We start from the raw sequence: 487,587 nt of genomic DNA on the forward strand, positions 1-487,587 counted from the left end.
AAGGTTGAATTCTACTTGAATAAAATTGTATTTAGGAGGGCTGGGGATGTGGCTCAAGCGGTAATGCACTCGCCTGGCCTGCCCAAGGCGCTGGGTTCAATCCTCAGCACCACATAAAAATAAAATAAAGATGTTGTATCCACCGAAAACTGAAAAATACATATTAAAAAAATTCTCTCTCTCTCTCTCTCTCTTAAAAAAAAGAATTGTGTTCAGGAATTTGTGAAAGTACAATGGTTAGAACATAGAAAGTGCACAAAAGATTACAGTTATGAATAATATTAATTGTTAGACCCTGGCAATATAAAAGAAAATAATATTTACTTTATGTCTTCAAGGACATTTTAAGCCTAAGTACTAAACTTTGAGTGTTCACAGTAAATAGATAGATGGATAGATAGATAGATAGATAGATAGATAGATAGATAGATAGATAAAACCAATGTGTTCTAAGTTATAGACCACTTCTGTCCAAAAAAAATATAATATGAGCTTCATATTTCATTTTTTTTCTAGTAGCTACATTAAAAAAGGCAAAAATAAATGGTTAAAACAGAGGAGAAAAATAAAATAAAATACTGAGATATATTTTATTAACCCAATATATCTAAAATAGTATTTCAAAGTGTTATTAGCATACAATATGCATGCAACATTTTACAATCTTTTTCTCCCTACTTTCTTTTGAGATTTAGTATGTTTCTACCCTTAATTGGGTGACCAAGCTCTCCAGTTTCTCTGAGACTAAACAAATGTGAGTCCTGCTATCATGCAAGAAGACCTCTCAGTCCTAAGCTAATAAGGACAGTGGCTTACCTCAGTCTTACATCTCAATTTGAATACTAAAGTTTTATGAGAAACACCTAATCAATTTTTAGATTCCATTAAGTTCACAGTGGAAAAAGATGATTCATGTATTAAAGCTCTTCCAAAAGATTCTTGAAAGATTGTCAATAATTAAATCGAACAGTTGTGTTTAACTTTAAATGAATTGAGACTGAGAATATTAAACAAGATTCAAATTCACTAGTTGTGTTACAGGGCTGGGGTCTTATGGGTAACTAAGGTGTTGCAAAGAATACCCCCCACTTCAAACCAATATTCTTATGATCAAGTCAGAATGATTTCAGACATATCATATGGCTCAGAGTAACAGGCCTGAGTCTATTAGAAGGGAAAGGGAAGGGGACACTCTCAAGGGAGAGAATGGGTCCTCTCAGAGAGGAGAGAGGGACTACAGCCAGTTTTATTGGAGTCCCGGGGAAGTTTCCAAAGAGTTCCACTCAGGTTTGCCTTTTGAATTTTGACTGACAGCAGGATGACAATAGACTCTCAACTTCCTAGTGCCATGACAACTTGAGGTCACTTTGTCCCATGCTGACCAGTTCTAATTGGAAACTGTTCATATAAATTTTATGGTCAGGTGAAATAATCCTTATCTCCTGAGTTCTGGGATCTGGTTTATGCAAAGGGTGACAAATGTCTCTCTCTTAATTGTAACTTGTGTTCTTCTCATTGGCATTATTTGGGGACCTGCATTTCTCCCACACATAACAGGTAGTTTGCTGAGGAATATGACATAGCTTGTCTACTTAAGCCAGGAAGGGCTGCAGGTAATTGCTTCTTGAAAAATAAAGAATGTAGGGATCAGGACAATGGGCTCATTTTATAAAAGTATTCTCTTAGCCCTGTTTTCCCACCCCTCATCCCGGTCTGTTCCCTATCAGTTCCTCAGTGGCACTAGCTGCATTTCAAGCAGCCCTGTATGTCCAGTGGCTATTCTATCCGTCAATGAAGTTCTCTTCTATAGAATTACATACCAAATAATCTATGCTTTTTGGAGATTTGTTCTTCTTTCCCAGACTGAACTAGGGAACTTATTGTCCTGCCTGTATACAGAGTATTACATCATTGCACAACATCCTTAAGGGATGTGATCACTGCCTTAAAGACGCAATATTATATACAGTAACTTTACAAAGAGTAGGCTTAAGAAATATTTATTCAAAAAGACTTTGGGAAAAATGGAGTGACCCGGGCAGAAGAGCTGGAAAATGAAAGCTAAAGAAAGCCATGGGGGGATGAAAATACAGAATAAATGAAGCATGTGGATATTCATCCACTCAACTGTGAAATTACAAGGTCTAAGCTGACAGCCAGGAGACCTGGCTTGATGATGGGCATGCTAACCGTGGTGAGTTAGTCTTTTTCCATTCTGGACCAGACTTCTTTACACCTCCAGCAGTATCAGGGACTGAACCTTCAGAGACTCCCTCTTTACTCTGAACCCACAGAAATGCTGCAGCAACAATAACATATAGGAAAGAAAGAAAGAAAGAAAGAAAGAAAGAAAGAAAGAAAGAAAGAAAGAAAGAAAGAAAGAAAGAAAGAAAGAAAAGGATCCATTCTGAGGGACGATAATTAGAACACAGAGCTAAGCTAAATACATGTGCTTTCAAGTTAACGCTGCAATGGCATAAGACGTATGTACTAGACAAGATGGAAATTATATGCTCAGTAGGGATAGGAAGTGTGGAATCTGGACCCCAGGAGAATGGGAGCTTAGTTAGGGCCATAAAAAATTTAATTGCAGGATCCATGTAATAAGAAAAAAAAACTAATTCTGCAGGTACAGAAAAGTAATTAAGAAAGCTTTTTTTTTCTGATGATGATTTATGAAGGAAAAATACATTAACAGTGAGAAATTGAAAAAACTAGTATATGCCATACACACGCATCAAGTCAGAATTTGATAGCAACATGGAGAAGGGATCACAAGTGAAGAAAATCTTGTTAAAAAAAAAAAAGTACCCTAAGATCATTGTAAGCTCCATGATTTGTGTACAAACTAATGACAGAAACCACACGCTGTAGAGATAATTCCAAAATCCAGAGAATATGTGTCTCTCATTGACAGCAGGGGATGGTGTGTGGGGAAAAGACCACCACGGAAAATAAACACATAGTCCAAAATTACAAATTACTTAGGGAAATGGTCCACCACGTGGGAGATCAACAGAAAAAACAAAGCATAAAATTAATACCCTGGGAAACTGAAATTAGAGAACATAACAAAAAGGCTATCAAATAAATACTTTTCAGATGATTAAAGAGAACATAGAAAGAAAACAAAATTAAAAAATAAGAAATTTGCAAAAAAATGAATAATTAGAATTTGAACACAACAGAAACTGTAAAGGAAAAACTTATATAATCTTGCATTTCAAAAAAAATCAATGACTGGGCTATATAGTCCATTGGTTATAGCTAAAGAGAGATGTAAGGAATTGGAAGATTAAAAGAGGTAACTTTGGCCTGGTGTGGTAGCACATGGAAGGCTGAGGCAGGAGGATGGCAAATGTGAGACTAGACTAGGCAGTTTAGCAAGATTCTGCCTCAAAATAAAAAATATGGGGCTTGGGATGTGGCAAAGTGGTAAAGTGCCCCTGACTTCAAACCTCAGCATCATAAAAATTAATTAATTAAAAAAGTATTAAGGTAGAATTGCTTAAATCAAAACAGAGTATAAATAAACATCATGAAATAGAGATAAAGATCTGCAGAGCAGAATATTAGAAGTTTTAATGTTTTATATTGGGAATATATCATTAATCACCTAAAACAATGCATAGCACATAATAAGTACTCTAAAAATATTTGCTGAAAGGATGAATGAATGAACAAATCCCCAGAAAGATTGTGTAGATGTTTTCTAGTAAAGAGAAAATTAAATACATACAACTTGAAGTATTCAGAATTGAAAAAAACACATAAGATTTCAGTTTAAAAAATAAAGAAAGTTCTGAAGAAGAAAAACTAAAATAAACATTCACTTAGAGATGACACAGTAAAACAGTAGACATGGTAAAGTTTAAAAAAAGGAAAACACAGGCTGGGGATATGGCTCAAGTGGTAGCGCGCTCTCCTGGCATGCGTGCGGCCCGGGTTCGATCCTCAGCACCACATACAAACAAAGATGTTGTATCCGCCAATAACTAAAAAATAAATATTAAAAAAAAAATTCTCTCTCTCTCTCCCTCTCTCTCTCTCTCTCTCTCTCTCTCTCTTAAAAAAAAGGAAAATATATATAATAGCGAAAACAATTTCAGAAATAATTAGATGTTCAATAAACTTTTTATCAGTAATAATAGAGGCCAGATTGAAACAATATACTCAACATACCTAAGGAAAGTAGTTTTAAGCTGATGTTTCTGTAATAGTTAAATGTCACTCAAGATTGAGAGTGCAGTGAATAAATTTCAGCAACCATTGAAGACTTAGATTATCACAAAAGTTTGGCTAGAGAATGTATTTCAGAAAAAGGTACCACAAAGGAATTAGAGCTATGCAAGAATAAATGGCGAGGAAAGAAATTAGTAGATGTGTTAGTAAATCTAAATATTTGAGAACAAAAATAATAACTAAATTTAAATAATTAGAAACAAGGTGTAAAGAAAGCACAATAACTTGAATGATTGCTACAGTGCTATTAAGTATTTTAGGTTTGTAAATTGTTTGGCAGGAGTTCAGAGACATTGATGAGCTATAGACAGTAATTTCATGTTTCCTAACATTTGAAAGTAAACATTGAAACATAGAAATATTACCCCCCACACACACACACATACCTTCAAAAAACCAGCAGAGGTATAAGCAAGTTCTAAAGATTTGATGTATGGACCATGTGACCACACTGCATAAAAAACCAGAATTCAATAGCAAAAAATACCTGAAGTATTTCTTATATTTCATTTTTCAGAGACTAAAAATAAACTAAATTGTCATTTTAAAAAATGCACGATAGAAAGTAAGATACTTAAATGTAAATCACAATAACTTTATTATATCTTATGTGATATTGCCAATATACTCTATAGGAAAATGTATAGCCTTAATTAAGAAGAAAGATTAAACTTAAATAAACATTAAACTTGAAAATTGGAATAACAAGTAGAGGAGGGAAAACTAAAAAAAAAAAAAAAAAAGTAAGAAAAATGTAAAAGAAGCACACAATAGAACTACACTGATCCAAGAAGGAAGAGAAAAAAAAAAACAGTTAAAATTCTGTGAGAGAGGTTGAATAAAAAGTACATCCATAATAAAATGTGCACACATTCCAACTGAGCCCAAACATTTGCAGCAATGAAATGATAAAGTGTGGGTAATGCATATCCTATATAGTGTAGGATATTTACTATCTATGGTTTCAGCTGTATGAGATCAACTGTGATTCGAATGTTAAATAGAATATTCCAAAAACAAGCAACATACCCTTTTAAAATTAGTGTTGTTCGGAGTAACATTATGAAACCTCATGTCATACCTCTCCATCCCACTGAGGACTTAAATCCTCTTTGTTGGAGTATCCACACTATATGCTACCAGCTTCTAAGTCACCTAATAGTCTTCTGGGGCCAGTGAGTGCCTGTGTTGAGGTCACCCTCATGTAGAAGCCTCACACTGTGCCACGATGCCTTCCTTCTCACCCCACATGATCCCATTATACAGGTATTGCACCATCTTACGCCATCACAAGAAGGGCAAGTGCAGTGCACTGATAATGTTGGGGAGAGTGACCACAGTCATATGTTGTTATTATAGTCTCATAACTTTCATTACAGTATATTTTCTAATTATTCTATTGTATGTTAGTTATTGTTAGTGTCTTAGTGTGTCTAATTTATAACCTAGACTTTGTCTTAAGTATGTAAGTATGGGGGATAAAAAGCTATATGTAGGGTTAGATACTAATTCTGACTTCTGGCATCCACCTGGTGTCTTGGAGTGTATCTCCCATGTATAAAGGTGAACTATTATACGAACTCTTTCAGATGATGGTAATAAAACACTGTGTTCCTCAATCACTTATAACCAAAATTAAATTAAACATAAAACCTGTTAAGTAAACTTTTAAGAAAATTTTAGATAATGTCACTTTGAGACATTGATATAAAATTTTATAAAATTATTAACAATTGCTATTTCAGGTATTCTGGGCCCTTAATATTCAAATAAAAGTTATCTCCAAAAGGCTAGAATTTATTAGAAAAATCTATTATGAGAGTTCTCTTATCACTAACAAACTAAAAGAATAAAACATGGTCTTCACAATAGATGGGAAAAGATATTTGATACAATTTTTAACATCCATTTATGATATTAAATATATTGGCAATATAAGGAAATAAAAATATCCCTTTTATAGTTAAATTTTCCCATCAAGAAAACCTACAGCAAAATGTACTCAATGTTGACAGTCAAAAGTATTCCATGTTACAGTAGGACCAAGGAAATGATGCCTATTGCTGCTTCTCTCAAATGTGCTATGGGTATCCACGCCCTCACAGCAAGAGTATAGAGAGCCTGGGGCGGGTGAGGGGGGGTGTAAAAATTGGAAATAAAAAATGATGATTTTTACTAACTCTGATTGCTATGTAAGAATGCCTCAAGAGTCTAAAGTACAAAAATAAACTTATTAAGATTGTTTTGTACAAAATCAAAAGAATCAACAGTTTTCCAAGAAATGGTAGCAATTTATTTAAAAAAGCCTAACTGTTGGGCTGCAGATGTAGCTCAGTAGCAGAGCATTTGCCTGGCTTTCAGGAGGCCCTGGTTCCATACCCTACAAGCCCCCTTAGATGTAAAAAGAAAGAAACTGTTTTAAATATGTTATTTATAATAGTAAACAGTTAACTATACAAAATGAAGAAAATAAGCAGAAGATATATATAAATTTCATATACAAAACATATATGAATTTTATATGCAAGAAAATTATGAAACTTGTTCAAGTACACAATGGAACATTTAAATATGAAGAGACTGATCCTTGGTAGATATAAAAACAATGTTATTTTTTCCCAAATTATTTATAAAATCCCAAATTAATATTTAAAAATACATATTATTTTAATCAAAATTCAAAAAATACCTGTGAAATTGTGTACATGTTTAAGTGTGTATTTATGTATGCGTCTGTGTATTTGCATGTGTTTATATGGTTGCTCATATGTGTGTGTATATGTGTGTGTGTGTGTGTGTGTGTAACTTGCCACATTGTTCCTAATGATCATAGGAAAGGCTATAAGGTAGACACTGTCCAAAGATATCTTTAAATAATAAGACAAGGGGCAGAAGTGCTTGGCTAGAAATTAATAGTTTATATAAAATATGGCAATTAAAGCTATGTTTAGTTAACTCAGGATAGACAACTTTAACACTAGAAGAAGAGTCTTGAGAGCCCAGAGATAGATGCAGTTATAAATGAGAAGCTGTTGTGTGATAAATGTATTTCAATTCAGTGTGAAAGGAGAAGGGTTACCTGTTCATTACACAGTGCTGAACCAACTGACTATCCTTATAGAACAAATAAAGTAAAATTACTTTTCAGTTTATTCTAGTTGAATTAATGATCTAAATATACATGGCAGAGCCATGTGCAGTGGTTCAGGACTGTAGTCCCAGCATCTCGGGAGGCTGAGACAGGAGGATCACAAGTTCAAATCCAGCCTCAGCAATTTAGCAAGGCCCTAAGCAACTCAGCGAGAACCTGTCTCTAAATAAAATACAAATAAAGGGCTGGGATGCTGTTCAGTGGTTAAGCACCCCTGAGTTCAATTCCTGGTACCAAATAAATAAATAAATAAAATCTAAATATACACAGCAGAAATTAATTATATTTAACAATATGAAAAATTATTTCTGTGACTCCAGGTTAAGGAAGCACTTAACAAAGTGCTAAACTTGTACAATAAAAACTATAAAAGTTGCTGAGGTAAATCAAAAGTCGAAATAAATGGTAAAATATTTCATATTCTCAGAAGATTCATTAATGTTTAGAAGACAATTCTCTCCAAGTCTTCCTATATATATTCAACATAACCCCTCTCAAAATCCCAGCAAACATTTCATTTACTTATATATTTATCTATTTATTTATTTTTGAAATTGACAAACAAATCCTAAAATTTATGTGGAAATACTAAAAATAAGAAAGATCAAAATAAAATTTTTGTAAGAAAATGAGATGGAAAATTATTATTATTATTGATTTTAACTTATATAAAATAGAGTACACAAGACATGTGGTAGTAGTTTGAGGAAAATAAATGGAAAAAATTGAGGGTCTATAAATAATATTTTTATGGCCAATTTAATTTTGACAAAGACACCAAGGCAATTCAGGGGAAAGAATAATTTTTTCACCACTGACTCTTGGAAAACTGTACATACACATGAAATGAATGTTGACCGTTATCTCACACCATACACAAAAATTAATACTAAATTAGTAATAGTTCTTAACTTAATAACTGAATGTAAAAAACTTATAGCAGCAAAGCTAGGGAAAATGATCTTAGATTGATTAGACTGTTTTTATATATAATACCAAGTGCATGACACATAAGAGGGAAAATGTTAAATTGAACCTCATCAGGATTAAAACATCTTTTACTGGAGAAAAGATTAAGGAAATTAATATACAAGTCACAGCATTGGAGGAAATGTTTGCAAAACATATTTCATAAAGAATTTTACCTAGAATATGTAAAAACACTAATAAGGCAAATAATCCAATTAAAATCTGCGGAAGGGTTAAATAGACATCAAGTAAGACAAATAAATGGACAATAAATTCAAAAAATTACAATGAAATAGCACTGCACATTCACTATAATCTCTATCATCAAAGATGCAAATGATAATAAACCTTAGGATGTGGAGTAAAGAGAATCTTCCTACGCTGATGGGAATGTGAGATGCACGTGCATCCACTTTAAAAAGCAATTTAGGCTTAAAGGTTAAATATGTATTTACTGGCAACCCAGAACTTCCTTCCTAATGTATATATCCAAAAGAAATCAAAGCATTTAGCACACAGATTTGCATGTTAATTTCCAAAGAGAAAATATCAATAACAGCTTCAAAATGGAAAAAAAAATGCCAATATACACCATCGGATATATTCATCTATGAAAAGGAACAAACCACTTATATGAGCTACAAAGTCAATAAGCTCAAAAACATTATGCTAAGTGAGGGAAGCCAGACAGAAAAGACCACCTATTGTATATGCTAGTCATATGAAATGTCAAGGAAAATAAACTTACGGAGATGGGAAGTGGATAAGTAGTTGCCTGAGTCAAGGCACGGAAGTATAGATCGAATGAATACAGACAGAAGCCAGGCATAGTGGCACACATCTGTAATCCTAGCAGCTAGGGAGGCTAAGACAGGAGGAGCATGATTTCAAAGCCAGCCTCAGCAATGGTGAGGCTCTAAGCAACTCAGCAATTCCCTGTCTCTAAATAAAATACAAAATAGGGTTGAGATGTGGCTCAGTGGTTGAGTGCCCCTGAGTTAAATCCCAAATATAAAAAAAAATAAGTAAACAAACATACAAACAAAAACAGTATGTAGATGTAACTTTTTGAGGTGATAGATTATAGTAATGGTTACAGAATTTCATAAAATTGTAATAATAACTGAATTTTATATGTAAAAGTTGATGAGTTTTATGGTGTGCAAATTGTTCCTCAATAAAGCTGTTAAATATAGTACACTATGGTAGGTATACAAGTACCAACTGGTGAATGGATAAAGTGTGCTATATCCATATTACAGAATATATATATATATATATGTGTGTGTGTGTGTGTGTGTGTGTGTGTGTGTGTACGTACATATAGTATGTAAACATAGTATATAAATATAGGTATACAAAAACCAACCATAGGGTAAAGTTTATTAAATTTGGACTTGCACTATTTGTAAACCATGCAAGCTATTTGCTACCTATCAAATTTTATACATTAAAATGTAAAACCACTGTGTAGCTACCAGTGAAGAACATATAATAACTTGGTGGCATTCTTGAGGATTCTCAGCTCCCTTGCCCAGGATGATGAGGGTGGGGAGAGGCAGAATCGTATGGTAAGAAAAAGACTTGGAGTTTTATTTGTTTTGTTTAAGAGCTGTGCAAATTATCTATTGGAGTCTCATATGTCCCTCCTGTAAAATATCCTAATGCCATCAAATTAAGTATTGCAATAGCCGATGTAAATGTTTTGAAAACTGTGGAGTCCTGTATAAAGTGCCGAATTGAAATTGTTACTTTAATTAGGCACATTTATGTGTCATTTTAGGCATTTTATATAATATTACTTCATTTAATGCTCAAAAAAATCAATGAGCAAAATGTGTAAGTGATAGCCTCATTTTACAACACTGGTAAAAAGTAATTTGTTTGTCAGACAGTGAGTAGCAGGGATTGAGTCTGGCTTGGTAAAATCTGAACCCTAAACTATCTTGTCTTTTTACAACAAAAATTTAAAAAGCTGACACATTCTTTATGCTTAAGGACATGTTGCCTTCAAGTATGCGTTGGTCAGCTAAAGAATCCCTACTTAGGCTCAGGAAGGTCAATATCAAGGTGGATTCCAAGTATCCATCTGCCTGAGGACATTTCCACCTGATTTTTCTACCAGCATGTAGGACTAAGGTAAATGTCATCTTCATCTCCCCCAAACCCACTCTTTAAAAACTTTTTATCTATTTTTCACTTTAGTTTCAGGATTCCAATTCTGGTGCTTTGAACTCATTTCCATTATAACCAATCCTGAAGACCTGTTGAATCTTCATTGCAGATATTTTTAACTCTGGTTCCCTCCTTTACTATGTTGTAAGACCAACTGACACCTTTGTTCCTTCATGCCTGCACTGTCATAGCATCTTCTAAATCACTCTTCCCATTGAGCACGTCCTTACCTCCAACCTATAGTTAACTGTTGAGCAAAAGTCCTAAAATGCCATGGCTATCATGCAATTTTCTAGCCCTTTGCATTTCAATTAAGATGGAAAGATCATTAAGGCTCACTTAGTATAATGAATGCCTTTTCTGAAATTTGAATTTCCTAATTTTTAACATTCTATGGTTTTATGGTCGAAACCTATTTTTACTGAAATGGACGTGGCTGATCACCAGGTAGCTGGTTAGAAAAGGAGAGTATTATGTATAGAAGGATGCAAAGACCTTGGAAGGTAGGGAGAACAATACCATGTCTTCCTCTAAGAGTTCTGTAGATAGGGAAATCCTGACCCCCACACTGCTTCTTCACTGTATATGTCCCTCTTCTCTTCAAGACTTCATTTCAAGCTGGGTGTGGTGGCTCATGCCTGTGTTCCCAGGAACTTGGGAGGCTGAGGCAGGAGGATCACTAGTTCAAAGCCAGCTTCAGCAAAAGTGAAGCACTAAGCAACTCAGTGAGACTCTGTCTCTAAATAAAATATAAAATAGGGCTGGGATGTGTCTCAGTGGCCGAGTGCCCCTGAGTTCAATTCCTGGTGCCTTGCCCCACCACACCAAAAAAAAAAAAAAAAAAAAAAGAGTCTTCATTTTATTCTTCCTTCCTCTAAGAAGAGGTCTGTCACAAGTTGAAGCAGGTTCCTCTAATACCTGGAGTCAGTTATCTCAGAAATTTTGCTCCACAACCCTTGGAAATGATTAGACAACTAATTTCTATGTCAAGTCTATGATGTGATCTCCAACCAGGACACTATGTTTAGACAGTTCACCATTTGTCCAACATGTACCTTTGTCCCTGAAATATAGGGTATGTTCAATAAATACCCATTGAACAAGTAGATGAAAAAATTAGCTGATAAATTAGTGGGTGGATGAATAAAGAGAAAAAGACTGACTGATTTTGGTGAGATCTTTGTCAAATACTTGGAGTTCCCCATCATTACATGCCCACTAATCGTATGCTAAAAGCTTTATGAACACTGCTTCTGCAGAGCTGCCCTTAGAGGTAGTGGTTTATATTTCCATTTTATAGAAGAGGAAACTGAGACTCAACAAGGCACAGTGGTTGCCCTGGACCATTGTGAGATGCTGCCTCATGTATGGAGACACCCACACTGTGGCATAAACAACAGAGTTTGCATCAAGAGCAAAACTAAGAAGTGAAACATCTTATCATAGGACCAAAGTTTTCTGATAACCAATAGGACAGTGCTGTGATGGGTTAGGAAAAGTGATATTTTAACCATTAATGGTACACTTAATGACATTCTTTTATTTCCTATTTCTGGGAATATTAGAATATCTGCCTTGATTTATTCCAGAAGGTCTTAGTTTATATCTTTGACCTAGTATAATTGCTAGTAGGGCTCTCTTTTACTCTCAAATTATTTAGTAATGAAGTATTTGGTCATCCAACTTTACACATCTTTAACCTTCACCCAAGCCATGGATATGCATCAAGTACTCACAATATACCTGAATGTAATTTGCAGATCTGGCATTAGACATTCAGTTCCTCTTTCCTCTCCTCCAAGTCCCTCCCCTCCTTTGCCTTCTCTCACTTTCCCCCATTCTTTGATGTCTTTGGATTCAGAGAACCTTTCCTCCTTCCCAGACCTGCAGCTGAGCTGTGAGCTTCCTGGTCCTTCTCATGCCCAGAGAGAGTAAGGAAACTCAGAAAGATTTCAGAGCTCATTCTACATCTTAAAAAATTCGGGGTTTCCTTTGTTTCAGATTTAAAAAAAAAATCAACATCATAAGCTTAACCCTTTCTCCCCTGAGAATGGATTTGATTCCCAAAGTGTAATTTTTCTATAAGATATTTGATATGTTCTTTTATTTATTTATTTTTTCTTTTCTTTCAAACACCAGAAGGGTAAAGTTGATAAATTTTGGTTCTAAAAAGTACGAACCCAAATTTTGAGAATTCCCAACATGGATAAATACATTTGGCCTTTGGAGGTTGACACATAGCCATATCTGTTATCTGAATTTCACGTGGATCATATTTCTTTGCCATTCTCCCCCAGTTCTCTATCAGCAGGATTTTTTAAATAAAATAATACAACCACCAAACAGTGAAAATTGATTACATCTGACTTCATTTTAGATCTGTGGTTTATAAAGTTTTAAGATTTAGAAAATCTTGTCCTGCTCTTTTGTGTTTCACGAAAGTTTCTGAAATATGATTTTTTTTTCAGAAGTGTGGCCTAAAACGTTTTCTGTTTAAACCTTGAAACTGGCTTTGGTTTCCTTCTGTACAGTCTTGTTGAAGGTGGTGGGAGCAGCCTCAATCATTTCAGAGGATGGGGGTAGCTTGGGTTTGTATTAAACAAGATTTTTTCAAATCTCAGAATAGTTTTACATTGATACAAAAATTTCAAAGACAATGTAGAGAGCGCTTGTGTATTCCTTCCTCAGTTTCCCCCACCATAAGCATCTTTCATTACTACGATACATTTATTTTACTTAAAGTGCCAACATGAGTACATTGCAAATTATTAAACATCAGTGGTTTTTTTTTGTTTGTTTGTTTGTTTTTTGTTTTTTTAGATTTCATCAGCTTTCATTAATATCCTTTTCTTGCTCCAGAATTCCACCAGGACGGTTCATTACATTTAGTTGACAACTCTCTTTCCATGACTCTGTCCTATGATAATTTCTCAGTCTTTCCTTGTTTATGAAGACCTTGAAAGTTTTGAGGAAAACAAGTCAACGTATTTTGTAGAACATCCCTCAGTCTGGGTGTTCCTGATGTTTTTCTCATGGGATTTGAAAAGGAAAAAAAAAATACCTTAGATGAATGTCATCCTCTTTATATGAGACAAAGGACACCCTACCAAACCATCAAGGATTTTCTCCTGAGGAGGTTGTCCCCGATGACCAGGGACAGTGTTTTCCAGGTAAGGAATGGATTGCATTTCAATCAACTCTTCTTTCTTAGTCAAAGAAGGAAGAGGACAGAGATTTGAGGTGTTTTATCCTATGTCAGGAAACACAAGTTCTTAAGGTGGCCTAGCCACCAACTTCCTTTGTGACTTTACCTCTCCACATCTTACCTATCATCTAGGGGCCTAGGGAAACATTGAAAGGAAAAAGGACAACTTTTGAGATCGTTATTGTTCATATTTGATCTTCTTGCCTTTTATTTTTATCTTTGAGTGTGTGTGTGTCAGAATCCTAGCAAAAAAGAAGGGTGGGAAAATGGAGGATGTCCTAAGGGATGCATTGACAAAGGTGAGGGTGTGGGTGTTTGCCACCTTCCAGGCCTAGTCTCAGCAGGGGATCTGCATCAGCTGAAGAGTGAGAGGAAGATGCCAACCAGGACCCTTGAGACACAGATACTGGTAAAGAAGAGCTTCCTGAAAGACCCAGTGACCATTAAGGAAAAACCACAGCTAGCCCACGGTGAACCTGCAGACAGGGAGCTGATAGAGTCAACGCCCTAACTGCACACTCCTGTCTTCAATCATCTTCATTAACCTACCAGATGGCAGAAGGCAAGGAATCTCACCAGACACCTGGGATAAAGGATGTAGATGTAAATGTAAAGAAACAAACCAAAACATAGAGCATACCTCTATTTTGAATGTTCTGAGTAACAACTGAGTTGATTCATTTCCACATGTAGCATGTTGACCTTATCTAATATAACCACTACTTGATTGTTTGTATCTGGAAAACTCCATGAATTCCCCAAGAACCCATGCTAATATGATATAGTTTTAAATTTTTAAATCTACCGATTTTGTCTTTTATTCTTCTATCTCAGGACCCAGATCTGATTTCTCTTACACATCAGAGGATGAAATACATGAGATTAGTTACAAGGTACTCTCTGGATCTCCCTTGTCCAGTTCAATAATACAAGTTCCTTGAAGATTAGGTAGGAGATTGCAACTTGTTATTCTAAGAATTCATTCAAATCTAAGATCTGTAATTCAATGGAAATGCAAGCCATTTCCTCAGAAAAATTAATAACCCTAAGGTTCATTGATGTTGCCTTAGGAATTAGCATAAGGAGAGATTAACAGAGAGGAGATCAAGATCTTAAGGGAATAGACCAAAAAAAAAAAAAAAAAAAAGTTTAGCCTCCTCTTTCAGGATCACAACACAACAAAATATTAATCAAATGGCATAGTGATAATTTGAGGCATTATGGAAGTGAGTTAGGAATATCAAGTTGCATCAGATGTGAAATTGTCCATTGCATAAAAATGATCCTAATTGTAATTCTAGAAAGGGAAGGTAATAAGAGAAACTTTGCAAATGTTTCTTACACTTGACAAAGGTTTGATATGTCTTACTCACAGCATTGTGAAATAGACATTATTATACCGGTCTCAAAGATGAAGGAAAGGAGGTTCAGGCTGATGAAGCACTCAACCCAAAGTCACTCTGTCCTAGCACAGTGCCAGGCACGTATTTGACACTCAGCAAACAAACCTGAAGGAAATGAAGCTTAATTAGCTTAAGTGCTGAGCTAATCTTCTAGAAAGGACTGTCTGACCATACTGTTTCCTGGCACAGTAGTTGGGCACAGAGAGAAGTCAGCCAGGGTTCCTTTTTCATATTCCAAAGAGACTCATTTGGATACCTGAATGAAAGCAACTTTTATATTCTGTAATGACTATAACTCACTTTCTATTACTTAATAAATGTGAAGCCAGAGAGCATTTGCAAATGGGCTGGTATGACTTGACAGATGGATTTGGAGCCTGAAGCAGGGACCAAAGTTGCTAAAAGCTGCAGGTGTCGGCAGAAACAGACTTCCTAGCCATTCCTTTTTCCTTGGATGGTAATAATATGAGCTTCCTAACTGATTAGAAAAAATTTAAAACTGTTGCTTGATTTTTTTTTTCAGTTTGCATATCAGAAACAGCTAACTGGTAGAAGTTAGAAAGTTTATTCCTTATCCTTCTCAAGTAGTTCTGTCCGCTTTCCTCTTGTTGAGGACAATTTAGCACACTGAAAATAAGATCCTCAGGCCTAATGGATCAGACATACCTGGAGATATGTCTTCTACACCTTTGCAGAAAACTGGAGAATTCAGGAGAACAAAGAACATTACTATTTTTTTGCAAAGCTTAATTTGTTTAGTTTATAAATTATTTTAGTATTATTTTAAAATAAATAAATAAAATAAAATAAAGCAAAAAAAAAAAATCATGAGACTGAGTTCTTTAAATCCTTTGCCATGGTCTGTATAACAGAGAAATATGTGGGTTTAGTTTGGAGTTAAAATATACCAGGATAGATATTGCATAGATCATGGGTTTCATTTTGTTTGCTTTTTTACTTTGGGATCTTTTATTCTATATTTTGTCCCCTTTCTTGCTCCTATATAAGAAAGATTACCTGTTTCAAAATTCACCCTTTAGTACAGTGGTTCTCAAATTTTGGTTCACATTAGAATTTTCTGTGGAGCTTTGAAAATATAGATGCCCAAGTCAATTAAACACCTAAGTTATGTTTTTTTTTTATTGGATGTTCAAAACATTACAAAGCTCATGACATATCATCTTTCATACATTTGACTCAAGTGGGTTATGAACTCCCATTTTTACCCCAAATACAAATTGCAGAATCACATCGGTTACACATTCACATTTTCCCATAATGGCATATTAGTGACTGTTGTATTCTGCTACCTTTCCTATCCCCTACTATCCCCCCTCCCCTCCCCTCCCATCTTCCCTCTCTACCTCATCTGCTAAGTTATGGTTTGGATTTGAGGTGTCCCCCAAAGCTCACGTGTGAGACAATGCAAGAAGGTTCCCAGGAGAAATGATTGGGTTTTAAGAGTCTTAACCCAATTGGTGATTTAATCCTCGGATAAGAATGAAGTGGGAACTGAAGTAGTAGGGTGTGGCTGGAGGAGGTAGGGACTGGGGGCGTGGCTTTGGGGTATATATTTGTGTCTGACAAGTGGACTCTGTCTGTGCCTTCCGGTCACCATGATGTGAGCAGCTTTCTTCCACCATCCTCTCCTGCCATGATGTTTAGCCTCACCTTGAGTCCGAGGAATGGAGCCAGCCTTCTATGAACTAAGACCTCTGAAACCATGAGCCCTCAAATAAACTATTCCTCTTCTATAATTGTGCTGTTGGGTTCTTTAGTCACAGCAGTGAAAAAGCTTACTAAAACAACCTATAGTGGGACTGAGGTATTTTAAAACGCAACACTAGTATGCAGCTAAGGCACACAACTGCTGCTTGGCTACTCACAATGGAAGTCTCCAATTTTCAGACACACAGAAGTCTCCAAGGTTAAGTTTAAACCTTCTTTGGATGGGAAGTTGAAACAAGTCCATAGCTTGCTCAGAATCACACAGTTTTGACTAAGATTCAGGACACCTGAAATCGAGGTCAGAATATTTCTAATAATATCATAACTGGAGCCTGAGTTGCTCATTAGCTCCCAGAAAAGACAACAGAGTTCGAGATGTCAATATCTTTAATAAAATAAAGCAGAGGTAGACTGGAAGTCAAGTTAGCCCCCCACTGGCTTTTATTACCAACATATTCTCCTTGGATTTGACTTAAATCAAGAGCCATGGACTCAAGTACACTGAGGTCAGGCAGGTGGCTGACTCACATAGGACAATGTGATTCTCGATGAAGGATTACGTCCACCCCATAACTCTCAGCTTCAGATTGTTAATAGATTTCAATGTAAACAAAACAACTAATGAGGTGAATTCTCTTGTAGGCCGCCTGTTTGGAACACTCACCTTCAATCTCAACCCGTACATGCAACATGTATTACTGGATTCAGGAAGATTCCCATTGTGATCTGATCAGGCATTTTGCCTTAAGTCAGATACTGAAGTCAGAGGCTGGAGATGGTGATTCCAAGGGCAAGTTTTCATGGTAACAGAGCAAGAACCAGGATACTACTCTTGGACCCCAACCTCATGTTTTTATGAGTGCTGTTAGAACATAAATCCTGGAACAAAGGGACAGATTTAAATCCACTGACACCACTGCCCTGCTGGAAGACTGGCAGCAAGTTACATTCTCCTAAGTAAGCCTTGGCTTTTTCCACTATGAAAATTCAAATAACGAACTAGTTACTTCATAATGTTGTTAAGGGAAATTGAATAAAATAATGCACGTTGGATGTTTCACTCAGTGCCAAGTGCAGACCAAGGGTACCTCAGCTGGTGCTGTTCTTGTTCTTTTGTCATGGCTTGTTGCTGCCATCCCAAAGGAATGCAATTTCAGAGTTCCCAATTTTTCAAGGACTAGATAATTTCAAATTGGCCCTTCCTAGCCCAGCAAGCCTACTCTCTTTGCCTCCAGAACACAAATCCACTTGAGTTCACCATAGCTCTGTGCCCATCAGTTCTAACTACCAGTTTGGTGTTTGGAACTCGGGTGTCACAGGTTGAGAACTATCCAGTTTGTACCTGAGGCTAGAGACCTTCTATAGGGTCCTCCAAGATATAACAAATAATAAGAAAAAAAATTCATTAATGGGAAAAAAAAGTGATTATAAGAAGAAAGTAAAAGTAACCCAAAGATTCAAAAATCTTCAGACCTGTGTACCCTGGAAACAATTTAGTTTTTCCTTAGCCTGAGAGAAAGCAGTCTGGCTTGGAAAGCTGGCTCATCTCTTTTCTGTCTCTGTTTGAAGTGTCTTACTCTGACCCCGTCCCATTTGTCAATGTCTAGTAGACTAAAGAAAAGCCATGTAGGTGTGGAACAAGGACGGTGGCCATGCTTTCCGAGGCTCCGGAAGCCCCAAACGGTATTTGAGGGTTCACCCTAGCATTTTAAACAGGACAAGGTTTCCAAGGGACACAGGATGCACCCTCACCCTGGAAAGAAAACCCCCACATCCCCTTCGCTGGATGCAGCCACAGTGGGCGAGAGGCATAAACTGGCAACCCCTTGGTCCTCTTGTGGCTTTGGCTGCTGGGTTTCAGAGCCTCTTCCCTGCCCTTGGTGCCGTCCTTGTCGATAACCACAAGGTGGCATCGCAGATTAAAGTGAAATACCTCGAACCTGCTTCTCTGCTCCCAGGTGAGGCTCTGGTATTCATTCTGCACCTGGGAGCGAAGAGGACATCTGTCCCAATCTGTTCATTTTACAGATGGTGACACTGAGGCTCACGTCTGAGGAAGTTGGGATACCGTGTGTAAGTCTCCGGAGCCCAAATCAGGAAGGGAAGTGCATTCCCCTTTATTAGGCAATGGAAATTGCTCCTCGATTTAACAAAGTGTGAAACATACCGGTGTGATTAAAGAATAATTATCTCTGCTGAAGTGGATAAAGTAAATTAGGATGTAAATGTCACAAAGGCAGGGACTGTGCCTGTTTTACTTGCCACAGAGGATCCTGGAGTTGTTTTACAGAGTACTGGTTTATGGTTCCTACCGTGTGTGTATTCCCTCCCATTAAGTTTCATCGGCTCCAGATGAGAATTCTGGAAACAAATAGGGGCAAAAAAATTGCTTTCCCATGACCTCTCATTTACTCAACTATAAACAGTTCTTGAGGTACTCAGGGGGGCAGGAGCTAAGCAGCACACCTCCCCTAGGCCTGGCCCTTCTTTGTCAATGAGGGGGTGACAAAGGAGCCCTGCAGGCCCTCCTGATCTCATAGGTGTGTAGTCTCTCACATGGAGAATGTGGAGGTGGAATACGGATGTTTGGAGAATCTTCTTTCTTTTCCTCCTCTCCCTGACTCTCTCCTCCACACAAATCTGACTCTTGTGAAGTCAAGTGGTCTCTGACATCCAGTGGTGGAGTCCAGTCCCCCAGATGAGCCTTTGGCATCACTCCGCTGTTCTGTTGCGAGGGGCCATTTATCTTATCAGATTCATCTTCTCTAAGTTACCTTAGGAGAGTCCCTTTTCTTTGGTCCTCAGATCCTCCATGTCTAAAATCCTCTCAATACCTAGCACCTGGGTTCTAGATCAGCTCGCACTCTCCCCTCCTCGCACGAAGCACATTAGCAACTGACTTTTCTCTCCTTCTGTCTCTGAGTTCCCCGGTAAAAACATCGGCTGCCCAGTGAGGAGTCACTCCTGGTTGGATTTGGAATGTGTATTCTTTGGAAAGCTCTAAGGTTGCAATTTCAGAGAAAAATAAATATCATCATGCTGTTCTAGAAAAAAAAATCCTTTTCCATCTGAGAAAATGTCACTGAATCTCAGTAGAAAAATGGAGAGAAAAAAGCATCACTTGCTTAGATGAAATTTTGCTCTTGTTTCATATTTTAATGCCCAGATGAGTCAAATGACCTCACTCAGAACTCTGAATATCTTGGAGGGATGGTCAAAGAGAGACAGATACTTTGATCTAAAATTTTAAAATCCCCTGAGGTAAACATCTCCAAGAGAAGAAAACTCACCAGTGTTGGGAAGGAATATTCAACTAAATATCCATTTAAAGGTATGGGTTGTTTTGGTGCAGGTTCTGTTGTAGCAATATCCTTCCTTACCATAACTATTCTGTAGATTTTGTCTCCTAAGCTACAAGGAGGTTTTGTTGATGGTTCTTTAAGCCTTGGTTTCTCCATGTCTACAATTCCCCATCACAGCTTGAAGTCTTCCTCTTCTCCTACCTTAGATCCCTTTCTCCTCCTTCTTGAGTTTCTCATGTAACAGTATTCCCCTCTTCTCCGGGGTTCCAGTGTCCCTTCTGAAGGTTAGTATAGCCTTGGTTGCATGAACTGCAATTCTGTTAACTTCTCTGATTTTCTAGTCCACCTGGAGAGCAGGTCTGTGCTTTACATTTCTCCTTGGTGTCACTACTCTTGGCCTCAATGAAGTATGGGGACATGGTGAATCTTCACATAGCAATGAAAGAGAAAAGGTCTGCATTAGAAGTCAAAAGTCTAGCTTTGTAATTGACTTACCCTGAGATCATCAGCAGGACATTTCCCTCTCTTAGTTTCTGTATTTTTATCTGCAATTTCCAAAAATTGAGTGATAAGATGGTGAAGGTCCCTTCTTATTATATGATGCCTTTCTGAGTGGAGGACAAGATGCTTTGGCAATGTTCATGTTGTTCTTCAAGGAATATCTTCTGACTCCAGCATCAGGTGCTCTCCAAATACAGAATGTCTGGCAAATCTGGGAACCCCACAGATTGGATTCAATATTATATAAGCTGATACCTCTAACATTCTTCTTCTGACTCTCACCCGAGTAGCACTTGAGAAGCATCGTTCCTACGATGTTAGCAAAGCCCACAGAGGCGTTCATGTGATCCAGACAGCCAAAGTCCCAGAAAAGCTGCCATCTGTAATTTGCACGTGTCAAGGTGACTATAGGTTGAGTTGATTAAATGAATGGGCTTCCTTTCTCTCACTTATTTCTTCTCCCATCTCTCTAGCAACCTGATTTTTAATTTTTTTAATCAATATTTTCCCTGAACTAAGGCTGTTGATACCTTGACAGTTGTTGGTAGAAGGAATATTTTCCAATGGCCAAAGAACCAAAGAAGCCACATCCCTAATGGAAAATTCTAAGAACCTGTGTATAGTATTTTGAGCCACACAGATCTGAGTTCTGCATGACTGAGCTCTGTCACTCAGTGGTTGAGAAATTTATGAGCATCTCCACGCCTCGGTTTCTGCATCTGTAAAGTGGAGATGATAATATCTACCTTGCATAATTACTGGAAGAATTAAATATAAAATTATATTCAAAAGCCCTTGCTCAATTTTAAATTACCAGTAACCATAAATTATTGTTAACTAAGAGAGTCAAGCTTTGATTTACATATTTAGCATCTTTAGAAACCACATAATTCCAGTTTATACTCATGGATAGAGATTATATTGATAACAATGTGAATTTTGTTTAAACATTTTTAGATCTTACAGAGTGTGGGTACATTTTTGTGAATGGAAATTTTCACTGTTCTGGAATGAAAAAAAAAGAAGGAATTGGGTCGATTCTAATTTTGCCCCTTGGTGTTTCCTAGAACTTAAATTATGGAGGTGAGTTGTGTTGATTAAACACACACACACACACACACACATATACACAGTCACACACATGCACACAAATACACACACTCACACATACAATTCCATCTTTAACTTTATATCATTGTTCTCTAAAACAAAATTAAAAAAGAAAATAAAAACAAAGAATGCTATGCATCTTGGTTATAATGTAGTGATGCTAACACCAATCTTACAGGGTTGTCTTGAGACATAAAGGAGGTTGAACTGCAGGACTAGAGCTTTATAAGTGGTCACATGACACATGGTGATTACACATTACACATGTCCTGGAGGCAGCCAGGATGTGTGAAGGTTAATCAGGGCTTCAAGGTCAATAGATTTAATTTCAAATTCAGCCTTTGTCTCTCTGTTTGATCTATACAGCATGGCCTATCTCTTTCAATCCCAAAACCTCCATTTCCTTGGGTATAAACTGTGATATTCACAACAGGAGTGTGGTTCAGGAGGAAGTGAAGTGATGGGCAGGACTTTGCTTTATAAGCAGCAGCATGTTCTACTATATGGCAAAACATGGGTTCTATTCTAATTTATAAGACAAATGAAGGGGTTCTCCAGAGAAGCTGGGAAGTTGTTCCTCCACTGATGCTTTAGGAGCCAACAGCAGAACTCAGTCACCCAGGACATGCTGCACTCACACCCCATCTCCAGAGCCCTGCATCCCAGAGCCGATGATCTCTCAGGTGCACGCAATAAGGAAGAAATGAATATTCGCTGTATGGTGAGTTCTTTGCAAGAGGAATCCAGCACTTTAGACGATCTTGGGTTGGGTGCAAACACCCTTCTTCTCTGAGACTCAGCTAATTGTTCAATGAGTCTCAAAAGAATAGAAAATGATTGATGAACCAAAGTGTCTACTCTGAGTACTTGGCCATCCCTGATGTAAAAGAAGAAAGGAAGAAAACAAAAGGCAGGATAAAATCAGCCTTTTTGTCCCCTGGGCCTCTATTTCCTATACTAACCTTATGGGAAACAGACACTGGCAATGAGCGTAGTAGACGTCTATTTTAATGTCATATTAGGAGTAGAATAGTTTCACCCAGAAGCCTGACAGCACACATGATAGGCCAAGAATACTAGATCTAGATCTATTAGGTGTGTGGATTTCTGTCCTATTCATGTAAACTACATTAAAACTCTTATCTTTTTTTTTTCTGCCAGTTGATAACTTTGTTTTGTAAAATGAGCTCTTCAAAGACACAGGCCATGCCTTCTGCCTCTTCTAATTCCTTGTGCTTGGTGCAGGAATGCCCATGAGAAAGTTGTATGGAGGATTTACAGGGGGACTGTAAGTCTTTTCTTTCCCTAAGAACTTGTGTTCTCCTTTATTTCTCCTTCTCTTGTAATTTTTTCTGCTCAACATTCATGCCCCAATGTTAGATAGACATTGCTTCCTCTGAGAAGCAAGCCTCCCCCAAATAACAATAGAGACATTCTCTATGATCCCAATGCCCAGTGTGCATTTCTCCATCAGAGAACTTAAGAGCCTCTACAACAATTGCCTGTTTCCATCCTTGTCCACTTTCCTATCCTCAGCTCCAATGTTTTGTCTCCCTTTTCCTTCTTCATCTCTGAATCCTGATTGCCTATGCTTAAGCAGAGGTTAAACAATGAAGACTATCTGCAAGACTATAGGCAAGGATTTCATGTTCCTGAAAGTGGAAATAAGCAAATAAATGAACAAGTAAATACACAAATGAATGGAATGAAGATACAATCAATCAATAAAACTGAAGTGTTGATTACTTGTCACCATTGGGTGGTATTTTAAGTAATTGTGAGACTTCGGCCTATCCTCCTTGGGCTGACCTGCCATAGATATCATAAGATCCATTCAGCAGTAAGGAATCCTCACTACAGAATTTGTATGAAGCTATTAGGAGAGAAGCACAGACACAGATGGAGGAGGCCTGAGAAAGTCTGTTTTTCTCTGCTTGCTTAGTAGTATCTTCCTTGGTTTTAGTAGATGTCAGGGACATCCAAAGAGTAGCATGATTATTACTGCATTGAGTACACCTTGGGGACCTTCCCAAGGAGTGTTCAAGAAGCAATTATAATGTTTTAAAGAAAAATAACTACAGATAGTACAAATAAATATTATAAATGATTTTCTCTTTTTATTCTATTCTGTTCCATCCTCTTACTTCACTAGGTTCATGACTGATCAGAAAACAGCACAGTTGGGCTGGGGTTGCAGCTCAGTGGTAAAGTGCTCACCTAACATGTGTGGAGCACTAGGTTCAATCCTCAGCACCACATAAAAATAAATAAAATAAAGGTATTGTGTCCAATTACAACTAAAAAATTTTTTTAAAAAAGAAAGAAAAACAGCACAGTTAAGCAGACTGAATATCTAATTACTAATGAAATAAGAGGGCACTAGTAGAAACTAACTATCCTGTTACAAACAACTGGAAAAAAATCTATATAAATTATTTAGAGTTCTTCTAATCCTCCCATGATCTCCCTCCCAAACCCCTTATGAATCAGCCTCCTTATATTAGCGAAAACATTCAGCATTTGGTTTTTTGGATTGGCTAACTTCACTTAGCATTATATTCTTCAACTCCATCCGTTTACCTGCAAATGCCATGATTTTATTCTCTTTTATTGCTGAGTAACATTCCATTGTGTATACATATCACATTTTTTAATCTATTCATCCACTGAAGGGCTTCTAGGTTGGTTCCACATAGCTATTGTGAATTGTGCTGCTATAAACATTAATGTGCCTGTGTCCCTGTAGTATGCTGTTTTAAGTCCTTTGGGTATAGACCGAGGAGTGGGATAGCTGGGTCAAATGATTGTTCTATCCCCTGTCTTCCAAGGATTCTCCATACTGCTTTCCAGATTGGCTGCATGAAAGGAGGAGGAATGGGGATAGAAAAGATGGTGGAATGAGATGGACACCATTACCTTAAGTATGTGTATGAAGACACAAATGATGTGAATATACTTTGTATACAACCAGAGTTATGAAAAATTGTGATCTATATGCGTAATATGAATTGCAATGCATTCTTGCTTTCATCTATAATAATTTAGATTAAAAAATAAGTAAATAATTAAAATAGAATATCTTCTAATAAGTCTCAATTGTCCTGAAAAATTTGTTATTATTTTGTACTTCCCTGTATTTTCAGTAACAATACTTAGATATTTTTAATTAATACATATTAAAAATAAAAATACATATCAGGAAATAATTATAAAGAATAAAATCATCAAGTCCCCAACATTTTAAAATGTCATATGTTTTCCATTGTCGTTTATTGGTGAGTTAAACATGTGATTGCTTTTTTTTATTTCTCAAAAGATTTCTCCATTTGACAAAAATAAAATCAACATGCATTTCAAAAAAAATCTATATAAAACAATTGTTTTAAAATTGTAATCAATAGAAGGAACATAACTATGAGAATTAAACAAAGGCTAATACGGTAACTCCTGACATTACTGACTTCCAGCCTGGGGAAAACATTTTGGTCCTCAGCGTAGGGAAAGTGAGGTTTAGTAGCCCAAATGGAGTTGAAGAAAAAGAAAGTTCTAAGCTACTGAGACAGACAGGAAGGAGGGAACCCTGCAGAGAGGGTCTCCAGTAATTTAGATCTTCCATTGACTAGTTATCTGATTACTAAATTGAATCTAGTACAGTTTGAAAATCTTTGCAAAATATAAAATAAAATAGGGAAACTTGAACAAAACAACTACCAGATAGTTATGTGTTACACAGCTGTAAGCTATGAAATTCTGAAATTTGCCCAAGGCAAGCCAGAATGAAGACACCTCATTGAATATCTCAATTGAAATCTTAAGAGTCCTAATCTTAGGTAGAAGGCAAATCTAAGCCACAAAGTAAATGCTAATCTTCATGCACCTAAAGACTTATAAATTTCAAGGGAATTAAGTGAACTGCCTGACAGAACAAAAATCAGCACACTAAGATGACAAAATCCAGGCACTCAGTATTGAAATATCTACATGTTCAGTATATAACTGAAAATTGCTAGATTAACAAAGAAGAAAAACAGTAACTTATGACCGGTAGAAATATTAATTAATGAGAAATACCCAACAAAATTTAATTGATTTAAACAGAAATTTTAAATATATTCAAGGATTTAAAGGAAAATGTGAACATAATTAGAGAACAGGGATCTTGAAGTTTAAACAAAAATTATTTTTAAAAACTCAAAGATAATTCTAGACTTATAAACCCAACATATAAAGCAAAAGCATTAATGAAATGCATTTTACAAACAGACTACACCAATACAACAAGGTAAACAACCTTAAAGACACAGCAAAATGAGTAATCTGAAGGACCCTCCTAACTGAAAAACAGAGAGGTAAGAAAAACTTATCAGCATACCCAAAGATCTGAGAGACAATGTCAAGCATTCTCACATTTGCCCAACTGAAGCGGAGACACATCGAGAAGAAAACATATCTGAAAAAAATAATGGCCTAAAGTGTCCAAATTTGATGAACAAAAATAGATCCATGTATTCAAGAAACTCAATGAAGCTAAGAAAAAAAAATACCACAAAGAAAACTGAACTTTGGCACATCATGATCAAATTGATGTACACTGAGACAAAAAGAGAACCTTAAACACAATCTGGAGAATAATGATGAAATTACCATTAACTTCTCATTTGAAAAAGTGTAAATAGTATTCAGAAAACAATAAAACAACATGCTAACCTAGAATTCTATATCCCACAAAAAATCCTTTAGCACAAAAAAATGCCCCATATGGATGAAATGGATTATTTTAAAACTATTAATTACTGAAATGATTTATTACCAGCAGATACAGTGAGGGGAAAAAAGTAAAAGAAATATTAAAGGAAGTTAGACTAAAAGATGATAATGCTCCATGGGAAACAAAATATATGCAAAATAATGAACACTAGACACAAAATTATAAAATATTTTTGTCATTTCACAATTATTTTAAAAGGAACTGACTGTTGAAGACAAAAAGTAATAATAATCTATTGTTGGACTTCTAGATAGAAGTTGTGTAAGTCAATTACTAACTTTCAGCAATGTAACTTTATGTTGAAAGACACATATAGATCAAAAGTTAAAGGACAAAAACACAATGCACATGCTAACTGTAAGAAAATAGGAGTGACAATAATAGTCAAAACATCCCTCAGAAAAATGAACATTTCCAGGGAGATGGATGTGGTTCTATGGCAGAGTGCTTGCCTAGGCTGAAGGAAGCCCTTGGCTGAATCCCCAGCATTGCAAAAACAAAGCAAAACAAAACAAAAAAGTTCTGAAGAAAAATAAACATTTTTCAGAGAAAAAAAATAAGGACATTTTATAACAATAAATGTGGTCAAGTAAATTCACTTAGAAGAATTAACAATCTTCTAGGATTGTTACTGCATGCAAGTAATTACAGAGTTTCAACATGCACAAGCAACAACTGATTGAAATAAGCAGGGACATGTTTAAATCAACCTGGGAGATTTCAGTATTCTTTCAGTTATGGACAGAATATGTAGCCAGAACATCAGTGTAAAAGACTCAAACAACAGTAAGGAATTTGTTCCCATTGACATTTAAAGAACACTCCACCCAAGAAAAATATAAAGCACACACACACACACACACACACACACACACACACACACACACATACACACACACACATACACACACACACACACACATATATATATATATATATATATATATATATATATATATATATTATGTATACATGGACTGTTAACCAACATAAACCATTGATGGGACAAGAGAAGAGAATCAATAAATGTAAAAAGATTAGAGAAGGAAAAAACAAGGGCAATGCTGAGTTCTGATCTTATCATTAATGTTTTCATTATGTTACTAGAATCTTAAAATGACTATTACTACACTCATTCAAGTCTGCTCTGTTAACTTGCTGTGGGATACTTATCTAGTCTCTTTGTAACCCTGAACATAATGCCTGATTTTGAGTAGATCCTTTAATTTTTTCCTCACTATTACACATGAAGCTAACACTTTGCAAATGTTTCAGTTTATAAAGACATCATAGCAATATTTGTCCAAAAATGTTTATGTAATTAAAAATAATTTCTCTGATAAGAGATACCCTAATAGTACTTTGTTACCTTTCATCTCTGACCTTTCTCCTTTTAGAATGTGTCTTCTCTCCAAATGTAGAGATTCTGAGTATTAGAATTTCTTATTCTTACTTAAATAGTTGCCATTACTTAATTTATTATAATCTAAAATGGATATGTAGAGGAAGTACAGCTTTCAGTGATGTGTTTATTAGAGTAATAACCTGACATTATTAGGGAAGTGGCAACGAAATAATTGCTTATTTGGGGAACAGAGTATCAGAAAAATGCTGATGCATTTGTTGTGCACAAAGTGTTATGCATGCTTGTGAATCGTGAATTAGCAATGATTGAATTAATGTGAATTTTTTTATTATTACATCTTTTTTATCCCAATACATGTTCAATAGCTTACAAAGTCCATTTTGGAGTTAAAACATGAATTCCATAAAATGATTATTAAAATATCAATAACAATTAACTAATTGTTTTAAGAATGACACATGTACTTTATGATTTTACAACTATTTCTGACTTAATTTTAGAATTCAGAATATTTAATTTAATATTTTTAAGTGCATTCTGCAAAACTGGTGTTACATGAGCTTTAAGTACCATGAGAATACTGAGGAAGAAGAGAATTTCAGTTTTAAATAAGTTTTGGAAACAATTGACCCAAATAAATTCACAGCATTCTGTAGACATTATAATATATTGAGATATATTATAGATCTCTACACCCTGGGCCATTGTATAAAGTCCTCCTCGAAAACTTATCACCATGTGCATAGTGTCCAATAGCAGCTGCAGTAAATTGACACCAACTGGATGGCTTAATACAATAGGAATTTGTGCTCACACTCTGTTGGCTAGAAGGCCAAAGTCAATGTCTCAGTAGGGCCACACTTACTCAGAGCCTGCAGGGGAGAATCTATCTTTTGCCTCTTCATGCTTTGGATGGCTGTCAGCATTCCTTGCTTTGTGATCACATCCCTCCACTTCTACCTTTATTGCCACATTTCTTTCTCTCTGTGTGTCTGTTGAGTCTTTCCTGTCTTATTCTTCCAAGGCTACTCATCACTGAAATTTCCTGGATAAGTGCCTCCTACCCAAACCATCAACTTGTATCATTTTCCATATAAAGCTAGTAGCTACTTTTTGTCATACAGGATAATATCTACAGGTTCCAGAGCTAGGATGTGGGCATATACTTATGGGGCTTACCATTGAGCCCACTGCACCTTATATCTTGTTTATTTATATTTGTATTTTAAATTTTATTTTGACTTATTAAGTGTATACCATTCACTATACCATATACTAAAGACCCATCTACAAATGACTTTCTGACAGAAAAAAATTGAGAAGATTCTGCTACTCTTCTATAAATGTGGTTTGAAAAATGCTAAGGATACATTAAAATATTTATAACATCATATAATAAATAAAATTTATTTTTATTTATAACTTAGAGAACATATTGTTAAATTTATTTTATTTATCAGACACTGAGACATAGAAGTGATGAATAAACATATTTCCTTCAATCATGAAACAGGCTTTAAGATATAAGCAACCACACCCAGAGAAACAAGAAAAAGTATTGGATGTAAAAGCAAGAAAAGAAATTATTTTTGAAGTGGAAATAGCAGGTTAATAAGATGCAATAATTGAAATAAAATTCTCATCATGAATTAATATAATAATGGATAGAGGGAAGATAAAAATATTGAAAAGCAGAACCAAGAATATTCCTGGAAAACATTAACAAAAGACAGAGATAAAAGCTAATCTTTAAAGTTAAGAATAGTGAAGAAGAAATGCAGAAGTTTCAACTTCCTCATAAATAGAGTTCCAGAAAGGGAGTAGGGGAAAAGAAGGTTAAAGTTGAAAAAATGATATTTAAAAAGATGCCCAAATTAAAAAAAAAAAGGAACATTTCAGATAAAAACTCTCAGAGTGCTAGATAATGTGAATAAAGAAATAAAAAAAGAGAAGTAAACTAATAACTGACGATTGCAAAGCTGTCAGTAAATGAGACAATTCTATTCAATTCTAGAGAAAAAAAGGAATAGATACACTTTTGAAGAAGATGGGTATAACAGAAGGCTGAGGTAGTATTTTTTTATTTTTAAAAACAGATTTCTTGAGATCTAATTCTCATGTCATATGATTCATGCATTTAAAGTATACAATTCAATTTTTAGGATATTTAGGTAAATATAATTTGAAGTAAAAATAAGAGTGTAATAATATCAGTTGACAGAACAATAGATCAAAACTTTATAATATATGCACACAAGAAAACACACCCCAAATTAATAAAGCAACCCTATAATTCCAGTGAGAGATTAATATGGCAACAATTTGTAGACTGAAATTGCAACATGTTTCTCTTTTAAATTAAATATATTTTTAAAACAAGCAAAAGTAGTTTAAAAATTGCAGAAATATGGTTAGTGGGTACAGCCTAACAGATACCTACAAAACCTATACCCAACAAAGCATACACATGCTTTCAAGAACATAAGAAAGTCATAAAGATTAGCACATAGGAGCCTACAAAGTGCTAGTACACTTTAAAAAATTACAAAATTGGACTGGGGTTGAACCTCAGCGGCAGAGCACTTGCTTAGCCTATGTGAGGCACTGGGTTCAATTCTCAGCATCTCATATAAATAAACAAAATAAAAGTCCACTGACAACTAAACAGATGTTTTTAAAAAATGCTACAAAATGAAAACAGAAAGTGTAAGAGTTACAACTTAAAAAGATAATAATAAGGGGGTTATTATTTTTTAAGGGTCTCAGTGAAGACTTCACTCTAAATTGACATTTGAATAAAGACTTGAAGAAGAGAGAATCATATGCTTGGTGAAAGAACACAGCTGGCAGAGAGCAGAAACTATTTTATACTTACCCAATGGACAAAATTTCATGTCAGAAAGTACTGCTTATTGCATATGAGAGTGAGGGAGTCCTATGAGAACACACCCCCTGCACTGAGGTGGAACCTAAGCTAGGGCAGGCCATTCTGCAGGAAAAAGCTGGTAGTACTAGTAAAGTTGCACATGCATACAACCAGGGACCCAGGATCTTTGCTGCTGCCTCCAGAGAGAGCCAACACAGGTTCAGCAAGGCACGCATGCATGACGAATCTATTAAAAAGATGTGTGTGGTATTGGGGAAATAGACCTAATCCAAATATCTGTTACCAGAAAATTGGGTAAATTAAAAAGGAGAGGATGCTCACTCTGGAGTACAGTTGTGGTCAGAAGAAAATAAAATAGACCCACTCGGAGGAAAAAAAGTTAATTGTGAAAGCCTAGTATTTATTGAATAAATTAAAAGCAATATAAGTAGACAAAACATAAAAATATGATTTTATTTATGCAAATTAAATATAAGTATACGTGAAACAAGAAAACAATTTTCTCAGTTTGACCAAATATCTAAATATCCATCAAATATGTTGGCCTAGGTGCTTTAAGGAGGGAAGGTAAAAGGGGCAGTTTTAGAGAATGAACTAAAAAGGAAATGAAAAGAGGTATAAAACAAGAATGGTCTCTTGAAAGAATCAGTGATAATTACCATAAAATAAAGGGTAAGATTCACTCAATTACATGCCTCATCTGAGGTTCAAAAAGAAAACAATGTGAGCTAACAAAAATCTGAACGTGAATATTTAGAGTGTGTGTGTGTGTGTGTGTGTGTGTGTGTGTATTGGCATGCACATGTGTTTCTGGTTGGTAATATGTGGATGTTTCATACTGTTTTCAATGTTTTCTTTATTTCTCACACTTATGCCTTGAAACTCTGTTTTGGTAATCAGCAAAAACAAACAAAAAAGCTAAAAAACAAAAGTTATTAACTAAATGTCCATTTTGACATTTGGGTTTTTAAGGCCATAAAGTTTGAAAGAAACAAAAACTGAATTAGAAGAGATCAAACAAACAAAGAGAAGGGCTGGTGAAATTATTAAACCCAATAGCCAAGGAAAAGCAAAGTCCTCAGCTGCCACGGCCGGCTCACCCGGCCTCCCGTCTGAAGGCCACCACTGGCCTGACTGCCTCTCCAGGCTGCTGCCCGCTGTACTGTTGGTTTCTGTAGCATTTGTCAAGTTCAGCTTCTTCCCTGTGCTCTCTAGCTGAAGAGCTAAATAAGGAGCCTTTGGTTCTCTCCTAAAAGGGCCTCATCACTGAGGCTCGAGTTTAAAAGGAGTACCATTACTAAGCTTGCAAAAATGATATGCCAATGAGGAGATGGAAAATCCCAGATATGCAGTGCTTTCTAAAGAAATAACAATTTTTTCAAAGGGTAATTCCCTGAAGTCAAGACTTGGCCATTTTTAACTTCCATGAGCTATTTAAAAGATCAGACATTTGAACCTAAACCAGGAAATCCAGTTCCTACTTTTGTGATCATGCTGCCTGGGGTCACAGAAACTTAGGCCATAGCTGTCCTGTCATACCAAGAAGGACACAAGTCTAGATCAGTCGGTCCTAGGAGATGTTAACAAGCCCTTTTAAAATCAGGGTGAGAACAACTTCAACTCAGTTCCTCTTATGGTATCTTTTGATAGTGACAAAGATCACTACAATGTGGGATGTGGGATGAAACCTTTAAGAAATATTTCCCAGTAGTACTGTTTCCTTTTGTTCAATAGCATCAGGTATCACTTTTTATTCTCCTTTAAAACAAAGTTTAATTTTTTTGTCTTTCTATAGCAATTTATTACATATTCTTACTATTTTTTAAGCTTCTTCATCAAAAAACTATGCGCTAACTAGGCCATATGTATTTCAGGAAGCAGTGCTGGCTGTTAGTTGAAGGGCAGTTTCAATGTCACCATTTTCATGTTTTAACTGACATATAGAACCAGTAACTAGGTATACCATTTTCATAGACATGGTAAAGGTCTCAGGTGTCTTCTCCCCCATGACTCTCTTTTTATAAATGGGGAATGGCTACACACATTAACTTTATAAAAGGGTAAATGCTATGTTGAATCTTGTACTTTTGTTATTCCATATACTATTAAGAATACTCCTGTGTTTTATCAAAATAGATCATGATTCAGATGATATAACTGAGCCTTAGAGAATATAAATATACTCCACATGTTTGCAGAGTTAGAAAAAGATGGACATAGTTACTGAGCCCAGATATGTCTCTTGACAAAACCAGTTATTCTATCTACTATTTTACTGCCTCCAAGAAAAGAAAGGGAGTTAAATTGATAAAATCTAGGTTTAGGACCCAATTGTGTAGAGTATAATCATCTTTCTCCTTTAATTACTTTATTTGCCAAAAAAAAATCTTATTTCAGCTTACCATCAGATGACAGCTTATTTTGAATATCCAGACTTTGAAATTTTCCAGTACACATGGAGAACACTATATTAAATGAGGATATTCTAAGAATCGAACCATTGTGAAAAAGATTATTGTGAACATTCTGATGAACCTTTTATAAAATAATGTCTGGCAATTTCTTCCAGGTGGCCTACAAAGGAGAAGGGTTCAGTTCAGTACTACAATCATGTATTGAGAATCATTTTATGGAAGAGGCACTTGAAAGCCTTTGAGGACACAAAGGGAAATAAAACTGTCCAGGACTACAAAAAGTAAAAAAAAAAAAAAAAATACAGAAAAGCAAGGAATTACAATTAAATGTGGCCCATGTCACCTTTGGAGCAAGCCCCAGGGAGCTTTGGCAGTATAGCAGAGGGCTCCTGAGGTGTGCAGGGTGGGTGTGAAGGGCTGGTAGGGAAAAAAAAAATCCTCTGAAGAAAATCACTGTGAAACACAAACAATGAGGAAAAAGTTGAAAGCCCCCTGAGGAAGTTCTGTGAGCAAAGACAGAGGTGCAAGAAAAGAGCCTGGTAGTCAGAGCGATCCATCTTGAACACTGAGGTCTTACAGAAGCCCAGTGAGAAATGAGGTTTTCCCTGCAAGCTACCCTTAGGAATCAGGACTGGATTCTCTGGATTGGGGCCATTGTGATGAAATGGTGATTGGGAGCCTTGGATCGTTAGTGTTCTCCTTTGTCTTTCATACAAAGGAGGAATCTAAGTTCCAGAGAGAGAAGTGACTTTCCTCAATCCCATGTTTACCTCGTTGGCAGAGGTGGATATTCAGTCCTTCAACAAATAACTGCTGGCGATGGTAAAAAAACAAACTACCAAAAAAAAAAAAAAAAAAAAAAAAAACAATGGCAGACAGATAGTGCTTTGCCCACATAGATTTTCCTACCACTGGGAATTTTTAAGCAGCTACCATTTACTGAGCCATTTTTATGTACCAGAAAAATGGCAATGAGCCATTTAAGTAAGCCATCTCCACAACTGTCACATTGACTACTTCCCACTGGAATCTAAACTTGTAAGAATGGGTAACTTGTTTATCTTGTTTCATTGATGATTTCAGAGATGTTTCCTTTGTATATAGTAACTCAATAAATATTTGTAAATAAAATAAGTCACTTCATACATTGGGCACTTTTGTTATCCCAATTTTTTCATGATTATATAATTCTTCTGACTCCCATGCTGGTGTTCTTGGCTCTGAACATTATCTTCCCTTGCCCTAGTTCCCATCCTACCTCACTCTCTGGGGACCTGGAGAAACAGCTGCAAATAAAATCCCATTTCAAAGAGCTTATTCCTTCCTCCCAAAGCTCTGACACAATCCCCAGATGCACAGAGAACCAAATGTGTGCCCCAGAAGTCTCTTCTGAGCAAGAAATGGCCCCATGCTATGGTTGTGCAGTAGTGCTCATTCTGACATTGAGAGACAGAACTCCGCGACAATGTTCCATCTTGAGACAGGATGGCAGAGGCCTCTGGAGCAGATTTCCAAGGGACTACATGTGCATCTCAGGGTGATTACCAGGCCCCTCTTTAGAGGCTGCAGGCCTGATGTGGAGCCTGGGACACTGGCTCTAGAAAAGGATGCACGTGCTCTACAGGTTTCATATTGGACCCAAAGCTGCTTTGCAGGATTGCTCCACACAAATGGGACCACTTGACTTCCCCCACACCACCCACCACTGCCTCTCACACTTCTCCCCCTCTGACAACTGCCCTGATCAACCCTCCGAATTCACATTAAATACTATGTTTAAAATAATAGAAGTGCAATTGGAATGCTATGTCATCAAAGGATCACAAGGATGGGAATAATCTAAAAGGTCAATGAGCACCATGTCCCACTTAGTTCAGAGAAAATGATCCTTTTAAAGCATCATAAATCTTGGATGGTTAAAGTGATGTGAACAAAATCAGTGTTTATAAATGAAATGTTTAGTTTCTGTTCTATGATGCATAAAATAGTACACCTCTGAGCAGAGCAGCTGGTAACACCATCAGTAAGTTTCTTTAATCTACAAATATCCAGAGTCATCCACAGGGCTGAGGATGGGGAAAGGGAGAAAGGACTTTGGTAAACAAGGATTGATTGAAAAAGCAAAGTCTTTAATTTGACTCTGCATTGAGCTGTTAAGTGAATAATTTACAAAGTAATGAGTAAGGCTTCACAAATAAATGGAAAACTTTATATAAACAAAATCATAGTGTCCCCAATGCCTTTCAACACCAGAAATTCAGAGGTTTGTTAAAGGGGCTAAAGTATGCAGGATTTGGGCTTATTAAGATCTATTAAATTATCAAAAGATTATGTCAGACTTTTTGATTTTTGTCAAGTCAAGGAATATAAAGTGGCCTGTAACTATTTTCATGTTGTTATAGTCATTTATTTCTGTGTTGTTTTTCACTTTTTATTTTTGTTTTTAATTTTCCCTAATGACTGGTGAAGTGTAACACATTTTCAAAAGTTTACAGCCCATTATGTTTTTCTCTTCTGTGAATTGACTGTTTCTAACCCTTGCCCAAATTCATCAACATGTTATTGATTTTTAAGATCCTTTATGTATTATGAATTGTTATGGCTTAGATCTGGTATGTCCCCCCAAAGGCTCAGGTGTTGAAAGTATTGTCCCCAATGTAGCCACATTCAGAGATGAGGCCTTTTAGATGACTATTAGCTCATGAGAGCTCGGACCTTATCTGTAGACGAATCCATTAATAGCCGAAAGGACTTCCGTGAGGTGGGACTTAGTTGGACAAAGTAAGTCACAAGGTGAATAACCTGAGAAAGGTTTATCTTCTCTCTGGCCCCTTCTTTCTTTCTCTCTGCTTCTCATCTTTAATGAGATGAGCAGCTATCCTCTACCATGCCCTTCCGCTAGGAAGGCCTGCCCCACTTCAAACCCAGACCAATGGAGTAGGCCAATCATGGATTGAACTTCTGAAACTGTGAACCCAGGTAAAACTTTCCTCCTCTAAGCTTTTCTTCTCAGGTACTTGGGCCACAGTGATGCACAGCTGACCCATGGATAAATGTTTATTGATCTACACATAAAACATTTTATAATCAAAGATTTTGTAAGATTTACTATTGTAAGCAAAACCATTAAAGTTTTTATTTTCCCCAAAAGGCAAATAATGCTGCTACTACTTTTGGTCTTCAAAGAAGATGATGATGAATAATAAAGAGCACTTTCATTGCATAGGTCCTATCCTTGCAATCTAGACTGATGCACACAGCCTGCATACTTCACTGTTTTCACGCAAAGTTGGGAGTTCCAGGTCTCTCCCTCATCACGTCCTTTTCTTTCTTGGAGGACTGTGTTTGCTCACGTATACTCCAACAGGGAAAGGAGAAAAGGGCTCAGCGGAAATGTTAAATATGGGGCATGTGCCTTGTTGGGGCAAAGAAGAGAAGAAAATCAAACTAGAGTCTTTATTAAATTCAGTCCTTGTCAATAAATTATAAGAATTCTCTGTTAACTCATCTAATGCAGAAAAGCCCAAATTGGTATAAACTATTACTGAAGGCCATTTACACAAGAATCCCTTCCTGAACACAGGCAGACACATGGATTGTTACTGTGATAATAAAAGTTTTCTCCCCTGTTCACTAACCAGCACTTGTGAGAAAGCTTCCCTCATCACACATTTTACATCTTTATTTTTTTCTTAGAGTTTGCTGAGTTCTTTCAGTTGTCTGGAAACAATTTCTGAGATACTAAGCAGTCAATAAAGTTGAATTCTGCATTATGTTTCTTCAGACTATCACCCAGGATCTGGCTCTGTATAACCTTTGTTCATTTCAGGTCACTCCATAATGCTGCCCTCAGAACCTCAACTTTAGCCTCAGGCTCCATCATGACTTCCAGAATCCTTTTTGGTAGCACCATCTTCCCATGGTAAAAAGTCTTTCTATTTTTTTTAAACACATGGAATGTCCTTTTTCCATCTCATTCTTCTTATTGAAATGATACCTTAAGACCAGGCTAGAGTGAAAAAGTAAAATCTTCTTCCAACTACTATTTTAAAATGTCCTTTTTACATGCACAAATATTACTCTATAAATCACTGCAGTTTGCACACTGTAGCAGCCTGGTGGGCATGCCTTGCCTACCTGGGAGTCTGTGAGCTCCTTGAGGACAGGGACTGCTAGGTGGCAGACAGCCTGGGCTTGCTCATGGAATGTTCTTGCTACACTGTTGGTAACAGGATACAGGCATGTTGCCAAGAATGTGCTGTAGTTTCCTCACCTGAGGGATGCATCTTCTGCTCAGGCTTAATGGAACTAGTGATGACCAAAAGACATCTACTTTACCTTTCTCACCTCCTCAGCAGTCAGAAACACAGATCCAAAAGTAAGCAACCATAGAGAATTTGGGGGGAACAGAGTGCTTGTGATATGGCAAATGCATCCACCACCTTTTATGTGCCAGACTTTCATGAAGGGTTGATTGGGTATGGGGCTAGAGGAGTGACCAAACTCATGGTACTGACTATCAGAGAGTAGATATAGAGGAAGTGTTCCTTAAAAAAAAAAAAAAAAAAAAAAAAAAAAAAAAAAAAAGATCAGGGAAAGGAGAAAAATATTCAGTGGAAATGTTAAATAGGCGGGTCAGGGTGTGCCTTGTTGAGGTGTGTTTAGCAATGACCTGAGAAGGTGCTGGATTGGGCACGTGTATAGTGTGTTCTCTCTAGGTAGCAAATAAGCATGTGCAACGCCCCAAAGTGAGGGCAAACATAGAATATTAGCAGATGGTCTCATAGTCCTAGATAGCTGGCACAGAGAGAAAGGAAAAGGTTATTGAAGATATGGGTAGGGAGACAGATCAGATCAGGGCTCTGTAGGTCATTTTAAGGACTGACATCTACTGTAAGATGAAAAAATGTAACGAGTTTTTAAAATAAGGAGAAATGGCATCTGCTTTATGCCTTAAAAGAGACATTTACTCTACTGAGTTGAAAGTAGTGAATACAGAGTGGCAGATAAAACACTATAGTTAGGAAGACACTGCAACATTCCAGCAAAAGACAGTGGCACCTTGAATGAAAGGTGGAAAAGGAGAACAAAAGGTTTGATGCTATATTTGCTAATGAGTTGGAAACAGTGGGAGAAAGCTGACAAAAAGAAGTCAGAGATGACTCTAGCAACCTGCACATTGAAACTGTCATCTTCTGAGATGGGGAAAATTGCTAGAAAGAAATATTTTTGCTTTTTTCTTGTTGTTTTGTTTCTTATCTGTCGGGTGTACGTGAGGAAAACTAAGGGTTTGGTTTCAGCCATGTTATGTTTGAGATGCTGATTGGACACTCAGGAGGAGATACTGATCAGCAGTTGGTTTAATGAGCAAGTCTGAAGTCTAGAAAACAGGCCTGCACTGAAGAAGTACATTTGCTATTCACCAGAAGGAGGAAAATCACCACCCCTACACCCAAACTATCAAGCCTAGAGGACAAAGTGTGCAAAAATTGAGACTTAGTCATTTCAATATTAAGAGGTTCTGAAGGAGACTGAGAAGAATGATTAGACAGGATAAGAAAGTCAAGGAAAGTTTGGTGTTCTAGAAATACGCGAACAAAATTTTTTTTTCAAGGGAAAGCCATTCTAAGGTATGCATTGACAAGTTAGCTATAGCTTCTGCATAAGACCTAGCTGATGCCTTTATCACTTAGGACCTCTCCAGAGAAGCCATATAGAACTGCTGCATATCAGGATAGCTTTCAAAGGTAGGACAGCAAAACAGAAAAAAAAGGAATTTATCTATTGACAACTTTATAACCTCTTGCCTTCCATTGGCAAATTGTTTCCTGGTGAACATTAACTCTGGGATTGTACTAGTAGCCCATCTATGAATCAAGAGGCTCCATGGATCCTATCATGGATGGGGCTTTCCAGGACTCTGTGTTGGACTTGAGTATCATCTCTTTTTCCAGAGTCTTCTGAAAACTATTTCAGGCTTTCTTTCTGTCTTCTTTCTCAATGTCCACACTAATCAATAAAGGACTTCAACTTGGACTTAAAAATTCTGATGTTCCAGGTTTGATTCTACCAGTTATCAGTCAAGTAGATCTGAGTACACCGTCTTTCCCATCATCCAGTTTAATCATGCATCACCTGCAAAAAAGATATTTCCTCACTGTGTTAGTTAGCTTTTCTTCACTGGAACCAAAATACCTGATAAGAACACTTAGGGAAGGAAAAAGTTTATTTGGGACTCACGTTTTCAGAGTTTTGGTCCAAGGTCAGCTGACTTCCTCACTCTGGTCTGAGATGCAACAGAGCATCATGGTAGAAGGACATAGAAGAGGAAAGTTGCCCAGCTCATGGGAGCCAGAAAACACAGAAAAGGAATAAGAAGAAAGGACTAAAATATAATCACTAAAGGCACAACTCTCCCAAGACCTACTTCCTCAAGCCATGTCCCCCCAGCCTGTTTACTCCTGCAGGGGAGAGTGTACCGCCATTAGCCCATTCAAATTATTAACCCATCGAATGGACCAATCTATTCATTAGGTTACAGCTATCATAATCTAATCATCTTCCCTCTGGACATGGCTACATGGATAACCCAAGAGCATTTTGGCGGATACCTCATATCTAAACTATAACATTCCAAGTGTCACCTGAAGAGATTTAACTGGATGGTAGTGTGATAATACTTGATAAATGCTAACATTGGGAACATCTGAATCATTATTATTATCATTATTCCATCTCTGTTTCCTGCAACTGAGCCCCAGAGGCCAAGGATGACGCGTCTTTCATCTTCCCTCCAGATTTCTAGCATAGTGATAAGCCATTCGATGAAATCTTTTGACCCCACTGAACTTGGAAAAGCAAAAAAAAAAAAAAAATTACAAATCCTTTGCTCAAATCCTTTTTGGAACTCAGCTATCTATAAATAAATAAATAAGCACATGAAAATAAATTACAAATCCAACTGCATGCCTTACCCTGAACTATGTGTTTGACGTTAAAAACCAAGCCTCCCCCTTCTGCAATTGAAATATGAAACATTGTGTGTGATTATTTTTCCCCTTTTAAAGACAGAGCCGTGGTTACAGAAATAATTTAATAGACCGTGCGGCGTTTCCCCTGCAAGTGTGCCAACTCCGACTGCACGTTTCCAGATGCTGTTGTTTGCTGTAGTTTTTTTCACTCTACCTGGCCAGGGAGCTGAACGGCTTGCCTCTCTCAGAAGCTCTGGTCAGCAATATTCAGCTGTTTTGCATGCCAGGTAAAAAGAGCACTGGGAGATTGCTCACCCTGGGGTCAGCATTCTGGAGACCTCTGGGATCCCAAGCTCAGCACCTGTACTTTATGCTTAAGAGCCAAAAAAAAAAAAAAATTGAGGGAAAAACTGAACGGGCCAAGATAGGACAGCAGGCAATAAGCCGAAAGCAGATTTAATAAAAGATATTATTCCTTTCTACTATGTTGTTCTCAGTTATTTCATGGGAATTGCCACTGGGAGCCCATGGGGCCAAACTGGGGCATGGCCAAGCACAGGCTCAGTGAGCCTGGGGCTTCCTAAGACTGACTCCTGGGCTGTAGGCAGAAGACAGAAGGAGTGGACACCTCTCCTGAAGTTCTGCAGCCCTGGGACTTTCTGCAGCAGTGGGGGACAGCAGGCTACAAAGTGTGATGTCTGAGTACAGAGGCATCCATTCTAATTGTAAGGTACCATCTGTTTGCTGCTACCTTGGACAATTTTTCTCTCTGGACTTCAGTATTTCCATCTATATGCAGAGGAGCCTCCTGTGGCTAAGGCATCCTTCAGTTTTACACATTCATGATACCCACTGTGGAGGCGAACAACAGAATAATATGGGAAAGTCAGCATCCAGTTGGGAGCCCTAAATCCTGGGCTCTCATCCACCATAGCCTTTACTACCTTCTGGTTGTATAATTTCACCCAAGTTTTCTGCCTCCTGAGCATCAGTTTCCCCCAAAGAAGGAGCTAAGCAAACTTACCAAGCTCCATTTGATGTTCTGGGATCCCTTTTCACTCTAGCGCCTTGTTTTATAGGGTATATTCAGGCTGTGCCCTGTACTGCATGCATCAGCCCCCCCATCTGGAAAGAAAGAAACAGTGGGTATTCGGAAATGCTCTTTAAAAATTCTCACCTCTGAAACCCTCCAAGGTTCAACTCCCTCATTTCTTTCTGGTTACTTGTCCTCTGCCTTGAGAGAGAACATGAAGGCACAGTCCTAGCAACAGAGATGGGCAGCCTTGAGGGGAATTAAAATTTGTACCTTCCTCTAGTTTTGGTTCTGCCCTTATGTGTGTGGAGAGGGAAGGCGAGTGGAGGTGGGGTCAAAGCTCAGCGTTACTTCCTGATTGTCCCATTGATCGAGTGCTGTCCACTGAGACATGTGCAGTCAGTGCCCCAAGTGCTGCATTGCTAATCTTGGCCTCCACTCCAATCACATTTACTCAAGTTGCTCCTATTGCCTAGAGAAACCTGTGCGTCTTCTCCCTATGGGAGGCCATGACAGATAAGCACAATCATAATGCTGCTCCTGAAATACAACAATGATAACAATCAAAAGCTGTCACAAATGGAGAGATCATTGTGGGCTGAACTGTACAGCCAGGTGTGCCCACACAGAGCTCCTCTGCCCCTCACAACTGTGGCATGCATAGATGTGGAAACAGAGGCAGAGAATGTCAGTAATGAAATAACGGCATGGCTGAGGACAGACTTGTGTTTTTGTTTTGTTTTGGTTTATGGTGTTATTGTTGTTATTTGGTTCATTACCTTTTTTTTTCTTCTTTTAGTGCTGGGATTTGAATTCAGGGCCTCTCTCACACACTAAGCACACGTTCTTCCACTGGGCTACACGCCCAGCCCAAGAATTGCATCTTGATGTGTCTGGAGGGTCTGTCCTGCAACTGATTCCTAAAATATAAACCTAACCACCTCATGCTTGTCTCTCTTGCACTACTGTTTACTCCTGTAGGGGAGAGTGTACCCTCATGAGACAGAGAGGTATCTATCACCTAAGGTTAGATTCCATGCACAGATTTTTTTTTTTTTAATCTTTCACATGGTATGTACTCAAGACACAGTATCAGTTCTCTCACTGCATCGTCACACTGAAATGAGGAAAAGATGTAAAGAGAAGTTAGGAATCTTCTCAAGGTCACACAGTCAATGAAAATGTCAGAGCTGAGATCCAAACAGAGGTCTATGAGAGCGTACATTTTCATGAAGTGCTGCATTGCTACAAAGCCTCTATGTAAACCTCAAGTTTAAAAACAAACAAACACAACAACAATAACAACAACAACAATAAAAACACTTTGGGGGAGAAAAGGCCTCAGGTTATAATTTGGGCATAATGAACTTGGAACAACTGGGAAAAGTGACCTGGACCTAGCAGTCTCTGGGGGGTTGCCTGTAGAATCAGAGGGGTCACTGCATGGTGACAGAAAGAACTGCTAGAAGAGTCGTTTTCTCTTCCACTTAAAAAGGCCTATGACTTTTAAGTATATATTGATTTGAATCCAAATACTTCAGTTCTATTCTTAGCCCAGCACCTTAATTACAATGGATTCTCAGTTCACCTGATGGCTCAATCCCTCCCCATCCTTTTCCCCGACCCTGTTTTCAACACTCAGATCAGAATAATGCACTGGAATGGTTTTCTATAAAAATAGTGATCTACAAGCAAATATTTTAACAGTATCATAGTCAAGATCATCAAATTTAAGGATCCAGAGAGCCATTTTTCTGACAGACTTAATTTCAGTGCCTAACTTTAAAAATATAATTATGTAGCATTTATGGTTATCTAATAATATTAATAATTACAACAGTAATGATAATGATAATGATGATGATAATAATAGTCACCTTTATGTATTTGGAATATTTTAGGCAGTCTAAAACAATCATATGCATTGTTTCCTTAAATCTAATCCACATATAAATAGCATTATTATTCCTAATTTGCAGAATTTGGACTCAGAGAAGGAATTTGCCCAACATCACACAGCTCTTGAATGAAGGAGCCTGAGTCCTTAATTATTAGTATAAATGGATTCTTCTAGTAAAGGGTAAGAAGGTAATTCAACAACTCTCTGGTGTGTATTTGGGTTAGAGGGAATGACCCCACAAAGAGTACACTTAACTATTGTAGTAGAATAATGAAGTTTTTGCTGTGAGTACCTTATATTTTTTTTTAATGGATAGGGAAATTTAAGTGACTGCTGTAGGTTTTATAGAATTTTCACAGCAGGGAACAGACCTCAGTGGACACTACCACCAGCAAGTCCCAATGCCTCTTTCATATGAATAGTACTTCACGGGCCTCCAGCAAAGCTTGTTTGCAGAAATGTGTTCTCAAAGCTTAGTCAGGCAAGAACACTGGAGCACAGAACGTCTCCATGTCAGGCGTCAGGTCACAGAGTTAATCAACAAAGAGCCAGGTGTCCAATCTTTTGTCTTCGTGAGCTAGATACAAGCCTTTTTTATTACAGAAGAGGGAAATTTGAGGTACCGTAAACCCAAATAACAGTCATTTGATAGCAAAGTTAAAAGTATTGCTAGGGACCCTGGGGAACACCACAGAGGTCAAACTCCTATTTGAGTCGTGCCTCAGAAACATCATAACCTCACACAGGTCTTTCAGGAGAAGCTGAAACTATTAAGTTCATCCTGTCGTGCCCTGAAAAGAGCTAGGTTATGAAATTCCAGCTCTCAAGGGCTGATCATGGCCGCCCTGGGTTCATCTGTCTACCAGAATGTTCAACCCAAGTGGAATCCCGATCCCGGGGGTGGGGGAGGGGAGAAGTCTGAGGGGCAGCATTGTTATTTACACCACGGATCCTAATTCCTTCTTTCCATTTCACAAATCGCACTCCAGGATGAAACATTCAATTGTGGAAACATCCGAGATCAGTTTCTCTTGGTGACTTCCATCCACATGCTGAGGCAAGATGGGGACCCAGCCTTGAGCTCTCCCAGGGAAGCCTATTTGGATGTCAGTTCTAGGCTTGTGATTGAAACAGAGAATCTGGAGATGTCAGTACCAAGCTTGTGTGTGACTTAGATTTTGTCCATGTGTATGTTTTTTATTCTATCCTGGTGATTCTTTCCAGACAGAATTCACTGTTGTGGTTTCTACAGAAAGAGGAGAGCTGGAATAAAAGGCTATGCTATGTTCTTTGTGGGGAGCTGGAAAGTGAGGAGGGGTATGTAAAAGCCTGGCTGCCCCATCAGAGCACAAGGGTGCAGAGGGGTCTTGGGGCAGGGGGGCTGGACCGGGTGCCAGTGGAGAGGTTGGTGCAATCAAGGGGCCACACCTTGATGCCTTTATCTACTGTCTCTCAGTCTGACTCCTTGCAGCTCCCTGAATGGTAGGCCCTCTGCCTCGGGACCTTGTCCAAGCTGTTATCTCTACTTAAGATGTTTCTTTTCAAAGTGGATCCGCATCTTCTTCAGCATTCATACAGATGTCATTTTTGCAATGAAGCTGACCCTGATCATCCTATTTCAAAGGCCAACTTGCATCCTGTCTCAGATTTTTTTACTTTTTTCCCCTTACTCATCACTTTCTAACTTACGTATTTCCATTGCTTCGCAAAGGATTTTCATCTACTTTGTTCCCCTATCAATCGGAACCACACAGGGTATCGGCACTTAAATATTTATTGTAGATAGACAAGATTATTTATTTCATATTGTTTTCTTCAGTTACTTTTCATTGTATCTGTGAGACTTGTTAAATATACTGCCTTTAAATATTACTTTTAAAGGCATTTAAAAAAAAATAACATACTCAGGGGATACTCTAGCTGTCCCCAAGTCATTTTAGTTTTATAGGTATATAGTTAGCCAAACCATCCAAGACATATTTGATGAATAAATGCACGTTAAACTAATGTTAAATGCCCTCTAAGGAGAAAGAGGGAGAGGCAAAAGTGTGAGATAGATAGTAGATAGATGCCTGAAAGCTGGACATTGGCAAATATTACTTTATAAATGAAAACACGAGATTACGAAAAATTAAGTGACTTATGCAGGTTATGTATAGAGTAAAAGGAAAAAGCATTATGCTGATTCATTTTTATTGACCCCAGAGTCTACCATCTTCAAATTATCCATTCTGCAGAACTGATCACCGTACATATAATTTCTACATTATATGTTGAGGTGTGTCATTGCAACTTTGGAACCAACACGTTATTTTCCTAGGTCTTGGAACTGCTCCTGTCATTTTTTAAACTACCAATTGTCCTCCAGTGAAGGGAGCCTCCTGCCCAAGGTCACAGCCCTCTCCAGGGTCAGATCTCATCCAATGACTTTTCAGAGTAGGGTCCAAATGTTTGGCCTCTTAGCCTCATGTGGAACAACTCTGCAGGGCTAGCCCTTCTCCAGCGCTCCCCTGGAACTGATTGAGACCTCTGTGCATATGCATCAGAACCCAGCTTCTCCCTGTACCTAGTCCTGAAATCTCCATCCCCCATCCCTCCCACACTGGTGTGTCTCCTCAGAGCACTTCCTGAGGGACTTTTGAAGTACAAATCTCTGCCCCAAAATATGAATCCAGGGAACCTGATTGAAGTCAAAACACTAGGTAGTCTTGAGTTCAGAAACTTTTGATAGTAAATGAGTAACATATGCTTAAGAAGGATCTCAAAAGTGGGCAGTGTTGGGAACTTGCAGTTCCATGAAAGTTGAGACATGCTCTTAGCTTTCAGAAGCACTTTGCCGAAAACAAACTATGGTATACAATTTCACTTGTGGGACCATGTTTTCTCAATGACCTTGGTTTAAAATTATCAGGTGGACGGTCATGTATGGTAAGAAGCTGTCCCTGAAATGTCTGTTCAATAAAAATACAGCCACCTATGAACTAGGCATTATAATGCATTACAAAAGAGCCAAAGGCACATAAACCTCATTCTCTCCTCTGGTGGTTCTTGGTTTAGAAGGTGGTTCTCTAGCTTCTGCATGTCAGAAACAGGAGCTTGTTAAAATTTACATGACTGGTCTTGCAATAGAGCCAAGGAATTATTCCTGCTTGATTCTAATGTTTTGATACAAATGATTCACCAACTACTTTGGGGAAATATGAATCCAGAAGATGATATTAAGCAGGCATTGCTTGATCCGACCTTACAAAGCACTAGATACTGTGCCAGGCTTTGTAGAAAATACACATACACATACACACACACACACACACAAAAAAACATAGTCCACAACTGTGAAGTATAATTCCCTAATATACAGCATCTATCAGACAATGTAACCATGAGGATAGTATTCCAATTAATCTGCATGCATTTACTGAAAAAATAATTATATATCAGATACTATACTAGATTCTGGCAGCACAAAGATTAAAACACTCAATTTCTCTCTTTAAAAAGCCTAATTAGAGCCAGAAGTAGTTCATGAATTTGGGAGTAGGGGTTGGTGGCAAGAGTTCTCTCCACATTTTCCTGAATTGAACAAACCATTTTTGAATTTGGAGAATTTCATAATCACCAGTCTGACTGGCTTGCACTAGCAGTCTTCTGGATTTCTAGGAAAACCTCTGATGTGTGTCATGAAGAAGAAATGTCCCAACAAGGAAAAGGAGTAAATGAAAAATCATCATCACGAATTCACAAGAGAAGTCTGTGTGGTGTAACTGAGACCGTCACAGTATGTTTTCAGGCAATACCAGATACATGATAGGTGGGCCTGCTGACCTTCTCTCCCTCACCCTTAGGGGAAGACAGCATGAGTCAGTCCTAGATCTCTTTCCTGCACAGCACAGTTGGAACTGGAGAATAATTTTTGAAAACACTGACTACGACTATGGGACTTAACCATGGTTGATATAAGACGCATTGTCTAGTTTCCTCTCTTGTCTCTTGATGCCATCATTTGTACTTGAGAGTACGGAATTGAGCTCCAGCTCTTCTACAAAACAGGGATGCTCCACTGACCTTGTTTCTCTGCCCATCAGTTTACTAGTCATTCTAGTGGATTACTGTCTTACTGTTGCCTCTGGGTGTTTTCAAAGACAACAGGGGAGAAGATACAGGGCTCAGAATTGAGAAAAGGAAAGCATGCAAGGTCTGGAGGGCTCAAGAACTGCAGGGCTTGACTTGACAGGAGTAAGAGTCTTGTTTTTGTCTAGTGCAGGGGTCTAGAGACAGCATCCGAGAGGAGGTGATATTTTTGCTGAGTCAAATAGAGCTAATGCAGTACAAACTTTTCAAGATGAACAAATTCTTATTTTGGAATATTGAAAGCATGCTGGACGGGGCTACATGTACAAGAGTCCCTGGTGCAAACTGAGTGCTCAAAAAAATGAATCACTTTGGATAAATAAACTAAATGCAAACACAAATGCTCCTGTGAATGTCCCTTCTCCCAAGAATCATGCATTTCAGTGAAGAAGAGAGATGGACACAGTATGGTGAATGAGAGGAGAAGTCAGGGTGAACAGAGTTGAAAGTTCTTCTAATAGAACCCTCCCCAATATCCACCAGGTCCCCTATTTCCTCTTTTTAGAAGTTCTAAGTTCTCTGGTTTATCTGTTTTCTTTGCCGGGTGCTCCACCTTGGCCTCTTCCCAAGTGCCTCCTGCAAATGTTTATTTTTATAAATGTTGCATATACAGGGCAGGAGATAGGGAGAGGGGTGAGCCAGAGTCATTTACGAAAGCACTTTGGCACTCTGCTCTGGAGATCATTTCCGCAGGAGGCTGCCCTGGACAGAGTGCACTTACTCTCAGACCTCCCATCCCCACTTCCAAGCAGAAGTCTTTGCAAATTTTATTTACAGTCAGAAGCTCCAAGAGGTTCTGAGCCAAAAGCCTTCTTTCCTGAAAAGCTGCTGGTGGCCTCCAGCATTCAGCCCTCACCTTTAACGGGAGCATTTTCCTGTTTGCTCCAAACAAATAACTAAGCATCTGGGCCAGAGGAACTGTTGACCTGATTATTCCCCATTAGCAGACATGTAACGGGAATCTACCTGTGAAAATCCCAGCCCAGCTACTGAGGCCACAGGACAGCATCCTGAAAGGGCAGAAAGAGACTATCTTTCAAGGACATGTCATATGTTGCCATGTTTATATATAAGTCATTATAAAATCCTGATGAAATGGACATGACTATCTACAGGTTGATAAAGAAAGAAAACATGGACTCCTCTTTTCTTTATCTAAATTCACTCCCTTGGAGAGCTCTTCCCTCACCGAGCTTCAAATGGCCCTCTGCACACTAACAGTTCTATCCCCCTGACCCTTTTCTAGACCACTTGTCTGAACTTCAGCTTAGTATATATAATTGCATACTTGATATTTTTCTTTGGATATCTCAAACTTGTTATTCTTAGACCTAAAATCCCCATATTTCTCCACCAAACCTGCTTTTTGGATGGACTTTCCAGTGTCAGCTCACAGCATCTTCATCTTTCCTGCTGCTTAAAACAAACAGTCTCTTTTGCTTACACTCCATGCCTAATCCCACGGCAAACTGGTTTTCCTTGCCTCCAGAGTGCATCCTGCATCCAGCTGTTTTATCCCCACCACCTGCCTCATTGCCACCCAGGTGTACGTCTCCATCTTCCCTCACCCAATTCATTCTCCCTGCCTTGGAGTTTGCCCAACAAGGCTTGGTCTCAGATGATTGGCCACAGTGATCCTGGTAAACATCAGATCATGTCTCTCTTGTACTCAGAATTCTCCAGAGGCTTCTTGGCTCACTCAGAGAAACATCCATAGTCCTTACCACACTGACAGGTCCCTCTGGCCTCTGTCCCCTCCTGTGCTCGTCATCGACCCCAACCCCTGCCACTCTGCTCTGGCCACTCTGCCTTCCTTGCTGTTTCCATCTGGAGTTCCATCCCCAGACTCTGGATGGCTCATTTCCCCACCGTCTGCAGGGGGTCACCAACCTGGGACTTTCACAGTGAGGACATACTTGACCACTCCACTTTCAGCTCTGCCCCAGTATTCGTTTTCTGTTCCTCTTCTTCCTTTATTTTTATCCATAGTACTTACCTCCATCATGTATTTTATACATCAGATTATTTTGTTTATTCTCTCTCTTCCAAGTAGAAAGTAAGCTCCTTGAGGGCAGGGCTTTGTGCTACTTCTCCCATGTATATCTCCCTGTCTATACAATCTATCATGCAAATAATATAATATAAATAAATATATAATGCATAGGCATTGACAACGAATAATTGTGAGACATGTCACATACAGCACTTTAAAGATGGGTATGTCATATATTGGACCTTCAATTAATACTTAGTAATTAAAAAAACATTTATAAGTACATAAATTCAAACAAAGGGAAAGACAGGCATTGCTGAGATTTGGCTTTGGCAAGGTGGGCTTCGTGGAGAAGGAAAATAAAAAAAGAATTTATTGAGTACTTGCTGGGGGAAAAGATTATGCAGAGCATCTTACAGCCATTATCTCTAAGCAGTTTTCATAACTCTGTGATGTAATTTTGCAAAATGTTTGCATCTCTTTTATAGATTTCAAAGGAGAGTTGTCAGAAGTTTAACTTGTTTTCCAAAATTCAATGAAACAATTTGTATAGTGGCCCAGAAGCCAGCTATTTTCTCTCTGGGACACAATGTTATAAATCTTTCCTAGGGATGAAACTATCCTACTTCCATTAAATGGAGAAAAAAAAATAAAAGTACATCACATCAGAATAAAACAATAAGTATTCATAAACATGTTTGTTTATTTAATATTATTATTAGTTCCTTATAACAATTCTATTATAAAATGTACCATATCCATACAGAGAGAAATGCATGAAGTTTTCTCTACTCTCAGTGAATTCATAAGCCAGCCCTGGTGATGTTGCCATAAAATTATAAGTATTTTGATAGCTTTGTTCTTGCCATAAAATTATAAGTACTTTGATAGCATAGAGAAGGGAGCACTGATTTCATCATCAATGGAATCAGACAAGAAAAATCTCAGAGGCTGGTGACATCTGAACCACATTCTGTGGGATGGTTGCTAAACTTTTAGATTTTGCAAAATGAAGGAGGTAAGTTCCAGGCAGAGGCTGCAGCTTGAGCACAGGATGGAGCTTTGGGACCATAGGGTCTACTCAGGGGAAAGATCTTAGCAGGGAATAAATGTGGATGCAGAACTTGGTTTTAATGGTGTTGGGAAGTATGGGTAGGTTTATTCCAGGCTGTGGTCAAATCTGTACTTCATTGAAATCATTCTGATAGTCATCAGGGAGGATGGATGACAAGGGACAGAAAAGGGGACAAGATGTTGGGTTAGGGGCCTTGCAACATCTGGGAGAACATGACAAAAACATCCCTAGGGCAGGGGAAGTGAGGTTGATGACTCAAGCACATACTTAGAGAATTTGTCAATCTTTCTCAGATTTGGTTGTCCATTAAACCACCTGGGGGGCTTAAGCCACTCTGATACCCAGAACACAGATCAGAACAATTATGTTAGTATTTCTGAGGACAGAGCAGGACATCAAGCTCCACAGGTGATTCCATTGTATAGCTGGATTTCAGAACCACTGGTTTTTGAATCATCACATCTGGATGAAAAAAAAAAATTATAACTGGGGAGAAAGAAGGAAGACGTTAAGATGAATTTTTTCAGTACACATGACTTAGAAACTTGCTACCAGTTCAATGTTTTATCTTTAAAACCAGAGTTGCTATGACTGGTGCTTAAGTAGCCTGGAGTAAATGGCAGATGTCTTGGCTAGATGAAAAGGTCAATTATGGTGGAGATCAAATAAGACAGTGCATACAAACACAGAGAAGTGCCAGGAACATAACGAATGTTCCAAGTTTTTCCTTGTTAATTATTTAATTATGTCAGGCAAGAACAAGACACAGAAAGAAGTACAGTTTCCTGATGAAGGACATCAAGTTTGATTTTCAAGATGTTTCATTTACAGTGCCTCTAATATATCTAGTGGTCACTTGAAAACAATATTTAGATGTTCAACAAGAAGTTCAGGGCTGTCGGTACAAAGTGGGTACTGTTCAGTGGCAATCAAATCACATAAATGGCCCAGGTTATAGCAAGACAAGTTGGAGGAAGATTAGTGTGTCAATTAAATGCAGATAATTTTAAGGCTCAATTTTCTTCCATTGTAAAGAATTTGTGGCAGAATTAAAGAATATATTCATACAGGTAAATACATATTTTAAAATGTGGACCATAAGAAGCATCCAGAATGCAAGAAGCAGAAGAAACAGAATTCCCATAAAAGTTTTTATCACGAAATAAAAGAAGTCATATTTGAGAAAATGATGGTGACAAATACCCAGAATATATCATTCAGAAGCTCAGTATTCCCATTGGTATAATGAGCCATTGAATTAAAGGGTATTTATATAAATGATAATTTATTATCCCACTTTAAATATGCGCTTCCCAATATTGAATACAAAGAGAGGAAAGTAGTTACATGTTTAAAAAACAGTACTTCTCTAGAGAAAACAGTGGTTTTATAGTTTTAAGGCTAGAGATCAATTTATTTCCTGGTTTCTAATTGAAGGAATATAAGAATATAATGGGAGGTCCCCTCTTCAATAAATCTAAAATGCTTTCTAAAATGACTTTTATGAGGCTGCTTCCCACAAAGTCTCTCTGTTTATACTACTCCATAAATGTATATTTACTAAAGACCAGGTGATAATAATAGTGTCTAATATGACCATAACAATGAAATCAGCCACCATTTAGGGAACATTTATTATGTACCAAACACTGTACAAAATTCTTTATTTATATTGTTCCGTGCATTCTCAGAAGGAGTAAAAGGGCAAATTTATCAGCTATGTTTTCCTTATGGACAATCTGAGGTTCCAAAAAGCCAAGCAACCTCTCAAGTTCAAACTGCCCATACAACTGGGTGTGGTTGCACAGGCCTGTCATCCCAGTGACTCAGGAGGCTGAGGCAAGGGGATCACAAGTTCAAAGCCAGTCAGCAATTCAGTGAGGTCCTAAGCAACTTAGCAAAACCTTATCTCAAAATAAAATAAATAAATAAATAAATAAAAAGGGCTGGGGATGTCACTTACTGCTTAAATGTCCCTGTGTAAAATCCCTGGTAGGAGGGATTAAAAAAAAAAAAAAAAACATGAAACAAAACCACCAATACATGGTATGGATAGGATTTAAAACCAAGACTATTCATTTCCAGAGTCTATAAATACAGTTTCCAATGTGTGCAGTTAAAAATGGAAATCAACTTATCAGTGAGGAAGAAAAGACTCCAAAAGGTGAGATGGATTTCCTTGGGTTCCATGACTTGGTACTAGATGCCCCATGTTGAGTTCTTCGAGCTTTAACTTTATTATTTTGTACTCTATGTGAGCACATAAGATGGTTCTTATGTTCTTGTTCCCTTATGGACACTGAATATTTTGGGAAGTATAAAAAACATCAGGCAGACCATTTTTGGCTTAATTCCTGATGCTGGAGCTTTCAAAAAACATGCTCCTAGTTACTTTCTCAAAGCATGAGTTGCACTCCCAACATGAGTCAGTGGCCAATGGAGAAGCCATTGAGTGGAGGAGCTCTTGTGGTTCAGTAACAAACAGTCAGATCATTCTCTCTCCAGGGAAACAATGTCAACCCTTTTAGTCTTGAATCACTTCTCTCTCACATTCTCTATTCCTCTTCAGCCATAAGGAAAATCCTATCTGCATTTCAAAGAGAAGAATACTGCCAAATACTCTTCCTTCATCAATCTCCATTCAGCTGCCAGCAGAATGACCCTATGAATAAAAGTATTGAGTTAATAAATCAGCATCGTTTTAAAGCACTTTTTTTTTTTAAACAGGAACTGGGAAAGATCACCTTAGAGGAAGGGATATGTATAGTGAGTGCATTGTTCAGACCTGCAGAACCCATCCTCACAGCCCTGTTTATAAATATGATACCAGTCATGCAACCTATTACTGAGCCTTGGTTTCTCCTTTATAAAACAGCAAATTAATTTTGTTATTTCCTGTAGTAATAGAGAGAATTGTTGAGGGTGTTCTGTGTTTCAGTGGAGAAAAGCCAATATACAAATACTCCTAAATTTTCTCCATCCCTCAGTTACCTCATTGGGATAAGGAACTGGATATTTTCTCTTTGAAATCTGCTTTGAAAATCTGTCCTCTGGCATAACTTTTACCATGCAATAATCCAGACACTAAAGGCTCTGACCATGCCAGAGAGACCAAGGGATGGCCAGAGCTGCCATAACCAGATGGACACTGATGTGTAATTCGGGAAAATGTCCACTGAACATTTTCATATAGCTCTTTCAGTAGTAAGGTCAGCATCCAACTTTCTTTTATCCAACTCCTTTGAGTCATTGGGTTACACAACTTTGAAAATTGGAAAGCTCCCTAAAGTCCCAAAAAGGTTTAAATAAAACAGTGTGCATTAGGTAAGTAGCATGGCTCCTGGTTCTGTGTATGGATCAAGTTTCCAGGTGCTTTTTCTTCTCCTGTAGATTTGATGTAGCATTCTAATAGACTTGATTTGATGTTGCATTTCATCATTATTGACCATCAATAATGCCAGTCACAAACTTTTGTGTATGGGACTATGTGTAACACAAAGGTGAAAAAGAGTCAACTTGTTCCCAATAATTTACCAGGCTAATGTTGAGAAAAAGAAAAATGTGTGCATATTTATATTGTCAAGTAGGAAAGATACATCAATACCTGGTATGGACAGGATTTAAAAACAAGTCAAATAAATGGCTAAAGTAAGTTGGTATAGATCATATGCAATTAATCATTTTTATTCAATACAGAAGCAATTTATTTAGTTTTTTAAATCATGAACTTGATGGAGACTTGAGTGAGTTCCATCTCTACTTTGAACCTTTGCTTTTGCATCTGAAATAAAGAAGGATCATTGAGTGACATGATCAATTAAGGTCTTCTCAGGACTGATATGAGCTGATCCAGGCTCTTCTATATATCAAGGTGTTATAAAGCAGAAATGCAGAAAGATCCTCAAAGCCTAAGGATCCTTGTGCCTGAGAGTCTAGGAGACTCAGGGAGAAAGAGCTCTGTCTCCAGAGCCTTTCCTACCTCTCAATAATTTCATTTTGTGCAGGGCATCACCCTGGAGGTGAAATACATGCACTTTCCTGGTGACAAAAAAATTCTCATCCTTCTAGGTATTTTCTGACTCTGTCTTCAGCTAAAACTAAAACCAACCTTAGAGAGAGCAAGCCATGTTCTTGGTCTGCCCAGGTAAACCACAATGTGGCAACACCAAAGTTTGGATCCATCTGTATGAGTTTCCCAAAAGACCCAGAGGAAGATTCACCTGGTCCACATATCTCACTGTGAGAAGGAACAATGAGATGGAAGGAGCTCACTCCGAATCCAAAACAACACTACAATTCAGCTCAGTGTCACAAGAGCACAATCTAAGATGTGAGGGAATGCAGCCAATCTCACTGTACAGTTTCCTTAACTACAAACCCTCATACTAGAAGCCAAGTCAGGGTAAGGGAAGGAAAAAATGAGCTAGTAATAGCTAATATGTTCTGTGCCCATGTGCCAGGTGCTGGGGTAAGTTCTTTATCAATCATTTCATTTCAATGTTCCTCATTGAAAGAACATTATGATTTAATGAGATCTTTATAGTAATTCTATATACAAAGAAACTTGGGACACACAACTATTCAGTGTGTATGCTGGAAAAGAATCCTTGTCTTTGTCCCTGTATCACAGTTCTGTGTGACATTCCACCCACAAGGTCCATGTGTGACAAGACCATTTTTATCCAGATTTCTCTTGTTGACAATTGGCTATTTCCCTGAAATGAAGTCTCTTATACCTGGCTTCTTATATTCGCTGGTAACACTGCCTTTGTCCAGAGCATCACCATGTTCACACCTCTTACATCTGCCCCATTATCTCCACTCACTGACATGACCCTGACCCAAGGCATGTTTGCCTCTCATCTTAACTGAACAGTGAAGCTTCCCCTTGCCTACACATCTTCCCATGTAGCATATGGGATCCTTCCTGAAGCCAACCCTGGCAAAAACAATTGAAATGTTCAAACTTCACTTCATTGAGAATACTATACAGTTTGAAGTCCTCTGAAGACCCTCAAAAAATATTAATTGAACAAAATGCATGTGTATTCTTAACTCTAAATAGGTCTAACCCTTGCTTCAACTTTTCAGTGACTCTGTTAGGCATGTCACAGTTAAGATAGAAACAATTCTTCCATGCTCCAGTCTTGTGTATCCCTTTGGCTTCATTCATTGATTCTCTCTCTCTCCCTCTCCCCCCTTATTCCCTCTCCCTCTGTACCTCTCTCTCTCTTTCCACTCACTGTAAGTTTCTGCTGCCTTCATTAAGTCACATACTTTTTCTGTAACTTAGCAGATGCTGGTCCGTTGACCTCATCTTGCCTCATCCCTAAGGTACCACACCTCTAATAATCCCCCTCTATTCTCAGCTGTAGATAAACTTTCATGGGGGTCACCTATACAGTAGGTCTCCCCTGAATGCTCCTTCTCCAGGTTAGCTCTCCACTTGATATGCTTCCACTTCCTCTGCACGGACCCCTGCCATTCTTTGTTCTTATATTTTACTTCATTTGCCCCACTAGATTGTCTGTCCCATTAGAGCAAGAGCTGTGCCTTATTTATCATTGTGTTCCATTTTCCCAGATCTATTATATTTGTTAAATAAATGAAGTAATCAATAAAGGAACAGATGAGAGAAATTTGGGTTGGGAATCAAGGAAATGAGATGCTCATGCTATTGTTTCCCTTGTGTGCCAAAGGTTCTTGGAAATTGGGAATATAAAAATGGCTAACAAAGAGAGAATTATGACTAGTATTAAAGTCACTAATAGGATTAGCAGCTCTCCTTATTAGACCCTTGCATCCTGAAAATAGAATGGCTGTACTCTCCACAGATGTACTGTAAACATTTTGCACATATGTCTGGAAGTATCATAGTTGGGTGGATTATACCTCATCAGTAGCCTCTGGGTAAAATGTCACAACTTAGATAACTGAAAAGAAGGCTGTTTGCCCTTGAATGTACTTTGATGTTGACTGAGGCAATGAAATTCTCTAGAAAGCAAGGGGGAAAATATCTTCAAAGTGTCCTATATCAGAAAAAATTGAAATGTTCAAACTTCACTTCATTGAGAATACTATACAGTTTCAAGTCCTCTGAAGACCCTCAATAAATATTAATTGAATTGAACATGAATTGAATTAAGTGGAAAACCAATGAATGACTCTTGTTTTTTTTTTTTTTTCCCCCTCAGAGGAATTTACAGAGCTCTAAGAACTGCCTATACTTTGGGATAATGGAAATTTCTAGATGTTCTCTAGGGAGGCAGAGGGAGAGGGGTGAGAGTAGAGAAAATATTAGAATCAAACAAATCTCAGTTCAAATCATAGTTGTGCCATTAAATGATTGTGTGTCTTCAGGAAACTTATTCAAACCAGTCTTGATTTGCTTGTCTCTAAACTGAAGATATTGATACTTATTTTTTAGTTATCATAGGTTCATTATCAGAACAAAATGCATGTGTATTCTTAACTTTAAATTACAATATACCTTAAATAAATTTTTTATCTGTTATCACTATGTCACATCAAGATGTTCAAACTTAACCACTTCCTGATCATCTTATGGTTGTTCTAGAGAGTTCACTCATCTCTGTCACTGTCTATCTATATCCATCTGTCTCTCATTTGTGTTGTCAAAAATTAAATATTTCCCTCTCTTTGCTTTATCCTTCAGAGCTAATATCAATAAATCATTCTAATTTTTTGAGAACTCCATTTCCACCTACTGGCTTGCCCAGGTTTTTGAGAGCACCTGTCAGTCAAAAAGGAGATAGAAATTCACCTTTGGACTGAGAGATCCTGAGACTTTTAGAGATGAAATTAATAAAGTCCCCCAGAAAACAGAGGTGAATAGATTACCCCACCTCTTAGTTTGGCTTAACTTAGAAATAGACTCCAGAATCACATAAGTAACAAAACCACCTAGTAGAGCTTATAATACAGCAGCTTCAGATGAGAAAAGCAAGCCCCTTGTAAGGGTGGTAGGTTAGTCCAAAAGAGGGAGAACTGGGAGACCAAATGAAAACAGTGATTTTTCCCACCCATTGTCCAGTAAAGTAACATGGATTACTGCCAGTAGGATCCTCACAGTTTTATTAATCAGGAGAGATTGAGTCAGAGGTGGAATAATAGGGAAAGACAAACATATTTTTCTCTCTCAGTGGTCCCTTTGTGAATCTGTGAGAAACATAAAGTAGATCTCTTGATCAGGACACCACAGTTTTTCCAAGCCCTGGCCAAGATTATATAATACAGGAAGGCAAAATGAATGGGGAATTAGCATGAATAGGGGATATTTGATTCTTGGTTTCCCTGATTGCCAGCTTTATGATCTCCACAAATCACTTAATGTCTCAAAGCCTTATTAGTTGTGGGAATTTAATATATAATCCATTTAGAATAGCTTTGTAAAATACTCCATGAATGTTCCAGTCCCTATTGTTTAAAGCAGTCGTTCCCATCTGCAATTAATTGTGTGCACTCACACCCTTTGGGGACATTGGCCATATTGAGAGGCATTTAATGCTGTCACAGAGGAGAGGTACTTCTGCCATTCATGTCAGAGGCCAGTAGTGCTGTTCAATACCTATGATGCACAGGCATTCTCTAATCATCTTCCAACAAAGAACAATCTGGTTCCAATTTCAGCAATGTGGAAGTTGAGACACTTTGATTTAGAATTGATATATTCAAAGTTTAAAGGTAGCATCTGAATAACAACAAAGATTTTTTTCTTAAATGACCAATCAGTAATAGCCTGCAGTGATCAGTTTTATTTCCTGTTTTTTAAAAATTTTCACAGCTTTATTGAGGCACAATTGACAAAATTTTATATCTTGAAGGCATTCAGCATAATGTTTTGAGATATATATATCTTTTTGATATGGCTACTATTATCAAGTTAATTAAATTATTCATCACCTCACAAAGCTATTTATGTTTGTGTTTGTAGAGTGTGAACATTTAAAATCTAATGGCATAGCAAATCTCAAGATAAATTAGCAATATTCTAATACTATATGTTAGATTTCCAGAACTTATTCATCTTGAAAGTTCACACTCGTTGGCCAACATTTCTATTTTCTCCAGCCTCTAGCCCCTGGTAACCATGATGGAACTCTTTGCATGAGTTTGCCTATTTTAGATTCAAGAACACACAACAGAGAAAGGATAGTTTCTCCAATAAATGGTGTTGGAAAAACTGGGATGTCCATTGGTGAAGGAAATTAGGCCCTTATCTCACACCAAATAACAAATTCAAATCAAAATATCTTAAGATTTAAATGTAAGATGGCCAGAAGAAAACATAGGGAAAAGTATCTTAATATTGGTCCAGGCAGTGATTTTTCAGATAACATCCCCAAAACAAAAATAAACAAGTGGCATTGCAGAAAATTAAAAAGCTGTGCAACAAATAAAACAATCAACACAATGGAGAGACAACCTATGGAATGGGAGAAAATGCTTACAAAGCATACATCTGGCCAAGGGTTCATGTGCAAAATACATAAGGAACTTGAAACACCTCAACAGCAAAAAACCTGATTTTTAAATGGGCAGAGGAACTGAAGAGATAGTGCTCAAAGGAAGACAGGTAGATAATCATCAGATATACAGATGATCAACATCACTAATCAACAGGGAAATCAGAATCAAAATATAATGAGATATCACCTTATACCTATCAGAATGACTTATCAAAAAATTATAGGAAAGTCAGTGTTGGAGAGAATGTATAGACAAAGGTATGCAAACTGGTACAGTCACTGTAGAAAACAGTATGGGGTTTCCTCAAAACTTAAAACAGAATTTCTCTGTGACTCACCATTCTCACTTCTGAATATCTAAAGGAAATGGAATCAGTGCACAGACCTGTATTCACTGCAGCCTCTTTCATAATGGTCAAGATGTGAAATCATCCTGAATGCCTGCAGTGGTGAATGAATAAAGAAAATGGGGTGTCCATACAGAATGGAATGTTATTTGTATTTAAAATAAAGATCTGTCATGGGTGACGTCATGGATGATCCTGATTACAGTTAGATATCAGGTCAATGATATTGCTGGTTGTTAGATCTGATGACTTTTCAAAAGAATGTTTATTTATGTGTGTGTATGCGTGTGTTAAAAATCTCCTTTGAGTATTTCCTATTTTACCTATAAAATAACAGCTTGTAAAAGGCCATAAACAGCAACCCTATGAGTTGTGGAATAATATTTTATACTGTGTAAATGACACCATTTATGACCTCTTAGAACTACTGGATTTTTACTAGGATTCACAGAACTTTCACTCATCATCTTTGATCCCTAGAACACTTCTGTAAGGTAAGGAGAGCATTTTCTCATTGTACAGTTGAGGGGACTGATGTCAGGTGTTCCACAACTTAAATAAGGTCACAAAGATATTGACTAGTTAAGAATTTCAATGTGTGTACCCTTAAATTTAATAGATATATAAAAGCTGATAAAGATATGCATTTGCATTAAGATTTAGTATTCATTTTGGTTCAACATTTCAGTTAACATCAGTAAGAATGTGTTAGGCATTGACAGTAAGTTTGGGGACATCCAAATGGCAATTACTAACATCAAATTTTCAGAGATTAATAGAAATTTTTATCTAAGTATCGAGTGTGTAAAATTTTAATAAAAAGTTTGTTGATTTCTAATTTATAACAAGGAACAGATGTTCAGAGGAATTTTTTAGAGAAAATTTTTTTGCCATTCCATGAAACTTAAATAGTTAATATACATAATTAATTCTTTCCAATATAGCATATGCTTCATGATCAAATATGCATGTATCCAAATATATATTCTATTCCCTGTAGGATTTTTAAGTCCCTTGAAAGTATCAACTTTTTCTTATATAATGCTTAGGATAAGGCCTAGCTCATATTTGTTCTTAATTTAAAAAAAAATATTTAGGAAAGGGTGGAAGGTAATGAGTGCATATGTTTAAAAGATGATTTAGAAAGTCAAAAAAGGATTACACTGATAGAATTACAATTATCTTTAAAATATATGGTAGTTTATGGTTTAAAATTAATTTGTAATGATTAATATCATCCCTCTAAATAAATAAAACTCCAACACTGAATCAAGTGTGTTGCCATATGCAAATTAACTTATCTGTCAGCATAAAATTGATGAGAGTGGAGCAAATGAACCTGGATTCCAGCCCTGTACTTCATAGCTGAGGGTCCTCTTTAAGCATCTTGGAACTTCATTGACCATGCCCTGGGCACACTGGAGTGGAGTCTGGGTCGTGGCTTCATTTGTAGGACAGGTATGTCCAAAAGGCCAAATAAGAACACCTCTGAGAAAATGGAACTGCAAGATAAGTCTGTAGCATCCCAGTCTAGTCTTACCATCACTCAAACGCAGCCAGTTAATAGTTCTCCAAGAACATGTGAATTCATACATCATAAACAAAAAGCAATTTTAAATAAGAATCTCCTAAAGAAGGCAAAGAAATGGAAAGTTGATGGTGAGGGGCAGAAATAGAAAAGAGAACTGGAAGGGGGAAAAACAATCCCCATTTATTTGACTCCTTTGATTTCTTTCTGACAATCATGGCCAGTTCATTTCCTACCCATAGCTTGGATCCTGAATGCCAACTTTAAAGGACTCCTTTACTTCGAGGCACACAGCTTTGGTCCCAACATTTTGGAAGCTGAAGCAGGAAGATCTCTTGCGCCCCAAGAGTTTGAGAATAACCTGGAAAGCACAGTAAGGCCCCATCTCAAAAAATTAATTGATGAATTAATTAAAATAAAGATCTCCTTTATTAACACAGCAGTCTCCTCTACAATCAGAAAAATATTAAATGTTATTAAATGGAGAAAAGTCTATAAATAAATTGTAAGTTTTCAATTGCTCACCATTCTGAGTTGTGTGATGAAATCTTGCATTATCTCACTCCAGTACGCCTAGGATGTGAACTGTCCTTTAGTCCAGTAGATCCACTAGACACCAGGACACCCATGATATGCCCTATCTGCCTGTTAGCCACCAAGCAGTCACTTGGTTGTCACATTGGCTTATGCTGTATCCCAGGACTTGTGCTGGAGGAAACCTTTGTACTTTATACTGAACACAAAGGGCTGAGAGCAATGCTGGCAATATGTACACACCAAAGAAAAGCCCTAATGTGGTTCTCTTAAGTGAAAAGACCAAAGTTCTTCTATAGGCAAGGCATGGGTTTGATCTCTGATAGTACAGGTCAAAAAAAAAAGAAAAGTACACATTCTTGTCTTAAAAAGGAAAACAATGTATGCTGAGGTCAATAAAGTCAATGGCAAAACAGATCTTCCACAAATCTTTAGTAAGTGATCCCTTGAAATGAATGGCACCAAGCCACTTATTGGAAATAAGGGATGGTGACACAGAATCAGGAACTAGTTTGGACTAAAATATATGCAAATTTCTGAACATGCTGTCTCCCAATGCAGAAGCTGCTGCTACATTTTTGGAAGAGTTGAACTACTGTGTCTAAATCATAAATTAAACTTTATCATAGACATTTATAAGAAAAAACATAGTATCCCCAGGGTTCAATATTCTCTGTGATTTCAGATATCCACTGAGAGTCTTGAAAAGTATCTTCTACACTAAAGGAGACAACTATAAATTATTTTCATTATAAAATATTCACAGTTTCCCTGATTTACCTTATTGATGTTATGATCTGAACATTGCTTTGGAAAACAGGAAGAATAAAAAATTTGTCCAAACCAGTAGATTGGGGCCACAAAAAAAATGAATATATGTCCACTTTCAGCCTCAAATCTTATTTGAGCACTCAACAAACAGAGCAGCTTTTCATATTTCTTCTACACATTATTCTCAAGCTTCATCCATCACATCTATTTCACTAACTACTCTTAGGTCAGAAAGCTTTACTAATTGTTGCTTATTCACAGATAAAATCTCCCTTTTAAAAAAAATCCAGCACAGGGTCATTTCTTCAGTGTTTGCTGTAAGTCTTTAAGATAAGTTGCATTCCTAATCATCTTTCTTCTTTTCCTCCAGTTTCAATGAATAGGTACATCCCTTTCTACCTAAAGATGATTCTTCCATCAGTGCTCCAGTGAACTTCTCCAGATCTTATCCCTGTCAATCACCCCCTCCCTATTGCATCTCATCAGCCTTACCCCTCTTATCCCATGAGTCCTTCTTCTTGACACCACACAGAGACCAGTTGACCCACGTTAAAAGACTGAAGTTTCTCCCAGATTAACTGCAAACAAAACTGAATGTATGTCCACTTTAAGTCACTAACTATTTGTTTTCTGCCCTTCAGCCAAATTTCTTATAAGTATTGCTTACACTCCCACTTTCCCATTTCTCATGTCTCATATTCAAATCCTCCCTTTGCCATCTGGCTTTCTTCCCTTCTTTCATTCTTCTTCACAATGGCACATGTCAATATGTGGTTTGAAACTCATAAATAGTTGTTGAATGAATAAACCTTGATTTGTTCCATATCTTCTCAGTCTTTAGCTAAGTTTATCAAATACCTCTCTGTTACTAAATTCAGTAAATATTTCTCATTCCTCATCTCAGTGGACTTTTTCATAGTGCATGAGCCTGCTGTCACCATGATTCCTGGTTTCCTCTTTTTCTCTGCAACAGCTCCATTGAGATATAATTCACATGCCTTAAAATTTACCTTTGTGAATTGCACAACTCAGTGGTTTGGAGTCCAGTCACAAAGTTGTGCAATGCTAACCAATATCTAATTCCAGAACATTTAGATCACATCAAAGAAAATCTATATCCTATAGCAGTCACTCCCAGTTCTCCCCTTTTGCCTAGTCTCTGGCAACCACTAATCTATTTTATGTCTCTGTGGATTTGGCTATTCCGGAAATTTGATGGAAGTGAAGTCATCTAAAATGAGGTCTTTCATGACTAGTTTCTTTCTCTTAAAAAAAATATTTCCAAGATGTAGTCATGATGTACTATATATCAATATATCATTCTTATTTACAGCTGAATACTATTCCATAGTATTGATGTATCACATTTTGATTACCCATTTATCTCTTGATGGACAATTAGATTGTTTTCAATTTTTGGCTAACATAAGTAAAGTTGTTATGAGGATTCCTGTACCACTTTGTGCATGGAACTACATTTTCATTGTTCTTGATTATGTACCTAAGAACAAAATTATTGGAGTCACATGGTCATTCTATGTTGAACATTTCAAAGAACTTAAAAACTGGTTTCCAAAGCAGGTATGCCATTTAACATTTCCTCCAACAGTATATGAGTATCTCATTTTCTCCATCATTTACATCATTGTCAATTTTGTTGTTATTTGTTCCTTTAGAACTTAACCATCCTAGTGGATAGAAATGGAATCTTATTGGGATTTTCATTTGTATTTTTCTTGTGGTTGACAATATTGAGCTTTCATGGGGTCATTGATCATTTCCTCTCTTTTTTGGAGAGAAATAACCATTTAGATTTTCCCATTTTTAATTGTTATTTCTATGTACAAATGAGTTGTTATAGTGGTTTTTTTTATATATTTTTGAATACAAGTCTTTTTTCAATAATAGATTTGTAAATATTTTCTCATAATCTGTAGGTTCTTTTTGATTTCCTGATGTTGTCATACAAAGCAAAATCTTTATAAACTTGATCACATCCAGTTTATTTATTCTATTTTCACATAAGCATTTGGTTTCATATGTAAGAAATTTTTGATAGTTTTCAGGATTTTTCCCTCTTAAACAGTCTATTTTTTTTCTCTTTTCCTTGTTGGACTCCATTCTGCCTGTGTTGGTGTGCTTCATGGTGCTCCACAGGTCTTTGATGTTCTCTGTTAATTTTTCTTCCTAGCTGTGTTACTCTGATTCTCAAACTGCATGATCTCCATTGACCTGTATTTAAATTTGAAGACTCTTATCTATTAGCTTAAATCAGCTATTCAGCCTATCTAATGCATTTTTCACCTTAGTTAGTGTATTTTCCAGAATTTCTGTGTGGCTCTTTTTAAAAGCAATTTGCGTGTCTTTGTTGATATGCTGTTTGTGAAACATTATTTATTTCTTTACTTACATGTGATTTTCTTTTGCTCCTTGAACATAAAATATGATTTAAAATCTCTATCTAGTGAGTCTATCATCTGGACTTCCTCAGAGACGGTGCCTATTGACTTTTCAAAAATGTATTTGGGTAACAACTTCCTGTTTCTTCGTGTGTCTTGAGATTTTTGTTTGTTTATTTGTTTCTGAAAACTGGACATTTTCGATAACGGAGTGTGGCAAGTTGAAATAGTGTCCCTCCCTCCCCAGGGTTTTAGGTTGTTGTTTGCTAATGTTGTGAATGTCACTGCAGCTCATCTGTTCAATGACTTTCTTAACCCATTCTCAAGTCTGTGCTCTGTTGTTTGAGGCCACTGAGATCTCTGCTCAGTTCTCCTCATGTTCAGCAAATGATTTGATAAAGATTTCCGTCAATAGCTTGAAATAATCAGTGTCTCACACTTTGCCAAGGAGCTCTGTTTGGGGAGAAGGGCACAGTCTCCATATTCTGGTAGTTTGCAACTCTGCCTGAGCATTTGGTTCCTCCTTATTAAGATCTCACCATCAGCTAGAGTAAGATACTAGGACCTGCTCAAATTTTTCCTATATATGCTCACATCCCTGGGCATGCCGAGGGCTTTCCTGATGACCATGAAATATTGGAATTTTTAAAAACCCCTTGTGAAAGTCTCATTCTTCAGTTTTTATTTATTAATTTTTTAAAAGATTTTTGGACAGCCTCTTGTTTACTCCAGTTGGTTCAATGGATATCATCACTACCTCCTCCAGCATCTACTTAAATAATGCTGATGTCTTTGACAAACACCCTGATATATAATTTTTCCCATTGACTGAGCTGAGTCAAGTCAAAAAATAAGAAGCCCTGTGAATGGAGCTTCCATGAAGTTGTGAGGCAGAGCAAGTAGTGACAATTCCCTAGGAATGTGGCTCTGGGGACCTCTCAGTGTCTGCAAGGCTGCTGGTTTCCACAGCTACCATGGTTGTGAGGCTGTTTTTATGGCGACTGATGGAGAAGAAGGCACAAGGAATAGTACATGTCAAAATTATACATAGCTCTCTGTTGTTCTCAGATTCATCTATTTCTCTTCAGTAAGCACAGTTCAGATGGTTTCAAGTTTTATATCACACTTTAGAGTTCTGGAAGAAAGTTTATTTTGACAATTTTTCCAGTGTCCTCTTTGTTTTTTTTTTTTTTTTTTGAAGGAGCAGATTTTTACAAGTCCCTAACTTACCATTCCACAAGGACTCCTCTTCATTACCGCTTCTCTTTCTAGTTATTCTTATGAAATGGGAGGGCCCTTCTTCTGAATGTCTGACTTGTAGGTGGTGTTGGGTTCCATGTGTGTGTTTGGGAGTTCTATGTTGGATTCCTCTCCCTTCCCTCACGTTTTATCATCTCCTGTGTGTCCTGATCCACTGGTAAGGCTCTGCACAGGCGATTTCTCATCTGTAAAACTCTGGCGCACAGGTTACTTCAGAACTCTACACTTGATCATCTGAGTGTCTATGGTTATCTCCTGACTGCCCCCACAGACATCTCAAATGCAATCTGCTCAAAACTAATTGCATCATGAATCTTTTCCTCCTCCCTTATACCTGCCATGTCTGTGTCCTCAGTCACAGTGAATGGCACTACTATAAACACAGATAAAAAAAAAAAAACCCACAGTCACCCTGGACACCTTCCTTTATCCATCCATTGCAGCAGCTCAAGCTTTCATCTGATAATGCCATCCTCCTGCTTCCTGACAATGCCACTTCCCCCTTTAGGGTGCCTGTGACATTTAGAATGCAACAGAAGTCCTCTGTTGGGATTTACAAAGAACCTCAGGATGGGGATTCTGATCTCCTGGGTCACATCCTCTTTCCCTACTCTCACTCTGAGACACCTTGATTTTCCTTCCCATATTTATCCTATCTTGTATATGCTTCTTCAAAAGAAACCCAATCATTTTTTTTTTGTTTTTTGTTTTTTTCTGGTACCAGGGATTGAACCCAGGGGCGCTTTACCGGCCCTTTTGAAATTTTATTTTGAGACAGTGTCTCAATAAGTTGCTCAGGGCCTCACTAAGTTGCTGAGGTTGGCCTTGAAGTTGTGATCCTCCTGCCTCAGCCTCCAGAGCTACTGGGATTGCATGTGCACACCACCACACCCAGCTTTACATTAGTTCTCACATATTTTGCTCATACTGCCTTGAGTCAGAGTCTCTTACTTGCAACCAGTGGCTTCTAAACAACATAGAGGGCTTCACAGCATAGCTGAAGCAATCCAACTTCAATATTGTTGGGAGAATCCATGTGAATGGATACCAAAAGCACAAGCCAGGACCTTGCAGGTGGGAGCTCCTCTCTAGATGGCAGCTTAATCTATTGTCATCAGTGGTGGTCAGTCCCCAGTGCAACCGCTGATTCCTTAACAAATTTCAGCCTGCAATCTTTTGTTTCTCCTTGGTAATCCTTCACTTCCTCTTACTGTTCCATTTCAGTTCTGAGCAAGCAGGCTGCTCCTGTCTGGAGCTGGCCGATCCTGAAGTCTCTCTTTGGCTTTGTCAGGCAAGCTCAGGCATGCACAGACATGTCCACGAGTTCCTCGGAAGGTGGTCAGTGCCAAGGCCAGCACATTACTCCCCCTCCCTTCCCACCAGGTCCTGTGCTCCAAGCTGTTGGACATAAGTTCATGCTTTCGAAACTTCAGTATTTACACAGAGTCTGTGCCTCTGATTTACCCAGTGTCCAGCTGCTGATACTTATCTTGAAATTTCTAAGTGCAAGACTGCAATCAAAGCGTCAGGGCACAGAAATGAACAAATAAAGATGTTTGGGGATTGCCTACTTTTCTCATGCGATTTGCACATTTTTCTTGGCTTGCATAATCTGAGGTGGCTGGGACCATGGGCCCCTTCATTCCTTGGCCTAGTGATACAGCACATGGCAATTTTACAAATACAGGAGCTGGACATGGAGCAGAGGCCTCACCCCTTCTAGGAAAGCGTCCACCTCTGTGCCTCCCAGACGCTGTTGACGCATTCAGACAAGCTGGACAAAGAACGTACAGTCTACATTCCGTGGCCTTTGAAGGAAAGATGTTGCAATGTACAGGCAATTGGAGCATTTAACTAATTCATCAAAACATTCACATTTGCTAGTAATACAATGCATCTATGATGAGAAGGACTCAGGGGGAGATCTGTGGATTAAGGGTAAAACGGCTCATGTCTGCTAATTTCTACCACTCGGCTAAGCTTTGAAGCAGACTTTTCTGCATTCATGGAAGTGTTGAAGGGTTGTTAAAAATGCATGGGCTCTGGAACCAGATGGATCTGTGGCTCAACCTTGCTAGCTGTGAGATCTGGGGCCATATACCCTTTCGAAAGCCTGCTCTCATCTGGAAAGTAAAGGCAATAAAATGTATGAAATATGATATATCAAGAGCTTTGTAATGTTTTGAACAACCAATAAAAAAAAACATAAAAAAATTGTATTTTAGTTGTTAAAAAAATTAAATTCTTAGAGCTTTTATGAGGATTCTTTGAGATAATGTGTGGCACTTAGCAGGTATTAGGCTCAGTGAGTGATTTAAATGAATGAATTATTCGACTACTTTTTAAGTGACTACCATGTGCCAGAAACTTTGCTGGGCACTTAGCATTGCAAAGAATTGGGGGGACAGAGAGAAGCATATTTTGAAAGAGAAAAGACTTCAGTTTAGATCCAGTATTAACTTACCTTTGACTAATCCACATGACCTTGGGCAAAGGCCACCTCCCTGGACTTCACTTTCTTTAGTTGTAAGGCAAAGTGATTATTTCTATTCCAGAGATCAAACTGGAAGATTTAGTAAAAATTACTTTTTGTTATTATTACTATAGGTGGCATTAATGTAGAGTTTCTTAGTTCCTACCACTTTTTAAGCATGTTACAGTTACCCTATGATTTAATCTTCACAACCTACAGAATTATTATGCAGATTTAACCAATGAAGGAATGCAGGAAAGGAGTCACTAGGTGACTTCTCCATAGCTCAAAAGCAGAAACCAGTTAGTCTGCCTTAGAGTCTCAACTCTCAATCATCACACTTTATACTTTAGTGGACTATAAAACCCTGTATAAATATGGAGTTGTATTTCCACCCTGGAAAGTTTTACCTAATGAACTAGGATTTTGCTCATCACTGTAGGATCCAAGGTGATTCCAATTAAGGTAATGAAAGCAATTGTTCTGCAGTGGATTTTTTTTCTAATATTTTGTTATAAAAAATCAAATAGAAAAAATTATCTATTTTTTCAGTGAATGTACAAACATTTAACAGTTAGATTCTATAATTAATACTTTATGAGACATCACATATGTAGACATTGGCAGACTCTCTCCATCTATCAATCCATCTCATTTGTGATACATTTCCTGTAAGCACAGATACCCCTACGTTTTACTCAACTACTCTAGTATAGTATCATTAATTAGAATTTAATGTTTTGCCATTTATTGTTTTCCAAAAAATTGTAAGAATTTCCCCTGACCCTCATGAATGTTTTTCATGGCCAGAACTAACTTTAGATTCCATATTTGCAAAGAAAATTTGGGAAAGTCAAAAAGTAATTAACATCAAGCCATAGGTTAATAGGCTTCTACTACTATTATTTTATTATTGTTGTTGTTACCACGGCTGTGGTTGATTTTCACACCTTCTTTTGTATTCTAACAGGCCAGTCTGCCCATCAGCTGCTTTCCTCTCAGCTCAGACCTTCCATTTCATCCCAGACTTAATGACTCCTGCTCAGTTTTTCCCACTCCCACCCTCACCCTCTTGTGCCCAAATCCAACCACAGTTTGCACTCTGCCAGACCTCCATATATCCAGTGGAATTCCAAGGCTGCCACAGAATTCCGCATGGTATCCAAATATCTGTCTGACCAAGCCAATTATTACAATAGCACCTTATATTTAGTTGGTGCTGGTTCATTATTTCATTCGGTAAGTATTTCTCAAGAGCTTATTTAACCAGGTGACCAGGAGAGGGGAGGACAGACAGTGGGATAGGGGGAACTGAGTAACAAAAGCATGAAATCCACCAACACACATTTATTGCATAACTTCTGTGTACACAGAATTGTGATCAAGGAGTTTAGAGTCAAGTTAGGGGAAGAAAAAAACAAATTCCCAAGAAAGAATCTGAGACCAGCTGCATAGGGAGAAGTAAACAAATGAAGTAAACAGGGCGATCCTGTTATATGCATGTCTGTCAGAGCTGTGTCAAATAAGGATGCCTGTACAATTCAACTAGACTTCTAGAAGGAAATGAGATTGTAAGTGAACAATAAATAGATCCAAGGCCACGCTCCAATGGAGGGAATAAAACAGGCTATTTCTAAAGAAAGATAGAACCGTGATGGTCACTCTGCAAGTGTCCTGGTATGCATGGAGGGACTGGATGGACCCAGGAACTCTAGAATTGGAAAGGACTGCCCCAAGAATAGGTGTGATGGAATGAGAAAGATGGTTATATTTCAGAGATGGGATCTCCAAAATAGTTACAGCTGAAACTGTCCATCAACGTGCTGTATGTCCTCTGAAGGAAGAGATGAGTGGTAACAGTCTATTTAGTTAATGAAGAAATAGCAAGCAGCAAGCTCAAGGGAAGGTCCCTCAGTGTAATGACTAAAAGAAGAACTAACTGGAAGAACTCTGAATTGCAAAGCCTGAAAGAACTATGGGTAGCTTTTTGAAAGCAGTGTGGAATTAATGTAAGTTGGGATCCTAATGCTGCTGCATCCTTGCTGCCTTCGGGTTTCAGAAAAATAAAACTAGAATAAAATTTATTCTCAAGGAACATAGTATGGGTTAAACAAGAAACTACGTGAAACAAGTCTAGCATAGTCCCTGATTCAGAGAACGTGCTTAAAATTTTAATGTATTGTGTACACTTGGGTCCTTATAGCCTATAGATTGTATAATTGTAAGAATTTCCCCTGACCCCTCATGAATGTTTTTCATGGCCAGAACTAACAGGTCTAGCCATGTCCAACATTGCCCTTGAGCACCCATGAGAACTTTGGGTGAATAATATAAAAAGAATTTAAAAAGGCATCTTTGGAAGCAAATAAATTTTTAAAGTGTCTCCCTCTGAGAAAATTAGATAACAAGTATAATAAAAGCACCATTTTTACCAAACTCAGGCACACAGCTTGATGATCATAAGATAAGTTTTAATTCCAATTCTTCCTCTCAGTTATGACAGTGCTGTTCACCTTTCCAGACAAAATCACTGGGAGAAGAGGAAATTAGACTACTTCAGTACGCCAGAAAGGAAGGCAGTAGTTCCCATCAAAGAAGCCATTTGAAGACTGAGAAACCATCTCTTTGGGTGGTTATGGAATTGAACAGAGGCATTAGATAGTTTCCAGTATTCATTCCACCTTTCATACCTAGGGGTTAAAGCTCTTTATTGTATAGGAATCTCAATTTCCCCACATCAAATTGTCCTTTGTGTCAGTTGTGTTGGCACATGCCTGTAATCTGGGCAGCTCTGGAGGCTAAGGCAGAAGGATCAAAAGTTTAAAACCACCCGCAGCAAAAGCAAGGTGCTAACAACTCAGTGAGACCCTATCTCTAAATACAAAATAGGGCTGGGGGTGTGGCTCAGTGGTTGAGTGTCCTTGAATTTAATACCCAGTATGCAAACAAACAAAAAACTGCCCTTTGTACCTTTGTAAAGAAATAGGGACACCTTAAAGATGAGAACCCATATTTTCCATTGCACAATAAATGATTCCAACTCCCAGCCTCAACCTTAACAGGTTGAAGACTGCAGGAATATACACATGTTGACATGAGCCCTATTCACCCAGGTGATTCTAGTACCCACCTCCTTCTTCCTTCTCCCCCCATTTCTTCCTCTTTCACATTATATCATGATGAATCCACTGGAGAGGAGCTCTCAGCACTTCCAAGAATACTACTTGGTCAGAATGTTCCCAGAACTGGTACCTCCAGATATTTTACATTCTTCATCATCTTCAAAATGTCAAAATTTATCTGTGTTCTTCACCAGAATGAATAAGGGCTTATTTGCATCCATTCTGTGCCATGTTTCATTTCCTGGATGCTAAGCATGCCTTCTTTGTATGTCTGGGCCCCACAGACACCCTTGTATAAATAACCCCTGCCACCTCAGTCTCTGGACCGTGCCAGACAGGTCATAGGCACCCAGTTGTTCTCACCATCCCCCTTCCCACCTTCTTTCCAGCCTCCCCCATCCCAGCGCCTCCAACCAGTGCAAAACTACACATATAAATAAACACGCACCTGGCCAGTCCTCCAAACATGTATGAATCCCAGTATTAGCCAAAGTTCGGGCTCATATTGCTGCATACTGAATCTAGAAGATGTATTTCAGAAGGTCTCACAGGATGTCCAATGAAACTGGGTTTTTGAGACATATTTTCAGTGGAAAGTCAGTGAACCCTGCTGTGCAGAAGTGCAGTCAAACAAGAGCAGGTTTATTTCTCAAGCAGAATTTTGACTTTTTTTTAATTTTACAAAATAAAAGTCTTATTTTATATAGACTTAAAAATTCAGATAAACAAAAAAGAAGAAGAAGGAGGAGGAAGAGGAGGAGGAGGAAATGAGGAGGTGGAAAATAAGAAGGGAAAGAGGAGGAGTAAGAGGAGGCAGGAGAAGAAGAAAATGGATGACAATTTGGTGGTTGTATCATTCCAGGATTTTTTTATGATATGCTCACCCAGTTTCTAATTTTTAGCAGTGCAGATTATTCCTCACTTTTTGCTATTTTAAACCACAAACATTCTTGCAAACATATCATTGAGAAGATCCATGATTATCACTTTTGAAAAGCATCCAAGAAGTTAACTCAGCACCCCATATCGTCACACCCCATATCAATCATTTGGCAATCCAGGCTACCTTCACTTAAAAACAGCGTTTCCAGATCTCCACGCAGGTCCCCATTTCCACCTCCACGATTCTACTCTAGCTGGGCTCATTCCTTCGTCCTGTTGAACTCGCTCCCAGCCCAAGACCCTACTGGTCTCTCACCTTTTCTGTATCTCCCAAGTTCATCTCTCTTCAATCCATCACCCTAGACCCTGTTCCCCGGGACATCACCCACTTTTCCCCATAACTTCACAATTGGTTTCCTTGCTTCTACCTTTGCACCTTTTTTTTCTTCCTTAACGGAATGAGAAAAAAAAATTAATACATGAGCATTTGAATTATGCCAGTGCAATGAAGTACAATGAAGTACCTATTAAGAATACTTTAGTGCACACCTTATATAAGAACTTTAGTTCTTCCTTACAATAACAAAGTGGTACCTGAAACTAAGGTAAATGAGAAAACATTTTTAAAAGGAAAGTGGGATCATGCCAATCACCTACTCCTAGGCCCCTGACTCTTGTTAGACTTGAACATCTTGTAAGATATCATCCCTACCTAGGTCTCTGGCTTCCTCTACCCAGGCCCTGGGCACACTCTGCCCTAGCCATGCTGGTCATCTCACTGTGCACCGAATGAGACAATTTTCTCCCAGCTCAGGATGTTTGCAGTAAGCAGCCCACTTTGCTTTTCATCATGTAAGGAATGTAGGGATTCCACTCTCTTCGCAAGAGAATTGGAGAAGCTCCATGAATTCTTCATTACTGCCTCTCAAACTGCTAAAAAAAAAAAAAAAAAAAAAAAAACTGTACACAGAAGAGAAAAAAATAATGACTGAGTTCTGTTTGGAAATGCAGTGAAAATTCTGTGTGCTGTATAAGTAGGAGTGGACATGCAGAAGGACATTCAACCCCCAAAGCAGCAGCCAGTGATATAAATCTGTGGAGAATGTCACACCAAAAAAAATGAAATGAAATCCAGGGATCCAATCAGATGCAGAGAATTGTGCATATAGAATAATGTACAAAAAAAAAAAAAGATTGGTAGGTTTTGATGCTCAATAAACATGGAAATTCAGAGGAGTATCTTCCTTTGCACTTGGATTTGACCCTTTAAGGTTTCTCAATATTGTATAGCTTTTCATTTAGCACACTTATCTTATGAACACAACTATATACATATGATTTCATTTTATTTTATTTTCCAAACCAAGTTGTGTTTAGGCATCAATAATTAGTGTAAAGACTCTTTTGTTTAATTAAATGACTTGTTTAAAAAAATAATGATTAAGTATCTAATGGAAGACTGGATGTATTTTTTTATTAAAGTGTATGCATAACAGAACTCTTTAGATGCCTATTGCCAAATTGAACTTCAAAAAATTGTGTGTAATCTCTACTCTTATGAGCAGAAAATTGAAGGGTGTAATTTTAACGTGGCCTGCCTGAATTATTTTTGTTTATTAATGGCATGGCAAAATAATAATCTTAGAACAGCCATTGATTAGATGTTTCATCTATTAATTATCTTTCCTACAGAATAACCCCAAATAAGAATGATATAAAACTTTCTTTAGAAAAGCAGATCTTTCTGATCTCTTTATATGTAGCTATGTATGCAAAGGAGGTGATTAAAAACAAAACAAAAATAAATAAATAAATCAAGCTGAGAAAACATAAGCAGGACTTTGGTATATCATAAAAAGCTTGATCTCTATAATCATGATTTGAATTCAAATTCTGGACCGTCATTTACTCACGGAGCAATCAGGGACATTTTAATGCCTCATCAGTATTTAGTACCCTCGTCTGTAATATGAATACAACCTTCATTTCCCTAGGTTGCAGTTAGGGTTAAATAAAACATCAGCCATAAAATGCATCTAGAACAGGGTCTGGTACACTCAAGAAATAAAAGCTACTTCCATCTGCATTCTTGTCCTCTTGTTGCCTACAGAGCCATACTCTGAAGCCTTGTGAGATAGGACCCAGTGGAACAGAGAACTGTCCTTCAGTATGTGAGTGCTTATTTTTGTGGAGGAAGGGGATGCGCTTAGCAGAGAACTAAAGTTGCCACTTAACCGACCCTGGCCAGTGAAGGAATTTGGCTTCACCAGCTAGAACACCCAGCAAACAATGACAGTCCTCATGAAGGAATATGCATCTGACATAAGCAAGAAGGGGCAGAAAAGACAGTCGTGGGTAAATTTTAACTCTACATTATATCATTCCTGAACTATTAATGATCCCTGATTTTTTTTTATCATCACGCACCTGTATTGAGTCATATTGTACTTCTCAAAAGTGTCCACCTTTGATACAGAAACTTGGCCTTAGGTGTCCACTGAAATCTGGAGTGTTTATGGACCTCAACATTCCTCCTCAGTACCTCAGTATTTGTCCAGGAGGGTGAAAAGTGTGAGTATTTTGTAAAATGTAATTTTTAACTACTGAGACTTTGGCTTAAAGTAAACTACAGTATGAATAAAATCACTTTTGAGATCTGGTACTCATGAAGGAAACCCAATCCATTCCCCTTGACTTCTTTTAACATCATCCTTCTTTTAACATCACTACCTGAGCCAAACAATTGACTGAAGATTTAATAGAAGTTAAAAAAAAAAATCTTCCCAGTACCTGCCCCGTAAAGTGTATAGATTTGCATTTTCTCCAAAATGACTTGTATACATATATAGTCTGAATCCTGTACTTTGATATCACTAGGATTTACCTAGCCTTCTCAGCCAGAGTATGTCAAATAAGGAAAAGAAATGGCTTCCATTCACATGAAACCCCTGCTTCCTGTGTGACCTTGAGAAAGCCACTGACTCTCAACCTCTGAGCATCACGGTTAAGAGTGCAGACTTTGCTTAACACTGATATGAGTCCAAACCTTGGCCTTTCCTCTGGAATTCTGGGTAATGGGTTAATTTCCTAAACCTTTTAGCATCTGAGGATCTTTAGTTCTAAAGTAGTTTCACACAGCAATTGGTTACTTCTATAGGGGAATTGTTCTGTGCCTATTATGATCCTATCTCCTGACCATTAATTGCAATGGCATATGTGTGCTGCTTAATCAAGTACCTAGTAACTTGTAAGTCCTCAGTAAATGTTCCATTATTATAATTATTAGATAAATATGCCCTAATTTAAGAAAAACTAATGTGGGCTAGTGTCTTGATTTGGCATCATTAGCCAAATATCTATGACATTTCTATCCTCCCAGTCACCCAAGCCAGAAATGTTTGTTGATTTAACAGTGGGTCATCTGGGCTCTTACCATGAGTGAGGCACATGCCAATTGTTGGGCTGCTCTGACCCCAGGACAGATGTGTATATTCTCCCATGGTTCTTAGCGCTTGTGAACCATCTTGGATTCCTTCTGTTAGGATACCTCTAAGCAGTCACAAGTGTCCAGATGCAATTGCTTCTATTGCTGACAGAGCTCTCAGTCCCCTCATTCCACCGGACTCACACCAGCTCTGTTCTGGTGTCATCTTCTCATGCCTAGAGGGTCACTGCAGTCCCTTAGTCTTTCCCCAGATTCCAGCCTCCTGTCCCTCCAGCCACTCTTCACCACCAGTCACACGTTTTTGCTGAAACATAAGCCAGGTGCTGGCCAGGAAAAGACACAAGCTCTTTGGCATTTCTGATAAGGTGTTCTATGGTTTGACTCTGCTGACCTTCAGCCTGAATTTTGGCCCCTTTTCTGATAGGAACCAGCTCTGGTCACATGAAGAAACTCTAAATAACCTAGAATACATTGACTATTTGTATTTCATGTTTCCCTGCCACTGTATAGGCAGTTTCCTGGTCTCAGAAGGCCCTTGACTTTTGCCTTCTGGGAAAAGATACCCTTCAATATTTAATTCAAATAGTATGAATGTGAGTCCTTCTCAAAGAGTTGGTTCCTTCATTTTTTGAGCAATCTCTATATCTTGGATAGCTCTGAAGTAGAATGTATGACTCATTTTAGTCCGCTTTTATGTCAGGGTGACCAAAATACCTGAGAACAACAACTTAGAGGAGGAAAGGCCATGGATTTAGAAGTCTCAGTCCTTAGATGACCAACTCCATTGCTCTGACCTTGAGGTGAAGCAGAACATACCAGGGGGAGGGCCCAGCAGAGGGAAGCTGTTACCCCCATGGCATCCAGGAGGCAGAGTGGGGAGAGGCTCAGGGTACACCCTTCCAGGAATACCCCCTAGTGACCCACATTCTACAGCCACAACCCACCTACCTAGATATCTACCATCCTGTCATTTAAACTAGGAGTAACTGATTAGGTCATAGCTCTCACAATGCAATCATTTCACCTCAGAACATTCCTGCATTAACTCAAGAGCTTTGGGGGGGATACCTCATATCCAAATCACAAACTACTCTTAGTTTCTTTTAATTATTTAATTGTTAGCAACTCAAATGTTTGCCTTTTCTGAGAAGACTTTGTTGACCACCATGTGAATTCTCAGCCTCATATTAGTTTTGTTCATATTTCCCGCCATTCACGAATATAGCTCACAGAATCTTATCAATAATCTTTTGCAAAATAACCACATACCCTCGTAAGTATATAATAATGATGTATTTTCTCATTTAATTTTTTTTAAGAAAAAACTGCATCTCATTATACAAAAACTATGTCAAATAAATACTGGGTTAAGAACAGGCTGACTATTCAAACCTTAAAATTCTCCACATTTTATTGACACATTAAATGAGATCAGGAAAGAATCACACCCTGGGACTATATCTTCAGGGTCCCTAAAGAGTTATCTTTATGGAATAATGACCTAACACTGCTCCTTAAGTGTTCATTCCATGCTGTCTGCTACTATGAAAAACATATGTCTGCAGAACATCTTTTGGACTCGTGATCAAAGTGCTACTGAGAACATTTTCCAATGTACTTCTCAGTGTTGTTTGTGACAAGTTTGTCTCAGAAATAGGATCCCAGACAACATTTGTACCTACCTACACTTTCGTCTACTAGATGCCCATGTGTCCAGGTGTTCAGGAAGCTCAGTGCTAATTCTGCACTCATCCCTATAAATTAGCTGAACCAATATTTTTTTAAATATGCTTTTGTCTTTCCATTACTAACCCCCCACTGTTTCTTTTACCATTCTTAATAGGGTAAAAGTTTTCCAGGATGGATGTAAATAATGAACCACCTACTGATTAAAAGATTTGTGACATTGAGAACATGCAGTACGTGGAAGTGGAAGAAGTAAGCACTTGGGAGTCAACCAGTATTGCTCCCTGACTTAGTTCTGGGCTCCTTCCTTGACTGTATACCGAGTCTCTTCCATGTCCATGTCACTGAATGTAACCCTACCTCACCTGATTGTGTGAAGTGTGAAACAGAACCTTGTTCTAAAAAAAAAAAAAATTCTATGTGCCGTATCCTGAAGCTTGATTCCCCTTCCTGCCCAAATCCATGGTGATCAATGAGGCTATAACGGTCTGCCTCATGTTTGAGATATGTCCCTTGCTCATTTGGATGGCTGGAACTGAAATAACAGAAGAAGAAAGGGTGTTTGAGAGCCTATTAGGAGGCTGCCAACTGAATTGTTTGGATTCAGATGGATCACACGCAACCCTTCAAATTGTTGTCAGCTCAGTATTCAAACACTTGGGTTTTTATCTAAACTAATTCCAAATTTTATAAAGTTGCTGAAAGTTTATTGTGGATAAATTCATACATACTTCAAAAAGACACAACTGAAATATATTTGAGTGAGACTGGGCAATATGGGCCTGGGACATGACTTACAGAGGACATGACTTACAGAAATTTGTAGGTAGAATGATGATAACTATTTCTTTCCTGGAAACAGAATTTTAAGCTATCTAGGAAGGATGTAAATAACGATCTAGTCTGGAGGTGAACCACAGGATCTAGTAGACAGCTGTTTTCTAGTGGAACATGTTAAGAAGAATCATCAGGTCACAATTTACACTCTTGCACAACATGAAGGAAATCACACTAGATTGGTGATGTCTGTCATGAGCATAGAAGGAGTCAGTGGAGCACAGACAAGACAAAGTTCATCTCTGGTCTGGTTTAGTACAATCCTGTTCTAGTCACAGAGCAATAGTACCTAGACAAATTCTGTATCCAAGTGCAAAGACTGATTTTCCTAACATCACGTTTCCTGACTAATCCTTCTACTACCACTTCAAACCTGGCATCTTCCAGTGTAACAGAGAGGAGAGGAGCTGCCCTGCAACTTCTCTAAGAGTTTTATTCTTTGAAACAAAAGCAAAATGATCACTGGGACAAGGTCTCCTCCCATTCCAGAGGAAATGGCCCAGATTGAGCTCCTAGACTTCGAGGTGGCCTCAACAGGGCATCTCAACTCTTAGTCACACTCCACGAGAAGGACTTGTGGATTCCTCAAAGATGTTCTCAAGTTAGAAGGCAAAGCCCAACCCTTCCTGCCTTTCTATAATTGGTGCTTGTTTGCAAAAAGAGTAAACCAGGCCCAGATTTTTATTCATCTGTGAGGATGTGGGTAGCTCATTTTTCCCCGAGCCTGCCAGGTTCCATGTTATATAAAGGAGAATTTCATAAAGAGGGGCCCTGCCTTAATTCAGGGAGGAACCAGCCAGTTCAAACATGCTTGTAACATATGGGAAGAGGCTGCAGTAAGTGGGAGTGGTTCTGGACGGAGGAGCAGTGGAGAGAGGGTGGAGGAACAGGATACCCCCTCCATATCCTTCTCCCTCTGGCTGAGCACACCAAAACAAACCCTTCCTAGCACTTCAGAGCCACGACTGAAGAAGAAAGCTACCCATTCCTCCTACCTCTCCCTGTCTCACTCTTTTTTTTTTTTTTTCACTTAGTAGGATCTTAGCCAAATGGCTCTGAGCTTTCCCTGCACTAATTCAGAGCATATTTTAGGCTTCTAAGGAAACCCACCTCCTTACACACATGCATAAACAAAAATAAACATCTAATGTGAAAAATAGAGCAGAGAATTGACTCCAATCTCTAAGATCCAGTGTGTTTTCCAAGGAGGAAATAATGGTATAACCTGAGGCCGTGGAAACAAGTTCCAAAAGCTCAGATTTTGAAATAAAAATGGTGGAGCATGAGAAGACCGCTGAGACTCGAGGTGACCCAGAAGGTCTGAACGTGACCTCTGAGTCTGATGCGCACAAAAGGTGACAGGCTCTTGGGCAAGCTGTTTCTTTCTGGGCCAGAATTTCTCCTCTGCATATTTCTCCTTCCCTGTAGCCTCCTTGCTCCCAAATAATAAAAGGAAGGGAGGAGAGGAAAGGATAGACAGGAGGGAAGAAAAGAGTAAGAAAGGGAGGGAAAAAAGAGAGAGACTGAGAAAGAAAATATGGAGGGGAAGAGAAATAGAAGTAATAGTATTAATCATGCCCTTCTCGTTATGATCAGACTATAAGACACAGTCTGTGGGAAACTCTTATCTATGTTCCCAGTTCCTGGTACTGGCATTTGCATATTATATCCGCTTAATTAATATTTGCTTGCTAGATACTAATTTTCAAAATAAGGCAATAATACCTGCTGTATTTTACTCTGCAGTGTTTCTACGAGCATCTGATGGAGTGTTCAGTGTGAAACTGCTTTGTAAATAGAATAAAGGCCCTGATGACTGAGTCAAGGTCTCTGCAGAAGGTTAGGCCACATGCTGGGCTCACCTACCTATTTGTATTATCTAGTAAACTGGGGGCTGAAGCATACACTTGGAAAAAGTAGCACCCATGTTTTAGTCAATTTTTTTCACTGCTGTAACCAAAAGAACTACACGTACAATTTTATAGGAGGAAAAGTTTATTTGGGGGCTCACAGTTTCAGAGGTCCCATTCCATTGATGGCCAATTCCATTGCTTAGGACTCAAGGTGAGGGAGAACATCATGGCGGAAGAGTAAAGTGGAGGAAAGCATCTCATGTATCACACCAGGAAAGAGAGAGAGAGAGAGAGAGAGAGAGAGAGAGAGAGAGAGAGAGCATAAGCTCCATTCCAGAGACAATATATGTCCCCAATATATATCCCTCAATGACCCACCTCCTCCAACCACACTCTACCTGCCTGCAGTACCACTCAATAATCCATTCCAGGGGATTAACACACTGATCCAGTTAAGGCTCTGAAAACCCAATCATTTCACCTCTGAACTTTCTTCCATTGCCTCACACATAAGGTTTTGAGGGACACCTAATAACTAAACCATAACAACCCACAACTTAGATACAGTCCTATGCAGAAATATCTCATAGAACTCAGTGTGGAAGGGAAGAACAGAAGAGAGCTGAACACTGGATTATAAGGAAGGAGTCAATTGTGGGTCTGGATGGAAAAGAATGTATCCTAAAAAATGGGGATCTTGTAATGATAAGAGGATCTGGGGAGGAAAAGGATAGATGCAGTGAAGACAGATGTCTGTCTAAGCTCTGCCTCATTGGGGGACCCGAGAAAGCAGTCTTGCTGTGGGACTTCCCCAAATGAGGGAAGGCATCTCCACCTCTTTTTGCAGGAAAGTGCTGAGCTGTCATGTAGGATGGGGACGTGAGTGCTGGGATCAATGAGTGGAGGACTGTACCTGGACCAAAGGAGATACTCATGAGGACAACTTTTTGCCAACCTCACAGTGCAAAGGTTCACGATGACCCTCATCAAATCTCTCTGCAATTGCCAGGTGCTGAGGTGCACGTCTGTAATCCCAGTGGCTCAGGAGGCTAAGGAAGGAGGATTGCAAGTTCACAGCCAGCCTCAGCAAAAGTGAAGGGCTAAGCAAATAAGGGAGACCCTGACTCTAAATAAAATACAGAAATAAGGCTGGGGATGTGGTTCAGTGGCTGAGTGCCCCTGAGTTCAATCCCCAGTACAAAACAAACAAACAAACAAACAACAACAACAAAAAACCCTCTCAGTGTTGGACTCCAGTGGTTTGCTAATAGGCATGTAGGAAAGCCCTGGAGAAATCCAAAAGATATCAGGATAAGAACATAGTGCACAGTGAAGGGGTAGAAGAGACTGTGCTTTTTTCCAGTGTGCTTTGTTGAACTGGAAGCCATTTTTAATGTAACTATACCTTCTTTGCTGCCTTGAGACTTCTGAAAAATGGGAGCATTTTAGCTGTGGAAAGTAGTGTAATTCATGAACTGGACTGCTGAGCTGGCTGTACTAAATTTCACCTGTGCAGAATGTGCACACTTATCTGAGTACAGGAGCCATAACATTTTATGACTCAACCAGGCCAGGTATTTTTCTACACAGTAAAGAAATATGGATCTTAAAATGAATAAAAATTATATGGGGCCTGAACGAAGATTCCTTTCCTAGAAAGGTAATATATTCTTTACTAAACGTTGTTCCTGTAGTATTTTTAAATTCCTAGGCAGCATTTCCCTAGATCAAGAAATATAGGGAACCATGAATTTAGCTGTCTTGGTTCCCACACCCATGGATTTGCAGAGTACACATATTCTCAACAGAAAAATAAGAGCAAGTTTTCTCTTTCCCATCTAACCTTACCAAAACAAGAATGATCCCAGGAACTAGATAGATCTCCTAAGAAAGAATGATCTTCTAGATGTTTCTAGATGAAACCCAGCCAAATAGGAGAGAGTAGGCATCAGGTATCTCTTACTGATCAAGAGCACAAACTCTGGAGATTTGGGTTTCCTGGGCTCACAGAAATGTGACCTCAAACAAGCCATGAATTGCTTTAAGCAGCAGACATGAATCTCTAACTGAAGTTAACCTTGACTACCTCAAGAAGATAGCAATAAGGACATGTGAAATAAAATACAAAATAATTAGGCCAACAACTAAGCAACAAGTTCTTAACAAATTGTTAACAATACTATCGTGGTGACTGCTGCTGCCAGAACTCTGAATAGCAAGCAATTCTTAACCAGGTGACAATCCTACCTTGTTGAAGGATACCTACATCCAACTCACCATTTTTTTTCTTTTTTATACTGATGAGACATAAACAGGGTTGTAAACATTACTGAGGTTTTTTTTTTGGTTTTATAATCACTGGAGTTCAAAATTCTTGAGATGAAAAGACAACAAACTATCTGAGACAGAGCACAGTAATTGCAACCTATAATATTAAGAAGTGTTTTGGCCAAAGGAGGAAATCATTGCACTTGATGGTTCATGGCAGTCATCACAGAACAGGAAGTTTTTAATAGACCTGGAAGAAAGCACAGAATTTGGGTAGACAATAACCAAGATATAAATGTAAAATGAAGGATGTTTTGGTCGGAGGAAGAAGAAATTGCAAAGAGACAAAGATTGGTTTATGTTGACAGAAGAACTGAGAAATGAGACTGAAATTGTAGGCTAGGTGCACAGGCCAGAAGTTTTAGTGTCATTTTAATTCTATAAGCAAAGGAGAAGCATTGCATGCTATCCCTGAGCCGTCTGAACGTTCTCTGAAGACAGAATGTTCAGATATCTCAAGATCATAATAATATCAAGATATCCAAATATATTGATTATGCTGTCTCAAGATATTAGGTACAATGACTAGGAAAGCATTCAAAAATTGTTTGAGAAAATGATATTGAGGAACCGATAGGAACTGGATATATGTATGGATAGATGGGTGGATGGACAAAAGAATAAGAGTTTTTTCTCCCAGCTATTTTATACTTACCTTCTTGCTCATTCTTTCAATTGGCACAGTAAATATTAAAGAAACTGATGGGTCAGAAACTGTGTTTCACACTACCTTGGCTTGAATTTGCAGAGACTTCTCCTTGCTTTTCCATAGAAAGACTAGGAAGGGCTCTCTCACTCACCTGGGGAGATAAGTGATTTTCTATGTACCATACTCTCCTTATTGGAAGTCAGGGGTTTTATTCCTTCGTCATTTTTTTTTTTCTGCTAAGTCATTGACTTATTTTGATAAGAAAGAGGACAGTTCTTTAAAAAAATCTGGACCCCTAAAGCCAGTCTTTATGTTTCCCCAAGTGCTGCAATTGAAGCTTCCCTGCTTGGCTATTAATACTCTAATGGAACAGTGTGCCCTCTTACCGAGGGGAAGTCAGACATTGTGCTGAGCTGATTAGAAGTGATGGCATGGAGCTTCTTCCTGAGGACGGAAGTCTTGCAACCTCAAATACCAAGGACTATAAATCTCAGCAATATATAATGGTAATTGGTTTGAAAAGCCTAATCGACACAGAGAACGGAAGCCAAGTGCAGGATGCTCAGGACTGGAAGGCCCAGGCCTCCGCCTTCTTCCAGAAGGAGATGTGTCATTTTCTTCCTCAGTGCTGGGAACAGCAATAAAGGATTTCAGAGGTTGAGCCTCACTGAATAAATGTGGAAGCAGAAATCCCTGAAGGAAGGCCACTGGGCTCTAAAGTTGAAGCCCACCTCCAGCACGTTAATTGGGGAGCTGGTAAACACTTAGACTCCTAGTTATCTTCTTATATGCATGGAAACAGAATCTCTGAAATTGTGCCAAAGTACCAGTCAAATTATCATCCACAAGTCCACAGGTGAGATAAATATATATGTATATATTTTCCCCCCAGAGTGATGTTGGAGGCCTACGGCTACCAGTGTGAACCCTCTGCTATACCATGAGTTCTTCCTCAGGCCCCTGCTCTATGTTATAATGAAAACACTCAGGCCTTGGATTTAGCCAGCTCATGTTCAAACTGCAGGTTGACCACTTAATTAAGGAGTGGGCTATAGGAAAGCTCTGCTATTTTTCCCCTTTAAATCTCTTTCTCTTCATTTGTAAAACAAAGAAAACATTGCCTACCACTCTAGATTCTCACAAGGAACAGAGAGTAAATGGAAATGCCAGGATGGGGTTGAGATCCACTAAGAGATTCAAGTACAAAACTTGCAACACGTAATAACTCCCCGGAAGTGTGAGGCTCTAGTTTCGTTTTTATCTCCCTCAATTTGAAACTAACAGAGTAAAATCTTCTTGAATACAGAGAGCTATTCGGGTTGAGATGCAGAGAACTGGACAAACTGGGTCTTAATTAACAGTTCCATTTCGTATTAGGCAAGACACTTAGCATTCCCGTAACTCAAATTTTTCATCTGACAGATGAAATGAGCACAAACCCCCCTGTTTCTCGTAGTTACTAGAAAGGTATGTCTTGAATGTCCTTGACACATGTGGATCATAGTACATGGAGCCAATTGTATTGCATAGCTCTCTTGATGTGGAACTACCACCGCCTCTCACCCTGTTGAGCTACACTGCTATTCTTCAACATCGGACAACTGAAGCTTTCTCAATCCATGGAAGCTGATCCTCAGGTTCCCAATCTAACCCTTTCCAAGCATATAGTATAAATCCCCAACCACCCATCCTAGCAACGAAACTAAGGGGTCACTACTATCACTTAATACCTATTTAATTTCCAAAGGATGCTTATCCCCTCTAGGCCTCACTTTCTGCCTTTGTGCAATGACCATAATGATCATATCTATTTAGTTAAAGTAATGTTCAATGTTGGAATGGATACATCCTTGGATCCTAGTGGCATCCTTACCATAGGAATTTTTTAAATAATTTTTTAAATATACTTTTTAGTTGTAGTTGGACACAATATCTCTATTTTGTTTATTTTGATGTGGTGCTCAGGATCAAACCCAGCACCTCGCATGCGAGGCGAGCACTCTACCACTGAGCCACAACCCCAGATCACCATAGTAAATATTTTAAGGTATTTTTTACTCATGTCCTTGTCAGATATTGTCAAATACTTGAATACCTATTGGCTATGTTTGGAAGATTTTTCTCTGTGAAGTTTTTCAGGGACTCAAGCTGCCTCCGTCATGTTGTGTCAATGTTCGACACACCATCTCAATGGTTACTTTAGAAAGGGAAGGGAGATCTTGGTGATGTAATGAAGGAGACTCAAATGCCCCTCCCCAGAGGTGATGCATGTCACTTCTGTACATTTCATTAAAGAGAATCACTCATGTACCCCACCTGGATGCCAACAGGTCTGGAAAATAGGCCTTGAGGAGGCAACCACCTTCCAAAAATAGCTTCTCATCATGGAGGGCAGACACAAGTCTCTGTCTCAGCCAGACTGTTACTACCTTATAAGGGGGATGTGGTGGTTCAGTTAAGAACATCAGACATCAGGTGTTCAGCTCAGATTCTGGAACATGGTACATAATCTGTTAACTATTAGCTGAAGTTGTAATTCTTAGAACTACAAGGTTAACTTCAATTTTGGTAAACACTCATGGAATCCTTTGAATGCTAATGAAGTATTTAGACATGGCATTGACAAGCATGATGATAATCTATCTTGATATTCGTCTGATTTTTCACTAGCTCAACATGAACATGTATGAACATGCAAACAATATATAAATGGTTGTTTAGAGTACAACTGTGATAAACTAACTAAAAGAGAAGCACATAGTACTAAGAAGTGCATATCTATAGGATGATGTGAATTCAAGAAAGTCTTCTCTAAGCGCACAGTACTAAGAAGTGCATATCTGAGGATGATGTGAATTCAAGTAAGTCTTCTCTAAGCACACAGTACTAAGAAGTGCATATCTGAGGATGATGTGAATTCAAGAAAGTCTTCTCTAAGCCTCGAAGAGTAGAAATTGGCCAAGTCAAGGCATGGGGAAGAAACTTCAGGTACAAGGAATGATTATGAGCCTCCTCTTTTCACTGACTCAGTCTTAGTGATCATTCAGCTTGGACAGCAGATCTGATGGAATGTTCCAAAGAACCATCAGCTTAAAAATATAATAAATAAAAACATCGTGGTAAATATGTGTACAAGGAACATTTTCAACTTACAAGGACCACATAACATCCAAACACTTCAGCAGTCCCAAGAAACTTACAAATATTATGTGTTTATCCAATTCCAACATTTTTTTTTTCTCTTCTTTGGAATTTTTAACCAGTGCTTCTCTATGTAACTTTTCTCAGCCTGATTCGGACCACTGAGTATGTTTGAAATAGAAACATTTCTGATTTATGCTGCCCCTGGATGAATATACAGTCCTCACCAGTTTACCCACAGTCCTGAAAACATAGAGTATATGCATGCAGATTCTTGAGCACATGCACATGTGTACACACAAAGTTGGAGAGTAGAAGAGAGAATTAAGCAGACCTAAGGAATTCAGGCCATTTCCTCATTGTGTGATCTAAACTCCTTAGCATGGCATTCAAGGCCCTTCATAACCTGGAGTCTACCAAAATCTGACAGCTGAGTTCCCTCCACCGTTGTCCCAGTGTGTGCCCTCTGTTACAGTCTAGCACAAGCACCTGTTCATCTGTGGCATTTCCCCCAAGCACCTGTTCATCTGTGGCATTCCCCCCATGCATTCATTTTTTTTTTTTTTTTGTGCATGAGATGTTCAACGTGAGCACAGGCCTCTATCCTCACAGTGCTGCATTTAACTCTTTCTCATTCTTAGAGGGGATCTCAGCCTCTTTCAAGAGCCTTTTCTGATTTTGTGTTTGCCTCCTATGTGTGCACCATGTAGTGTTAGGCACCCATTCCCCATGCTTACCCTACTCATCCCAGTTTTTCTATTTCTGATGCTATATGTGCCTTCCACTGTCCATAATTAATACAAATACCACAGCACGGGCATGTTGTGTATCCCAGCATCTACTACAGGGTCAATGCATAAAAAGCGTGTAATACACAGTTGGTAATCAAATGATTTTTCTAGTCCTATGTCCAATCTGAGCCCCAATTTTTCCACTTGTTGAAATAGAAATAATATTTTCCCTGCTAACTCTACTCATCCTTCTACTAAATGTGAAAATCCATGAACAGCGCTTAGCAGGGAGTTTCTTACACAGTACATATGAGTGAGAGTTGAAAAACATTTGAGTGCCTACAATGCCCTGGATCATGAACATAAAAATACCTTGTAATGATAAACACTCTCCAAGTAGGAACATGCACTTAATAATAGCTATGTGATTGTTACAGTATTAAGACATGAATGCATTTCTATTTAATTATAATAATGATAACAATATGAATGATCCTGTTCATGTTCTTGAAGAGTAATAGGAGATGTAAGTAATGTAGAGTTTGCAAACATAGGAGTTCTGAGCAAGACGATAGTACTCTATGCATAACTAGTTATGAATTCCAGAGTCAGTGAATTTAATACATTTTATATCATTGCAAATGTTTGCTCTACTCGCAAGGAAGATTAAAAATAAAAAATTCCTGTGTTTGGCTCAGGAGCTTCCTTCTCTCCTGGCAGTGTGCATCAGACTAAATGTCACAAGAATATTTCAGCATATGTGGGTAAATATTTATACTCATTTTAATCAGATATTCCAAATTCCTTGTTGTTTTTCAGTGGAGGCCTAAACCTGGTGGTAAAAGTCATGAACAGAACTTTTTCATTCTCACTAAGCAAAAAAAGAGATTTTCAAGGATTCTTGACTCCAGGGTGCTCTATTTTTTCTCCTTCCAATCTCTTTGGGTTGAAACGTTGAAAGAAGAACTGGCCCTCTGCCATGGAACTCTCTACCAAGCCACTTCAAGTTATTGCTCCATGGTCCCTGAGATCCAGTAGAAGATTCAGCTGTGAGCTCAGGAAGGAAAAAGAAAGGTCTAAAAGAAAGAAATTTAGAAGCTAAAATATGAATAATATCTCCTGGAAAATGCAGAATGCATAATGTTGCAAAGAGTGGGCAAGTCCTTGGACTAGGTTTCTCATCTTAAGAAGAGAAATAATGGCTAAGACAAATCTTATTTAGGGGAGATGAGGAAAGCAAAAGAGCCAGCCACAAGAGAACACTGCTAGCTTGTGGAGTTTTGATAACTATACAAAGCCTGAGTGGCAGACATTTTTTTGTGATAAAGTACATAGAAATGCTTTGTATATTATATGTATGTCTCTGTGTATTTATATGTATGTGTGTGTGTGTGCACACACACGCAAAAAGTCTTCTGGTAATTTCCCTTGCATTTTAAAATCCACCAATAAGAAAGGCTCTCCTTTGTGGAAAAGGCATAAAGACCTCTGGTACTAGGGCAATGGAAGAAATTAGGCAAAAATTCTGCCTCATTCACTAGAATAGGTGAAGTAGCATTGGAGACATAGAGTTAGCCTCATCTTGAGGCAATACAGCCCAGTTTCATGCCCTTTTGTGACTTAGTTCTTGGCTGCAGAGTTTCCCAAGAGGGTTGAAGATGAAGACTGCCTGCCAGCCTGTCTAAGTGGAGATTCTCTGGTTGTGAGCACTGTAAGATTAAGTAGTAGGAGAGCATAGAGGAAAGACAGATCATCAGCTGGAGGACTCATGGAAATCCGAGAACTGGCATAGCAACTGACCCTTCAAGGATGGGGCATGTGAGCATATATCAGTTGAGAAGAGGCTATTCCAGAGGAATGGTTTAAGTAAAGGTAAGGAGAAAAAAAGTATTTGTCATGAATTTTGCTATGTTACTGTCAGGAAGTTAAAATTTGCACTAGTACCAGATATAAACAGGAAAGCTATCTGAGATGAGCCTTGATAAATAGTCAGTATGTGGAGAATCTCTAACTTAGGTAAAGGCAGCATGGGCAGCCACAAGTGGACTCAAGAGTGAAAATTCACAATCAGCACAATCAGAACCTCCAGTGTGTGAGTAAAGTGGCAATTCATACTTCATATGTAGACACAGGAGAAAGTCTAGAGACATAGTAAAGGAATTCATAATCCTGGATGACATGCAAGTGACTTATCGTGACAAAGGTAAAGCACGACACTTTAACACAAAGCAAATCCTCAGATAAACTATGGGTTTAAGTTAGTAATAATGTATCAGTATTTACCAGGTATGCTGGTGTGGGCCTATAAATCCAGCAGCTCAGGAGGCTGAGACAGGAGCATCGCAAGTTCAAAGCCAGCCTCAGCAAAAGTGAAGTGCTAAGCAACTTGGTGAAACCCTGTCTCTAAATAAAATACAAAAAAAAAAAAAATAGGGTTGGAGATGTGGCTCACTGGTGGAGTACCCCTGAGTTCAATACTGGTATCAAAAATTTAAAAAATAAAATAAAATAAAAATAATGTATCAGTATTTTTATCAATAGCAACAGGTGTATTACATAATTGCAAGATGTTAATAATAAAGGAGAAGGAGGCATATAAGAACTTTATGTGCTTTCTGCCTCAGCTTCCTGTACACCTAAAACTTACAGAAGAATCTGATGATGATGGAAAACAGCTCACATGATGATCAAGAAGCAGAGAGAGACTCCACTCACCAGATACAAAACATATACCTCAAAGGCACCCTCCCAATGAGACACCTCTTCTAGCCTCACCCTATCGGGCCTCACTTACCCTCAGTTAATTCCATCAGAGGATTAATTCATTGATGGGGTTAAAACTCTCACAACCCAATAATTTCACCTCTAAACCTTCTTGCATTGTCTTGCCCAAACCATAAATCTAACCCATCAGCTTTTCCTGCCTTACTCCTACTTATTCTTCAGAATCTCAGTTTATACAGGGAGCATATTCCTCCATCCTTCCAATGTTCTGGACCCCTTCTATATGATTTCATACATCCTGAGTTTATCCTTGATTTCACTATCATACTGATGTTTGATTACTGCTTTCATGTGTATTAAAAATATGTTATTTTACTAAGCCACTGAGTTTACCATGTTTCTTATAGCAACTCACACTGCTTACCCTAACTAATACACATGCGCAAAAAAGAACCAACTTGTGAATCAGAATAGTGTTGTCTCATTCACCCATAATTTCTATTATTTAAAAGAACCTGATTCACTAGAGGTAGAGATAAAAATTAACTGATTTACATATTATCATTAAAATTATTTTTAAGAGACATGGGTTCATGCTTTAGAATTATGGCTTGAAAATCCAATGGTCCTTGGTTTTAACTGGAGGCATGGAGTGGGGAGGATATTGAGTCCTTGGTATTAACTCTTCTTTTCATTTTTGCTTTATGATATTGGCCCTGTCATTCTATATCTTTGACTTCTTTCTTCTGCTCTGTAAATTGGGAATATAAATGATTCCTGTGACATGGGGTTATTATGACAAGTAAATGTGATGTTGTAAGCTCTTCACTTGGGTTCCCTAGAAGCAGAGCTTGATTCAAGGACTAAGAACTACTGCTTAGCCTGGCAGGTGAAATCCCAGAGTAGCAAGAATGTGGGAAAGAAAAGTGAGGTACAGAAAAATGGACAGAAGTGTAAAGCGATGGACTGCTGTGGTGTCCACTGAACCCTAAAGGGACAGTCGCACCATTAGAGGTGGAGCTACCTGGTTGTATGGGTTGTCTCTAGACAGAGTGTCTAAAGGATGCACCCCTCAGAACAGTCCATGTGACTGAGCAAGGAAAGGGGATTTATTTTTCTGCTTTTTGTTTTCCACATTGAACGTCCCTCTTTCTGGATTAGCATACCTGTTCCTTTCTACAGTTTCCCAGAAAACCCAAATCTCCTTCCCCTGCCACCCCTCATGTGATGCATTTCCCCAAGTCTGGAAATGACAAGAAAAAAACTAAAATTTAGAGCAGGTAGTCAACTCATTCTGTCATATATATTATGCCATATATAATATTCATTATGGGAATTGGCTTGTGTGACTATGGAGGCCTGGAATCCCCACCTCTGCCACCTGCAAACTGGAGAATCAGAGAAGTCAGCAGTACAACTCAGTCTGAGGTCAAGTGCCTGAGAACAAGGGGATCCAATGGTGCAACTCCCAGACTAAGTCCGAATGGTCGAGAACCATAGGGTGATTAGGGTTCCAGGTAGTGAAAGTCCTGAAATCCCAAACACAAAGAAACAGGGGCTGTGATGTTCAAGGCAAGAGAAATTAAATCTTCCAGTTGAGGAAGGAATAATGTTGTTCTTTTTCCACTCTTGTCTTCTTTAGGGTGTTCATTGGATCACTGATACCCATCCACATTGGTGACCATGGTCTTTACTTAGAGACACACCTGAAGTAATGTTTTGCCAGCTATCCATGCATCCCTCAGCCAAATACAGCTGGCACAAAAAACAATCATCACAGCCAGACAGGCATGTTTGCAAGCCACTTTATGAGGAAGGGCTCTAAGGGTTGAGGTGGAATCAGTAGATGAGGTCCTAGAGAAAGTGGCACTGAAAGAATCCAATATGGTTCAGACAGTGTGTCCAGCAGAGCATGCCAAGAAATGAGCATGGTGTCTATCACAGAAAGCACCTCATAAAAATGAGTTATTATTTCCTTCCATTATGAAGAACTTTGTTTAAAATTATTCTCTCTATGCTGGAGAAGATAAGGTGGAATGAAGAAAGGAGAATGGTACCCCTGGCAAGCCATATAAGAGAAGATAAATTAATTTTATTATGAATTGGATTATTATAAGTACTGCATGAGGAATAAGCTATACATACATTACTGACATGCTACAGGATATGGTATACAGAAAGAATAGAAGAGACAGCTTATTTGAAAACACAGACACGTTTTATTTGAAATGTTTGTTGTTTGGTGAGTCGAAAATTTTAGAATATTACAGTTGGCAGAGATCTTCAAGATTGGCTATTCCAAATTCCTCTTCAGGTAGAGGAAATATGGAGGCTTAGGGAGATAAAATAAATATTCTGAGGTTCAACATTTAGTTGAAGGCCAGGCATTCACAGATTATTCATTTCTTAATGATTTACTCTCAGTCCCTGTTAATAGTAGTCTGATAAAAAGGAAATCTGATCATGATAACAGTAGGAGTTACTACTTCTCTAGTACTCCAAGTGTGTCAACTACTTTATACATGCATGAAATATTTACTATTCCCATTTTACACCCAGAGGAACTGTGGTTTCAAATGACCAAGTGCCCTGCCCATTTATTAAAAGGTAGAGTCAGAAACCAAACACAAATCTTGCTGTATCTGATGTTCTTAACTTTTGTCATTGCACTACAAAATCTATGGTGCTCAGTGACAAATATCCCCTTGTGTCAAACTTGTAATATTCATGTGAAGGGAGGATGTGAAAGACCTAGAACATACAATGGGAAACAGGGACACAGAGGGAAAGTAAGAGGACTAAGCCCCAAACCAGCAGAAAATGTAAAAACAAGGTTCCCCTCTCCTTCCATCTGCTGAATTTGCCTTTTTTTTTTTTTTTTACAAGAAAATGTCCCTCCTGGGAAAGGCTCACTCAACTCCAGATACTTTTCCAAGACATTCTTGGAGCTGAGACCAGCATATCCAATTTGGCAGTGTGAAGTGTGATTTTAATTAGGCCATTTCCCTCTGGAGGCTGGGGGCTCTGCTGGCTGAACTTCATAAAGGAGTCTGTGGGTGGGCAGTGCACAAGGAGCCCAGAGGTGAGGAGCATTCAGGACAATCCTCCCAGAGGGGCCTGGCTGTCGTTTTGCAAAATTTCCCCTATTCCTTCCTCTTCTCAAAGTAATTGGAAATTGCTGCACCCAGAGAGAGATGTGACCTCCCTTGGAAAGGGCCTTAGAGCTTTTGGATCATAGCCAGCTAATATCCAGGGCATTTGTTTTCCAGCCAGCCACAAGACCCCTGTATGGATCAGTCACTCAATTCAGACAGGTGTCCACCTTTCTTGCTCCATGGAATCCCTTTTAAGCCAAGAGAGATTGCTTTTGCCACTACCCAAGTGAAAAGTTCATGTTCTTCCTGTCCGAGAAATCATGTGGTCCCAACCTTCTCTCCCTCCACATGTCTTGTGATTTAGGGCTTTGACTTCTACACTGGAGAACTGGGCAGAGATATATTATGGCTGCTGACAATGTCCCTTCCAGGCTGGGGAAATCTAAGGTTGTGCAGCTGGGTTTGTGTGTGGGCCAGCTTACTCAGGAGGGGCTGATCAAAAGCTTCCCACAGGATAGAAACCAAGTAGCTCACAGAGAAACTGAGATTTGAATGAGAACCCAGGAGGCACCTCCTGCAAGCCTCCCCTAGTCCATCATCTACCCTTCCAAACTGCACATTCACCTTTTATCTTGTGAGAAGATGAGGAAATTTCCAAAATGGAAATCCAATCATATCAAGTTTCTGCTTTAAAACACTCCAATGGGTCCCCAGTATGCCCGGATTAAACACCTTACTGTTGCACCAAGGGGTCTGCTTGCCATGAACCCCACAGAGCTCTCCAGCTTTGTTTCCTGTACCTCCATCCTTACCCTCTCTGGTTCCCAAACTCTATCATGCTCTTCACACTTCCCTGCATGCCATTCCAACAAACTATAATACTCTCTGAGACTTCACCTATATGTCTCTCTTTCTGTTCCTCCTCAATCCATGTGCTCTACTTACCTGGTTAAATTATGCTCATTGCTCATATTTCAGATGAGATGTTACCATTTCAAAAGAGCTTTCCCTAAGTACTCCTCCCTTGCTTGTTGATGAACCTAGGAGACCCAACCTAGTGACCTGTTTTGACATCTATTTCAGTACTTATACTATAAGTAAGTCTCTGCTAAATTTGCTCTCCCCCCATGAAACTCTAAACTCCACAAAACTAAAGGCCAGGTTTGAGTTTTGTTTATCATTATATTCTTAGTTTGGTGTCAGGCATATTGTAGGCATGCAATAAATATTTGTTGAATTAACAAATGAGACCCCAGAGGGCATCCTGTTAAAATTTTAATGATCTTTGCCATTTCCTGGGGATTAAATACTTCTCTTGAAAACATGCAGAATCTGGAGAACTGGTGCAGCTTTTTGCTATTAATTTTCAAGTAGACAGTGAGGACTGTTCAACTAAACACTGAGTTTTTTGGTACATTTTTGGTAAACACTGAGCTTTGGTAATATTTTTAAATATTGACATAAAGTATGGAAAGAACAAGTGTGGGTATGTTGTTTTAGGTCTGTAGTTCTATTTATGTAGTTGCTCAAAGAATACAAATAACACATTAACTTGATTGGATTCATTTGTGTTCATGATATACAACTCAGGGCTTAGGACATAGGACTATTGGTAAAAACGAACTCAGACTCATCCAGAAGGTCATGGGACTTAGCCAAAAGGAAGGTAGCTGCCCTTTTGTGTTTATCCATGTGGTAAGGTACTGAGCTGAGCTTAGATGACTATTCAGCAAGGTTAAGAGGCAGAAGACAGTCAAAGAAAGAGTCTGTCTAGATGAGGACTTATTTCTAGTTGAAACAAGGAGATAAGAACTTTGAAATAGAAATTAATCAAAAATATTTGTCATACATGTTTCCTTTCCACTCTGTAAAGTATTTTATGCTTTGTGGAACACAAACAGACTCCACCGGATTCCAGCTCAAAGTTGGCACATGGCCAGGTCTAATAGATACACATGATACGTAGACTCATAGATAGGTAGGTAGGAGATAAGATGACAGGAGATAAGAAATGATTTATTAAGGAAATTGATTCAATCCATCATAAAGAATGAGGACTTCCATGATTGACCAACATCAAGCTGGATAATCAGGGAATTTGGTAACGTGCTCAGTTCAAGTCGGAAGGCTTTAGAACCAAAGGAATCTGATGGTGTAGCTCTCTGTCCAACGTTCAAGGGTCAAGAACATAGGGGGCCACTCGTGAGAGTTCTAAACTCAAAAGCTAGACAAGAAGGGTTGGAAAAGAGGGGCTCATGGGCCCAAAGTCAGCAATAAGTCACCTTTTGCTTTTGTTCCCTCTGGACCCTCAATGGGGGGTACCTGCTCACAGGGAAGGAAGGTCTTCCTCTCTCAGTCCAGTGACTCAGATGTCACTTTCTTCCAGAAACATCTTCATAAGCATGCCTTAGAAAGCACAATCATTCTAATTATATGCTGTACCCTTGGGTATCCTTTTCATTAGAAAAGGGGTGAGCTAAGTCCCTATTGAAGCATAAAGAAGAAGTAATGCTTTATCTGGGGGTCCCTTAAGGAAGTCCAGTTGATAATCAAAATCAGTGAACACAACTATCATGCTCAAAGGATCACCATAACCCAGGCGATCCCTCACTTTGCTTCTTTGCTGATACTTTTTATCACAGCTTTTCAACATAGCTTTTCATCAGAGAGGAGTAAAATTGGTAGAAATTTTCCTATTCTTTAATATCTTAGGTACTTCTCATGATCCTCAACTAGTCAGAAATTAACAATAGTTTCTAATAAGTATAGTAGGCATCAAAGTACAGTTATCTCTCAGTATCTATGGAAGATTAGTTCCAGGATATTCCATGGATACTCAAATCCATGGATTCTCATGTCCCTAATATAAAATGGCATAGTGTTTGCATGTAACCTATGTTTATCTTCTCATAAAACTAAAATCATCTCTAGATTATTTAGAGTACCTAGTACAATTCAAATGCTATATAAATAGCTGCATTACTATATTTTTAAGGAAATAATGGTAAGATGAAAGTTTACTTGTTCTGTAGAGAGATGCAATTTGTTGGTGAATATTTTTGATCTGCAGTTAAATCCATAGATATGTACCTCCAGGTACAGAAGTCCAACTACAATTAAATGAATGGCTTGAAGTTCTCTGAAAATAAATTATGTTTCTTCAGAAGACAGAAATTTTCCCCACTACAGACAATGTTCATGGAAGTGTCGATGGTGAGAATAATTTCTGGCACACACAACATCATCATTGACAAAGGCCCTGAATCAAGTGGCAGGCCAGAGGGAGGGAAAGAAGCCAAAAGAATAAAAGGACATAAGAAGGCACACAAGGACATACTGTGAAGAGATGTGTGAGCACAGGAAGGCTTTAGACTGTTCTGCCCAGAATGGGAATTATTTTGACATTTTAAACAAGAGCGATTTTTGAGCACTTAAATAATGAAACTTGTGTTTACATTTTAAACATGCATAAGAAATGGTTGGTAACAAATATCTTTTCATCTTGCAAGATTTTGATCCATCTCTTGAATTGATTTCCTTCTCCATTTTTTATCCTGTTTTATTAGAGGTATCAATCTAAATTCTATGTTGAGTTGTCTTATATTACAGTCCTCTTTGAGTGATTTTTTATTATATCAGTTTTTGTGAAAAATGAGTGGTGTGGCAGAAAAGTTCTGCTACAAGGAGAATTCACCAACTCACAATCTAACCCCTTCTAACATGAAATAGTGTGGGGGTATGTATGTAGGTAGGCACATACATGCATGTGTGTGTGTGCACACAATTATTCAGAGAGAGTAAAAACAACATACAGAAGGATAAGTTTATATTCCTCTTTCTTGTTTTCCTTGAATTCTGTTAGCATTACAGAAATATATAGAACCAGAGATACATTTTCTTTTCCTTCTTAAAAGTCACATGAGCAACTATGGGTTTTCAAAGTATCATCATCTATGTGCACTAAAACAGGTCTAAGGGAGGTAAGAGATGAAGTGAAGAAGTTATAAGGAGTCTAATACACAAGTGTGTATAAAAGATGCTATTTTCAAAGACTAGATCTATGTTTATCCACCCATAAATTCCCAAGCACTTAGAGGAGTCACCAAGCACATAATAAATTTTTATTGAAACCAGATAAGAATGCATATTCTAATTCAAATTAGTTTAAGTATTGTCCAGAGTTAAATATTTTCCAATTCTTTAGAAGTAGCTCAGGTCACAACAGGGGGCCAACTCTTGTCAGACCTTTTTATTAGAGATTGCTGTGAGATATTTTGTAGCTATTTTTCTTAAAAGCCCTTTAATGATTTGGAAGTAAGCAATGTGGATTAGTTACTTCAACTCCAAACATCTGTTTCCACATTGTTTTTTAAATGGGGAAAATAATAATAATACTTACTTGATGAGGTTTTCTTGGGAATGGTGAGTAAATGTTGAGTGTGCCTTCTACAAGCTGAATTTGGATCTGTGATTGACTGTTTCCTCCCTCTTTTCCACACACAGTCTCCTCTTTCATCTTTGTCTTAACATCATAATTTTCCCTCCCTTATCATGGTCCTTCTCACAGAGCTACACAATTATCTGTTCATGTGCTTGTGTTTACATTAGAATGCAGATTGTGCCATTTTATCTTCACTTACCAATATCTGGACATAATAGATTTTCAGTAAATTTTAATAAATAAAGTGATTGATTCCTATTTGCAGGTTGTATTCACTATAGCTTGGGAGTGAATTACCCACTTTCTCACCCACTTTCTTAGGAATCCGAAGTTAAAACAAAACCACGCACAGCTTTTGATCCTTGGGTGGAAGTGAGAATTGTCCGAAACATCAGCAGCCCAGTTATGCCCAGATTTGGAAGAGCATGTCTCTGGGACATATGGGTTTCTATGAGCAAGAGTCACAAGCTATCACGTTTTGGTGAGTCATGCAAGTCTTCAGCATCAGCCAGTTTTGTAAAAAGAGAGAGAGAGAGAGAGAGAGAGGCTTTCATTCACAAAAAAAAAATACATTTTATCAGAGAAAAGACCTATTAGGAAAATATACTCTATGCATGTATGAAATAAAGCAACACTGCATTATCATCCAACAGCCTGATTTTTTTTTTCTTTTACATGGTGTAATCTGTCACTTTGTAAGCCCTTTATTTCTATTTGGAAAATTGAATGGCTGTAACTAACCCAATGGAATTGTGCTTTGTAAACGTTGGCCTCCTACAAATCAATTTCACTTCCTTTTCTCTAGTGGTGCCATAGCTCATCCTAGCAAGACAGTCACTTGGCAATTGTTTTTGAACTCCTGCAAGGTTCTTAGCAACACCTTAAGTGATGGATGGCTAGAAAGTTGATGACTGAGAGTGGGGAGAGGAAGGTCTATGGCTGCTGTAAACATCATGGTAGTGAAGCTACAAGAAGAATCATAGCCATCCCTGAAGTCAGGAAACTCTTTTATGAAAGCAGAATTTTTGTAAACTAAACTATTTTATCCAAACTACTCTTATTAGCTAAAATCAAACTCCAACTTGAAATTTTACTCATTATTTATTGTAATGAACAAATTAGCAATGTTATTTGTGATCCCTTACTGTGCAGTGGGCACTTTGCATTTTACATCATTTAATTCTTAATTACAAAAAAAAAAAAAAAAAAAAGGTTGCAGGAAGGGGAAAAAGTGAGCTTCGTTTGGGAAAAGTCAGAATTATCTCATTTGGTAGACATATTAATTCTCTTCCTCCTTACTCATTTAAAAAACATTTTCAAGGCACTGAGTTATATATTTTAAAGAGATAGAAATAGCTTAAAAATAAGCAATAGTCATTTATCTCCCTGGATTATTATTTTTGAAATAGTAGCCACTTGTAACTCCATTATTTTTTAAAAAAATACATGATTTATCTTATGGTTGTAATATCTTCTTTTGGTACTTTTTGCTTGCTGAAAACAAAGCTTTGCATTTTTGACACACACATACACACCTTCCAATCATGACCTTTCAAGTATAACTATGCCATAAATTCTGGTCTAAATAATTAAAATACTCTAATGGAGCCCTGGTATTACCAAATTACTGCACAAACTTTCTTAGTTAAACACCACAACTTCTTTTTCAGAACTCCTTTCAATAAAACTTTCAATATGATCAAAACCAGTAGCTTTTCAATAATGTCTAATTTAAAAAAGAAAAGAAAAAGAATGTATCACTTCTAGCACTTTCTGCCTTCTAGATGTTACATGAATTAGTTTCTCCCTGATTCTATTAATTGTTGGTTATCTTGGGGTTTTCATCTCCACAATCTTCATAATTCCCTTTTTCCTCACTTTTCCTGTATTGGGACTCATATTTTTTTTGAGTTTTTGTCTTCTTCCTTTTTGATTTACTTTCTAATTTTTTAGAATTTCCTTCAAGATATTTTGTAAAAAAATTGTCCAAAGGTGCAATTTTTAAGACTACGTATTTCTAAACATGCTTTCATAACAAGTAGCATGTATGGATATTTTTATACACAAATTCAGGTGTTACAGCTGTGTTCTAATTCCCAGTATTGTTACCAAGAAAGGTTCTAATGACATTTTGCTTCAATTTCCTTTTTAAAAGCCCTTTTAATACTGTTCAGTTTTCTTATTTCTTTTGTAGTTTTTAAAGATAGTTTAATCTTTCTTTCTGGTGCTTTGAAACTACGTGGTGATATTCCTTGATGTAAGTCTCTTTTGATCTGTTGTGGAAGTAGGCAAACCTCTTCTGTGATCAGTCATAAAGGAAATATGGCATATTTTGTAGATCATAAAGCCTTTACTTCTATTACTCAATTCTGTCACTATAGTGTTAAAGCAACCACAAAAAATAATAAATAAGTATGGTTGTGTTTCAACAAAACTTTTTTTGAACAAACAAGTTTCAGACGAAATTGATCTATGAATCATACCTAGCAATGCAATATATTGTGTTGTAGCTGTTGTACCTTTTGAACTTAGAAACCATTCAGAAGAAGGATATTTGTCATCTTTCTTTGATATTTGACTTTCTTCTTTTTCATCTGCACTCTATTTCTCTAACAATATTTAAAGAGATTATGGTCTACTAAGATTGGCTGCATTTGAATTTTTAAAATGTTTTTAACTTCCTCTGTTTCTCCAAGTGTATTGCATTCATCAGAGTTCTCCAGAGAAACAGAGCCCAATAGGATGTGTATATATGTCTATATAACTCCCTATACATCTATCTATTATTCTATCATGTATGTAAATATCTTCTAAGTCCCAGGGTGTATACACAAACTGGAGACTTTGGAGAGAATATGGTACAGTTTCAGTTTAAATGTAGGTGGACTGAGATCCAAGAAGAGATGATCTTGCAAAATAAGAACAAAAACAGTCTGCTGGAGAATTTTCTTTTTTGTAAGTGAGGTCTAGTGTTTCTATTCTATTCAGGCCATCAATTAATTGTATAAAGACCACCCAAATTATAGTGGACAATTTGCTTTACTTTAATGATTACAATTATAGTCTCATCCAAAGTTACCCTCATAGAAACACCCACAATATTTGACCAAATATCTGAGCACTTTGTGGTCTAGTTGACACGTAAAATTAACCAACACACATTTCTTCTATTCAACCTATTTAAAATTTGATTTCATTATATTTTATTTTCATGAGTTCATTGTTATTCTCTGGGTATTCTTCTTTTATAAAATCCAAACTTTTTGTTCATTTTTATATTTTGAATTTCATTAATATGATGTTATCTTATTTCTATGAGGATAGTATTCTTGTTTATTTTTCTCATTTTACCTCTTAGGTTTCTTCTATTCTCTACATAATATCTATTTCCTCTGAGCTCACATTTTCAGTTGCATCAGTTTCTGTCTTTCATGATAAAAGATACATTCAAATGTCTAACTATTCATGCCAGATATTGAAACATCTGTGTTTATACCATGAGAGGTTAAGGTAATAAAATACTAACTAGAATTTCAAGTTGTTGGGACAATTGGGACTTTTTGGTTGATAAGCCTTACTGAATGACACTAACACAAGGATCAGACCTTACTATCTATTGGATATTTCCTCAAGTGCAGCTATATCTGGGCATTTTTAGTCTGACCAAATCTCATCAAAAGGAATCGTACATTCTCTTGATTTGAGGCATATAAAAACAGTTTCCATCTCAAGAAATACCAAGTTGTAAAAAAAAAAAAAAAAAAAAAAAAAGGTGTTGAGAACCTCAACATTTGGGTTGCAGATTTTTATTAGTTTCCTTTTTTTTTATCAGTACAAATTTCATTCCTACCTCAGATTTTTCCTAGATATGACATCCAGAGCTTCTTTGACTCAATCTGTCCAGATTGTAATCTTCCCACATCCTTTCAACCTGGTTTGGAAAAAAGGAGGTACCTGGTTTAGCATTTTGATCAAGGAAAGATATAAGAAATTACATAGGATTGGTTTTTTTAGAGATACTTGCAACAAATTCCGCTGCCTTCAATCTTCTCCTCAATTCCTGCCTTTTGACGTAACAAGTGACTTCCTTGAGACTTTCTAAATTTTTATGCAATGAGTCAGCCTACTTTCTTCTAGTGTCATCCTCCTTCAGCCATTTAGAATTGAGATTCCTCTCAGTTGTTAATGTGGTTCTCATTTATCTATCTGCTTCTTATCTTTCAAAATTTTGTTGACATATTTCATCTCCTTATTTACACCTTCTTTTCTTTTCTCTAGGTGTTTCTGGGTTTGTATGATGTTTATTGCTGGACAGTCATGATAATGGTATTTCAGAAGACCCTGAGTAATATGCATGCACTTAATATACCTATTTAAAATGAAAACAATATCAAACTTTTGTTGTTTACTTACTACATTCTATATACTTTTTATGTACTACAGAGTAAGGAACAAGTATATGGTCTCTGCCTTCTTGAAACTTCATAATAATGAAAATAAATGATCAGCAAGTAAAGCAAAAGTACACAAGGTAGTTTTAAGTAATCAAAAGTACTTTTGAAATAGATAAAGCAAGACAAAAATAGCAAGGTACCTGCTGGGAGGAATACAGTTAGGGAATCCTCTAAAGCCGTGATTAACAAATACCAAAGGAAATGAGGTAAGCTGGAATTTGGAGAAATATACTTCAAATAGGCGAGTCAATACACACAAAGGTCTTTTGGCAAGAATGAGTGTGATGTTCAAGACAGCATGTGTTAGTCAACTTTTCACTACTTTGACAAAAATATTTTGCAAAACAGTTTTAAAAAGGTAAGATTTATTTTGGTTTATGGCTTTCGAGATGTAAGTCCATGGTCAACTGACTTCATCATTTTGTCCTGAGGTGTGTTAGAACATCATGACAAAAGGGCAGAGGAGAAGAGAACTCCCCAGCTCATGGCAGCCAGGAAACAGAGAAATACATATAGAGAGAGCCCAGGACGAGATACAGCCTTCTAGGGCATGCCTCGAATGATGTACTCCCTTTAACTAGGCCCCGTCTCCCAATTACTTCCACGCGCCAATAATGACATCAAAATATGAATCTATCAATGAATTAATCCACTGATCAGGACTTAGCTCTCATGCTCAAAGCACCTTCCCCAAAGCCCCACATCTGAACACTGCTCTATCGAGAATCAAGCCTTTAGCACATATTCCCAAGCCAAACCCTACCACAGCAAGAACATCACTGTAAATACAATGGAATGAGAAAACACACACACACACACACACACACACACACACACACACTAGACCACAAGGCTAAAAGGTGGGGGAAGGCCACATTGATTATGACCTTCTAATCTAGAACTCTGATACCTTGCCAAGAGGCTTGGAACTTATTAAAATGAAATGGAAAGCCATTGAACAGTATTGAGCAGTGAAATATCAAGACACAGATTTCATTCTTTTGATATCAGATGAAGACATGACCCTAGAGGGAAAGACTTGAATTTGGAGGGAGAGAAAAAAGGCCTATTGAATTCCATGGAAATCATCCAGGTGAAAGCTCGTGTCTTAAACTCATCTGATAATGGAGGAAGAAAGTGGAGAGGTCAAGTAAGCATGTTGTAAATGGTATAGCATTTACTGTTGTTTAAAAGACCAGAAAAGAGACAGTTTGGGGGAAAAAACACATAGATAAAATTGAGGAGGTCCCTTTTAGTATACATATTATTTTTAAAGCTGATGTTAAACAGCAATTTAAATAACTGAATATGGAATTCGGAATTTTGACATGACATTGAAAGCTATGTAACCAGATGATATAACTTAGAACAGTCTGCAAACTACCAGCCTGGGTCAAATCCAGCCACTCACTGTTGTTGTAAATAAAGTTTTATTGGAACACAGCCATGCTCATTATTTATGTAATGTCTGAAGTGCTATTGGCAGTGTAATGACAGAGTTAAGTAGTTGCAACAGAGACCATATGGCTTCAAAGTCTAAAATATTTACTATTTGGCCCTTTACAGAAAAAAAAAAATGTCCTGCCTTCTACCTAGGGAGTAAATACTGAAAGAGAAGAAAATGAGGACAAGGAATGAGCTCTATGTTTCTCCAACGTTTAAAGCCTGGGAAGATGAGCTTAATCTGGCAAAAGACACTGAAAAGCAGCAGCCAGTGAGGAGAAGAAAGCCAGGGGAAGGCTGTGATCTAGCTGCCAAGCAGAGCCTTAGGAAAAAAAAAAAAGAATAGTCAAATATGACAGACGTTACTAAGAGGCAATTTAAGGTGAGCATAATGGGATTTGCCAAGATGAATTTGTGGCAACTTTGAAAAAATAGTGTCTATGGAGTAGTGGCAGCAACCTGAAATCAGAGTGGATCTGAGAGAGAAAAGAAGGTAAGTAAAAATCAAGAATATAAACATTCTCATGGGTTTTGCTGAAAAGACAAGCAGGAAAATCAGAGGGTAACTGAAAGAGAAGTGGGTAAGAAAGGTGGCCCAGTTTGGCTTGTCAGAAAGCAGACTGGGAGATGGAGAACAGCATTAGAGAATTGATGAAAGTTTTTATAATCAGTTTCTGTGTAAAGGGAGGCAAGATTGAACAGAGAATAACCAGTAGGTAAAAGAAGAAAGGATAGGGACCTTTAAATACATCAAGAAAAATGACCATAGAAACACAATATACTGAAACCAAACAGTATTAAGAGGAAAGTTTGTAGCCATAGTGCCTACATTTTTTTAAAAAAAGAGTAAATATCAAATGAATATCTTACTATTAAACAGTATACCTAGAGGAACTAAAAAAGAGCAAATTATATCCAGATTTAGTAGATGGACGGACATAATGAAGAACAGGAGAAAACTATGTAAAACAGAAAAGCTAGAGCAAAAAAAAATATCAATTAAAAATCCAATGTTTTTGGAAACATAAAATAAGCACAACCTTAGCTAGACTAACAAAGAAAAAAAAGAGATAAGACTCAAATAAAATCAACAGTGAAAGTGGAGACATTGCAACAGATGCCTCAGAAATAAAAAGGTTCACAAGGGACTATTATGCACAATTTTATGCCAAAAAAAATTGAATCACCTTGAGGAAATGGATAAATTCCTAGAAAAATACAACCTACCAAAATTAAATCAGGAAGAAGTAGGAAGCCTGAACAGAATGATAACAAATAGATTGGAGAAGTAATCAAAAACCTTCCAACAAGGAAAAACCCAGGAACAGATGGCTTCCCAGCAAAACTCTAACAAACATTCAAGGAAGAATTAATCCCAATACTCTCAAAAATCTTCCAAAAAATAAAACGAAAAGGGATACTTCCAAATTCATTTTATGAGGCCTTGCTGCCTAAGCCAGCCCAGTGCATCCCAAGAAAAGAAAACTACAGGCCAGTTTCCCTGATGATCACTGATGCGGAAATCCTCCATAAAAATATTAGTCAACTGAATTTGACAAAACATCAAATAGATTATCCATCATGACCAACTGGAATTATCCTTGGTATGCATCTCTGTTCTAATATATGCAGATCAATCATATTACCAGAATGAAAAATATAAAACTACAACATTATCTCAATTGATGCAGAGAAAAGCATTTGACAAAGTTCAATGTCCTTTCCTGATCAACAGTCTAGAAGTTTAGATACAGAAGGAAAGTTCCTCAACATAAGGAAGGCCATTTATAAAAATCCCACAACTGACATTAGAAGCAGTTTATCCACTGCATATATCCAGTAATCCAGTACAAAGCAAGGATCCTTGTCCTCGTCCTTTTTATTCAGCATAGCTCTGGAAGTACTAGCAAGAGTAATCAGACACGAAAAAGAAAAAAAAAAAGGCATCCAAATTGGAAAATAAGAGATTAATCTCTACCTATCTTCAAACAACGTAATACTGAACCTATAAAAATCCAAATACTGTGCAAGAAAAAAATTAGAATTAATAAAGAAACTCAATAAAATCCTAAGGTACAAAATCAGTATAAAATTTAGTAACGATTATTTATGTGGTGCTGGGCATCAAATCCAGAGCCTTGCACATGCTAAATACATACTCTACTGGTATCAGTAGAATTTTTGTACACAAATAATTACCAAGCTGATAAAGGAATCAACAAAACATCTCATTTATAATAGTATCAATAATAATAGTAAAATACTTAGTACTAAATTTATACTTACTGATTTAAATTAATGTTACAAACTATAGTAATCAAAACAGCATGGAACTGTCAGGAAAGAAATAGAGTAGTATAGAGAACCTGGAGATAAATCCAAACATCGATATGGTCAGTTAATATTCCAGAAGAGCAACAAGAGGACAAGATTGGGAAAGGTCAGCTTCTTCAATAAGTTATTCTGGGAAAACTGACCTTACATAGCAAAAAATAAAATTGCACACTTATCTTATACCATGCATAAAAACAGCCAACCCAATATTAATAAAAGTTCTCTAAGTCGTAAATCCATAAAACTCCTTGAAGAAACACCGGAAGAAATTTTCATGACATTGACCTTCACAATGATTTTTTGAAATCACTTTAGAATTTCAGGCTGCAAATGAAAAATAAATGAATGAAATTATATTCAATAGTAAAACTTCTGCATTGCAGCAGAAACTATCAACAAAATTAAAACACTTCAACATATTGAGGAAAATATTTGCAAACCATATACCTGATAAAGGATTAACATTCAAAATTTATAAATAACTCACACAAAACAATCCAATTAAAAAGTGGGCAAAGGACCAAAATCAACATTTTTTTTTCCAAAAACCACATAAAATTGGCTAACAGGTATATAAAAAGGTTCTCATCATTATTAACCATTAAAGAAATGAAAATTGAAGTCACTATGAGATATCACCTTGCAACCACTTAGTGTGGTTATTATCTAAAAGCCAAGAGATAACAAATGTTGGCAAGGGTGTGGAGAAAATAGAAATATTCTACACTATTGGTGGGAATGTAGATTGAAACAGCCATTTGGAAACAGTATGCAGGTTCCCAAAGAAATTAAAAATAGAAGTACCATATGACCCAGCAGTCCCTCTTCTGGGCACATACCCAAAGGAAATGAAATCACCATCTTGTAGAGATATCTAAGCTCCCGTGTTCATTGCAGTGGTATTCAAAATATCCAAGATTCAAAAACAGCTTAAATGTCGGTCAATAGATGAACTGATATGGGAAATAGTGTATGCAGATACAATGGAATATTACTCCACCTTAAAAGAGAAAAAGATGATGACATTTGCCACAACACTGATGAAATTGGAGGACATTGGACATTATGCTAAGTGAAGCCAGACACAGAAAGAATATTGCATGATCTCACTTACATGTGGAATCTGACAAAGAGTGAGAGAGAAAAAACGGAAGAAAGGAAGGGAGAGAGGGAAGGAGAGAGGGAAGGGCAACATACAAGAGAAAAATAGTGTATACCAGGTTCTGGTCAAAGAAAGAAGGGGGACATGTATATGAATGATTATAAAATATGTAGGATGAACAAGTCCAGAAATCTAATGTACAACATGAGAATATAGTTAATACAATTACACTATACTAGGAGAAAATTAAAAACTAAAGTATGTAGTTTTATTGAGTTAATAAATGTAGACCATATCAAAAGTTAAAAGTGAACCATGTCAAACCATCATGGCAGAAGCTGGTGAGAATGAGAGGAGAGAGGGATCTGGAGAAGATGACCAGATGACCAGTGGTACTATGTCAGGTGAGAATAAGGAGTTCTGCTGTGCTTATTGCACAGTAGGGTGACTATAGATAATAATAAAGTTTTATATATATACATATATATGTGTGTATATATATATATGTGTGTATATATATATATATATATATATATATGAACCAAAACAAGGATTTTGAATCCTTTCACCATAAAACTGACAAATGCTTGAGGAGACAGCTATGTTAATCCTGATTTAAATATATTATACAACATATACATGTATCAAAACATCACATGGCATTTCATAAGTATGTAAAAATGTCTATGGTTTTATGTTTTATGTATCCTTTAAAAATAGAAAATTTGATTTAAAATGAATAAATACAATGGTTGTGACTACTGGATATATCCCTAAGTTAGAATATGTGCAATTCAATTCACAATAGCTAAATTATGAAACCAGAAGCCCATTAAGAGATGAATGGATTAAGTAATTTGCGATATATGTGTACACACACACTTACACACACACACACACACACACACACACACATAATAGAGTTATACTCAGCCATTAAAATAATGGTATTATGGCATTTGCCAGTAAATGAATGGAAATGGAGAATATAATGCTAAGTGAAATCAGCCAAACTCAGAAACTCAAAAGTTGGATATCTTGTCTTATGTAGAAGCTAGAGTAAAAGAAAACAAAAGGGGAGGGAAGGTTAGGATTACATAAAGAACCAAAAATACAAATTAATAGATGAGCAAAAGGAAGTCTACTAGAGAAGAGGAAGGAGAAGGGGAGGTGGGGCTGATGGGAGGGAAAAGCAGAAGGGAAAAGGGGCAATCATGAATGGAAATTGATTTCCATGCACGTATGAATTGGTCAGGATGAATCCAACTATTATGTTTAGCCATAAGCTCCAATTAAAAAACAGAAATGTGCACAATTGATTTAGGCAAGTTTTAGTTAGCATATCTAGAAAATACTTTCCTCATTGATATCAACATCCTTTAAAATTACAGAGAAAGAAATACTTGAAGATGATCAGTGCATCTATTAAATTAATTGCAGTGATGGTTTCTCAGGTAGAGGCATATATGAAAATTCACCAAATTATGTACATTACATAGGTGTTGTTCATTGTACAGACATTATATCTCAATAAAATTATTGGAAAATAATAATAAAACATCAGAGAAGAAAATCTTTGTTTAATGTCTTCAAGGATATATATACATATATATATATATATATATGAGAGAGAGATAGAGATAAAGATATATATTATATACGTAAAAAATATATTATTATGTTATAATAACATATGTAATTATGCAATACATAATATAATGTATGATATATATCATGTGGAAAGAAATTCACCATATGTGTATATATATATATATCTGTAAAGTCTGGACAAAAGGAGAAGTTGACTGACACAGAATCCAACTATAGCTTCAGCCACCCCAGATGAATGGAGAGCTTTGTAGCTGAGATGGTGCTTCAGAGATGGCCCTGGAAGAAGGCAGGATGTCAGGGCATTTTGTGCCCTCATTGATCAATCACTGGATCAAAGTGGTCCATGGACCACGGTTGCATTCCGACAATTCCTGAAGTGGCATGACCAAGTCTTTTATTCCCAAAGATTAATTTAGGTGACATGTCCTAGAAATCACTTTGGAGCAATTTTAAAGATGGGACTCCCTGCTCTTCCTGTTCTCCTTTTCATTCTCCTCAGTGCATCTCCCGGATTGTCCTTCACAGCTCTGCACGTCGTGAGTCTCTCCTTGAGTCTACATAACAGTTGCTCTGGGTCTTGTGCCTTGTTCAAAAATGATAGGAAGTAGCATGTATTTTATTGGCCTGGCTTGGCTCTTCTTCTATTCAAGGACATTAACATGACCATTAGCTCTACTTAAAGAAGTAAGAGATCTTGTTTTGATCCAGAGGTGCTTCCCAAATACTGCTGGTCCTCCTCCATAAAACTCTTAACATAAAAGGTATGAAGTGTAATATGAAGTCAATGACTGGTACTTTGGGTCTTTGAAAATGGAACAGGGTTTAAAACACTACATTAGAGACAAGAATTTTCATACTGCTTAATGTCTCTCCTTAAATAGTTTCTATTATGTTCCTCTCATCTCATAAATGTCTCTTCTTTATGGCCTCTTTAACATCAATTTAGAATCACAGGTGGAAAGAAATTCATGAGGCCCCTCATCCAACCATCTCCCAGCACAAAGACACCATCTACAAGTCATTTGGCGAGTGAATCTAGCTCTCCCGGCATGCAGAGAGGAGTGAGGGCCCCTGTTATTGAGTAAAAAAAGATATCTGCCTCTCTTCACAAGGTTGCTTCCCTTTGTCTGTGTCTGGATCTCCTGGCTCTTTTGAGGATATCAGTCCCTATAGGATGAAGGGAGAGAATTGAACATGAGAAGTTAGAATTCAACAGTGACCCAGTGTGACTTTATCTCAACTGATTACATCTTCAGGAATCTCTCCCCATCCGTTCAAGGTCTACACTTACAGGGGAGGTACACTTCCCTTCTGCAGGAGAGCCTTCCGGACATTGGGAGGCAACTTTCAGGCCTCTTTTCCTACCTACCAACCCCAACACTCCACTTCTGCTGGCCCAGCATGTCTTCCATATTCATTCAATTTAGTCAGCTAAGGCCACATTTGAGTCATCTGCCCTAGGCCGAGCCCAGGGCTGAATTCTTAGACTATATATAAACACATTCAAAACACCAGGAAATAGTTTCTAGTATTTTCATCATCCTGGTGGCTCTCTTGTGTCATCTCTCACTAAAATGGGTGCTTCCTCTTGGGTAAAGTTTATTTCATGCCCACATTGATAATAGCTCTTCACAGTGAATTCTCTCCATAGTACATTTGAGCCAACAGGGACCATTTGCTAAATATCCTTAATATTTTTCAGTCATTCTCTAATTTTTTATTTACAGGAAACCTGTATCTACTTTAACCATCCTTTTTGTTTTTCACAGGTGAACAATCTAAGTCTTTAAAAACTCATGTGTATCCCCCAAGGTCTTAGGCAGTAGGATAGGGAGCCAGTCTCATATCTGTTTGACTCCTGAACCTCAGCTCTTAGCCACAAAGCTATCTCATGTTTTGCCTTACTTCTAAATAGTGTCCAAATGCCAGCCACCCCCAAATGCTATCACCATTATGGGTTGAGTTACATCCCTCACCCAATTGTATGTTGAAGCCCCAACCCTCTGTCACTTCGGAATGTGAATTTATTTGGATGCGTGAAGGTGTAATCAGTTTAGATAAAGTCACACTGGAGTATTCTGAACCCTTTGTCCTATAGGACTGTTAGCCTCAAAAGAGCGAGGAGATCCAGACACAGACAAAGGGAACCAACCTTGTGAAGAGAGGCAGATATGGGAGCTCTCCAGCCACCCATCCAGGCCTGCTTGAGGCTGTAATTGGCCAGAGGGATCACAGCTCTGCAAACACCTTGATTTCAGAAGGGTAATAAAATAAAACTCTGTTGTTGAAAGTTACCCAATCAGTGGTACTTTATTAAGGCAGCCTCTAGACATGACCACAGACACTCAGGCTCGGTATCAAGCTACAGATTCACTGACCAACAGCTCCTCAAGAACTCTCTGTGATAGCATCCTAAGCAGATGCTAATTAAAATACCCAGCTCACCAGTCCTCCCCAACCCGCTGCTCAATCCATAGCACCCACATTCATGGTTACACGAGAAAGGCTGCCATTTACTCTTCATTCATTTTCAGATAGCTATTGGGTGACAACAAGATGCCAGATACCGGAACAGGTACTAGGGACAAAGAAGACAATAATGAAGGATGGTACTACTACATCATGCTTACCACAAGCATAACAGTCCTCTTGGGGCTTTGGATATCCTGCCTGATGTCTTCTTCATCACAACCCCCTGAGGTAGGACTAGCAATATGCCCATTTGACAGGCGAGGAAAGTGAGGCACAGAGAAGATATGTGACTTTTATAAGATCTCACATTAGCTAATAGAGCCAAGCATTGAACGTGAGGCAGTCTGGCTGCAGAGTCTGTGTCCTTAATGACTGAGATTTCCTATCTCTTGGGAGGAAGCAGCTCCTGCCTTCAGAACGGTGCACCCTTGTGGAGGAGGTAAAATGTTAAAGTACTTTACGTGTGAAGGAAGAATGTTATAAGCTGTGATAAGTGATACAAGGAATTAAACAGCATTAGCAGGGAGGCTAGAGGATCAGGTTTCCTGGAGAAGAGGCACTTAAGCTGAGACCCGATGAAGGAGTAACATTTCTCCAGGAAAGGAGGTGAGAAGAGGGGATGTTTAGGCAAAGGGAAGAGCATAGACAACCTTTGGTGATGGGCTCCAACCAGACAACTCACTTCCTCCACACCCCAAGTCCAACTCATCACTGAAAGCTGTTGAACTTGTTTTCTGTCAAGCCCCAGTTTTTCTACCTGTCCACTGTCCTTCTATATAACAGCAATGCATTCTACCTGATCTCTCTTTTTCCACTGCTAACTCCCTGATAAGAAGGACACCCAGCAGCCGTAGCTATAATTCACCTACAGGTTGGAAAATGAAGTTCTGCTCTTGCAAACTCTTCAGCAGATTCTCCACGTCTAGGACATCTGAGATTTCAGTTGACCTGGAGTCTTTTCTTCAGCTCTGATCATAAAAATCTAGAAAAGTTCCATCAAATACTTCAGGAGATCATAGAAGTTTCATCACTTGCAGGACTTTGCTCTGCAGGCCACAGGGACAATCCTCTCACTAACTCATTATACCCCAATTCCTTAGACACAATGACTGTTCCAAAGCAGCAGTCTTCAAACTTAAGGATGCATCACAGTCACCTGGAGAGCTTGTTAAACAAGGATTTCTAGGCCTCTCCTCAGAGACTCGATGGCCCTACTGTGGGGCCTAAGAATTTGCATCCATAATAAGTTTCATCCATAATAAGTTTCAACCTGACCTGCTCAGGTTGCTGCTAAATATCAGACAGGAAAGACTATCCCTTCCTTTGGAATCTATAGCTAAGTAGATGTTTGGAGCCAACTATGGTCAAAGTCTCTCATCCCCCAATGCCTGGAAAGAGTTCATGTAAAGGGTGAGATGTTGGCTAAAACAACAAGGAAAATGAAAATGGAAGTTCAGCAGGCAGCATGACTGAGGCCCTGGGCCTGATTTTCTCCAAAGCTAGTGTTACTTTTCTTTTTTAATATAAGAAAATAGATCCCTTAGTATCCATCCCTTTCTCCTCACCCCTATCTCTTGCACACTTTTTTTAAGCAAATGAAAATTAGGATTTTTTTTAAATTACTTTCGAGATTGACCCTGATTATAAATTCAGGGCCTTCAAAATCCTGTCTGACTTGTTCTGGGCCTATTCCTCTCTTCTTCATTTGAAATTGGCAGCCTCTCCTAATACTTTCAACTCCCTCAGGCCATTGCCCATTATAATTTTATCCCAGAAGTCTCCAACCAACTCGCCTCACATCCCTGCCTACCTAACTCCTGCTCAGTTCACCTTCAGGCCCTCAGGAATTAGTCTTTCACCAAAGAGGCAAGGTGAGCTTAGCCTGTAGATGCAAAGCACTACCTTTAACTTCCACACAAATAGATAAGGATTTCAGTGGCTCAACATTTATATGTCTTCTACTGTAATGTAAATAGATCACATAGGCATAGACCTTTCTTGTTTCAAACTCAGAAAAAATAGAGTTCATCGAATTAAAAACTTTGATGCATGAAAGGAAGCAGACACACTGGGTTTAGCATCCCGTATATATAAAGAACTCCTACAACTCAATGTCAACAAATATAAAAATGTTTAAACAATTTGAATACACGTTTCTCCAAAGATGGTACGTAAATGGCCAGTAAACATATTGAATTACCTTATGATTCAACAACCCAGCTTCTGGGTATATATATCTAAAAGTACCAAAAACAGAGACTGGAATTGATGTGAATATGCCCACATTGATAATAGCTCTTCACAATAGTCAGAATAAGGAAAAAAATGTCCATCAGTACATAAATGGATAAGCAAAATATGGCATATCAATGCCATGTATCTATCCTTAAAAAGGAAAGAAAATACTGATTCAAGACAATATGGATACAACTTGGAGACATTGTTCTGAGTGAAATAACTCAGATTCAGAAGGAGAAATACTGCATGATCTCACAGAGAGTAGAATAATCAAATTATGAAGATAGAAAATAGAATGATGGCTGCCAAGGGCTGGAGAGAGGGAGAATGAATACTTATTATTTAGTGGGTACAGAGTTTCATTTGGGGAAAATGACGTTTCTAGAGATGGATGGTGGCAGACTGTGACGCAACAATGTAAAAGCACTCAAAGTTACTGTATTGTACACTTAAAATTATGAAAATAATAAATTTCATATCATGTATATTCTACTAGCAAAACACTTCCACTCAATAGCAACTCTACGTGGCTGCTTAGCTCACCATGGATCCTCAATAAATAATCTTAAAAATAAATAGATAGTGAATAAATCAAAAGCAATAATTGAATCTATTTTCAAAAGAGAAAGAGCAAAAATTTTAAGTATCAACAGAGAAGAAAAAGCACGATCTATTTTGAAGCCAAAAATAGATTACAGGACATAATATATACTAGTATAAGCCCATTTTCCTAAGGAAGAAAAATGCAGTCAAACATACACCCACAAGGAACTCTGTCCATTAATTGTGGTTCCTTCTGGGGTAGAATTATGGGTGATGGACTTTTAGTTTCTATTTTATATACTTTGGTACTACTTGAATGTCTTTTAAATGAGCATAAATTACTCCTTATATTAAGAAGCAATCAATAAATATATTTTCATTTTGAAAAATAAAAGCAGAGACCAAAATGAAGTACAAAACTTTAGAAGTGGTTTGACCAGAGCAGGTTGCAGATGACTATAGAGCTTGCCAAGTTTGGGATACTGAAATTCTAATTTAAGAGGAATATATCATACGCAAGGCCCCCAAAAAGGTGTTTGCTGGCTTTATGTTATTCTGAAAAGGTAATTACTCCCACAACCTGACAACCCACTCTGAGGATTTTTCTGGGCAGAGCATGTTTTTCAATACAAAAGAAAGAACCAGGAGGTTGGAAGTTCAGGAGACTAAGCTTAGAAGTAACCTTTTGTGGTTTGGCTATTTTAACCCTCCCGCATCCATCCCACACATTGCTCACAAGTTTGTCTAACCAGGAAACCCGACCCAGGAAAGTCAACCCTCAGGTGGAAAGAGAGAGGTGGCATTCAGCTGGGAGGAAGGATGTTATTGTAGGTGAATCACATCCGGTGGAAGCTTCAAGGGCAGCTGGGGAACCTCCCTTGTCTTGATTTTGTCAACCGTGGGATGTGAAGTTCACACTGAAGTCAAAGTTGAGAATCCAAGGCTGTTATAGGAGGGCGGAGGCCATGCAGAGAAAAAAGCAGATTCTTCAGATGTGCAAAGGCATTTAGTGATGGGAAGAGGAGGAACATGAAGAATAGGTTTTGATGCAGTTTTGTTTAGAAGAGGATATGGCAGGTGGGGAGATGTAATCACCTATAAGTCAGATTCACCCAGTACTAGTTCCAGGTCTGCACTAGGTAGCTCTGGGATTTTGGTCAAATTATTTAATCTCCTTGAACATTTTTTCCCTCTGTACAGTGGTTTTCAAGCTGCATCATAATGTAGAGGCAACAGCATAATTGGGGTCATCGATGATCATTTACCAGCTGCATGTCCTAAAGTTTGTCCTCCTGAAGAGCAAGATAGCCTGAGTCACCACAAGGATAGGTACTCATAGTGGTGTTCTCTCTGCCACCATAAATGTTATGGTGTCCTATCCACCAGTTGGCCTTCATAGTGTCAATAATAACTTTATGTCTGTGTTTGTGGACTATCCAAATTGTGACCAGTCATGATGATGGTTTGTGGACCTGCCTGATGTGCAGTCCTTGAGGGGTCATTCTTACTCATCATCTCCTGAGGCCCAGACAGGTTCATGAACTTGGCCAAAGTCATACTGCTAGTGAGCACAGAAGCTGAGGATTTGACCCTAGGATGTATATTTCCAGAACCCTTGCTCCTAGCTACCATGCTACACTGCCCCTATGGAGGAAAACATCTCAGAGGCGCCTCATCTTTTCTTCTTGTGTATTACAAATCGCAGGTCATTTAACATGGACAAACACCTTTCAACTTCGTTGGTATTTGTGTTCCTCCTGGGGGGTCTCTGGAAAGTGTTCCTACTCTGGAAAGTGTTACTGACACTTTTGAATTGTCCTGGTGTTGGGTTTGCATTTAAGAAGCACCTGTTTGAAACAACGCACACATTTCATGTGCATTTCCGAAAATGTGGGAGTTTTCAAAATATTGTAAGGCACTTCTCTCAGGAAAGAAGACAGAGGAAATGAACATGTCACGCTGGTTAATATTTGAACATACATAATTATTAGGGAAACCTACAGAGAAGGTGGGCAGAGAGAATTCCACTGCCCCACACAGTGTGCTTCTGAGTCATGGGGATTTGCCTTCCTCCATATTTCCTGTGTACCCTTCTCTCAGTTTCCCTGCTGCTTTAGTTAAAGGTCGGGATCAGCCATCACAACAACCCCATGCCTGTTTTTCCCCCTCTCTTACTCAACCAAATCAGTTGCAATTGATTCCTTGGTTTTACCCCTTATTTTTTCCAGATGCATCCAGGGTTGCTCTTCCCCTACTGATACTTGATCTTGGCACTCAGTCCACTCCCAAATCAGTCTATACCTCATGCCCATCTGTTTTTCTCCTTTACCACTCTTTGCTCCAGCTACATGTCCCATCTCCTATCCATTGCACAGTTTCAATGTCTTTTTCATTTTTTCTGCATACTATTCCCTTCCCCTTGGATGTCCCTCTGAGAAGTTCAACTCTGCACTGTCAACAAGTCAGTCTGTACTTCAATTCTCTGAATCCAAGTCAGCGTGGCTGGTTCTTCCTTGATGGCTCATAGCATGGAAAGGCTGGGCTTATGGATGCCTCAACCCTCCATCTTGCTGCAGCACCCTCAGCTGCCCAAGACAGAAGCAAACCATGCTGAGTATCAGGGTCAAAAGAACACAGGACCAAGGGAATTTTGATGCTCCCATTCCTGCCTATTCAACACAAGCACCAAAAGCCATGGTGGGACTTGGGAATCTCACTCAGAGTAAAAGTCCAAGATCTTATCATGACCTACAAAGCCCTGTGCAATCTGAGCCCCCATCCTGCTCAGGCCTATCAGCCACACTGGCCTCCTCACTGTTCCCAAGCACAGGTGACCTGCTCCCCCTCTGTGCTACGTACATGCCTTTCCTGCCTGATCTTTCTCTAGCACCAGCCGGCCTCCTCCTTCACCCACTTAAAATGTTTGGATTACTCCCTCCTCCATTGTGAGGTTACCGGGAGAACACAAGGTACATTTCCAAGTACCACCCATCCCGGCCCTCCCTGTCCCCTGATTTGCTGTCCTTCATTATGCTTCTTGTCCTTGAGTTACTGTGTATTTTATCCATTTATTTATTGCCTGATTTTTTCCCCCGGCAGAGCATTAGTCATTCTGTTCATTGCTGAACCCTTTATGCCTAGAAAACTACCTGCCACATAATAGGAGTTCTATCTTATCAATATCTTATCAATTGATATATAATATCAAGATTATCAATCAATGAGTGAATACAAGGTTACTATCCACCCTCTTGTTTCTCCTGGACATGTGAGAAGGGGTGGTTGACTCAACACCCAGTGTCAAGGGGTCTGAAGAGAAATAGAGGCAAACAAATACACTGTTCCCGCTCTAAAAGAGTCATCGTGTAATAGAGGGAGAAACAGAGAAATAAACAAATAAATAGCAAAAAAAATGAAAATGACCTGGTAAAAGGACAGAATAAACTCACTCTCCTTTTGTGCACATTTTATACTTCCCACTTGTGCAAATGTTCTTTGAATTCCTGGTCCCCAACATATGTGTCATTTTTGTCCCCACAGCCACCCTCCACATCCCTCCCAGTTACCATGTCTGGAGGGAAGGATCATGGGATAGGAGGCTTGACTTGTGAATGAGTGGTTCCCGATGCACTTCACAAGCTCCTGGTCCTTATCCCTATTAAGCGTATAAATGCCCATGGTGATTTGGCTGGGATGTGATTGTCTTTTCCTGTTTATCCATTTGGCTGGCGCAGTTCGGAGGGATTTCACGGTCATTCACTCACTAATACACAGCGTGATAAAAGCAGGCGTCTGCCTGTGAGGAACAGTTCTCCATAAAGCTATTCTGAGAAAAAGAGGTCCAGTAAACTGAGCTCACACCCATTACTGGAGATGTCTCCAAATTTATTACTGGAAGTGGTATTAGGGAGAGAGTTGACACAGCCTTATCCTGGTATTCAACATTATCAATGGCAAATTGGAAGTCCTGACATCATCTGAGCCATGGGAAGGAACTTAGTCGCCCTACTTGACCGCCTGGAAGGCTGGATGAGGGCTGCCTCTTAATGGAACCCATCTTCTTTGATATGGCTGTCTTCTAGAGGAAGAGGTAAGAAAACTAGGGCCCAGAGCAGGGAAGTGGCTTGCCTAAAGTCACACAGCTTTATCAAGTTGGAACCTGGTCTAAAACCCACGTCTGCATTCTCAGACTCCACCTGACTCTATTTTTAAGCTTTACAAAATAATTTCATGTCCACAGGAAAGAACCTCTCAAGATATACACTTGGTGATAATTCGTGCAAAATCTCATTTAGTATAAAATATGGCTTCTTTAAAAAGGTTTCCTGTTTCATGATATTTGGAGTAAATCACTCCCTAAAGATAGACAGTGAAGATCTTAGGTGCCACAGAGGTCACTAAAGTCTCAATGCATACATGTGCACACACTCACTGTGTTTAATACCGTTGTTTGAAATCACCCTCAAGACAGAAATCAGACCACTTCAAAGAGGGCTCAGAATCACAGAATCTCACCTTCACAGATGACAAAGGCGAAGTCCAGTTAGTCCAACTTGCCACCAGATGTAAGTACGCCATTGCTTGCATACCTGTACAACAGAACTTAGAGCCACCTGCAACTTCTACTTCGTATACTAAGGTCACTAATAGAGCTATTTTTTTTTTTTAAATAGTTGCCAATAAAAGGCCAGGAAAAAAGTTTAAGAATGAAAAAATTTTAAAAAACATATTAACTCAAATGTTGAAAAATTTGTCTTTTCATCTGTTCAACACACACTGTGTGCCTACCACCATGTCTCAAATATTAGGGATGCAGAGTTCAGAAAAACCCATCCTCTACCCTATCTGCAAGGTAGTACAGAAATGTGGTTCTGAGATTACCAGTAGCCAAAATAAATAAAGAAGTTTGACTCATATACTCATAATGTCTACAAAGACTGAAGAACTTATAAAGAGTGAGGGATCATGATTCAGGGCAAGAGAGATGTCGAAAGGTCATGACTGGGTTCTCAGTCTGGAAACATAATTTTAAACTCCCCAAAAGTGTGTTTAAGATTGTTTGGTTAGCCAAAGTCAGAAACCAGAATGAGTTCCCCTAAATCAAGGATTAGGATTGATTCATTTCTGTCTTTCCAATAACTAGCTAGACTTGACACTTAGATGATACATAACACATGTATCCTGAACTGTTGAATGTGACAATTGAGGAATTAAACAAAGCAACAGAAAATTAAGAGCCAAAAATATGTGGTTTGGACTTCCAGTGCCAAAAAAATGCAGACTCTAGGAATCAGTGAGAGATGGAATACCAAGAGAAGCATCTTCAGAGGGGAGAGTTTGTGCTGGATTTTGATTAATGATAATCCTTCCCATCTGCTTGGTGGTTTATAAGGCATTTCTATATCCATAATTTCAATCCAGTTCAAAACAAGCTGTGAGGTTGGCAAGGATTGTGTGTTAGCACTGTATTGGGGGCAATGGACACTTGCAAGGATTCACCCACAGAAGTGCCTCACTGCAGTATTATTTGGGCTTTGCTTTAGTATTTTGCCATCACTAGATTCTTAAAGTGTTTTAAATGTGAGCAAAAAACTAGACCACATGCTAGATCTCTTGCAAAGATAGTCACAATAATTTCACCATTGTTAGAAGGCCCCCTTCTCAGTATATCTTCGTCACATCTCCCTTTAACAAGTGGAGATTTCCTTTAAGTTTGGTCTAGGCCAAATTATGCTTTGCTTTGGCCAATGAAACATCAGCAAGCCTGACATTAGCAGAGATTTGAAAAGTTTTCATATGTCATGGCTTGCACTCTTCTCTCTGTTGGAATTCTGACATGAAGATGTGTAGGAACTCAAGCAGGACTGGTGGACAAGCATCCCGATTTGCAGCCAGCTACTCTGAGTCCTGAGTGTGAGACCATTTGAGACCTAGTCGTGCCAATCAAACAGCCAGTCAACTGTCGGGGACACCCTGCACACAAGCGAGGCCTCCTGCTCAGCCTTGAGTAATGAGGGTATTGAACTGGCATCACATGCCACATGCTGTGCAAAGCAAGTGAGCCTTACCTTTGCTCCACAAGGAAGTGCTTCAGCTCTGGGCTTGGGCATTACAATGAGATTGCGCTACCCCCTCTTTTTTGTAACACTACCCCTTGCCTTATTTGGGTAGAATATTCTATAGAATGTCTTTTCCTTAATAAATAGAGGGGTTCCGGGTGCACTCTCTCTCTTGCTCTCCTTCCTTCCAGCGTGGAAGAGGAACCCTGGGGTCGCATAGCATAGTGACCCCCACATAGTGAAAAAAGTACTTCTGTGTCAGTGTGGTCTTTTCGTCGCCAGCCCAAACCATGCAGAGTGACCCTGATTCCACTACCCCAACGGGACATGGGCAATAATCAACTGCAGTCAATATAAGTGATCCCACATGAGACCAGCAAGAAAATATCAACAAAGATTGCTGACCCTTAGAATCATAAATAAATAAAGTAGGGTTGAGGCTTTAGGATTTAGACAGTTCTAGAGAACCAAGGCTGAGGGTATTCATAAAACATTAAACAACTGAGAAATAGAACCATCGGATTCCTGATACCATTAATGGGAATGAAAGCAGAATACAACTTACCCACATTTTGTACAGGGCCACCTCAACTGGAACCCTCATTCCTAGATGCTGTTCAACCAAAAGTCTCTAAATTCTAGTAACTATTGAAATAAAGTGAGAGACAACATCGAGAATCTAACAGAGGGAAAATATCTTGCATTACATTTGCATTTGTTATAGCAGAATGACCATAAATAAGTGTGGCTGTACCTAACCCTAGCCAAAGAGCTAGAACACAAACAAGACTTCAAAGAAAATAGCCATAATTCACAGTGCTCACTGAGATGTTTCAGAGCCAAAGGAACACAAAAATAAAACAACTATGCAATGTTGACAATACTTATTTAATGCATGAAAAAGTGCTTTAATTACACGGATGAATCTACAAAAATCATTCTATATGTGTTTTCCAAATTAAATTTTCAATAGCTTAATTATATATATTCTTCCCAAAATGACATTGTACATTGATTTGGTGAACAAAGAAAAAAAAATGTTTTTATCAGCAAATTTGCATTTGGCTATGATGATGGCTTTCTTAGTCTTATCTGTATTTAATTTGATATTGCTGGGATTTTTGTTTTGAAGAATGTTTTTACTTTCAGGATGATGCATTTAGACTTGATATCTTTTGCTAAATTGCTTGCAATCTTTCTCAAAGATCTATATTAAGGTCAAGAAATTTAAAATTATTAATACCTCCAACTGCTCTTCTTAATAGACCCTACTATTGAAGAAAAAATATTCCTGTAGATACCATGGTACCTGGGAAGCTCAGAGCAATTCATGCTAAATAGAGAAAACTATCAATTTTTTCCCATTAAGATATGTAAATATTTGAGCCCAAATATTTTTTTCCAAGTGCTCTTTTCCTTCAATTTAACAAGATGGCTTTTTCAACAAATATTTTTACAAGACAAAAACTCATCAAATCTGTGTCTCTATTTATGATGCCAAATTTAGATGCTACGAAATTGTCCTTCTTGTCAATTTCATTCCATTCCAGCACAGAATATAAATTTATCTGGTTTACAGTAGGAACTCTTTCAAAAGATTGTTGCTTCATGTCTGGGTTCTCCAAACTGACAGTTAGCCACACCTTCTTGGACTGTTCATGTTTAACGATTGTTCACTCAAAATTACCTTGAAGCACCCTTGAAAGTGAATTCAGAAATTCAGTCTCCAGTTTTTGTTTTCTTACAGAAATGCTTTCCTTTTTTTTTTTTTTAATGTTATTGATATGGAAAGACTTACCTTGAAAGTAAAGATCATTGCCAACGAATGCAACACGTAGTTACAGACTCGCATCAGTGAATGACAGAAACCCATAGACCACAAGCATTCCAGGCCCTCTCTGGAAGGACCATGTCTCTTACCTTCCACTCACAGTGTGCCACTTATCACTGACCTCCTGACATTACCCTCATGTCCTCAGCTGTAGCAGTGCCCTTGGCATTGCTGTATGGTAAGCCACAAGTTCAGCGTGGGTGACTGTTGGATCATTTTTTCAGTACCTCCAGAGTGGAAGGGTTAGGGTTTTTTTCTAGTCAGGCCTGTCTCTGTGCTGAAAAAAAAAACCTTTCTAAAAAGTTTAGAAAGGTCTGGGGAGAAAATGGACTATAAATGATTGTCATTCAGATTTACTTCTAAGGTAAAGGAAGAATTCAGTGTACAGTGTGTCTCCACATCTATCAGATGAGGCCATGTTAAAATGCAGTGTGAAAGTTTCCCACCCCATCCCAGCTAATTTACATCAATAAATGCTTTACTGGGTGGGACAATAGGACAATTTTCCCAAATGAATTGAGTGATATAGTCACCCAATTTTAAGGCCTTTCCTTCCTTAGCAGTCACATTCAGACACATAAGCAGTATTTGACTTAAAAATCCCACTTGAAAATGTTTTTATTTGATGAGACTTGAATAGATAAGGGAAAATTTAAATTAGTACAAATATCAGGAGCTACAAAATGCATGCATTTAAAACCAACATCAGATCATCTTTTATGCACACTTTACATATGTGAAAATGTGTTTGGAAGAGAGGTAAGATTTTTCTCTTCTCATTATACAAGTACACCATGGAGACAAACTGAGATACAGATCACATGGCTCCTTCCAGCATTGCTTGTTGTTTTACTGGGTTCTGTTTTTATTGTTGTTTGTAAGTGATGCTTAAAATCCTTCAATGGGAGCTCGATAGCGTTAAGGTCAATGTTAAAAATCCTCGCCTGTTACTCAAGGTCCCATGACATTCACTATCTGTTCCCTTGAATTATCTTCTGAGGGCCTCTCCTTTAGAATTTTTCTTCCAGCCAAATATGATTAAAGAATACTTATAATGCATATTCCTGTAACATGTTCCTTGCCTATATGACTTTGCACGTGCTATTTTTTCTGCTTAAAATGTCTTTTAGCCCATGAATTTTATTTGTTTAGCAAGTATTTGTTACTCAACAATGATACTTCTATGATACTTCTGAATCTGTGCAAGACGTCCTAATTCATCTATGTATCTCTAGTGTCCAGCACAATGCCTAAAGCATAGTGAGCTTGTATGTTTCCTTGAAGATAAATGAATAAATGAGGCACTTTTATCAATTTGAAGAATGATCAGGAAGTAGAGTGGGGCAAGCCTTATCATTCTAGGTAAAAGGGATCAAATAATCACAGAGCATGGAGGAAATCTCAGGAATTTGTCCTTCTTCCTTTAAATCTCTTACTCTTTGGCCTTACATGTTTGGGTGTGTCATAGGAAAGAAGGACAAAAACAAGGATATGAAAGAGGATCTGAACTCCCACCACATAATTATTACTGCACTCCAGTTCATTGCTACAGCGATACCATAAGATACCTCAATAGAAAATCTAAAAAAAAAAAAGGTAGACCTGACATGGTTAGAAATGGCAGGATCACTGGTGGAAATCTGATCCATCTTCAAAATCATGTTGCAATGCTACCTCCTCCGGGAAGCTGCCCTTCACATGGGGACACACTTCCATAGGTTGGGATCTCTCCCTTCCTTTGTCCTGTAAAGCATCGCATTTCCACATTTCTGTTAGCATGTGTTCATCTTTATCTGGCCATTCCAGTCTTCCATGGCTTCTGCAGGTGTCCTTACCTCCTGTCGCATACCATGATCCATGCGGGCGCAAAGCAGCAGGACTCATTCATTTTTGCACCCACTGCCAGCAAGTTCTGAGTGTTTGGTAAATTCCATTGGAAAAGTTCATCTGTTATTTGGATATATTTTAGCTTAACAGTTTTCACCCAAATGTCTGCACAATGTAGAACTCTTTATTTCTTCCATGTAGGTGGTGCTTTCCAACCACTTCCCCACTGACCTCCTGCCACATCAGTTTCTATTTTGTTCCTTAGATACACCGACTCTTTTTACTTAACATTCTTCATACAAAATGTCTGAAACCCTAGTCTTTTTCCTTGGTATGTGCAGATGCGCGCGTGCGCGCACACACACACACACACACGCATCTTCTGCACGGCTAGCTTTCTCAGCCTTCAAATCTTTATTTAATGTCCAAACGGCTCAAAGATGCCTTCCTAGACCACCCTGTTTAGACATATATTACTGGGGAACCATTCTTGTGTGGAAAGATGCTGAGCCGTCAGAGAACTCTTAACTCCCTGCACGGGATCTGTGAAGGAGCTGTTCTAATCTCCTGACTTACAGCCTGTTAGCTGCAACCCCAGGCCAGATCCCTGCTCTATCTGCAGTTTGGAAGTACAGTTAGCACATGCCTTAGGCATGACTTTGACCAAGGACTTCTCAGGAGACAGTTGAGGGATCTCAAATGCCCACGTGGGCAAGCAGCCTGCCATCAGGAGCAGGCATGTGCTGTGGGCTCTGAAAGGGGAAACCTTCTCCGTGTCACAGCTGAAAGCACCACTCTGGATATTTAAAGCAAGCCCTCTTTTTAAAAATTAATGGCCTGAAAGAGGAGAGAAGAAGCCGCCTGTGTCATGCAGAAAGAGGAGCTGGGTGACCACAGCGGCGGTCCCTCGCCAGCTGATGTCACCACAAGTCCAGATAATGCACTTGCAGCAACGTGGCTGAAAGGGATGGGACCCTATTTCAATAACAGTCAAAGAAGTGGGTGGCAACAGAACCTGGAGGGAGGAGCTTTTCACAAACCTGGTTGGCATATGGTTTTCTCTTCCCTGGGTAGTCGGATCACCCGGAGAGTAGAGCAGAAACCACAGGCAGCTTGGGCTCTGGGATCCTCCATGTTCCCAGGAGATCAGCACAGGCAGTGAGTGGCAAGTGGGCCTTTCTCTGCGCCTGCCTTGCCTGCCCTTCTAATTTGGGAGAGGAGAGAGAGAAGAATACCTGAAGCCAACCACTCACTCAGCATGCATCACAACCTACGGATCCTCCCACACTCTCATAATTATCACTGCATAATAAGAAAAAAAAATGGGTCAATGAATGCACAGGGTTGAAAGAATGAGGTGGGTGATGCAATTAATTTTTAATGAGTACTTAAGTGTTACCTCTAGCATGACCACTCCAATGTCCTTTGGTGCTTTACCAGCCCCAAGGACTGGCAGGCAGTAGGCATGAGTGTTTATGATTCCGTCACCTTAGCTAAGCCCTGCCACAGCGTATCCCAGCAAGTCCATGGATCTCTGTAACTGTTTTGTCCAAGTCACAGTCCCTGTTCTCCTGGCCTACAGTAGCCTTGCAGTGGTTTTCCTGTCATCGTGCCATTCCCCCATGATACATTCTCCATAGCCAGCTCAGTGCTTTAAAATGTCAGTTTTTTATTACTTAAGTAAAAGTTAAATGGTCAACCATCACTTCTTGGATGAAGCCATTGATGACCCACATAGACATGTGAGTTCTGATATTTACCCACTTCTCTCATTTTTCCTTGTTGGCACATGGCTTCATTGATAACTTCCGTCAGTCACATTGACTTTCAGTTGTTTTTGAACCTACCCTGGGCCTTTCTGTCGCTGAGCTTTCATGGCTACTGTTCCTTCCATTCAGCACACGCATCTCCCACTCAGGCATGATGACTCCTCATTCATGTAGCAGGTCTCACTTAGAAGTGTTCTCTTAATGAGTCCCTCGGCCAAAATCAGCAGCATCCACTTACACACGCACAATATCCTTCCCCATAGGAACCTGGCATTCCATCCCACATGGTCGACCTTTTTCCATCGATAACCAGATTAGTTGCTGTGACTGCTTGCTTAGTTGTTCATATGGGGGTAGGAAGGGATCATGTTCATTTGTGTACACTGCTATTCCTGAAGAATGGAGGGGGGAGGGAATGGTCAGTAAATATGTGTAAAAGAAAATGAACCTTGCCTTTTAAGGCCCTGGGAATTGAATTCAAAACCTCAGAACAACATGGATCCCAAATCAAAGGTGATGAGGAGGAGGAGGGCCATGACAAGGATCCTCTACCATTTATCAAGCCTGGCTAGGAATTAGGCACTTAGTTTCTGTTCTTTCCCAAAAGTGCTGAGAAAAATGAGAATCAGAGAGGTTAAGAGCCTTGTTCAAGGTCATGTATCTAGAAAGTGCCAGACATTGGATTTAAAACCAGATCTGCCCAACTCCATAATTTTTTTTTTTTAACAGTTCACCGCAGGGCATCTTCTGACTCTTTAGTATCCTTGCAGCCTGGGAATAAATCAACAACTCAAGGACTATGCTCCCCAGGTATGTGGCCAAGACATGACCCCACGGACAAAGGAGGGTGACCTCATGGAGAGGAGGATTCCACTGAAACTTCACAAGCCTTCATCCTCCCTGGTGGGCAAAAATCAGTCACAACTGTGTGTTCGTTGGTAGGAATATTAGAACCTAGGGCAGAAGTTGCAAGAAAGAGGTGTGTGTCTGTGCTTTGTGATTCCTGCAGAATGACAGGTGGCCCAGGTCTGCCACCTACCCTCTTCAACCCACCTAGCCTCCTAGCCTTCTTCCTGTAGAAATGTCTGAAGGTGGCAAGAACCCTTAAAGCGTTTTAAACATCAAATATTATCTTTCCTTTTTAAGGTTTTTCTTCTCAAGTGTCTTCAAGAGCACTTCATGAGTATGTTTCCTTAATGTTTTCAGGCTCCAAACAATGCACACAAAGTGTTCATTGATGACATGTGAATGAATGAAGTTTACCACTGTACTCTTGAGAGAAAGGGTTTGCTTAGCAAATAAATAACTTTGATATCATTGGACAGAATGTTTAAACAGCATACAAGAACAAGCCATTCTCCAGCACTTTACATACCAACTGCTGATAAACTTGTTACAAATCACTCCTCTTTATTTACTGAGATATTTCCCTTGAGACCTACTTGGCAACTCTAGTTTGAATTAATCCATTTTCTTTAAAAGATAATCTACATTTATTTTTAAACTCCCTGTAAGTCAAAGCATTATGGACTTATACCAATAGATCTGTGTTAGTCAAAATGAGGAAGGCTTCAAGAGTGTTCACATAATGCCTTCCATTTGTAAGTTTAACGTGTGGAATCAGAAGGCTCCTCTCTTTCTTTCTCAGGCCACAACTGAAGGCTCAGTTCCCAGGAATCATATTCAGAGCAGAAACAGACAACAACAACAAAACACAAAGTTGCACTTTGTGTCTTACAGTTCAACATTTTTGGATCTAAAATACTGACCTTTGTTAAAACAATGTGTCAGTACATAGTGGTAAGTGAGAGATAATGCTACTCTGCACATATCACTGCTTAGACACTGCAGAAATTGAAAAATAAATTTAAAGCATGCCTCTCGATTTTCAAAAGCTTACCCTTGCTACAAAAACAAGGTACAAATATGTATAGTATATAGACCAGTGGGAGCTTTGACCCCTGGGGACATCTGGCAATGCTGGGGACACGCAGTGGTTGCCATCACTTGAAGAGGGAGGCTGATGGCATCCAGCAGGTGAAGGCTGGAGATGTTGTTCAATATCCTATTATGGTTGAAAAGCTACTTATCGCTGTGACAGTTCACTCAGCGAACTATTGTTCCATTGTTGGTAAAACACTAATTCAGACAAAAGACTTCAGAGATATAGTTATAATGTTTTGTAGCCTCACATTTCAGTAACTTATGCAACTCAGTAATTGATGTTACTCTGTGATGCCAGTTCAGCAGGACTCCATTGTTGACTCCTAGATACCTTTGTTTTGGTGATGACAGTTTATGGAATTTGTTGTAGGGTTTTGTTTTGTTTTTGTTATTTTTGGTTGGTTGGTTAGTTGGGTTGATTTGGTTAACTGGTTTAGTTCTTGGGGTTTTTGTTGTTTGTTTTTGTTGTGCTTCCCCCCCCCTCTTTAGTTTATTTACATACATAAAATTGTGTATATTCATGGGATAGAATGTGATGCCTCAGTACATGCATGCATAGTATAATGTTCAGATCAGGGTAAACATAAATATCTTCTCCAACACTGATCATTTCTTTACAGTGAAAACATTCAAAATCCTTTTCTCTAGGTTTTGCATCTATACAAGTACATTATCATTATCTAGTCACCCAGCTGCTCAATAGCACACTAGAGCCTCTCACTCCTCGTTGATCAACCTTTCCTAGTCTCTCTCTTCCCCCTACTTATCCCTCTGATAAGTATCATTCTACTCTCAACTTCTGTGAGATCAACATTTTACATCCTACATATGAAAGAGACAGGTGGTGCTTTTCTTGTGTCCCTGGCTTATTTAAAATAATTATCTCCATGTCCATCCATCTTGTCACAAATGACAGGATCCCATCCTTTTTCAGATACAAATAGTATTCCATTATGTATGTGTACTGCATTATCTATTTATCAGATGGTGGACACTTGGGTTTTTTCCATTTATTGGGCTATTGTGAATAGTGCTACAATAAACAAGGAGACACATATGTCTCTTCAACACGCTGATTTAATTTCTTTGGGATGTTTCTTCATTACTGGGATTGCTGGATCATATGGAAGCTCTACTTAAAATTATTAAAGGAATCTCCACACTGTTTTTCATAGTGGCTGTACTAATTTACATTCTTCCAACAGGATGCAAAAGTCCCTTTTTACTCATCCTTAGCATTTTTTATGAAGTATATTACTTTTCAGAGTGTTTTTTATAGGACTTATAAAACTCTTGTGAGTGTAAGGGTACCAAATAGTTGTTACATTTAATTCCCTTAAAAAAATGATTCTATTAGATGATTTCTATATGTAGCCAATCCTAAAATGATTGAGAAAGTTTCATAAAACTGTGACTCTCTCAAGAAAATTTTGTTATTTAAAATATAATAATTGGGAGACCAACATTAGATGTCAAATAAAAGGCCACTTTTCTAACTTCAAGGGAAAACCCTTAGCTGGTGTTGAGAAAGAGAGTGCATTTTATCATAGAATCCTAAGGCCACCCTTTCAGTTAGCTGGTTATTCACATTATAACATTGTGTTGCTCAGGCTGTGTGTCTGCAATTGTATCTGTGCAAGGCCAGGGCCATGTGGTAAGAGCTCAAGTGCAACCTGTCCCCAGGTCTCCCAACTGCAAAGACCAAACCAAGAACCTTTTATATTGGTTTCCATGAATGGAGACTCACAAGAAAGGCATTGTGGTGGTGTGGGGAGGTGGGTAACAGCTTAAGCAAAATAGATAAAAGCACCATGATGTTTCCTGTCCCAAGTTCAACTTCCTTCACATCAATTTTTAAAATTAGACTTGATTCGTTTAACAATTCTTTAATGTGAAGAAGGACATTCAAAAGGCTTAGAATAAGATCTATACACTGAATGCCACCGAGTCCCCAAATCAATGCTAGGCAAACATATTAAATGTATTCTAAAATAAGTAAAATGTTTAAAACAAATCCAAAAAAACTGAATGGTTATTTTCATGAAGAGCCTTGAATAATATTTCCAATGATAATCCTAATCAATGCAACGTCCTTAAATATAATTTAATCTTTATAATAAATATAATAAAAATATAATATAATTTTCCTCACCAATAAAATTCCTGCACCACAGTTCTACTGAGAGGGTTAAAGAATAGAAAGCATTTGAAGCTCAGAGCATTGAACCTGGTTCAAATGAAGCAGTCAATCAATGCTGACTCCTGTGCCTTTGTTCTTTTCTGTTAACCTCAATAAATATTCAAACCAAAATGATAGTTGGGGGACAGCAGCAAGAGAGGAGACTGAAGACACTGTAATGGGAGCATTTTCTTTTCTTTTTTTTTTTCTTTTTTCCTTCTTCTTTTTTCTTTTTAATTTGTTACTGGGCATTGAACCTAGGGATGCTTAACCACTGAGCCATATCCCCAGCTCATTTTATATTTTATTTAGAGACAGGTCTTATGAAGTTGTTTAGAGCCTCACTAAGTTGCTGAGGCTGGCTTTGAACTCAAGGTTCTTCTGCCTCAGCCTCCCAAGCTGCTGGATTACAGGCGGGCAGCATGCACTCCACTGCCTGGTTATCTTTTTAAGAGTATTTTAAAGCCTACTTGATTCAAAAGCCATATTTGAGGGGTTCAGAGATTGAATGTGACTTTCCCTAAGGGTTAGCATCTGTTTGGTGGTAAAACTCAGGAAAACTTCTTTCAAAAAGGGCATTGGCATCATAACTTTTTAGATCATTCACTTCAGAAAGTCTAAAGTAAAGAATCAAAGTCATCATACTACACTAATACATGTGTCCCCATGTTTATAGCAGCACAATTGAAAATCACCAAACCATGGAACCAGCCTAGGTGTCCATCAATGGATGAATGGATGTAGAAAATGTACGATATATACATAACATGGAGTTTTATTCAGTCATAAATAAAAATGAAATTATGCTTTTTGCAGGAAAATAGGTGGAACTGGATACCATTATATTAAACAGAACAAGACGAACTCAGAAGTTCAAGGGTCATGCATTTTCTCTTATATGAAGAAGCTAAAGAGGAAAAAAGAAAGAAAGGTTGGGGCAGATCTCATGAAAATCAAAGGCAGATAGTAGAAAAAAAGGGACCAAGCAATGGGAGATGGAGAGGATGCGGGAGAGTGCTGAGAGTGATATTCATCAAATTATGCTTCTACATTGTGTATTGTATGCATGTCCACTTATGTGATAATGAATTTCATCACTATGTTCTACTATAATACACCAATAAAAAAATGTTGGGAAAAGAAAGAAAGTCTAAAGTGACCAAAACCTGGATATAAATGAAGATCTGCAACTCAGATATACAACTTGGCCATCTTATAAACTCGACTTCACCTTTTGGATTTGGGTCCTCAATTCCATGCTGCTTCAACCTGGCCACAGTCAACCAGCAGAAGGCAGCCCAGCTTCCTTTCTGAATTCCTCTACAGATTGGCAAGGTGTGGAGCGTTGATGAATGCAGAACTGCTTGAGGCAGTGTTGATAAAAATCTAGACAGGACCATTGACTTGCTCTCTGGGCCTTCAGAAGGATTCATCAGTTCCTTAAACACAACAGAACACATGTTGCCATCTCAGGGGACAAAGTTGCTGGAAGAGGTCTAAAAGATTACCTTTCTGGGGCTGGAGATGTGGCTCAGCGGTAGCGCGCTCGCCTGGCATGCGTGCGGCCCGGGTTCGATCCTCAGCACCACATACCAACAAAGATGTTGTGTCCGCCGAGAACTTAAAAAAAATAAATAAATATTAAAAAAATTCTCTCTCTCTCTCTCTCTCTCTCTCTCTCTCTCTCTCTCTCCTCTCTCACTCTCTCTTTAAAAAAATAAATAAATAAAAAAAATAAAAGATTACCTTTCCAACAGTCATGGTGAAGGTGGAAAAATGGGTTCAGAGAACACGCATACTGGCTCTCGGTAGCACCATGAATCATGACAGGGTGAGAACCAGAATTCATGTGCCTGGGGTCTCTGACACCTAAAGAGACAGAATGTCTTGCATGCATATATACCCAGCCAGTTCCTAAGCAAGAACTTGGAGGGCACTCTGATTTCACTTTGAAATCCTCCTTGCACAAAGTCTGTGGTGAAGCTATAACCTGAACAGGGAAAAAGTGACATCACTTCTAGAACATCTGCCCCTAGTAGGTAGCCTCTGTGACCAAGCCAAGGACACCTCTGATCTCCTTGGACATGCTTATTCAGCTACTTTCTTGGCTGCCACAAGCCTGACTCACAGCTTCAGAAATGGCGAGATGTGCACAGCAAGGAGTGAAACAAACACATGCCCAAAGCTGGGTCAGGTGCCAGAATCATCCCCCCAAACCCCTTTAGCTAATTGGAAATGGCTGGAGGGAACCTCCATCCTGTAGCTGAGCAACAAAAATGCTTCCAGTAGAGACTTAACCTCCCAGAGGTGAGCTGAGATCATTTCTGGCAATGTAGTAATCCTTGTTTATTTTTAGGTCGATAAATTAGATCTCACCGATGGACTGCTGTGCATACACAAATCAGGTAGAAGCTCCTCCAGCTCTGAAAAGATATTCCAAAGAAGTATTTGGTATTTTTGTCCCTGTCTGCGTTGTTAGTAAAAGGGATTGATTAAGAGTTCTATCAAACTCTGCTTTATTATTTTCTTCAACAAATAATTTTGAATTAATTTTGATATGCCAGGAACTATGTTAGCTGCCAGGAAACTGAAGTTAAGAACATCATATCCAGTCCCTTCTAGCTGTCTGTGGACATAGATCCCTGAAAGCAGAACTGTGTTCTGTTGGTCTCTAAAGAGGAGAATCTCCATTGGGAGGGAGCGCCCATTAGGTCACCTCACCATCCAGGAGGTGATAAAGAGGTTTTATCAAGGAAAAGGCATCTAGCATGACACTTATAAGGGGGGTTAGTCAAGGGTGAGGTGAGGGAGATTTCAATCAGACAGAAGGATGTAAAAATGACCCTAAGTTGAGAGACATAAAAACTTTGCAGAACCGAAAGCTCTTAAGCCTGAAGTAGTGAGAAGAGACTGAGAGAATACACAGAGCCTGGAGGGCAGGGGGGATAAGTGAGAAGAACATCTTAAAGGAAGAAGGATTTGTTTTCTCACTGTTTCAGAGGATTCCACCCCTGGTAGACTGGCTCCAAGGCAGAAACATCTGGCGGAAGGGCACTGCAGAGGACAGCTGCTCCACTCCTGGCAGCCAGGAAGCAGACAGAAAGGGGCAAAGGAAAACAACCTCTGATCCCCAAGAAAATGTTCCCTGTGACCTGTTCCTTCCAATCGTGTTCCTGCTGCCTACAGTTTCCATTGCCATTTAGCTATCAATGGATTAATCCACTGATGAGGTCAGAATCCCTATGACCCAACTGCTTCCCAAAGCTCCACCTCTGGACAATGGTGCATTGAGGACACAGCCTTCAACACATGAACCTTTAGGGGACACTCCAGACACAAACCATAACATATGAGTATTTATTAATCTTATTAAGGTTACTTAACTTTCATTAACCACCAATATTGTATTTGCCGCTGCACCATTAATAACATCATTTCTCTTAAAATTTTAGAGGACATACAGATGGCCCTTGTCATCACTCACATTAACATTCTAGCCATGGACACAATACGTTACATGTAAACCTACTCTAGAGGACAGAAAAGTTTTTTTTCACATATTGCATAATGGTTAACTCAGAAAACTTAAATGATTCAAACATCGTAAACTACCGCAAGCTGCTAGGGAATTGTCCCTATTATATAGAACTTAACTTGATTAACAATTAGAAAAAATGAAATTATTTGTTTCTGCATTATTTCATAAAATGAAATCAATTCCACCTAAATTTAATATTTGGATTCTAAAAAGGAAAGAAGCAAAGAGAAGGGAAAGGAAGAAAAAAAGAGAGGGAAAGAGGGACAGAGAAAAAAATAGAGGAAAGAAAGAAAGAATTAGAATAAATAGAATACAAGATGATAGAGATAAATATTTTCAACAATTAGACATTCCAAAGCATTTTCCTTTATAATACCAGAGTTAGAACCCATAGAAAAGAAGGGTAGCAATGACTACATCAATTTTAACTGTTTTTGCCATAACAAAAATAAATTGTCATCAACATACTTAGAAGAGAAATAACACAGAGCTATTGCCAATTAAAATTTTAAAATAAAACTAAGCAATGACAGGATCACATTCTTAAAAGAAAAAAACAATGTGTATATTTCAAAACTTTTGGAATGATTTTTAACAATCCCTGAAAAATGATCTTTACATTATAACACAATGAGTAATTTAAAAGAAATTCAAGGTTTTTTTTTTGTTGTTGTTGTTTTGTTCTGTTTTGTTTTTTGTCTTAGTCCATTTGGGCTGCTATAGCAAAATATCATAGACTAGGCCATTTATTAAAAGTAACAAATTGACTGCTCAAAGTTTTAGAGGTTGTTGTGTCGAAGATCAAGGCACTAGCAGATCTGATGTCTGGTGAGTCCCTATCCCTTCTCTGTACCCTTACAAGGCAGTAGAGACACGCAAGCTGTCTCCAGCCTCATTCATAAGGGGACGAATCTCATTTAGGAGGGCTCTTCTCTCATGACCTGATCTCCTCGCAAAGGTGTCACCTTGGAATACAGCCACATGGGGGATTATGTTTCAATAGATTAATTCGGAGAAGGAGGACACAAACCTTCACATCACAGCATTTCCTTAGCTGCCTTTCCTATTTCTTTCTAATGTAAACATTCATCCAGTGAACATGCAGATGTGTGAATGTGCTCTTCCTTCAGCATGTTGAGATGATGTGCAGAATATCGATGGTTCCATAGAAGGCCCTTAGTCACCGTCAAATCTCTTTCCTTCATTGACACAATCATTCAGGGATATTTAATAAATGACCACTCTGTGCATTTCCTTGTATGATGTTATCATGAGCTGTCAGCTAAAATAAAAGAAGCAATAGTATAGTTCTATTATTAATCAAGCAAGATTTATTGAATGTCTTCTATGTGGCTGACTTGTATTAAATGTTCTGAATCTCATGACAAATAAGACTCCCCAGGATGGAGAAACGACATAGTCTGGTGAGAGAGGTAGGTGTGCAAAGGTTAAAAAAAAAGAAAATTTAAAACGCATATTATGATGTGGCAAGTGATGGAAGAGAAGCTGCACAGTGCTCTGTGACAGACAAAAGGACATCTAAATCAGCTCACAGAAATCAGGGAGGGCTTCCTGGAGCAAGTAACATCTGTATGCAGGATCCATGGGCAGGAGGAATACAGGAGAACAAAGGCGCTTTTAGGCATAAGAAATAGTCCCACTCTTCTTTCTCTTGAGGAGTGAAGCATCCTGGAGAAAGTAAACCTGAGGAAGCCCCTGACAATGACCTCCCTGCCCACAGCCAAAAGGAGCTCTTTGTCTCTGGTACTATTCATCGGCATCTCCCACTCTGGTCCAAAAGTGGCTGCCATGTGGGTTGGAAGGTGCTTTTCCTCTGAATCACTGCACCACAGCAACCATGCAGAACCTCAGGCAGAGGCAGAGTGGGGTTTCCCAAGCCCCAGCGTAGGGAAAGACTTGTTCAAAACCAAGCTGTGGAGGAGAAAAATGAAGACTGCCGCTGGTGGAGTCAACCTCACCTTTTCCAGATTAGGAACACTGGCAGTACACAGGTCACCAAAGAACTCAGAGGAGTAACACAGCTGTTGGGGTACCCAGGATCAGGATTCCAGGATTAAGGCAGCTGGGTGTTGACCCTTGATCTGAGATTTTGGAGCTCTCAGTTCAATTGTCAGCACTACGTGGTCTTTGGGAAAATCCTTCTTGGGGCTTCATTTTACCGAATTATGTATCATTGTGTGATCCTTAGAGATAGGATTCTAAGAATGTGCTGAAATAAATCACAGCCTGAGGGCTCTCTGTAGATTTGGACCATTCACTGGAGGACCATGAATGGGTCTCCCATGGACTATGATGGGACCTATATGGGCAGAAGTCATAAACTTGCAACCTCATAGACACTAATATTGCTCAGGGATGGGTGTATATTGCATTATTCATCTACAATTCTCCTTTCCCTTCGGAACTTTGCCAATCACTGCCTGGAGAAGAGTGTTCTTTCTGGTTCCAAAAACTTGGATCAAACCTTGTCACTACTTGAGGCAATGAGATGTGGGCAGAAGTAACAGTGTGTTCGTTTCAATTCAACACCTTAAGACACATGGCTGATTTATGATAGCCTTTTGGAGCTTCTTTCTGTCTGCCTTTAGGGGAGCAGCATGCTCTTAGTTAACTATTGGTTCTTCAGTCTGGGTCCTGGAATGAAGACCTGTGAAGGTGACCTGAACCCATCCCAAAGCCTAGAGGCCAGAACAGTCTAGCCAAGCCCAGCTGAGCCCAACCATGTAATGATATACAGACTGATGGATATACTGCAACCGAATCGCAGCATTTTCTTTGCAAGCTACAAAGACTGAGGGTTGTCTTCCAGCAGTATTCTTGATTTTAGACCATTTAATGAGCCTTCTAGTCACCATTGATTATGGTAGAAGGGGTATTGTATGAGTTTTCTGTTGTTTCTATAACATATTACTAAAAACCTAGTGTCTTAAATAACATAAAGCTATGGTCTGATATTTCTGGAGGTCAGAAGTTTGAAATTGGTCACCCTGGACACAGTCCCCAGGCAGGACTGTGTCCCTTGCAGTTCTCCCCTGCCTTTTTCATCTTCTAAAGATTGCCTACATTCCTTGGCTCTTGGCTCCCTTCCTCAATATTCAAGGCCAGCAAGACCCTTTTCCTGCCATCATCTTTCTGATTACCTTCTTCTGCCTCTATCCTCTGGTGAAAAGACACTTATGATCACATTGGACCTGTCCAGATAATCCAGAATAACCTCCCCATCATCGCCTCTGGTTCATGAATTCCTCTTTGCCATATAATGTCACATATTCACAGATTCCAGGAATCAGGAAGTGGCCATGTTTGGGGGTGCTCTCATTCTGTCCAAGATAGGAATCATGACTAATCCTATATTCATGGGAAGAACAGTGTGGAAGAAGCATTTGTCTTAGGTTTCCTGCTGATCAGACCCCAGCCTATGGAACAGACCAAATAGAAGACTAGATTTGGCAATTGCTTTTAGTACCCCACATTGTGCATCCTTGGCCTGACTCTTCTTTTAGTGCAGCTGTGAGGAACAGTTAAAATTCGCCCTTGGACTGCACTTTCAGGAGTGCAGCCTGCGATTTCCCCACTTTTCTTACAGGTATCCTCCTCTGGAGCTGCAGAAGATGCTCTACTCCTATTCAGGCACAGTGATCTTGATCAAATGGGTGGAAGCTGACAAATAAAGGCCCCAGCCTCTGGGAGGCTAGGGGTAGAGGATCAGCTTACATGGTTACCCAAGGAGGTCCTCAACAACACCATGATCATCAGTTCAGGAGCTCAGGATTGATTGACGTTTGCTCATTTCCTGTCTCCTCCTCCCCACTCTCACTTGTGCCTCCCAACTAAACTGCCTGATTCCCAGTCCTTATCTGGGATGCTTTACCTTTGCAGGAAACTAAACTAAGCCTCAGAACAGTTGGTGTTGACTGAATAGACATGTCTTAAGGCCGGAGGACTTATAGTCCAGATTGTGTAGGACATCTGGTCCAGCGTGGATGATTCAGCAGGGCTCTCTGGTCTTTCCAGGAATGGTCCAGTCTCAATTTAGGTATCTCCATGGAAGGGGAAGCTACTGTTGTATGAGACAAACCTTTCTACCACAGGAAAGTTCTCAATGAAAATATGCTTCCTTGAGACAGGTTCTCATTTCTCCCAGCTTAATTTTTTTTTTTTTTTTTTTTTTTAGAGAGAGTGAGAGAGGAGAGAGAGAGAGAGAGAATTTTTAATATTTATTTTTTAGTTCTTGGCGGACACAACATCTTTGTTGGTATGTGGTGCTGAGGATCGAACCCGGGCCGCACGCATGCCAGGCGAGCACGCTACCACTTGAGCCACATCCCCAGCCCCCAGCTTAATTTTTTAAATGTATCCATAATGTCATATATTCTTACTGATAAAAATGCTCTGAGATTTAGAGACCAAAAAGCACCATCTAAAACTTTCATCCTTTATGTTATTGCCACATGGCCTTTGACCATACCACACATTCTAGAATGTCCTTAATATTGATGAAATTCTCTTTGCCAATACACTTAAAAGTCCATGAATAAACTGAACATAATGTTTCATGAGCAATGACATGAATTAGTGAAAAATAAATTGAAAATTGGGCTATGTCACTTGTTAGTTATGTCCTTGAGAACGTCCTTTTAACCACCATGTCTCTGTTTCTTCATCTATACTGGGATAAAGAGAGTCACATCAGAATGTTGTCCTGAGGACAAAAATCTCTTTACTCATGAACTGCTGGGAAAAAAAATACCCAGAAAAATATTCTTTGCTTGAATAAATGATTTAACTCCAGTTCAAGACTGCAACTTAGGAATAAAATGTTCTCACTGTGAGCATAGGAACAGACTCATATTGACAATAAATTGCATTTTCACTTTGAAGTCACTAAAACATTCCACATTAAAGTGACAAGTGCTGTGGTCAACTCTAGCACTAAATGTCTACTCTGCCTTTAAGTATAATCTGATTATTTCTACTCTGGATCTATAGAATGGGGTAAAGATGTTGTTCCATGTGCTAGCATCTTCACAGTGTCCAAATCCTGGTCCTCTCCACAATTTTCCATGTAACTCTTCCTTTATTTAAAAAAAAGTTGAGGTGAATCATCTGTCGCAATGGGCAAAAGGTATGACTTACGCAGTCGAGGGGAGAAATAAAGAATGTCCACGCACTTCTGTACTTTTCAATGCTTTATTCATTCAAATCACTCAATACAATTTCACTCTATAGGTTCTTAATCAAGAAAATGACAATCCTTAATGCTAGGCACTGCAATAGACATAATCAATTCACAGCAAACAAGTCTAGATTGATTCTAAGCATTGCAAACACACTTAATCGTGCCAGGTTCATGACAGACATTCCCTCTGCATGCTAAGCTCAAGTGTCACATCAAAAGTCTCAAGCCTTAGGCTCTAAGTCCAGCAGATGCACACTCACTCAGACCATGTGATCAGATCAGGAACCAAGGCAGGCTTCTCCTGGGGTGGAGCAGAGTCCTTGTCTCACCAGAGTCAAGAGGCTGCTGTAGTTTGAGAGCCCTGAGAACAACGCAGAGGATCAGGCTGACAAGAAGAGTTGGGATGTCAGTCCAGGTCTTCCTCAGGCTCTCAGGCTTGTGTGCATCAGTGTCGGCTGGCTGAATGTCTGTTCATTTGCTGCATTATTTATACTAAATTTGGGGGCTTCTGACCACCCTTTCAATCCCTGTTAGCTGCTACTCGATTTCTCAGTGATGTCATTCATCCTGAGGTTAAAGCATCTGGTCTGGTGGTCCCCACCCTGATTTTCCTGCTTCTAGCTCTTATCAGGGCGAGGGCAAAAAAACAGAGACTTCACTCGGAGTTTGTCAGGGTGGAGAGAAGTGACTCGTTTGTGCCTGAGGGCCATACTGGAGGGCTCCATAGTGGTACCTGGTGAGATGCAGGTTTCAAACTGGAGTTTTAAAATGGAGTTGCTTAGGCTATCCTAAGGCCTAAGACTATCCTTACATCATCTCATAGAAAGGCGCATCTGAGAGTCAGAGAAGCCAAAATACTTATTGTTTCAGTGAACTAGTGACAAAAAACTATTGATGATCTGAGACAAACAGTCCTGACCAGTGGTAGCCAGTGCAAAGGTCCTAAGATTAATGGTCCTGTTCAGAGTAGATAAAACACTGATGTGTCTTCAGGAAAGTAAGAGGGACAGTAGTAATCAATGAGGTCAGAGAGGTAAATGGGAGTCAGACTCATGGGATTTAAGAGATGGGGGAGAGTTCATCATTCATTCTTGTTCGAAATCGTAGGAGGTGTTTGAAGAGGAAAGTAGCATGAGCTGATTTCTGTTTGCTTGTGTGTTTGCTAATTTTGTTGGCTAGTTTTTAATCATGCAGCTTTGTTAATTGGCTTTGGAGAGCGAGTGTGTTCTGGAGGCACTGGCCGGAAGACAATCACAGCTGTCTATGCAAAAGATGACCATGTCTTGGAATGAAACATCAGTGGTAAAAAAAAACAGATGCAGGACATATTTTGAAAGAAATGTAGTTAAGACATGGAGTCAATTTAGATGTAGAATTTAGGGAATGAGAAGACTCAAGGATGAGTCCTATATGTTTGCCCTAAGTAATAGGAAAATGGTACCCCGCATCAAAAGGTACTTTTCACACAAAACTATATTGAGATCAAGAGCTGTTGGTAGAGAGTGAAGGGGGAGGGAAGAAATCCACAGTGTGGAGCTATTACCCGTTGAATGTTTATTAGATATTTGTGTGTGTGATATGTTTATTCATTTACATGTAAGTGTCACTTATGTCATTGAAAATGTGAATCGAGATAATTGGTGGCTCTACAGTAAGAGGGAGAAAATGCTGAAGATATCAGCAAATGTAAGGTAGTTAAGGCTGGAAACCAAAGTGACCACACAATGAGCCCATGCTCCCAGTACCGGGAGGGATTGAGACTGAGCCCAAGTCTCCCCAAGAGGAAGACAATGCTACAAACGAATGCCAATAATGTGGGAGGGAACCAAGACAGAGTGGCATCTCAAGTGCAAACAGGAGGAACAAGGAGTAGTGTGTCAATCATGCTGACAGGTCAGTGTCAATCCCTGCTGACAGGCCAACCAACAGGAGTGAGAATCAGCACCATCCACCTACAGCCCATCAGTGTCCTTCCAGGAAAAACAAAACAAAGACATTAAGCCCACATCCCAAACTTAGTTTACATACCAGCATTTGTTTTATTAATGTCAATCACCATTCCCCCCTAATACTCAGAGTGTAAATTGTTGGTTTAGATTTAAAAACAAGAGGAAGACTGATCACCCTTTACTCCCATTTCTACCTCCCTCTTCCCTTCCTCTGAAGAGAGCCAAGATGGCATGCACGTTTGCCAGTGTGTGTGTGGCCTAGCTGTCTGATTTCCATTAGGCAAGGCCTGGTTTCTTGGGGATGAGACGAAATCACAGATGAAAATTAAGCACAAGCAAAATCCCAAGCCACAGTATTCAGAGGTCTTCTCATCACAAGCCAGGTCTAAACTTCGGCAGGGCTCCCTGAGGGAACCTTCCCATGGGTAGGCAAGACCTAGGCTCCACGCTACCCTCCTTTCCAGAGTCCCATGTTCACTACGACTTAAAGAGAAGTGTCAGGAAAGATTTTTCGTTTCCAGATCATTGGCAAATGTTTGCTCAGATCTATTTTGGGGGCATTAGCTCAACACTGCTGTCTTTTTTTTTTCCCTAAAGAATTAGAAGACAGTTTCAAAAACACATTTATTGCATTCCTCTCTCTTTATCCCTCTATTGCCCTCTGTCTTCTTTCCTCATTTCTCTTTGCCTTTCTTCCTTGACCTGTTTGGATCCAACAGTGATCCTATCTGTTCTGGCATAGAAAAGTCCTGTTGGGTGAGAGTAGAGAGGGATGCTCTGCCTTAACCCTGCCCCTGGGCTTTGTCAGCACTATTTACATTGCAAACAGCTATGGAACTGCCTGAGGACCCTGTGCAAATAACCGAGAGGCTGCCACTGGTGTAGACAAGGGGCTTCCTCACTGACTCAGGGGGAGGGCTTTCCTGCAATGCCAAGCTTGTCCTTCCTGAGCACACGCGGTATGTGAGACAGGATTTTTGTGGAAGAGCAAACGGAAGAAGGATGGATGATATTGAAGATTTGAGCTGCACATCACCATGCCACTTGTTGTCAAAACATTCTTGTTGAAGCTCCATAGCCACCTTGTAAGCTGTAACCTGAGCACCGCTCTCCCCACTTTACAGTCAGGGACTGTGAGGCAGATGAGGCCAAGGGACTTGCCCAAGACCAATCAGATCTAAGCCATCTGCCTGGGCCATCTTTTTGTTCTAGACCCAGGTTTCCACCTGATCAGATTTCAAGAGGAGTGGGAAGGCAACAAGGAAACAGTGGCTGTCTTCTGAGACAAACTCTAGTTTAGAAAGAGAATGTATTCAAGAGACTGAATTAATATATATATATATATATACCATTTGGGTCAAAAGAGTCCTCAATCACATCACCATGTGATTTTTCATCTGTTTTGTTTTCTACATGATTCCTATCTACCAGTCACAATACTGGACATTTTGTAGGATCTCGGAGACTCCCCATAACAGTGCCATGACATCCTCTTGTGCAAATAGAAAATGTATACCTTTTTTTTTTCTTTCATGAAAATTTCCCTCAAATATTCTTCTCAGTAACAAAATGTTTTGTTGATCATGCAGGCCATAGACACAGACCCAGCAGAAATACTCAGCATTAATTCCCAAATTCCATTTTCCAGAGTGAAAAAGTGTTCCACTTTTCCAGTTTTATACCTTAAAATATCATATATGAGGGATTTTTTAAAAACCATATCATTGTGAATGGCATAAAAAGAACCTTTCTCATCTTAAAACTTCCTCCCGACCATTCTTTCCTTTTCCTGGGCCAAAGGTCTCCCTAATTTGGCATCACAAAATGAGGAGAACCACTTATTTCTCCCAGCAAAATACGATTTACTCCTGTTTTGAATCACCTTCAAAAAAACTAGCCATTTGGTCCACAAAGTCGGGTTTCAGCTGAAAAATATGGAGACATTGACATCTTGGTGAACTGCAATAAATATTCAATTCTTTTGGCTGACTTACCTCTCAGCTCCTAGCAGCATCCTCAGTACTGGGCCAGGCCATATTTTAACCTGAGGCAGCTAGCCACTGTGTCCTCCAGGGTCCTCACCCCCAGACAAGGGTGGGGATGACTTGTGTCTACCCGTCCCATCTCATAAAAGATGGGTGTATAATGCTTGGGTCTTCTCTGCATCCCCTCTTGGCTTCAGCGATAAAACAAAGGGATCAGATAAGGCCATGCAATGAGTATGTAGTGGCAAGAGGGGAAGAAAGGAAAGAAGGAAGAAAGAAAGAATGAAAGAAAAGGAGAAGGAGAAAGGAGGGAGAGAGGGAGTAGGTGTGGGTGGAAATATATTTCAACAGAATATGTTCCTCATAAATTGTCTGTAACGTAACTCTTTACCAAGACATCCATTGTACATACAGCTAGAGAGGAGTGGAAGCCGTGGGCTTACTCTTTCAGGAGACCAACTAAGCCTTCTTTAATGACCAGTGCAAGGATTTGTTTCATTCCCACCCGTTCTGAGTGCTGAAGCACACTCATGTGCTCCACTGAATTATACCGGATATATCAAATTAATTCTATTAACCAGCTTATCCTTTAAATCTTTAACCAGGCCCTGATGCATATGCATTTGCTGGTCCAAATGTCTTCGAGCAATTTCAGAGATTGCTCGTTGGGGTTGTAGTTACACTGAAAGGTGAGCCAGTCTCTGACCTACTGCATTCCACAATGTTAAATAATCTGCTAAATGGTTGCAGCCCTTTTTCAAAAAGGGGTGCCACATTTTTCTTTTTACCACCCCCCCCCCACTGCCTTGCTGGCTTGGAATTTGCCTTCAAACCAGTTGCAGGACTTGTGTCTACAAAAGATACAAAGCAAAAGATGTAAGAGTTAAGGTCTCCACTGAAGACTGAATTTTATTTAAAATTCACCCAAGCCTGCTATTCCTAAATACTGCCATTGGTCCTGCTGCCCCCTGTTCACCCCCCACTCACCTACCTGGCACATATGCACTTTCATCTTGTCTTCTAGAAAGCCTTTCTTGCCCACCTATCTCAGCTTTTCTTAGGTGCCCTTTTGTTTTCTTACAGCATCATGTGCTTAGCTCTATCAAAGTTCACCACAGGAATAGTAACAGCTGACATTGGGTCTTCAAAATGTGCCAGATACTTTTCTAAGTACTATATAAATATAGCTTGCTTAATCTCTGTAGTTATCCTGTGAAACGAGTATTGTTATTTTCCCAGTTTGCTTGTGGGAAAACTGAGACACAAAGCAGTTTGAGAACTTGCTCAAGAACTCAGAGTCAGTAGGTGGTGGAGTCTAGGATGAGATACAGGTCAGATCCGATCACAACGATGACTGCTGTTGTGTGCTACTTATGTGCACATTCTAACCTGTTTATGGACTTCCTCCCATTTCCTTCTGCTAGAAGTATTGTGCAGCAGGAATTACATAGTAACCCCATTTTACATTCGAAAATATTTGCTTGCATCCATAGACTGAGAGATCCTGGAACCAGGATTTAAATTCAGGCCCCCTAAAGACCACATCTTTTATCTTTATAAACAATCTCCTAGTTACTTATTTCATTTTCCATGGGCATCCTTGTAAGCAATTGCAAGATGATTCATCTTTTCCTGCTGAACCCCTACACAGTACGTGGGATATACCACTTTTTCTAAGAGCTTGCTATGCTCACCTGAACTGCATATATTTTGAGGCTTATCTTTGTACATTTCCCTCATTAAGGGAAAGACGATTTCAAAGACAGAAGAGCATTTGCCTTAGCTTGGCCTTTGTTTTGAACTGGTCCACCTTTCTGGAAATGGATGAACACACAGAAATCCTCATCTCTTCCATTCCTGTGACAGTGTGTAAGTTGTGTGTCATGGCGCACACTATGCAATCCAGGATTATGCTGGCGTACTATGATGCAGAAAGCTACCTGCACCTGTAGGCCATTCACTGTGTGTTAAGACCAAACTGCACGGAGCCACCTGAGTAACTAGCTTCAAAACAGAGAACATTGTGGAATTAGAAGGTTGAATTTCTGAGTCTATTTTCTAGATGTCTTACTCTGGGAAAATTACTTCACAGTGCTTTGCTTGCCTTGCAAGGAAAATGAGAATAGGACTTACCTTATAATATTCCATGGTGATTAAATGAGATGATATTCATAAAGGGCCATGCACTTAGCTCTCAATAAAACATATTTTCATGATTATTCTGTTTCAGCCATCCTGGCTTACCTCTGCTCACCTCCTAAACACTTTCTTGGTTACCGTGTACCCAGGTCTACGTAATGAGTTTCTGTAAATGCCAAATATTTTACTAGTGAGAAGCAAGGAATTATTTCAGGCCTGGGGATGTAGGTTAGTGCTTTAGCACTTGCCTCGCATGCTTGAGTCCCTGGGTTTAATCCTCAGTGCCCCCATACACACACAATTTCAATAATAGCCTTTCATTTACTGAATTTTTGCTCTGTGTCAGGCACTCTGATTGAGGGGGCTTCAGATAAATTAACATACTTAATCCTCATAATACCCTAATAGATACGCACGACTCTTATCATTCCCCACTTTATAGAACAGAAAGCTTAGGATGAGAGAGGCAAAACTGGTTTGCCCAAGATCATGCAGTCACTATGTAGAAAGAATGGGATTCCAACTGAGGTGGTTTGACTCCACAACCTGATCCCATAACCGACTTGGCATGCTAATCTTTCTTCCATGTAATCTTGAGTTGAGTCTCCCATTTTTTATAAAAACGGGTGACAAAGAAGAACAATCACTTGGAAGGTCAAATTTGCCCAGCTGCAAGCAACATTTGGGACTCGGCTTGCCAACACGGAAATGTGTTTCTTTGCAAGCTTTTATGAGTTAGGTTGTTGAGTTCCCTCACTGGCTGTCTTCTGTGTGCTCTTTACAAATGATCGTCAGTGAGTTTTTGGGTTCTGGGAAGCAGCTGGATGGCTCACATAACTGTCTCTGCACTGTTCTGGCACAGACGTCCAATGTTCTTAAACTTGACACAGATAAAATCTCGTGGCTATCGATCAGGCTCGACCCAGGGCTCTCAGGTTCTCCCACACCACCCTTGACATCATCTCACACGTGATGTTGGTGACCTTCTAAGCTTTCCTTAAAATCTTATTGATCACGTAATTAAAAGGCCCCTGATGTATGTCAGAAGTCTGGTTTGGATGAGGCTCCTGTTGCCTCGTGTGTTTAGCTTCGATTCACAATTCCAGGCAGACGCTGTTCTCAGTCTGCGCAGCCATTATGGTTAAAATGGTGCGGGGTGTGAAAGGCCACTTTCAACATGGTCAGAGCCTCCATTGCAGGAAAACCGCCAGGATACATCTTCTCATATGTTTCTCCCGTTTCCAGGAAAGCACGATTCTGACTTTTAAATAGTTCCACATTCAGAAGACAGTCCAACTGGAACAAGGAACACACATTCCAGAGTGGGCTTGTAACTTCTAAGAGGCATTTGTACTTGCTTTACTTGGTAATGTGGCTCCGTGAGGGACCCAAAGGGCTCAGGAGGAAGCCCTTGGAAGGGTGGCAATGTATACTGTTCTCTGATGGAAGATTCACTAATGTGTTACATGTTGCTAAGATACGGGCCACGCTTAGGAAACCGTATGGTCAGTTCATCCGTTAATGATCCACCATGAAGAGGGATGTCAAAGGCTTTCATAAATGAGATATGGTGAAATAGGAGGGAAGCCACCAGAGCCTGAGATTTGAATTAGTCTAGCATAATTTTTAGTATAGTCTTAGCTCAGGCTACTATAACAAAATTATAATAGATTGGGTAGCTTAAATAACAGTTCTGGAGACATGGTAGCCCAAGATCAAGTTGCTGGCAGATTCCATGTCTGCTGAGAGCCCACTTCCTGGCTTGCAGAGAGTTACCTTCTTGCTGGAGAGAAAGAGACCTCTGATCTCTTCCTCTTATAAGGAAATCAAGAAAACCCCACCCACCCCATGACTTCATCTACTCCTGATTGCCTCCCTAAGGCTCCGTCTCCAAATACCCTCACATTGGAATGGAGCTTCAACAGACCAACGTTAGAGGGGCACAGTTCAGCCCAAGGCATTTAAACTCTGTCCCCTTCCTGGGGGTCAGTGTGACCGTCTGTAATGGACAGGCTGGGTAGAAACAAGTTTCTGTGTGAGAATGTGGACTCCTGCTGCCAGAGCAGTTCTCAGCAGAATACAAAGTCTGAAATCACTAAGAATGAGGAACTAAGGAACGACTTTCAGCTCCGTTTTCAAGGAGAATAACCTCATCACTCATTGGCTCAAGAGGGCAGCCTGCATTTCCAGAAGTCTGATGTTAACTGATCTCAAATCTGAACCCTTGTGTATTATAAGGCCAATTTTCCAATCAATTCCCTCTGAAATTCAGAATGCTTGTTGAGATTTAGGAGCTGGTGGACCGTCTTGAGTTGCAGAATTGCCAGAGCTCATTCCTACTGCCATGTTCTGGACCCAGAGCAAATTCTAGTTATAATAATAATAAAACAAAGTGCTGGCAGAATTGCAGAATAACAGTAAGAGTAATCCAATCTGGATGAAAGGAATGCATTCAAATCCATTTCCAAAGCAGCAACAGTCAGACAGGGTTTAATCCTTGATGTCTTTTTAACTTATAAAAGGTTGTTGCATTTTGCGTTTTGCTATATCTTTGGGGCAGGGAGGGGGTACGCAAAGACAATGTCAAAATTTCTTTCCACTATGGAAAAAAGTTACAGAACATTTTCTGACATCGGTCCAACCTACTCATAATTGGTTTGCATTTTATTGCTGCCATTTAAGGTTACTTCTTGGGAGTCAGGACGCCACAATCGCATGCCAGTGTAGGGTGATTCAGTAGTTCTAAGAGACAGTTACAAATGCCATCATCTTCTTAGTGGCCACCAATGGTTAAATACCTGCTATTCATCTGGAATAGTGATTGCCTCTGTGCATAGAATTCTAACTTCTTGGGACACAATGAGGATCTATTATACTTCTCTTTCTCATAAGAAGCTGACACTCTGAGTAGTTAAAGAATCTGTCTAAGGACGTGTAGCTGACATCTGAAGGATTCAAACTTAATTCTGTCTGATTCTGGGATTCTTGCTGATTGTGGAATTCTGCACCAACCTCTACAGGGTACTGTTACCTGTTTTCTGTGACTATAAATTGGACAAATTACCTTAATTGCAGCATTTCCCATGAAGCAAGCTCACCCTTTGTTTCACTTAAACAACTTGAAGTAAATGTATATTTTTCTAGTTATAAAAGCAAAATTTTGAAATTTTGACCTTGTTAAAATTTAGGAAAATCCAGAAAGTCACAGAGAAGAAAGTAATAGTTACCTCTCATTTTACAATTATGAAAACCCATGGCTAACATTTCCTCAATTACATAATAGTTAGGTGCTCAAATTCTGGAGTCAGAGGGGCTCAATCCTTGCCCAGGCAATTCATAGCTGAGTGTATTTGCATAGAAGAGGATTATTGTAACTTTTCATTTTTTAAATTTTACTTTATGAAATATTAGAAACATCTAATATGTTATTTCTTTTCTTCACTTTAAAAAGCAAACATAATACCCAACACCTCCATAACATTCACTCTACCCGAGATAATCTTCAACATTTCACACATACAAACTCATTAAATCTTCACCAAAAAATCCATGAGGTGGTTACAGATGTTTTCTCATTTTTCCAATCAAGGAACTGAGGTAGAGGTAAAGTAATTTCTAGAATCACACAGCAAGAAAGTCATAGAGTTGCAGATGGAACCCGGAAATTCAGACTCCGCAGCCCATGTTCTCAACCATTAATGATACTACTTCTGGTATCATTTAATATTATTGTTTCCTTCAAACTTTTTTATTTCACAAAATTGGAAACATATGGAACACATTGTTTTGTTATCTGCTGTCTTCATTTAACAATATGCCTTTAACATGTTTCCAAGTCATTAAATACTTCTAGGGAACACGATTTTTTGATGTCTGCCTGGTATTCAATTGAATGCCTGAAATGTAATTAATTTAGCCAAATCTCTATTGTCAAGCTCTTCAGATGTTTCTAATATTTCACTGTAATAAACAATGCTGAGATGAACATCATTGTACATGCATTCTCTGGTTATTTCTTTTGGATAAATTCCTAGAAATAGAATTGCTCAGTCAAAGGGGTATGACGCGTTTCATGTGGATATTGGTGTTTTGGGTTTCATTTTTGAGAAATTGTGGATCTTTCTGTAACCTTACCACATCAGGCACACTACTATGACAAAGAACTATTAAAAGTCACAAAACTGGACTTTACACATAATCCAATATTTATTATATAGAAAACCAGTTGTTCATCAGACCAGATTTCTTGCTCATTCATGGTTGGAAAATGTAGTAACCACTTAACCCTACTCTGGAGTAATCCTAATATAGGTCTGGAGACAATCTGGTTCTGAAGGGCAACAGGCTTTATTGAGCAACTACTACATATCAGATACTGTATACCCTGCATTGGACACTGAAAAATGTACTTCACTGGCAGGAACTTAAGAAGGCACGTGACTTGCCTGGTATTGTACAAACAGCTAGTGAGAAGCCATCAGTGAGATCCCAGCCTGCCTGGCTCACAGTGTGCTCTTTCCATATGCCACCATGCCACCTCAAAGTTCTTTCTTACCCGAGGAAATGTCACTGTTGGTCATCCTGGATCTCAGCTCTTGCATCTGCACTTTGGCCTTGGGCTGCTATGCATTTCTGAGCTCCTGCCTGTTAGCTTTCACAGAAGACCTGATCCAACCTAAAAAGTTCACTGCACCAATCTCTTCAAATTGTCACTATTCATCTCATTTAAAAATGGATATAGGTGGGTTAACCCATGTACCCCCATTTGTCCAGGGTTTTCTCTGTTTTAGCACTATAATTTCCTCATTCTGGGATGCTCTGTCCTAGGCAAACCACAACAATTGGTCACACTAGAGTCGTAACGGAACAATAAAACTTTGGTCAGACCTTCACACCCTCTTTCATCTTTCCTCGTGAATCCATTAATTATTCATTCGTATCCATTCATTCACGCCTTCCTTCCAGCCTGGTTCACCCCAAAGCCATTTCAGATTCAAATTTCTTATTCCAGCTGAGATTCAGATAGAAATAAAACTATACTTCCCTTACCCTTGGGTCATCAGTTTCCAAGAAGAACATAGTGGGAAAGCACAATCCCATCGTGGAACAAAAGCCATGATAGAGATAGGGAAGGGACACTAGAGCAGTGTGGTGGGTGGATGGGGGGACACTAGGAGGAACTGAGCATTGCTGAGATGTGGTGAGTTCCACCCTGGAATGTGAGGACCCTGGTCAAAAGCAGGAGGGAAGTGAAGAAAAAATGTTTGGTGAGCAAATTGCTGATCCTTCAAGAAAAAGCTAAAATTAGAAGAAAAAAAAAAAAAACACAGATCCAAGTCTGTATTGGGGACACAATGCATTAGACAAAAAGAATCAGGCTTCGTGCTTTGGAACTTCATTCACGAGGTAACAGTCAACCGTTTGTTAATGTCTTCTCTCGTTAGTTCATTAAACGGACGTTGTCAAACACCCGCCATATGCAATGCATCAGCACCTAAGAAAGAAGAAAGAGGCAAAGGTTCTGCTCTCCAAGAACCAACTTCCTAACAGGGGTCTGGCATAGACGGAAGGGGAGGAGTTCATTTCAGACAGAAAAAAATAAAAAGGGTGGCATGAGCCTGTGGCCTGGCCACAAATAAGGATTGCTCTGGATTGTTGGAATACCTAGCTTATTTGAAGAAATGTCATTTGAGCAGGAACCAGAAAAAATGAGAAAAAAACTTGCCGCGCTAAGTAAGAGAGGGAGGTTGTTGGGGGCCTAGGGACAGCAGAGGAGGACAAGATCCAGCAGGCAAGTTGGAAGAACAGAGATAAAACCAGGGCCCCCCGGAGATGGGACATGAAAAGGAGACGGGTGGGGAGAAGCTGGGAGGCCAGCAGATACCACAGAATGTAAAGTCCTCTGGAAGAGCACCTGCGGGTCCCCTCCACCACAATCCCAGGCACACTCCACCCCGACTCAAAGACGACCATTCAGTCTTCCATTACATGACCTCCCACGTTACCATCAGGGCAGATCATTTGGCATACCCACTGTGCGCCAGGCATACTGGGGGCATAGTGGTGAAGACAACAGTCACAGTTCCTGACTCTGTGGAGATCTGTCTGACCCAAGATTTTACAGCCCAACAGACAGGAGTCAGACACTTGGTTCAGTGCTGGTACTTAAAAAATGCCCAATAAATGCCAATCACTTTCCCCTTTTATTAGAAAACCATCATTCATGAGGCCAACTCAGAGCATTTTCTATTTCTAGCTCCTGTAACCTTCACTCAGCTTAAGTTACTTTTTCAATAATGCACCCCTCACTTGGTGAAATGAAACAACCATATCTCGGTGTTGCCAATATTCCGGGCATTCTCATGGCTACAAATTCATTCCAAACCCAGGTCACTGTGATTCTAATTCTTTTTTTTTTTTTTTAGAGAATTAATCACAACATGAGATGCACAATGAGGTTGACCAAGAGTCAGCACGTCTATACCTCTCTTGGTTATTGGTGACCAAGAGTGTGTCACCCGTTATGCTCCAGATAAAAGCTGAAGCTGAGACAGATGGCAGCTGAAGCATCTCTGATTCTTAATTTCTGTTTCTGAAGCATCTACTCATTTCACTCACTGGGACCAGCATCTTGCAGGGTTATGCACTACGTACTAGCTTTCTGAAAAGTTCACGTCTTACCAGCCTGGTTAGTCCATGGGAGGGATTCATGGCTGATGGCCACCATCACTGAAGTTGGATCCTTAGGTCTCTGTGTTCATAAATTCTTAGAAGAGTAAATGATTGATGATTGATTTCAGATATTTTTTTTTCAACGTGGGTAAACTCCAAATGCATTTGGAATTTCCTCTAGTCATGTAGGTTTTCAGATTTGGAAATCTAGGGTCATCGGGCCACCACTTCTCAAATCGTACTGTGTTCCAGATGCTACATGAAAGGAAGTGGTTCACAAAGATGACGTGAGCTCAAATTCTGCCCTCAGGCCATTTATATTCCAGTACACATGGATTTGCACTGCCGTCAAAGTAAAGACTGAATTCCAGGAGAGGTCCAGGAAGTCTTGGCAGACTGCCTGTGCCCCACCTTCACACTTTGTTCCCTTTGGGCAAATAAAAAGTTTTTTTCTTGGACATTCTTGCCCTTACTGAAATCATGTCTCTCTGAGAATTTCCCCCAAATGATTTCCCAGAAACAATCTGATGCAGTGAAAACAACATGTATATCAAATCAGGCTGTGTGTTTACCAGCAGGTCCATTTCCCTCTCTGAACCTTAGTTTCCCTAGCTATTAAGTAAGTAAGGAGGGTCAAATCATCTTTTCCTTCTGTAATTTACATTCTAGGATTCTAGATCTAAGGGTAGAATGAACAAGACCTATCAAGAAATGTTCAAGGATTTCTTGTCCGACAAAGAGAGAAGAAATATCTTTGTTCTGCTCCCTCTCTCTTATAAGCCCACAGTGATGAAGATGAGATCATACTGTGCATGCTACTCATCTGCTTCTGTTTCTTAGCAGACCTTTAAGAACCCTGATCGAAGAACCTGCTCTGTATCAGTCGTCAGTTCCCAAATTCTTACATCAGTGCCGGGACACATAGATTATCATCTCCGTGTTACATGTGGGTAAATGGAGGCTCAGTCAGGAGGCTTGACAGAGGCTGCATGATAAGGTCCTGGAGTCAAAATGCTCGAGCTCAGATTCCTTCCCCGATAGCACAAAGCCTCCTCTATTCAACCAATGTCCCTTCTCTGGCCCTTGTGCCTGGGATTTTGTGCAGATGTGACCCCCCAAGAAGTGGGCAGCAGTCTTTGGGACTAACTACAGGGTCAGCACAGGTTCATCCTGACTGCTTCCCTCTTCCCTCTCCACAGGGGACAGGACAGCTCCGTCTATGATATAGGGAAACCACAACAAGGCAATGCTTGGAACTATAAAGTCAAATTAAATCATGGGTTCTGGCTGGGGGTGGGAACATCTGAGCAGCTCTGAGCTCTCTGTAGAGGCCGGGAGACCAGGCCAACTGGTGTCAGGCACTCTTCCCTGTCAGAGCATGTTTTTGCCCCGGGTTTTCCATCTGATTTAAGTTGGCCATTTGGAAAGAATAGAGCTTCCTGGACTCGAAGACAAGAGCTTTCTGAGCTGGAGGAGGACTTTCATCCGCCTGCCCACTCTGCAAACCATGCAGGGAGAGGTGAGGCACTGGAGAGGTCTCAGGGCGTCAGGAGACGATTCTTGTTGGTGGAGCCTGGGACACACAGACACTGGGAACTCTGCCTCTACTACTCTCTACAGCAATGCTGTCGCACCATTAAGCAGACATTGTCTTCACGCTGCTTTAAAGACTAGGGGCTGAGATGCAGAGAAATAAAGTAACTAGTTAAATCACTCTGGAGTCACAATTCCTGTCATGGGTTACATGATGTGAACTCCTGTCCTTTCTAACCACACCGCTTTGTCCCCTCCTCCTCCCATTCCCAGAGTACTTTCTGGAACCCTAAGGAGAAATAGAAAAGTCTAAAATTCTCTAAAGGACACATGAGTTTTACAGCCACTTGGAGCTGGGGGTGGAGATAGGCCCATGTGTACTTTTGACAAGTTTTCAGAAGGACGTTGACATTCACAAATTAAGTTGTTCAGTGCAAATCGTTTGACAGGACAAAATGGGATGAGAGCAGAACTGGAGAGGGGGAAGGGCGAGGCACAGGGATTGCATGTGTTTGGGAATTGTTAAGAGGTGCCGTAGCATAGTCAGGAAGCATGGAGATTCTGCCCAGGTTTGCTGAGATTGCAATTTCAGCCTCATCCTGACTCGGATAACCTTGGGCGTATCTAATCTCTCTCATCCTTTCTCTTTGCATTTAAAGAGAAAATTAAAATATTGATGTGTAATAGGGTGCAGTGGAGACTAAATAAGTCTCTATCTTTAAAGAGTTTAGAAGAGTGCTTGACACATAATGATCTACATTGTGTATTTGTTTTTTGACAGCTTTATTGACATAATTCATATACCATATAATTCACCCATTTAAAGTGTGAAAAATCCATGGCTTTTAGCATATCCACAGAGTTGTTCAACAATCTACTTTTAGAGCATTATCATTACCCTAAAAAGAAACCCTGTACCCATTAGCAGTTATTGCCTATTTTTCCCAACCCCCTTCTCTAGACAACCACTAATTTACAGCCCATATGTACAGACTGGAAAATTCTGCATGTTCCTCCCTCACTAATAGAATCATACAGCAGGTGGTCTTTTGTGACTGGCATCTTACATTTAACACAAATGTGTTCAAGGTTCATATATGATTTGGCATCTCTTCATTCCTTTTTATGACTGAATAATGTTCTAGAGTGAAGATAAATATATTTCGTTTATCTCTTCATCAGTTCATGGGGACTTTTTGTTTGTAAGCATTATTTTTATAAACAAAATATGTTTTGAATATTTGTAAACAAGTTTTGTGAACTCAAATATTTTCATTTTTCTGGCATATATGAACCCAAGAACAGATTTGCTGAAGCATTCAGTAACTATGGTTTAAGAGTCTGAAGGGCTGCTAAACTGTTTTCTATACAAGTGAGCCATTTTTTATTTCTGCCAACAATGTGTGCATTCTTGCCAACATATCATTATCTGTTTATTTTGCTTTAACTATGTCAATAGTTAAAGCAAAATAAAAATAAACAGTGTGTTGAAGGGGGAGTGGTAACTAGTTATGGTTTTGGTATACATTTTTCTAATGTCTAATGATATAGAGGAACATATTGTGTGTTTAATGGTTATTCAAATACCTTATTTGGCGAGATGTCTATTCAGATATTTGTCCGTATTTTAATAAGCCTATTCTGTTATTATTCAGTTGTAAAAGTTCTTTATATATGATAGACGTAAGTCTCTTTTTAGTTATATAACAAATATTTTATCTTATTCTTTGGGAAGCATTTTCACTTTCTTTATGTTATCCTTTGAAATATTACACTTTTTATATTTTTATGAATCCGATTTATGTACTTTTTTGTCATATGTGATTTTGGTGTCATAGTTAAAAAGATTTCACCAAGCCCAGGATTATAAACATGTGCTCTTCTATTTTCTCCTAAGACTCATGTAGTTTTAGTTCTGCCATTTAGACCTATAGTGCATTGTTAATTAATTTTTGCATGTGGTATAAGGAAAGGGATCCAACATCAGTTTTTCACATAGCCCTCTAGCTATCCCAGAGTCATGCATTGAAAAGAACATTGAATTGAATTGCCCTGGCATCTGGATCAAAATTCAAGTGACTATAAATGGGGTGGGGTGCAGTGGTTCCTGGACTATAAATTTTGCTCCACTGAACTACATGTTCATCCTTAAGCCAGTAGTGTGCTGTGTTGATTCTTGCAACTTTGAAATAGTTTTGAAATTGAGAATATGAGTAGTCCTACATCAGTTTTCTTTTTAAGATTGTTTTGCCTATCCTGAGATCCCTTTCATTTCTACATGAAATTTAAAATCAGCTTGTCAGTTTCTGAAAAAAAAAAAGAAAAGTCTCCTAGATTTTTGATAAGAATGGTATGTTGACTCTACAGATCAGTTTGGGTGCATCACCTTCTTAACAATAGTAAGCCTTCAGATCTTATATTTTTCAGTAATATTTGTAGTTTTCAGTGTAATAATTTTTCTATTTATTTATTTAAATTTATTCCTATGTATATTATTATTTTGATGGTATTATAAATAGAATGTTTAAATTTCATTTTTATTATTGTAAATCATGATTATTCTCCTTTAATTATTTTTGAGATACTGCTAATAAAAGCAAACATGAACACCAAGAAAAATCCATTACATACATATAATATTGGGGATAGATCATATGAAATTGCTAATACAATCTGACCTTTGTCAGTACTCAATATTGTTTTTTTTCTCTAAAAACAGAAATTTTATATGATTAACTAACTAAGTATATATAGGAAATTTCTTTAATGATAGAAACTGGTTGTTTGCTTGATTGCATTTAGATTACAAAATAAACCTGCAATCTATAATATTATATATCTCACTTTAGAGTGCCTTATCCCTGAAGTTCCACAAGGCTACATAACTTGTGTGCAAAGCACACACACTCACATACACACTTAGTAAATTTAAGGTTAGAACCCAAAATATATATGCCCAACTCCCAGTTCATATATTTAAGATTTGACTGTGTGGAAGAATATCCACATTAACTAAGATCATGGATGACTGAAAGGAAAAGAATTGTTCATATTCCTTTGGATCGTGAGTTTTGGACTTCATTGTGAGTTTGAATGCCTAATATTACCACTTGTTACTTGTTTGGTTTGGGATGGATTACTTAACTTTTCCTCAGTAAAGTGAGACTACCCATTCTAAAGCCTTGGGTTATAAAGATTACAAAAGCTAGTTATGCACATTGCAAGAGATTAAGAAGTAAGCCAAGAGATAACAGCAGCGTGATAAGTACAGAACTTGAATTCCTTTTCTCTGACTTGAACTTCAACACTGTACACCAAGGACTTGGTGGAATTCACGATGTTTTCCGGCATGGCCAAAGAATGGAAACCTCTGGGAATCAAAGCAGTGGTCCAGGATAGGCAGGCTGCAAACAAATAAAATGACTGATCAATCAATCAATCAAGCAAGCAAGCAAGCAAGCCAATCACTTCTGGTCATAATATCTCCCATCCCAAATGCTATCCTGCAGTGTCATCTTGTAATTGTCTCACCAATGACTAGTAGTGTTCCCTCTTATTCAAAGTTGAACTGTCTTTGACTTGATTTGACAAACAGAATGGAAGAGCATCCATATTAGAAGAGGTGGAGAGTACAAATTTTAAGAGATCTGCAGCTTCCACATTTACATATTGAAATGCTTCTTCTAAAAAATTAGGCTTGATGCTGTAAAGAAGCTTGGGTGGTCAAATATAATGACATACATGGGAAAAAGCCATGATTCTTGACTGATAGCCCCAGATGAACTTGCAGCCAGAGGCCAGCACCAATTGCAAGCCACGTGAGTGACGATGTTTTCAACCAACCCCAGACAATACCAAGTGAAGCAGAAGAATCAGTCATACAAGCTACACCCAAAATATTGACTTACCAGAAATGTGAGGCTATTATTTATTCATAATTTTATATAGCTAAAGAAATGCATGCAATTTTTACTTTCCTCGAGGACAAATTTGATCTTGGTTTTCTGTGTCCCCAGGAATGCCCCCCCCAAAAGACAATCATATTCATTCAACTATGTATTCAGTGGATTCAACAAGTACCTACTAATTTCCGGGCACTGTGTTAGATATTTTGGATACCAAAATGAATAAGGAAACACACTACTCTGCTATCATTATATGCCTCTATGCCTAAGGAGAATTATAGATATTTTGGATACCAAAATGAATAAGGAAACACACTACTCTGCTATCATTATATGCCTCTATGCCTAAGGAGAATTAAAAACTGCAAGGTGACAAACTGAAAGAAACCAGGTAGCAGGAATGTTAATAAAAGAGAGTGTTAGGTTTTCCTAAGGTCAGAACTGGCTTTTCTATCAGGAGCCACGGGCTTGCGGAGTTGAGGGGGTGGCTACCTGTGTTCCCATTACTATTACTATTATAACTAGTAACAAAACTTGGGCATTAAAATGACAAGTGTTTATACTCATAAATTCTGTAGAATGGGGCACAGGGATGATGCCTTATGTCGACTGTATATCTGAGCTTTTACCTGAACACATTTTTAAGCCAGGGATGAGTTCACAGATGAAGGCTGGAGATATCTGAAGACTTCTTCCTGTCTGTGTCTTTCATTTGCTGCTGGTTGTTAGTTAGGACATTGAATGGGCCGCCAGTCATGGCCCCTGCATGTGATCTCTCCATTTGGGTTAGATTAGCTTCCTCATGACATGGTAGCTGAATGTCAAGAATAAGTGAGTCTTGAGATTAACCCAACTACTATGTGTACCTATAAAACTCTAATAAGAATTTCAAATTAAAAAAAAAAAGCAAATGTGTCCAGAGAATACTGGGTAGAAGATAGAGAACTTGAATTTTAAGACCTAGCCCAGAAGTTACCTGTGTCACTTTTATCATCACATCCACCCAAATCTAAGGGAGGCAACATAAAGCAATCGCTCATTAAGAGGGGCATCAACAAAACAAACAACCCAGTCAATAAATGAGCTAAGGAGCTGAACAGATACTTCTCAGAAGAAGATATACAATCAATCAAGAAATATATGAGAAAATGTTCAACATCTCTAGTCATTAGAGAAATGCAAATCAAAACTACTCTAAGATTTCATCTCACCCCAGTCAGAACGGCAGTTATCAAGAATAGAGACAGCAATGAATGTTGGCAAGGATGTAGGGGAAAAGGTAAACTCATACATTGCTGGTGGGACTGCAAACTGGTGCAACCAATCTGAAAAGCAGTATGGAGTTTCCTTTAAAAACTTGGAATAGAACCACCATTTGACCTACTTCTTGGTCTATACCCAATGAATTTAAAATCAGCATACTATAGTAACACAGCCACATCTATGTTCATAGCAGCTCAAAACACAATAGCTAAACTATGGAAGCAACCTAGATGGCTTTCAATAGATGAATGGATAAAGAAACTGTGGTATATATATATATGCATATATATACCACATTGTGTGTGTGTATATATATATACACACAATGAAATAAAATTATGGAATTTTCAGGTAAATGGATGGAGTTGGAGAATATCATGCTAAACGAAGTAAGCCAATCCCCAAAAACCAAAAGCTGAATGTTCTCTCTGATAAGTGGATGCTGATCCATAATAGGGATAGGGGAGGCATGGGAAAAATGGAGGAATATTGATTGTGCAAAGTAGAGGGAGGGGAGAGAGGGTGCATGGGGACAGGAAAGACAGTGGAATGAGATGGACATCATTATCCTAGGTACATCTACATGTGTACAAACATAGAAATGTAAAGTTGTGCTGCAGTTGTATATAATGAATCCAAATGCATTCTGCCGTCATATAAACCTAATTAAGATAAATATTTTTTTTAAAAAGAAGGGCATCAAGGTACCCTGTGAGCTCATGAAAGGAATTGTGGCATGGAAGAGATGACTGCAGGCACTTTGACAAATACTATCTATTTTAACAGATAAACTGTTGCTTTGTGATCAAAAAATGGGAAAATATATTTACAACTCTTAATTCTGAAATTTAAAAGCCATTCATACGCTGAAGCCACTTGAAGATTTGAGAGTAAATCAAAGAGTAACTTGAATATGAAAGAAATCTGACAAATGGTACCTCAGCCAATCTGGTCAAGGCTTGTATGAGCAGCAGTGCCATGTTGATAGTAATAGTGTGCGCATGGGCTCATTTTATTATAAGAATTGTGCCACACCTATGTAGGTTGTTAATAATAGGAGACACTGGAGGGCAACTCCAAACTATCCTTACTATTTTTCTATAAATATAAATTTATTCTAAAATTAATAGATTATTTTAGGAATGTCCCAAGGAAATACACGCATTTCTTTTTTAAAACCTTGAGTTTCCCAATTGAAAACAGAACCCATACAGACCATCAACACAGCAAAGCCAGGGAGTAGAGACCTCTTCAACAAGATAAAGCACTGGCAGACTTTGCATCCTCCTTCTCATCTTGTTCACTGAATGAATTTCAGTGGGGGAGTTGAGGAGGGGGCATGAAATTGTCTGAAGACTTTCGCCTTAAGGTCTCGTGCAAAGGACTGAAGTCTGGATCAGGAGCAGTTTCAATCTATGTAAATATCAGGAAATTAAATTCCATATGTTGCATGCCAGATGCTTTCAGCTGCCACAGCTGTGCACAAACGGTGAGCAGGCCGTCTGGGTTTGTCAAGCAGGAGAAGTGTCAACTCTCTGCAAAAAAAGAGGGCTGTGGCTGCCAGTTGGAGGTCAAAGGGTAACAAGAACAAGTGACATCATTCTAGCAATCTGACAAGTTCAATCACTGAACAGCTGGGAATTCTATGTGTGGCTTGGAGTTGGAAGATGTCATTAAGGGTGTCATAGTCCTTGACTGTCTTTGAAACATGTTGTTCATTTTAGAAATGACATTAAAATGTATATGTGTGATGAGGGCAGAGACAGGAGGGAGATCTACATTGAAGAAATGCAAATGGTCACTGTGGGAAAATGAGAACATCAGCCGAATGTAAAGAGGAAAGATAATAAAGCCAGTTATAATGGAAAAATCTATGTATTGCATAAATGGATTCACTTCATGGTGAACTCCAAGCTTTCAATAGGTACGACTCTCTCTAATGTTTGCCCTCTTGGTTTAAATGCTTCTTAAATCTAAAAAATAGCACCAAACCTAGACATGCTAAATGAAATGGCATGAGCATTTTGGGGCCCTTGACAAAGGAAGTCATGAATAAAAGTTAAAGTTGTTATCAACTGTGGGGGTATGGGGAGATTGATGGCATAAGAAGGACTGGGTTTTCAGAAGGACCTCTCAGGCTCAAGAGTCATGAATTACACCGTGAGCTCTTCCCCCAAATCTCTAAACACTGATCTGATCTCTCTTTCCTGTAGCATAAAATAGAACTAAGATGTGGGGCATTTAAATTTCTGAGTTTGAATCTGGGTTTTCATCTTTACAATTCTACAACTTAACAAGTTACTTGAAAGGTGACTTCATTTTTCAGTACCTCAGTTTCTTCATCTATACGGTGGGCATGACGTCTGTCTCATACATAGTATAGAAAATTTGATTAGCAAAGGCATTTAAAGTGCCTACCTCAGCGTTTGACACTTATTCAATAAACAGCTCCTGTTATTTTCTATAGGACTGAATATACATTCAAAGTGAGCCTTACAGATTAGACTACTATCCTGAAGCCCACAAAAGACTTTTAAAGAAGTTGTGGGAGACCCTAAATTCAATCTCAAACAAATCAATAGCCCACAGTTGGAATGGTCTTGGGAATTTGGGTATGATTTTGTGCAACAGGAAGCATATGTCAAAATCACATTTCCAAAGTCAGTGCCACCTGGTTATACTACTAGCGCATCTCATCATTTATGTAGTCAAAGTACCTTCAGAGCACTTACTTTAATTTTTAACATTTCATTTTAAGGGAGATATTGACAACCTAGACTCCCTCAAATAAGCTGAGAACATTAAAATTTTCTGAAAATCAACTCACAGGGGACAGTTGGCTGGAGAAGTTTCAATCAGAGAGAATAAATGACCCATGAGGTACACAGTGTCTCTGTGGATATTGCTACAAGAACCACTGAGGGCACTTTTGAGTGACAGGTTTGGAATCAATACCACCCTCAAAATTTCTTTTTCTCCAAATCTTATTTGTCTCCTGTCTTGTGAAATTTCTAAAAAAAATTTTTTCCATCATCAGACTTAGCTGATGTCTTTCTTTCTATTTCACTGAATAGAAAAAAAAAATGGAACCAATTAGTAGATAAATTTTAAAGCCTCCTACTCTCAAAATCCATCCATCTCCCTGTGTGTGTACCAAGAATAATTATTGGATAGGTTGTTTTCTAACCTTTGATGGACTAGCTGAGTTCACAGTTCTCAGCCAAGACCACAATTTCCACCTAACTAGCAGACCTGTCTCCTCTGTCATCTAGTCAAGGGCATTTCCCTGACCATTTTTCCTTCCCTCTCTCCACATCTTTCCTTTGAGCATGAATAATTATTATTATTTCTCTCTTTACAAAAAAAAAAAAGTTTGACCCTACTTTTTCTTCTATCAATTGCTTATCTCTTTCCTTTAATGAAAAACCTGAGTTACTAATTTCTCTCCTCCCCTTGTCTCTTGAATCTACCTGAGTCAAACTTTTACCTACATTATTTTACTAAAACCACTCTTGTCAAAGTGACTGAGGATTACCATGTTGCTAACTATAAAAGCTAAATATCACTAATCTAACTTTGCTTATCAGCAGCTTGGCATTATGCTGATCTCTCTTTCCTCTTTGTGACACTTTCTTCTTTGTCTAAGGGGACATCCGATCCGTCTAGTTTTCTTTCTTCCTCCCTGGTCATTATTTATTCTCCTTTGAAGATTCTTTTTAATCTCTTTCATTTGTAAAAGAGAATGCACAGGATTCGGATCTGGGATAGTTTTTCCTTATCTATACTCGGGTGGTTGAACCCCTCTCATTTCAAGACTTTAAATACCATGTCTATGATGACTCCCAGATTTTACCTGTGGTCTGAAAATTGCACCCAAACATCAGACTTTAAAACCAACTGCCAAACCAACATCTCCACACAGATGTCTCATTGTGCATTTAAAATTAACTTTCCAGAACTAAACACATCATATTGTTCTAGCACCCTTGAATTAAATCTGTCCAATCCATAATTTTTGCATTGTCTCTATTTAAAAAAAAAATCCTTTTCTTTCTTAAGTTCAAAATAATTTGTAGCTCTGTGAACATCCTCTCTCTCTCTCTCTCTCTCTCTCTCTCTCTCTCTCTCTCTCTCTCTCTCCTGTTCTCACTCTCTGAGATATATAACTGCTCAATATGGCCAACTATAGAAGATAAAGAAATATGACATCAGAAGGAAGGAAAACTAGCAGGTCTCCTGAATCCTCTAGGCTATGTCTTTGAAAAATCTAAAATGACATTGTTTCTCAACACTTCTCCTATCTCCTTGGTAAAGGCTGTCATGTCCCCTCACCTCAATGATATATCATCTGTTTAACCTGCCTCCACCTTTGTTCATTTCAATGTGTCCTCAACATAGCAGCTAAAGCAGTCTCTTCTTTAAATTTTTGATTAACAAGTATAAATTTCATAAACTTATCATGTACAATATGATGTTTAGAAATTTGTATAAATTGTAGAATGGCCAACATCAGATAATAAGCATGTTCATGAGCTCAGGTGCCCAAAATTTTTATGGTGAAAACATTTAAAATCTACTCTCTCAGCACCTTTCAATACTATAATACATTCTTATTAACTATAGTCACTGTGTTGTAGAACTCTTCAAATTATTTCTCCTGTGGAAGAGAAAATTTGAATCTTTTGACCAACATTTCCCACCCATCCAGTCCCCTGGAAATTGCCATTCTACTCAACTCGTGTGAGTTCAACCTTTGTAGATTCCACATGCAAGTGAGATCATGTAGTGTTTATCTTTCTGTATCTGGCTTATTTCACTTACGATAATATCCTCCAGGTCGATCCACGTTGTGGCAAATAACAGATTTTCCTTGTTTTGTAATGCTGGAAAGAATTCCATTGCGTATTTATATCGCATTTTCTTTAGTCATCCATCCATTGATGGACACTTGATATGATTGATTCCATATTTTTGCTGTTGTGAATAATGTTGCAGTGAATGTGGAAGTGTAAAGGGGTCTCTGTAAACATAAGTCAATCATGGTGCTCCTTGCTCAGAACCTTCTAACAGTGACCTCTCTCATTCAGAATGTAAAATCCAGTTCCGAGTCATGGCCTGCAGGGCCCTACATGGCCTTCTCTCTGCATTGCCTCTAACCTTCTCTCCTGATACTCTCTTCCTTCTCTCTCTCTTCTTCAACCAAGTTAACTTTTTTGACAGATGAAGCATCTTCTTTCTCTGAGGCTTTGTAGTCCTTGTTCTGTCTCTTTTGATTGTTTCTCCTCCAAGTAGTGTCATGGCTTGAGTTCAGGTACACACATAACGCTATCATCTCAATTACACTCACCCTGGCCATTTACCTCCTGCACCTTCCACTGATTTCTCTCATCCTTTTCTACTTTATTTCTGTTCTCCTTAATGTTTCTTGACATCTCACATCTTGTGTGTTTTATATACATATTTTTATTTACTATCTAACTTTCTCTTAGAAAGTAATAGCTAAGTGAGGAAGAACATTTTTTTTCTTTTTACTAGTACCTCTTCAGCACCAAGAACAATCCCTGGTATACGGCGCATATTTAATAAATTGTTAATGAATGAATAACTTGAAGGATGCATAAATAGACAACATTTTTTAAAGGAGGTTGTGATCTTCTATCATCCAGCAGATAATGTTCTGTGGTATGAAAGATAAGGTCATGGCCAAAGACAGTTTATTTTCAATTCTGACTATGAAATTATACAACCATTGGGGATTTGAATATAACTGCTCGATGTGGCCAACTATAGAAGATAAAAAAAGTATGATATCATATGACATCAGAAGGAAGGAAAACTTAGCAGGTCCTCAGTCCTTATCCTTCCCCCTCCCCACACTTGCACATAAATACTGATGTGGCAACTATTCATGGATAGAAGTATCTTCATGAGCTTTGGGATTCAGGTAGGAGATGGTAACATCCTGCTGGAGCCTAAGACTGAGGAGAGTCTCCTTAAGAAGGCAGACTTGTACTCCAGAAATGAGCTTACCAACTGTGGACCTGACTATACACCCAAAACAGAACCCATGACCTTGCCCGATCCTACTCATTCATGGTCCTTCATACAAGGAACCAGGAACCCAGGGAGATGCATGCCACTTCCAGCACCTGGTATTGAGCCTAACTACTGCAGACCTTATGGCCAATGCAGAAGCAGGCCCAGGCTTCATCCCTTCTGGACCACAGTTCTAGCGACAGTCTTGTCCATCTCAGGACCTGGTAGGAAAAGATCTTCAGCTGCTGAAAGCAGCCCATAAGAACTGGCAGATGTGATCAGGACTTCTTCTTCAAATGCACAGACACCACTCCAAGGCCACCAAGATAAAACAGAACCAGGCAAATATGGTAACAACAGAGGAAATTTGTATCCAGAGGGAAATGGAGAACCATAAACCACTTGGCAAGTACTTCTACTTAATTGTCTTAAAAGTCTCTTCAAGCTACAAGAGAACACAGATAGCTAAATAAAATCTAGAAAAATATGATATGCAAAAAATTAGGAGAAATAAAAAAGAACCAACAGAAATCTTAGAGCTGAGGAAAACATTGACTGAACTAAAAAATCCAATGAATGCTAGATGTGGTGGTGCACTCTTATAATCCCAGCTACTCAGGAGGCTGAGGCAGGAGCATTGCAAGTCCCAGAACTGCCTGGGCAATATGCTGTCTCAAAATAAAGTAAAAAAAAAAAAATGATGGGTATGTGGCCCAGTAGTGAAACCCTTGTGTATACAGTATGCATGAGCTCTGGATTTAATCCCCATTACAGGAAAAAAAAAATAATTCAATACAGAATGTCAACAGCTGATTCAATCAGAAAGAAGAAAGAATCAACAGACTTGAAGACAGGTCATTTGAAATCATCCAACTAGAGAAATAAAAAGGGGGGAAAAAGAAAGTAAAGCAGTGAAGAAAACCAATGGGTCATGCATAATGCACACTACATATCCTGAGTATCATCCAGTAAATTAATAGACACATCATGGAAAGAGAAAATAAAACTGCCTCTGCTTGCAGATGACATATCTTACTTTTAGAAAACCTTAGGCATCTACAGAAAATCTATTAGAATTAATAAGTGTGTTCAGTCATGTCGCAGGACATAAAATCAACAAAATCAATTGTTTTTCTACACACTAAAAATGGCCTATCTGAAGAAATTAAGAAAACAGTTTCATGTTATGAAAACACTTTCATCATAGCATTGAAAAGAACAAGATATCAAAAAAGGAGCAAAATACTTAAAAATAAATGAAGCCAAGGAGAAAAAGGACTTATTCAACCAAAACTGAAAATACCAACAAAAAAAACTTAAAAAGACACAAATAAATGTAAGAACATCCTATTTCCATAGGAAGGATAAATATTGTTAAAATATCCATGATTCCCAAAGCCATCTATGAATCTAATACTATCTCTAACAAAGTATCACTGAAATTTTAAATGGAATAGAAAAAAAAATTCTAAAATTCACCTTAAATCACAAAACACCATAGAAAAGGAAATTTTGAGAAAGAATTTAAAAAACTGGAGAATCACACTTCCTGATCTCAAAACATATTACAAAGTCACAGTAATAGAAACCTTATGATACTTGTATAAAATGTAGATGTAGATCAAGAGAATAGATTAAAGATTCTTAAATAGACCTGCAAATATAGAACCAATTGGTCTTCAATGAGAATGCTGTGAGAGTACAAAATGGGGAAGATAGTCTCCTCTAGAAGTGGTGTTTAAAAAGTTGGATATCCACATGCAAAAGAATGAAATTGACCTGTTAGCTCACACCATTAGCAAAAGCCCACTCAAAATGGATTAAAAAATATAAAAAATAAAATAATAAATTTATTATAAGAAAGCAGGGAAAAATCCTCTAGACATTGAACTGGGCAATGATTTCTTGAATATAACACCAAAATCTCCAGTAATGCAAGCAAAAATAGACAAGTGAGATGACATCAAACTATAATGATTCTGCATACCACAGGAGACAAATGACACCATCAAAAGGAAACTTGTGAGATGGAAGAAAATAGCTGCAGAACATATACCTGACAAGGGGTTAATACTCAAAATATATAAGGGATTCCTATAACTCTTAAAGCAAAGGGAAAAAAAAGATTTTAAAAATAAGCAAAGGAACTAAGTAAACATTTTGTAACAGAAGACATACAGATAGCAACAGGTATATGCAAAGGTGCTCAATATCTCTAGAAAAATAGAAGTGAAAATCAAATTCTCACCTTCATTGGGATAGCTATAATCAGAAGATCAAGGGACAACCTCTGTTGGCAAGGATGTGGAGGAAAGAGAGCCCTTGATGGAAACTTAAATTGGCTAAGCCCTATTGAGTTTCCTTAAAAATGTAAGAACAGAATTTACATTTGATCCAGTAACCCCACTTTGCTTCAGAGATGATGGATTTATATGGCCTTGATAGGGGTGATGATTTCAGAAGTGTAAACTTATATACAAATACATCACATTGTGTGCATTAAATATCTATAGATTTGTCTGTCAATCATACTTCAATAGAGCTGTTTAAAAGTAACATGACATAATATTTACATCTTAAAATAATTAGAATATCATAACTCCATCTCATGAATGAACCATGTGTGTTCTAGAGGTTGCAAGGAGTCTGTCTGCTCCATGTCACCTGGCTGGCCAGTGACTCTGGAAAGAAATAATTGAACCAGCTCTTTCCATTCAACCAAAGTCAACCTTGGCTTGAAGTTAGATTTTGTCTAAAATCTTGTGAGAAGTAATTTCTTTACCTCTTCTTCCATACTCAATTTTTTTACATCTTTAATTCATCTGGAATTTATCTGTGCAAATGGAGTATAATGAGGATTCAAATTCACATACAGATGTATTTTTTTCCTGTCACACACTCAGGTTTGTTTTTTCCATTGATTTATAATGGACCCCCTGTCTGATTCCATGCTGACATATTTCTCTTTTAATTGAATTTTTTTAGTCATATATAACATTAGGATACATTTTGACACAATCACAAAAGCATGGAATATGATTCGCTCTAATTCAGTCCCAAGCAATTCCCCATGTCCCCTCCTCCCTGGCCTCTGAACCCCTCCCTCTCCTCTACTGATCTTTCTCAAATTTATTTTCAGGTTTTTTTTTTTTTAATTAGTGTCTGATATTGAGATTTACTATAGCATTCTTGAAATTTAAGTAAAAGAAAACTTGCTTTATATTTCTTCTGAGGATATGTTTTCTGTACAGTTACATGTGTTTTTTTAAACCTATGCAAAGTTGTTAAATTTTGTTTTACTACAGTGTTTCCTAAAAGAGGAAAAGCCTGAATCTAAAAGGAGTGTCATGCTTTCTTTATTTGTGTATGTGGGTAGACAGAGCATTTGGAAAACATTCAGCCTTATCGCCATTAACTGAAGGTAGAATCTAGGTCTTATAGAAGTTCTTTTTACCATGGGTTGTAGATTTTAATGCAGAGGGGTGAGTTAACAGGATTCAAGGTGATGGCAATTCAAGGATTGAACTGCAAACAGAAGCTTAAGAACTCTTGAACTGGAGACTAGAGTGCTCCCTTTCTTCTGTGGTGACAAAGAAGTGATCTGGGGTTTGTCTCCCTGTCTCTTGTAAATGCATAAGGATCATGCATGTGTAAGCATACACACACACATACACACACACACACACACACACACACACACACACACACAAGCTCATGTCTTGGCTAGCTGAACCCTGGCAGGGGAAAACTTCTTAGTCCCTATGTAGTGGTTCCTCCCCCTTGGTACAAAGTATATTCTGCTGAAAACCACATATTCAGCTCCCAAGTGAAATCCAACACGTTTGACATCAGGGACAGTCCTATCCAGGATTCAGCAAAGCACCTGGCTTCCACTCCAACTTCACTAACACCCCAGTGCTAACTTAAGACCTGCTTCTCAACCTACACTGCCTACGCAGAGAGACCAATACCACATCTGGATCTCCTCTCTTTCCTTTTACTTTTTAATTTTCAACCCAAGTGGAAAATGAACTCCACAAAGGAGACATCATGGTCTTCTGACATCACTCTGAACCATGAGTGCATCAGAGAGAGGTGGGTCATGCTGCGTTTGCTTATAGAAAGTTGAAAGGAATGAGGGGTATGTATGTGAATTACTCAACACAAGGTGAAAATATTGCTGGAAAAATCCAGCCACCTGATGACTCTGAAATTTAAATATAGTATCTATGACACATGTTTCCAGGGAATTTAAAACAGTGGTTTCTGTTGACCACACAATCCAAATTCCAAAGAATCACATACTTAAGTGTTATTTTATGCACTTGACAGCAGAAGAGGAAGAGGGAAGGGAATCAAAATAGTTTATAATAATATGTAAATGACTTAGGAATGTAGTGTGTGTGTACATGTGTGTGCATGTGCGCTCACACACACAAGCACACAAAAATGCATTGGCTTCAAGGGTAATACAAAATACTTATGGCACTCCAAGATATATGGTTTATTTTATATTACTCTATTATAATAGGAAATCTCTCTTTCTCCCTTAGTATTCAAGATGCAAAAGGCTAATACCGCAAAAAGGCTTTTCCAGCAAAACTACCATTTTCATATCGTGCCTGTGGGCAACAAATCACCACCACTTACAAAAGTAGCTTCCCTCAATCATTGCCTACCAAATGTCAGGTGTCTTTGTAATGTACTTGGACTACAGTTTTAAGGTTTCCTCAAAGATTCTGAATTTTCAGTCCATGATTGCATAAGACCTTGGGATTTTCCAGCTGATTTGTGTGACCTCGAAGTTGTCCAAAAACTCTGCTTAGTCTCTTCTAATTTTATCTTTGTGCTGTCTGCTTTGATACATGTTTCCCATTTCCTCTTCCTTCTGTGATGAATGTCCTACTAGGACTTGACCTTGCTATTTACCCCTTGTGTTCCGTATTGGATTTATGAGAGTTTTTGATTTTTGGTGTCGACCTTTTAGACTTGATTTCTTTTTTCAATCATATTTCATACTGTGTTTTATTTTGGATTGATTTTAAGGGAAATTTAGATGAGGTGAGGATCATAGTCTATCTCTGAAAAAGTAGAATCAGCCTATTTTGATCAACAAATTTTTATCCTCCACCTTTTACTCTGTTATGGTCAAAATTTTTCTAGAAAATTGATCCTTGATATCAAGCTTTCTTTTTATTATAACTTATAATAATATATAAAGTTTTATTAATTTATTGATTAATAGAGCCTAATTTTGAGGGGTTTTGTCCCTCTTCCATCTTGTCCTTTTTCCTTCAACAAAATAATTTTATCTCTCAAACTTACTGCATTTAATAAATAAAAATTATTTTCCCAAGAGTTAACCCACATCAATATGATACATCAATACAATTCTAGTTTAGAGTACTTGAATATGACATTTTAGTTAGTCTTAGTGATCTATGGATGAATGAGTCCCTTACCAATAAGGTTTCTTAAAACAATAAAAGTAGACGGTAACTCCAATATGATAAATGAAAGTTGATGTCCCAATGTGCCCAGAAGTGACTTCTTGTAGTGTTTGAGTATTCAGGTACATGACAAGAAAGTTTTGACTTCCTCAAACCAAATTATGTTCAATGAGACTTTGTGTCATTTTTCAAGTCCAAATTTTTCACTTCTATTTTGTTTTTTCATGAGTTCCATAATTACATATTCCACTATTCATCAGAAAGCTCTAACTTGGATTCCCACAAGAATCTCTAATTTGGTATGCATGAAACTGAGTTCATCATACTTGTGTTCTATTCCCTATCCCATTAGATGGTCAGAGAGGTGCTCCTGAAACACCGCTGCCAGTGTCCTGAATGCCTCATCATTCTGAGAATGCTAGTGAGGCTCCCTCTTCAACCTGCCACATATCTGGCACCTCCACTCCATCAGACCCGGTTTAGGCCTGCTCTCCCTATTGTGATGACCTCTTATCTTCTCTCTGTGTTTATGATTTCACCCCCTTCAACTCCACATAGGAACCTAAATGATATCACTTAACCCAATAAGACCCTGGTTTTCCATTCTGTGACTGTTTGAATGAAATCAATATCAGTACATTAAAATACATTGGAAATTATAACCATGATCCTTTATATGTGTGTGTGTGTGTGTGTGTTTTCAAATGTCCTAATAATTCATTCACTTTTATTTTTCTCAAAAGAATGAAATCCTAAAAAAAAACTTCTAAAACCAACAGATATTGTAATATTTGTTTCTCAATTTGAGCTTTTTATAGATGCTCTATATGAAGGACAATGGGACATAATGAGTTTAAGACACTTATTTGACTCTGTCACTGTGTAGCTTTAAATTCTTCATGGAGAAGGATCATCCTCAAGTGAATTTCAAGTGATTCTTTTACACTGCTAGAGGTCCATGTAATTCTTCGACTTCAACACCTCCCATCAGCACCCATTGTTAGAAACAGCTACCCCTCTCCATTCTTCACCCCAGCAATGCTCTCTCAGAGGTATCCATGCCTTAACTGCTTCTTTTGCCTGAGATATTCTCCAGGAGCCACAACCTTGTCGCCCCCTTAATACCTGCTTTCCTGAGCAGTTATTAAGCTATTCCTGAGGCCTTGCTCCAGGCCAAGCGCTGCACTAGGCATTTGGGATAAAGGATCAGACACCATTCTTTAGAGGTTATAGTGAAGAAGAAGGATAAGAGAGGACTATAAATACTCATAGTGGATGATAAGCTGGAACAAAAGAGAATGGCATAGGTGGAAAATGTTCAGCAGATAAAGAAATTTAACTCTAAGTAAGCAAAATCAAGAGGCACGGAGTCAGAAACTGGGAGTCAAAGATTTTACAAATGTGAAGAAAAGTTTACACACCAAAAAGGCTAAAAATTACAAATGGGAATATTGGTCCATGATCATAGCACAAGCAGTCGTAACAAGGGCTATGACTAAGGGTTTCTTTCCTATCTTTCTGTTGTTTTTCTTTTTGTGTGTGTGTGTGTGTGGTGTGCCTGGGTGTATGTATATGTGTACATATGTGTACTTACAACAAAAATACAGAAAAGAGAATTCTGATGTATTGTTTTTGTGTTACTACAACAAAATACTCGAGGCAAACTACTTATGAAGAACAGGGGTTTATTTCACTCACATTTATGGAAGTTTAAAGTTCAAAATTAGACAAGCCCATTCAGTGTCCAGTGACTTCCTAATTGTGAATGTCATCACTCCATGACAGGAGGACCTGTGGAGTTAGCCAGCACATCTTGAAACAGGAGGAGTGAGCGACCTATACATCTCCCATTATTGGGAGAACTCACTCCCAGAGACCAATATTCCCTTTGGAGAGCAATGTGCAATGATCTAAGGACCTCATATTAGCCCCCACTTGTTGGAGCCCACAGCAAATTCTAATATCAGCATATTGGGGACCACGTTCCTAACACCTGAACTTTTTGTGAGGTAGGGAATCCAAGCCACAGCAATTTGAATTAGACCAGGACTTGAACTTTGTCTATCATGTTCCTCAAAAAATGCTTTACACTGAGTGTAGTGGCACATACCTATAATCCCAGTGGCTTGGGAGGCTGAGGCAGAAGGGTCACAAGTTCAAAGCCAGCCTCAGTAACTTAGTGAGAACCTGTTTCAAAATTAAAAAATAAAAGAGGCTGGGGATGTGGCTAAGTAGTTAAGCATCCCTAGGCCCTAGGTTCAATCCCTATTCGTTTTTATACCAGTACAAAAAAAAAAAAAAAGCTTTAATCTCAAAAACTTCCTAATGTGGTCTTCTAATCTCTGCCTTCATACCTTCTATGATGAAGATCCCTCTACAACTTTGAAGACACAAAAGAGTGCCTGGTTGATAACCCAGGAATGTGTGTTCAAACTCTGCTTTAGTCATGTATTGATTAAAGAATGCAGCCATTTCAATTTGCCTTTCTTTTGTTCCTCATTTACCTATTGGGAATAAACCTGTTTCGGGGCTGCTATTGGAAAGAGATGCATTATCTATCTGAAAATTCTCAGCACGAAGATTGACACACAGGAGGTACACAATAAACAGTAGACCCTTGAATTCTATCTCGTTCTATTAAAATACCAGTTAAGACTTTGCCCTAGCATTATATTTCTGCTTTTATACATGGCTTATAGCTATAAAGTTTGCCATCTTGCTTATTAAATCTAACTAACACCCCCCTAGAGGTGCATAGTCGAGTAATTTTGGTATGTGAAATAAAATATAGCAAATGTTACTGCTAAGATGATTCAGCTGCCAGGATGGTTTACGGCAGTACTCAGATGGTGGGTTGTATAGGAAGCTCTGGGGTAAATAAAACTAGTTTTGCAATCTTTTAAATGGTTAATTTAACCTTATTCTTTAGGGAATGAGAAGAAAACCTTCACCTTATTCCTCTTGAAAGAATGAATATTAAAATACTCTGCCAAATTTTACATTCAACAACTCAGGGTTTGTTTTATTTTGTTCTGTTTTTACATTTTACTTTATAAGATATGTATTTCTCTTTAGCCTCTCAACACATTCTTAGAGGTAAGATAAAATAAAATATTGAAGTATGGTTATCATCTTTTACAAGTCCTTATTACTACTAGAATATTATGTTGGTGAAGACAAGAACGGTCTGTGCATTCTCTGATATCACCAGCAATCCGATCAATTCTTTGCGTAGAGTAGTTACTTGAGAATTATTTAATATAATAATTTAATTATTATTTAATTCTTGTGAAAGAAGCTAATACTCTTACAACAAGGAAGTGCTTTAACAAAGCATCATTTCTCCTAGGAATGTATTTTATGGGGTGGGGATTGAAATAGGTGGAGAGGGCAAGTGTTAAAACACACAAGTAGGAGACTGACCTCATAGCCTATTAAAATAAACTAACAAATGAAAGTTGAAATATTTAAAACAATACTCTCAACCAAGCACTCTTTGTGTCCTCAATGTTGGAGAGGGATCTTTATCAGAGAAGATATGAAAGCAGAGATTAGAAGACCACATATTGGGGAACTTTTGAGATTAAAGCTGGTGTTTTTTTTGTTTTGTTTATTTTGTTATTTTGTTTTGTTTTTATACCAGTGATTGAACCCAGGGGTGCTTAACCACTGAGCAACATTCCAAGGCCTTTTTATTCTTTACATTTTTTTAAATGGGTTAAAATAGCATGGTTATATCAAAATTTTGATAAATGATTATATAGACAGACTCACTGACATGCTCCCTGAAACAATATTAATAAAAACATTTTGATTGAGAAAAGATATCTATATAATGACATCTCTCTCTTTTTGCCTTGATATAATAGGGTTTGGATGTTTTTTTCCTTTCCTTTGATTATTTATGTTTATGAAGGTTTTTTAAAAAATATTTTCATATGATATTGGTTAGAGAAGACCTTTCTGGCAGAAGACTGTCTGTCCTTGTCTTTTTCACTTGTCTCAAATACTCTTGTGATGGGTTCCACCCTATGCTAGTATACCACCAGAAAACACTATTGACATCTACCTGGTTGGAGTACTCCACTCGGCCAAAAATTGTCTTCAGAACTTCTGAATGAGTAATTATTAATAATCGGTTTTAAGGGTGTGTCCAATACAGTTCTCTTTGGAAAACTCATCACATGTCAGAGAATGACCCTGGACTGCCCTGTTTCAAGAATAAAATTACATTTCTTTCTTCCCTTCAAACTGCCACTATTCTTTAAAGAAGTGTTGACTAATTCCACATTACTTCTAGGGAAAAGGAGGGTGAGGGAGCTATTCACCAGTCTTTGGCAGAAAAAAAAATGTATTATTATAAAAATATCTTAAATCTGTTTTTTGATCATCTGAATACATACACAGATAAATTTAAGCAAAGAAATTTCTGGTGACAAAAATAAAATTATTTTTTTTACTGATGATATTAATACAAATTAATTAAACAACCATAGGATGCTTGGGTTGGTGGGACATATAGGGATAAATAACTTGCCATCCTTATTTTTTACATATTCTTAGTTAAAGAAATCTGCTATGCAACTTTGCACCTATAGTTATCAATACAAAATAGTACACTTCAGATTTGCTGAGAGTCAATTTATGTTGAGTGTTCTTTCCATCAGAAAAAGATAAAACAAAGAGACACTAGTGAACTTTGAGAGATGTCTATAATCTTGATTATGCTGATGCTATCATGGGTGTTTGGTGTCCAAACACATTAAATTGTGCATACTATATACATGCCATTCTTTGTATATCAAGTAATCTTTCTATAATTGAGAAAAAATAATACCTTGAGGGAGTCCAGCATGGGATACACAGGACCAAGGGATGAAGGTGAAGTGAGTTGAAGGCATTGGTTCGGGGACAAGACTGTTGAGGGCCTATGTTCTGCAGAAATTTGGGCTTACTTTTGCAGAAAATAATGTACTTCTCAAGAGGTATGTGCCAGAGACACTGGAAGAATCAGAGGCATGAAATTATGCAATTATGATGGTGCACATAAAAATCTGGCTGGAACACATGCAGGGGCAGTAGACAAAAAAGTGTTGCAAATTATAGAGACATTTCAGGGAGAATTCAGCAGGATGCAGTAACACCATTGCCTTGTATTATGGGTTGAATGACATCCTTCTAGAAAGATCTATTGAGGTCCTAAGCCACAGTCCATGAGGATGTGACCTTATAATAAGGATTGTTACAGATATATCAGGTTAATAATAAAGGGGCCCTAAGTCCAATGACCAGTTAGCCTTCAAAAAAGGCAGGAAAGGAGAGACAGAGACAAACAGAGGGAAAAGCCGTATAAAGATGGAAGCAAAGATGAGTGATGTATCTCAAAGGCAAGTAATGCCAAGAATTGCTAGTGCATGTCAGAAGCTAAAGATGAACATAGAATACACTCTACTTTGGAGAGTCCAGAAGAAACCAACCGTGCTGGCACCTTGACTTGAATTTCCTGGATTCCAGGACTGTGAAAACAATTCTATGTTTTCTAAGCTACTCAGCTAACAGCACAACAGTCCTACCAAACTAATACTCCTTGTCACAGACCTTTTATCTTATGGTCCATTCTCTTATTCCTTAACATCCTGCTCAGGTGCAGAACCTCCTTACACCCCTCACATCCCAAAAGGAGGCAAGGATTCAGGGTACTTCTGAATGTTTGTAGGTTACCTAGCACCTTTTAGTACTCTCGTCAGAGCTCCAAAGCCTTGGATGCTGTCCTCATACTGCACAGGGATGCTGGGGCACAGGCAGGGTGAGCGTGATCGCAGCCCGCAGTGTGGCACTTTGCTCTGTGCCCCAATCTAATTTCAGAACTAAACAACTTAATCCCCTGCTGCTGAAAATGACTCTGGCTGACACTTTAAACTGCCATCTATCTGTAGGATTTGCCCTTAGCAATGCAGGAAGCACCCTTTCCTGGGGCAGCCTGTATCTGGTGACTGGTTTATGCAGGATTTAAAAAGCCCAGATCTCAGGTGAAGCTCATGACAACTGTGAAGGGTTTTCCAGCTCCAGAGCTCCCCTAGGGGTCAGCTAAGGCTCCTGATGACAGCATCATTGCCCAACTTCTACCCTGCCCAGTCCTGCTCCCCACTCCCTTCCCCTACTAAGACTGACCCCAAGAGACTGTCTAAGAAATGTTCATCATATTAGACTTCATCTTAGAATCTGTTTTCTGGGGACCCCATCTGCAGCAGAAGCTATGTCAGACACAAAGTTCAAAGGATGGGTACATGACAGGGAAATACATTCTGAAGGGATGGTCGTTCTTGCAGTATTTTGCATCAGCCACAGAGAATGGGAGGATTCTATCAGATTCAACTTCATAGCCATGCTTTCAGTCAATGCTTGTTAACTGGGTGCCTTTCTATGATTGATCACTGTGCAGCCCTGGGACACATTTCCACAATTCTTTGCTCACTGTTTCCCTCAAATCTGCCCCACTGGCTCACAACAGTGGTGTGTCCACTGAGGGATCCCGTCATGGCCAATGATGTTTGCTTCACTGACAGACCCTCCAACTATGTTGCACTGATTGTATTTTCTCTTTCAAGTATTTAGAATTTTGCATTAAATTGGACAGACATTGGAAAGTCTGATTTATATTCTATACATATACTATCATTTTACTTATCAAGAACATAAAATGTAGTTATAGTCTTCAAGCTTTCACGTTGATTTTCTTTATACCCTTGCATATATCCAATGTCATCTCTGTAACCATTTATAATGGTGCAGAGAATATATCCAGAATATTCATGAAATTAAGTCAGTGAAATAACAGATAAGACTTCAGAAATTATCTAGCTCAGGAAGTTTCCTGTTTTACTTTTATTCAGCCATGAAATTTCTGTTCTATATCCCTTTTGGATACTCCCTACACACACACACACAAACACACACACACACACACACACACACACACACACGAGCACCCAAACTCACAATGTGACATATAATCCCCATCTATATGATAGAAACAAGCTGCTCCTAGTGAATAAGAGGTTGGGTCCAGGTCCTGCAGAAGCCTCTCCTTCCCTGGTGTGCAATTCCATAAAACTCCAAGATTTCTTTGAAACACAGTTTGAAAAACACTAATGTCATAACATTCTTTTTCATTTTCCAAAAAAGAATAAAACTTCCCAGGAAGTGATAGTACCATGTGTTAGTGCTAAAGCCGAGACTAGAACTGGGTCTCCCTTATCCATCAGTTAAACTGTATTCCTTTCTCTCATCCCCTATTAGGCGATTATCAGGCACAGTTAAACAAAAACTATTATGTCTCTCACACAGCTCAGAGACAAGCCCTAGACATATGTAATGCATTACTAAAATTAAAAAGGTCAATTTAGCCTTTAGTGAAAGTTATATATATATATATATATATATATATATATATATATATGTGTGTGTGTGTGTGTGTGTGTGTGTGTGTGTGTGTGTGTTCTTACTTTTGCAGACCATTGACTAAATCTGCCCATGTAAAACTAAACCAGCAAAAGTGAAAAAGTAAATGTATTTTTCAACCAAAGAAATGGAAAATTGCCAAAAAGTTTCCTTTAAAAAAATTAAATAAAATGACCCTGTATCCTAGAGCAGCACCAAGTATATGGGAGCATGCATGTATTTTATTAGGAAAGAGCCCCAGGAAGAGATGATGAAGATTATGATAACAAAAGGATGCCAATGATTACGGTGGTGGTTTTTGAAAGGGTGGCTGGAGTGAAAACCGGGTTTGTGTGGCCATTGTGCCATTTGTGCTTTTAATGTATTAGCTTACATTTCAGCCACCAGCATCAGGTCTCTGGCACATGTAAGATTATCTGTGTAACCAGGAAGTTTTTTAAAAAATTAACTAAGTTCCTCGCCTCTTCCTTAGGTACCCTAAATATATAAAGGCAATAGTTATTTTTTTTTAAACAAGTTGAAACGAATTGGTTATGCCAAAGAACCGGAATCTTATACATGAGGTGGAAGGAATCAAATTTTCCCAGCATAAAATTATGTCAAATTTATTATTAGGATAACATGCATAATTGTTACAAAAACAGAAAACATCTTTTGTCAAGGAAAGTCTGTGAGTTGACAGAAATGTGAAGCAGGGGCATTAATGTGAGATTTACAGAACGGGCCTGTGTTCGAGTTCAGTGCCTGCTTAATAGCAAGCAAGTGACCTTGGTCATTTCTTCCCTCTCTCCCTCTCCCTCCTCCTCTCTGTCCCTCCAGACCCTCATCCTCTGCCTTCCTTTCTCCACTCCCCCACCCATTTCTTAATTTGCAGATGAAATAATACCTGCTGCACAAGATGGTCTTGAAGTTTGAGCTAATTGTGTCACTGTTAGTTTGTCCAAACAAAGACCAGGAGGTCTTCTAGAGAGGCGAACCTGGGATACAGTTCCAGTTTTTCTGTTATACTGATTTCATTATTAATAGTTCCTCTTTCACTATCAAAAGTGTCCTAGTTTGAATGATGTCTTATTGTCACCCTATTTATAGGGGACATTGAAGAAGGAATTTATAGATAATGAGGCAGGTAATGTTATTAAGCCAGATTTTCTGATGTAGTGGGGAAAGAAAGTGGAACAAGAACGGGCTTTGCAAGAAAAGCATTTAGAGGAAAAAAAGAGTTCGTGTTTCCTGGGACCTTTACAGCAAGAAACAGCATGGGTCTAGCACCGGACAGAGAGGAAGGAAGGCAGAGAGAGCACGGCTGGGGGGTCGCGCAGCATGGTGGAGGGAAGAAGGACGAGACCTTGAGACCTGCCAGGGGGTGCTAACTGCTCTGTGACATGTGGACAACAGGCCGGGAAGTCTGGTTGCTTGTTCTGTGAAATCATCTCTCCTTCACAGGCCCATCAACCCAGTTAAGAAGAATGACCAGGCTTTTTCTCTAAGGCTTTTGAATACAGATTGAATTTTACTTCAAACGCAAGAAGATCCTCAGAGTTTCCCCTAAGGTTATATTCAGTTATATTGGGCTGACTTATGCCTCAGAGAGAGGAAAGAACCCGAGGACAAGGACAAATGGAAAGTTGTAGAGGAATACTTGTTTTTTTTTTTTTCCTTCTTCTTCTTCTTCTTCAGTATGGTTACTCTTCCAGCTCTTAAAGCCATGGGGCAGTTCTCTGGGTGGTCTCTGCAGGTGGACAATCACCGTCAGGAATGCTGACTTGGGCAGTTCCATGGAGAGAAAAGAGCACAGTTCAACCCCCCAAGTCTCACCCATGCCAAAATCCGGGCAAGTGACCATTGTGATTCTGGTGCACTCTTCAATGAAGTAAGAGAAAGCAAATTGGTCTATAATGTACAAAATAAGCAACCTTCCAGTCGCACAAAATGGCACATTTTGTGACTTGCACAGTATGGTATATTCTGTTTCTGTCATCTTCTGACCCAATGCTTTCTAACTCTATATTCTTGTAAGCATGGAATCTAAATCATTGCAGGAAGAGAGCCCTATGCATTCAGTTAAAAATTTTTGGAGAAGAAACTTGCACATTTCCATAGATTCATTTAGCAACACAATTTAGAATAACATATCCTTTTGTGTGTTTTTATTCATATTGATTGGGTAAAACAACAGGTTTAATTGTGATAATTTCATTCATGTGTATAGCATACTTTGGTCATCCCTCTGACCTGCATCCCCAGTCCTCCTGGTTCCCTTCCCTTTCTCTAATAAGCCTCTTCTACATTTCAGGTTATCTGTTTCTCTTTTTCTCTTTTTTTCTTTTTTTTTATAGCTAGAGAATCACATTTTCTTTATAGCCACACTCTTCCTTAGTGTGTGGCTGGATTTCACTAAACCCTGCAAACTCACCCTTTGTCCTGTGGTTGGGTCCCTACTAAAACTAGAAGTTCCAATACAAATGTAGGGTAGGCCCTCCTTTAAGGAGTTCACAGCTTCCCAAGGAGGAAGGGCAAATTGCAAGCCTACAAGCCCTAGTATCACTTGGGGCTGTGCAAAAGGAAATACAGGGGCTATAAAATGTCACCATGCAGCACTACTGAAAGCATATTGCTATTGCTATGGTCAGAAAAAGTCGTGCTGTCAAGATCTATGTGCTATAAAAGTAATCCAGACCTATGTCCTAAGGACTGCATTGTAAAGAGGTAGCCTGTGACCCAAACTTGGCAGCCAGCATAGGATCAAACAGACAACAGTTTCAGTCCTACTCCTTCCCCTTATTAGTAGGTGACTGGATCTAGTGTTGGCTTGAGAGAACTTGCTATTCTTTCAATGAAACTGGTGTCTTTCTGCCCAACACCTCAAAACAGATGCATCTGTACCAAATAACTGCATGGAAACTTTCCAAAATATTTTTCCTCCCTTACTTAAGAGTGGTGATGTGGAATTCACACTACATTGAGATAAAAATTAAAACAACAAAAATAAAGAAATCTCTCCTGGATTTGAGCCGGGCTGTGTCCTTGGTGGGTCATTGATGCTTGGTGTGGCAATGAAACTCCGTGTGCCCCTCTGTTGACACACCTAGGAAATGAGAATCGTGATCAGACCCACACTTCTCAGGACTGTCAATAGGATTTAATAAGATGCTGTCTGCAAAACTTCTCTGTAAGCTGTGAAATATTAACACAGCAGCGAGACAATAGGACTAGTACAGAACTGAATTGTTTTCTTTGTTTGAAGAAAAACAGTCTGTTTGGCTGAGGGAGCTCTTAATTACTGTTAATGAGGATCACATTCACCATGATTTTTCAACAGTCAATCAGATCACTCACCAACCTCAAGAACCTCAAGTCCTGCCCTATTATACCGCGGCTTGATTTTCATCGTCACACTTTTCACTACTTGATGTTGCCTGTTTACTGCTTGGCTGTGTGTGTTTTCCTGTGACCATGTGACTGCCGCCCAGATGGAAAAATCCAGTCCATCATATTCAATGCTCTGGCCTCAGTAAAACAGTTGTGGATGGTCTCAGGGTTAGCGTCTGGAGTGTCATGATGGAAAGAATAAATAGATGCATGCACTAAGCAGATTCAACTTTTAAGGACATCAAGAATATCCAAAGGAAGTGGTTCTTAAATCTATTTTCTAGATAAGACTCAGAGAGATCAATTCTCTTACACAAGTAGTAAGAAAATGAATCTCACTCCAAATTTCTTGTCATCTTTTTAATAATCATGAATGGGTCTCCTCTTGAATGTTGTATGGTCTACTAGGGCTGCCTTGAAGATCTTATGATTTTCAAGCCTGGAAATCTGGGATCAGGGTATCCATAAGAACTCATCTAAAGGCTCTCCTTTCGGTTTAATAGAAGGTTGACTTCTTCCTATCTCTGCATATGGTCTTCCCTCCGTTTCTGTGTGCCCAAATTTCCTCTTCTTATAAGGAATTCAGTCATACTGGATTTAGAATCACTCAATTATTTCATTTAACTTAATTACATTCTTAAAGACCCTACCTCCAAATGCAGTCTCATTCTGAACCACAGCAGTATTAGGATTTCAAAATGTGGATTTGGTAGAGGGGTTGGTAGCATGAGGCACTTAAATCTAGTCTGGTCTGACACCATACGCATGCTACTAGTTTTTAAAGGCTTTCTGAAAGCATCAACACTCATGGAAAACCAAGGGGACTCTTTCCTTCTTTCAAAATCCCTGGCAGAGCCTCCACTTTATGCAGGATGCAATTCTGATGAAGTGGTCAGGACAATGAATAAGGAAGCAGAGCCCCTATCCTCAAGGAATACCCAGACTAGCTAAGGGAACGCAGTCAATAGAGAAGGAGGACACAGGTTATTTGATGATTAACAGATGGAAGCTCAGCACTCTGTCAGAGAGCAGAAGTGCAGCTAACATGGAATTGGGCTGGGGTAGGCATTTCAAGAAAGAGTCATTTCCAAAGAGATTGGAAGTTCAAGTGGGAGGTACATAGGAAAGGGTAATGAGAAGTTAATATATTGAGCTCAATGGTAGACATCTGAAAGATGCGTGTATATATATATATATATATATATATATATATTCAAACCTCAGACTTTGATCTTATTTAGAATTGCTTATCCTAATTTTTAGGTTTATTCTAATTATTTCAAATTATTTAGAATTAGAGAAAGAGAAGAATTCAGAATTAAAGAAGAACTTAGAATTAGAGAATTGCGGACATAATGAAGATAAAAATCTAGAGAGGAGAGAACATCTGAGATTAGCACAGGCCCAACACTTACAACAAATGTTGTTCCAAGATACAGAAAAGGAGCAGACTCAGAAACACACAGAGAGGACTTGGGAGTTCAAATGAAGAGCTGGAATGATGCATCTTCCAGCCAAGGAGTACCAAGGGATTCCAGGAGCCACCAAAAGCCAGGAGGTAGGCATGAGCAGGTGCTCCCTTGTGGCCTCCAGAAGCCAGTCCTGCTGCCTGCTTGATTCCAAACCCCTGGGCTCCTGACCTGTGAGACAATATTGAGCCACACAGTTTTAGGGTAAATCATCAACAGTGAAACCAAAACAGTGCATATGCAATATGGGGAGAAGCTCAATGAAATGTAAGTAGCAAGAAACTTGATAGAGAACTTTAGGTATGGATCGGGGAGTTGACAAGTGAGACCGCTGAGATAATTGGGGGGTTAGATCTTGAGGGAAAGTCTCTTATAATAAGTCACTTTCACATTTGGGACTCTCAGTTTTCTTTTCAGCAAAATAATATCATGGGTCTCAATATTTCTAAAGAGCCCTTTAAGTTAAAATAATAGTATTTCTACAAAGTCAGATAAGCAAATCTTGTAGGGTTTTTACCCCTAGAAAGAATATATTTAAAAAGCCCCAAATAAGGATGAACCCAAATTTTTTACTAAGAAACTAAATCTGAGATCTCCTGCATTTCTTTCTTTGTCTTCCCATTGATCTCTTCCACTTCTTCCAAAGTCTTGATTATATTGGTGAATGACAGCAGCAAGATCGAGGCTACAAGGCTGCATGTGAACAAATCCCACAGGAACCAGATTTTAATTTTACAAAGGTTCCTGAGAGCCGTCTCAGTTCCCTGTCCATCCATAGTCCTGTACTGAACTCCCAGGACAAGGAAAGTGATAAAGGTCTATCATAGTCTTGAAGGGGTTTGCAGTCCAGGAAGATGGGCAGGGGAGAGATGACTGCAACAAAAAAGAAAGGAAGCTCTCTGGAGGAACAGAGAAGGAGCAGCAGACCTCCAAGAAGTCACTTTCAACAGAGTGGACCCCTGAATATGGAAACCAGGAAGACAAAGGCACAGAAGGTCCAGGCAGAATGGCAACATCCAGCAATATTCAAGCAGGTGCCTAGGACAAGAAGACACTGTCATGCTGAGCAGTGGTGACACAGAGAAAGGGATTGGATTTCTCATATCCTAGCCCTTGAGACATGCTGACAACCTCTCCTGTTTGATCCTGTTTGTGGATTCCTGCAAAATTTCTTTAACTATGTCTCACCCATCCGACAACCATGTGCATGTAAAATTTACTATGTGAACACACACTGTCACGATTCCAATCCCAGTCCTGTCCCCTGACACCATTTTTGTTTCCAGGGACAGAAATCCAATTTGAATCAGCTCATAACACAGGGAGGAAGGTGTTTAGGTTTTGTCTGATGTAACTGAGAAGGACAAGGGTCAAACTGGGAAAACTGGAAGAATATTTTCTCTGTGTAGCCACTAATAAACCTTAGGATCAAATCTCAGTTTTAGAACAAAGAAGAGAGAGTATTTTAGTCAGCTTTTCGCCACTGTGACCAAAAAACCTGACAAGGGGGATTTTCGAGGAGGGAAGGTTTATTTGATGCTCATCGTTTCAGAGGTCTCAGCTCATACATGGCTGATTCCATTGCTCTTGTCCCGAAGTGAGACAGAACATGATGATAGAAGAGTGTGATAGAGGAAAGCAGATCAGGCCATGACTACCCTCTATGTGCCAGTGTGTCCTGAAGCAGTCAGAGAAAGTTCCCCTCTCCATGGACAAAATATAAGGACATCCCCAGTATGCAGTCTCCTCCAGCCACTCCCTACCTGCCTATAGTTACCATCCAGTTAACCCCTATAAGTGGACTAACGCACCAATTAGGTTAAGGCTCTCATAACCCAAATCACTTCGCCACTAAATTTTCTTGCATTGTCTTACAATGAGCTTCAGGGGGCACCTCATAGCTGAACCATAACAGGGAAGGTTTTTAGACTTCCTCGTTTCAGACAACAAACAAGCAAATAAATAAACAAAACACCACAATCATAATCAAGAGTCTTGATAGGCTGAGTTTACAAGAGGGCTCTCTCTCTGAACCAGTCACTGGATGGGTAGGACTCTAGTTCCAAATGGTCTTGGGTACCCATTTTTGGAGGACTCACAGTGTTCCATGACTTTCTATTGAGAGAAGGGAGGGTAGAAGCTGGGTAGAGGAGGTTGAATGACTGGTCAAAGAAAGGAGGAGGACAACATAGATAGGTTCATTGACACAGTTGTCATGAGCTGGGGAACCCTCCCAATTTCTTTCATTCATTGTCCCTTTCCACTCCCACCTACAGTGATTTTTACTTTTCTTATAAGGACATCCTCATAGACTATAAACCCTAAATACAATCATGAATATTTACTTCAAAGTCAAGTAAATAGGCATAGCAACTCATGTGGAAATCTAGGAGAACAAAGACTTTGGGATACAAAATAACGGGTGTCAGAAGTCTATGTACATTTTAATACTTGAGGTCCTCCCAGAGAGCCTTGCTAAGGGTCAGAAATCTTACTGAAACATAACCTGAATGAACATGCGTAGCTGACTCCGTGACCCACCATAAATGAATAGAAGGCAACCAGAGCTATGGGTAGGGAATGAGGAAGGAGCATCATTTGGAGGCAAGCATGGGCATTCACTGCGGAATGGGTACCATGAAAGTAGAGCCATCTGAGCCCCTTAAAGGGTAACTCCAGACCTTCAAGTAAAGGGAGGGAGACTCCTACTCTCCTTGAAAGACTGAACACTCAGTGAGACTGAGTTCTTTTTTCCAGAAGGAACACCTGCAAAATATCTTTTGCTGTAGTGTAGGGCCAGTGGCAGCTGTGCCAACACCATGAATAACGGAAGTCAGGGATGCCTTCTCTGGAGAGCAGCACAAGGTCACACTGGCTCACACTCAAGTTCAGACAGGTTTTTTTGGTGCTAGGTGGGTGTATGGAGATATTTTTAAGCTGTGAGACTCAGTGTCATCAAAGAAGTCAAACAGCTGAGCCTTTCTTCCAGTTTCCAGAAGACACGTCAGTGTACAGGTTACAGGTTTGAGTGAGGAGTATGTTCCCTTGGCCACCAGCCTGGGCCCCTCCATGGTTCTTCCAAAGGTGGGGATGCGTGGGAGGACACAGCTCACTGTGGCAAACCTCAGCTCCCCAGCATGTCTGGCTCTGCCAACCACCAAAGGTTAAAATAATTTTTAATAAAGTCTTAATGAACAGCTCAAAGCCTCAGAGTTATTCCTGGGTCAATGGTGTTTAAGGCAAATTCTGGCAGCATTTTATTTTGCTGCATTTTTGCTAGGGCTATCTGCCATCAAGGTTCATACCAACCACTCATCTATGAAGCATTTGCAGAGTACTAAAGTAAATGCTTACAGTCAGAATGATCATGCTCCGTCTGTGCCAGGAACTATGCTATGCCTTCTGCTGATGTTATCTCAGGCAGTCCTCAACAGCAGCTCTTATTATTGCCTCTATTTTGCAGATGAGCAAATGGAGGCTTAGACATGTTGAGTGAGTTTCCCATGGTTACCTGGAGAGAAAATGGTAGTGAGTGGATTCAAATCCAAGTCTATTCAACTCCAAGTCTGTGTGTTTTCCTTGCTATGTAATATGGAGTTCTTACCCCCAGGTCAAGTCCCACATTAATTCTGAGGACACAGATAGAAATAAAATCATGTTTCCATCCTCAAACTTCTCACAGCCGGGTGGGATAGACAAATGTATGAATAATTACAATATGACTAGTGTCATAGTAAATACACTATAAATAGTGTCATCTGCAAACCTTGAGAGACTGAGAAAATCCTGATGAAAGAAAACTAATCCCATGGATCAGAGAGGGTTTCCTGGCTGGGCTGATTCTGAGTAGGGTTTTGAAGAATGAGTAGGACTTCATCATTTGGACAAAATTAGAACAGGGAGATCAAGGCAAACGAAAGGAGAATTCTGTGTATTCGGGGACTTCGGAGTAGTAAAGCAGTAAAGCTTGACTTTACAAAGGCAAGAGGAAAACACTGCAGGAGTGTGTGGGGGGATTGCTGAGAGCAATTCAGAAGTTCACTCTGGCTGCACTTTGAGTTCTGGGTTGGCAGTGGCGAGCCTAGTCCCGGGACTTGGGCAGGAGCCGGGCAGGGATGCACATTCTCTCTCTCCCTCTTGCTCTCTCTCCCCCTCGGCCTCTGTGAGCACACTGCCTGTTTGAGAGCCTGTGCACGCACGTGGCCAAGGCACAACTCAGTGCACTTGTTTTCCATTTGCTCATTTGCACCTTGGAGGTCGAAGCAGTCTCCCGTAGATTCCTGCAGAGCTATTCAGGCATGGAAACTGAAAAAAAAAAAAAAGAAAAGAAAAGAAAAACTTTCTAAAGCTTGTTTTTTTGTGGTCACAGCTGATTAAAACCACATTTGACAAAGTGTAAGGAGGAAAATACCCCAGTACTTGAAGGCGGCATGTCAGAAGGGACGTGAAGGATGAGGTGCCTTCCCCTGCGTTACGATATCCTGTGCTGACCAGAAAGTGGCCTGATGGAATTTTCCCTGATGCGGGAATAGAAGGAAAGATCTTGGAGAGTCAGGGGAAGCCTGGACCCCCACCCATGCTAAGGAGCAGTACAACTCCTCGGATCCTCCCCAGGACCCCAGGCCTTTCTTCTTCCATATCTCCTGTGAAGATATCTCCTGAGTTTCACATTCTGCTTTACATTCAATAGAGGAAGAAATACAGTAAAACACTCTGGGGAGCGAAAGGGGGCTGGCATGATTGACTTATGGGGAACGAATGGTTATAAGGAGCTGCTGTGTAGCGCACAGTCAGACAATGACTTAAAGAAAGCAGCATGAAAGTGTGCAGGTTTGGAAAACAACCCTTGGGAGATGTCGAGGAAGGTGATACAGATGGTCAGAGACAGAATTCAAAGAAAGAAGGAAAGGAACTAACAGGTACAGGTACTGCCCACCTGCCAAAATGAAGGGTTGTGTAAACATCGGTTTTCTTCTTCCTCACTGTGATATTGTAAGGTAAGTATTCTGAACCCCTCTTGTGCACATGGTGGGTTTAAATGATTAGTCAAAAAATTTGCAACTATTAAATGTGCAGGTGGGTTTTGAGTTGGGGTCTTTTAGACTCCTGACCTCTTGTTCTTGAACTTAGCACTTAAGCAGATGAACTATATTTTTGCAGTTGACTAATTGTTATGTAGACACAATAACTCTGATTTTAATATTCTCACATTATTCTAACTGTGGAACCAAGATTTTAGTCTTTACTCCATAGCTCAACCAAATGAAGTAGACGTATCATTGGAAAATGAAGTTAAGAGAGAACTCATCTTTCCCAATGATTGTTCACCTATAAATGATGAAAAACAGTGTAGGAATGAGCAGCTTCATCTTTTGCAAAAAAAAAAAAGTATGATACAATAGGTTGTATTACCTTGAGTTTAAATTGTATCTCTTCAAGCTGATTAATCTTGATCATGTTGTATTTTTTCTTTCTCAGTTCAGTTATTTCATCTATAAAATGGAGATAATATTTCCTACATCACAAGTTCGTCATTAGGATTAAATGGGAGAATTTGGTAAAAGAGAAATGCCTTGGATAGGGCTTGGAAAGTAACAGGCACACAATGAATGCCTAGTGACTTTAATTGTTGTTGACAAGATTAAATGACGATGATATCATTGCTGTTACTATTATCACTATTTCTACTGCTACTATTATTATTGCTGCTTCTAAACTCTTTTGCCTTGATGTAGAAATTCTGTTGATTACTTCTAATGAAAATTGAATGTCTCTTTCTTCCATTCTCCCCTCCCCCACACCCTCTTTGGCATTTTTCCATTGGAACAGAAGGAAACTGTCAAGGAAGAAATACACACACACACACACACACACACACACACAAATGCTTGACAGACATAATGGTGAATTGCATCTGCCAAAAATCTACAACTTTACTCCAGGGGCAAACATGTGACTTTATTTTCCCCACCAGGATAGACTTGTGCTGTTACAGCAAAAATTGATCTTCTGTTTGTGGGAAACTATACACAGTTCACTCTTAACTGCGCTGGGGAAAATTTAAGTCCAAATCCTTGCTTGCAAATTCTGGTGAGTGTTTCCATTTTTATATTTGTAGATTCCCCTCCCAAACACACACACAAATATGTATTGATCACCTATTAGCTGCCAGGTATGGCTACAGTCATGATAATATGGCACTGAGCAAAAGCATACCTGACCCTCGTCTTTGTGAAGCTTGTAGTCCAAAGTGGAGGTAAGGGAGACCAATAGGGATCCAATAGTCATGGAAAAATGCAATTGCATCTGGCATGAGAAGGAAATGTAGTGAATAATAATGGGGAAATGTCTCATTTAGGGTAAAAACATCTATTCTCTCCCCTGATAATAAGAGATATTATATATATATATTTGAGATATATATCAAATCCTACAACAGACTGTTGAACTGAAGAGGAATGATATAAGGTAGAAAGGCCACGGGACTTTGGTGTCTGACCTGGGATTCAATCCCAATGTTGTTTCTTAGGGTTCAATTTGGTGTCTCTGAACATTAGCACTTAGAGTTTTTAAATGAGAAGAGCCCTCTCAAGATCCTAAATGAATAATACATATAAATTCACTCTTTTTATCTGCAATCTGTCCACAGAACCTACTGCCTTGTTAAAACCTGTAGACCTGGACTTTCTCAGAAATAGTTTCTCTACTTTTCCCAGGTTAGGCTGGATCTTCCTGTTATATACCCTGATAGCACCATGAATTTTCTTTTCTGGCACTCAGTGCACTTAAAATATGTATACAGTTGCTTAATACACAGTTCACTCTTGACTGTGCTGAGGAAAATTCAACTCCCAAACTTTGCTTGCAAATTCTGGCAAATGCTTCCATCTTTTTTTTTTTTTCAATCTTTAAATTTTTCCCCACAAATATTTATTGTATAGTTATTAAGTGCTAGGCATGGGACATGTCTCCCCTTCTCAACCTTACAAGTGCAGAAATCTGCTTTGCTCACGATTATGCCTCTGGTTTAAGGCCCAGAGTAGGTTCTCAATAAATATGTCTAGAATCAACATTGAACAAAGCCCCTAACACATTCCTGGTACAGCATACACTTTTAGTCAATGAAACTTCATCCCCTTGCACTGTTTGCTACCCGCAGTTCAGAATTAGTTCTGCAAATTGAAAACCCCTGTGAACCACAAAGGTTAGTCATGACTTCGGTTCCTGATGATGGTTCTCTTGAAGATTTTAACTTTTTTTACTTCATCACCTTCTTGGAGATAAACCTGACATGAACTTCAACCATTCTGTCTCTGCTCACTGCTTTGCCTTACTCCATTGGGAGTATATGCTGAGTTCCCTGAAAGCAGAAACCTTATTTATTCCCAAACTCAAAGCACCTGTCTCAGTAAACATGTGAGATGGAGTCTGAAGTACCCAAACTCACCATTGATTATAAACTACTATACTTCTGCACGTGCCCATCACATTATAGCTTCCAACGCTCAAACATTGATGAAGAAACAGAAATCCACTGGAGAAAAATGGAGCACCAACACCAAGTCCCACTGCAAATGATTTAAATCCGGGATCTCAAACCTAAATGCCCTTGAGGAGCAGCATGTAACTTAATTGAACACAGCGGTGAGGAGACTGGAGACTCTCATTTGAAGACGAGTGGTTCCCATCAATCCCTGGCAGGCGATGTTGCCAGATACTCAATTTTTTAAGGAAAACAATGAGAAATCTGGATTTTTATATGAATGTCACCACTTTCCAATGTTGGCATCTGATTGAAATTCTTTTAAAGCACATTGCAGTCCAAACAAAACACAGCTACGGGTCAAATTCAGCCCATGGACCACCAATTTACAGGCTACGATTCAAATTTTCAAATCTTCAAAATAGTTTCTATTGCCCTTCCCAGAGGATCAAGTCTCAGTGCCACGTGGCTGTTGGGCCCTGTAGGTGGCTTAGATAGGGTCCGCTGACTCATAAAATGGCATAATGGACATTTTAATGTTCTGACTTGGTAAAATGAGAAATACGTTACATTCTATTTTGATTTTCTTAAATTTTACTAGTCCATGAAATCCCAGAAATCCGGAAACTAATCATTTAGTACAAACCCCTCATTTTATGGAAGAAAAGACAAAGATCCAAAGATGTGAACTGAATGAGCTCAAACATCAAGTTCAAGGGCGCTCACCTGCTGGCTAAGGCATCCCACCTAGCCCAGCCCATGCCATGTTCAGGACTATTCACCTCTTGCCTGTCTTCTCCCTCAGGGCATGATCCAGCTCTCCCTTGTCATGTGTCTTCACAGAGGGAAGGAAGGCAGCTGCTCTTTCAGTGCTTATAGCCCTGGTTCCTTCTCCAGCTCCTCCGTGACACTCTGCTTAAATGTTCAGTTTCAACTAAAAATCCACATCGTCTGCAAGGCCTTCTCAAGTGGTCTCAGTCGAATTTATGTTTGTCCTTCCCTCTGCTCCTATGCAGTATTTTAACCTCCCTACCATAACCCCAGCCTTATGATAGACTTACCTTTCATGTACCTGTTTCCACAGCAAGATTGGGAGGAATTGGGGGCAGAGTCGGTGCCATTACAACTCTGAGTCCTTCCCAATGACAGGAGCAAGGTATTTTAAAATACCCACCAAACTGCCTTCTTTTAAATGATCTGGCACAGCACTGGCACATAGTGGGTGCTTCATACATGTCTTTTGATTGCAATTTCTGAATGAGGTAAGCATGCAATAGAAATTTTTAATGAATGAATGTTTAAAGGACCTGGCAGGCTGAACACAGATTGCTCTAACTGAAAAACACCCGGGAATTTCCAGAGACTTGTAACCCCAATCCCAATACCCCTATTGTGAGGTTTGAGCAGGAGTTTTGTGGCAGGCAGTCTGGTCTCCTGATGGCCGTCTGAGGTGGGGCTGGGACTGTGGTGAAGCACTGAAGAAGGCCTCATTCCCAGGGCTCTGTTGCATGCACACTACTTCGTGGTCAGAAGAATGAGTGCCCGGCTCATCTTGCCCCAGTCCCAGATCTGCTGTTGGCCTCTGTCACTCTGCTAGGGCTGCTATAGCAAAATACCAGATTGAGTGTCCCAATCAACAGAAATTCATTTTCATACAATCTCACAAGTCCAAGATCTGAGTGTGGGCAGGACTCTCACCTTCACCTTCTTCCGTATCCCCATAGGGTCATCCCTCATCTGTTGTGCCCAAACTCTTTTGAGAACAGCCATCGTATAAGATTGGGCCCTATCCATTGCACTTCATTTGACTTTAATTACTTCGTTACAGACTAGCTCTCCAGGTACAGCTACATTCTGACAGACTAAGGGCAGGGGAGAGGGGAAAACTTCAGCCTATGAACTTAGGGGAGGGAGACAAAATTCAGTCCATAATAACCCCACAAGCACCACAGCTAACAACTTGCTTTGATCCCTTCGAAATGATTTCTACCTTCACTGGTGATTATAATAAAAACCATTGGCAATATCTATGAAAAGTCAATTAACATGGACTTAGTACTTGTTCCCACAAGAGATAACAAAAATCCCTTTTCCTGTCATACATCCCAATACCCCCTGTATCACACCAACACCTCTCCTACATCCATCCTCGACAGACAGCATCCGGCAGAGAAAATTTAGTATGTGCTGGCCATCTCTGGCTATGAAATATGGTTATTTGTGATGTGAGCAGACAGGAAGAGAAGGAGAAAGGCCCAGAATCATTTATGTCACCCATAAAGCAGAGTTACAGACGGTACCTAGCTTTAAGTGCCCATAAATTCCTGCGAAAATGATTTAAGTTATAACAACTCCAGAAATAACTAACTGAGAGATGACCAAACATTTAATTCACTGGTGGAGGTTGTCTGTTGATTCTGGCAGGTTGGAAAAGAACTATTGACTTAGATCATCTTCAACTTGGATAACTGCTAACTATGTTTTAAAAAAAAATCTTTTTTTTTTTTTTTTGTATAAGAACAGAACCAGGAACGTTTTAAAGTAGATTTATAGTGCTATGTAGTTCAGAATATTCCAGAAACGTGCTGGCGTGCTTTCTCAGAACATGAGGTATTCAAGTGTTTCTTGGAATCTCCTGTCTTTTACTGCATAGAGATCACAGCCTGGGCTCCAAGGGGGGGCGGGGTGCCACTTTCAGGCAGTAAGAATGCAGTGGGTTAGGAGGATAGGAAGGCAGTTTGAGGTAACAGAATGGCAAAGAGCAGAAGGCAGGAGCTGGGTAGAGAATGTTTTGATGTAATGAAACTTGCCAGATAATCCACCTTCAGAGATAGGCTTTGTAACAAGAGCAGAGGCCAGTCACATCTTTGGAAGGATCAGGATAGGTACAAAGTCTCCTTATCCTGCATCTCTTTCACAGTTTCTAAATATTTAAACCAACTCTGCTCTAATTCTTAGCAATTTTCTAAAATCACTTTCTGTTTTAGCTATTCCTTCTTCAATTGCATCTAAACTGCTGTGTAAAACTGTCAGCTGACTATAAATCTCAGATGATAAATTGGGTTTTCAGATTAAGTTTTCTTTTGAAAACTTCTGCTTTGGTCATGTAATTTTTTTTTTTTTACATCTGTGTCCATCTCTTCAAACATACAAATATTTATATACACATATATATGTATGTAAACAGATAGAAATTTGTAACAAACTCATATAATATAGCATATTATATCTTTATATTATAATATATATGCACATATAGATATATAAAGTTCAGAATATTTTATCACACTCTGTACTTGGGGTGGCTAACTCTTTGGCTCACAGTTCTTCACAGTGGTCCATTTCCACACCTGACTTTTAGTATCCTGATTGACCTCATCGTCTATGGAGGTTGTGTCTTTGTATCTACTCAGGGGAAGAGCAGTAGGGCTCCGGACCCAAGGGCCCAGGCTCAACCTGGTCAAAATTTCCAGTAATGCTTTAGGAGAAGATCATTCATCATGCTTATCCAGTTCTGAAATGGAGACTGGGAAGGAATCACAGTTGATGTACTGGACTAGAGTAGCAGTCCCAGAAGACCCAGTGGGCCAAGTTCCATTAGATATACGATGGCAGGATACCGTGCTCCAGTGGTAGAAGGCAACTGGAGTCCACTGAATGGCTTTTCCCCCCCATGGTCATTGGGCACCTACTTACTCCCTTGCCTAGCCCTTTACTTTAACTTGATCAACTGCTGCTGATGCTTCAGATCTAAGTTTTCACACTATTTCCTCTGGACAATCTTCTTTTGCACTGTCCTCAAGACTGAAAGGATGTCTTTCTTCTATGTCCCCATGGAATCCTGCAATTTTCTTTATTAAACTCACGGATGCTTTCTCTCTCTCTCTCTCTCTCTCTCTCTCTCTCTCTCTCTCTCTCTCTCGCTATTTAGTAAAAATTTTAAGGACTAAGATTGCATTTTTATGTAAATAATGATTTGAGAATAGCCACAATATTGAGTACTTATAGCATGCTAGGAAACTATAATAGGCTTTCTACATATATATTTATCTGTTATGCCCCACAAGAAACTTATGACATTAGATGTTTGTTTTTAAATCTCTGCATTAAAGAATATAAAAAAGGAGAGTAAGAGGGGTCAAGAAACTTTTTCAGGATTATTCTGTTGATAAATGACAGAGCTGAAATCCAAATTAAGGTGTATCTCAAAAACTTGTGACTTTAATAAGGTACTGTGTATTTTTTTTCCATATCTAGATTCTCAGTGCCTCTAGCATAGATCTAAAGTGCCTATTTAGAGAAGGAATCCCAGTGAACTCCTGGGTGCTGAAATAATAAAACTCCCCAAATGGGAAGGAGAACAGGGGAAATACACTGTTCTGGTAATACAATGTCCCCTAGGAAACTACCCCAGGCATGAACAAATAACTCTTCTATTATATCTCAGGATTTTGTGGGTCAGAAATTCAAGCAGAGTTCAGCTGAGCCATGTTTCAGCTCCATATGGCACCACCTGGGGTCATGTGACGGCGTTCAGCTGAGGGCTAACCCCATGGGGAGGGCTAATCAGTGGGGAAGTCTAGAAGGCTTACTTCAACCAAGTCCCCTGTTTCTCTTTCCATGAAATCAGGAGGCTTCTCTAAAGGGTCTCTCCAACAGTGTAGTCAGACTCCTTCTTTGGCACGTTGGAACCCAAGAGATTAAGGTGGAATCTGTCTGTCATCTTGAAGGCCAGTCATAGAACCAGCACAGCTACTCTTGATTGTGAAGGAGGGAAATGAGACCCATCTCACCCGGAGCAGTGCTGTCTTCATTTTATTCCATATAGTTAATTAATGGACAAATTAAGAAACTCCTTTTAATCAGGAGTACAGCATGCTTATCTCTGGCTAAATCAGGACCTCCATTCTGTTTCCTCACAGGACTCTGATCTTTTCTTCCATCATCATCAGCACAGATTGCCTGATTAAAGTCTTTCCTACTCCAAGAGGGCAAAGAGCATTTCTCTTCTATTTGCCACCGCACACTCAGCATTCAGCATAGAAACAGATACCCGATGGATGCTTACAATGCATTTGTTAGATGGATGCATAGAGGGGAAGAAGGATGGATGAGTAGATTTTTCTATCCTTTGGATAAAATAGCTGTGCCTGAACTCACCCTTTCCCAATGTGATCTTTATGGTTCTTTGCAGCCCTGACATCCTATAATTCACCAGTTTGGGTACATAAGGTGTCTGTAAAGAAAGAATAAACAAGTGATGAGATTGGGTAGCCAAAAAAGCTAATAAGAATGTAGCATCTTGTGAATGAGATGCTGAACCCAGGGTCCCAAGACTGGCTGCTGCACAGGGTTCTGGCCTCTTAACTGGAAACCACCTCTGCTTCTGGGCACAGCACTTCTAGAAAGAGAATGACACAGTATAAGCTGTCCAAGAGCCCCTGTACTGGCTCCTGAAGGCCCTAGATGTCACAGCAGAGGTAAAGAAATTGGTCAGAAAAGAAAGATATTAGGCTTATCGTAGATGTGTTTTAATGTCCAATTTGTAGCCTCAAGACAGAAGAAGTAGACTATGTGAACCCCAGATGGTGGAATTATGACCTATGGTTGAAAGTTATGTAAAAGGAAATTTCTGTCCAACAGAAAGAAATTTCTAACCAGGGACCTGCTTGTTTGTGCAATAAGGTTTGCAGGGGTTATGAGTACTCACACTCCAGGAGTTTTCAAGAAAACAGTGTCAGTGCCGAAATATGGAAGCTGAAAGTACAACTAAAGGTTGGACCAAATGACCTTGCAGCCAGTGTGATGCTGGGTGGAATTGGAACATTTGGAGTCAGAGAACCTGGCTTCCAATTGCATCTCTACCGCTTTGACACAATGTCAGGAACATGACTGACTTCTTGGAGAAGCTAGTGAAAGTTTAAAAGAAAAATGTTTATATAAGTACCTAGCACATCAAGTGGGGCATAGTAATCTCTAATGAATTGTATCTGAATTGTATCTTTCATTATTTATGTTAGTATTATGGCATAAAGGTAAGAGGATGATTAACATTTATTGAATACCTGCCTTAAGCCAGTCTCCCCTCCCTCTTTCTCTGTGTACGTACATGCACACATCATATGTATATGTGTGTGTGTCCGTGTGTCGTATGTATATCCTTCTCTTTTGTATGGCCCTGTGATATAATTAGTTGTTAAAATACCTCTTTTACAAATGGAAACTGGAACTCAGCAAGTGGAAACAATTAACTCAAAGTCACATACCTATTAATTGCTAGTGGAAAAGTTCAAACAGATATTCTTATCAAAGAGCCCAATCTTCTGAAAATTACCTCATACTTCCTTCACTCTTACCCCAGTGACGTCATCTTTGATAAGTGTTCACACAAGTGTTTGTCTTGTATCCTCCCCTAGGCCAAGACCCTCATGGAACAGGGATTAGTTTCATGATTTGCTTGTACCCAGTAACTCTAATTCAGTGCACACAAGATCTCAATATTTCTCACACGTGATGATTTTGTTGCAAATATATTTCTAGAGAGATTTCCTATAGTATTTATTTGGAGCTGTTGGATTCTAAGCATTGAAAGCATACTGTTCACAACTGCAAATGCATCCTCATGTTACTTCCCATTTATCTAATATCACAAGTTACCCAAGTAAGGACATTTTCTTTTATTTTTAATTTTTTTTTTGTAGTTGTAGATGGACATGTCTTTACTTTATTTATTTATTTTTTACGTGGTGCTGAGGAGTGAACTCAGTGCCTCACACATGTGAGGCAAGTGCTCTGCCAGTAAACTACAGCTCCAGCCCACTTCTTTCTCTTTTTGAATTTTTAATTGGGGTTTAATTATTATACAGAATGCTCAGAATACTGAGCTTCATTGTGGCATACATATACATGCATATAATCTGATCAATTTTATTTTCAAATAGCAATAATTTATAATTATAAACATTCTCATTTAAAATATACATATAATTTTAAACTCCCTAGAACTGGTATAGAATTACTGACTTGGTTTGCAGTTAGAGAGTCTTAGAAAGAGAAGGTACCAGAGAATGAGACTGATCAAATTATGTCATAGGCAGGTATGTATATGGCATAATGAATCTCACTATTACGTAAAATTATAATGCCCTGATGTTTTTAAAAGAGATTCATAAACATTAGGAGAGGAAGTCTCCTTTTATATAAGGTATTACTTGTGGCCTCATTGCTGAATAAGTCTTTCCCTCAACGTTTCTCCTGCTGATACCAGGGCACTTGATACTCAGAGCAGGACTGAAGTTTGTATACCAGGTAAATGATAGAGACAGAAATTTATTTTGAACCAATATATCTCCCAACTTATCCTCTTTTGAACACATGCACCTAGTGTCTCCGAAATCACACAAGCAGCCTGCCACTGAGCTCAGAAAAGACGACAAAAGTATGGATTTCTAGCTCAGTTCCCCTTTCACCAACCCACACTGCCTTCTCTAAAGACAGAGGACACATCTTGTTGAAAGCGGTTTCCCAGCAATCCAAAAATCAAGAATCTTTCCCATCTGATGTTTTCTCAATCACAACATAGTCACAGTGTTTAAGCAAATCAATCAGACTTCAAATATTTACAATGAACTGTGCTTGCCCCTTTATAAAAATCAAATAAACTAGAAGGGATATGCTTCTGACTTTGTTCCTCCCAAGACACAAACACATGTCCACAAGGGAAGACATGGGTGCCATTTGCCACCGAGTAACAGCAGCAGATGGAACCCGGCATGAAGCACAGAAATCCATGGGTGTTTCCTGACGGGGATGCTGTTTGCCAGAAGAAAGCTGAATCGTGAGGCAGTTTTATAGCAATAAAAATAAACAACTTTCTTCAAACATAATTAATTTTCCTAAAAATATACTTGCTTCCTTGGTGTTTTTGTTCTCGCCAGTGTTTGAGGAATCTCTCCCTAAACCTGAGTCACCAAACACCTATTTTGATTTTTTTGATGTTTCATGTTTAGATACAGACGTGTCATTACCCACTGAGAGCTTAGTCATCCTCTCCCAGGGTCACGTCGGTGCCTCCGCCCATCCCCAGGTCTAGCAGTCTCAGGGCTGCATCCTCGTGTCCACCTCCAAGTGCAGCTCCTGTCACTGCCAGCTGACCCTTGCAAATGACCTGTGCATCACATCTTTGCATCTGTGTTGCTGTCCCCTTCCTCTGTTTCTCTGGCCTTCACAGCTCCCTCAGAAAATTCTTGCACCTTCCCTTTCTGGGAAAAAAAAAAAGTATGTATTTGTTTGCTTAATAACCTTTTACCTGAAATGTTGCTATAGATGCTTATTTACCTGTATTCTTCTAATTCCAATAATTTTTGACATGAAGGAGGAAAAAATGGCATTTCTAAGATTTTTCTGGAAGTCAGAAGGCCAGAAATCAGGAAACCAATATCTTGGGAGCAGTTGCTCTAAGCTCAGTTATACCACGTTCTTTATAGATCTTTGCCTGTTGCATGCTCATGATGACTCTGGGAAATAGACTGGCATGTTTCCTTTCTATTTAAAAATTAGATAACATAAGGCTCAAAGAGTTTAAGGAATTTCCCAAAACTTACCCAGCCATGAAATAGATGATTGAATCTGGGATTTGGCTTTAAATCCTTTATTATTCCCAAGGCATTGTTAAAGTTAATGCTTTTACTGAGTAAACCAAAAGCAGAAAAACGGATATGATTGCAAAACAAAACAAACACCTATATTTAACTCGAAATTTCATACGAACCTCATTATCTGTCCTTGGCTTCGTGAAAACTTGGAATCTATAAGTGCATGTGTGGCATTTCAGAGCCTTCTTGACAAGTCCACCAATCTGTCTCTCTTGATTTGAACCACACAACTGAAGAGCTTGATTAATTCAATATCTCATAGGAGACCTGAATGTCTTTTCCACCCATCCATTTTTTTGGAGTCTATTAGGGAAAACTCTAAGTAAAGGTTCAACACTCCACACTCAAGAGAAAATAAAAAGAGGAGTAAGAAAAGGAAGAGGAAAAGAAGAAAGGGAAGGAAGAAAAGGAAGAAGGAAAAAGATAAATGAGATGAAAAATTGTGCATTATCACTGATTAGTCTATGAAACATTTTATCATTCAATTTTTTTATTACCTTAACACTCCCCCATCAACAGTAGAAGGTGTGCCCCTTCAGGAAAGAAGCATGTAATTTGCATATTCAGCTCCTAGGAAAAACACACATGCTTTTCAATTGATTGCTTTGTCTCAAAATATTTATATATCATGTAAGAGTGCAACACTGAACTCCATGGTCAATGTCATAGTAAGATGGGATTGAAACCAATTCATCACTTTGAAAATCAGTAAATAGAATCAAGCATATATCCTACCCCTCTTATAACAACTTTACAGCTGGGTAACCAAATAGTAGGTAATTATAAGTGACTCTTTATAACACTGTTTCAATTGATAAGTACAAAAGGAACTGGAACTAGAGCGTGACTATCCTCTCCCGCTGGGTGTACTGATGAATCTAGGCATTTATCTTCAAGAGCGGTGGTCATCACAAGAATGACCAGCAGTCATGATGCATTTGCCAACAGATGAACCCATCACCACCTCCAATGTTACCAAATGGATTGAACTAAATGTGATAAAGTGTATAGTCCAACTTCTACTTTGGAGGAAACAGAGAGAACAGGGGAAAATATTCTATGCCATGAAGATCCAGAAACAAGTTCCAGACCAAGGATGACTCTGCAAATGCCCTAGATTTGCCTGTGAGTGGGGAGCAAGGAAAAGCAAGAAGAGATGATGCCACTTAATTAAAAGGCTCATAATTTAAAAAAAAAATAGTAGGCAAAAGTAAATTTATAGTCTTGGTGGATGCATGCTTGTGTAAAGAATCTACTAGAAAACAGAAGGATGTGGACTTTGTAGGTAAGAAGAGGAGAAGAGGAGAGAGAGGGTCAACCTGAAACAGAACACAAGATACAACCTCCTGAGTAGTGAGATAGACTGTATTTCTTGACCTGGATGGAATCACAAGGATGTTTGGTTTAAAATAACTCATATATCCACATGCTTGTTCTGTACAGTTTTCTGTATCTGAATGACATTATATAATTGAAAGAATAGACTACCCAGCTAAGCAGTTTCCTAAGACTGCTTAGATAGAATATAGAAAATTCATCTTAACCATGCATTGAACTCAATAATAAGGAAATTCTTCAACCTAGGAAATATTAATGGCAAAAGGTAAGGCAAGAAAATATTTTTCTCATGCACCTTGAAATAATATACGCCTGAATTCAAAGCATATATTTGAAATGTGTTTTTAACTAATTCCCTTCACCCTGAGCCTCCTTGTCCTCATATCTTAAATGGGGCTCACAATTTCTTCTTCAATGCCTTTTGTGAGATTAAATAAGATAATGTGTAAATATTAAACTTACTTAAATTAAAAATAGCTGCAATAATGTCCCCATAAGGAGACCTTCAAATAGCACCTCTGCTTATTAGAGGCAAATTTTAACTATTGCACTTTTGACTGTGAAATGGTTTCAAAACAAACATGTTAGATATTAGAGTTCAATAGAAGAACTTAATAGTTAAGCACATGGAGCAGGTGATGTTGCAATGCCCACGTGCAGATTTGAAGGATAATCAGCAAGATTCTAAAATAGTTGTCACCAAATGGAAAACAGTCACAAATGGACAAAGGGTCACCTAGTTGAAGAAGGAGGAGGAGGAGGAGGAGGAGGAGGAGGAAGAGGGATCCCATACAATAAATCTAAGTTTTCTTGTTTAAGGCAGTATTTGCATTTCTATTTGGAAAAAGTCAAAGTGTGGCCAAATACTTCCCAGCAAAAAATTGAATTTCTTTTTCTTAGAATTCATTAAATAATCAGTCACCTTCGTAACAAGGCTGCTGTTAGGTAACTCTTGTACTGGCAGAAAGTTAGTTCAGATGGTATAAGATTTTTTAAAATTCAGATAGATATTTGTAATAGGGAAATGCAAACTATTATTCGGTATTTATTCTATGACAGATACTGTGCTATATGTTAAATATGCATTATCTGCTTTAGCATACACACACAAAAAAATGTAAAATTCAGATGCCATGGTCCCCACTTCAGATATGAAAAATTGAGGCTCAAATTTTTTTTATACTTGTCCAAGATCTTAGAACTCATGAACACTTATACAAGGTTTGGAAACAACAATGATTGAGGTGACAATCTCTAGGATGTACTGATTAACACCTTCACACCAAATATAGATAGTAAAAAACAATGTGTGTGTGTGTGTGCACAATACATGAATATATGTTTTAGTCAGCTCTTTTTGTTGCTGTGACTAAAAGACTTGAAAAGAACAATGAGAGGAGGAAAAGGTTATTTTGGAGCTCACAGTTTCAGTCCAGAGATGGCCGACCCCATTCCTTAGAGGTGGAGATGAGGGAGAACATCATGGTGGAATACTGTGGTGGAGGGACATAATTCAGGACATTACACCAGAAATCAGAGAGAAAGAGAGTCTCTGATCACCAAGTACAAAATATGTACCCCAAAGGCATACCCCTAATAACTCTGTCTGCCTACAGTTACCATCCAGTTAACCCCTCTTAGGGGATTAATTCACTGGGTTAAGGTTCTCATAACCCAATCATTTCACCTCAACTTTCTTGCATTATTTCACACATGAGCTTTTGGGGGACCCCTCATATCCAAACCTTAACAATACACATTGGCTCAAGGCCACCCAGGAGCTATATAAATAGCTGATGGATAAAAGTTTTGACCTGGGAAATCTGATGCCAGAAATATAACCTATATATAGACTACCATGATGCATCTAAATAGGACATTATCTGCACCTCATTTTTCTTGGAAAACTAGAGAAGCATAACTCCAAATAGAGCTCACATTATACGGAGGACAGACAATGAGTAAAAGCCATAAGAGTAACACAAGTAAAGTAAGAAAATATGAAAGCCAGAGGAAAAGAAAGAAAGCAAGATGAAGAAGTGGAAAATGGTGGTAGATAGAACAATCAGTAGCCCCTGGGAAGAAATGACAAGAACACTTGAGTCACGTGAGATACTGGATTCTCCCCAACATTTCTCTCTCTCTCTCTCTCTCTCTCTCTCTCTCTCTCTCTCTCTCACTCACACACACACACACACACACACACACACACACACACACACGTGCACATCTTGTCTTGCTCCTCTGCCTTCCCAGCACAAGACCCTTCACAGTCTGAGTGCTGCTCCTTTCACAAAGTGAAACAACGGCATCATTGGAAGCTTACAACAATGCTCATAAGCATCATCCAAAAAGCCCTTATGATGCCTAAGTCTCAGACATAACCCTAGGTACCCCAAATCAGTAATTCTGTGGTGAGGACCAAGAACCAAACCCCAGATGACACTGACACAGAACCAGTGACCCAGTGTCTCATCAATGGGAATTGTTCTACCTCTGATACCCCAATGAAAGCATCCTCTTCCAGACTAGTGGGATTGATAGGTGACTAGCTTTGGAACCAATGAGACTTGGACTTCAAACCCTCATTCCAAGGTTCCCTAAACCTTTCTTATCTAATCTGCAAAATGAGGGAAGTGATACCTATCTCTTTGTTACTGAACCGAGATCATCTATGTCAAGCGTGAGATGGTAAGCTCTGGGAGTCCTCAGAGAGGGCTATTTTTATTCCTCCTTATCTCCCTCTTGACATTACTAACTGTTTCTATCCTCACCCCTTCTGTGACCCCAAGAAAGTTCTGGTATGCAAGCAGAATCTCAGTAATTTGTTGAGTGAATGAATAATGGATGGGCTTCCCCAAAAGCAGAATTATTTTAGTTTGGAAAAATTGTCTGGAGCTGGCCACGAGAGAAGGCCAACTTCCTGCCAGATCAATAGCAGGGAGATGAAGATGAAGGGACTCCAAAGGAAGCAGCCCAGTGAAAGAAAGTCTCTACCACCTGGGAATCTTTAACAAGTTAATTCTTCTCTGTGAAAATGAGTTTCCCATGAATATGCATGCACAACACAAAGGAGAGGCTAAGAAGATTTTTATTCCTTGAAGAGAGGGTATAATGAAGGACATAGGCTAGAGCACAGCTCTGAAGTCAGATTGCTCAGATTTTATTGTGGCTCTACCTTTGCTTTACTGTGTAAACTTTAACAAGTCACTGAAACTCTCTGCACCTTTGCTCTTTTATTTAATTTATTTATATTTTTTTGGTACTGGTGATTAAAAACAGGGGCACTTAACCACTGAGCCACATCCCAGCCCTTAGGGTCTCGCTAAGTTGCTTAGAGCCTCACTAAATTGCTGAAGCTAGGTTTGAATTTGCTATCCTCCTGCCTCAGCCTCCCAAGCACTGGGATTATAGATGTGTGCCACTATACCTAGTGTGTTTGCTCTTTTATCTTTAAAACTGGCTATAAATATACCTACTTTATAGGGTCAGTGAGAGATAGAAAACCAGAAGGTTTGCTGGACAAGTAACACATTAGACAAACCTTGAAAGGATGAATTGAAGCATCCTAGATGAAGGGCTAGGATATAGTGCCCTTCACTATAGAGGACCAGCACTGGATAAATTCCTGGGAGATATGTAGCACTGTGCCTAGCCCAGAGTCTATACCCTTGGAGGATTATCTTTAATATGATTCTGATTTTAATCCTTTCTCTTTTCTTTCTGGAATCAGGTAAATTCTCAGATCCACCATTCTCTGTGGAAAAGGATTGCAAGGAAAGTGTCTCTCATGAAATCAACAAAGCAATGTCCCATGGAATGATTGCAAGCCACCAACAGGAATAAACTCAAGAGGACATCCAGGTAGACCTGCAGCCTTAAAGTCATTCGGTCTTCCCAGAGAAAATGCATGCAGTCCGTGTGTTAGGTACACACACACTAATGGTCAGGGTGACCTGGCTCTGCTTCCTGACTACATGGAAACTTTCAAACAGAACCCTGGATTAAAAAAAGAAAAAAAAAATCTATCCCAAGCTGGTACCCAAGGAGGGGAGCCACAGAGATGAGTCACACTGTGCATGGAGTTTTATTCCAGTGACATATGAGCTTAAAAGAGTTTTTCTTTCCCCAGCCATACCATATGTTGATCACAAATGATAGACACATCTTAAAGGGACCTGTGGATATCTGCCAGCCCCTTGAGTTTTCTTGGTCACCTTTAGTGAGAAGCAGCTGTTGGTTAACTTCTCTGGATAGTCCTTAGTTTCAGGGGGAATAAAAAAGCCATATTAACATTATCACTTTTTCCTACGTCTATATTTACTTCACTGTATGAGGTCACATTTTTCTGCATCCCTTCAGTGTTAATCAGGATGGGTTATGTTGCAGTAACAAAAAGCCCTGAGAGCTCAATTGTTTAAAATGACAAACATATATTTCTTCCTTGTGTGTCCTTATGGGACACAGGCTCATGGAGAAGTCATCAACTTTAATGAGGCTCATCTCTGTTAGAGGAGAAAGAGCTCTGGAGGGTCTCGCAGTGAGAACTAAAGGTTCAACTCACAAGTGACACTCACATCTTATTGGCCAGAACAAATTACTTGGCTCAACCACCAAAAGGGGGCCAGAAAGTACATTCTGCCATGTGATCAAGAGACAGAATGATCAATATTCAATAAATAGAATTAATGATTGCCTGTTATCCTAGAGTACTCACTTATTCATTCAAACCACATCTCTATACTGAGCTCCTATTGGTTTAAATACTGTGCCTGCCTTGAGGGGCTGCCCACTGAGAAAGGCAGAAGAGTAACCTAATGCATGTCTGATGAGGGAAGCAGAATGTGTATGGGAATGGGAATGAAGCCAAGGAAGGTTTGCTGGACAAGTAACACATTAAACAAACCTTCCTAGATGAAGGGCTAGGATATAGTGCCTTCACTGTAGAGGACCAGCACTGGTGAAGCATGGCTAGGTGGCGAGCACAGGTTCTTTGCACCATCCGGTTCAGTGCAGTTCAAGTGCGGAGTTGAAGGAGTTGAAGGACAGGTAGGTAGGGGAGAAACTGTTGGTAGGACATAAGGATTTTACCTTTAGAGGTAAAAGGAGGCACATCATGAAGGGCCTCTCTGCTAAGCCAAGCCAAGGAGGGAGTTTTGTTCCAACTGCAAGGGAGTGCCATTCAAAGGAGGAGAGTATGTTGTCATTTCAGAAAATCTCTTTGGGTGCAGGTTGCTCAGTGGGTTAGTACAAAGACCAAAGATATGAAGGGAAGGTCAGAAAGATGGGAGTGATGGATGAGGACAGGGAGTTAAGAATGTGATGATTGGGAAGAAAGAGAAAGGTGTGGATGGGCCAGAGGGTATTAAGAAACTAGAATCACCATCAAGTCTTGATCACAGTGAGATGTGGTGGTCCAAGAAGTTGAACATAACCTTCATAGGGTTGTAATTTCTATCCAGAAACTTAATTCAAAATTTTACCAACAGTACTTCACTATTGTCACTAATAGTTACTTGTTCAAGAGGAAAAGCAAGAAAACTCATTTTTTTTAGGAATTTTAAATGTTTGGTGAGGCTATAAAGTATGCTTTATTTAATACTCTCAATAACATAGTATAGTGATATTCATAGCTCCATTTTATAACAACTCAGAAGATGTCAAATTCATAGAATATGAAGGGGAGTGAAAATTTTTAATTTTCTCTGACTCTGAAGCCTATGAGATTTCCCTGAGTGTCATATTGTAAAGGGAGGAAAGTACATCTTCAAGGTTCTTAGGTCACTCCCAGGTGTCAGTCATGGAGTAAACATTATTAGCACCTACCCTGGGCCGATATTTGTGCTTGGTGTAGGCATACATAGTGATGAATTAGATGAATTTCATTAGTTCAGAAAGTTTTTAATTGGTAAAAATGGAAAATGGAAGGGGGTTTAATGTCTTAGGAGAATAATAATAATAAGTAGACTGAGTGATAGGGTGATCATGAATTTAGAACCTATCATATTGAATTTGAAATTCCAGAATAACATTCTATGTAGTCATATTTAGATGATAGGAGTTAAATATTTAGAAATAATCTGCATATAGATGGTGTTTCAAATCTAGAGAATAGGTGAGTTTGTTAAATTTAGAGTCTAATATAGTATATTCTGGTTTCTTCAGATTATTGGGATTTTCCAAGGTAGGAATAGTTTCTGAGAGTGTATTGATGGTAGAAAGTTTTTAATAGACAACTCTGTGACCTTCTTATCCAGAGAACACATTTTGAGAAATTCTGATCTTTACCAGCAAAAAGAAGAGAGTTCCTTAGTCAGAACAAACTAGGTGTTGCTTCTGGAGCAATCAACCTGTAACTCTCAGTGGTTTAAAATAACAAAGTTTATTTATTGCTTTCATTGTTCGTTGTCCACTAATCTCTGTCACTCAAGGAGCCATGATGGACAATACACATATTGCTAACCTTTACAATTCATTGACCGGGACTAGATTCATTTTCCACTTAACCACAAAAGATGGTGGAAGTATGAACTTAATATATGCACAGAGGATTATCCTACTGTGTGGTCAGAATTGTTAGTGAGACATAGTAGCCCTGATCCCAAGGAAAAAAAAAGATTGAGCTATGTCTTTACTCACAGAATAGGAGAAAGAATCTTGAACAAAGGGTCAGAGGTAAAGGTAGAAGACATCAGGGTGTGTAGTTCAAGACACAGACTTTACTGGGCTCTGATCATTGAAAACTCTCCAGACTTCTCTTGCAAACACCTTTCCTAGAAGGGGGTAGGGGGCAATGATTACTAGAAGTTCTGTGCTGGCCTAAAATTTGCTATGATTTTCTAATTTTAACCTTTTTTTTTCTTCTTTCCACTGAAAGTCACACCTGTTTTGGATGGGAACATTGATTCACCATGTCCCCAAATTCTTACCTGTGTCACCCTGACTTCCTGGAGTCCCTCCTGGAGTCCCCATCTGCTTCTACTTGGTGATTAACTTTTTCTTGCTCTCATCATTTGTAGAGGTTAGACAAGAATCAGCCAACTTGACCTTTATGGGTTTCACTCCTGGTGTCCTCTTGCTTAGACTTTGGTTCATGCCTTCCTGGAGCCTCACCCTTGGATGGCTTGGTTTGTTTCTTGTTTGGGGTTATTTGTTTGCTTGCTTACACATAATTTTGTTTTGTATTATAATAATACGTAACAGTGGGATTCATCGTTACATGTATATATATGCGCATGACATAATTTGACCAATTGCATTCCCCAGTACCCTTCCTTGCCCTCCCTCTTCACTTACCATAGTCCCTTTCTTCGACTCTACTGATCTCCCTTCTGTTTTCATGAGATTCTCCCCCACTTATTCCCCTTTTTCTCTCTAGCTTCTACATATTAGAGAAAATATAGGATCCTGGTTTTCTGAGCCTGTCTTATTTCTCTTAACATAATGATCTTAAGTTGCATCTGTGTTCAGGCAAATGACATATTTTGTTCTTTTTTATGACCAAATAAAACTCCATTGTATCTATATACCTGGATGCCGTGTTCTACTCTCTCAGCACTCTCAACTCTTGACCCAAAGGCAACCACCCTGAACCACCTATAAAACATTCTTTGAACCTTAATATGTAGATTATACAGGATTTGGGGTCAGACAGATGTGTAAACACTTAGCCTACCATTTCTTATCCTATGACTACATATGAATTACTTCTCACCTCACCAAATCTTTATGTCTTCATGTGCAAAATGGTCTGGAGGATTCAAACCTCACGGAGGATCCGTGATGATCATAGAAGATGGTACATAGAGCTGAATATCAATCAGTTCCTGTGTCATCTGTCTGTGACTGCATAGTAAGCTACCCAAATGCTCAGTGGCTTAAACTAAAGACAATTTACCACTGCCCATAAGTCTTCAGGTCTGATGGGAAGTTGTGGTCTGTCTAACTCAAGTGATCTCAACTGGGCTCACACACATGTTTGGAGTCTGCTGGTGGTTCAGCGAGGGCTGGCTCATCTAGAATAGCCTCACACATTTTTTGGCAATTGGTCAGTTGGGGAAATAGGGTGACTTGGCTGTCTTTCATCATCTAGCTAGTCTGGGCTTGTCCTCATGGCTGCTGGCAAAGACCTAAAAGAAAAAGAAAAACATGCAAGGCCTTCTGGATCTAGATTGAAAACTGGCACATCATTTTAGCAAAGCCAAGTTTCAAGACTAGCCCAGATTCAAGAGTTGGAGAGACAGACTTCACCCCTTGACGGGGAAGCTGTCAAGGATCACTGGGAAGGGTGTGGATACAGTAATGAGTAGGACATTGGAGACATTTTTGCAAGCCATCTACCACAGTTTCATTTCCTTCCTTTTCTGCCAATTTTTTTCCTATTCTGATTTTAGGCCTATTCTGACTGACTGTGAACTTCTTGAAATCAGAGACTGTATTTTATACACTCTTATACTCCACTTTTCCTGAATATAGAATGAACTTTACCATTATCATCACTACCATTCATTAAATGCTAAAAAATATTGGAGGTTCTATCTTAATCACTTTTTCAAACTTTTAACCACTCTGTCCTATGACTCTTCCCTTTATGATTGCCACTCCTGACCCTATCCATTCCCATGCACTTAGTAGTTGCCCAACAAAAACCTATGAAGTCAATCTTTTCTTCTTTCTCCTGCCCCAAGTTATTCTGCAGGGTTAGCACCTGTTTTGTGGTTCCAGGTGCTGGGGTCAGAAGTGAAATGATGAGTCAGTCATTCCCATCTTTGACTTCTCCCCAAACCCACATCTATGCCTCACCTGTCTCACCCCTAGTTCACCCTACAGACTTGTCATACTAGACTGAATCCAGCCTCCCACAAACTCTTGTAATAATTCTCATGGCCCCAGTGCCCTCTAACTCATTACGCTTCATCTCCCCTCCATCCATATCTTTGCCCCAATCCTTCCAGAATTTTGTTTATGTAAGTTTATCACAGTTTTTTTTTTCAGACACAGATACCCTGAACCCTTATCTTAGTCCTAAAAAACAATGATAACAACAATGTCTTTCTATTGTCAAATACTCATCCTGTCATTTCCTGTGATTTCTGGAATCACCCCTACTAGATACGTAAGGCAAGCACAACCATCACCATTTACAGGCATCAAAATTAAGGCATACAGAAATTTTGAGGCCTGCCCAAAGCCACACAAAACATTGATTTCCAGCATGAGAAGAAAACTCAGTATTTATGATTTATAGGCTACCAATGGTCTTTCCCTCTTTTCATTCAATGTGATCTGTACTAAAGTTTTCTCCTTTTCTCTAGCTTTTTGAATAGTTGTGCAGCAATGCTAACTCAACATAACGACGTGAGAATGGGCTGTATGGTGGAAGTCATGTGAAGTCTATTCATCCATGAAGAAACCCTGATGTGTGTTAGACAAAATGTTTTGAATTAAGTTAACTGTGGTTTCTAATTGAGTCTCAACCCTTGCTCATTTTTGAAATCTTGGCAATTGCATAATATGTTTAATCCTTAGTTTCTTCATTTCTTAGAAGTGGTTATTAACCTTTATACCACAGGTTTATTAGGAAGATTAAATGAGATGATGCCTACAAAACTCTGACACCTTGGAGCCATTCTGCAGGCCACTATTATTATTATTTTTAATAAATATGAATGAGGTAAGGATGAGTCATTTTATTCAATTGCTCAACCCTTCCCATTCAATCTTCATTATATTTACATACCTGTTATTCACTCCATGTTTGTCTGGCAAAGGTATGTACCTTTTTTTCCCCTAATGTGCCAAATTTCATGATAACCCTTTTAGCCCAGAGTGGTAGTTTAAAACATAAACTATTCTTTTCAGTCTTTTTCTGTCTTATGCAAAGGTTTACATTAACTAGATAAAAGAAAACACTGATATCTGAAAAACTCTTGGGACACAATATTGAGCACTTGATCCCTGGACATTTATAGGACAATGTTTCTGAGTAGCAATCACAGAAGCATGAATCAAGATGCTAAAGAGAATAATTTGTTTAAACCCTTCCAGCCTGACATTCTTTGAAGTCAATTTGCATGTATGGTATCAATCAGAATTCACCAGAGTTAAAACAAATTCAGGCTTTCCCTGTAGTGTTTCAATGTTGCAATAGTGATTTATATGTAATATATAATTTCAATAATATGCAATTGCATAATATGTAATTATGTCTACAACATACGTAAAATTCATTACATGTTTCTTTGTTTATAAGAAGGTTTATGTATGTTTCTTTCTACTTAGTACTTTCAACACCCATTTAAATTAGTTCACGTGATATTCTGGTTCATCTGTAAAATTGGAGGAGAAAGACACTTGGTCTCAGAGAGGTGAAGTGGTTGCTCCATTTTTGGAGAGTTGGCGATGGTAGAGTTGGAATCTGAATGCATTTTCCCCGACAGCAGTTTCCCACCCCAGCCCAGCCACTTCTCTACCCCAGTGGCTGTGGCAGAACAAAGTAAAAATGGAAGCCACACTGTTCTGATCAAGGAAGTTTCTTCCAGACTCAGCTATACAGGAAAGCTTAAAAGCATGGACCTTCTTCCTGATGATAAGGGAGTTGGAAAAATATGAATAGAACCATAGAATTCAGATCAATAGAACCAGAGAAGATAAGCATAGAAGGAGCAAGGCAGGAAATGAATAATTCAGTGAATGTTAATGGGCTTTTCAGAACATGCCAGCAATATGTTCCCCTTCCCAAACTAGATGGCCACGAAGTTAGCTCTCCTCCTGTCCCATGCATTTGGGCAGCTTGTGGACAAATGAGTTCTTCCTAGAAGGTAGAGGATTCTCTCATCAGAAGAAAGGTTGCCTTCTGAAAAGATGAATTCAAATGTTGGGGACTAAATGACATGCTTATTTGTGGAGCTAATGAGGCAGTAAGAATCTTGAGGACTCCTCTCCTTTTAAACCCATAATTTACATCAGGAATGGAGTTTCCTGGTCTCTCATCAACTAGCTCACACCTGCAGGGCCATGATGTCCATTTCCAATCTGATGTCAGCTCCCTGCTTGTAAAATGAAGGGGATGGAATTCTGTCTTCGAGTCTCCTTGATTTCATGTTTCTTAGTCACTTAACAAAGTAAACGGCTCTTGTTGGAGCTCATTGAGATGAGACAGCTTAGTTGTTTCACTCACCTTGGGGAGATTGACCAAATGGAACCACAGTTTCTTCGTCTGTCAACTGAGCATAAAAAAGATGACTCTGATCCCATGAATTGTTGAAAGGGTTGAATCAGAACTCGCATGCAAAATTTTCTGTTCAGGTACTTAGTATATAGCCCTCAAAAATTTAGCTGTTCTTTGTATCATTATGAATATTGGTTTTATTCTGATTTTTATTCATCTTCTTTGTTTTTATTTTATTCTGATTTCTCTGCTGCACCATGAACCTTCTGGGGCCAAAACAAAATGCAGAGTGAAATAGCACTTCTTAGGCCTTCAAGAAAAAAAAAAAAAAGAATGGACATTTCACACCCTCAGGGCTTTCAACTAGCAATATTTTTTAAAGAAATGAACCATTTAGAAGAAAATGAAGGATTTAATTTTAAGCATTGGAAAAAAAGAAGGAAGCAAGATTAGTCACAGCCCCAAATGATCAAACACCATCAGAATCATTATCTCAGCAGCCAGGTATCCAGTGCTTGCTCTGCTATTTAGCATAATGGATGGTTGCTGGCAGGCTTCTCAGCGGAGCTCTCCCTTGCAGGTGTATAACCACAGTATCAGCCGGGACTTTATTTGAACAACATGCTCTTCTCATGACTAAATTGAAGCTTTTACTTTCAGGGTACAACAGCTGCATAATATAGAAATGCTAGGTTTTGGCTGCCCTTATGTCTCTGTTAAGAGATTACCCAGGAACATTCAAGCTCCCTTCCCTAAAAATTGGGGTGCAAAATTCTATCAGTGACAGCAGAGTCAAGTCCTCTTGCAGTTGGCCTTCCAAGTTGTATCATTTTATCCCAAACAGGCTCAGTTCCTTGTGTGTCACACGTCCTTCTATGCAAAGTAGAAAGGGTGAGCTTCAACTGTGTCTTTATTATTTTGATTTACAAACATAAAACTTATAACCTTCTAGAAAAGTCAAGCAATGAAAAAATATATCCATGAAAACATTAAAATCCCTTAACCAAGTATATATCCCATTGTCTATATGTTCACACCCCAAGGACTGTGACTACAGTGTTGTGATATATATCCCTGCCTGCTTTTTTCTATAAACTTATAATTGCAATTAGGATGGAAGATTGGTGAAATTTATTGCATAAAGGGCATTTATTTGAGGATAGATATGAAAATGAGCTCCTAAGTTAAGAAAATATAAGCCCTTGGTATGGCTAGAAGACATTGGCAGGACACAAATGCAGGAGTTAATTAGTTTGTTACTCTGGAGATGGAGGAGAGAGGAGCCAGCTGAAGGAAGGGGAAAGAAGTGCTACTGAAGACCCATCATAACAGAAGGCCATACTTGTTTCAATGCCACCCCACATGCACAATTACAGCTCCACAACTTCAACAGTGTCAAGAAAAATGAGAAAAGATATAGTGCTATTTGATGCTTGGAAATATAGGTAAAAGGATTGAATGCTAGATCCCAAGTTCACATGAAAGCTATAAAGTCCATGCAAAACCATAGAAAAGAGAAAAACACAATGGAAAAGTCCTGCAAGATAGCAGAAATCAGGGGCTGGGGATATGGCTCAAGCGGTAGCACGCTCGCCTGGCATGTGTGGGGTGCTGGGTTCGATCCTCAGCTCCACATAAAAATAAAATAAAGATGTTGTGTCCACCAAAAACTAAAAAAATAAATATTAAAAAAAGATAGCAGAAATCATAGAGAAGGCTTTTGCATATTATGGCCAACTGAACTTTGGGACTCAGTGTCAAGGGTCCTCAGTTACTGATATGTGTTATCTGTGTCCATATACATATGCTGGGTAACTGGATATTTGTGTATACATATTTATACATGCCCACATATGCATATGTATATGTGCTTAAAACATATATGTGTACACACAAATATGTATGTTATAGTTTTGCAAATTGCTTTCTTCACTCAGCAATATACATGGAATTGGTTCATACTTTTGAAAAATAGTTATTATCTAACATGAGCCAGGTACTAAGCTCCAGACACTGGAATACAGCCATGGAACAGTATTTTCAAGTCAATACTAACAAATCTATACCATTCTTTTTAATGATCATATTAAATTCCACAGTGGAAAGTTTTGTTCTCTTCTGTTCTGTTGATTTCATAAAAAGTCCCTAGTGATAGACATTTAGATTCTTTCAGTCTTTTTATATTATATCCCAGCTCTAGTATACTTGCCTATTTGTGCCTGTTTGCAAATATTTTTGAAGGTAGATTTCTTAAAGAAGATTGAAGGAGTCAGAGTCTGCAAGTTTTAATATTGAATTGATACTGAAAATTTACCCCCCAGAAGTTAATGCTACTCAATTAAACCTCAAATAACTCAAAAGACTATTGGAGAAACAAAGTCTTTCATCAGAATGATGACAATATTGATAATTAACGTTTATCACATCCGTACAATGTACTTAGCATTATGCTCTTTACCTTTTAGACTTATAGATATTGTGCACGAGACAAAGAAAGCAGAGAGAAATAAAAGCAAATTGTTAAAAAATTCATGGCTACTACATGGCAAAGCCATGTTTTGGGCCCTTCTCTTTCTGATGATAAAGCCTACTCTACCACTGCAACTGTATGTAAAGTAGGACAATCTAGTACATTAGATGTTCTGCTAGGAAAAACTGTATTGTAAATGGAAGGGGTTGAGGCCAAACAACTTTTGGAATCTACTTGTATAGTTTTTAAAATTTTAGAGATTTGCAATATTCCTCAACTAAATACATGCTATAGAAAGGTGTTTAATCAAGAAAAATATATATTTCTCAAACTTACTTGACTTTTACATTAAAACATATTTATTCTGAGGGATGCTTTTTGAGAAATGCTTTTCTGACTACAGTATACATGATTCGTCCATAGATTCTTACCACTAAAAGATTGCATTAATAGCAGTCCTTCCTCTAGTCCTTGCTAGAACATTTGTGGAAGGGGAAGCTTAGGATCTCGTGGACTATACAATTCCATTTTAGAATTCCCTTTTTGATAGAAAATTGTTTCTCTTAGTGTCATATCCATATATCCCTGTGGAATTTAGTCATTGTCTCTGATTCTACCCATTTTCAGTTTCATAGGATACATTGAATCTCACTTTCTCTTTCAGAGTGTTGCAGCCAGTGATTACATCTTAGTCCATTCCTCATCAGCATATGACTACATTTTATGGCCAAGGTTTCATACCTGCTTTTACCTAACTTTCTTTTCTCCTTATCTCACTGTCAAAATGATTTTTCCACATACTATTCTTGATATGTATTGGTACCAAAATGTGATGCTCAGAACTGGACATTCCATTCTAGTTGTGGATTGTGCACAGATCTGCACAAAACCAAATTTTTTCCTTAATCTGAATGCAAATTACCTATCAATTTTCTAGTATGGAGTCAGGCATAGGGACACATGACTTAATCCCAGCTACTCCAAAGGCTGGCAAAGTAGCATTGCAAATTTCAAAACCACCTTGGGAAACTCAGTGACAACCTGTCTCAAAAATTTATTTATCTCAAAAAGTGCTGGGGATATAGGTCAGTGGTTGAGCACTTGCCCAACATGTGGGAGACACTGGTTCAATCCACAATACCACCAAAATATCCTGGTTTGGAAGCATTTGGTTTTGCAACCACAATACACTGGAAATTTCAACTTAATAATCAGTCCAATAATCCTTATGAAGTTGTGTTCAGTACAACTCTGACCTTCAAGTGATATTCAACCTTGTAGTCTCCTGGCTTAAAGAACTCTTTCTATAGCCAAAGAAATTGGCAAGTTAAAACAGGGAAAAAAAGAGGGAACAATAAAGGACAAATCATAATAATTATTTCATAAAACTTCCACAAGTAATTAATTTATAAAAACATGGATAAATGACAGAAAGATCAGTAGAGGGAAGGAAGCAGAAATGGAGGGAGGAAAGGGGAAGGAGAGGTACTGGGGACTGAATTAGAACAAGATATATTCCATGCCTTTATAATTATGTCAAAATGGATTCTACTGTCATGGTAACTAAAAAGAACAAATAAAAAAATAAATTTGAAAAAAATTTTGAGCAATATAAATATTGAAAATACAAACCAATAGAAAAGAATTTAAAATGATAATGAAAAGAGTATATTTATTATGACTGAATGTTTTGTATATCTTCTCTTTTAACACTCATAACATGGAAAAAGCTAAAACTAAGAAAGATTAAATTTCTAGCCAGTCGGGGTTATGGAGTCAAGTTTTCTGCATTCTTATAAGACTTGAATTGATGATGGATAATTGCCCAGTAAACAGCCCCAATCAAGATCTGCTAGAAAAAGAACTCCCTATCAGCAACCCCTTAATCAATTAATTCTGAGAAACAGAAGTCTTATTGACAATGTGTTGAAGGCTCTGATTAGAGAGCCTCTAATCTGAACTCCAGTACTTTGATCCATCATCTGGTCTCCCTTTGAAATTATTTTATTGATTCTACAATCACAGGGATTCCCATGCACTGAAAGAAAAGGAGCTAATTGGGGCTAGATGACATCATTTCCTCTGTACAGGTTGGGTGTTGCCACATTATTTACCTATGCATTTGCTAATATCAACATGATTAACAAATACTATTATTGAACACTTATTATGCAAATGCATTTTGTTAAATATTTTATACAAAAAAAATCTCATCCAGCTTTTATGATCACATTTGGAACTATAACCACTCCTATTTTATTTGTAAACTACAAGTCAACTTGCTCAGAGTCCTACAGTGAATAAGAAGTATCGCCATAATTTGATGAAACCAAAACCTATTTAAGTCAACACATAACCTGAAGCTTCTCAAACTTTGGATTCATTATAATTTCCTGGCCTTAAACACACACTCTCAATCCAGATTCTGACTTAACGAGTCTATGGTGAACCAACCTACATTTTGAGTCTACATTTTGACATCATATTTGCAAAGGAAGCTTTCTGAGACACTAAGAAGAGCCCTTTCCTGTTTGAATTATTTCCTTTTTCCCAAATGTGACTCTCTGTGTCCTTATGATCAGATAAGAGCTGAAAAACTTCAGATCTGAAGGAAGAAATGCATCCATGTCTGGAGACAGGAAAAGTGATTGAGGTTGGGATGATGAAGGAGAACAGCGATCCATCCTGAAATCCTGACCTCCAGTGATTTCTAAAATCTTCACTTAGACAGCAGGTTCTAATCACCATGACCTTTCTTCCTGAATTTCCGGTTGGAGAATGCCCTGGACCAGAAACAATACAGCACTAAAAAGGTAGGAAAACAATGACTAGTCAGGAGCTTAATTTACAAATCAGTTGCCCCTCTCCTCTGCTCTTCTCCTGAATTCTGCAGTCAGGAGTGGACAGAGCTCTGTACCCAAATGGCCAGAGGATGTGCAGTTTCCTGTGGGATGTGAAATGTACGCATTGCCTGGAAATGCTATAAGAAATAAATATTTGTTACAGAAACAGTGGGTTTGCATTAATATTTTAATGGTGAATGAATATTTAATCCCAAACTCAGAATGGAAAGCAGACAAGGCAACCATGGCAGGAACAGTTACCACTCGGTTAGAGATGTTAATGACTCATTGGTTTTGTCAGTAGTAATAATGCTGCACGGTAGATCACTTACACAATTCCGTTGAAAGATTGGCAAGTCATACCTCAGAATCAGAAGCAGGACAAGTTTTGTTTATTCTCTGAGAGGCAGTAGGAAGCACTGGATGGAGCATACCTTTGGGATCAGAAGAGCTTAGCATGGGGCACTGAGTCTGGAATTTACTGACTGTGGAACCATAAATAAGCCCAATCAGTCTTTGATCCCTTCTACAAGATGGGATAAGTACCTTCTTTACAGATATATGGGCAGCATTCTTTATATTTCCCTTTCTCTCTTATATTTGCCATATGCTAAAGCAAAAAAATTACAAAGCTTCTTAATTCAGCCCCAAGTCTAATTTTTTTTTAAGAGAGAGAGAGAGAAGAGACAGAGGACAGAGAGAGAGAGAGAGAGAGAGAGAGAATTTTTTAATATTTATTTTTCAGTTTTCAGTGGACACAACATCTTTATTTTATTTTTATGTGGTGCTGAGGATTGAACCCAGCGTCCCGTGCATGCCAGGCGAGCACGTTACCTCTTGAGCCACATCCCCAGCCCCCCAAGTCTACTTTATAGAAACAGGCAATGAAAATTTTATTTTCCTATTTTTGGTATACACGTGTATGTCTCTGTCTTAAGTCCTCCTCACTGGAAATTTGTATTAATAGTTTGTAGAAAAAAATCTCATTAATTAAAATCCCATTCTAACAACAATTTGTTTGCATTTAAATGCTTCAATGGCACATGGTATGTTTTAAATGCACCAAGATATCTCCTTATGGTCTCAGTGTTAATGATCATGTTTATAATATAATTGCAGTAATCAATAAGCTATGCCTGGCAGGTAATTTTCTCTCCTCCAAGGTCAGAATGTAGCCTTGTAGTGCATAGTCCTTCTCATTGCTCCTCTGTGGTCCTGTTATACTTTATTAGTTTTTTTATTCTTCCAGTTAGAACTTTCTCTACTTTCATGGTTAAGTGCACAGGCTTCATTGGGGTCCAACGGCCCTTTGATCCAACTCTCCACTTGTCCTTTTAGGAGTAGCCTGATCATGAGCAGTGTTAATCCTGTAGGTCACAGTTCTCTATTTGTAAAATTGGGACAATGACACCTACCTCATTGCATTATGAATACCTATGGAATATACATATAAAATGAAATATTAGGGACTGTTCCCATTTTTCTAGACAAAAGGAGACTCATTTAAAGTTACCTGCCAAAGATTACTCAGCAAAGACTAAAACAGGTCTTCTTGAACCCACATCCCATGCACTACATTTTTATAATAAAGCAGAAATATTTTTAAACATTAGATTGTAATTAAGAGTTAACAAAAATATAGTGACATATAATGTGCTCTGAGAACAAGAAGAGCTGATAGCTTTAGGTCATGGTGTTTAACTTCAATCTGGTAAGTGCACCTCTCATGTGACCTAATCTGGAAACAAATGCATTGAGTTAAAATGGTCATTCACAAGATTCTTTTTGTTGCATTTATTTATTTATTTACTTCTTAATCTGATGTCAGAGACCTTATCAGTTCTTTTCTCTCTCAGTCTGAATAAAATGTGTCTTGGTAGCTTAGTGTTTCTTCTACTTTAGGTAACAAAAATTTTTTTGGTTTTGTTGTTGTCTTTGTGTGGTGGGGAGGGATTGTTGTTGTTGTTGTTCTGTTTTGTTTGCCACACTAGTCCTAGGACTATATTTTATTTTTCCATTCCTTTAAGGAGATATGAATGATGATGACTTTAGATCCTATTTAATTCTCATGTCCTAAGAAGTTTAATGACTGAGGACAATAAGAAAAAGAACAAAAGAGTTTTCTATGTAGAACATTTCAATAATTTTACAAGAGAAATTTCAGAGCTGTTGGGTGAGTTTAGCAAGTTTGCTGGATACAAAAGTGAATAGAAAATAGCATCATATATAATTTTATATTCTTTTCCCTGAACAATCAGAAGTCTGAGTTAACAACAAAATGCTACTTTGATGTTTCCCAGAAAAAGATGAGGTTTACGTATAAGTTGTAAGTATAAAACAGGTATGAATCTAGCAAAACATATATGGGATCTCTATTAACATCTTATAAAACTACAAAACACTTAGAAACCCATTTTTAAAAAATTTCAGTGGAGAAATGTACTATGATTATGGATTAAAAACTCAATAAATTAAAAATGTAAATTCTCTTCAGATTGTTTTAATGCAATTTCTATTGAATTCCAGCAGGCATTTTTGTATAGACCAGATGATTCAAAGAAAAAAAAAGGAATTAAAATATTTTGGAAAAGAATAATAAAGTTGAAGAAATTATATGACCGTATTTTAAAATTTATTGTATAGTTACAATAGTCTACACAATACTGATGGAGAAAGGAATACATAGATCAATGAAACTGCATACAGAACTCAAAAACAGGTCCAAGAAAATATAACCAGCTTTTTTTTTTAAGAAAAATGCACAATTCAGTAGCAAAAAAGATAGATTTTTAAACAAATGATCTGAAACAACTGGAAATCCATAGACCAAAAAATAAAAATTATTACCTTGAGATTTTCACACCTTATACAAAAATTAACATGGATCATAGATCTAAATGTAAAATTTACAACTAGAAAACTTTTTTTAAATGCATAGGAGGATTATGGTTGAATGAACAATTCTTAGATTTGGCACTAAAAGCATGATGTATAAAAGTAAAAAAATTAAATTTGATGTTTTAAAATTAATTTTTTTCTGTTAAAGATGCTCTTAAAAGAGTGAAAAAGACACATGATAAACTTGGAAAAAATATTTGCAAATTATTTACCTGACAAAGAATTTGTAGCCAGAGTATATAAAGATTGTCCTAAATCTGACAGTAAGAAAACAATCAGTCCTGTTAGAAAAGGGCAAAAGATGGGTATAGCCACTTCACCATTCAGGACTTATGGAGGGCAAGTAAGCACATTTAAAATGTTCCACATAACCCACCATTATTAAAGTGCAAATTTAAGACACAAGAAGATGCCAGTTCATACTTAATATAATGACTAAAATTAAAATTTTGGCAATTCCTCGTGCTGATGCAAAGTAAGTGAATATCAAATACAATGCTAGACAGAATGCAAAATGTTAGAGTCACTCTGAAAAATAATTTCTTACAAGTTAAACATACACTTACCATGTGACTCAAGAATTATTTGTACAACCAATAACTTATATGAATACATTAGGGTGAGTTTATTATTTAATCCTGAAAAATTACATAATTTTTGGTTCTATTTATATAACATTCTCAAAATAGCAAAATCCTAACAAGTCAGTGGTTTCTGGACTCAAGGTTGGGGAGAGTGTGACTGAGGGACAATGGAAGGGAATATTTTAAGGAGATGGGACAGTTCTGTGTCCTGACCATGATAGTCACTGGTTGAAATTTCATAAAACTATATACAATATACATAACAGCAATAGTAATAAAAAAGGAAAGAAAGAAAAGAAACTGGTAAAATATGAATAAGGCCAGTAGAAGAATGTTGGATTGAAGTCAGTTTACTTACTTTTAAAAATGTGCTATGGCTATATAAGATATTATTGATGGAAATCAGGTAAATGGTATAGTGGAATTCTACTATTTTTGCAAATCCTAAAACACAAGAGAAAAAAATCCACACAAATAAATATCCTACTTATCATTTAATTCATCATTTGTGTTCCCCTACACCCATACTCTACTGTGTACTCATGGTGACAGCCATTCCCCCCTCTCCCTCTGCTGTTATGGGAAAGTATTTAACAACTGCAACACAGTGCTACTTTGAGTCAAAATCTCATAGAAGCTAAGCTAAAGTGAGAGTGTTGCCTGTTGTGGATCCTTTTCTTGGATAAACTTTAATTGAGTATCTCTTATATGCAGAATGCTGCAGTATGTGTACACATGAATGTGGAGGTTAAGGCAGTTGCTCAGATGGAGAATCAAAGAAGTGAGGTAAAACACAAATAGCTGACAATATCCTCTGTACCATACTTTCACTTGCTGTGACTTCAATTACTCATGGTCAAAAACCATTCAAAAATACTAAATGGAAAAATCAATCAATAAAGAAGTTTTAAATTACATGGCATTTTGAGTAGTGTGATGGATTATCACATCATCCTGTTCTGTTGAATCTAGGATGTAAATCATTTCTTTTTCCAGCTCATCCATACTGTATATGCTACCTCCTTATTAGTTACTTAGATGCCTCAGTTACCAGATCAAATTTTGGAGTATCACAGTGCTGGGTTCAAGTAACCCTTACCCTTTTTGAGAGACACAGAGAGGGAGATTAGGAGTGATGGAAAAGAAGGAAGGACCATTTTCACATAAATTGTCACAGTGTATTATTATATTTCACTATTGGCTATTGTTAATTTCTTGCTGTCTTAATGCCTAAATTGGATTCAATCATAACTATGTAAAATAAGAAAACAGTATATATATATATGGTTTGATACTCTCCACAGTTTAAGGCATCCACTGGGAGTCTGGGAATATATCCACCTTGGACAAAAATGACAACTTTATTCCAAATAGGAAGACATTAGTGGCAACAAAGAATATATTGCAAAGCAGAAACAAAGTAGACTTTATTTTAATTCACATTTTGGGGTTCTATCTGGAATTTCACTGGAAGAAAAGAAAAGCAACAATTAATATGAATTTGAGAAAAAGGCCAAAATTCCCTATGATAGATGATGTCAGTGAACTATAACCAAACTTTAAACATCATCTACCCTGCATCTTCCTCTGGATAGAATTAAGTTACAGAGCAAACTTCTATAAACACTCACCTTTTTTGTTTTTCCTGGACGAGTGCATAAAGTCTACGTGGGGAGAGGGCATGATGGATGGATACAAGAAAGAGAAAAAGCCAATAACCTGCATTGCCAAGTAAGAGTTCTGCTTGTCAAGGAGGGAAAGGAACCATACGATTCCCTGCCAGATGCTGTACAAAATGCTTTACATATCTAATTTCACTTAATTCCCTAAAGAATACTAGAAGATGCGAATTGTATCTACAATATCAGAATTCAGCTCAGCCTGCCTGTCTTAAGCAACAGACTACTGCTGGGCAGTGGACACAAAAGCCTTCACCTACTATGAATGCACAGAATTCCCTTATCCTCATTCCTTAATGTCTGAATCTCCCATTTAACGTTCAAAGCAGAAGCATCTAGTCAGCCATATCCAGGTTTCCTTTCAGACCAGGACACATTAAGGGATGCATATTCTATACTGGCTTTCCTACTTCCCTCCAAGACACAATGATTAAATCCTCCATATTGGGAAGAAGTCCATATTCACAGCACACCAAAATCACAGTTACCCTCTGTAGGTGCTATCATGCTAATTTTACAGATGGTTAAGGTGATACATTTTATATATATATATAATGTTATATATATATATATATATATATATATATATATATATAACATTATATATATATATAAAATGTATCACCTTAACCATCTGGACAGGCAGGAGGGGGGTGTTACCAGGGGTTTAACTCAGAGGCACTGGACCACTGAGCCACATCCTCAGCCCTGTTTTGTAATTTATTCATAGACAGGGTCTCACTGAGTTTCTTAGCTCCTCTCTTTTGCTGAGGCTGACTTTGAACCCATGATCCTCCTGCCTCAGCCTCCTGAGCTTCTGGGATTACAGGCCTGCACCACCACGCCTGGCACTTGAACCACTTTTAAATGTCTAATTCAGTAGTCTTTTGTAGATTCCCTGTTGTGTAATTACTTGCCAAACATTTTCAAAATCTTACAGAACCAAAGCTGTCTACCCATTAAACACCAACTGCCCATTTCCTCACCCAAGCCCTTGACAACCACTATTCCAGGAGCTTGACTGCTCTAGCAATGTCATACAAGTGGAAGCACAGTCTTCCGACCAGCTAATTTCACTTAACATAATATCCTCAGGTTTCATCAGATAGATAGATAGATAGATATATCCTGACTCTACTAATATCATCAACTACTGAATACCTTTTTGCTATTGTAAATAATGTCATTATGAACGAGCATCACAATGGTCTGTGTGAGTCCCTTCTTTCAATTCTTTTGGTATATATACCCAGAAGAGAATAACTAGATCATGTGGTGACTCTACTTACGTTGCTTGGGGAATTGTTGTGTTTCTTTACAATGGTTGCGACCCTTTTACATTACCACCAACAGTGCACAAGGGTCCCAACTTCTCCATCTCCTTGCCAACACATTATTTTCTGGGTTTTGTTTTGTTTGAATAATCATCTTATTTTCTTATGGGCCTGCGAGGTCAGGCCCATAAGATAATTCTAGGTGCTTGTTCAACACTGGTTCCTAGCGTTCCTCTGTAGAATAAGATCTCCATAGTCGTAGCTTGCTTGATGACTTACCTTATTGATTTCCTCCTCATACCCCCACCCCTATGCCTTTACTGCTGTTTTCTTTTGTTACTCCTAAGACAAACTACTTACATAGAAACTCTTATCTCAAGTTCTGCTCTAGGAACATGAACTAAGGCACATATTTGAGATGATTCATTATCCTTTATAAAATATTTATCATCAAAACTTACAATTGATCAGTTATGTGAAATTAAGTTGCTTTTCAGCCTCAGTTTCATGAGCACTATAAGATAATTTCCCAATGAGAACAAAATGCTCATAAAGAAATACAAGATTCAGACAGCCTGTACCATAAATGAGAAATCCCCAACCTTTAGTATACTCAAGAGTCTTAAAACTGTATAACTTGAGAGGCAGGTGATGGCTTACAGATCTCTATACCAGTTGCCCTCCAGTGGTTTTCCAGGGCCTCTAATGTTTCAGACTCTGCACATATTTAATTTGTGCAATATGAAAAACAACAGGCTATAGACCAAATACATAAAACATTTCACATGGGCTAGGTTGGATTACCAAATTTGTTGCTTTGGGCACATCTATGTTAATTCAAAACTGTCCAGAATCTCTACAGCAAGCATTTTTTAAATGTTTTCATATATAGTCCCAGCTATGTCAAGAAAGACTTTATCAATGCTGTATCATCACAGCATGATCCTTTATTTATTTTTATTTTTTAAGATGATAAATATAATTAATCATTTCCCCTGAAATTATATATTACTGCCTTCTTTCTTGTATACATACTGGGGGTTCCAGTACAGTTTGATTAAAAGTAAACAAATAGAAAATTTTCCATAGCCATAAAAGTTGGTAAACAATAGGTTTAGAGCAAGCGCTCAACCAATTTATAATGTTCCTCAATAGCATCCTGACATTTGCATTTATATTCAGTTAAGGACAGTGAGGAAGTGTATTACATTTTAGGATATTTCTACTGCCTATGAGTGTCCCTGCTTTCCCCTCCTATTGAGCTGAAATCTGCCTCCCTGCAACTTTTTACTGTTCAATCCATGAGAGGCTTTACCTTTCTACTATTCTGAGCCAGTCTTGATGTCATTTGGGATTTCCCGGGGTTCTCAATCAGACTAGAACCATGGCAAGCATTTGAACTCTAGAGTCTTTAGGTACCCACAAGGAGAGGGCTTCCCTTTCCCCTTGGGCCAGCAGCAAGCCTTTCCTCTCCAAACCATCTGTCACATATAGGCAAGTGACAGCAAAGATATGGATTTCACTGAACTTAATCAGAGCCTGAGTAAATGACTGGATGGGGGCAGGAGGGGAGTTGAGGGTGCAGGGAAGGGGTAGGCATCTTTCCAACCTCAAAACATATGGTAATAGTTTCATTGAAAGTTCAAGACAGTACTTATTTCATGTAACAAGTTTGCCCCAAGAAACACAGGGGCCAAATCTCTAACACATGAACCCTAAATCCAATTTTTCAAATCTTCTCTTCCTCTGATTTTCCTTCCCCATCCCTGCCTTCAGAGATCCGAATTCTTTTAAAGACTCCCTGTTCCCCTTGGAAGCTAGGGCAGTATGAATGGAATGTTTTGACTTACTACAACTCCCCAAATCAATTAATTTCCCTACATTCTGACAACAGAGAGGTTGGGGGTAATAGCTGATGGGGAGCAGTGCTTGGGTGGTAAGAGGTTAGGGTATCAGGGGTTGAGGAGAATGGGGATTGGAGATCTCTGGTGGGGTTTAACCATGGGAAGATAAATTACTCCTTTGCTTGGTGTTGAGAGAAAAGAACTGGGAGAGACCGTGGTATCAGAGATGAATATACGTGAGCATTGCGGGAGGAGGGACTGGCTGTCAATAGAGAGTTAGAAAAATAGAAAGAAAAAAAAGCAGCCTCATTGCATGAGTAGGGGAACTGGGGAATTACAAGGCCTCACTCCCAACTGCCTCCACCCTGCCCCAGGTTGCCTGAGGCCATAATTATATTGTGTTGCCTGACCATTAGCTTTCACAGAAGTGTCTCCATAGGAAATGGGCAGCAGTATTTCTCAAGAATAAACATTCAAGAATTCAGGTGGAAACAACTACAAGAAGAGCCTTTTCTTTGCCATCTTCCTCCCTCTCTCTCTCTCTTTTTTTTAAGAGAGAGGAGAGAGAGAGAGAGAGAGAATTTTTAATATTTATTTTTTAGTTTTTGGCGGACACAACATCTTTGTTTGTATGTGGTGCTGAGGATCGAACCCGGGCCGCACGCATGCCAGGCGAGTGCGCTACCGCTTAAGCCACATCCCCAGCCCTCTCTTTCTCTTTTAAAATTCTCTTTCTTGATTCCTTTTTTTCCAAATTGCACTCAACAGCTATTCCCTATGATACTCTATGTTACTTGTGATAAGAAAATAAAAAGATTTCCAAGAAATGACACAATTTATTTCAAGCCCTTTGCTGATGCTGAAGATGCTGGGTCTACAATTATGAACACAGTATGATCATAATCTAAAGAAACCCATTCTTATGTAGAGGGAGACAGACATGTCATTATTCATTTCTTCATTCATTAAATTTCTAGGTGAGGTACAGGGACTATGGACCATTTATTTAATCTATTAATTGAGGACAATGCCTGGCCTCTGGTTGACATGCAACAAATACTTGACAATGAAAACATCTACATTTAGAAGAACACCTGCAATGGGTGAGGTGTCTTATGTGCTGTTCTGTTAATCCTTCCCTGGACCTTGTAAAAGAAAGATGTGGCTAACCCCATTTAGCAGAGGTGGAATAGAGGCACAAAGGGATTGAGCAATTTGCTAATGTTAAACACCTCTGAGAGGAAAATGAAGATGCTGATGCAGGTTGGCCTGATACCAGTACAGGATATTTTCCAAATCTCCCATGCTGCTTTGTGCAAAAATGTGTAGGTAAAAAAAAAAAAAAATCACTCAATATTAGTCATTTCAAGATGATGATACCAAACCTTTCTAATTCAAGAAACAATTATCCTAAGTGGTAGGAAGTCTAGGTTGCAGCATATTTTGTAAAGAATCTGTCTTTATAAATAAATATACTAATACAATTGGCATCTACCTATGTTGCATCAGCATGCAGTTCCCATAGCAGGAAAACCCAAATTCTGTTATACCAAAGACTACTACCTGCATGATTATAGGACCTTAGCATCATTCAGCTAAAATCTATTTTCAATTATTTTTGGTATCCAGATACATTCAGACATTCTGTCTTTCTATTCTGATCCTTTAGTTGGTGTCCCTAGCACAAAGTCAATTGGAGGGTGTTGTCACCATCAATGTGGGACTCAGGATCTTAGAAGAAAATGTCATGTTCCTGATAAAGATGATGCATCCCAGGGTCACACAAGCTGCAGTTCTCTAAGTTTATTTATCTCTCCTACTACAACCAAAGGTGGATAATCCAGGAGGCTTTACTCATGGAGTAATTCACCCATCATAAGCCCCTCCACCACCTCCTGAGCAGAGAACTCTTGAATTGCCCAACGCTGCTTTTTTTTTTTTTTAATAGTACACATTGCTTCAGAGCTAAGCTAGAAATGGAGAAAATGCTCCACTCATCAACTCTGCATGACCCTTCATAAGCTGCCTTAAGAAAATTTGCTTACAAGTAATACCTTGATTGCAAAATCCCTGAATCCATATCCACCAATAGTAAAGATACAGGCTCTGGATTAGACCATGTGTATGACTTTGTCCAACAGTCTAATAGCAGTCTGATATAAGCAGAGGCTTGAAAAAGTACTTGCATGCACATGCCTGGACCAGACAGCGAGAGGATGAGATGTGAGGCAGAGGAAGTAGTCCCAGCCAAGAGAGATTACCAACACTCACCTGTTCGCCCAAGTCCTAGGGAGACCAGAAGAACTGCCCAACCATGACCAGCCCAATTCCACAGGATTTCCCAATCAAGCCAATACCCTGTGGAAAATAACATATGGTTGTTTTAAACCACTACGTTTGGGGTGGGGGGTGGAAGTTTAGTATACAACTGTAGCTAACTGATAAGTTGTGGGTTTTCTTGCAAATTATCTCATAAAAGGAACTTGTTTAGCTTTTGCTGCCAACATTTCACTCCAAAGTGTCAAGGCACATGTGAGAAAGAAATATCATCCTTCCCTTCACTTTCTCCTGTTTTGCCCCATTTCTCTCCACCCAATCCCCAGGAATCTGCTCACAAAATGAATCTATTCTATCAAGAAGCAAAAGATCAAGACCTGTTACCCATTCAGTGCTTCTATACTTAACTCCCCTTCCTTCTTTCTCTCTATCTCTCTGCATTCACCAAGGTACCAAAAATTTTTATCCTCTTTCAATAAAAGAAAAAATAGAAAACACAATTGTCTCATGTACATAGTTTCCTATGGGTCTACCAAATCTATTGCTTCATTAGGCACACATAGACAAAGGTAAATTCCCTTTAGACTAAGCAAAAATCTCACTGAGAAAAAAAGAAATGCATGCAAATGTAATCAATGCATGCATGTGCACGTGCACACACACACACACACACACACACACACACACACACACACCACTTGTGACTTGTAGGATTACACAGACACCATAAGTCTAAAATCAATACTAATGGGCAAAAGAGATTGTCAAGAGTGAAGTCAGAGAAGACTGCATTATGCGATAGTACGTTGTTACCAGGAGGACAGATGTTATTTATTTTGGCCTCTATCATCCATTAGCATTGCATGCACCCTTTTTTAATTATAGCAAGGTCAACATTAGCAGGGTGTGAACTGACAATGATTTTTAGCCTTCATCCTGTCTTATGATTTTTTCCAAGCACACATTTTGAAGCTTTGACCTTCTGGGAACTCTTTGCTTTTACCTGGTAGAAGACCAGTCCCAGCCTTGCCAGGCCATCCTGGTGGCATCAGAGAAAATCAGTGCTGCTTCTGCCAGCATGTTTCTAAGAAGCCCATTCCATTCAGTCTCACCCCTCAGACACCTGTAGAGAGATCTTCTTTTCCTTTGAACCAAGCTAGGATAACCTCGACATCAAGAATGTTGCATCCTCCTCTTTTATTAGCCAAAAACAGAGACACCTGCACTGCCATGTTCACTACAGCATTGTTCACAATAACCAATACACAGGATCAAACTACATGGCCATTAATGGGTTAATTAATAAACAAAATGTGGTATATACCCACACAATAAAATATATGCTATAAAAATGAGGAAATCTATCATTAGCAATGACGTACATAGACCTACAGAACAGATGTTATGTTAAATGAAATAGGCCAGGCACAGGACGACAAATACTGCATAATCTCACTTACATGTAGAATCGCAAAAATGTGGAACCCATAAAAGTAGAGAATAGAATGATAAGATTCAGAAACTTAGCAGTTACCACACATTGGAGGTGCTGCTGGGAAGCTATTGATCAAAAGATACAAAAATTACAGTTAAGAGGAATAATTTCTAGAGATTTATTAAAACATGATGACTATAGTTAATAACAATGCATTATATCCTTGAAAATTCTTTAGATTTTTAAGTGTTTTTACCAAAAAAAAATCATTGGTATGTGAGGTAATGCATTTATTAATTGCCTTAATGTATACATTCCACAATGTATACATATTTCAAAACAATATGTGATGCGTGATAAATATATGCAATGCTATCCATTAAAAATAAAATAAGAAAAAGAAAAAAATATTCCTGTTTTAAGAAATTATGAGAGGCCCACAGGAAAGACTATCTAAAGATATCATTCCAAAGCTTTTCAGGAATTGTCACACCTACTTCGTCTGGCTTCTGAACAACACATCTGAATTGCAGTCTCATCTGGCGCCCCTGGTGAAGATCCTCCACTTGTACCTGGGACTATCTTTCCTGGGCATGTATTTTGAGAAGGGATTTGTATAGCAAAATAAGAGTTCAAATCCTGTTTTATCTACTGAGAGACATTGGAATATTATCACTCATTATCCAAGTACAAAGTCAGAAGTCTCTTCCATGCTAAATTTGAGCATTACAGAATGAAGGAGGTAGAATCCCCACCCTCTGTAGGTCTAAGGGAAGTGACATGGGAAGAATCAACACTCCGCCACAGTTCTGGAGCTTGCTCTGCAGCGTGTCAGTGGTTGTAAACCAGTGTCTTCATTCCTTTTCTTTTGGATACCTTCTCATTTGTGTTTCTCTCCTTGGCATGTGATGGACTTGTCCTTCTGACCCATATAAAACACAGATCATTTCCACTGCTCATAAAAATCAAAATGACAAGGGAGTTGATGAAGTCATTTCATTCACCCCACACCTTTACTTGTACCAAGAGACAAACCATCCCCCGCTCTCGTCTGTTTTGTTCTGCTGAGTCAGGTGGATTCCATCCCTCTTGTAGTGTGTGGTCATAGTAATTGTGCCGTAGGCACAGGCATGATCTTCTTGATGTTTTTCTGCCTCTTGCTTTCTCCCTCATCTTTGGCATGTGACCAGGAACCCAGATATTTTCAAGGAGAGAGAGAGGAAACACCTGCAAACCAAGCCAGCCTGGAGGCCTGAATTTATCACTCTTAGTCAGAATCCAGAGAGGATGCTTGCGATAGAGAGGGCCCCAGGAACTCAGTGCCTGCTGAGATGACACCAGAAGACAAACAGCCTGAAAAATGAGAGGTGCTGTCAGGAAGAGATGTGGGGAAGCAATGGAGAAAGAGAGTGACCCAGGTACAACAGAAAAACCTGGGTTCAAGTCCTGCTCCATAATTCTGGGACACTCTCCCTCTCCAAGCCATTGGAGCCTTATTTTTTTATGATGCAGAGTAAACGGAATGAGAAAAGATCAATTTATGATATGATACAGAAACCCACAAGTGTTAATTCCCCTCCTTTGGGCATGGTATCAACAGACCAGCCCAATTCTGCAAAGACTTTTTGATTTTTTTTCAATGTACATCTCTGCATCTAGCCACACTCTTTTCCCCCTAAGTATATCAACATCGTCTTAAATACCCACTATGTGCCAGAAGTCATGCTGATATATGATTTCATATCTTGCATCTCATTCTAGCCTTCAGTTCTGGTGCTGGAACTGTTTGGGGCACTTTCCTATGGATAATTCTTTCAAGCCCATCTCCTCTTGCAGGTTTCAGAGCCCACCTGGGGCCAGGATTACTGTTGGAAGCCTGGCAGGGGGTAGGTGATGCTTGGACCTAAATGTACTTGCATTTCAGCACTGCTACCCACTACTTCTAATGGCCTGGTGAGGGGTCGTGTTGAGTGACGCAATAGTCAGGGTCTTAGCAGTCACACAAGTAATAATTTAATTTCTCCATGTGATTCCAACTCCACCATGAAGATTTTTTAAAGCTGTGTCTTCACTGAATAGCTTTATAAATGTATATTTTAAAAGTGTTTATCGTGTTGGGAGGGAAAAAGCATCCGTAGGTGATATTTTTTCCTCATTATGTCACATAACCAGGGATTGGATTTTAAATATGGACAGGACCTTTGAGTGCAGTGGGTCCTGAGGTGGTGACCTTGAGTGTCCCCCAAGGCCAAGGAGGGAAGGTGAATGAGCCATGCCAGCCAAGGGAGTGCACTGCAGAGGCCAGCTGTCTCCAAAGGCAAAGCTGCTACTGCGGTCCCAGATTGATGCCCTCTATGATTATGGAGATGCTCTAATGCATCCACATTTTGATGTGCTGGCAATTAATTTTAAAAAATATATTAATGTTGTCACTAAATGCAAGTGTTTTAGATATTATGTAGGGCCTAACATAGCATTTCAGCATGGCCCATGGGCTGCCAGTTTGTGATTTCTGACTTTGCCCAAACCTCTAACTCTATAGAGATCCAGGCAGGAGAAATGCATTAATGTCCAAAGTCCCACCAAACAGCAGCCGCAGAACTGGCCACGGATGTGGAGTCTTTCTATTCAGCTCCAGTTGAGTGGCCTTGATGGTTCTTTCATCCCATTGGGAAAGAAAAGGAAAGAGACTGGTTAAAATGCTCTTACAACAAGAGAGAGAACACAGGGAACCCATGTGCTAGAAAGTGTGGTGCGTTTCTCAACATTTCATCTGCTCAACACATTTTTTTTGCTGAATAAATGCAGCCTGATGAAGCTGAAGACTCCGTGGGAGGAAAGACCCAGGCCCTGGGGCGGGAGGTGTCTCTCTCTACAGAGAGAAAGGCAAGTGTTGAAGCAGCTTTGAAACAGCTTGGTAAGTGCTGCGCTTAGAAATGAGAGGATTTGAGATTTGTGCTGCCCATGGTGGCACACGCCTATAATCCCAGTGGCTTGGGAGGCTGAGATAGGAGGATCACAAGTTCAAGGCCAGCCTCAGAAAAAGCGAGGCACTAAGCGACTCAGTGAGACCCTGTCTCTAAATAAAATACAAAATAGGAAAATAGGGCTGGGGATGTGGCTTAGTGGTTGAGTGCCCCTGAGTTCAGTCCCCTGTACAAAAAAAAAAAAAAAGGAAATGAAAAGATTTGTGAGAGCTTCCAAGCAAGGAACATACCCAACCTGAAGTAAAAAAAAAAAAAGTCTTCCAAGACCAAGAAAGAGAACTATACAGAAGAGTAGGGGTCTTACAGATGAGGAAGAGCTCAGCACTCCCTGAAGTGGGCCACCTCAACCACACAGTCCCAAAGGGAAGAGAAAGGTCGTCTTCCAATCGGCCAGAAGAGTGGCATTCACATAAAGACACACTGACCTCAGCTTCTATTTGGATTCTTATAGTTTCAGAATAGACAACACATGATACTATAGAAGAGAAAAAAATTGCAATAGACATCAATTTTCTCTAAGCAAACTTAGATTACTAATGGGCACCTGACTTAGGCACGTCTGCCTGTGCCTGTTGGTTCACAGCTATTTATGCTAAATTCCAGATCAGGGTCTTAGGAGAAGCCACCGCTTCTCAGCTGATTTCCAGCTAGCCTGTAATCAAACACACTGATGGGACTTCAAGCCCATTTTAGGGATTAGATTATTGTTGTTTTGTTTTGTTTTGGGGTGGGTACCAAGGATTGAACTGGTGGGGGGGGCACTCGACCACTGAGCCACATCCCCAGCCCTATTTTGTATTTTATTCAGAGACGGGGTCTCACTGAGTTACTTAGTGCCTTGCTTTTGCTGAGGCTGGCTTTGAATTTGGGATCCTCCCGCCTCAACTCAATCTCCAAATAACATTCAGAATGTTATCATGGTTGATAGCTGGTTTTAAGGCACCCACTTTGGAGACAAAAGTCACTGTGTGTTCTTGAGCAACTTATTTGCCTTCTCTATACTTCAGTTTTCTACTTATAAAATGAGAATTGTGTTAGTACCTAATTATAGAATCATTATAAGGATTAAGCTGTAAAAAAAAAACACAAAAAGTGATTGAAACAGTTCTTGGCACCTTGTATTTTTTTTAAGAGAGGGGGAGAGAGAGAGGGGGAGAGAGAGAGAGAGAGAGAGAGAGAGAGAGAATTTTTTAATATTTATTTTTCAGTTTTCGGTGGACACAATCTTTTTTTTTTGTGTGTGCAAAACATGCGCAATCTTTTTATTTATTTGCCCAACATTGTGTCTTCCACAATAATAAAAAAAAATAAATAAAATAAAATAAAATGGACACAACATCTTTATTTCATTTTATGTGGTGCATGCCAGGTGAGCGCATTACTGCTTGAGCCACATCCCCAGCCCCCCTTGTATTTAATATACTCACTACCACAATTATTAGGGAGTTTAGATCCAATGGTCTTTAAAGTCTCTTTCAATGCTGAAATTATATGGTTCCATAGGGGGATCATTAAATCACAAGGGCTTCTTGTACACATACTTACAGTGAGCATGGGCAATAGAAAAATAAAAATAAAAGTCAAAAACAAATCTGCTGAATAGGTACCACCTGGTGAATAGATGAGAAGTAGAAGACACCACCATTCCTAGGCTCCATGAGCTTCCAATCTTTTTGAGAAGTTAGGAATAATCTGTATTAACTAAGGAAAAAAAAACATATGAAAACTTCCAATTTGAAATGTCAGACACAAGTGACTCGCTTATTTAATAACCATTTCCCAAACCTCTCTTCTGTGCCTGGTGATGTCCTGGATGCTGTGACACATGAAGAATTAGGACCTGTCCAAACACTATTGGAAAAGGAAAGGGGGAGGGGGCGAGACTCAACTACCTGGATGTGCCCCAGCTGCTGTTGTCTTTCATTTGCAAATGTTCAGCAGTCTCTTTAGGGACCCCCTGTCTCCCTTCTTGCCCCTCTCATCCCATTCTCCTGATTGCCAGCAAAGACCTGTGGTCAGTGTGAACTGGAGGTCATTCCATTGGCTTAATTTTAATATGGTGTATGGATCTCCCAGTTCCTTTCCACTACAGCGCTTCCTCCTGCCAGCCTTGCTCCCCCACCCCCAGTTCTAATCCTGTCTGTTAGTTCTGGCGTTAGTCTTGCTTTCTGAGGCTTGAGTGCACATTGAAGCTATGGCTACATTATGGTCACCCAGACCCTGGCATCTCGGCTGGCTTCTGATTACCAAGATCCTTGGTGACCTGACAACGAAACATCTGGGAAACTGACTCATCTGGGTTTTCTTTTCATCTGCAGAACTTGGCACGGCCGAGGCACGGCCAGAAGGTTGGGCACTAAGTCCCTGGTGCCGTGACAACTTCCCCCCTGGCCTCTTGAAATCCTCAAGGGCTTCTATCCATGGGTTAGGCTGTTTTAATCATGGAACAGCTGGTGGTGGTAAGGGATCTATTTGTTGCACCCACTACTAATTAGTAACATTTTACAAAGCAGAACAAGAAAAGGAAAGTTTGTGACTGGGAATGAGACTTGGAAGCCATATTTAAAAGTTGCAAGGAGTGACTGCTGGAACAGCCTGCCATGATTGAGGAGTATTCAGGTGGATGGAATGGTGAAGGCTTCTTTTTCATGACTTGAGAGGCTGAAGCCATACTGGATGTTTCAGGAAAGAGTATGTGTTAGTCTGCTTTTCATTACTGCAATAGAAATACCTGACAAGAACGATTTAGAGGAGGAAAAGTTTATTTGGGGCTCATGGTTCCAAAGATTCAGTCCATGTTGGGCCAACTTCATTGCTCTGGGCCCAAGAGGAGTTAGCATAGCATGACCAAAAGGCAGGGCAGAGGGAAAGTATGGAAGCCAGAGACTGGGCCCCAGGGACACCCCTCTCAGCCATACCCCACCTGCCTACAGTCATCACCCAGTTGATCCATTCAAATGACCAGTCCATCAAAGGGACCCATCCACTGATCAGGACATGACAACCACATTCCAATCACTTTGCTTCTATTTACTTGTAACGTTCCTGCATTAACTGGATGTAAGGAAACACTCATCTCCAGACTATAAAGATTATTTCAGACTTTATCCTTTCAAGAAGAAAAAGGAGGAGGATGAAGAGGAAGAGAAGGAGGAAGAGGAGGAAAGAGAGAGACCAAATCAGAAGATATATTCTGTTTTTGTTATGGCTTTTCAACACATATTTATTAAATAGCTATGCATTCTTTGCCATGGTGATGATCATGCAATGTTTAAAATCACTCATTGGCATACATGCACATAGTGGAAGTGAAGAAGCACGTTCCAATTCTGCTGCTCACACATCCCTGAGAGAGGATCCCGGGCGAATCTCTTCGCTTACCCAACAGGATGATCATGGACCCATTGAATGTAGGCAATTATATTTTGTAAACTAAAAGTTGGATTCTCAATGTTCCTATCCACCATTAAATTTTCTCAAATTAATACAGGATTCTTTTGTAAGTTAATGAGCTTTTGATTTCGGAAGTCCTGAGGAGGCTAGGTGGATTCCTGGACAAGGGGTGTTTGAAGGGTAATCACTGCACAGGGGCCAGAAGGAAAGGTTTATAAATTAGAACTTTTTATTTATTAACTTTTTTAAAGTACTCTCTAAAATAACTTTTTTTTTAAAAAGAGAGAGTGAGAGAGGAGGGAGAGAGAGAGAGAGAGAGAGAATTTTTAATATTTATTTTTAAGTTCTCGGCGGACACAACATCTTTGTTGGTATGTGGTGCTGAGGATGGAACCCGGGCCACACACATGCCAGGCGAGCGCGCTACCGCTGGAGCCACATCCCCAGCCCTGAAATAACTTTGTATTAGTTCTTTTAAGTTACACATAACGTTAGGATTATTTTGGCCATAATTATAGAAGCATGGAATATAATTGTCCCTCCCTCCTTCCTCCCCATTTCCTTTCTTTCTACTCTACTGATCTTTGTGCTGTTTACTTTTAGTTGTTGTTGTTGTTGATCAGCGTCTCGTGTCCACATGTATGTGAGACTTACCGGGGTATATTCATACATGTGCACAAGAAAGTCAGGTCACAGTCACGCAACTCTTTCTCCATTATCATGTCTCTCCTTCTTCCTGCTCAGTCCCCTTCCTCCATCCCCCGGATCATTCTTCTCTTTTGATAAGAGTTGCCCCATTTCTTCTCTTTTCTTTCTCTTTTTTTTTTTTTTTTCTGTATTTTGGACCAGCTTTTGAATATCAGAGAAAACATTCAAACTTTGATTTGGGGGGATGTATGTCCATTTAGCAGGAGTCTCCAATTCCATCCGTTTCCTGGCAAATGCCATAATTTCATTCTCCCTGATAGCTAAGTAATACACGTTGTGCATATGTACCACGTTGCCTTCATTCGTTTATCCACTGATGGGCATGAAGGCTGACTCCATAGCTTGCCTATTACAATGTGCGGATTTTAGGTCTTTTGGATACATACCATCGAGTGGGAGAGCTGGATCATATGGTGGTTCCATTCCTAGTTCTTTGAGGAATCTCCATGTGCTTTCCAGAGCGCTGCCACTCCTTTGCAATCCTACCAAAAACCTATGAGTAGACTTTTGTCCCACAACCTGGTCAACGCTTCTTACGTGTATTCTTAATAATTGCCATTTGGACTGGGATGAGATGGAATCTCACTGTAGTTTTGATTTGCATTTCCCTGATGGCTAGAGATGGCTTCCTAAATATACGGAGCATTTGTGTTTCTTTGGAGAAGCGTTTGTTGAATTCTTTTGTCCATTTATTGATTAGGTTGGTTTGAAATAAGATTAGTGAATCTGACTTTTTTTCCAGGACATAGACAGTGTGTCCAGTTAGGAAGCTTGCAACCCTGGGCCATGAAGAAGGCCCATCCCTACCTACAGAGCTGAGATGGCCGCTGTCCTGGTCTTGGTTTCCTTCTCATGACCATTCCAGCCTAGATCACTAGTGAACATGGAGGAAGCCTGCTCTCCATTTTCCCATGACCCTTCATCTAGCTCCAGAATGTCTTTTTCTAGCATTTTCCCACTCTTCCTCGTGTATCACCCCTGTGCCATCACTAGTCATGCTAATTCCACTTCCTAAATGTGTTTCTGCACATCCCCAGATACTGTCACTGCTCAGGTTTCACCATCCACACACCATCTCAGATCTGTCCTCAGGTCCTGCCTCCTCACCTTTGGTCTCTAGTCTCCTGCCTGCTGCAAACCAAAGCCAGAGTGAGCCTTTAAAAATGAAACTCTCATAATATCAGTCCCATTGTTGGTCTCTGGACACAAAATTTTAAAAGTCCAGACTTTTTGATCAATGTATACACTATGATCAGCTAAAGAAACTTTTATTTCTCAAACTGTCTTCCAGGGTTTTTTTCCCCCCTCAGGGCCTTTGCACATGCTATTCTTCTACCTGAAAATGTCTCTGCTGAACTTGTGCTTTTTCTCCCCTTTGAAATCCTTTCTGATCTTGGCCCTCTTCCCCTCCCATATAAATTTTGAGTTAAACTTCTATCTCTGGAGACTGGATGTTAACTGGATAGAAGGAGACACCTCCTATCTAGTCTGTAAAGATTATTTCAGACACACCAGACTGTGTGTGCTCCTCTACTGGAACAGTGTCTATACTTTATTGTATTCATTCCTCTACAAGGTTGTCTTCCCCTTCCAACCATAAAGTGTTTGAGGGCAAAGACTGTATCCCAGTTGTCTGATGTATCATGTTTGTTAAATTAAGAATCAGGAACTGCCCAAACTATCACTTGGTGTTAAAAAAAAAGTAAATCAGCAAATTTACATATTCATTCTTAAACTTTTTTTCACTGTAAGTTCCAAGTACGAAGCATTGGATCAAATATAAAATCAAGCATGTTCCAAGACTTACCCCCCTTTCTTCAGGTAGCTCACAATCTCCAGACCCAGGAGCCTGCTAATTAGACTGTATAATTAGTGTCATCATGGAGATCTGAAGAATAATCAAATGAGGTGAGATTTTTCATTTCCCGGTGCCATCTGGGGACATAGAAGCATCACTATCCAACACCGCATCATGAAAGAAACATTTATCCAAGCAAGAAATAGCCCTCTGCTCCTTTCTATGGGACAAGGCTTAGACTCAGGCTGAGCTGCTGACCCTTAATAAAAATCTCAAAACCCCTCACAGGTGCGAGATGGGGCAGAGCACGCATTTTGGTTCGCCTCTCTGGAAGCTGCCAGCCAGTGGTGATCTGTCCCTTCGGGGACCCTGTCACCATGAAGGAGGAGGATTCCGGGAGCATGTTCAGCCTTTGATGGGTGCCATCTGGAGCTCTCTTATTTCTTTCCCCCAGACAGCAAAGGTGTTGTTTGGAGCTTATTAATCCAGAAAAACAGCAACAGTAGATGTCTATCATGGCCTCAAGAACTTACCTGGGTTGGGTGGGAGTTGCTACATATATGCACAACTTCCCTGGGAATGTGGCAATTCACTGGAAAAAATGTGAAGGGCACAGCCGTTGCTCTTTAAGGACAAAGAATACTTACGACAAAAAGGACTTTCAGTCAGGCACATCAACCTTTGTGACGGTCTCTCTTCCGCATGTCGAGGTGCACAGCCCTTGGAGTGAAGCCACCCAGAGTAGGGAAACATCATTTGCAAGATGATCATCTCCCTAATCATGTGATTATGAGCACTCACAGAAAATTGGGCTCATTCCATTGATGTAATGAAATTTCTAGATCTTAAAATCGTTTTATTAGCACACCCCACCAAAAAAAAAAAAAAAAAAAAAAAGATTTAGTTGAACTCACAATACCCACAGTTATTGTGCGAGTCGATGGGACTTGTCTCGGCAAAGGCCCAGTGGTAGTTGACACACCCTTCTGTTCCTCTGCTGCCCCCCTCTCTAAAATGGGGTTAGAACTATAAAACAAAATAAGCTTCTTTCTAATTGTGAACCTGTGGGTGTACCTATGTCCGTGGGTTTTATTAACCCAGATGTATCTCACTATCAACAACAAAACTAGAGTTTAAGCAAATCATTAGAGAAATTTCATGAGAGCATCAAATTTTCCGTATTGGTTGAAATCAGAGACACATTTTTTCTGACTTATGTGACATTTATTAAAAAGAAAAAAAAAGCCTTGCCATCAATTTCAGGAATATTTAATATTCACTAAAGGATTGACAATATTCCCAAGAATGACAATCATGTCAAGTAGGCTGCAGAAAACACTCGTGACACAGCTACTCTGACTGCAAGTTATCAACTGGACTACATTAATTGTCCTTAAAAGGTGTTGTGACCTGCGTCAGTACTTAGATTCCTAGTACTGACCGATAATAATAACAATAATTAACCGGTGCATTCTGTTTAGAAGATTGAAGGTCTATACATGCTGTTTCTCAATAGGTAAAGAGAAGAAGCTAGCCAGGGTTGAGTCCTCATCTGACAGATACTGGTTGCATGACTTGAAGTTATAATGATCGTAAAGTTTACAGAATGATATCTGACATAGAGTGGGTGCTCAGGAAACGTGGGATTAATCTTTGTCATTTGTTTGAGGATAAATAGTTACTTCTGTGTCCCAGGAGTCCCATTTACTAGGTCTGTTTGGAAACCCAGTTTTCCTTATTCCTGAGGCTGTGATTTGTGTCTATATTAGTTAGTATGTTATATAAGAGGAAGGAAAGGAAGGAAGGAAGGAAGGAAGGAAGGAAGGAAGGAAGGAAGGAAGGAAGGAAGGAAGGAAGGAAGGAAGGAACAGACCTTGGAGTCTTAGAGCTCTTAAGTGACTGATCTCCTTGTCAATGGTCCCAAGTAAGCAGTGTTTCATTCCTCAGATCTGAATGTCAGCACCTATTTCAAAGATTTCATTACCATTAGCAATAGATTAAGGCTCCCTAGAATCAGGAGAAAAGGTCAAACCTGTACGTACAGGAGAGGGCAATGACAAACCCAGGCCAATACTGGAGCATGAAGTTTGCCAGCCTTGTCAGTGGATAAATCAAGTTCATAAATCAAGTCTACTTATTGAGGGGATGTCTCAACTTCATTGCCACTTGCCTGATATGACGACACACATGATATGGCCCAGAGAAAATAACAGTTAGATTAAAAAAAAAACAAAACCTGACATATTTATCCACATGATACTTCCCTTAGGTTGCCTTCCCTGGTCCCAAGGAGTCTGCAATTTACATTTAAAGAAGGAAGGAGGGGGGAAAGGACAGGAGAAAAAAGAGAGAGAAGTTCAATTAAAATAGACCATGTCATTTCTCTTTTTCCCTTATGAAATATAGACTGAGGATGCATGAGTCCATTTGGATAGCATCAAATCCCTTAGAACAAGTATCAGTGGCTGGAATTGCTCCTGTAAGGTTGTGTAACTCTCTATCATTCACGGGTTTTGCACCTTGGTAGTGGATTGGGTGTGGCATGAGACACAGACACAGAACGCAGACAGCCACTTCTCTGAGCACGTACTCTGCGGTAGGCAGGGTGCCAGGGGCTTTACTGCACTATCTTATTTATGCCTCACAATAACCCTGCAAAGTAGGAGATTTTAAGCCTATTTACAGATGAGGAAATGGAGGCCAAGAGAGAGCTGAGGTCATTTACCCAGGGGCATATATCTTGTAAGTGACAGAGCCAGGATATCAACACTTGTTGTGCCCCCAAGCCAGTTTCTAAGACACAAACCATCCTTCCCAGGTCCTCACATCCTCTTTGGCTGAAGGAGATATTTGCATAAGATGGCAAAGCCAAGGGGCTGCTCTTGAGCCAAGGCTCCTTTGTGCAGGTGCTTGGGCTCTAGGGGAACAGACCATTTGGGGGGCCAGACTCCAAAGGAGTTATTTCCATTTCCCAGAGGGTGAAACTGAGGTACAGGTGATAGAGCAGTTGGCAGGAGGAAAACGGCAGGGCAGCTGCTTGGTGGTTCAAGGAAGTTCTCCTTAGGACTCAGCCTTGAGGTTGAGGTGAGGTGGGTCTGGTTTCTACTTTCTAATGATTGCCAAGAGAGGTGTTGGTGAAGACTAGTTAAAAACAAAATCTGTGTATCAAATGGCTTTAGGTGGAATCCTCACACAGCTGGCCTCTGCGGGTATGCTTAAGGCTCCCCATCCAGAAAGTGTGGCTAAGAACCACATTATTCCAAATGAGTATCGGGAAGAGTCGATGTGTTTAAGCTTAGTGATCTTGTTGTTTTAGCAAGCACCGTAGAATCTTAGTTCCTTTGTCATCACCACCACCTCACCACCACTGCCACTGGCACTGTGTGAATCTGCAATACCCAAACGGGGTGGAGAAGACTCGTGAGAAATGAGTCGTGGGAAACTCAGATCCACAACCTCTTGCCTGCTTTGCTCTAGGTGAGACACTACACCCCTGAGCTCCAAGATCCTCATCTCTAAAGTGGAGCCAGTAAAGGTTCCACTGTTTCACCCCCTGGAGGGAGGTCCTGATTTCTGAATGAGATAAGGGAAGAGAGCCTTGGGCCAACTGTAAAGTATCCGATATACAGAAGGAGTCTGTGTTGCTAACTAACCCTGAATAGTTTTCTCTTCTTTTTAATCAATAAGTTCAGCCATTAATATTCAATCAGCTTTCTGTATCAATGAGCACTGCTTTATGAACAGATCCAGCCAACCCAGATCCTATACCGTGCAGTTAGCCCATACCATGTAAGTATGAATACATACATATTTTTTCTATTACTATTTCTTAATGCAGTATAACAACTATTTATATAGAATTTATGTTATATTTAGTATTATAAGTCACCTAGAGATGATTCAAATATACAAGAGGATATTGCATAGGTTATATGCATATACCATCTCACTTTATATAGAGAGACACGATCAAGCATCCATAGACTTTGATATCTGAGGGTCAGGGGGAGTCATGGAATCAAACCCTTGTGGACACAAAAGGACAACTACATGCCATTGTGAAAATGAAAGATAAACAACATAGGCCATGTAAATCTTTCCTTGATTCATTTTTCTTTCTTTTTCTTTTTTTTTTTTTTTTTTGGTATCAGGGTTTAAACTCAGGGTCACTCAGTCACTGAGCCACACCCCTAGCCCTATTCTGAATTTAAGACAGGGTCTCACTGAGTTGCTTATTGCCTCGAAGTTGCTGAGGCTAGATTTGAAACCGAGATCCTCCTGCCTCAGCCTCCCTGAGATTACAGGCAGGTGCGCCACTGGGCCCAGCTGATTCATTTCTTTTTGCTTGCCCCAGGCTCTCTCAATCTCTCTTCCCAGAGTTCTCCCAATTATAACCACCCAATTATAATACTGGTTAGTTTTCCTCTCTAGGTCAATTTTTTTCCTCTGCAAAGTGAGTACACAAATTCAAGTCTTTATTGTGAGGACTAATTATTTTAACACATTACCCAGCCTTACAGATTCTTACCAAGTGTTCATGGGTATTACTAGATGGCTGAGCTCATGAAGTCATGAGTCCTACCTAATCCTTGACTCTTAACCTGATTCCTAGTACCCAGTAGGTGATTGATAAATACTTCTTAATCAATCAAAGAACACTACATTGATTTCTACAATAAGGAGGCGACTAAGGAGTAGAAAAAACAATATTAAATATACATATGTTGTTATATTTACTTATAAATAAAATCATTTTATTCATAAATACAAATAATAAAAATATCTCACAATTAATTGAACATTTTTTGAACATTCAGGTAAGCCCCATATATTTAGTACATCTCCACTCATCTAATCCTTGTAGAAAACCTAAAATACAGATCTTGATGTTACAGTACTCATTTTACCACTGAATGAACTAAGCCAGTGAAGTCTCCTGCACTTGGTCATATAACCAGGATTCCAATCTAACCAGTGTGGGCCAAGATTGGGCCCTCTGATTTCTTTCCATCAGTGCTTTAGCCACGGGAGTTCATTAACTAGATGTCCATGAAGATGCTAACTTGGGCTGGTCAGTCACTCAGAGGCTTTCCCACTTTGCTTTCTAAGGTGACAGGGTTTATTCTCTCTGAATGGTGAATAATGTGTAAAATAAAATGTGACATTGTGCATGAACCTGGGTAATGTTCAGAATCATTAAATATGGGTTATATATATTTAATGACACCAATCAACCAGAAAGCACACTGACCCTTCAGAACAGAATGGCCATTGGTGTTAAGCAATAGTCTTATCAGAGAATACCTGAGAGTCATCAGAACAACAGCTAGACAATTTTCTACTTCTGAAGTTTTGAAAGATTATCAAATAGAAAGCAACACAGGAATTAAATAGCAGAAGTAAGAACAGAATCTGGACTCTTGGGTCCTACAAGAATTCTAAGGAACTGAACAGACACTTCATAGAAGAAGAAATACAATCCATCAACAAATTTATGAAAAAATATTCAACATCTCTGGCAATTAGAGAAATGCAAATAAAAAAATACATAAGATTTCATCTCACTCCAGTAAGAATGGGAATCATCAAGAATACAGGCAACGATAAATATTGGCACGGATGTGGGGAAAAAGGTACACTCACACATTGCTTGTGAGACTGCAAATTGGTACAACTACTATGTAAAGCATTATGGAGATTCTTCAGAAAACTTGGGATGGAACCACCATTTGACCCAGCTATCCCACTTCTAAGTTCATAGTCAAAGGACTTAAAATCAGCATACTACACTAATGCAGCCATGTCAATGTTTATAGCAGCTCAACTCACAATAGCTAAAATATGGAAGCATCCTAGACGTCCTTCAATAGATGAATGAATAAAGAAAATATGGTGTATATATTCAATGGACTATTACTCAACTTTAAAGAAGAATGAAATTGGGCTAGGGATGTGGCTCAAGTGGTAACGCGCTTGCATGGCATGCGCGGGGTGCTGGGTTGGATCCTCAGCACCACATAAAATAAAATAAAGATGTTGTGTCCAATGAAAACTGAAAAATAAATATTAAAAATCTCTCTCTCTCTCTCTCTCTCTCTCTCTCTCTCTTAAAAAATGAAATTATGGCATTTTCCAGCAAATGGATGAAGTTGGAAAATATCATGGTAAGCAAAATAAGCCAATCCCCCCAAAACAGTGTTTTCTCTAATATGCAGGTGCTAATTCACAATAAGGGGGAAAGGGCACTAGAGAAGAATAGCATTACCTTAGATTAGGTAGAGGGAAGTGAAGTGAGGGGAGGAATGGGGATATGGGAATAGAAAGGATAGTAGAACAAAACAGACATATATACTTTATGTATATATGTGACTGCATGATCAATGTGATTCTACGCCATGTACATTCAGAAAACATGAGAAATTGTGTCCCATCTATGTATGATATATCAAAGTGCATAAATGCATTCTACCACTATGTACAACTAATTAAAACAAATTAAAAATAATTAAAAACAAAGAATTCACCAATTAGTCTAGCACTTATTAATCACTACCAGAACAGATCCAAGTATGAGCTGGTCATTTCCCAACATGACATTTCACAGTAAGCTTAAATGTCCCTGTCTTTTGAGAAGCACAAAACATTTCCAATATGCTAGGGCCATTGTCTGAGGTTGTTGTTGTTATTATCATTATTATTTAACTAATTTTAAATTAGTTTCTAGGAGTCGGGTGATGCAGCTTAGTGGTAAAGCTTATGCCTAAGGCCTAAGTTGAATAAGGCCTTGTGTAGTTCAGTTCCCAACACCACCAAAAAAAGAAAAAATGAAAAAATGAAAGAGAAAAATGGCGTTTGATGTTTTTCCAGGTAGCTCAGTAGTAGAGCACTGCTTTGCAGGTGTGAGGCCCTGGGTTTCATCACCAGCATCTACACTTTGGTGTCAGGGCTATAGCTCAGTGGTAAAGTGATTGTCTAATAAACATGAGGCCCTGGGTGTTCAATTACCAGCACAAACAAAATAAACAAATAAATGAATAAATAAATAGAAATTATTCCTTTTAAATGTGGTTTGAATAGTCTAGGATCTGTACTCTACCAGAATTAAGTGGTCTTCTTTCTCAACGTTCATATCAATAGCATTGCCTATTGACCCCCTTGTGGAGGAAAAGCCATTGCTAGTTCTGTGTATCAGCAAATGTAAGCACTGGTTAGGGTGCATGGCATGGTAAATCTCAAGTCATCTAAAAAGAACTTTTATTATTATGGTTTAGCCTGAAGTTCCAAAATATAGGTTTTAGAGCCAGTTGCACCTGGTCTTTTGTTGTTACAAATTCATATAGTGCTCTGAAGTTATTTTTCTCCTCTGCAAAACAGACATAGTCATGTTACCTGCCATTGAGGTTATTATAAGTGTCAAATAATATAATCTATAAGTCTAGTAAATAATCATGGTGAACTATTAGTAATGATAATAATAATGATGATTATAACAAGAATGATAACCTAAGAGTGAAAAGTCATGCTAGACAGATATCCGGACTGTAGCAAAGTGTTATGCACATAAGGGAAAAATGATAAAGAATTGTTGAAAGAATCAATACATTATCATCATTTGCATTAACAGAAGCACATTTTGGTAGAAAGTATATTAGTTTGATCACTACAAAATTGGGGAATTCTTACTATAGAGTGGTTTGGATGTGTGACTTCAGGAAAGACCTTTCCTTACTGTGGGTCTTTATAGAGAGAGAGTGTTAGATTGTAGAGGTTGTAAAGTACTTTTTATCTTTTTTTAAATGACAATGGGCTGGGTTAGCATATACTAACATCTTCCCCAATGCCACCCAGCTAAGTCTAGGTGCACATGAAGGGTGGTAAAGTAAGGGTGAGTACTCTTGGGCTGGCTTGAGGGACTTGGGGATAGCATGAAGAGAATTCCACGGAGGGGGAGATGAGCTTCAACGGCCACAGGGAATGAGAGAGGCTTCCTGACAGAGCCATGGCTCTCTTTAGCTAGCTTTTAAGAATTCAAAGGACCCAATCTAAGGTGATCTGGGAGAAGAGCACAGCAGGTTTCTGGAAGTCACATAGTTAAGGTTTATGGAAGACTCATGGAGGTTATCAAATTTGCACTGAGCTTGTATGTGGCATAAAACGTAGAGAATAAACTCCAAAGAAATTAAAAAAAAAAAAAAAAGACACAGGACACAGGCCTCATCGCCAAGAAACTTAAAGTCCAGCCCATAAAGAAAGAGAGGCACATAAATCCAACAGTAAAAAAGAAAGAAGCTAAATAGTCCTCTAGGAATGATTTTTTAAAGTTGGTTTCACCAATGTTAGGGAGAAGTGACATCTGCACTAGATTGGAGTAAAAGTATGTCAGTTAGAGCTCTAATTTGGACATGGATCTCACAACTAGGTGGTTTGTGGTAAATCACACCCTTTTCTAAACAGAGCAAAACCAACCTAACTGAATTGATGAAGAGAGACACAGGATCTGTCCATACATACAGGATCAGAAGGAGCAAAGGAGTCCGTCCTGCTGTGGTTAATTGGCATAGAAGGAATTCATCAGAAAGCACTGCTGGATTAGCTTCTCCTGGAGAGGTCTTCACCAGACAGCAAGGAATCGCATGCTTTCAATCTCTGTTGATATAAAAAGTGGCCAGTTGGACAGTGATTCTGCAATTTCTGGAAGAAAAAAAAAAAGAGTTGAAAGCATTGTCCATTATGTGACTCAAGGCCTCTTCTCAAGTAAGCCACAAGATACATTTGTCCTGGAATTAAGCGGAAGGAGTTATCAAAGGTTTTGTTTTCTGGTCAACAAAACAAGGCAAAACATACCCAATGGAAAGAACGCCCACCATTGCTCATTTCTGATTTCTCACAAAGCTTCCACTTCCACAAGACTTTGGGGATATTTTCCCATTTCCAATTTAAAACAATAGAAAGATTAAAGGTGGATTAGAGGTAGGCCAGCCAAAGAGTCAAGAATGTGGCCTTTGGAGTAAAATGGCCTTGGGTTTTATGGCATCATAGAACCCAGCCAACATTTTAAAAAATCTCATTATTCTAAGCTTCATTTATGTTGCATATGCAAAATAAAATAATAAAAACTACAGATTATAGCTCTAAGGATTAAATGAAATAACTTATGTAATCAGGATAGCCCCTGTCCTAATAAATTTTAGTTAATTATTATTACTAAGAGAATAAAAATAATAGAATCCACAAAATTATGTGTTTTCTACAAATTAAAGAGAAAAACATGCAGTGTCAATCTTCTACTGACACACTTTTGAAAAGTCTTACAAAAGAAAGAAAAAAGAATGCAAAAGAAATGTTCTGTGTACCTGAGATAAACAAAAGTCGGCCCTTTGACTTGAGTCAAAGAACAATGGTTCGAATCTAGAAGTTTCTATTTCAGCTTTTTAGTCAGGAAGACTAAGAGAGGACTCCAATTGGTGCCAGAATCACAAACACAAAAGGTTCAGACCTTGTGGGTTCTACTTTCAAAGGGACCTTTACTTCCACTACCCTGCCTTCACCTCTGGAAAAACATGTGTTTACCAGCTCTCTTAATCTCTGTCCCTGGACTCAGAAGAGCAATTATTAAATCACGGATTTACTTTTCAGAAGGTCCTTGGAGATGCTCAAATGTACTCTGGGCTGTGAATAAACTTTTTTTTTTTAAATGACTTAAGAATATAGAATATAGAAAACTTCTGAGCAATTTAGATAACCTGAGTTCAAATCTACCTCTTGTGAAACCTAAAAACTTTGCACTGTGTCTAACACACAGTAGATGCTTGATAAGTGACATTATTGTACTGCTGGCTTGATTATCACAATTGTTGATTCTAGTATACATGTTACATTCCTACAATTACAGTTGTTGAGGAGGAAGCAAAGAGGCTGATGTTTATCCAGTGCTCACTGGCATGTATGCTTGTCAGGTGCAACATGATATCCATTGTCTTATTAAGTCTCCCAGATAACTATATAATCTGTAAAAATGGAAAATGAGATTCAAAAGCTTCAGGGACTTCTTCTTGCTCCTGGATCTAACGTGCAGAGGGCTAACTCTGGATTGGCTGGATTCTCCACTATTTATTTAATCTCTCTAATTCAGATTTTTTTTAACTCCTGTAAAATGGGATGATAATGAGATCTCTGTAGGCTTTTTATAAGGATTCAAAGGGGCTGTTCCAATAAAAAGCACTTACATATTGCTTGGAACTTACTGCACATTCAGTAAATGTAAGCTGTTATTAGAATTGGTATTCCGCAAAAATAGAATTTGAACCCAAATTGTTTTATTCCAAAAGCTACATTCTTTCTAGTGACCTTCATTTGAACAGCAGATGAATATCACTGTCTGTCAGATGTCCACAGATGCTTCATCTAGGAACTTTGAGGTGGAGGAAATGTGTTCAAATTAAGTATTTATTCAGAACCTAACATGCTTAAAACACCATGATTGGCACTGCATAAAGGTAAACAAGTTCTAGGTTGATATATAACTCACTGTGAGGATTTGTCTTGGGCATGTGCTGATAGAAATTCAGAGGCAGTTCTATGAACGCCCAGAAGGGGGAGCCCATCAGGCTGGTGGGGGACCGTGATATTAGTGGAAGGTTCTCTAAGCAGGTGACTGAATTGGCCTTTGGAGCTTTCTAATCTTGGAAGAAAGACATAAACAGGACACCAAGAACAATGCAAGATCCTATCTCATTTAGTTCCAGATTCTGCCTAACAGACAATGCTTGCACTAGGAATTCTGAGATGAGAATAATTTATCTGGCCTGGAGTAAAGTAAATAGGGCTCTGGCTCTGGAAGAGAGCTGACAGAAAAAGTCCAGAGGGCCATAAAATGTAGTTATGTGGAGAGGAAGATGGGGGTGCTCATTTATTGAGCACCTACTTTGTCATGTAGCCTGCGAATTTAATCTCAGTGACAACTCCATGGTAAGGTCACTGAGACTCAGAACAATTAAGCATCTTGCAGAAGGTCATAGGAACCCGGGTCATGGTGACTCTGAAATGTGTAATTGAACCACCCTCACCCATTCCTATCCTTCGCAATCTTTAGGGATCTGCTTTTATGTTACTTTTCTAACTTCCAGTAGAATCCTATACCCTCCCTGGCCACATACATTGCTTTCACTTATTACCAAACAAAATAAGTGTTGAAGAACTAAACCCTAAGAATGAAGGAACAGGGTAAAAAAGATAGAAATAAAGAACAAAAATAAATCCCCAGAAACTTAAGGAAGTCCCGGAGGAGTGGAAGTGGGTGGGTGGGACCCAAATCGGGACAACTAGGTAGGTACTGTTGCCACACTTCAAAAGGCTTCATTGTAGCTCAGATTTGGAAGTGATCTTAGGAATCTTCAATTCCTTCCCTTTCACTTTACATAAAAGCAAAGTGAGATCCAAAGATCTCACACAAATCAGAATTAAACGGGGAGTCACCTCTTTTTTTTTTCTTTCATTCCTTTCTCTCTCTTTTTTTCCCCAAAATTGAACCCAGTAGCACTTAACCACTGAGCTATATTCCCAGCCCATTTTATTTCCATTTTATTTTATTTTTTATTCTGAGAGAGGATCTCACTAAGTTGTTTAAGGTCTCCTTAAGTTGCTGAGGCTGGCTTTGAACTTGCAATCCTTCTGCCTCAGCCTCTGGACCTGCTGGGATTACAGGTGTGTGCCACCTTGCCCAGCAATCACCTGACTCTCAAATTGTTGTTCCTCTACTACAAATGATGAAAAGACAGGGAATAAATCCATGAAAGATCAATTGATGCAATTTAAAAAAAAAAGGGATAGCAGCACATGGTAGATTATATTATACATCAATACATAAAAAGGTTATGCATAAGTCATTGATTAGAAAGAGTTACCAGCCAAAGGTTAGGATTCATCTAAGTCTTTGCACCTCAACCAAAAATAAATAAATACAAAAATACATACATAAAGAATAAAAGTGGCTTCCAAGAGAGGAGGGGCCAAACAGTATAATTGCAGGGCCAATGAATAAATGAGCAAAAGGCTTTGCCAAATGCTCCCTGTATATTTAGGGAATGAGGCCAAAGAGCTCAATGACTTATAAGATATGGCTGTTTCGTCCCTTCCTTTTTCTGCCGCCATAAGTTGTCCTCCTCAATATTTGTTTGTCTATAAGAACCTAAAGGGAACTTTGTTCTTGACAGGACTGGAATAAATGATATTTAAATGCCAGTTCTATACTTCAGAGTATCATGTCCCAGAGCATATTCTGTCCTCAAAATAAATTTGGGAAGTAGATATTCCTATTTGAAAGGTAAGGAAATGGAAGGGTAGAGAAGTGAAAGTACTCCTTCAAGGGCAGGATTCGGGTATGTGCTGGAGTTAGACTGGAGTAGAAGTGAGAGTGTCTGTTTTCCCTCCTGGCTGGAGAGTTGAAATCCCCAAAGTCTAGGAATATTAAAAACTATTGAACCCAATGACTTAAAAGCCCCCTTGAAGATACACAGTTTCCAAATGCTTAATGGCCACCACTGAAGTCCATCTGTACTCATGTTCCAACTTCTATTGGAGAGGAAGGGAAATTCTGAATGACATAATTTATGCAGTTCAACATAGCTCTTTTCTTATTGAATGACAACCTTGTGACTTCTATAGGTGACTGGAGTAGCAGGAAGTCAAAGATTTGCTAAGATGAATTCCTTATCCGTATCATTGTGCACCCAGGGTCCTTTATTCTTCTAGCCAGCCTCTGAAAACTCATTTAGAATATACTGTGATTTTTCATTTTATAGCTGGAGAACTAGAGTTCAAACTTCTTAGCTTAAGATTACATAGCAAGTTCTTCCCAAACCAGAAAGATCTGAATCTGGGATCTCCTGTTTTCAAAATGGTTCCATGATTCCCACAGAGCACATTCCAGCTTTTATAGAGGGGATGTCTGAGTCGTTTGCTCATCTTACAAATCTTTATACTTTTACCAGCACACATTCTCCACTGGTTTTCTCTCTCCCTGAAGCATGTAGCAATGATCCCAGACCTCAGGAAGGATCTGGAGCAGCCCTGAGGACAGGCGCACCATAGGGATGAAAGTCACAAATTAGTGGCATTAATTTCACATCAGGTTTCCAGTATGCTATCCACATGCAAACCTCACACAGCATATTTTTATCACTACATTATTTGGATAGACTGGTAACTAATAATTTGTAATCCACCACTGCTAACTCATTTTGACTTATTAAACACTTTGGAGGGGGAAAAAAAAAGAAGAAGGAAACTGTTTTGCCATAAGGGGGAGCTTTTGAGTTCCATAAAGAGGGGGGAAAAAGAAAAAAAAAATATTACATATATGTCCCAGTTCAAAAACAGATTTACAAAACAGCAAATGGCCAGATCCTTTTCTGTGACTTGGACAATAACAGAGAACCACAATTGCTTAGGTTGAAATTAGGTAAACTAATGTTTTGCTCTCTTGTTGTTTGTATAATATTAAAATAATTCTTAACCACCAACAGAATATTTTTAAGAGTATTCAGGGGAATTCAGAGACCCAGTTTCGCTGGGTCTACAGCTTCTGAAAGACAGATGTCCTGGAAAATGCCTTTCCCTCTGCTGTCTTCTGATGACTCCATGATAAATTTGGGAACAACTAGGGTTAGCTACAACTGGCCACTCTTGGGGCTCCGGGAAGAGGGGGGCCCTTCATCACTACACTGTGGAACTTCAGGAAAATTCTGAGAGGGAGAAGGAAAAAGGGAGGAAAGACTGGGAAGGTAAGAGAGAAGGGAAAGAGGAAGAGAGAGGAATGGAACAGGGGGTGAGGGAGAGAGAGAGAGAGAGAGAGAGAGAGAGAGAGAGAGAGAGAGAGAGAGAGAGAGAGAGAGAGAGAGAGAGAGAGAGAGAGAGAGAGAGAGGTGTAAGAGGAAGGAGGAGGAGGGAGGGAGAGAGAGGTGAGAGAAAGAAAAAGGGAGAAGAGAAAGATGGAGAGAATATTTTTAAAATTTGAGAATCAAGTTTCAAGACGCTTTATGTACTATGGAAAAGGATGAGGTTTACCAGCAAAGTGCAAAGGGGATCCTGAGAGAAGAGATAGGTTTTTCTCCGGCCAGGAGGAAAAAAAAAAAAAAATCAGGGGAGCGGGCGGAGGGGGAGTGATGAAGAAGGGGAAAAAAAACAAGCAAAACAAAACAAAAACAGGAATGTGTGTTTTGAACAGGAATGAGGAGAGCTGGGAGGACCATAAGGGGGTGTGTACAGAATTTATTAAATTGTTACTTTAAGATTGTCTTCTTTAAAAAAAAAAAAAAAAAAAAAGAGGGGTGGGGGGGTGGAGAAGCAGGAGCGAAGGAAAGGAGGCAAATGGCAAAGTGGAGGAAGGCTGGGTAGCTCGGCCTCTCCAAACCGATTGATTAGTCATGATCCCCGCAGTTTTAACAGGGACTCATTCAATTGAGAAGGTGGAGCGCTCGGGAGCAGATTAGCTTACGCTTGTTTACTCATCTTCTGAGGGATTTTTTCCCCCCTCTTTCCTTTCATTTTGTGAAGAAGGAGGGAGGGGAGGGGGGACTGGGGGGGGGAGAAGGGGGCTGTGGCTTGTGTTATAAAGGACGCAAAAAATAAATAAATTAGAGCATCTTTTGGGGGGGAGGGAATTCAGCGGATCAGTGTCTTAGAGGAGCTTTTTTTTTTTTTTTTTTAGAGCGAGAAATCATATAAAATAAAATGAAATAAAACAAGAAGGAAGGTAACCAGCTGTTAGAGGGGGAAATAAGGCAGATAAAGGAGCGGGGAGAGAAATTAATTGCCAACCAGGAGGAGTTGGACTGTATTTTTCAAAGGTGGGGGGAGTGGAGCACACACCTTGAGGAGGAAAGCGAGAAAGAAAAGAAAAAAGCAAGTGGAAGGGGGGCTCGCCCAAGAAGGGTGAACAAGAAGAAAGCTCCCAAAGCTGGCAGCTCCGGGCGGCGGTGCAGGGGCGAAGGGGGGGCGGGGGGGACCGTCGGACATGCGGCTCTGGAGTTGGGTGCTGCGCCTGGGGCTGCTGAGCGCCGCGCTGGGCTGCGGGCTGGCCGAGCGCCCCCGCCGGGCCCGGAGAGACCCGCGGGCCGGCCGCCCCCCGCGCCCCGCCGCCGGCCCGGCCACCTGCGCCACCCGGGCGGCCCGCGGCCGCCGCGCCTCGCCGCCGCCGCCGCCGCCGCCGCCGCCGGGCGGTGCCTGGGAAGCCGTGCGCGTCCCCCGGCGGCGGCAGCAGCGGGAGGCGAGGGGCGCCGCCGAGGAGCCGAGCCCGCCGAGCCGGGCGCTCTATTTCAGCGGGCGCGGCGAGCAGCTGCGCCTCCGGGCCGACCTCGAGCTGCCCCGGGACGCGTTCACGCTGCAAGTGTGGCTGCGAGCGGAGGGGGGCCAGAGGTCCCCGGCGGTGATCACAGGTAGGCGAGGGCGCCCAGACGGGCGCTGCACCGTCCCCGTGGCCCTTGAAGCGCGCGGGTGCCTGGACGCGGGTGGCGGGCGGGTCGGGGGCTTGCGGGTGTGTCTGTGGGGCAGCCACCTCGGGAGCCTCACTTTGTCCCATCTGAGGAATGGGCACACGGGGAAGGTGTCGCTGCCTGCCCCCCCCCCAGCCACCGCGAGCAGAGTGGGGAGCGTTCCAGGCGGCTGGAGACCCTGAGTCGGGGAGGGCTAGTCCCCGGGGAGCCTAGCGCACGGAAGCAGTTCTCTGCATTGTCAGACGGACTCCGTCTGGGTTGGAGAGGGAGGGGAGGATGACCCAATTGGGTTGCATGTAAAAGGAAGCTAGGGGACCTTTGATTTCTCTGACTTTTTGGTGGAGGTAGCCCCCTGGATTGGCCCCTTCACCCTGGAAGCTGGCAGGGACAATGTTGTTGTGATCACCAGACTTAGAAGTCCTCGAAGTGCCCCAAAGTCGCTCTGTTTGAAACCTGCCTCTGGGGTCCACCTCCCTTGTCCCCCAAGTCCCCCAACACACACCGCAGCCCCACGCACTGTCCTCCCATATCTTTGCTTTTAAAGCCCGCTGCCTGCCACTCGGAATTGGGGAGAGACCTTCCTAACACACACCCCGCCAGCTTTCTCCAGACCCCGCTGCGAAATGGGGCGCTTTTCTCATTTGGGACTTTTATGAGCCCGTAATGAATTTGAGTTCTCCCTCCTTACCCTCCCTCTCTCTCCCCTACGCAGCAAAGCCCATAGTGAAACCGGACACTTAGCGAGGGTTGCAAACCTTAGAAATGCGCCAACATTCATTTTTCCCCCTCTAAATGAATCTGTGGAAATGCCTTTAATAAAACTGGGGGGTGGAGGGGGCGGCGCTGGAGGAGAGAATGAAAGTTTTGCTTCTTCGTCTGGGAGATTCCCTTTCTGCACACTCTTGCCATGTCCTGGGACGTCTTAAAGTGAGAGTAGGGGTTCCCCCTTCGCTGCAAGCCAGCAAACGTGTGGAGGCGTTTTGCGATCCCACCCCCTTACACACACTTTCTTAGAAGGGGAAGCTCCGAGAGCTCTTCGGACAGTCAGCTTCTTTCTCGCCTTGGCTTGGACTTTTTTCTGACAATGTGCTGACGATCCTATTTCCATGAAGTCCACTTCAGGGAACCCAAACTCTGCTGCTGTACCAAAAAGATGTCCCCTCAAAGCCCGAACTTTCCAGCTACCAAACGAGAGCTAGAACTACTCCCCCAACACACACAACTGACGTCATCGTCATCCCTTGCTATTTTTCCTTTTTTCCCCCGGGAAAGGAGAAGGAAACCGGGCTCACTCGCTTTTAGCTCCCCTAGTCAACCAGAGCAGGATATAATATGGAACAGAAGAGGCAGTATTCAAAATAATAATGACGACAGTGATAATTCAGGGATTGGTGTGTACTTCTCCTTTTTTATACATATGAAAAGCAGTCTGCTGCTTGGAGGTGATTTAAAAAACAACAACAACAAAAAATAGACCTGTTTTTTTCCGAGCCTTTACCTGTCCTACTGGTGATTTGGAGCATTTCCCCTCTGAAGAGGAGAACCCAGAGTTATTTAGGTATCATAAGTGAAGGGGTATATGTATTTGTGTGTATGTGTGTGTGTACACACACACACACACACACACACACACACACACACCTGGGATTCCACGGGATTGCTTTATGTGTCTGTAACTCAGACAAGGGTCTCTTCACATGCGTACTCTTGATACTCATTCACTCTTTTCACACAAAGATTGTTGCAGTAAAATACTTTAATTGGATGGAGGACGTTAAGCTATTATTGCTTGTATAAAATGCCTGGTCCATTTTATGTGTGGAAATAACATTCCTCTCAAAACGAGAAAAAAAAAAAAAAAGGCACTGCTGTCGTGTAGCCCCAGAAAGCTAGGAGCTTTTCTCCGGAGGATTCTGGTGGATTTTTTTTCCCTCCCCTACTTGAGTCTGAGCCAGATTTGGCGGTGTGTAAACACCTGGCCCAGAGCCAGAAAAGACTCCTTCTGCAGTATCCTCTACACGGTACAGACTGTTGGAGGAAAAAGAACCTGCTTCTCCTTGAATTAAAAAGCAAACAGAAGTGCTTTTCCAGCTCCCTCCTGGGTGTATGCTGGGGCTGGGAGAGGCTGGACACTCAGGTGGGTGCAGGAAGTCCATCCTCGCACAGGGACCTCAGGTGCCTAGTTGGCTGCCTGACCTCTGCTGGCTTTCTCTGGCTGGGGGTCACCACTTTCGCAGGAATCCCTGGTCACCTATCTTGAGAGCAGTCATCGCTCAGCAGGGACTACACTGCTATTTCGGGCAGAGGGCTGCTTGCTGACTTGCTGTCAGGCCAAGCTGCCTTACATCACTCTTTGCTGCAGGATTCAATTGGGTTTCATAAAGGTCTAATTTTACGGTGCTGTTAACCAGGTCTGTCATCTGCCAGGGGCAGCCCTTGCCACGCCTGGGGTGCTTCCTGATCTGCTGGCCTGGGGTGCTATTTCCACCCAGGTTCAAACTTTAGGGACACCAGTTCAGGCCCTCTCCTGAGAGGCAGGGGAAACAGTGAAGGAGCAGTTTGCTTCTGAAGCTTGGAAAACATGCCTTTCATTTTTCTAAAAGGGAAGGAGAGGGGGAAATTATATATATATATATATATATATATATATATATATATATATATATATGAAGGTTTATGCAGGCAAAAACAAAGACAAAGTTAGAAAGTGCCTGCTTGCATGCTGGGCACCCTCTAATGATGAATGGTCTTTAGGATTGAAGAATTCTTTAAGGTTTCTGTGAGAAGGGTCCTCAGAGGTTACCCAAGCTAGTCAGTCACCTTTTATGCCAGATGGGGAGAGACACAGAGAGGGACCAGGTGGGTGCTGGCTGGCACAGCTGGCTCCTCAGTAGCTTCTTCGGTGACTTTCAGCCTTGCCCCCTACATGCTGAGAGTACATAGCTCGTAAACACCATCTCCTCTCACCCCACACAGACCCACCACCCAGATGCAGCCTTCCGCCTTCCTGCTGGCACAGTGGGCTCCCTTTCAAGTTGGCCTGGGATTGGGGGCTTGTTTCTGACATCCCTTTGCTTTTGTATCACACAGTGCAGGATCCAGACCCCTGCCCCTCATCCCCATCTGCACCCCCCACACATACACCTCTCCAGTCTGAAAGAAAGAGAAAGAAAACAATAGACTCAATTTGCTCCGTGGAGCAGAGGCCCTGAGCAGCAGTTAATCTTGTTAAAGTTTCTCCTAACCTGTTAGATAAGTGAAATGTGGACCCCACAAGTGTTGCCCGCCTCCCAGCCTCAATCCCACTCCCCTTCCCTGGAATTCCAACTCAGAAGGAGAAAGGGATTTTCCTACCTCCCACCCAGCACCTTGGCTGGCCAGTGTCTTTTCTCTTGTTGGAACTGTTGGAATGGATTAAGTTTGCTGGTTTCCCTCCAGAGTCTTCATCCCTCCCATCTGCAGCCCCTGCTTCATACTTCTCACTCTACCTCTCAAAAAGAGTTGCCCCAGCTTTTATGAACTTCATCTATTAACATGGCTCTCCCTTAACATCTGTGATCCCACCTGGCATCTAGAATACCGCAGTGGTTAGAACTCTGTTTCAGCAGGTGGATCACCTACAGGGGAATCCACCCTTGCCCTGGACTAGCTGTGTGACCTTGGGCAAGCCAGCTGACTGTTCGGGGCTTCAGCCTCCTCATCCACAAAGTGAAGGTGGGGTAGGCACTTATCACCTAGGGCAGAGTGAACTTGAAGTGAGCTTGTGCGTGGAAAATTCTTAGAATCAGACTTGGCATGTAGAAAGTGCTTGACAGATTTCATTCTTATTAGTAGATGTGATTTTTCAAAGATTTCAGTCCTGGCGTTTTTAGAGGCAAGAAGAAAACCTCCTCTCCCGGGTGCCTGCAGGGTGGCAGACTCTGCTGGGGGGCATGGCCTTCTGCCAGAGCCTTTTACCCTCAGGACCACCCTGAGAGATGGACATCATTGCCCCTTCTTTATAAAAGAGGAGTTTGCATCTCAGAGAGTTGGAGTGACTTGGCTGAAAGCCCCACAGGTCTTCTAATGGGCAGGGCCCACATGTGAACTCAAGTTCCAAGTGCTTGCTTCCTGTGTCAGCAGAGAAGTGACTTAAGTACCCTTCCTTAACCTGGCTGCAGAACATTTCCATTCTATTTGGCATCTCTGTGCTGACGGCATATCTATAGATTAAAGAGGGTGAGAAAGAGGAGTAAGTCTCACTTAAAAATTTTGAGTTGACTTAACGTATCTGTTTTTCTTTTCACATCAAATAATCTGATGGACCAGGCTTGGAATTTCTCTTTCCATTCTTGCTGGGTGATCCAGTTGTCATTTCATCTCTTTATTGCTTGGTTTCCTCCTCTGTAACATGGGTATTATGATTTTAGCATCTTTCAATAAGAAATATGCAGAGAGCACCTCACATTGTCCCAGATTGTATTAGGGATTCAGTCAGGGTGGCTGGATCTTATATATAACCACATCCCTCTCTCCCAGTTGGTCAGTTTGGTCTTGTGGAAGAGGGACTCATTTGTGCATTTTTAGGGCTTCTCTTGAGTTACTGAGGAGTCTTTCTAGAGTAGACACTGGAACGTGGAGAGCAGATAGACTCCTTCAGATCTGTTCTTTTCACTGGGATCCCTTCCTTTTCCTGATGGAGATAACCTCTTGCTAGTAAGAGCCAAAGAAGGCCCAGAAACACTGAGTCCTGTATCTGGGGAAACCAGTGCCACTGAAGGAGAGCATGTAGCACCAGGAACCAAAGACAGACAGAAGCCACAGTTCTACAGTCACATGCTTCCTTTTCCTTCCCCAGGTGTTCTCCAAACTCTCATTTTCTCCTGTGCTGCCATTCAGTGGGAAAATGGGGGTGATGGAGACTGTAGAACCTTCCATTGCCCTCTGCATAGAGGCAGGCAACCTTGAGGTCCAGAGGCAGGGAACTCAGGAGTGTGGCGGGAATCACCAGCCCAGGCCTAGACCTGGTAGTCATCTTGATCAAGCCGCTCACTGCAATGGGGAAGCTGAGGACCAGGACATGGAGCATTAACAGTATTCACAGACCACCCCTCTTAAAGGGGCTTAGGAGATCTTTTGATCCATTAGATACCATTCCTGGCTGCAATTAAAGTCAACAGCTTTTAAAAGCATCTCTCAGCCCAGGCTACCCTCCAGGGATCCTGATGTCATGGCCTAGGGTTGACCTGGGAACTGGTGTTTCTCAAAGCTTTCTCCAGTTATGTGGGAGGATTATCACTGAGGAGAATCACAAATCTGGTCTGATGTGCCCTGGTGGTACAGGTGGAAAAAGTGAGAATCAAAGGGGAGGTGACATCACCTGTTCACTGAGCTGGTTACTGACTGAGACTTCGGAGAAATCCAGTTGTCCCAGCTGTGAGTTGTCCCACGAGAAGGACTCTTCTTCCATCCTGAGTCCCCCTTGCTTACCCCAAAGTGTGGGTGCCGTGGGCCCTGACAGCCCAGGCCTTCTCCTTCCAGTACCTTCTTGAAAGCGTGAATTCCTCTGCCAGTGGGTCACACACTGAGTTCCTTGCACCTGATTTCAAGTAAAGCCCAGGGGTTTAAAAAGGGAAGCTCAGCTCTGAAGCATTTACCACTTTGCCTTGAGCTGGTCTTGTGAGAAGGCGTGTGTCCTGTTATTTAAAACCCCCCCAACTTGGGGTCATTCTGAAGCCAGTTCTGCCTTCAGGAGTCTCCGATAAGGAAGAGGGAAGATCCCAGGACCCCAGGTAGGACTCGTGAAGGCAGCCTCCCTCCAGTGTGCCCCTGGTCATCTGCAGCTTCTCGAGGATGTGGTTCCCTCTCCCTCCCTGTCTTCCTCTTACTGCATTGAGAACTCGGCTTCATACCTTGATGCAGTTTCTGGAAAAGTTCAACTGAGACTCTGACGTCAGTAACTCAGAACTGATTTGAAAGGTTTGGCCTCTTGGGTGGTTTCAAGACCTGAAACTGAGGATCGGAAGGTCCGAGTTCAGGTCCTGGCTTGATGTCCTCTGAGCTGTGTGACCTGAGGCCTTGGGGAGAGGTTTTCAGGTGTGGTTATTTTCCCAGGGACCAGGTGTGACCATGGCAGGGAAAGCTCTCAGCTGAGATCAGAACCCCATGCACATGTCAGCACAGTGAGGAGGAGCCAGAAGGTGAGATGTGAGGGAGTTGCGCTGTCAAGGTCATTCCTAGACAGGTGCCTTTATTATCATGGTTCGCACTGGGGATGATAAATAGCGATCGAGTTAGCAAACCTTCTCTTGCCTGTGACCTCACTGGAGTCCTTTGATGTTGGCACTTGACAAGTCTGCCGAACCCTGCCACTTACTGCTGTATGACCTTGACAACTGACTGCTCCTGCCTGGGCCCCAGGTTCTCAGGCTGCAAAAGGAAAGGTAGGGAAAGAACAGGAACTTTTACACTGTGCCTTCCCCCCAATCTCAGGGAAGGGGAGAGGCTAGAGAGCCAGCCTCCACCTCCCCCACTTTCCCTTCACTTCATTCTGCTTAAATTGTCATTCTTTAAAATTATCTTTGGAAGAAATATTCCTCTATTCAAGGAGTTTGAAGGAGCAGGAGCTGAGCTTAGGGAGTTGTTCATTTTGATGGCTGTGATTATCATATTGTTTTAAAAGATTCCAACTTGTTATAAATGCTTATCAAAGTATTAATGGGTTAAATATATCTATTTTTTTTTTTCAAAAAGCTTCAGGAAAAAAAAAAACAAATAAAAACAAAGGAGTTTAGGGGTAAGAGTGAGGAAGGTGAAAGAATGATTGGTAAACTGACTATATTCCTTAAAGCCAGGTTATGGAGATTTGGGACTTTCATACATTTTTGTCTGTGCTTTTTTTTTTTTTTTTGGCATGTGATGAAAGATCGTCATGATAAAAAATTACAAAAATTAAAAGTACCTGAGAGCCGCAAGAGGAGGTGACATCTTAGATCACTGCAGGTTTGTGAGCTGATGTGTTTGCAGATTCAGAGATTGAAGCTTGGTGAGGGTCGGGGACTTCTGCAAGGTCACACAAAGATTCACTGAAAGTCATGGTACAGTCCAGGCTCCACACACTGGGAGCCCCTCCCATCCTGTACACCTGCAGATGGGTTAACCTGTCCATCTTCAGAGAGCTGGAGGGAAGAAAAGTAAAGAAGGAGGCTTAGGAGGGCCAGGCAGAAGGGGCCAGCAGAGGTTTGCTGGGTAACAAGCTTTTGAGTGACAGAATCCTTTGCCATATGGCATTGCCCTATATATTGTGAAACATGTAGCATCCTCAGCCCTGCCTGTAAGAATCCCAGTAAGATCTTCTGGTCCTTGTGAAAGTCCAAGATGTTCTGTAACAATATCAACAATAACAACACACACACATACCCACACACTTTCTCACACATACTCCTGGTTTTCATTTCTCTTCATTTCCAACTATTCAGAGAAGGTTCTAGAGCCTTCCACAGCTGTCTAGAGCCCTGGGGGGAGGAATTGCAGAAGCACATGTTTATTGGGGAACTGTTTTGTGGTGTTTGATCATAGAATTCAGGAGTCAGACTGCCTGGGTTTGATTTCCTGACTGTTGCACCTGCTGGTGGCACAACCTTGAGCAAGTTATTTAATATCTCCGGGCTCTACTTTTCCCATCTGTAAAGTGCGGATGATACTGGTTCCTATTTCATGAGGTTGTTTTGAAGATTAACTGGGCCTCCATGTGGAAAATGCTTAGTAATGGAATCTAGAGCATGGAGTAACTCAGCAAATGTTAACTCACATTGGTACTATGTGTGTGTCTGACCCTTACCACACATAGTTTCTAATTCTCCATAACTCTAGGAATTAAACATGCTTATCTCTTTAGGCAAAGCCAGGAATTACCTTTTCCCTCCTTTTCTACTGAGGAAAGATTTATTAGTATCTTAACGTTAAAAAAATTAAATTAAAATGAGAGGCAAACACAGTATATAGATTAATGTTTTGTTTTCCAAAAGCAATGTGTGTGCTCATAAAAGAAAAATGTAAGAGATAGATAAAAACAAGGGACAATTAAATTTGTTTATTCCCTGTACAAGTATTCAACAGTTTTTTTTTTAATTTTCTACTTTTTGCTCCATATAGTTTTAGGCTTTAAAAACTCTTTTTATCCTAAGGGGGTTTATATTCTGGGCAAGGGATTGGTATGGGAGTTGGAAACACTATAAACAAGTACACCTGTATATCACATAACGCCAGGTGAATGTTTATGCAGCAAAATAAAATCCTATCTAGGGACTGTTTGGTAGAAGGACTCAGGAGGAGTAAGGTTTGAATAGGGGGTCAGGAAGGTTGTCCTGAGAGGTGGCCTTGGGGAACAGATGTAAGAGCAGACGCGGAGCTATCTCAAGACAGAGCCGTGCTCTATACGCTAGGAGACATCCGTTCTAGACCCAGCCCTTCATTACATTAGTGTGATTTGGGGCAAATCACTTTCCCTCTCTGAGCCAATTTTCCTCATCGGAAAAATGGGAGTGTTTTCAGTTTATCTGCCTGGGTACAAAATACTCTTCTAGTAGATGGCTTTTAAGCTTCTGTAATCCTTGATCATCATGGTCCAAAGACAAAATTGTGAAATCAGCAACCAACGCATTCTTCTTCCTTTTGGGCACATTTTCCTCCACTAGGTGGTGTCTGTGCCTGTCACCCTCAGGGGCAAAGTGCCCGCAGATGAATGTTGGCCCCCATGCCAACTCTCATCCCAGAAAGACCTGGTTCTCTAAGGTCTCGTCGACTGGCCACACTTCAAATGTTACTTAGTCTTAGGAAGCAAAATCCCTGTAAGACCAAAGAAACTGTGCGAGAGTCAGATGCACTCGTTTAAGCCACATGTATCATAGATGTAGAACTCAGGGTTGGTGAGGAAAGGGCTTGCAGAGTGACTATCAGTGTCCATCAGTGACCAATCTAGGTGAGACTTTTTGTCTTCTAAACCCTAGGCCAGGGCACAGTCTGCTTCTCCCCTATTTCTGAGTTCTTTCCACCAATTAATTACCATGTCTCTGCTGAGGTATACCATTTATCTCCAAACTCTGCTGAACTGGAGATTCATAGATCCAGCTATCCACTGGGAATATCTACATGCCCTCCAAACTCAACACGTTTGAGTTGAATTGAATCATCTTTCTTACAAAATTCCTTGTGTCTTTACCTTGGCTTGTGTTGCCAATTTTAGAATGTTGTCCTCAGTATTTACTCAGCTCTCAAACCCCATCCCTTCTTTCTGAGCATTTTGTTATCTGAGTCGTTTCCTTCCTTTCTGTGATTAATTCCCTGGTATGGTGATGTCCGCATCTCTGAGCCTCAGCCCCACTTCAATTTAGCCTTCAACACTGGACAGCTAGATTGTTCTAAAATGCAAATCTGACTCTTCTACTCCTAGCTAAAGACTCTTCAGTGACATATGAATTATTTGAAATTCTCCCAAATACATAAGGCTTTTTATTGTCACTTATTTGGCTCATCTTTCTCCGGTATTCCCGTGTACCATTTAAAGAATGCTTAAGCCTGTATAGGATTCTGCTCACGTTTCTTCTCTTCTGGGAATCCCTCCCCGACCCTCCCAAAGTATAACTGATTTCCCCACCTCTCTTATCTATCTGTCTTATTATACTTTCTGCATTCTTATATCAAAACACCTGGAATTCCTTATCACATTTAATTCTTTATCACATTTAATTTAATTGAGTTCTCCATCTCAACTTCTCCAGTGCTTAGCACAGTGCCTGGCATATAAAAGAGCTATATGTGTTTTTGTTTAATGCATGGACGAATGGATAAGAGAACCAGCTGAATATCTAATGATTCTGGGAGAAAGAGTCCAGGAACCCCAGGCATGTTGCATTACGTAACCAAAGCACATGACCTATTGCGTGTGCCACAGTCAGAAACATTACACAGTGGTTAATTCCATTTCCCCTTGAGCAAAGAAGTCAGAAGGGAATAGAAATCTGGTCTTACAAAACAGAGGGAGGAGGGTAGCAGTGTATTTAAGGGCCTCCTCAGCTCACATTGTGGCCTTTCTAATCCAAGCCACATTTTGGCCTTGATCTTCCCCTCTCAGACCCTGGTCTCTTTTGCAAAGCATTTATTTTTTGTCTGCAATGCAGCACCTAATCCTAAATCTGCTCGGATGTCCCCTCTCCCCTTTATCACTACCTCACTGGGCCTCTAGTGTCCTGGCACTGGTATCTGCTGCTTGGGTTTTCATCCACTTCCCTCCTTCCTGATGGGGGCTTTTCTGTCTTGATCTTGTGAGAATTTTTGGTGACCTCAGGATCTGGAATCCTCTGTTCACTGTTTTTATACCCTTGGGGGAGAATACGCATTCGCAGCAGTCATGACAGTAATAAAAGCACTAGTTTATAATAAACACTTAGTATGTGCTGGTACAGTACTGAGGGCTGCACTTTATACCCTCTGAAGTTGAGTTAGAAAGTCCCCTGGCTTTACTAAAGGACCCACAGTGAACGGGTGGTGGAACTGGAATTCAAATCCAGAACAGTTGAACTTTATCTCTGTCTGTTCCCAGGGCTTGCCATGTTGTTTGGATAACCCACTAAGTATCCCCTGATAGGGTGAAATACAGGAAAGAAAATGTGAATGAATGAAGGAATCTGAACAATAGTGCCCCTAGTGGCTAGTGCACATATTTTAAAAAGAGCGTTTATGGAGTGAACAAAAGAAGCAAGAAGAAAGGAAGAGAAGGATGGAGGAAGGGGAGGGTAAAGGGAGAAAAAATTCAAATGCATATCATAAGACTGTAAAATGATTGACCGAGAAATCTCTATTTTATGCACTGTGTATTTTATTTGCAGGTGACTTTTGAACAGAAAGAACATTTACAGCCACCAGAGCATTCCCCACCTTTAAGTAGTCTACTGGGGGAAATAGCTTATTTCAAAGATGCTGTGTTTGCCAAAAAGTTTTTTTTTGGGTTCCTCTTTAGAGACTCGGAGCCTGGGGCGTGTTACCCCAAACGTGCTCAGTGGAGGCACACTGTCTTCCTCTGACATTATGAGGCAAATCTGGGACGTATGTTGGGGGCCAGGCTGCATGAACTATGGAATTCTGAGTGGAAGGCTGACTTTGGAATGTCAGGGCTGCTTTGTGATGTGGCTGTCACTGGAGCCCATCAGACCCTGGCAAAGCCTCTGGTGAGCTCCCAGGATGACTCTTTTACTAAGCAGCTCCACTTAACTGGTTAGATCTGAATTGCTAAAGCAAACACAAATAGTATCTTTCTCACTCCTTTTCCAGATTCTAGATCTGAAGTGACAGAAGCAGCTTCATCAAATCTGCCCAGTTTACCAATGGGGAAACTGAGGTCCGAGCAAGTTAAATTTGCTTGCTAAGGAAGCTGAGTTTACTTGAGTCAGGTTAAATGGCAAATTTGCAGCAAAATTGAAACTGGAATTCAAGTCTCTTGATTCCTAAATCACTCTTTTCCTTTGTGATGTGGGATGGTTATGGGTCGACATTAGTGAGCTTTTTAGAAACGGCGTGGCTGTTCAATAACTTAAACATTTCTTGGGTGTCAAACCTCTGTCTTAGACGTTCTGTGAGGTTCAGTTGGAGATAAAATGTTATTAGGAATAGAAAATCTTCCCCCCTTCCTCCCTTCCTCCCTTTCTTCCTTCCCTTTCCATCCATTCATTTATTTATTTCATAGGTTTTGAGGCATCTTTTTATATCAAACATTGAGCTAAGAAATGGGGGTTAAAAAAGAAGAACAAGGCACAGTTCCCTCCCTTGAGGAGCACCAGTTGTGGGGGCGGAAGCAGCCTGGTAAACAGATATATGACATCATGGTAACAGCTATAACTAAGCAATTAATAGAGTCCTGCGGAAGCTCAGGGAGAAGCACTGCATTGTGGAATACCCATCCTTATCGTGGGGACTGGAAAGTTCTCTGTAATTTCAAAGGCATGAGAAGTCTCATCCACTTAAAAGGATCACAGGATTTGTTCATGTACTAGGTATGATGGATATGTTAGCAGGTGTAGGCCCTGCCTGTATGTCATTTTAAACATAGAACCATAAACAAATGAGAGCACTTCTTTATCCTTGCCTCTGCTGTGGACATTGACCCACAGTAGCTTTTAGAAATATGGTGTTAGGAAGTATTTGGACCATTTAATCCATTGCCATATGAACCAAGTCCAGACAGCCCCTTCCTTATATTCCTCCCATAAAGCATTTACTGCACTCTTTTATGGTTGCCTTCAGACTTATCTGTCACTCCCACTTGTCTCTGAGCTCCTTAGAGCAGTGGTTGTAGCTGAGCACTTGGGAGGCTGAGGCAGGAGGGTCACATATTTGAGACCAGCCCAGGCAACTTGGTGAGATCTGGTCTCCAAAAAAATAAAAAAATGGCTGGGGTTGTAATTCAATGGTAGAGTACCCCTGGGTTCAATCCCCAGTACCATCAGAGAGAGAGAGAGAGAGAGAGAGAGAGAGAGAGAGAGGGAGAGAGAGAAATCATTTCTGTCTTCTTCTCTGCATAATTTAATTTAGCACACTCCTAGCCACATCAATAGATGTGAGTAAGCCTTTTTATATGAGTGAAAGGATTTGGAGATGACTCTAAATAAGGAGAAAGACAGGGTGACTGAAATAGGGTGTGTGAAGGAAAAGAATTGATAGTGTGGACCTTAGGAAGGACCACACATAGAGGGAAGACACATTGTGAATGGCTTTGGCTGTTAGCTGTGGCCCTGGCCTCTCTGAGCACTATCTGCTAGCTTTAAGTCTCTTCCCCTCCACTCTCCCTCAGATTTTCCCACCCCATCCCTGGAGAGGATTGCTGAGGATATGCCCCTACATCTTCAGCGACCCCTGCCTGTGTCCCAGCAACCTCTCCCCATCTGAGAGTAGGGTGATGGTGTCTTTCATGCTCAGTGGCACCTGCCCAGAGCTTAGCACACTGCAGGGTCCAACAAATATTTTTGAGTAGACACCTGAGTGGATAAATAAACATTCACAGGTTGCCTTGTTCAGACTGCTCAGCTCACAGTTGGGGAATCTGAAGGCAAAGAAATCATCCCAAGTTTCACCCCAAGTTAGGCACTGGAGTGAAGGACTGGGGTTGTTTCCCTAACCATTTCTTCTACCTATCATCATGTTCTGGGATTTGAACCCTGCTCCCTTGAACTTAAACGCAAAGACTTCAGATCACTGAATCCTATCATTACATAGAATACATCCTTTCCTTTATATCTGGGAAGACTGAAGTCCAAGGAGAGGAAGACATTTGTTCAGGGTCCCACAGTGTGGTAATGACAACACCAAGGTTTCCAAAACAAACCAAGCTCTGCATGTCTCCACAGATTAACAAGTATTTAGTGTGTTCCCAACACTATTAGATGTGGTAGGAAGTAAGACAGTGCAAGTTTCCTTCCCTTGTGGACTTTGTACTCTCATGAAGAGGTGAGAGAGGTGTGTGGGAGGGGGGATAACCCAGTAAACAATGGCGAGAAATTATATCTTGATTGTGAGAAATCCTAAGAAAAATAAAATAGGATGCTGTAGAAAATGACTGGGGTAGAAGACCACTGGTTTGGATAGTGAGGTGGGGCTTCACTGACAGAGGAGAAAGCAAGGCACGTGAAGAGATAAATGACAGGTGTTAGGGAGAAAGAGTGAGAGATGCTAGTGAACAGACCAGGGACCAGGCCAGTTCCACATGTGGAAGTATCAAGTGTGCAAGCATGCATGTGTGTCTGACCTCAAAACAGCTCAAATCACGGGATCCGAATTTTAATCCAAGTGTGTGAGGAAGTTCTCAGAGGGCTCCAACCAATGGAATTGCAATATCTGGTGCACCATTTGCAAAGATCACTCTGACCACTATCTGGAGAAAGGATTCCACAAAGCCAGGTGGGGAATCTCAATTACAGCATTATCATATGTGAGTTGATTGCTGATATCATTATTTTTGTTATCATTTTTATTTTGATTAATATCATTAGCATTTAGTTTCTAATACCCAGTGCCAACTAAAACACCTGAATAGCATTCCTATTTTAGATCAACAGAGGACCAGGGGATTCTCACCCCTGTTGAGAAGAGGTTTGCGAATCTCATGACATTTTTTTTGTAAAAAGTTGAGGTCATACACATTTTTCTGGAGTCCACAGTTTTCACAAGTTTTTTTTTTTTTTTTTTTAAGGGACCTATGGTTTCCAAAGAGTGACTTAAATGCTGAAAAACAGGGGGCATACCAGGTCATTTCCTGAAGCTTGTTCCCAGCTCTCAAATCTGAACACTGTTGGGGATCTGTGAAAATGAGAATGTTGATGTTGAGCTGTCATATTGGACTGAGGAATTGCACTTTCCTTCATCTGTACCCTTGATGGAGTAAATAGAATTCAGAGCTTTTTTCCCTCAAAGGAGGAATTAGTTTATTCCTTAGAAATATAATCTACAACTTTGTTTATTCAAACTCTGGTCTCTGTGTTTCTGTGAGATTTTAAATAGGCAAGTTCACTTCTAATGTGGCCTGAAATGGTCCAGCCTGTAATTGTTCCCTGTGGACTTTTCTCGTTAATCCATGAATCCAACCATCCATCCCTCACCAACCCACCCTCCCTCCCTCCCTCCCTTCCTTCCTTCCTTCCTTCCTTCCTTCCTTCTTTTCTTCCCTCCTTCCTTTCCTCCCTCCCTTCCCATCCATCTCTCCCTCCTTCCTCTTTTCCTTCCATCCATGTATTCATCTGTTTACTAGGTTTGTGCTAGAGTTGAGGCAAGAGTTAGGAGACTCCCAATTCTAGATTTTATGATATTGTGAGTCCTTTAAAAAAAATTTCCCTGAAACATTCCACTGAATCCTACACTTCTACAGAGTATAGTTTGAAAACCACTCACTTCAGAAGTTGAAAACTACTTTGAAAAAAATAAAGTGTTCTGCCTGCACAGTTATATAATTATAAGTATTCCCTGTGGTGCTCTGAGTCTCAATCTAGACTACCAGAGGGTCCTTTACCAACACTAACATTTTAGATCAATAACCACTTCTACCCTAGGTCAGCAGGTGGTGGGAAACCAATAGAGATTGTGAAATGGAGCCCTGCTCTTAGGGAAAGGGTTGGGTTCACAGGTGGGAGCAAGGAAGAGAGCTGTCAGTCACTTGGCTCCAGGGCGCTCTCTGTCCACAGCCTCCTAAAGCCCTTACCCAGCGATGCTGAGCCTTCAGATCCCTGTGTGCCTCTGGATGTAGGATGTGGCAGGAAGCCCTCGTGGTATGGGGTTGTTTCAGTTTCCTAAGCATTTTCGACATGTACCTATCATATTCCCACTCGCCTTGTAAAACAAGCATTTTCATTCAGTACAGTGAGGTCTTTGTATTCTCAACAACAAACACATGGTCTAAGGCTCTCGGACATAACCTGCCTTTTTCTCTAGCCCCCACCCCACCCCCCGACTCCATCCGCCTTTACAAAACCCAGTGTCAGCAGAAATATCTGTTTACAAACAAGGGCTCCAAGAGAACAGTATCAGTAGCTCAAACAAGCTCTGAAACATGCCCCTGGTTTTGTCCTTGGAATCCTGGTGAATGGCATGTATCGCTGGCAGCAGCTTTACAGAAGGCTTCTGTCTTTCCATCTGTCCTCATATCTGGCTTTCACTGTCTCCTTCCACTTACTCATTAAAGCCAGGAGGAGGGGAGCGTGGACTAGAGAGGCAGTAGAGGCTGGCCTGCACCTCGTGAGTATCTGAGAGACGGAGCCCAGACAGGGGGAGTTGTTTGCAAACAGTAGAACAAACCCAAACACACCAAGCCTGCAGTGCCTTCTGAAGCAGACGCTGGTGGAGGAAGCTGATGGCTATGATAGTCACACAGTAACATATGGCTCTAGATCATTTTTCTAGGATCACCCGTGACTGAAGTGTTGCTATAGCCACTCTGCTGAAAGTGAGTCTGCTGTAGCTCCCTATTGCTACACATAGTAATAATAAAAGCTGCGATATTTAATATGTAATTTGGTCCAGGCACTGTCTTAAGTATCTGTGTGCCTTCACTTTAATCCTCCCAGGTGATCCTCTGATGTAGGTATTATTAATATCCCAGTTTTCCACAGGATGAGAGATGAGGGATGCTATGTGAGTTTCCCTACATCTGTAGAAAGTAAGTGGTGGAATCAGTTCTCATACTCTAGCCACTCCCCCCCAAATCCTCCCCACAGCAGGTCTCAATGCCCAAGCCTCACATTCAACTTACTGTTCAACCTTGTTTCCTACCGTAACTTTTCTTAATTTCTCCCAATAGAACCTATTACCCTCAGCACCATGGACATTTTGAAATGAATAGCACCTTGTTGGGGTGGGGGCATTACTGGGCATTTTGGGATATTTAGCAGCACCCCTGGCTTCCACCCACAGGCAGCAGCAACCCTCTCCCCCAGTTGTGATGAACAGAAATATCTGCAGACATTGTCAGACATCTGCCACCAGAGGATAAAATCTCCACTGGTTGGCAACCAGTGACTTACCCGAGTACTTCAGATTAGACAAAATTACTTAATGTTCCTGGAACATATGTTCCCACCTCCAAGCTTCTTCTCATTTGAATTCCCCTTGACCATGCAGTGACCTTGGCCTCCTCCTCCTCAGTCTTCTCTGCCCTATGGTCTGTTTCTTCCTCAACCTCTTTTACATCTTGAGGGGAAATACTACCTTGTCTGGGTTACTGATTTACTTGTTTACATGCTGTTTTCATATTTTAAAAATGCCCAACACTTCCAAGCTTTTTATTTAGAATCCCCTAAGGAGTCTATAGAAGGTCTTGAGTTAGTTAAAAAGTCAATCTGTTCTATGCATTCAGGTTGCTATTGGATTTACCATGTGTCAGGTTGCAAGCTAAACTCGGAGGGTGTAAACTCCTCACCCTTTAAGGAGTTTATGTGATGGATTAAAGGGCTGCAAGGGGACTCAGGCATCAGCTCTGCGTCCTCTCCCAGTTGAATAAGATGGGGGAACCCAGAGGCAGAAGGTAGATGAAACTGAATCCAGGTCCACTAGAGAGACCAGGATCAAGGCTGAGAAACCATCCTCCACCTAGCAAAACAGTATCAACCTGACATCCGAACAAGCATTGAAATGCCATTTACCCATCATTATAAGAGGTCTCTCAAGTCGAGTTATAATTCACCATTTCCAAGGAGATGTCATAACAACAGAAAACTAACAGCTAGTTTGAAAAAGTCTCTCAGCCCCCTCCAAAATTTTGCATTCATTAATACATCTGGATGACTCCAGATCACCAAATGAGCACTTGGTGGGGCATCGTGAGGCATTACTCCTGACTGTCAGCTCTGTCATTCTGTGAAGGGGTCACCATATCATTCCTAGCTAATGATCCCCACCTCCCATCAGCTCTCTTCTTCACCAAAGATTCCCTGCTGCCTATGGAATAAACCCCAAGTCTCTTGCCATGCCATTCTTAGGTCTTTGCAGCCCCACCTGTTCCATTTCTCTCTGCTTCTCTGTTCAGCCTCAGCCCCCTTAGATGCAGACATCTTCCATGTCTGCATCTCAACCTGGAGATGATTTCACAGCTTTGCACTCCACCTTCTTCCCAGCTGCTTCTAATCCACCCAAATCCTGTACCTCACCAAGGTGCTGCTCTGTTAAAAGTCACACAGGAAAACTTCCTTGAGCCCTCTCATCAGAATCAAGGGCTCCCTCCACTGAGCCATTTCCTTGTACCTCTGCTACAGAACTTGATTTTTTAGTCTTTATTTATTTATCATTCAAAGGGCCCTTCCTCCTCCTACAGTCAGTTTCCCCCTGTCTGAGCAGCATAATATAAATGCCAAAAACTTAAACTCTGGATTCTGATGGCCTGGAGTTGAACCCCCACCTCTGTCACTCAAACTTGGGCCGGTTATATGGACTCTGAATCTTGGTTCTTTCATCTGCAAAATAATAATACCCCCCCTGCCTGGATCATTGTCAGGATTTTCCATGTTAACTCATGCAAAGAGCTTAGGACTGTGCCTGGCACAAAGATGGCATTGCTCTCCCTGTCTCAGAGAGGAACTGAATGGCAGCAGCCCTGCAAGGTGGAGCTCCACCTATCTGGCCTGGTCTTGTTCTTATTTCCCTTTGCTGTCTTTCTCTGCATAAGGTTCACCTCCTTCTGTTGGCCGTGATGAGGTGATGGCAGGCTCTCCTGAGAGAGGTGCTTTTGTTTCCAGAGCTCGGCCACATCATCTGGGGTGCATTTTTACATAACATGCTATGGGCCTGTATCAGGCATGGAATTGATGTCATTTGACTTGCCCATGGGGGAATCTTCCCCATTTCTCTCTGCTCCTCGGGTTGACTGCAGGTGTCCTCTCCTAATATAATGCCATTTGGTAGGTGAGGACCTTGGTCCAGAAATGGAAGGAGGCTGGCTCATCCTTTAGGCAGAGTTGGCACCATGCCAATAAAAAATAAAAGTATTTTTAGGGTCCACAAAATTGGATTAATTTATTTTAACATCAGAATTTAAAATAATAACATAATAATAATAATACATATATAATAATGAATCTGGCTTCTCAATTGTATTCGTCTTTATGCCAATGAAATCATTAGGTGTAAGTCTATATCTCTATCCATACACACACACACACACACACACACACACACACACAGGAAGGGACATCCAAAGACCAAATAAGAAAAAAAAAAAAGAATTCTACAGCCCGTGAAAGTTATATTGCCATGAGGGATGAAAAGAGATTTGCCTGGGATCCGTAGTATGTTAAAGACAAATCAAGGCACAAGTTTTTATATTACCCCCAGTTCAGAAATATTTGAATATTTAAATTTGGATATTTAAATATTTGCATTTGCAAGAAAACCCTAGAAGTTATTTTGCCATAGTCTCTCTCCTTTGGGAGATGAGAAAATGAACACCAGAGAGATGGCACAACTTGCCTGGGGTCACATGGCTTCCTAAAGGCAGCTTGCAGCTAAATTGTGTTTTCCTGTTTCTCCTTTTACTGTTTTGCAAAACTGAATCTAATGGCCACAGGATCCAGCCTCCCAACTCATAGATGGGAAAAGTGAGGGCCAGGCTAGAAGGGGCTTCCCTCTGTTGCCAGGACATCCACGATTTCCACATCAGGACTTTTATTCCAGTACTGGAAGGACTGATTGAAACCTCAAAATTAACTTAAATCAGGTTTCCTCACAAACTTTGGGCACATATATCTTTCATTAAGCAAGTGCTTGTCGAGTACTTACATCCAAGGCACCACACAGAAGGTTCTAGATTCAGAGTGGTGGCAGACATGTACTCATTATGCTCATGGACTTGTAGTCTAATTGAGTAGACAGTCATTGGAGGGTGCCCTCCAGAATGAATCAAACTGTTAGCAGTGGTAGTTGCCATGAAGGGGAAACAGGACCAACAACCAAATACCCCCAAACAGTGTAAAGATCTGAGAAAGACAGGTGAAAAAAAATAAAAGTCCCTGCCCTCAAAACTACTCATGTGAGTTATGAAGAAATGGCCACATGTTGTATGCCTGGTGCAAAAAGATGCATGGGCCAGAGACTGACTACATCTGTGTCAGAGGATGCAGATGGCAGGGCCCATCATGTTTATGTGCTGAAGGTACAGACTCGTGTCTTCTAAAGCGATAACACTGACATTAGTCTTCAAGATTGAAAAATAAGACAGAGGTAACAGGGAGGCATTTCTACCTGGAGGAAACAGTGTGGCCAAAAGAGAGGGACCCAACCAGCATCTGTCTGCACCCTTAAAAACAAGATAAGATTAATTTCTGAAATGCAAAGTGAAAGTTGGTCTTGACCCTGAGATGATAAAAAAAGGTTAGTTTCTCTCTTTGTGGGGAAGAGTGAAAAATGGGATTTTGGGAAGATGAATCTGGTGATGCTTTATAGATTGTATGGGGGCGGGATAAAAGGACTGGAACATGGGCCAGTCAGGGGATTTCCAATAATGGTGGTGATGTGTTGAGCACCAAATGTATGCTTTCTGGTACATGATATCCCCAACCCTTTGTGGTGGGTAATAGCATATTAATTTTACGAAGTAAGAAAAGAAAGGATCAGACAAGAGTTAGAACTTGACTGTATCTCATACTATATGATAGCAGAGCTAAATTTGAAACTGCAACTCACTCCTCATCTTGAAAAGCTAAATGAAAAGCTAAATTCCTGTGGGCTTAGGAACCTGTAGATAGAATGCTGTAGCCACAGAACATGTAGATCAATAAGTGTAGTCAATATGTAGTCAATAAGTATGTTGAGTACCTACTAAGTGTTTCCATTATTCGAGGCAGTACAGATTACATTCACCCTTGCAAACATCTCACACACACACACACACACACACACACACACCACATGCATGTGCATGCACACACACTATTACACACAGGGATAAAATTGGAGTAGTCAAGAAGCTCTAAGTTATTATTAAAGCAAAACTGGGAGGAAGTCATCATGTCAGGAAAGTCTTCTTTTCTTCTCCAGTAATGCAAATGACCATCACTGTCTCAATGTTTTGAATACCAGTAGTGTTGGTAGCATTACATTGATCCATCTGTGGCTTTGGAGATCCATGCAGAATATCCTTCTGAGCTTATTGGTTACACTTCTCTCTTCTGTTTTCTCCAATTCTCTCCTGGTTGTGGTTGTTTCTGGGTGAATTTGGTCATTCTTATTCTTATATTCCCATACTGAAACCCATTTCTTGGGTGCTTATTTTATGCCAGGCACTTTCTAAATGTTCTGTGAATGCTGTTTCATATCCTCCCAACCAGAGCTGAGCTGACATCATGTCGGAGCCAGGACTTAACAGAGCTATGTTTGCTCCCAAACTGTGCTTTTAATCATCAGACTGTCCATCATTCTTGCACTGAAGCAAACACCCTCACATGCACTCCTATATTCCCTCCTTTATGCATGCATACATACAAACATTGCATCATCATTAATCAGTGCTTTCCACATACCAATCATTGTGCATCCTCTAAGGATACCAAATTGTCACTTGCCTTCTGGAACCTCCCTTGCCCTGTGTTCATTCAGAGCAATGATTGTTTTTTTTTTTTTTTTTTCTTTTTTGTGGTACTGGGAATTGAACCTGGAGTCTTGCATATGCTAGACAAGTGCTTTCACCACGAGCTACGTTCCCAGCCTCATTCACAGCAATGATCCCACTTGGAAACCCCAATTCAGAGTATCACTTTTCTTTCTAAAATGACTTCTTGTATGGACAGATGGATGGTGCTGATTCTGATTGGAATGGATTGCACACACGCTGCTCTACAACTTCAAATTCTCTGCCCTTAGATTAATGTAGAGTTATGGTATAAATCTGTTTAAAGCATGAGTGGAGATGGTGAGATTATCACTCAGGGTTATTTCATGAGGCAAGAGGAGGAGGTGCAGAAGGCATCGATGTGTGCTGGGTTTGGAGCTAGGGCTCAAATCCTGGCTTTGCCTCTCACAAGCTGTGTGACGCTGGCAATTTCACTGCCCCTCTGGAAAGCTCACTTTCCCCATTAGTATGAACAAAATCATCATTTCTATCTAGTCTCCCGTAGAGAGTGTTGAGAGAAGCAAATGAAAGAAAGTTGCTTTGTATATTCCATAATTTCAAAGAAACTTAAGATGCTTCTGTATTATTATAACTAACAATGCATAATCAATATTGAGTAGACTTAAAAATTAATTATATGAAAAACAAATATTCAACTAAATAAAAAAGAATTCTTGCTTATAATTTCCGTAGAAAACAGTATGTTGGTTAAGTTTTAGCCTTAGGATCAGAGAGCTGGGTCTAATCCTATTCCTGTTCCTACAGTTCAGGTGACCCTTGCCAAATCACTTGCTGCTCTCTGAGTCTCAGTTTCCTCACTTGTAAAATGGGACAAAGAAAACTTACTTCATTAAACAGTTGTAATCACTTTAATGAGATGATACATGTAAGGTTCTTGACCTTATACATGGCACTTCATGAATGGTGGATATATTTATTTCTCAATAGGTACATGTAGCTATGTCTGGCATTAGAACAAATCAGAGTAGCAATGCTAGGGATAGTATAAGGAGGTGGTATGGTAATAATAGGGCTTCCTAATTACAAAATACCAGCTCCTATTATATCTATATTGCATCAACAGAAGGACCAGCTCTAGCTAGCTCTCAGCGAGATGTGCAACTATTAAAGTAGAAAAAAAACTGGAAATGCTGCTGCCCTCTTCTTCCCCCTGTTTCTTTGTCTTTTTTCTTCATCTCCTCCTCTACATCCTTTTTTAGGTTGATATGCACCTATTTCATTGACAATGTGTGAAAAAAGAGAGCAGTGAGCCTGTGTCTCAATTTCAGAGAACGGTGACAGAAAGGATAATGTATAACAGCACAGGCGAAGGGGAAAAAAATAGCCCTGATTCTGTGGAAAAGGAACAGACATTTATTATGAATATTAATAAAAAAAGTGCAGCTACCTTTATCACGGGATATGCAAATGCATGTTTGCTGTCTCTCACTAAATCCTCAAAATGGCACTGGGTGTTAAGTACCTGTTATGTCAGTTTACATATGAGGGAACTATCAAGGAGGTGCAGAGATTCTGCCCCAGGCTACACAGCTAACAAGGAGCAGAACTGGGATTCGAAAAGATCAGTCTGACTCCACAGTACATGTGTTTTAACGCTTGTTATGTTGCCAGTGGCCACGTGCCAAGTTCTGTCATGTTCATTATCTCATTAGCTCCCCCTGCAACCACTATCCCCATTTTACAGGTGAGAGGGCTAATACTAGAAGAGGTGCCCTGACTTCCCAAGTCACATGGCTAGTAAAGGACAGAGCCAGCATTTGACCCCAGGTTGGTCCATCTGTAAAACCCTGACCTTTCTATGCCTACTCGAACTGCTGACGCATGAGCAAAGGGGGCAGGCTGGAGAGTCGAGAGCCAGAGGGAAACGCATGTATACCTGGAATCCCCAGGAGCACTTTGCCACTCCAAATGGACTACGTGGGTCAGCATGTTGATGAAATGTAAGGGTTTGAGGAACCCCTAAGAATACTCTTCTCAAAATCACCTCATATCTGAATAACTTGAAGTCGTTTTTAAGCAAATATGCATCCATTTATCTCCTTTCTCCATCAAAAGAGATCTGTGAAGTATTCAGGCTAGGACTTTCCATCCCCAGTGCACATGCCGGAGAACAGGGGCTCAGAGAGTTGAATTAACCCATCGGAAGTCCCATAGCTACTCAAACAGCTGAGGAGAACCATGGAGTCAGGGAGCTCCCAGATCATTTCCCCCAGCAAGGATGAGAATCCAGGTAGGAGAGCAGATAGAGAGAGCATTGTGGATGCTTATTCTGCAGCTCCTTGGCATTGGGAAAGGGAAACCTGGTCCTGCCCATGGTCTTCCATGACCAAAGCGGAGGAAACACCTAAGCCAATCTTGACCTTGTGAACGGCTCTGTATGCTTACTTCTGATGCTCTTGCTTCGCTGATTCCAGAATAGGATGCCCAGAACTCCAGCCAGTTTGACTCACTTGAAGTCCCCTCCTTCCACCGAGCCTAAGGGGAACCTTTGAGCCAGGATGACCCTGGAGGGTTAGGAATGCTGAGGAAAGGCCCTCAGGTGTACTCTCCAGGGACATCCCAGCCTTCCCCTAAATGGTGGGTGGTACCAAGTCCTTCGGGTCATTTGGGTGATTCTCCCCCTGACTGAACCTTCTGCAAGGACATGGGTATACTTAACCCAAATCTGTCTGTTTTAATCACTCTCCTCTGGACAGATGAAAGCTTTCCATAGGATTGCTCTCTCAAGCATTCCTCTGTGGCTTTGATATCGGCGATTAAATCGAGGAAGGGAAAACAAAACAAAACAAAAAAAGGACCCGTTTCAACCTTTAGCTCTTAATTTTTTTAGTCTCTTGAAAGAAACCAGATTGTTGACCTAAATTCCCCCCTTTCATCCCCACATCCTCTCACCTCTGCTTGTATTCTCCTGGCAGATGTCCCGCAGCTAGTGGGCATCCTGAAATCGGAGGGCCTGGACTGTCTCCCACACCAGGACCTTACATCTCTCTCAGTGGGAGCCCGGGGTTGGATATCTGAAGGAGCCAGATCTTTAGGGTCCAGAGGCTGACATAGAAGGGACCTCTGTGACCATTTGCTGTGACCTTGCCATCTGATAGGGAGGGAAGTGGAGGGAACTCTGAGGTGGGACCTCTTATCTAGTGACCCACAGCACTGCAGCAACAGAGCTGGGAACAACAGCCTTGACTGAGGGTGAGGGATATTCCCCTGCAGGAAAGCATGCCGGGGTCAACTTTGCCTCTAGAGTCAGACAGAGGGCAGGCAGAATCAGATCCAATTCCCCCAATCCCTACATGGGATCCTTGGAAAGAAAAACAACTTAGCTTCTCCACACCTCAGTTTCCTTATCTGCCAAATGAATAGAATAAAGCCCATTTCCCTGGCTTGTTATAAGATCCTAATGGGGTATCTGCACCTTGAGAAACTTATACATGAAGGTTTTCAAAGACTATTATTGTTATCATTTATTTGAAAATACTACTTTTAATAGAGAAGAGTGACCTTGGTAGAGTTTTCTCTCCTCCTGTATTTACTCTCCTAATGAGCCAAAATAAATGACAGACTGGATATCAATTGCCATCTTTTGCTAATTCTCCTCCTTTGACAGTGATGAAAGAAAATCAAATGTTATCAGTGCTATTGAGTTTAATCATCTCAGGAAAATAGCATAGGAAAAGCCACAGGATGGAGACATGACCAGGGTCTCTCTGAGCTGTGGGAAAGCTTAACTAGAAGTCAGGATACATGATTTCCAGCCCTTCCTACTGGGAGTTGCTGTGTGGCTTTGGGCATTGGACTGCTCTTCTCTGACTCTCAAGTTATCTCACCTTTAAATGGCAGCTATGTATGGCACAAGGTCTCTGTGAGGATTACAGGAAGTATCTCAGCCTGGGAAGCAGTAGCTGCAAGTTCAGCACACAACAGGAGCTTCAAACGCAAATTCACATGGAGACACAGAGCACCCTTCCCCAGGGTGCATGGTGCATGGTGACCGCACCACCATAGGAATCCTCCTAATATACACTTGGCTCCTCTCAAAATAGGAATTGAATACATTGACACACTCCATCATGATGCAGGAGTAATTCTCAACTGGGAACAAGTGGACAATGGGATAGATTTTAAGGAAATCCCAGAGAGAGAATGTAGAAAGCTCATGGAATGACGGTGTGATCCTTTGGCAGGGCTGCCCTAAGGAAGGGGCACAGATGACGTGGATTAAAGAAGAGAAACTTTATCTTCTTACAGTTCTGGAGACTGGAAGTCTGAGATCCAGGGATTGGCAGGATTGTTGTCTTCTGAGGTCTCTCTCCTTGGCTTGCAGGTGGCCGTCTTCTCTCTGTGTCCTCACCTGGCTCCCTCTGTATACTTAGGTGCCCTAATTATCCTCTTCTTCCAAGAACACTGGTCTTACTGGATTGGGACCCACCTAGTGACTTTACTGCAATGTAATTACTTCTGTAAAGACCCCTTCTCTAAATACAGTCATATTCTGAGCTACAGGGGCTTATGACTTCAACCTGTGCATTTTTAGGGGGGTACGACTATTCACATACAGAAGAAAAGAAAGATGGAAGACAATCAGAGGACAACAGCAATCTCAGGAGGGGGAAAAAAGGCATTATAAAAACTGGAAGTTGGAAAAACCTTGGGTCAGAAACCATCAAGCAAGAAGGCCAGTGCTGGAAGTTCCGATGCAGTTAGACAAGCTCAGGAAACAATGCATACTGCAGAAAAAGAAAGAGGCCAGGGGTGGGCTTGCAGCTCAGTGGTAGAGCACTTGACTCATACCTGTGAGGCACTGTGTTCCATCCTCAGCACCACGTAACAAATAAATAAAGTTATTGTGTCCAATAACTCATGCAGGAAGGAAGGAAAGGACTTAGGCAAGTCCTGAGTCCCAGGCAAGTGGGTGAACTCAACAGAACAACCTCCTGACTGGGGCTAAAGAACCATGGATTCTGAGTCCATGTTTAGGTCCAGGCAAAGAATGGCAGGGAAAGTCACCTCCTGGCTTGTAGCTCAGTACAGCTTGCTTGTGTTGGGGCTGCAGGACTTGCAGAAGTAGCCCTGGAAGGCGGCTGTGCCTTCAAACAGCCTACAATAAAATGCTTGGCACTTGGCAATCGGTGCAGTGATGTGATTCCAGGCCTTGGTCTGGGAATCTTGTAGGACTGACTACTGCCCTGTGATACCTTGGACATCCACTTGTTCTTTCTGAGCCTCAGTTTACTCTGAAGAGTGGGCTCTGCCGACAGCTTTGTAAAGGAGATGAATGCTTGAGCACATGGTATTTAGTCACTTCTAAAGAAAGGGTAGCGTGCTTTTACAGAGAAGGCAGAAATACAACACACTCCATAGGACACCTATGACATATCAGGCTGTGCGTCAAGACACTGAACAAGGAACCAAACAGACTCATGTTGGGCAAGGGGGCATTGAATGAGTGATGGGTTTTAGGACATGCAGGAGTGGGATAAATACCAGGGAAAGAGACGTGTCAGGGCCTGGGGTGTCTGGGGGTGCTCAGACCATATATACTGCCTTGGGGTATAACTTTCAAGTGATTTTTAAAGGGTGCCCTTCATTCCCAAAGTATTCTCCCAGGACAGCTCTGGCCAAGATTTGGGGGGCATCCCCTACCTCTGCCTTCCGCCTTTGGGTTTTCCTCTTTTATGCATGTCTTGCTCTTTGGGAGTGAGGTTGAATGGGGCGATGAGAAGAAAAAGAGACAATGTTTTACAGTTAAACATAATGTTTATTTAAACATCAGGTTTCTGGGGGAATTTGAAGCCCTTTGTGTATCAAGCTTAGCTGTAGAAAGATAGGGACCTATTAGAAGACCAGCTGACCAGGGTTTCAGTGACCAGTGTCTTAACAGGAGCCCCTCTCCTGGTATGGCCCTCCACTGCTCTCCTGCTATGCAGTGTGCCCAGACACCTCCTTGAAGTATAAAAGGATTCTTGATACTTTCACTGTCGGTTCCTGCAGGCCTATAGCATTAGGGCAGGTATATGCTAATTATATGTAGATGGTGTGCAGAATCACAGGTGGACTCCACTCTGTTGCATGTCCCTTGGGATCATCCCTTGGTCTCATATGGAAGTGCTGACTCCAGACTCACTAGCACCAATTTGAAAAACCAAGATTCCAGCTAGCTGAACAACTGGGGAAGGGCACTGTGGATAGGTGCTGGAACTTTGGTGTCCTCCAGAGAATACGGTTCTGTGTCCTTCCTGTGTGGAGAGACACAGAGGATAGGAAACCAAGCCTAGAGGAATTGGGAATGAAATAAGACATCCAATTCAAATCAACACATATTTTTTTGAGCACCATGAACATACAAGGAACCATTCTAACAGGGGACAAAAGACCTCTTAAATTCCAGTGGGGGATCCTTTCATCGGGACCCCTCCTTTTACAGAAAAGGGAAATGAAGCCCAGCAGCATAGAGGGGAGAGTTTGACTTGTCCCAGGCAAGGTCACCTGGCATGCCAAGTGCAGATCTCTGGGGCCAGATCTCTGGTTTGGAGCTGGTGGTACATGGATACTTCCCTCCCAGCCCCCTGAAATGTGACTACTATTGATTACGTTACTTTCATATAGAAATAAAGCCCCATTGCCATTAGACTTCCTATCCCTGTTTCAGCCCACTTATTTTCTTCCACCCCTTACACTCCAGGTAAACATTTCCTCTGAACTTCTGAAGCCACTTCTTCAAGGTTCTCATTTCCCTTCATATGTTTCCTCTTGGTTCCACTGAAAACCCTCTCTCTGCCCTTCCTCTCTGCCTCCCGGGGCTAAGCTACCCCTTACTCCTTGGCTCTGGGCTTCGGCATCTGGCCTCTCTCAATCCTTCCCTCTTTTCTCTAAACTGCAAACAGAGGTGGCCCGAGCCTCGGAAGGCTTCTGAACCGAGGGCACCCTACAGATGTGTAAACATTTTACCTTGCTAACCAGGCAAGCTGCCTTCCAAGGGCAACAGGAAAACCAGGGGCTGGGAGCCCCTGGCAAAATAAAAACCTGCGGGAGAGAGAGAGAGAGTGCAGAAGATTCTGTTTCAGATTTGAATTTTCTCATTAGAAGACCCTTCATTTTCTTTTTGTGGCAGGACGGAGTAGACAGGGGAGGGAAAGAAGCGGAGCTAAGATATGGGCTGGACATGAATGTGGTGACTTCAGCAACCTCTGCTCCTGTTGATACCTGATGTGCAGAGAGATCTGGGGCAATGGGATCCAAATTTGGAGTCCAGTCTTTGTCTTTGGAGGGAGTTGGCAGGGAGGTAGCTTTGTATATATAGTCTCTTAGTATCATCTAAGCTGATGGGGATTTATGATTTACAAGAAGGGCTTGTCCATGGGATTGAGGGGACTTGTGCCTTCATTCCAGCTCTTAACCAATTAGGCAAGATACCTTCAGGGCACCTTCTCTCTTTGGCTTTGTTGCATTTTATTTCTGGTTGTTTCCTACTTTTTCATCTTTGATGTTACTCCCAGACCTTCCAGCATCTTAAGAAGGAACTCTTCTTTGGATAGCCGTTGTATGCCAGGGACTCTATATCCACTATGTCATTTAAGTGTGACAACATATGAGGGAATTAAGGTCCACAGAGGGGAAGTGACTTTGTCCCTGATGTACTGATAGTAATTGCTGTCATTAGAATTCAGGCAGATTATCCTGAGTCCAAAGATCCTGCCCTTTCTCCCCATACCAAGAACACATTCTGCCCTCTGAATCTCTCTGTCCTTTAGCCATGGAGATACAAAGTATTGTCTTTTACTCTGTTTGGTCCTTAAAGTCCTTGCCTTGTCTCTTTTCCCACTCTGTTCAGAATCACATGTCCCGTGCTTATTCATGAGTCACTAATGGAAGGCCTGCTGCAGCAGGTGCTGGACAGGTTATGGAGATGATGACCCAGACGTGGTCATCACTCTCAAGAATACCCAGTCTTGCAGAGAGGAGGCAATGGGAAGTCACATAGGCAACTCTAGAACCGGACAGCCAGTGTCAAGTTTCCTAAAAGTAGAACAGGTTCAGTGGAGAGAGTGATTTCTACTCACAGGGCTGGCATTGGAAATCCTGGAATAAGGGAAATCAGACTGGGTCTGAGTACGTAATGGGGAACTTCATTCAGTCCCCTGCTTGACCACACAGAGAACCAAGACCCAGAAGATTTAATTGGTGTTTTGCCAAGGTCACCATAACCATAAGAGCAGGATGACTGTGGATGGAGACTCTGACCTGAAATATGGTTCAGCAGGGAATGGGAAGAGAGGTGTAGGTGGGCCTAGATCCTCAGCCAAAATCCTGGCTGTGTTAGCAGCTAGCAGGGATTTATATAAATTCTCAGGTCCCAGAGCCACAAAGGAGTAAAGACTGTGTGGGCCTCCTCTATTGATTTTTCTGGACATGCTCCATGCTCTTTTGATGAGCATAATGGCAGATGCACACTCAGAGTTATGGTGACCGCAGTGATTCTCCATCTGAGAACAGGGACTGTCTTTCTAAATGAGCATCATCTATTCATTCTCATCTCCCTCTCTTTCTCCTCCCACCTGGCCTCATGCATCATCTGACACTTAAAATACACTCTTAATTAGAAAGTCCTCTTCCCTATCCAACAGCTTTGTTTGTGCCAAGGACACTGGGTATATTCCAGAAAGACTAGGAACAGGGGATTGGTAAGTATAAAGATAATTAGATCCAGAGAGTATCCACTAAGCTACTTCTTAACATTCTCAGAATAAGTCTAGGGATGCCTGGCTTGGAAAGTCCTCCAAACATTTAGCTAAAGCATGTGATACCCCCCAGGTAGCTGAATGGTCCAAATCCCTGAGGCATGAGTAAAGGGGTAGGAGATGCTATGAAACTAGCACACAGGACAGTGAATTCCAGAATCTTATAGAACTGGGATCCACTTACCAACCAGTTGACCCTGACCCTGTCTCTTCCCTTTCTTTAATTGCCATATCCATCTTGACACAAATTAGAAACTTAGTGTCACTGATGTATTAGCTGAACTAATACATATACAGACCTTGACACAATGTCTGGCCTGCAAAGAGGCTTGGTGGACTTTGCTCTAATGTACTAATAATAATTATCTAGGCATTCCTGGCCTCTTCTTATGTTAAGAGGGTACACGTGTGTCTATGGATTATATATGGATTAGTACTAGAGAAAAGCAAGCTAAATTGGGTCTTAGGAGATTTGTCAATGATTCCACGGAATGCAACAAGTGCTTTCCATTCTATGGGTCTCAACTCCCTCACCCAGAAAGAGAAGGAGTTGGAGGTGATGATCTTCAAAAATGGTTCAGCTATTAATTGTCTGCCTTTCTTTGGGGATGCACATTAGGGCTTAGCCAAGATTCTTGTTAGAAATAGCCCTTCTCAGTCCTTGGCCCTCACTTTTTTAAGCCAAGTTTCCACAGGGTTGACACCACAGATCATTGAATGACTGCTAAGTGGATCCTAGGGAATGCCCTTTTAAATGAGCACCTTCCATTTATCACCGCCTCCCACTATTCCTCCTTTCACAACAAATATTATACTACAATTAAAATACTCTCTCCACTGGTCTTCTTTCCCATTCAACTCTTTGTGAAACCAACGGTTTACAGGTTTTTATCACCACTGTTCTTCTTAAGTTTTCTTTGGGGGAAGCACCCATTTTTCCAAAGTTTTCTTTCATGTGCCGTATTGAAAAATGGCGGTAAAACTGCCTGAATTCAAGTTGTAGTTAGACGGCTTCGAATATAGCTCCCTCGCCCTCTCAGTCCTCCAGCCTTCTCCTTGCCCTTGGGGAGGTCCCAGAGGCAGGGTCCCACCAGGGCAGTTTGAAAACCACTGGTGCAGAATATCCTGATATGTATTTAATCAGAGAAAAATAACTTGCCCACCTTCTCCTTCCATCCTTTATTCATTGATCTTTTTCCTTTGGGGTCACACAGGGCTGTATGACAAATGCTCTTACACCTCACGAGACCGAGGATGGGTCGTGGGCATTCACACTGTCAGTGATCAAGGCAACAGAGACCCACGCTACTTTTTCTCCTTGAAGACAGACCGGGCCCGGCAAGTGACCACCATCAATGCCCACCGCAGCTACCTCCCAGGCCAGTGGGTATACTTAGCTGCCACCTATGACGGTCGGCTGATGAAGCTCTATGTGAACGGTGCCCAGGTGGCAACCTCTGCGCAGCAAGTGGGTGGCATATTCAGCCCGCTGACCCAGAAGTGTAAAGTGCTCATGTTGGGAGGCAGTGCTCTGAACCACAACTTCAGGGGCTACATTGAACACTTCAGTCTGTGGAAGGTGGCCAGGACTCAGCAGGAGATACTGTCCGACATGGAAACCCATGGCCTCCACACCCCTCTACCTCAGCTCCTCCTCCAGGAGAACTGGGACAATGTGAAGCGCACTTGGTCCCCCATGAAGGACGGTCACAGCCCCCGAGTGGAATTCAGCAGTGCTCATGGCTTCCTGCTGGATACGAGTTTGGAGCCCCCTCTGTGCGGGCAGACGCTGTGTGACAACACGGAGGTCATCGCCAGCTACAACCAGCTCCCGACTTTCCGCAGGCCCAAGGTGGTGCGCTACCGCGTGGTCAACCTGTACGACGATGACCATAAGAACCCCATGGTGAGCCGCCAGCAGGTGGACTTCCAGCACCAGCAGCTGGCCGAGGCCTTCAAACACTACAACATCTCCTGGGAGTTGGAGGTGCTGGAGGTGAACAAGTCCTCTCTGCGCCAGCGCCTCATCTTGGCCAACTGTGACATCAGCAAGATCGGGGATGAGAACTGTGACCCCGAGTGCAACCACTCGCTGACTGGCCATGACGGCGGGGATTGCCGCCACCTGCGCTACCCCGCCTTCATGAAGAAGCAGCAGAATGGTGTGTGTGACATGGACTGCAACTATGAACGGTTCAACTTCGATGGCGGGGAGTGCTGTGACCCCGAAATCACTGATGTCACCAAGACGTGCTTTGATCCCGACTCTCCGCACAGGTAAGACCCTCCTGGGCAGAAGATGCCCAGTAAAGAGCTGAAAACTCTGCTCCATTTTATAGCTAAGATCCCCTGAGGCCGATAGGGTGAGGACAATTTGGTCATACAGCAGTTTAATGACCAGGGCGAGTCTATGGCTCAGGCAATCAAGAGGACCATGTGCAAGCATAGTTCATTATTCATCTTGAGAATTTCCCATTGGTCTTGAAGAAAGACTCGAAGCCCTGTGTTTCCAGAGAACTCAGTTTATATTGGTTGGCACACAATGAGTACAAAAATCTATGTGCTATGTATAATGGAGTGGTTTAGAGCTTTTCCCTTCAGTACAGAAGTCTCTTGCCTGTGACAATTCAAATTTAAATCAGTTGAAACTAAATAACATTTAAAATCCAATTCCTGATTTGCATGAGCCCTATTTCCAGTATGAGGTCACCATAGGTGGCTAGTGGCCACCATACTGGATGGAGCAATATGGAATATGTCCATCATCATGGCAAGTTCTAATGGACAGTGCTGGTGGAGCTGGAGTCGGTGGGGTCAGACAACCTGGGCCTGACCTCAACTCTACCATTTTCTTACTTTGTGACCTCTTAGAAGCTTCTAAAGAAGTTTCCTCGTCTGTAAAATGGGAATGAATATAGCACCTACTTGGTTCAAGTTGCAGTAGGGACTGAGAGGATGTATAAAGTGCAGTCTCTTGCCATCAGTGGCTAGCACATAATTAGCTCTTGATCAGTGTATTTGTCATTCCTTGTCTAATGAATGTGAGTATATGGTGTTGAGGGGGTGGCAGAGGAGATCCAGAAAAATGTTGACTTGCACCTTGAATATGAGACTTCTTTGGAAGAGGTGATATGTCAGCAACGTCTTCAAGACTAGGTGCCATTCGAGGCATAATAGAGCAAGGTTAGAGATCTAATGCACATGAAGACTGTAAGTAATAAAATTGTACTGTATTTGGGATCCATGCTCAATGAGTGGACTTGAACTGCTCTTGACAGACATAGGCACGTATACACAAAGGCAACTATGTGAGATGATGGATATTTTATGAGTTTCACTATGGTAACATTTTTATTATCTCCATGTATCCCAAAACATCCTGCTGTAGACCTTAAATATAAACAATAAAATTCATTTTTCAAAGATAGGTATAATTTGGACAGCAGAGACTAGGGGAGAAGGCAGGACACTGGAGGCAGGAGGAACTGCTTTAAGAAGGCTAAGGGAGGACCCCTATCTAATGCCTTGCTTAGTCTCTGTCATGACCAGTAACTCCAACCTGGACCCCAAAGGTGAACTCACCAGTGACCCGTAGTTAACATGAGACCTGAATAAACTGGTTTTAATCCAGAGAGATGGACAACAGCTATTTTCCTGTTTTTCCCAGATTCAAGCTGAACTTTCCCATTCTGCCCAACACACAGGACCCTGCACTTGCTGATGGCTGTAGCACATTTGCCGACCTCTGCAGGTTTTCTGCTGACACTGCCCTTTATGTCTCTGTCAAAAGAGCAAGGGCCTCCCGTACACAGGCAAAGTACCTATGTGCAGAGGAATGACGATGCTTCCAGGGGAATGTCCTGCCTGGCAGCCAGTCAGGAAGCACTTCAGCTCAGCCTCCTGGCACCAGGAGGGCCCCTGGACTCTCACCTTGGCGCCGTGACATGTGAGAAGCAGCCTTGCCGTGTGGCTAGTTCCTTCCAGGTCAAGTGGCACCGTGGGCTCTGCTTCCATTTAGTCCTTGCCAGAACTTTACAAGGGAGACAAGATATAGGCGTTAACCTTTGTTTGCATTTGACTGCTGGGAAACAGAGGAAACTTGATAGAGAGTGAAATGACTTAGCCAAGTTCACAGATGAGAAAAGTCAGTAGGTGAATCATAAATGCAGTTCTTCTGTGATCAGTGTAATTTGTGTCCTATTAAAGCCAGGAACCAGGAGGTACCTATGTGCCAGGGCAGAGTGGGCATAACTGAAAGGTAGTCATCCAATTGTACATCCATTCATTTGCTCATTCACTCATTCATACAACAAGATGTTTGTTCGGTGCCTGCTAGGTGCCGGGTAGGTAGGGACCCTTGGCTTTATTTTGCTGAAGGAAATCCTGGATTCAGAAAGATGAAAGGATCTAACTAAGGTTACCCCACTAACATATGGAGAAATTGGATTCAAACCCAGGCCTACTGACTACAAAGCTCCCACTGAAGTGGGATATTTTTAAATTCAAGCAACAATTAGAGGCAGAAATAAAGGACAGGGGTGACAGGCAGGGTGGCTTTACTAAAGGCTTGGGAGAAAGCTGATGACAGTGATCCATCACTGGGTCAGGATCCAGGGAAGCTGGTGTGTGCAGAGCACCATGCTGGTGTGGAGGGGCTGTGGGGCCCCATGTTCCAGATAATTCACAACCAGCAGACAGCACTGGTAGGTTCCAAAGGCCTCCGCTAGCCTCAGTCATGGCACTGCATGCCCAGAGCACCTGTGAATGACCATGTGTCTGTGCTGTGACCACTCACGCCATGGTCTATTCGTTTGCTGGCTGGCAAAACTATGTGACCCACCAGGCTATGTGTCATCTCCCTATGAGGCTGGGGGTTACAGGGTTCTGGCCAAATCAGCTTTCCTGGGTGAAGGGAGAAACCTGTGGAAGAAATAGTTTCTTTGCGACCTTAAACAAAAGAGAGGCAGGGTGGGAGGGAGGAAAGAAGGAAGGAAGGAAGGAAAGAGAGCAAGAAAGAAGGGAAGAGGGCCAGCACTTCTAGTAGAAACAGGGAAAGTAGGCGGATTTTAATAAAGAGCTGAAAGCAAAGCTCATGCAGAATTTGTTCTTTCTCTACCTATAACTCTAGCTCTATCCCTATACCTTTCTTTCCATGTCTATCTTTACCTCTTTTTATGGCTCTTTCTTAATGGGTAAAGAGAATATTTAAAGCTCTACTTCTTAACCTATGGCAAAAAAACGGGGATTTTTTTTTTTCACTAAATGTCTCAAACTAGTATCTTTTTCATAGACAACAAAAATGAACTGATACAAAAATGAAAGTCCTTCAGAATCCTGCAACAATGTCAGGTTCTCGAAAGGTTTCCAATTGCTGACTCTCCATTTCTGTATTCTCTGAGCCATGGGCAGCTCATGGATGGCCCACTTTGAGTAGCACTGATTAAAATTCATCGTTCTCTCAAATTCTGTGGTACTTCTCCGGAGAAAAATAAGATCCACCCAAAATGCAGCTGAGCAAATTGTCCGATTCCAACAGAGAAGTACCAATTCTTTTGAACACACTGAAACTCTCCCTTTTTGATCTATTAGTCCTTGGTCCCATTGGTCCAAGGTTCAGGAATGCATGTCTTACAGGAGAGCACCCAGTTCCTGAGGAGTGTCTTCAGAAGGCATCCGAATGATGTCAGTTTTCTGACTTGGCAACATGCTCAGAGATTATTCAGCCCAACCTCCTTATATAAAGGGAGACTGAAGCCAAAGCTCACACAGTCCATTAATGGTGAAGCCTGGGGAGAGGGGTTCCAGATTCCCAACCCTGGTCATCTGCTATGGTCCGGTTTCCCAGAATTGCCATGACGTTCTTTTTAGACACAGAAACCTGCTACCTCATATTCTGTCTTCACTGTCTTCTTCTGCTTCTCCCAAGAGCTTGGGGTTGTGAAGTGCTGAGTAAGTTAGGAGGAAAATTAGATCATGGCCTTGAGTTTTTATGAGCTGCTTCGGAACTACTATAGCTGCATTGGCCAGTGGGTTTCCTTAGTGAGAGGCAATGATAAGGACATCCAGCTGAGGATGTTGAAGAAGGCCACTAGAACAGTGAGGAACTGGGAGCCATGCCATATACCCATTTGAGGATGCCTGAGCTGGAGGAGAACATTGTCACAGGGCCATGACCACACAGTCATGACACATATGCTTTAAGTCTCTGAAGGCCTGTTCTACAGGAAAGAGGACAGAATTATTCTATATGGTTTCTAAAAGCATGGTTTCAGCTGCAGGAGGAAGCTTGGAGCTGAGTGACAGATGATGGTGTCTCCAGTCCATGTGGTTCTTCCTGGGGAGTGCTTTCTTGCAGGTGCATGGGCTCCCCATCACCACTGGCCTGAAGCAGGCACTGATAGCCATGCACAGGGAGACCATAGCTGTGATCACAGTGCTAGTGGAGAAAGTGACCTTGTTGGTCTTGGGTTGTGCACAGCCCAGCCCAGCACAGCACAACCTTTTGTTGATATCCTATCCCAAGTCATGTTAGGAAACCACATGATGGTTTCTTTTCTGTCTATTAGGCATTTATTGGGTATCCAGCATCTCTGCTATTCATTGAGGGTATTGTGATGGGCTGAACATGTCTTGCACCATAGAGGGGCCTCCAGTTTTACAGGAAAGTTGAATGAAAGCATCATATGTAATCAGACTGAGGACAGAAGACCTGAAATGCCAGAGGATTATTCTGATTGGGGAAAACAAGGCAGGAGGAGGGATGATTTGAGTAGACATCCAGGAATAGGCAGCCTGTTGAGAAATCGAGACTCACACTGCATCAGTCGTCAGGGTCTTGGCAGGGAACAGAGGGCACATTCAAACAGAATAATTAAGGAGAGTTGAAGGAGGGGCTGTTTTGAAGGCACAGCTATTTACAACATTGCAGGAAGGGTTTAGGCCAACCAATAGAACCTCAGGCTTAACTCAGAGCAAGCAAACCTGGGTAGCCATTTCTACCTTTGATCCGTAGGGTTAAGAGAAGGGAGTGACTGTGGAACCCAGAGAGAGTGGCGGAATGGAGAGGGTTTCCTGGCAGCAGCTGTGGCTCTCAGAAGAGGGAGGCAGCCACCTGACTCGAAGGGATGGACCTAGGACAGGAAATTCCACACTGTCATTCTCTCCTGCCAGTATTTTCCATTGGGTGAACCAAACTGGAAATCACAAGGCAAAGGGACTTGATGCAACCATAGAGGCCACCCTCCCCAGGGGGTAGGGAAAAGTGGCTCAGGATGAAAAAAAAAATACTTTCCAGAGCACAGAGGAAGCCAGCCATGCAGTGGGTAGGGAATCTGCAAGGGCAGGGAGGAGAGTGAGTGGCAGGATGGAGGAGGGCATGGAGAGCAGGGGCCATCAGGATGGCTGGGGGCCAAAATGAGAGCAGCAGCAGGTTCAATTTATCTCACAGAAAATTTAATATCAGGCTTCATCCCTTCTCATGCGCCCTCCCTTCCTCCTTTCTTCCCACTTTTTCCCCTTCCTGTCTTCATTCCTCCTGTTCTTCTTTTCTTCCCTCAGTAAATGTTGGTTGAATACTTCCTTTCTGCAAGTGCAATTACCACCCTTTTGCAGCTCACCTCCTGGTGAGTAAGACAGACACCCCATCAAAGCCACTGGTGAGGGAAGGGCCCACAGGAGCAGCCAAAGGGAGTCTTGCTGTGTGAGCATCCAGTTTGAAAAAGACATTTTAGGTGAGCCTTGGGTCATTCTCTCTCTTCAGTGGTGGAGACAAACCAGGTGGGCATAACTTCTTCTTCAGCCACTAGAGTCGTGTGCAAACAAGTAGAATGTACTTCACATGCTCTTTTGAAAGTGAGATGCAAAAGATTGATATGAATAGAAAGTCTCAGTGTCAAGAAATTCAGGTCAGTGGACATTCTGTCCTCACTAAGAGAGGACACTGCAGTAAACTCACCAGTTAATTCCCTGTGTGGACCCTTCCAGATCACTGGCTCTGGCACAGACAGGTGACCTTCAACTTTGTTCATGAGTAGGTAGTCACATGGAATTAGAAGAGTGAGAAAAGTTCTCTACACTGTTGTCTTGTACTAAAATGTGTCCTTCATCTTCCTGTATTATTATTATTGTTGTTGTTGTTATTATTATTATTATTATTAAACAAGAGCGTTCCCAAGAGTGTAGGTCTACATTATGTTTCTTACCAAGTTAACATTATAGGAAGTCTTTCAAAAGGGACCCTGGAAAGTCCTGAAGTCAGCTCCTTGACCCTTCTGCTGGCAGCTATAGCCCACCTCAGTTTCTTCACCCTGTCCTCTATCAGGGTCCTTTAAATGATTTGTCTTTTTTTTAGTGGGGTACACCACTTCTTTTCTAGAATGGTTTTATGGACCATACACTTTCTACTCCCCAGTTCTTTTCTAAATCTGAAAAAATCTTTCATGGAATCAGGATTCTCAAAGCTGGAAGAAGCAAAAAAGGGGACCAGTCCCCTCTTGGTTCAGATAAAGAGAAAAAATTTTCATGAAGGAGTAACACTGACCTAGACCTCCTGGTAAGAGAGGGACTGAACTGAAGCCAAGGCCCAGGGTCTCACTTCCTACTCTCGTGTCATTTCCACCCCCACTCAAAATTCTCTGATATTTTAGAAACCAGAAGTTTGAAACTTGAAAAAGTTATATCTAGGATGGTCATGTTTTCACCCGTCATCCATATTTTGCTTAGACTCCTTTAATATCCAGAGTGTGATGATGAATGCTGTAGGGATCCAAGACAGAATCTCTTGTCTTAAAGGAGCCTGGATGCTGTGGTTTAATGACATTTCGTTATAATCATTCAAAAAATGGCAAGAAGTCAGATGAGTAATTTCCAGTGGAACCACAGGACAATGAGGTTCCTACGGCTCTGAGAAAAGGAAGGATCACAGTTGTTGGAGTAGCTAGAAAAGTCTTAATGTTAAAGAAGGGACACAAATAGGTCTTTAGCATGAGCAGACCTCATGATGATAGGAAAGAGGTTCATGAGATGATCAGACTCGTCGTGGAATGGGGTGGAAGTTGGAAGTGTTAGGTTACAAGAAAAAGGTGAGTCTAGTTGGGACTTCATGCAGATAGATGCTACATTTTTTTTTTTTTTTTAGGTTGTAGTTCTCAAAGAATGAGGCTGGTTTAGAATGACATAAGAGTTCAGGGGGAATAGATTTTAGCCTTGGCTAGGCAGTTTCTTAGCTATGCAATCTTGGGCAAGTCTCTTAATCTCTCTGAACCTCCACTTCCACATCTATTGAAAGAAATAATAGTATCTGACACCATGGATCATATATTAGTTTATGTGGCCATGAGGATCACATAAAATAATATCCCATAAAGAGTTCTGGGAAGAGTTAACCAGCATGCAGATAAAGGGGGCATTATTTATTTTTTTTCTTCAGTAACTTCGTTCATTCTTTTCCAGTAATCATGTAAGAGAAATTGCTTGGAATTTTATAATCAGAATATCAGGGTTTATTTAACGTGACTAATATTCATTACAGCAATAACAGGAGTCAGGGTTGGTGTAGTGGAAAAATTATGCGTGTTGGAGATTGACCAGGGTTTGAATCTTGGCTCCACTCTGCCTGGCTGTCTGACCTTGGCACGTTGCTCGGTAAGAGTTGCAGGTTTCTCATCTGTTAAAATTGGGTGATAACAGCTATCCTGTGGCATGCCATGAAATGTAAATGGAGTCACCTGTGTGAAACATCTGGCTTGGTGTCTGGCACATAGTAGGTGTTGGAGAAGTTCCCTCCCTTCTTGCGTGCACACACGGACAGAATCGCCTCCCTGTCAGCACTGTTTTATAGAGACTGCCTTCCTGCAGGATCATAAAAAAGGCCTGGATGAAACTGCACTTCACAAATGGAAAGCATTTATCCCCAGTACTTTCATTCTTAAAATACTACCTTTTTTTTTTTTTTTTGAAGAACTGGGCTCAGAATTGGTATTTTTATTTTTTTTTTATTTTTTTTTTTTTTTCCTTTTTTTTTTTTTTTTATTGGTCGTTCATAACATTACATAGTTCTTGATACATCATATTACACGGTTGATTCACGTGGATTATGAACTCCCGCTTTTACCCCGTATACAAATTGCTGTATCACATCAGTTTCCCTTCCATTGATTGACATATTGCCTTTCTAGTGTCTGATGTATTCTGCTGTCTGTCCTATTCTCTACTATCCCCCCTCCCCTCCCCTCCCCTCCCCTCCCCTTTTCTCTCTCTACCCCTTCTACTGTAAATCATTTCTTCCATTTGTATTATCTTGTCTTACCCCTCCTTTCCTCTTATATGACATTTTGTATAACCCTGAGGATCGCCTTCCATTTCCATGCACTTTCCCTTCTCACTCCCTTTCCCTCCCACCTCTCATCCCTGTTTAATGTAGATCTTCTTCTCAAGCTCTTCGTCCCTACCCTGTCCTTGTTTACTCCCCTTATATCAAAGGAGTCATTTGGTATTTGTTTTTTAAAGATTGACTAGCTTCACTTAGCATAATCTGCTCTAATGCCATCCATTTCCCTCCAAATTCTATGATTTTGTCATTTTTTAATGCAGAGTAATACTCCATAGTATATAAATGCCACATTTTTTTTATCCATTCATCTATTGAAGGGCATCTAGGCTGGTTCCACAGTCTTGCTATCGTGAATTGAGCTGCTATGAACATCGATGTAGCAGTGTCCCTGTAGCATGCTCTTGTTAGGGCTTTAGGGAATAGACCGAGAAGGGGAATAGCTGGATCGAATGGTGGTTCCATTCCCAGCTTTCCAAGAAATCTCCATACTGCTTTCCAAAAAATACCACATCACTTATATTAAACTCATTGAATTTGCACGCCAGCTTATTTTGATAATGATGCAAATGTCTAAATGTATTAGGGGACATTTTTTGCTCACAGAACCCTCCTGTGCAGTGTTGGGATTGGTCAAAATGAGACATGTGCCATTTGGGTTGAAGTTACTCAAGGTTCTGACCATCCCTTGATCTCACTTGAGTGTTCATATACAAATATACATGTCCAGGCTGACTAGTGCACATTTTCTCTGATTCAGTCTGGGTTTCCTTCATGCTGTCCTGCTCGAGCCAAGTCCATCTTTAATCAGAAGTTCCCACCTGTGAATCTTGTGCACATGTCACTTTGTGGTCTTGGAGCGCTGAATGCAGGCGGGGGGGAAAGGAATCAAAGACAAGAGCTGCTCATGGCTCCTAAAAATGAACTCAACAAGGAGCTCAAAAACAGTTACCTGTGAGGAACAGGATCCGGACAGTGTAGTGAATGAATAAAAACACAAGGTTGGGAGACAGAACATATTGGGATTAAGCCATTTAACCGTTCTATAACCTTGCACAAGACTCAGTTACCTCCCTGGGAAATTAAGGATGAAAGGAACTGCCTTAGGTAGTTTAGAAGACTCAATGAAATTCCACCCTTCAGAAGAACACCGGGCCCACAGTGCATCTGAAAATAATAGTGTTTAGTCTTATTTTGTTTTGTAGTGCTGGCATTGTTTGAGGATTTCCCTCCTCTGGGAAATCTGCTGACCTCCTGCATGCATATCCCCAAATTCCTAGCTTCTTCTCACTAGCCCTTTTACTGGGATCTCAGGGCTATCCTGGGAGTCAGAGATGGCCTACTCCATCTCCCTCTACTGCCAAGAGCCCTTTTGTTTTAGTTCTCACAGGTTTCATCTTTTTCAAGGTTTGTTTTACTTCCAAAAGCCCTGCACATACTAAATTCTAGTAGATTCCTTTTCCTAAGAGATGAGCGACATGCCACACTAAGTTTATGCATTTCTATCAAAAATCAAAGGCATGTCTAGGATCCCAGTTTGGGGCTCACTGAATAATGAGAAGGGCAGGAAACAGAGGTCAAGGAGAGTACCTGCAATGTCCTTGGGGCCACCCCCAGCAGCTGCCTTCTGGCCTGACACCCTTGCCCCAGTACACCCCAGTCCTCAAAGTTTGCAGGTGACAGTTAGGATCCTTTTAGTGGAGCGTGCCTGACAAGTTTCCCCCAATAGACCAGGATCTGAGGGTTTCCCTCTCTCACCCCTTTCCCAGATGCATATTTCCAACTCCAGGTTCCTGGACACAAGGGAGCACTAGGTGCCCTTTGAGGGATAATAGAGAAAGCACTTCCCTAAATTGATCACAACTCAGTGTCTTCCTTCAAACTCACCACTGGGTTGTTTCTGACTCCTGGGGACCTGGGGACCTCCACACCTCTACTCTCACTTTCTGGAAGTGCACAGCTAGCTGGGAGCAGTTTGCTGACAGGTGCACTCGCGTGAGTGGGGTGGGCTGGAATTTCCCTGTTTGGGGAGGGAGATTTTTCTTTCTCTTTCCTCCTTTCTCTTTTCTGTGTTCTAGGTTGTTTGAGTGGTCTGGTGGTGAAGGGGCAGGGGCACTGTCTTCATTCCAAGCTTCTCATGTTTATGATTTCCGCCCTTTGCGAGTTCAGACTGCCACCTGCTGCTCTCAGCCTTGGGTTTGGCTTCCACAGAGGGCACTGGTGACCCTAACTCCACAAAAGCATGAAGTGTCTGAGAGTCTTACAGAGGGTTCAAGGAAGATTCCAGGTAGACCTCTTTCCCATGAGAATCCATGTGAGAAATACACAGTTGGCTGTGATCTAGCCAAACCTGAAGGAAAGAGGTGATGGATTCTTCCAGTAACTTAGTGGCTAACAATGAAGTAAGGCCCTTCCCTTACTTCAAATTCTTCATCTGTAAAATAGGACCATTTAAGGTCTGCCCCTGCTAAGACCTTCTCAAATCAGACATTGTAATCCTGGTTCCTGGCTTGTAGGGAAGAGACGTACACAAGCATAGGGTAGAAATGGAAGGCCTGATATGTTTAAAAGGTACAAATAAAGCCATGCATTAACACGGAAGATACCTGTAGAAGCCTGAGATAGTCCTGCCTTCAAAGGATTTGCCAGCCCCGTGTCTAATAGGGTGCACTGTGTTCTGCATAGCAATGAAGGAGCAATTATGCTTCCTGACAAGTTGAAGAAATCCTACTCACGTCACTGACATCCCAACAGAGGCTTAGCAATGGTCCCCCACACTCGGGCAGTCTGCGCATCTACTGTGTTGTTCTCCCTCAGGTGCTGATTGTGGCATCCTCTTTCCAAAATCAATTTGAATCTAATTCTGCTTCCAACAGCCTGACACACAGTGTCAGAACCCTTTCTCCATATTTGGATTCTTTCATTGTTGCCTGAGCCTCTGAACGTCTCCATCTTAGCCCCAGAAAAGGCAAAATTTGGAGAAGTTATTAGGTATGTTAAAGGTCACCCAGAGAGACCTGTACCCAATGTCATGATTTCATTGCTTTAATTTTAAATCAATTAGTTACTTGCCTAAGATTAGGTGATTTGAGTAGGGCCATGATCCAGATTAAATTCCAGATGTTGCCTATTGACATAGTGGTGATGACATCATTCTTGATTCATCCTTCCAAAATTAATATTGTTTAGGTAGCATTTACATCAGTCCCATAGCCAATATGGCTAAAACCTAGAGCCAAAGTACACAGTCTTCTGAAATAGCTCCTCTATCTAAACCATGGTGACGGCTACAACTTGTGAAATACATGCGATTTGCCTTTGTTTAATTGTGTTTCAAGCATAAGGCAAACCGCAGGGATATCAGCGAGCTGGGCACATTCTGCTCAGTGGTCACTTGTACTATTTATCAATTGTGGTTTTGATGCTCTGAGAAGGAATTGAGGCGATGGGAAGAGAAAGCTGTGGGTCCTTGAACTCCATGGTTCTGTTGTGAAAGCCATAGTGTGACATAGGATGGTCACATTACTGTTTTGGTACTTTCAAACACAAGATGATACTTCAAGTGATTGCACTTTCTTCCCTCACAAGAGATCCCTCATGCCTTAACAGCTGCCCTGAAAATTGGTACATTCTGCATCCCCGACACTGTCAAAGCAGACATTGGAGAACCCTAAATAAAGATGAGAGAGAAGGGATTGTTGAGCAGCATGTGTGTGTGTGTGAGTGTATGTGTGTGTGTGTGTGCGCGCACGCACATCTGTGTACCTGCCCACTGTGGACCAGACTTACTAGTGGGTTGTTGGGAATACTACATTGAATAGTATGCAAGAGCAGGTATGATTTTTCTACCTTGGAATGTCTTGCACATAGGTTGGTAGCTAGTTGGGTAGGTGCTATTATGGAGAGGTCCAGGGTACTAAGGGAGCGCAGAAGATGGGAACCTGACTGAGATGTGAGGTGTTTAAGATTATTTTATTCTTTCTTTGTAATACTACTGGAGAGAGTATTCCTTTTGGGTGCACTTATAAGAGACATCATTGACAGTAGAGTTTTATTCCCTCTTAAATCCTCTCTCTTTTCTTCAAGATTAAAAATCTCTATTCACTTCCACCTTGACTCTTGTTTAGCAATCCAAAAGTCTGAGAACCTTTTCACTGTCCCACCTGCTTCTCTGAATCAGTACCCCCCCTCCTCGAATCCTCATTCTCAGGATTCTCCATCCTACCCATTGCTTGGTCTCATTATGGTCTTATTCCCCAGAGAGGTACAGGCCAGTGACTTTTCTAATGGTTTACCTAGGCAACTCAGCAGAGGGCATGACCTCAGAAGAGTCCGCCTCTTGCTGGACCTAGGGTTGGAACACCAGTAAGGGGTCTTTGCTATAGACCAAATCATAAGCCAGAACCACCATTTCAGCTTCTCTCACTCCCACCCCACTCAGTGTCAAACCTTTTCCATGGATACTATTACCTTGGATGTTCACATGTCTGCTCTCCCTTCTCCTCGACCTTGTCTCTGTACTTGTTCCCCTCCTCCAGTCCCTCATCCACATTCCTCCCGGAAGCTCTTTGGTAAAGATAAGCCAGATCTTTTCTTTTTCTTCTGTAAATTGTCCAGGGTCTACTTAGAACTTTCAGAACACCTTCCATTCTACAAAACCTGGAATACGTGATCTTTTCTGATGTAGCCATTGCTGCTTCCTCCAGCAATCCTCACATATTCCCAACTTTGCAGTCCTTGCAAGTGAGGGCTTGTTACTTATCATTCTTCCAGTGCTCCTCCCAGCCTCTGAGTTTCTGAGGAAGTGTCATTTTCTCTGTTTCTCACAGTTGCACCAGGAGCCAGCCAATGTTCATTCTTTTCGTGAAAACCAGTGGTATCTTACCCACCTTCAGTAGGGTATGTGCATTGCTCTGTGCTCCCTCCACGCCCAGCATGCCCTTTATCGAAACACATATTGTAAAAGGATATGAGAGACTAACTCACCAATATGGTCTGTTAGTATTCAACAGACCAGAGGTCATAACCCACTTCTGACACCCACGAGTGGAGGGGATCTTGGATAAGTGTGGAGTCACCTCACCTAGCTGTAGTTTCTTCATCTATAAACTGAGGACACTCATCCTTACCCCTTCAGGCTTTTGTAAAACTTCAAAGGGGTGATATGTTTTAAAAGGACTTCAACAGTGTCAGTATATAGTTAATTCCCCCTTATGGTAGGAGTTATTAGTATTATAACAATATGTTGTGATCATCCAGTTACACATCTTCATTCATAAAACTTTTAATTCTTTTGATAATGAAAAATTTCTAGCCTTAAAACATGGTATATGATAGAATATTCACAAATGTTGATCAGTATAAGTGGAATGAATGAATGAATGAATGAATGTTATGTGAAGAAGGAAGGAGAAAGAAAGAAAGGAAAGTAGTAGGTAATTTAAGAATGACTATTCAACAAATGAATGAAAAAAAATGAACAGTTTTTAAATTAGTCTTTGATTGTGATGTTATACTTTCCTTGTGTGTGTCAAACTTCCATAAAAAAATGCTATTATTCTGGAAATCAAACATTCAGTGTTCTCAGAATTTAATAAATTCCCCAAGCATTTTTCCCTGTGTCTCTTTTTATAGAGAAGAGAGGCAAACTTAGGCATTTCTGATGATGAAACTAAGCAAGAAAATAAAGAAAGCCCAGCTTATGAGGGCCCTTGGGATAAAGTACAAAATTCAGGTTTTAGAACTGGTCACAGCTTGGAGAAACCTTGTTATTTGGAACAAGGATATGGATGCAATAAACATTCTGAGGTTTATCTTGCTTTAATGACTTACCCTGAGTGGCTTTGATCTTTATATTTGATAATCATTTTCAAATGGTCTAGTGTGTTCTGGAAATGGAGTAGTGGTTCGTGGACTTGTGAGGTTCCTTGGAAATGACAAGCTGCAATCAGAATTTGGAAATGGGAAATGTTACAGCACTTGCTCTGTGAGCTGGAGAAAAACACATCGGCCGAGTGACGGGAGTCAGGGTTCAGTGACGGAATGGAAACCCAACAACAGGCACTGGGGCTGAGAGCAGGATTAACCCATTATGTCCCATCATCCTACATAGAATGGAAAACGTGGGATTTCATGGTTTAAAAGAGAACTTGGGTTTAAAAGAGCCCTTTAGGAGTTGGTTACTCTTCTAGGCACTATCTTATTATCATATTGAATTCTATGTACTCTTTTTCTAAGTTGAATTTTACAATTCCCGTTTTACAGATGAGGAGAGTGAGCTCTAAAAAGAGACTGAGTCACGTGTTTGAGGTCACCAGGCAACTTAGTGGAGGAGGGAGGATTTGAATCTTGAATCGTGGTGGGGTCCTTCCTTTTTCCTTTCACTTGAAAGAACTGTTCTTAGCTTAGAAGTGGTTCACTCTCAGCCAGTTGGCTAGCTCAAATAAACCCTCCGGGGAACAGGACCTTGGAATGATATTCTCACCTCTGTATCAGGCAAGTCAGCTGAAAGTTGACGATCTTTATATGGGAATAAAACTCGAGACTTATGAGATGTGACCTAGGCCTCCTGGGAGCCACACCTCCGACCACCCTTCTTTACAATGAGAGTGCCAATGTGCTGTGCCTCTAGATTTGGAAAAGCTCAGCCTTCCCGCACTTTTTCCCATGATTTCATTTAAGGGATTTGTTGGTTGTTTTGCATTTTGAATGTGGTTCCCTTTTGCTGCTCTTTCAATAAAACAGGCCCTGACAGCCCTCTCATTCAGATTATTACAGAGTTGTACCATCCCAGGCCAGTGCATTTAGGAAATATGTTGTTGGCACTCATCAGCGAGTGAGATGCATAAAGAAAATATTCTAATGACAGTTGAGTTGAGAGAGCTTTGATCTCCCTCCAGAACTGCACTCATGGCTTTGAAATGCAGTTCTGGCAGAGGGGTAAAGTCTGGGCGCCTTGGCAGTCAGGGCTAGCCCCCTGAAACAGACATTCCAGGGGACCCACAACCTCCACAGTGGAATCCAGGTGCACAAGTTGTGCAGGAGGAGAACAGACACGGAGACACCACTCTCGAGAGGCGGCTTTGGGAAAAGGATCTAAATGAGGAGGGACATTCCAGCCTAACTCAGCATTTCCCAAGCTGTTGTTTGTGTGTGCTGTTATTTGATTTTTGGCAAAGGTGGAGGGTGGGGAGAGGGAAGAATTATGGTCAAATATATTTGGGGACACTTCAAGCGCTTTCTGCCTTTCTCTCATTTTGCATATTGAAGGTTCTAAAAACTCTTGCAATCAGAAACTATATGTATTTAACCTTTTCAGCAGAGCATGTCCTAAATCCATTGACTCAGAAACTCTTTTCTGCTAAGCACTCATCTGCTTCTTGTGGATTTAGCCTTCTGTAGACCTCGATCTTGACAACCTTCATCTAGTTTTCAAGCTCACTGAGTAGACACAGACCCAGGAGTGCAGAGTAGGGCCCAGAATATGGTGAAAAGAAGCCAGATATTCATGCTTGCACCCCAGTCAAGGAACAGTGGAGGCTACAGGGGCTGTCCAAGTGATGCCCCCTTTTAGGGAACTGTTTCTACCTGAAGGAAGAGGTGATTTTACTTAGTGGTATGAAAGTACTACTATACACCGGTCCCATGTACACATGCTAGAGCATAGAGGTCCATTGCTACCCTTTCCTGCCCCTTGTTTGATATGTGACCTTGACAAGCTCCTTCCCTATCCCGGGTACCTGTGCTTACTCATCCTGCTTTGAAATTATTAATTTTGAGGGAACGGTGCTCAATAGCTTCCAATCAGTGGTAGTTCTCCATCTTGAAGGAAGTGTTTAAGGGACACAGAGCTGATAATAATTTATTGTGTAAAGCCCATAGCTCACACAAAATAAAACATTGCATTATTTTCGTTGCTTTTAATCTTCCCAACACCCTGAGAGGTGGTTGCCCTCATTTTTACAGGTGAATGTGGCCAGGAGAAGATACCTGGAGTGTGTCACCTATAAGCTGAACTTTGCAAGGAGGGATGTTTTTGAAAGGCTAAGGTTCAAGCAGAGAGATTGTGGGACTGAAGAGAGAAACTAATGGGCGTGGGTAGGGGATGGGAATAGTTGGGGAACCATGTAGGGTTCCAAGGACAAGGAAACTATGAGAACCTGAGTGGATGAGGTTGTAGGAGGAAGAAAAGTTTGGATGATGGGGAAGATACACTGAAAGCTGAGACTGGGAAAGCCAGTCTTCCCCAGTAGAGAAAACAGGAGAGGAAGAGATGGAGAGGAGTCCACATTTTCTGGATGTGGGCTGGCACTGGGCTTGGCTGTCTTATTTAATCTTGCTGGCATCCCTGAGAGCAAACAGACTCAGGGACTTAAAGCAACTTGCCCATGGAAATGAGTCTGTCTGTCCATCTCTGAGGAATACTGGTACATAAATTAATAAACACATAGTGTTTTGGATTTGGGTTGATTTTTCTTAGGGGTAATGATTTTTTAAAAAATAATTGTGATCAATTTTGCGCGCGTGCGCACACACACACACACACACACACACAGGGCCAGCCTTCCCATAGTTGCAGAATGGAAAATGAAGGGACCCTAAGCAAGTCATTTCCTTTTCTCATTAATATTCCTAAACTCGAATGTTCCTTCTAAATTTAACTCCTGTGCTTTCTTCTCCTCCATTGGCCAAGAGGGAAAACAGCATCGACAAGGGATAAGGGAAGGAGGTAAATCCTGTTCCCAAGATTTCCCTCTGATGCATTTGGGAGACACCACACTTGGCTCTGTATTGTTAGGAAACCCTCAGCCAGCAGAAGAGAAATTTTTAGCCACAGAGCTGTTTTTTCCTTTGGGTGGGTCCCCAAGAGAGATGGGGAGGAGAAAGGCCAGTGGGGCTAGGGGTCTGGCCAGCCGCCATTGATTCTTCCCCCTTTGGGAAATGGAGACTTCCCAAAGTATGAGAAAACCCCACTATGAGCCAGGGAGAGGCTCCAGCATCCCACATTTCTGCTTTGGGCCAGGATGAATACCAACCCTTATAAAGATGGGCTCTGCAATTACCACTGAATAAACATCCAATTAAAACATCTCCCCCACCCCTACCCCACCCTGAGCCCTCCTCTCATCCCAGAGCAATGGGACAGAGGTGTTTTTTTTTTTTTCTAGTAACAGTAGTGTTACTAGGAAATGTTCTCTGCATTTGATGGAAATGGACAAAGTAATGAGAAAAAAAAAATAATGTGGAATGGGCCCATCCAAGAAAATCTCGGCTCCTCTGTGTTTTCATTCTCTTCCCAAGTATCATTTCCCTTTTATAAGCGGGTCTGGAGGAGCTTGGGGACTTGGTAAGGTGGTGGGAAGTGTGGGACACGTCTAAATCTGTACTTGGCCTTATCAAGTTATATGATCGACAAACCCCTGTTCCTTGTCTTTAAGATGGGGATAAATTAAGAAACAGCTAAACCTGGGTCAAGGGCTTTCTCCTTGCCCACCCTAATCTAAACCCTCACACTTCCCCATTAACTTCCTTACTCCTCTGAACTACTCTGTGGGTTTGGTACTATTATCTATCATCACCTTCATTCCATCCATAAAGAAACAGAAGTTAAGTCCATGGCCCAGGATGGCCCAAACATGAAGAAGAAAAGCTGGATTCAACCCTGGGGTTCTAGCTTGAGAACAAGCCACACTACCCATTCTACATACTTCAAATACTAAACCAAGATGAGAAAATGTGCCTATTTAGCCCAGGGGCTGACATGAAGCAAATACTCAATAAATGCTGGATTTTCTACCCTCTTTCCCCCTCTCTGGTGACAGAACAGACTGATTGATTAGAGCTCCTCAGGAAGCTCTAATGTTAGAAGTCACACATGAACTTCTGGGGGAGAGGTCTCAGCAGGAAGATTTGGGATCAATGTCTGTCTTATATGACTATCCCTAGAATTATTCAGTTTACGCCTTGCCTGTATCTCCAACCCATGATAAATTTTATTTTTCCTGACAAGCTATAAAAATTATGGATTAGCCAATTCGAATCCATTGGCTCCCCAGGTGTCAAGCCCCGAGCTAAGAACTGGGTAAACAGAGATAATAAGGTAGCTTCCTTGCCTGAAAATGCCCCCCCCCCAAAAAAAAGAGATATATATACAGACAGGTGAAGGGATTAATGGGAATCATGTGAGAGTCTACATCACCAAAAGGAGGTGGGTGAGTACAGAGGTGGAAATGGGGGATGGCGGTGAGGTGGGCATCAGTGCAGCCTTCTGGAGGAGTGATACCAGAATGGACCTCAGATTTGTGCATCAGAGGACAAAAGGATGAGCAGAGGCCCAGAGAGGAAACAGCATAGGTAAAGGTCCCAAGAACCCGGATCATGCTGTTTGTACACAGTGGAAAGCTCAAGAGAGGTGGCAGAGAGAGACAAAGCCAAGGGTAGGCAGGGATGGACGTTTGGGCCATGCTGGAGGCTTGGACTTTACCCTCACATGTAGAGAGGCCCCTCCATTACTGCAGGGAGGGAAGAAAGGGATCCATGTTAATGTGCGCTCCTGGCCAGGTTCTGTGAGAACTCCATGAAAAAACAGAACACTGTCAACTAGCTGCATGACCTTATGAAGAATGAAGTTCCTCTGAGACTCTGTTTCTCCTGCACCCAGCAAATGGGGATACCAATACTGTCTACCTCCTTGTTATCAAAAAGAATAGTTAGACCACACAGAAGGACCCAACAAATACTAGTTGGCTTTATCTCATCTCCTGCTCAAGGTGACGGCTTTTGTGTTTATTTAGGTTTGTATTCACTGATCCATGGATTCATTCCTAACTGTACTCAGGAATGATTGTCAACTACTTACAAGGATCCTGAGATTCATGATGGCAGGCAAAATGGGGCAGAAAGAAGCATGAGAGGCTCAGGTGTGGTGGCACACGTCGATAATCCCAGCAGCTCTGGAGGCTGAAGCAGGAGGATTGAGTTCAAAGCCAGCCTCAGTAAAAGTTGGGTGCTAAGCAACTCAGTGAGACCCCATCTCTAAATTAAATACAAAATAGGGCTGGGGATGGCATTCAATGGTTGAGCACCACTCAATCTTTGGTACTCCCCACCCCCCTAAAAAAGCATGACAGGGCACAATGTATTTATAAAATGAATTGTGGAATAATATCCCTGTGACTGATCCAAAGCCGAAGGCACTCTCTCACATGCAGTGTTTATGTTCTGAGGAGAGTCGCGCTCCCCAGGGGAGGGGTTCTTATTTCTTGAGCACCTAGGATATGCCAGTGACCACCTCCTTTGTTCTCTCACTCTCTTTTGCCCTCGTTCTTGAACACATTCGTCCCATGTATTAAAGAGCTGATCCTTGTTGCTTAAAGAGCTCATTCATTTTCAGGACGTGCCAGTCTACAGTGACGGCAACCCAAACACAATATCCCTCTCTAGTCTAATCAGATGTGGAAATAAAATTTCAGAGAGCGCAGAATCATCTATGGATGATGGCAAGATGCCTCCATGAAGAGAGGTTTCCAGGCTTACATTCCACTGTTGACCTTGAACCCTGTTTCTATGACTTTGGGTAACCTATTAAAAACTCTGGGCAATAACAGTGACTCCTTGCAGGGTTAATGTAGAGATGTGAAGCCCATTTTCCTAGTGCATCCACATTTTTTCCAAATAGATGGCCCAAAACTCAAATGAATGAGCAAAAAGCAGAAGCAGCCAAGAATAGAAAATATGTGTTTTCATCCGCTCCTGTTATTGGCTCCGTCCTCAGTCCTCAGTCAATTTAACAGAGTCCTTAGGGGTACAAACATTGACCATAAACAAATCTAGATTCAAAACGTAATGCTGCTATTTATAAACTGAGCAATATTTGCAAGACTTAATTTTTTGTTATCTGTAAAAATGGAATCATCTAATCTTTTAATGTTATCAGGAAAATTCAACAAAGTGATGTTTACAAAGAGTTGAGGAAAGTGCCTGGCACATAATAGCTCTTAATTATTTAGGGAGTACTTGTTGTTTGAATAGTACCTTTTTTGGATGATGATAACAGCCAAAGTTCTTTTTCTGTTTCAGAGCCTACTTGGATGTTAATGAGCTGAAGAACATTCTTCGATTGGATGGATCAACACACCTCAATATTTTCTTTGCAAACTCTTCAGAGGAGGAGTTGGCGGGAGTAGCAACGTGGCCATGGGATAAGGAGGCCCTCATGCACTTAGGTGAGTCTTACAAACTCCTCCAGGAGGAACCTGAACATAGACAGTAACACATTTAGTAGTGAGCATGATCATTGTCATGATCACAATGGTGTAGCTGGTGGGTGGTGACAGTGAGCAACCCGTTTCCTTGTTAATTTACAAAACTCAACATTCCTTATCTCATTTTGGCCACCAAGGAATGCACTGAAGAAAATAGCACAATACCAGTAGCCATATTTTACCTGTAGGAAATTCAGACCTAGGGGAATGAGGCTTATCTAACATCACACTCAATCAGTGACAGATTTGCAACTAGAACTCATGTCTGACTCTCCATTGATTGCTTTCTTCTTAACATTCTGTCTCCCAGTTCATGCAAACATTTTCTTAACCAGGTAATCAACTGCATTAGCATGACCCATCATGAGCTGGCCTGAGAGAGAGCAAAGAGACAAGAGGAAGTGCATTCGTAAGAACTTTCTGTTCCTCTGTGTTCTATCTACCCATAACACCAGGGACTCTTTTTACACTTAAATTATGCATGTCCATAAACAGAACATAAATTTATACAAACCAATAAGAAATGACAATGATTTCTGAACCAGGGCCTATAAGAAACCACTATAGTTCTTTAATTTTTTTCCCATATTCTATCTAGTACACATCTATAGGTAGATGTGCTTTAAAAAAATTTTGTGCATCTTTGAACTCTAAATACACACAGTTCTTTTTCTTTTCACTTAATATTATGCTATCTGTCTACATATACTTTCCAACTAAGCCTCATAATTACTTTCCAACTAAGTTTTTTCACTTAAAAATCTCAAGACAAAAGCATCTCTCTGGGTTATTTACACCTCCCTAAAGATGAAATTTTTAATAGTCACATACTATTCCTTTGAATAAAGGCACTACAATTGATTTAACCATTCTCCTCTTGGTAGAGTGTACCCATTATTTACAACAATGAATTCTGATGACTCAGTGAACATCTTCATCTGAGAATGTTAGGGCTCAGCAAAACGACAGTGCTGGCTGGATCTTCAGACCTGCCTGGTCTCGCTGGGATACACTCAGAGTTCAATAACTGCTCTAACTCTGGGATATCTTGGAGATGAGAAATTCTGCAACTTCCAATGATGGAAGTTGTGCCCAACTAAGCCATAAGCTTGGTTCCCTTCAGACTGCTTTTATGTCTCAACTGTATTTAAGAAATGAAACAAATCTGTGTGTGTGTGTGTGTGTGTGTGTGTGTGTACATGTATGCATGAAAAGAGATGGATGCAAAGATAAATATCTAGTTGTTTTTAACTGGGGAAATTCTCTCCAATAGCAGACATTTGGCAATGTGTAGAGAGGTATTTGACTATTACCAATGCGGGAATGTTACTGGCATGCAGCAAGTAGAAGCCAGCAATGCTGCTAAATGCCTTGCAATGTCCACAATGAAGAATTCTGTAGTCCAAAATATCAATGGTGCTGAGATTGGGAAACCCCGATAAACCCTGACATCAGTGATAGGTTGCCGCAAGCTGCCCGGCCCCGGGCCGGCTGAGTCCCGCTCCTGCTGCCGAGCACTGCCTGCGGCACCCCTGCTGAGCGATCCCCTGCTGAGCTATCAGTGCACGCCGGCTTGCAATCTTACAGCCCGGTTGGGCACAAAAACACAAGCCAGTCAAACTGAGACAAAGTTTTATTTAGAGAGAGGCCATGTGCGTCCCCTAACAAGTGGGTCCACACGTGTGTGTCTACCTGAGCCGGGGGGGTTTCCACTTCCCCCGGAACACCCTCCTACCATCCTTTTCCAACCAATGGGAACTCTCCCATTACAAGAGTGACATGAGTAACCTGAGTCCTGAAATTGGGCCCAGCTGGACAGCATGAGTCCAATTACCATATGAATGTGAATTGCTGGCTGGCAGTCAAATAAAATCCAAAGGTGCCTGTATCAATATTTTTGCTGTGGCTCCTAACATCTGCCCCCTACTGTTTAAATAAACAACAGGCAAATGTGGCTAGGGACCGTGCCTGTTAGGTATGTCCAATTCACATATGGTTCTTACCCGTCATGGGAAAACTGACCTTATTGCGTCAGTCTCCTGGCTTAGGTTGATACCACTGTAACCGAATCATACCCGTCACTGACTACCGGTCCAGTATATAGCCATACCTGTGTAATAGGCCTATGCACCAGTGGGGGGGTGAGGTTCTTGCCTCACCTCTGTTGGCCCCCAAATTTAACCTTGGTGCCAGTGGGGGGGTGAGGTTCTTGCCTCACCTCTGTTGGCCCCCAAAATCAGACCATCACTAGCAGAAGGGAGAAAGACGCAGAATTGCCACGACACCAAGCCAATTGACGGCTCCTTTGGAAACACTGGTGACACATCGGCTAAGATATTTAGCACTACCAGTTCGCTGTATCAACAAATAGAACACAATGCATACAGGTGATACATAGTCCAGACAAGTTGTGTAAGCAGTTCAAAGTGGAGGAGTCTATCAATATGTCCATTTCCTCCCAAGGTAAATTAAGTCCTTGATTGAGCAGTTCAAATTGGAGGAGTCTATCAATATGTCCATTTCCTCCCAAAGTAAATTAAGTCCTTGATTGAGCAGTCTTATTGAGTTATTTTGATTGATGTACCAATTTGTACAGTTTATAGTGATAGCTATCATAAAAGTTGTAGTTTGGTCTTAGTCTTCACCGGCACTGGGATGGAGATGGGAATTATGGCCATGTTGCTAAAGAGACATTATCCTGAACAGAATTATGAAATATAATGAAAAGGAAAGGTGAAAGTAAACAAACATATCTGTTAACCACCTTTAAAAACAAAATTTAATAACAGCTGTTTACCTAAAGTAAATTAAACCATATAAGTCACGTGACTAAATTTTTTTTTTTTTTTTTTGAATACTTGTATCTATATATACATGAGCGCTCCTTATAAATGAAATATGGACATACACACATACAGACATACAACACAAAACAGCATACATAACATAGAACATATAAGACAATAGTAAATAAAGGCCTTGTAGCTATAGCTAGGTGAAATCTCCATTGCAATGTTTAAAAACTTTACAGTTAAAAAAAATAAATAAATAAAACACAGTCAAAAAAATAAAACTGATCAGAAAAACATTAACCTAGGTTTGTATGAGCTTAAAAAATAAGGTAAAATAAAATAAAATAAAATAGAACTTTATGATGTGGGAAAAATGCAAATAATAAAATAGATATTGAAAAAGGCACCGTGGTAAATCACTGTCGCAGATGCAAGAATAGCCAGGCTGGAACTCTGGATATCAGCTGTTATGGATTTGAGTCAAATCATCTTTTTTTTCTGTAGAAATTGTTTTAGTTAATCTCTCTGGAATCCAAATTGGTTGCTGTTCCTCCTGTGGAAAAACACAGACAGAGCCCCGACTCCAGACTATTACTGGGTCCGGACCTTTCCATTGTCCTGTTAGAATATCTTTCCAAAGTACCTTAGGCTTATGTACATTTTTCGGATACATATGTCTTTCCGCAGCACTAAGTCCTGATGCATCCAAATTTAGAAAGTTTAGAGTAAAAAGGGTTATTTTAAGTTTATCTTTGGGGGATATATACCCCTTACTAATTCCCTCCCTTTGCTTTAATAAGTACATTTTTATAGTTTGATGAGCTCTTTCAACTATGCCTTGTCCCTGTGGGTTGTATGGGATTCCTGTTATATGAGTAATGCCAAATGATGAGCAAAATTGTTTAAAAGACTTGGAGATGTAACCAGGACCGTTATCGGTTTTTAACTGTTTAGGAACACCCACAGTGGCAAAATTTTGTAAGCAATGAGCTATAACATCTTTAGTTTTTTCTCCGGGATGAAGGGAGCCCATCAAAAATCCAGAAGAAGTATCAACTGTAACATGTAAATATTTTAATTTTCCAAATTCTGGCAAGTGTGTGACGTCCATCTGCCAAATATGGTTAGGTATCAGTCCTCTAGGATTGACTCCAAGATTAACTTGTGGCAAAAATGTCACACAATTTTGACATTGTTTTATTATATGTCTGGCTTGTTCTTTAGTTATTTTAAAACGTTTTTGTAAAGTATTAGCATTGACATGGAACCTTTTATGAAAATTTATAGCTTCTTCTATTGTGGAGAAAATATGTATGTCATGTGTAGATTTATCTGCTAGTTCATTACCCAAACTAAGGGCTCCAGGCAATCCTGTATGTGCTCTGATATGTCCTATAAAGAATGGATCCTTTCTATCCCAGATTAGACTCTGTATAGCAGAAAACAAAGAGAAAACAGTAGAGGAAGGAGAAATCCTACCAGCATCTTCAAGAGATACGATAGCATTAACTACATACTGACTATCAGAAAATAAATTAAATGTAGAATCTTTGAACATCATAAAAGCTTGCAATACTGCATTGAGCTCTACCTTTTGAGCTGATTGTTTGGGTACTAAAAATGTAAAAGTTTGATCAGGAGTAACTACTGCTGCTGTACCATTATTTGACCCATCAGTGAATATATTTGGAGCATTTATGATAGGGGTTTTTCTTGTCATTTTTGGAAAAACTACAGGATGCTTAGACCAAAAGGACAACAAAGGATTAGATGGCAAGTGATTATCAAATGCAACACTAGATTTACACATGATTATTGCCCAAGTATTTAACTCATTAGCTAACTCATCAATTTGATCCATAGTATATGGAGTAATAATTTTATTGGGAGAAATCCCAAACACTCCTTTTGCTGCTTTTATTCCTTTGAGTATTAATTGCCCTACAGCCTCAGGATATCTAGTAAGAATAGTATTAGGAGAATAAGATAAATGTATCCATAATAATGGACCTTCTTGCCAAAATACCCCTGTAGGAATATTTTTTGTCGGTAGTACAATAAATAATAAAGGCAAACTTATATCAATTCTATCCAAATGCATATTTTCCATATATGTTTCAATGATTTTTAATGTCTTTCTAGCTTCAGGCGTTAACATGCGGGGTGAATTTGGATCTGATGGACCTTTTAAAATATCAAATAAAGGTCCTAATTCTCCTGTTGGTATGCCTAGATAAGGCCTTATCCAATTTATATCTCCCAATAACTTTTGAAAGTCATTAAGTGATTTGAGTTGATCTACTCGTATTTGAATTTTTGGTGGACGGACCATGGTTGAGGATAATAGAACTCCTAAATAATTAATTGGAAGATTTAATTGTACTTTATCTATTGCTATCTCTAGATTATAATTTTTTAATAAGTTTGTAAGCGTGGCATAACATTCTAGCAATGTGTTTTTATCTTTATGTGCCATTAACACATCATCCATATAGTGAAATATCTGTAGTTCAGGGTTTTGAATTCTAAGTGGCTGGATTGCTTTATCAACATAAATTTGGCACAAAGTTGGGCTGTTAGCCATCCCTTGAGGGAGTACTTTCCATTCATATCTCTGATCAGGACCTTCATGATTCAGTGCAGGGATAGTAAATGCAAAATGTGGACTATCCTCGGGGTGAATTGGAATTGAGAAGAAACAATCTTTAATATCTATAGCTAGAACATGCCACGTTTTTGGTAAAGCAGACAGTTGGGGAATCCCTGATTGAGCAGGTCCCATAATAACCATCTCATTATTAATGGCTCTTAAATCTTGTAATAATCTCCATTTACCAGATTTCTTTTTAATAACAAAAATGGGAGTATTATGGGGAGATACGGAAGGTTGTATATGTCCTTCCGCTAATTGCTGTTTGACCAGATCATGGGCTACTTGTATCTTTTCTTTAGTTAGGGGCCACTGAGGAACCCACACTGGTCTTTCTGATTTCCAAGTAATTTTGATTGTCTCAGTGGCCCTTTTTGAAAACCCAATCCATGTTTATCTATCTCTTGATCTACTTGAATTGGTGCTGTTATATCTTGTTCTTGATCTTTTAATCTCTTTTCTTTTCTAAAGCCTTGTTTTGCCCTAGTAGTGGGCGCGTTAGGATTGACGTTATTTGTTAATGTCAATCCTAATTGATCTAGGACGTCTCGTCCCCATAAATTTATGGGGAGATGGTCCAATACATAGGGCTGTATAGTTCCTTCACATCCTTCAGGATCCCTCCAATCTAATACCATTGCACTTCTATGGGGATTAGTTGCCACTCCTAGGCCTCTAAGTGTTTGGGTCGCTTGCTGTAACGGCCAATGCTTAGGCCATTCCTGGCGAGATATGATGCTGAGGTCAGCGCCTGTGTCCAGCAGTCCATTAAAATCATGCCCTTGAATATTTAATTTTAGCATAGGGCGAGAATCTAAATTTAAAGATAGCATAGCCCAATCTACACCTGTGGAGCCTAATCCCTTGGAACCTCTTTCTACATTACAACTGGAAAATTTATCATGTAGGCTTGGTATTATTAATAGCTGTGCTATTCTATCTCCTGATGAAATTACTGATATACCTCTTGGAGAACTAGCTATGATTTTTATTTCACCCTCATAATCGGGATCAATTACCCCAGGACTTATCATAAGTCCTTTAAGTGTAGAAGAACTGCGTCCTAATAATAAGCCTACTGTTCCCTGGGGAAGAGGTCCTTTTACTCCTGTGGGAATGATTTGAACTCCCATCTCTGGAGTTAATACTGCTCTGGCAGAGGCACAGATGTCCAACCCTGCGCTCCCTCTAGTCTGTCTGATGAGGGATCTGATGGATAATGCGTCCTGGGCACCACCTTGATGGTGCTGCTGGGTTCCTCCATTGCCCCGTATATTTGTGGTTTTGGGCCCCGGGGCATTGGGCCCTCCAATTCGTTTTTTGACAACGGGGCCTGATGCCTTTCTCCACGATATCGTGGGTAGACACTTGGTCTTTGTCCATTTTTTGATAACGGAATACCCTCTATGGTGGTTTGAGAATGGCATTCATTAGCCCAATGTCTCCCTCTATGGCATCGTGGGCAAATACCCGGGATTCTACTCTTTTGATACCTAGCTTTGTTAAACCCTCCTCCTATGGGGCAATTTCTTTTAAAATGCCCTTCTTGATTGCAATTATAGCATGTTTTTGGCTTGGTACTTAAAGCCTGTTTTACTTCAGCTGCCATGACAGAGACAGAGATAAGGCACAGAGAGGCAGGGGTTGGACAGAAGAGAATATACAACTTAAGCAAACCTGAAGATGACCATTTTATATCATATGCCTACTATGAAGTTTGAGAATCATACTAAACCAGAGCTAAAGTACATGGTTCTCACCTGTGACTTCACTCAGCAGTATGGCTTTAGACAAATCTCTTTCCTTCCCAGGGATCAATGTCCTTAGATTTTAGTTAAGCAGGTTAGACTGGATAGCCCTCCAAAGACCCTTCTCAGCTCTGAAATTCTGCCTGCTGGAAAAGCAACCCAAAGGGTGATGATCATAGTCTGAGAAGGGTTGAACAGCAGGCTTCTAAAGTTAGAGAAAAATATTCCTGATAATTTCATGAATGTCAGGGACTGGCTCGGGGCCAGGAATTTGGGAGGCTATAAATCCATAGCATGTTATAGTATTTCAGGATGATGTCAGGCTCAAGCTATTTCACCTTTTAAGAGGAGCAATGAAACAGGACTTGGGTCCAGTGTTGTCACTCTGTGGAAAGGGTGAATTAAGGTAGAACAAACAGAGCCAGCCTGGATGAAAGTTGTCTGTGCTGCCATTATACTTAGAATGGTCCTGCCCCCTATGACCTTGATATACAAGCTTCGTGAAGCAACAAAGAATCATTAGCACTATTGCAGCCAGTTATTTTAGAACTCTTCCGAAATGCAGTCAGTTTCTCAAGTTCACAAGGCCACTGTGAAGCAGAACTTGGATTGTGACCCATGTCAGGCTACCTCCAGCCGGCCTGCAAGCTGCCACCTCCCCATTCTGAGACATGTTGATCATAAGCAACTTCTGTGCAGTAGCCCCAATCAAACTCAATTTATTAGAACCACATTTTTTTATCCTTTATTCCTGCAGTTACACCATGATCCTTGGAAAAAACCTTGGGTGGGAAGGGGATTATGTTTCAAATTATGATTGACAGAAAATAATGGAGAAAGATTTCCTTTTCAATTTCTCTTCCTCCCTGCATCTGTCTTCCCCTTCTCACACCCACGCACACATGCACACCCACACCCACACACCCTCTCGTATGTACATCTTTATCTTTGTGTTAGAAGTCCTGAGTAATTCAGAATTAATAGACTCCCCAGATTGAGCAAGCTCACCACCCCAGCAGTTCAGTCCAAGATAAGACTCCTCTCTGGCCTGTTCTGAGCTTGCCAGCCCAAATCACCCAGGCCCTGCCTCCTCACCTGTCTTTCATAAGATGCTACTCTGTGGCTAAAGTCTACACTTGCAAGGTTCTCAGACATGAATTTTAACATTCTCTTAAACATGTTTGTATTTTGAAATTTAAACATTTTTCTGTCAACCTGCATGCATCCTTCTAATGCTTAAAATAAATGTGGAACAAATTCCATCCATCGATTCTGCTGAAAACTGCTCTACCTAACCTCAGCTAACTAAGCAATGCTCCATCTTTGGGGACATGGGATGTAGAACATTGCTTTCCAATCTAGATCATACATAAGTGATCTGGGGTTCTTGTTAAAATACAGATCATGATGCTGTGGGTCTAGGGTAGAGTCCAATGATTCTGCGTTTCTACTAAACTCCTGGGAGATGTTTATACTGCTTTTTTTTTCATGTGGATGGACCGTCATTCACTTGTGTGGCACAATTGATGTATGTCAGGTGCTATGCTAGCTGCTTTGAGGGATTAGTTAGACCTCCCAACCTGCTTTAGATGAGTCAATATTCAGGAAATATTCCACACACATTTAATGAAACACTATATCTTAGGCCTTGAGGTAGGCATTAGTAGTAGAACACAGATTAAGGACCCTAGCTTTGGAACCCAAGGATCTCGAGTTCAACTCTCAGCTCCATACTTACTCTTGATCATGGATGAGTTACTTTACTTCTCTTGAATCTGTGCCTCTCTCATGGAGTTGTGAGATGATTAAATGTGAAAGTACTCATGAAATACCCAGCGCAGCACCTGAATGTACATAGTAAATGCTCAGGAAACATTATTATAATGGTGAGCACATGACACGAGGCTTCATGAGTATTGTTGCTTTTAGAGTCCTTGGGAATAATGAACTTGTGCAATATCACGGTTAGTGAAGGCAAAATGAGAACTGGAACCAAGATGTCTAAGCTCATGTGCAGGATTCATTTAGTTCTGAAGCTGTAAGCTGTTTGTAAACCAGGACATGTCTTATTACTAAGATAAAGGTGACAACAGAAAGCCCTATCAGCCCAGAAATTAGAGTCCCTGAATTCAACTCAGGCCTCTCCTTCTAGATAGTTTGAAATCGCTGCATGTACGTTGCTTCACCTCTCCAGGCATCGGTGTTGTCATCTAAGAATGAAGGAATTTTCCAAAATGACTTGTGAAACTCCTTCCTGCTCCGTAAGCCCATGATTCATGTCTCAGGTTGTAACAGCACTCAGGGTTATAGAGTCACAGGGTGGAGAAGCCTGTTGCTATTTGGGAAGTTTCTCTTTATCTTTGGTTGACTCAGGGTTCTTGCAGCAGGAAGCAGGATACCCACCTTGCCTCACACTCTGGTTTCCCCCTTGCAGGTGGCATTGTCTTGAACCCTTCTTTCTACGGCATTCCTGGGCACACCCACACCATGATCCACGAGATCGGGCACAGCCTGGGCCTCTATCACATCTTCCGAGGCATCTCAGAGATCCAGTCCTGCAGCGACCCCTGCATGGAGACAGAGCCCTCTTTTGAGACCGGAGACCTCTGCAATGACACCAACCCAGCCCCCAAACACAAGTTTTGTGGCGACCCAGGACCAGGAAATGACACCTGTGGCTTTCATAGCTTTTTCAACACTCCTTTCAACAACTTCATGAGCTATGCAGGTAGGGTCCTGTGCTCCCTTGGGCATCACACCTGGGCTCCAATCCTGGCTCAGGATAACCTCAAACAAGCTGCTTTCCTTTCCTAAGACTGAGTTCTTATCCCAAGCAATCAGAAAAATATTTCCCTCCTAAACATCTTAGGGCTACAAGGAAGATAATGCATATCAAAGCTTCTCAGTAAGACATGCTTTAGGAGGGTGACAGGGACCTATATGTAGGAAATGCAGGTAGAAGTCCTCTTGAGACCTAATCCCTTGAAAGTATCCCCTCTCTGGCTCTCACTTTCCTCAAGAAAGTAAAATCTCTGGACTTTATCTCCAAAGTCCCTTCCAGTTTTTCACCTGTATTTTTCTAAGATGGGGGGTTGTTGAACATTTTTTTTATTTAACCTAAATCTCTCTTAGACAAACATAAGATTCTTGTACCTTCCTTTATGGCTTTTTTTGCAAAAAAAGAAAAAAAAAAAAGAAGGGCTTTTGGTTTTGTAAATACCAAATTATTGCATGAGATTGGGCATGTTTTTCTCACAACTGCTTAAACCTTTTCTATCCATCAGTAACAAGGATGCTTTAGGTTCTCAGATGCCCTGAGTTTCCCTTCAGCACCTGATTGTCAAGGCCACTACAAGCCCTCTGAGACCTTTGGTAAATGAGGACAAGACACACCCTCCTCAGGGTACCACAACCCTCACCACCAGCTCCTTCAGTGAATAGTCCACATGAAAGGGACCATCCACAAACTTGCACACAGTAGGCCAGCATTGAACTCTATTGTAATACTCAATGTAGGCATCTCTTTCCCCAATAGAACAAGCAAATTCCCTGAAAGGAGGAGATGGCATCTCATAGATCACTTATTTCCAGGACTTAGCCCAGGGCCTGTGCCCAATAAAAGTGTGTTAGGAAGGAAGGTAGAAAGGAAAGGAAGTGGGGAGGGGAGGAGAGGAGAGACAGAAATAAAATCTCTTACAGAAGATATGTAAAATGGATTCTTACTGATAACAGTATTTCCCCTCATAAAACAATTTATTACCCATAAAATACTTTAATATGCTCCATGTCATTTAATTTTCACAACTCCTCTGTGGGGTAGGATCCCCCCACCCCGATTTCACAAGTGACAGTACTGAGGTTTACTGCACTCCTTTGCTCCAAGTCACACGTGTGGAAGAATTGAGCACCCACCTTGGGTGGTTTTCATACTTTGTTCCACAGAGGTGCCTGGGGTAGCTGCCCCATGGGGCCATGAGAGTGGGGTTCTAAGCCCCCATTCCTGCTTGAACGAGGGAAGCCCCTTTCCAATGGACGGACATTTCTGCAGGAGTTTTGACAGGGATAATATTTGAAGAGAGGATTTTACTACTGAAACCCATAAGATTTGATGAACCCACTGGTCCCTCCTCTTTTCCCCTTTGGGTTTATGTCCTCTTGGGACCTTTTTTTTTTTTCTTATAAGTTTTCTACAGTCAAATTTGACATCTTTTGAAAAGCCAGTAACCCACCTCTGGACGATAAAGAGACTTTAGATTTAAATCTCTAAAAATACACAAGGGTGTAGGGTATTTCCTCAAAAGCACATTCCCACTGGGCTGCCATTCCCAGCCACACTGACACTCCACATCCGGTGCCCCTGTCCCCTCACACAGCCCTGCTGACGTTCCATTTCCGTAGCACCTTTCCTTGGCCAGCTCAACACACATGGAAAATAAACAATAACATGAGTTTGGAAGTTTGCCGGCCTCTTAGAGGCCTAGAAGCAGCCACTAGCTACCAGACCCCCATAAACTAAATTTTTTTGTTGTTCCCCTTTGTACAGATCTAAAGAGTGATGGATTTACTGTTTTTTTTTTTTTGAAAGGAACCCCCTCAGCTCAGTGACCCATTAACAGCAGAACTAATTCACTGAACTACGATAACAAACTTACACCCGCAAAAGCATATTCAAGGCGACCACGAGCTTTGAAATGTTTGTTTCCCTTAGGATCTCTGACAGATGAGGTGACAAAAGCAGCTGGATGGAATTCAAAATGCAGAACAAGATTGGGTTCTCAGGGTGGGAGAAGGCCAGGCCCAGGACTCCCTTCTTCAAGAAGAATGGGTGGAAGCATTATCCAGTCAACTTCTTCCTGTGGCCTTTGATTTCTGGATGCTTCTTCCCCAAGCCTGGTCCATGGTTGGGTAAAAGTTTTAGTCAATGCAGCATGGCCCAGCAGAACTCTCTGCAAGTCCGTGCTTTTCAATATGGCGGCCACTAGCCACATGGGACTCTTGAGCATTGGAAATGCAACCAGGGTGACAAGGACCTGAATTATTATTTTCAAATCATTTTAACTAATTTAAATTGAAAAAGTCACATGTGCTTTTAGCCACCGTATTGGTCTTCTCTGGCTTAGGATAATTCTTTTTTTTTTTTTAATTGGTGCATTTTGATTATACAGAAGAGTTGGATTTCACTGTGGTTTATACATATATCCACATCACATAATTTGACCTATCTCATTCCCCAAAACCTCCCCTTCAATAATTCTTAAGTACCTAAGATATGTCAGGCATTGTGTGTGTGCTGAATCCTCAAAAATAACTCAAGGAGGTGAGAGCTATTCTCATCATACCTATTTTACAGATGCACAAAGTGTAGTTCAGATAACTTAAGAACTAGCCCAGGGTCACACAGATAAAATGGGCCAAAGTTGTGACTTATACCCAAGTCTATTACCATAGAGCTTTCCTATCCTGAGGAAGGGTCCCAAGTGCTCAGATCAAACAGACAGCAGGCAGGTGATAGGGGCAAGCAGAACGTACCAAGGGAGTATATTTATTTTGAACTGTTGGACAACCTTTAACTTATAGCTGGGCAGCATCCCTGACCCTACACCTGAAGATAATAGGCCATACAAAGGGGGTACTCAAGAGGACCCTCCACTTGGAACCTCCTTAAGACTACAAGAAATCAGGGTTTCTCCAGACTACAAGCCATGTTCCCGTATTTCGTGTGTCAGAGTCTTTTACTATGCACAAATGCTTTGATCCTGCCATCATATCCCTAGGAATATTTCAAATATTCTATAGTAAATATCTATAACTTCTACAATTATTTATTATTAGGGCTATTATTTTCTTTATCATTGTTTAAAAAAAAAAAAGGCTTTTACAAAAGTTGATTCAGGCATCCGTGCCCTAGATATGGTTAGCTTGTTAAATGGGTCTCATCTGCTTTATGAGGCAGGTATAGTATTCCTCAGTTCACAGTGGGTGAAACTGAGGCTGACAGGGTCAGCACTTCTGCCCAAGGTCCTAGAGTGCAAACTTGCAGTTACAGGTGCAGATTAGTTCTTGAGACCAAGACTCAGTTAACAAGCTCAGAACACTGTGACAACAGTATGGTGACCTGGGAAGGAAGGCCCCCAAAGTCCTTTCTGCTTAGGGGTAACATGGGCACAGAAGAACCCCAGGAGCTGGCTGTTCCTGGAGGCTAGGATGAAGTGGCCGCAGATAGTGGGAGAGGGACATTTAGGGGCAAGAAGCCAATTAGGGCTGACTTGAGACATTAGCTAATTGAGACAGAGCATTTGTGATAAAAGTAAAGCCTATGGGACCTCACCCAAGGTTCTGATAGCAGGTGATTCTCTATGTGATGTGCCCTGGGACAGGTGTCTTCCAGCTTCAGCTTTAATCTTCAAATACATTCTTATTCCCTCCTAAATTCTATTACCTGTCTATTTCCAGAATTTTTTATTGACAAACATGAAAAAGTTTAGTTATTAAGTTATGAAGGAAAATATACTTCTCTAGGGGAAAAAGCAAATACATCTGAAATTGACAGAGGGAAACGTCCTTACTGTTGTTCATCCCCACTCATCTTGATAAATGTTTTATATGCCCCCCCTCTTCGAATTCTCACAATTACCCATGGGTTGAAGTTGATTTGAATGTCTCTAATTTGTACATGAAGACACTTCTTCTTAGTTACTTCATTTTTCGGTAGTGATAGTTTTTCATTCTGTGCCCTACCATAGACAGTCAACTCCCTATTAATGGACAGATGTATCAGCTCTGATTTTTTTTTTCCCCTGTGGTGCTGGGGATTGAACCCAGGACCTCACATGCCCTGGGCAAGTGTTCTACCACTGAGCCACACCCCTCAGCCCAGCTCTAATATTTTTACTATTATCAGTGATGCTTCAAGGAATATCCCAACACATGTATTTTCCCCATATTTGTCCAGGAACATCTCTCTGTTGAACTCATGATTGTGAATTGCTAGATCAAAAAGAACATGTGTTTTGCATTCTACTTTTCTTCCCGCTTCCTGCTTTCTACAGTCATGCACTATCATGTGCACACAATATTCCCTAACGTGAGGTAGTCAGATACCACCGAACACCAGTAGACATTGCTCTTGAACCCTGCACTCTTTCACCTTCACCGTGTGCCGAGATGAGCACTCTTGTTATCGTCACCGTCTTCATTTACAGATGGGGAAACCAAGGACACAAAGTCACTTGTCCGTTTGACTTTAGATCCTATGTGCATTACTCTGAATAAATAACTATACTTCCTTCCCTAGCCATCATGATGATTTCCTGTATCTTACCTATTCAGTAGCCCTTCTAAGGTTTTCAGGATGAAGAAAAAAATGACCAGATGATCCGGGCCATTCTTTAACAGAGGTGTTTGGGTATTGGGGAGCCATAGAATGTTTGGTATTCATGGAGTTGCAGGTGTATCTGACTTTGAGATGGGTTACTCCATCACTCTTATACAATGCTTCTGAAGGGTCATCAGGTTTTTCTGCTCCCTCCAAGTGAGAGCTGGGAAGGAAAGCTGGGAGGAGACTGTTAAAAATCACTAAGGGATTCAAGGCAGCTTCTGGGTAAAAACTCCCTCACATGTCTGTCCCTTCCCGCCAAGGTCATGTCTAACTCCCCAGCACCTGACCAACTTATTTTCTGTTTGTTTGATAAGGAGAAGTGAGTTTATGCTGCAGAATTCTCAGTAGCAGGTTTATTTTAAGATCAGAAGAGTGATGTACTCCTCTGTCTGGGGCCCAGCTACAGAAACCCTGACCACACAGACACTTCTGAGAGGTGATGTTTTTGGAAACCAAGCCAACACAGTGCCTTGCTCTCTGGGGGCCAGGTCTTGGGTCACATCTTTAATCCACATCCTGAAAAAAAAAGAGAGAGAGAGAGTAAGATTGAGGATCATTAGACCAAAAAGCCCCGGAGAGATAACATTCCCATCTCCCTCAGGCTCAGATCCAGTCTCCACTCCTATCTATCAGCCACCTGCAGGAGACTTTGTGCATATGAGTTCTCATTTACTCTCAGAAAGAATTTCTCATGCTCATTAGAAGCACAGACAGGAGTCTTGGCTGCTGGGGTTCACATCTCAAATCTGTGCTTAGCTCTGTGATCTTGGAAAAGTTGCTTGCCCTCTCTCATCCCTGGTTACCTTTTCCTCTAAGATGGAGGAAATGATAGAAGGCACTCCAAAAAATAGTGAGTATTGGGGGAGAGGGGTTTAAATGTGTCCCCAAGACTATGCACCATGTTTGATTCATGCTTGGCTCATACTAAGCACCTGTCCCAGGGACAGAACTATGAGCGGGGGGTATAACTGCATTTTCCCATCTGCACACTGAGCTGAGCCTGCCTGATTCTGACCTGTCCTGTGCTCTTGCACAGGACACGGAGGTTCCGTGGCTGTGAGTTTCCTCTCTGGCAACGCCCAACTTTCATTCCTAGTCCCAGCCGTGTAATGTGACTTCAGATCTCTCCTCTTCAGAAACCTTTCTGGCTCCCCTCCTCCCCTACCTGCTGTCTCCGTCCGATCATTGGTGGTGGTGGACATCACAGACTTCAGCGACCTTAGAACAACCTTGACGCATTCAGTACGCTGGCCTTGACTCCATAACTAGACCCAAAGCTCTTCAAGGGTAGAACGTTTTTTTGGTTTCTTCTTTCCGTGCCCCTTAACGGAGCAGAGGATTTGCGTTAGACGCTCAGAAGGCTTCGTGAAGGGCCATATCATTCCATCCATTAAAAAAAGAATTGACAAATAAGTGGATGAAGGAAGGCGAGGGAAGACTTGGGGAAACTGGTGAGCACATGAACTAGTGAGTGATAAGTGGAAAAGCAAGAGGATGAGTGAGTGAGAGAGTGGATGAGACGGGGGAAGGGAGGCAGTGAGGGACTCCTTGGGGACCCCAAGATTTGGAGACCCTAAAAAGCCTCTCGCCTGCCCTTGTCCTCAGCTGTGCCCTCCTGGCTGCCCTCTCCCCAGTCTCAGGCATACTTTTCCAGTTCCATCCACCCTCCCCTTCCTCCTGCTTCCTCTCACCTGTCTGCAGGAGTGATGACTACACTAATTTGTTCACAGACCATTAACTCTTGAGCACTGGAAGAGGCCACCCTGAGTTGGCAAGGAAGGACCCGGGTGCTGGCTGGCTCTCTGGCCGCCAAGAGACGTCATCGTTCTGTTGCCTGCCCGTGCAGCTCGGTGCTTATCTCTCCCTCTGCCTGCTTGCAGATGACGACTGTACAGACTCCTTCACGCCCAATCAAGTCGCCAGAATGCACTGTTACCTGGACTTGGTGTACCAGAGCTGGCAGCCCTCCAGAAAGCCGGCGCCCGTCGCTCTCGCTCCCCAGGTCGTGGGCCACACCATGGACTCTGTGACGCTGGAGTGGTTCCCACCCATCGATGGCCACTTCTTTGAAAGGTGAGTGTGGCCTGTGAAGTGTTGATCCCACTCTCTCTCCTGCCAAGAAGAGGGGAAACTTGGAAGGGAGGGAGCCTTGGAGAGGGATTTTGCTGTGTATGCGCTGTTTCTTGTGCTTGTTAAAGGGACACCCCTGCCCCTTAGCACAGTGATTGGTACCTGGAAGCAGGTGGTAAATTTTGGGTCAGGGAACGAACAAATGCTTGCTGATAGAAATGAATCGGTTAATGATACCCAATTTTAAGTGAATACATGTTTAGATTTACTTTATTACTAAGAACTTAAAAACTTCTATTGCTAGAAACCTCCTTTGAGTGGGAGGTACCCGTCTCCATGATCTTGGGCCAAACCCTTCATATTCTATTATGTATAATTCACATTTTCTATTGTGGCACATGTGTATGCATGTATATATTTGCAAGAATGTATATGTATAACATATATTCATAATATTTATGTCTGCTATTTATTTGTAGAACTGAGGGTGAAATATTTAGAAGTCCAGAGAAAAATAGACCTTACTTCCACTCCCTCCCTTGTCAATCACCAATTGGTTCTATGACCTTAGACAACAAGTCACTCTCCCTCTCTGAGTTTTATTCTCTTCCCTCTGGAAAGTGGGTCTGATAACACTCAATGGACAGAAGGCAAAGATCTGAACTAAACAGTTCCTAGTGGTTCCTTTCAGCCTGAAGAATCCCTGAGGAGCTCAAGTCTGGAGGGAGCCAGGTTTAAAGCCAGGTTCGTGATCACATAACATAACGTTAACATCTATTTTGGACCTCTTCTGTAATTCAGGGAAGATGAGTATATCACCCCACTCACAGCTCCTCTTGGGGATGTTTCCTCTAGCAACGTTGCTATAACATTGATGATGGTGAAAATGATAGCCATGCTGATAATTAAGTATTGTTTCTCTATTGGGGTTGCTGCTATTTTTCAAGTGTTTACGATGTGGCTGATTGTATACTAAATGCTTCGCTTATAGAGTCTTATTTAACATCTCCAGTACCCCCACTAAGAAAGAGATCATCTTCCTCATATGCCAGACAAGGAGAGAATTGGAGTTGAAAAAAAAGATGAGAGACTTGACCAAAAGCCCCTAGAATGTAGTGGGGGCTGGACTCCAACTCATACTTTCCAATGTTTTGTCTGTGACTCCCATGTGCTTCCATGAAGCTGTTTCAAAACTAGAGTTATGAAGGAGGTATTGTACCTTCCTGCAAATGAGCCACAAAGGGGTGACAAACAGCTCCCATCTTCAAGATTCTCTATGAGTGCTCATGTGCGTACAAAAATATATTAAACAAAGGACCTCAGTAGACACTTCTCAAAAGAAGACATAGAGATAGCCAAAAGGTAAATGAAAACACGTTCAAGGTCACTAATTATCAGTGAAATGCATAGAAAAGCTACAATATTATCTCTCACTGTTAGGAGGGTTATTATCAAGAAGACAAAAGGTAACAAGGGTTGGAGAAGATGTGGAAGAAAGGGAACATTCTGAGGCTATTGGTGGGAATGTAAATAAATATAGCCATTGTGGAAAACAGTATGTGGGCTCCTCAGAAAACTAAAAATAGAGACACCTTATGATCCTGCAATCCCTCTTCTGGGTATTTATCCACAGAGATGGAAATCAGTATGGAGAAGAATTATCCACAATCTCATGGTTCGTGGTAGCATTGTTCGTTATGGCTGAGCTATGGAAACCAGTTAAGAATCGTCCATCAGATGAATGGATAAAGATTTTGTGGATGTGGTGTGTATACACAAGAGAATACTATTCAGCCTTAAAAGAGGGGAAATCCTGTCATTTGTGACAACATGGATGAATCTGGAACACATTATGCTAATTGAAATAAGCCAGATACAGAAAGACCAATGCCACCCGATCTCAATTAGATGTGGAATTTTTAAAAGTTAAACTCATAGAAGGGGAGAGCAGAATGATGCCTAGCAGAGGCTGAGGAGGAGGGTTCCCGAGGAAGGGAAGATGTTGATCAAAGGGTACCTGATAGCAGTTAGACAGGAGAAATACGCTTTCCTGATCTTATTGCAAAAATGGTGATATTACTACCCAATAGTGCATCATATTTTCTAAAATTGCTAAAAGGGTAGATTTCAATTTTTTGGGGGGGGGGCACAAAATGCATAGTATGAAAGGGAGTGGATTTGTGAATGAGCCTGGTTTAATCACTCCGTAGAGTAAACATGTATCAAAACATTCACATTGTACCTCACAAATTCTCAATGTCAGTTATCAACAGAATTTTTTAAAATTTAAGAACATGGTATATCATGGCACCATGTAAAATTCAGGCTCCGATTTTCCACATTTCCATCAGTCCCCGAATCTCAACCTTCTTGGGCAGCTGGATGAGTGTGATCGGCGGGGAAGGGGACCACGTACTCCCCGGGCTCTCTGTAGAAACTCCAGTCTCTTCTGCCCCAGCTGCCCTCACTGGGAGCTCAGCACTGGGTTTGGGAAACCTCATGTGACACTTCAGAGGAGGCTTTTCCAGCAGCCCGTAGACTTATTTATTTTTTCTGTGGTGATGAGAAGTTTCGGGCTTTTGCTCAGTCCTTGGCCTCGATTCTACTTAAAAATGGAAGTTTTGTAAATGCAGCTTCCTGTGTATGTATTCAATTTGTATTTCATAAAGCAGTTATTGTCCATTAAATAAATACCATCTGATTGTTGGAAGCCTATTGGAGGGTTAATTGTTGTGTAATGAGATAGGTCTCTATTACACAGTGCCCTCAGCTTCAATCAATATGTTTTTAATAACCTATAGTCAGTTGGTACTGGAGGCTCATACAATAGCTATTCTGTGCCATCTGAGATTTCATAACGGAGTTATCATAGGTTAAATTAAAACTGACACTTTTGAAACGTATCTAATTAGGGTTAACAGCTGCATGAACCGCGTCATCGATAGCTAATGGAACTCGGTCCCCAAGTTCAATAAATTGCTGAAACAGAACTACATTTTAGGTATATCACTCTCCCATACACTTGGAGTTTACATTCCTGCAAATTGGCTTAGTACAGAGTGTTCAAGCTTTGATGTCCACTCATCCATTTTCCCTTCTCGGCTTTGTTACTCCCGGCTGACTGGACATTGGGTAAGCCATCTCACTTCTCTGATCCTCTGTGTCTTCTTCCAAAATAAAGGTGCTCACTTGTGCCCACATCACCCGGCTTTTGTGGGGAATTCAACGAGATGACATCTGCGATAGGACAAGCACATAGACTCTACACTCAGGCAATTTTAGCTTCCATCTTGTGCAATGTTTTCTGAAGCTGTTTAGCTACTTGAAAATCCCCTTTCCCTGCAAAACCTCTGGTGTTTTCCACGTCATCCATCAATGCCAACGTCTCACCCCCGGCCATGCCCAAGTCCTCCTGCTGTTCTCACATCTGTGGTCTAAGAGAATACAAGGGTTTCCCTTTAAAAAAAAAAAAAACATATTCAGATCCTCCCACAGCCTGCGTCCTCACACATGGGCAACTGAATAAATAATTCAAGGCCACCCCTGGTTTTTCTAGCTCCTTTATTTTTATCTGCCTTGCAAACATGTGTTGACTGGGTGGTTTCAGTTATTTGAACAATTGGCTATGGTGTATTGGAGAAAGTACTGGCCTCAGAACCAAGATACCTGGGTTTGAATGCAAACCTGTCCATTCCCTCTGCCTCTTCAGCCTCAGTGTTCTTCTCATCTGTAAGCCCAAAGGGTTCTAGCCTTTCCCAACCAAGTTTTCTCTTCCATATCTCAGAACACAGAAAACAATTTGAGTAACTATTTTTTTCACTTATCTCAAAGATAGGACATAATCAGTATAATTCGAGTTGTAATGGAGACAAGTTAATTCATTTTATATAAAGAATGTCTTAGAGAAGCACTCTCTAATAGGGCTTTATGTGGTCATGGAAATCTTCTATGTCCACCCTGTCCAAGTTGGTAACCACTATCCGGCTGTGGCAAAAGAGCACTTGGACTATAATTAGTGTGATTGAAAAACAGAATTTTTACATTGACTATTAATTGGCCTAAGTTTAAGTAGCAGCAAGTGGCTGGTAGCTACTGTATTGAACAGCACAGATTTAAAGCTTTAAGCTTTGAGTCTCACAGAACTTGGGTAAGAAAGATGATCTCCCTCAGCATTAGCATCCTGTGGATATATGACTTCAGTGTGTGTTTGGGTGTAGACACAGGTGTCCATGAAAATCAAATAAATGTCAAACGTAGGAAGCACATGCACTCCCAGGATGTGTAGGACGTCACCCATTTGCTCTTGGTCTGTTGATGGTTTGTTCACTCATTCTGAGCATTTCTTAGGGACCTGGGATATGTTGAGAATGCAATGAAATTCAGGTGATTTTGTGTGCATCATGTAAAGAAAACATCTAAAGGAAATAGGAAGAAAAACCCTGTGATCATTAAGATCAATGGTTCCTGAACCCATTCCAGGACATTTGTAGTCTCATTGTCACCCTAAAGCTAGTCATGTGACTCAGAGTTGCTGTGCATGGATTACAGTCAGTCTAAGGAAATTGCCCTCATTAACAATGCTGAACAAGTTTCTCTCTCCACCCCTAATTCATTCCCAACAAGTACATTTATATAATTACTATTATTGCTCTTATGAGAATAACTTACATGCATTTAAAATGTACAGAAAATTTCAAAAACCAAGAAGAATAAGCACAAGGGAGGAGATCAATCACTATAAGTTCCACCATTCAGAAACGACTAACAATAATATTTTGTCATATAGATTATTTGAATAGTGTTGAGACATTTGCAAATTCAGCTTTGAATATGAATTTTTCATCTTAATATTATAGTTTTACACATTTTGCATAAAACTGCATAATTTTTATAAATGCTTTCATAATAACTTCTTGCCTTCCATTCAACAGATTAACCATAGTTTTTTTTTTTTCATTGTTCTCCTATCATTGAATATTATTGTGCTTGCAAAATTTCTACCTGTTGTATAGTTTGGCACTTGCCATTATACGCCTGAGAATGCAGAACATGAATTTTGAAGGTCTGGATTAGGTTAGCCATAAATATTAGCAGTGCATCTGAGTGACCGATATTTACTCATCCATCTATCCATTAACTACATATGATGGTCAACACTATGAAATAAGTTATCCTTGGCCCTGGGAGAAACAGAGAACCCTAAAATATGGACTGTGTCCTTAAGAACCTCATAGACGACTGAGAGAAATTCATTTGTCTTCATATAAGAAATGATATTTGAGGAGAACCTTGAAGGATGAGGTGACAGAAGCAAGGATTGGGGGAGAGGACAACATGACTCAATGTGGCAGCTCACCAGAGCCTATCAGTAGAGAGAAACAAGGCCAGAGTGATGGGGAGAACAGTTCTCTGGGGTGTTGGATGCCATAGTATGGGTTATTGAGGGCTGGACTTACCCAATGAAGTAAGCATGGCCCATTGAGATTGAGGTTTGGGGACAATCTGGCCACTGTGTAGGGGGCAGAGTCAGACTGTGATGCTCACATGCATGTCTTCCTTACCACTGGAGCCTGGAGGCACAGGGAGTTTCCCTGAGATGGGAGAGCCCTAACACTTAACAATCTGGCTCTTCACTGTGTCCTTTCAGGTAGCCGAAGTACGGAGATTCCTTTTAGGTTGAGAGACAGCAGGACATTGCATTTTAAGAAATGAAGAGTCAGGCGGGGCTATGGCTGGATATCTCTAGATTCAGTTTCTAATTTCTCTGTAGAGTTCACTCAGTTATGTAGGGTTTGGGATCCACAGTCATACAGCAGGAAAAGACTCATCCTTTTGCCTTCCCCACAACTGTCTTCTAAATGCAGAGGAATTTAGAGAGCAAGTCGGATCCCAGAGAGCTGTTATGGCCAAAGGGAGATTGAATCCAGATACACAAGGCAGTAGGGGAAGCCACCATAATATTCCACTTCTGGGGCTGGTCCCATTGAGGGATTGGCTCTTCCCCTGGAAAGCTGCTAAAATGAATTAGATGGCATAGTTCAGAAACTGTTTTTGACTGTTAAGTTAAGGAGTGACTCATCCATCCCCAGAATGTCAGGGCTGGAAGGTTCCCCGGGCATCATCTCATCCAGATCACTTAGCTTCAGATGAGGGATCCATGCCTTATTCATATTTAATGCCTATGACACAGGATTGCACCTGGCACCTAGTAGGTACCTGCTGAATATTGTTAAAAGAGTCACTTTTGAGGACAAGATGAAGCAACAGATTTTCTCACAACCACATGGCAAATTCTCAGCCAGATGAAATTAAAATTACTGCAGGTGACGGGCCTCTGGCTTGTTGATTCTGTGCTGCTTCAAATGAGAAAAGCATCTGCACCATCCGGACAGGAGCCACTTTGGCCCATATGAGGTCTTAGGCAACGGGAGAAATTTCACTTATAGTCATTTTTTCTGAACCTTAGCATACCTTGGGAGAGGTGTGTGTGTGTGTGTGTGTGTGTGTGTGTGTGTGTGTGTGTGTGATATAAAATGTGTGTCTTCTGCCCTGTTTGCTTTGGTCTCGTCCCATCAGTTGCTCATTCAACTGTTCCTAAGTCTGTGCATTTCCCCTCTTTCCTTGGCCTCCTAGAGAATTGGGATCAGCATGTGACCTTTGCCTGGAAGGGAGGATCCTGGTGCAGTATGCCTTCAACGCCTCCTCTCCAATGCCCTGTGGCCCATCAGGACACTGGAGCCCTCGGGAAGCCGAAGGTAAGCCAGTTTTCTGGATACTGATTGACGAGGAGGTGTGCGAAGAACAAGTCTTTCCTATATGGCATTCAGTGATTTATTATGGTCTTTCCCCTCTACCATCTCGTTTGATCTTAAGATCACCTTGAAAGGCCAGTATTCACGCAGTCACTCATTCAACAAATATTCAGAGCACTTACGTTGTCCTAAGTATGTTATTTTCATGACACCAGTGAGGAAATGAGGCACCAAGAGGCCACATACCTGATAAAGATGCAAAGGTGTTTATGTAGCCTCCAGACTTCAGCTGTCTGTGGGTACAAACAAGGTCACCTTAGTCGATGCACCTGTTTGAGGTCTTTGAGGTGTCAATAATCTTTGATTTTTCTTCAGTTATTTCTGAGACTTCCAGGGCATTCTCACATGTGTCACATAGATTCCTTTTAATGTCTTCCTTGTACCTCTTTTTGGAGATCCATTTACCCACCCTGGCCACTGTTCTGGGCTGCACCCATCATGAGACTCTACCCTGCTTGGGGTTGTCTCTCAGGCCTTCCAAAGGGCCAACAACTGTGCTTTCTTACAGAATAATGACTTTATATAGAAAACAGCTGCTCTGTTCTCTACGGTAACTAAGAGAACACCTTTGCCAATGCCATCTGTCACTCGACCCTGAGGCCAGGATGGCAGAGACCCTGTGCCTTCCTCCCCTGCTCTATCTCCCCATTCCTGTCCCTCAGAGACTTGCATATGGAGCCTGACCCCACCCACTAATTCTTGCTGTTGTGCAGGTCAGCTCATGCCAACAGTCACTGGGTGGGGACACTATTACACCAGCTCATCAGAGGAAGCAGGATCTGTCTCCTCCTTGAGCGCCAGTGAGAACGTCTCTGCTGTCCTCTGTATTTTTAGAAAGAAGGTTGAAAAGGGAAAGCCAGAGATAGACTAAAGCGAGAGGAGAGATCAGAGAGGAAAGCCGAGTTGAAAAATTATGGCACTGTACTTTATTTTCTAAAGTAGCTTAAAATAAAAATGAGAGTTGAACTCGGGAACTCTAAACAAACCCATCTGGAATGTAAAGCAAGAGGGATGTCTGGGAGAAACCCTCGGCTCAGCCTCGCAGAATCACACGCTGTCAGAGTTGGAAGGGATGCCTGGGGTCATGCAGCTCCGGTCCCCACCCAGTGCAGGAATCCCCTCTGTGTACTTCCTCACTGAGGCTCCCCCGTACCCTGTTATATAGCTTCATTTTTTTTAGAAAGTTCTTCCTTCAATTTTTGGTTGGAATTTTTTCACCCCTAGCGAACGCACTCTGAGATGTCACAGCAGAAGCTGTGTGTGTGTGTCCCTGATAACAGGCAATATTTTACATACTTTCATAGAATAAACCTATTCTCAACTGAGACGGCCTCAGGATGGGGCTGAGTTCTGTCCTGAGTAGAGGGCAAGGGTGCCCTGACCGTCTGCCAGAGCAGTCAGATGAGCAAGTGGGCCGTGACCATTCAGTGTAAAGAGAACTATGTCATTAGTTGTGAAGAGTTGGGGACCAGTAGGTAGGAGACACAGGCTCCCCATGAAATGTCACAAAGTACATTTGAGAATGGGAAGAACTCTAATATGTTTAGAGCAGCAGTTTTCTAAACATGATCCAGAGGTTTTCTGGAAGGGTTTTCATGGTATCCTCAAAGTCAGAATTGTTTTCCTGATATCACTGGGATATCATTTGCCTGTTTCACTTTCATTCTCTTCAGAGAATACAGTGAGGTTTTCCATTGGATGTGTAATCTATGATGTTCTTAGTGCTCTGATGGCTAACCAAGAGAAGGCACATTTGTAATCGTGAGTTTTAAAATCCTTGCTTCTTGTTTATAATATGGTAGCTACCAATAGGTATGGACTACTTAGGAGAGCCTGTGGAATTCTGTACAAGTTTAAATGGGTGTAAAGCATGAGAGCGTGGTGGGGCCAGGAGAGGTTCTGTAGGTGAGGTGGAAAATGACCAGGTGAGGATGGGTTTGAATTCACCCTGAGGGCGGTGACCAGACACCACATGCTTGGGTCTGGTTGTGTTTATGGTGAGGTGTGCATGTTATAAAGATTGCTTGAGCAGTTCCGCAGAGAAACGATGAAGGGTGGAAAGTCCAGGAAGACAGGGAATGATGAGTGGCTGTACCTGGATCCAGGCGTGGAACGGTGGTACCCTGGGTGAGGTTTGTGGAAGTAAGAATGGAGAGGAGTTGAAGGAGTGGAGAGAGATTCGGGAGGTGGAATCAGCAAGGATCTCCCTGATGCTTCTCTGGCTAGCATCATGTTGGCTTGTTCTACTTCTTGTTTGAGTGACACAATTTCCAGACATCTCCTCACACCTCCATCCAAACCAACTGTCAGTTTGTCCCCGACCCTCTTAACGTGTGACCTGCGATACGGGGTTCCACTGCAAGTGCAGAATCCCCGGGTTTCCTGAGCTGACTCGGGCCTCCAAGGAAACCCAGACACTCTGGGTTTTCCTCCTCTGTAAATTTAGCACATGCCGGCCAGGGAAAGACACCGTTCTTTTTTTAGAGCATCCTATTACAGGCTCTGTGATCCGTTTGGCTCAGACTCTTTTAATATCCTTGAAGAAATAAACTTTTCCATGAGCCAAACTCTGCAATTTCTTTCTCAACTCATTTTCATCCTATTTATCTTTGTGTGTTTAAGTTTTTGGACTTGCCAAACTAACAGAAAACTCCCAGATTCGTAAGTGATGCCAGACGTATCTGTGGGGTTTGGAATAAAAAGTACAGTTGGAGGGCAGGAGATGAGGAGGACCACACCTTGGTCCCAGCCCCTCCTTCAACATAATCCAGGACCTGAGTGAGTCCCTTCACAACTCTTGCCCACAGAATGGACAGTGGGATGACAATGTCTTTCCCAGCTCTAACAGTAGAGCTGTAACGCCTTTTCTAATTACACACTAAGAAGACAGAAGGTTCTACATTGAACAGCTATTGGTTGGATGTCTATTGTGCTCCATTCACTTAATTTCAAAGAAGGTAGATGGTCACAGACTTCCTCCTTTTGTTCACAGAAGGTGGATGCACTCCTATTTCTTGAGCAGGAACGGTCTCACAGAGGGATACTTCCTGAGGTATTTCCCACGATACACATATGGCCTGGGATTAGGGAGCTGGGTCTGGCAGGTGCAAATCCCATTTAAGATGACTGGTGCATTCCAAGGGTTGGGTTTACCATGAGAGACTGACACATGGCACTAATTGTTTCCATTTTTTTTCTTATTTGGGTGGGTGCTTTCTTCATTGTTCTGGCCAGACTAGTTCAGGGTGCTCATCTATACATCTAGAAAAAGCCCCAGCACCAATGACAATATTCATGTCATCAGTTCCAGTGTACATACAGATAGACACAGCGAAGGTGTCTATACAGAGCTTCATGATGTAAATGCAGATCGGCATAATGTGTATAAATACATCTCTGCACACATCTGTGACCTCACTCTATCAGCTTCTATCAACATGAAACCTTTCATTGAGTTACCATATGTACATTTCGTTACCACATACATTATTAATAACGAGGACTTTGGACTTCTCTTTCTTCCGCACTTTTTCCTCCTTGGTTCTATCTCTCCTTTTCCCCTTTCTTGCTTCCTTCCCTACTTTTTAAAAATTTGTTCTTTTTAGTTATCTAGGGCACTAGAATGTATTTTGACATATCATACATACATGGAGTATAACTTCCCATTCTTGTGGTTGTACATGATGTGGAGTCACACTGGTCATGTGTTCATAGATGAACATAGGAAAATCATGTCCAGTTCCTTCTACTGTCTTTCTTGTTCCCATCTCCCCTTTCTTTCCCCCCATCTCCCCATCCAATCCAGAGAACCTCTACTCATCCTTCCCCCAACCCCCACCTATTGAGAGTTAGCTTTGTCATATCAGAGAGACAAAGGACTTTTTAGGATTGGCTTATTTCACTTAGCATGATAGCCTCCAGTCCCATCCATTTAGCAGCAAATACCATAACTTCATTCTTCTTTATGGCTGAGTAATATTCCATTGGGTATGTGTACCATATTTTCTTTATCCATTTCATCTGTTGAAGGACACTTAAGTAGGTTCCATAGTTTAGTTGATGCGAATATTGATGTGGGTGAGTCACTATAGTAGGCTGATTAACTCCTCTGGATATATTCCAAGGAGTGGGATAACTGGGTCAAAGGGTAGTTCCATTCCAAGTTTTCTGAAGAATCTTCACACTGCTTTCCAGAGTATTCCCTCCTTTCTTTCTTCTACTATTGGTTCCTTTTTCTTGGCCCCTCTCCCTGCCTCAAAAACACACCCAATCAATCTCCCAGCCCTGTCTATTTTCCTCCTTAGCAACTCTGACTTGTCATCTCTGATGCTATCTTTGCCCCAGCCCTAGTTGTATCCTGTCTGTTAATGCAAGAGTCTCCGAACCTTGGAAGCTTCATGAAGTCAGAGTCTAGAATCCTGTTCCCCCGGGGGCTAGCCTTTCTCTGGACACAGATGTGGCACTCAATAATTATTCTGTGAATGCTAAGATGGACAGATGGTTGGAGGGGTACATAGTACCTGTGTCTCTGTTTTAGTCAGCTTTTCTGCTGCTATGGCCAAAAGACATGTCAAGAACAGTTAAAGGAGGAAAAATTTATTTGGGGGCTCAAGGTTTCAGAGGTCTCAGCCCATAGACAGTGGACTCCATTCCTTGGGGACTGAGGTGAGGCAGGACAAGATAGTGGAAGTGTAGAGTGTAGGAAAGCCAGTCAGGGCATTGCACCAGGAAGCAGTGACAGAGAGAAAGAGAGTTCTCCTCACCACGACAAAATACAAACCCCAAAGACATACCCCAGGGCCCCTACCTGCCTACCGTTACTACCAAGTTAATCCCTATCGGGGGAGTAATGCCCTGGTTATGTTAAGCCTCTTATAACCCAATCATTTCATCTCTAAATTTGCTTTCATGTCTTTGGAGACACCTTACATCTAAACCATAACATTCTCCAAGTAGTGCATCTTCTAAAAGCAAATCGAATGTTCCTCTGTACCTCTCCATCGGTCTCCTTTGACACTCACTTTCCTTAATGTGACATAGAAGACGCTTCCTAATGCATCTCTCCAGCCTCAGCATTTGCTCTTCTCCCATCACTGCAAACCAGGGTCACCTTAGCTCATCCTCTCTCTCCACTCTTTGCTTAGAATTCCTCCTCCCACCAAGATTTTCCTCGTTAGTTCTTCCTTCCTTTTCAGGACCAAGCTTAATATATTGGTGAGCATTTATTAGTGATCTCCTTCCATTTGCATTTTACAGCAACCCCGTGAGGTAGGTAACAGTACAGTAGGTAACGATGAGAAGCTGCAGAGTTGACATTTTAACCCAACTTTCATTGCTTCAAAGCCTGGCACGCTGCCTGGACCAACAGTATCACATAATATTCTACTCCCCACCAGGGATTACTTAACCATCTGAGTCTCAGTTTCCTCTTCTGTAAAAAGAGTTTCATAAAACCTGCGTCATAGACTTACTGCCAGCATGAAAGGAGCTGAGGCATGTAATGCGTTTGGCACGGTGCCTGCACGTAGAGGATGCTCCATTCCTGAAGCCTGGTGTTAGGGCAGGGATTGCTGCTTTGGGGAGGGGCTGGACTTCATGACCCTTGTGGCTGTTCTTTACAACTCAGGGTCTGTCTCTAATAACCAGACACGGATAAGCTTCCCTAAGATTGCTACTCCTGTTTACTTACTGGAGCATAATGACCAGGCTCACCTTCTTGTCCTTTGGAAAGCATTTGGTCCCTGTTGATTAACAAGAAACCAGGGAGGAAGGATGAGCCAAACAGATTTGTCATCTTTGCTCTCCTGTGGCTTCCCACCACTGATAGTCATTTTCTCCAAGGAAGGGAGAAAGATCATTTTATCCCTTGCCAATTCTGGGAGAAAGCCCATGGAGGGGTGGAGCACTCACCTGGCACCCACCTCCAGGCAGCAGGCTCTAATCCATGCAGTAACTTTGTTTTTTTTTTTTTTAACTCTGTATTCACAAGGTAGAATGTTCTTCACTTAACAAATACTGACTGAGCATCTGTTGTTTGCGATGTATTAAGCAGAGACTCAATGGCATAGAATGAAATAGACCTGTAAAACAGACAGGAATGTTACCCATTCTTCAGGGTTTTGATGACAATCAGCTGAGTTCACTGATCATTAAGGGATGTGCTTCATATACTGTGAAGTTTTGCCCTCAATAATGTTTACTGAATGAACAAGTAATACACATGGGCCCACCATCCACAAAACCTGAGTCAGAAATCCAGTGGGTTGGGGAGTAGACAGGGGAAGAGCTTCAGGTGGGCAGGAAGTTTTATTTGTGCTTCTCATTTAAACTAAAGGTTGCTTCTAGCCAACAGTTGTTGTGAATAATGAATGAACCTAGTCAAGGAGGGTTGGAGGGAATCTTAGATTTATAGCCATCTCTTCTGGTTTTGATGACTTATATCTTCAAAAGTCTGTGCATTCCCCTTGTTCCCTTTTCTCCTCTTCTCCATCTCCACTTGGTGTCTTCTCTCTTCCTCCTTGTCTTGGCAGAGCCAAAGAGGTTGGAGGCATTTACAGCCTTTTCTAGAGTTGCTTTTCTACCCCACGTGGCTTTCTAATACTCATTTGATGTTGATTCCTATACCTGCTGCCTGGACCTTGTGACATTACCAAAAGGTGTTTTCAAACAAAGATCACTTTTTTTTTTCCTTTTTGCTTTAGAAATGTCCGGTGTCCTCACCCCCACAGCCACCAACCACTGACACCGAACATGAAAAGGAGTATGGCTGATAGCACAACCTGAATGTCCCCCATTCTACCCTCACCAGATGCTCTGCAACTAGACTCCCATAAGCAAGTTAGAGCCAGTTGCTGCATTGAGTCCTGGTTACTTTTCTTGGTAGTGCAGGGAAGAGCTCTCTGAGGGTCTAGATGTGATTTCAGCGGAGAAACATTCAGAAGTCATGGCAGGCTGAGGTCAGTTGGGAATGAGGCATCATCTCCCCGGGGAAAGAGTAGAAGAATCCCTCTCTTCCCCCTCCTGGCCCAGCCCTCCCCTTCCTGAATTAGACTGGAAAGAGCTCAGAGAAGCTCAGTGGTATGCAATGACCTCACGTAGGGAAAGGGAGGAAGACAGATAAGGTGGCTCCAGAGCTTTCCAGCTTTTCATGGCTATTTCCTCCCAGATCTCCAGTCCAGGGGGTGGATGCTACCCCTTGCTTACCTCCTCTTTGCTCAGGGTTTTCTGGTGTTTCTTTCAATCCAAACAGGACGTCACAAAGGCTATACTAGCACCTGGATTCTAACTTATTTTAGTGACTCCACATCCAACATGAAAAAGAATGAACTCTAAGGACTTCTGAATGAGGTCAAGCTGGGTTCTAAGGCTGACCTTGACACTTCAAGTTTATGAACTTGGTCCATTCACTCCACATTTCTGAGCCTTAGTTTCCTCACTTTAGAAATGAATCCCTTGCAAAAAAATTAAACATGTCATGGGACATACATGATTTTTTATGCTAAGGAGCAAAGTTGTCAAGTGAAAGATTAGGAAGAGAATCTTGGACATCAACTCCATAGTAAGACACTTATTTGAATGCAGTTTGACCAAATGTCTCACCCACCTGTTTTCCAGGGGGTGGGGAGAAACTGGGTGCTATGTATACAAAAGATTAATCACAACACCAGAATTCTCTCTCATTTTTCTACGTTCTCATCAGACCAGTCTCTTATGGGGTCTGTGGCAAATTCTAATGACCAGAGCAAAGGTCCTGACTGAGGAACTCACTCCCTCCCATCTTCTCCATAGGTCATCCAGATGTGGAACAGCCCTGTAAGTCCAGCGTCCGCACCTGGAGCCCCAATTCAGCTGTCAACCCACACACAGTCCCTCCAGCCTGCCCTGAGCCACAAGGCTGCTACCTCGAGCTGGAATTCCGGTACCCCGTAGTCCCCGAGTCTCTGGCTATCTGGGTGACCTTTGTCTCCACTGACTGGGACTCTAGTGGCGCTGTCAATGACATCAAATTGTTGACTGTCAGTGGAGCCAACATTTCCCTGGGCCCTCAGAATGTTTTCTGTGACATTCCACTGACCATCAGACTCCAGGATGTGGGCGAGGAGGTGTATGGCATCCAGATCTACACACTGGATGAACATCTGGAGATCGATGCTGCCATGTTGACCTCCGTTGCAGACAGCCCACTCTGCCTGGAGTGCAAGCCTCTGCAGTATAAAGTGGTCCGAGACCCTCCTCTCCAGGATGACGTGGCATCTCTCTTACACCTCAATAGAAGATTCAAAGACATGTAAGTACGCCTTCTCCATAGGAAGTTGATCAAGTGGATAGGTGGCGGAGGGGTGTTCAGAGCGTCAGAAAGACCTGGAGTGGAAGGAGAAAGTTCCTCAGGCTCTAATCACTTCTGGAGATTATAGAATCATCTCAACAAGGCAGAATTGATGTAGTGTGTGTGATAAGCAAGGAACCAATAGGCTTACATCTGGTAACACTTCTGATGTTTGACCCTAACCTATGAAACTTAGCCTCCCCATCAGTAAATGAACAAGGTTGGATGTGAATAGCTGTAAGAAACTCACTTCTTACTATGAAGGTAGAAGAACCTAAGTTTGCTAATGATTTCCATTTTCTATGAAGTTGAAGAAGATTCAAGCATTCTGATGGCTTTTTTGGGTGAATGAAAAAGAGATGAAATTATAGCAGATTGGCGTGGGAATTGGGCATACTCCTAAGTATTTTCATATATATTTTGCTGGAAGGTGAATGTTGCATCACAGTCCTTGTTTCTGTCTCATTTCCTGAGATGGAAAACAGGTGTTTGGACCTCTTAAGGGTCTTTGTAGCTCTAGGATCCATGTTTTTTTGTCTTTTTTTTTTGTTGTTGTTTGTTTGTTTGTTTTTGAGGGATGGGGGGGAATGCTCAATGATTTTATGTTAGATAGTGCTTGTCTTTAATTGTCACTTTTAAAACCAGCTCTTCAAAAATATCCAGGATTTAGGCTTTATGTGGAAGGCCACCCTATGATGAAGTTATTAGTGATTTTCCTTGTGTCCCAGACAATGGGCTAAGGTCATTTCATCTTTTACTCATTTCATCCTCTCTACAACCACATTTTTCAAAGGAGAAAACTGGGGCTTAGAGTTGTAAAGTCTTTTGTCTAAGATCATGGTGGTTAGGAAGCAGTGAGATCAAGACAAGCATCTGATCCCCCAACTCCTAAGCCAGTAAACTCAGCTTAAGTTGAATCAGAGATGTGATTCCAACTTCCCCTTTAGTCTGAAAAATGATAAAGCCTTAATCATCTTATGTGGGTAGAATGGTCTAAGCTGTCAATCAACAAACATTTATCAAATACCCACTATGTACATGGGGACTGCTTTGAATACTAGAAAGATCCATAACTCAGGACTCAGACGCTTTGCGTCTAGTCGCAGCTGGTCCACTTACTAATGTCAGATAAATCAGTTAATCTGTTTGAGCCTTAATTTCTCCTATGTGTGATGAAAAACTCCAAGTCCATGGTTTCTGTAAGCCTTTTGTGGCTCTTTATTTGGTTCTAAGATGATATAAGACATAATCTCTGCTCTGTCTACTTGAAAATATTTACTCAGCCAATCATTAATGGAAACCAAGTTCTGGAAGGAAACTTTTAATCTTTTTAAGAGACAGAACCACTTTCAAACACTTTACCAGCACTTCCTTTTACATGCCAGCAATTAATGTGCACATCTCAAGCAAACCCTCACCCATGCATTGAATCCGAGATGAAGAACATCTGGTGAAGGACTCAGAGGGAGCACTTGGTTTGCGTTTGAGAATGTACTTAAAATTTAAAGGATCGTCTTGCCTTGAAAATATTCCATAACCCTGTCTCTTCCATCTCCTCACTTGTCTGGAGTGGTAAAGTTCTATAAATATGCATCCACTTAAAATTTCTTTATAAAACAATGGAGGAAAGAAGTAATAGATGTCTTAAAACCTCAGTTTATACACAGCTTTCATTTTTTGCCTTGATTTATGAGTCTGTGAGAGCTGACATGGGTTGATAAGTGTGGAATGGTAGAAATTAAACAGAAGTAAAAGCACCCTGAGTTCTATTCTTAGCTAAGTCACTTACTTGCTCTACTATCTTAGGTAAGTGGCTTGCCCTTTCTGGTCTTTAAATGCCTCAAGTCTACAAGGAGAAGTGATTCTCACACTCAGTTGCCTAACCCCCAAACTTGGACTCTTTTAAGTTTTTCTGAGTGTCAGCCTCCATCCCTCTTGCCCTCCTCCCAGGTATTGATTTTATCGGAAAGAGTAAGGTGCAACCTTCAGGACTTTTAAAATCTCAACAGGCAATTACAATGTGCAACCAAGTTGCAGATCCCCTGCACTAAAATGGGTTCTCCAAGTCTGGATTCAGACCAGCTGCATCTACATCACTTGGAAACTTCCAAAGGACAGGTTCTGAGGCCACAGTCCAGCCTATGAATCAGAATTTCTGTGGGCAGAATCTCTCCAGGTGATCCCAGTGCTGGTTAATTTTAATAGTGACTGCTCTGAGCAAACCTTGCAGTCCAGTAACCTCCAAATTCTCTTCCACTCTCAAAACTACTCATTTAATTAACAAGTATATATTGAGAACATTCTACGCCCAGAGTCTGTACAGGGAACTGGGAGTCAGAAGGCTGACTCAGGTCCCTTTCCTGAAGGCACTCAACAGGAGTGCTAAGGACCTTGTCCCTTGGTGAAAAACCAACGCCTATGCCATTTTGCTTCCCCAAACCACCAATGTTCAACTCCACACGCTCATGAACCGTTTATGTGCCAAATGCTCCTATATAGACCCTCAAATTTGACAAGCACAAGGCTGAACAGTTTACCTTCTTCTTTTTCTTTCTTGAGTCTCAAGAATTTTATTAGAGACCTGGGCTGGGCTTTCTGACCTTAATGTTCTCTGAATCTCTGAAAATAAAGGAAAACACATCATTTCATTCCAAGTCAACCTTCCACTTCAACTCCTTTATCTCTTGGTAATTTTAGTTCTCAACCCCACCACAAATACCTCTTTGTGTGTGTGCATATATGTGTATGTGTATTTTGGTGCTTTAACATTTTTTCTGTATCACACAAATTGGCTTCTATACAAGTTCTATATAAGGACTGTTTTGGAGAAAAAGAGGAGAGAGGAAAAAAAAAGGCTTTCTTTTTTTTCCCTGACTCAACCCATTACATGATTCCCTTTGACCTTTGTCTTCATTTTTTTCTCTCAACAAAAATATTTATTCTTTCTGTTATCTTCGCTAGAGATAGTTTTCCAAGGTATGACATTGATGAAGGGAGAGCCTTCTGTGCTTACCCCATGGAAGTTTCTGGTAGACTGATTACTTTTGGCCAGGACAAGGAAGAAATGTGGAATGCCTCCATCTCTCTTAAGCCAAAACCCCTCCAGTGAATAAGAACTGACACTATCAAAAGAAAAGGAACTAGTGCCGACTCTTCCACTAACCATACAACACCAAGACCCAGTGCTTCACCTATTTGGGCCTCAGTTTCCACATCTCTCATATAAGGGGAGAATATATGGAGCTCTTTGCTGTGGGTAGACATCAGAGAAAGTGTCTCAGGTGACAGGCAACTCATACTCTTTTTTTGTCATCAAAAGGATTCAACAGGAATTGTACATGAAAATTAGCATCCAAGGGACCCTCACTGGCTCTGGATGCCCTTCTGAAATGTGTAGTGTGTACACAAAAGCAATAATAACGACAACCATTTACAGTGCACTCTGCTGTTAGTGTCTTATAAGTTCTTATGAGGCAGGTAAGAAATTTGAAGGACAAAGTGACTTGTCTAAACTCATGCATTTAGTAATGGCACAGCTAGGTTAAAACCCCAGGACTAATTCCAAATTCCACCCTCCTAATCACTACACAGTACCACCTCCCCCCTGAAGTAATGTGAAGGCAGACTTTTAGAGCTGAGGAATGCTTCTAGTGTGGCCAAAGTTCTAGATAGAGCAGGTAGAAGGCAGGATTAAAAGTGTTAGCTGCCCAGAGTTTGCTGCCATGCCTTACGCTTGGGCTCTAGTCACACAAGTTACACAACCAGGTCTTTATGTCCCTGGCTGTCAGGAAAAGGCAGAGAAGCTTTTGTTTTTTAACATTGCTATCAAAATGCTTTAAGCACTGTGCTACATGGTCTGTGTGGAATCTGCAAATTTCTCCAAAAAGTGAGAGTCTAAACAAAACTAAGTCATAGATAGACAGATGATAGAGAGTAGAGAGAGAGAGAGAGAGAGAGAGAGAATAAGAAAATGAAGTATAAATCAAACCAGAAAGAGTTAATAGCAACTCACTATTATTCATTCGTCTGTCCCATGTCCTGTGTGATGAATTGGCGGCCCAGTAGTGTCAACTTCTCAAGGTGCTCACACTCTATGGGAGAAGGTATCCATAGGAAACAATATCATTGCAGTCACTTACGCTCTAATGGAAGAAACAGAGATGCAGAGTCAGAAGTTGGCTTGGATTTGGGAGGACTGAGGTCTAGACTTAGAACTAGAATCTAAACTCTTTGAGGACTGGGCTTGTTGCCTGTTTGTCTAGATGCATTCCAAGCACCTAGAACAACTTTAAACACAAAGTAGGCACTCAGTATTTTTTTTTAATGGACCTGGAATGCAAAATCAGAAAAGGCAGAGTTTACACAATTATCAAGTGGCAAAACTGGGTCTGCATGTAGAGCTATCAATTGCAAAGGTAGTGCTCTTAATTGTTCATTCTCTGGTTAAACAGATATGCTTGGGTTGCCTATTTTGTTAGTGCCTCTCTATTCTTAGTATCCTCAATTTAGAGTTAGAAATATTTTTAGAAGTCATCTCTCCCAAATGGCTGACTTGTGTATCCTAGTGTATTAACCTATTAATTTCTCTCTCACATTCAGCACTATTAAACCTCCAGAACAATCTCTACCTATTTTACTCTACCTCCTTGTCATTCTCAATGTAATTCCTAGAGAAAATGAATACACGTGAGGAAATAATATAGCCACAGGATCTGTATAGACATTCTTATCACTCATTAAGTCCAAATTTCTAAATCAGATCCAAATTTCTTCTTCTGGATTCTAAATGTTCAGGGCCATCATAAATTAAGAAAAAAATGAGTTTATTCTTCAGTTTATTTGCTCAGAAAATATTTGTTGCTTCCTACCTGAACTTGGCTACCTCCTAGCCACTAGAGATACAGTGATGAATCAAGCTCCTTGCTGTCATTGATTTTTTTATTTTTATTTTGGGGGAGGGTACCAGGGATTGAACTCATGGGCACTCGGTCACTGAGCTACATCCCCAGCCCTATTTTGTATTTTGGAGACAGGATCTCACGGAGTTGCTTAGCATCTCAACATTGCTGAGATTGGCTTTGAACTCATGAACCCCCTGTCTCAGCCACCTGAGCCACTGGGATCGCAGGCGGGTGCCACCATGCCCGGTTCATTGATTCTTACAATAAAGCTGGGGCAGACACAAATAAAACGTGATTGCATAACATCCCATTTGGTCAGATTTGCTATGCGATGCCATGTTAAGCCTCAAAGGATTTGAAACATTTATCCTAACTCAGGGTCAGTGGAAGGCAAGGTGGCTCATGCATGCTGTTTCTCTGGCTCTTGGGATAAGTCACTTCATTCTCTTTTTTAAGTCCTCCCCCCACCTTTTTTTTTTTTTTTGCTAGCTCTTTCTGCTTACTATCCAGTCTTCCATTTTTTGTTCTTGAGTGTGTTCATTTGCTTGTTCATCCATCAAATAGTGAAACTCCAATGTAACCCTGCTCAGTAATACTTGTTTCATTTAAGCCTATCAATGAGATATAGGCATGCTAGGCATGCAGCTCTAATTGATGCAGACATCATCCTTGACTTCAGGAGCATGGTTTAAAAGTGGGGAAAGGGGATGTAGAGAGAGTATCAGGTGAAGATACTGAAGCATGAAAACTACTATTGTGTAAGAGCACAAGGGGGCTGGGAGAAAACACAGAGAGGGTGCATAACCCAGCCTGAGTGGGTAAGGTTGGCTTCCTGGAGGGAGTGACGTCTATAACAACCTGAAGGACGTGTAACAGTGGATCATTGAAGAGATTTACCAAAATGCAGGTGGCTGGAACCAAGTGGGTGCTCAGTAAACGTTGATAAGTAAATGAATGGATGGATGGATGAGTGAATAAATTACAGTACACAGAAGTGCATGCTCCATCTCAGATCAAATGCAGAGCTTTGAGGTGGAAACGGTGTAATTTGGCTTATGCATCCACTTCAGTTCCTACACGTACTTCTTTTTTAGCTACCTAATGATATTCCATAAAACAAATCTGCTCCAAATTATTTAGCCAAACTCCTAATGATGGGCACTGAGGTTATTTCACATATCCTTTTTTCTATTATGAATAGAAATAAATAATATTTTGTTCCTTTTCTATTCTCTTTCCAGCACAAATGCTGCTTTTTGAGTATTCTTGTACATGCCTCCCCTTGAGTACATGCATGCAAGCATTTCTCTAGTATTGGCACTGAGGCAGAATTGCTGGGCCATAAGCCATGGGTCTTTTTCAACTTAGTGGACACAACCTGTGACGTTCTAAGGGTAAACTAGCTTACCCTCCACTAGCTGTCTGCAGCAAGATCTGCTTACTTCTTGGCACATTAGTACTTTATCTTTGACCCTTTGTTGGATAAAATGGGCTTCTCATTGCCATTCTTGTTAGGTACTGCTTGCTGTTTTTTGGTTTGAACCCAAGGACACTTAACTACTGAGCCATATCCACAGCCCTTTTTATTTTGAGTCAGGGTCTTGCTAAATTGCTTAGAGCCTTGTTAAGTTGCTGAGGCTGGCTTTGAACTTGCCATCCTCCTGCCTCAGCCTCCCGAGCCACTGGGATTATAGGGGTGTGCCACCATGCCCAGCTTGTTAGATACTCTTCAGTGAGAATCTTTTCAAGTATTTCCACGGCATCCACATTTCCTCTTCTGTGATTTGTCTGTTAATATCCTTAAGATAGTCTTTAATCTCTTCAGTTCCCCATTTTCCTCTCTCTTACATAGGGATTTTAATGTTGGCTCTCCTGCATGTCCATCAATGTAATTAGGATCTGGAGTAGAAAAGGCAATCAAGAGGGAACTAGTGTTTATGAAGAGGTTACTCTGAGTCTCAATTTATGCATTGATATATTTGTTAAATGCTACTTTACTGCATTCCCTGTTCTTGGAACCAGGTTGTGTTCTGAAGATAAAATAGGTAATAAAAACCAACCTGGATTCTGCCTAAACATAGTCATTGTGTTAACCACCCTCACATGTTCAAGTGTCAGTTGTAGCATCACCAACTAGTAGTCCTAAAATCATGACTACTAATAACTATCATATATTTTATTTAAGCCTATCAATGAGATATAGGCATTAGCATGCTTGATTATTCAATGGGGAAACTGAGACTCAAGGAGATAAAGTGTTCATTTAAAGTCCCAAAGGTACTACACACTAGAACCAAGTTTTACATCTCCTTTGTCTGACCTCCTCACCAAAAGGTGTGTCTGGCAAACTAACATGGGTGTTATGGTGATGACTGGTATAGATCAAGGTGCTAACGTGATAAATGGAGAAAACGAATGTTAAAACTAGTTTTTCTTGTTTCCAAAAGCAATAGAATAAACACAAATAAAAGAGGACAGAACAAATTTTTTCCATTTGTTTTTTTTGAGCATTTAAGCAGATGAGGAGGAGGAGGAGGCCTAAGGAAGTTTGGACGATGTCAGACCAACGTGGTTTCCAGGAACACATTGCAGAAATGTGCAATCCGGGCTGGCCCCCTTCCTGAGCAAGGCCTTCTCCCATGCCTGCCCCACGTGGTTGTACCTGCATTCGGAGGTGCTGGTGGGAAGTGTCAGTAGGGAGAGCTGTTCCTCCAAGCCCAGGATGAATACCACTGTTCCCAGCTCAGACCAGCATAGTGAGCAAGATCTCAGTCTATTTTTGGAAGCCTGGCATCACCTACCCCTGACTCCCTCACATCAGTCTTAGGCCAAGTACCTTTTAGAATGAAATACAGGTTCTGGGAATAGTAGGATAAGCAAAGGGGTTTGGCAAAATCAATGGATCCCCAGGGTCAGTAACAGACATGGAAGTGCTGACGGTCTTCAGGTACTTTATGATTTCAAGAGACCCCCATTGTATGCTAACACCCCACCAAAATCGCTCCTCTCAATTTCTATGGATCTGTCCGATGCACTACCAGACTTGAAAGCGGCTGTGTCATTACAGTTTCTCTTCTACAGTTAGGGGAAACTGAGGCCCAGGGAAGTTAAGTGATAGTCACGTGGCTCCCTTGATAAACACGCTCCTTTGCTTCATCATTCATTCTTGCTCATTTGAGAAGGGATGACTACTGCATGTCAGTCTCTGTGCTGACCCTGGGATTCTGAACCCTGAGTTCTCGCAGGAGAGAGAAGCTGAACAAAAGCACACATAAACATGGTAATAACCAACTGAGGAATTCTATCATGAGGAGTAGATAGAATATAATCCCTGCCCCCTTAAATGAAAGTAGAGTGGAAGATGAGTTAGAGGGATAACCAGGGGCCATAGTATGAAGGGGTTGATAGTGTGTGGTAAGGAGATTGGATTTATTCATTTCAAAATAGAAGCACTATGCCCATCATATCTCTTCTTTTATAATATCACTCTGAATGCTTGGTCATATATAGGTGACTCTATGACCAGTGTGATTCTGCAATCTGTACAATTAGAAAAATGAGAAATTATACCCCAATGATTCAAATGTATGAATTGCCAAGATCGTTGTAATATCATGGGTAGCTAATAAAAAAAATTTAATTTAATTTAAAAAAAGAAAAAAAAGAAAGGACAGAGAGAGAAAGTATGAGAGTTCCAGTCAAGGTTAGTCCTAAAGCCCAAACCAGAAATTGTAGTGACTTGTTCAGAGAAGTGAGTGAGTTGGAGGTCCATTATCAAGGTAGAACCAATAGGACTTGATGGTACATTGGATGCAAGGGGCTTAAGTAAAAAGGATTATTCAGTGACTCAAGTTTCTGGTTGAGTATCTGGAATGAGAGAATATTATTTCCAGAAGTAGAGGGAGAAATAGATTTTAATTTAGCATTTAGACAGGGACTGGGCTAGATTAACAGTTCAGTCTTAGATGTATATTGTTTGAATGCCCAAGAGACTTCTAAGGAGTTGCTAAGGGGGCAGTTGAATACACAGGGCTGGGCCTGCTCAGGACCAGTGCTGATACCACAGAGACCATTTCTGCTCGCAGTGTGCTAAGCTGCTTCCCTGAGGTACTCGGATTCTTTCCCATAACCATAAAGTTGCCATTCCACCCACCATCATCTGTGCCACATCTCCAGCAAATTGTTAAAGACAGAATAATCTGCTGCCTTCGGATGCCATCCATATCCTTTTGAGACTGGGACTGATTTTTATGAAATTAAATAAGGAAATAAATCAACAAACAAATAAGTAGGTAAATAATGAAAGCAGTACTTTGTATGGAAAATTGTGGTGATTACCCTAACTTTTCCTGGTGTAGCATGATTTTAAAAGGGTTTTGAGAAGGGTTTTCAAATGCATATTTGAATGAATTACCCAAAATGCATTAAACCATTCTAAGTGTAATGATACCCCAATGAACCCAGGAAATAGATGCTTTCCCCATTTCTTAGACTCTGTGCAAAGAAACTGTGTAGCTGGTCCACACACACTTTGCTTATAAAATGATAGATTTGATGACTCTCAATTACAAATCCTTTATGTTATTATTCGAGTACAATACAACACATGATACAATTGTCTCTGTAATGTACTGGCTATGTATTAGACACTGTGTTAAGCACTTTTAAATATTCTATCTCATTTAACCTTTTCAAAAAAATCTTTTTGAGTATTATTAGCTCTACTTTCCAGCTAGAGAAATCAATATTTAAAGACTTTCAGAAACTTCTTCCAGGAAGTTAGAAGTGGGATTCTTTACTGAGATCTTCTAGCTTATGCCTTGTCAATAAACATACATGAATCAACTTGAGTCAACAGAAACTATCAAGCAGAATTAATGGTCAGAATTGAGATAGGTCCTCCTCAGGATAAGGAACTGGACAAATAAGTCAAGGTTTTTTTTTTTTTAAAGTAACATTACCCATTGGAGAGAAAATTCTTATTATTATTATCATGGGGAGGTGTATGATGAGTGTCCTCCAATAGATTACACCATATTACCAGAGCAAAGATGCCTATACCTGTGATCAGAAAAACAGGGCGATTCTGGTAATGTTGAGATATTTCTACGGATGGCTGTGGACCAGTAGTTTGACGGAATATGAGCAGAAGTGAAGAGGAAGGGATGGCCCAGAGATTGCCAGAAGGCTTTATGTGCATTTGACATTTGAAAAAGCAACACTGTTTTCTTGTCCCGCGTCACAGGTCACAGGACTGGCATTCCAGAGGAAGCTCCTTTGGAATGCTTGCGTAGCGAAATCAGGTTGCAATTGTGCCCTGGTGTCAACTGCTTCTTTGTTGTTATCCGTTCACCCTGGGAGTAGGCAGGGTAGACAGGGCTTGGTTGTGCTGCTCCAATTCCTGATTTTTAAGAAAATAAATAAATGAAGAAGAAAGAGAAGAAAAATAACAGCTGTCAGAGCAATTACAGATATGAGAAGAATGGAGGAATTTACCTCATACTGGGCACTGGCAAAAAGAGCGGACAAAATGCATTCTGTCTGTGCTTAGAGACACTGAGAATCAAGAGGGCAGGTCTTGGTGGGTTGATGTTGTGTCTTTTGAAATGAGAACCTCAAGCATCACTCTAGAGATGTTGAACTTGGAGTCAAGGGATCTGACTCACAGATCAGTATGCAACTGCCTTGTGGTGTGACCCTGTCCAGGAGTCTTCAACTGCTGATCCTAAGCTCCTTCCCCTGGACAGAGTCGGTATGATTCCTAAACAGAGAGTCTCACAAAGGGTGGCAGGAAAAAGGAATGAGATAATAGATTTGCGAGAACATGATTCAGTCTAGGAACTTTAAGGATTTAAATGGCTCTTCCTATTTGGTTTTCATGAGGCTTGTTCTTGGCCAGCATCATGCCAGAGAGTATGTGTGAGAGCCAAACCCTGGCATGCACAGACACACATATGAATCAGTTTCCCATAAACTATGCAGAGTTGCTATGCTTCAATGTTCAATGCTGGATTAGAAGAGAGGAAGGAAAAGATTAACTGCATTGTAATCTGTGTAGCTGAATGAGAGAAAAAATAGGGAGGTGGGGAGAACACCATGTCCTAGCCCTCAATCAGGAGACTTGGGTTCCAAACTGATATCCTGAAATGCCGTGTCCCTGGGCAATTGTCTCCTCATCTGTGGACTTGTGCCACCCTTCTAGAAGTGAAAGGATAGGCTGATGAATTTCTAATCTTGTTTAGACCACCCTTGAGCAAACACCTGCACTGAGTGCATCGAATTTGTTAAGGGTGAAGGCAGAAGGTGACTGTCAGTGAGTCTGGGCTCTGAGCTTAGGGATTGGGACAGTGGTTAACTCTCAGGCTGCCTTCTAGAGCTGCCTCCTCACTTGGAACTTTAAAAGCTCTCCCTTTGAGGTGACTTCAGAATGTTTTGGTGCATTTTCCCTAAATGGTATTTCACCTGACAATGGGATGCTAGAGCTGGGAGATATACAGTATTTGCTTCATTACCCTCTGCCTTCAGTTTCTCAAGGAAGGACAGACACAGGGCAGATGGTCAATACGTGTAATAGTGCATGCATGTGCAAGGAGCAAGTGAGTAAACTCATAGCACATCAGGAAGCGGTAAGAGACCCTTAATACAGGTGCATTTGCTGCATCAATGGTCTTTCTCTGAACTTCTAAGGTGGATTAGTTACTAGAAGATCAAAGAACAAATGAGAATGGTTCCTTCCCCTCTTAGCTTAGCAACTTTGTTCTCTCTCTCTCTCTCTCTCTCTCTCTTGTACTGGGGATTGAACTCAGGACACTCAGACACTGAGCCACATCCCCAGCCCTGTTTTGTATTTTATTTAGAGACAGGGTCTCACTGAGCTGCTAAGCACCTCACCATTGCTGAGGCTGGCGTTGAACTTAGGATTCTCCTGTCTCAGCCTCCTGAGCTGCTGGGATTACAGGCCTGTGCCACCATGTCTAGCAGCAACTTTGTTTTCTCATTCTCAGAGTGAACACATGGACCACAAAGTGTAATTCAGTCTTTCATTCATTTAGTAGGCATTTATTTAGCTCTGCCTTTGCCATGGGCCCTGTATGTAGCAATGGAGATGAAGGAGGCAATGAGGGACAGTACCAGCTCTCTGGGAACTGAGTCCAGTCAATGTGAAAAACATCCAGGGAAACAGAGTGAGCATTGTTATGTCAAGGGAAGTCATGGACTAGGAGCTCCTTGCTCTGCTTAAAGGGTCAGTGAAAACCCCCTGGAAGAAGTGGCATCTGAGTGAATGTCAGAAAGGGATGGGAGACTGGCTGCTCATAGTGGCTTAGGAGTGACGCTTGAATGAGTTTGAGCAGAGACCAGAGAGGTTGAGAGGGGGCAGGTAACACCACTCCTAGAATGCCAAGCTAAAGGGTGTGGACTTCATCCTAAGGGTAGTGGGGACCGTTGAGTGTCTTCAGATGAGTTCCTGATGAGATTTGTTTTTGGATTGGCCATGTGTGGATAATCTGGGTAGAGGGAGGGATGGAGGCAGACAGCCTGAATGATAAGGGAGGAAAACAAGGTTGCAAAACTCAAGTGGGAGATGGTGGGTGATCCCAGGGTTGTCAAAGTGGGACTAGAAAGGATTGGATGGGGCAGAGCAGTATTAATGGGACGGAAGCCCAGATGACCAATCAGAAGAAGGAGGCAGGTGAGTGGATCATGGAAGATGCCCACATTACTGACATCACCGAAACAGAGTAAGTGCAGAGATAGAAGCATGTTTGGGTTGGGTTGAGAGGAGGGAGAGTTTAGAAGAGACTTCCAGTTGCTGGCCCGTGAATTAGATGCAGACATACACTCTGAACCCTAACCTTTATTGTGTAGAAATGCAGGAGCAATTGAGGTATGCATATGCATCTTTGGGAACATGTGTGTGTATGCATATGACACACATGAGTGCCTGTGTGTGTGCATGTGGATGTGAGTGTTCTGGGGATAGGCAGGCAGGACCCAGGAGACCATCAGTTTTCATCATCTACTGATTCTGAAGAGGTAGTCCAATATTCTGGAAGTCCCTCAGGGGGTCATGGGGTTAATCTTCCGAAGCACTAATACCTATAACGTTACAAAGCATGGGCTTTGTTTTCTACCCAGGATTAATCATTCACTCATGGATTTTAATACAAGCCAGACACCACCTCTCTGTGCCTCATGCACAACAATGCCAGTTACCCTTCCATCCTAATTTCTGCTCTCACAGTGTTGTCAAAGTGAGTAGGTTTGGTTGTTATTTTTTGTTTGTTTCCTTACCACCTTCAATCTTTCATGAACTGGAAAGTTTAGTAACTTCTACCCAAGGACTTTTTTTCAGATATGCCAGGGAAGCTGCACTTGCCCATTAACTTGTGCCATGACCTGGGGCTATTTGCTCCTCTCCTCTCCTCCCTTCTGGTCTTTCAAATCCATCCCACAGTAGGGAAATTGGAGTAAGTGATCTCCAAACTCATCCTGCTCTGTTTTCTGCATTGTTGTTCTGGATCCTTCTTGAGCTAAGCTCTCTGTGTACAAATTCAGCCTCCAGAATTTTGAGGCCAAGAGAATTAATTCTAAGATGCTGCAGCCTGCGTCTGTCCAGGAATTAGACTCCAGACTCTCAGACCTAGAAGGAGCATTGAGATCATCCAGGCCAGCCCTAACACTTTAAAAATAGGAGAATCAAGCCCAGAGGGAAAGGCTACTTCTTCAGAGTCAGTCATTTCGTGGCAAAACAGAGAATTGAACCCAGGGCTTCTGACTCCCAATCCAGGTGTTCTTTGTCTCACAAAACAGAATCCTGGAAGCTGGCCAGACCTTGGTACTCAAATTTAAGCTCAGCTCTCTCTGATCGTGGGGACGTCTCCTTCAGTTGCTGGGAGTGAAATCATAGAGAATTGACACAGGAACAACATGGCAGCTGGCACGGGTGAAGGGGTGGTCTAGGAAATGAGAGAACACACTTGGCCAAGCTCAGAGTCCATGTGACCCTCGCAGAACCCTGGTCTCAAAACAAAACTCAACCTTTTTTGGTTCAAGTTCTCCCTCTCATCAGAAATGTAACTTCCTGCATCTAAGAAGCGGGGCTTACAAAAGGGGCTCAGAAGACTTCGTGGACATCAAATAGCTCTTACAAAACCGTGTTTTGATGAGTTAAGTGTAAATGAATCAGAAACATAAGGATCACATTTTCCCCCAGTGCACATGGGTTTCAAAATTGAGGGGAAACGTAGTTTGCTAACTGCACGCGGGCTTTCACCGAACCCAAAGCATTCAAGGGGTGGGTGGGGGCAGAGAAGAAAGAGAAACCCAGCCCCCAAATGGTTTTAGATGTGGTGCCAAATTTGAAAATGCTGTTGGGCTTGCCCTCTGCCAGTAATAAAATTGCTGGCCACCCAGAGAGGCCACAGGGAGGAGAAAGGAGATTGCTTTCCCCCACGGGCCCCTGGTCCTCAACAACTGTGTTCAGTTAGTGCCGCTCAATCACAGCTGTCACTGGGTCCCTGTGTTCGGCTCGCTGGCCCCAACTTGGCCTCGATTTTCACACTGTGCAGCCTGCCTGTTTACCTCCAACTGTATCTGATGTTTTGGCTTCCAGAGTCCTTGGCGACTGGTCAGCTTGTCACAAGCCCCTACTCTGTAATCAGGTGACCCGCCCATCACCGGCAGAATGTTTGGGGAAGCTGTCACACATCTCCTTTGGTTGCATTCAGGAAAAACAAGAGTTTCTAGTAGATGTTTTCCTCTCTCCCTTGGTTAATGCTATCCAGGTGTGGAGTTTTCCCCAAACTGGTAAATGTCTTCCCTTCCAATCTCAGCCTGACACAAATAACCAGTACAGCTGTTACCTTATCCCAGGATTTGAAACTCTGGGTCTTTTATAATTTCCACATTGTCCCTCCATTCTTTCCCTTATGTTTTATTTCATTGCACCAAGAAAGTAGAAAATCATTTCAATTGGTGGTAAAAGATGATTAAAACAAAATAACAAAGGCCTTGGCTGCAAACGGTTAGTTTTATTAAATTTGCTACTGGGTTTTAAATTGGTACCAGGGTAAATCTTTGGACAATTATATCAAAGGCTGCTGGAATTAATCAGTTGCATGTATATATATATTTGCTCTGTTCTGAGCCTTCTACAGAGTAAGGCAACATTGCTAAGACACACACACACACACACACACACACACACACACAAGTGTTTTTCCATTACCTGTGTGAGAGGGATGCACCCTGGTCCCATTGGGGAAGAAGCCAGAAGCCCAGTGGATTCTCAGATCCTTGTCATCTGATTCATCATTTGTTGATTCCAAACCATGGCTGGAGCTCACGATGGTCACCAGGAGGAATAAGATGATGGATATTTCAGAACTAAAGGCCATTTTCCCAAACAAAGGTTCTTTCTTAACAATGGGACTTCAGTGTGGCAGCTTTGCATTAATAAGGGGACATCTGCAGTGGGAAGACTTCAGTCTAGTGAGTGCCCGAGTCCAGAAGGAAGGAAGACGGCACAAAGACTAAATGTTGGTGCAGTATCTACTGTTAGTATGTCTAAGCTCTGACCTCCGTAGCTAAAATAAGGAGGAGGCTCAGAAATCACTGCATTCAGTTCCCTGCTCTTGTTTCAGTAGCTCTCTGCCTCTGGGTGACTCAAGCCCCACATCTGCCTCTGAGGCTCCCTCCAACCATTTCCTGTACACTCTCACCTGACTGTTGTAACAAAACTTGACCACTTTCTCTGTCTTATCCTAAAGTTTGGTCTAAATGAACTGTCCTTTATCTAAAAGGTTTGCCTGTGTCCTGTCTTGTGCTATTCCTACTGCTCAGAACACCCTATTCATCGCTGATGTCTTCTGACATGTTTCCCCGTGGTGTGTACCTTCACAAATGATGAAATCATTCATAGATACTGTTGAAAGCCTGCTGTGGATCAGGCACTGTGCAAGGAACAGAGATTTAGCAAGGCAAGGATAATGCATTCTCTGTCTTTAACATACACCATTGTAGACAGGTATTCAATCTCTGATGGTCAAAAATGTTCTTAGTTTTAAAATGAAGTATGGGATACTAAGAATACACGTACAAGAAAACCAACCTAATTTGAGTGTAAAAAACAAAATGTCTTCACAAATCTTTCGCATCCTTCCAAGCTACCTCTTTCTCTGTGTTAGGGATTTTCAAATTTTGTACTTCAACCTTATTGTTCTTGGCTTATCCTCCTTTTTGCCCTTCAGCTATTTCAGATCAAGGATAGTATATTCATCTTTGGAATTTTCACTTTACCTAAACTCCATGTTCTTTTTAATTGAATAAGTAAGGTGAGATCCAGAGAAGAAAACGGATTCATCCAAAGTCATACACACACACACTCACACACACACACACACACTCACACACACACACACACACACACTCACACACACACACACTCACACACACACACACACTCACACACACACACACACACACACAAATGGGAAAGCCAATGTCATTTTTCTTGACCTGTGGTCCAGAGTCATTGCATCAGACTGCTTTTCAACATATTGTTTCCCAAGACAATATTCTTTGTTCCAAATTCTTAACAACCATCCACCCCACCACCATCAGTAAAACGGAAGACCATGGTGCCTCCTAGTCTGAAACAAAATGGAATCCTTAAGGATTCTAGGTGATACTCATAGGAAGTTGGAATCTAAGAATATAAGACTATCGCTATAAGAAAAAAACTGAGCATATGTAATCTAATTATATGACTATTAAGACAGAAATTCTTTCTCTAAGATGAATCACAGCTCTAATGCCATTCAGTGAAAAAAAGACATGTATTTTAAGTTTCAGTTATTCCATGTAAATAAAATAGAATATGAAAACTTCTATTAGCATGGCAAAATTTGTTAGGTAAATTTATTTCTGCATTATCCATCCCATGGGGAACATGCCATCCCTTGGGGTCTCTCTGCATCAGTACTGCCTAAACCAGCTATCTATGCTGCTACCAAAGTGGTCTTCCAAATCAAATATAATTATGTCAGTTCCCCGGAAGACAGCTCTCTCCTCTTTCTCTTGACTGGACTTCTGACCTTTCTCTACTCAAGCTAGATCTCAAACTCTCCCTATCACTAGGGTGACACACCTCTATATTCCTACAGTCCCCTCCACTTTGGGGGCTTTTCAAAGCCATCAATTTTAATACCTTCTCTACAAACCTCAGAACATCCTGAAGACAGGACCATATTTTATTCATCTTTGTATCCCAGAAGCCTAAAATAACCTGAGATGACTTAGTGAATGCAATTTGGGTGGACAAGTAGATGAAACATGAAAGGATATAAATATATTTATTCAGAATTTGAAAAAATGAACAAAGTCATAAACATAATGAGATATCATAAGACTAACTAGCTGGATTTACTTCTCATATACTGTTTTCATGATCATTAAGGATGAGGTGATTTAACAAATGTGTGATCTTATACAAAACTGTGTGTGTGTGTGCTAAAACTATTTTCCTCTACTTTTATACATAAAAAATGAATTGTACTTTAGTCTGGATTGCAGCTCTTTTAAAGACTAGGACCATGAAGGGGAACTTAACTTATCTTCAAATAGTTTTAAAGTTCTGTATTCCATTGGATATTAATGCATGACTTATTAATGTGTACTCATCCAAGAAGTCAGCCTAATGTCATGGGAAAGCCAAACGTTCTAGAATCCAACAACATCACTTAAATCCTGCTTTTAAATTATTTCTCTAACCTTGGGCAGATCACTGACCTGCAGTGAGCCTCAACTGAAAAATGGAATTTTTAAAAATTTACCTTTCAGGTTAATTTTAGAAATAATATGTGAAAATTTGGTAACCTATGTAGTTACAAAATATTCCCAATACAAGCATTTATCTGAACATTATAGGAAAAAATATAACAGATATAACTAGAATCCTTTAAAATGTATAACTATAATCAGAAAAACAGAAAGAAATGATTTCCAAGGGTGAAATAGGCAAGAAATCCAATGGAGTCAAGAACTGAATGGGTAAGCCTTGAATCTAAAGTCTTATTGGTGTAGTTTGGATAAGGGAAAGCCATTAGTTTTAGGAATTGAGTAACCTGGATATTCTTGCTTATTCCAGAGAGGGAGAGTTGACTCTGTAACTCTGCAAGGTGCTAAATTGAAACTAAGGAGTTCAGAACAAGGCTAGGACCCCTAAAGGCCTATGTGCTTAGTGAGAGGGTGAACTAGGGGAAAATATATGTCTACCCATGTGCTTAGCTATCTACCTTAACAGCATGACAGTTAAAACTTTCCTGGACTGTGATCTGAGTATATAATTACTGTTGTATACCTCACATATATACGGATTGAATCAATACTGCTCACTGTGGTCTGGAAATGCTTGAGCTAAGGAATAAGCTGGAAAAATAATGGTTTTTGGTTCGTGATGTTCCAAGGATACCCAGAAATAAATATAAAGCTACTTTGAGGGTGGCATAACCTTGACCCAGAAAGCACATGATTCCCACAGATTAAAACCCACTGAACATAAGTTCACATGCCAAAATTAAAAATACAAAAATGTAATATCAGATCTTTCTTTTTAAAATCAAATTTGACTTTGATAACAAGTATCCATATTATTTTTAGAAAAAAAGAAAGAAAACTATAAAGTACAAGCTAATGATTAGATTTTTTAAAAAAGAAGGGGAAAATAGTAGAAATAAATCCAGTAAATCCAAATGAAGGCAAGAAAGGAGAAAAAGAACAAATAAACAAGAAAAGAGAATGATGAATGGAAAGCACAAACAAAATTAGAGAAACAAATCTAACATAGCAATCATTATGCTGCTAAGATAAAAATCAAATGTTTGAAGATGGAGACTCAAATAAGATTTAACTAAAGTTTTGCTGAAAAGTTAAAGGTAAAGGCATGGAAAGTAGTTGCCAGGTACTTTTTATTGATATATGATAGCGGAATGCATTGCAATTCATGTTACACACATAGAGCACATTTTTTTTTCATATCTCTGGTTGTATATAAAGTATATTCACACCAATTCGTGTCTTCATACATGTACTTTGGATAATGATGTTCATCACGTTCCACCATCATTTCTAACCCCCGCCCCCTCCCTTCCACCCTATGTAGAGTCTGTCTATTTCTCCCCTGCTCCCTCTCCCTACCCACTATGAATCAGCCTCCTTATATCAGAGAAAACATTCAGCATTTGTTTTTTGGGGATTGGCTAACTTCACTTAGCATTATCTTCTCCAACACCATCCATTAACCTACAAATGCCATGATTTTATTCTCTTTTATTGCTGAGTAATATTCCATTGTGTGTATATGCCATACTTTTTAAAATCCATTCATCTACTGAAGGGCATCTAAGTTGGTTCCACAGTTTATCTATTGTGAATTGTGCTGCTATAAACATTGATGTGGCTGTGTCCCTGTAGCATGCTGTCTTTAAGTCTTTGGGGTATAGAACTGATGAGAGGGATAGCTGGATCAAATGGTGATTCTATTCCCAGTTTTCCAAGGAATCTCCATACTGTTTTCCACATTGGCTGCACCAGTTTGCAGTCCCACCAGCAATGTATGAGTGTATCTTTTCCCCCACATCCTCAAATAAATGAAAAACATAAAGCTTTTCAGTAAATGAAACTTACAACCAAAAATAAAAACTCTTATTATTATCAAACAGAATTCAGCAATATATGAAAACTTAGACATTTACACACACACACAGACTCCCATGCTCGCGCGCGCACACACACACACACACAAACATACTGATCTTAAGCTGAATTACCTCAGGATGACTGAGGATTTTACTATTAGGTAGTCTCCTAACATAATTTGCAATTTTAGCATATTAAATGATTTTCAAAACAATATTTTTTTCTGGAAGCAGAGTTTAAAAAAATCCTCTTGAAAAAAATTAAATCCCTTCATGGTGAAAAAAAAAAAATGCCAAGGATTGAAAATGAAGAAACTATCTTTATTCCTCATCTGAGGAGACTACACAGAGAAATTAATAAGAATCAACAAATTATCAGAACTAATAAGGACTTGTAAAATATACATTTGCATAGACAAATTATTTTTACCATCTCTAGACAATGCAGACATACACAGTGTGTTTATAGATGATAGATGGATAGATAGAAGCCACCATTTGTTATAGAACTTTCATCTGTAAAATGTTTTGAGTTAGGGATGCTTTCCTTATAAAAAAAATCATCACAATTTTTATGAAGAAAGCTTTAAAACTTTCCTGAAATCATAAAAGAATATCTAAAATAAATTAGAAGATAAACTATGTGCATAAATGGAAGCACAAAATATTGTAAAAATATCCTTTCTACTCAAATACATTTATATATTCACTGAACTTGAAATAAACTAGGCTGGGTGGTGCACCCCTGTTATCCCAGTGATTCGTGAGACTGAGGCAGAATCGCAAGTTCAAGACCAGCCTCAGCAACTTAGTGAGACCCTGTCTTAAAATGAACAGTAAAAATTCTGAAAGCCTGGTGGTACAGTGCTCCTGAGTTCAATCCCCAGAACACCTGGGGGACTAGAAGACTGAATCAAAATTCCACAGGCATTTTTTAAAATGAAATATAAAAGCACATGAAAAAGCAAAGGACTGTTTCATAGAGAAGGAAAGAGAAAAAAAATAGACTAATAAAACAAAATAACCAATAAGCAAACGGACACAAGTACTGAAATTATATATGGCAAAGATGTTATTACAATTCAATAATAAGGTGACTAATTATTATCCCAAAAAGATTAAGTAATGCTGGGTAAATAGTACTTCGTCCATATTTGAGCACAGGGGACAATCCTTACTTCAAATCACTTTTAAAATAATATTGTGATTGATTAAACCAATACTTGTAAAAAAAACTTAAATTTCTTTAGGGAAATTTAAGTAAATAAATTTCTTTAGTACTAAAAGGATATAGAACAGATTTGCATTATGAGTAAAGAAATATTTATCCCACAGCACAAGACACGGACAAATCATGAAAGAAACAACTAAAAATTTCTGTTTAACAAAGTTAAAAAACAGGAGTAACAGACTCAGAAATGGTATTTACAAAGCCATTAATTATAAATAATTAGGATCCAGTACATGTAAATAATGACATATTAATACAGAAAAATATAGCTCAATTTAAATTAGGTGAAATAATGAACAGTCAATCCATGTGGTTAGAAATGTAAGTAGTTAACAAATAAGTGAAAAGATCATTAGGTTTGTTAGTAACGAAGGAAAGGATAATAATACAATAATTAAATAATATGATAATTAAATACCATTTAATAATTATCAGATTGGCAAAAATAAATAAATAAATAAAATCTTTGGCAGAATCCAGTACTGGCAAAGACCTGAGGCAATGGGAAGTCTGCTGGTAGACATGCTAATTGGCACAACCATTTGGGAGAACAATTTGGCAATATGTAGTAAAGTTGAAAATGCAATTACTGTCAGCTTAACAATACCATTTTGCTCCATTTCCTTCAGAAAACTCCTGTTCTCTGTACCAAAGAATAGGAACACAAATGTTTAAAGCAAGATTGTTGGAAATAACAAAAAAGATGAAACAAACAATAATATTCATAATAAAAGAACCAACTGAGGTGCCTATCAATAAAATAATGGCCAATTAAAGTATGATATGTTCCTCTAGTAACACACTTAGGTCAGTGAAAATAAATGAGCTAGGTCTCCATGTATCAATATGTGTAATCTCAAAACAATACTGAGATGGTAAAAGCCAGCTGCATAATAATAAGCACAGTATTAAAATGTCTATGAAATTTAAAATCTGCAAATCAATTTGTGTGTGAAAAATTTTTTTAAATGTGCCTATGAGGAAATGGGACATGAGAAAGACACAAACATGTTCAAATTTTGTCAGTATTTTCTTTCTTTCCCACCAAAAATAAAGGGTATAAAGAAAATATGGTCTAGTGTTGTAATTTGACAGAGATGAGGAATACATCCATGGACCTTTTGTTATAGTGTTGTCTATACTTTCCTATCTTATTGAAATGTTTTCTAATTAAAACCTTTATGATAGTTTGTATGAAGCCTCTGGCACATCATCTCAGCCTCGAAAAATGATTGTTTCCTCCCTTTCACACTCTTGGCTACAAGCTGACATGCTGAGTGCCCAGGCATTACCCTCTGATTCTTAGCCCAAGGGTGGACTGGAATACTCGGGCTCTTCCTGAGCCAGAGGCATCCTAGGTGGTCTATCCACTATGTCTCCTAGCTCAGACAATCTGGGTGGTAGGTTCTGACCTACGCCCATTCTTAGTGCAGAATTTTAACAGCTAGGCAGCTCCTGGCCTGCAGAAAAGTTCATGACAGAAAGATACAAGACTACATTCCTCATTCAATTAGAACTATGGATTGCAAAGCTAAGCATCACACCATTCTCAAATTCCCATTTCATAAATGAAGAAATAGGTGGATGGAGACAGGGAATGGCTTGTGTATGGTCATTGGGTCAGTGGTAGTAGTTAACAGAAAACTTGTGTTTCCTGACTTTGAGATCTTTCCAAGTGCTTTTTGTATGTAAACTCTTCTCATTTCAAAACTAGGGCTTTTGATTTCTAGTCTTCTGTATTTCCCAGTTCATTAACAGCTGGGGCATCTGAAAAGCACTGTCTCGGGAAGGAGTTTGCCTTGGATCAAGTCTCTGCCCATGATTAAAGCAAGGTGTATAGCTTGCAAGGACACATAGCATAATCTCCCTATGTGTTAGTTTCCTCACCTAACAAAGGAGAAACAATAATAATTATCCAAGGGATTGTCATTTTGATTGAAATTATGCATAGTAAGTATAAGGCATAGTATAAGACATATGACAAATCAAAACTATGTTTGCAATTACTATTCCAGAAGATGGAGTGTTAAAGAGGTAGAGACTGCTTTGGGAAATGGCTTATGATAAATGAATACTGTGATATGGAGACAATAGGGGATCAATAAAGAGTAATCAAGGAACTCATATAGGTTCCTGAAAGAAACAAATGCATGCTCCCATAGTGTATGAAGCTCTCTCGCTTACTCCTACAGGATTTAAGTGTTTTTTATTTTATCTTCATAGCAACATGGACAAGAATCATATCTGAATTAAAAGATAGAAAAAGAGACCCAAAGAATTGAGGTCAATTAAACCTATAGATTTCACATAGGTTTTAGTTGACAATATTATAATATTAGGTATATGCCAAAAGTTTAAATATTCACTTAAATAAATATTTAAGCTTAAGTCACAGGTGTGTAGCTACTTTATGTGCTTTTAATATTCTTAAGATAATGATTTCATAATCTGCAACTAATTTTTAGCATAAGATTGTGCACCAAATTTGATATAGACTTGCCATCAATATGACATTTCTGAGGAGGAATATTAAGGAAATCATATCAATGAGGAATACCAGTATTTTTTTCCTAATGATCAGAAATGCAAACCTAAGACAGATGTTTTGTTTGAGATATTTGTGAAAGAATAATGGCTAAATGCTGCAAAAAGTTTTTTTTTTTTTTGTGTGTGTGTGTGTGTGTGTGTGTGAAAAAACAAAACAACCTATTAACACCAGCCAAATAACCCATTGATTTAAATTTGTTAGTTAGAAACATGAAATTAATCTGAGAAGCAGTTCGAAAATTGGTGATCAAGCATTAAAAATTAACTATTAAGATTTTAAAAGAAAGAGACAGAAACTTAAAAATCGCATTCCAAGTGCTATGACAGATATCAGAAGTAGCCAAACTAATCACATCTCAGGTGAAGTGCTGAAGTTTTAGTTGCAAAGAAATAGTAAATGGGAGGTTTCCGCTTAGTGGCAAGTTCCCATCGCTGCACTAAAGGAAAAGGTTTTGAGCTGGAGAGTGCCTTTGGATCTAAGAATATCCTGACAGTGTTGGTAAGACTGGGGAAGGAAGACAGGATAAGTAGGAAGCAAGCCAGAGGCTGTTTCAACCATCAAAGTTGAGCTGCTTATGGCAGCAAGAATGTAGAAAAGCAGATGAGAAAGCCTTCTCCGGCAGATGCAGGTCCACCTGGAGACGGAAGGTGCAGGCAGGGAAGGAGTTCAATGGCAGTGTAAGGCTTTCCAGATGGTTTCAGAAGCCGCTGAAAGGAACAACTTGACATAAATGTCCTACTTTTAGACCAACCATAAAACAGGTTCTAACCTCTGGCAAAGTCCTCAGAGGCTGCTAGTTTGTCCCTCTGAAAAAATTCTATTCCATCAAAAATTCTATTCCATCGGGTTCTTAACAAAGGAGCCCATGTTTAGCATTAATTTTGACTTTATGTGGGAGAAAAATGTACTTTCAACACAGGAATTTTCGGGGTAGCAAAACAATCATTTTAATAGGAGTTGCACCTGTCCTCTTTCCTCTACTGTTTACTGAAAAAGTGACTTGGACTTCTGTTTTCCTACCAGAAAACTTAGGATAACAGTCCTTGCCTGCCCAGCAGCTGCTGTCAGTCTTCAGTGAGATAATGATACATGAGCCTTGCAAACCCATTTGGAGGAAGGAGGGTCATTAAAGTCCCTCTACCAATCTGATGGGTCCTATGTGCTTCTGATAAGGATACAGTTGACCCCAGGGTAAAGATAATGCTGAGATCCAGAATCTTAAAAAGTTGGAATGGGTCACCCAGAAAAAGATGACGTGGTGGAGAAGAGATTGTTCATCAAGCTGTGGCCATGCACATGTGAGCTGGTGGACCTGTATTCATGAGTTTACCTAAGCAAAGTTACAAGCAGTCACCTGTCATTCCATCTCTTCTATTAAAGAGAACATAGCATCACTCCAATGAAGGAGAATGTTGATAATTCAACATTGACAACAATAGGTTAACACTTACTGTTTATCACAGGCTGGGAACATACGTGTTTTATATCTGTTCTCACCTTCAACCTGTAGGAAAATGATATGAGGTCAGGTTTATGATTGATTTGAAATAGGCTCAGAGAGGTAAAACACCTTCCAGGGACTTCCTGGTGAAAAAGATGAAGCAGGACTCAAACATGTGTTTGCTTGTCTCTATGTTGGTGTTTATTGAGAGGGAGGAGGAAGTTGGTATTTATTGAGAAAGGAGGACTAGCTTAGGGAGGAGAAGGAAAACATTCACAAAGATTAGCCCACTACCTTAAATATTATCAGCCACAAATCATTTGTGACACACATCACCAGTGAAAAACGATATAGAGAAATACTTTTCACACTGGCAGGCTTTCTACAGGAGAGCCCCATCTGCTCAGCAGAGACTGTGTGCCCCCAAATGGCCCGAGATGTAGCCTGAAGCAAATTTCTTATTCTATTCCATAATATAGCCATATTCTTTTAGCATCAAACATGACCCCGTATTTTGGAGCAAAATGAAAGTGTCATAGAATGCATGGCATATTTATTTTGTGCCTTTGGGTATCCCCAGGATTATCACTTTCTCCCCCATCCTACTTCAGTTTTAGAGAATCACCAGAAAAAAGGCATATATTCATTAGCCTAGAGGTGAATAAAATAGACAATAATCTTTAAAAATGTAAAATCTATAATTCTGTCAACAAATTAACACTCCGAGGGTTTACAATACAATCACTATATATATATATATATATATATATATATATATATATATCTGAAGATTTTTATGCCATTGCCCACTTAGGTATAATTGACAAAGAATTGACAGAATCTCTAGGAACTTCTGGTCTACCACTGAAATTAGAAGCAGCTAAAGTGCTGCTAATATTAACTTGTTTGGGGGGGAGCGTAGTTCATCTGTCATTCTGCTTCTCAACAGAATCCTTCATTGCTCCTAAACTCCAACTTACTCACTGTTGCAGTGAGAATCAGGAGACCTGTGTCTGTGGCCCCTTGCACCTGTTATCTTATTGACCTTATCCAAACAGCCCCAGCCCTAACAGCAGCTGAAATAACAGATGAGCAGGAGAACTTGAAGGTTTTTTTGACATTGTCCTTTTGTTTATAAAATCCACCTCCTCAAGTGTGGAATCTGATAGGAATTCTCTTCATAATCATTTAGTGTTTTTTTTTCCCATGGTACTTTTTTGTTATTAAGATGAATAATGGGTTCAGAGAGAGAGAGAGAGAGAGAGATGGAAAACTAGAATAACATCCCCCTTTGAAAATGACCAAAAGGTAAACAAGAGTGGAGATGTAGTTGTGTGTGGAATTGACATAAACATGTATTTGTCTTGGAGGATAATTGGTAATAGCTGGGTTTGTTTGGTGTTTCCTTTGTGGAGAAGTTAAAGACAGGCACCCTGAGGTCTCGAGGTCAGAGGAGATATGTAGTCTTGGCTTATTGGAAATCTGGCAGAAACCAGCCCCTGGAATTTCAATACCAGGACAAGACAATGCTTTGCAAGGGATGAGATTACTAAGTCAGGCTCCAACTAGGGAGACAGAGTATAGGATCTTACTCAATAGCATTGTGGTTATAAGTTGCTTAGCCTCTCTATGTCTCAGGTTCATCATCTGTGAAGTCAATATGAAAATGCTAGTATTCGTGTAGGGCTATTTTGATTCTCAAATGAGAAAATAAATAGAAAAATGCTTAGCCTAGGGCCAAAATTCAATTAATGGATGCTACCATTATTATTTCAGTCAAGAGAGACCAGGGAGGCTCAGGTGGTGGGAAGGATGGAGTCACTGTAAATGCAGCATGAAGAAGGGGTTTGTACAGACATAATGAGGTTTCTGTGTGGGTCTTAAAATGGGAGAAAATGATCAGATAGTGCCCAGAGATTCTGTTAGGATATTTTATCACATCTATAATTTTGCTTATTGTATTTATTTTTTCCTTGATGGCTTTCTCCCAAATGCTTTCATTATTGGACCGCATGTTATCTGATACTTTTCTACCAGGGTTGTTGTCAAATTTAAATTAAAGAGAAAAAGCACCTACACTGTACATGGCCATCAGTCAATTGATGCTAGTTTTTAATTGGTGTTCCTTTTTGGTGCAGTTCATGATGCTTAGCAGAGGATCTTCACCTGAGTAGATAATAAAAAGAAAATATTGAAAACTAAATGTGCATTTGATTTTAAAATGAAAATGACTGATAAAATAAACACAAGAATTCACTTTTCATTCTTTGCCTGTCTGCCCCCACGTTTATATTTGTAATCATCTTCTTTGCATTTTCTAGGGATCTAGAACTTGGCAATATGTACCAGTACCGGGTTATCACCATTTCAGGAACTGAAGAAAGTGAGCCATCACCTGCTGCCATATACATCCATGGGAGTGGATACTGTGGTGATGGCATTATCCAGAAGTAAGTAAGGACAGAGGGGGAATGCTAATTAGGCCAAGGGATGGTCAGGGTGCTGAATAGAGGAGCTAATAAGATACTGAGTCCTGAGTTACCAGTGATCCCCAGCAGTCTATCAATTGATCTTCAAGCAATTTGCTGATCTTGGAAGAAAATCAGTGACTTTTTTTTAAACACATGCATTTCTCAAGGATGCAATAGAATACATGATCTACACAGAACTACCAGGATACATTGACTGCCATTTTGCTCTAATTCTCCATTGTTTTATATGTAATACCAGGATTCTACTCATCTTTTTTTGTCATTGTCCACACACAATTAATGGGATGCAGTTATTCTACGTTAAAACACGTTTACATTTTGTGCTGGCTGGCCACCATTTACATTTGTTAAAATTGCACATCAAAAATTTAGAAAATGGTCCAAAGGCTTATAAAAATAGCAAAGTGTAATGTTGAAACATAAATAGCAAAAGAGGTTCTAAAGTGAATATTTGATATGAGTACACCAAAGGAAATTAATCATCGAGTAAAGATTTCACCCCAAACTGAAAGTATGATTAGAAAATACACAGGCATGTATCTAAGAAATTAATTGCATGAGATTATCAGTTCATTCATCCTGTTGCTCTCAGGGCAAGATGTGACACAACTACCAAATAGGGGCAAGAAGCAATCAAGAAATTTGCAATATTTAAAAAAATCAATAAATAAAGCTTCTGATACTTTTCCCTCCAGAAAAAGCACAAAAATCTTTTCTGGAACAAAATTGAGAGTTTTATCCCTAGAGGTGGACTAGAGACCAATAATAATTCAAAATTAAGTTTCTTGTTGCTGAAATTATGGTCCTTATTGCTAACCTATTTATTTGCAATTCACAAAATCACTGAGACTTTTAAAACTATTGACAGATTTAATGACAAACATTATGTGCAGAGATGGCAAAACAAGCTACTGGCAAAATTCCTTCATTAAATGGCCCTGCTGGGTGTCACATCATATCCGTGTAACATGGAATTGCAATTTCTATCGCTGTAGAGGGAGGGGCAGTGAGAGAGAGCATTTGCTTCACGGTTGGAAGAAACTACTGATGTGCAGAACATGCGTCAGCTCATAGGTACAGTACATACGTGAAAGAGAAGTTCTGGATGACCCTGTTAGTCAGTAACATGGATGCTGCAAGGAGAGGGGCAATTTCATGTGTTACGGATGATCATGTCATATGTGATGTCAACTGGAAGCCTGTATTGGGATGAAAGGACCAGTTAGGAGTAGAGCAAAAATGTCACAGCTCTGCAAATAAGAAGAGTTGGCACACAAGTGGCACATAGACATGGTTGTTGGCCAGCAGAATGCTTTCTGTTCATGACTGAGCAATGAAGTACCAACTACTGCAAATACAATCAGATGAGTGACATCTTTCAACTTACTTTGCATAAAGGTGGGAGTGTGCTACAATCTGCCTCTCCACCATTGAAGTATATCAAAGGTTAATGGAGAGGTATTAACTCAAGGTTTTGAAATAAAGAATTACATTTTTTTGAGAGAGAGAGAGAGAGAGAGAGAGAATTTTTAATATTTATTTTTTAGTTTTTGGCAGACACAACATCTTTGTTTGTATGTGGTGCTGAGGATCGAACCCGGGCAGCACGCATGCCAGGCCAGCGTGCTTGAGCCACATCCCCAGCCCCAAAGAATTACATTTTAATACCTTAAATATATTTCTGTCTCATGTTTTAAAGCAAATGAAGTTCACATGTTGTCTGAACAAAACATGTTAAAGCCCACTTGCTGGACCAAATACAAATTGTAAACACCCAAGGTGTATTTTAGTTATTCTGATAAAATGATCTTCGTAAAAGTTGTGCTTTCTTCAGTTTTTAAGACTCAGATAATTATTTAGTAAACATGAATTTACACCAAATTTATATCTTTTCAGAGGGGAATTATCTGAATTTTTCTCTGGTATCTGTGAAGATTTTATTTCTATAATTTTTTAAATTAAAAATCAATTTTTTTTCTCATTAGAAAAATACATTGGCACTAATAAGGCCAGTAACAATTATTTGTATGATTTTAAGTGGCTTGCTAAAGCAGTATCTTTCAAGAATATATATTTATGTCTTGGATGTCCTTATAGGTAAAATTCCAAAACAGAATTGTCAAATAGTGAGGAGATAATGTAAGCATTTTTAAGTATTGAGTTGTGATACAATCACCTAACTGCCAAGAGTTTGAGCATAGATTATAAATTTTCTCATCCCATGATGAAACCCCATGACATATTATGAGTATTTCAGATCTATATCCAAGGACTGGGGATGTAGCTCAGCGGTAGAGCACTTGCCTAGCCTGTGCAAGATCCTGGGTTCAATACCCACAATTGTTTTTTGGGGGATGCTAATTTAGCTAAAATAAGTTTTAAAAAGGAACTCACCAGAGTTGGAATCCTAAGCTACAACCCAGTCTATCCATTTTGGAAACAGATATAGATACATTGATAAAACACTGCAAACAATGTCATTCTTGTTGCTGATCTGAAATTGTTATCACCATCATTAATTTTACATAATATTCATAAATTAATAGGAATTTTAAGTAATTTTACCTAGAATTGGTATCTTTTATACACATCAAATACGTTACTTACCACAGATACCAAATACTTCTTTGCACAGTATACAAAATTGGATGCAGCTTAGAGATGTTCACTTAAGGAAAAGAAGGAAGGCAGAGAGGAAGGAGGTATGAAGGAAGGAAGAAACATTGGGGAAAAGGAGGGGTATCATCCTAGCTATGGGTAAGGGAATTTGCAAAGAAATTTATGTAGACTCAGCACTGGATGACATCTCCAATGGACAAACACTTTATTGTAAATGTTCACAGCAACAGATTCTTCTGGTTCCTTATGTAGCAAAAGACAAAAGCACTGGACAGATACTATAATCACAACACTTATAAACATTTATTGGGCCTCTACTATGCACAAGGTATTGTGCTACATTATCATCTACTTGCATCTTCCCAATAACCATATGAGGTAGGTCCTATTAGCATATTTTATAGAAAAGACAACTAGTTCACAAAGAGAATAAGGCCGTTTTCTCAAGCATATCCACCCAATAATGGATTGAACCAATATATGAACTGAGGACAAAGGTTGTTGTCTGAATTCATCATCCCATTACTGTGTAACATGAAAACCCTACAAAACTAGATAGTAAAGGAGTGGCTATGTATTGTCTGCTAGATCTCAGGCACTGTAGCAGGTACCAGGGTACTAGGATGACAGAGACTCTATCACTCCCTTTGGCATCTCACACTCTATTATAGAGGCCTCTCAATTAATAAGCAAAGGTATCAGTTTGACAATTGCCGTGATAGATGTAACAAGATGTCTATGAAGACAGAGAATGGCAGCCACCCACTCCAGCCTGAGAGGTCAAAGAAGGTTTCTCAGAACTCCTCTATCTAATGAGAGATCTATCATGCCCACAAGATATTCCTGGTGACCCTAATGTTTTGTTTAAAATAATAGAACATGCCAATTGGGTGGTAATGGAAGGCAGATTGGAAATATTCTTTATAGCATAACCCAGGTTTAAAAATAAAATTGTGTATCTCCTCAGATAACCCAAGAAATAGCTGAGTAGCAGGTCACCAGCAATTTCCAGGCTGTAAGATTCACACACAGATTGCTGGGACTGTCTAGGAATATGAACTTCTTTGCTCATGGGTTTGCAGACAGGAGAGAACCTGGGAGGCTCTTTGGAGATCAATGCAATGTCCTAGGCCATCTTAAGGATTGATTGCAAGGCACTGTCTTGCTACCCTGACACCTCCTAAAAACAACAAACATAGCCTAGTGTTAATTGCCCGGGTAAAAGGAAAAGTCTGAGGCCTCTTCCATCCTGTGACAGGTCCCAGCTGGTCTCTGGGGAGGGAGAGCCAATTGCCCACCCTCTGCAGAGACCTCCCAAGGCAAAGTTGGAATGGGAACTGTGATTTCCTGAGCATCCACTGTATGCCACACACTGTGCCAGCACTTTCCTTCCGTTTTGGAACCCAACTCTACAGAGTATGCAGATCATCTCCATGGAACACAGGAGAAAACTGAGAGGTAGCATCTGAGAATCACTGTTCAATGGATTTTTCTGCAATGATGGAAGTATTCGGTGCTATCCAACACTGGCCACCAGCCATATGCAGCTGTAGCATACTTGCTATGTGTCTACCATGATTGAGGAATAGGATTTTAATCGTATTAACATTTAATGGATTTAAAGTTAAGTCATCACAGAAAGATCAGATAGAGAGGCCAAACCACTTATATAAGAATGGAGAGTTAGTGTGGAGCACAGGGATTCAGCCCAAGTTTTCTGTTTCTAAAAGGATGGGAACTTTGCAGAAAACAAAAATTCACCCAGGCTCTCTGTTTTGGTTCCTCCTTCTCCCCACCTTAGCCCAATTCAGAAAAATGAATGCTGCTCATTTTCTCACTGTCCCAACCTCTGCAAAATCATCCTAAGGTGATGGAAATAATTCCAAGAGAATAAAAAGAGGGGGCATTTTTATTCCTTCACAGCACAGTCCCACAGGCCTCTGAGTTCTTGACACCATGCAATGACACACCCAGTGAAGAAAATAAAACTTTCCAGAGAAAGGGTGACTGCCATGAATGTGTGAATGAAACACCCAGAAGGAGTGGAGGAGAAGCTTTGACATTACGGGGACCTCCACTCTCCTCATATCCACTCTTTAGAAATCAGAAACGCTAGAAGAGCAGTAAGATGTTCCTAGACACAGTGGGAACAAGAGATCTGTGCACATATTCCTTCACTTCTTCCTCCATTTCTGACTCTCAGCTGACTTTAGAATTTAACTGACAAGATTTCAAAGGATAACTTTGAAGCAGAAATTCTGCTTCATCATCTCAAACACAAAATCAGGCCAATGTAATTGTATTTTCTACCTCTGTACCTTTTATCGACATCATTTGAAGATGAAGAAATGGACTCAAGTAAGAAAAAGGACACGGGAGAGGTCCCCGGAAGCTTCATGGGCCATGGGGCGAGGGGACTTTTGCAGCCCAGCCTTGGTTCAGAAACTGATCTGGAAAATTTCTCTCCTATGTCCACTGTGCAGAGACCAAGGTGAAGAATGTGACGATATGAATAAGATCAATGGTGACGGCTGCTCCCTGTTCTGCCAGCAAGAAATCTCCTTCAATTGCATTGGTAAGTCTGCCATGTCTCTGGGCCTGGCTGATTGGTCATTTACAAGGGTAACAATGACTTTGACTAAATGATGACTTGCCCCTTGGTTTTACACGTTTATTGAGTGCCTCCTATGTGTCAGGCACCAGGGAATACATCAGTGGGGGTGAAAAAAAAGGCTAAATAAAGTGCAAATGTTCCTACCATCAAGAACTTAGGCTCTCATAGATAATGACAGGTAACTGACTTCGGATCAGGCTCTACTTTACAAATGCTATGGCTTTTCTTCACACCACCTGTTCAGAATGGCTATTACTATAGATATGTAGGGCTTTTTGTTTTTGAAGATGACAAGAATCAAACATCAGGGAGATGATAGAACTTGGCCAGGTCAGAAGGATTGAAGGCAGAACCCAGACTTGAACCTGATTTTGTTCAATTCTCAAGTTTGTACTCAGATCATTTTGCTGCACATCCTCTAGCCAGGATCCAGAAGTTGCCAGGGTCCTGGATGCAGACTTAGAACCCTGGGGAAGTCTCTCTGATCTGAAGGAGGAGATAGAGCAGACCAGTCTGTGTTTAGAAAGCAAATGTCCTTTTCCCACCTTTACCGAATCAGATGGGAAACGTGTTTTCCTCTGCCTTCTCCAGAGTCTGGCCGATCTTGTTGTTTCAGCCCCACTTGGGAGGCCCAGGCCAGCCTGGAGCTGCTAAACAGACAGGGGTTGGGGGCAGGGATGGAATTTTGAGCTGGCCCAGATGAGATCATACTTCCTTTAAGATGCAAATCGATACCTGAAGATCAAAGGTCCCCCAGCTAATCCCCTGGGCTGGAGGTGAAAACTAATCACAATTCATTTGCAAGTACAAAAGACAGAGGTGCTCTATCTGAAAAAGGAAGGGGCAGCTACAGAGGGGATGAAAACCTCGGTGGGAAGATTTCTCACTGAAAGGCAGTTTTCTAGGGGGACGAAAGGGAAGGAGATGTCATCGCATCCTTGCATCTGCAGCGCATTACAGGGGTGTTTAGACATTCTTTCTCCCAGTAGATGGCCTGCCCTGGGGGTGAAAAACATGCAACCTTTTGTTCTGTTCCCAACACACATTTATTGAGCACCTACTATCTCCTTGGCACCAAGTAGGGGCTGAGCAACACAAGAAAGGTGTTCTGCAAACATTTGTGGTTGAAAAAAAAAAAAAGGAAGACAGAGGAGCTTCGAGGCAGGGCCTTTGGCTAGGAAATTGGAGAAGATTGTTTTTCTCTTCTCTCTTGACTAGACAATGGTTCATAGTAATAAAGCCTGATGCTCACTTAGTATGTGACAGAAAGAACTTTGGATTGAAATATATATCAGGTTCTGGTCCTAGCTGTGGGAAGAATTGGTATAATGCTGGCCAAGTGGCTTCCCTAGGCTAGGCCTCAATTTACCTCTGGTACATGGAGATGATTGGGTTAGCAGGTCTCTAAGAACCTGAATGTATTTCTGTGGTGTGGCTTCCAATGTGTGGGGCTGAGTTCCTCATAATCATGAGCTCTCACCTTCACTGACATGACAACCAACATTACTGGAAAATATTGACCCATGTCACTCACTCCAATGTGACATGTAAACTCAAGTGGTTCTGGAAAGAAGGTAGGAAGTGGTGAAGGTCAGATATGGTGCTATAAAGAGATGCTTGAGCCCTGATTTCCATACCATGTTGCTTTAGAACTGCCCTTTCCAACAATACACGAAAACAAGAAATATTCTTGCAAACTATGATCCACAGGCAAGAACCAAACAGCCACCTGTATTTGTAAATAAAGTTTGTATTGGAATGTAGCAACGCTTGTTTATTTCCATGTGGTCTATGGCTGCTTTCATGCTATAACAGAGGTGAGTGGTTTCAACAGATGACTCAAGGAGCCCAAAATATTCACTATCTGGCCCTTTACCATGTGTCAACCCCTGGTCCATGGATGTGGTCATTGCAGCCTGATGTACAAGGTACCATTTGTTAGAAAAGTCACAGCATTTTGCATGCACAGTGGTGGGGACGGGAGGAATCTGGTGGGAAGAACACCAGATCTTGGGTCTCATCCCAGGTTTCTTTGCTTCCTTGTACCTAGTCTGCCCCTTCTACACTTTGGCCAAAGTGACTCTTTTGGACTAGATCAGTGTTCTTCAAACTGTGTTAACTGAAATTCCGGAGAAAGAGATGAAGACAAGGGAGTGACCAAGAGGATGAGACCAGGACCCTCTTAGGTCATTTTATAGCTTTTTATTCTCCAATAGGTTCTAGTATTCTGCTGCTACTGACCGTATTTACTGAACATCTGTTACATTCCAAGCACATTTAAACTCTTACTCTTATGACAACTCATTCATGCACTGCTTTTCCAAAATGTATGTGGAGATCCGGTGTGATAAACCAAGGCTATAGAGTTAAATGGTAGAAGTCGACTGAAACCCTGAGCATCCGGGCCCAGAGCACCCTCGGTAAGCTAGTTGCAAAAACACGATAGCTCCTGATCTTGCAGGGCTTTAGGTGTTGTGAGCAATTCTTGTAACAAACTAGTGCAAGGTAATACAAAATGGGCAGTAGCAGGAATGTTGTCCAGGGAAGGTTCTTTCTTACCCCTGTATATTGAGGGCCATTTGTGGCAGAGGAAGCACCTCGCTGTACCCTTCACTGGCCATTGGAATCTCATTATGGATACTGTCCAGGAAGAGTGGAGTTCATCCAGAGGTTCCAGCCCTCGGGGACTACACTCTAAGGACAAACTCCATATCTTGAGTCTAGAAAACTTTGTTCCTCTAAAAGGAACAGCTGAAGGGTAGACAGGGACGGACTCCCAGAAGATCTAGCTTTAGGGGTGAGTCAGAGCAGTAGAACTGATGTGGGAGGCTTTGCCCACGTGGACGTCGTGCTCATCATTAACGTGTTCATGACAGTAGTCAGACAGGATTGCGTGAAACACCATGGCTTGGATGTGTGACCTTGGCTAAGCCTCCATGCTCTCTTCCCCAAAAAACATGAAAGTTCTAGGAACCATCTGGGGAAGATATTTACCAATATTTTTGAATGCTTACTATCTAAGTTTCCTTCCTAGATTTAGGGAATTATCCTCCTAATCTTTGTATTATATGAATTGCTCATAACTCTCCTCCAACCCTCACCAGAGAAGTTGAAATCTAAGCTTCTCCTGCTCCTGGACACCTTTGTTGCTTGAATGTAGACACACAGCCTGGGCTTTCCTTCTGCTCCACAACAGACACAGCAGCCCAACACGTGGAATTGGAAGCTAGGGTGATAACACATAGGGACCCTGCACAAACCATTTGGATGACCATGGAGGGAATGGCCACACCCATGACAGTTCCCAAAGTACCAGGGATAGCTTCTGTCAATGTCCAAGTTGAGGTGACCCAGCAGCAGCCTTGGATCCCTTCGCCAGACCAATTCTAGGACTAAATCTCTAGCTTGGACTTGGCTTCAGAAATACAATCCTGGCTCTCCCGCCCTCCCAGTGAGTCTTCCATAAGCATCAGATATTATTTTGAATAGACGTTCTTAGCTCGCTTTGCTTAAGTTATCCAAAGTTACTTTCTGTTGATGGTTATTTAGATCCTGACTGAAAATTGTCCTCATTAGATAACTGTGTCTTTTCGCTCCGTTCCTGGCAAGTTGGATGTGTGCCATGTGTATTTGGGCAGGGTGAGGTGGGGTGATTGTTGTTGATAGGGGAAGGGATCATCAGAAACAACCACGGTTTGGGGGTAGCTAGGTAGTAGCCCTGCGTTATGCATTCTGGGTTAATGTGAGCCTCGTTTCCAGATGTGAGATCCAGTTCACAGGGCTCGCAGAGGCGTGATCCCATCCACAGACGGAGTAGAGAGCCCTGTTTTTTCTACTGGGCCACTCTGTCTTGCCACATGAATGACTGGCTTCCTCCCTTCCTCCTTCTCTTCCTTCCTTCCACTGCCTGCCTTTCTTTTCTCCTTCTTTCCCCCTCCTTCCTCTCCTCCTCCTCCTCCTCTTCTTTGCCCTGGGTCGTCGTCATCACTGGCCACTTAGAAGGGCTGTTTTCCCTGGGTCAGTAACACCAGCATGAGGGCGGGTGACAGATTTATGGGGACATTCCCATTCACTTTTCAGAAGCCCACACATCCGGAAGTCTTCCCAAGGTGCCAGGGTGCTATTATGCAACACCCTGGGGACTTCCCTTTCCCGCTTTCCCACCCCCAGCCCTCATCCCCCAACACATAAGAAGTTGCTTATTAAAACAAACACCACCCACAAGACCTCTTGGGCAATTCAGGCTGCGTCCCCTCACAAAGTAGGAATTATCTTGTCCTTTTCCCCCTTTTAGAACTATAACATACACCAGACCTGGGGTTTCAGTTAAAAGCGCTGGTATCAGTGCAGTGATAACTGCCCAGCGGGCACCAGCCAGGGAGGCCTGCTCAGCAGAACTGGGAATTCTGTTCTCAGCCACTGCGTCATAAACCACAGACAGGCTACTGATAAAAGCTGAAGGAGGGATGGTCACGGTCAAATTAGTCAGACAAAATGTGAGGGGTCCCCAAAAGGGGTTGTGCTTGGTAATATATCCTGAGCCCTAGCTGGAAGCCTGCTACCCTCCGAGGGGACCTATCAGCCATTATAAGGGTTTGCTTTTGGAGACTCCCCTGTTGTGTTTTGATTGACCACCCAGCTTAGTCTTAGAAGCTTTGTGTGCACCTCAGTATCTCAGAGCCTCAGTTTCTCGCTTCGTGAAATAAAGTAAGCACTCTCGATCTCCTGAGGAATCCCCAGTTCCTCATTTGGAGTTTCCAAATCTTGCTTGATGCTGATAAATAGTTAGCAAAGTGACAAGGACCTGCATGTCATCTCCCCCCAACCTGCAAGCATTTCCCTCCAGTCCCTTGTCCTCCCTCCCTGGCTGCTCCCAGCCTCTCTCCTGCTGGCTGTCCTGAGCACCGCTTTGTCTCTGATCCCTGACACCGAGTCCCCAGCCCTGTCTCAGAGCCAGCGCTGAGACATTCAATTAGCACTCCCTACAGCCCGTGGCCCTCCCCTTCACTGTGTGCGGCAGATAAGGGGGAGGACCAGGGATGGGGATCATTCCGCTCCCCCCACCAGTTGCCGGGAGGGGCAGGGGGTCACCAAGCCTGTGGCCCTTCTGTCAGGCTGCCCTGGCCCGCGCTGAGCCAAGGCGAGAAAGAAAAACAAGAAGATGAATCGCCACGTCTTCTCGGTGGATATTCCGATGAGACTGTAGAACAACACTGACTCAAAAGGAAGCCAGCCCAGGCGGAGGGGAGGGGAGGTGGGGGAGAAGACAGGGCTCTGCTGGGAGCTGCTTTTATTATTATTTTTCTTTCTAACAATTTGAAAGCATAATAGATGATCCACCTCTCACCTTACAAAAAAATTAGAATGGAAAAAAAGAAAAAAGAAATAAAACTTCTCCTGGCTGCCCGTGTTCATTCAGACCTCTGTCTGTGGAAGACACAGCTACTTTCCTCAAAACACTTTCTTGAAATGAAGCTTTCCTTGGCTTGAAGATAGGCCTGTAAAAGAAAAGAGAGAGAAACGTGAGCAATGGGGCGGGGGGTGGCCCTAGAGGTGACAATCTCCCAGCCTGTTTGGGTGGCAAGCTCCCCACTGGCGGGTGTGTGACTTGGGACAAGGTGGTTAAGACCATGGATTGGGGGTGAAAAGCTTGCTTCACATACTCTTCATCCACGCCTCAGTTGTCTCATCAGCGAAATTATAGTAATCGTTTCTACTTTTTAGAGATTTTTTTTGTGAGGATCACATGAGTTGATCAGGCTGGGAGTGTAGCTCAGTGGTGGAGAAGTTGTCTAGCATGTGCAAGGCCTGGGTTCTAAGGCCAGAACTGCAAACAAAAGAGTGTATTTACCTACAGCGTTTGGAACAGCGACCCCCGGTACGGGTTATATTGGGTGCTACTGCTCTGTGATCCTTGATATTAATATTATTCCTGCAGAAGTTGAATTCATCCTCTCAGCAAGCTCACGAGATAAATGATGGTTGTTATCCCAGTTTGGTAGAGGACAAACGAAACTGTGGTTCAAAGAGATTAAGTAACTGACCTAGGGCCACATGGCTAGAAATAGCAGTGGTGGGATTGGGGGTATCTAGGCAGAGTCTAGACTCACTTCACCATGAAGTGATTCCATCTGCTGAGCACCCAATTGTTCTGCCTTCGTGCCTAGAGGTCCTTTAATATATATATACCTTCGCTCATCCTCCCAGCCACTCTGTACAGTCAGAGTTCTATCCATTTGGGGGATAGGGAAACGGAGGCACTGAGAGTTAAGTGACTTGCCTAAAGTCTCATCTCCAGGTGATCAGAGAAGGAAACTTCCAACCCAATCCATCTGCCTTAAACACAGCATCCAAGACCCAGGCAAACTCTGGAAGAAGCAGGACAATGTTTTTTTTTTTTTTTTTTTTCTGCTATTTCCGTTTGGTGCCACTGAGTCACAACAGGAAACAAAGTGAACCCATAGGTCCTTCTTGTGTCTTTTTTCATGAGTTGTGAAAACACAAGTTTTCAGCTGTTAGCATCCTACAAATGTTTCACTGCACAGAGCCCTGCCCTTGGGGCAGGATCATTCAGTGTCTTGGACGGTAATTTTAACTGATCGCCCTCCAAGGGCAGTATCTGCATTATTTCTCAGCATAGGATGATTTGGCACTTCATTCCATTGTTGTGCAATGTGTTAGAGTTATAGGAGCCGAGTTCCAAAGTCTTTGTTTGCAGTGACTGCCTGGGTCACCTTGGGCCTCTTTCATGCCTTCTCTAGGTCTGAGTTGTCTCTTTTGGAAAATGAACTTAATTATAACACCTATAATTCTGTTTATTCTTTTCTCTAAAGTATTTAGCGCAGCACACGGTAGTTAGTGGGCTGCTTCTTCCCTTCCTCACTGTCCATCTCAATCGTGAGTGATGCAGCTCATCCATCTGTGGCGAAATAGTCCTGGACTGGATTCTGCTGCTAAATTACTGTGGCACCTTTTGCACAGGGACTGGGGCGTCCTCTTCTGAGTCCCCCCCACCCCACTACAAAGTGATTATGAGCTCCCAGGGCCCTTTAGACTTTAACTTCTAGAATTTAGATCCCAGATTGTAATTGTTTTAAAACTGTGCATTTTTAAAGAAATGAGGGGCTGGGGAGGAGAAAGGAATTCCTTTCACCCAGAAGGTCAAAGAGGGTCATTGGAGGAACAAAAGAGCAGGAAAAGGAGGCGATGGGGCGGAAGGCTGACTTGCCTGCAGGACCAAAGATCTCAGGTCCTCGACAGGGAGGTCTGAGGGATGCATTCAAACATCCTTGAGTCAGCACCACTTAGTATCCAGCTTGCCATCCTGCCTCAGCCCAAACCCGGGAGGCCTACCCCACAGAGAGGCAGGGTTGGAATGAAAAGAAACAGGAGGGCCTCTGACGCCAGCAGGGAGGAATTCTAACCCTCAGCCCAGGTCAGCTTCCTGACTCTGAGGAAGGGCTCTGACTTGACTCAGGGAACCCACTTGGAGCCTGTTTGAATGTGAGACCAACTTTGATGTGTGCCTTTGAAAGGCAGCCAGAGTCCAAAGCAGGTGAATCTGGGGAGCCTAAAACAAGGACTTCTTTATGGCATGTAAAGTGGCCAGAAATCCATCTGCACCTACATGTCCTGGGATGTGCATTTGAGCAGTTGGGACGAGGTAGGCTGGGAGAGGGAAGGCTTGCAGGGCTGGGTGTCTGGGGCTTTTCCCAACTCCTGGCTCTCTGTTCTTTCTCGGAGTCCACCCCGTTGGGCTGGAAGAGACATTTAATATTCATGAGCTGTGATCTCCACTTGAAGGGAACTCCCTGGGGGAGATTAAAATATTAAGCAAGTGAGGGATATAGACCTAATTGTATCCTCCTTTTCTTTTTTTTGGGGGGGCAGGGAAGTCATGTGCTTAAAATAAAATGATGGATGGGCAGTCAGGATGGTGTGAAAACCTCACTGTGTGAGACTGCCCAGAAAGTTGGCCGCTTGCTCTAACAAGTGCTGGCAGACCCAGGCCCAAGATGGCGCACGCTGGCAGCTGGGTGGTCATTCGTTCGGTCTATTCACGTGCATTGTGCCCACTGTGTGGCAGGCTCTGTGCTAATGTCAAGGGAAGCAGAAGTGAACAAGAAAGGCCAGGAAGTCAGGAAAATGACACCAGCAATGATTTAAATGTCGTTGGTGACAATGCCAGGTATCAGTGGAGATACCTGGAATTGTGTAAACTGAGGGCCTCCTTTACCTCCGGTGTCCAGAAGGCCTCCTTGAAGACACTTCCCCGAGACTAGAGGACTCAATAGGAAGTGGACACATTCTGGAGATGGAGAGCAGGGATTACAAGATGCTCAGACTGTTTAGTCCTCTAGGCAGGGAAGAGCTTTTGAAGAGGCTCAGCATGAAGGAGGGGGGCTGAGGCATACTGCCTGGCAGGCTCCAGTCCTGCAGACCCTTGAGGACTGGGGTGAGGCTGCTCCTGACTGCAGGACAGAAGGGGACCTCTACACCCTGCACCGTGTTCTGTATACAGTAGGCTTGTGAATACGTGCACAGACCCAGGGTCAGCAATCTACTGCCCATGGCCAAGATCACTCTGCCTCTTGTTTTGGCAGATAAAGTTTTATGGAAACACCACCGTGCTCTTTTATTAACATTTTGCCACTACCACGGAGGGTTGCGTACTTACAACAGAGACCTTGTATGGCCCACAAAACCAAAATAGTCACTATCTGGCCCTGTACAGAAGAGGTGCTACCTGTTGGCATAGAAGGTGTGTGAGAACAGCCCAGTAGCCAGATTAGGGTGGATGAAAGGGAGGGAAAGTAGGGACAACGTGAAGCTATCACTCTGCCTTCTCACTCCTGTGTTGATACTAGCAAGGCTATGATTTTATTGACTCTCTACATTTCCATTTTCACATGTGTCCTTTGCCCCTGAAGAAAAATGATGTCACCCCATCCATGTCCCCCGGTACCCAGTTCAAACCAGCCATCATCTGATACACTGAAGTACATGACACTGAGCTGGACACAGTGGCCATTGGAGTCCAGGCAGCTTACCTTCCAAAAACTCAGGCAGCCCCTGGGACCCTGGTTTTGCCTGTGGATCGAGGTACATGAAGGCCAGGTATGAAAGATCAGCACTTCCTAGAGGCCACAGTGGAGCCCCCAGACTTTGGCAGAGTGGCCTCCATTAAAAAATATATTTATTGAGCTGGGATCCATCCCAAGTGCCAGGCTGGCTGCCAAGCATGCCACTTAACTCTCTCTTCTGTCCCTCACCAGGACATGGGATGGTGGGGTCCTTATTCTCACCAGGAGAAACTGAGGCTCAGGGAGATGAAGGGGCTTGTTTGGAGCTGGTGATTATTAAATGGTGGAATTGAGATCTAACCCAGATCTGCCCAGCTGCTAAGCTAGAGTAGCCAGGTGCTCTCCTTCAAAATACCAGACCTTCAGAACCAGTGGGAAAAAAACGTGCATCGTCCCTACCCCTTTCCACCTTGTCATCTGTCCCAGGCGACATTAATGCTGCCTAGAGCTGGTTATTAATTAGATTGAGTTAATTTAATTAATCCAATGATTTTCTTCATTAACTCTGATTGATCACATGGATCCTACCAGGTAGTTTTAACATGACCCAGGCTTTGTTGATGAGGAAATCAAGGCACAGAGATGGGATTTGACCCAAGGTTCCCATTTCCCAGTAAGGGATTCTCACTCCGGAAGTCTGGTTCCTAAGCCCTCAGGCTTAACTACTAATTTACGCTATCATTAGGGTCATCTAATAAAAGTGTACCCTCAAGAGCTGAAGGACCAAACAGGGAAAAGATAAGGAGGAAGGAAAACAATGCAAGAAACCAAAGAAATCTTGACAGAACAAAAGGATCCCTGGGTCTCTTTAAGAAACGCTATGGGGAGTGTTTGTTTACAGATCATTAAATGCTTAACAGAGGGAGAAACTGAATACCTACCAGTCTCTTGGCTGATAAGGATTGAGGACCGAGAAAATTAACATAAAGCAAATCTGAAATTATAATGATTATTAAGGGACAGGATTTTCCATTTTAATTTGCTGGACAGAAAGATAAAATCCCCCAGGCTGGTGGTGTCTTGCTGCTGTGCTCCGACCCCCACCCGTGGTGACTGCCTTCTCTGTCCTACAGGCAGCAGCCACAGTGGTCCTGCCAAGAGCTGGAAATATACGTCACACAAATATTTGTCTGTATTAAGCACCTGCTGCATACAAAGCTCTGCACCATCTAGGAAAGAACAGAAGAAGGCTCCCAAAGAGGATAGTCATTGAAAAGATGACGGAATTGGTGTGGGAGGCCCCAAGGAGCTGTGGATAGTCCCTGCTGGGGGTGAGGGGTGGTTGGTGAGTCTGTGGAAAACTCCTGGACTGCTGGACTCGGATAGGACTCAGCAAGGTCCACCCCAAGGCAGGTTCTTGGAAGGGGACAGCAAGTGGACTAGTCCTAAAGAAGGCTACTGCAGGGAAGTCACAGAAGGCCTGGGGCAGGGGTGGGGGACGGCTCTGGTCGTGGTTTCTAGGCAGAAGCATGACATGCTCTGAGCGGTGTTTTACACCATCAACTCCTTGAGTGGGACGCTCTTGGAGGGCCAAAGAAGTACTCTTGGCAAACGGACCCGAAAAGAAATCAGAGTGATTTCAGCTTTCAACACCAGTCAGAAACACTGCCCGAATTATCCATAAGTTTAAATTAAACTATCAACCACCCTTGGCAGGGCTGTGAAGGCCCTGGCTGGAGCTGGTCCCTGGGCTCAGGAGTCCAAACCGCGCGCATAACTCGGGTTCAGCCTCATTACCAAAGAAAGGGCTGAGAGCGCGTCTTAAATCCCTCGGCTTTTCTATTTGTCTTTCTACCTTTTGCCAAGAGAACTTCTAAATGGATAGGGTGGAAAGAAAAGCCAGTAGACCCGAGGCAGAAGCACAGGGGCCTCTTTTCTGCTCAAGCTTTTGCCCCAGAATATCTTTCCATCTAAAAAAAACTAGAGCCATGACCCTTCCCTCATGGAGTTACTGTTCTTTCATTCACTTAGGAATTTATTCATTGTGTTTTTTCATGCCTTATTTATGGAGGGCCCTTTACCTGTCAGATCTCTGCTACACACTGAGCATACCATGTTTGCAGTGCTTGGAAGAGTTCTTGTCCTTGGAAAACAAATTGGTAAATATTCATTGTAATGGTTATTGAAATTAATAATCTAGTTCCTACAAGTAGAGATTCCCCTGTTCCTGGAAGAAATCAAACAGAAATTTGAGAATTCAAATTTAATAGAATTCAAGGGAATTCTATTAAATAGTATGATTAAACAAACTAATTAAAGTATATTTTAGCCAGACTTATTTGGCTCTCTTTAGAAATATAGAAACCCTGGTATCTCTGAAGTGTTATCCTCTTCCGGTTTTCCTAATGTCTCTGATCACCCCTATATAGACCTCCTTCTCTTGCCCAGTCTTATCTATCAGCACTCTCCAGAGTCCCATAATGGATGACTTCTCATGCTATGTTCTCTCCCAGGGCCCGACATTCAGAACTGGAGGTTCAGATTTACCTCTGTCCTCTGCCTGAGCCTTTCTTTCTCTTGCCTACCAACTTGTGCTTGTTGCTGTACCTGGATGCCCCATACACACTCACATTCAACACACCTGGAAACTTACCATCTTGCTCCCGAGCCCTGGGGCAGCTGGTTTTCTCTGTCTCCACTAGTGGTGCCACAGCCAACCAAGCATTTAAACCAGAGTTGCAGGAAACAGCCACAACTGCTCCCTCTCTGTTCTTTCCCACATCCAAACAATGACCATTGCTTCCAATTTCACTTTGAAAACTTACCTTTTCCCCCAAGTCAATCTTTTTTTGATTTCTGTCTCTACTGTTGTGGATCTGCCTGAGACCCCTTTCAATGTTTGCCTAGACTATTGCAAAGAGGAAACCTCAAATCAGGGTAAGATGATTAAGCTGGAGGGTGGGGTTGTAGGTAGGTGGGAAGGTTCCCTCCTGTGTGCTCCCACAGCATTTAGTACCTCTGAGCAAAGCACTGTGCATAACTACATACCCCCCTCCCACTAGAACCTGAGTCCTGGGGTGCTGAGACCAGCCTTACTTAATTTGTGGCTCAGTAAATATATTTCTGTAAGACAGTTTTATTTTGCAGGCAGTGAAGTGCTGTGAGTTTGTCTCTAGATTCAGACAAACCTTAGTTGGAATTGAAACTTGCCACCTGGTTGTCCTCTCAGGCAGGACACTGGTTTGGGTGGCTCTCTCAGGGTGATGGTGATGCCAGAGCTGGTTTGCTTGTGTCCAGATCCTAATTCTGCCACAGAGGATGCAGAAGCTCCTTTAGGGTTTCTTCATTCACACAGAGGCAGTGTTACTATGTGGCTGTGTCTCAGAGCTGAAAAGTACCATATCAGCATGTGCGGTGAATGCCCTTCTGACCCTCATTTCACCTTCACGTAAAGAATATTCTGGCTCAAAAGGTATCAGTTCTTCTCTCTCCTGACAGTGGTCCAAAACACCTTAGGACTTTAGAAGAAGGAGCGGGTAGAATCAATGATCTGGGCGGTTATTTAGATTACCCCCACAGAACTCGGATAACCCCAAATTGAGCTGCTTTTTAATACTGAAGCACTTTGGAGGTCGGCTTCCTTTTGGGGAGGAAACCTAATTAACTAGTAGCAAGGAGGAACTGCAGGCGTGCCCCCCCAGGCAGAGAATTCAAAAGGAAGTGGATAACTGTGTAAATAACACTGCTTTAAGGGGCATTTAAGCCAATGCTCTTTGTTAAGGAAATTGATGGCTTTGTAAGTACTGTGTCTGAAGGGAGTACTTGAGCTGAAGGTCCCCATCTCGCCTCGTAAATTCCCTAATGGACTGTGGGCCGCAGGCTGGGCCCAGCATGTTCAATCACTTGCCAACAAAAACTCGGATTCCACTTAAAAAAAATTAAAAACATGTAACTAAAACATAAGTTATTAAGCCCAAGCAGTTTAACTGTGGCACAAGGTGGCAGAGATGGATTATTTCCTTTAGAGAAAGGGAGGTCCCTGATCTTTTCAGATATTTTCTTTGAAAGGCTAGATTTGGGGCTAGGTGCGTTCTATTTTCTCATTCTATGTTCGTTACATCTCGGAAGATGGACCCCATTTCACCATTTGCTAAAAAGGGAATTGGAACTCAGTGCAGAAGAGTGCTGGTCATCCAGCAAACTAGTAGGGAACCCAGATGTGAATGTAGTTCCATGAGACTTGAGACCCCAAAGAGGGCAAAATGCAAGGTATCTCAGAGAGAATCCAGTCAGCCCATCTTCTTAGATCTTCCTCCATATCCACATCCTTATAGATGATAGGACATGGGCAACATGAGTGGCAGAGAAGTGGAGACTTTGGAATCAAGCTCGTCTGGATTTTATTCTTGATTCTGCCACTGGTGAACCATTACGCAACAATGTAATCTCTTTAAACCTCAGTTCCTTCTGTGTAAAATGGGAATAATGATAGCACCAAATATCCAGGGCTTTTCTAGGGTTATAGTATGCATTGGAAACATTTAATACAGTGCCTACCTTGTAGCAAGTCAACCAGTTATTCATTTAGAAAACATACTACATGTCATTTTAACTGGAGATATGGATGATGTTATAGAAAGACATAGGAAGGGCAACTAGCTTCTCTGGGGGTGGAATGCCAGCGAGGTTTAGGAGTGCCTGGTTGATCTATGAATAGAGAAAGAATGGTGACTGGTCATAGGAAAAACACCTAGGAATTTGGAGGAAAGATGCAAGACGGGGAGGTGGGAGGGTACATGTTAGGCTCAGGGAGCAGCTAAAATTTCAGGCTGCCTGGATCTTAGACTGATGCTTCAGAGAAGAAGAGCAAAGACTGCAAAAGAGTCAGAGCAAGATTACACCTTGTCAATGGTCTTTAAGTCTCTGTTAGAAGAGGTTAAATGAGTTACTCCATATCTTCTGACACCACCAATTATATTTTCGGACCATCTGAATTTGAAGGAAGAGTTTCAACTCTATCCTTGTCTTCTCTTCAGGTTAAGCATCTCCATAGCTCTATGAGCATTTCTTAGTGGATGGTGTCTGTTCAAGGTCCCATATCCTAGCCCTCAGTGACCCACAATGAGCTCCTCATCTAGAACCAGAGAGGACTTCTCTGACCCCTGTTACAGAATCTATAGCCTGTAACGCAGTCTGCAATCTCAGGTTTTGTTTGGGCAAACACCTCCTCCAATTGGTGGAAACTGACCTCGGAGTAACCACTGTTCCTTGGAATATTTTTTTGAACATGAAGAGTCATGATGACCCTTATCATCTCTGATCAAAAAGGGCAATGATTTGATTTGTCTTTTCAAAAGTTCCATGTTGACTCCTAAAATTTAAGACCAATTTTCTCATCCCTTCCTCCTTCCTTCCTTCCTCCCTTCTGCTTTCCCATTATTGCAAGGGAGAATGATGGGTTGCATGTTTGACTGGATTGAAGAATAGACACACATGTAGGTGTGTAGGCTGACTTTGATTTGCATGCATTATTTTTATTCATGCTCACATACATACATTGCTCATAGACCACTTTCTGTTTCACCTTGCACATTCCCAGTGTTTGTCTAATGAGCCTTCATCAGCCAGTCAGCACCCTCAGTCTCCAACAATTAATTGGGCTTCATATAGTGAGTTACTTAACCTTTTCAAATCTCAGTGGCCACATCTGCAAAAGGCAGCATGTAGACTAGATGATTTCTAGAGACTTGCAGTGCTAAAAGTATTTGCCAATTGTCTTCCATGTACTAGAATATCAATGTAGCAGTGCACAAAACAGCCTATGTTCTGCTCACATAGAAGTGACATTCTGTATTAGAAGTACTGAATGATCAAGTAAACATTCAAAGAAGCAAGATAATGTTTTGAAGGGAATACAGTATACTGGTGGTGTAGAAAGAGACAGAGTGGAGATGGGAAGTGTGTTTTGATAGTGTGGTTAGAAAAGCCCTCATTGAACAGGTAATGTTTGAGGTGAAGCTTCAACAGTGGTTTGGAAAACTTATTTGATGATTTGGGAGGTGAGTTTTTGCTCCTATCTGCAAAAATAAAATGAGAAACAATCCTGTATATAGTTTTTGACACTGTTAAGTGTTTTCCACAGTATTATTTTTCCCAGATCATCACAATCCTTCTCCAAAATGGGTAAGAAAAGTAATATTATTTTCTTAATAGGCAAAAAGAGTGAGTTAGTAACTTACCAGAGAGGGAGTTAGTGACAGTTAAGGTTCGAGTTTTGATTTATGGTCCCTAATTCTGTCTGGTTTTCATTACAGTTCCCTTCCGTATCTTCCAGAATGGATTTGCCACCCACAAGCTTCTCAGTCTTCACTTGGTTAATCATGTTTCCCCATTTTCAGACTGAAAAGCTGGCTTAATGATTAAAGGAGGGGGGATCAAGAGCCAAATACATTGAAGAATGACATAATAGGAGAGGCCCACAAAGCTCCTCCATTTAGCTCATCTAGAGAAGAGGAAACTGCAGCCCAGAGAGGACCATGACCTGCCCAGAGTCCCAGGCTCCATCCAGCTCCCCTGACTCCTGTTCCTCACCAGCCTGGGATGTGGAGGTGCTCTCCACCTTCCCCTCTTTCTTTTTCCTCCCTCCCTCCCACTCTTCCTTCTCTTCTGGATGAAGGTGACAGCAGATTCAGTCCATGTACACGCCATTTATAGTACATTCTCTCTTATCACTCTTTCTTGGGCCAGTTTTGCTTACTTTCAGAACATCAATATCTGGGATTATTTTCCCCACGTATTGGCTTATATTCTCCAAGCAAAATTTCACATTGTCAATTCCTGCTCATGCTTGGAAAGGTCTTTGGGTCCTAGGGATTACTTCCTCTGGTTTGTGCTGAGCATGCCTGTGTGATCCCTAGCCACTGTGTGACTCATACGGGTATGAATTCCACCCCCTCTCCCACTTGGTGTGATATCATTGAAACCGAAAAGACACCCAGCTGAAAATCATTTAGGGCTTGAATATTCTGATCTGATTTATATGTTGTCATTTATTAGTGTTGCTGTCTTTGCTGACAATCGTCTCAGACAATTCAACTAAATATACTAAATTCAAGGTGATGAAACTGCATCTTCCAGTTCTAATTCATCAGCTGTCAAATCTCTTCATTAAATTTCAGTTTTCTATAAACCCCCCCTTTCTAACTATTTCATTGCAAATTTCATTAAGATAGAAAACAAAATAATATTTGGGACAGATGGTAAAACACAATGTCACACCAGAAAAAATATTATGGGGTAGTTGATACGGAATTAATTTTTATCCTTAATGTGTATTGGGATTTGTGCTGTGTCCTCATTCTAATTAATATTTTCATAAAAGTCTTTATATAGTATAATCTCCTAAAATAGATTCAAATCAGATTTGAGACATCTTTAATAAAATCTATAGAGGAGACCCTGAAACTCCAAAAGAACTTTTTTTTATCATTCAGTGAGTATCTTATATAAGATTGACACTATACTAAGTATTAGGAATATAAGCAAAAGAACACTGGAGTCAGTCTAGAAATAGCTTGGGATACATGAGTATAGATAATCACTTATTCTTAAATATAAATCACATATTATGTCCTGGGAGTTTTCTTGATCCTAAAGGAAAAGGTGTGCAGTTTGAAATATTTTTCTATGTAGTCTTATAAGTGTACAGGGAACAATAATAAACACATAACACTTATTATTATTATTATTATTACATTTAGTATAAAGTTAGAGAAGTACAAGACAGAAAGTGAATGTATATGGAAGGTTCTAGAAGGGACAAGAATGGTATCGTGTTATGGAATCTGAGAGACAGAGCAAGTACATTTCAAGATCTTTGTGAGTTCCAAGGCAGTCCAAGGATATTATGACTAGTTCTAGCAACACTGAGGTCAATGGTGACTTTAGCAAGAGTGGTTTTAGTGGAGTCATGAATATAGAAGCTAGACTGAAGAGAAATGAAGAATAAATTGTAGACAAGAAATTATATAACATGCATTTTGGTAACTCTTAATAAAATTTTATTATTAATCCAAAAGAAATGGAAGGTAGGAGAAATTGTATTAAGGAGATGGGGAATGAAAGGAGGTTTGGCTTTTTTAATTTGAAAACCTTGAACTTTTCAAACATCGCTTTTTAAATTTTAGAAATTTTAGATAGATAGTATTCTGCTTTGCTGGTTTTGAAGGAGAGCATAATGATGCAGGGAATAGAAGTTGTTAGTTTGTGCTGGTCAAGAAAGATTCAGTAGAGTAGTAGGTGAGGTATCATTGAGGGAAGATGCTAGAATTAGAGTTAATGACAGGAGACTGGAAGATGGAGACCAGCCTTTCAGGATAAGGAAACAAGGGCAGATCCCCTGAGGTGAGAGTTCTGTAAAAGAACTCTGTTCATTGGAGTGTAGGTATGAGGTTGGAACCAAGCATAGACAGGAGCTAGATTTTGAAAGGACTTGAAAGCAAGATGGAGACATTTATATTTTGTAACAGGATGTAGTAGTGCTCAGTAGTGCTCAGCTACCTGGGAGCCTGAGGCAGGAGGATCCCAAGTTCAAAGCCAGCAACTTATTGGGAAACTTATTGAGACCCTGTTCCAACATAAACTAAAAAAGGCTGGGGGTGTAGCTCAGTGGTACAGTCCTTACCTAGCATGTGCCAGGCCCTGGGTTTAATAACCAATACTATTTACACACACACACACACACACACACACACACACACACACACACACATGCACACACACACACACACACACACACTCATGTAGAAGGCAAGTATTTCAAACATAAAACTTACATTTTGATTAATCACTCCTAGACTGCTGTTTTAGAAGGGTTTGAAGTTGGGAAGACCTAAGTCAGTTCTAACAGTATCATAGGGGCTGACTAGGTGGAGGACAAGACTGGACTCTGTGATGGGTGCCATCTATGATGGGTCTAAGTGCTGAGGTAGAGTGAGCCTGTGGGACAGGGATCTCTGTTGTTTCCCAGGGCTTTTAGTCTGTTAGATGATGTCTGGCTGCCACAGTGAAATATAGGCAGGAACGTCATCCCCCTGTTGGTGTTTGACCAACCTGTGAAGGAACCAGAAACCATCTTAAACTTGTCAGATTCAGTAGACCTAATCGACAAGTGAAGCTTGTTAGCAAATTCATGGTTCTTTAGGAGCCCTTGGCACCCTGCCTCTTCTTCTCTGGGTAGGCTGATCTGGTTTAAGATGTGAAGAACAGACCCTGCTTTGAATAGAGTGAAATGTAGGCAGTGCTATGGGTCGGACACGAATCCTTTGACAGAATGGCAAGGTGAAGTTGAGACATCCTCCAAGATAGCCCTCCCCAGCCTCCACCCAGTCTTCCACTTTGTACACCATTGGGGCTTAAGGTATTATGATTCTCCTTGTTCCAAGAAGTTATTATTTGAATACAGAGATTGTGCGTTTTGGGGAGGGGTCTTTTTGTTGTTGTTTGGATGAATTATTAAATGGCATGAAGCTTGATATAATTGGACCCATCCCTAAACAAACAGCTGAACTTAAAAATAATATTTTCCTGGTCTTAAAAAAAAAAGAAAAAAAAATAGTAATCATTGGACTGAAAGAGAATAGCCTAATGCCAATCACTATTCCCTCAGCTGAAAATAGAAACAGATGCTAATTTCTCAAAAGTTGATCCATGTTTATGAACAAGAAGTTTAGAAACATTTATGAATGTGCCCATGCTTGGGAAGGTAGCCTATTTCAGAGGAGTGTACATTGAAATTATGTGCTTTTTCCTGAGCCCTAAATCAAGTCCATCTCCTGTGACTGAAAATGCTCACCTCCCTGTTTGCAGGTAGTTTATTTGTTTTCCTCATAGGATTTGAAGCTTGGTAACTCCAATAATTTCTCAGACTATTTAGTTCATACCAGTACACACACTATGAAATGTGAAACTGGAGACTCCCAAAAGTAATATTGAAACTTGCTTAAGGGTAACAAACTATTTCGTTCCCAGAATTAAATACTAAAATATAAGAATGGTGCAGTAGAAAAGGAATTGTATTACAAGTCTGAAAACCAGCCTTCTAGTCTTGTCTCTAATGAAAACTTTCTCTAAAAGATTCAGCTAATTACTTCCACCTTATGAACCTCAGCCTTACTATCGGTGAAATGAGATCATTTCTTTCTGGGATCTTTCAGTTCCCATATTATCATCATAGAGCATACACTGGCCATCTGTTAGGTACCAAGTACTTATGTGCATTTAATACCATAAGTTCCATGGAGGAAGAATTCCTGCCTGTCTTATTTACTGCTCTATGACTATAGTTGGTCATAGTACCTGCACACAGAAGCAACTCTGTAAATATTTTTTGATGATTATATAACTACTTCATTCAGTGATTTGAGCATCAATCTGCATTTAATCCTTCAAACATGATTCAGATAAGGAAATACAGGCTTAGAAATTCTAAATAGTTTGCTTCAACTCAATAAAGAGTAAATGGCAGAGCTGCTAAGCAAAATTAAGTCTTGTACCTCATTGCCTCTGAGAAGGTAAGAAATCTTGATTACAACATGGTTCTCCAGCTTAGGATTGGGAGGACCTTCAAAGTTTCCCATTGCTAAGTGATATAAGTCAAATTCCTTAACACGGTACTAAAATCCTTCTTTAATCTGATCTCAGATCAGCTTTCCAATTCATTAATCTCAGAATCCACTGTACTCCTAACTTAATCAAATATTGGTCCAGGCTTAACCTCCACTTATACACTCCCCTTCACATACTCAAGTTATTTCTGTTCTTCAAGAAGTTTCCCCTAAACCATTTTCTCAAGAAACCACCCCCCATTTCCCCAAGCCATACTGATTGTCTTCATAGAGGAGAGGCCCAACATGATTCATTCTTATATCCCCAGCACCTGCATAGACAGCAAAAAGGTGGTTGGTAAATATTTATTAAATGAATTAATAGCCTCTTGGGGTCTCCTTTAAGGGTTAAAAGCTATTTTAGCTGTGGATGATAACAGCTTTCGCTCCTAAAATCTCCAGGAAGCTTTGGTACCTCTTATCTGTGGCTCATTTGTTGCTAAAATGATTGTAAATGAATTACTTGGCTCTTAATCTCAGAAGGGCATCATGGAAATCTTTAAATGGCAATGATTTGGGAGTTTGTTTTAGAACAACTGCAACCTCAAGGTTTGAAGAAATTTTGTTATGAAACTTGTAAACCTTTTAGGCAAAGTATTTCCTTTCACTTAAGAAGGTTCCTCTATTTTGATAAAATCTATTTTGCAGAATGATCTTGTATGGCCAGTGATTACATTAACAATTATGATATTAGACTGTGCATAATCTGGATAGTAAATGAAATTAAGTATAAAGCATTTATTAGCTTTCACTTGTCATTCATCCACTCCAACGTTCCTTGACCATTGCATTGAGTTTGAATTACTGGTATGAAAGACTCAACAGTTTTGTTCCCAGAGATGATCCTCGCCTTTTAGGGGAGACTGGTTCATAGACAGACAGGGAAGAGGCTGTGATGAAGAAATCCGGGAATTGTGGAAACACAGAGGAAGGACATTTAACCCCATGGGGGTGGGAGTCAGGGAAAGAGGATGAGGGACAGAGAAGACTTGCCAAATAGACATGAGCCTAAGGAACTATTGAAAGTTAGCAGAGGGAAGAACCGAAAATGCATTCGGAAGACAAAGACAACCTTTGCGAGGACGTGGAGGAATGAAATGGAGAGAGTGGCTGGTCTAGAAAACTGCAGAAAGAGGGGGTTTTGTGGAGAATCTTATGCCAAACTAAGAAAAGTCATCTTCCACAATAAGCAGTCAGGATCCCTCAAAGGAGTACATGTAAAGAAGGAGCATGGTAGCTTTTTTATTTTAGGCAGAAGACTTGGAGCCAAAATACCCTAAACTCAACCACTATCCTAAAGAATGCTCATTATCTTGGGCCTTTGACAAACACATTGGCTCCCATTAATTTATCAGTGACCTATAACTTATGCCCGTGTCTTGTCCAGCTCCTAAAACTGGTGAGAGCCATGGTGAAGGCAAATCCCCTGTGAAATCCATACCTAGGGCAACGGGAAGGCATGAGTAATTTAACTGTTTCCTCTCTTCTCCAAGTATGGGCCCTTCAGCTCGCTCTTTCATTCATTCATCTGAGGGATTTGGGGGATATCATATACTATCAAAGTTTCCCATCTAAGTTAATTAGTCTCCCGATTGTGTTGAGATGACTTCAGTATATAAGCAATTATATTATTTTCTTTAGATTGTTGTTGGTTTTCTTCTTGGCTTACTTGTGTCTTTTTCCATTTATACGAAAAACAGTCCATGCACCCTCTTTGATCATTTTGATCCCTAAAGATTCCTGAGGATCTATGCCTGGGTAGATGAAAGGGGGATCTCTGATTAAGAAAACCTCCTTTGCCTCCTACCTCATCCCTGTATTATTGTTGTAAAATGTAGAACTTGTGTCTTGGAGACCATTTCCATTTTCACATCTCTTGGTCTCTTATACTATTTGATAATACTCAGCATCTTAATGAAGATGTCTAAAATGTAATCTTATTTCCACTTATAGCTGCAGAAAGTGAGATACGGGAAGGTGAAATGTCATGTCCAAGATTAACCAATAAATCAAGATAAGTCAGTAGCTTGACTCCAAGTTTTCTGACTTCAAGTATAAGAACTTTCACTATAACTCTAACCTCAAGTCTTCGCTTATTCTTTAAGGTTAACTTGTGTCATTTCCCTTAGATGTGGCTTTCCAAACATTCCAATGGATGTCACAGTCTCTGCCTATCTCAGATTGTGGCCTTTGGATATGCCTCAGGAATGCAGGCATGTCATTTCAGTCATATTATTTCATCTTGATGCTCCAGACAGATGAAAATTGAAAATTAAGTCAATGAGGGGTTGCATCAGCTGTGTGTGTCCACTTAGAGAGTCCATCTGCTTCGGCTCTTCAGCTGAGCTCATTTCTTCCAAAAACAGGAAAAGAGTTTCTGGCATATGAACACCCAAGTGGGAAAGACAAGGTTAATGTCACCCCACCCGCATCAAGTTTCCTAGCGTGGTAGAGCAAATTTCTAAATGTGTCTCCACCTGTAAAGGGATGGTTCTGAAATGAGGAACTTAATTCTCTCGTGCTAGGGGAAGATGGAGCAAGATGGAAAGATCAGACTGCTCAATGCAGGCCCACAGTAAGCCAGCACCTATGGGTAGCTCATTCTCCTTCAGTCTTAAGACACATTTCCAAAGGGTGCAGTCTAAACTATGCTTGCACAGGAAGGTGTAAATCAGCAATGCCAAAGTGTCGTCATTCATTCATTCAGCAAATATCTGTTGAAAGACTATGAGGTTTTCCAGACATTTTTATGTGTACGTGTGTGCAGTCTTCACAGTACTTCTCCCAGTGGAATATATTATTATGAATGCCACCTAGCTACTATCTGGAAGGCAAGGTGATTCGTTGACCTTGGTACTGACTTCCCGTTCTTGACAGAAACCTGCTCAGCTCTGAGCATAAAGTATTCAAAGAGCACCAAGTAAAATGATGTAATGAAAACAAGAAGACCAGTTTTGTTTTATTGTGTGGTTGTTGCTGTCTTTGTTTTTCCCGGGCCACACATTTGTATTCCATTCCTTACCCTGTTCTCTTCAGTGCTTGGGGCAGAGGGAGTAAAAAGGGTAAGAGAATACTCCAGAGAAGGACTGGCAGATGGAGCTGAAGGGCCCTCGGGACACTAGTAGCAAGAGAAACTGAACAGCAGAGTCCAAGGATGTTATTTTTTTTTTTTTTAAAGTGATACAGAATAGCTTTGTCAGCAGAATATTGAAGAAACCAGCCACCCCCATCTCTCTCCCCTCTCTGTCCTTCTCTTTTTCATGCTACCTCTTTTTTCTCTTCTGATTCTTTCTCTGTCTACCTCTCCATCCATCATTCATCTGCACATCCACCTACCTGTGCACCTGCTTACCTCCCGTCGTTCTCAGGTTCTGCCAGTTCCAAGCAGACAGATTTATTGTAGCCTTCAAAATAATCAGGAAGAAATCAGCTTTGGTTACAATTGACCTCTGGTACCACTTTTGGCCACTGAGAGGTCTCTGCTAAGGAAAGGACCTAAGTCATATGAAAGAACAGATTTTATATGATTTTATTAGCATTCCTCCCTATTTGTCCTCTATTAGAGAGAGGACAAAAGGGATTCCAAGAATCAGGCACCCCCAGATCTTATCCTTATAGGTTGTATTTCCAACACCATAGGGACTGTGTGTAGGGAAGGTCTTTCTTTGAGATGTAAAAAACCAGACTCCAACTCTTAGCTCTGGTAGCAGCTCCCTCTGGTCTAGAAGCGGAGCTGTAATTCCTGTAGCTCTCAGTTTTCCATTAGATAAAATGGGCCAGAGGGCTGACATTGTGCATATTGTCTCACATAATCACTATAATAACATAAATGAACATCATCATATCATTATTATTATTATCATTGATAAGGAAAGGGATGTTCACAGAGAGATGAGGTTATTTTAAGTCCTACTCGGCTCATGTGTGACAGAGGTAGCATTTGAACGTCAAAAACCTTTGCTCTTTGCAGTCCCCTTTATTGGATTTTAGAGAGAAAAGTCTGGATTTATAGCTGATCATTCTTGGATTGGCCCTAAATTTTGTTATATCTGAGCTGGCCACAGTCACCAAGAGGTCGGGGCTACTGAGAAGTGCTGCGCCTGTGTTCTTTCCATGTTTGTACTGCCAGGCACGCTACTGGACACTGGAGTCCTCATCTGGCTCAGACCCAGGCTTAAATAATTGTATTATAATGAATTGATTTATTCTGGCTCTTTTGATGGTATTTCACTATGTAAACTGTTTGCAGAAATAAACAAGGGATTTTGGAGCTTGGAAGGGGCTCAACATTCTGCTGCCTCTGAATTCAGTGACTTCTTTTTCAGATAGTCAGCAGCATAGAAATTCAAGTCTTATTTCTCCTTGACCCCAGCTCTGCCTAGTTGGGAGAATGTTGTTTGAATATATTTCAAGGGAGTACTGATTTCACAAGTTGATTTAATTCACTCACTTAGGAACAAATCAACCCCTTAGAAGAAGAGTATTATTTTTTCTCTTGATGATTATTTAGAATGAACAAAACACATTTATGTTCATTTCCTGTGTGAGTTCTATGGTTACCCTGGCTGGGACTATCATGTCTACATTATACATGGGGAGCCAGAGACCCAGAAGCAAAGCTGGTTAGGCAGAGCTTCATAGCAAATGGAAGGAACAGAAATCAAACCTGGGTTTCTGGCCTTCAATTCAGTGCCCTTTCCAGAGCTCCACTCGGTTATTTTGGAGTCAATGGGGGAAGAATGACTCAGATCAAGCACTATTTTTTGGATGACCTTACATTTTGATTTGCCTGGGATATACAGCTTTTTCAGGATCTGTGTCAGTCACTTGAAGATGGTCTTTAATAGCACGGCCATCACTGTCAATGTATGGCAACCCTACGGTACTGGGTAGAGACCCCCATTCAGAATCCTTTGGAGGAGCTGGTAGCATGTAAAACTAATGGCAGCATGTTGAGGTCGAGATCTTTACAAAATAACCCCCACCCAGGAAGGGGAGTTTTTCTTTGCTGACATTAGAATTATTAAAAGGTGCCTGGGTGATCGCTTTCCGATGCTCACAGCCAGGCTTCTCATTGTAACAGTCTATGTTCAAATGCCAGGAAGCATGCATAGTCCGTACCTGCTCAGAAGGCATCCTGCTGCTAGCTCTGTGCTTCTGTGATCCTTGTCCTTGCAGCTAAGTGAGAAGTATTGTAGCCAGTGGCAGCTTTAAACCATGCCAAGCCAACACCTTGCTGTGGTTAGAATTGCACAGGAGCTTGAGAATTCTCTTGGTCTTTAGCAGAACCTCCAAAGGTATCTGACAAGTCCTTAGAGGCATTAGACAGAAAGGGCTCTTGGATTCCAGTATTCTAACCCCCTCTCCCTTGATGACTGAGTCCAAAGCAAGAAAGAGACTCATCTAACATAACAGAGCAATTTAGTTTCAGTACTGGGATGGAAGCCAGTTCATTCTTTATGCAAAACTGAAATCCTCTTTGGAGTTAAATAAATGCCAATTTGCAACTACAAAGTCCTGTGGTATCAGATGATGCACCCAGAACTTGGAAAGTGAACGCCTGACCCGGAGTCCTAGGTCTGGCATTATTGCACACGGTGACCCTCGGGCAAGTTATTAAAGCCCCACGGGAGCTCTGTTTCCTCATCAGAAAGATGGAAAGAGTCATAAAATATGATACCTTCCTCATGAGGTGGTTGTGAGGTTTACTTGGGGGTAATGAAGGTGGAAGTGTGAACTTTTGGGTGTGTATATGACAAAACATGAAATCTGCTTTCTTAACATATTTTAGTGTAGAGTAAAATAAATGTCTGTTGTCTGCCCAACATGGGGCTGGATCGTTTTCATCTTGCTTCACCAAAGCTCCCTATTCGTTAACAGCTCCTCCCTTCCCCTCTCTCCATACCATGGTGATACCCATTCTTCGCTCTGCTTCTAGGAGTTTTGCTACTTCAGACCCCTCATAGAAGTAGAAGCATGCAGTGTGTGCCTCTGCGACTGACTCATTTCACGTACAATAATGTTCGCCACATCATTGTGTATAAGAGAATTTCCCTTTTTTTCCCCCTCTTAAGGCTGGAGCATATTCCATTGTGACTCAGGGTGATGGGCTTGCCATGACATGGCTTTGGTGGTCTAATCTCCTAGCTGCTGATGGTAACTGAGACCAAAGAACGAATATTTATCTATTCTTTCCCCTTCTATGTCCATCTCCTGCAGATGAACCCAGCCGGTGCTATTTCCATGATGGGGACGGGGTATGTGAAGAGTTTGAACAAAAGACTAGCATTAAAGACTGTGGCGTCTACACACCTCAGGGGTTCCTGGATCAGTGGGCATCCAATGCTTCAGTGTCTCATCAGGACCAACAGTGCCCAGGCTGGGTTGTCATCGGACAGCCAGCAGCATCCCAGGTAAGGTCCCAACCATGTGCGCTACTTCCTGCAGATGCTCTGAATCTCTGCTCTGATTGGCGCTCAAGGTGGGTCATCTCAAATGCAGTGTCCTTGGACATGGCCCCTTTGTGGTTATCTTTAGCCAAATGTAATGTCCCTAGCTTTTGAGTACCATTTGTAAAGGACTAGAAATGCAATGGCCAAGGGAGGAAATATCAACACAATAGGAATAATGACTGTCCTTCCATGTCCCTATTATAATTCATAATTGGATATACCATGGAAATTCAGTGAAGGTAAGAACAAATTCATTTTGAGGAGTCTATCTGTTTAGTGGAGAGTGCCAAATTGTATTCCTCCTGAATCAATGATTACTCTACAGTCAATTGGGCTGTGTTGCTTTGGGCCAGTCTCTCCATCTCTCTGGACCCGATTTTCCCCCATCTTTAAAATAGAGAGCTTATGATCTCCAAGGACCTTCCCAATTCTAAGAAGCTCAGACTCGTTCTTCAGTTCCATAATGCACCATTTATGTACCATGGTTCCCCCCCCCCCAGGGGACTGGCAGCTTAGTTGAAGGAGCAAGAGTTTTGGGGCCACCAGAGCTTGTGTGATTCTAGGGATGGCTGTGCTGTCCCCGGAGCTCCCTTTCCAATTATCCTGCTGAGCAAGCACCTGCCTTCTTTCGAGACTCCCTTTTCCCTGAGACACAGCTCAGTGCTTCTGACCGCCCAGCCCAATGGCTATTTGTGAGCCGGGGTGCCTCTGGCTCTCACAGATGAACCATGAACCCAGGTGTACTTCTCGGATTTTGCTTCCTTGACTCTGGTTCAGTGGGATAGGACTGTCTTCTTTCTAGATAAAGAGAATTACCACCTGCTGAGTGCCACAGAAGAATTACTAGTACAAGATAAGACCACCTCATTTATTAGTTTCCACATTTACTTGAGCATTTTTTTTTTGTCTTACGAAAGCTTATGTTGACATTATTAGATTCTTTTATTTATTCATCTGCATTTATTTCTGGGTGTCTTGCGGAGAGTGGTGAGAATAGGAACCTGGTGTTCCCTAATGCCTCTCGTGTAGATCGCCAGCCTGGTAAATGAACAGAGGCCAGAGTTCCCCTCTCCACCTCTCCACTTGGTGAGCTCAATTCTGTAGTCACACCCATTCACTTGTCCACCTGGCTGCCCCCTTAGGCTCTCAGTTCTTTGAGAGTAGGTGCAAGTTTCACTCATGCACAGGATCTGGATATGTCTAGATGATCAGGAAACGTCTATTTCCTGATCATCTAGACACAGGTTCACGCATTACTACATGCAAACAAACAATTCTGAAAGAAGATGCTGGGTGTCCCCTCTCCATCACATAGAATGTACGGGAATCCCAAATTCGACACCAGCATCCAGTTCCCAGATATGTTTAAAAAAACATCTCTCAAACAAGAGAATCATCAACACACTCAGAACCTCATCTGAACAGGGTCGAGGTAGCAGCTGTGTTTAAAAACCACCCAAGGTTATTGCCACTAATGTGAGCAAAGGAGAGAATTTTCCAGTCTTAGCATTTGAAAAGAGGCTTCATGGGGGCAATTATTCCAATCTTGTATGGAGAGGGCTGTCAGGAATTATGGGTGATTATCTCTTCCTAAACAAAAATCCAATTTAAAAAAAATCATTATAAATACTAGCTCTTCGATCTACAAAGAGGAGATGAGGAAACAAAATCATCCTATTGAATTATTCATTGTAACCAATTTTATTTTAATGAAATCGACTAGGTTCCATTACTCTGGGCTTGGACATAATCTTTGTTACAAGGAGACTTCAGCTGTAACTAAATTTGCCATAATGAGATCAGCTCACTGGAGAATACAGGGTCAGGGAGGGGATCTGCGCGCAGGCTGGGTGCAGGGCCAGGCCGAGGGCGGCCTGGAGGGTGTAGAACAAAAGTCTCCCACGTTCCTCATATGAAGGCTGGTGCCTGGAATCATTCCCACCTCCCCCCGCCATCATGCACACAGGTGCATGTGCTCACATGTGTGCACACGCGTGTTCACACACAGACATCAGAGCCTGCATAATTCAGGGTAAAGGCTATTCCTGACACGGAAACAGCTCTCTCTAACAGCAGAGAGGCAGGAGACTGTGCCCTTCATTACCTTGTGCAGTGATTAGTGGAGACTGGTACCTCATTTTCACCCTGTCAGGGCCTCCAGTGAAGATGTTGATGGTGTGAGGGAGGGCCAGGGAGGCTCCTGGAAGTTGCTCTTAAGATGGAAAAGTACACCATGTGCCTCTGCCTCTTCTGATACTCTCCTCTCTCTTTCTAACACACACAAACACACACACACACACACACACACACACTCACAAATTCATACATGAATAGACCCCATAGGAGCTAGAGTCCAGAGAGTGACTAAAGCAGATAGAGGAGGCTAGAGGGAAGGAGCTGGTAGTTACTGAGGCCACCAACCCCTGTGCTGGACACTCATTCCATTCTGCAAGGTGAGAATTCGTGTCTACCTTGGAGAAACTGAGTAGCCCAGTGGTTTCCCCAGGGAGTCCCAGAGCCCTGACGTGGAAAATCTAGAGTTAGAAGGAGCTCGTGGAAGATACAGGAGGAGCTCAGGAATGTGAGGGCACATCTGAAAGTTGAAAGTAACTGGATTCCTAGGAAAGCAGCCGTGCGAGGAGGACAGATCTCAATGCTGGTATCCCTGCGAGGCCCCCCTGAGGGGCTGGAATCTCGGCTGTACCCGCTCCAGGACACAGTGACCTGTTCTATGGGCCCCTGGGCACTCCTTTCCCTGGGGAAAGATGAAATGATCACAGCTGTCCCCTTCTTCTTTATACGCCAGTGTGTCCCACTCTCTGTCTTTCTCTGATGCTGTAAAAATAATAAACACAGGTGTTTATCAGAGGTACGAGGCTACCTCTTCCTAGGACCTAGGAAGGGAACCAAAGGCTGTAAGACCCAGGCTCTGACCTTACCACTGTGCAAGACACAGGGGTGAGAACTCCGTCCAGAGGTACAGCCTTATTAGAATAAGTCTGCCGGCTCTCGTGACCCTTGTAAGCACACAACACTCCTTGTGTTACATGGCTTAGAATACTAATGAAGACGTCGGTTTTGATTTTGTGTGAACCTGCCACTTCTAATGATTTCCAGTCGCTCTTGTCCAATCTCTTCAAACAAGATTCCCAAATTTGGTTAGAGTAAAGCTGAGTCCAAACATCGAGTCTCGTGTCCAAACGTTATCAGAAGTATCAAAACTTTCTGGTTGTGCAAATTGGGCTGAACATCCTATAATAAGAGACATTCTTTGGATATTTTGGCCACGTACCTTCCCAGCCCAGCTGGAATCAAGAAGTTCCTGAGACAGAACAAAAATGGAAATGAACTGAAAGAATCAAGTTATCTCTCTTCTGGGAAGCTGATACATGGGTTAGTTTAAGGGCTTGCAGAGATCTTGTCTTGTTCTTATTTTGTCTCCACCTGTCACATTTCTCTAATGCTTTGCACCAAAGGCTGCCAAAGTGCACTATAGATATTATTTCTTTCTGCTGTTGCCCCTGACCTTTCTACCAAATCCTACTTCCTCCTCTCGAAACAGGCACCTTTCTCTTTTGCAGTGATGGAAGGAAGACATGGGAATTCTGAGACTGTCTGGGATTTACTCTCCTAGGGAGTACAAGGCCCAGTCAACCAACCAATTTATTTGGTTCATCCTTTGAAGGCAAGACTTAGACTAACCATTTCCAGGGCAGTAGTGTGAGGGCTAGAAGAAAGAACATGTGTCTATGGTGTTACTTTGAAACATTCTATACTATAGAAAATTCCTGCATTAGAAGGCAGATGAGACCTGGGGACCTTTTCTTTCTTTGTAATTGATTTTCTGACTTTATATCCCATTAACCCAATAGTGAGCAAATTATACTTTTGCTGCCTTACTTTGAGTTGCTATTATCTATTCCTTGTTGTGTCCACAATAATGTGTGCCTCCACTGAAATGCAAACCATAGATATCTTGTGGTATAGCGATTTACATACTGATTCATTTACTCATTTGATCATATAGAAATATATTTGAGTCTTGCCTCAAGGAATGTCAGGGAGAGAGCATGGGCAGCAATGAGGTGAGGTAGAAGTCCTGCAAGTCTGGCTTTGCTCTTATAACTTTGGTCCCTTCTTGGGAACATACTGTAAGTTACTCCTCTGGAATCTCAGTATCCTACTCTGGTAAATGGGAAGGGTAACATGTGCCTGTAGGAGATTAAGGTGAAAATATCTGTCTGATGGAGATGAAGGATGCAGAGAAAAATACCCAGTGCTGGATTTTAGCACTTACCGAGTAGTATAAATATTAATTCTCTGTCTCATCCATGCTAGGTTCTCCTATACACGTTCACCCACGAGCTGGTCAAGAGTGACCCACATAGTAGAGAGGCTCAGCCAACACTTTTGCTGAGGTTAAACAGCATCACCAAACATTTGTTGCATACTCAAAATTGTAGCAGGCACTTGGAGAAACATCAAGAAAGTCCTGGTCCTTTTGCTGTCTTCAAAGAGCTTACTATTTCAATAGAGGGGTGCATCCAACTACAAACAGCAGCCAAAGACCCAAGGGGGTGAGACCCAGAGGGAGTTTTCCTGAGAAAGAAACACTGCTATGATGCTACCAGCTTACTCAGCCAGCAGGGATGGGAGTCAGCATGGGGATATAAAAGTATTTTGCCCATTTTCAGAAGGTATCAGACTAATTATTGTATTTTTAAAAGCATTTACTAAGTTTCTCTGAGGTTTCCATCAAATTCCTTGAATCTGAAGCTACCATGGAAATAGGAGTCAGTGTTGTCACATTACAGATTAGGACACGAAGGCTCAGAGAGCACAGTGCCTTGCTTTGGGGCTTACCCCTGGAAGAGCCAGAATCAGGAAGCAGGATACAGGCCACTGTGTCCCTGAGAGGAGCCCAGGTACAGGACAAGGCAATTCAAGCCTGCATTGTAGCCGATGCATGAGAATAGATGGAAGAGCTGATGTCTTTTGTGGCTATGTGGAGGGCCACTCAGAATTACAAAGGAGGTGGGAGCACCCCATCTCCAACACCCCCCAACACTGCCCCGCTGTTTCTGCTCTGCTGCCAAGATCCCCAGCCTTCAGCACATGTTCCTCCAGGCTGAGCATCGTTCTCTCTGGAGGGTCTTCTAAAACACATACAATGTATGGAAACAGAAGAGACAGAAGTGTTTTGAGCTCCAACCCCTGCAAATAAAAAAGATTTCTTAGATTTTTGTAATGGATGCCTAATTATTGTTGAAATATGGGAGAGACAAAAAAACACAAACAGGATAATTGTAGATTGGATAAGAAACATTGCTCAATTTATGGTTTTGTCGCAAGCCACACATGACACACAGGGAACCCTGAAATGCCAGTGAGAGAGTTCACAAGATGTCTGCATCCCTTCTTGGCCATTGCCTCTGAGCCAGGAGAACAGGGCCCCTTAACCAGTGTCTTCTTCATTCTTGTCTCCAGAGCGAGGGGTGGGATTACCCACTGTGTCCTCAGGACACCAGGGAGAGAGGTCTTTTCACATGCACGTGCCATGAGGCGTAGGAAGGTGTGGGACAGGGGAGCCCACTGCAGGGCTGGGGGTGTTCCCATGGAAGTGACTGCAGAGCTGGCACTGAGGAGAGGCTGGTGGACAGGACAGGGAGTGGATCAGAGGAGGACATTAAAGAGAGAAGAATGGACATATCAAAATAAAGAAACTAACTAACTAACAAAACAAGCCAGTAAGAAATAAAGTGGAAAGACAAGAGAGATGAGCTGTGAGCGGTGCTCAGCGGCATCCTATGGATGCTTGGAATTTATACTTCATCCGGAGGGCTATGGAGAGCTTTTGGGGGGTTCTAAGACAGAGACATGAGAGTAGATTCATGGAAAGAAGAGCAGTGACATCGATGGCGACCTTTCTTATGTAAGACCCTATTCTTGTGGTTTAAGTACCGAGTTTCCCATTTATTTCATAGCAGCCCTCCTGAGAGTCTTACTCCTCGCTCAGGATGAGTCTCAGAGAAAAGAATTAGTTCACCTTTGACACTCTCTCTTCTAAGAACTTTCTTTTCTCACACCTGGCTACTGGAAGAGCTTTAAAACTACCAGGAAATTTTGCATTGGCAAGCAACCCCCCCATACTCCTTAGACAACGTGTTTGCAAAGAGAAGGGAGAAAACTTGAACTCAACCCCCAAGGCTGAGGTCAGTGTTCTTAGGGCTGTCTGTCCTTGCCAGCCTGCCCCACCCACCTTCCTCCACCAAAGTGTTCAACTCTTCTCACAAGTGAAATGGGACAGCCTCTCCCCATGGCCGTGGAAGGAGGAATGACAAAAGGGGACGGTCTGAGATGCAGGAGCAGATTCCAAGAAGTTTTCCCAAATCCCCAAGGGATCTGCTTTCTCCTAGCGGTTTCTGAGTAATTTGGGGGAGCACATGTGTGAGTCATATAAGGAAACAGAACAGCAAGTACCGTGGTTTGTTACAGCCTGTCCCATTGATGTGGGGCACCCAAAAGTCCCTCCAGAGACAGAGCCCCCTGAATTGGTTGCTGTCACCACCCTGAGGAAACTCGGGACTGGGAGGGACTTTAAATCTCCTGAACCTTACAGGGTTCCAGGCAAAGGATCTACCTGCCTCTCCTCCTTGTCTCTCTCTTCTCTTCACCCCTCATTCATTCTCTCTTCCAATAGAAACCCAGACACTGTGATGGGCTTCGAGATTCAATCTGAGAATATTTTAGGTCATGGGAGTTTCAAAGACACATAAATGAGACCTGGAATCAGATCAGCCCATTCCTAACTCTAGTATGCTCCATCGACTCCCCATGTGACGTTGGCATAATCATGTCCCTTTGTTCCCACCCAATCTCTGATCTACTATTAGAAATAATGGCATCGATGTCACAGGTGTTTGTCAAGATTCAGAAGTGTGGTTATCCTCCTGGTAGCAATGAACAGATTTTTATAGAAACGCTTTTATTTTCCTATGAAGATTTGGTAACTGAGAGAAAAAAATCTGATTAGAAATAACGTAGACTTTTTTTTTTTTTTTTAAGAGTGGCCTTTTGGGCACAAAAATGTAAGCAGAGAGAAATTGAAAAGAGCTTCTTGGTCTTATTTCTCTTGGTTGAACTTTTAACAACTTCCCTGACACTCTTGGTTATGAAATGATTGTGGTATTCCAATTCCAAATCAATAGAACCGTAGTGTGAAGGCATTCTGGCCAAAGTGTCATGTTCAGCAGTGGCTTGACACTGAGATGAAGAGTGCAACCTCTGCCCTCAAATAGGATGCACTCTTCCCTGCCAAAATGGGGACATTAAAATGGGTTCTTCTGCTAAGACAAGACAGATGTTGGCAAAGTGATGTGATGCGTGGAGATAACCTTAGAGACCGGGTGCACTTTGAGGGGGAAGGCTTAGGCTGATGAGCCTGATGAGGCTGAGCCTGATGCGCATGAAAGTTGTTTTTATTTTCAGCTGGGCACTTGGGGAAAATTAAACAACAGTAGTGTGACCAGATTGTTCTATAACGTGTGTAAGCTTTAGAGCCAGAAAGACTCATGTTGAATAGAGTTCTTCATCAGCTGTAGGATGCCTGGCAAATGACTTCACTTTTCTAAAGCTCGGTTTCCCTCATCTGTACAATGGGCCTGCTGTCACAGGCCTGAGGGTCCAGTGAGTTAATGTCTATCAAGTGTGCAGAGCAAGCCTGCCTCTCACTGGGCTCCCAGTTCATCATCCTGCTGAAGGGTGTTATCCCTATTGAGTGAGGGAGGAACAAGGATTGGAAAGAGAGGAAAGCCATGGAGAGGTGGGCCCAGCATTTGCAGGCATTGACTAAACATGTTCTGATTGATGAGAGAACGTGCTGCGGAGCAGTGAGGGCCTGGTTTACAGAGTGAGCCTCCATTTCTCCCCTGCCAGTGGACCCTTGACTTGAAGCCCGAGAGTAAGCTGGGCTTTGTGGCTTAGGGCTGCATCTACTGGTCATGTCCTTGGCTCTCTGCAGAGAGTAGATGTGCCCTGCCAACCCCTCCATTGCCCCTCTAGGGAGATCCCTCGGGGTTGACTTTCATCTTCTCTGGAGCCTGACCCTTCTCTCCGTGCCTGCATTCTCCCGTCCCCTCTTCACCATCTCAGCTTCAGGACCAGACCCCCTCCCTCCATCCAGGTGATTGCTCGGGCTCCCTCAGACTCTTTTCCATGCTGGTCTTTAATTTGCCTCTTTCTTTCTTTCCCTTTTCCTTTTTTTTTTTTTTTTTTTGTTTTATTTTATTATTTTTTTTTTTATTGTTCTGTTTTGAGCGGGGTCACCGGCATGTAGCCAGTACGGCCTTCGCTGTGTGATTTAGTTTCATGTTCTGTACCCAAGAAACATGTGAAAAATGTAAACAGCATTCACTCTCTAGGGTGGTGATGCACTTTGGAAGCAAGAGCCAGTGGAGCTTGCCGCACCAGTTGCTTCGACAGTATTGAACTCGGTTCCCTAACCACATGCTCTGGTCTGAAAGTAAACTTTCTCCAGCCAGCCCCAGAGGTGGGGGGTTCGAGGCGAGCAGGGGTTTGACTGGGCACAGGAGATTTGCTTTGGTTTGTGTGTGTGCCCATTTGCTTGTGTGTGCATCTTCCAAACCCCCGACCCCACTCTCTGTCCTTCCCCATTCCTTTAAAAAACAACCTGGGTGTGTGACCTGTAGAACCCCATCATCATGGCCTCTACCTCCTCTTCTACTCAGCTATCAGTTTCTTAAAACTCACCCCAACGCCAGGAGGTCCTGGATCCATTGCATGTTTATTTTCTAGACAAAAAATGGACTGAGAGGAAGTCCTCCTGAGGGGCACACATCTGTGTCACCGTGGTCCAACAAGACTTCCCTGGGCCCCTGCCTACCCTGGGGCCTTTCCCCAAATGTATCCATAGGCAGAGCTGGTGAAGGGGACACTTGGCTGACATCTGCAGTTCTCTCCCTCCTGGGAGAAAGGCCTCTGGGAAGGCCGAGGCGTGTAAGAGATCTGATTGCTGGCAGGTATGGCTTTCAGAAAAGGATGCCCCCAGAGTGCTGTCTCCATCTGCAGGGCACCCTCCTGACAGTAAGGGCCGCGGGCGACTCAGGGAGATTAACTGACGTGCATCAGGGTGCTGTGGTCTGAACTGGTGTTCCAGAAAAGGGAGAATCGGGTCGTAGCCAAGAGCCCAGGCTCAGCTGGGTGTGGAGGCTCACAGCTGTAATCCCAGCAACTCAGGAGGTTGAGGCAGGAGGAACACAAGTTGGAGGCCAGCCTCAGCAACTGAGCGAAGCTCTCAGCCTTGAGATTTTTGTCTCAAAAAAATAAATAAATGAAGAAATATCTCCATGGATGTAACGAAGTGGTAGAATGCCTCTGGATTCAAGGGTTCCTATTACTAGGGAAAGAGAAAAAAAAAAAAGCCCAGGCTTCAGACCAACTCTCCAATAGAACCTTCTGTGATGAAAGAGGTGTTCTCCTCTGCACTGTCCTATGCTGTAGTCTGTAGCCATCTATGGTATTGGACCTTGGAATGTGGCTCATGAAACTGAAGAGCTGAATGTTAAACTTTTATTCATTTCAGTTTAAATGACCACATGGAGACTGTGGCCACCTAATTGAAGAGAGCAGGTGAAGAGAACATCGTATCCCAATACTCTCAGAGACAGTGAGATCTTGGGCCGACTATTTAGACTCTCGAGGCCTTAGTCTTCACATCTGCAAAACAGGAGAATAAAGTGAGATGGGGAGGATTCCTTAACTGAGCCCACCTAATGCACCCCAATTCCTTCATCACATTAAAATCTTATAACTCACCCATGTGGTGGGAACTCTAGGCCCATTTCACAGAGAGGCAGGCAAGGTTCGCAGGGGGGCAGAAGAGGCGTACCTCCCGTTTCGTTTAGTCCCTCAGCTTGTTTTATTTTTACTACACTGTAGCACCTCTGCCAAGATATTTTTTTTAAATGACATTTCTCTCTCTCCCAGAGTAAGGTATGACACTAATCTTTTGGTGATTCAGTGTCTTGCCTCATCTCAGTCTGTGTAAATTCTCACTGGGAGATTTTTGCCTTTAGAGGACATTCTGCGCCATTCACAAGAAATACTGGTGTCAGGGATCTCTTGCCTTGTGAAAGTCTGCAGATTCTCCATGACCGAAGAAATCCAAAAGCAGGCCAATGAATCCAAAATCCATGAAGTTGGTACCAGCTTTTTGGACAGCCTGACACTGAAGGGCATGTTCCCAACAGAATGAGTGACATGGCCATCCCTGGACATGCCTTGGGGTTTTCTTTCCTCCTGCCCAGAGACACCCTTGTTCCCTCCCCCTCCTCCTGAAGGCTCAGCTGTCCTTCAGGATCTAGGTCAAGCGGCTACTCTTCCATGCCGCCTCCTCTGATGACCTCAGTATGTGGGCAGTCCTCGATCTTCTGACATCTTGGGACACTTCTGGAACCATCTGACCAGCCTGAGCCCAAGCTGAATTTTAGTTGGCATTGCCCATGTCTTCAGCTTTCGATACCTTGAGCGGCTGAGGATTTGAGCCTCCAGCTTCTAGATGCTTCCAGTGCCTTGCACAGGACCTGCCATATAGCAAATACTGACAAAAAAATGTTTCTGGGTTTATTGGATGACCCTGTTGGAAATAGCATCTGCTGAGAGACATCTCTTTTGTGATAAGATTAAATACATGGAGTGTGTCTATAAGTGATGTCATGTTGCCAGGTGACAGTCCCCTGTTAATACCATGGGCAACCAGAGCAGGCAAGGCCTTCGGAAATCCCCTGGCTGATACCTTTGCATGGCAAATGCAGCAAGTGCCACTGCATGCATTAGAGGAAGAAGAAAGAGGTCCTCAGAAGCCACCAGAACCCCAGCCTCATGTCCTTCCTGCTGCCCTGTCCTGCAGAATCTGCCCTCATCTTTGAGATATAGCTGCCTACCAGCAAGTGATGTCCTCAGCATTGTTTTTCTGTGCTTGTCTTTGTGTGTTTCAGCATCAGGCACACAGTAGGCTCCCGACAGATATTTAAGAGTCAATCTTTCCTTTGCCAATACCTTTGCACACAAAGTAGGAAAGTGCCCCAGGATACAGGCTCTGCCTGTTACTGTGGGGAGCACTGAGGTCTTAGTGGTGTCCCTGTGATTCGCTCCTACAGAGATGGGCTGCTTTTATGGCTTGAGACTGTGGTTCAACCTCATTGTTTCCCCAGAAGAGAGGGATGGTGTAAAGGAGGAAGAGAAAGAAAGGAGGAAGGAGAGGTAGATGGAAAGGGGAGGGAAGGAAATGGGATTAAAAGGGAAAGGGAAAGGAATGGCCACACAGTAATAATAAATGAAGTAGCAACGATAGCATAAAAACAGCAGTGCTCATCAATAGAGTGGACACTGGGAGCAATACGCTGCTCTCAGGACAGTGACCTGCCAGGCACTCTATGCTGTTTGCACACATTTCAACCTGCTAGTCACCCTATGAAGAAGCTCCTGTGATTTTCACTGGTTTGTGGAGGAGTAAATTGAGATCCAGGAAGGTTAAGTCTGCAGTTGGCCCAGAGCTGGTTCAGGATTTGAACCCAGAACTCTGCCTGTAAAGCAAGAAAGAATGAAGAGGGTAGATGAAGGAGGGAACTGCTAATTGTGTGTTTCTAGTGAGCAGGCTGTGTCTAAGCCAGGGCTCTTTTAGTTCTTGAAGCAATGCTTCAGAGGAGGTACTGTCATCTCATTCCATGTAGACTTAGTGACAGGCTCAGGGTCACGCAGTCAATGAATAGCTGAAGCTGAAATTCCAACTCACATCCTTTTGACATTAAAATATGTGTGACCTCCAAAGTTGCAGGTGGAGGTCTCACTGAGGAGCTCACCCTGTGGACGGAGATCACGCTGCAGTGCTTCCCAGGGGCCCTATCTCACTGCAGCTGCTTTAAGCACTGTCCTTTGCACAGATGTGCACTGCCCTGGCAAAGGCTGCCACTGGGGTGGGGGGGCAGCATCTCTCTGGAAGACTCCAGTCCCTCAGAGGGTTTTTCTGATGGGTGGTGGACACCTAAGTCAGCATTATCCAATGGGCCCTTGGTGGATAAAGCCTCCCAGCTTGCATATTATGGTCACTATCCCTACCTCTGAAATCTGGAGTCCTGGGCCAGAGAGAAATGCCACCCTGCCCTAATGAACTGGAGTCCTTGTTAAAGCTGGAAGTTCAGCAGGACTGTTGAAAGCTTAAGCAGCCCCCGTCCTGTTGCTCCTGCATATGTGACTGCACTGAATTCTCTTCCTGGGAGAAATCAAATCCAAAGCAGCCTGGGGAAGATCGTGACATGGCCTCTTTTCCAAAATCAAAAAGAAGAAAGCAAATCTTGCAGCAATTTCCAGCCTGAGCTCACCAAGGCTAGAGGAGGGCATGAGAGAACCCTGAGATCTGCACTGAGGAGCAGGACCCAGGACCGGGCAACCTCCTCTTGGCAGCTAGCAGGATTCCCTGCAAGGACTGTGGCTTGTTTGTTTCCAACAATTTGCAACACACAGGTCTTAATTTGAAGAACTAAGACAGGAAGAAAGGAAGGGGGGAGAGAACAAAAACAACCTGGAAACTCCTAGGTTTATGAACTTGAGAAATACTTGATCTTTCATGACACAGATGTTTTTAAGTGAAAAATCACTCTTCTGACCTTTCTGGAATGGACCCGTGTGGTCAAGACTGCCATTAACCACTGCTCCACTATTTCTCACTAAGAGTTTTGGTGACCAGGAATTGAGCTTGGATATGGTCAGTTCTTTCTTGATTAACCTATTAAACCTTCAGAGAAATTCCGAGACCCACAAGCTTCCTAAGACACTCCCCTTCATTTTCAATGCCTTTGAGCCGAGTGGTAGAGATTTCTTTGCTATAGAGTTGACTAGGTTTCCTGATTTTACTCTACAAAAGCCAGTGGAGAGAGGATTTTTTAAAAAAATTAAAGCTAAATTGGTTTTCTATTTTTGGTCAAACAGTCCCTTTGGGGTGTTAAGGTAACCAGCAGAATGTGTCACCCAGTTCTATTGTAGAATTATGGCTTCTTGGTGTTCTGGTCTAGAACTGGAAGTGTTTGGGTGCTCAACATCTTGCTCTAGAACTGGCAATGCCTTCAGGATCTGAAATAGAATTCAGCATGTTTCCATTTCTTATCTGGGGTGATGCCTCCAAAATCTCATCTGCAGCTGGCAGTAGTTCTATGTTCTTATCTAGATAGAGTTAACAGTACATTCTTGATCCAATCCAGATTTCATTGCTCTTATATCCTGATCTAGAATTCCATGTCAATCATTGCTCTCAGAATAAATGGAAGAGAGAGGAGAAATATTTGAAAATGCAGAAAGTTAGCAATGTATTTTTTTTTTTTTCCAAATCATGTGCTAAAGACTGCATTTGCAGCAAGATTCGGCATCTCCAACTTCAGCCTCTGTGAATGACTTCATCTGGGAAACTGGCTTTGTCAGAGCTCAGCTGTGGCCCAGGCTTTCCCCTTCTTTGGCCTTTTTTATTTTCAGTTTCTAATCTCCAGAGCCCACTCAATGTGAAGATTTTGCATTTTGGACCAAAACTTCAGGTCCACATTGCTGCAGCCCTTGCTCATCCATGTTCTTCCCTCAACTTGCACGAAGCTCGAATCCAGAACCCAACACATTTTTTCTGAGTGTGTGTTGGCTCAGTTTCTCACTTTCCTGCTCCGTGGGCTTGGGAAACATTTAGGACAAAAAAATTTTTATCATTAATTCTTTTTTTCTTTCTTGAGGACCCATTTTTTTCCCATTTAGACCAGGGGTAGCAAGCAGTCAGCCAGTGTTAAGTAAAGGTTTGTTAAATAAGTGAGGGATTGAGGGAGAAGCAGAAGAGAAAGGTTCTGTCTTCCGCTGGACAAATGACTACTGCCACCACCAGATCCTTCCAATAGCAAAACTTGACTCTCTGGAAGCCCCTGATCCCTGGCCTCTTTCCCTTAGGGACATAAAGAAGGTCCCACATCCCTCTCTCTCAGCCTGTCAGCCTGGTACTCTTGAAGGCCTCACATGAGCCGTGAAGTCACCCGCTGACCATCTGGCCAGGGATCCCGTGTTCCTCCTCGGAGGCAGATTACGTAAGCTGCACAGCAGCCCCAGATGTTAGCAGTTTCTCCTCATTTTTTTTTCTTCCCTTTTCAACAACAATAATAATAATTAAAACAAATACAGGCCTCATCCCCCCCCCCCGCACCCCTGAAATGACAAACAGGTGGGCCCAGATGCCTGACCCTGTCCTGTGCCGGGGCCTCTTCATCTCCAGCCCAGCCACCGACCCCGGGCCAGGCCTGTCCTGTGCCTGGCCGCACAGCCGCACTAGCTGCCCTGTGGCTTGGGCCCCAGGCAGCAGAGAGCGAAGATGGCCATCCCGGGAAAGCTGGGCTTTCCCTCTCCCTGCCTCCCAGCCCAAAGCCTTGGCCTCCAACTTAAATGGGTGTATTTTGGAGGACTAGGTGGCTTAAGAGATTAGTAATGAGATCCCAAGTCTTTCACTGCTGGGTCAGGAGTTCAGAGGCAGCCCCGGTGACTAGTGAATGGCATAATTAGGGAGCTGGGAGCAGGCCTGCGGAGGGCCTCTGTGAAATGAGCCCGGACAGGCCTTTCATGGCAGCAGCTGTCAGCAGCACAAAAGGCCACCGCCACATCCGACACTAATCACTCTCCCTTGTTAGAGGATTTACTAGCTGGAAGAGTGGAGCCCCTGCCCAGTGCCTCCTGAACACCAGTGTCTCGGAATGGGCTCAGCCCAATGCCTGGGACTCCTGTCTGTAAAATGGGGAGATCATGCCAACCCCAGCCGGCAGAGACATCTCATGTACTAGAAATTGGGGACCAGTGTGATTGTCATTATCACTGGTTGTTAGCTTTCTCCATCTGAAAATATCACGTGAGCCTCGCATCCAAAGGATGGAGGTGAAAGCGCCTGGAGGTCTGTCCTCATGGCTGTCGTTATGATCATCCTCATTAGGATCATCCTGGATGTCACGTGGGCCTCGGGTTCTTCATCTGCAGAACAGACTGGATAGAGGAAGTGGCCTTGGAGTCACGTAGAAGAAGCTCAGACCCAGACTTCACCACCCACTCCAGAGCAGGGCTAGTCTTGGCAAGCTATTTATCCCTTTGGAGCCCCAGCCTCTGTGTCTGCAAGTCAAATGCGGAGCAGACTGGCGATCCTGGTTTCCAGGACTATGGGGGAATCTGTACTTGGAACAGAGATACTGGTCCGTAAGTAAGGGCACAGGAAACACTTTGCCTTTGCCACCCTCATGGATACTTTCTTGGATTCCAACATAAGCTTTGCCCTTAGAAGAAGGTTGAGATGCCCAGTTTCAGTCCATCAGGAATCCCAAACCTCTATCCATGAAATCAAGTCATTGAATGTGCAGTTCCTGGGAACTGACTCTACGGGGACTGTTTCTCCTCTAAGAAATGTCGTTACGACCTGTAGAAGTGTTAGTGAGCACGCTGTAGCACAGGGATGTCTTCGACCAGTTCTATACTCTCCTCCCATTGAAGGCCATTTGAGTAGGGGCCAGGGTTTACATCCCACAGATCATAGGATTTCATATTTGCCAGAAGGGGCAGGCCTGGAGGGTATTAGACCTCTAGGGAGTGTGAAATGTGTACTGTGGTATGGACAGATCCCTGGAGACAATGAGTGCTAATCAGCCCAGGTCTGAGCCCCAGGGCTGGAGGGTATCCAATGCCAAGGTCTTGGCTCTGCAAGTGTCTCCTGGGTGGAGATCCTGAGACCTGCTGCTATTTCCAAAGCTCCAGGAGGGAAGAAGAAGGTATCTCTCTGCTCTGCACACCCACCCTACACACAGGAAATGCTTCTTTGCTTGATTGTCTGTGCATGCCAAATAATAAATCCTTAAATTGAAAGAAAGGCAATCCACCCCTCCCCCGCCCCTCTCTCTCTTTAAGACAAGCATCACAGGGGAAGCTGCTCTGGAGGCCTGGGGAAGTGATAATTGTTTCTAATGGTCGGTGAAAGAAAGCCTGGCTCCCCCTCCCTCCTCTTTTTCCACCATTGTTATTAAGTGTGTAAAAAGGAGGTTGGAGGAGGGGATTCAAGGTGTGTGTGTGTGTGTGTGTGTGTGTGTGTTCTTGCGCATATGTTGTGTTTTCTATCAAATTAACCCTTGATTGCCTTTAAAGTGCATATGTTTACTAAGTCAATTTGGAATAAAGAACAGAGGAGACAAGCTGGAATGGACACAGGAACGGAGAAGACCCCAGATGGAAAGGTCTACCGTACTCTGAAGGCAGTGGACGGAGCCCTGAATCTGGGCTTGGAACATTTGGGTTGCATTTGTTCATCGTTTACATTCATTGAGATAAAATGGCAATAAGCATTTTATCTTGTTGTTCGTTTGTTCTTAGATCCAACTAATATCTGCTCTGTGCCTACTTTGAGCCTTCCTCTGAGTTCATACTGAAGATATCACAAGCAAGCCCTCAGTCTTGCTCTTGATAAGCTAATGAGAAAGTTCAATTGCAAATAGCATTGATTTCCCAGGCCAGTTGTGACCACTTGTGAGTGGGTCCCCTTGGTGTGTTCTGAGATGGAGTTAGAAGCCAGCACTATCAAGGAAGGGATGTGGGTGTGATTATTGATGACTGTCCTGGGCAGGGACAGGAGAGTGGCAGTGTTGATGCGATGCTTTGCCTCAGGCCCCAGGGCACGGCACATCCTACCAGCCATTAGCCTCAGTTTCCTATCTGGGAAAAAGGGGTCCTGCTGACAGCTTTCTCGCAGGGCAGTTTTAGGATTAAAAGACATAACAGACGTAAACCCACTCTGCAGTATGTGAGACTCATGAGAGGAATCATTGTGAAGACAACTTTTATCATCAGCATCATAGTTATTGCACTTCAAGCCCACGATGGCCTAGGGTGGTGGACCACTGTCTGGATGCAATGCCTTTGATGCTTAGGAATAAATCCTGGGCTTCCTGGTGCTTTCCCTGAACCAACTGCTTATTGTCATTGTCTCTACAGCCTGGCCCAAGCCTGTGGGGATCTGGGCTCCTAAATCCCCCGCTTCCCCCATAGACTCTGCACATTGCCTTGAACAAGCCACACGAGTCCAATACCGGGCAGCACTTGGTGAGCCCCGCCTGGTGACCTGCATTGGACCCTGATGAAAAGCGGAGATAAATCAGGCCTGGCTGCTGTTCTCGAAGCTCACACAGGGAGAGACAGAAGGCCAGACAAGAAACCACAATGCGGTGGGGACACAAAGGTTTGGACCAAGTCTGGGTGGGAAGGCAAGTCACAGGGACGGAAGAGAGTGGACATTGAGCCACATGACCTTGGGTATGACTCCTAGGCTTTGGCGAACTGACTGCAAATGGAGATAAAAACATTGATTCTCGTAGGAGTGCTCATGGAGGAGTGAAGATGTCACACCCAGTCAGCACCCCGTACTGGTCCACCAGCTCTAAGACTCGGTGTTTGGTGGCCCCCCGGGGGAACACAGAGGAGGGAGCCAGACAGGTTTATGGAGGCAGTTTTATTTCACCTAGTCCACCATGTCCCTGTTTCCCGAGCCCTTTACAGCCGTGGCCTGATGGGCTGCCTGCCTCCTGGTAGGTTTCCTTCCTGCAGTCTTCAGGACCCTGAGCTCCTGGTGGTTTATATCAAGGAATGACTCTGCCTCTCTTGCAACGTTTCAATTCTTGAGGAAATAACTTGGCATTGGAACTGCAAGCCTGAGGTTGAGATGTGGTCTAAAGAGAAATATTGGGAAACACTGCCCGGCTGTGCGTGTGTGTGTGTGTGTGTGTGTGTGTGTGTGAGAGTGACTCGTGCAGTCACTGTCCGTCTGCCTCCCCACACGCCTTCCTCTCCACTCCTTCGCCCTGCTTGTTCTCGGAGGTCCCTGGCAGGTTCCTCTGGATGGAGAGATGACACCGTAGAGGATGAGCTAGAGGCTTGAGGAGCCCCTCCTCCTTCCTCTGATTGCCAAAATGGCGTGGAAATCTGTAAAAGCAAAATTCAATAGAAACCTCATGGCGTGTCCCTGGGTGGGAAAATACCAGAACCCCCGCTTCCCCGTTGTCCCTCCGTCTCCCCGCCTTTGTGTACATCGTGTGTGGGTGGAAGATAAACTGGATTTAAAAAACCCTTTGAAAGCAAGACATCGTTAACTCCTCTAATTGAAAGCAGTCTTCTGCAAAGGAGGGGGATTTGGAGGTGGGTGGGGTAGTGCATGGACCGGACGAAAGTCCCCAGGCCCTGGAGCCACAGAGCCCTGTGCTTCTGTAGACTGTATACCCCGACTCACCACCAGCCATTCTGGCCCATGGCAAAGGCCTTAGAGATAACTGCGTGTTTTCAGGCCCAGTCTGTCACCTCTATTGAACGGGACTCTATTTTCCCATCTGTTGAGTGTGTGATGTTTGGGATCAGGATTTCTGAGGACATTCTCAGCTCAGACAACCAAAGCTCTGGGCAACGAACTTCCACAACTCTTTGACAGTGTGAAATTGCAAGTACAAAATGATGAAGGAAAGAAAGAAAGAAAAAAAAAACAAAAAAACAGAAAACACATTGCTGAAATGACTGCAGTAAAATTCTATGTCCCTCTGGGGTTGTCTTTGCCAGAGAAGGTGGCTGGGAAATCATCCCTCTGTTTCAGAGTGTCAGAGACGAAAGACCCGTGAGTCTCAGAGGTCGACAGGATGTTCGCCTGGTAGGGTGGTTTTGTTTGTGTGTTTGTATTACCCTTCTTTGAGTCAATGTTCTCTTCGGTGGCATTCACTTGGAAGAGGCTAGAAATCAACACCTGGCAGAACCCTTTGGAGATGAATTCGTCTTCCTCTGTCTTTCGAGGAGTGAGAGGGGTGAGGGGGTCAGAGAAGGGAGCCATTGAGTCAGTTTCAGGAGGCCGGGCCCCCTGCCTGGCAATCTGGGGCTCCCCCCATCCTCTGGCTCCACCCCACGGCAGCCCTATAAAGACCTGCTTTGGTCTGTTGAAGCAGCTTCCGTTTTAGGAGCCCCAGGAGAAGGCCACAAGGAGAAATTCTGAGACTATCTCCTCTGTGGCTGGGATTTAAGATCCACCTGGCACAAATATATCTATTCACTTGATGGATCCTCACAGCAGCCCCCCGGGGGGTGGGGGGCAGGTTCTTTACACATTTTTCTTTAGCCAGGCACAGTGGCACACACCTCTAATCCCAGCGGCTCAGGAGTCTGACAGGGGGATCACAAGTTCAAGGTCAGGTTGAACAACTTAGTGAGATCCTGTCTCGTATTAAAAAAATACAAAGGACTGGGGTTGAAGCTCCTTGCTAGAATGCTCTGGGTTCAATTCCTAGTATCTAAAAAAAAAAAAAAAAAAAAAGAAAATAGTTAATGTACACGGTTCAGAGTGGGCTGAGTTTGTACCTGGCTTCGAATCCTGGTTCTACCATCAACTAATTGTATGACCTTCGGCAAAGTGACAGGCCCTAGATTTCTTTATTTATAAAGCGGTTATCATAACCGTCCCTACCTCACAGGCTTGTGGTGAGGATTGCATGATTTAGCACATGCAGATTCTTTAAAATCGTGTCCCGGATGAAGCAGCCCCTCCATATATGTTGCCATTGCTGCTGTTGCAATATCCGCTGGCCACCTAGGATTTCCTCTGTGCTGGTAAGGCTGCTTGGATTTATTTGAGAATAAATAAAACATGCTCCTCACCTTGGAAATTGTCAGACTTTAAAGGGATAGACCGGACTCTAAACAACCATAATCTAACTTGACAAGTGCCGTGACTGAGGCATATATACAGAACTATATGGTCACGTAGGGAGAGCAATTAATTCTGTCCGGGGGTGAGCAGAGGAGGGGAGACATTTGAGACTGCCTTTGAAGTGTGTGTAGTATTTCATGGGACGGACAGTGCAGGACATTGGTGTGTGTCTGGGCACAGCATCTGGGATGGGGGGGTCCGTGGTGTGGGAGAGTGAGCTGTCCAGGAAGAGGGAAGCACCCGAGGCTCGTGTGATGTCTGCCTGGTGGGTGGGAAGGAAAGGGACTGGTAAGGAAGTTGGTGAAAGTGGCTGGACCAAGCCTTCAAAGCCTTCTGTCAGTTATGTCTAAGGAACTTTCCACCCTAGGGACAAGTTGGCCATGAGGGATTGATGAGTAGCAGGGCAATAGGATTAGTTTCTCAGCTTACAGCAGGCAGCGAATGTAGGTGACTGTCACTGGAAAGTGGCAAGTGGTCCCCTTTTGTCCACCAGAGGAACCCAAGGCTTCAGCAAAGCCCAAGCAGCGGTCTTGTGTCTGGCACAGAATGAGGAGCCAGGAATCACAGTCTACTTCCTGGGTCCAATATATGAGTGGACCTGTGATCTTAAAAGGGTCATTCAAAACCTCTGGGCCTCATTCTTCTCATCACAAAGAGGGGGCAAAGACTTCAACCTTCTAGAGTAACTGTGAAGATTTGCTTTTTGTGACTATGCAAACCAAGTTATTAGTACTGTGCATTCTTAAGCTTCTGGGGCCTTTAGAGTCCGTTCAGCACAACCACTGAATTTTACAAATGAGGAAACTGTAGGCCAGAGAAATGCCCATCTCATAAGCAACACAGCTGGTACTAACCTAGGTCTCCTATATCCCACTGGGCTTATTTGAAGGAAACTCAGACATTACTTAAGATGCTGAAGAGTCTGAGACATTCTGCTGAAGAGGAAGAGAACAGTGAAATGCTCCTGGGTTTCTACAGGTGCAAAGGCAAAGATGTGAGCCCCAACACTGATTTCTGTTATGGCTGCCAAGATTTTTTTGTGGGAAGAAGGATAAATCTCACTGGTTCCGCACAGCAAAGGCAGGGTCAAGAGGTGTAGGACAGCAAGGGCAGGGTGGTGCACATCTGTAATCCCAGCAGCTCAGGAGGTTGAGGCAGGAGGATTGCAAGTTCAAGACCAGCCTCAGCAACTTAGTGAGGCGCTGTGTAGCTTTGTAAGACCCTGTCTCAAAATTAAAAAAATAAAAAGGCCTGGAAAGGTGGCTCAGTGGTTAAGCGCCCCTGGGTTCAATCCTTGGTTAAAAAAATAAAAGAAAAGGTGCAGGTCATAGATGAGAAAAATGTGCTCATTTTGAGAGAAAATTTTGCGTTTCTGTAACAACTTTGCACTTACTAGTGAGTGACATTCTGCATGATACCTCTCCTCTTTTGACCTCTGAAAAGGAAATGGTTTCAGTGGATAAACTATCCAAGTCCCCTCTAACTATGAAACTATAAAACAAGAAAGTTTACACAAATTGTTACGTAGAGGACAGAGTACAAGAAAGTACAGGCAGGCGACTCTCCCTATGACAATTGCAAAGGACTGTGCAGAGGTAAATTAAGCTGTTTGTGAATGGCAGTGAGTTATCTGTCCATGGAGTAACCAAGAAGACACTATGTGATCTCTCCTCCAGCCCTAAGGGGACCTGTGAGGGTGTTTGCCAGCCCAACCAACGGCAGTTGCTCTTTGCCTAGCTCCGTTACATTTTTGCCTTCACTTGTTTCTTTATTAATGTCTTCATTCCTTCGTTCATTTACCAAATAACAATATTTGACTCACTCAAAATAATACTTGCTGATTTTCAAAATTGTGTTTTCTTGTGGTAAGAGCACCACAGGAGATCGACCCTCTTAATACATATTTAAGTAAACAATGTTTTATTGGTAACTACAGGTAAAATGCAAACAGCAGATCTCTAGAACTAACTTGTCTTGTTTAACTAAACTTTTATGACCTTTGATGAGCATCTCCCCATTTATCCCCGCTGCCAGACCCTGGAAGCCACTAATTCCATCTTTGATTCTATGGGTTGGACTGTTTTAGGTACCACATATAGATGGAATCATGCAGTATTTGTCCTTTTGTGACTGTAATACCCCCACAGTTCCTTCTTCTTGTTGTCAGCAGCAGAATTTCCTTCTCTTTTTAAGGATGATTAGCTTTATTTTTCCCCTTTCGTATGGGGATTGAAATCCGGGAGTGCTTTAGTGTGGAGCCACATCTGCAACCCCCTTTTTAAAAAAAAAATTTGAAACAAGTTCTCATTAATTTGCTGAGGCTGGCCTTGAACCTGTGATCCTCTTGCCTCAGCCTCCAGAGTCACTGAGATTACAGGTGTGTGCCACTGTATCCTATGAGGATGAGTAACATTCTGTTTCAAGCATACACCATTTTCTTCATCCATGCATCTGTTGATGGACAGGTGATTTATTATCACATCTTAGTTATTAGGAATAATGCAGCAATGAACATGGCAGTGGGAAATATAGAACATTTCAGCTCTGAAGAATCCCTTCCTCATCTTCCCCAGGAAATGAAAATCCTGCCCGTGATATAAAGGAATGCTTGTTCATGTGAGTATGACAGAGGTGAATGGAGGTTACCACATTTCGTGCACCAATATCCCTGAAGCTGTATGCCTGGGAAGAACCTCAGCGTCTTTAGGAGGATTTGGGGTGCAAGTTTGGAGAACAGGAGGGAGAACAGGATGGCTCTGTAGGAGACTCAGGAGATGTGCAGATTGGGATTGGCAGGAGATTGGGAGACATGAAGGCCTAGAGTCAGCAACACTGGAGAAACAGGGAGAGGAGGGGACAAGTAGATAGTTGAGGAACTTGGGGTGATAGTTGGAAGGGCGTAAAATCTACAATGATGTGTGATGTGACTCTCCTATTTGTTCCCCCCACAGAAATCTTTCTTAGTCAGCAATGCTTGGTGGAGTTGGATTTGCTTTTGTGGAAGGTGCAAAAAAGTGGGTCAATAAAAACAGAGCATCCCCATAGTCTCGGTCCCCTTGGGGTCACACCTTCCACAGTAGCCAACCTTGTGACTTCAGCAAGGCTCTCTCTTTCCTGAGCACTCCAGAGCTGGGCATGTCTGCAGGCTGTCAATAAATGGTGTTGATGAGCATATTCATGCAATATCAATAAAAGCAGGAGGCTTATGGTTGCTCACCTCTCCCTTTGCCCCCAGCCTCCCTCCACCTCCCCAGAAATAGAGCTGATTTTAAGATCAACTAGGGCTTTGGGCAAAGGTTCGGCTGGATTTGTTTATTCCTCTCTGATCTGCTTTGACTGTCCCTGGTCAGGATTGTAGCCAGCCTGAAACAAACACACAACTAAACAGAAAAACAGAAGAAGAAAAAAAAATAACAGAGGCATATTCCTCTAAAGCCCTGTCTAGTGCTGATAGAGCCGACAAGATAAGAGGAAATCGTATTTAAGCAATAAGAAGGCTTTGTTCATGTTGGCAAATTCTCTGACCGTGAATGCTTTAGATGCAGAGATAAGACCCCAGCCTGGCGCTCAGAGATGGGCTCTGCCACACTCTGCTGGGAGACAGGCAGCTAGGAACACAAGGGAAAAGCATTCCAAAATGATACATGTCGAATTGCTGGCCTGGATCTCAAATGCCATAGATAGTTTATGCAAACTCTCACACTCTTGTAAAGTGTAACACAATCCACTGGCAGCTCTGCCTAAGCCCAGTCTTGGTTGTTTTTCAGAAAAATAAATAAACTTGAAAATGCCTTCCAGTCTATTAAAGTGGCTGTGTTTTGTCCTTAGCTTCCTTGGAATTAAGCTTCTAGATATTTGAACAACTGAATCCACGCCTGATTCCCAGACCGTGGAAGAGTTGATTCTTGGAATCTTTGGGCTCCATAAGAAGTTACCAGTGAATATTCAGGAAGCTACCGTTGTCTTCCTAGGACCCACTGAATCCTACAGCCAGGCTGAGGGAAGCTTCAACCGTTCTAAGTTTTAATATTTTTTGAGTCAGCTCTATATATCAAACAGAGGAGAGGAGAGGGTCTGGTTGTAACAGTAGAGTGGGGACCAAGCTGACCTCTCTGGGTCCTGAGCCCAGGATGCCATCTCCATGAGCCCTAGGGATCCGTTGAAGACACTTTGCCAGTCTGTGACTACTGCAGCATCCAACTGTGCAAGCTTAACTGGGGTCCAAAGATGCAAGTGGCTTTACATAATGATACCTCATATTTTGAGCAAGCACAGACCAGAACCAGGTCTCCTGAATTCAAAGCCAGCTCTCTCCACTACAGAACTTTCTGGGTGACATTGTGTGATTCTCCAAAGCTGATTAAGCCACCTATCTTAACTTCTGCTTGAGGTTTCGAGAGTGAATGGATGAAGATGTTATCACGAAGAGAAGCTGGGTGAAGAGTAGGAGGAGCTCATGTATTTTCTTTGCAACTTACTATAAGTACCAACTTACTCCAAAGTGTTTTTTGAAGAAGGGAAGCACTGGTGTTTGCAGCGATAGGTCACAATGCAGCCGTCTGTGTTAGTGCAGCATCCAGTAGCATCTCACTGATGTAAAAAGGACTGTGACTTGATGTTTTCTGAGAGCTCCTGGAAGCCTGCATCATATGAACTAGTGATGGATAGAGGAGCCTTTGAGTTTTAACAGATTTATAGATGGGATATTCAGCATGTTGAAAGGAGCCTTTGGTGGTGCCAAGAACAAGACAGGGTAACAAGATTCAGATCTAGTCTAGTTCATTGGCGCCCACTGGATACAAACACATTGGTAGGGGAGTTGGATGCTCATGATTTTATGCTCATGTTTTTTGTGGCTTTATGACAACATTTTGGAGGTTTTTTAATTCATAAAATTACATGGAAGAATGTAAATCAAAATGCCTATACTTACTAGGTATATGCATTATATATGCCAAGTGTATGAACTTCTGACAACCATAGGGATATTTTCTTTTTTCCTCTTGGCCTGTCTCTGCAAGAGAAATAACAATACAGATAAGTTAAATCCCATTTGTTCCCAACTTCCAGCACCTTTCCCCGCCCTTGATAACCACCTTGAATTTGATGTAGACTTTTCTATGCCACATTCAATTCATATGAATCCCTGGGAAATATATAGTTTTGCTTTATGTGATTTTTATAAATGGCATTATAATAAACTTTTTCACTTAAAAACATTTGAATGTGTGAATAAATGATACTAATTCTTGGCACCTTTAAGCTTTCTTAAGAAGTTGCCAGTGATATTCCCAGGACCAACTGAATCCTAGAGGGAAACTTTGAGAGTTAGCACGTTTTAATACTTTTTGATATTTTTAAAGCAGAGCAGTGAAGTTTTTTTTTTCTTAAATGAAATATTATGATATGCAGGAAACTCCTGAATTTAAACAATTCTGTTTATGTATAAATGTTCCCCTTTTCTTTTAACATCCTTTTGGTGTTATCTATTATTAAGAATGAGTGTGTGTGTGTGTGTGTGTGTGTGTGTGAGAGAGAGAGAGAGAGAGAGAGAGAGAGGGGGAGAGAGAGAGAGAGAGAGAGAGAGAGAGAGAGAGAGAGAGAGAGAGAGAGAGATTGAATTGATTTTCTTTGAGGAAGCCTGGGCTCATTCTTATAGTCTTTGTTATTATGGCTCTGAGCATAATTCACAGATTTGTTCTAAGATAACCTTCTTGGCATTTGAGACTCTGAGATCAATCTCTCCCAGTGCAGTCTGCCACACTCCCCAGGCTATAGTAATAGACCCTATTACAACCTAAGCACTCTGGGTTTTTACTTTCCTCTGAACCTTTGCTTCTGTTCCTTCTGTCTGCCATGCTTTTCCCAGCTCAACTTGAAGTCATCTCCTCCAAGATTTGTTCCTGTGAGGATTTCTATTATATCACTACCACCAGAGTTTCACAGCAGAACATAAGCTCCTGGGGCAGATGCTTGTCTATATATCCCTGCTTTCTCTTGGAGAATCAAGAACACAATCGATGGATAGTAAAGGGTTGTTAAATTGAATCAAACTGAACTTTCAAGACCCTCAAAACATGATTTTTCTTCTTTATATTTTTCTAGGTGTGCCGAACCAAAGTGATCGATCTCAGTGAGGGAATCTCCCAGCATGCCTGGTACCCTTGCACCATCAGCTATCCTTACTCCCAGCTGGCTCAGACCACTTTCTGGTTGCAGGTAAGTCTCGAGAGCCCTGGCATCTCCATCACTGGCACCCAGGAAGCCCTGAGCCTCCTGATGAGCCTTTCTGGACACAGCTCATCCACCCAGGAGGCTATTAATTAATAGGGCAGGAAACAATTGGTACTGGGGTGCTTCCTGAAGTGGAATCCCTTAATGCTCATAGAACACCCCCACTCAACTTTCACACTGGAGAAGCATTTGGATACCTTTTATCTGCCTAAACCTTTTATTTGTTATTCAAGACCTTTTAAAATCAACTTTTCTACCATGAAGACTTTACTGATCTCCACAGAAATCAGTGACTGTTTTCTTTCTTCTGCATGAGTCTAGTGGTCACTTGTTGGATGACATCCGCTACAGGACACTCTGTAGCAATCTTCCTGACTGTGGATTGGTGGATTGTATTGATGTTGATTTAGGTGTCACTGACCTACTTTCAACATCATGGATCCCAGAATTGCAAGGGCCACGTCTTATTTCACTTGATCTCCTTGTGGCCCAGTATGGAGGCTGACATGAATGAGTGATGGATTGTAATAAGCAGGGTGTGGTTTTGTGTGTTTTGGTGGTGTCCCAGGTCCTGTGCTAGACACTTTATTTCTATGGTCTTGGTAGCATCTCAGTGACTCTGTGATGTAGCTGTGTGTTTTTTTTTTTTTTTTAATCCATTAACTAGGAATGAGGGAATTTGAGCCCAGAGTGGCCCAGCTATCCACTCAGGTCACACAGCTTGGAAGGAGCAGAGCCAAGACTAAAGCTGACCTCAGAGCCAGTACTCCTCACTGTTTTGTTGTTTGCCTTCTGCTCTCTGTCTGAGGCCCCAATGAAGAGTCCAGTTGCAGACGTGGATGGAGATTCTCCTCAAACCCACCCCAGTGTGGCTGCTTCCCTCCCCTATGCCTGAGCACGCGAGTGACCTTCTTGTGTCTTCTCCATTTCAGGCATATTACTCTCAGCCAATGGTTGCTGCAGCTGTCATTGTCCACCTGGTGACCGATGGAACATATTATGGGGACCAAAAACAAGAGACCATCAGCGTGCAGCTGCTTGATACCAAAGATCAGAGCCACGATCTAGGCAAGCCTGTTCCCCGGGGCTTGGTTGCCCCCGATACCTGCTTCCTACCTGTCCTAGGGTGGTGGTGAGGACCACAGCTTGGAGTGACCTCTTCCTTCCGCTTTTCACTTTCTTGCTTCTTCACCATTGGCCCCCATCAAGATGTAGTTGTATGTCCAGAGAAACCTGGATGTGGCTGCTCAGGGGACAAGGGTCAATGGCAAGGCCCTCCCTTCCGTGGCTTCTCTTTGTTGGAAACTTAGGCATCACATGTGATCCTCAAAAGACTCTGGAAATTTCCCCATCACCCATGTCAGCATCTGAGATCCATAGAGAGGCACCAAGGGATTGCAGGTCACATATCACGTCAGGGCTGAGTCACCAGGTTTCAGAATCCCAGCCCATTGCTGCTCACCCCCTAATCATTGCCTGTGAGACCTCCCCGTGGTGACATATGTCCAGCACAACCTCTGGAGAAGATCCCCATGGGAGCAGGAATAAGAGAGTTTCCTATCAGATTCAGGAGTGGGGAGGCAGTTGAGGAATGGGGTCCTACCTGCTGAGAAGCTGCCCTGGGTAAAGATTCAAGTGAGTGGTCACTTGCACCTCCCCTCTGCTTGGGCCATGGTCAGGGGAAATGGCCCAACTCCAGATCTGGCAGCAAGGTTTGAACCCTGTTCCGCCACTCACTGACCAGGAGAGAGGAAGCAGTTTTCTCAACCTTGCAGCACTTCTCTTAGAGACCCCACTTTCTTCATATACAAAAAGAACAAAGAAACCTTACAGACAGAGTAAGCTATTGCAGGACACTGCGGTGAGCAGGCCCTGCACTCGAGCTGGTGCTAAGAATTCCCCGTCGGCACCAAGCAATCCCGTTGCACTCCCTCATAGCCAGTCTACCCCGGAGAGCTCTGGGTAGGCCTCCAAGCATTTGGAGTCCTGGGCCAGCCCTGGAACCTGGACTCGAAGCTGTGCCCACACCATTCCAGAGAGCTTATTTCAAAAACCTGCAAGAAGCCAGTGGACCAGGGGTCATTTCAGGGTCAGAAAGAAGCCAAGGAAGCAGGGAAGATTTTGTTTTGTTTTGTTTTGTTTTGTCTTTGTTTATTTATTTAGCGTTAAAGGCCAGGGAAAGAGAAGGAAACAAGGAAGAGAAAGAAAACCCCTCTGGACGTATCTGGATTTCTGGGAAATTTCCCTAAGTGAGAAGCAAATATTTTTATAGTTGTCCTGGCATGGCAGAGAGCTCCGAGGAGAGGTTTCTCGGCAGAGTGGGAAGAGGTCTGGTTCCACAGAAGCTCCTTGGATCCTCCTACTGGTGCCTGAGCCTTCTGTCTCCCCTGTCCCTTCCCACTGTGTTCTCCTGTACCCGGTATCCCAGCACCCCCAGCAGCGGCTTCCCAGCGCTAGGAAAGTAGAACAAAGGGCACCTGCTGGACCACCACAGGCTGCCAGGACACAGCCAGGGTTATACCCCTTTGCAGATGTGGAGGTGGATTTTAAGGAGTTTGCTGGAGTCCCATGATCAGGGGGTGTCTAGACCAGCACTTGAATCCAGGTCCACCAGCCACCACCCCACCCCACTCCATTTCTCTCTAGGTACCTCTTTTCTCCTGCCCCTCTTTCCACTTCCTTTCTGAAACCTGGGGACCTGGTGTCCCTTCTAACTTGTGCTAAAAAATCTTGAGGACTTCTGAGCAGGGCAAGTTTGGATTCTACCTGGGCTTTGGGTCACAGCTGTGCTGTGTCCAGAGAGCCCCTCCTGCCCAAGCATGTGGGTCTGCTTTGCAGATCGGGTGGTGTAGAAGTCCTTAACTCACAGGGCTGCTCCCAGGTCTGCAGGTTACCGATGGCAGGGGACGGTTTACTCCAGGAAGGCAGGTTACCGTGAATTATTTCCATCACCTTTCAGACCAACCAGCAGCTGAAAACTAGCAGCTCAGACCTCAAGCCCTAGGGCATTGTGGGAGGGAGTCAAGGACCAGGGATGCTTGGCTGATGGGTGGCCATTCGCAGGAGGAAGAGGGGCTGTGGGCACTAGGTGAAGGGAAGGCTTAGGGGGCAGGGAGGCAGGGGGATTGGAAAGATTTGGAACCAAGAAAAAAAGGCGGACAAAGAAACTTTCAATCAAACTCAAAATCCCCTCTGGCTGCCCAATGGTGCTTTTGTGCAGTGACATGAAAGGGTCTGGGGGCTTCGGGAAGGGCCCGTTGGGGAGGGCGTGACTGGCCTTGAGTAATGAGCCTGGCCCCTCCGCTCCTCTGTCTCCCTGACAGGCCTCCATGTCCTGAGCTGCAGGAACAATCCCCTGATTATCCCTGTGGTCCATGACCTCAGCCAGCCCTTCTACCACAGCCAGGCTGTACGTGTGAGCTTCAGTTCGCCCCTGGTCGCCATCTCGGGGGTGGCCCTCCGCTCCTTCGACAACTTTGACCCCGTCACCCTGAGCAGCTGCCAGAGAGGGGAGACCTACAGCCCTGCGGAGCAGAGGTAAGGTTTCCTGGGCCTACTGGCCCTGGGCCATTTGTAGCCAAGTGCAGACACTGAGATTCTGAAGCCGAGTAGTCATTGTGTTGCTGTGAAAGTCTCTGGGTTGCTCCCTTCTCCATCCTCTGACCTCTGGCCAGCTCTGTCTTTAAGCTCAAGAGACCCACAAGTCTCTGAGTTCCTGGGGTGAGTGTGGGAAACGGGGAGGATAGAGAGGCTCCCTCACCTGACTTGTAGCTGCAGAGTTGACAGTAGAAGCCAGGTGATCTGGAAACAGCCATTTCCTTCTCTGGGTCTCAGCCTCCCCATGTGAACACAGAGAGGGTAGGCGGCTTAGCTTTCTCAGCTCTAAAGTACTAGAATGTTCTGCTTCCTTGGTGGCACAGGCAAAATGTGTGACCTTTTTAAATTGACGAGGAAGGAAGGGGTTGGCGTTTGCTTCACCCCAGTTCACTGTGCGTCTCCATGGTGGGTGAAAACCTCACAGCTTCAGGTCACCTGCCCCTGAGATGCCTCCAGTGGCTCAGGAGCCTTTTACCTGCAGGGCATCCCTCCATCCATGCTGTTGATCTGGCATCTATTAAGGAACCACATTTGGAGGTAGCCGGGGAATGGTGGGTCTTGGACTGAATATAACCTTTGGGAATACACTTGGATTTGAATCTTTACATTGCCACTCCCCAGTATGTGCCCTTGGACGAGTTGCTTCTCTTTTCTGAGGCTCCGCTTTTCTATTTTGAAAGCAAGCAGATAATAATGCATACTTCACAGGGTGGTTGTCAGGGTTAATTGTTGTACCATGGATGAAAATGCTCTTGCAGACTGTTAGACACTGTGCAAAAATAACATATGAATAAAGAACATTCACAACTGCTTTCTGACCAAGATGGCTGGTGCTTCTCTGCCCAGAATTCTGAGTGAAGTTCTTAAAGTCAAAACTGGAGGAAGCCTCAGGGAGGATCTAAGACATCCCATAGGTTCAAACTTCTGTGTTCCCAACCAGGATTCCAGGGCCCAGACAGGAGAAGAATGGTTCCAGATTTGCCCAGCATTTCAAGCTTGTTTAATGGGATCCAAAAGGAGAAAGGGTTGTCATGTTGGTGGGCTCTGCAGAACGAGGCCCTCTGCAAGGCGATCATGCCTGCCCTGTACACCTGAGGGAAAGGAGAGAAAGAGACGGTGCAAGGGAACACCAGCCTTTCCCACACCCCTGCTCCCACAGAGGACACAAAGGGTGGTTGCAAAATCCACATTGTTTTGCACCCACTGTCTCCAGCGTCTGTTGGGCCAAGTCTGTTGCAATCGTTCAGAGGCAAGGGCTCCGTAAATATCACTCATTGTCATATTGCACTGTAAGAGGGCCTTTTTATCCCGGACTCTCTAGACTCTATAAAAATAAGTTAATTCTCAGAACCCAGGGAAACAATGTCAGTGGAAAATGCAAAAATGTTTTCCACAGTGCCTTCTCACACCATCCGACCATCCACAAGTTGACTGACACTAGCACTGACTTCTCTGAATGCTTAATTGACAGTGCCTGGGCCCTCCATCAGCAGTTAAGGAGTTTTTAACCTCTGAAGCAGATCACTCCGTAGGTATTTGTTGAGTTCTTTGGCTGTGAGGGAGGACCATTGAACTGAGGCCAAGTCCTGTCTCAGACTCAGGTGCTGTATGACTGTGAACAAGCTGTTCTCCCTCTTTGGGAAAAGAATGATGCTGGACTGCATGTTCTCTGGGGTTCTTTCCAGTTCTGTCTGTGATTCCCAAGAGCGAGGAGAGGGGAGAGGATCAGGGAAGGCACAGACATTTGTTGAGCCCCTGATAAGCACATTGTATTGTTTCATTCTCACCTGTCCTGGGAGATGTGACTCAGAGAGACAGGATAGGTGAGTCAAAGACACCCAGGCAGTCGGAGGCAAAACCTTGCTCTGTCTGACCCTGAAAGGCGTGCCCTGCCCACCTCATCAAGGTAGGAGAGAAAGAGGAATTTGCAGGATTGGTCCCATGGGAGTTTCTGCTTTGTGGGACTCTAGTAAAGGGGTGGAGGATGCCGCCCTGAGGGCTTGGCCTTTTTTCTGAGCTGAGCCTGGGCCAGACTGAGTGTGCAGGGTTGAGGCTCAGGGCTGCAGGACCTCCTTCCAGAATGCCCCAGTGGGAAAGGACAGCAGCTGTTCCTGGGGAACTGTGAAGACATTTATCAAAACAAGCAGGACCCTGCAAATGTGCGAATGCATTAAAACAACTGGAGAGGAAAGAAAAGAAAAGTCAGCAACAACTGTAGGAAGCCCTGAGATGTTTTTCTTCATTCTCAAAATCACCAAGGTAAATAGCACCCCCCCTTTTTTTTTTCTTTTTTTTCTTGTTTTATTTGTTAGCATCATTTTTGAGAGCACAAATTTCAGTTGATTGTAGTTGGAACCGCCCACTTTACTCTCCCTTGTCCCAGGTAGTGAAAGGTGCTCTTTCTCCCTCCCCTTCCCCCCACCCACACCCACACCCTTTCTTCTCCTCCCTCCAGCTCTCCTTCTCCTTCTCCACCCCCTCTATTCTTTTCTGGCTGTCTCTCCTCCTCCCTTCCCTCTCTCCCTCCCCACCTCCTCCCCTCCCCTCCTCCTCCTCCCCTCCCCTCCCCCTCCTCTCCCACCCCCTGTCCTCCTCATTTTCTCCCTCTTCTGAGAGTGGTGTGATATCCAGTGGGCTGCCTTGAGAGAAGCTTCACTCTAGCAAAATCAATGCCGGCGACATGTTCTGACCTAGATTCAAGGGTCCCCAGCCCCTGTGCAATGCTTGGTATAAATTCAGAGGCCCAAGAAAACAGGATCAGGTTTCCAATGAGAGGGTCCAGTTGTGGAATTCTAGCCAAATCCCAGCTCTACATTGAATGGCGAAAAGAGGAAAAGTTGGGGGGAGGCAGCAGCCACAGGGGTGGGGGTGGGGAGCATAAGATGCTTCTTCAGCGACAGAAGCGCCATCATGATATTGAGGCCTCAGTGTCTCCCCCCTCCCCGGCTCCACACAGAATATCCACACATCCAACCTCCTGGTTCTAAACGGAACGTAAACAGTTTTATTATAAAATCCAAGGGATCGCATATTTAAACATTTATTCTCTCTCTTCTTCCTTCTTCTGACCTCTTTTATTATTTTGTATTCTTTTTCTTCTTTCACCTAAAACTCTTCTCCATTCTATTTGCTGTTCAATCCAGAGAGAGAGAGAGTTAACGTTCAGAATGCCATCTTTGGTGGGGAACAAGCCCTTTGTATGCCTGGTATGAAAACTTTCCAACCAGAGTGGACCTGGGCTGCGGTTTGTGGGGCACCCACAGGCTGGAGCTAGAGTGCTCACTGCTTGGTCCCAGGTGTGGAATACCCTAGACGTCCGGTGGGGATTCACAGAAGAGTGGAGCTGCTCCCAGGCTTCCTGTTGCTGCCCACCTCTGCCTCCAACTTCCCGGACTCACAAAGGAATCAGGGCATGTCACACATGGGTAGGCAGCCACTGGTCATAGGGTTGTAGCTGCAGATGGAACTGCATGCCTGAGCATCACTGTGCCTTTGACAGTACCGGATGCTGCTGGGCTCTTCTCTAAACTATCCTTTGGCTCCTGCCCCCTTCAGTGAGCTACCAGAATTCCTGCTAGTTCTTTGCCTTATAAGTACTTAGGCTTATCAATGCCTATCTTTTCCCATTCCAAAGGGCTTTGACTTTATAGATCTCTGTTGGTCTTCATAAAACCATGGCACCTCAAATGCAAGCTTCTCAAAGATTCCCAAGTTCTGTATCCTTATTCAGGAGGAAATTCAGGGTCCAGACAAGGGACATGAGCCTGGTAAAGCCACCCAGCAAGTTAGGAGCAGAGCCAAGCTTTGAATCGGGTTCTTGGGAATCTGCTTCTCTTTCCTTTTTCACTAGAGGTTTTAAGACTGATGTCCCCTTGGCCAGATGAGGCCACAAACAGTTTTTTCATTAGACTTTATTAGTTACTATCTTTAATTAGTTGCCAAAACTTAAATACCAGAAGAGTTCCTATTAAAAACCAGATTTCTTCCTCGAACTCTTTCAAGAAATCATGAGATTGGAAAGCAACAGGCCCTTTGTCCCACCATGCAGCCTTGGACTAGAGTGGGGAACAGCTCTGCCGTGGCCAGACACATCCCACCCCATCCTGCTGGTCTAGACTTTCAGGTCCTCTGCCTGGACCTCACAGGCCACTGGGTTTGCACCCCGGCTCTGCAGCATCTTAACCTCCATACTGAGTCCCAGTGCTGCTCCTGGAAATCCTGGGTAGAAGGGTCTTTTAGGATTACTTCCCCTGGGAGTCTCATTTCTGGGCAGAAAATTTAGGTCCCCTTGTGCTAACTGTTTCTCAGCCTCAGCTCCAAGTGGATCCCACAAGAGACCGTATCCAGCATGGTCCATGGTGTCCACCGGCAACCAAGAACCATGCCTAAACCACACCTGTTATTATCTTCACTCTCCGTGGAATCATTGTGGCCGAGCAGCAGGTCCTAGGCAGGAATCCACAAGTCAAAGGACAGAACTCGGGAGAAGCCTTCACCAGTCTTTACCCTGGCCTTCCTCCTGATTCCAGGACTGCCCAGGTCCTGGCTCTTAGGTGCATTTAGTGTCTATTTCAGGCAGCAGTGGGGACAGCAGTTGGGGGATCACATAACATTCTACCTCCATTTGGAACTTGAGTCTGTAACTAAATGCATGAAGATGTATGAATATATGTATGATATATGTGCAGAGTTTGATTAGTTCTTTATCTTGGAGGCACAGGTTCTACCTTTGACCAGGTGTGAGAATTTGATGCAGATACCCATTGTCCTTTCTTCCACCCATCCCATCAGCCATCTTCCTTCTTTCAGAGAAGTGTCTTTGTTTTTCCCCTTCTTTTCTTGTTTTTATTGACTGTCCCTCACTAGTATTAAATCCACTGTTTGGTTTCCTTAATTTGGTTTTGGGTTTTATATTTTGGAAATGACAGTTATGTGAGAGGGTTTATTGGGGTGACATTTGTCATTTTTTTATTTCTAATTTTTATTTTTAATTTATTTTTTCTTTTTAGTTGTAGATGGACACAATACCTTCATTTTATTTGTTCTTATTTTTATGTGGTGCCGGGGATCAACCCAATTCCTCACGCATTCTAGGCAAGCTGTATCCCTGCACCACAACCCTGGCCTCAACCTTTACCTTTTTTTTTTTTAAATTTTTATTGTTGGTTGTTCAAAACATTACATAGTTCTTGATATATCATATTTCACACTTTGATTCAAGTGGGTTATGAACTCCCATTTTTACCCCCTATACAGATTGCAGAATCACATCAGTTACACTTCCATTGATTTACATATTGACATACTAGTGTCTGATGTATTCTGCTGCCTTTCCTATTCTCTACTATCCCCCCTCCCCTCCCCTCCCCTCTTCTCTCTCTACCCCCTCTACTGTAATTCATTTCTCCCCCTTATATTTTTTCCCTTTCCCCTCACTTCCTCTTGTATGTAATTTTGTATAACCCTGAGGGTCTCCTTCCATTTCCATGCAATTTCCCTTCTCTCTCCCTTTCCCTCCCACCTCTCATCCCTGTTTAATGTTAATCTTCTTCTCATGCTCTCCGTCCCTACTCTGTTCTTAGTTACTCTCCTTATATCAAAGAAGACATTTGGCATTTGTTTTTTAGGGATTGGCTAGCTTCACTTAGCATAATCTGCTCTAATGCCATCCATTTCTCTGCAAATTCTATGATTTTGTCATTTTTTAATGCAGAGTAATACTCCATTGTGTATAAATGCCACATTTTTTTTATCCATTCGTCTATTGAAGGGCATCTGGGTTGGTTCCACAGTCTTGCTATTGTGAATTGTGCTGCTATGAACATGGATGTAGCAGTGTCCCTGTAGTATGCTCTTTTTAGGTCTTTAGGGAATAGACGGAGAAGGGGAATAGCTGGGTCAAATGGTGGTTCTATTCCCAGCTTTCCAAGAAATCTCCATACTGCTTTCCAAATTGGCCACACCAATTTGTAGTCCCACCAGCAATGTACAAGTGTACCCTTTTCCCCACATCCTCGCCAGCACTTGTTGTTGTTTGACTTCCTAATGGCTGCCAATCTTACTGGAGTGAGATGGTATCTTAGGGTGGTTTTGATTTGCATTTCTCTGACTGCTAGAGATGGTGAGCATTTTTTCATGTACTTGTTGATTGATTGTATGTCCTCCTCTGAGAAGTGTCTGTTCAGGTCCTTGGCCCATTTGTTGATTGGGTTATTTGTTATCTTATTGTCTAATTTTTTGAGTTCTTTGTATACTCTGGATATTAGGGCTCTATCTGAAGTGTGAGGAGTAAAGATTTGTTCCCAGGATGTAGGCTCCCTATTTACCTCTCTTATTGTTTCTTTTGCTGAGAAAAAACTTTTTAGTTTAAGTAAGTCCCATTTGTTGATTCTAGTTATTAACTCTTGTGCTATGGGTGTCCTATTGAGGAATTTGGAGCCCGACCCCACAGTATGTAGATCGTAGCCAACTTTTTCTTCTATCAGACGCCGTGTCTCTGATTTGATATCAAGCTCCTTGATCCATTTTGAGTTAACTTTTGTGAATGGCGAGAGGAGGAGATTCAGTTTCATTTTGTTGCATATGAATTTCCAGTTTTCCCAGCACCATTTGTTGAAGATGCTATCCTTCCTCCATTGCATGCTTTTAGCCCCTTTATCAAATATAAGATAGTTGTAGTTTTGTGGATTGGTTTCTGTGTCCTCTATTCTGTACCATTGGTCCACCCGCCTGTTTTGGTACCAGTACCATGCTGTTTTTGTTACTATTGCTCTGTAGTATAGTTTGAAGTCTGGTATTGCTATACCGCCTGATTCACACTTCCTGCTTAGCATTGTCTTTGCTATTCTGGGTCTTTTATTTTCCCATATGAACTTCATGATTGCTTTCTCTATTTCTACAAGAAATGCCATTGGGATTTTGATTGGCATTGCATTAAACCTATAGAGAACTTTTGGTAATATCGCCATTTTGATGATGTTAGTTCTGCCTATCCATGAACAGGGTATATTTTTCCATTTTCTAAGATCTTCTTCTATTTCTCTCTTTAGGGTTCTGTAGTTTTCATTGTATAAGTCTTTCCCCTCTTTTGTTAGGTTGATTCTCAAGTATTTTATTTTTTTTTTGAGGATATTGTGAATGGAGTGGTTGTCCTCATTTCCATTTCAGAGGATTTGTCACTGATATACAGGAATGCCTTTGATTTATGCATGTTGATTTTATATCCTGCCACTTTGCTGAATTCATTTATTAGCTCTAATAGTTTCTTTGTAGACCCTTTTGGGTCTGCTAGGTATAGAATCATATCATCTGCAAATAGTGATAATTTAAGTTCTTCTTTTCCTATGTTTATGCCTTTAATTTCTTTCATCTTCTAATTGCTCTGGCCAGTGTTTTGAGAACTATATTGAATAGAAGTGGTGAGAGAGGGCATCCCTGTCTTGTTCCAGATTTGAGAGGGAATGCCTTCAATTTTTCTCCATTCAGAATGATGCTGGCCTGCGGCTTATCATAGATTGCTTTTACAATGTTGAGGTATGATCCTGTTATCCCTAGTTTTTCTAGAGTTTTGAACATAAAGGGATGCTGTACTTTGTCGAATGCTTTTTCTGCATCTATCGAGATGATCATATGGTTCTTATTTTTAAGTCTATCGATGTGGTGAATAACATTTATTGATTTCCGTATATTGAACCAGCCTTGCATCCCAGGGATGAATCCTACTTGATCATGGTGCACAATTTTTTTGATATGTTTTTGTATCTGATTTGCCAGAATTTTATTGAGGATTTTTGCATCTGGGTTCATTAGAGATATTGGTCTGTAGTTTTCTTTCTTTGAAGTGTCTTTGTCAGGTTTAGGAATCAGGGTGATGTTGGCCAACTGGAGTAGGGGCAGAGCAGAGCCGCCGCCCGCACCTGGAACAGGCCCAGCGACTCGCATTCCTTTACCTTTTTTGAACAGTGCATTCCCACAACCTTTTCCAACCATCAGGATGGTAAGGAGAGAATGGGGACCTAGGGAGCACACCGGCAGATCTCTATCAGAATTCTGTCTAAGCTGAGTGGCCCTGAGCAAGCAGCTCAGAACTCTGAGTCCCAAATAGGACTAATTTCACTACCTGAAGGAGATACTGTGTGGTTGCAGATATGATGATGTGGGTGAGACCCAGTGGCAAATTCCTGGTGCAGATCACCTCCTTCTCCCCCTTTCTTTCTGTTTGCAAGTCTGCAAGGTAGGTGCAGTCAGATGTGCCTAAAAACCAAGGAGGACTCACTCTCCAAACTGTGTTCTAGAAGACCTTAGTCCTAAGAAATGTCTCATGAAAGAAGAAAGGTATAAGGGTTTGGAAAATCCTTCAACCCTTTGCTTCTTTCTGGACATGGTCCATATGCATTTGAATAGTCAAGGTTCTGAGAAGTCCTGCAACCAAGAAAACTGATTAATTAATCCACTGCTTCCCATTCCTACCTGCACATGAAACTTTTGGGTCTAGTAATTTCTGAGACCAGGGGATATTTTCTTTCTATAGCAGAAAGAGGTAGAATCAAGAGAACACCTGGGGGAGCTTCATTGTTTCCAAAGCATTTCTCAGACATTCACCTTCCCTTTCTACAAACACACCATACCCTGTCCTGTTCTGGATCATCACACCAGCCTTTCAGTCTGCCTGGGACACCCTCTGCTCCAACACTTTGTATGCTGATCCTTTCATTTCACCCAGGTTTTAGTTCAAATGTCCCTTCTTCTTGGATCCTTCCATAAAAAGTCCCCACCCCCAACACAAATAATCAACCTCTATAATTTTACTTTGTTTTAATGTCTTATGGTGCACATCATTATCCAAAATGCTCTCATTGGTTACCGTTCCTTGGCACTGTCCTCCCTTTTTAAATACAAAGGACCACCTTTTTCCACTGACAGGACAGCAGAGGTCAAAATGCTCATCCACTTACTGGTTCCCTCCAAGAATGCCTGACTCGGTTGTCATGGCTGTTGAATGGATGAACACATGGCTCAGGATGTCATATGAATTTCCAAGGTAGAATAACTGATAAATGGCAGAGCTAGGACGTGCACTCAGATTTCCCTGGTCAAGAAGCCTTGGGCTTTTTCTCCATCCAAGGAAATGAAGCGTTTCAGTGTTCCACTTTCCCACGAGGAAAATCTTTAATGTGACAGAACAATCGGGGTGCTGGTTTCCCCTCGGTGGCTCAGAGCCCAGAGAAGAAAATGCCTTCTCCTCTCTGGGTCTTCAACAGGGCAGGAGCCCCGGTGCCTTCTGGGAGCAGAGTGAGCTGTCCACTCTGTAAGGCGCAGGTCCGAAGAACAGCTCGGGAGCTGGTAGCTCATGGAGTAAATCTATTTAAATTGGAACCATGTGGCTCTTCCCCCAGCGCTCACACAACGTGAACAGATGCATTGTTTGGTCAAAGCCCTTGTGTGGACGCCCGCAGTTGCAGCCTCTTGGAGGTCTCCACGTGGCACAGCACAGGGCTGTCAGGAGTGAAGAGAGGGTGGAGAATGAAAGTAGTTCTGCCAGCACCATTTAATGGCAGTGGCTCTGCCTTTCAGAAAAGAGGTGTGTGGCCAATACAAAGCCACCCCAGGGAGGGCCTGAGCCCGGAATTAAATGCTTGCCCTTCTCTGAGTATTCAAGAAAAGGAAAGGGAATTAGTTTGTGATTTGTCCTGGAGGCTGTTAGCTCAGTTTCCTTTACTCTATTTTTGTTAGACATTTTTTTTTTATTGTACCAGGGATGGAACCCAGTGGTGCTTAACCACTGAGCCACATCCTCTGACCCTTTTTATTTTGAGACAGGGTCTCAGTAAGTTTAGGTCCTCACTACGTTGCTGAGGCTGGCTTTGAACTTGCTATCCTCCTGCCTCAGCCTCTCAAGCCGCTGGGATGACAGGCCTGCACCAACACACCTGGCTTTCACCATACTTTTGATCAGTAGGTAGTGTATGGCGGGGAAGGCTCAGTGGGATATCCTGAAACAGCACCAAGGAAAATATTGGGAAGCTCTTCTGAATCTGGTTTGTTAAAAATGTTTTCCGGTATCCTGGATGGAAATAGGAAAATGAGAGTCTCCAGATTCTAAATGCAAATCTAGCTCACGTTTGGCCAAAATGCAAGACTGTGCTCACAGTAGGCCAGGTGCTGGGGTAGAAGCAGCAGCTGTCAGACAGAACAGGGCGTAAGAAGCCTTCTCTGTTTGGAATAAAGTCTCAGATTCTTAGGAGCCATTGCAAGGCACCACCCAGTTTGTTTCTTTCAGTTTAGGCAACATCAGTTGCCAGGCATTTTTAGTCACAATGCAAAGTACACTGAGATGAAAAAGGTCTTTCCTCTGCCCTCAGGATATTCTAGTCCTGGACCATGGGCAAGGTTAACAGCAAGGACTCTGGGGTCACACATGTGTATGGGAAGATAAATAGGTGACTTAATCCTGCTAGCCCTCAATTTTTCCAACTCTGAAGTGAGGCGCACTTAGCCCACAAGGTGCTTGTGAGCAAAGAGTGAGCTCTTGTGCATAAGCCACCAGTGAGTTATGTTCCCACAGTCAGCACAGCTGTAACACAAGGGGGAAGATCATCCAGGCACAGGGGTTGATGTTGTTTGCATTCGTATCTTTAAAGGCTGGCACAGACTGCAGTCCTGTGGGTCCCCAGGCCCTGTGTTTTCAATGCATTCAGCATGAAACACCTTTGTCAGAGAAAGAACGGCAGAATGCTTGGAAGGGAGCTCACTTGGGGAACAAAGGGAAAGTTTCCTATAGCAATTACATGTAACTCAGCCTCAAAGAATTGGTAGGATTCAGATTGGCAGAAAAAGTAGGGACAGCAATTATAGCAAGGTGCAGAGCATGCTGTACAACTTTACTAAGAATTCTTCAGTTGCTTCACAGGTACAAAAGACTTTTACTTCCATCACTTGAGTCTCATGCCTCTATGAGGTCAGCTGAACTTGAAGGTACACAGAATCCTAGAGAGACATTTGGCTTGTCCAGAGTCACACAGCTTCTAGAGAAGAGAGCACAAATGTGTTGATAAAATTAGCAACTGGTTATTGCGTGCTGATTATGTGCCAGGAACTCTGCTATGTGTATTTCCTGAATTTACCAGTTTAATCCTCCCCATGACCCTTGAAGGTGTTTACTCTTATAAAAAACAAAGAGGTTTTCACTCAACCCAGTGGTTGAAAGATAGGAAACTCAATAAATAGTTGCTATAATCCTAATGATCCCCATTTCTTAAATGGGAAAACTGAGGTTCTACGAGTTTTGAAACCTGATAACCACAACCCTTTCAAGTGGTACAATTTGAACCCTAGATTGTCTGTCTCCAAAGTTGAGGTTGTAAGGATAAATCTTACGCATGGCCTCCAGAGTCAGTCTTCTCTACCTTAGCCAGCACCCTTCCTCCACTTAGCCTCAGCCTCCAGGAATTCTGGGGAGAGAGGCTCAGTTTCTATCTTCCAGCTGGATTGTGGTTTTCCTGGGAGGAAATCCCTTCTGACCCTCTTGTTTCTTCCTTCTCTAGCTGTGTGCACTTCGCCTGTGAGGCCACCGACTGCCCAGAGCTGGCCGTGGAGAATGCTTTTCTCAATTGCTCCAGCAGCGACCGCTACCATGGCGCCCAGTGCACTGTGAGCTGCCGGACAGGCTACGTGCTCCAGATACAGCGGGACGATGAACTGATCAAGAGCCAGGTGCGTGCAGGTGCTGAGTGCAGAGCCCTGGTGAGGCTGGTGGGTGCAGAACATGCTCCTGCAGAATCCCCAGCACTTAAGACAGGGTTGTCACACAACATAGAGAGTAGATTCCACCCCACCCCCAACAAATGAATGGATCAAGCAACTAACAAAGCCATCTGGAATCTCTGAAAGAAGGCTGCTTGTACAGAGTTGTGTTCCACACCCGCACACAACCATGTCTGTTGTAGGTTGCAAATCTGCAAGACCATGGGCTGAGCATTCTGGAATGAACCTCTTGCAGTCAGAACTCTATCATATTAGAATGGGGCAGCTTTAGGAAGAGGTGAGCCCTGTGTCTAAGAGGTGCTCTTCCATTCATCCATCACGAAACATGTGCCCACTATGAATCAGACGCAGTACTAGATCCTGATTAAGAGAGACCTAGTCTCTGTTCTCAAGGAGCTTAGTTGGCTACTTGGGGAGCGGAGACAAACAATTCATGAGTTGTGGCCTGGAAGCACAGGGGGATGCAAGGAAAGTGCCCTGGAACGGGTGACATGACATTGTGACCATCCAACAGAGAAGCAGACAGCTAAACAAAGCGGTGCATGCTGGGGGAAGGGATAGGTGTATGCTCTGGCAGGGCAGGAGTGACGAGTGGAAGCCTGTTGCTGACAATGAGCATGTCACAGGTGGAAACACTGTCCTTTTTCTAAACTCACTAAGTCATCAGGCAAGAGGGTCCAGCTGGGTCCGCTGGTGTGGGGCCCTCCCAGCTTAGTTAGGCAGTTTAGGACAACAGGGAGCTGTTGAAGGACACAGCATGGTACAATCATGCTTGACAAAGTCTCTTCTGGCTGCCCACGTGGGTGGCTTGGAGTCCCGAGGTAAGACCTCAGCAGCAGAGAAGCTTCAGGAAATCATTAGCAGCGCTCATGGAAGACATGGACGTGTCCTGCATGAGGTCCATGGTCCTGAGTGGATCTGAGTGCCGTGGCAGAATATTGCTTCGGCCAGATGTTACTTTGGTGTCTTGGGTGGGGTATGGGGAAGTGAGAGACGTTTATAGTTGAAAGTCTTTCCGGTCCTGGGGTTGGAGGATTCCAGAGCTCTGTTGCTAGATACACCTTTTTCCCGGAGCCCTGCCAATAGCCTCTGCCTTCACCCTGCAAACACACAGGGCACATTCATCATTGCTGGGAACGCCTATTTGTACAGAGCTTCTGGGCTTGCTCATCTGAGACACTTACTTCCGTGTGTCAGACATGCCAGGTCTGAACGCCTATGGAGACAATCAGGCAGTTTTGGCAGTGGGACCTCTGCTGCTTTGATGTGTACTTAAGAGAGGAAAATGTCCTTTGCTTTTAAAAAATCTCAGATCAACACTTGGCATCCCCAATCCCCTGGGATTTGGCGGCTTCCTCCTTGAATAGAGGCCCCGGGCTGCCAATGACCGTCCGTCCTTCCCTTGGCTCTATGGCATGGCCTCACCCTTCCACCTACACAGCCCTACCATCTTGTAATTTAGTTCTGATCTCTGTCAGACTTTTGGTTTTTCCTCCACTTGTTTGTTCTTCATGTCTGTCTCTCTTGACTATCGGGCCATCAAATCTCAACTTAGGGAGTGGCTCTTAAAGCAATCCTGGGGTTGCACCCACTGGTGTGGCCAATGTGAGAACTGAGATAAGAAAAGGTGCTTGCTCATGCTCTCATAACACCAAGGGCAAACTCCCAGGCCTCCTCTATCCCGGGGCAGGGCCTACTATGCACCAAGACCTCGACTGGACCCCTGGTAGCCTCCTCCAAGAAAAGAATTCCAAGTTCCACATTGAATCATGTTTCTGAGTCTGTTTTATTTAAGAAATCACCATGCAGGTCTTATGTCACCATTAATCTCTCATCCATAAGATGAAAATAATGGTCTGGAAGATGCTATAGGAAGCTTTTAGAGAGCATAGTCTTTGGATTCAAGTCCCATTTATCTTTTTTTTTTTTCCAGGTGGATAACCTGGGACTGATCATATCATGTCTCTGAGCTTCAGTTTCTGCACTTGTAAATGGTGTGGGAGCTGAAATATCTAATTCACCCAGTGGGGGGAGATTGTTCACCTGAGCAAACGCTCACTGCTAAACATTGGTCTCCCGTCCCTGGACAAGACTCCGTGGTCACCTGGGAGAGTAGGGTATTTTCCCACACCCAGGTCCAGTCTGCTGTCCCTCACTGCTCCTGTCTCTGTCTTTCAGGTGGGATCCAGCGTCACGGTGACCTGCACAGAGGGAAAGTGGAGCAAGCAGGTGGTGTGTGAGCCCGTGGACTGCGGCGCCCCAGACCACCACCACGTCTATGCCGCTTCCTTCTCCTGTCCTGAGGGCACCACCTTTGGCAGCAGATGCTCCTTTCAGTGCCGTCACCCTGCTCAGCTGAAAGGTATCCTGGGCCCTTGGCCTCAGCTTGCCAGCCCCCTTTACCTGTGGGAAACCTAGAAGCCACTTCCAGGCCCTTCTTCTGGGTCCTAAATGCCATGGGCTGGACCACTAATGTCTTCCTACTGAATGAATTTATGTTAACTGCTCCTGCTGTGTCACTAGGAGGAAAAAAATATGTGGGTACAAATGGCAGTCAAGTTCCCTTCAAGAATGCAAATCTTATCATAATAAATAAATAAATAAATAAATAAATAAGAGAGAGATAAGGAGGGAGGGAAAGAATAATATTTGGAACTGATGCGATTAATTCACTCTGTATGATTAGGGCCCAGTAAGCCCTGTGAGTACCTATTATTAGTATCTCCATTTCACAGAGGTGAAAACTGAGTCACTGAGTTTAAAGAAGTTGCCCAAGGGTGTTCTATCAGTGGTGGGGACTCTGTTGTCTCCCAAGTCTCTCTGTCTCTAATGCCGGCTGCTCTTCTCTAGCAAGGGGGTGGGCTGGGGAGAGAGGAGCAGGAATGATATCATCACCCTGACCTGGGCACTGGTGGAATTGAATAAGAAAAAGTATGCAGACTGGAGAAGAGACCACACTTTGGAAACTAGCCAGAGATGGTCGGCAGGTCCCAGAGTGTCAGAGGAGCTCTCGGAGCGCAGCAAGAGTAACTGGAAATATTGAGAACTCAAAGCCCAGTGAAGGAAGGAAAGAAATTTGCATAAACTCACAGAGTCACTCTGCAGCAATTTCAGGATGAATGTGCCTGGCTTCTAATCAAGTATGTACTGTGTTTTGACATGAGACTGAGTTTTGGAGGGTGTCACAATGACTCTCACTTCACAATTTTAAATTTGCATAGCTGATCCAGTGGACTGGGTAAGAGTTCCAATGCTTTGTCCACAGAGATTTTATCCCTCTTGAGCAATTTGGAAAGTGCTTACTCCCCGTATCTTGTATAGTTCCCTTCTCACTAGGCTTATGTCATGCCTGGGTGCTCCAAAGCACTGACCAACCCAATTCCAAAAGCAGCACAAAGAGAAGTTTGTAGTTACAGGTGTTCTGGAAGCTTCTCTGCTTCTGTGGAAGTCAAATGAAATCATCCTGCCATATCATTTACTTTTTTGAGGGTGGGTACTGAGTATTGAAATCAGCGACGCTCAATGACGGAGCCACATCACTCGGTATATCAGAGGATATATCACCCTTTTATCAAATATCCAGAATAATACTCACTTGAACATGGGGGTCCTAATTTGGGGTCCATCATGCTACAGAGTGGGCCTGAATGGGCTTCTGTGGCATATGGAACTTCCCTGGAGGCAAGTTCATGAGTTTCTTCTTCTTTTGGGGGGGGGGGGGAGATTACTAGGAATTGAATTCAGGGGCACTGGACCACTGAGCCATATCCCCAGCCCTATTTTTGTATTTTATTTAGAGACAGGGTTTTACTGAGTTGCTCAGTGCCTCACTTTTGTTGAGGCTGGCTTGGAACTCACAATCCTCCTGCCTCAGCCTCCTGAGCCACTGGGATGACAGGCATGGGCCACTGCACTCGGCTCCATGAGTTCTTACTGTAAACTTAGACGTGCTAATGTGTGTGCCTGCCTTTCAGGCACTGTGAAGAAAGGAGGGCACCAATAGTTTCCCCTTGTTTTTTCCAGGAAGACCCACCCATGACCCCAAAAGGTTAGGAAGCCCTTATGGGCTTGAGTCCCTTAGAACAACCCCTGTCATGTTGCTGTCAGCAAGCCCTGGACCTGGAATATGGTAAGATTCACTGAAATGCTATGGCCTGGCTGGCTGGATGCATTGAAGAAAGAAAAAGACACCCCAGACATGTTTCCTTTAAGAAGCCAATGAAAGACCCAGAGATCTTACTAAAAAACTGCCCCCAAAGAAAGACAGGAAATCTATCTAGGGCACCTCCTTCAACTCCTCTCAGTTTTAACCCAAGAAGATTTGAATAAAAAGTTATTAGACATTTCATTGGAGCTACTATGAACATTTAGGTCAGAGAGAGGTGAAGAGACCGATGGAAACTGGACACATTCCAACTTTCGGGCCCTCCAAGTCCATCGCTTGGCCCCATTTGGCAGTGGGGTGCAGGATGTATTAATAACTGCAGGCTAGGAAATCACACCTCTCTCAATCAGAGGCCCTTGGGGAAAGGAGGTGTATAAATTAGCATTGATTATTACAGCTTTCATTGTGGCTAATAATAATCCTTAATCAAGGTGATGCAAACCCATCTGCCATGGCTTGCCTGCTGAGTAGAGTCAGGGGAGGGGACCCTGCTGGAGAGAGGAGGCCTCAGGGGGACCATCACTCTGAGAGCTGTTGATCTCAACCCTGTTCCCTGGAGGATATCGGGAAGTACCTCTCTACTCCCCACCCCAACCCACTAGGACCAACTTCGCTTGTCAGCATCGTGGGGTACACAGATTCCCCGTCCTGAGGCTTCTGCTTGATCTGCGGCCGCCGGACTGATGAGCCTGTTAATGCCACCTCACTTGCCTCTTTTCGCAAGCCAGGGAGCAGAGGGGTGATCAAAACAACTTTTTTTTCCCCTGTTATTTTGTTTGCTTCTTGATCTTTCCTTCTACCTCCCCTATCCCCTTTCTTCGCAAATTAATCCAAAAGAGCCGTAGCTTTAGAATCACAAGTCCAAGGTTCTGTTTGGGGCTGTGCCCTTAACCAGCTTTAGGGGAGCATTTTCACATCTGTGAGCCTTTGTATCCTCATTTATAAAATAGGCTTCCCAGAGCCCAGGTTGAAGGGCCAGATGGAAGATTAAAAGAGGTGGTATGTATATGATGGCAGAGTGGAGAAAGGGCTGGAAAATTCTCATTGTCTCTAAGAAACAATCTGAGCAGTGTACTCTCAGCCCCTCCCATTTTGTCCTATGGAGTCCTTATGCTAGGAAATAGGGGGACAAACTCCATTCTTCACGTTCCTCCCACCAGTCACAGGGCTAGTGTCTTTAGACAAGCAGCCACCAACCAGGACAGTCTGCCAAGGATGGACTCAAAGAACCTTAGTGTCACCCAAACAGCACAGACCCACTTGTCCTTACATTCCAGATGAATTTTCCTCAAATGTCCTAAAATATCACTTGAATTCCAGCTTCTCTTGAAGATCTGTACGGAAAAGCCTGTGAGTTCGCCATCTTCAACTCACTCCCTTCCCGGGTTCTTTATCAAATGAGCACAAGCAGAACCTGCAAAAATGCGTGAGAGGAAAAGTCCTCCTAAATTCAGAAAGGACAACCTCGAGATCAGAATCATAAATGTTTAATTAAATGGCTAAAAATACAACATTACTCCCATCACCTAGTTAACCCCAACTCAACTGAACCGTGCTGGGTGCATTTAATATTTACTAGGGAGTGCAGCTCCTGAGGAAGCCTGCCCCCTTCTTACCAAGATCTTTGTAAAAGGTCTGTTTCCTGCTCCTAGCTCGGGTTGACTTTTCTATCTCTATGTTGCCTATTTATCCTTACATTTGAAACAGCCTGTTGTTCACTAGTTTCTATAAGATTCCCAATCCCATTGAGCATTTTCTGATTTCTTAGGCTTTCCTGAAGATGGGCATATGGGTAGCCATGTCCTTCCTACAGGGCCCAACATTGAACCCTGTTGCTTGCCCTAGTGAAGGAATCTAGTTTGTGTTTTTCATTTGCCCTTCTCTGTCCCTGACTATGCAGAAGTGCCCAGCATTCCAGATTCCCTTCTTACTCTTAGAAAAGTTTCTTCATCAATTATCCCTGAAAATGGCTTCTTAGAACTTTTCTTTGTATGCAATATTTGGAATAATAAATGGGCCACCTTGGTAAATATATTTGAAAATGAGGGACCCCTATTGAACAGACCAGGAAGAGAGTAAGGTGGGTGGAATCCTATTGTATGGCTAGTCCTTGATTCCAGGATACCCACTGGTCTAAATTCCTGGTTCCATGAGATTTTTCTCTGGACAACAGTTCTTCTTTGGCCATGCTCCTGGGTAGAAGCTCTACAGTGGGCTAAAGCCATCACATAAGGGTCCACAGACCTAGACTGAGTCCCAGCTTTAGTTTGCATAATGATTAGCAGGACCCCCTCATCTTAGTTTTCTCACTTACAGAATGGTGTTAGTGAGGAATTGGGTTAATAGGAGGATCAAGGAGATAGCACCAGTCATGCTTCTTGTGTCTACCTAGTGGACTCAGTTACAGATAGCCCTTGGCTGAACTCCTTTTAGAGACTTAGAAAAAAGAAAAGTGGGGAGGGATTAAACAATCAAAATGTAATCCCATTCACCCACGTTGGAGCTGAGAGCACAGCATTCCTGAGTAAGCGATATGCTTTCTGGGAATGTCAGGCTCAACTGGAAAATAATCGTTAACTCACCGGGATTCCAGGTGGCTAAAAATGTGCTCTCCGAACTCCCATCAGCAGAGGATCATATGTTTCTTTTAGTGCCTGGGCTTTTTCTGTTTTACTTCTTTCTGCCCTTCTCCAGCACCAAGGCTGGCGGAAGTTCCCATGGGCTGCTTTTGGGAATGCAATCAGCCTGACATCCTTTGTTCCCCCATTTCCTGTCCTACCTGGCCCTCTCCTCCATCTGTGCCTCCTATCCTCAGTTTACCTTCTTCCCTACCTTCTGTTACCATCTGTTTCTTACCAAGAGCAATGAAATTGGGTATCCCTTGCAAAACCACTGGTCCCAGTCCCCTTCTCCAGTTCAGCTCACTGCCTTCCTGATTTCTCCTGTGTAGTGGTCAGTAAGTATCCTTTCACATCCAAAAACATCAGCACTGAACAGGAACGCAGCAGATACAGCTTTAGTTTAAGGCCAGTCAGGTTAAATGACGTGTTCAAGATCACAGTTAGATTCATGAAACATTATGCTGTAATGAATGGGAACTGAGGACCTACTGTGTGCTTGGCAGAAGTTCAGGTTCTAGGAATAAAGAATGAGCAGGATACAGCCCTTGCCTTGTGATCCAGGCAGTGCCAGACAGTAGAGCAAATGTTAAGGAAATCAGACTGAAGCTGTGATACTTCTCCCCTTGGAAAAATGTTCTGTGTTGACTTCAGTTCTTAATTGTTTTTGATTCACACATTATAGTCAAATATACTTTCAGGAGTGAATGTGTTGTTTTGATATTTGTGTCCATTGTGTAATGGAATCAAGGTAACTGGCGTATCCATCACTTTAAACATTTATCATCTCTTTCTGGAGTGAACATTCAAAATCTTTTCTTCTAGCTTCTTTGAAACATACAATATGGTATTGTTGACTGCTGTCACCCTGTGGTTCCATAGAACACCAGAACTTATTTTCCTTAAAAGCACACCCAAAGAGACCTGGTTTTCTGGGTAATCTTTTCAATGAAATACAAAAAAAAAAAAAAAAAAAAAAAAAGCACTTCTCCTTTGATGTTGCTACCAGTTTACAATTTTTTTACTGCTCACTAGAGATCGAAGTGTCCTTAACCACATTTGTAGAAAGGCTGAACAAGATTTGTTTTCCTGAATTTAAAAGATGAGCAAGTGAAGATACAGGGACCCTAAACTCATGGGAACCTACTCTCTAATATCAACAGTTTTAGCCTCTCCTGGGAAGTCCAGGCTCAGATGCACCTTTACTCTGTGATCCAAGTTGTGTTTCCAGGAAATGGGGTCAGGTTGAAGATAAGAGGCACGAAATTCACAGGTTAATAAGGGTCTCTTCCAAAGCTAATGGCTACTATGGACAACCAGATCTCAGTCCTTCTGGGGAGCACTGAGGGACAGTGTTGAATGCACCCAGCAACCAAAACTCTGACCACTGGCATGTAATCCGCCAGCTCCACCACCAGTTGAGTGCTGCTTTTGGAGGTGTTAACTACTTGGCACTTTGAGTTTGCCCTGTGAATGGGCAGAGCACTCAAGCAGAGAGTTGCCAGAACAGTGAGCACCCTTCAGCATATAGAGGTCAATGTCAGGCAATGAGGGAAGGATGCAGATTCCCTGCATCATGTCCTTCTTTCTTCAGATTCACTTGGTGGGTCCATGTTGCGGCAGCAGCGGGGGTTTGGAAATCCAGATTCTGTACAGCCCATTGTCTGCACCTCCTGAGTTCCTTGTGGGGGTGGGGACATATCCATGGTCCTGAATCACAATCCTGTTAGGGTGGCTCTTCTTTTGACACTGCTGACTCCTATTTACACTCTCCCAGAATGGAGAGAGTTTACTTGTCCTCTCTTGATGAGCAGTTTTTAATTTTGTCTTGCCACAGAAGAACAATGACTCTCACTTCACAATTTAAAATTTGCATAGCTGCTCCAGTGGACTGGGTAAGAGAGTTCCAATGCTTTGTCCACAGAGATTTTTATCCCTCTTGAGCAATTTGGAAAGTGCTTACTCCCCATATTTTGTATAGTTCCCTTCTCACTAGGCTTATGTCATGCCTGGGTGCTCCAAAGCACTGACCAACCCAATTCCAAAAGCAGCACAAAGAGAAGTTTGTAGTTACAGGTGTTCTGGAAGCTTCTCTGCTTCTGTGGAAGTCAAATGAAATCACCCTGCCATATCATTTACTCTTTTTTGGGTGGTACTGAGTATTGAAATCAGGGACACTTAATGACAGAGCCACATCACTAGCCCTATTTTTTGTGTGTGTTTTATTCAGAGACAGGTTCTCATGGAGTTGCTTATTGCCTCGCTTTTGCTGAGGCTGGCTTTGAACTCAAAAGCCTCCTATCTCAGCCTCTGGAACCCCCTGGGATTATAGGCATGCACCTCTGTGCCAGGCTCCTTTACCCTTCTTACATGATGGGAAGGTATCTGTAGTCGGCAGGACCACAGTTTATCAATGTAGTGCTTTTTGTGGGTTTTACAGACCTTGAGTTGTCTTGTTCTTATGAGAGGAATTGTATTTACAAAGGAGGAAATAGAAGGAAATGAATGTTGCTAGGAAAAGCAGAGGGGCCGACTTCTCATTGCAAATCACTCTCTCCCTTTTCTACTTTATTTTTCTCCATAGTCCTCGCCATCCTCTAACACAATAAGTCATCTACTTTTTTCGTATGATTTATTGCATATCTTCCTGTCTCTTTAGATTATAAGCTCCAAAAGGGCAGGGTTATTTTTTTCTGTTTGTTTTATTTTGTTTTGGTCACTGCTTTGCCCCCAATTTATAAAAGCCTCTGGCACATAGCCAACACTGAACAGATGCCTGTTGAATGAACTAAGGATTCTGTGCAGCTCACATGCTCCTTTCAAACCTGCTAGGGAAGGTGAAAGCGTAAGGAGGAGGGAAAGAGAGAGGAAGTGAAGCAAGAAGGACATCAACAGCACTTTTCATGACTGTCATTGCATTTGATCTTTTCAGCATCAGAAAGCAACTGTTTACTTTCCACAGTTAGGAAAGTTGAAGTGGGCTTTCCCAGAATGGAAAATAAGGGCTCTGCTGAGCATATACAGCCAACTTCCCATTAAAAACAACCATCCCTTTGATTAGACAAAATTAATGTTGAACCTGAGTTTTGTCTTTTCCTATAGAGGTTGTAACACAAGCCAAGAAGTCCAGTCACCTTGTTCTCCGAGTTTCCATTTCCACGTGAAAATGGTCACACTAAAACCCACTGTTGATTATGAGAACAAAAAAGAATGCATGGGAGAATCATTCAGTGCGTAGTAACTGCTCAGTAAATGTCAGTTTCCTCCCTGTCACTCCACCCCTCCAGCCTTCAAATCCCAGGCTTCCAGCCCTGGTTGTCAGCACCATTCACTAATAGCCAGGAAGGGGGATGTTCCATGGAGAAACACGATTCAGGTCCTCCCGTAATTGTCCTAGGGAGTCTCGGGCAGGCTGTGCTTTGATAATACATGAGCTGGCAGTGAGGAGCCTCACTGCTGAGTATTACTTCTCTTTGCAAAGTTCCCCATGAGGCCAGCCTCCCGGTGGCGATCAGCACTCTGTCCGCGCTGGCCCAGGCTGAGAGGAAGTGCTGTTCTCTCAGCTGCCTTGGCAGAGCTTCACTGAGCGCTGGGGCCTGATAGAAAGTCAAACCTCCTGATAACACGATGCTGTCACTTCCAGGCACCAGCGGGCCAGAACAGATTCTGGGGCCCAGGCCTCAGGGGAGTGGTACACAGCGCACTGATAGCAGATCTTGGAGTAAATTCCGAGAGGAGTGCATGCTGTCAACTGTTGGAAAGCAAGTCCTTCACCTCTGGGGAAGGATGCCCAGGAAAGGGAGAGAGAGGAGGGATTGCAAAAGCCTCTTTCTGGTGCAGCGTGAGAGGTTGAGAGTCAGACCTCGGAAGCCTTGGAGTTTAACTCACTGCAGGTACAGGGTGATCATCTCCCCCAGTTGGAGCCTCCTCTCCTTCACGGCAGCTCTCTTGAGCTCCCTTGGGTCCTCAGTTATAGGTGGAAGGAACTGGAATTCCATATCAGGGATCCTCTGGGCCATCAAGCTGGCTAAAATCCAGGTAGCCAGAGCATTAGCTCAACTCTCAGGGATTCCTCTCGGCTACCTCTGCCTCTCTGTGTGCTCCAGGCAACAACAGCTTCCTGACCTGTATGGAGGATGGGCTGTGGTCCTTCCCAGAGGCCCTGTGTGAGCTCATGTGCCTGGCTCCACCCCCGGTGCCCAACGCAGACCTCCAGACGGCCCGGTGCCGAGAGAACAAGCACAAAGTGGGCTCCTTCTGCAAGTACAAGTGTAAACCAGGATACCACGTGCCCGGCTCCTCTCGGAAGTCAAAGAAGTAAGTGTACCCAGGAAAGTCCCCAAGGGATCGGGGGAGGAGCAGAGGCAGACCGGCTGCCCCATGGGAAGGACCGGCTCATGGCTCTGCAGGAGGCAGTACCTACCCCGGAGTCATGCCACTGGGTTATTTCAGCCGGGCTGCAGAGTGGTTAGGTGGTCTCAGGCAAGTGCCTTCCCTTCTCCAGCTTCCATTTTTCAGTGGCAAGATCAGGATGGTGGTACCAGTCACCCCGTCAGGTGGGTGTGAGGAGTCAAGGAGGCTGTGTGCCAAGTGCTTGCCAAGTGCTTTTCACAGAGCAGTTGTTCAATAAATAGTGGGAGTGGGTGTCATCGTTGTGTCAGCACCCATCAAAACACTTGGGGAGAAAGGGAGAGAAAGGGGCACGTGGAGCTTGAGTTTTATCTCAACCCACATGGAGCTGAGAAAGCCTGACGGTCCTGCCTGCCTCCTATGCAGGGCTGCTGTGAACGGGGTTTCCTTTATCTTTGTACATGCGCCACCACCCAACGGGTCAGGCAGGGAATCAAGATTTAGGGAGAGAGATGTGAGGCCACCCCCTGGTGTTGGGAGGGCATGGAGCTAGCCACCCGGTCCTTGCGATGTCTCTTCTGTCATCTCTTTCTTAAAGACGGGCCTTCAAGACTCAGTGTACCCAGGATGGCAGCTGGCAGGAGAGCGCTTGTGTTCCTGTGACCTGTGACCCGCCTCCACCCAAATTCCATGGGCTTTACCAGTGCACCCATGGCTTCCAGTTCAACAGCGAGTGTAGGATCAAGTGCGAAGACAGCGACGCCTCCCAGGTAAGCCTCGTGGAAAACTGGGATCCATCCCCCAACCATCTCCTCTCTGCTGACCAGAGATCCACCTGACCCTCAATGCCTCCTTCTCTGGCACCTTGTCTGTCCAGGCCTGGCGTGGAGAACGCCAGCATCGCCACCGTGGGAGTGACCAACTGTCTCCCCTGGTAATCTCTCCCAGCTTCATTTCTCATCTGACAACACTGTTACATTCATCCAAAGATTCTTAGCTGAATTTTTATTTTAGCGCTAGAGGAAGTCTCGTGTAGAATCCTGGAGTAAGAAACCAAGGAGTGAAGTTTTTCTGAGAGGAGGGACCAGGGCCGTGGCCGTACCCTGGCCTCCTACATTGGTGCCTGGTGTGTTTACGGTCACTAGAGCATCCCTGTCTGTAGACATCTGTTGTCTCCTGAGGCACAGAGAGAAAGGGACCCACGCAGGGCCAGCAGGGCTGTTTGTGAATCCTGGGGAAGAAGGGGATACAGTGCAGTCCGTCCTCGCCAGGCTCCTCTGGTCTCTCTTGGTCTTTGCTAGTCTGAGCCTCCACTCTCCAGGTGCTGCCTGAGCAGCATCTTTGACTCCTCTTTCTCCTTCTCCCTCATCCAGGCCATTCCCCAGCCCTGCCCATTGTCCCTCCAGAACATCTCTCAAAGCTCTTCTCGTCTGTTCCCAACGACACCCCCTTAACCTGGGCCACCATCCCCTCTTTCCCGGGCCACCTTGAGCTTCTTGTTCATTCCCCTTCTGATGATGGCGTCACTCCGCTTATAGCCCTTCAGGAGCCAGAACCCTCTGTCCTGGGGGGTAAGATCCCGGCTCCTTGGGCAGCCTGCAGACCCTCTCCATCTCCAGTAGAACGGATCTCCCCTCCCTCCTCTGCCTTCTCTGCCTTAATTAGTTCTCTTGCCCCTTCCAACTGTCATCCTACTCACCATGCTCCATGCTTCAGCCCAGGCACTGTTCCTCCCATAGCCCCTTCTCTTCTATTTGGGGGCTCAGTGCTCCTCTCAGGGCTCCCCCTTCACAGCATTGGCCACAGAACATTATCATCATCTGCTTTCATTTCTCTTTCCCACACCACACTGTGAAATCCTCCCCTGCTCCTTTCACTTCGCAGCCCCTTCAGCACTTAGGACAGCACCAGGCACCTAGTAGGTACCCAGGAAGTGACAGTTGAATTAAGGTCACGAGAAAGGGATGAAATAAACGTGGAAGCCATATCCTCTCATATTTGAGTAAGTCAACTCAGAGAGGTTGACCCAACACCCAAGGTAGCACAGCCGGTATCAATTGAGGCAGAGCCCAGTTGCCCTCAGCTAGCCTGGGTCCAGCAGGCAGCACCTGATGAGCCCTGGCAGCACACACTCCTTGGCTTTGGTACACACTTGTGCAAGCTGTACACACTCCCACCCTTGCCTGTCAGGGCAGCAGGAACCAGTGCTGGAACCAGCAGAGGCCAGAGGCCACCACGGCCTCTCGCAGGCCAATCAGCTTCTCTCACGCTCCCTCACATAAACCTGTTGCTAACTGTTACCCAAACTGCTGAGTCAAATGAGATTCTGGCCGTGGTCAGGTTATCAAACTGAAACTCAGTTGGCTTGGGTCCTGCCAAGGAACTTTCATGGTCAGTTTGTATTTAAAGGAGAGGAAAATGTAAATTTATCAGGCGACTTGAGCGGCTCTGTTTGGCGGAGGGTGGAGGGGCTAGAGGGCCGAGCAGAGTATTGCTTGTCGGCTTGAAGGGTGAGGGCGTCCGTGCCAAATGGGCTCCTAATACAATTGACGTGTCTAGTTTGTACTGAAAATGGATTTCCTCTTCCCTCAGACCAGAGGCCGGAGAGCCAAGGCTGGTATTCACCTCAGATCCCCTCTCCCTGCCTGTAAACACAAGAGACGTATGGCCCAGAGCATCTCGAATGGAACAGCTTGTAAAGTGCAGAAATTCCGAGCTTTCCAAACAACTTCCAGATCCTGGCAGGAAAGGCCAGGGGGTACTCTAGGGAAAGACTCACACACTCCCTCCCACCGCCACTAAAAGCAAATTGATAAATAAAAGCTCCATTTATTCCATGGGAGCCAGAAAGAGGGTGGATCTGGAACCTGAGTTAGGATCCCGGCTTCACCACTAGCAGCTGGAGGGCCAGTTACTTACCTCTTGAGCTTTGGTTTCCTTGGTTTCTGCGGGCAGGTTACTACCTACTTCATAGTGTACTTGGGAGGACTGAGCAGGCAGTGAAAGTAGGGTGTGGCTAGGGGGTACCCTTGGAGTTCTGCTCTGTCCAACCTGCAGGCATTACCCTCTGTGTCAGCCCCTGGGAAGACACAAATGAACTCACCTGCCTTTTGAGGTCATTCTGGAGCAGATAATCCCTGATGTGAGAAACAAAGGCAAGACAAGCCCTCTGCTGGCGGACTCCAGAAAGTCAGAGACAGGGGCACTTACCATGGGAAAGGCCAGATGGGTGTGGGGAGACCTGTGTGAGCCATGGGGAAACCTGGTCTCTTGCCCAAATAAATCTGTAGAATAAAATGGGCCACTAGTCCCTCTAGACCAGCCCTGCCCAGTAGAACTTTCTACTGTGGTCAATCTGCAGCACATCACTTGCCCCCATGTAGCTTCCAAGCAGTGGACACATGCTTACCGTGACCGAGCAACTCAATATTAAGTTCCATTTCACTTTAATCAATTCAAATTTAAATGTAAACAGCTACAGTTATACTTAGGGTATTGCACTGTTCAGCGTCTGGCATTTGTATGTTCTGGTCCCTCTAAATCAAGACAGAGAACTTTAGTAATAACAACTATTTCTTTTAGTGTTCTGTGAGTGCCAAGCCACTATTAAAGATTCTTATTTTGATAACTCATGATAAACTTGAAAAAAGAAATGGCATTCCCATTTTGTGGATGAGGAGGCTCAGTTCTTGTCCACAGTTCTGAGATAATCAGGGGTATTCCACTCCATGGTCCTGCTTGTCCCTTTGTTCCTAAACACTTCCAGGGCAGGCTGGTGGCAAAGGGCAGGGATTCCATCCCCAGGCAGCTGGGATGAAGTGCTAATTGTCTCAGAGTTAATCCAGCTCCAAGGCTCCTGGGTCTGAGATGATAATGCAGGCACAACCTCCCAAATTCACTGCGGGGTTTTGCAGGTGACTAGCGGAAGGGCCAGCCCTGACCTGGGATAAAGTCTCTGGGAGATGCACGCAGCGGGACAGGACACAGGCCAGCGGAGCCTGGTGGACCTAGCAGGGCACTTGGGGATGGATCTTAGCAAATCCAGAGAGGAAGGTGGGAGCGAGATCCACAGCACCTCAGTTCCTCGCAAGGATGGGAGAGTAGCCATGTAGAGCTGGCCCCTGTCTTTATGGTCTTTCCTGTGGACACAGCATGGGTCTCACAGAGGATTTGATGATGCTGAGGATCCAATCTGGGAAGACCAGAGACCAGTGCTGTGGGTGCTGTCAGGAAACTGAACCAACAGCAGGGGTTTGGCTCCAAACACACAATTCTGCTTGCTAAAGTAGAATCTCACAAGAGCACTGAGCATGCTTTACCAAAACAGTTCACCTCTCTGTGGGTACAGTGCCTTGGCAAGTAGGGGCAGCATCTCATTTCAGGGTTGTTAAATGTGCGCCCACACACCCTGTGCTGCCCCTAAATACAGTTCAGCTGGATCCTCACTGCCACCCCAGAAGGGGCCACTGAAGCCTAGAGAGGAGAAGAGACTTACCCTGAGTTGCACAAGCTATTGGAAGAGCCAGACCTCAAGCTGGATCTCTGTACCACAACGCGGCACAAGACACCGTTTCTGCCCATCTTCATTACTGGGGCTACCTGTCACCCCTGGACTTGACAGGAAGTAGAGGAAAATGACCAGCAGCATCTGGAACTTGGTGAACACTCACTCCGTGCCAGTCGCTGAGCCGAGTTGCCTCACAGTGATGGCTTCAGTCCGCACCTCAGCCACATGAGGTATCCACGCTGTCTGCTGCTGTCGGGCTCCAGTGTCACCACATTTCCCTCTGCCATTCATTATTATTTTGCTGATTTTTATTTAATCCAGGGAAAGCAGCCTCATTCTCCTTCGGCTCTCCTTCACCCTCCATGGAAGTAGAGGCACCCAGAGGCCAGTGCCATGCATTGGCCACCCCTAGACCCAATTGCCTCCTCTTTCTGGCTCCTGCGATTTCTAAACCCCATGGTTGCCAGCCTGATTCTGGAGTTCCCTTCAAGACAGAGCAGTGAAGCAGTCCTGAGCATCCACTGGTGCTCACGCCAAGGTTTGCCTTAGACTTGAAACATATTACACAAACTGACTCCTCAGTCCTCATGGTGACTCCTGGGTAGGGGACTTCAGGTCCACTGAACAGTCCAGGAAATGGAGGGACAGGCAGTTAAGGAGCTTGCCAAAGTCCATACAGCTGGGAAGCTGCAGAACTGGCTTCTGAACCTAGGTAGTGTAAATCCATGTTCTTGACCCTTCCACTGGCGTGGTGCAAAAGCTATCACTTTTTCATTTTGTTTCTGAGCCTTGGTTTTCAAATCTGTAGAAAGGAGATGATTTCTGTCCTACTGGATTGATGAAATTATTTTGAGAGCATTTGGCATGTAATCGGTATTGAAAAATAGAATCATTAAAGTGCCTTTCGCTCTCTGTGGATCTGAGTGGTTAAAGATACAGGGTTACCCAGAGCATACCACGTGGTCTTTACAGACAGGTGCATGGGCACAGAGAGGTGAACTGTTTTGGTGAAGAATGCTCAGTGCTCTTGTGAGATTCTACCTTAGCATGCAGAATTGTGTGTTTGGAACCAAACCCCTGCCATTGGTTCAGTTCTCTGACAGCACCCACAACAGTGGTCTCTGGTCTTCCCAGATTGGATCCTCAGCATCATCAAATCCCCCGTGGTCAAATTCAACTCAGTGATCAGCAAGAATCTACTGTGTAGCAGGTGGTGGGCAAGTGTTGAGCACACTGAGAAAGAGTTCCAAGGAAGGACCTCAACACCTAGAGACCCCAAGGTGTCTGCTCTGTAGGAGCACAGGCAAAGGTGTGGGTGTGGGGGGAACAAGAGAGGTAACTTTTGCAGGGTTAACTTTTCTGGAAGGGAGGATGTGCGCTTAGCAGGAGGCACGGCTGGAAGTGTCCTCCGGGTTCCATTGTGGAAGCCCTGAATGCTGGCCCACAAGACTGCCTTATTCTGAAGGCTAAGATAGCCTAGCAGAGGGCTGCTGTGATTTTTTAAGGCAAATGTAACAGCAGAAAGTGCCAGATGAACCAGATATACACACAGAGTGAGCGAGCCAGCAAGAGAGAGAAAGACAGGCAGACTGGAGGCAGCAAGACCAGTGCTTTCTGCCTGCACCTTCTATGGCGAGGCCTCCCCTGTTTGCATCTCCCTGAGCAGATTCCAGCTAGTTCTAATATATTCTCTGCTGCAAATCCTGCTCTCTAGCCAGCTCTGGCCCATGTAGTGCTGAGGTCTGCAGCCCTACAGGGGCTAGAGGCCAAATGCATCATAGGCCCAGGCCAAGGCTCCAGGAAATTGGGGTCAATTTCCTACTCCCTCGAGGGCCCAGCAGAATCATGGGGCCTGGAGCCTGGGGCTCCAAAAGGGAGAGTCTAGGTTCTCTAAAGCCACATGAAGCTGCGTAAGTTTGCCATAAGCTCACACAGAACCACTGAGAGGGACTCTGCTGGTTGCCCCGCAGCTTGGCCAACTTCTCCCATGGCCAGAGGGGCTTCTAATACAACTGCACCCTCTCCTGCTGGCCCAGGAGAGACCCAGAGAGGAGGCCCCCTTTCTGTTCTGAATCCTGTCTCCTTGCAGCTGTTTTCTCAGACAGCGAAGCTTCCGTCCACATCAGCCCTTTCAAAGAGTTGATTCATGTCTCTATGCACTCACTTTTTCTGCATTTATTCCCACACTTCTTTGTTTACTCACTTATGCATTTATTCCCTCAATTTTGCATTCATGTGTTCTCCTGTTTATTAGAAAAATATTTCATTTCATCACTCTCCACCTATTCACCCCATCTTTGGTTAAACAACCAGTTCCAGAATGAACAGAATATCTGTTGAGTGGACCGAAGGGCCGGACATTGTAGAGGCCCTGAGGACGTAGGGCCGAATAGGGTACTGTCTTTGGCCTTGAGGAGCTCGTTAGCTAGTGGGGGAACCAGACTAAACCAGGAGATGACACTGCGTCAGAGATACTGAGGTAGTGCACTGTGCAGAATTGGGGTGGAATTATGGCAGACAGGGTCCCCATAGATAAGATGTTTGCCAGGTGGACAGGGAGATAGGGGCATAGAGGATCAAAAAGCATGCACACACACACACACACACACACACACACACACACACACACACACCAATAATAGAAAGCATAATACGTGGGCCTTCTGGGCTGCAGGTAGTTGAAACTGACCTTCAGGGTGCTGAGGAGGACCTTGAGGGGGAGCACCAGGAAGAAGTGAGTGGGAGGGCCCTAGAGGGCAGAGAAGGAATCTGAATGAAAGCTCAAGGTCACCATGTTGAGGCTCTCATCTTATTATAGGAGAGGGAGAGCATGTACAGCTTGTTCTGAAATCTTTTGCAAGAAAGACCCCACGTGAAGAAACCATCCTGTCCCCTTCATTTCCTTGGGAAGAGTCAGAATTCCTTAAGTCGGCTCCAGAGCCCACACCTCATCTGCTTTTCTTCCTCCCCTGAATCATAGACCCCCAACACCACCAGGCTCTGCTGTGCCCACTTTACCTGGCATTTCCACATGCCCATCTTCCAGCATGTTCTTCGATGCCTGAATTCTTCCCATCCTTGCACTCTCTTTTCCGTGTTTCACCTCCTCTGAGAGGTCTTCCCTGGTTGTACACTCACCACCAGTTGCCTTTCCCCAAGTACTCAAAGCTCCGGGGGCCTTCTGTGTCACTGAGCACAGTTACATGGACGTGGCCGGCTGTTCCCATGCCCACCTTTCCCACCAGCTCCCTGGGCAGATACTGGTCCCCTATGTTTTTACCCTACAGAGCTGGGCAGAGAGTTGGACTATTCCTTGAATTTGGTGGCAGTTCTCAAATACCTACAAAGGAAGAACCACCCACTGGAATCTTGGAGGTTGGAAGGGGCTTGAAGAAGGGCCTGTGCTGTCAAGCTGCATTTGCCTAATAATTTGTAGATTGAGGGACAATACATTGCCTATTTTGGTGTGGGCCAGTGACAACTAGAAGTAGCCCCACACCATTCTTTTGGTGCTATTACTGCTGGAAGTGAAGGACAGGGGAAAGGAGAGACAGGGAGAGAAGGAAGAGAAGGAAAAGGGAGGGAGGGAGGGAGGCAAGGGAGGCCACGGAAGGCAAAGCTTCTCAGCTGGGCTGGGGTGACCCAGCAAATGCCAGGCAGAACCCTGACATAGGATGCTTTCTCCCAGGCCAAGAGAAACCAAGCTTTGGTAAATCTGCCAAGACAAGCTTTGGTAAATCTCTCTCACTGGCTCAATAAGTAGAGCTAGTGGGCTCCCACCATCTCGATTTTATAAAAAAGACAACTAAATCAATAGCACAAATCCAAGCACAATGGTTTAGATTGAAATTTCTGAAAGATCACTATGCTCAGATCTTAGGAAACCTGGAGTTACATTGTCTAGGAAGCTTGGAGCAAGTTCCTTCCTGTTTAGAGTTCTCAGTTTCTCCATCTTTAAAATGGAGATACTAACCGTCCCTCTCTTTCAGGATGACTGAGTGCCAGCCCCGGTTAAGAAATCGTTTTGGAACACTTTCAGCCCCGTGGGAAATGAGACTTTGGTTTCTTTGTACTCTGAGAGGCTTGTCCTATGGATAGTTGGGGTCCCTGACTCTGTACCTGTGCTGTTCAGGGACGCGGGAGTAACATCATCCACTGCCGGAAAGATGGCACCTGGAGTGGTTCCTTCCATGTCTGCCAGGAGATGCAAGGCCAGTGCTCAGCCCCGACCCAGCTCAACAGCAACCTCAAACTGCAGTGCCCCGACGGCTACGCCATAGGTATGATGGGCCGGCAAGGGGAGCAGTGGGAGGCTGGGTCCTCCCAGGAACTGGGTGCCTGGGTGGGTCACCGAGCAGCTCTCCACGTGAGAACCTGCATGGGCATCAGGGAAACAGAGAATGAGACTAGACCCTGACCTCCCAGAAAGGGGGTCAGACACGGGGCATTGGTGAAGTCATGGCAGATGGATGGGCAGAGTCCACAGCAGAGAAACCTGCTGTATGCCAAGTAGGGGCTTCTGAAGGAAGGGATGCTTACCCAGAGATTCGAAAGAGCCTGCCAGGTAAGAAAGAGCATCCAGAAACCATGGGACCAAGGGGCAGGAGATATAAAGTACGTACCCTGTCTAGGGAAATTATAGGAAGCCTGTGTACCTGCTTTCATTGTAACTAAACTTTGTACCACACTAAATGTCAATGAGCACCTGCCATGGGGTCAGGCCCTGGGTCGAGGACTTAAAGGGCATCATTTCCTTTCCTCTCCATAACGTTAACAGATGAGACAATTGAACCTGGAGAGGCAATGAAATGTGCCCCCACGTCCTGAGTCCTGGCCTCCTCAAAGCCTGGCTCCTTTCCATGACATCTGGGGTGCCTCCCAGGGAAGATAATCAGCATTTTCCAATTACTGTTTGTGCAGTGATAGGCCGCTTTGAGAAATGCACAGGGAAGGATTCAACCTGGGACCCGATGCCAGGGATTCTCTGGTGGAAACCAGGAATCTGGACAGAGGCATCCGTCACCAGCTGTACGACGACTTTGCCGAGAACTCAGAGCCCATGGAGTCTGACCTCATTCCGGGGCAGTGATGCTGACCCCTTGATCTGATTCCCTAATTGACCATGATGAAAAGCCCAGGGAATCGAATGTCTTTTCTCATGGCCAGTGTGATTTATGGGGAAGTTGCCAGAGTTCTCTTGGGCAGAGGTTATCTGAATGTCCACAGAGGCAACCACTTTAACTGGTGTGCCGGGAGTCGTCATGGCATTTCAGGAATCAAGGCCTGGGGTTGGAGAGTGGAGACCCTTGGGGCACTGTCCACCTCCTCAGAGGGCAGAAGTTCTTCATCTAAATGTGGGATAGGAATCAGCGTTTCTATGTTTGCCTAGGGTAGTTGTTCTGCAAGCATCAGAAAACACCAAAGCACATGGATATGCTCTCTCTCTGATGGTTCAGAAGGAACTTTAAGATCTTACAGAGCCCATTAATCCAAATGACCGTGACCAAGAGGGTTGTAGAGAGATGGGATCTTGTGGGGCCAGCCAAGATTGACATTCTTGTCTGTGCCACAGTTGCTTCCCTGGTGAGCCACAGTGGCTGCTGCATCCAAATGGGCATGCATGACACTGGTCACGCATGGCTGAGATGGGGTCCCTGTCCCCAACGCAATCAGAATAGACCAGTGAATGATCATGCTTGTGACTGACATTAAGAATCCCTATGGGGAAGTTCTGATTAATAACATTTCTTAAAAAAAAAAAAAAAAACTAGAGGAGTAGATTTACTGTGTGTCTATACCTGGACACATTCAAACACATTCACACACCTATAAATACATACCACATGCATAAGTGCTTTGTAACCAAATGCAGCGTCACACACACACACACCGTACAGTAAGTTCAGGCCCCACATCTGCAGATCATCCAAATATCACACGATTGGGTCAGAATTACGAATTCTAGAAGTTAATAATCAAGTTGTGCTATTTAATTGATATAATATTGTTAAGATTTTAAGGCCCCACACAAACACACACACTCACACACAAAGCACATAACCTACCCATAGCAAACACACACGCAGTACACAAGTACACATCTTTCAGGGCCATCAACACATTGTAGGCCCCCAGATATATCAAACGCACAAAGCTGCACAGAGCTTACGCACACATTTACACAAGTAGATGACACGGCCACATTGTGTGCATACTGTATTCACATGTTACAACCACATGCAAATGAGCTCCAATGCCTGGCTCTCCACTCTCCTCAGAACTGTCTAGAGAGAGAGGAAGGGGTGTGTGCCAGGGCAGGATTCCTTTACCACTGAGCTTTTTCAAGGTCAAAGCAGAAAGAGAAAGAAATCTGTATGACATTGGAAAACAAACGGGTCCCAGAACCCATGCGACCCTAGATGCCCATCCTATGAACACAATATCCAGGAGGGTGACAGTACACAGGGACCCACGTGGGACTCAGGGAGACTGAGGAAGACAATGAGAAGGGAGGAAAGATGCTCCCTTCCCTTTTTTCTGGGCTCCCACAAAGCCCCTTGTCCAGCCCCCAGGCTGAGCACTGCCTGGGGAGAGCCTACCTGCCCAGGAACAGGGTTTTGATCAGAGACCTTATAAGCCTGTGTGCAGCGGGCGGGCGGGGGCTGGAAGGCACAGTCACCCAGCCCAGCCTGGCCCTCCCAAGCAGCCTGGGGAGGCTCCCGTGGCAGATATGAGCCTGTAGATGGCTGCTGCTGCCGGCGAGGCTGCTGCTGCCACTGGCCTGCCACCTCCTGCGCCTCCCGGGAAGGGGAGGTGGGGCTCAGTGAGATCACCACTCTGTAATGATACCAATTCTGGCTCATAGATCACAACACACAGCCTGGTCCTGAAGCCCAGGAGCCTGGCTTGGGGGAGGGGAGCAGAGAGAAAGGAGGGCAGGAAGGCAGGACTGCCGCCGAGGACAGCCAGGGCCCCCCCGTGTGGACCCCATTTCCTCCTCTTCCCAGAGCTTAGACAGCCTTTGTCTGTTGAGTGATGCATCTCAGAGGAAGCATTTTCCACAAGAATTTTATCATCACAGTCTTGTCTCATCTTTGCTCCCTAAAGCTCCTTTCAGGCTGGTCTCATGACAAAACATACACCCCTGATTCTCCCTAGGTATCTGACTCTTGCCCCCTTTCATCTTCTGGTGTCTCCCACCCCATTTCTTTCCTCTCCTCTGCCCTTCACCATCTCTGTGCTCTTCTCCTGTCTCCCTCGCTCTTCTCTGTGTGGCCACATCTTGTCCTTTGCGGGGCCTGTGGCTTTGTAACCTACAAAAGGGGTGTAAGGACGCCTGGGTCCCAGGGCTGGAGCTGCTAGGGACTGAAGTGATTTAGGAAAACCACCTGAGGTCTGGGGGTGTCCCCATATTTAAATGGATGTGTTTTAAACATTGTTCTGGACTTGACAGCACCCCAACTTTGTCTTTGGCCCTTGTGGGCTTCTCAGGCTGAAGATCATGGTAAGATGGTGAAAGGAAAGGGTCGTGGAGAGATTATGTCCATATCTGCATGTCAGCATGTGTGCGCGTCACATATGTATGTACGTGCTCACACACACATCATCTACATGTGGGAGGAGGGGTTTAGAATGTCTAATAAAATAGAATATTGAAAGAAAAGACCTGGTTCGCTCTCAGTGACTGTGTTCAGAGGGTTGTTCTGGCACCAGGGCAGAGAGGTGACCTCCTCAGTGTCTGGTCAGATTCTGACAGGGCAGTTCTTGCCCACATGGACAAGGACCCTTTTGGAGTCCTGGGAACATCCGATGGGATAAGCTTTATTTTTAGGAGCCCACAGAACCTGTGAGGTCCTACTGGAAAAAGAATGAGCCAAGTCATAGTCAACCTGCCAACCCACAGCCTGAAGGTCAACCGTCGTCACCCAGAAATCCCTGGACGAGGCACTTCTGTGTACTAAACCTGTCCCTGTTAATCATCCTTCCTGCGATTGACTCATCACCTGATTCATTTTCTATTCCTTTATCCGTTGAGTCCGTCATTTACCCACTCACACATGCAGGTATGCACTCACTTCCTCCTTCATAAGATACCTAAACACTCATCCCTCACTCCTCCATCCATTCATGCACGCATTTCCTCGTCCACTGATGCACTCACTCACTCATTCAGACTGTCACTCATTCCAGGCTCTGAGCATAGAATGGGAAACAGGGACGGTGCTGACCCCATGGAGTTACAGTCAATCAGGAAAGAAAACTATTGATATAACATGCGTTGAACAAATGAGAAATGGCAATGTGACAAATGGATGATGGGTGCTTGTAAGGATTGGCCTGGCATGAAGTCCTGGGTCCTCTCTGGGCAAGTGGTACTTGTGCTCAAGTCTGGAGGAGGGTCATTAGTAATGTGCAAATAGAAGAGGAATGGGAAGGGTCCAGAAGGCCCAGGAGAGGGTAGGGACGAAAGCTCAGTGGAAGGGGAAGCATGGGGACTAAGGGGCTGAGTGACATTTATGTCCTCATCTCTCACTTGGTAGATGCCCAGGGTGTCAGGCACTGGGCAGGACTCTGAGATGAATCAACCCCACCTCTATCTTTCTAGGCACCAATCTGCCTGTGGAGCTGGGGCCGAAGGGGGAAAGAGAAACTCATCAGTGCCCATCTGAAAGAGTGATCACATGCAGTAGTCATTGAGAAGATGCAGAAATCAGCGTAGACATCTTGGGGTGGTTGAAAAAGAACTGACAGGGCTTGGTCATGGGAAGGTAGTCTTGGGGGATATAGGAACAGATGGGGTGAATAGGAACAGAAGCAGAGGTAAAAAAGTTTGGGGCTCAGATGGAAGCCCCAGTGTATAGAGTTCAGTGCCACTGGACGAACTGAGTCAAGAAGGTGGAGAGAAAACTGACCAGATCATGAGAGGCGCTGAAGGGCAAGCAGAGTGGACTGGACTGTGTCCTGGATGTGGGCAACATGGGAAAGGTTTCCGGGCAGAGGAGGATCATGACCCAACTAGGCTCGGGGCCAAGGAAATGGTAGCTGCCAGCTTGACTGGAGACAAGTGGTTGGAGTCAGGGAGACCAGAGGTGGCCCTGCCAAGAGAGTTCACTCCTTTCCACTGCCCTGAAGTTGGGACGGCCACGTTCACTGGGGACCAGGGAGTGGCGATGCCCACTCTATGGGAAGACAGCTGGTAGCCACTGGGAAACGGGCTAAGGTGCCACCTTGTGCTGTGTTTCCCTTCAGGGTCAGAGTGTGCCACCTCGTGCCTGGACCACAACAGCGAGTCCATCATCCTGCCCACGAACGTGACTGTGCGTGACATCCCCCACTGGCTGAACCCCACACGAGTGGAGGTGAGTGACCAGGGCCATCCAGCTGCAGCCGATGAGGAGGGAGGTGCCATTGTAGAGCCCTTACCATGTCCCAGCCCAAAATCCATTCCTTTGCCACTACTGTCACATTTAGTCATCATACCTGCCCTTTAGAGTGGGGGCTAGCTCACAATCCTTTCTCTAGGCCACAATTATTTAATACTTCCCATCAGGCTCTGTGTGGAGGGACTTTTATTTATTGTCCCTCTGAGTTCTGATAAGAGAGTAGGAATAAGAGTCCTAATGTACCTCGTGTACAGGTGAGGAAACTGAGGCACCAAGAACACATAGGTAGGGGGTACAGAGCCAGGTCTCAGTCCTAATGTCGGTGGGATGTAAAGTGGCGATGATGTTTGGCTTCTCTAACACCCTCCTTGTAGCTGAGCATTTTATTAGCCTTGGATTGGGGGACTCTTCCTTCATGCTTTACCAGTTTGGTGGGAAGCAATTACTATGTGCATTAACCACAGGGAATAGTCACACCTCTTGTTTATAGAGCGCTTACCCTGTTCATGTGCCTGGGGCTTTGCACACAAGATAACATTTAAACCCACTACTGATGGTAGGAGGAAGGAGGGGGTGTGGTTGTTTGCACTCCTGGACACTGAGACCTCAGAGTGTTTTGAAGAACCCAAAGCAAGGGCTTGAACCCAAACCCAAGTCCAAACACCACACACTTCCCCCAGCACAAGGCTCCCGTGCTCCTGGCCGGATGACTGTGGAGGCCCCCACCTGTAACAGTGTCAGTTTGCCTCTGAGGTTGGTGGCTCTCACTTTCCCTTATGTCACTTGATCAGCTAGGGACCCCAAGCTGATGTGGAACCCATTCCTGTCCTCCAGGACAGCATGGTTCCCAGGCCTCATGGATGGGTCTGGACATTGGCTCCTTACCTTGGAGAAGTGACAGAAGGAGGTGGGGGCAGGTGAGGTTCAGCCAGCTCTGTATCCCTCCACCAGCCTTTCTGCCTGGGGTGTCAGGAACTGCCGCCTGCCCGCCTGCTGCAGATTGAGCCCTGGATAGCTGGCCAGAACCTGATACGGGGTGTACTGTTTCTCAAATGAGCTGAGGGCATGGTTTCCAGGGCTTACTCAGCTCTCTGGGCAAGTGGACTTGGCCAGAACCCTCGGCTCCCCTGTGCACCCTGGTCTGCGTCTCCCCTCCACATCCCTTCCACGGTCTCTCCTTCTACTCCACTCTTTTCTGTTTCATCCTTGTTTCTCCAATTTCATTTCCTTTTACCCCACCCCTACTTTCCCGCTCTCTCTCTCCTCCTATCTCATTCACACTGGTCTGTCTCTTTCTGACCACTTGTCCCCTGCCCATCACCATCCTCTCTCTTTTTCTCTGTACATTCACAGGAAGTCCTGAGTCCCTTAACATCAGGCTCCTGGATCAGTCTCTTCCTCCTCCAGGTGCCCTTCCCGATTCCTATGCTCGAATCCCCACGCAGATTCTCCCAGAGTGCCTTGGTGTACCTGGATGTGCTGAGCACCTGAGTCCCATTCTCAAGGCATCTGGAGATTCCCAAATCTAAGCCCCTGGTTGTTCAGAGAAGCTGAGGATTGCAGAGGGAGGGATGGTCGGGATCACATGGGCAGTATAGCTAGACCCCCCGCCAGGACTTGTGATTGGCAGCTCCTCCAAACCCCAAAGCAGCTGAGCGTTACTCACCCACAGAGCTGACACAAGAGACCTCCCTGTCACCCCAGTATCAAGAGTCTTCCTGGCCTGGTGAGGCTCTCATTTGAGGTCTTTTCCATCCCTTGAGTGAATTCCCACCCTTCCCTCTGTGAGCCGGGGGCACTAAAGAGTTCAGTTGTAATTCACTGTGAAATAAATCCAGGGATTTGAAAGCCTGCAAGCCGCCCACCCCCCTAGTCGCCCACCCGCTGCCTGCCCGCTCCAGCCCCCACCCAGTTCCCCAGTCTGCCTGCCTTTATTGATGCCGGCCTACCGAGAGAGCCATAACGAGGTTCAGACCTCCACCGGTCTCTGGAGGCCTCATTATCCAGGAGGAAAAAAATGTAGAAAAAGGGAGGAGGGCGAAGGGCATAGATTGATGACTTCCAGGAATAAGGCAGCAAAGCTGGCCCCTGCTGCACCCTTGCCCTTCATGCGCTGAGAGCTGCACAAGTAAAGCTGCTGGTGCAGAATATCCAGGCCCAGGGAGGCCCTGGATAGCTCCTCTGCTTCCTGAGGGTTGGCCTCTGTGCAGTACTGCGAGGAAGATGGTTAGAGTGAGGTTCTGCTCCAGTACCTCCTGCTTTTGCCCCAGAGTAACAGTGAGAAGGGTCACGACTGCCATCAAAAGATGCCTTCTGCAACCAGACATTGGGCCAGGCACTCCCCACCCGCACACACACACCCCTGCGTAATAGGTGGGCGTTATCAGTAGAGGAAATGGAATCTCAGAGATGGCGCCTCTTGCCTAAGAGAAGTTAGAGAGGGACCTGACCCAGAGCAGCCCAATGCTGCCATTTGATTCAGAAACTCCAGCAGTCCCTGGGGAATGTAAAATAATAATAACAAAGGTAAGGCACGCTTACTGATTGCTTACCAGGAAGGGACAGGCAAAAAGAAAAAGAAGAAAAAAAAAAAGAGGATGTTTATAGCATCTGCCTATTTCTGTGGTGTAAATACTTCCACCAGAGCAGGTGTCAAGGTCTCTAAATATCCATCGCTGAAAACAAAGTTGGGAAGACACAGACACTTCTGGCCCTCTTGAGCCTGTGCAAGCTGCGGCCCACCACTGACACTTACCCACAACGGGCTCTGCACGCACTGACACGTCTGATGACTATGTAGAGGAGCAGAATATCAGCCCTGAGATCATGCGTCAAGATTACAACACGAGAACAATGAGCTTGTGCGGGCAGGATTGTGCTCATCTTATTTACCGTAGCACTTCCCTCAGTTCCTAGTGCACAGTAGATGCTCAGTAAATATATATGGTTGCTGAGTCAGGTGACCAAGACTGTAGTCCAAGTCCTGGCACCTTCATGCTCTATGTCTTGGAGAAAATTCTATCATTTCTCTAGGTCACGGTTTCCTCATTTGTGAAATGAAAGCTAAGCCTAGATTCAGTGTCCTACTGTCAAACACCTGCAGAATCTGGCAGGTAGGATAAGTAGGGGAAACAGGCTGGCATGTTCTATATATTAAACACCTAGGCATGTTATTAACAGTGATCCTGGTGTTTACTAGGAATACTACATAAAGACAGAGAGACTGACAGAAAAATACAACAAACCCCCCTGTGCATAGTACCTAACTTAAAAAAAAAAAACTTGAGAAGTTTTAATTTTTCCTTTCTTAAGATGTAACTTACACAAATGGGAAGCATGAGGCTTGAGACTTGATCAGTTCCTATGCCCTGTGGACCCCTGAAATCACCACCCCCCACATCAGGATGTGAACCTTGCCTACTCCAGGATGTCACCGTCAGTGGGGTGGCTGTTTTGGGTCTCCACCTCTGCAGTTGGTTTTGTTGATTTTCAGACTTATAACTAGAATCACACAGTGTATGTCTCATATGCCTCTTTCATATCCATATTTTAATTTCTACAAAGAAAAACATTATGTTCCCCTTTTTCCCCCTAAGTCATCCCCTTCTCAACTTTACTTCCTTCACATGCACTTTTGTAAGAGAAAGCCGTATGGAGACCTGTTCCTCGAACTGAATAAATGATATGATGTAAACTCAGCAATAGTCAGAAGTGCCCTCTGTCTTGATGCTGGAGAGAAAGCAAGGAAGGGTGGAAACTGTGGTGAACTATTAAAAAAAAAAAAAAAAAAAAAAAAAAGCACATCATTTTTGTAGCCACTTCCGGTGGGAGGTGGGTCTGGTCAAGAGCAGCAATGAGGAAATGTGGGCCTTGTGTGGCCCCATATTTTGGTTTTTCTTCAATACACTGAATCTGGAGTTTCTAAAATCTGAAGTCGCTTTTTTCTTTTCTTTTACTATTAACAACTAATTCTGACCGTCTTAGTCACTGGAGTGCCATAGCAAACATTTCTGCAGGTTGTGTAGCCTAGAAGGTGCAAGATTGAAAGTTTAGGATGAGATAGACTCTTCCAGCCTTGATATCTGAATTCTGGGGATGGAAGCTTTTCCCATCAGCTCCTAAGAAGCCTGGCCAATCTGCCCCTGCAATGCTCTTTGCTGAGGGATGCTGGGAGATTTACATAAAATGTGTCCTTAGGATCCTGGTAGGAGAGCCTTTGGCTTTAACATAAAGAATGGGAGGAGGAAAGAGAGGAATGGAGTGAAATAGGGAATGAGGAGGGGAAGAGGCCGTGTTTGCTAGGGCATTTCCATAGATGTCACCTCACTGTGGCTCTGTAACATCCAATGAGGACTGTACCTCACTTTACAGTTGAAGATGAGGCTCAGAGAGGTTACAGCTGCCTGGTTTACATAACCAATGTAGTTGAATTAGCTAATTCTGCTTCATTACATCCTTTAAGTCAACCATCCTCCACATTTTGAAAAAACAGACACATGCAGTACATGCAGACAGAGGATGCAGAATTGCTTCCCTGAAAAGAAGATGACATGATGGACCACCATACCAAGAGTCTGAAGGTCAAAGATAGAATGATTGTGACTAGTAAGTCCAGTCCATCTTCCGTGTAGATGAAGATATCAGTTTCCCGGGGGGCGGGGGGGGGGGAAGCTTACAATGGAAGAGATGCAGCCAGAGTATATTGAGTAATTTCTCATTCACTCATGGACCCACTCATTCATTCACTCCTTTGCTCATTTGTTTGTTTGTTCCTTCATGCATAAACATTGATCTTGTACTTCCCAATGGCAGGTGTGCTTTAAACACTAGGGACTTCCATGACAGTACATGGAAGAAAGCCAGAAGCTCCATGACAGATAACAAAAGGCTGATAACACTAATTGATAGGATTCACTAGGAGCAGGACCTGTAAGTCAAAGAAAAAGGAGAACTTATCTGAGTAGACATCTAAGAGGGGATCCGATCTGGGCCTCAGCACGAGGAGGCCCTCTGAAGACTCTCTCCCATGTCTTGGACTCTGGTTGGGACCTGTCTTCACTGGTCTTCATTTTTTTAGATACTCCGCTTCTCCTACACTTATCTTAGAGTCTCTCCACCTTTCTGAACCTTGATCTTCCCATCGTTTGCCTGAGTGACCTGTTTTTATAAAGACAACTTCAGTATCTCTGAGACTTTGAAGTACCGTATGGTATTCACAGCGTAGACCTTGAAGTCAGACAGATTTAGATTTAATTGCTGTCACTGTGTGTGTGTGTATATGATTTGGGGCAGGTTGTCTAACTTCTTGGTGCCTTGGTTTCCTCTTATGGAAACCAGAGTGAAAAATAATACCTATGAGGTGAAAGCTCCAAACATGATGCTTAGAATACAATATTCATTTATTTTATAAATGGCCTGATCCTGGATGGAGCCAAGAGGTGTTTGAAGCCTTCAACCTACCCTTATGAAATTTCAGGAACTGATCTGAGAAACCATTTCTTTTCTCTAACCATTTATCTCAGTGCATCATCATGACAAGCCTCTGACATTTCCAGTACCCAGTCATGTGATTCCTTTAGTTTTGGGCTAATGAGGATGATGGTGATGATGGTGTTGATGAGAGTGGTGGTGCTGATGGTGACAGGGAGACTGCTGGTGGTGTTACTGATGATGCTGGTGGTGATGATGGCAGTGATGCTGGTGCTGGTAGGATGATGTTAATTGAAGCCAAGAATAAGAGACAAGTCTATTCTCCCTATCCACCAAGGCAGGAAATGGAGCCTTCTTACAAAATCTGGTCTGAAAATTCTCTGCCTGGCCTAAATGTCTTCACTGGCATTTGGAGAAACAAGGCTGACATTTGAGGGGCCCCTTCTGGGATCTCTCAATCTGTGGCATAAACAGCTTAGCCTTTCCTTCAGCTCCCAGTGAGTGCCTGTCCCCTTTCCCAGTTCCCCCAGCACACAGAGGGGCCCTGTAGTCAGACAGGTGGGGCGAGCAGCCCTGAGTAATAGTGGAAAATCCAGAAGCCTTGGAAAGATAAATAGGCTCACGCAGATAGTATAAAAGTCCTTTTTCTGAACTCACGTCAGGTAAACCTCAATTGACAGAAACTTGTACAACCACATCGTGACATTCCGACGGATGGATTAAATTAGCTCTTGGATAAACAGGGGGAAGGATGGGGATCCAGTCCCTAGTGGGTCCCCATCTTGCTGTTTTCTACCTCTTGAATCTTTACAATCACCTTCCAACATCTCTGGATTTTGGTTGGTGGCAGATTCAGAATCAGGAAAAAACTTCACTAAAGCGTTTCACAGAGGAGGAAAGCAGGTGATTTGTCCACTCTGGTACCATGGCTGGGAAGCAGAGGGAGGAAGGAATATGAAGTCCATTCACAATTCTCAAATATATATGTGCTCCAGGCCTGATCCTGGAGGGAGTCAAGAAGTGTTTGAAGCCTTCAACCTACCCTTATGAAATTTCAGGAATTGATCTGAGAAACCATTTCTCTAACCATTTACCTCAATGCATCATCATGACAAGCCTCTGACATTTCCAGTGCTCATTCACACATGGAAGAACCAAGACTCCTATTAGAAATTTACAAAGGAATATCAAGTTATAGTTGCAACTACACCTGCCCTACTCAAGATCTATTTGGTCTTCTCATAGACTACCTTTTGTGTGTATTGGGAAATGGTAGATGGTGTCAATAGGGAGCCAGATAGAAGATGTCACATCAAGAAACAGATTGGCACATCATCATGTGAAGCTCCTTGTCCAAGATCTCTAATTTAATTCAGTCTACACAAAGTTAACCCCCTAAATTAGCACTTAGCCTGGCACTGAGAGTTCTGAGACTCTGTAAAAGAAGAGAACAAATGTGGAAGTTATTTTTCATTGGTAAAATGGCCTCGACTTTGAGATGGATCTATTCCTTCATAACCTAAGTATTTATTGGGCTTCCTCTGTGTGCCAGGCCCTGTTCCAGGCACATGAGATCTCACACATGAGCCAGTGATGCTGTGGAGCAGAACAGAAAGGCACCAACCCATTCCTAGCCTGGAGTCATGTGATTCCTTTTGTCACAAGCTTGCCAAGAAACCTAATTACACTTTGGCTTCTTTATACGTCTGCCTTCAGGGAGAGAATGGGCTGGTCACATGGATTCCCCACATTCTGGCCCGTATGACTGTTCATTTCTTAATTAAAATTAATCAATTGGCATTCAGCCAGGAGAGCGATCCCTGACCATATAGACCTCAGTTGTTGGTCCCTGACACAACTACCTCTCATTGTACAATTTTTTTAATATTTATTTTTTAGTTATAGGTGGACATGATATCTTTATTTTTATGTGCTAAGGATCAAACCCAGTGCCTCACACATGCTAGGTGAGTGCTCTACCTCTGAGCCACAACCCCAGCCCTGTACAATTTCATTTTTAAGAAAATAATCATAATCTAGCAATCAGGGAATCTATAGTGAGTAGAAAAGGAGCTTTTAAGATTCTTATGATAGTTCCTTTCTGTACAGTATTTTCTCTTACTAGTTTTGTTTATCATTCTTCTTTCACTTACTTTAAAAATATATCATCATGTTGGATTTTATGCTGTAAGCCGTTTTAAATCATTTCTGGAACAATGGCTTGTTTCAAACCTTGGTTTCTCTACTGTGGAGCTTGGGGAATTTATTCTCCTGTGACACAAGATTAATGCCCACTTGACAGCAGGGTGGCAAGAAATAAAGAAGATAATGCATAAAGTAATTAGCACCACAAATACACTCAGTATATTTTAGTTGTCATTATCATCATCACCATCATCATCATTATTATTAAGGGAGGCTATAAATAAGTACATATATGCATATCTACAAGCGCTGCCTAAGCAGGTTGGGAAATGCACCACAGAGGAAGTAAGTCTTGGGAGATATTTAAAAGATACCAAAGATTCTTAAAGTGCCCAAATGGGGAAGGGTATTTTAATGAAGAGGAACTGTAAGAACAATATTCTGTTACAAAAGCCCAGGCAGCCTTAGCCAATTGTATCCATGTGATGAGGACAACAGGAAGGGTCCCTGCTTTGCTGGGGTTCCAAGCAGAGTTTGGCTTGCTCATCCTCCAGAGTGCTTGCTCTCAAACCATCAGAATTATTGAAGAGGCTAGATTTGAAAATGAAGAGTCTAGGCCCAGAGATTCAGATTCATTCGATACATACATAACAGACTCAAGGAACTTGCCTTTTGAATTCTGATGACAACAGTCCGCAGGTCCTGCTTGGAGACACCCTGCTCCACACCTTGCTCTCATCTCCCTCCCTGCTGTGGCCACATACACACATGCACATACACGTACATATCTGCACACACTCACAAACACCAAACTCGACTTCTCCCACCTTATCCCCAACGACACCAGTAGGTCCAAGATCAGTCAAGAATTTTCTGAAGGGCCTTTCTCTTCATGTTTCCATCTCCCAATTCCACTTCTCCACAACCATTTGCTCCTGCCAGGGAAATACAGAGTCAAGACACATACGGTGAACGCAAATATTGTTTTAATCTTATGGCTCCTGTTATTACAAGTACCTGGGCAAGTTCTCCATGTAAATATAGGGTGAGGTCAGGACTTGGAAAGCCTGAGTGGTGGAGTGGTTACATGTGGTGCCAACAAAGAGGTGGCTGCCTCCAATCCCCAACCCCTCTGACCTCTGTCTCCATCTCTCTGCAGAGAGTCGTCTGCACAGCTGGTCTCAAGTGGTATCCTCATCCTGCTCTGATTCACTGTGTCAAAGGCTGTGAGGTGAGTCACAGGGAAATACTCCTCAGCTACCTGGAAATAATTCTAATGTTGTTATGCTATGCTTATGGTGGCTACCATTTACCTTGCCGAAAAAGGGTCATGAATATCCATTGGGCACAGACTTCTTACAGGGATTAGCAATCCCATTTTACAGATGCTGCAGTTGAGGCACAGAGACATGAAGAAACATATTCAAGCTTACAGGTCATGGATAACAAAGCTAGTCATCCAAGGCAGGCTTTTCTGTCACCAATGCCTGTGGCCTGCATAATATTGGTTCTGTAAGAAAGGAAAGGAGGAAGGCAGTAGTGATGGAGCATCTCTAATATGCCAGGAAATTTATCATCATTACCACATTTAGCCTTTATAGAGCTACAAGAGGCAGGTTTTTTTTTCTCATTTTTATTTTATTCATGACCTGTATTTGCAGATGAGTTCCTTGTGCTCCACATCTTAGTATTCACTCATTCTTTAACCACGGAGGTAATGTGGATGTCTTAGATCCAACCATTGAGCTGAAATGGAAGAACCTTTCAGACCCTTGAGTGCACAGTTGACCAATTCCCTAAGTCTTGGCCTTATGGAGACCTGGACCTGTGTGCCAGTCGCAAGCTTGAAAGTGGCAGGTTCTTGGGATACAGATGTGTCCTCCAGAGAGGGCTCATGAAACCCAAAGACCTTTCTATGTGTCCCTCTTCCCCCATTTGGTTCCTCTCAAATGGAAGTAGAAAAGAAGCTCAAAATCTCCTCCAAAAGGATGTCCAATCTCTGTGAGTCTCCCTAGAGCTCACCAAGGAAAATGCAGGTGAAAGGGACTAAATTGTGCTATGGAAAAATATGCACTTGATGGAACTCTTAAAATGGCAGAATGAGAAAGGCTCTTCTAGATGGTGTAAACCTAAAATTTGATTTTAAAGATGGGGAAATGGTGGCTTAAGCACAAGCCAGGTCCAGAATTTGATGGATCCCCCACACTGGAAAGGATCTTAGTGTGATCTGGCTCTACTTGCTTTTTGTATAGACTAGGATATGAAGGCCAGAGAGGGGAGGGACTGGTCTGGGTTCGAACAGCATGAGAGCTACAGAGCCAAAGCGCAAGCCTAGGTCTCTGACTTCTGGGCTGCTGCTTTTCTCTTCCATGAGGCTACCCCCTGCCAGCAGCCATTCCCCCATCTGTAAGTCTCACAAGACAGTCTGGCTACACACTTCTTTCTGTGAGGTGTGGCAGCTTCTCAGGGCACTTGACATGGCAGTATTGAAGAACTCCCACTCTTTCAAGCTTCAGCCAGGAAATGGCAAAACCCAAACCTTGCAGCTGTTGCTTTCCTCCATCTCTCTGGATCAGCCCAGCATTTTTGGAAAAGGCAGCTTCAGTTACCTGGGCACCCCTTCTGCTGAGTCGGCAGTCTGGGCAACCAGTGTGACAGCAGAATTCGATCCCTCCTTTGACTCAGCAGTGAGGCCCCAGAGACCCTTACCTGTCAGGCTCCGAGCCCTGACAGTGATGCTTATCACTTTCGCCCTTGCAGGTGCCCCTGATCTTCTCCTTTCCTCCTTGGCTAAGAGTTAATAGTTTGTGTCTTATTAAGGGCTGAAAGTATGCTTAGAAGTGGAATACATCCTGAGAGCAGGGAGGAATCATCAAGCTTTGAGTGTCTCTGGAGATAGCCAAGATAGAAAAAGTGTTTGGGGGAAGCGCTGAGCCCCTTCTCCTCTGCTCCTGGTTGTATTCAAAGTTGATCCCTTACTTGTCCATCAAAGTTTCACTGAGTGCCTATTATATGCTAGTCACTAGTCTAAGTTCTGAAAATACAATGGTTTTATTCGAATGAAAATAGTAACTATCACTCACCTGTGATATTTTCCTGTCCTTCATCCATCCATTCATCCATCATTTTATTAAGTAAACATTCACTGAACATTTATTTGATAAAAGTTTTGCTCAAATTACCATTTTGCTAGGAAATCTGGGGGACAAAAATGGATGACTCTTATTCCTTGTAAATAAAATAAACAATTAGAGAAAGACTCACAGTGAATAAAATAGGTAATTAAAGAGAGAATTCTAACATGATATACCGAGACTCTAAACAAAGCAAGGACAAGAAGCTGTTGAAGCACAGAACACCCAGGGGGTGATTTAGGGAAGGCATTTTGGAGGAGCAATATTTGCACTAGATCTTGAAGGACAGGTTGTTTTCCTCATGTAAAATAGCAACAGGAGTAAAACCAGTGACAGGAGAAATTTCTAAGCAGCAGAGACTTTCTCATGCTGTTCCTTGTCTCTAGAAAGTCTCCCTCCTCCACCCCCACCTAATTAACTCCTACTCATCTTTATCATCTCAACTGAAATGTCATTTCCTCAGGGACACCTTTACTGAGCTCCCTGACTAAATCAAACGCGTTACTCTAATAGCATCGTGTACTTCTCCTTCATATCTCTTATCAGAGTAGAAACTGGCCAATTACATGTGTGATTATTTGATTAAAGACTTCTTCTTCACTAGAATGTAAGGTCTAGAGGTGAAGGAGATAGAAATGTTCGCTATTATGTCACTTTCCTTAGTGCAATGTGTATATAGCAGGCATTTGATAAATAGTGTTGAATAAAGGATGGATATGTGGATGGATAGTCAGATAGCTGCAGGAAAGGCCACATAGGGAAAGGAGTTAGTAATGAGAATGGAGAATTTTTTGCAGGAGCCAAATTAAAAAAGAAAAATAACCACTTTCATTCATATATATATATATATATATATATATATATATATATATATATTTCTTTTTCCTCCTTCTCTTCTCTGGATTACTCATTACCAAGCCAGTTCCTTTCATTCTAAAAAGGAGACCATTGGTCCTTCATCAGCCTGTCCATATACTGTATGAGGAAGAAGGCAAGGGGCAGAGCCCACATGCAGACCTCCTGAGGCACAGAGGAAAGGATTCAGCCCTTGTCATTTGTTCCCCTCTGGTCTAACATGAATGCAATCGTGTGCTCATCGTGGTAGTCACAGCAGAGTCACAGCTGGGCTCAGCCACGGGCATGCACACTACACACCTGAGCTCAGCCCTTACTTATTCTTAACTCCATCTTGCCAAGATATTTTTTACAATCTAATAATATGTAATGAAAGGGATTCTGGCCTCTTGAGTCAGGGCCCATGCTTTGTCAATGAGAATTTGGAGCAGAGATGCAAAATCCAGGGATGCTACAGGGGATGGACTCCTTATGAGCTTGGTGCTCCCCTGAGCTGTCAAGAGGGGAAGGAGAGACCACTAGACCATAGGTGATATGCTGCAACGTGATGGGCTGAGCTAGGTGATGGCATCTTCTTTCCCATCCGTGAGTCACAGAGCATCAGAGAACCATCCCTAGCCACAAAGCTTTCTAGGTGACAGGGGTACAAAGATGAATTGGATATTGCTCATGTTCTTAGGAGCTCAGAGACTTGCATCTGCTATAAAAGCATAAACAGCCACAAAATATGGTGTGCTAAGTGTTGGGATAGGGAACATAGAGGTGGTAGGGGAATCAAGGGGACACTTCGTCTAAGATGACTCTGGCTTCAGACCAGTCATGATTTGACCCCATCATCTTTTCTTCATCTTTGAAGCATCACAGGATTGAAAGAACACAGAGGGAAAAAAAGAAAAGAAGTAAATCAGTACCACTCCGAATATTCTAGAGTGGTGATTGAATGAAAGGAAGAAGATATGGAGCCAGATTAGATTAAATAACTACTCTTTTTCTGCCAGTGTGATTTTTGACCAAGTCTCTTTCTTACTGTGAGTCTCAGGGTCTCCATCTGTAAAGTGGGAATGGTAATGTCTACCTCACATACTGTTGAAAGAAAGAGAAAAAAAAAAACATTTAAAACATGTGGCGTCATGGCTCATTATGGTAGTCACATAACAGAGTCTCTTTATACTTCTCTGTTAGGGAATCCACCCGTAGGCACAGATCATTGTGCCTGATTCCTATGAGTTCTTAACGTTTTACATTTATGATTCCTGAGCTGTTTATATTCAGGTTCCTAATTTATTTGCATATATTTTATTATGAATTAAATATTTAATGACTCACTACCAGGAAAAGTGGGGAAAGTGAGCTCAAACTTTCTTAATTTCTTCAAGTAAAATGAGCCCTCTGTGTCAGAGAGGAGGCGGTGATCTTTCCTATGGCTTGGTATACTCCACCACACAAGAGTATGTTTCTCTGCAAGACAACACTGCTTTGGAGAAAAACATGGCAGACAACAGTGTTTATAAATAGTAAAAAATGATTAACTATCCAAGGGGGTGTTGGGATTTGAAGACAGATAAGCTTACTGGATGTTTGTAAGATTAGAGACTGAAATGACCATAGAGGCCTCCATGAGACTCTGAGGACAGCCTCCACTCACTCTGGGCTGATCACGAAGCCTTGTTTCCTTCCTGTTTGTCTCCTCCTCTGTAGCCCTTCATGGGAGACAATTACTGTGATGCCATCAACAACCGAGCCTTCTGCAACTATGATGGTGGGGATTGCTGCACCTCCACGGTGAAGACCAAAAAGGTAGGCCAGTGTGGGGTGCTGGGCAGCCTCCTCCTGCACGCCTCTGCAGCTTGCTGGCCAGGGTCACTCCTACATGCTGGGTGACCCATTGTCCTGGTTGTGTTAGCGCTCTGTCTTCAAGCTTTGTCTCGTTTTATGTTTTATTCCTTTAGTCAAAAGTTAGGCTAATAGCATGTGCTGGGCCCTGGATAACCTTGGCCGATGTGGTCCTGAGAGCTTAGAGTCAGCTATGGAAGCCAATAAATAAGTACTTTGAAAAGGTAATTGCATGTGCTATGAGGAACCAGGTGAGGCATTAGACAGGCCCTGCAGAGAAAGCTGTATCTATACTTAAACTTGAAGGGTAAGGAGAAGGGGTAGGGAGGTGGCAAAGAAAGAGTGTTTGGGGATGGTAATTTCTACCTCACATGTACTTTGGGATGCAAAATCCTAGAGAGAGAATTTATGCATTAGGGAGCAGTGGCTGAAGTCTGGGGGGAGAGAGAAAATGGAGCATCCCCAATAAGGACACATGACCTTGGAGCGTTTTATCACCCATTTTGTTTTCCCACCTGTGGAATTGGGAGTGGAGGAGAGGGGGGATACTGGTCATGATTTTCTTCCTTTGCCATTTGGATGCACACAGGAGCAATTCAGTAAAACTGGAGCATTTGAGTAAGATGCTTATCAAACACTCATGGAAGAGTGGCTACCTCTGTTTGCCTCCTGTCTGTAGCTGGCATCAGAGTTTGAGGATCCAGCCAAGAGCTAAGGGGTGCTAAACTCACCCAACCCAAGTTGAGAAGCATGTGGTGAATGAATTAATGGGAAACTCTTTCTATATTTACACTCATCTTTAAAGTGAGATGAAGGGCTATGGTTGTGGCACAGTGGTAGAGTGCTTGCCTAGCGCATGCGAGGCACTGGGTTCGATCCTCAGCACCACAAAGTATAAATGAATAAATAAAGTGAGTTGAAAAGTCCTTCCATCTCAACAATCATTTGCACTCGATCTTCCTGTAAAAGTCAGGCCAAGAATCATAGTCAGTCTTGGCTGAAGTTCTCTCTGTGTTTATCTGCCACAAACTTCTTATTTTATTAGTGGGATGCTGAGGCCCATGAGGAGGAATGATTTGTGCAATGTGGCAGAGTTGAGTAATAAACCCAGAGCCAGTCTCCTGGCTTCCAGTCCAGGTCCCTTTATATGCAACATCCTTCAGAGTTGGTTCCTTCAAGGAAAGATGCTCTGACTGTAACATTCAGGGATGAATAAGGACACACTCAAATGGGGGCACTGTTGCTGGTTGACAGAAAGGATGCTAGGGTTCCCTAGGCTCATTCATTCCTGTGTAGCAATGAATTTTAGGATGTTTACCCTTTTCTCCAAGGTTTTGATTGTTTTATAGAATACTGAAGGCATACATTGTTTGCACAGGAAAATAAAATTTGCTTTCTATTAAAAATTTTATTGTCTTTCCTGATTATGAAACAGTATATATTCTATCCTTTAGAAAGTCCAGAAAGAAGAGAACAAAAGAATTTATTTACTGGGGCTGAAGTCATGGCTCACTTGTAGAGCACTTGCCTAACATGTGAGGCACTGGGTTCGAGTCTCAGCACCACATATAAATAAATTAAATAATAAAGGTCCATTGACAAGTAAAAAATATTTTTTAAAAAATGAATCCATTTATTGTCCTAAAGTCCAAAGATAGCCTCTGTTTTCTTTTTGGCATATTTTGTATTTCTTTTGGGTGTATTTTCTGTGTATTTTGTTAAGTTTGAAGATATATGTGTGCATGTACATATAGCTGCATTTGTAGATTGGGATCTTGTTTTATTTGGTTTTGTTGACTTAGCACAGCAAATCTTATATATAATTATATAATATTAGTGTGAACTTTCTGAATGTACTTTTTCTGTATTATTGTTTATTATATATGATGGTGATGACAGGAATTTATTTGCTTCCACTTTTATTTTTAATTTTCCAGTTATTTCAGTTTTTTACAATTATAAATAATGGCACTCACAAACATCTTTGCACATAAATGCTTGTTTCTTTACAATTGATCCTTAGGATTGAAATGACTCAGATAAAAGTTGTAAACATTTTTATAGTTCTTGACACCTCTTTCCAAATGAATGTATACCATAGTTATCTCTATTTCATTCTATTGGAGTAGGCTGTTTTTGAAAATGAATGGAAAATGAAGTTTGTTCTACATAGAAGTTTCTATGGAATTCAAGCTGTCTTACACTCTCAGTATGAGAGAACAGCTCTCTCATTCCCTGACTACTGCCACTTATGTACTAAAATATAAAAATAAAATTAAAACTGGGGTTTATTTTAGGTGAGATATCCTTAAATATATTTACTCTTTATTACAGAGTGTACAGTAGGGAGACGAAGTCATGAGATTGAAGTGTAGACTCCAAATTTTTATAGTAACTTTGGTTTCAATATGTGTGTGCATATATGTGTGTGTGTGTGTGTGTGTGTGTGTGTGTATAATTTTTTTTTTTTTTTTTTAAGAAGGCCTGTCTCCATTTGTGACTCTTGAACTGGGGTCAGTTGCAACAACTTCAGGCTCCAGAGTTCTGAGATCAGTACCACCTCTTCTCAAAGGACCCCTCATTATAAATGTGGTTTGAAATTTTTGTCTTAAAAGTTTCTCATCTTCCACTTTCAATATTTTTTCCTTTCCACTGGCAAGACAGCAGAAGGAAGATGGCTAGCCTTCCTTCCTCAAGTGAGCTGAATGTCCACCGAGCATCTTTTGCCCAGCTCTGGGTCAGGCTGTGTGCACATGGTAGGATCCAGGCAGACAGGGCTGCTCCTCTTGGGAGACTTACTGTCTACCAGGGAGTCTGATATCAAGCAACAAGCCATATGACTACGCATTCAGTCTCCAGTCTCTTTTGTGGGAGAGGCAATGAAGAAGAAGGGCGGGACTTTAGGGAGAAGAGTGTCAAGGACAGAGAAAGCTTCCCAAGGAAGTGACATGTACCTTGGGACCTGAAGGAGTAGGAGATTTTCACGTGAAGGTGAACACAGTGGGGGGCAGCAGGGGAGAGCCTGTTAGAGCTGCAGGTGAAGTATGTCTTAGATTTAAGGCTCTCTTGTGGCAGAGTCAACTTTGTCCTCGTTATTCCAGTTGCCCAAGGTGTATAGGGCTCCTCAGGTTCAAGATTCTGGACAATTGAGTCCTCAAGAAGAAAGGAATCTCAAAACAACACATTTCATAATTTAAATTTCCCAGTGTAACTTCTACATACACTCCAACTTCTCAAATGTTTTCTCCTTTTTTCTTGGACCCAGCTAATCCCTGCAGGAGACTGGTTTTGAGGTGATAATAGGCAGAGAAAATCAATCATAACAAATACTATGTGGACTGCCATATATGTCAGCCACTTCTGGACACTTGGCCTCCATTATCTTCTTTAATCCTCCCACCAACCCTGAGAGATCAATATTATTATTTTCACGGTGGACAAATTTGGGCTCAGACTACTTACGGGACTTCCCCAAGTAGTGAATGGTGAATACCAAAATTTGAATCCAGTGTGTTTTCCAACTCACAAGTCCTGCTCTTTCTGCTGCATAGGGCTGAGTCTCAGAAGTAGAAAGTACATGTGAATAGGACTTTGTCTCTAGTGCACCTGGGCATGGCCCCTCCAGTCCTGGCTAGAGACGTTTCACCGTGAACCCAGACTGCCAGGGAATTTGGATGTGGGTTCCCTCCCCATGGCAAAGAGTAAAGCAGCTTTTCCCAGAAGCAAAGAAAGGGTGGAGGTAGAAGAGGCTCCTTCCTTGCCGGTCATCCATGTCATCCAGACAGCCCCACAGGAGCTTCCCCTGGGTGTCCACAGGGCAGGAGAAAGTTCTAGTTTCTCTTTCCAGCTTTCACAAAATAGGAAGACTCCTGGGGGATGAGAAGTACTTCCTTCTCATTCTTCTGCCCTTACCTGTTGGTCCTATTTAACTTCTGCTTGTCCCCTGGGCCCTAACCTTATATCACAGGAAACTCCGTTCCTCTGAGCATCCAGGCTTGCCCTGAGAAACTCACCCACAGGGCAGATAGACTTCCCGCACTCTCCTAAATGACACGCATTCCATTAGTGGAGCAGTGTGTGCTGATTTGCTAGATATGTGTGCACACTGTCTCATTTAGACTCCGGAACAGTCTGGCATGTTAGAAAAATTGAGACTCAGAGAGGTGGAATCATTTGTACAAAGTGACAGAGCTATGTGTGGGATTTCCTAACTCTAAACAAGTCATAATAGCTAGTATTTATTGAAAGCTCACTCCTTGCCGGCAGTGTTAACTGGATTTTCATTTCATTTCATCAGCACAGTAGCTCTGTTGTAGCTGTTGTCCTTTTATCCTTCTTTTATAGATGATGAAACTCTCTTAGAAGAGCTAAGGCCACCCACCCAGTAAAAAATGGAGCTGAGATGCAAATCCAGAGTGTTTAAACCACATAGCCCCAGCCCCTAAGTCTTGATGCACTGAGCTTGCATCTTATTTGAGCATCTTGCTTTTCCCCCCTGGTAGGTGAGCTTCTTGAATGACAGACCTCCTGGAACAGAGTGTTGGTAGGAACTCCAGGCCAGGGTCAAGCTCTCAGCACCTTCTCCTAGACTTCCTTCTTGCCAGCTTTCTTCCTAAGTCTCTTCCTGGTCCCCAGGGCTGGAGCCTCCCTGTTACTTGGCCCAGCATGATGTCTGTCGGCTCCTGCCATTCTTCCTGCCCTGTTTGTCTGTGCAGACACCAGCTGTTCTCCATATCCGCCTTGTAGAGCGATTGGGGCCCTGCTGGCAGACAGGAGCAAGGCAGTGCAGGAAACCCCGTCTGGCAGGGGTGTCCAATTTCCCACCCAGACACCTGCCTGCAGTGCAAGGCAGACAGGAAGGGGCAGGACTTAGATTCTTAGAATGCCGGTTTATTATTTTCTTGTTGGAGTCTCAAAAGCAGAGCCGATTTTTGTAATGGTTGCTCCAATGACATTTCTTCATACCAAAAACAAAAATCAGTTTGTGATGTTTGCTAAGTAAGGGAATATTGGTGTTTTGAAGGAGGAAGGGGAAATGTCCTTAACAAAGTCAACTTACCTTTCTAAAGTGTGGTGTCATGTTGCAGGTGGCTGCTAAGGGACTGATTCCAAAAGATGTCTAGGGTATTGGGGTATAGTCCTAGTCCTGTGATTTTTTTAGCTCTGTGACTGTGAAAAGACCCAAGTCGCCTTGGATTCTTATAACATTTGAATTAAATTCATGGTTAAGGATTCTTTATATGGTTTTTGGGTGAGGTGATCAGTGAGGGAGGAATTGAAGGCTACTTGGAACTGAGACTACAGAGAAGAAAAAATAATCCCAACAGCACATCTCAGCACAGAATTGTACACCCAGTTGATCACGTAAACTGTAAGACTGCTATGCTAACTTGCCAAATCTGGGAACCCCACCTAAGTGAGAACATGATTTATTAGGAAGAGACAATATATCCAATGTCTAGCTTACTGGCCTAAGGAGCCTAGTGATTCTATGAGATGTGGGAGGATAATCCAGATCATTAGATGGAGAGCAGTCTCCCTAGCTGTGTGCACCATGGCCCACATTGACAAAGGGCTAGAGGTGGAGATGCACAATAATCTCTGTTTTTGATCCAACAGCCAGAATAGTCCTTCTAAATCAAATCAGATCAGATCACACCCCTGTGCAGAGCCAGGCAGGGCCTCCCCACTCAGAAAAACACCAGTCCTGCCCACCCCATGACCTCTCTGCCCTCATACCACATTGCTCAACTCCAGTGCTCTGAATGCTGCTGCCCCTGGCACCGTCAGGCACCCCTCTACCCTGCAGTCTCTGTCATTGGCTAGTCCCTTGGCTGAGAATACTCTTCTCCATTCATGACTCACTTCCTCACCTCCTCTAAGTCTTTGCTTAAGTGTTATGTTCTCAATGAGCCCCACCCTGACCACACACCCCACAGCACCCCCTAGCATCTCCACACCTATGTGTCCTGGGTTCTACTTTTTTTCTTCTTTCCTTAACACCATGTTGATGATGTGGTAATGATGGGGGTGGTGATGGTGTCGATAAGGTCAAGGTTGATAATAACTTTTTGAGACAAGAGTTAGATTCCTTCATAAGGCCAAGTTAAAATATATTTTTTATCTATGATCAGACAATTCCTATCTCTGTTATTGCTAGAATGAAATTTTCATGAGGACAAGAAAGTACATCTCTTTTGCTCACTGAGGTATTCCAAGTTTCGGAGTGCGTCACTATTTCCTGTCCCGTAGGTAGGTGATCAGTGCCCATAAATAAACCCATGTTGAGTGAGGTGAAGTGAGACAGTCCCTGATCTGTGCTCATTGCTGTGTAGGCTGTGGTCTGGTCCCAGCTATGCTGAGTTTACATTGTGGCTGAGCGGCTGTACATTTAGAGTGTAGTAAGTGCTAATGGAAACACAGCAGATAAGCAGGTAGACAAAGCAACACCAACATGATCTGTCCAAAAGTTCATATCCAAGTGAAGAGAGTAGGGGAGGAGTAAAGAAGGGGTGTGAGGAAAAAGAGTGTTTCTGGCAAAGAGTATAGTCTGTGCCCAAGCCCAGCTATCAGCCCCAAAAATATTAGCCCCAAGAATGACTAGAGCATGGGACACAGGGGAAGGGGTCAGAGACGAGCCTTGAAGAGCAATCAAGGGTTTTTTTATACTTTAACTAGGGAGTCTGCACTTTCTCCAAAAGATAATAGGGACATTCACAGAGTATTTCACTAAGCACAGAATCAGTCTAGGGGATCCCAGAAGACTTTCTGGGAAAGAAACTAGATTTGCTCAACTTGGAGGGTTAGTGGAAGGTAACAGGCAGATAGTTCAGCGAACTAGACAAACTCCTCCATGTACAACAATTACTGACTTTAGAAGTGCTATGGTTCCATCCCTTTTAGAGTACAGCTCTATATAACTTTTATGTGTATGAAGGAGACATCCATCGTTAGCTTTATCCTGTGAAAGAATCTACCCTGTTGTCTTGAAAAAGTTATCATCACCATCACCGTTATCAACATAACCGATACCACCACCACCATCACCACATCACCACCATTCCCAACACCCTCACCATCACCATGACTTCCACCACCACCACCACCATTACCACCACCATCATTGCATTTGTTGGATATATATTTTATGGCATACACTGTACTGAGTGCTTTCAGTGAATTTTATACTTTTGTGCAGAACAACTCTACATGATAGGACTGTTGTTACCTCCATTTTACTGACAGAGAAACTAGAGCCTAGAAAGGGAAGTAACTTATAGGGTAGCATAGGCTAAGACAACAGAAAGGCAAGGACTCAAACCTGTCTCCATCTCACGGAGGCCGCTTTTCTCATCTTTACCCATGTGTTGCTCCACTTTATCCTCCATTCATCCACATGAACAGTTTTCCCACAGGCAGACAAGCCACTGGACTTGCCCATTGCACCATGCCCTAAGCCAGGCACCATATCCAACCCACCCCCAAGAAGCTCACAGACAGTCCTCACCTTCACATCATGCCTTTGTCTACTTGGCCTCATTAAGTCTTTCCATGTATGTTGTGGAGGGCCTGAGATGCAGGAAGGTGAGGTGATTTACCCAAGGTACCACAGCCAGCTGGTGGCAGAACCAAAGCTCTTCAACCATCAGCACAGGATGCCTCTTGTTTCCCAGAATGCACACGCCATTCTCTGCTTGGTACCTCCCTGTTGCATCTGAGTCAGAATCTAGCCCCTGCCTGTCTCCAAGTCCCAGACAAGACCTGCAGTCAGCTTTGTGGTGCATTTGCCTGAGCTGCATTCCTGAACCACTCACACACACGCAGAGAGGTGTTAACCTGGACAACTCACCCCCAAGGGAGAAACCCATGTGCCTGCACACCATCTCTAGCCCAGAGGAAAACAGGACAGACTCTGACTTTGAGTCACTGACCCAGGCTTGTTAACAGAGCCCAGAGTGGGTGGCCAAGCCATTTATGGGACAGCCTGGCCACATAGTGCTGGGAATCTCCAAATGTAAACTAGTCACAGCGGAGTTCAGGCTCTGTGTGGTAAGTTATTGTGGGAGGCCATCCGGAGGACTAGTTGGAAAGCTGTTTGGGGAGTCAGAGAATCTGGGAATCAGGCTCTAATCTCTGACTTTAGCAGGATGTGATGCTTCTTCTTATGCCTCGTTTCTTTCTCTGTGGAGAGAAGATCCTGACTCCTGCTCTTCCTGCTTCTTGGGGGATGGTACAGAGGAGTGATTACACACATGGAGGCAGATCCTGGGCCACCTGCCAGCCTGTCGACTCACCTTTTTGCATCTTGGTTTCCTCTAAGATGTCAAATGAGGACAGTGAGGATAGTGGCCTTATTGGGGTTGCTGGGAAGGGTGAGAGATGATGCACATTGAGCTTAGCCCAGTGCCAGGCACATCATAAGGGAGAAAGGCTTTGGGCCATTTAGACAGAAACAGCAGCCAACCCTGCCAGGTGGTGAGGAAAATGTCCTCTTTTTACTCTCACGTGCTGAAAAGTTGGGGTATTGAAATGGGGTTTAGAATCCTGCACCATCAACTTACCGACTGGTGCTGAGACTCAAGGCAAGTTGGAAGAACATTCTGAAGCCCCCAGATTCCATGTGTTGCTAATCGTGAGGTTGTGCCATCAATGAGCTGGCATGCAGAAATCATTTGGCCTGTGGAAAGCCCTGGCATTTGCTAGTTTGTTTGCTCAGTTGTGTTTGCTGCTTGACCTGCACAAACAGGCTTCCTGCAGTCTCTTTCTGACCAACCTAGGAATATCAGGACGCCTCCACCCTTCTCCTTGAAACCTCAGACCCTTGATTAGTGACCAACCTTGTGACAAAGGAGACCAAGGCAGACTGTGAACAAGCAAGGGGAAGGAACCAGGCACTGTACGTTTCCTCCACATGGGACACTCTGAGAGCTGGAGGTGACATGATTTCTGTGACTTCTTAACAGAACATGTGGAGATCTTGATGAGGACCTCTGTCTTACAGATGGGGAGACTAAAGTGTACAGGGTGCCAGGGACTAGTGAAAGTCACACCGTCCCTACATGGAGCCTACAAATGAATTCCAAACTTTGCTCAGTAAATACAGCTCCACTTAAAGCATGTGATATAGACAAGGAGACTCTGGATCTGCATTCTGAGGCCAAATCCTTTAGATTTTATCATATTCTATATTGGGTTTCCTCTCTGAGTCATGTTTCTTTGGGAAAAGGCTAAAACTTCCTGGGCTAATGGGCAAAGGGAAGAGAAAGGTGGCACCACTCCAGTACAGCCAGATGACCAGAGCAGCCCGCGGAACTCAGTGGCAGCGAGGCCTTGTCCACCAAGGATTTGGAAGAAGCTAATGGAACTGGGAAAGGCAGAAACAGGAGTAGACAAGACACGGTTTGCAGGAAAAGTCCGTATTTTTAATTCCTTTCTGGCCTGGGATTGATTGGCCTTCTACCTTTCTCAAACTGAGAAGGATTTTTAGCCAGTTGGAAAGTTAGAAGCACCGAAGTAAATTCTCGTTATACACATAGGGAAACTGAAGCCCAGAGAAGAGAAATAACTTATACTGAGTTCCACAGCAAGTGAGTACAAGAACAGAGACTCCCTAACTAGTATTTCGTCGGGATGTTTGTGCATTCATTTGATCTTACCTCAGTGGGTCCACTGAATGAAATTTTATGGTAGATTGACTTCTACAGTAGCCCTGGCCCCTGTCCAGTCTGAGCTGGCACACAGTGAAGAAGTCATTTAGTACAAGAACAGTGTAAAGATAGGGTGCGAAGATTTAGTATGAAGGCCGTGGTGCCATCTTTGGCCAGATCAGTGAGATGTTCGAGATAAAAGGAATAAGGAGCCGGTCATGGCAGAAGAGTGCAAATGGCTAAAGACTTCAAAGTAAGAAAACATTGGGAGTATTTGAGAAACCTATTAATAAATAATAAAGCCCAGGGAGTGAGGGGGGAAAAGAACCGGGTGAGGTATGAAAATTGTGTAGAGATCAGATGACGCGAGGCCTTGAACTTGTGGTAAAGACTTTGGGTTTTATTATAAGAGGCAGATTTTGTTGAACCTGTGCCTGTGTGAGATGCAGGTGTGATGATGTCCCTCATGGGTATTGCAGCTCAACAGGGAAGAGTTTCAGGGAAGACATTAGAGGTAACTGGATCGTTCTAATGGTAGAATGCGAGCAAGGGCAGGAGAAGGGGATGGAAAAAGGGATGGGTGAGTTGAGGACAAAGACATTGTCCACATGGTGGAGGTGCGAGATGAAAGAGGGACAGTAGGCAGAGATGATAGTGAAATATGAGTTGTGAGAAATTCGATTCTGTACTAATGGATCTGGAGTTGAGCATCTTCCTATGTGTTGGGCCATGTGCTCGGGCTTCTGCATGTTTCTTCTTGTTTTATCCTCACTACTACATGACATATGGTACTTTTTTAAAAAATCACCCTTTTATAAATGTAGAAATTCACAGTCATGGCAGTGAAGGAATTCTCCCAAAATTTCTCAGCAAGTGTGAGGCAAATGGATTTCAGTTCAGGCCTTTGGGCCGCTAAGGTGGTACTTTCCATATGCTAAGCTCAGTCATTAGAATTTGAGGTGACCCTGCCCTTGGTTTCCCCACTTGGACATGGAGAGTTTTCTCTGTCTCTTCCAGCTCTGATATTTCTTGTGCTCTTCTCGAAAGTTAGGAGGTTGTGGGGAAATGATTCTAGAAGTTGTGGGAGAACATTCTAGATTCTAGATGGGGGTACTCTAGATGAATTCCACAAGTTATGGAAGTAGGAAGGTCAATCTCCTGAGTAGGGAATTGTGAGAAAAGAGAATCAAGCACATATTACTTCAAATTAAAAAGAAAAGCAAAGAGATGGCTCTGACATAAGTACAAAGAAAGAAGGGAGGGAGAAAGAAATGAAAATCCATTCACTCTGTGGCTTAGGCTCTGAGAAAACAAGAACGAATAAGACTTGGTCCCTGCCACAGCAGCCAAAAAGTCTGTGGGAGGATAGATCTGAGAGAGAGAAGGAGAGAGAAGGAGAGAGAGAGAGAGAGAGAGAGAGAGGGAGAGAGAGAGAGAGAGAGAGAGAGATTGTATGTAAATGTATATTTGTGTACATTACACATACGTATATTTGAGTGCTTGGCATATGTTAAGTGCTATATTAAGTGTGTTTTGTGCATTATTTTGTTTATCCCGCATCACGTTGTCGGGAGGTATGTGTGTATACCTTCATTATTCCTGTCTAATGAATGCATTTACTGAGCCTCAGAGAATTATCCCATGCCCAAGGTCACAACTTTATAGATGAGAATGCTGTGCTGTCGATCTAAATCTTACTGATGTTCAGCCCGACGTTTCAAATTATTGCAAAAGTTTTAGGATGGAGAGAGGTTGGGAGCCAAGAGGATGTGGAGGGAAGGAAGAATGAGAGGGAATCAGGAAGGGCAAAGAGAAAGATTTAAAAAAAAAAAAAAAAAGAGCTGGCTATAAAGAATGAGCCCATAAGTAAGTACACTGAGAACGAGGGAGGGAAACAAAGATGCTCTCAGAGACTGTGAGCACTTGGAGACCCTGCCCAGGCAGGAGGCGAATGAGGTCATTAAATCCATCTGCGCAGATGGGGACCCTCTGGGGAAAGTTATAAGCAAATGTTATGATGCAATGAGGTGAAATCGACTTGCGTTAGTTCAGGCTGAGACTCCAGCAGGGACTGCACTGCTCGCTTTGGAAAGATGGATCGTGTGCTGGATGGGAAGACACTGTCTCTGTTGGGCTCTTCCTTTCAGTTTCTAGGAAGGCAACCCGGCCCAAGGTCACAGAGCACATAAAGGATGGACTAGGAACCAGAACAGGGGCCTTTCACTTTTTTCTCATGCTAAAGCCTGCTTCAGAGGTCCTTAAAATAAATTTTGTTCCAAACCCACATGTGAATTATTTCCTGTTCAGGATTTCAGCCTAGGCCCAGAATACCAATATGAGCATTAGGCATTAGTGATGCTTTCTTCATTTTCTCTTTCTTTCTTTTTTTTTTTTTTTTAACCACGGATTACCACTTTACCACTAAGCCATATCCCCAGCCCATTTTTTAATTTTTTATTTTGAGACAGGGTCTCAATAAATTGCTTGAGGCCTCACCAAGTTGCTGAGGCTGGCTTGCAATTTGCAATCCTCCTGCCTCAGCCTCCTGAACTGCTGGAATTACAGGTGTGTGTCACTGTACTGGCTAATTATGTTTTCTTAAACTACAGTTCCACACCCTTTATTTCCCTTGATCATCAAGAGTTCTACATATTAGGTATCCCACTGTACAACTATATTAAACAATGTTGGGATAATGCATTAGTGTATTACAATTTTTCCAACATAATTTTACTCAGCCCTTTTAGTTGACAGTGGATCTTACATCTCAACTCTGAATATAGTAACCTGACACTCAGAGAGAAGTAGCTTATCTTTCTTTAAGTAACAGATCTCTTATCACTTTGGGCAAATGCCCATCCCTTTCTCAGCCTCAGTTTCTTCATCAATGAAAGGGTGATTTTTTTTTGTTGTTGGAGTTTTTCTTAGAGAATTATAAAAGCAAATTAGTATTTTCTTGTCTGCAAAGTGTTCAGCACATGGCCTGTTACAACGAGTACCTCTGCAAAGGGGACCTGCTATGATAATGACCATGGTGCTACTGATAAAAGTTATTGCAGTGCTAGCAAGAAGCTGAACCATGTCCAGATTTTGAATCTTCTCCTCAAATTCTGTGATGGTCCTCCTGCCCTGAGCTGCCTCTCTGATAATTACTGCATTAGACTTAACCACCTAACTCACTCCCTTTCTGTTTCCCTCTGCAGGTCACCCCTTTCCCTATGTCCTGTGACCTACAAGGTGACTGTGCTTGTCGGGACCCTGAGGCCCAAGAACACAGCCGGAAAGATCTTCGGGGATACAGTCACGGCTAAGGAAGGACAGGAGTTTTCAAAGAATTCCCAACGCCAAGACCTACATCCCTTTGGTATTGATTTCACAGTCCGCTGCTCAATGGAATGGCCTCTCCACACCAGGGATCCTTAGCACCCAACCGGTCTGCCTTTAATTTCACCCAGGAAGGACTCAGAGTGGGGCAAATGAACCAAGTCTCGCCATGTTGAATGATGGAATGGAATCCCATCCCAAAATCTGAGATGGATGGCATATGCAGTGTGCAGTCCCAGAGCCTCCTAAAATTCTAACCATTTGTCACATGACCACAGCAAAAAACATGTTCTGTATCTAGGAGTATGCATATCTGTGGTTAGAACACATGCATGCATACACACCCATACAAACATCTGTGTGAGGACAGCTCTGGAGACTGAGCAGAAAGAGACTGGAACAAACTCAATCTTTCCTTTCCCAAGCTCCTAGCCAACACTATCCTTGGGAGAAAGAGAGTTACAGAAACTGCTAAGACCAAGTACTGAGATGCCAAGATTGCTCACATCCCGGGGCTCAGAATATGTACGGCATGCACAATTGTGCAGTCCTTTGGGATTAGAAGTGAAATGATCCGTGATCACCCACCTTCTAGGGAACTAGGGCCTAGGAAAAGGTAAAGATTCCAAGGTATGCTAAGCCCCCCACCCAATTATTCTGCTGCCATGGGGATTTTACCCCAACTCAAGGGTTCGAGGCCAAGCTGGAAATGGCTTAGGACTGCAA

The 487,587-nt window shown here is 41.6% G+C and overlaps 1 protein-coding gene across 1 annotated transcript; it reads left to right on the forward strand.

Annotated features, from left to right (window-relative positions):
* The first annotated feature begins 250,682 nt into the window (after positions 1–250,682).
* Positions 250,683–486,848, forward strand: Pappa (pappalysin 1). The gene is made up of 22 exons (XM_026393335.2): positions 250,683–251,103; positions 282,246–283,308; positions 303,437–303,582; positions 313,246–313,539; positions 320,070–320,262; positions 326,893–327,014; positions 334,860–335,358; positions 362,536–362,664; positions 367,809–367,900; positions 393,846–394,039; positions 419,982–420,095; positions 421,043–421,178; positions 423,434–423,647; positions 435,251–435,419; positions 437,649–437,832; positions 446,360–446,570; positions 447,202–447,373; positions 455,243–455,390; positions 460,360–460,469; positions 469,228–469,299; positions 473,756–473,854; positions 486,741–486,848. Exons 1-22 carry the CDS (start codon positions 250,683–250,685, stop codon positions 486,846–486,848), a joined length of 4,890 nt encoding a protein of 1,629 aa, XP_026249120.2.
* The last annotated feature ends 739 nt before the right edge of the window (positions 486,849–487,587 follow it).

Source organism: Urocitellus parryii, chromosome 4, assembly GCF_045843805.1.
Source record: "Urocitellus parryii isolate mUroPar1 chromosome 4, mUroPar1.hap1, whole genome shotgun sequence".
Lineage (NCBI taxonomy): Eukaryota > Metazoa > Chordata > Mammalia > Rodentia > Sciuridae > Urocitellus > Urocitellus parryii.

Coding starts and splice junctions, on each gene's coding strand:
- Pappa (XM_026393335.2), top strand. CDS start 250,683: ATGCGGCTCTGGAGTTGGGTGCTGCGCCTGGGGCTGCTGAGCGCCGCG. Junction 251,104..282,245: donor GTCCCCGGCGGTGATCACAG/GTAGGCGAGGGC, acceptor GGGGTCACACAG/GGCTGTATGACAAATGCTCT. Junction 437,833..446,359: donor TCACCCTGCTCAGCTGAAAG/GTATCCTGGGCC, acceptor TGTGTGCTCCAG/GCAACAACAGCTTCCTGACC.